This window comes from Malus sylvestris, chromosome 11 (assembly GCF_916048215.2).
Source record: "Malus sylvestris chromosome 11, drMalSylv7.2, whole genome shotgun sequence".
Classification (NCBI taxonomy): domain Eukaryota; kingdom Viridiplantae; phylum Streptophyta; class Magnoliopsida; order Rosales; family Rosaceae; genus Malus; species Malus sylvestris.
In genome coordinates this window covers 33,543,162-34,101,030 of record NC_062270.1, presented here as the reverse complement: position 1 = coordinate 34,101,030, position 557,869 = coordinate 33,543,162, and the positions used below count along the sequence as shown (strand labels likewise).

Genomic DNA, 557,869 nt, shown 5'->3' with positions numbered 1-557,869 from the left:
AAATACTTTAACATATCTATCAAACAAAAAGTTAATAAAGACGTTTTATTAATAATCTTGTCGACTCATTGAGTGAGGTTAATGTTGGGGTGGGTGGCACACGATACAATGGCCCCACTATTAGTGTAAGTGTGTCACACAAGTCTTCGTCTAGAAGGTTAAACAAGTTTGGATGAGCCAGAGCTCATCTCAAACAAATATAAGTATATGTCTAATTTTAATCGTTGGTGTGACAAATTTAAAACCGTTAAAATGTTAACTTCATCTAACATCCGTTTGCATGTTAAACAAAAAAAATCATCAACTTTTGCAAACAAATCAACGCCCATTTCCCCCAATTAAAATTTTAAAAAGTTTGTGGGAGTGAGGTTACATTAATACGTGACTCTTCATCGTTTTATATTTAGTCAAAAAGCAGAAAAAGAAAAAGCAACATAGAAATAAAGGAAAACTAATGAAAAGGGCTTGAAAATTTTGAGTTTTAATGATAAGGACAAAATAAAGGGTAAAGTGAATAGTACCAAGATTGACTTTTTAGTGTAAAAATGTGGTTTTTCGTTAAAGTAAACAGTACCGGGTGCTTTTTGTTAAGGTTCGTAGAAATAAAGAGCCGTTAAAAGTTAAGCAGCTCCTACTACTCCTAGCCGCTGCACAAAACCAAGCCAGCATGGGTAAGTATATTTATATTATTATATTGAAGTTATAATAAATAATCTAATTAGAATTTTGATTATATTTAAATCCAGTAATTCCGCCGCTTAGCGGATAATAATTTGATAAACTATGACAGAGACACGATAAGGAAATATGTGCGCGCCATTGCAGTGCTTTTCGTCTATTTGAAAGTGTTTGGGTTAAAACTTGAACTTTGGGCTCAAGAAGGAGTTGGTCCAAAAGAAAGAGGTCCAAAAGGAGAAAAGCCTAAAGCCCAGCCAAAGCCCAGAAAGCAGGAGAGGCCCTTTTCTAACTAGGTGCAGACCATTTGAACCATTTGCTCACCTACTTAGAGGGTCAAGTGGTGTAGACCAGCCAGCTAATCAGTCCAAAAGCACTTTACAGTGGCAATACAAGTAAAAAGCTGATGAGTCATTGCCCTTTAAGTTGCATTCGGGCAAGATTACTGCTACATGAGGCCAAGCCGAAGTGTCTATAAAAGAAGAAAGAGAAATCAAAGATAAGGACACTCAATCAAACAAACAAATACAAGCACAAACTCTGCTCAAACCAGATTTGCTTTCAACGAAGCTGTAGTCAACCCAAGCTTTCATCCCTTTCGGGATCAACCCTCACCCAAAGCCTTTGTAATAGCTCTGCTACCTTGTCTAAAACTTGCTGTAGTATCGATTTCCTTTTGTAAACTCATCTCCCTACCCCTCTTTCTAAGCTCTCAAACCCCTTGATAAACCACAAAGATAGGAAGTTGCAAGACGATCAGCCTTACCCGACAAGGTGAAACCTTGCCCAACCCTCTTTGTTTTTGTCTTTTCATTCAGTAGTCTAGCAATATGTTGTATACTTCCAGTTGTATCCAAGTTATTTCTGGCAAGTTGATGATTAAAAAGGCTTCTCAATTCTTGAATCCGATTTAAATATGTCTTCACAGATTAAATCATATCTAAGTTATAAGCCCTTGGGCATGTAAGATTGATCATTTAAAAATCCTTGGTCTCAAGGCATAAAAAAGAATCTTAGGTGGACTTAACCCATTCACGACAGTCTTTGATAAACAAGAAGTCCGAAGTTACTTGGAGCACAAGTAATCGACCTATCCCTTAGTGTTATTTCCATTATATTATGATTATCGTAGAACGTTTGAGCATAGAAGGAATTCTAATGGGAAGCCTCAATGCCTACACCTAAGGCCCTACAAAGGCACCTATTTGGATTCTTTCTGCTCTTCAAGCTCGGGTAATCAAAAGTATAATAGTCATAATACTTCTGTAATCAATGAAACAAACATTATATATTCGAGTACTAGGTTAGTTCCTGATTGGAAGCCTCAAGGCCTACACCTAAGGCCCCACAAGGCACCTTTCATAACTAAAACAACCTCTCGGGTATATACAACTAAAACTCAACATCCGTTTTACATCTGCCATGCTGAAGATGGTAGTGGCACGCCTGAGCACTTAAAAGTTAATCTTGATTGTGAGCCTTAAGGCCTATACCTAAGGCCCCACAAAGACACCTTTCAAAGTTAACTATGTCTTTCTCTTTCAGCCTTGCCCGACAAGCTTTGCCCGACAAGCCCGCCAGTGAAGCAGAAGCTCGACAGAAAGCATCGATCGGCGCCAACCTCTCGGGGAGCTATGTGCTCTTCGGCTAGGAAACATCCCCAACGGAAATTCTAGCCACGAACAGAAAGTTCACATCCCAGCAAGAATATTAAAAAAAAAAAAAAATTGGGATCAATACAATTCTAAATAAAAATTCCTCCTACAGATTGCATGAAAACTGCAACAATTCTGTTGATTTCTCGATGACAAAACACAAACTCCACGGATTCCATACCACTTGCAGGGTGCCAAATACCATGCAAAATACCTTCCAGTTGCACTGCATCAGCAGCTTTCTTTGCCTTCCCTCCCACATCTTCTTCCTCTATTTGCATCTCCATTTCACGATATTCACCCAGGCTATGGTTCCAAAGCATGAGAGCATAAGATGGATATGCCAACATACCCCATTTAAAATTCTTTCATTCCTACACTTCCATAACCTCCATATCCAAAAACCACCCCTACAGCAGCTCATCTCCATCCTCCCTCCCCTTGAATTTAGTAATCAAATTCTTCCAACTCTCCAAAAAGTCGAATTAAATTATTATTTTTAAATGAAATTTATATTTGGGTAAATTACACAAAACTACTTCAATTATGGGTCGAATGACACTATCATACCTCATCTTTTAAAAATGACAATGTCATACCTCATCTTACGAATTTGTTCCAATGTTAGACATTTTTCTGTTAATTTCTCTGTTAATTGCTAACGTGGCTAGAGAAGGGACCCATTCATTAATCCAACTAGATTAAAAAATAATAAAATATATTTTTAATAATTAAATATTAAAAAATTAAAAATAAAATTATTTTTTATACAAAATGGTGGGACCCACATCTAGAAATCCTTCCACACCCGTCCCCCTCAACCTACCTCAACCACCCTTTCTCTCTCCTCTCTCTCTCTCTTCTCTCTCTCTCTAGGCAGCCTGCAAACTGCATCCCCAAAATCCCAAAACCCAGAAACCCTTCCCACCCGTCCCCCCCAACCTTCCTTCACCACCACCCACCCTCTCTCTCTCTCTTCTCTCTCTTTCTCCTCTCTCTCTCTCTCTCTAGGCAACCTGCATCCCCAAAATCCCAAAACCTAGAATCCCATTACAAATCTCAAAAACCAAAATCCCATAAAACCTCCCAAAGCTCACAAAGCTCTAATTGGTATCCCTCTCCTCCTCCCTCTTTGCCATCGCCGCCACCTCACTAGCCTTGGCGCCACAGTCCCAGGCATAGGAGTTCGAGAAGGCGGCCCTGTTCGACTTCGACCTCACCATTCCTATCCAGATGGCGCAAGTGATGACAGCGGTAGGGAAGTGGGTTCTGGTTTTGGTGGTGAAAGAAGGTTGGGGAGACTAGTTTTGGTGGTGAAGGAAGGTTGGGGGAGACAAATTGGGGGAGGCGAGTGGAGGTAGGTTGAGGGGGAAGGGTGGGGAAGGATTTGTAGAGGTGGATCCCACCATTTTATATAAAAAAAAAAATTTATTTTTTATTTTTAGGGTAAAAGACCGTTTACTACCCTAATGTTTCGTGGTTTTCAACATTTAGTACATCAAGTTTTTTTCGTCTCAGAGTCATACCTAAAGTGTAAATTTTGGGACAGTCTCATACATCCGTTAGTCAAACTGTTAAGTTTTTCGTTAACTGTGACGTGGCGCACTGAGTGGGCGCCACGTGTCATCCACGTTTTTTTTTTTTTTTTTTTTTCTTTCTTTTCTTCTCTTCTTCTTCTTCCTCCGACTGCAACTTTCTGCTTCTTTTTTTTTTTTTTTTTTTTTTTTTGCTTCTTCCTTCCTTCCTCCTTCCTTTCCCTTTCTTCCCCTTCTTCCTTCTTCTTCCTTCTTCTTCCTCCGAAATTTGGGGAATGTTTTTTTTTTTTTTTCTTTATTCTTCTTCTTCATCTTCTTCCTCAAAAAAAAAAAAAAAAAAAAACACTTTCATCTTCCCCCAAATTCGGAGGAAGAAGAAGAAGAAGGAGGAAGAAAAAAAAAATTGAATCTGGGCAGATTCGGAGGAAGAAGAAGAAGAAGAAGAAGGAAGGAGGAAAGAGAAAGAAGAAGAAGAAGAAGAGGAAGAAAAGATAAAAGTGTTTTTTTTTTTTTTTTTGAGGAAGAAGAAGAAGAAGAAGGAGGAAGAAGAAGAAGGAAAGAAAAAAAAAAAAAAACAAACTTCCCCAGATTTCGGAGGAAGAAGAAGAAGGAAGAAGGGGAAGGAAGAAGGAGGAAGAAGAAGAAAGAAAAAAAAAAAAAAAAAAAAAACATTCCCCAGATTTCGGAGGAAGAAGAAGGAAGAAGGGGAAGAAAGGGAAAAGAAGGAGGAAGGAAGGAAGAAGCAAAAGGAAGAAGCAAAAAAAAAAAAAAAAAAAAAACGTGGATGACACGTGGCGCCCACTCAGTGCGCCACGTCACAGTTAACGAAAAACTTAACAGTTTGACTAACGGATGTATGAGACTGTCCCAAAATTTACACTTTAGGTATGACTCTGAGACGAAAAAAACATGATGTACTAAATATTGAAAACCACGAAACATGAGGGTAGTAAACAGTCTTTTACCCTTATTTTTAATGTTTAATTATTAAAAATATATTTAATTATTTTTCAATCCAGTTGGATTAGTGAGTGGATCCCGTCTTTAGCCACATCATCAATTAATAGAGAAATTAACAGAAAAACTGACGGAGGTCTGACATTAAAACAAATTTGTAAGATGAGGTATGACATTCTCATTTTTAAAAGATGAGGTATGATAGTGTCGTTAAAATAGTTTTGTGTAATTTATCCTTTATATTTTTATATGTTGTGAGTAACTATTTATGAATAAGATAGCAATCATAACTAGCTTAAATACTTAAATGCATTTAATAAAATAATGCAAGGTCGCTAGGTTCGTTTCATCTTTCTCGATATCGTGTATATAAAAAAGCAAATAAAAATACAAGATTTGAAAAGATGCCTTCTTTTTTTCTTGAATAGATGACGTTATGTTTGTCAATCTACAAATAATTCATCCGCACCGTAGCATGTGAATGTTATGTATATTGATAGAGCTTACGCGGGCCTTTGAAAAATTTCAACAAAATTGTGGTTCTCAATTTTGTTTGGCATTTAGTTGAATATCAGAGTACGCAACAAACAAACGAACTAATTGAAAATAAAACTTTATTAAATGGAATTGCCAAGAAGGCTACATGAACCGAAGAGACTACATTTTGACTGACTTATTATCTCTGAATAACAAAATTCTCTATTTATAATAAACTAACCCTAGTCCCTAATAAGCAAGGAAACGAAAACCTAATTCTAATGGGCTAAGCCCAAATCTAAACACTAAATAAATAACTATTTTCCAAAACCCTCCGTCAAACTTATGGCGGTACACGTCATGAGTTTGCCAACAAGCAGATGCGGATGCAAGCTCCGTTAGGCGGACAAGACAAGACAAGCTCCGTTAAGCGAACAAGACAAGGCAAGCTCTGTTAGGCGGACAAGACAAGGCAAGCTCCGTTAAGTGGACACAACAAGGCAAGTTCCGTTAGGCGGACATGACAAGGCAAGCGGGCAATCAAGCGAGCAAACGAACAATCCAAGCGAACAAGCGAGCTAGCAGATTCCGGCAAACGATCCAATTAATAACCAGGTGCACAACGTCACTCGAGTGGTCATCAACCCAAGCACTCGAGCAATCGTCGTGGTGGTGGTTAACAAACTCCATTCTCAAATCACTTATGTGGGTCTTGAACATGTCAATTGCCAGTGTGGGCCTAAAAAAAACGTCTTTCGTTTTTCCCTTCTATTTTCTTTTTTCTTTTTTCGGCTTCTGTTTCCTTATTTCCTTATTCCCTTCTTCTATTCCTTCCCTCAGGACGAACGAGTGCAAAGTGCAGCAGCGGTGGCAAATTATGGTGTGACAAGGATGGTGCAAGTTCAGAAATGCTTTCTTCATTGGTCCAAGCATAGGGGTTTGGTAGGAGTAGTGGCGCAGGCGTGACTAGGTGGCAAGGCGACGATGTAGTGGAGGGTTCAGACAGGCAGCAGGGTGTGGGTACGATGTGAGTCTGGTTCATGGTGCAGCACCGTGCAGGTCAGGAACAGCGGCAGTGGAGGGTGATGGTCGAGCAGCAACGGTGGTGGATGGTTCTATAGATCAGCACGCGTGGATGGTGATGCGAGTTCGTGGCGGTTGTTTTGAGTGTAGAAGAAGACGATGACGTGATGCAACAAACAGATTCAATTTTTTTTTCTCCCTTTTTTTAAGCAACAAAACCCTATCTAGGGCACAACGACAAACCATAATGAAGAAGAGGAACGTGACAAGACAAACAAACTAGCTAATAAGAACAGATTCAACCCTGAAGAATCAAACATGTTGTGATACCAAGTTGAATATCAGAGTACGCAACAAACAAACAAACAAACTGAATATAAAACTTTATTAAATGGAATTTCCAAGAAGGCTACATGAATCGAAGAGACTACATCTTGACTGACTTATTATCTCTAAATAACAAAGTTCTCTTTTATAATAAACAAACCATAGTCCCTAATAAGTAAGGAAACGAAAACCTAATGCTAATGGGCTAAGCCTAAATCTAAACACTAAATAAATAACTATTTTCCAATAGGGATAGCATTGGATAATCCACTAGATTCAATGTATGTTGAAGCAAGAAATTGACGTTACATAGTCCAATTTGTCTAAATTAAAGATAAGAGATAAATGAGACAAGTGTCAATCAACCATGAGCACAATAACGTTGCGTAAATTGTCTTAATGACATAATTCTTAACATTGTTATGAGTGGAAGAAGAAAAAAAGAAAAGAGGAAGAAACTTCATCATTAATATCTAATAGATGATTGAATAAATTAATTTAACGTATAGTTAATCAGTTATGACCACTGGAAAAAAAAATCAGTTATGACCACGAAACTGTTTAACATTTAAAAAATAAAGAAATTAGGTTCAGATCATTCTTTTTGTTACTCCATTGATTAAAATCCTATTCATTTTTAATTTTTTATCAAGGTCCTTGAGTATTAATAACATCATTAATTATAATAAAATATTTTTACTTTTAAATATATTCCTTTAGTGTTAAAAATGTTACAATTAGTATATTTATATTTATGGCTAAATTTTTATCATATATTTTTATTTTTGGTTTGTACCTATTTTTAATTTGCAAATATTTTTTTAATTTGTACCAATTTTCTTTTCATTTTTAATTTGTACCCATATATTAGTTTTTTTTGTACCCATATTTTTTAAAGTTTTATTTGTGTTTGTATCCATGTGTATACCGTCATGTGACATTGTATATTTAATCAATGATAGAAAAATTACATATGGTATATTTATGTTTTATGCCTAAACTTTGTATCATATATTTATATTTTTAGTTTGTACCCACTTTTAATTTGCAACATTTTTTAAAAATTTGTAGTATTTTCTTTTTTAGTTTTATTTTGTACCCATGTATTAATTTCTTTTAGGGCCTATATTTTTTAAAAATTCATTTGTACTCATAATTTTTTAATCTTTTATATGTACCCTAATTTATTTATAATGTACCCATTATTCTTTATTAATGTACATATGTGAAATGTACCAATTTTTTTGTGAAATGTACCAATTTTTTTAACACTATGGATACATTCTTTTGCCATTTATTATTTCTTATTTTTACATAGTTTTTATCCATTTATTCAATCAAAATGTTTGAATTCTTTTATTGTAACTGTAGTATTATAATGAGGGATTTTAAATTTATAAGATTATAAATTTCATAAAATATCAAACAATTAATGTCAAAACTATAAAAATATAAATATTAATAGTAATATAATGAGGTGTACAAAGTCAAGGGACTTTGATCAAACTTTGAATACTATTAAGGTTTTAATCAAAGAATGTTAAGGATTAGGGACCGCATTCAAAATATCACTTTAAAAAACATATGAATTCATCAACCCTAAACGTGTAAATAGACACTTTATCATTGTCAAAAATCGATCCCTCCAACAATTCTTTTTCATAAAAAAAAAATTAATAAGATTTTGAAAAATAATGGCAAGGTCGAACATTTATATTACAATTTTATAGGTTGTGATCGCAACGTCGACGATGATTTTACCAGGACTCGCAACCTTAGCAACTTCGCCGTGGGATGATAAGTTTATATAGACATGCAGAGATTTTATCACAGTTAAGTGTGGAAAAGAAATACATGATGCTATTTTCCAACCCAGAGATGCAGACCAAGTGAGCTTACCTTGTTGCCGTCGTCTTCAAAAAATGGGGCATGACTGCCACAAAGCATTAGTAGATAGATCTCTTCAAGCTCCTCTTTCTAAAGTCGAGAAATTGCAGGCTCAGATCAATAGTTGGAATATTTGGAGAGGTTGTTTTCCAACTTCGAAAAAATAATTTTGGATAATAATTAGTTCCATGGTTGATCACTTGAACAAAGTAAAAAAGGTTTTCACGTGGAGTATAAAAATTGTAGATGTGTGTTAAGCTAGTTTGTTTGGTTAGAAAAGAAAAAATACATGGAGTATTAAAATTTAATCTCTAAACACTTCTATTTTACTATATATACATCTTAGTGATGGATTTTTGTTATGTACGTCGAGTCTCCGGACTCAAGGCTAGTTTTCCTTTAGCCTCCTTTTTTTTTTTTTTAGTAGAGCGATGCTGATGAGCTAAAGGAAGGGAAAAATCAATGAGGATCGTACTTGCACCAGGCATGTAGGCATGATGGCTTTCGGCCTCCCTTAATTATAATTAAAAAAAAATTCAATGGTTACATTAAAATTAAATGACATTAATAATGTAAAACTGGACTTTCATTAGTTAGAGCACTTATTCTGACACACCCTGACCCTAAAATCAGGACGTGCTGGCCATCACGTGGGCGTGACGTAACCAAAAGTGCGACACGGAAGCAAAAAGGTAAAAAAAATACGAAGGAATAAAAATCAACTACTAGCAATAATATCCAACTAACATGCTAGAGTGAGTTTAAGTGTGAAACACACATAATCAGAGCATAAGTACTAGGTGCCGTCAAGTAGGACCATTACTAAATTACAACACCCAAAGGTGAGTCCTACATTTAAGTAGTCTGTCAGAACGCCGTGGAAATCCTCGTGAGCCACCAACACTGCTAACTAGAACCTGAAGGGGCACAAAACAAGATTGAGTGGGTCAGTAAAACAAAGCTTTTCGAAAATATCTCATTTAATAATACTTCTAACCCCTTGCTGTAAAACCTGTATACTTTTCCAGAAAAATAGTATATATATAACCATGTATAACAGCAAATAACTCAAATCACAAGTCTTTAACACTTTTCAGGAAAATATGCCATGCTATGCTTCAAAACATAATAAGGATGCATCAATATAACAAGTGAAATAAGGAATCAACCGGAGACCCTACAGTTTTCCTGTACGGCTAATTCTATAGCTCAATATCCAATCCAACCAGAATCACCAACTGTGACCTGTACGGCACTACTCTACACACAAATCGGAACTACCTGAAGTAGTCTGTACGACAAGAATGGTGTGAGAATACGCTTTAGTGCTTCTCTCATCAACAGTTGTATAATAATCTAAAGTCACCTACAAGTCGGAACCACCTCTAATGGTCTGTACGACATGTCGGAACCACCTCTAGTGATCTGTACGACATACACCTACTTGGATCCAAGGTGAGCGTGTGGTGCGGGGTGAATAATATAAGCACTAACACTGGGGGTGCAGTTTATGAGCTCTCAACATAAATCACATCAAACAATAAATCACATGAACAACATAAAACTCACCTGATACTCACCTGTGCGTCCGCAACACCATTTAACATATATGCATCCAATACTAGTTCATATATTTCATATAATATGTATGCATGGCATTTTAAAACATACTTTCATTTAAATTCAAGTTCTGGGAAAAGTCAGTAGTATATAGGTATATACAGAAAATAACTGCCCACTCACTGGTATGTCGAAGGGTCGTAACCCCCGTGACGCCCTTGAATGCGTTCGTCCTCGGGATAGGTCTCACCTATATGCGAAACAACTATAAAAACGTTATTTTAAAGCACATAACCAACAATACGTAATAACTTTTCATATGATACTCAATTTGGGTATATGAATATACCACAGTGACCTACTCAACGTCACGGACGTCGAGATATTTTTAGAATAATTTTTCAACGCCGCATGCGCCCCCAAGCGCTGGGAAAGGCACGGTGCTACGCACCCCCACGCGCGTCATCCCCTACCTCCAGACGTCGGAAAATCTCGCCGGCGCCGGAAAACTGGGCAGACCTGTAAATGCCCTTTTCTCGTTCGATATTGCACTATTTTCCACGAAATTTTCACCAAAATGTCACAAATCACGAGAGGAAAAAGGCTATACCTCTTTGGAGCCTCAAAACCTTCGAAATCACGTCGGGAAATTTCTATCAAAACCGGCCACCTTCGAATCTTGTGATCCCGATGTCCAAAACCTTCAAACGAACGTCCCCGATCTTTGTGGGAACCTCCTAGAGCTCACTGTGAGCTTGGATTGTCCTAAAAACCAACCATTACAAAGTTCGTGAACAGTGCTCAAATTGGAGCTTGGGTTTTCAACGTGAATTCGAAAGGTTTCTTACCTGAAATGGATACCAGAGAGTTTGTGTGGTCTCCAGGAGCACGATGGTGGTCTCAAACACGACGATCCGTGAAGTTTTGATGGTCTTTGGGTGTGGTCCGTACTAGTTCAAAGGGAGAGAGAGAATGGACTCAGAGAAAGGAGAGAAAGAACGTGCGGAAGAGAGAGAATGAACTGATTGGTGTGTGTGTCCTTCTAAGTCCCTAACCACACAATTGCATACAATTTAATCCAACTTAATTTTTTTTTTCCAAGAATTTAGGAAGGTATGCATTATTCAATTAAACAGGTCACACATACCTTAGCAACCTTTAAGGGCAATTCCGTCAATTCACATCCACGATAAATGAAATTTCGGGACGAGCTGTGACATATTCTCCCTTTATATATACACTCAAGATCGAACATGCTCCTCCTAGCAATTAGATATTCTTTAAAGTTTAGTTTTGAATCCCCTCCCTACATCAACAATTAAAGAGAAGTTGTTAGCTCAAGCAACTCAAAAATCTCAATGAGACCGTACGTCTGCTTCTTTTTCAAGCGTTGTATTTCATTCGTAACCATGATTTCCAGCTTTGAGTGCATTTTTATCACACTAATTAAAGGATAAATTATGTTGTTAATTGTGTCTCCTTTAATTAAAAATTAGATAAATAAAATAAGGTTTATTGTTTTTTTATTTATTATAAAATGATATTACTGCTCTAAGTGCTAGATTAAGAGAAGATTGAGAATTTGAACCTGAAACGTAATGAATTGAAGCTGAAGGTCTCTATCCACCATGACAATCTACCACTTACAAATAAGGTTCATTGTTAAATTAATAAGTTATGGCTCACATGATTTGGATTTTCATTACGTTGGTTTCAGTAAAATTAAGAAAGAAACCCGCATGAGTGAAGAAGCGTCATCATTAATATATAACAGATAGTCAATTAATCAGGTTCGGTCTAGAGATTTTTGAGGCTCAGGATGATGCCAAAAAAAGTGCCCTAACTTCATATAACAAAATTATTTATTTTCACACGTAAGACATATATAAAATTATACTTAAAAAACCACTTCAAACTCAATAATTTAGAAACATAGAAAAACTAATTTATTTTGTATTGAGAGAATGAAACCAAAAAACTCCGGGCTTACAAGTAGATAGATGATGAGTTTTGTTTTCCATCTGAACTTTGAAAATGTTTTTGTATAAATCGTGATGCATTTTTTCTTATTTATTAACTTTGTCAATATGGGACTAAAAAATAATGATGTTTTTGAGTCTTTAATTGATATGTATTAGAAATGAATAGGCACTAAACTAAACCTTTTGATGACACGTCATATAATTTGCAAATTTGCTCTAAAAATTTGGTTTACGTATTACTCATTGTTGAAGATTAGACTTGAATTGAAACGCATATTTAAAAATAACAACCCACTTAGCTACTAGCTAGTTACTAAAAATAAATTAACAACCAAACAAAAATTTTTAGAATTGAAAAGAATATACATGCACGTAGCATTTCGAACTTAGGACCTCCTGTTAATTTTAAACAACAAAAACCATTGCTTCTAATTAAGCTTCTTCATCCTTGAACCAAATTTTGTAAATTTATACTTTTATGAAACGAAATTTGTAAAAATTAGAAAGTAAATAAGCACATGTGGTATTTTGAACCCAAGACCTCATTATTTTCAAATGACAAAACCACCACTTCCAGTTAAATTTATGTTTCATTGAACCAAATTTTATAAATTTGTACTCTTATAAAAAATATATATAAATATACCACCTTAATAAATTTGGTACCCCCAATTTTTTTGGGCCTTGGATGGTCGCCCTGCCCGCATTGAGCTTGGGCCTTGCAATTAATTTCACGTTTAGTTAAGAGTTACGACGGTAAAACTGTTTAATCTTCATCGATCAATACACATAACCTGTATATAGACATTTTCTTGTTATTCTCCGAGTACCCTCAATATTTTATTTTTAGAAAACTTCATTTTAATCCCTAAAAAAGATGAGTTTTAGATTATAACCATATGTAAGATTAAAATCCAATTTTAGTCCCTAGCACATTTAATCATATCATTTATTAGTTGTATTTTGATGTTTTATTTTATCTTTTTATTTTTATTTTAATGTATTAATTACATTTAAATTTAATTTTTATTTCATTCATCATAATATATTTTAATAGAGGTCGCACTTGGTGCGATGGCAAGTGCCTTCGCCCATGAGCGGTAGGTCTCGGGTTCGAGACTTGGGAGCAGCCTCTCCATAAATGGGGGTAAGGCTAGCCGACATTCACCTCTCCCAGACCCTGCGTAAAGCGAGAGCCTTGTGCACTGGGTACGACCATCATAATATATTTTAATGTCTACATTTAGGCAACTATATTTTTTTATAATATATATTCCGATAACAATTTTGTATGTTCTTCATTTAGGTACATTAATACATTTGAATATTTTGGTATATCTATCGGTACAAACATGTAGTTACATTGATTCAATATAATGCATTTCGTTACGTACACTTTGATACACACATTTGAGTATTGACTTTTAGGTACATTAATTCAATTATTATTTCGGTAAATACATTTAGGTACATACATTTTGGTATCGATATTTAGGTACATACATTTTCGGTATTGACATTTAGGTTCGTACATTTTGGTACATACATTTCGATATTGACATTTAGGTACATTAATTTAATATAATACATTTCAGTACATACATTTAGGTTCATTATAATATATTTCGGTACAATCATGTAAGTACAAATATTTTGGTATAAAAAAGTCAATTTTATATATTTTGGCACACTCATTTCTGTACACTTATGTATCTGTATATTTTTGTATCACAAATTTTTTTTAATATTTTCTCATTTACAATCATTTCTAATTAAAAAAAATAAATATGTGCATATTAATAAAATTAAAATTTAATATGGAGAGATTAAATAAAAATACACATTAAATAAGAAAAATTGAATGTAAATTTTGATAAAAGTACACTCAAGGGATTAAATTGAATATTTAATCTAGCATCAGGTTTTTTTTTAAATTTTAATCTTTTACAAGGACTAATGTTCAAAAAACCCTATTATTTTCCATCAAAAGAGAGGTTAAGAAACTCCTCAAAACAATTGCAAGTTTGAATATTTATCAAATTAATATTACAATTTTTTTCTTCGTGACTGTAGCAGTAATCAAACTCCGCCGTGTAAGTTTATCTTACATTGCCGGTCCCAAGCCCGGATAAAGGAGGAGGGGGAGGGCGTCAGGTAGTCGACAGCCGGCACTCCATGATCACGTCGAATCCTTATGAAAATGAATCCAGAACAAAATCGCGCTAAAGCTAGGGCGTCACCCGTAAGTGGCGCGCTGTGTGGCCCGAGCACAGTGATAAGTGAGCAAGGGTCGCTGTATCTCCATCGGCACCCGGATGTAGTGTTAAATGAGCAAGGGGGCCATAGAAACTTCTTTTCGAACGACTCCACTCAAAGTTGTTTGGGAGCATATGCTCCTATCAACTTTACACGGGACACACAAAAGAAGTACTTTGATCCTATTAAATGGGGGAGGGTGAAGAAGCTAGGACAGAAGGGTAGAGCTTAAGAGAGCAAAATGCGTTTAGGAACGTGGAATATAGGAACCTTAACGGGAAAATCTATGGAAGTAGTGGAAGTTATGGTAAGGAGAAGGATAAATATTATGTGCTTACAAGAAACTAAGTGGGTTGGTAGTAAGGCAAAGGATCTAGAAAACTCAGGGTTTAAACTTTGGTATTCGGGCACAAATAGAACGAGAAACGGTGTTGGCATCATCGTGGACAAGACCTTGACACAAGATGTTGTAGATGTCAAGAGGGTAGGAGATAGAATCATGGCAATCAAGATTGTAATAGGACAAGAACTTATCAATGTGATTAGTGCGTACGCACCTCAAGTAGGGTTGGATACGAGTTCGAAGGAGAAATTTTGGGAAGACCTTGGAGACTTGGTGCAAGGAATTGCTCAGACGGAGAAGTTATTTATAGGAGGAGATTTAAATGGACACGTGGGCAGGGAGACAGGCAACTATGGAGGTTTTCATGGTGGCCATGGTTTTGGGGAGAGAAACGAGGATGGGGAAGCTATCTTGGATTTTGCAATGGCATATGATATTTTCTTAGCCAACACCTTCTTTAAGAAGAGAGAAGAACATGTGATCACCTACAAGAGTGGGTCGTCAAAAACACAAATAGATTTTCTTCTAATGAAGAAAGGGGATCGTATAACTTGTAAGGATTGCAAAGTTATACCAGGAGAGAGCGTGGCTAATCAACATCGCTTGTTGGTGATGGATGTACATATCAAAAGAGTGAGACAAAAGAACAAGACTTGGAAGTGCCCAAGGATTAGATGGTGGAATCTAAAAGAAGAAAAACAAGCCATTTTCAAAGAGAAAGTAATCACCCAGTGTGTGTGGGATAGAGAGGGGGAAGCTAGCCAAATGTGGGATTCCATGGCTAGTTGTATTCGAAAAGTAGCAAAAGAGGTATTAGGAGAGTCCAAGGGCTTTGCCCCACACCAAAAGGAATCTTGGTGGTGGAATGAGGAGGTACAAACAAAGGTGAAGGCTAATAAGGAATGTTGTAAAGCCTTATACAAGGATAGGACTGATGAAAATGGTGAAAGGTATAGAAAAGCGAAGCAAGAGGCGAAGAAAGCTGTGAGAGAAGCTAAGTTAGCGGCTTACGACGATATGTATAAACGACTAGATACTAAAGAAGGAGAGTTGGATATCTATAAACTAGCTAGAGCAAGGGAAAAGAAGACAAGGGACCTAAACCTAGTGAGGTGCATCAAGGATGAGGATGGAAAGGTTCTTGCTACAGAGAACGCGGTTAAAGACAGATGGAGAGGTTATTTTCATAATCTTTTCAATGAAGGATATGAAAGGAGTGCTTCTTTAGGGGAGTTGAGTAACTCAGAAGAGTGTAGAAACTACTCTTTTTATCGTCGAATCCGGAAGGAAGAAGTGGTTGTAGCTTTGAAGAAGATGAAGCATAGAAAAGCAATAGGCCCAGACGATATACCAATCGAAGTGTGGAAAGTTTTGGGAGAGACAGGTATAACATGGCTCACTGACCTTTTCAATAGGATTTTGAAAACGAAGAAGATGCCAAATGAGTGGCGAACGAGCACTTTGGTGCCTATCTACAAGAATAAGGGCGACGTACAAAATTGCATGAACTATAGGGGTATTAAGCTAATGAGTCATACAATGAAGCTCTGGGAGAGAGTCGTTGAGCATAGATTGAGGCAAGAGACACGGGTTTCGGACAACCAATTCGGGTTTATGCCAGGGCGCTCAACCATGGAGGCAATCTATCTCTTACGAAGATTGATGGAAAGATATAGAGATGGGAAAAAGGATTTACACATGGTCTTTATAGATTTGGAGAAAGCGTATGATAGGGTCCCAAGAGACATTCTTTGGAGGATTTTAGAGAAGAAAGGAGTACGAGTAGCATATATCCAAGCTATAAAGGATATGTATGAAGGAGCAAAGACTGCCGTAAGAACTCATGAAGGACAAACTGAAAGCTTTCCCATAACTGTAGGATTACATCAAGGCTCATCCTTAAGTCCTTACCTTTTTGCGTTGGTAATGGATGAGTTAACAGGACATATTCAAGATGATATTCCTTGGTGTATGCTTTTCGCAGACGATATAGTGTTGATAGATGAAACTCAGGAAGGGGTAAATGCAAAGCTTAACCTTTGGAGAGAAGTGTTGGAATCTAAAGGTCTTCGCCTAAGCCGATCAAAGACAGAATAAATGGAGTGCAAGTTCAGTGCAAATGGAGGCCAAAACGAGTTAGGGGTGAGGATCGGAGATCAAGAAATACCAAAGAGCGATTGTTTTCGTTACCTAGGATCTATCTTGCAAAAGAACGGAGAATTAGATGGAGATCTCAACCATAGAATACAAGCTGGATGGATGAAGTGGAAGAGTGCATCTGGCGTGTTGTGTGACCGTCGTATGCCACTGAAGCTCAAGGGAAAATTTTATAGGACGGCAATAAGGCCGGCGATGCTGTATGGCACAGAATGTTGGGCGGTGAAGCATCAACACGTACACAAAATGGGTGTAGCGGAGATGAGGATGCTTCGTTGGATGTGTGGGCACACGAGAAAGGATAAGATTAGGAATGAGGATATTCGGGGTAAAGTAGGAGTAGCTGAAATTGAAGGAAAGATGAGAGAAAATCGGTTACGGTGGTTTGGACATGTGCAAAGAAGGCCTACTGACGCTCCGATTAGAAGATGCGACTATGAGACAGAGGTTCAGGGCCGAAGGGGTAGAGGAAGACCTAGGAAAACTTTGGAAGAGACTCTAAGAAAAGACTTAGAGTACTTGGATCTAACGAAGGACATGACACAGGACCGAGCACAATGGCGCTCTAAGATTCATATAGCCGATCCCACTCAGTGACTTGGATTTTCCAAGTCTCAAACCGAGAAGTTTTCCTCACTCAGGAAATTAAGGAAATACTACCTCAACCTACATGCTCCACTCACAAAGCTTCAACAAAAGAAAATTCAAAGAACTTAGCGAAGAAGGCTTTGGTGTAATTAACACAATACGTTGAAATGAAGGAAAACTTATTTATTGATATCCCTGATAAGCTACAAATATGTACATATACATAAGTCAAAATAAACAAACAAGAGGGAGCATTCACAAAGGTTGCTTAGGAGAAGTCTCAGCAGTCGGTAGAGCCCTAGAAAAAGAAGGCATCGGAGGGGGATCATTCGGAGCCTCAGTACTGGACAGAACCCTAGAAGGAGGAGGCATCAGAGGTTGATCATTTGGAGCTTCATTACGAGGTACAGCTCCAGAAGACGAAGGCAATAAATGCCTTTGGAATAAACCCACAAATCTCTGATGATCAAGTAAAACCTGACCATCAGATTCCTTCATCTGGTCAAGCTTCCTCTTCATGTTTGTAGCATAGTCATGTGCGAGCCGGTGCAACTGTTTATTCTCATGCTTGAGCCCTCTAATCTCCTGTTTGAGATTCATCACTTCAGCCGCCAATGATTCAACTTGGCAGGTTCGAGCAAATAGGCGTTGGGCCATATTAGACACAGAACCTGCACACTGAACACTGAGAGCCAGAGAATCCTTAACAACTAACTCATCAGACCGTTTGGAAAGTAGTCTGTTATCTTTGGGAGTGAGAAGGTTCCTGGCCACCACCGCAGCGGTCATATCATTCTTCATCACGGAATCCCCAACGGTAAGAGGACCAGTAGGGGAGACGAAAGATGGGCGCCATATGTTGTCTGGAGAAGGCGGAGCTGCCTCTTCAACAATGTTCAAGTCAAAACGACGGTCGGAGGGGCCAGACATTTTCAAAGGTGTTGAAGAGAGAAGAGGTCGGACAAATCAAGATCTTAGAAGTGCAAGAATGGAGCTTCTACTGGTGGAGATTCAAGTGTGCTTTGGAACTTAATGCCAGCCCCTATAAAAATCTGCACTCGACAGAGCTTCAGAAATCGAAGAGGCGCCTGCTCAAAAATCGAAGAGGCGTTTGCCTTCTCAAAAGTTGGGCTGCTCAAAGACCACGAGGGTCGATCTCAGAAATCGAAGAGGCGTTTGCTTTCTCAAAAGCTGGGTTGCTCAAAGACCACGAAGGCCGATCTCAGAAATCGAAGAGGCGCTTGCTTTCTCAAAAGCTGGGCTGCTCAGAGACCACGAGGGCCGATCTCAGAAATCGAAGTGACACCTACTTTTCCAGCCTTGTCAGCACCTGTCACACACACACTCAGCTTTGCGGAAATTATGGGCATTCTGTCGAAGACTTCTGGTGAAGTAGAAAGCACATGAGTCTTACTGTTCAATCACCCACTTCCCACACGCAACAGTAGCTCATGGGTACCACAGATAACTTTGCCAAAGTTCTCTGCCAAAGTCGAGCACGTGAAGCTTGCAGCTCCCACTACATCGCTCTGACCAAGAAGGGTAAACGAATAGCAAAGAAACAGCACTAACAAAGTTTAGACACATAAATTTGGAAGGTCTAGCTACCATATTATTACCCACAAGGGTAAAGGAACAGTACCACTGCTGGATAATTGGAAAGTCCCTGTGTGTCAACCTTTGTGCTTCGTGGCAAGGTAGACTAGCAAACATACCCAATCTTTACTCACATTCGAGAAAACACTCCCAACAAGATTGCTTGCTCCAAAATCGAAGAGGCACCGTCTTCCGAATCTTGAGAGCCAGACTCCCAACATGACTACTTTCTCAAAAATCGAAGAGAGGGTAAAGGAATAGTACCATTGCTGGATAATTGGAAAATCCCTATGTGTCAACCTCTGTGCTTCGTGGCAAGGTAGACTAGCAAACATGCCCAACCTTTACTCACATTCGAGAAAATACTCCCAACAAGTTTGCTTGCTCCAAAATCGAAGAGGCACCGCCCTCCGAATCTCGAGAGCCAGACTCCCAACATGATTACTTTCTAAAAAATCGAAGAGACACCGCTCTCCGAATCTCGAGAGACGGACCCCCAGCATGATTGCTTTTTCAAAAATCGAAGAGGCATCGTTCTCCGAATCTCGAGAGCCAGATCCCCGATAGGATTGCTTGTTCGAAAACCGAAGAGGCAACACTTTCCCAACTTCAAGAGCCAGATCTCCTTGGATAAAGCTGTCTGTAATCTTCACACGCAACATCACCTTTCCAGATACCACAGACCATTTTTTCAAAGTGCTCTGACAGAGTTAAAACATGTGAAGCTGGCAGCTCCCACTACCGTGCTATGACCAAGTAGGGTAAAGGAATAGCATTACTACTTGTTGTTAAGGAGACGCCTATATATGTCGACCTCCATCCCCAACGGACAGGCAGACCTGCAAAAATGCTCAACCCTTCCTCATATCTGAGAGGGCTCTCCCAACGAAGCCTTTCGAAATATTCAGCTTTCTTTCCCCCCGATAATATCTCTGCAAACAAGCTATACTAGAGCAAGAATATCTCATATCATCAGGGTTAAAAGCAAGAGTATCCCATATCATGCTTTTTCCCTGTCTTTTCCTTTGGCCTTGTTCTTATCTGCAAGACAAGGAGAAAGAGAGCAATCAGTCAGCACTTGGAATCAAGCTTCCAGCCAGGAACTGACTGCCTGGAACCCCTTACCTGATTACTTACCTGCCATTGCTCTCGAGTACTCATCTTCAACATCTTATGCTTCCAGGGAAGATACCGCATCTGCCTGAGGAACAGATAGGGCAAGGGAGAAAGATACAAGGAAGCATGTGGAGACAAGCGAAACAGCACACGTGCCGATACATCCATTACTCTGTCAAAGCAAAAGTATCCCATATCAGCAGGGTCGAACGTACTCTAGATTTGATGGACTTGTTTTGACCCTCAAATTCTTCAGTCGGCCTTATACTCTGGAGGAAACCAGAAAACCCTCCAGCTCAGTTCAAGAATAAGCCTGTGGAAAGTTACTTCTTCAAAAGCAAAAGTATCCCATATCATCTCTTCTCATGTTCTTCTCTTTATCCTTCATGCTGCCTGCAAGATAGGGTGAATGTGAACAATCAGCCGGAGCTCTGATTGCTTACCTTGTCTGCCACCTCTTTCAGTAGATCCTCTAGCTCGGCGACTTGGGGGACTCCTACTACATGGTTTGTATCGCGCTTGACCAAGCCTGAAACTACAAGTAAGCTTCAAGTGAAATTGATACATTACCTTGTGCATCTCCACCAGTTAAAGATACCACCCCTGGATGGAGGAAGAGTACTTCCAAAGAAGATGCCACATCTACCTATGAGACAGATAAAGCAAGTCAAGACGATACCGCACTCCGATACTTAGAAGTTTCGTGATTACGAGATCATTCTCCCACAATATTTCCTAATGTCATTTGTACTAAATCATTCACTTGTACTCACTAAAGGAGAGCTTGAACCTATGTACTTGTGTAAACCCTTCACAATTAATGAGAACTCCTCTATTCCGTGGACGTAGCCAATCTGGGTGAACCACGTACATCTTGTGTTTGCTTTCCTGTCTCTATCCATTTATATACTTATCCACACTAATGACCGGAGCAATCTAGCGAAGATCACAAAAAGCGACCGTTTTCGCTACCTACAATCTATCGTGCAAGCGAACGGAGAATTAGATGGAGATCTCAACCATATAATACAAGCTGGATGGATGAAGTGTAAGAGTGCATCCGGCGTGTTGTGTGACCGTCGTAGGCCACTGAAGCTCAAGGGAAAATTTTATAGGACGGCAATAAGGCCAGCGATGTTGTATGGCACAGAATGTTGGGCGGTGAAGCATCAACACGTACACAAAATGGGTGTGGCGGAGATGAGGATGCTTCGTTGGATGTGTGGGCACACGAGAAGGGATAAGATTGGGAATGAGGATATCCGAGGTAAAGTAGGAGTAGCCAAAATTGAAGGAAAGATGAGAGAAAATCGGTTCCGGTGATTTGGACATGTGCAAAGAAGGCCTACTGACGCTCCGGTTCGAAGATGTGACTACGGGACAGAGGTTCAGGGCCGAAGGGGTAGAGGAAGACCTAGGAAAACTTTGGAAGAGACTCTAAGAAAAGACTTAGAGTACTTGGATCTAACGGAGGACATGACACAAAACCGAGCGCAATGACGTTCTAGGATTCATATAGCCGACCCCACTTAGTGGGAAAAGGCTTTGTTGTTGTTGTTGTTGTTGACTGTAGCAGTAATCATGGTACTACCAGTGCTTGCAACCCTATCACCTTCGCCATCTAACGATAACCAATCAGAGGCATGCAAAATAAATATTACTATTGACTGTAAAAACGAAATATTCAACTCCACAATCCAAGCCGAGGTAAAGAAGTTCTCTGCAGATTGTTGCCATCAACTTTTGACTTCAGGTGAATCTTGCCGCAAAGTACTGGATGAGGATAGAACAATTTGGGATGGTTGTTTCACTTGATTTCCGACTATACATTGATGAATATTGTTTACTTCCAATTCCATAATATTCAAATTCATTTAAAAAAGCCTAGGGTTCGATATGGATCTTGGAATTTGAAGGAATTTTGTTTAATATATCTTTGTGTTTACCTAAATTTGTTGTACATATTTAGCATAATTTGATTCTTGGGTGCACTACGTTTGTTAAAATATAGATTAGGGACTTAAATATGAATTTAGAATTATTTCAATTCATAACTTTTCTGTGTGTTTCCCTAATACATGAAAAATTAGTAATAATTTGGGTTTTCCTATTAAGATTTGTAATCCCGTGAAATTAAAGAAAGATCAACTAAGGAGAGACTAGTTAATCGATTTTTGTTTCCTTATTTCGCGTATTCTTAAGTTCTTTGATTCTTACTTCCCTGTTCCTATTAAGTAACATGCCATAATACTAATTGGGATGGAGGGAAGTAATCTGGGTATTCAGGAATATGAGAGGAAGAATAGGTATGAGATCAACTACCTTCAACTCAATCAAATCTTAATTCCTATTTAACAATGTAATGGGTTACAAATTGTAATGTGAGACTCGTATACTTTGCAATTCCATATGAATTAGTGAACACAAAAACAAGTACTGCTTCTTTTTTCCAGTTTCACACCAACTTGAGCAACATGGGATTCTAACAGAAACCATGGATTTTTTTTAGTTTTCGCCATTGGTTATTTGTCAAACAACTGAAATGAAATGAGATAAGAATCTCTGAAGATCTTTCTTCTCTACTTATAACATGTAGAATTTGGAATAAGGTTTTATCACTAAATGGTCCCTGACGTTTCTAAAGTTCATATTTTCACCCGTAATTGATTAATGTCATCCTCCACGGTTTTCCTCCTCCAGATTAGCCCGACGAAATATATCGGGGTGATTTTGAATATCATATCATGACCACCGCGACACCAAAGAATCATTGAGCAACCGCGGTTATAGGGGCGCGGGTTGTGGTGGACTTTTGACGTCATCGTTACAACCAGGATGTGGCCCTCCTGGTCTTTTGCATGGGTCGAGGACTCTGGGGTGAATGCGCTTCCTTTCGGCTTTGACTTCAGAGTTTAGCACCACCATGCTAACGAGGAGCAAACAGAGGATGAATGACTTCATGTTTGAAATGTCCATGAGTATTGTTCTTAATGTATGTCTAATAGTTTGTATTTGTGTTGGCACAAGACTCTCAATTCTGACTTCTTGTGTTAATGTGCCAAAATATTACAATACATAGGGTTATATTAATCCCTATGTAGATAGGAATCCTCCACTAATTACAACTGGAAATTACATTCCTATAATATTGTACAATCATTGAGAGGATTCTAGATTAACTAGGTAGAATTATGACTCCTAACATGTGGAAAATATTGCAATATATATATATATATAACACACACACATACATACACATACACATATACATACACATATACATATACATATACATAAACCTTACATTAATTCCTATTTAAGTAGGAATCCTACACTAATTACCATTGAAAATACAGGCTACAATCACATAGAGGATTATGAATTAACTAGGAGTAATCTAACAGAAAATCACATAGAGGATTACGAATATAAGGAACATGTAAGCACAGAGCAAATTCTAGCATTATTGAGGCAACAAACGAATTAAACAAAAAGTCCCTTATAAGGTAATTACTTGCTAACCAAGTTTTAACGCCGCAGTTCCTATTGGGGAAGGAACCCTAAAGTATTTCCCATGATTCGTCAGAGAACAACCAAGAACTCAAATTTCTGACCCAGTTAGAAGAAGAAGACGACATGATCGCCAGATTACCGGAGTATATTTGCTGCCATATTCTCAAATTCTTGCCAATTAGACATCCAGTGGTGATAAATTATTCGGAAGATAGCACCTTCTGCTTCCTTCACAAACCTAAAGCTTGATGATCTGTTGCTGCTTCTCCGTGAAAGCTCCAAAACCATGTACAACTTGCGCCGCCTCATCAATTTTCCATGCATACATAAACTCTACATTCTTTTGCTCCAACGCTAACAGTCTGACTTGCATAAATTCTTGGTTGCTTAGCGCATGCACATCGAATACAGTTGCGGTAGAGATCAGGATTTCTTACACAGAAAACCCGATTGAATTTCCTCAAATTTTGTATGTCAGCACTTCCTTTCTCGTACTGAACCTAAATGGGAACTTACGGCTGGATTTTCATCCTGATTAAATGTGTTTGGATAAAGGTTTGTAGAGAAGATGGTATTAGTTTTAAGGAGAAGCTTTTCTACATCTTCCGTGTGCTTGAAGATTTGTTCATAGCGGGTGACATATTGAACAAGAAAAGAGAAGTGGTTTAAAGGTGAAATCGAATCCACTCACGAGTTAAAGTTTGAGTGTTTGGTGCATAATTTTAATGGCGATATCGAGTATAGCTTTGTGGTTGATTGCCCGAACCTTAAAACCTCGAGCCCTGCGATAATTTCTTGGCCAAGTATAAAATCTTTGTGGATTTGAAGGTCCTTGATTATGCAAAGATTTGTATCGGAAACCCTTCAGCATATTAGGGTGAACTTGGGCTTTATTTCGAGGTAAACCACTTAAATCGTGCATTTGAGCTTTACATTAACGGTATATTATTCATATTCATAAGTTAATGGGTTATGAAAAGACTCTCTTGCTAGCTAACTTGTGACTAAACTTTTTAGACCATGAATTTAGACGATTGTGTAGATTCATTCTTGCCTGAATATGAGGTCCAAGTTACCAAAATGTAGTCATAATTACGTTTTGCTTACTATTTATTTAATTACTACATGCATTGTTTCAGGGGCGGAGCCACATGGAGGCCAGGTGAGGTCTAGGCCTATCTTGAAATTTTATTAATATATATTTTTTGTCTGCTAGGTTTGGCAATAAACAACTTTTTATTTTGTTTTTTAAACTAAACCTTACAATTAGCTAATTCCTTTTTTAGTCTCTTCGTATAAGACAAGTTCTATACAAGTTAAAGTAAAATTCAATTAATTATGTTGAAATTAATATCTCAAGGTAATAGTCTTAAAGGCCCCTCCTGAGAAGGGTTAGTGGCTTTGCTATTGCATTGTTTAGTAAGTGGGCGAGTCTTGGAGCGACAGAAAGGTTGCTCCTTTACGTTCCGCTTACTTTTGAATGTTTTGCATGGCTCGCATTGTTTGGATTTTCTTTACGTTGGTGTTAGTAAACTTAAGAAAGCAACCCACATGAATGAAGAAACCTCATCATTAATATATAACAGAAAGTCAATTTTAACATGTATTATGAGTTATGATGGTAAAAATGTTTAATCATCAGTACACATGCCTATACATAAACATTTTCTTGTTAATTATTCTCCGATTCCCCTAAATATTATTTTCCATCAAAAGAAAAATTAAGAAAATCCTAAACACAATGGCAAGTTTGAATATTTATCAAATTATATTACAATTTGGTTCTTCGTGACTGCAGCAGTAATCATGGTGCTGCCAGTACTTGCAATCCTATCACCTTCGCCATCTAACGATAACCAATCAGAGGCATGCAAAAGAAATATTACTGTTGAGTGTAAAAACGAAATCTTTAACCCTACAATTTAACTAGAGGTAAAAAAGTTCTCATCAGAATGTTGCCATCAACTTATAACATCGGGTGAATCTTGACTATACATTGATGAACAGTGGCGAAGCCAGGATTTCTCGGGAGAGGGGCGAACTTAAAAGAATGCAAGGTTAAAGAAAAATGGCAACAACTAAATCTTTTTATATAGTAATGTCTTCCATAATTAATCAATACAAACAAATTACAATTGTTGCCGGCGAGGTTTCATGTCATGAAAACGTCGCATAATAGGCTCATTATCAATAAAAGCAAATACATCTTTCTCAATGTAAACAAGCATGCTATCACTCAACCATTGATCTCCCATTTTGTTATGCAATGGTGTTTTCACAATCTTCATAACACCAAAGCCAATGTAAGAAGTTTATACACTAACATATAGCTTTCACACCTCCCGGTCTTCACTAACTCTTTTGCAAGATCACTAATTCCTCTCAAAGATGAAAATTCACTATGCATCTTCATATCATGAATGTAATTGTCAAGTTGAATTGGAAGATTCATGAGGTCCATACGATCAAAATCTTGAGGATAAAGTTGGGCTAAACGAACAATTTTTGCTTTGTCAAAAGATGCAAAATTATTCACCGGACTCAAACATGTCATACAAAGAAGTAACTCGGTGTTTACCTCATTGAAGCGATCATTCAACTCCTTTAGTTGCATATCAAGGACTTGAAAATAGAGGTCCACACGATAGTAATGGAAGTTTGTGATTTTTGGAGCTTTACGCCTTGATTTTCCAAGTACGAAATGCAAATCCTCCATGTTAGGAACGATAATATCATGCTCCTCACAAAACTTTTCTACATCATGAAGCAAGTCCCCAAAGTCATCATCTCTCAAGGATTGTAGTCTTTGCTTGCATACTTCCACTAACGCCATCGCATTCACAATATCTTGATCTTTCTTTTGCAATGCTTGTGATAACTCATTTGTAATTCCCAATATAAGTGTCATCAAGAAAAGGTGAAATGTAAAATCAAAAGTTTGTATGTCTTTGAATAACCTAGTTGCTTCACCGAGTTATCTTGGTTGCGATCACTTTTAATCCATTCAACCACCTCCACCACGGCTTCAAACATAACAATAATACTAACTATAGTACCATAATGCGAGTTCCACCGTGTATCGCATGGACGCATGAGACTCATTTCTTGATTTAACCCTTTACCCGTTTCAAGATTACCAAGATTAAGAGCTTTATGAATTTGTTCTTGTTGTTTTTCTCTAAATGCATCACGACGCTTACACAATGATCCAATAAGATTCACCAAACTACTAGCATTGATGAAGAAATTGGCAACATCCTTATTTTCCTTTGCCACGAATACAAGAGCTAGTTGGAGTTGGTGTGCAAAACAATGAATATAAAATGCTTGAGGGTATTTGTTCAAAATCTTTGATTTAAGACCATTTAACTCACCTTTCATATTGCTAGCTCCATCATAGCCTTGTCCTCGTAACTTGGACATACTCAAATTTGTTGTAGCAAACAATCTCTCAATGGCCTCTTCAAACGAGTTACTAGTTGTAGAGGAGACATGTTGAACATCCAAAAACTTTTCAATTGCTTCTCCTTTTTTGTTCACATATCGCAATACCACCGCCATTTGCTCTTTAGTTGAAGAATCACGTGCTCCATCAACCAAAAGAGAAAAAAATGCACCTTCCATATCTTTAGTGATTGCATCTACAGTTTCAATGGCACAAGCACGGACAAGATCTTTTTGAATATCGGAAAAAGTATACTTAAGATTCTTGGGAGCATTCTCAAACACAACCTTCCTAACTTGTTCATTATGCTTGGAAAGAAATTGCATAAGCTCCAAATAATTGCCCCTATTGCTTGATTTCAACGATTCATCGTGGCCACGAAAAGGCAAACCTTGTCCCAACAACCATCTTGTGCACTCAAGTGAGGCACTCAATAAAGTACGATAATTAATACGAGTTTCATCGGTTTGCTTAATCACAAATGTTTCAATGTGTTGTTTTTGTGCCATCAATTCTCTAGCTTGTTGTACAGCTTTATTATGAAGACTTCCAACACTTCCTTCATGGACTCGAAGATTTTCGGGTCCTTTCTTCCAATTTGTAAACCCTATCTCAGTGAAGACATCACTTCCAGTGCTACCCATTTGATCAAAATCACATTTGAAAAGATAACAATAACGGTAAAATGCAGCATTTTTGGATATACTATACTCCAACCACTTAAACTTATCAAACCAACGAATGATAAAACATCGATTGTCGCTAACCTTTCTTGGCATGATGTGGTCTCTAGGTTGACAAGGATCAACTTGAAGATAGTGTCTACGAATTGCTTCACGATAATTAGGTGGATAATCAAGTATTTGACGTCTATGTGTAGGGTCTGCAGGAAGATTAGCCAATATTTCATCCAACTCAGTGGCTTCACTTTGTTGTGACCTACTTGGAATATTTGAAGGAGGACTTCTTGGAATATTTGAAGGAGGAGGAGGACTACTCAGAATATTTGAAGGAGAAGGACTACCCAAAATGTTTGAAGGAGGATTTAAGTATTGTTTCTTATAGTATCGTTCCATTACGCAACTGTAAAATGGAGAGAAATAAAAATTCTTAGACTCTTAATCCTAAAATAGACTATACTATTATTATAGTATGCATAATAACTAATCCAACCAACCAACAAGTCAATTAATCAAAAGTACTAATATTAGTTAAAGATGGCTCATTGCGTCCATCCTGGTGGCTTATTACCAATAATTTTAGTTAAAGATGGCTTTTGACATGCCAATTTATCTATATGTACAATTATACATACATATGATAAGAGTAAGAAGCAAATTAAAAGAACGATTCTTCTAATTCCCAATTCGTATCAATAGTTTCACCCTAAAAAATAATTTCATAATTTCATATCAATAATCATAGAAGCATATGATTCACATCAATAATCAATAACCAATAACCATATTAATGCATTACCATATGATTCTATACCAATTAAATGAAATTTGTATTAAATAATTAATTAGGGTTATGGATTATACATTTAAGAATTAAAATTTTTACCTTTAAATGGTGATTGGTGGAAGCCGACGGCTCAAGCTCAAGGTGGAGAGGAGAGGAGAGTGGCTTGTGAACTGTGAAGGCTCAACAGAAATTAAAGGGGACTCACTTGGCTTTGGCTTGGCTGCTGGGATTTTGGGGAGCAGTTTGGCTCTCTTTCTCTGTGTTGATTGGTAAACAAACGGCAGGAATAAGCAGTAAAGGGGAATGGGGTCGGGGGGGGGGGGGGACATATGATATAGGGTTTTGGGGTGACACGCGGAAGGGAGCGGTCCCCCTTCATATATATATATATATTTTTAATTCAAATATACAAAACGGTGCCATTTTGTATAACAATTTTTAAATTTTTTTTACCAGGCCCAAAACGACGTCGTTTTGGCCTGGTTTAAACAAAAAAAAAAAAAAACAGCAATCTATGCAGAACAGATTGTAGATTGCCCAGAAAAAACAGAGGAGATGCACCAGGGTTTTCTGGCGAGGCGCGCGCGAGGGGAGTGGCGAAGAGCTGGGTCCAGTGGAGTTTCCTAGCGAGGGGAGTGGCGGCCGCCACTCCTCACCCTCATGTGGCTTCGCCACTGTTGATGAATATTGTCGATTTCTAATTCAATAATATGCAAATTTTTTTTTTTTTAAAAAGCCTAGGGTTTGACATGGTTCTTGGGATTTGAAGGAATTTATTTCTAATATATCTTAGTGTTTACCTAAATTTGGTGTACAAATTTAGTATAATTTGATTCTTGAGTGCACTGTGTTTACTAAAACATGGATTCAGAACTTAAATATGGATATTAGAATCATTTCAGTTCTTAACTTTACTACGTGTTTACCTAATACATATTAAACTAGAAATAGTGCGAGTTTTCCCTATCAATATTTGTAATCCAATACCTGAAATTAAAGAAAGATCAACTGAGGGACTAGTTCATCGGTTTCCTTTCCTTATTTCTTGTATTTCTTAAGTTCTTTGATTCCTACTTCCCTATTCCTATTAAGTAACATGCCATAAATTAATTTGGATTGAGGAAGTTCTGAATATGAGTATTCAGGAATATGAGAGAGAAAGAATAGGTATGAGATTATACGCTCAACTCAATCGAATCTTAATTCTTATTTTATAATGTAATGGATTGCCAAATGTAATTTGAGACTCATATACTTTTTAATTCCATACGAATTAGTAAACGCATAAAAAGTAGAATTTGGAATAAGATTTTATCACTAAATGGTCCCTTACTTTTCTACTTTCTAGAAGTCCATATTTTCATCTTCATTGATCAATGTCATCCTCCGCTGTTTTCCTCCTCCACCTTAGCCCAACGACATATAGCTTGTGTGCTTAGTGATGCTGCATATAGCTTGTGTGCTTAGTGATGCTATATAACTTGTGTGCTTAGTGATGCTACATATAGCTTGTGTACTGATGTTGCACTTTGTACTGATGCTACACTTTGTAAATTAATTAATTATGGTTCTACTTTCTGTTTGTAAATTGGTTCTTCACATAAATATGTTGTAGAAAAAGAAAAAAGGAATACGCATCAAGCTTGTGTTAAAAAAATTATGCATCTACATTGTGCGTTAACAACCAATTATGCACCTACCTTGTTTCACTAATTGATGCTTCATCTACTTGTGCGCTAAGTGATGCTGTATATAGCTTGCGCACTAAGTAATACTGCATATAGCTTGTGTGCTTAGTGATGCTGTATATAGCTTATGTATTGATGCTGCACTTTGTAAATTAATTCTGGGTAAATTACATAGTAACCCCTCAAGTTTGAGGTTTATTACAATCTTATACAACATCTTTAAAACATTTCACTTTCATACCTCAAGTACTAATTTATTTCAATATAATACATCCGTTAGATTTTCCATCCATTAATCCGTTAAATGTTGACGTGGCTACCACATTTGTGCCACGTGGTTGCCAAGTGTGTGCCACGTGGCCAAAAAAATAATTTTTAATTTTTAAAAAAAAAAAAAAACCTAAATCTTCTAAATAAATTAAAAAAAAAAAAACCAAAAACCAAGCCCCACTTCGTCTTTCCTCCCTCCCCTCCCCCCCCCCCCACCCCAAAAAAACCCAACCTGCAACCCGACAGTACACCTACGCACGCACCCATCTACACACCCACACCACCGACGACACACCACCACAACCTGTATCACTATCGTCCACCAGTCTAATCAACGAGCCGCCACATGTCAAATTTTCCCCAACCTTTACTAACTCCCCCGGTCCTCCAACAATTTCATCGGCTCAGTTTAAGGCGCTGAGAGAAATTGAGAAAAGTCGTTCCTCGCGAAGCAAAGCATATTTCTGAAATTTCCCAAAAAACCAGAACTAGAAAAGCGAGCAGCACAAAGATCCGATGCTTTGGAGTGGGTTGTCCTCGGGTACGCTGGCCGCTGCGGCGTAGGCAATCATGGTGCTCCTCTTCACGATCCCCGGCCTTGACGGCCTCCGCAAGGGCCTCATCACCGTCACACGCAACCTCCTCAAACTGTTTCTCTCGGTGGTGCCGTTCTGCCTCTTTTTGCTCATGGACATCTATTGGAAGCACGAGACTCGCCCGAGCTGCGAAGGCGACTCCTGCACTCCATTGGAGCACCTCCACCATCAGAGCTTGACGAAGATGAAGAAGAAAACGCAGAAGAACTGGATGTTGTCGTACCAGGCCTCGTAGGTATCGGTGCCGTCGTCGAGGGACGACGGAGGAGAGAGAGTGTCGTTCAAGTAGGGTATGGGGGAGAAGGCTAAAGATTGATAAGATGTGGGCAACGGAGGCGTGGGAAATCTAGGGATTGAGGAACCAGAATTTGGGGTTTCTCTGGTGGGATTTGACGTAATTGGGATTGAATTGGATTGGGATTTTCTTCATGTGGGGGAGGAATTATGGTTTGGGTTGAGGGGTTTTGGGGGGAATTTGGGGTTGTGCGGAATAAAAGGAAGATGCTGGGATTTTTGCGGGGTGGAGTGTTTAATTTTGCGTTTTTTAGTTTTTTTTTTATTCAGGTTTTTTTTCTAAAAAAAATTAAATTTTTTTTTGCCACGTGGCACATAGGTGTCAGCCACATCAGCACAAATGTGGCAGCCACGTCAGCATATAACAGACCAATGGATGGAAAATCTAATGGATGTATTATTTTGAAATAAAATAGTACTTGAGGTATGAAAGTGAAATGTTTTAAAGATGTTGTATGGGATTGTAATAGACCTCAAACCTAAGGGGTTACTATGTAATTTACCCATTAATTCTGGTTCTACTTTCTGTTTGTAAATTGATTCTACACATAAATATGTTGTAGAAAAAGAAAAAAGGAATATGCATCAAGCTTGTGTTAAAACAATTATGCATCTACATTGTGCGTTAACAACCAATTCTGCATCTACCTTGTTTTACTAATTGATGCTTCATCTACTTGTTTGCTAAGTGATTCTGCATATAGCTTGCGAGCTAAGTGATGCTGCATATAGCTTGTGTGCTTAGTGATGTTGCATCTAGCTTGTGTGCTAAGGATATGCTGATAGGAGCATATTTATGCGCCTTAGTTAGCTAGTTCTTGTGCATTTACGTTGTTTTTCCTTAGATAAGTTAGTCTTTTAAGCTAGTTTTATGTGTTTTCAGGTTTAAGGGCGAAGTATACAAAAATATGCATTTTGGAGCCTTTTGGAGCAAAATGGAGCTTGGAATGGACGAAATTGAAGACTTGAAGATGAAGATTCCTACTCAAACAAGGTTTCCTACTTTAAAGTAGGAAAGTTAAACCTAATTGGCCTTGAGTTTCAGCAACAAAGAAGTATTCCAAGTCAAAGAAGGAAAAGGAGTCCAAAAAGAAGAAGGATTGATCAAGACAAGCTTTCCTATTCTTAATGTGCAAGGGTTTCAGCTACAAAAAGGAGTCTTAAACACTGTAGGACACCTTAGCCTTATTCTAGAGGAATGCCGCACCTATTTCAGCAAGGGAACCCTTTTCCTTGCATGACAAGACCTTCTAGAAGACCTTATTTCCTGGCTTTTCAAGGCTTTCTAGAAGCCTTATCATCCAGCCCACCTTGTAGGCCTTTTCCCGTTTTAATTCTGATTTCTAAGCCTTTTTCCTGGAGGATTTGGGTTCTAGAAGCCCTAATCTGATTGCCCTAGGGTTTAGGTGCCTATAAATATGTATTTTCAGCATTTGCCGCACGGACCACCTCATATATTCAGCCTTCACGCCAGAAACACTTCTACAACCTTTGCCGCAGCCATCACTCATCATCCACCCTATGTCCTGACCCTAAACACCTTTGTCGCACCCTTTCACCTATTCTAAACACTACCACACCATTCCATATCCATTCCTCCATACAAATACCACCCAAAATCTGTCCCTAAGTCTTGTACCGCAGCAAAGAGGAAGAAGGACAGTCCATAGGCGTGCTTGCTGTTCAATATTGGATCGTTGGAGCGTTTAGGTGTTTTCTTTCTTTTGTTCTCAATGTCTAAATTTGTTTATCTTTGTTTTGTGAGTATGAGAACTTAAACCCCCCTTGGCTAGGGGGGATTCGAAACCATGTTTTATGCTTGCTATATGGTTTGATTACTTTTAATTGTGTTTCATAAATTGTGAATTCAATTTACTTATCGATATGAATTAAACTAATTTGTGTGTGTTGGTTGAGAATGCATGCTTAATTGTCATGCATAAATCTAATGCTAGGATATAAGGGAGTTTCACCTAATCGTTATGAACTTATTCGCAAGTAGTGAAGGTTGTTGATCGCAATCGTGTTAAGTAAATTCTTGGCATAAGTTTCATGCAATTCATAGTAACAAGTGCCTCGTCAATGCTTATGGTTTTCATAGAACTTAATGATTCTTGCTTGTATCTCTATTATGCAATTCATGTAGGGAACTTGTGGGGAATGCTTTGGGTTGTCGTATGCAATCATCCAATTCACTAACTTTAGGAAAATTTGAGGGTTAATTAGTGCAATTCACGGTTAATCTGGGGCGTTGAGAATTCATGGTTCATTGAAACGCAATTGGAAATCGTTTTGTATGCAAGTGTGACATGTGTGGAGAAGAACCCCTTAGCTAGTTTTCCATCCATTCACTTTAATCAAATTCGTTTTAAAATCTGTTTTAGTTTACAAAGTTTTTGTTTTGTTTTCAATTTCGTCAAAATCAAATCCCCATTTATTTTGAAGTGTTAGATTAGTTAGAAATCAATTTAGTTTGTGTTTTTAAGTGTCTTGAGTCAAGTTATAACCTATTTTCGTCCAAATTTGTGTTTGGTGTTCAAAACTGCCCAGATTGTGTTTTTAAGGCAGTTTTGAGTGTTTATGTGCTTGTTTGAGTTTTTTGGTTTGTTTTAGTGTTTTAGAGTTTAGTTTTGCATTCTTTGAGTCTAGTTTAGTGTTTTAAACTTTGTTTTTACGTTTTTGAGTCAATTTTCAAGTGATTTAGCAATCCCTCCTAATCCCCGGCCTAGAACGATCCCTACTTACATTCTTTACTACAATTGATAAAAAGAGGGTTTAATTTGTGTGCTTATATATTTCGCATCATATGCCCTTTGCATCTAGTTTGTCATTTATTTTACTTCTTATTATTTAATAATTTATTATACTCATGATCGTTTCATTTTTTTTATGAAGATGACAACAAAAGTAAAACATTTTGCAATAAAAAAGAAATCACCTCCAAAATCTCTTGCCGTAAAGCATCGGGCAACAGATGAAAATTATGCTCAAATAAGACTCAATCTCTTGGCCCTTGCAGAACTAATACAAGAGCTCAAGCCAAAACTTGAAGAAAAACCAGCACTCTTGGCATTCATATACAAGTCATTTTTTGGCAGAATAGTGAAAGCTTACATAAAAAGTGAATTATAAATGAATAAATCAGACTGGGATGTCATACATATAGTGAACTGGTATGACACTGAAAAATGAATATTCAAATTCAAAAATGGATATTGCAAAGTAAATGTTGATGATGTCCAACGCATATTTGGGATCCTAAACCGAGGCAGAGAAGCCCCTAAGTCAACAAGAGACTCAAGAATCCTAAAGCCGAAAGAAAACGGATTCGTTGATAAATACTTCTCGGAAATGACAAGAATTGGTAGAAGAGAAATTGCACAAGCAATTCAAGTTGCATTTGATGATGGGACAACAGAAGGAGATCAGGATGCAGCATGCCTTATAATTTTGTATTTGCTCAACACAAATCTGCTTGGGAGCTCAACGGGGAAACTTACGTGGAGTTTGGTCAAGAATTGCAACTTCATCGATAACATAAATCAGTACAACTGGGCTAAGAAAACAGCAAGATACTTGATGGAATCAATCAATAAAACACATAAGAGAAAAAGAGGCAAACAACCAATCGTTAGTGGCGATGTTGTAGTTTTACTGGTAAGCAAACAAAAACTAAAAAAAAAAAATCATTTGTTGTCTTATTTTACAAAAATATACAAATCTCTAACTTTTATTTTGTCTACAGCATTGGATTTGTGATCACACCACAATCATCAACCCAATAGAAGGAAAGGAGAAACGCCCACCAACAGCAGTGAATTGGGATTTGGCAAATCTACATGACAAAATCTATAAAGAAGCAAATAAAAATTTGGAGGTAAAACTAATACTGCATATACTTTTATGTAAAACATGATTCTACATGTATTTTGTGTGAAAAGATATTCTGCATGTGCCTATTGTGTGTTGTTTTCAAACAAAATATCAAAAAACAAAACTCTTTAACATTTCACAGATGGACAATGCAAAACAAATTGAGGAGTCAGTTGAACAACGCCCAAAAGATGATGATGACGACTTTGTCGATCCTCCACCTGCATCAAAAAAGAGGAAATTGGAAAAGCAAGTTGCTAAGAAGGGACCAAAAGCCAAAAAAGCTAAAGCGTAAAAAAAATTAATGTTTTAACATGAAGGTCCTGAAGAAGTTGAAACGATAGTGAGACTTGAGCAAATAGTCAATAAGGATGAAACCATAGTGGCACTTAAACTTCTAAAAGGTGATGTTGATGATGAGATGATTGATGTTTAATAGCAAGAAGATGATGATAATGAAAAAACTGTGTCAGATATGCCGGAAAAAGGCAATGATCAAACAGATGATGAAGAATTTCAAATAACATCATCTGTGTGGATGATAAAAATAAAGAGCCAAGACAAGCTAAAAAGTCAAGACGATGACCCAGCAGACAAAATGGTAAATCCAAACAAGCTAATTCTGCTAAAAATTTGTGTTTATATTTTATATAAAATCATGAGTTTATTATAAAAAAAAAATTAAAATGCCATCAACTGAATTATTCTGGTATAACTGATGCTGCATACTAATTCTATTATAACTGATGTTGTATACTAATTCTGGTAACTAATGTTGCATACCAAGTATGGTATAACTGATGTTGCATACTAATTTTTTATCACTGATACTGGATACTAATTATGGTATAAGTAATAATGCATGCTAAAAACTTATACTAAGTTTGGTATAGTTGATGCTACATACTAAGTCGGGCATAACTGATGATGCATACTAAGTCTGGTAAAACTAACGCTGCATACTAATTTTGGTATAACTGATGCTGCATGGTAATTTTGGTATAAGTAATAATACATGCTAAAAACTTATATAAGTCTGGTATAACTAATGCTGCATACTAATTCTGGTATAACTGATGCTGCATATTAATTCTGATATAACCGATACTGCATACTAATTCTTGTATAAGTAATAATGCATACTAAAAATTTATATAAGTCTGGTATAACTGATACTGCATACTAAGTTTTTAACTTTGTGATTATAATCCATAACTGATGCTACATAATTATTTTGCTATAAAACTGAAGCTTTGTCATTGTAATCAATAACTGATGATGCATACTAAATCTTTGTATAAGTAATAATCCATAGTTGAAGCTTTGTCATTATAATCCATAACTGATGCTGCATACTAAACCTTTGTCATTTAATTCTTGATTTTGAATACAATCATGAGGAAAAAGGTGGAGAACAAAATGAAAATAAAGATCACTTTGACACACCAGTTGATAGTTAAAGTATCTTTGGCACCCAAATTCCAAATGAGTAAGTTCAAGATGACCAAAATATTGCACATTGTTGATGCACAAAATCGGAGGTTTTGGAACAATGTAAATCCGACCGTGAATCTGAATGAAAGTAAATAACACAAGATGTATCGTGGTTCACCCCAAGGTTTGGGCTACGTCCACACTGATTATGTATTTATCTGTTTGTGAGGGAGAGAGATGGAAAGAGCTTCTGAGGGTGAGAGAGCTCTTCCATGGCCTAAGAAATTGGTCTCCCCAAATTGTAAGGGTGATGAGTCCTTTTATAGAATAAGGGCTCCTCACTTATTACATATTTGCCTCTTGCTTTATTACATAATTACATTTATGTCCCCCGAGTATTTGTACGAGATCTAAATACAAAGGCCATATGGTATAAACAATAGTCCCCCAAGTCTTCAGTTAAGAGAGTCTTTTGGCTGGAGACTTGAAATTCAATCCATGTGTGGGCCGAAGTAACTAGATGTTGTCTTGAATTGACGCTCGATATGAGGCGGTGCTCAATCTGAAATGATGCTCAACTAGAAGTAGCACATGCTGCGAGGTTGTTCGGCCCGTGGCTTATGTTGCCTTGGTTAGCTCGGCTTGTGGCGTTGAAGGTGAGGGAGTCCCTTTTTATAGAATAAGGGCTTGCTCATCAATACATGAATGATGGGCTAGAGTTGATGCTCTCTAATGATGGTGAGGGAGTCCCTTTTATAGAATAAGGGCTCGCTTCTCAATATATAAGTGATGGGTGCTTTCTAATGAAAAGGAGGGAGTCCCTTTTATAAAATAAGGGCTCGCTCCTTAATACATAAATAATGGGCTAGAGTCCCCCAAGTATTTTTTATGAGGCCCAATTGAGGCCCAATATATGGTGTATAGTGTAGTCCCCCAAGTCTTCGGTCAATAGAGTCTGTTGGCTGGAGACTTCAAATTGAATCCATGTATGGGCCGAAGTGGCGGTTGTTCGGAGACGGTATTTGTATACCCTGCACTGAAGCTTTGTAGGTGAAGCTTTGCAAGTGAAGCTTTTGAAGCTAGAGTTCTGTAAATGAAGCTTTTGAAGCTAGAGCTCTGTAAATGAAGCTTTTGAAGCTAGAGCTTTTGTAAATGAAGTTTTTGAAGCTAGAGCTCTGTAAATGAAGCTTTTAAAGCTAGAGCTCTGTAAATGAAGCTTTTGAAGCTGATTGACATGAATGATGCTCATGAATGTTTATGTTGATTGACATGAGTGATGCTCATGGATGTTGACATGAGTGATGCTCATGAATGTTGACATGAGTGATGCTCATGAATGTTTATGTATGATTGATATGAGTGATGCTCATGTATGTTTATGTATGATTAACATGAGTAATACTCATGTATAATTTGAAGTACTGGGCGTACTTTTGGTCTCCTGGTTGGTGCTATTTTGGGCTTATGGGCCTTCGCCCTCCACATAACATTCCAGCCCATTTATTTTGGGCTTTGTCGTTTTTTTTACTACCTTTTGATGGGGTTTATACAGATGTCTCCGAAAGATAAGAAAAATAAATTACATCATTCAACAACAAGAAAAGTAAATCACATCATTCTGGTGGGGTGTTTATTCCTTGCTTTTGCTTTCTCTTTTGCTTTTGCTTTCTTAGAGGACCGCTCTTTTTAGGAATAATGGTGCTCGGTGTCTTGTCAATCCAACATCCCAAGGCACTAACACAAGGAGATGTTGGGACCTTGTAGTGGGATGGCAATAGCTTAGCATCATTAGATGTCTGAATTCCTTTATCATTGTGGTCGCGGGACCACTTTCCAGCTGTGTGTTTAAAGAAAACATGCTTTACCTTTACTGCTTTTCCACCACACAAACTCCAATCTTTATCTTCTCTCCGATTTCTCTCTCCTGATCCTCCTCAATCTCTCTCTCTCTCTTCAATCTCTCTATATGCCGAGAAAGCCGACAACAGTCTGTCTGAAGAGATATCAAACAGGACGTTCCCCACGTAAATCTTCCTGGCCGAGACGTCAGCAGCGTTGGGGTTGCTGTTGTTTAAACGACGTTGCTAATCTGGCGGAGGCGAACTACGTGACGCTGACTCTGCCGTCGATTTTCTTGCTCGGTTCTTTACGAGACATAGCTCTGACCATCTCCCGTCTCACTGTTCTTCCTTGTACCTTAATTTGTCCTTTCAGAACCTTCTCTGTGTCTACATCCTCCTACGCCTCCATCCATGCAAATGTTGGATATGGTTCAATGGACTCTCCAGAGAAGATGCAATACTTTTTAGGGTAGTTGGGTAGGCTGAAAACTTCACTTTGCTCTACCACAATGTATGATCACCTACAAACTGGGCGAAAAAACACATGATCACCTGCAAATTGGGCGAGTGTGATGATCCAGTCATCCTTGTGAGCACCAATGTAAATGTTAGTACCATCACATGGCGGTGGTGCAGAAAAAGATGGTGATCCCTGAAGGAGCGAGCAAGTGCGGAGTAGAGTATTGTGATCGAATGGTGCCCAGAAGAACTCGTCCTTGCCCTGGTTGTCGAAGTAGTCCAGGCGGTCGCTGATGGGGCCCACGAATGGGAGGCCGAAGTCTCCGGGGATGTTTTTCAAGTGAAGGGGCTTGTTGGCTTTGCTTTTTTCGAGGTAATCATCAATGACACCGGCATTGGCAGCGAAGTTGGATGAAACAGCAGTGAAAGCAACGGCCGCCAGGGAGGGCATTGCAGCCCTTTTTCCAGCAGCTGCTTTGACTATTTTGTGTGCTAGGCAGTTGAGCCCTAATTGCTACTATTTTGGTCTAAGCAATTGATTCAACTAGAGGCATGCAAGTCGTCTTTTCTTTTGCAAGTTTAGATATTCCGGCACCGGAGACTGCATAGTTGTATGCCAACACACTAGAGTTCATCGCTGCCATTTGTTCCTCTCCTAGTTTCCTCTATAGCTTTTGAGGAGAAGAATGTAATCTAGATGTATGATCAGGAGTGATTATGGGGGGATCGTGGCAGATAAGGTGAGTAGAAATACTCAGGAGTTCCCTTCGCTGAAAGAATAGGATGGCTCGCTTGCCCAACAAGACCAAACTTTGATGCCAACTGAACTTGTTTAAATCTGTGTATTTTGTAGAGAGAGAGAAAGGAAAGAGAAAAAATGGGAGTGTTTGAGATTTGGATCTCTTCTGTTTCTGGGTTTTTTGTGATTTTGCCAATTTTGCAGATTCACGGTGGAGGTGAAAAATTGAGAGAGAACCAACATAACTTTTTGTGTTGATTCCCACAGACGGCGCCAAATGTTGATGCACAAAATCAGCAAGGACTTTGGTACAACAGAAAGTGTTAAGTTTGTGACCTTCGCTAGATTGCTCTCGTCACTAGTGTGGATAAGTATGCAAATGGATAGAGACAGGGAAGTAAACACAAGATGTACGTGGTTCACTCAGATTGGCTACGTCCACGGAGTAGAGGAGTTCTTATTAATTGTGAAGGGTTTACATAAGTACATAGGTTCAAGCTTTCATTTAGTGAGTGCTAGTGAATGATTTAGTACAAATGACATTCGGAAATATTGTGAGAGAATGATCTTTATTTATAGAAGAGAGTTTCTAGTTTCATTATGACATTGACACTTGTCGTGTTGTGATTAGCTTCTGATGTTGACACGTGTCATGCTATGATTGGCTTTTGATGTTGACACGTGTCGTGCTGTGATTGGACTCCTGGTTGGAGAGAAACTCTTCTGGGTCCTTGACGGTATAACGCTGACCGGTGCTCAGTAGTTTCGGGATTGGTCAAATATGGTACAAACAGTGCTCCCTTAAGTTCCCGAGTGAAGGAAGCTCCTCGGTTGGGGACTTGCAAGATCCAAGTATCATTTTCACTTGCCTTATCTATCTCATATGTAAATGTGGCATCTTCTCTGGAAGTACTTTTCCTCCATCCAAGGGTGGTATCTTTAACCGAAGAAGATGCACAAGGTAATGTATCAATTTCACTTGAAGCTTACTTGTAGTTTCGGGCTTGATCAAGTGCGATACAAACCCTATAGTAGGAGTCCCCTAAGTCGCTGAGCTAGGTGATTTGCCGAATGAAGTAACATACAAGGTAAGCAATTAGACTTTCAAGCAAGCAACCTGGATCGGAGGTTCGACTTGGGCTTCCAGTTGATTGTTCTCATTCTCCTTGTGTCGTAAACAACAACAAGGATAAGGAGAAGCAAATGGAGAAGAGATGATACAAGATACTTATGCTTGTCTCCACATGCTTCCTTGTATCATTCTCACTTACTCTATCTGTTCCTCAGGCAGATGTGGTATCTTCTCTGAAAGCATAAGATGTTGAAGATGAGTACTCGAGAGTAATGTCAGGTAAGTAATCAGGCAAGGGGTTCCAGGCAGTCAGTTTTTTACTGGAAGCTTGATTCCAAGTGCTGACTGATTGCTCTCTTTCTCTTTGTCTTGTAGGTAAGAACAATGCCAAAGGAAAAGATAGGGAAAAAGCATGATATGGGATACTCTTGCTTTTAACCTTGATGATATGAGATATTTTTGCTCTGGTGTGGCTTGTTTGTAGAGGTATTATCGGGGGGAAAAGAAACTGAGTATTTCGAGAGACTCTACTGAAAGTACCCTCTCGGATGTGAAGAAAAGTTGAGCATTTTTTTATTTGCAGGTCTGACTGGCTGTAGAGGATGAAGGTCGACATATATAGGAATTGTCCCAACAACGAGTGGTAACGCTGTTCCTTTACCCTTATCGATCATAGTAATGTAGTGGGAACTGCAAGATTCACGTGTTTTAACTTTGTCAGAACACTTTGAAAAAGTGGTCTGTGGTATCTGGAAAGCTGATGTTGCGTGTGAAGATTGCAGACAAGCTTTATCCAAGGAAATCTAGCTCTCGAAGTTTGGAGAGCGGTGCCTCTTCGATGTTCGAACAAGCAATCTTGTCGGGGGATCGGGCTCTCGAGATTCAAAGAACGGTGCCTCTTCGATTTTGAGAAAGCAATCTTGTTGGGAGTCTGGCTCTTGAGATTCTGAGAGCGGTGCCTCTTCGATTTTTGAGCAAGTAATCATGTTGGGAGTCTGGCTCTCGAGATTTGGAGAGATGTGCATCTTCAATTTTTTAGCAAGTAATCCTGTTGGCTGGCTTTCGAGATTTGGAGGGCGGTGCCTCTTCGATTTTTGAGCAAGTAATCCTGTTGGGAGTCTGGCTCTCGAGATTTGGAGAGCTGTGCCTCTTCGATTTTTGAGCAAGCAATCTTATTGGGAGTCTGACTCTTGAGATTCAAAGAGCAGCGTCTCTTCGATTTTTGAAAAAGTAATCCTGTTGGGAGTCTGGCTCTCGAGATTCGGAGGGCGGTGCCTCTTCGATTTTTGAGCAAGAAATCTTGTTGGGAGTGTTTTCTCGAATGTGAGTAAAGGTTGGGCATTTTTGCCAGTCTGCCTTGCCACGGAGCACGAAGTTGGCACAAATTGGGACTTTCTAGTTATCAAGCAATGGTGCAGGTTTTGTGTCTAATATGGCCCAACGCCTATTTGCTCGAACCTCCCAAGTTGAATTATTGGCGGCTGAAGTGATAAGTCTCAAACAGGAGATCAGAGGGCTCAAGCACAAGAATAAACAGTTGCACAGGCTCGCACATGACTATGCTACAAACATGAAGAGGAAGCTCGACCAGCTGCAGGAATCTGATGGTCAGATTTTACTTGATCATCAGAGGTTTATGGGTTTGTTCTAAAGGCATTTATTGCAGTCGTCTTCTAGGGTTGTACCGCGTAATGAAGCTCTAAATGATCAACCTTCGGTGCCTCTCCCTTCTAGGGTTCTGCCTAGTACTGAGGTTCCGAATAATCACCCTCTGGTCCCTCATTTTTCTGGGGCTCTGCCGACTGCTGATACTTCTCCTGAGCAACCTTTGTGAAGGCTCCCTCTTGTTTGTTTATTTTGATTCATGTATATGTACATATTTGTAACTTATCGGAGATATCAATAAACAAGCTTTGCTTCATTTCAACGTATTGTGTTAAATACACCAAGACCTTCTTCACTAAGTTCTTTGAATTCTTCCTTTTGTTGAATCTTGTATGTTAAAGCTTTGTGAGTGAAGCATGTAGGTTGAGGTAGTGCTCCCTTAATTTCCCAAGTGAGGAAAACTTCTCGGTTGGAGACTTGAAAAAATCCAAGTCACTGAGTGGTCGTGAGACTTCTGAGTATCAAGGTGCAGTAGCATATGGTAGGAGTCCCTCAAGTCTTCGGTCAAGGGAGTTGACGAATGAGGTGTTTTGCTAGTAGCCAAGTTTCCAAAATAACAAAACTTTACCATTTTCCTTTCTAAGTGGTAGCCCAAAACTCCTCCTGCATATATATTTGTTATGAAAGTTGTTAGGCTCAAAGAAGAGGAGGCCTAGGCCTTTTTTTTTTTTTTTTTGAATTTTCAAATTTTCGAATTTCTGAATTTTTTAATTTCTGAATTTTTGAATTTTCGAATTTCCGAAAATATATATATATATATATTTTAAGCTTTATAGGTGAAGCTTTGTAGATGAAACTTTAAGGTTGAAACTTTGTTGTGTACCATGAATTGATTTTGCTTCACACTATCTTGATCAAGATAGTGTGAAACTGTTGTAGGTGAAGCTTTTGTGTTGAAGCTTTGTAGGTGAAGCTTTTGTGCGTGAAGCTTTTGTGGTGGGGGAAGCTTTTGTGGGTGAAGCTTTTGTTGGTGAAGCTTTTGTGGTGGGTGAAGCTTTTGTGGTGGGTGAAGCTTTTTCTGGTGAAGCTTTTATGGGTGAAGCTTTTGTAGGTGAAGCTTTTGTAGGTGAAGTTATTGTGGGTGAAGCTTTTGTAGGTGAAGCTTTGGAGTTGAAGCTTTGTAGGTGAAGCTTTGGAGTTGAAGTTTTTGTTGGGTACCATGAATTGATTTTGTTTCACACTATCTTGATCAAGATAGTGTGAAGCTTTTGAGAATTTGTAGTTGTCCTCCATGCTTGAGCCCTCTGATCTCCTGTTTGAGACTTATCACTTCAGCCGCCAATGATTCAACTTGGTGGGTTTGAGCAAATAGGTGTTGGGCCATATTAGACACAGAACCTGCACACTGAACACTGAGAGCTAAAGTATCCTTAACAGCCAACTCATCAGATCGTTGGAAAGTAGTCTGTTATCTTTAGGAGTGAGAAGGTTCATGGCTACCACCGCAGCGGTCATATCATTCTTCATCACAGAGTCCCCAACGGCAAGAGGACCAGTAGAAGATAAGAAGGATGAGCGCCATATGTTATCTTGAGAAGGCATGGCTGCCTCTTCACCAAAGTTTAAGTCAAAACGACGGTCGGATGGGCCAGATATGTGTCAACCTCCGTGCTCCGTGGCAAGGCAGACTGGCAAAAATGCCTAACCTTTACTCACATTCGAGAAAAAACTCCCAACAAGATTGCTTTCTAAAAAATCGAAGAGGCACCGCTCTTCGAATCTTGAGAGCCAAACTTCCAATAGGAGTACATGCTAAAAAATCGAAGAGGTACCACCCTCTGAATCTCGAGAGCCAGACTCCCAGCAGGATTACTTTCTCAAAAATCAAAGAGACACTGCTCTTCGAATCTCACGAGTCAGACTCCCAACAGGATTGTTTTCTCAAAAATCAAAGAGGCACCGCTCTTTGAACCATGAAAGCCAGACTCCTAACAGGATTACGTGTTAAAAAATCAAAGAGGCACCGCTCTCCTAATCTCGAGAGCTAGACTCCCAACAGGATTATTTTCTCAAAAATTGAAGAGACACTGCTCTCCGAATCTCAAGAGTCAGACTCCCAAAAGGATTGCTTTCTCAAAAATCGAAGAGGCACCGTTCTCTGAAGCTCAAGAGCCAAATCCCCGACATGATTGCTTGTTCGAAAACCGAAGAGGCACCGCTTTTCGAACTTCGAGAGCCAGATTTCATTGGATAAAGCTTGTCTGCAATCTTCACACGCAACATCAGCTTTCCAGATACCGCAAACCACTTTTTCAAAGTGCTCTGACAAAGTTAAAACACGTGAAGCTTACAGCTCCCACTACATTGCTATGACCAAGAAGGGTAAAGTAATAGCACTACTACTTGTTGTTATGGAGACTTCTATATATGTCGACCTCAATCCTCCACAGCCAGGCAGACTTGTAAATAAAAAAAATGCTCAACTTTTCTTCACATCCAAGAGGGCACTCTCAGCAGAGTCTCTCGAAATACTCAGCTTCTTTTCTTCCCGATAATACCTCTGCAAACAACCCACACCGGAGCAAGAGTATCTCATATCATCAGGGTTAAAAGCAAGAATATCCTATATCATGATTTTCCCCTCTTTTCTTTGGCCTTGTTCTTACCTGCAAGACAAGGATAAAGAGAGCAATCAGTCAGCACTTGGAATCAAGCTTCTAGTCAGGAATTGATTGCCTGGAACCCCTTGCTTGATTACTTACCTGGCATTACTCTCGAGTACTCATCTTCAACATCTTATGCTTCCAAAAAAGATACCACATCTGCCTGAGGAACAGATAGGGCAAGTGAGAATTATACAAGGAAGCATGTGGAAACAAGCGCAACAGAACACGTGCTGATTCATCTATTACTTCGTCAATAACAAAAGTATCCCATATCATCAAAGTCGAACGCACTCTTGATTTGATGGACTTGTTTTGACCCTCAAATTCTTGAGTCGGCCTTATACTCTGGAGGAAACTAGAAAACCCTCCAGCCTAGTTCAAGAATAAGCCTATGGAAAGTTACTTCTTCAAAAGAAAAAGTATCTCATATCATCTCTTCTCCATTTGCTTCTCCTTATCCTTGTTGCTGTTTACGACACAAGGAGAAGGAGAACAATTAACCGGAAGCCAAAGTCGAACCTCTGATCCAGGTTGCTTGCTTGGAAGTCTGATTGCTTATCTTGTCTATTACCTCTTTCGACAAATCTCCTGGCTCGGCGACTTAGGGGACTCCTACTATAGGGTTTTGTATCGCACTTGACCAAGCCCGAAACTACAAGTAAGCTTCAAGTGAAATTGATACATTACCTTGTGCATCTTCATCAGTTAAAGATACCACCCCTGGATGGAGGAAAAGTACTTCCAGAGAAGATGCCACATCTACATATGAGACAGATAAGGCAAGTGAAAATGATACCACACTTTAGTACTTAGAAGTTTCGTGATTACTCAATGGCTTGGATCTTGTAAGTCCCCAACCGAGGAGCTTCCCTCACTCGGGAACTTAGGGGAGCACTATTTGTACCACACTTGACCAATCCCAAAACTACTGAGCACCGGTCAACGTTATACCGTCAAGGACCCAGAAGAATTTCCTTCCAACCAGGAGGCCAATCACAGTGCGACACGTGTCAACATCAGAAGCCAATCACAACACGACACGTGTCAATGTCATAATGAAACTAGAAACTCTCTTATATAAATAGAGATCCTCTCTCACAATATTTCCTAATGTCATTTGTACTAAATCATTCACTAGTACTCATTAAAGGAGAGCTTGAACCTATGTACTTGTGTAAACCCTTCTCAATTAATGAGAACTCCTCTACTCCATGGACGTAGCCAATCTGGGTGAACCACGTACATCTTGTGTTTGCTTCCCTGTCTTTGTCCATTTACATACTTATTCACACTAGTGACCGGAGCAATCTAGCGAAGGTCACAAACTTAACACTTTCTGTTGTACCAAAGTCCCCACTGATTTTGTGCATCAACACACATGATTCTGCATATCAAAGTGTTGAAAATGAATAAAGAAATGCGGACATCACAGACATGGATGCGATTGAAATTGATAAGGTGATCAATAATGTGGTTAATTTCCAAGCAGAAGAGGCAGTACAAAAAGAGGCTCCAGGTACTTCAATTAAAGAATCAATTCCTCAAATGCAAGAAGTGGTAGTGCAAAAAAAGCCTCCAAGTACTTCAATCCAAGAATTAATTCCTTTAGTGTAAGAAGAGGCAGTGAAAATAGTAGGTCCAAGCACTTTAGTCCCTCCACTGCCAGTTCAAGCTAAAGAACAAGAAGGAAATGCAACATTTGCTCCTCAACTGCCAGTTCGACTCGAAGAGTCGACAATCAAGTCAAGGAAGCAACAAATATTCTATGAATGACTTTTTGCTCCAATTACGAGCGAAGAAAAATGGGAATGTAAAAATTCAAAATAGGAGCTAACATAAGAAGAGTTCTCTCAAAGCCAAACAGATGCTGTAGAGTAATGGAAAAGGAGGACAAAACTTCGACTTCAGATGTTGAATAATACTATCAACACATGCTACTTCAAGAATTATATTATTCAGAAAATAGTTAAGGAGAATGACGCTTTGCAAAACGATAATAAGAACTTCCAAAAAGAAAACAAGAAGTTGGAAAAAGAGAAGAAAAAATTGGAAAAACAGAAAACTGAACTCGAGAAGAACACTGCATTGGAGCAACAAAAGAAAAAATGGGAAGAAAAAAATAATAAGTTGCTGGAAAAGAACAATGGACTACTGAAGGAGAAGAATAACCTTGAATGGCAGCAAGAAACATCCTACAAGAAGCAATGTGAGCTAAATGCATTAAACAAGACAAAAATGGAAAAAATAAGAGTGAAATTTCAAATTCTAAAAGCTGAGAAGATTTCTCTTGAAGAGTTGGTGAAAAAGCAACAAGAAGAAATTTCTGAGCTAAACAAGAGCTTGAGTTTCATCAATGAGGTTGAACCAGAAAAAGAAGAGAAAACTGAGAAACCTATTCATTAAGATTCTGCTACTGATTCTGTAACTGAAAGCAAATATGTTAAACCTTGGGACAAAATCGTAATCGCCTCAGATCAAAAGGTAGATATCCAGTCAAAATAGGTTCTGCAAACTCTAGAAGAAGTACCAACAGAATTTCAAACACCTGTTCAACCTCAAACTCAAACAATGATCAGGCGCATCAAGCAAAAACCCAAAAAAAATAGAGAGATATGTAATTCTCTTATATTGCCGTGGAGAAAATAAGAGAATCAAATGAGTGGAAAGGCCATCCAACATACTTTCACCTACCCACAATGGACAAAAAAAACACATTAACTTTTTCTGGGAAAAAACACCAGTGTAAGAAAAATTTACAACTAAATCTATAATTTTTGTTATACTTTAAAATATTGATTATGCATTAACATATTTCTATGTATATTGTATTTCAGGAATATATATTGGTTATCAACTGCAAATGAGTTCAGCTACTATGACAATTTTGTGATGAAAGAAGATATGGATGGATTCTTAGGAGATGAGATAGTTAGAAATACTGTGATTGATGCACATAACTACATTCTCAAGGACCAAGAAATCAATTTAGATCATCAAAACTTCTACTTCTCAGTCAATCTCTTTGTAAGTTATAAATATTGAATTTAGACAAAATCTATTCAATGTCATTGAAACTGCATACTGATGCTGCATATTGATTGTCCATATACTAATTATGTTCTAGATAAACAGTTGAACTTCACCAACTATGAAAATGACGAAGCCAAAATTAAAGAATTAAAGCACAGTTTTGGGGAGCAATTAAACGAACAAATGAAAGTTGTGCGAAAAATCTTTATAGCTCTTATAAATTACGAACACTACACATTGCTTGTGTTCAACACAGAGGAGAGGCATTTCAATTTTTACAAATCTAATAGAAAAACCTCCAAAAAGGTGAAACAAACATCTACAATGACAATGCATATAAAGTGGTAAATCTAAATTCATTATCGCTTATATTTTCAGCGACTTCCTAATACATTTTTCAAACATACGCTTAAGTTGTATACAGGTCAAAATGGTTGAAGAATGGTACAACAACAGAGACAGATTATTCCATTTGCCATTAAATGAAGGGAAAGTTCAACAAATGACTACATCCAAAGGAGCCCTATAAATACAACTTTTGAGATGGACTATTCAGCTTGGATCGTAAGTATAATTGTGTATTTTGATTATTTTAATTGAATTGTTGTTCTTGTTACTTATTTAAAGTTAAACTAATTTTTTCAATGAATAAGATAGTAAAATGATGTTGCATACTAAGTATGGTATAACTAATGCTGCATACTAATTCTGGTATAACTGATGTTGCATACTGAGTTTGGTATAATTGATGCTTAGTGACAAATATTCAGTGATAAAATGATTCTACACCAATCATTAGATTCCATATAAAATAATAATTTTGCATATTGAATGAGTCTACTATAACTCATGCTACATATTGAAGCTATATTCTTCCATAACTCAAGCTGTATACTTAGTCTACGTTAATTGATGCTGCATGCTAATTCTATTCATCCATAACTGATGCTGCATCAGTTTGCTTTAACTGATGCTGCATCAGTCTGCTTTAACTGATGTTGCATGCTAATTATGCAAAATTATTTTACAGAGATGATTGTGGTGTATGTGTGCTGTACTACATTCGAAATATAGCAAAAGGCGGAAAGATCAAAAAGTGCTTAACCAAACGGGAAGTCAACTATGCGCACTGTGATATTGCATTTGGAATAATACATCATAGATTGAGCTGGAGCATGAAGTTTGAGGAGCAAAAACAAGCAACTGAAGTAAAGGACAAACAAAAACCATCTTGAACCAATAAAAAAAAAAGTTGGACTTCTAATATTGCAATTGTTATGAACTTTGATGTTTAAAATTATATTATTATAACTCACTTTTGCAAAAAAAAAAAATATTTACATATGTTTATGTTTTTCGAATGTTACTTTTCTTTTTTAATTTGTCAATTTCAAAAATGTTACATAGCTTTTTCAATCTGTTCATTCGTTTTCTCTATGATATAAAATTTACAAAATTGGGAACATCAAGCTTTTCCCCAATAACTCATTGTTATAAAAACATGTATATAACACAAAATGCCAAAGATATCTGTTTCACAGATGCAACACAAAATGCTAAAAATGATTAAATAATCCATTAACTGGTTTCTAATCCATTGTCTTTTAAATAAATGTTTATATAAAAGTGATGTTGCACAAGTATTATGTTGATTATATAAAACTGATGATGCACAAGTATTACTTTGAAAATTATTAAATGTTTATTTTGGGGGGGGGGGGTTACTGATTTTGCAAGATTCTATGAGCTGATACTGCACAAGTATTACGTTGATTATATAAAACTGATGCTGCACAAGTATTACATTGAAAATTATTATGTTTTTCAAATGTTACATTTCTTTTTGAATCTATTAACTGGTTTCTTATCCATTGTCTTTTAAATAAATGTTTATATAAAACTAATGCTGCACAAATATTACATTTGATTATTTTGAAAATTATTAAATGTTTATTTTGGGGGGGGGGGGTTACTGATTTTGCAAGATTCTATGAGCTGATACTGCACAAGTATTACGTTGATTATATAAAACTGATGCTGCACAAGTATTACATTGAAAATTATTATGTTTTTCAAATGTTACATTTCTTTTTTAATCTATTAACTGGTTTCTTATCCATTATCTTTTAAATAAATGTTTATATAAAACTAATGCTGCACAAATATTACATTTGATTACTTTGAAAATTATTAAATGTTTATTTTGGGGGGGGGGGGGGTTACTGATTTTGCAAGATTCTATGAGCTGATACTGCACAAGTATTACGTTGATTATATAAAACTGATGCTGCACAAGTATTACATTGAAAATTATTATGTTTTTCAAATGTTACATTTCTTTTTTAATCTATTAACTGGTTTCTTATCCATTGTCTTTTAAATAAATGTTTCTATAAAACTAATGCTGCACAAATATTACATTTGATTATATAAAACTGATGTTGCACAAGTATTACGTTTGATTATATAAACTGATGCTGCATAAGTATTATGTTGATTATATAAAATTAAAGTTCTAAAAGATGCTAAGCACTAGTCAGGCAGCTAGGTAGGGTTTAGACGGGCGCCTAGGCGGACTAGGCGAATTTAATTAAATCTATTATATTTCGTGTAAATAAGTGTCTATTTATACTTAATATATATATATATATATATATATATATATATATAATTTCATTATAAACTACAAAATAGAATGTAATATATGTTATGAGCTATTGGAACATAATGAAAAACATAGGAAACAAGCATATAATGTGTGTTCATTTAAGTATTTAACAAGTCTCTTACAATTTATTGAAAAAATAAATAAAATGCAAAATGAAAGTTATCTATTTTCTGCCTAAGTGAGTTGCAACCTAGACGGGTCTTGGCGGTTGCCTAGGCAGGTGCCTCAGTAGGTCTAGGTGTCCTTTCTTAATTTTCAAATGCCTAGACATTAATCGAAGCAGTGACCATCCGCCTAGCGCCTAGGCAGTGCTAGGCGGGGATTTTTAGAACAGTATATAAAACTGCTGCTACACAAGTATTACATTGAAAAATATTATGTCTCCTATTTATAAAAACATGAACTCAATTGCTAAAAATTGATTCTTTATAAATTGGGGGACCAAAATTGCAAAATATAAAAAATTGATGCTGCATACAAAATGTATAACCTGATTATGCATAAAATCAAAAACTTATTCTGAACAAAAAATAACAAAAAACTGATTTGATAATAAACTTCCATAATACAAAAATAATCCAACACTCAAAAATTAAAAATAAAAATAAAAATCAAATTAAAGTCTGACATGTCTACTTGTTATGGTGTGAAATCTGATGACAACGACTACATCTTATACATCTTGTCTCATTTTTAGACTTGTAACGATGAATACATGGTCTACCACCTTGTCTTCTTGTAAGAGTGGGCTTAACATGAGTATTCAGAAATCATTGCGTTAAATGATTTTGCAATTGCATTACTCATTTTACCCCCACCAATTTCCTTAAAAATGTATAATAGAATAATTCTCTTTTGGAAGATCATCTAAAAATGAATCAGAAATATCTCCACCAACACTTCTCATTTTCTCAATATTCCTATCAAAATCTTCAACACTACATGCATATGCACAATTTTTGAAATACTCACACAATTAATCCTTCAAAAACTTATTACCTACACATTGCCTCTCTAAATTTTTCCTCAAATGTATAATGTAGAAACCATGAGAAGCAGTAGAGAAGTACTTTCGAATAGCATTCAAAAGCCCATGATGTTGGTCGGTAATAAATGTGATCTTCCTTCTTTGGTAATTTAGTATCTGAGCCAAATGTTCAACAAACTACGTCCAATTGTCTTCATTTTCTATATCAACAATACCATACCACGCAGGGAAAATTTCTGTATAGAAAAAAAAATTAATGATTATATCAAAAAACTGATGTTGTACATAATATTACTAATGCAGCACATTAATAACTGATGCTGATCAGTTTTGTAAAAACTAATGATGCACAAATGCTAATTAAAACTTCAAATCCTTAGATATATATTGGGGGGGGGGGGGGGGAGGGCAACCACCCCTCCCATAACTTGATTTATAAACCATTTACTACTTCCTAATCCATTCCACATTAATAAACAGATGATGCACACTATTAAACTGATGTTGCACTTTAATACACAAATCTACATAAAAAAAATAACTTGATTCTCCAAAATATATAAATATTGAAATTCAAAACAATTTCACAAATTTGTAATTTATAACAACTAAAAAAACTTACCATTATTTGCATTTTTAGCACAACAACCAAGAAGAGTACCGATATATCTTCCCTTAAAAAGGTACCATCAAGGAACAACATTGGTCTACACCATCAGAATCCTTTAACAAAGCTCCAAAAGATATGAATAACTTTTCAAACTGATTACTATCATTATCAAGTTCTAGTGCACAAAAGGATCCATCATTGGCACACACAAATTCATTAAGGTACCAAGGCAAAAATTCAAAAGAAAGAACCTCATCACCATTAACCTCATTATTTGCAATCTCTTTGCCATGCCAAGCTGCATTGGTATTTAACATCAAGACCATAACTCTCCTTGATTTCTCTCATAACATTTTTTGCCTTAATAGACGGATTCGAACGAATCTTGACAGCCAACAAAGAGGACAAAACAGAAGGGCCAAACCTTTTATTCTCTTTTTGACGAATACGTTCAGTGCAAGTATGAATATTATTTAATTTTTTAATGACAAAACAACCACTAGGCTGTTGCACAATAGCATGAACACGCCATGGACACCCCTCCAACAGTTTATTTGAGCAAACAGTAGTAACACACTTCCAATCATTCCTAATGAACTTGAAAACAAAACCAACCTTAATAGAGTATTATGTAAGTTTTCTACGAAACTCAATTGCACCATCTTCATAACTTTGACCCTCATAAGAAATATAACTCTACCACTCATTTGTTGCATAATGGTGAGGTCCATAAGAGCCATACTTACCCAAATATTGGTTCTCATCTCCAATACTAGTTTCTTCACTTAGGCAAGACAACACACTACTATTAGAAACAATATACATCTCATTCTTAGCATGCACATAAATATCAACAACTGGATTTGAAATCAAATTATTCACCAATAGAAGGGTCTGAATATCTTCATTGCACCATAATAAATAGTTTGGTTCGCCTCCGTATAATGAGTATTTCAACAGAAAGCCTCCTGATGACAAACTTGGAAACCTAAAAGTTAATTGCCCACACAAATCCTCATAACTAGTATGCGGATTAAGCGGCACAACTACTGCACAATTTTCATATACACACTTTAACATTGACATGATGTACACCCAAAAAATATAAAAACATAAAGTTAAATTGATGCTGCACATAAATAATCAGATGCTACCCAAATATGTATAAACACTGATGCTGCACAAATATATGCAACACATATGCTACACAAAATGCCAAAAATGATTAAATAATTTATTAACTGGTTGCTAATCCATTGTCCTTTCAATAAACCAATCCCAAGCGGTTCTTTGTGATTATATAAAACTGATGCTGCACAAGTATTACGTTGAAAGTTATTAAATGTTTAGGGGGTTCTCCCCAACCCCCACACCCCAAAACTTATTCCAACAGATTCTATAAGATTTTATGAGCTGATACTACACAAGTATTATGCTGAAAAATATTAAATGTTTATGGGAGGGACCAACCCCCTCCCCCTAACTTATGACAACTGATTCTGCACGACTCTATGAACTGATGTTGCATAATTATTAATAACCTTCGCCAAATACTAAACTAACTCATAATCTATTCCAATTCTAACAAATATATATGATAAGCCCGCTTGGTGCGACATAAGGCAGGGAGACACCAAAGCCCACTTGGGTTGATGTCATTCGCGAGCCAGGCTTGGGCAATAAGTCTGTGTGCACAAAAGTGGGCAGCAGATGCAGACCCAGATGGCAAAGGCCCAAAAGAGGGGTGCCAATCCTGTGCAATATGGTACAATGATGCTGCATCCATTATAGGGTTGGCATCAGGTGTGGTGGGAACACTGTGGCCAAGGTGTCGGTGCTAGGCCGAGAGGAGCTTCAAAGCCCAAAAGGCTGGTGCTGATTGAGAACAAGCCAAGCCTAAATGGGCTTGGGTTTCGAACCAGACACCCCAACTCAAGCTGGATGAACTCGCTAGAGAAGTAGACTAGCACCACCGTTGTAAGCAGTCGTGTCGTGGCACAAAAAATCACGGCAAAGCCCGTGAGTTCGACAACAACCATAAAATTCAACGGAGAGTGAAAAACTCTCAACGTTCTAGAAACCCTAGAAATATTTGATCGGAATTTCAACGAAAAACCATCAAATTTTAGTGAAGGACTCGTCGATGACGACTGCAGGTCTTCGGGGAGGTAGCCATGGTCGCTGGGCATGGTTGCAGGCCATGCTACACGACGGTTCAATAGATGCGATGTTGTCTAGGCGTCGGGGTTTAGGTTTAGGCTTGGAGCCATGGCTCCATGGTTGGTTTTCTTGGCTCGGGGAAAGGAGCCCGATGACACATAATTTAATGCATATTCAACATATAATTTAATGCATGAGCAGATATTTGATGCAATTCATGGCAATACTGATTCACATAATTCAATAATTAGGGATATAATGCATACACAATTTATGTAGAATCTAAAATTTGAAAAATGTAAAGTTGGATCATGCCTTATGGTGAATGTTCATGCTATCATAGCTGCAAAAATATCGAGATGAAAACCTTTGTTTTGGAAGAACCTGATTGTGTGATGATATTGATGAACTGGTTTGATGCAGAAAACTTCTACGTTTGATTCTTATGTGCATCTGTGGGAGCTTGCTGATAACGTGTTGTGGCTTATTTTAGTTTGACATGGGAGAGATGGGGCACGACAGAGAGAGAGAGAGTAGAGAGAGATGAGTTTGTAGGGTTGTGTAGATGATGTGTTATTCCCCCCAATGCCTTTATTTATAGTAATAAGGGAGGGAATAATCTTTCTCCTCCAAGGAATACAAGTCATAATAGGGAATAATAACTAGTATCAAATCTAATTTAGGATTTACACAATCACACTTAAATAAAAATGTTTGTAACAAGTTTTAGTTTTTAAAATAAAAAAAATTGAAAACAAAATGATTCTCAAACTCTTTTAGTTTTTTTTTTTTTTTTTTTTTTTTTTTTTTGGTACAAGCCACTTGTTCTCTGTATGTACTTGACCCATTTTCAATGATTAAAGCTCTTTACTTTGTAAGGAGCTTTCATTCTAATGGTACATAGGTAGCCTAAGTGATATTACGAATGCCTACCTTGCAATGAGGACCATGTAAGTCAATTACATGTTCTTATCTTGTTGGCTGTATTTATCAATTTCTTGGATATAAAAAAACAGTAGAGACACACCTCATGTAATACGTCCAGAGAGGACTGGGCTGTTGGTTAAGATATTCCTATCGGTACTGGTATAAATACTGATTAGCCGATCGGGATCTTAGCTTCAGCGAAAGGGAATACAAGAAGATAGGACTTTGGAGATGAAAAGATTTCTTAATTTCTATACATTTTTAATTAGTATGTAAGAGTAGAGAGGAGTTTTGACTCTTGATGAGACTGTTTACTGCATGATGCCTTGATGGAGTTTGCTGCAGCCTTTACTTCTCATGTAGCTATCCAACCGTTTGATAAATATATTTTTTTTTCTGTTAGTCATTTTAAGCTTTTTTTTTAATTTTTTTTATTATTTCAAAATCAAGCAAAATTTTGAAATCTCTACGTTCACGCCTTTTTATTTTTTTATACATAAAATACTCCAAAAAATAGGAAGAAAATATATATGAGAAAAAAACCAAGTTAGAACGGTTGCATAAAAGAAAATGTCGTTCTGTCACGCAATCGGATTGCAATGATTCCACTTTCATGCCTTCAACTCAAACTTTCATTTTCCTTCAACACAATAACATAACGTCAAAAATAGATATATATAATAACATAATGCCAAAAATACGTATATAATAACGTAAACTTTAAAATAGTTGTATTGAAATCAAAACTGAACATAGAAATGATTTTTCACTTATGCAGTTGTAGTGCCGTGTACTCCAAAGATATGTGTGTAGTATCTTTGGGTCAAACCCAAACAATAAATGAATAATTAAATAATATATAAAAATACTAACGTGGACAGACCTACTTGCTCACTTGCTTAACGAATCCAGCAAATAAGTTATCAATGAGCACTTGATCTGTTATGTTTGTTTATGCGAAATTATGTGATTATCAAACGTTAGATGTTTAGTTACGAAATGTCATGATATATTGCATTATTGATATATTGCTGGCTACGGTAAGTTATTTTATACTAAACGTAGTATGTAACATGTGGAAACTATACTTGTTTTACGGCGGTTATTATGTTTTTGAAAAGATTTTTACAAAACTTTATTATTAGGCCCATTCACCTTTGCTTTCCGTCCCTCCAGGTTTTAGTAGCAGAGCTTTTGTGTCGATGAGGATTCTTGACAAATCTTGGTATAGGTGATTACCTCTGACGATATAATTCTCATTATACCTTACTGTACTTTACTTATGCTCTGATATCATATGTGAATTGGGTTCAATCTCGCTCACATGCGCACTCTTCCATTTAAACACTTTTAGGTTTAAATTTATTCACATTTTTTACCTCATTACACTTTATGGCTTTGTGATGAGATGCTGAAATAAAATGGGCACAGTGTAAAAATCAAAGAAGTAAAAAAGTAGCCTTTTAACCCTGACTGTTGGATATGGGCATGTGCCCAGAAGTAGATACGGACCTAAGCTGTAAAATGATGTAGGCGCAGAGACCTTGGCGCTGAGAAGAAGCCGCAGGGACAAGAGGTGGGCCAAAACTGGATGGGCCTGTGGCAGAACGTGAAAGGGCAAGGGCGTTTCTAAGGTGCGGACGTTAAAAACGCACCTTGCATGCAGACCGCAATCGGGACGGTGGTGGGAGCTGAGAGATATGTTCGTGCATTGAAGAGGAAAAGAAAGAGAGGCGAAGACGTGGAGCTGGTGTGAGGATCGATTCTAGTTGTGCTAAAGCTGCATAACGTTAATGAGGAACACGTAAGTTTGAATAGAATTTCTAATTGTTTGTATTCAATAATTATCTTGGGTACAAAAATACAAAAGAGAAAAGCGATATGCCAATAAAAGGTATGAATATTGATGAGCTGGTCCCGAACTTGGCTTATGCGAATAGGAGGACAAGAAGACCAGAAGACAAGAAGATGAGATGAATGGAGTTCTTAATTTCTAAGCGTTTTTAATTAGTACGTAAGAGAAAAGTAGAGATGAGTTTTGACCCTTAGGACTGTTAGTTACTCCTGATGTAGCTATCCAAACGTTTAATAATCTTTTTTTTTTTTAATACATCGATATTTTTACACTAAAAGAATAGGGAGTTTAGCTAAGTCACACTATAGGCAACCTAATTTGGTATCGAATTCATCATTCATGAGATTTAAACCTAAGATCTCTCACTTCAAAATGACGAGGAATACCACCAGACCGTAGTACTGAGTGATAACCGTTTAATAATCTTTTTGTTTTGAGTTTTTTATTTTGAATTTCCCTTGTGCTAAAAGGAAACTTGCTTCGTAGCCATTTTAAGTCTTCATTTTTCTAATTTTAAAATCATGTCAAATTTTAAATCTCTACATTCACGTCCTTTAGTTTTATTTTTATTGTTTCTCTCTCTTCTTTCTCATTAATTAATCATACGTAACAAAACATGCACTGCACATCCATATCACAACCTTGTATATGGGGCCTTCCGATATGGACACGGTCGCTCAACTTTTAACAAGTGTGTACAAATTAAGAGGCCAAGGAGGTACAAACAAGGAAGGAACCATATTCCAACCAAAGAGGGATAAAGTCATCCGAGCATGCAAGAACGACCAAGAAATCGATCATGCCAATTCCAAAAAACTATCCCGCAAGCAACATGTCTAACAGACTCTTTTTTGGATAATTAGACTAATAGAAAGGTGTGTGAATAAAATAATTTCCAGCAAAAATTAGACATTTGACAAAAGTTTCTTGTTATGACAATTGAAAAAGGAGCTGACTAGACCCACCCAATGTTTTATCTTTCCACCCACATTATAATCTCACACACCTCAAAAAGGTGAAAAATTAAAATGTTATTTTCCCACCCACTACTATTCCTAAAATAACCTTTAATATATATGTTATAATATATCCCTTCATCCTCCCTTCCTCCTCTGCTTGCACTTGCAAAAATCTAAAATCAAATGATTAGACACCTTCGAAAACGAGTGTGAAATTTGAGAGAGAGAGAGAGAGAGAGAGAGGACATGAACATAAATGAAATGGTGGTGTTATAGATGGAGGAAGAAAGAAGTGACAGAGAGGTAGAGAAAAGTCCAGGGAGAGAATAAAGGGGAGGGAAGTAAGGGACCACTAGTGTGTTTAGAGACGAGCCAAAGCAGATTCTCTCGCTCCTCTTTTCTTTTTGGTTTCATTTTTTTCCCAGTTTGAAAATGGAGTATGAGAACGAAATTTTGAGAATATGCTATGTTGGGTCCTTTCCAATCAAAGTTTGTTCAATTATCAAATTAACATTCTCCACCCGACATCTCTAAAAAATTTATTAAAAAATAGGGTGAATTAATAAGACAGTGAAGTGAGTTTATCATCACTCTTTTTACGCATTTTTCTGTATTTATAACTATCAAATTGAAGGGTGTATAAGAGGGAAAAAAAATGTATGTATTTATCAATTTTTAATTTGAATACTATAAAATGAAAAGAAAAAAAAACACTGAATTGAGTTCTTTCCAAGGAGAAATTTTTAGTTGTGACGGGAATACAAGTGGTACATCATGTAATTTAATAGGAGTGATGGAAAATTTTATTTTTTAAGTTATTAACTTTTTAGCACACATATCCCACCATTTGTACAGTGACACGTGGTGTATCACCCCGTGTACCGGTTACATTGAAAAATCTCTCATTTCCGAGAAGGTTGCCCCGCATTTTCTATAAATAGCACAAGGTCAAGTTAGCTTTCACTACACAAAGACTAAAGACTTCAAAACTGGTGAGCTCTTTCCAAGTTTCTGGCAAATACGAAAGAGAGATGATGAGTTCAGTAGAAAAAGCAACCAAAAAAGGGCATGCAGTTTTTGTCCCATACCCAGCACAAGGCCATGTTAACCCCATGATGCAGTTAGCCAAGTTTCTTCACTCAAGGGGCTTCCACATAACCTTTGTCAACACCGAGTTCAACCACAACCGTTTAATCCGGTCAAAAGGTCTCGACTCCGTTAAGGGTCTGCCGGACTTTGTGTTCGAAACAATACCAGACGGGTTGCCTCCTTCGGATAAGGATGGGACCCAAGATATTCCAGCTTTATGTGACTCCATTAAGAAAACTTGTTTTGGTCCATTTAAAGAGCTGGTGGCTAAGATTAATTCCTCATCTCAAGTGCCACAAGTTACTTGCATTGTTGCAGATGGTGCCATGACCTTTGGGTGCAAAGCTGCTAGAGAATTAGGCATTCCGGAGGTTGTGTTATGGACTGCATCTGCTTGTGGCTTCATGGGGTACTTGCAATACAACGAACTCGTCAAACGTGGCATGATTCCCTTCAAAGGTACTTCTTTAATTTCTGGATGATTTTTTTTTTACGCTTTGGTCGCATATATAATTAATCAGTTTCTTTATTATGTATATGAACATTTTTGTATGCATAAATTATCATGACACACTTGAATTCAATCATGCACATCCCTTCCAATTATAAATTATGATGACATATTTGACCCTTTAGTCTATCCATTGTTCCCCTCTTACCCTCTCAGCACTCCAGCATGTCCAAATGATAAGATAACCCAGTTTTGACTCTTTAGTAGTCTTTCCTGTGTCATTGGATCTAGTCCAACATCACATCAAAGTATATCAATGGGTTTAATTTTGTTCCACTACTAGCGTTTGTAATTAAAGATGTGAAAGAGAAAGAAATTTGCATTTTGATCTTTTGGATGTATTAAATGGAATTAGACTTTTCTATTAAATTTTTTTATTTAGAAAAAATTTCTTAATAAAATCAGTCTCCATTTTGTTATTGGGGAGGATTAATCTATTTGTAGTGATCACTTGGTTTTAATAAAATCAGTCTCCATTTTGTAAGAGTTAGTCTTGACCGAGTTGAAATAAATGTTGAATAAATTATCAAGGGATTTTGCACCATGCACCTGTAAAAATATGGGATCTCATTTTTTTTGTTTTTTTATCAACTGGAAAATAAAGTAGATATTTGAGATCTTGAAATTTACTCTTATAACCATGGACATAATTAAATATCATCACACGTGCTTCACCTTTCATGGATTTCAGATGAGAATTTCATGCATGATGGCACACTCGATACACCAATTGATTGGATCCCAGGCATGAAAAATGTTCGACTCAAGGACATCCCGAGTTTCGTTAGAGTTACTGATCTCAGCGACATAATGTTTAATTACTTGGGATCCGAAGCACGAAGCTGTTTAAACTCTTCTGCAATCCTCTTCAACACATTTGATGAATTTGAACACGAAGTGTTAGAGGCAATATCGATAATGTTTCCCAACATTTACACCATTGGCCCCTTTAATTTGCTGGGCAGGCATTTCCCCGAAAGCAAGTCACTTAACTCAAGCTTATGGAAAGAAGACGCAAAATGTTTGGAATGGCTTGATAAAAAGAAACCCAATTCAGTTGTGTATGTAAATTATGGTAGCATAACGATGATGACAGACCAACATTTGATCGAGTTTGCATGGGGGCTGGCAAATAGCAAGCACCCATTTTTATGGATAGTTAGGGCTGACGTGGTAAAGGGTGACTCACCAATTTTACCTGATGAATTTTTTGAGGAGATTAAGGATAGGGGTTATATTGCAGGTTGGTGTGCACAGGACCAAGTGTTAGCTCATCCATCTGTTGGGGTTTTCCTAACACACAGTGGTTGGAATTCTACAATTGAAAGTATATCTCATGGTGTGGCCGTAATTTGCTGGCCTTTCTTTGCGGAGCAACAAACGAATTGTCGGTACTCATGCACAACATGGGAGATTGGAATGGAGGTGAGCCCCGATGTGAAGCGTGACGAAATAGAAGCACTTGTTAAGGAAATGATGGAAGGTGAAGGAGGGATAAAGATGAGGGAAAAGGCAAGGGAATGGAAGAAAAAAGCTATTGAAGCTACTGATGTTGGAGGATCATCGTACAATAATTTTGAGAGATTGTTTAAGGAGGTACTCCAACTTGGTGAATGAATTGCTACAAATGAGGAACAAGAATTGGTCCCTTTTCATGAACTATCAAATATGCTTTTATTGACCAGAGATTTATCTTATTTTCATATTTAGTGTTGCCTTTTATTGCTTATGTTTGCTTATTGACCACAAAATGACATTCTATGAGCTGATGCTGCATAAGTATTACGTTGAACATTATTGTTTATATAAAACTGATGCTGCACACTAATGATGCACAAGTATTGCGCGGAAAATTATTAAATGTTTATGTGGGGGGTCTCCCCCAATCCCCCAACCTCCCTCACCCCCTTCAAAAACTTATGTCAACTAATTCTACACGATTCTATGAACTGATGCTGCATAAATATTAATAACCTTTGCCAAATACTAAACTCACTCATAATACATTCCAATTCTAACAAATATATATGATAACTATACTACAAAAAACAAAAGGAACTGCAATGAAAAACAAAAGCAGCACAACGAAAAATCACCTTTGCCAAACACTCGATCAAATAAGGTCAAACCAAATCAAAATCTTCAAAACTAAAAAACTAAAAAACTGTGACTGCAAAAAACAAGAACAATCCAAAAAAGAGATAAACTTTAGAGAAACACTTACCTTCGAAGAAAACTTGAATGATTCCAATACAAATTATGGCGAGAGATAATTGAGGGAGATGACAAAATATAAATCAGAATAGATAAACTTCAGAGAGAAAGAAAAACAGCAGAGAAATGAAAATATAATTTGAATGATTCGAATCACCGCCGATCACTATTTAACAAATGTGCTTTCTTAAAATTTTTAAAAACCGGACATGATGTCATCTGACGCGGGTTTAAAAAATGTGCTTTCTTAAAATTTTTAAAAAATGTTGTCTCAATATATAATTAAGTATTGAAAGTATACTCTAAGTGTAATTTTTCCTTAAAAGATAATGCACAATTAGACTAAGTAATTAGATATTAGCCTAATAAATAATTTATAAGTAAAAATATTACTGGCAATGTAAAAATTAAAATACTTTGATCAGTATTTTGTTATACGATACACATAATAGTAATATACCCTAAAAGATTTATCACCCTTATTCTCACTACAGAATAGAAACAAAATAGGTAATAGTTGCAACATAAATATATAAATGTTTTCCCACAATCTTCATCCACCGAACTCAGCTTCTTTATCGTCATTAACCCTTGTGAGTATGAACCTTATCATGACCACCGCGGCACCGATAAATCTTTGAGCAACCGCGGTTATAGGGGTTCGCGGGTTGAGGTGGACTTTTGACGTCACCGTTACAACAGGATGTGGCCCTCCTGGTCTTTTGCATGGGTCGAGGATTCCGGGGTGAATGCGGTTCCTTTCAGCGTTGACTTTGGAGTTTAGCACTACCATGCTAACAAGGAGCAAACATAGGATGAATAACTTCATGTTTAAAATGGCCCATGAGTATCGTTCTTAATGTATGACTAATAGTTTGTACTAGAAATTGAACCCCGCACGATGCTACGGGTTTTAAAACCGTTTAACATGGTATTATTTTATATATAATATGTTTACACATAGAGTATGTTATAAATGTTATAAATGTAAACTACACTGTAAATAGTATTAGCTTTTATAATTAACATTGTAAAGCTAAGACACAGTTTATATGTCATCATGAAGGTACATATAAAATCCTTATTTCTCTATTTTTCATCTGCTCTATCGTATGCAATTTGAGAGTGAATAAATGAATGCATTCGAACACTGGAAACAAATAACTCGCATGGTGCAACATCATCAGTGCTTTTGAAAATAGGCAAAACAGCACACCCAATTTCCTTCCAATAAACCGAGACATGGTCATCCTTTCCTTTCAGTTCGCTAAAATTATTAAGCAAAGCAGTAACAAAGTCGAACAGGCTAATCTCGTCAATGGACTGTGACTTAACAGAAGGTCCACAATTTGTTAGTTTTGCCCAACAGTGCCTCTGCATCTGCTACTTGTTTCCTAGGTTATGAACTGGAAAATCCCCAAATGGGCAAATCCAAATTTTATCATCGAAACCAAAATTATAGTAAAAAAATATATGTATCATTTCTCCTTCACAATATAGTCACTCTTCTCAGTAATCAACAATTCAAAAAAATAGATCCTAGTAAATTATAGCATAATCATGCTAAAATTCAAAATTCTAAACCCACAAACCCAAATTAAATGCAAAATTTAGAATTCATAACACAAACCCAAATTTAGAATCCAAAATTAAGGTGCTTTCAGAGAAATAAGTATAGGAAAGCGAAAAACCAAAACCCTTCTAAAGGGAAGAAAGAGAGAGAAAATACAATTTAAGTTGAGAAACTTACAGACTCTAGGTTAGTCATCCCGGATTCAGTTTGCAATAGAATTGCTGCTTCTTGTGGTGATTCGCCTATTATTGTTTGGCAAATGAAAACTCTGCAAGGACCAAAAATGCCAAAAAATTAGTATATATCAGTCCCTGCAAAACCCCAAAATCAGAAAATTAGAAAATAAAGTTTGATAACATTATACCTGAGAAACCCCAAATTCCTAGTCAAAGGAAAATTAATACAATCTCTACAAAAAATAATCAGGAGATAAAAACTCAAATCCCAAAAAAAGGAATTAGCAAATTAATCATATAAATTGTGATTTGGAAGAAAATTTAGGAGGAGGTAAGATTGGAAATGCACAGAGAGGCAGGCTTTGTATTTCTGCCAATCTGAAATGCCATCCCCTTTTCCCATTGGCCCTTCACAAACTTCTCCGAGTACCACCTACACACAGAAACGATATCTATTAAACCCTTTCATACACATATGAATATCAAAACGAAAACCCCAAATTACCATAGCATTCCTTTCTATCTTAATTTTTGAAAAAGGAAACACAAATGGATGAAACAAAATCAACAATTTTATCTTGTAAATCATTACTTCAAAAAGTCAAAAGCACTTCAATTATGGAAGGAGGGAAAAAGGGGTGCAAATAACTGGTGCTCAATAGAAATCACTACCTAGTCATTAACTCCCTATAAGCAAAGGTTTTTTTTTTTTTGTTCAAACTTTAAGCAAAGATTAGAAACCCCGAATAAGTATACCAACATAGTCTCAGTAGAAGCCAACTGACCAAGAAATTATGGGTTTTGCATCATCCCCTTAAATAAGAATTGGAATCGAGCATGCTACGTAACTGGGCGTTGAGGACTTAGAATCTACAGTAAAAAAATGTTAAGAAAGAATAAATTTCATCCTCAATTAATAGAAAAATAAAAAACAAATTCAAGGGTTCAAAATAAAATAAGAAAAATTTCAAAAGAAACCAAAACAATTAATTATTCTAATATTTCTTAACAACTATCCACAAGAAGCAAACCTATCTACAAGATTCACCTAAGCCTTATGAGCATTATTGCATCCAAGAACATATTCCATTGCTTCATCGGATAAAGTTGCAAGCAAAAAACTTAATAAAGCCACATCAGTTGACTTCCAATCAATATACCCTTCAGTAATTTCCTTAGTAACTCCAAGATTAGTAGTTATAACAAATTTTAGTGGACATACATCAGTGCCATCGAAATGACCAAACAGTTTGTAACCCTTAAACATAGCCTTAAACTGAAATGCCCATTTGGCGAAATTATCATCTTTCAATTTTATAGTAAGCCCACAGAGTTGTTTTACATTCCAGTTTTTCACAGTGCTAAGGGTGTGCAGTCTACAGTTCCTAATACAACAGCTTTACTTGGTCAATTGGTGAAGTTAAATATGTAGCATCAAAGGTTGGGTCACCCTACAAATGAAGTACTTTCTTGTATGCTAAAACAATGTAGTATACCATATAATACAGATGATAAGCATAGTGTTTGTACTTCATGTATTCAAGGCTTTAGATTGCCATTTCCAGAGATAACTAAAAAGTGTTTGTCTCCATTTGATAAAATTCATACTGATGTTTTGGGACCGTCTCCTATAAAGTCTGTAGATGGCTATAGGTATTATGTACTGTTCACTGATGAATATACAAGGTACACTTGGGTATTTCCAAAGTGTAATAAATCTGATGTCTTCTCTATTTTTGTAAAATTTTATCAGTTTGTGTTAAACCGATTTGGAGTATCTGTCAAGTGTTTACAAACTGATGGGGGAGGAGAGTACATTAGTAATGCTTTAACAAAGTTCTTAAATGATAAGGGAATTGCTCAGATGTTGTCATGTCCATATACCCCTCAGCAAAATGGAATTGCTAAGAGGAAACACAGGCATATAATTGAAACTTCAATTACATTACTCACTAATGTTGGTCTACCATTGGAGTTTTGGTATTTTGTTTGTGCACACTCATTATTTCTTATCAATCGAATGCCATGCAAGTCTCAGTCTATGGTATCTCCTTATACTTTTTTATACAAGAAACTCCTAATTTAAAATCCTTGAAGACATTTGGAACTGGTGTGTTTCCCTGGCTTAGGCCTTGCAATTCTAATAAACTTCAAACAAGATTAGTGTTGTGTACTTTTCTTAGATACTCTCCACGCTATAAAGGTGTCATATGTTATGATTTAGTGTCCAAGAATTGCATTATTTCTAGACATGTCATACATGATGAAATGATGTTCCCTGGTAAGCAAAGATCACAGAATCGAGTCAATGAAGTAGATACTAATCAGCATGCTGCACATTCCCCAATTTTGGTTTCTATACCTGTTACTCAGATTCCTAGCACTCATGAAGTTACTCAGATACCCAAAGAGAATGATGAGGTTACATCTTCTTCAGTCGGTCACTCTCAGAGGTTAAGCTCAAGCTCAGGGAATTCTCAAAGTCAAGATAATGTAATACAAAGTACATTAGACCATACTCTTTCCACATAAAGTGATACAACTCATTTGCTTAATGTTTTCAGTCCAAAGCAACTCCATGTGATACTTCCATTCTCTCTAGATTCATCTTCATCAGTTATAGAACATACAAAAAAATCTGGTCCTGTGCATTGTAACCCTGGAATTCAAACAAGGTTACAAATAGGTGCACTTTCAAGAAAAAAGTATGTAGCCTATTCAGCAACTTTTCCTGAGATTACTTCTTTGGATGTTTTGGATGATTTCGTGGGTGGTTTTTCATTCTTAGCTAATGTCACTGATATAGAGGAGCCTAAGACTTTTAAAACTGCTAATGTCAAGACTGAATGGCAAAGAGCCATGCAAGATGAGTTTGATTCCTTAAAGGCACAAGGAACTTGGTGTTTTGTTCCTCCTCCTGTTGACTGAAGTATCATTGGAAGTAAATGGGTATAAAAGATTAAGAAGAACCCTGATGGATCAATTTCCAGGTATAAAGCAAGGCTAATTGCACAAGGGTATAGCCAAGAACAAGGTTTGGACTACTCTGAAACGTTTAGTCCGGTGGTGAGACACACTACTGTGAAAATGATTCTTGCTTTGGCAGTTCAATTTGGTTGAGGTTTGAGACAATTAGACATTAAAAATTCCTTCTTACAAGGAGAATTAGAAGATGAAGTTTATATGAAGCAGCCTCAGGGGTTCGTTGATTCAAAACATCCTATAAAGTCACTTTATGGCCTGAAACAAGCACCACGGGCTTGGAATCTAAAGTTCATGAGCTACCTACCTACCTTAGGATTTGTTAAATCATTATCAGGTACAAGTATGTTTGTGAAGGAAGATCATGGGGATGTTATTCTACTCCTATTATATCTTGATGATATAATTGTGACCGGTTCCAATGCTTCAAAGATTCAATCAGTGATTACAAGCCTTGCTACAGTATTTGATCTTAAAGATACGGGAAAAATTACTTATTTTCTTGGTCTCTATATCTAGTATAATCAGGATGGGTCTATATTCATTAACCAATCTAAGTATGCATGGGATTTGTTGAAAAATGCTGGTATGGAACATTGTAAACCTATATCTAGACCTTCTACACCCCATACTCAGTTGCTTGAGTCTGAAGGCATACCAATGACAGACCCCACTCTCTATCGAAGCTTGGTGGGTGCTTTATAGTACTTAACATTCTCTAGACCTGATATAACATACTCAGTGAATATGGTGTGTCAATTCATGAACAATCCAATAGACTTACACTTTCATTTGGTCAAGAGAATTCTGAGGTATTTACAGGGTACTATCACTTGTGGTTTGAAATATACAAAGGGTGAAGATATATCCATAACAGTCTATTCAAACTAAGACTGGGCAACATACATCAATACTAGGATATCAATAACTGGATATGTGGTGTATTTAGGTTCTAATCCTATCTCGTGGCAGTCTAATAAGCAATCCACTGTCTCTAGAAGCTCGACAAAGGCAGAATATAAGGCAATAGCTCATTGTGCAACTGATATTTTTTGGATTAGATCAGTGCTTAGAGATATGCATCAGTCTCTTCCCTCACCTTCTTATCTTCACTATGACAACTTGTCAACACTTGCTATATGTTCAAACCCTGTTTTTCATTCCAAGATCAAACATCTAGACACTGATTATCACTTTGTGAAGGAGAAAGTACAAAAGGGTAATCTGCATGTTCAATACATTCCCACAAAAGAGCAAGTTGCTGATGTCCTAACTAAAAGACTATATAGTCCTGTTTTTTGTGAAGCATTCTCACAACTTGAGCTTGGGATCACAATCCGCAATCTCTAGTACTGTAATTCAGAGTTAATTCATTTGCAGAATAGCATTGCAGGGTTGTATTTTGTAGTTCCAAACTCTACTAGTAGTATCCTAGCACAATTTGAAGGGGAAGTATTAAACAATTGACTCTTGTCAGTTGTCTATTGGTTATAGCTACCATCACTCAAGTAATTAATATTGTTAGAGAGTTAGTTACAAAGGGTATTATTGTAATAGTCCATGTACATTGGATGTTATATAACACATTGTAAAGGCTTTTAATATTTCAGTGTGTGAAATAAAAAGACTTTTGAAATTCCTTCTTCTCTAAGCTTCTGTTCTTCTCTTTCATTTCTTTGGAGCTAAATTCCCCAGAGTTATCAGAGATCAGTATTTTTTACACAGAAAACCCGATTGAATTTCCTCAAATTTTGTATGTCAACACTTCATTTCTCGTACTAAACCTAAATAGGAACTTACGGCTGGATTTTCCTCTGGGTTAAATGTGGTTTTCGAGCCTCAAGGTTACCTGGATAAAGTTTGTAGAGAATATGGTATTAGTTTTAAGGGGAAGCTTTTTCCACATCTACTGTGTGCTTGAAGATTTTCTTCAATCAATAGATTTTCTTCAATCAAGTCTATTTGATAAGTTCACATCATCAATAAGAATATTTAAAAGAAAATTGGGACCAATACAATTCCAAATAAAAGTTCTTCCTACAAATTGCATGAAAGTTGCAACAGTTCTGTTGGTTTCTCGATGAAAAAACAAAAACTCTATAGATTTCATACCACTTGCAAGGTGCCAAATATCATGCAAAATACCTTCTAGTTGCGCATCCATAACCATTCTTCGATTAATCATATGACCAAGCTTCTAAACATCTTACTGGATAATTACCTTTGTAATGCCCTTTCTCCCGCAGCCCTCTAGCGCATCCCTTACCGCCACCGCCTCAGCCATTTGAGCATTAGATGCTTGAATCAAAGTTGTACCTCCCGCCGCCTTCAGTAATCCCACAAAGTCATGAATCACCTACCCCACAGCACTAGTCCCTCTCTTGGCATTCCATGCCGCCTCACAATTTATCTTCACTATACCGAAATGAGGTTTCTTCCATTTTTTCTGACCACTCGGTTGCATTACATCAACAACTTTCTTCACCTTCCTTCCCACATCTTCTTCCTCTATTTGCATCTCCATTTCACGTTATTCACCTAGGCTACCATTCCAAAGCATGACAGCATCAGATGGATGCCAACATACCTCATTAAAACTTCTATCATTCCTACACTTCCATAACCTCCATCTCCCAAAAACCATCCCCTTCAGCAGCTCATCTCCATCCTCCTTCCCCTTGAATCACCAGTAGGAAAAACCATTTGCGTGATCGAATTTTGTGTGAGAAAGAAAAATTCATCGCGCAAGGGGGTTTTACATAACGACAAGAGAGGTTCTGTCACGCAAGGCTAGTGAACTTTGTGCGATGAAGACCTTTGTCACGTAAGAGCGTTTGCACGACGAAAAAAAGGTGTTCGTCGCGCAAAATTAGTAAGAAGAATTTTTTTTGGAGCTAAATAAATGCGCAACGAAGATTTTCTCGAGAAAACTTTGAGCGACAAAGCCTTCGTCGTGCAAAGATCCTTCAGTTTTTGGGGCAGAGCAATGCATGGGAATCAGAGGAACACTAACTTCATCGTGCAAGTTGTTGTTAGTTTTGAATTAGACAATTCAGTGCGTGTGAATCAGAGGAATCTAGACTGGATTTAGTACGGGTCTTTACGAGTCTATGTTTACGTAAACTTAATAATTACAATGGATTAGTTTTGTCACTACAACGTTTGCACGACAAAAGGCGTCGCTGTAACATCCCACATTGCCCAAGGGAGTGGATCCTGTAAGTCTTATATGTATATTCTCATTTCTACCTAGCACGAGACCTTTTGGGAGCTCACTGGCTTCGGGTTCCATCGGAACTCCGAAGTTAAGCGAGTTTGGGCAAGAGCATTCCCAGGATGGGTGACCCACTGGAAGTTCTCGTATGAGTTCCCAAAAACAAAACCATGAGGGCGTGGTCGGGGCCTAAAGGGAACAATATGGTGCTACGGTGGAGTCGAGCCTGGATGTGGTGGGGGCCCGGGCAGGGATGTGACAGTCGTTGTGCAAAACCTTGCACGACAAACCCTTCGTCGCACAAAAGGCGTTTAGTTTTAGGTCAGCGTATTTGGTGCATCTGAATCAAAGAAATAAATACTGTATTTACTACACATGTTTGCTCTGCAAACTTTTCATCGTGCAAAGTTCCTAACCTTCCTATAAATATGCGCTTATATTCTCCTTATTCTTCATACTTCGTTCGGAAACGCTTTACAATTTTGACGATTATAATCAGTTTGTTCTTTGAGTGTTGGTACGATGGCCGACAATGGTGCATGTTCGTCAAAGACAATGGATGGTGAAGGTTCTGGAAAAATTTTGCGTTGAAAATTTTGCATTTTGTATAAAGTTTTTATTTAGCTTCAGTATTATGAAAATATATTTTGTTGATAGATAAGAAGAAAAAAGATGCGGCACAGGTCTGACACACTAATGGTGGGATCCGTTGTGACATCCCACATCGCCCAGGGGAGTGATCCTTAAATGTATATTCACATCCCTACCTAGCACGAGACCTTTTGGGAGCTCACTGGCTTAGGGTTCCGTAGGAACTCCGAAGTTAAGCGAGAAAGATGCCAGAGCACTCCCAGGATGGGTGACCCACTGGGAAGTTGCTCGTGAGTTCCCAAAAACAAAACCGTGAAGGAATGGTAAGCCCAAAACGGACAATATCGTGCTACGGTGGTGGAACGGGCCAGGAATGTGGTGGACCCGGGTCGGGTTGTGACATATACAGCACTATACTACACACAAGTCGGAACCAATGAAAAGGTCTATACAACAATACTGAGTGTAATATAATTATGCTCTATAATACTCTCTTATAGTAGCTGGGCGATAACTCGCTAGTCACCCACGAGTCGAAACCACCTATAATGGTCTGTACGACAAGATTGTGCACATAAATTGGATCCAATGTGAGCATATGGTTCGGGAGGTGACATTATAGACATGCTTGTATCATATCTCTGGCTAAATCACAATCACCCTAGGTGCAGTTTTATGAGTTCAACGTTATTCAATCACATGTCATTAATCAATAATTCTCATAACCAAACATAACTCACTTGGTACTTTCCTGAGCGTCCACAGCTCCACAAGCATGTATATATGCAACCGATTCAACCCATATACGAAATATAAATTTATATGCATGGCATTCAAGGCATACTTTCATTTAAACGTATATTTCTGGGAAAATATCAAGTATATAAATATATACTGAAAACCAAAAGCCCACTCACTGGTATGTTGAAGGATCGTAGCCCCCGAGTCGCCCTTGATTGCGCTCATCCTCTAGATAAGTCTCACCTATATGCGAATTAACTATAAAAACGTTATTTAAAGCACAAAGACAAAACTAGCTAATAACTTCTCATACAATGCTCAAATGGGGTGTTTGAATATACCAACGTGATCTACACAACTCCACGAATATCCCCATATTTTTAGAAAAAATTTCCGACCACCCACTCACCGTCCACGCGTGGGCACGTGCCTGGCACACCCACGGCAACAGTGACGCCGTTAGGAATATTCCGTCAAATAGTAACGAAAACTGTTAAAGTTAACTAACGCCGTTGGAATATTCCGTCAAAGTTGATGGAATATTCCATCATCCCTAACCTCAGAACTTCGGCGACTTTTGCGGACGCCGGAAATTGGGCAAAACTTAAAACCTTGATATCTCACTCGATATTCAACCAAATTTCACGCATTTTATGTCAAAATGAAGCTTAGAACAAGTAAAACAAACCCATACCAGTTTTAGGACCTAAATCCCACGAGATTCACCGGAAAACTCCTCGATATTCCGGCCAAACCTGCAACTCGCCGTTCTCGCTATTTCGACGTCCAAACTCTTCCAACGAACCACTCATAGCCTTGTGAAGACCTCCTTAAGCTACCTATAAGCTTGAAATCTCTAAAAACATTAGATTTTACGTTTGCATGAATAGTACCATAATTGGAGATCGAGAAAAACTAGGGTTTTCGAAGGAGTTCTTACCTAAAAATGGTACCATTCAACTTGTATGAGTCTTAGGAACACAATGGTGTCCTTTAAACCTTCGATCTACAAGTTTCCTTCTAGATTTGCTGTTGTTCGTACGTGAGGGAAGGAGAAAGAGTGTGTCTGAGGGTGAGAGAGCACGGAAGGGAAGTGAGAAAAAGAGGTTGTGTGTGTGTGAGTGGTCCATGTGGTCACCAACCAAAACCACAAAACCAATTTCCAATTTTGTTCCAAAAGTTAGGGAAATACGAGTTTGGAACAACACTTACATACATAACACACCACAACGCTCATATCCGAGGGTAAAATAGTCAATTCACGTCATTGTTAATTTATTTTGGCACGGGTTGTGACATCGGTTACCTTATTACTGCTGACGAAATAATAGGGGTTGTGAAGTTAGATAAACACGCCAGCTTTTGGTTCGACGTCTGAGCATTGGTGTGTACCAAATGTGCTGCGAATTGGGAGTCTTAAAGAGCCATCCCTGATGAGCTGAAAATGCACATGATTGATGAGTTAGCTGTATGTGTTAATTTCATTAGTTAAATAATAATTATGTTTGTTAAATATAATATAATAGTGAGATTTTAATTTATTAATTTTTGCACGGCAGTCCAATTGGGACATTGACAAAAGTGACCCAAATCTGATGAAGGCTATCGATAACGCTTTCAAGTCGAGATTTCGGGGGTGGAAGTTTGATAATGAATGCGTTGCAGCACTACAGCAAGAACCAAAAATACTGGTGGATGAGTATAATAGGTTTTCTTACTTTAATTTTATTGCTTTTTGAATAATTAGATATGAATTTTAAGTTTTTTTAGTATGAAATTTTTTGATTAAAAATGCACTTAATGTTTATTATGAATAAAATTAATGCATTTTAAAAAATATTTATATTAATTAAATATGAACAAATGGTATAATGAAATAAGTTATTATTTTTGAAATATGTATGTGGTTTGAACAAAATTGAAGATTGAATGGAAATAAAAATGAAAGGCGCCCAAAAAGTTGCTAAAAACGAATTTAAAAAAAAAAAAAGAATGGCACCCAAAAAAAAATGTACATGGTTTCGAAAAAAGAATGTTTAAAAAAAAAATTGCACGACAAACTAGGTTTCGTCGCGCAATGGGTTTAAAAAACGCACGAAAGCGTAGTTGGATGGCACCCAAAAAGTTGAAGCCCAAGGTTTTGAGTGACGATGGTTTCGTCATGCAAAGTTTTCCACTTTTCTAAACTTAACCAGATTGCAAGAAGGTAGAAGTAGCAAAACAATTGCAGCAGCTGTCTTCCCCTGGTGGAATTTCCCACAGTTTAAGGTATAATTTTTCTTAACTACCTTATTTAATTTCAATTCATTTAAATTGTGGTGTATGTAGTTTATAGGTGTCGTGAGTTTATGTATTTGTATGCAATCATTTTTGTATGGATGTACAAAAAATGGTTTGCAATGTTCATATGAGCTTAGTTCCTCGTTTGAGAATTTGTTGGATTTCACGAATGGATGTGAAAGCATGACTGCGGTCCAATTAATTCTTGAATTGTCCTAAAATTTTGGATAGCTTGAGATTGCATATTTACATGTTGTATTTTGTGGTTCATGCATTAGAGTTTGAACGTGGGAAATGTGGTAGCATCTCTTTGCGTTCTTCGGGTGCATCGTAGTTTTTTGTATCTACGTCATGCACTTGAGAACTGCAGGGAGATGTTGTCGAAATTTTTCCACACTCAAACTCTAATGTGTTGGAATCATAAATTATAACACGTAACTGTGCATTCTCGAATGAGATAGGACCCATACCAGACGCATAAGGTGGCATGTCATAATTGAAGTTGTTGTAACCCTTGTAAATTTTTTTTGTTTGCAGGTGAAATGGACAAACAATGGATACATAATCCTAACAGATGTGCTAATGATTATTTGGATGGAATAAATTAGTTCATCGATTTTGCAATTGCAAACAACAACGGTTCAACTCAAATTCGATGTCCTTGTAGAAAGTGTAACAACTTAATGATTGAACATTTTGAAACTGTTCGATACCATTTAGTCAAAAATGGGATGATGAAAACCTATACTACGTGGAATCATCATGGAGAACAAATACAATATGTTTCATCCTCCTATATTACCCGAGCAGTGGATATAGTTTAATTTGTTGTGGAGCCGAGTGACCAAATTATGGACATTACCAATGATGCTTTTCCAACCATTAGTTCGAATACAAATGTGGACGTAGAAGATGATGTCTCTCCCATCATGGATAGTGAAGCCTTCAAAAAATACGAAAAACTATTAAAAAGTGCCAAGCAAGAATTATACCCCGGTTGCGAAGGATTTTCGATACTCACGGCCATTGTTGAGTTGATGCATGGAAAAACAAAATTTTGTATGTTGAACTAGTGTTTTGATTACTTTTTTGGGGTTTTCAAAAGGATGCTTCCAAATGAAAATTGCGTTCCTAAAGATCATAAAAGTGCAAATAAGGTGCTGAGTGGTCTTAGATTGGGATATGAAAAAAATCACATGTGTAAAAATAATTGCATTTTGTTCTAGAAAGAAAATCAAGCGTTGGATAAATGCTCTGTATGTAATGAGTCACAGTTTAAAATGACATCTCAGAATAGAAGAACAAAAAGTCCATAAAAAGTTATGCGTTATCTCCCATTAAAGCCCAGGTTGCAGCGATTGTAAATGTCAACGCACACTACAAGCGACATGAGGTGGCATAAAGATAGACGAGTGGATGACGATGTAATAAGACATCCTACAAATGGAGAGGCCTGGAAAGAGTTTGATCGGTTGTACCCCGAATTTACACGTGATCCCTGAAATGTTAGATTAGGACTTGCGACAGACGGGTTTAATCCGTTCGAGATTCTAAACCAAAACCACAGCACTTGGCCAATCTTCACAATTCTATATAATTTTCCACCTTGGAAGTGCATGAAAAAAGAACATATGAGGATGACGTTGTTGATAACCGAAGATCCGGGCACGTGTATTGATATGTATTTACAACCATTGGTCGATGAACAAAGATAATTATGAGAAAGCAGTGTTCCTACATACGATAAATCTACCGGGAAGATGTTCACTTTGAGAGCAGTCATGATGTGGACTATAAATGATTTTCATGTGTACGTTATGATGTCTGGGTGGAGCACTAAGGGCTATTACGCATGCCCAGTTTGCAAAGAGGACACGACGTCTAGTCAGCACACGGGAAAAGTTTGTTACCTAGGGCATCGTAGATGGTTGTCGTGGGACCACGAGTGGCGTCAGAACGAGACCACCTTCTTCAACGTACAGAGCTTCGACCAAGACCCAGAGAATGGTCCTGCGATGAAATTTTGGCTTAGGTGAATCGGTTGGATTTTGCTCCATTGGGCAAGTTCGTAAATAGGACAAGACCAGACACACATCTGAACTGGACACACAAGACGAGGTTATTCGAGCTCCCATACTGGTCCAAATTAAAGTTGAGAGACAACATCGATGTAATGCATGTTGAGAAAAATGTGTTTGATACACTGATCAGAAATATAGTGGACTTCGATGGAAAAACAAAATACACAATAAAAGCTTGGATCGATTTGGAAAAAATGGGCATTAGGCCAGGTTTATGGATGACAAGGGACGAAGACATAGCCAGAAAGAAGCTCGTATCATTTTCGATGAAACCGGAAAAGAGGAAAGAGTTTTTGCAGTTTCTATCTTCTGTTAAGTTTCCATATGGGTATGCTTCAAACATTGGGCATTGCACAAATGTGGATGGAGGAAAATTTTCCGGTCTCAAGAGTGGGAATTCGACACCTTTTGCCCGAAGACGTGGTGTAGGCGATTATGTTGTTAGCGAGATATCTTTCTCAATTAACTACAAGATCTTTGTGCAAGTCCGATGTGAAACAGTTGTGCGACGATATTATTGAAGTGCTATGCAAGTTTGAACAAATATTTCCTCTAGCTTTCTTCACAAGCATGATCCACGTGATGATTCACTTGCCAGATGAGGCACTTCTAGCCGGACCCGTCAACTATCGATGGATATATCTAATAGAAAGGTATATAATCACCATAAATACTTTAGTTTATGATGTATGTACAATTTGACTAATTTGATACGATAATTTGTCGTGCAAATATATTAAAATTCGTTTCTTTTTTTTAACTGGCGGTGCGACAAAAGTTTATACACCATCGTCACGTAAACATGTAAAAATTTGATTTTTTTGCCAAAATTAGGCGCATTTTTAATTATGCGCCTTAACTCTCTCTCTGTCCCTCTTAAACTCACTCAATCTCTCTCGATTATGTCCGATTTTATCAAGCTCATCTCTCCCTCTCTCGCTCGATTCTCTCAAGCACCTCTTTCCCTCTCTCGCACTCTCTCTATCTCAGACTTTCTACCTCAAGCTCCTCTCTCCCTATCCGCCGCACTTCGACGCCACACCCTTTCCCTGCCGTTGCAACATTACTAGGTAAGCACCCAGTAATTACAACATTTAGGGATTTAAGGTTAAATTTTATGTTGAATTGTTCTAATTACAACATTTAGGGATTTAGGGTTAAAATTGGGTTGGAATTAAGGGACATAGGGATTTAGGGTTAAAATTGGGTTGGAATTAAGGGATTTAGCGATTTAGGGTTAAAATTGGGTTGAGATTTAGGGATTTAGGGAATTGGGAATCTTGGGTTAGGGATTTAGGTTGGAATTGGGTTTGAATTGGGAATCCTGGGTTAAATCTTTGTGCATGTAACTATACATTCATCCCAGGTTGTAAACCAGCCTATAAAATTATAATTCAAGTGTTTATTGAAATGTTTATTTCTTGCAATTACTTTGTCAATTTTATTTAGGGATTCGTAGAGTTTGGATTTGAACCATGATGTTTCGGGTTTATGTGATTGAATTGTATGTTGTGGCTTCTTGTTTGTCAATATCATTGTCAGTTGATAAAATCTTAGCAGATGTTTGTTGTTTGTCAATATCATTATCAGTTACTAGAATCTTTGTTGGTGGGTGTCTTGAATTTTATGTTGTGCTTGTGGTAAAATTAGGTTTCAAGTTAGATAGGACTACCAACTTCAGACTTTATTAAGTAGACATTGTTTTATCATTTCAGCTTGATGTGTTGAATTGAGTCGTCAACTGGTGGCTGGTGGCTGGTGATCCAATTATTTTGGTGTCAAAATACAGACGTGAATGAAGTTGATGTTTGTTTTAGGTTGTAACTTATAGTCATGTGGTTATGCTTGTTTTGTGTTTATCATGAAAGGATTCAATGCTAAACTGATGTAGCATTGTATGGATTGATTTGGTGGTGTCCAATTTTTGTTGCAAACAGTTCCATGCTAACTCTTTCCTAGATGATTTTCAATTTTTCATGTGTTGTATGTTTTGAAATTTTTTTTGACATTTATAGCGCTACCTAGTTTCCTTTGAATTTGGTCAATCTAATACTAGTTGTCAACAGTTTTTGGTTGGATTATGAACATCATCCATTTTAGTTCTTCATTTAGTCTCCTTTCATATATTTGAGTGGTTCTTTCCTAGATTTTATTAACTTTGTAGATCATTGAAGCTAAGAATTCATATCTTCTCTTACCATTATTTACTATTGCATTCTTACGCTCTTTCTGCATTCTAATGCTTCATTCATCATGACAGGCATTGGAGACCACTTCTCACCACTATTACGCTCTCTCCATTAATTTTTATTCAAATTCACACCAAGGTATTGAGTGATATGGATGGTTTTAGATGATGACATGGGTCATTGGTCGATGTATTACATGTGTCATAATCTAGTGAGTTGGGTAGTTACAAGGATTGCTTAGTCATTAAGCTTTGTATCTAGTATAAATAGTGGTGAGAATATTCTTTGTAACCAACTCTGAGATTTTTTTAGAAAGATTGCAATAAGATTCTTCCATTTTCTCTTTCTCTGAGTTCTTCATCGCATCTATACGTGATCTTCTTCAGTGCATTAAAATGTTGTATGCCCAAAAGTGTTTGAAGATTATTGATTTGATACTATGTTGGTTGTAACTTTGTAATGGCATGCATTTCAAGATTATTGTAGATAGGTCAATTTGTTTGTTTGTTTTTATTAAAAAAAATAAAAATAAAAAAACAAGTTCCTTGCAATACTCAATTTTATTCCTATCTCATGTTTTGATTCACCTTATATATGTGAAATGAAATGCATATAATAAGATGATATCTAAACAGATTCATGATTGTTTTTGTAGATGTCAAACTTAGTATCAAGCCGGCAGGCAGCTAGTAAGGCCAGTCAAATACCTTCTCCAGGAGGTAATGCTGATGCCACCTCCACACCTTATATGGGCACGACGGGTGTCCCACTGGTCACGCCTTTAGGGCCAACAGTGTCTACGGCTCCTACATCATCGACTTCTTCGGTGACGCATCTTGTCCTAAGCGCCTGACGGATTGAGGAGGCTCAGCCGTCTGGTGAGGCTTCCTCTGTCCATGGAGATGAGTCTCAAACAGGTAAGCTTGCTCTATCCATTAATAAGCTTGCTTCTGGTTTCATCTGTATTCACAGCCATATTGTTATGTTCCTTACAAATATACGAGTGGCACATGTGGTTTCTAATATTTTCTCAAGGGTTGGTTTGCAAATTGATTGCAAACAATAATTCATAATAGTCTCCATTAATGGATACAAATGTTTTCCAATCTTAAGCTATCTTGCAACTAACGTATTTGTATTATTTTCAACTATTAGTCCCATGCACGCACACACACATATAACCATTTTTCCAACTAATTTTACAAAGCAAAATTGGTGTGGATTTTATTGGTTTGAACAATTTGATATGTAGCTGCAAAAGATTGTTATATTCTTCTGAATATGCTAAGCTAAATAGCAATCAACTTGCTTTACGTCCTTCTTTGTCAACAATGAGGTGATCTTTTTTCTGCAGAGAATAACATGCATGCTAGCTAGTTAATTTGAATTGTGCTTTTGACCTATATTAATTATTGTTAAGTAGCACTGAGTAAATTGAAGTCATATCAACAAGATGTAAATTTTGTTTTAATGTCCCCAAATGGTATAAACTATTTGAATTGTTGAGTGGATGTGTTGTTTTTGTTGTTATATTGTTTGCAGGTTTTAGGAAATGTTATAGTTTTAGGGGAGGTGCCGAATTTTTGATACAAACTAGAATTCGTCTGATGTTTACTTTGTTTATTTGGTAGGTTAAAAAAAAAAACCAGGGACCCTTGCAGACTCCTTAAGACGTCACAGACCACTCGCACCACGACCGAGAAGATCACCATGACGTGGGATCCTCAACATTGTGCGGCTACAACAAAGGAGCAACACAATGCGTTGGCCACCGACGTTGGGTCGGTTATCAAGACCATTGCCCCCTCAGGTGGGAGTCATGGAGAGCTATCCCACAAGAATTCAAGGACATGTTTTTCATGAATTATCGGTAAGTAATTTCAACCTTAAATACTAAATTTTTATTACAATATACAAAGATTATAAATTTTAACTACTATTTATTTGTTGAGTTTTGCAGCATTACTATGAGCTCTCCAACCTCGATGCCAATCAACTGCAATACATCAACGACCTTTGCTCCGATAGGTTCACTCAATGGAAGAGCGACCTCCACAAGCATTATGAGCTATATGACGTTCCGTAGGTCGTTCTAGAAGTTGGGCGCCCTATATAGTTGGTGGACCGTCGGGATGAATAGGAGTGACTCTGCAGCCATTGTCAAGACGAGAAATACCTAGTACGTATATTATATATTTCAATAATATATTAATAAAAAATTTACACTTTTAAATAAAATTTTCATTTTTTCATTCATTTGTTATACATATCTAAACTAATACATTTTTTTAATTCAACAAAAAAAAGTTAAAGCAAACTTGATCAATCGGTCGAAGAAGAAACTTCTTCACCTATCCGGCTAACAACGCTTCTCTTATAGGTTGGAGGAGCAATGTTAAGGTAACCGTATATTTATTTTAAGTTTTCAATCTTTTTACTCTTTATTACAAATTTGGTAATCTATGTTAACACTTTTTAAATTTTTTCAGGGGGGTCAAAGTTTCCTAAAATTGACATGTTCAAGGAGGTGTACGTTTGGTCCGAGGATGAGCTGATGGAGCAGCTTCATGTAAGTTATTTCAAATTTTTAATATTCATTTAGTATTAATATTAATTACATGTATATTCAAATTAATTTGTTTTTTTTTTTCATTTTTCTAGGCCACCAAGGTGGAGAAGGGCCAGACCATTATGAAGGAGGTGGCCTCCCAGCTTCCCCTAGAGACCTCAATCGAGGAGGTGTTTCCCCCTGAGGATGCTGAGTTTCATATCATGATAAACACACTTGATTAGACCCTCGGTTGTCGACATGGGAATGTTCACCGGGGTCTTGGGAAAGCCTGCCTTAGGGACCCGTCTACCTCATCCTCCAGGCAGAGAACTAAAGAGGTCTAAACGCTAACATCTGAAGTAGTGGTCTTGAAGGAGCAGATTGCAGCCCAAAACAATTTGATGATCCCAATACATCGCGCACTTCAAATCTCTAGCATTCACTTCCCCAACATTGAACCACCTCGAGAAATGATCTCTCAGCCCCCTGCTGCAGCAGCTACGACCTCCCAGCCCCCCAACACAGCAAGAACTCCACCAGCTGGCGATTGTAACGTCGAGGACTACTTTTTTAGTTTTGTTTTAAATTGTTTTCAAATTTAAAAATACTTTTTTTCCATTGTAGTACATTTACATTAATTTTTTAATTCAATATTCTTCTTTACAATTTCTATTTTTAATTTCATTAAATTCATTTAAAAAAACTAATTTAAAAATAAACGAAAAAAAGTAAATAATATATTATTTAAAAATAAATAATAAATAATTTGAAAATCTTACTGCGACAGCCTCTATATCCATCGCGCAAGAGTTTGTGGGTCGAATATGATGTCCGTCGCGCAACAGTTTGTGGGACAAACCATGTCCGTTGCGCAACAGTTTAGGGGTCGAACCCTAGTTTCATTGCTTGGTACGTGCAATGATCACCAATTCCGTCAAGCAATCTTCATTTTGTGCGACGAACAATTTCCCTTCTTCGCGCAATGCCTAACGTCATGAGCTTTGCGCAATAGAATTTGCGCGACGCTCTCTTCGCCGCCCAATGTTTCCGACGATGGTTTTTTTCTTTGTGCGATGCTTTCCCTTTCGTCGTCCAAGGAGTTATTCCTAGTAGTAAATTTAGTAATCAAATTCTTCCAACTCTCCAAAATGTCGAATTAAATTTACTTTTAAATGAAATTTATATTTTTATATGTTGTGAGTCACTATTTAGGAATAAGATAGCAATCATATAACTAGCTTAAATACTTAAATGCATTTAATTCTATAATGCAAGGTCAGTAGGTTGGTTTCATCTTTCTCGATATCATGTATATAAAAAAAGCAAATAAAAATACAAGATTTGAAGAGATGCCTTCTTTTTTTCTTGAATAAAAAACGTTATGTCTGTCAATCTATAAATAATTCGTCCGCACCGTAGCATGTGAATGTTATGTGTATTGACAGAGAATACGCGAGTCTTTGAAAAATTCAATCTATTCTAAAACTCAAAAACAACTGTATTACTGTTCATAAGCACAGTGTGCTTCCTATTTTGCCCTCAGTTAGTTTGTATTATTTGAAGTCTGCCACTGACCAAAGCATCTCTCGACAGCTGGAATCGCACTCACCTCTTCTTCCTGCTTTAGGTGGTTCATTCTTTCCATTGGATTATGTTTGGGTGAGTTCTTCGTTCATAGTTGCGCTCCTCCCGACTTCGATTCCCCGTTCGAACACAAACCCAAACCTTTTCATCTCCTTCCCCAAATCAACACGATCATCCATTAATTTTAATTCGCGCCCAAGTCCTTAGAACGCTCGAACCCAATTTGGGTTCGATATTCCCGCAGACTTTCAAAGGTTTTCCGGTGGCGGCTGGCCCTGCAACCAAAACTATTTGACTCAGACAATCCCAACAACAACATGTGAGCTTTGCATGCTCGAACTACCCGTCGATCAAAGATTTCCATAAGTCCACCTTGCGGTGGGTTTTTTCGACGAGGATCGGAATCTTTTTCGGCCAATTTCAGGCCTTTGAGACCTTTTTTGGGTCCAGCCAAGGTAATACTTTTACTCTACACCTTCGAAAGTTACCCCAATTGTATTCTCTCTTTTTCTACACTTTTGCAAGGTAACAATTACTAATTTAGTTTTTCAAGAACAAAAATTGCTGCTTTTATGTTTTTGATTAATTTATTTGCTTTGAAGTTTGAGAATTTGGAACTGGTATGCAGGATGATCATGAATGAATGGTACTCTTCTGCAATGGCGGGATTTGTTATCTGTGGGGCAACTGATTGGTTAAGTTATTTCGAAGCGTTTTTCATAGAAATTGATTTATGCTGGACATAGTTAGGGGTGGATTTTTTTGCCAAATTGCCGTGCCAACCGAATTGCCAACCGTGCCATACCGATTTTGTGCCAAATTTTTTGTACCAATTGGTAATGGTACGGTATTGTACCGTACCGAAATTTCATGGTACGGTATTGGTAATGGATACCATTACCACGGTATTACCGTACCATACCGAAAATATAATATAATATATAATTTATAATTTATATAATACATAATTATATAACACATATTTATAATATTCCAATAATTTGAAAATAAAACCCTACTTATATTAGCATTGTTGTTGGTGATTTTGATCTCTTAAAATTGTGGAAATCAAACACAAAAGAGTTCCTAATTCTTTCACAAATAGCCAAAATATCTTTGTAACCCCCACTTCTACTGTTGCTAGTGAAAATGCATTTAGTCTAGGGAGGAGGGTTGTGAACCCTTTTAGGGTATTCTTGACTCCTAAAATAATTGAGGCACTAGTATGTACTAGTGGTTGGCTTAGGGCAGGTGAAGTAAACTTCTACAAGGACCAACAGAAGATATGCTTCAATTTTACAAGGAAATAGAAGAAGAGAAAACAAGAAAGATATGCTTTAATTTTTTTAGTAAATTTGTTATTAAATGGTTTTCAACTTTAATTCTTCTTGCTACTAATTAATATGTTTTCTTTGTTTGTAATGTAAGCTTGACACAAACTCAATCTTCTACAAGTTCAATGTCTCCTCCAAAAGCTTCGACATCTCAAGCTTGAATAACTGATCAATGAATTCTCTTTTTTGAAGTTTACTTCCAATTTTCAATTGGTTTGAAACTTTAATTTCTATTTGGATTGTTAATTTCTATTTGTTTTGGTTCGTAACTTCTATTTGGATTGTAAGCTTAATTTTCATGATGAATCTTGATGCTTCATTTGAATTATTATGTGTGTGAATTGTGAATGATGAATAATAGATGAATTTAATCTATAATGTATGAGATAAAGGTACAAAAAAAAAAGTTTTGCCCTTGAATTGGGTTAAAAAAACAAAAAAATATTTTGTCCCAAAACAAAATGGCAATTACCATTGCCATACCATGCCAACCAAACTTTTGGCAATACCGAACTTCGGTATACCGAAAGTTTGGTACGGTAATGGTAATAGATTTTACCAAACCGAAAGTTTGGTACGGTAATTGGTACAAGGGTTTTGGTACGGTAACCGTATCGAACCCACCCCTAGACATAGTTGCATGATTCATAATGATTAGGCTTGAAACAGATTCTGTAAATCAATTTTGGTGGAGGAGTTGTTCCGTAGCCTGAGGAAGAACATAGCAATGTTTTTGAAACAAGGTCTGGCCGAAATTTTTCTATAAAATTTCACAATTTTTGAGTTTTAAGCCATTCAAATTGGTTTGTTAAGTAGGAATAAAAATACCAATTAATTAAAGATTAGTAATTTTCTCAAGAACTAATTACTAACCAAATTCACATCTGCCTGTATTAATCTATTAAGTAGGTTATCTATTGATTTTTTTTTTTTTTTTTTTTTTAGTGATTTTGTGTACAACTCCGCCTATGTCTTACATGGCCGGTCCCAAGCCCGGATAAAGGAGGAGGGGGAGGGCGTCAGGTAGTCGACAGCCGGCACTCCATGATCACGTCGAATCCTTATGAAAATGAATCCATAACAAAATCGCGCTAAAGCTAGGGCGTCACCCGTAAGTGGCGCGCTGTGTGGCCTGAGCACAGTGATAAGTGAGCAAGGGTCGCTGTATCTCCATCGGCACCCGGATGCAGTGTTAAATGAGCAAGGGGGTCATAGAAACTTCTTTTCGAACGACTCCACTCAAAGTTGTTTGGGAGCATATGCTCCTATCAACTTTACCCGGGACACACAAAAGAAGTACTTTGATCCTATTAGACGGGGGAGGGTGAAGAAGCTAGGACAGAAGGGTAGAGTTCAAGAGAGCAAAATGCGTTTAGGAACGTGGAATATAGGAACCTTAACGGGAAAATCTATGGAAGTAGTGGAAGTTATGGTGAGGAGAAGGATAAATATTATGTGCCTACAAGAAACTAAGTGGGTCGGTAGTAAGGCAAAGGATCTAGAAAACTCAGGGTTTAAACTTTGGTATTCGGGCACAAATAGAACGAGAAACGGTGTTGGCATCATTGTGGACAAGACCTTGGTACAAGATGTTGTAGATGTCAAGAGGGTAGGAGATAGGATCATGGCAATCAAGATTGTAATAGGACAAGAACTTATCAATGTGATTAGTGCGTACGCACCTCAAGTAGGGTTGGATACGAGTTCGAAGGAGAAATTTTGGGAAGATCTTGGAGACTTGGTGCAAGGAATTGCTCAGACGGAGAAGTTATTTATAGGAGGAGATTTAAATGGACACGTGGGCAGGGAGACAGGCAACTATGGAGGTTTTCATGGTGGCCATGGTTTTGGGGAGAGAAACGAGGATGGGGAAGCTATCTTGGATTTTGCAATGGCATATGATCTCTTCTTAGCCAACACCTTCTTTAAGAAGAGAGAAGAACATGTGATCACCTACAAGAGTGGGTCGTCAAAAACACAAATAGATTTTCTTCTAATGAGGAAAGGGGATCGTATAACTTGTAAGGATTGCAAAGTTATACCAGGAGAGAGCGTGGCTAATCAACATCGCTTGTTGGTGATGGATGTACATATCAAAAGAGTAAGACAAAAGAACAAGACTTGGAAGTGCCCAAGGACTAGATGGTGGAATCTAAAAGAAGAAAAACAAGCAATTTTCAAAGAGAAGGTAATCACCCAATGTGTGTGGGATAGAGAGGGGGAAGCTAGCCAAATGTGGGATTCCATGGCTAGTTGTATCCGAAAAGTAGCAAAAGAGGTATTAGGAGAGTCCAAGGGCTTTGCCCCACACCAAAAGGAATCTTGGTGGTGGAATGAGGAGGTACAAACAAAGGTGAAGGCTAAGAAGGAATGTTGTAAAGCCTTATACAAGGAGAGGATTGATGAAAATGGTGAAATGTATAGAAAAGCGAAGCAAGAGGCGAAGAAAGCTGTCAGAGAAGCTAAGTTAGCGGCTTACGACGATATGTATAAACGACTAGATACCAAAGAAGGAGAGTTGGATATCTATAAACTATCTAGAGCAAGGGAAAAGAAGACAAGGGACCTAAACCAAGTGAGGTGCATCAAGGATGAGGATGGAAAGGTTCTTGCTACAGAGAACGCGGTTAAAGACAGATGGAGAGGTTATTTTCATAATCTTTTCAATGAAGGACATGAAATGAGTGCTTCTTTAGGGGAGTTGAGTAACTCAGAAGAGTGTAGAAACTACTCTTTTTATCGTCGAATCCGGAAGGAAGAAGTGGTTGTAGCTTTGAAGAAGATGAAGCATAAAAAAGCAATAGGCCCAGACGATATACCAATCGAAGTGTGGAAACTTTTGGGAGAGACAGGTATAACATGGCTCACTGACCTTTTCAATAGGATTTTGAAAACGAAGAAGATGCCAAATGAGTGGCGAATGAGCACTTTGGTGCCTATCTACAAGAATAAGGGCGACGTACAAAATTGCATGAACTATAGGGGTATTAAGCTAATGAGTCATACAATGAAGCTCTGGGAGAGAGTCATTGAGCATAGATTGAGGCAAGAGACACGAGTTTCGGACAACCAATTCGGGTTCATGCCAGGGCGCTCAACCATGGAGGCAATCTATCTCTTACGAAGATTGATGGAAAGATATAGAGATGGGAAAAAGGATTTACACATGGTCTTTATAGATTTGGAAAAAGCGTATGATAGGGTCCCAAGAGACATTCTTTGGAGGATTTTAGAGAAGAAAGGAGTACGAGTAGCATATATCCAAGCTATAAAGGATATGTATGAAGGAGCAAAGACTGCCGTAAGAACTCATGAAGGACAAACCGAAAGCTTTCCCATAACTGTAGGATTACATCAAGGCTCATCCTTAAGTCCTTACCTTTTTGCGTTGGTAATGGATGAGTTAACACGACATATTCAAAATGATATTCCTTGGTGTATGCTTTTCGCAGACGATATAGTGTTGATAGATGAAACTCAGGAAGGGGTAAATGCAAAGCTTAACCTTTGGAGAGAAGTGTTGGAATCTAAAGGTCTTCGCCTAAGCCGATCAAAGACAGAATATATGGAGTGCAAGTTCAGTGCAAATGGAGGCCAAAACGAGTTAGGGGTGAGGATCGGAGATCAAGAAATACCAAAGAGCGACCGTTTTCGTTACCTAGGATCTATCTTGCAAAAGAACGGAGAATTAGATGGAGATCTAAACCATAGAATACAAGCTGGATGGATGAAGTGGAAGAGTGCATCCGGCGTGTTGTGTGACCGCCGTATGCCACTGAAGCTCAAGGGAAAATTTTATAGGACGACAATAAGGCCGGCGATGCTGTATGGCACAGAATGTTGGGCGGTGAAACATCAACACGTACACAAAATGGGTGTAGCGGAGATGAGGATGCTTCGTTGGATGTGTGGGCACACGAGAAATGATAAGATTAGGAATGAGGATATCCGGGGTAAAGTAGGAGTAGCCGAAATTGAAGGAAAGATGAGAGAAAATCGGTTACGGTGGTTTGGACATGTGCAAAGAAGGCCTACTGACGTTCCGATTAGAAGATGCGACTATGGGACAGAGGTTCAGGGCCGAAGGGGTAGAGGAAGACCTAGGAAAACTTTGGAAGAGACTTTAAGAAAAGACTTAGAGTACTTGGATCTAACGAAGGACATGACACAGGATCGAGCACAATGGCGTTCTAAGATTCATATAGCCGATCCCACTCAGTGACTTGGATTTTCCAAGTCTCCAACCGAGAAGTTTTCCTCACTCGGGAAATTAAGGGAACACTACCCCAACCTACATGCTCCACTCAGAAAGCTTCAACATACAAGCTTTAACAAAAGAAAATTCAAAGAACTTAGCGAAGAAGGCTTTGGTGTATTTAACACAATACGTTGAAATGAAGGAAAGCTTATTTATTGATATCCCCGATAAGCTACAAATATGAACATATACATGAGTCAAAATAAGCACACAAGAGGGAGCCTTCACAAAGGTTGCTTAGGAGAAGTCTCAGCAGTCGGTAGAGCCCCAGAAAGAGAAGGCACCGGAGGGGGATCATTTGGAGCCTCAGTACTGGACAGAACCCTAGAAGGAGGAGGCATCAGAGGTTGATCATTTGGAGCTTCATTACGCGGTACAGCCCCAGAAGACGAAGGCAATAAATGCCTTTGGAACAAACCCACAAATCTCTGATGATCAAGTAAAACCTGACCATCAGTTTCCTTCATCTGGTCAAGCTTCCTCTTCATGTTTGTAGCATAGTCATGTGCGAGCCGGTGCAACTGTTTATTCTCATGCTTGAGCCCTCTAATCTCCTGTTTGAGACTCATCACTTCAGCCGCCAATGATTCAACTTGGCGGGTTCGAGCAAATAGGCGTTGGGCCATATTAGACACAGAACCTGCACACTGAACACTGAGAGCCAGCGAATCCTTAACAGCTAACTCATCAGACCGTTTGGAAAGTAGTCTGTTATCTTTGGGAGTGAGAAGGTTCCTGGCCACCACCGCAGCGGTCATATCATTCTTCATCACGGAATCCCCAACGGTAAGAGGACCAGTAGTGGAGACGAATGATGGGCGCCATATGTTGTCTGGAGAAGGCGGGGCTGCCTCTTCAACAAGGTTCAAGTCAAAACGACGGTCGGAGGGGCCAGACATTTTCAAAGGTGTTGAAGAGAGAAGAGGTCGGACAAATCAAGATCTTAGAAGTGCAAGAATGAAGCTTCTACTGGTGGAGATTCAAGTGTGCTTTGGAACTTAATGTCAGCCCCTATAAAAATCTGCACTCGACGAAGCTTCAGAAATCGAAGAGGCGCCTGCTCAGAAATCGAAGAGGCGTTTGCTTTCTCAAAAGCTGGGCTGCTTAGAGATCACGAGGGTTGATCTCAGAAATCGAAGAGGCGTTTGCTTTCTCAAAAGTTGGGCTGCTCAAAAACCACGAAGGCCGATCTCAAAAATCGAAGAGGCGCTCGCTTTCTCAAAAGTTGGGCTCCCCAGAGACCACGAGGGCCTATCTCAGAAATCGAAGAGGCACCTACTTTTCCAGCCTTTTCCAGCCTTGTCAGCACCTGTCACACGCACACTCAGTTTTACGGAAATTATGGGCATTCTGTCAAAGACTTCTGGGGAAGTAGAAAACACATGAATCTTACTGTTCAATCACCCACTTCCCACACGCAACAATAGCTCATGGGTACCACAGATAACTTTGCCAAAGTTCTCTGCCAAAGTTGAGCACGTGAAGCTTGCAGCTCCCACTACATCGCTCTGACCAAGAAGGGTAAAAGAATAGCAAAGAAACAGCACTAATAAAGTTTAGACCCATAAATTTTGAAGGTCTAGCTACCATATTATTACCCACAAGGGTAAAGGAACAGTACCACTGCTGGATAATTGGAAAGTCCCTGTGTGTCAACCTCTGTGCTTCGTGGCAAGGTAGACTAGCAAACATGCCCAACCTTTACTCACATTCGAGAAAGCACTCCCAATAAGATTGCTTGCTCCAAAATCGAAGAGGCACCGTCCTCCGAATCTCGAGAGCCAGACTCCCAACATGACTACTTTCTTAAAAATCGAAGAGATGGTAAAGGAACAGTACCATTGCTGGATAATTGGAAAGTCCCTGTGTGTCAACCTCTGGGCTTCGTGGCAAGGTAGACTAGCAAACATGCCCAACCTTTACTCACATTCGAGAAAACACTCCCAACAAGATTGCTTGCTCCAAAATCGAAGAGGCACCGCCCTCCGAATCTCGAGAGCCAGACTTCCAACATGATTACTTTCTCAAAAATCGAAGAGACACTGCTCCCCGAATCTCGAGAGCCAGACCCCCAGCATGATTGCTTTCTCAAAAATCGATGAGGCATCGTTCTCCGAATCAATCGAAGAGGCGCTCGCTTTCTCAAAAGCTGGGCTGCTCAGAGACCACGAGGGCCGATCTCATAAATCGAAGAGGCACCTACTTTTCTAGCCTTGTCAGCACCTGTCACACGCACACTCAGCTTTGCAGAAATTATGGGCATTCTGTCGAAGACTTCTGGTGAAGTAGAAAGCACATGAATCTTACTATTCAATCACCCACTTCCCACACGCAACAATAGCTCATGGGTACCACAAATAACTTTGCCAAAGTTCTCTGCCAAAGTTGAGCACGTGAAGCTTGCAGCTCCCACTACATCGCTCTGACCAAGAAAGGTAAAAGAATAGCAAAGAAACAGCACTAACAAAAGTTTAGACACATAAATTTTGAAGGTCTAGCTACCATATTATTACCCACAACTGTAAAGGAACAGTACCACTGCTGGATAATTGGAAAGTCCCTGTGTGTCAACCTCTGTGCTTCGTGGCAAGGTAGACTAGCAAACATGCCCAACCTTTACTCACATTCGAGAAAACACTCCCAATAAGATTGCTTGCTCCAAAATCGAAGAGGCACCGTCCTCCGAATCTCGAGAGCCAGACTCCCAACATGACTACTTTCTCAAAATCGAAGAGAGGGTAAAGGAACAGTACCATTGCTGGATAATTGGAAAGTCCCTGTGTGTCAAGCTTTGTGCTTCGTGGCAAGGTAGACTAGCAAACATGCCCAACCTTTACTCACATTCGAGACAACACTCCCAACAAGATTGCTTGCTCCAAAATCGAAGAGGCACCGCCCTCCGAATCTCGAGAGCCAGACTCCCAACATGATTACTTCCTTACAAATCGAAGAGACACTGCTCTCCGAATCTCGAGAGTCATACCCCCAGCATGATTGCTTTCTCAAAAATCGAAGAGGCATCGTTCTCCGAATCTCGAGAGCCAGATACCACAGACCACTTTTTCAAAGTGCTCTGACAGAGTTAAAACATGTGAAACTGGCAGCTCCCACTACCGTGCTATGACCAAGCAGGGTAAAGGAATAGCATTACTACTTGTTGTTAGGGAGACTCCTATATATGTCGACCTCCATCCCCAACGGACAGGCAGACCTGCAAAAATGCTCAACCCTTCATCATATCTGAGAGGGCACTCCCAACGAAGCCTTTCAAAATATTCAGCTTTCTTTCCCCCCGATAATACCTCTGCAAACAAGCTATACTAGAGCAAGAATATCTCATATCATCAGGGTTAAAAGCAAGAGTATCCCATATCATGCTTTTTCCCTGTCTTTTCTTTTGACCTTGTTTTAACCTGCAAGACAAGGAGAAAGAGAGCAATCAGTCAGCACTTAGAATCAAGCTTCCAGCCAGGAACTGACTGCCTGGAACCCCTTACCTGATTACTTACCTGGCATTGCTCTCGAGTACTTATCTTCAACATCTTATGTTTCCAGGGAAGATTCCGCATCTGCTTGAGGAACAGATAGGGCAAGTGCGAAGGATACAAAGAAGCATGTGGAGACAAGCGTAACAGCACACGTGCCGATACATTTATTACTCTGTCAAAAGCAAAAGTATCCCATATCAGCAGGGTGGAACGTACTGTAGATTTGATGGACTTGTTTTGACCCTCAAATTCTTCAGTCGGCCTTATACTCTGGAGGAAACCAGAAAACCCTCCAGCTCAGTTCAAGAATAAGCCTGTGGAAAGTTACTTCTTCAAAAGCAAAAGTATCTCATATCATCTCTTCTCATTTTTCTTCTCTTTATCCTTCATACTGCTGCAAGATGGGGAGAAGGTGAACAATCAGTCGGAGCTCTGATTGCTTACCTTGTCTGTCACCTCTTTCAGCAGACCCCCTAGCTCGGCGACTTGGGGGACTCCTATTACATGGTTTGTATCGCGCTTGACCAAGCCTGAAACTACAAGTAAGCTTCAAGTGAAATTGATACATTACCTTGTGCATCTCCACCAGTTAAAGATACCACCCCTGGATGGAGGAAGAGTACTTCCAGAGAAGATGCCACATCTACCTATGAGACAGATAAGGCAAGTCAAGACGACACCACACTCCGATACTTAGAAGTTTCGTGATTACGAGATCATTCTCCCACAATATTTCCTAATGTCATTTGTACTAAATCATTCACTTGTACTCACTAAATGAGAGCTTGAACCTATGTACTTGTGTAAACCCTTCACAATTAATGAGAACTCTTCTATTCCGTGGACGTAGCCAATCTGGGTGAACCACGTACATCTTGTGTTTGCTTTCCTATCTCTATCCAGTTATATACTTATCCACACTAATGACCGGAGCAATCTAGCGAAGATCACAAAAAACGATCGTTTTCGCTACCTAGGATCTATCTTGCAAGAGAACGGAGAATTAGATGGAGATCTCAACCATAGAATACGAGCTGGATGGAAAGAGTGCATCCGGCGTGTTGTGTGACCGTCGTAGGCCACTGAAGCTCAAGGGAAAATTTTATAGGACGGCAATAAGGCTAGTGATGTTGTATGGCACAGAATGTTGGGTGGTGAAGCATCAACACGTACACAAAATGGGTGTAGCGGAGATGAGGATGCTTCGTGGGATGTGTGGGCACACGAGAAAGGATAAGATTGGGAATGAGGATATCCGAGGTAAAGTAGGAGTAGCCGAAATTGTAGGAAAGATGAGAGAAAATCGGCTCCGGTGATTTTGGACATGTGCAAAGAAGGCCGACTGACGCTCCGGTTCGAAGATGTGACTACGGGACAGAGGTTCAGGGCCGAAGGGGTAGAGGAAGACCTAGGACAACTTTGGAAGAGACTCTAAGAAAAGACTTAGAGTACTTGGATCTAACGGAGGACATGACACAAAACCGAGCGCAATGGCGTTCTAGGATTCATATAGCCGACCCCACTTAGTGGGAAAAGGCTTTGTTGTTGTTGTTGTTGTAGTGATTTTGTGTACAGAGTGCTGTGTTGGAACCAACAATGTTGTATAGTCTAATTATTGTCCCTTAATATGATTGAATTTTAATTAGTTGTATGTATATCCAGAACTAATGAAAGTATTCAAAACTCTGAATTTGTAGCTCTCAAAGTCCTCAGACCCAAATTCCTCAACTTTTCCTCAAACCCACAACTTTGGCTTTGACCGTTCTTTCTCCTCCTTGGGTTCTATTTTCGTCTCTGATCCCTCGAGTAAGCAGTCATTGCGGCCAGTTTTCATGGTCGGCTTGGATCTTTTAAGTTTGATTGATAAGTGTGGAGCCAAAAATATTCACAAGGCGACACGTGGGTTTTTTGGACAAAAAGGACAAAAATACCCCCGAGGCATACCGGGTCTCCTACACGCGAGCAGTGGAGAATTATCCATCAACCAAGTCAGAAGTACCCAAAATGGGTAACAATTCAAAACCTATTTCATATATGTTTTTACCTCATTTTTTCCTTATTCAATTAGCCATTTATTTCAAACATTCCATAACCATCAAAACATTCCTTTATGTTTAAATTAGCCAATTAATCATAATAAATTGGCTAATTAAACCTAAATTAAACCTAAAAACCCTAGCCACCTCCTAACTCTATAAATAGGCACCTATTCTCACCAAAAAGCTAATTCCAACACTTTGGCAAAAATCCCAAAATTCTCTAAACACTATCTCTCTAAATTCTAACTTTGGCATCGGAGGTTCTTCGGCCAAAGCCCCCCCCCATTCATCGTGGGCGCGTGAGGCTCTTGGCCTTAACCTAAGGTGTTAATTGTTTTGTAAGTGCAAAATTGTCCAAGATCAAGAAGGAAGAAATTTGCATCCACAAATTGGTGCTTTCATTGAGAGTTGAAATCCATACTCGTAGAAGACTCTCGCACAAAAAGGTTTTTTCTTTATTTTCTAGTCCATTTGAATATTTTTCATACGTTCTTATTATTAGAATTTTTTACTTGCAAAGGTTCTTGGATAAAACGTATAAGCAAAATATAATGGCTAGAAATTTAGAAAATTCCACAAGTGAAAATTCTAATGTTCAAGAAATGGGATTGCGGAGATCCATGAGGCTAAATGCGACAATAAGGGGAGCGGCATCATCATCACGAGCTTCCACCATGGGAACCACCGTGGTGGCTACCTCGGTAGCCACCCGCGGTGAGGTCCATGGTGCCTTCACCACGGCCACCATGGGAACCACCGCGGTGGCTACTTCGGTAGCCACTCGTGGCGAGGTCCATGGAGCATTCACCACTGCCCGGAGATCCGTGAGGCAAAATGCGACAATAAGGGGAGCGGCATCATCACCACAAGCTTCTACCATGGGAACCACCGTGGTGGCTACCTCGGTAGCCACCAGCGGCGAGGTCCATGGTGCCTTCACCACGGCCACCATGGGAACCACCGCGGTGGCTACTTCGGTAGCCACTCGTGGCGAGGTCCATGGAGCCTTCACCACGGCCCGAGCCGTGCCATCCAAGGCTCACGGTACCAAGACCACGATCCAAGCCGTGCCATCCAAGTTTACGTGGACCCAAGCCCAAGCCTCGCATTCACATGCACCGCGCATTGAGCAGCCTGCTCCCGTGATCCAGCCTGCTCTCGTGACCCAGCCTGCTCCCGACGAGCAGCCCACTCCCGTGGCCCAGCCTGCTTTCGTCGAGCAGCCCACTCCGGTGGCCCAACCTGCTCTTGCCAAGCAGCCTACTCCCGTGGCCCAGCCTGCTCCTGCCAAGCAGCCTGCTCTCGTGACCCAGCCTGCTCCCGACGAGCAACCCACTCCCGTGGCCCAGCCTGCTTTCGTCGAGCAGCCCACTCCGGTGGCCCAGCCTGCTCCTGCCAAGCAGCCCACTCCCGTGGCCCAGCCTGCTCCTGCTAAGCAGCCTGCTCTCGTGACCCAGCCTGCTCCCGACGAGCAACCCACTCCCGTGGTCCAGCCTGCTTCTTTCGAGCAGCCCACTCTCACGGCCCAGCCTGTTCCCGTGGCTTTCCAAGCAGCCCAAGTCGGCCCAAGACTATCTCAACCATCCGGACCTACCATCGAGCCGGGGGCATTCTCACCATATTTTTTCGCGGATTTGACATTTCCCAACTCAAATCTCGCGCCCGGAGTCTACCACTTTTCCACTGCCCAAGGAGGCGCATTCCTTCCAAGTTCTTCCAATCCAAATGGCGAACAACACTTGTCTCGATAAGTCATAGAGTTGACGAACGCCCTTGCACAACAGACAACTTTGGTGAATCAACTTTTGCAACGCATCGGGATCCAACGTGCCCCGGACGAGGTATCCCGAAGTAGGACAAGGGCAGACGAACCTTTCCAGCAGCGTCCCGGCAAGCAGCCATTCGACCAGCCACGAGCCGAACGTTCAGGCAGTGTACATTCCCGATTGGGCCCCCGAGATAGCGTATACTCTCGTCTTAGCGCGCGGAGGAGCGTGTACTCTCGACTAGGCCCACGGATGAGCATACATTCACGGTTGGGGTCACACTCCGATAGTCAACATGAGCAACCTTCCAGACAAAGTGTTCATTCGTGGCTAAGCCCACAAGGAGCATCATCCACCTCACATCAGAGTAGGCAGCACGACGGACGGAGAAAAGCAGTCACTCAATCCAGCTCAAGTTCAACCAGCAGCCTGCGAAGAACTCGCTCGCCTACTAGAAACGCACCACATGCACTTCATCTGCGGCGTAGACGAGCCAAACACATGGAAGAGCAGCTTAGACCAGCAAGTCATGGTTGGGGGCAGCCGAAAGCTCCGCTACCCCAACAAAGGCAAATTCAGGAAGAAGTAGAGAGACTCTTGACCAAGCGATTGCATGATTTCCAACGCAACGAGGTCACCGACGAGGCACTACGACGGAACATGACCAACATAAGCAGGTCACCCTTCACGGACGAGATCGAGTAGGCAGAGCCTCCACGAGAGTTCAGCATGCCACATTTCACATCTTTCAAAGGGGATGAAGACCCGGAGAGACACTTAAAGCGCTACCGAAGCGCAATGATCCTTTATCGAAACAACGATGAGCTTATGTGCAAGATATTCACCACCACTCTACAAGGCGAGGCGCAAGATTGGTTCTACACCCTGCCGCCACAATCCATCCGGAATTTCTACGAACTGTCTTTGGTTTTCACCAAAGAATATTCATCCTATCGCTCGATCAAAAAGAAATCTGATCATTTGTTCAACGTCAAGAAGAACCCAAATGAGTCACTTCGCGACTATGTGAGGAGGTTCAAAGTAGAGAAGGCAAAAATAGTCGGATGCAACGACTCGATAGCTAGAGCAGCCTTCCAAAAATGACTTCCAGCAGACCACCCGCTATTCAGAAAATTGATCATGAAAGAAGATCTAACTCTGGCAGACTCTTTTGCTTTGGCAGAGAAGTATGCACTTTGGGATGAGGCTCGCCAATGCACATTCAAGGACTTGAAGAAGTACCCGACATCACCTCCCTAGAAGCAGCGGAGGACTTATTCATATGTTTGACGGTATCTAAAGTAGCAATAAGCTCTACCATCATGCGAGAAGAGATGGGGGCCCGACTACCTGTATTCCACAGTTACCTGTATTTTACAGTTCAAAAGCTCTCCTCGATCTTATTAAAAATTCAAAAGCTAACTTTGGCGATAGTTGTTGCAACCCAGAAGCACAAGTTTTACTTTCAAACGCATGCAATCATCCTAATGATGTACTATTCTGCCCAATCCAGACGCGCGACGATAAAGGCGTAGACCCTGGCGGATGTAAAGTTTTCTGACAAACGCAACACTGGAAGGACACACTCGAAAACAAGTTTTGTCCTCGTCACCCTAAAAGATTTTACATAGGAGCAACATGTACCGGCAGTTGAGTACCATTTCTTGCTGCGCATCACACGACCCTAGCTGACCCTTGCTCAATAATTCAACTCTAGAGTGGCCCAATACCGGCAGTTGAGCATCTCCTGTTGCGTATGACATGGCCCCATCTCCACAGCTCCCTACTGCGTCTTCACGCCGAGCCTAGGTGACGCAACAGAGCGGCCCAACGATGCCTCAGAAGTAGCCGAGCACACTCTAGCTGCGCCTACTCCACCCGATGGAGACTTCTGGCATTTGCATGTCAACGACGCAGAAAAGCCTTCATCATTGTCGGCAGAGAAGGCTCCAAAAAGATGGATCCCATCTGGGAAGGTCTGTACAAGATCAGCAGAGTAGGGGGCAAGAGTAATTACACCCTCACCACCATGAAGCGGCAAAAAGATTGAAAAGAAATGGATGGCCTACAATCTGAAGAAGTACCATGTGTGACCTTCCGCTACATCAAAACCCGAAGACTCAATAAGCTCGACGGGCACCACCTCACAAGCTGAGGACTATCCAGTTGTTATGCAGTTCCAACCTTACAGCTAAAGTTCTCGTTCGTTTCACTCATTTTTCAATGAGGAATTTAGAAGTAATCACAACTTGGCTTGGCTGCATGCTTACAACAACTAATCACTCCTGCACTTCAAAAGAAGACTGCACCCTTTTTAGAGACTCATCGCAGGAATTGCGCCCCCCGAGGGACCAACCATGCTCTCCAGTGCGAGAGGGTAAACCAATTCTCCGACACCCATATGGGTCAGCTCTCCAAGACGGGAGGATAAACTTTACACTTCGAATATCCAGACGTGGATGATCCTGGCTGCCCTAGTATAACTAGATGCACGATGGCTTGCGCCGGGATTCCTAGAAGTAGCCGCAATGGTCTTTTTCGAGGCTTAGCTAACTGAAGGATTTTGGGTCTCTTGGCCTAATCCGTGGGGAACCGGGCCCTAGAGACGGAGAGGGCACATTACGCAGTACATCCGATGGACGGCTGCCCTAGAATCCTAAAGCTGCTACCGAGTGCACTAAGGTAGCCTACGGATTCCGGAAGACTGCCTACGGCTTGCCCTTCGAGCAGTAAAGCCGCGCTAGATTTATACAACCGCACATTCTTGTGAAAGGTTAAACAAGCTAGCGCGCATATACGAAGTTTTATCCACTACCGACATGCTACGTAGTCGATAAGCTTCACCTCTGCCAAGCGCGGAACAACCTACACCAAGTCCTAAAGTGTTGTGATACTTGCTACGCAACCTACGGAATTGAAGAAAGTCAAGGTTAATAGCCTAGTGGTTACGCGGACTTGTCTTCTTCTGTAAGTAAGGCATCCGGCTGCCAACCCTATGGCTAACAACTTTGCAAAATTCTACACCAACACCTACAGTTGCATAGGCTACGCGAGCTTGTCTGCTTATAAAAAAGTAGCATGCCTGCCACTGGTCTATCAAGTCTAAAGGTTAGGGCATGAACAAAAGAAGTGAAGATGAAGAAAAACGAAGGAAAACATGTTTATAAACAACTAGCAAAGGCCGAAGGAGTTCAAGCAAAACAAGAGCTACAAGAAAAAACAAAGAAAATCCTAAAGGCTACCTAAAATACTACACTACAGCAGCTTGGACATCCCACGACTACTTGGTCGCCACACCTTCAACAGCCGTAACACTCTTAGCAACGGCATCATCCGGCGCTTCACCCCCGGCTGCCCCAGTCTGGGCACTAACTTCTCCAACTACTTCACCAATGGAAGCCTTAAAAGTAAAAGCAAGCAAGTCTTTCAGAGAAATAGAAAAGGTCTTAAAACCTCAAGCCCATCATTCTCACCCTCCAGCTGCTCATTCTTCTTAAGCAGACTAACACAGACACGCTGCAGCTCATCCACTCCCTTCTTAGCATAAGCAGCGAAACGAAGCTCAGAAATTGCAAGCTTAAGATCTTGAATCTGAGGCGAATCAATCTCAGCAGCAAAGGAAGCAGGCTTTGGCGCCACTTTAGCAGCAGAGTCCACCTTACCACTCTTCATAATAGCAAGTCTCTACAAAGGTGAACCAGACTTGGCTCCCAAAGAACGTCCTGATACAGACTTCGGCACTGGGGGCATGATAAAACCTTTATGCTGAGCAATCTTATCCACAATTGTACTAGCCATTCTCAACATGGAAGACGCCACATGCTCAGATCTAGCAGCCTTATTTTTCTTCCCATTAGAAGAAGTCATGTCAATCACATACCTCTCGGTAGCAAGCGGACCCTCATGAGCAGCAGAAGAAGTCTTCAGTTTTTTCTTAACTAGGCATCTCATGAGCAGGCGGGGAAGATCTCTTCTTTTCATCTTCATTCATAGTAAGCTCCACGACAGCGATCAGACGAGCCAATGCATCCGCCTTGATCCTCTTTACCTCATCTTTCTGGAGTAGCCCACCTTTCTTTTAGCAAAGAAGACTAAGCAGCCAACGACATTCATGGTACTGAGTAGGGGAGCTCAACCCAGCATTCCAGCAGGCAGAAAGCCTGCATGCCCAACATTCCAGCAGCCCATGAGACCCGCAATCTCCTTATTTCTCTCAATCGCCAACCTGGCCCGAGTCAGGTCCAAGGGCCCAAAGGACATGAGCCATGCGGCTCGCCTAACACTGTGCCCTAGCGCCACAATCATCGACCCCAGCTGCACAAGCTGCCCTTGGCTCAAGCCAAGCCAAGCTGCCCAAGCAGTGGTCCCTGCCACGACATCTCTTCAGCTCATGCCGAGCCAGCTCCTGGCCCCTGCCAGCCGACATGCCGCACCACCCCGACGGCTACCCCGCAATAGCACTATCCAAGAATAAGGCAAGAAAAATTAAATTTTTCTTACATTGGTGCGGCACGAAGAAGACGAAGAAAGCAACGAAATACGGTCTTTTGCACGGGCAAGATGTAGAAGATTGCTAGAGGAGGGGGAACAAATATCCTCTAAGCTATCTCTCTCTTGTAGGGTAGAATAAATCGCTCTCCAAAGTTGATTTAATAACCCACTTAAGGTGGACTTAAATAGGCTTTGAGAGAAATTTATTTCCCTTTCCTAGAAGGATCTAATTTCCTATTAAAGAGAGAATCTACATCAAAATAGGAAGCAGTCCTAAGTTTCCTAAAGCAAGAAAATCTCTACACCTGCCGCCCTTTTCTGCGAGCAGCCCAACAGGTGTGGGGGCATTTGTGGAGCCAAAAATATTCACAAGGCGACACGTGGGTTTTTTGGACAAAAAGGACAAAAATACCCCCGAGGCATACCGGGTCTCCTACACGCGAGCAGTGGAGAATTATCCATCAACCAAGTCAGAAGTACCCAAAATGGGTAACAATTCAAAACCTATTTCATATATGTTTTTACCTCATTTTTTCCTTATTCAATTAGCCATTTATTTCAAACATTCCATAACCATCAAAACATTCCTTTATGTTTAAATTAGCCAATTAATCATAATAAATTGGCTAATTAAACCTAAATTAAACCTAAAAACCCTAGCCACCTCCTAACTCTATAAATAGGCACTTATTCTCACCAAAAAGCTAATTCCAACACTTTGGCAAAAATCCCAAAATTCTCTAAACACTATTTCTCTCTAAATTCTAACTTTGGCATCGGAGGTTCTTCGGCCAAAGCCCCCCCCCATTCATCATGGGCGCGTGAGGCTCTTGGCCTTAACCTAAGGTGTTAATTGTTTTGTAGGTGCAAAATTGTCCAAGATCAAGAAGGAAGAAATTTGCATCCACAATAAGGATTAGTGAAATAGTTTACACTAAACATGATTTGATTATATCTTTCCTCTTAAGTTTATTATGCAGCTCCTTTTATAGGCAATGCTTCCCCTTAGTTCTGTTTATTGGGTTCCTTTTGAATATCTTTTATGATGTCCAGCTTTCTCACTGTACATTTGGTACCTAAGTATTGGATGTTAGCTTAGAGATTTTGAAATACCAATGTTTTTTAGTTATCGTATTATTTTGACCGTATTATTTGCTTTTTATGACCTAAAAAAACAGTAATGAATGATAAGATGGGTTTTGATTTATATATGCAAAGTGTCCGTAACTGCTGCTTATGATAATTTTGTTTGGGATCCTATTACTATGCACTAGCTTGGCGCCAATGAGTTTTTTTATTTGATTTGAGAGAAATTGAGGAATGAGAAATTGTTTTTTGCTTATGCTTTTTTTAGGTGCGTACTAAATTGAATGGCTAATACAAAATGTGAACCAATCTTACTTTTTAATTTTTGTGTGCCTGCAAATCATATGCAATTTAGATTCATTCAATTCTTAAGTGATCGAGTTCTATTTTTAATTTTTTTTGTATTTTTTTTCAATTCATCGTTATCGTACAAGACAAAGGAGACACCATTAACGACGCATATGGGTGTCTTTAGTGGAACAAATCTTACCTTTTGAGCTTTGTACAGTTTTAAACGTTAAAGTCTCCCTGGGAATAGGACCACAGCTTTTGAAGAACAATCCATGAGGATGACATACTAACATCCTCCATTTTTGGCATGTAATATATGATTGTAAATAGTACTCTCTAGCTATGGTGTACTACCATCCCAATTTTTGTCATGTAATATATGAATGTAAATAGTACTTTGGTTATGTTTCTCAATTTTGTTTGGGTCTCATTTTTGTTTGGCGTTTAGGATAGCATTGAATAATCTACTAGATTCAATGCAACGTTACATAGTCAAATTTGTCTAAATTAAAGATAAGAGATAAATGAGACAAGCGTCAATCAACCGTGAGTACAATAGCACAACATAAATTGTCTTAGTGACGTAATTCTTAACGTTGTTGTGGGTGGAAGAAGAAAAAAAAAAGAGGAAGAAACTTCATCATTAATGTCTAACAGATTATTGAATAAATTAATTTAACGTATAGTGAAATAGTTATGACCACGAAACTGTTTAACATTTAAAAAACATATATGAATTCATCAACCCTAAACGTATAAATAGACACTTTATCATTGTCAAATATCGATCCCTCCAACAATTCTTTTTCATAAAAAAAAAAATTATAAGGTTTTGAAAAATAATGGCAAGGTCGAACATTTATATTACAATTTTATTGGTTGTGATTGCAACGTCGACGATGATATTACCAGGACTTGCAACCTTAGCACCTTCGCCGTGGGGATGATAAGTTTATACAGACATGCAGAGATTTTATCACAGTTAAGTGTGGAAAAGAGATACATGATGCTATTTTCCAACCCAGAGATTCAGACCAAGTGAGCTTACCTTGTTGCCGTCGTCTTCAAAAAATGGGGCATGACTACCACAAAGCATTGGTAGATAGAGCTCTTAAGCTCCTCTTTCTAAAGTCGAGAAATTGCAGGCTCAGATCAATAGTTGGAATATTTGGAGAGGTTGTTTTCCAACTGCGAAAAAATAATTGGTTAATTATATACTTAATTCCATGGTTGATCGCTTGAACAAAGTAAAAGGGAGGTTTTGACTTGGAGTATAAAAATTGCAGATGTGTGTTAAGTTAGTTCATTTGGTTAGAAAAGAAAAAATACATGGAGTATAATAATTTAATCTGTAAACACTTTTATTTTACTATAGTCTATATGTACATCTTAGTGATGGATGTTTGTTATGTACGTCAAGTCTCCGGACACAAGGCTAGTTTTCCTTTAGCCTCCCTTTTTCTTTTTAGTAGAGCGATACCGTTAAGTATAAGGGAAGAGAAAAATTAGTGAGGATCGTATTTGCACAAGGCATGTAGGCATGATGACTTTCGGCCTCCCTTAATTATAATATAAAAAAAAAAAAATCAATGGTGACATTTGTAACATCCCACATCGTTCAAGGGGTGTGGATCCTGTAAACCTTATATGTATATTCTCATCTCTACCTAGCACAAGGCCTTTTGGGAGCTCACTGACTTCGGGTTTCGGCGGAACTCCGAAGTTAAGCGAGAAAGGGACCAGAGCATTCCCAGGATAGGTGACCCACTGGGAAGTTCTGCTCGCGTGAGTTCCTAGAAACAAAACCGTGAGGGCGTGGTTGGGACCCAAAGCGGATAATATCGTGCTACGACGGAGTCGAGCCCGAGATGTGGTGGGTGGGCCAGGATGTGGCAATTTGGTATCAGAGTCAATCCCTAGCCAGAAGTGTGCCAACGAGGACGTCGGGCCTCTAAAGAGGATGGATTGTAATATCCCACATCGCCCATGGGTGTGGATCCTGTAAGCCTTATATGTATATTCTCATCTCTACCAAGCATGAGGCCAGCGAGAAAGAGGCCAGAGCATTCCCAGGATGTGTGACCCACTGGGAAGTTCTGCTCGCGTGAGTTACCAGAAACAAAACCGTGAGGGCGTGGTCGGGGCCCAAAGCGGATAATATCGTGCTATGGTGGAGTCGAGCCCGGAATGTGGTGAGAGCCCAAACCGAGATGTGACAACATTAAAATTAAATGACATTAATAATTTAAAAATGAACGTAGCAACATTAGTTAGAGCGCTTATTCTCCCTTTATATATACATTCAAGATCGAACATGCTCCTCCTAGCAATTTAGATATTCTTTAAAGTTTAGTTTTGAATCCTCTCCCTACATCAATTATGAAGGAGAAGTTGTTAGCTCTAGCAACTCAAAAATCTCAATGAGACCGGACGTCGGCTTCTTTTTCAAGCGTTGTATTTTATTCATAATCATGATTTCCAGCTTTGAGTGCATTTTTATCACACTAATTAAAGGATAAATTCTGTTGTTAACTGTGTCTCCTTTAATTAAAAATTAGAGCAAATAAGGTTTATTGTTTTTTATTTATTGTAAAGTGATATTACTGCTCTAAGAGCTAGATTAAGAGAAGATGGAGAATTTGAACCCGAAATGTAGTGAATTGAAGCGGAAGGTCTCTATCCACCATGACAACCTACCACTTACAAATAAGGTTCATTGTTAAATTAATATGTTATGGCTCAGATGATTTGGATTTTCATTACGTTGGTTCCAGTAAATTAAGAAAGAAACCCGCATGAATGAAGAAGCGTCATCATTAATATATAACAGATGGTCAATTAATTTAACGTTTAGTTAAGAGTTACGATGGTAAAACTGTTTAACCTTCATCAATCAATACACATAACCTATATATAGACATTTTCTTGTTAATTATTCTCCGATTACCCTCAATATTATTTTCCATCAAAAGAGAGGTTAAGAAACTCCTCAAAACAATGCAAGTTTGAATATTTATCAAATTAAAATTACAATTTTGTTCTTTGTGACTGTAGCAGTAATCAAGGTACTACCAATGCTTGCAACCCTATCACCTTCGCCATCTAACTATAACCAATCAGAGGCATGAAAAAGAAATATTACTATTGACTGTAAAAACGAAATATTCAACTCCACAATCCAAGCCGAGGTAAAGAAGTTATCTGTAGATTGTTGCCGTGAACTTTTGACATCGGGTGAATCTTGCCGCAAATTACTGGATGAGGATAGAAGAATTTGGGATGGTTGTTTCACTTGGTTTCCGGCTACACATTGATGAATATTGTGTACTTCCAATTCCATAATATTCAAATTCATTTACAAAAAAGCCTAGGGTTCGATATGGATCTTGGAATTTGAAGGAATTTTGTTTAATATATCTTTGTGTTTACCTAAATTTGGAGTACATATTTAAGTATAATTTGATTCTTTAGTGCACTACGTTTGTTAAAATACAGATTCGGAACTTAAATATGAATTTAGAATCATTTCAATTCATAACTTTTCTGTGTGCTTACCTAATACAGGAAAAATTAGTAATAGTTTGGGTTTCCTATTAAGATTTGTAATACCTGAAATTAAAGAAAGATCAACTAAGGAGAGACAAGTTAATCGATTTATCTTTCCTTATTTCGCGTATTCCTAAGTTCGGGTTCTTTAGAGAAAGGTCCTTGAAATTCCTATTTTTCAAACAAAAACCCAATTAATATTAAACATTCAAATAAAACCCAAATTTCAAATAGACTACCATGTAGATAAATATATAACCAATTATTACAACATATTTACAAATTATGCCACAAAACCCTAATTATGTTAATAAATATTATTACTCACCCTAATTATGATTAGCAATTAACCCCATATGAAAATTTTACCTTTTTTGTTTCATAAATATTATTAACATATATATATATATATATATATTAATTTACCCATATTCATAAACAATTATAGGCATATTTTTTGTATAAAAAAAAAGGATCCTTTGTATAATCAGTTATTTTGCATCAAATAATATTGTTTGATAAATAAAAAAAAACAAGAATCAATTAACATTCTTTTATTTTGTAGGTAAATTATTTTACACAGATTATTACATACATTAGCCATTTTGATTTGTTATTATATATGCGTGTCAAAAATATTTTATCTATATTTATATGTAAAGTATAAGTAAATTAATTTTTTATAAGAATTAAATAATAGGTAAATTATATTGTAGGTACAATATGTTTTTTTTTAAAGAAAAATTGAAATTTATAAACAAAAAGTAGTACATATATTATATTTTCAATCAAATTACATTCCTTTATTTTGTAGATAATTTTTTTAAAGCATTGTTACATATACCGGGCACATTTTAGTACTAATATATATATATATATATATATATATATATATATGTGCAAATATATATTAGTTTTAGTAGGAATTAAATATTGTATGTCACATCCCGGCCCGGGGTGGATCACTTCCCGGGCCCGCTCCACCACCGTAGCACGATATTGTCCGCTTTGGGTCCCGACCACGCCCTCACGGTTTTGTTTCTGGGAACTCACGAGCAACTTCCCAGTGGGTCACCCATCATGGTTATGTCACGCCCACGTGACGGCCAGCACACCTGGATCCTCCGGATCAGGGTGTGTCATTGTAGGTACATTACATTTGTACAAAAAAAAAAAGGTAAATTAAAATTCATAAAAAAAAGGTAGTAGATATATATATTTTTTTAATCAACTTACATACCTTTATTTTGTAGGTAAATAATTTTACATGCATTATTACATATATTGGGCACATTTGAGTAATATATATGTGCAATTATACTTTATTATATCAAATGTAGATAAATTAATATTGAATCAAATAACATTTTTTTTATTTTGTAGATAAATTATTTTGCATGTATTATTACATATACTGGGAATATTTTATTACTAACACATATGTCCAAATAATTTACCTATGTTTTTATGTAAATTACTCCATAGTTCTCTTTCAGTTTCCATTTGGTAAGAAAATGACAAGATTAAGTTAAAATTGTTATTTATTTATTTATTTAAAGGAAAGTATAACATTAATGTTTATTTATTTTTTGCCAGAAGCATTAACATACAATTTGTTATGATATATTAATATACAATGAATTTAAACATTAATACATTTTTTTTCATTAATCCCTCCCTTCAAATCTGCATAGAATTAAAATTCTAATTAAGGGTATTTTAGGCATCTGAAAGATGCAAAATGTGTAAAGTCAAACAGAATTAATGAATTTGCTTATGTGGAGCCTAGTCATTGGGTTTTATTCAAGTAAAAAGACTATGTCGGGTTTTATGTAAAGAAACTTGAGTTTCAAGGGCTAAAATCATATTTGCAGAATATTATATGAGTAAAAGTGCTCTTGTTCTATCATTCAAACTGAAAAACCTCACTCTTGCGTAACTATGTGTTAATATTTTTCTTATCACTTTGCCACTTTTCATTACTACACTGAAATTTTTGTAACATTAGAATTATGATACATTATCATTTGAAATCATCCCTATTTTCATATTGGTTATAAGTCATACTATAATAAGGTTTTTTTTAATTGATTTTTTGGTTGCCCCCACTAAAAGAAATTTTTAGCTCCATCCACCTAACTCAGCTTCTTTATCGTCATTGACCCTTGTGATTATGACCCTTATCATGACCACTGCGACACCGAAGAATCATTGAGCAACCGCGGTTATAGGGGTTCGCGGGTTGTGGTGGGATTTTGACGTCACCGTTACAACCAAGATGTGGCCCTCCTGGTCTTTTGCATGGGTCGAGGACTCCGGGGGGAATGTGATTCCTTTCGGCCTTGACTCCAGAGTTTAGCACCACCATGCTAACCAGGAGCAAACAAATGATGAATGACTTCATGTTTGAAATGTCCATGAGTATTTTTCTTAATGCATGTCTAATAGTATGTATTTGTGTTCACCATTGGCACAAGACTGTCAATTTATACGAGTTTTGCCACGGATGAGCTAGAAACTATAGAATTATGACTTCTTGTGTTAATGTGTTAAAATATTACAATTGGAAATTACATTCCTATACTATTGTACAATCACCGAGAGGATTCTAGATTAACTAGGGTAGAATTATGACTCCTAACACGTGGAAAATATTGCAATATATATCTAAACCTTACATTAATTCCTATTTAAGTAGGAATTCTACACTAATTACCATTGAAAATACAGGCTACAATCACATAGAGGATTATGAATTAACTAGGAGTAATCTAACAGACAACTTTACGAATATAAGGAACATGTACGCACAGAGCAAATTCTAGCGTTATTGAGGCAACAAACGAATTAAACTAAAAGTCCTTTAAAAGGTAATTACTTGCTAACCAAGTTTTAATGCCGTAGTTCCTACTGGGGAAAGAACCCTAAAGTATTTCCCATGATTCGTCGGAGAACAACCAAGAACTCAAATTTCTGACCCAGTTAGAAGAAGAAGACAACATGATCGCCAGATTACCGGAGTATATTTGCTGCCATATTCTCACATTCTTGCCAATTACACATCCCATGGGGATAGATTATTCGGAAGATAGCACCTTCTGCTTCCTTCACAAACCTAAAGCTTGATGACCTGTTTCTGCTTCGCCGTGAAAGCTCCAAAACCATGTCCAACTTGCGCCGCCTCATCAATTTTCCATTCATACGAAAACTCTGTATTCTTTTGCTCCAACCCCTAACAGTCTGACTTGCATAAATTCTTGGTTGCGTAGCGCATGCACATCCAATACAGTTGCGGTAGAGATTATGATTTCTTACACAGAAAATGTTAGAGTAAATGTAGAAATATAGAGAATAATTTGAAGGATGATTTTGAGGTACAACTTGAATCGTTTCCTTAAAGTATTATTTGCCCCCACCCAAATGTGTTTGCTAAAGGGTTCTTGGCAAAACACTTCCAAGATACAACAAAGTATAAAATATTCGATTAGCAAAACCAAATTATATTCCCTTAGAAATAACTAGAAAGATATTGTATGAATGTGATGGAGAGAGAAGAGAGAGCAAGGAAATTGTGTAGACAACAAATTTCTGAATGAATTTCTCTTCTGCCAATGTTACTGATATATAAAGAGTATTGCACCCATTAGACACATCATTTGGTTTGAGTATGCCTTTTCACCATGGGATACAACTCATTGCAGCGGTATGTCCAATCGACATATCTGATACAAAACACCAATTACCCAAAGATCATATATGTTGTAAAGCATGCGGTCAGATGCCTAACCAATGGGTATGTCTGTTAGCAACAATGAAAAGTTCCAATGCTTCAAATTGAAGAGATATGATTGTTGGGCAATAACCCAATTCTATTCTCTGCCAATACAAAACACACCCATGTACATAACATATAATATAGATTATATAATATATATATATATATATATATAGGGATAGGATTAAGGGACAAATATTTTTACATTCTTTTTAAGCCTTTAGATCACATGACATCCAAGGGCTCTTATTATTCATTAAATGGCATGGATGCTTATGTGGATTTTAACTAATGTTAAAGAAAAACAAAATGAAAAGCTATAAAATTTGAAAGGAATTAAAAATAAAAATAAATAGGAAGAAAACCTATGAACGTGCAAATAAAATGAAAATCCATAAAATCTGAAAGGAATTAAAAATAAAATTAAATGGGAAGAAACCCTATAAGCGTGCAAACAAGAAAGGAGTAGAACTCCATTGCATCTTCTCTTTGCCGATGGGTCTGCAACCTCTGGCATCTTCCTTTTCAGTCTTGTAACTAGAACAGGCCAAGGTCTTAATACTTAAATAAAAAGGGGAAGGCAATCCTTTACCATCGCAAGAAGCCGCTGAAGAGTCAATCTTTGTTGTTAACCCTCAACAGCAGCCTAGCTGCACCAACTTCCTTTCCCAATATTGCAACGCTAGACTGCAGCTCCTGAAGCTTGGCTTCAGCAGCTTCTAGTTTCATGATAATATCAGCATTACCTGCAGAATCCCGTACTTTGGCCTGGCGTCTGGAAACATCTATAGCCTATCCCGATGCAAGTTAGTATATATATATATAGACAAATCTGGAGGAGTAAAAAAAAACCAAATTACAAATTACGACAAAGCTTCAAGTAATGGAGTTCTACTTCTTTCTTCTTTGCACGCTCATAGGTTTCTTCCCATTTAATTTTATTTTTAATTCTTTTCAGATTTTATGCCTTTTCATTTTATTTTTTCTTTAATGTTAGTTAAAATCCACATAAGCATCCATGTCATTTAATGAATAAATAAGAGCCCTTGGATTTCATGTGATCTAAAGGCTTAAAAAGAAAGTAAAAATATTTGTCAAAATATTTGTCCCTTGATCCTAAATATTTATATATAATATTCAACGGAAAACCCAATTGAATTTCCTCAAATTTTGTATGTCAGCACTTCCTTCCTCGTACTAAACCTAAATGGGAACTTACGGCTGGATTTTCATCCGGATTAAATGTGTTTGAATAAAGGTTTGTAGAGAAGATGGTATTAGTTTTAAGGATAAACTTTTCTACATCTTCCGTGTGCTTGAAGATTTGTTCATAGCGGGTGATTGAACAAGAAAAGGGAAGCGGTTTAAAGGTGAAATCAAATGCACTCAAGAGTTAAAGATTGAATGTTTGGTGCATAATTTTAATGGCGATATCGAGTATAGTTTTGTGGTTGATTGCCCGAACCTTAAGACCTTGAGCTCTGCGATGATTTCTTGGCCAAGTAAAAAAAAGATTGGATTTGAAGGTCCTTGATTATGAAAAGATTTGTATCGGAAACCCTTCAGCATATTAGGGTGAACTTGAGCTTTATTTCGAGGTAAACCACTTAAATCATGCATTTGAGATTTACATTAACGGTATATTATTCATATTCATATGAGTTAATTGGGTTACGAAAAGACTCTCTGGCCAGCTAACTTGGGAATAAACTTTTTAGACCATGAATTTAGACGATTCTGTAGATTCATTATTGCCTGAATAAGAGATCCAAATTAGCAAATTTTAGTCATAATTACGTTATGCTTACTATTTATTTAATTACTACATGCATTGTTTAGTAAGTGGCGAGCCTTGGTGCACTGCGTTTACTAAAATATGGATTCGGAACTTAAATATGGATATTAGAATCACTTCGGTTTTTAACTTTACTGTGTGTGTACCTAATACATATTAAACTAGAAATAGTGTGAGCTTTCCCTATCAAGATTTGAAATCCAATACCTAAAATTAAAGAAAGATCAACTGAGGGACTAGTTCGTCGGTTTCCTTTCCTTATTTCCCGTATTTCTTAAGTCTTTGATTCCTACTTCCCTATTCCTATTAAGTAACATGCCATAATATTAATTTGGATTGAGGAAGTGCTGAATATGAGTATTCAGGAATATGAGAGAGAAAGAATAGGTATGAGCAGTGGCGAAGCCAAGATTTACGGAGGGGAGGGGTGAAATTCCAAAGAGTGCAAGGTTCAATTGAAGTGGTTGCTTTCACATTGGAGAGTGCAAAATTTTGAATCAATATTCATAACAGCAAACCATCTCTTCACCAAAGCGGTTGTAAGCGGTAATATTAAAGCCATGTAAGAAGCTTAAATTAGTTAGGATTAGATTCTAAAAAAACGTTAAGCACTAGTTAGGCAGCGGACTGGAGCCTGCAGCTAGGCGCCTAAGTGAGATTTAGGTAGGAGCCTAGATGGATTTAAATGAATTTCTTTTATTGTAAAATAAGCATTAAACAATATTTACATTAATTTTTAAAAATTAATACAATATTTATAGATAATGTGAGAGTTTAAAATACATATGTTGAGGTATTCAAAAGAGGGAAAATACATACAAGAATGATAATAAAAAATAAAATAAAAAAGAGAAAGAAATTGATTAACAAACCAAAACAAAGGTGCGGTCAGAATAGAAAAAAAGAGGAGGGGGAAATGGGAAAACAAAGTGGGGCAGAAGGGACCGAAGGAGAAGGCTGTGTCAGTACAATTAGTATTAACTTTTAAGAGAGAAAAATGTAAACAAATGTGTCAGTATAATCAGTTTTAACTTTTAAGAGAGAAAAATATAAAAAAAGGGTCAGCATTGCCAAACGACACCGTTTGGTATAGGGAATATCAAACACACCTTCATCTTCTTCGCAAGTTCCGTCGGTCTGCAACTACATTTTTTTTCAGATTTCCTTCTCCAAAATCTAATAAAAAAGAGGAAAAAAACAAATCTATCTTTGCTGCGCAGCAGCAGAAACCAAATCACTGGAGCGGAAATTCTCATTTTCGACTAGAGCAGAGGGGCTGAACTAGCGCTCCTAGACATGTTTTCTGAAGAAGGGAGCGGCGGCCACTACTCCTCGTCCTCACGTAGCTTCGCCACTGGGTATGAGATACGCTCAAATCAATCAAATCTTAATTCTTATTTTATAATGTAATAGATTGTGAATGTAATGTGAAACTCATATACTTTTTAATTCCATATGAATTAATAAACGCATAAAAAGTAGAATTTGGATTAAGGTTTTATCATTAAATGGTCCCTTACGTTTCTACTTTCTAGAAGTCCATATTTTCATCAATGTCATCCTCCACCGTTTTCCTCCTCCACCTTAGCCCAACGACATATATTGGGGTAATTTCGAATATATAATTGCTCAATAAAAAAGATCATGCACAATTGGACTAAGTAATTAGGTTAGCGTAATAAATAATTTATAAAAAAAAATCTAACTGGCAATGTAAAAAATAAAAATACTTTGATCAATATTTTGTTATAGAATACACATAATAGTAATATACCCTAAAAGATTTATCACCCTTACTCTCACTATAGAATAGAAACAAAGTAGGTAATAGTTGCAACATAAATAAATAAATGTTTTCCCACAATCTTCATCCACCCAACTCAGCTTCTTCATCGTCACTAACCCTTGTGATTATGAACCTTATCATGACCACGGCGACACCGAAGAATCATCGAGCAACCGCGGTTATAGGGGTTCGCGGGTTGGGGTGGACTTTTGACGTCACCGTTACAACCAGGATGTGGCCCTCCTGGTCTTTTGCATGGGTTGAGGACTCCGGGGTGGATGCGGTTCCTTTCAGCTTTGACTTCGGAGTTTAGCACCACCATGCTAACGAGGAACAAACAGAGGATGCATGACTTCATGTTTGAAATGCCCATGAGTATTCTTCTTAATGTATCTCTAATAGTTTGTATTTGTGTTCACTATTGGCACAAGACTCTCAATTTATTGGGGTTTTGTCACGGTTGAGCTAGAAACTGTAAATTCTGACTTTTTGTATTAATGTGTGAAAATAACACAATATATATAGTGCTATATTAACTTATTTAGGTAGGAATCCTACACTTAGTAGAATTGAAAACTACATTCATATAATATAGGCTACAATTACAAAGAGGGTTACGGATTATTTAGGAATAATCTAACTGAAACATTGGGCACATATGGCTGGAGTTTCCTAATACAGGCTATATATTGCCTCAAATTTTGTATGTCAGCACTTCGCTTCGCGTATTAAAACTAAATGGGAACATACGGCCGGATTTTTCTACTAGATAAAGGTTTATAGAGAAGATGGTATTAGTTCTGCCGAAAAGCCTTTCCACATCTGCCGTGTGCTTGAAAATTTGTTCATAGATGGTGACTTATTGAACAAGAAAAGGGAAGTGGTTTTAAAGGTGAAATCAAATACACTCAAGAGGTTAAAGATTGAATGTTGATTGCCCGAACCTTGAAAACTTTGAGCTCTGAGATGACTTCCTGGCCAAGTATAAAATCACTTCGGAGTTGGAGGTTCTTGATCACACAAAGATTTGTATCAGAAATACTTCAGCAGATTATGGTGAACTTGAGCTTAATTTCGAGGTAAATCACTCAAATCGTGCATTAGAGCTTCTTCAAGCGCTCTCCAATGTCAAGTCCTTATCATTGTCCGGAGGTACAAAAGGGGTAAGCTTCTATGCTTTTCGTTAACTTTATGTTAATCACATTCATATGAGTTAACTGGGTTACAAAATTACTCACTTAGATAACCCGTGAATAAAAGTGTTTGGCCCATGAATTTAGAAGACCGACTAGATTGATTCTTGTCTGAATATGAGATCCAAGTTATCAAAATGTAGTCATAATTACTGTTCGTCACTATTTGATTTAAATAATACATAGCGTTTAGTCCTAACCATGTTCATTTCTTTTGAATGTTTTACATGTCAAGGCTGTCAGCTATTCCCACGGGACTCTGGACAACGTAGACGAAATTGCACTGCGGATCCGGCCGGTTGAGAAATTTCGGGTTAAAGTCTCCTTTCCTTAAGCATTTGGAGCTCATTTTCTGCACTAATGAGAGCTGGAACATATTGGCGTTACTTCTACATAGCTCTCCTAATCTGCAGTACCTCATCTTAAGAATGACAGGAGATTAGCAAAGATTTCCGTGCCCATAGAGGATTATTGTACACGCCGGAAGGATCGACCCCTAAATGCTTGGTGCTTGGCCTTCAAGAAATCGAGATTTGGGGGTTCGAAGGGTTTAGCCTTGTGATGTTACTTGTTCTGTTTTGCAGGTTTAAACCCTTAAAGTTCGGGTTAGGTTTCATGTTCCCTCCCCCACTTTCCTTGTATCTTTATTGTTTTTGTTTCTAGACGAGATCTTCAAAAGCATGTTTAGTGGAGATCGGGTGTATTTAATTGGGATTTTGAGCCATTTTAATTCTTTTAATGAATCTAAGGGCATTTAATTATGATTTTATGTGATTATCTGAATGTATTCAATCAGGATTTTAGGATAGTTATTAAAATGCTTAAAATCCGGTGAATTAAAGTAGGATTTTAGAGGAGTTTGAGGTTATTTGAGAGATTTTGTAGTGTATTTTAAGCATTCACAAATCTTACCTCTCCCCTGAGATTTCAAGGGAATTGAATCAAAATTTATATAAATCTCTACAAATCAATTAAACTTCATCAAATAGATAAAAATAAATAAATAAACTCCAGCAAAATTCATAGATTTATAAATCCCTTAAAATCTCTTAAGATCCCAATTGAGTGCACCCCAAAGGCGAATTTGAATTATATTATTACTAGTCCATTATAAGGCTTAACCTAATTCTTGTCTTCTTAGTATAGATAATACCCCACTTATTAAAAAAAATGCTCATCTGTCGAGATCGAGAGAGAGAGAGGACATGAATATAAATGAAATGGGGGGGTTATAGATGGAGGAAGAAAGAAGTGACATAGAGGTAGAGAAAAGTCCATAGAGAGGATAAAGGTGGGGGAAGTTCAGAGAGGTAGAGAAAAGTCCAGGGAGAGGATAGGGGGGGGGGGGGAGGGAAGAAAGGGACCACTAGTGTGATTAGTCCAGGGAGAGGATAAGAGGGGGGGCGGAAGAAAGGGACCACTAGTGTGATTAGAGACAAGCCAAAACAGATTCTCTCACTCCTCTTTTCTTTTTGGTTTCATTTGTTTTTCCAAGTTTGAAAATGGAGCATGAGAACGAAATTTTGAGAATATGCTATGTTGGGTCCTTTCCAATCAAAGTTTGTTCAATTATCAAATTAACATTCTCCACCTGGCATCTCTAATTTTTTTTATTAAAAAATAGGGTGAATTAATAAAACAGTGAAGTGGGTTTATTATCACTCTTTTTACGGGCTTTTCTTTATTTATAACTATCAAATTGAAGGGTGTGTAAGACGGAAAAAAATGTACGTATTTATTATTTTTTAATTTGAATACTATAAAATGAAAAAAGAAAAACACTGAATTGAGTTCTTTCCGATGAGAAATTTTTAGTTGTGACGGAAATACAAGTGATACATCACGTATTTTAATAGGAGTGGTGGAAAATTTTATTTTTTTAAGTTATTAACTTTTTAGCACACATATCTCACCATTTGTATAGTGACACATGATGTACACCCTGTGTATGGGTCGCACTGAAAAATCTCTTATTTCCGAGAAGGTTGCCCCGCATTTTCTATAAATGGCACAAGGTCAAGTTAGCTTTCACTACACAAAGACTAAAGACTTCAAAACTGATTAGCTCTTTCCAAGTTTCTGGCAAATACGAAAGAGAGATGATGAGTTCAGTAGAACAAACAACCAAAAAAGGGCATGCAGTTTTTGTCCCATACCCAGCACAAGGCCATGTTAACCCCATGATGCAGTTAGCCAAGTTTCTTCACTCAAGGGGCTTCCACATAACCTTTGTCAACACCGAGTTCAACCACAACCGTTTAATCCGGTCAAAAGGTCCCGACTCCGTTAAGGGTCTACCAGACTTTGTGTTCGAGACCATACCAGACGGGTTGCCTCCTTCGGATAAGGATGGTACCCAAGATATTCCAGCTTTATGTGACTCCATTAAGAAAACTTGTTTTGGTCCATTTAAAGAGCTGGTGGCTAAGATTATATCCTCATCTCAAGTGCCACAAGTTACTTGCATAGTTGCAGATGGTGTCATGACCTTTGGGTGCAAAGCTGCTAGAGAATTAGGCATTCCGGAGGTTGTGTTATGGACTGCATCTGCTTGTGGCTTCATGGGGTACTTGCAATATAACGAACTCGTCAAACGTGGCATGATTCCGTTCAAAGGTACTTCTTTAATTTCTGGATGTTTTTTTTTTTTTTTTTTACGCTTTGGTCACATATATAATTAATCAGTTTCTTTATTATGTATATGAACATTTTTGTATGCATAAATTATCATGACACACATGAATTAAATCATGCACATCCCTTCCAAGTATATATTCCCTCCTTTACATAAATTATCATGACATATTTGACCCTTTAGTCTTTCCATTGTTCCCCTCTTGCCCTCTCACAGCACTCCAGCATGTCCAAATGATAAGATAACCCAGTTTTTACTTTTTAGTCTTTCCTGTGTCATTGGATCTAGTCCAACATCACATCAAAGTATATCAAGGGGTTTAATTTTGTTCCACTACAAGCGTTTGTAATTAAAGATGTGAAAGAGAGAGAAATTTGCATTTTGATCTTTTGGATTTGTTATATGGAATTAGACTTTTCTATTAAATTTTTTTTTTTATCAACTGCAAAATAAAGTAGATATTTGAGATCTTGAAATGTACTCTTATAACCATGGACATAATTAAATATCATCACACATGCTTCACCTTTCATGGATTTCAGATGAGAATTTCATGCATGATGGCACACTCGATACACCAATTGATTGGATCCCAGGCATGAAAAATGTTCGACTCAAGGACATCCCGAGTTTCATTAGAGTTACTGATCTCAGCGACATAATGTTTAATTACTTGGGATCCGAAGCACGAAGTTGTTTGAACTCTTCTGCAATCCTCTTCAACACATTTGATGAATTTGAACATGAAGTGTTAGAGGTAATATCGATAATGTTTCCCAACATTTACACCATTGGCCCCTTTAATTTGCTAGGCAGGCATTTCCCTGAAAGCAAGTCACTTAACTCAAGCTTATGGAAAGAAGACGCAAAATGTTCGGAATGGCTTGATAAAAAGAAACCCAATTCAGTTGTGTACGTAAATTATGGCAGCATAACGATGATGACAGACCAACATTTGATTGAGTTTGCATGGGGGCTGGCAAATAGCAAGCACCCATTTTTATGGATAGTTAGGGCTGACGTGGTAAAGGGTAACTCACCAATTTTACCTGATGAATTTTTTGAGGAGATTAAGGATAGGGGTTATATTGCAGGTTGGTGTGCACAGGACCAAGTGTTAGCTCATCCATCTGTTGGGGTTTTCCTAACACACAGTGGTTGGAATTCTACCATTGAAAGTATATCTCACGGTGTGCCTGTAATTTGCTGGCCTTTCTTCGCGGAGCAACAAACAAATTGTCGGTACTCATGCACAACATGGGAGATTGGAATGGAGGTGAGCCCCGATGTGAAGCGCAATGAAATAGAAGCACTTGTTAAGGAAATGATGGAAGGTGAAGGAGGGATAAAGACGAGGGAAAAGGCAAAGGAATGGAAGAAAAAAGCTGTTGAAGCTACTGATGTTGGAGGATCATCGTACAATAATTTTGAGAGATTGTTTAAGGAGGTACTCCAACTTTGGTGAATGAATTGCTACAGACTGAGGAACACGATTGGTCCCTTTTAATTCCATATGAATTAGTAAACGCATAAAAAGTAGAATTTGTAATAAGGTTTTATCATTAAATGGTCCCTTACGTTTCTACTTTCTAGAAGTCCATATTTTCATCCTTAATTGATCAATGTCATCCTCCACCGTTTTCCTCCTCCACCTTAGCCCAACGACATATATTGGGGTAATTTCGAATATATAATTGCTCAATAAAAAAGATCATGCACAATTGGACTAAGTAATTAGGTTAGCGTAATAAATAATTTATAAAAAAAAAATCTAACTGGCAATGTAAAAAATAAAAATACTTTGATCAATATTTTGTTATAGAATACACATAATAGTAATATACCCTAAAAGATTTATCACCCTTACTCTCACTATAGAATAGAAACAAAGTAGGTAATAGTTGCAACATAAATAATTAAATGTATTCCCACAATCTTCATCCACCCAACTCAGCTTCTTCATCGTCACTAACCCTTGTGATTATGAACCTTATCATGACCACGGCGACACCGAAGAATCATCGAGCAACCGCGGTTATAGGGGTTCGCGGGTTGGGGTGGACTTTTGACGTCACCGTTACAACCAGGATGTGGCCCTCCTGGTCTTTTGCATGGGTTGAGGACTCCGGGGTGGATGCGGTTCCTTTCAGCTTTGACTTGGGAGTTTAGCACCACCATGCTAACGAGGAGCAAACAGAGGATGCATGACTTCATGTTTGAAATGCCCATGAGTATTCTTCTTAATGTATTTCTAATAGTTTGTATTTGTGTTCACTATTGGCACAAGACTGTCAATTTATAGGGGTTTTGTCACGGTTGAGCTAGAAACTGTAAATTCTGACTTTTTGTATTAATGTGTGAAAATAACACAATATATATAGCGCTATATTAATCTTATTTAGATAGGAATCCTACACTTAGTAGAATTGAAAATTACATTCCTATAATATAGGCTACAATCACAAAGAGGGTTACGGATTATTTAGGAATAATCTAACTGAAACATTGGGTACGTACGGCTGGAGTTTCCTAATATACAGGCTATATATTGCCTCAAATTTTGTATGTCAACACTTCGCTTCGCGTATTAACACTAAATGGGAACATACGGCCGGATCTTCCTACTAGATAAAGGTTTATAGAGAAGATGGTATTAGTTCTGCCGAAAAGCCTTTCCACATCTGCCGTGTGCTTGAAATTTTGTTCATAGAGGGTGACTTGTTGAACAAGAAAAGGGAAGTGGTTTTAAAGGTGAAATCAAATACACTCAAGAGGTTAAAGATTGAATGTTGATTGCCCGAACCTTAAAAACTTTGAGCTCTGAGATGACTTCCTGGCCAAGTATAAAATCGCTGCGGAGTTGGAGGTTCTTGATCACGCAAAGATTTGTATCAGAAATACTTCAGCAGATTATGGTGAACTTGAGCTTAATTTCGAGGTAAATCACTCAAATCGTGCATTAGAGCTTCTTCAAGCGCTCTCCAATGTCAAGTCCTTATCATTGTCCGGAGGTACAAAAGGGGTAAGCTTCTATGCTTTTCGTTAACTTTATGTTATTCACATTCATATGAGTTAATTGGGTTACAAAATTACTCACTTAGATAACCCGTGAATAAAAGTGTTTGGACCATGAATTTAGAAGACCGACTAGATTGATTCTTGTCTGAATATGAGATCCAAGTTTTCAAAATGTAGTCATAATTACTGTTCATCACTATTTGATTTAAATAATACATAGCGTTTAGTACTAACCATGTTCATTTCTTTTGAATGTTTTACATGCCAAGGCTGTCAGCTATTCCCACGGGACTCTGGACAACGTAGAAGAAATTGCACTGCGGATCCGGCCGGTTGAGAAATTTCGGGTTAAAGTCTCCTTTCCTTAAGCATTTGGAGCTCATTTTCTGCACTAATGAGAGCTGGAACATATTGGCGTTGCTTCTACATAGCTCTCCTAATCTGCAGTACCTCATCTTAAGAATGACAGGAGATTAGCAAAGATTTCCGTGCCCATAGAGGATTATTGTACAAAACGCCGGAAGGATCGACCCCTAAATGCTTGGTGCTTGGCCTTCAAGAAATCGAGATTTGGGGGTTCGAAGGGGCGTTATATGAGTTGACGGTGGTAGAGTTCCTTTTAGCGCATGCCCAAGTCTTACGAAAAATTACAGTCCATGTCCAATAAGTAACACCAAATGCAGAGATGAGGCTTAGAGAAGTGTTGGAATATCCGGGAGCTTCAGAAGCTTATTTTTTAAAACCTCGACGGGACGAAAGAAATTTTATTGATATTAAAAAAATGGTACACCTAATCAGGAGAGATATAAACCTAACCCCTCATAATACAAGAAAAAAAAAGGATAAAAAATACATTAAAAGAAGGGAAGGACATAAACCTTACCCTTCAATGGCAGTTCGTGCTGCTTTGTTTTCAGGTTATGTTGGATTGCCTGGTTTTCACATCTCAAATTAATGTGCATCTCGTCATACAGGTTTATCTCACTTTTTTTTTTTCTTAACCTTGTGATGTTACTTATTCTGTTTTGCAGTTTTGCAAGTTTAGACCTTTAAGTGCGGGTTAGGTTTCATGTTCCCTCCCCCCCCCCCCCACTTTCCTTGTATCTTTATTGTTTTTTTTTTCTAGACGAGATCTTCAGAAACATGTTTAGGGGAGATCGGGTGTATTTAATTGGGATTTTGAGCCATTTTAATTCTTTTAATGAATCTAAGGGCATTTAATTACGATTTTATATGATTATCTGAATGTATTCAATCAGGATTTTAGGATAGTTATTAAAATACTTAAAATCCGGTGTATTAAAGTAGGATTTTAGAGGAATTTGAGGTTATTTGAGAGATTTTGTAGTGTATTTTAAGCATTCACAAATCTTACATCTCCCCTGAGATTTCGAGGGAATTGAATCAAAATTTATATAAATCTCTACAAATCAATTAAACTCCATCAAATAGATAAAAATAAATAAATAAATTCCAGCAAAATTCATAAATTTATAAATCCCTTAAAATCTCTTAAGATCCCAATTGAGTGCACCCCAAAGGTGAATTTGAATTATATTATTACTAGTTCATTATATGGCTTAACCTAATTCTCGTCTTCTTAGTATAGATAATACCGCTTATTAAAAAAAAAATGCTCATCTGTCGACTCCTCAAATTCTGACTCTGTTTTTCTCATTTTAGTTTTTACATATAGAGCTGTAAATCAACTTGAAACAACTCAAGGTTGTGCCGAGTTTGGGTCGAGTTTGGTTGAGTCTTTTAGGTACCGTTTGGTAGGCAGAGAAGACACGTTGGAATGAAGGTTCCATGTTATCTTTGGTATGCGCAAGACAGAACGGGACTGTTGTTCCGTTCTGCGTTTGGTACGCGCTGGACAGAACGAAACCAAAAAATTAAATGACTAACTTACCCATGCATCATATGCCTTACAATAAGCACTAGAAAACCCCAATTAATTAAAAACCAGAAAACTTTCAACAAGCTATCAATCCCAAATTGTCTTGGATGTAAGCTGCACAGAGGTTAAAGGCAGGACCAATAATTTTGTGGGCAATTTCAGGATTAAACATAATCTGACTTTGATGATCAGTCTGGTCGAAGATAATGAAATTCTTCTGGCAGATGCTAGAGGTTTGAAATTCAACACCATGTAAAGGTTTAAAGTTTACTTCTTCAATTCCAAATCAGTAGTAAATACCCTCACTCTTCCATAGGAAAAACAAAATGGAAACAAAATCCCAGAGTTAATCAAACATTATCCAACACTTCGCACAATAAACACACAAAGAAAACCCAATTAGTCTAACGAATTAAAATTTCAAAAAAAATGAAGACTATTTCATTAGTCTAACAAAGCAAAAGCTCATTAGTCATTACCAAACTGAAACCTAATCAAATCACAACACAAAAATCAAATTAAAATGATTTATTAATTTGAGCAGTTTCGTAGCACCATAAACAGAAGCTAATTACACATAAACACTCAAAAAACAGATAATCGGCAGAATTAAAAATTACTTGAACAATTAATCCCAATTCAAAACCCTAGATTATGAATCGAAACCAAACTAGATCATTCATTATATCATATCATCCAATGAAATCAACAGGAAGTACCTCAAAAGCAAACAAATCAACCTTCAAGCCCCTTAAAAACCAAAACCCAGAAAAAAGTTACAGCAGAAAAATGTAAAGATCAAAACTTTGAGAGCAAAACCTAGGTTTTAAGGAGAAGGTGGCAGATTATAACCAAATTATCGATTGCGTAGGATTAGATAATATTGTGAAAAAAAAATGAGATTGGAATTGAATGCAGAGATCGAACCTGGAGATGCAGAACTTTAAGTTCCACTCCGTGGGGAAGAGAAAAGAAAGGCTACATGAGAGGATGAGGAGGAAGGTTGCGAGATACCTGGGAGATGCAAGCGACAAACAAGAGGGAAAGAAGATGATAGGGTTTTGTTCTATGATTTGGATGGTGTAAATATTGAAAAAGATGAGGGGCTTTTTTGTCTTAAAATTTTAAAATTTTGTGTTCCACGAACGTGGAACGAGTCGTTCAAGAGGCAAGGGGGAGGCGGAACGAAAAATCAGCCAAATTTCGTCCCGTGGGACAACGCATTCCATGGTTTTTTGGCACACTAAACGTGGGACAGAACGCCTCGTCCCACTGCATTTTGTCCCGTCCCACGTACCAAACGGTACCTTAGAACGGGACAGAACAAAGTGGGACGAGACGTTCCGTCCCACATTTGGTGCGCCTAAAACGGGTGGAACGCGCTGTTCCACTGAATGAATTTTGGATGAATTTTCGTTCCGCCTCATCCCTTGGAATGACTCGTTCCGCCTCATCCCTTGGAATGACTCGTTCCACATCCGTGTAACACAAAATTATAACCTCTTCATCTCCTTCTTCCTCCTTGTTTCTATCCAAGGACATCTTTACTCCCTTTCTCTTCCGTCCCGTCCTGTCCCGTCCCGTCTGCATACCAAACGATGCCTTACAGCCCTGGCTACATACCGAGAAGAGATCAAGATTGTAATTTTATTTTTTATTATTCAATAATAATATAATAACAAGTCCATTATGTTGCTGACGCAACTATCTTCCCGACTAAAGTTTTGTGATATTTCACAAGATATTCTACACAGGATAATATTTCTGAAATTTGGATGTGTGGGTACACAAGAAATGATAAGATTATGAATGAGGATATTCAAGGTAAAGTAGAAGTAGTCTAAATTGAAGGAAAGATGTGAGAAAATCGGTTACGGTGATTTGAACATGTGAAACGAAAGTCTACAGATCTCTAGTTAGAAGATGCGATTACGAGACAGACACTCAGGGCCGAAGGGGAGGAAGACCTAGGAAGACTTTGGAAGAGACCCTAAGAAAAGACTTGGAGTTCTTGGATCTAACTGAAAACGTGGCACAGAACTGACCACAATGACATTCTATGATTCATACAGACGACCCCACTTAATGGAAAAGGCTTTGTTGTTGTTGTATCTGAAATTTAACATTTGTTCCTTTCTGAAACAGACATTATGTTGTTATTCATTCACTAACGCTACCTAGACACACAAAACCACCTCTCGAATTCAGATGGATCCCGCATACATGGTCTCTTGATAATATCGGCTTTTCTCAAAAGCATAAAAGAGATGGGTGGCTTTCCTGATCAATCAATTTGCTACGAAATCAGTCATCAAAATACATCCTTTTCTATACATCTGCAAAAATGGCTAAACCGCTCAGGAGAACGAACGACAGGAAATATTACACCTAGAATGTATGACAATTAGGCTACAGTGGACAACAGATACAGAAGGCTACCCTTTGTTGTTCAGTCTAACTATGAATCTGTATGCACTTAAGATTCTTAAACTAGGGGAATAACGAGGGGAATAATGGAATTAAATGTTAGAATTAGACTGAACCTTTTTCACACAGCAGCATCAGGGTCCAACCTTCTCTGAATAGCAGCGGCAGCCTGAAAATAAGAGGGGTAATACCATAAACAAAAATCCAGAAATGACTTTTAAGGATTACACCAAGACAGCTCAGTTACTTATCCTCACCTCCATGTTTCCAATCTTGTACTGGTAAGCCATCTCTTCTCGAAGTTGAGCTTGTTCTTTCATTGCTTGTGCCTGGAAATTTTAATGGAATCGAAGGATGACAAAGTGCAACTTCGACTTGGAACGGAGTTTATGTACAACAGATTGAATGTTTTCATATGAGTAACGAAACAGAAATTTACCAGTCCACTCTGCATAGAGCGCTTCAGAGCCTCTACTTCTTCCTTTTGCTTTTCACACATTCGCATCATTTCTTGTCTGAATACCAATATATAATATAATATTATTAGCCAAACCCAAGAATGTCAACAGATCCAAAATGGTTTTATGTTTCTCCTATCTTGTATATAAAAAGTTGCCCGAACATTATTTCCTTTTGTCTCCAAAATACTATTAAATAAGTACAGCCAGGTGAAATATAAATTTTTGTCATTGTACATAGTACAGTTGTTAGACAAAATGTGGAGTGAATTGTTGACACGTTAGCTATCAATGGAAATCATATGAATGTACTAAAACTGAATATTGCCAAAACTAGGCCATAAATTAAATCAGATAGCAATAAAAACAATACCTTTTCTGTTCCTCATTGTTGAATACAATACATTCTGTTGGCGCAACCTTCTTAAAACCTCTTTTAATTTCCTTTTCCATCTTATTCCTGTAATAATCATCAAGGCTGTAGTACCTGCAACCACAAAGGTTAAAGTAATTAATTGTCATTCTGTGGTATTACTTGAAGATGAATCTAACAAGTAAAAAAAAAAAACAGAAAAAGTGAGAACATACAATCATTCTCACCCTTACGAACCCTTACAACCAACAGAGAAAAGGTTAGGCGTGTAAAATTCAAAGCACACAATTCTTTTTAATTTCAGATAATATCTCCCCATTGTTTCCATCTCTAATTAACACAAAACAGGCATGTTCTGCTGCCAAATTGTGAGCCAAAATCGCACATTCAGACACAAGTAAACCTAATCACAGATATTGATTCAAAATCTGGCACCACAACGGCTGTCTAGTATATTGGTTATACACTATGATCAATCACACAGTTATGATAACAACACTTGAAAGAATCACACAGTATATTGGTTATACACTATGATCAATCACACAGTTATCACACAGTCAAGAAGGATATTTCACTAAAATTAGATCAAACACACATTGCATTCTCCTCTAAATCCTAAGAGAAAGGTGTCTACACCACAACCGCAGGCTCAAAAATATCGAGACAGATCTATATAAAATAGCATATCATTTCATTAGGCCTAGCGTAATTCAGGTGGTTAAGCACATTAAGATAAAATTTCTACCTAAAAGGTGAGTTCCACAACCTCACCACAACAGCAAGAACAAAGCTTTGTAACTTTTTCTTTTCAGACAAATAAATTGAAATGACCCAAGCTAATAGAATAGAAGCTTACTTTTTTGAAGGAAAGGTGGCTGTATTGTGATCTTCCATGAACCTATTAAAATGGAAACAAATTTCTACTCAGATTGTAAGATACAAAAGTTAGAAGGAAAATACCTAGCAAATTCCTGTTAAATTCATTATATAGATGCTTTGGGAGAAAATAAACTAAATGCATCCGCACATCCACACGCACTAACTGTTTGAACATTTGCTTCTCTTCCCAATTTGCAAGATGTTCCAGGTTCACCTAATGAAAGATGACACAATTACCATTAGAACTATCGACGACTGCAATTTGGAAACGGATCAACACACGGCTTCGAAACACATACAAATCAAAAGGTAAACTCTATAATCTTAGAAACTTTACGACTGAAATAAACCACTACGCAAATTAATGGTTTCATGGGGTGGTAAAATAGTTGGAAAAGGAATTACCTGTTTTACTTCCTGTAACCATGCTGTGAACTTTGGTCGTTTGTTCCTATACACAACAGTAATCATCAAATTCAAGTGGGAGAAGTAAACTTCTTTTTCCTACATTTTCTCAGCAGCCAAACAGAAACTTAAAACCCTAAAACAGTATAAAATTCAGCAAACATACCACATGTCAGTTTCTCTGATAATCCCATACTTACCCCACGAATTCGTCACCACTCCTGCCTTTCCTTTCTCCTTCTTCTCCTTCCTCTTCTTCTTTCTCTTCTCCTTCTTCTTCCTCTCTTCCTCTTTCTCTCTCCTCCTCCTTTTCCTCCCCTTCTCCTTCTCTCTCTTCCTCCTCTTCCTTTCTCTATCATCAGCTTTCTCTCTCCTTTTCCTCCTCTTCCGTCTCCTGTCGCCGTCGCTCTCACTACCACTATCACACTCCGACTCCGAATCCGAGCCGCTCTCCTCCGATTCCGACTCGGACTCCGAATCCGTATCCTCCTCGCTACTGTACCGCCTCCGCGGCCTCCTCCTCCTTTTCACGTGCTTTTCATCGCCGGACTCAGAGCTTTCCCGCGCTTTTCTCCTGTATTTACTGCGCTACCTGTCTTCTCCGGACTCGGAATCCGAAATTTCTCGCGCTTTCTCGGATTTTCTTTCGGTTTCTTCCGCTTTCTCGCAGCTTCTGCTTCGTCTCTCCTCTTTCTCCGAGCTCCTACTTCGTCCCTCTGAAACGCTGCCGTTTCGATCTTTACCCATTTTGCTGTTCAGGGAGAGAGAGGGAAAGAAGCGAATTTAGACGATGATGGAGGCGGAGAGCTAATACAGTGGTTACGTTTCTGTATTTTCTTCTGATGAGTGATAAGATTTACATGGGCTTACAGGCCCAATACTACGGATCTGCAGCCCACTCTAAGTTAAATTCCAGTGGGCAAGCTTTGATTAATAAATTTTAAGGAAAACTAATGAAAATGGCTTGAAAACTTTGAGTTTTAATGATAAGGACAAAATAAAGGGTAAAGTGAATAGTAACAGGATTGACTTTTTAGTGTAAAAATGTGGTTTTTCGTTAAAGTGAACAGTACCGGGTGCTTTTCGTTAAAGTTCCCTAAATTTTACTCTTCAAATTATCGTAAACAAATAGAATTTGACTAACAAATCTCTCTAATCCAACACCTAATCTAACAAATCTATCATTTAACAAAAATGAAAAAGAATTTGAAGATTGGATTATTGGGACCACTTCAGCACACTAACAAAAAATATTGAAAATTTTAACGGAATGACTAAATTAACGAAAAAACAATTATCGTACTTTATAAATAAGAGTACAAATAGATGATAAAAATATAATAAATTGATCTTATCTTTTCTTCTAGTCTTCTCCCTCCTAAACTTACCTAAGTTCTATTCACTGAAGGTCACATTATACTTTAGTGTTGATTTTTCCGTACCAATTTAAATAAATATTTAATTTTTACATTAAGTGTCATACACTCGATGGTCATCACTTGTATTCAAAGAGTGTTCCTTAATTAGTTATGTTGCGGTTTTGTGCGTTATCCCTAGGGCTTAGAGCCGGTCTAGAGATTTTTGAGGTCAGGGATGACGTCAAAAATTGTGTCCTCATTTTATATAAGAAAAATATTTGTTTTCACACGTAAAACATCGATAAAATTATATTTAGAAAAACACTTCAAACTTAATAAATTAGAAACACAGAAAAACTAATTTATTTTGTATCGTGAGAAACAAACAAAAAAACTCTGGGTTTACAAGTAGATAGATATGAGTTTTGTTTTCAATCTGAATTTTTAAAGTGTTTTTGTATAAATCGTGAGGTCTTTTTTTCTTATTTACTAACTTTGTCAATATGGGACTAAAAAAATAATTATGTTTTTGAGTGTTTAATTGATATGTATAAGTATTAAATGCGTATTAAATTAAACTTTTTGATGACACGTTATATAATTTGAAAATTTAGTCTAAAAATTTGGTCAACGCATTACTCTTCGTTGAATATTAGACTTGAATTGGAACAAATGTTTAAAAATAACAACCCACATAGCTACTAGCTACTAATTAAAAATAAATTAACAACCAAACAAAAATTCGTAAAAATTGAAAAGAATAAACATGCATTTAGCATTTCGAACTTAGGACTTCTCGTTAATTTTAAACAAAAAAAAAACATTGATTCTAATTAAACATCTTGATCATTTAGCCAAATTTTATATATTTATACCCTTATGAAAAGAAATTTGTAAAAATTGAAAAGTAAATAAGCACACATGGTGTTTTGAACTCAAGACCTCTCATTAAATTCAAACAACAAAACCTCCAATTCTAGTTAAATTTCTTTGTCATTGAACCATAAATTTTAAAAATTTATACTCTAATGAAAACATATATAAATATACTACCCTAATAATTTTGGTGCCCCCAATTACTTTGAGCTCCGGACGGTTGCCCTGCCATCATTGGGCCTGGGCCGGCCCTGGGGCTAGTTCGGTATGGGATACCAAACCAAAAACATTGTGCCGATTCCAAAACCGAAATTTTCGGGATTCCCAATTTCAAGACCAATCCCAAACCAAATTTTCGGGATTCCCAAAATAGTTTCAGGATTTCGGGACAAATCGAGAATCCAGAAATAATTTTGGGCTTTTCAGTTTTTGGGCTATAATAACTTGCTTGTGCTGCTGTGTAGTGTGCTGCCAATCTGCATATCTATAGTTCCCAAGCATGAATGAAGGAAGTGATCAAGTTATTCTATAGAAATAAAATCAAACCAAAATCTTACACATATCCCATACTCACAATATCCAATCTAATCTGCCTATTCTACTACACATGCATGCAACAACAAAAAATTAAGTAAAAAATCCAAAAGCAAAATACTTAATTACAAGCCAAGGTTTCAAAATAAATTAAGTAACAAACCCAAAAGCAAAAAAATTAGTTACAAACCAAAGTTTCAAAATAAATTACGTTACAAACCAAAAGCAAAATGAAAAGCTCAAAGTTTATGAAGATTGTTGGCATCTTCGGCCCCTTCGACCCTTGATCTTGCTGATGGTTGTGGTTGCTCCCTACTTGTTAGTGAAAGACCTCCTAGTGTCAATTTGCAAACGTTATATACACAAGGTAGCCAACAACATCAAAAGAAAAGGGCGTGTATTCCTATTACAAGGATTCCATTAATAAAGTAGGACTAGGACAGTACAAAATGTAATCGAAAATTTTCTTTTCTCCTTAAGTGTAGGACTAGCTTCATATATATAAAGAGGAAACGTAATTAAAGAGCCATCTATTCATAAGGAGAATTCATATTATTCATATCTAACTAATGTTTTTAAGAAAGAAAACTAAGAAATAGTATTATCAAAGCAACTGTTGCAACCGTACTGTTTATATAGGCAGAGACGTTCGATGAGGCACTTAAAAGAAGTGAAGTGTTGAATTCGATGGGGCAGAGACGTTTTCTACCAGACTCCCAATTTTGCCTGGCCAAAAATAACAACAAAACAACTGAGGAAAGATATATGATCTAGCATTGCAATTGAAGATTCCTTAACCTAATGACGTGCAATTATGTGGGTATTTGACAGTTCATCAGTTCAACATCTTCATATATAAAAGAACAACTACATCTTCATATATAAAAGAACAACTACATCTTCATATATAAAAGAACAACTAAACAAACTGTAAATACATTTATGGTGTTGCATTACAAACATCCCAAAATCCCAAGGTTAATTCTGAACTTAATTCATCAATTTACTCCAACTCTCGAAATTCATTTCAGCAGCTGCAATTATTGCTACAACTATGAACTATCAACTATCAACCTGTAACAAATTTATGCTTCAATTGTGAGTATGTGACAAAAGGGAACCCCTAATCTCGACTTTCAATCACCAATTCAACCCCTAAACCCTCAGTATGCAGTCTACTCGATCTTCTAAGTGCTAAATTTCACAAACCCTAATCTCGAATTCCAACCCTAAATTAGCTTGTGAACTTTACCTGAATTGGAGGAGAATTGCACAGTACACTGGATAACTGGAATCGAGAGAGACTGAGAGACTGAGAGATTGAGAAGAAGAACGGGGCCGGTGGCCGTGATTCGTGAAGGAAGGCTTCTCCACTGTGACTCTGTGAGGGATGAGAAGTCGAGAGAGACTGAGAGAGAGATTAGAAAGGTGATAGTTGAGAGAGATGTGACTTAGGTGAGTCACTTGTGTGGCAGGATTCGAAAACGGAAAGACAATTCGGCAACGAGGGTGGTGAGGTGAGGGTTTAAGTTTGAGGCGAGCCGCAAGAGAAAGTGAGTGAGAACTGAGTGTCGAGAGAGACGGGAGAGATAGAGTGTAAGTGTAGGGTTTGATTTCTATTGAACGATTGAGATTAAATCTCAACTGAATCCGATGGCTGTTACAATTTCAAATATATATTTAAAAATTAAATAATATATATATTTTTTATTTCGGTTCGGTTTGGGAATACCGAAAAACCAAAAACTTGAAACCAATTCCCGTACCAAAAATTTCGATTTGGTTTGGTATTGAGTACCGAACGTTTCGGGATTTTCGGTTTGGTTTTGGGAATTTTTCGGTTTGGTTTGGGATATTCGGTATTTTTTTTCCACCCTTAGTTATCCCCATGTATCGAGATGAACCAATTCAATTTCTAGTTGTCATAATTGAAGTTCTTTTGGCTTTGGAATTATATGGTTGGGTTCTTTTGTTTCTTCTCCTACTTGTCACACATATAAATCTGTCAATATGATAGCTATTAGATTAACGAAGTTGGCCTTGATTTTTTTTATTGAGTCTTAATTTTTGGTTTAAGGATTTCTTTAAAGTTTGTACCTTGTCACAAAAACACAAGCAAATTATAAATAAAAAACAATAGGTGTCACTAAACTCAAAAGACTTACCACCAACATGACTAGATGTAACTATTATCAAACAAACTTAATTACATCCGATTCTTATTCCCAAATATTAGACTTAGTATGTTGTTTAGTGCATATCTGCATCCACAAAACTTGAAAATGAAATTTACAAATACAAACTAATTGAGAGGTAGATAATTTTTTTGCGTTTGCCGCTGTAATTAAGACTTTCTCTTTTAAAAGCGGAATATGTATATTTCGCAACAATGTCATACGGCAGATTCCAAACTGAATAGAGCCCAAGTTTTGTTGTATATAATCTTAAAATTTTCTTGTTAAAAACAATGTTTCATTTTTTCGTAAGTCCCTCCACTAATTTTTTCTAGCATTGAACAAACTACCATGAAATTTTTTAGCACTTACTTTGTAGGGGATCAAATAATTGTGGGCAAGGTATGAAAAGTGGAGCCAATTCTCATCTAGCGAGCCTAATGGATCGAAGTAACAACAATACAACAATTTTTAGAATTTTTATTTTTGGCAATACCTCTTATAGAATGTTGTCTTTTTTGAAAAGTAAGAGGTTTGGTGGCCAGTTTTAAGTAGGATCCATACAGTGGCAAAGCCAAAAATTGACGGGAGAAGGGGCAAAGTTAAAAGAGTGCAAGGTTCAAAATAATAGCAACAACCAAATCATTTTATATAGTAATGTCTTCCATAATTTATCAATATAAACAAATTACAATTGTTGCCGACGAGGTTTCATATCATGAAATCGTCGCATAATAGGCTCATTATCAATAAAAGCAAATACATCTCTCTCAATGTAAACAAGCATACTATCACTCAACCATTGATCTCCCATTTTGTTACACAATGGTGTTTTCACAATCTTCATAGCAGAAAAAGCTCTCTCCACTGAAGCGGTTGCAACCGGTAACACCAAAACCAATGTAAGAAGCTTATACACTAATATGTAGTTTGCACACCTCCCGGTCTTCACCAACTCCTTTGCAAGATCACCAATTCCTCTTAATGATGAAAACTCACTATGCATCTTTATATTGTGAATGTAATTGTCAAGTTGAATTGGAAGATTCATGAGGTCTATACGATCAAAATCTTGAGGATAAAGTTGAGCTAGACGAACAATTTTTGCTTTGGCAAAAGATGCAAAATTATTCACGGGACTCAAACATGCCATACAAAGAAGCAACTCGGTGTTTACCTCCTTGAAGCGATCATTCAATTCCTTTAATTGTGTATCAAGGACTTGAACATAGAGGTCCATATGATAGTAATGGAAGTTTGTGAGTCTTGGAGCTTTACACCTTGATTTTCCAGGTACAAAATGCAAATCCTCCATGTGGACGAAGCGATATGCTTCAGATTCATGCATAACAGATAAGTCATGAATGTCGTAATAACTACCATATTTAGGCTAAAATGGAACGTGATAACTCTAAGTATTTATTGTTTATTGTTTTCCATATATAAATTCAACTTATAGGATAAGATTTTATGACATTTGTATAGTAAACCACAACCAGGTGAACATTGATGTTGCAACTTTGTACATAAAAATTCAAAAGAAGAAATGCAGTTGTAATAATATAATTATTAATATCTAAGGTTGAATAAACATACAAATACAATAATGTTTCCCAACTTGTTTTGATGAATTAGTTAATTATTCGTACATAAGATCAAGCCTGGTTGCGGGATGAAAATGTTTGTCCAAATCCCCAAGTGGAAGGAACCACATTAGAAAATACAAGTGCTCTTCCATCAACCAGTGTGAGCTTAAAAGAGAGTCTCTGGCTTCGAAGGTCAACGCTGCTTTGCCAATTTGCACCCCAATTCCTGTGCATCGCCAGCCACGTTCCTCTTCTCATCCTCGACCCCCTAATCCACGCAGCCTTCACGTCCCCGCTTCCGCCGACGTTGGAGATCATCACCATGTTGAAGCTCGACTGTCCCTTCAAGGTGAATCGGACTCCGCCTCTTCTTTTGCAGGACACTCTTTAGTCCATACACACATTAATTGCAAAGAGGATGATCAAGGTTCGTTATAATGTTTCAGACTACCGTCACACCAAAAATTACTTGAAAGTTACAATATCTATAACATAGGGAGCAATTATTAATAGTCTAAAAATGTCATCATGCGTTATTCATGTATATTTTCTCTCTTATGCTTTGATAAAAGAGAAGTGCGGTATAATAATATTTTTGGACTACCAACAGCAGATTTCATAATATATCAATTCAACACATCGATCAATAATGTAAATTAAATTGGATTATAACTCAACAATTAAGATTGCACAAGTTCGAGTCTCCTTTTTCATATATATATATATATATATATATATATATAATTTTCTTTATTAGACCTCAAGCATATGTTCGCCGGAAATAGTGCATGCATGTTGGGATTTATTATATTAGGACTTTTGAATGGGCACTGGCTATAAACTCGTGAATTGTTATGTTGTCTAATAATGTATTTTAGCCATAAAATATTGTTGCTACCTTCTGTAAATGACAGGAACTATGCCTTCATTGCCTTGTCGGGCAATGCGAAGAAAAGCAGGCATGGACATGTCAAAGTGGTTGTGGGGAAAATTGCACCACCCTCCGTTGTTGTTTGGGGGGCAGAAATTGGTGGCGGAAACCATCGCAGAACGACCTCGAAGGCACCACTTTGGATCTGTGTTGTAGTTGCACATTACTTGGTAACAAGCCCCACACGCCTCACCTCCTCTGAAAAGTGTGCTACTCACGGCGGCTGTGTTCACTCCAAACCCCGAATGTATGGTATTATCGTAACCACAAGCACCACCTACGTAGACTTGATGTAAATCAACAATATTGTTCTTAAGATTTCGTTTCTTTAAACTTTGAACTATAGCATATGAGATTTGAATCAAAATCTCTTACAACAAAGTGAAGCAAGACTGCATGTCACTAGACCAGCAATCATTGACAATATTATTAATATTCAATTTTAATTGAAAATTTTAAGTGATGGTCACTGCGTATTGCACAAACAAAAGGAAAATGGTGTGCCCATATCAACCAATTCGAGCATATGTCAAGTACGCAAAAGTTAATAAAAAAATTATAACTCGCGCTAAAATTTGCACCTTTGTTATTAACAGTCCTATAACATATTAGGTATATAAACGGATATAAAAGAAAAGATGTGGGGCAGAATGACATTTTTAGAATACATAATTAGAAATTAATAAGAAAACATATTATTGGCACACTCGAAAAGTTATATTGCACTCCTCATTTGTGAAAGCATGAAAGAGAACATTCATGGAGGAGTGCATTATCACTTTTTTAAAGCGTCGACAAACAACTCTGGCAAAATAATAAAGAAATAAGTAGTAGAGTTACACAAGTTAAAAACATTATTTTCTCATCAAAATAAAAGTGAGTTACCAAGGGTGGCTGGGTCTTGGTTGGTCCCGTAGAAAGTTGCATGACCACTAAGCCATCCATTGGCTTCAACATTGGTGAGGATAATACCCTCCAAAACTATACAAACGAACAAGAAACGATGCCAGAAAAGAGGCACCATTATAATTTCTCTGTAAATTAAACCCCCGGATCGATTTTTCTATACTTGTTACCAGACAAACTCTCAAGTTCTTTCACTTTCTTGAATAAGCAGGCTTCCATTTAGTATTTTATAGACTGATCAAAACAGGATCGTCGGTGACTAAATTAAAATAAAATGAAAATTAGCATTAATGCATGCACGGTATCATATCGTATATATATGTATTTACTTTACAAAATTAGTATTTGCAAAACGCGTTTTCCCACGTCCTATGAAGTACGGAAAGACAGTGTACGGTAAGGGAATGGTGTTTTTTAAGACATGATAGAGCAAATACATGTGATCACAACTAGTTGTGCGATCTTCTGTTTTTTCAGTGTAGCATGTCGGTGATTTTGTCGGTAATCAAATTCAATGATACGAAACATGCATGAAGCTAGCAAATATGAGTTTACCATTATTAATTAATACAAACTCGAATATGGGCACGATCGATCTACTACTAAACCGAACAATATGAACATGTTTTGGTGGTGGCGACTTCAAATGAGTTGGGTTAATTAATATGTGTGTTAAGGCAAAGATTTCTTTGGAGAAGGCTCCTTGGATCTCAGCACAGCTTCCCAAGAGATTGGCACTTTGAATGTGTAGTCGGGCTCTTACTTGTTGAGATGCTACAATAAGAGAACAAAATTAATTCTGAAAGGTGTCTTTGTGGGGCCTTAGGTGTAGGTCTTGAGGCTCACAATCAAAACTAACTAAGTGTAAGGCATGCCACTGCTATCTCAGTATAGTAGATGTAGAACAAGTGTGTTTTAAGTTGATTACTTGCGCCCCAAGTTACTCAAACTTCTTGTTATCAAAGGATTGTCATAGATGAGTTAAGTTTGTATTAAGTTCTTTTTCTTGCCTTGTAAACAAGGACTTTTAGTTCATGATCTTGTATGTTCGAATGGAGGGAGTCCAGAGCCCCTTAAGTAATTTGTTTGGTCCCAGATCACTGTTAATGATGACATATCCTTTAAGCTAACCAGATCCAGATGCAAATAGGACTCTCAAAATAGCAAAACAAGTGGAAATGACTTGAATATATGTTGAAAAGTACATTAAGCACTAGATCTACTAATTTAGAGAACAAACAAAGAGACTCGGGCAAAATTTCACCTTGTCTGGCAAGTTTGAACCTCTTGCAGTTACTTCTCTTTGAATTTACAGGGGTTTATATGCTAAAAAAATGATGGATGGTAAACAAGTTTGCACGAGGGAATCTATACTACACCACTGAGGGGGATAACAGAGCTTTTAAACTAAACAAGAGATAGCTTTTCTAAAGAACTATCGCTAAAATGACTGAATCTGGGTTGATTTCAGCTTTAAATGCATATCTGGCTTAAGAGCAGAGTTTGTATGTTTGATTGGTTGAGTGTCCTTGTCTCTGGGGCCTGTCTTCACTTTTATAGACAATTTGGCCCGACTGCTGTAGCTTTTACTCTTGCCCGAAAGCCCTTGGAGGGTAGTGAGTCATCAACTTTTTACTAGCAATGCCACTGAAAAGTGTTATTTGGCTAATAGTAGGTTAGTCTTCATCACTCGTCACTTCAATTATAGACACACAACTTGTATCCTGGCTGAGAAGGCTTTAATTTATCTCTAGGCTCAATGCTGGGTTTCAGGCAAGTCTCCTTGAATTGGCATCTTTGGGCTTTATTTCTTTCAAGCCCAATATTCAAATATTAACTCAAACAGTGCCCCCTTTAATCATTATTGAGTCTGTAAATCGAGGCGTTAATGATGATTAAACAACCGTCACATACTTTTACTCGGGACTTGCACCATTTTAAAACAATCGTTTGTTAACTAAACCTTTGCACTAACCCACAATTTTAAACGTTAAATAATCGTCTACTATATAATCCTCACTTAAACCCTTCGGCCAAGTACCTTAGAAATCTTAAACCTTCAAATTTCTAGAACTTCCCAGATTTTCCAACTTTCTTAGTACTCTCTTATTCTCTACTCCTTCTTGCTTTATGCCTTCGAATTTCTTCTATCTTTCCTAAAATCATCCAATGGCACCCAAAGTTACTTGAACTCATTCCTGCGAGACTAGTGAGGGGATTGCCACTATGCTTGTTTGCTCAACGGCCTTCATCACCCTCGGGCTGGCCTTCAGACCTCACTTTTCTTTGAAGAGGGAGGAGTGCACTCCTTGGGGCTTGCATGGACCTCCAAGATACCCATTGCCGTGGAAAGCAACATGCCCAAGGCGAATTGGTTCACCCCAAACCCATTTTTTGCCAAGGCTGGCATTTCGACAACCAAGTGGTCGAACCACTGTCGCAGCTTTCCTTCAATGAAGGATGAAGGCTGGACGCAATGGATAAACGAGCTCGAGCCTACCTTCAAGCAGAAGTGGATGAACAACGGCATATACGAGCTAATTATGTTATCCAAGACTACTGTAATTGCCAAGCCTGAACTGCTGACCACAACTCTCATTTTCTAGAATTCGGGCACCAATACCTTCAATTTCAGGATGGGTCCCATGTCCCCGACTATCCTCGACATGGCCCAAGTCTTTGGGCTGAGGCCTTCGAGTAGAGTCATAAATGTCACTCACGACTGGTCTCCTCCTTCCCGTGGATTACAACTTTTATACTTTCAAGAGTTATGGGATTTCCTTCACGAGTTTTATCCCGTTTGTCAAGAAGAATTTTAGCTCTTCCTCTTTCAACGCCAACAACAACCAAGAACATATGTACTTCTTGTTGTACTGGCTCAACAAGCACGTCTTCCCTAATAAGTCCAAGGGAGTAAAAGTTAAATGGATCCCTTTGGTGGAAGCTCTACACAATTCTGATGATGTGGCCACAAGCCCCTTTCTTTATGAGATGACCCGAGGCACTCCTTTCGAAACCAACCTCAACAAGCCAACCTGAATGGTCCAGCTATAGCTGCCATGGTACTTCCCCAAGCTTTGGGCACCCAACCTGGAGTTCTTGGAAGGAGTAGCTTATGCCCGCACTCTAGCCAAAGCCTCTCCCACTAATCATTCTACATTCGCCTGCCTTTACTTTTTTAGAGTCTGCTGGACTCGGGCAGACTTAGAGTGGGTAGTTTCAGTATTAAGAAAGAGAGGCGAATACGTGAAGCTGGGGTGAGGATCGATTCCAGTTGTGCTAAAGCTGCGTAACGTCAATGAGGAACACATAAGTTTGAATAGAATTTCTCATTGTTTGTATTCAATAATTATCTTGGGTACAAAAAAAACAAAAGAGAAAAGCGATATACCAATAATGGTATGAATATTGATGAGATGGTCCGGAAGTTGGCTTATGCGAATAGGAAGACAAGAAGAAGACAAGAGGATGAGATGAATGGAGTTCTTAATTTCTAAACATTTTTAGTTAGTACATAAGAGAAAAGCAGAGATGAGTTTTGACCGTTAGGATTGTTAGTTATTCCTGATATAGCTATCCAAACATTTAATAATCTTTTTTTTTTATTACATCGATATTTTTACACTAAGAGGAGATGAAGTTTAGCTAAGTCACACTATAGGTAGCCTAATTTGGTATCAAATTCGCCATTCACATGATTTGAACCTAAGACCTCTCACTTCAAAATGAAAAAGACTACCACAAGACGGTAGTACTGAGTGACAACCGTTTAAATCTTTTTATTTCGACTTTTTTATTTTGAATTTCCCTTGTGCTAAAAGGAAACTTGTTTTGTAGCCATTTTAAGTCTTCTTTTTTCTAATTTTAAAATCATGTCAAATTTTAAATCTCTACATTCACGTCCTTTAGTTTTTGTTTTTATTGTTTCTCCCTCTTCTTTCTCATTAATCAATCATACGTAACAAAACATGCACTGCACTTCCATATCAAAACCTTGTATATGGGGCATTCCGATATGGACACGGTCACTCGACTCTTGCAATGACAATGGATCCGATCCGAGCCCTCAAACCATGAAACTAGCCTCATGACCTATCATCTCAAAATTCACCAAAGCACATGCCATTTCATTCTATAACCTCAATTTGACAACATCAGCTTTAAAAAAATTTCATTTCAAAGTTTCATATAAAATTAAAACAGAAAATAGTTGCCAAGCAACTTTTAACAAGTGTGTACAAATTAAGAGGCCAAGGGTACAAACAAGGAAAGAACCATATTCCAACCAAAGAGGGACAAAGTCATCCGAGCACGCAACGACCAAGAAATCGACCATGCCAATTCCAAAATACTCTCCCGCAAGCAACATGTTTAACACTCTTTTTTGGATAATTAGACTAATAGAAAGGTGTGTGAATAAAATAATTTCCAGCAAACATTGGACATTTGACAAAAGTTTCTTGTTATGACATTTGAAAAAGGAGTTGACTAAACCCACCTAATGTCTTATCTTTCCATCCACATTATAATCTCACCCGGGAACTTTAACGAAAAGCATTCGGTACTGTTCATTTTAACGAAAAACCACATTTTTACACTAAAAAGTCAATCCTGATACTATTCACTTTACCCTTTATTTTGTCCTTATCATTAAAACTCAAAGTTTTCAAGCCATTTTTATTAGTTTTCCTTAATATATATGCTACAATATATCCCTCCATCCTCCCTTCCTCCTCTGCTTGCACTTGCAAAAATCTAAAATCAAATGATTAGACACCTTCAAAAACGGAGTGTGAAATTTGAGAGAGAGAGAGAGAGAGAGAGAGAGAGAGAGAGGACATGAACATAAATGAAATGGTGGTGTTATAGATGGAGGAAGAAAGAAGTGACACAGAGGTAGAGAAAAGTTCAGGGAGATAAAATAAAGGGGAGGGAAGAAAAGGACAACTAGCGTGATTAGAGACAAGCCAAAGCAGATTCTTTTACACCTCTTGTCTTTTCGGTTTCACTTTTTTTCCAAGTTTGAAAATGGAGCTTCAGAACAAAATTTTGGGAATATGCTCTGTTCGGTTCTTTCCAATCAAAGTTTATTCAATTATCAAATTCACGTGATGTAGAGATAATTTGACCCGACATCTCTAAATTTTTTATTAAAAAATAGGGTGAATTTATCACCACTTTTTTTTACGTGCTTTTCTTTATTTATAACTATCAAATTGAAGAGTGCGGAAAAAAATGAATATATTTATCATTTTTTAATTTGAATACTATAAAGTGAAACGAAAAAGGGTAAATTACATAGTAACTCCTTAGGTTTGATGTCTATTACAACCCCATACAACATCTTTAAAACATTTCACTTTCATACCTCAAGTACTATTTTATTTCAATATAATACATCCGTTAGATTTTCCATCCATTAATCCGTTAAATGCTGACGTGGCTGCCAAATGTGTGCCACGTGGTGGCCAAATGTGTGCCACGTGGCCAACAAAATAATTTTTATTTTTTTTGAAAACCTGAATCTTAAAAAAAATTTGCTGTTTTTTTTTGCCACGTGGCACACATTTGGCAGCCACGTCAGCATTTAACAGATTAATGGATAGAAAATCTAACGGATGTATTATATTGAAATAAAGTAGTACTTGAGGTATGAAAGTGAAATGTTTTAAAGATGTTGTATGGGGTTGTAATAAACATCAAACCTGAGGGGTTACTATGTAATTTACCCAAAGCAAAAAAAACACTGAATTGAGTTCTCTCCGAGAAGGTTGCCCCGCATTTTCTATAAATAGCACAAGGTCAAGTTAGCTTTCACTACACAAAGACTAAAGACTTCAAAACTGATGAGCTCTTTCCAAGTTTTTGGCAAATACGAAAGAGAGATGATGAGTTCAGTAGAACAAGCAACCAAAAAAGGGCATGCAGTTTTTGTCCCATACCCAGCACAAGGCCATGTTAACCCCATGATGCAGCTAGCCAAGCTTCTTCACTCAAGGGGCTTCCACATAACCTTTGTCAACACCGAGTTCAACCACAACCGTTTAATCCGGTCAAACGGTCCCGACTCCGTTAAGGGTCTACCGGACTTTGTGTTCGAGACCATACCGGACGGGTTGCCTCCTTCGGATAAGGATGGGACCCAAGATATTCCAGCTTTATGTGACTCCATTAAGAAGACTTGTTTTGGTCCATTTAAAGAGCTGGTGGCTAAGATCAATTCCTCATCTCAAGTGCCACAAGTTACTTGCATAGTTGCAGATGGTATCATGACCTTTGGGTGCAAAGCTGCTAGAGAATTAGGCATTCCGGAGGTTGTGTTATGGACTGCCTCTGCTTGTGGTTTCATGGGGTACTTGCAATACAACGAACTCGTCAAACGTGGCATCATTCCGTTCAAAGGTACTTCTTTAATTTCTGGATGATTTTGTTTTTTACGCTTTGGTCGCATATATAATTAATCCGTTTCTTTATTATGTATATGAACATTTTTGTATGCATAAATTATCATGACACGCTTGAATTAAATCATGCACTTCCCTTCCAAGTATATATTCCTTTGTTTACATAAATTATCATGACATATTTGACCCTTTAGTCTTTCTATTGTTCCCCTCCTACCCTCTCAGCACTCCAGCACTCCAGCACTCCAGCACTCCAGCATGTTCAAATGATAAGATAACCCAGTTTGGACTCTTTTGTCTTTCCTGTGTCATTGGATCCAGTCCAACATCACATAAAAGTATATTTTGTTCCACTACTAGCGTTTGTAATTAAAGATGTGAAAGAGAAAGAAATTTGCATTTTGATATTTTGGATGTGTTAAATGGAATTAGACTTTTCTATTAATTTTTTTTATTTAGAAAAAATTTCTTCTATGTTATTGGGGAAGATTAATCTATTTGTAGTGATCACTTGGTTTTAATAAAATCAGTCTCCATTTTGTAAGAGTTGGTCTTGACTCTTGACCGAGTTGAAATAAATGTTGAATAAATTATCAAGGGATTTTGCACCATGCACCTGTAAAAATATGAGATCTCATTTTTTTTTTTATCAACTGCAAAATAAAGTAGATATTTGAGACCTTGAAATTTACTCTTATAACCATGAACATGATTAAATATCATCACACGTGCTTCACCTTCTGTGGATTTCAGATGAGAATTTCATGCATGATGGCACACTCGATACACCAATTGATTGGATCCCAGGCATGAAAAATGTTCGACTCAAGGACATCCCAAGTTTCATTAGAGTTACTGATCTCAGAGACATAATGTTTAATTACTTGGGATCCGAAGCACGAAACTGTTTGAACTCTTTTGCAATCCTCTTCAACACATTTGACGAATTTGAACACGAAGTGTTAGAGGTAATATCGATAATGTTTCCCAACATTTACACCATTGGCCCCTTTAATTTGTTGGGCAGACATTTCCCCGAAAGCAAGTCACTTAACTCAAGCTTATGGAAAGAAGACATAAAATGTTCGGAATGGCTTGATAAAAAGAAACCCAATTCAGTTGTGTATGTAAATTATGGCAGCATAACGATGATGACAGACCAACATTTGATCGAGTTTGCATGGGGGCTGGCAAATAGCAAGCAACCATTTTTATGGATAGTTAGGGCTGACGTGGTAAAGGGTGACTCACCAATTTTACCTGATGAATTTTTTGAGGAGATTAAGGATAGGGGTTATATTGCAGGTTGGTGTGCACAGGACCAAGTGTTAGCTCATCCATCTGTTGGGGTTTTCCTTACACACAGTGGTTGGAATTCTACCATTGAAAGTATATCTCACGGTGTGCCTGTAATTTGCTGGCCTTTCTTTGCGGAGCAACAAACGAATTGTCGGTACTCATGCACAACGTGGGAGATTGGAATGGAGGTGAGCCCCGACGTGAAGCGCGACGAAATAGAAGCACTTGTTAAGGAAATGATGGAAGGAAAAGGAGGGATAAAGATGAGGGAAAAGGCAAAGGAATGGAAGAAAAAAGCTGTTGAAGCTACTGATGTTGGAGGATCATCGTACAATAATTTTGAGAGATTGTTTAAGGAGGTACTCCAACTTGGTGAATGAATTGCTACAGAATGAGGAACACGTTTGGTGCCTTTTCATGAACTATCAAATATGCTTTTATTGACCAGGGATTTATCTTATTTTCATATTTAGTGTTGCCTTTTATTGCTTATGTTTGCTTATTGACCACAGAATGACATTCTATGAGCTTATGTTGCACAAGTATTACGTTGAACATTATTATTTATATAAAACTGATGCTGCACACTGATGATACACAAGTAGCACTGAAAATTATTAAATGTTTATGTGGGGGGTCCCCCCAACCTCCCCCACCACCTTCAAAAACTTATGTCAACTGATTCTGCACGATTCTATGAACTGATGCTGCATAAATATTAATAAACTTCACCAAATACTAAACTAACTCATAATACATTCCAATTCTAACAAATATATATGATAACTATATTGCAAAAACACAAAAGGAACTTCAATGAAAAACAAAGTAGCACAACTAAAAATCACCTTTGCCATACACTCTATCAAATATGGTCAAACCGAATCAAAATCTTTAAAACTAAAAAACCGTGACTGCAAAAAACAAGAACAGTCCAAAAAAACTCAATGCGACCAATAAAAAATGAAAAATCAGACACTCTTTCAAAATCTAAACAGAAATAAATTAAAAAACACACAGCACACAACACTTCGAAAATCTAAATCGAAACATATAAAATTCAGAGAGATAAACTTGAGAGAAACATTTACCTTCGAAGAAAACTTGAATGATTCCAATACAAATTATGGCGAGAGATAATTGAGGGACATGACAAAATATAAATCGGAACAGATAAACTTCAGAGAGAAAGAAAAACAGCAGAGAAATGAAAATGTAATTTGAATGATTCGAATCACCGTCAATCGCTATTTAACAAAATATGTAACTCCGTTTCTAACGGAAAAACCTGACATGACGTCATCTTATGCAGGTTTAAAAAATGTCCTTTCTTAAAATGTTTAAAAAGTGTTGTCTCAATATATAATTAAGTATTGAAAGTATACTCTAAGTGTAATTTTTCCTAAAAAGATAATGCATAAATTGGACTAAGTAATTAGATATTAGCCTAATAAATAATTTATAAGTAAAAATATTACTGGCAATGTAAAAATTAAAATACTTTGATCAATATTTTGTTATATGATACACATAATAGTAATATACCCTAAAAGACTTATCACCCTTATTCTCACTACAGAATAGAAACAAAGTAGGTAATAGTTGCAAAATAAATATATAAAGGGTAAATTACACAGTAACCCTGCAGGTTTGAGGTCTTGCACAAACCCATACAACATCTTTAAAACATTTCACTTTCATACCTCACATACCATTTTATTTCAAAATAATACCTCCGTTACGTTTTTCATCCATTAATCCGTTAAGTGCTGACGTGGCTGCCAAATGTGTGCCACATGACAAAAAAAAAAAAATTTAAAAAAACTTAAATCTTCTAAATAAATATTAAAAAAGAAAAACTGAAACCTTCCCTCATCCTCCTTTCTTCTCCCCACAACCCCAAAACCCATATCCCCCCATCTTCATCTTCTTCCCTGCAACCCAGAAAGAAAAAAAAAAAAAAAAAAACCCCTTCAGTTCGTCTTTCCCCCACTCCTCCTCTCTTCTCCCCCATCTTCATCTTCTTCCCCCTGCAACCCAAAAAAGAAAGGGAAGGGAAAAAAAAAACCCATATCACTTCTACACCACCATCACCGAGTTCGTGAGGTGGAATCGGGTGCGAGGGTGGGTGCGGGGGGAAGACGAACTAGGTTGTTTTTTTTTTTTTTTAACGGGTTGCAGGAAGGGGTTTCGGGGGAAGAATATGAACATGGAGGAAGGAGAAGGGGAAGGAGAAGGGGGAGAGAGGGTGAGTGCGGGTGCGGGGAAAAGACGAACTGTTTGCAAGAATGGGGATCTGGGGAGGAAGGGTCGCGAGTTGGGTTGTGTTCTGGATGTCTGGTTTTGGGGTGGGGGGTGTTGGGGGTTATCATTGATAGGCTTCTGGTTTGGGGGGGACGCGGGTGGGGTGGGGGGGGGTACGGGGGTGGTTTATTTCAGTTATATATATTTATTTATTTATAAGATTTAGTTTTTAAAAAAAATTAAATTTTTTTTTTGCCAAGTGGTACCCATTTGGCAGGCATGTCAGCACTTAACAGGTTAATGGATGAAAAATGTAACAGAGATATTATTTTAAAATAAAATGGTATGTGAGGTATGAAAGTAAAATGTTTTAAAGATGTTGTATGAGTTTGTGCAAGACCTCAAACCTGAGATGTTACTGTGTAATTTACCTATATATAAATGTTTTCCCACAATCTTCATCCACCTAACTCAGCTTCTTTATCGTCATTAACCCTTGTGAGTATGAACCTTATCATGACCACCGCGACACCGATAAATCTTTGAGCAACCGCAGTTATAGGGGTTCGCGGGTTGAGTTGGACTTTTGACGTCACCGTTACAACAGGATGTGGCCCTCCTGGTCTTTTGCATGTGTCGAGGATTCCGGGGTGAATGCGGTTCCTTTCAGCGTTGACTTTGGAGTTTAGCACTACCATGCCGACGAGGAGCAAACAGAGGACGAATAACTTCATGTTTAAAATGGCCCATGAGTATTGTTCTTAATGCATGACTAATAGTTTGTACTAGAAACTTCAACCCGGACGCTGCTGGATTGAAAATTGTATGGAAAATTATGTTTGAAAGATATGAAAGATTGTGTCATAAAAAATTAATATATTTATTAAATTGTGAAAAGAAGCTTTCCAACCCATCTGATATTCAAATTGAAAATTTGAGTGATAAGAGAACAATTCATCAGTTGTGCAATGGAAAACATAGCATTGGAACACATCCAACAGAGGAAAAAAAAAATTACAACAAACCTTCATTAACTATGGATGGAATACGAACAACAAAAATATTCTTTGTTTTGAAATCATTGCCAAAGATTTTCAAACTCACGATCATTAAGTAAGGGATCAGCTGGAAGTGAAAGGAGCAGTCATCATTCATTCTTAGTCTCATAAGATGTGCCCAGCTACAGTAGGTGTCCCTGAAGTAGCACATAATTATGTAAGCAAAAAAGAAACAACGACAACAACAACAACAACAAAGCCTTTTCCCACTAAGTGGGGTCGGCTATATGAATCCTAGAACGTCATTGCGCTCGGTTTTGTGTCATGTCCTCCGTTAGATCCAAGTACTCAAGTCTTTTCTTAGGGTCTTTTCCAAAGTTTTCCTAGGTCTTCCTCTACCCCTTCGGCCCTGAACCTCTGTCCCGTAGTCACATTTTCGAACCGGAGCGTCAGTAGGCCTTATTTGCACATGTCCAAACCACCGGAACCGATTGTCTCTCATATTTCCTTCAATTTTGGCTACTCTTACTTTACCTCGGATATCCTCATTCCCAATCTTATCCTTTATCGTGTGCCCATACATCCCACGAAGCATCCTCATCTCCGCTACACCCATTTTGTGTACGTGTTGATGCTTCACCGCCCAACATTCTGTGCCATACAACATCGCTGGCCTCATTGCCGTCCTATAAAATTTTCCCTTGAGCTTCAGTGGCCTACGACGGTCACACAACACGCCGGATGCACTCTTACATTTCATCCATCCAGCTTGTATTCTATGGTTGAGATCTCCATCTAATTCTCCGTTCTCTTGCAAGATAGATCCTAGATAGCGAAAACGGTCACTTTTTGTGATCTTCGCTAGATTGCTCCGGTCATTAGTGTGGATAAGTATATAAATGGATGGAATTAGGAAAGCAAACACAAGATGTACGTGGTTCACCCAGATTGGCTACGTCCACGGAATAGAGGAGTTCTCATTAATTGTGAAGGGTTTACACAAGTACATAGGTTCAAGCTCTCCTTTAGTGAGTACAAGTGAATGATTTAGTACAAATGACATTAGGAAATATTGTGGGAGAATGATCTCGTAACCACGAAACTTCTAAGTACCGGAGTGTGGTATCGTCTTGACTTGCCTTATCTGTCTCATAGGTAGATGTGGCATTTTCTCTGGAAGTACTCTTCCTCCATCCAGGGGTGGTATCTATAACTGGTGGAGATGCACAAGGTAATGTATCAATTTCACTTGAAGCTTACTTGTAGTTTCAGGCTTGGTCAAGCACGATACAAACCATGTAGTAGGAGTCCCCCAAGTCGCCGGGCTAGGGGATCTGCTGAAAGAGGTGACAGACAAGGTAAGCAATCAGAGCTCCAGCTGATTGTTCACATTCTCCCTATCTTGCAAGCAGCATGAAGGATAAAGAGAAGAAAAATGAGAAGAGATGATATGGGATACTTTTGCTTTTGAAGAAGTAACTTTCCACAGGCTTATTCTTGAACCGGGTTGCAGGGTTTTCTGGTTTCCTCCAGAGTATAAGGCCGACTGAAGAATTTGAGGGTCAAAACAAGTCCATCAAATCTAGAGTACGTTCGACCCTGCTGATATGGGATACTTTTGCTTTTGACAGAGTAGTGGATGTATCGGCACGTGTGCTGTTACGCTTGTCTCCACATGCTTCCTTGTATCCTTCTCACTTGCCCTATCTGTTCCTCAGGCAGATGCGGTATCTTCCCTGGAAACATAAGATGTTGAAGATGAGTACTCGAGAGCAATGCCAGGTAAGTAATCAGGTAAGGGGTTCCAGGCAGTCAGTTCCTGGCTGGGAGCTTGATTCCAAGTGCTGACTGATTGCTCTCGTTCTCCTTGTCTTGCAGGTAAGAACAAGGCCAAAGGAAAAGACAGAGAAAAAGCATGATATGGGATACTCTTGCTTTTAACCCTGATGATATGAGATATTCTTGCTCTAGTATAGCTTGTTTACAGAGGTATTATCGGGGGGAAAGAAAGCTGAATATTTCGAAAGTCTTAGTTGGGAGTGCCCTCTCAGATAAGAGAAAGGGTTGAGCATTTTTGCAGGTCTGCCTGTCCGTTAGGGATGGAGGTCGACATATATAGGAGTCTCCCTAACATCAAGTAATAATGCTATTCCTTTACCCTGCTTGGTCATAACACGGTAGTGGGAGCTGCCAGCTTCACATGTTTTAACTCTGTCAGAGCACTTTGAAAAAGTGGTCTGTGGTATCTGGAAAGCTGATGTTGCGTGTGAAGATTACAGACAAGCTTTATCCAAGGAGATCCAGCTCTTGAAGTTGGGAAAGTGGTGCCTCTTCGGTTTTCGAACAAGCAATCCTGTCGGGGATCTGGCTCTCGAGATTCGGAGAACGATGCCTCTTCGATTTTTGAGAAAGCAATCCTGCTGGGGGTCTGGCTCTCGAGATTCGGAGAGCGGTGTCTCTTCGATTTTTGAGAAAGTAATCATGCTGGGAGTCTGGCTCTCGAGATTCGGAGGGCGGTGCCTCTTCGATTTTGGAGCAAGCAATCTTGTTGGGAGTGTTTTCTCGAATGTGAGTAAAGGTTGGGCATATTTGCTAGTCTACCTTGCCACGAAGCACAGAGGTTGACACACAGGGACTTTCCAATTATCCAGCAGTGGTACTGTTCCTTTACCCTCTCTTCGATTTTTGAGAAAGTAATCATGTTGGGAGTCTGGCTCTCGAGATTCGGAGGGCGGTGCCTCTTCGATTTTGGAGCAAGCAATCTTGTTGGGAGTATTTTCTCGAATGTGAGTAAAGGTTGGGCATGTTTGCTAGTCTACCTTGCCACGAAGCACAAAGGTTGACACACAGGGACTTTCCAATTATCCAGCAGTGGTACTGTTCCTTTACCCTCTCTTCGATTTTTGAGAAAGTAATCATGTTGGGAGTCTGGCTCTCGAGATTCGGAGGGCGGTGCCTCTTCGATTTTGGAGCAAGCAATCCTGTTGGGAGTGTTTTCTTGAATGTGAGTAAAGGTTAGCATGTTTGCTAGTCTACCTTGCCACGAAGCACAGAGGTTGACACACCGGGACTTTCCAATTATCTAGCAGTGGTACTGTTCCTTTACCCTTGTGGTTAATAATATGGTAGCTAGACCTTCAAAATTTATGTGTTTAAACTTTGTTAGTGTTGTTTCTTTGCAATTCTTTTACCCTTCTTGGTCAGAGCGATGTAGCGGAAGCTGCAAGCTTCATGTGTCTCAACTTTGTCAGAGAACTTTGGCAAAGTTATCTGTGGTACCCATGAGTTACTGTTGCGTATGGGAAGTGGGTGATTGAACAGTACGATTCATGTGCTTTCTACTTCGCCAGAAATCTTCGACAGAATGCCCATAATTTCCGCAAAGCTGAGTGTGCGTGTGACAGGTGCTGACAAGGCTGGAAAAGTATGTGCCTCTTCGATTTCTGAGATCGGCCTTCGTGGTCTCTTAGCAGCCCAGCTTTTGAGAAAGCAAGCCTCTTCGATTTCTGATATCGGCCTTCGTGGTCTTTGAGCAGCCCAGCTTTTGAGAAAGCAAACGCCTCTTCGATTTCTGAGATCGACCCTCGTGGTCTCTGAGCAGCCCAGCTTTTGAGAAAGCAAACGCCTCTTCGATTTCTGAGCAGGCGCCTCTTCGATTTCTGAAGCTTGGTCGAGTGCAGATTTTTATAAGGGCTGACATTAAGTTCCAAAGCACACTTGAATATCCACCAGTAGAAGCTCCATTCTTGCACTTCTAAGATCTTGATTTGTCCGACCTCTTCTCTCTTCAACACCTTTGAAAATGTCTGGCCCCTCCGACCGTCGTTTTGACTTGAACCTTGTTGAAGAGGCAGCCCCGCCTTCTCCAGACAACATATGGCGCCCATCCTTCGTCTCCCCTACTGGTCCTCTTACCGTTGGGGATTCCGTGATGAAGAATGATATGACCGCTGCGGTAGTGGCCAGGAACCTTCTCACTCCCAAAGATAACAAACTACTTTCCAAACGGTCTGATGAGTTGGCTGTTAAGGATTCTCTGGCTCTCAGTGTTCAGTGTGCAGGTTCTGTGTCTAATATGGCCCAACGCCTATTTGCTCGAACCCGCCAAGTTGAATCATTGGCGGCTGAAGTGATGAGTCTCAAACAGGAGATTAGAGGGCTCAAGCATGAGAATAAACAATTGCACCGGCTCGCACATGACTATGCTACAAACATGAAGAGGAAGCTTGACCAGATGAAGGAATCTGATGGTCAGGTTTTACTTGATCATCAGAGATTTGTGGGTTTGTTCCAAAGGCATTTATTGCCTTCGTCTTCTAGGGCTGTACCGCGTAATGAAGCTCCAAATGATCAACCTCTGATGCCTCCTCCTTCTAGGGTTTTGTCCAGTACTGAGGCTCCGAATAATCCCCCTCCGGTGCCTTCTCTTTCTGGGGCTCTACCGACTGCTGAGACTTCTCCTAAGCAACCTTTGTGAAGGCTCCCTCTTGTTTGTTTATTTTGACTCAAGTATATGTACATATTTGTAACTTATCGGGGATATCAATAAATAAGCTTTCCTTCATTTCAACGTATTGTGTTAAATACACCAAAGCCTTCTTCGCTAAGTTCTTTGAATTTTCTTTTGTTGAAGCTTGTATGTTGAAGCTTTGTGAGTAGAGCATGTAGGTTGAGGTAGTGTTCCCTTAATTTCCCAAGTGAGGAAAACTTCTCGGTTGGAGACTTGGAAAATCCAAGTCACTGAGTGGGATCGGCTATATGAATCTTAGAACGCCATTGTGTTCTGTCCTGTGTCATGTCCTCCGTTAGATCCAAGTACTTTAAGTCTTTTCTTAGGGTCTCTTCCAGTGTTTTCCTAGGTCTTCCTCTACCTCTTCGGCCCTGAACCTCTGTCCTATAGTCGCATCTTCTAATCGGAGCGTCAGTAGGCCTTCTTTGCACATGTCCAAACCACCGTAACCGATTTTCTCTCATCTTTCCTTCAATTTCGGCTACTCCTACTTTACCTCGAATATCCTCATTCCTAATCTTATCCTTTCTCGTGTGCCCACACATCCAACGAAGCATCCTCATCTCCGCTACACCCATTTTGTGTACGTGTTGATGCTTCACCGCCCAACATTCTGTGCCATACAGCATCGCCGGCCTTATTGCCGTCCTATAAAATTTTCCCTTGAGCTTCAGTGGCATACAGCGGTCACACAACACGCCGGATGCACTCTTTCACTTCATCCATCCAGCTTGTATTCTATGGTTGAGATCTCCATCTAATTCTCCGTTATTTTGCAAGATAGATCCTAGGTAACGAAAACGGTCGCTCTTTGGTATTTCTTGATCTCCGATCCTCACCCCTAACTCGTTTTGGCCTCCATTTGCACTGAACTTGCACTCCATATATTCTGTCTTTGATCGGCTTAGGCGAAGACCTTTAGATTCCAACACTTCTCTCCAAAGGTTAAGCTTTGCATTTACCCCTTCCTGAGTTTCATCTATCAACACTATATCGTCTGCGAAAAGCATACACCAAGGAATATCATCTTGAATATGTCCTGTTAACTCATCCATTACCAACGCAAAAAGGTAAGGACTTAAGGATGAGCCTTGATGTAATCCTACAGTTATGGGAAAGCTTTCGGTTTGTCCTTCATGAGTTCTTACGGCAGTCTTTACTCCTTCATACATATCCTGTATAGCTTGGATATATGCTACTCGTACTCCTTTCTTCTCTAAAATCCTCCAAAGAATGTCTCTTGGGACCCTATCATACGCTTTTTCCAAATCTATAAAGACCATGTGTAAATCCTTTTTCCCATCTCTATATCTTTCCATCAATCTTCGTAAGATATAGATTGCCTCCATGGTTGAGCGCCCTGGCATGAACCCGAATTGGTTGTCCGAAACCCGTGTCTCTTGCCTCAATCTATGCTCAATGACTCTCTCCCAAAGCTTCATTGTATGACTCATTAGCTTAATACCCCTATAGTTCATGCAATTTTGTACATCGCCCTTATTCTTGTAGATAGGCACCAAAGTGCTCATTCGCCACTCATTTGGCATCTTCTTCGTTTTCAAAATCCTATTGAAAAGGTCAGTGAGCCATGTTATACCTGTCTCTCCCAAAACTTTCCACACTTCGATTGGTATATCGTCTGGGCCTACTGCTTTTCTATGCTTCATCTTCTTCAAAGCTACAACCACTTCTTCCTTCCGGATTCTACGATAAAAAGAGTAGTTTCTACACTCTTCTGAGTTACTCAACTCCCCTAAAGAAGCACTCCTTTCATGTCTTTCATTGAAAAGATTATGAAAATAACCTTTCCATCTGTCTTTAACCGCGTTCTCTGTAGCAAGAACATTTCCATCCTCATCCTTGATGCACCTCACTTGGTTTAGGTCCCTTGTCTTCTTTTCCCTTGCTCTAGCTAGTTTATAGATATCCAACTCTCCTTCTTTGGTATCTAGTCGCTTATACATATCGTTATAAGCCGCTAACTTAGCTTCTCTCACAGCTTTCTTCGCCTCTTGCTTCGCTTTTCTATACCTTTCACCATTTTCATCGGTCCTATCCTTGTATAAGGCTTTACAACATTCCTTCTTAGCCTTCACCTTTGTTTGTACCTCCTCATTCCACCACCAAGATTCCTTTTGATGTGGGGCAAAGCCCTTGGACTCTCCTAATACCTCTTTTGCTACTTTTCGGATACAACTAGCCATGGAATCCCACATTTGGTTAGCTTCCCCCTCTCTATCCCACACACACTGGGTGATTACTTTCTCTTTGAAAATTGCTTGTTTTTCTTCTTTTAGATTCCACCATCTAGTCCTTGGGCACTTCCAAGTCTTGTTCTTTTTTCTCACTCTTTTGATATGTACATCCATCACCAACAAGCGATGTTGATTAGCCACGCTCTCTCCTGGTATAACTTTGCAATCCTTACAAGTTATACGATCCCCTTTCCTCATTAGAAGAAAATCTATTTGTGTTTTTGACGACCCACTCTTGTAGGTGATCACATGTTCTTCTCTCTTCTTAAAGAAGGTGTTGGCTAAGAAGAGATCATATGCCATTGCAAAATCCAAGATAGCTTCCCCATCCTCGTTTCTCTCCCCAAAACCATGGCCACCATGAAAACCTCCATAGTTGCCTGTCTCCCTGCCCACGTGTCCATTTAAATCTCCTCCTATAAATAACTTCTCCGTCTGAGCAATTCCTTGCACCAAGTCTCCAAGGTCTTCCCAAAATTTCTCCTTCGAACTCGTATCCAACCCTACTTGAGGTGCGTACGCACTAATCACATTGATAAGTTCTTGTCCTATTACAATCTTGATTGCCATGATTCTATCTTCTACCCTCTTGACATCTACAACATCTTGTGTCAAGGTCTTGTCCACGATGATGCCAACACCGTTTCTCGTTTTATTTGTGCCCGAATACCATAGTTTAAACCCTGAGTTTTCTAGATCCTTTGCCTTACGACCAACCCACTTAGTTTCTTGTAGGCACATAATATTTATCCTTCTCCTCACCATAACTTCTACTACTTCCATAGATTTTCCCGTCAAGGTTCCTATATTCCACGTTCCTAAACGCATTTTGCTCTCTTGAACTCTACCCTTCTGTCCTAGCTTCTTCACCCTTCCCCGTCTAATATGATCAAAGTACTTCTTTTGTGTGTCCCGTGTAAAGTTGATAGGAGCATATGCTCCCAAACAACTTTGAGTGGAGTCGTTCGAAAAGAAGTTTCTATAGCCCCCTTGCTCATTTAACACTGCATCCGGGTGCCGATGGAGATACAGCGACCCTTGCTCACTTATCACTGTGCTCAGGCCACACAGCGCGCCACTTACGGGTGACGCCCTAGCTTTAGCGCGATTTCGTTCTGGATTCATTTTCATAAGGATTCGACGTGATCATGGAGTGCCGGCTGTCGACTACCTGACGCCCTTCCCCTCCTCCTTTATCCGGGCTTGGGACCGGCAATGTAAGATAAACTTACACGGCGGAGTTATGTAAGCAAAAAAGAAAAAAGAAAAAAAATCATAAAAGACCATTGAAATCAATTTTCAAAATACAAACATCTAAGATGCTTAAACTTGAATCAAATATCACTATTCGATAAAAATAAACTCAATATTTACTAAATGAATGTAGAACTTGTATTGCATAATATGCCTACTTCATATAATTGCTAATAAACGGAACAATTCCTTATCTATATGGATATTAAAAGGAACATCAATTCAACAATGTGTCCATTGCTTTCATTCTCAAGCACACAGTACAAATAAACCAACAAAGGATTCAACTCTTAAGTGAACTAATCGATGTCATTATATATTTACTAATTGCTCTAACTCAAAAACGCATAATTGTCTTCAACCTTTTTCTCAATTCTCTATACAATCAATCATAACAAAAGAAGGAAGAGGATGATGCTTACCTGCTTCTTGTTGATCACATGTGTGACGCGAATACTACTCACTCCATCCATGACCAAGCATCGAAGTAGTTTCTCCATTCTCATCTGAACTCCCACCAGGCCCAACTGTCCCAATAACATTATATATTATTATTTCTTATAGTAGCTATCAAACCCATCAACATTCCAAGGCACAAAATCACAAAATTAATTACATAATTCAGGAGAAGGTTTTAGCATGCAAAGAAAACAAAACTTACTTTTAGTTATGATTACGTCCCTTAAAAGCTCAATTCATTAGGATCACACAATTTAAAAACTCAATTCATACATACATTCTAATATCATTTGAGATTTCCACTCCCATAAGCAGTGATACTAAAATAAGCTACATACTACGATTGCCATTGGTAAGAAACTATTTGGCCTGGTTTTCCAAGCACACCAAGAACTAAGATCCTAACAATTAGACCATGGTTGGTAATTCATTAATTCGTTTTTATCATAAATTTCGCGGCCAAGCCGAGAAGCAACAATTTTTTTGCCATTTTCATCTTCTATACCATGAACTTTCGACTCAAAAAAATTGACTTTCTCCCTGCCTAATGTGTAATTCCAATGCACACAAACACTGACTAACCAATCAATTCATACAGATAATGCAAATATCAATTTCCTAGTAACATTGTTCTTATATGAAGATAAAATCAACTAAATCCAACAATCCAAGAACTACCTCTACTTTTACCATCACATCTAAGTTCCTCGCAAGTCCAGCAACCCTCAACGACGGAATCCACGATGGAGAATCCATTATCCACAGCCCGCCAGGATGCTCTGACAGCCTTTACGAAGGGCCATGTGCTCACCACCATAGGGTACTGCCCTGAATTCGAAGCTTCGTGGCCAATGACCTGATAACCCATCAATAAAAATACGATCTTTAATAAAATAATACCACCCAATCATGCATGTAACGAAAGAACCAACTTTTTCCTCTTTAAATTTAAAAAAAATTAAAAACAATTATGCTCAGTTTCTAGGTTTCCTTGCTTTTTAATTATTTTTCTGAGGAAACAAACAGAAAGTAGGAAAATGATGAGATGCAGAGAGAGATGGACAGATTGGATTAGAGAGGAGTTGGAAGCGGGATTGCCAGTTCTCTGTAAATTCGCTGGAAACAGAGCAGTTAGGGTTTGAAGCGGAAACTACAAATTCGAAGCATAGCTTGACATGCAATAGGTGTAGAAAGTACCTGAGGTGATGAGGAGCCGTTTCAGAACAATGGAATCGTCGAAATCATCGCTGGGCGCAACTGTGTATCCAGCGAGTCGTGGAGAGAAGAGTGAGGGAGAAGAGATAGAAGGGAGAAGGAAGAATATGAGGAGAACATTTCGTTTTGGTTGGTTTGAGGTTTGAGAGTTTTCAGAAGTCGTAGAGAAGAGCTCAGGTGTGATTCGAGAAGGCTTAGGACTGTCGAACAGAAGCAGCAACCAAGGTATAAAATATGGATGATATCAGAAATATTGGTAGTTCAAAAACACGGAAATTTCGATAGAAATATCGGGATATTATCGATATCGATAAAAATTGAATAAAAACCACGGAAATTGTAAGAAAAACTTGGAAATTTTTATTGAAACTTTGCAGGATATTTATTTAGTCAATTATCTATTTGTTTATCACAAAAAATTGGAAGGAAATGCATTGCATGATAGATATAACTGATTTAAGTTGATTATATAGTGAGCTGGTAAACATTGTGAATGTAGAAAATATGTAATAATTAATGAAAGAAGTTTAAACACACCATAATCATTTATATATAATGAATTAGTACAATATTTTACACTTTATACATTGCATGGTAAGATACATGAGTAACTTAGCAAGGTCTAAAATATCGATGATATCGGAAATATCGGTAGTCCAAAAACACGGAAATTTCGATAGAAATATCGGGATATTATGAATATTTTAGACCATGGCAGCAACTACAGATTTAAGGGTGAAAATAGGAGAAAAAGAAATGGAAAAAAATATAGTCTTTATATATTTTCTCAGACAGTGGCAAACATGCAATAACAACAATTAAACAGGGGCAAAATCGTCATTGCACTATGCTTATGAACAGTGATTCAATGTGTTTTCAGTTTTAGTATAGATTGAATTTGTGTTCATTGTTGGCACAAGACTCAATTTATATGAGTTTTGCAACGGTTGAGCTAGAAACTGTTGAATTATGGCTTCTTGGATTAATGTATTACAATATATATAGGGCTATATTAATCCCTATCTAGATTGGAATGTTGCACTAATTACAATTGGAAATTACATTCCTATAATACGTCTACAATACGGAGAGGATTCTAAATTAACTATGACAGAATTATGACTCCTAACGTGTGGAAAATATTGCAATATTTACATTAATTCCTATACTGATTACAATTGGTAATTACATTCTTATAATACAGGCTACAATCACATAGTGAATTACAAAAAAATTAGGAGTAATCTAACAAACAATCACACATAAGGATTACGAATATATGGAACATGTAAGCAGAGCAAATTCTAGCCTCATTCAGGCAACAAACGAATTAAACTAAAAGTCCCTTAAAAGGTAATTACTTGCTAAACTTTTAACGCCGCAGTTCCTATTGGGGAAGGAACCCTAAAGTATTTTCCATGATTCCTATTGGGTAAGAACTCAAATTTCTCATCAAGTTAGAAGAAGAAGACATGATCACCAGAGATTACCGGAGGATATTTGCTGCCATATTCTCACATTCTTGCCAATCAGTGGTGGAGCCAGGAATCTTACCACAAGGGGTCGTAGTGTAAAAGTCCAAAAAAAAATTTAGGATGGAAATGTTAAAGTTAATGCTTTACTTAAACTGATTTTGTGTAAAAGGGCTGACTGTTGCCTTTATCAGTTGACCCATTTTATTTATCAGTCGACCCAATTACTTCAGTCGGCTTATGTATTGAGCCATATATATCATAAATATCTTAATGAAAAGATAAGATCTATGTTTTAAGAAAAAGCATCAGCCCTCTGTTTTTAAAGCTCTCTGCACTCTGTTTCTTTGATTTTCAATCTTTATCATTTTATTCAAGTTTTATTAATGATGAAAGATTGTCTAAATACCAACAGGAAAAACATGTTGAAAATGAAATCATAGTACTTTCATTCATAATTCATAACGGAAACAATATTACAAGCTATAATTGTCCACGACGAGGTTTCATATTTTGAAAACGAAGCATTATAGCTTCATTTTCAATACAAGCAAAAATATCTCTCTCAATATAAACAAGCAAGCTATCACTCAACCATTGATCTCCCATTTTGTTTCTAAGTGGACCCTTAACAATATTCATGACAAAAAATGCTATTTCCACTGAAGCAATTGCAACTGGTAAAACTAAAGACAATGTAATGAGCAAATATACATAATTGAATACTTGATGCATCCTTGTCTCCACCATTTTTTTTTGCAAGATCACCAATCCCTTCCAATGAGAGAAATCGCTACTGGAACGCACATAATGAATATAAATCTCAAGTTGATCTTCAAGTGCCAAACGATCCTCATCCGAAAAGTCTTGAGGATAAAATTGAGCAAGACGAAGTAACTTTGGTTTATCAAAAACTACAAATGAATCTTTCGGACTCAAACATGCCAAACAAATAAGCAACTCGGTATTTACCTCATTAAAGCGATCCTCTAACTCCGTAATTTGCTCATCAATGACATAAATAAAGAGCTCCACACGATAATGATGACGATTTGTCTTTATTGGAGCATTACGCATTGACCTCCCTGGAAGTATAAATGCCTCTTCCATGTTAGGAACATCAATATAATAGTTTTCACAAAAAGAAGATACTTCATCAACCAATGCATCGAACCCATTATTCCTCATCTAATGTAGCTTTTCCTTGCATGATTTCACTAAAGCCATTGCATTCACAATTTCTTGATCTTTCCTTTGTAATGCTTGTGACAAATCATTTGTGAGTCCCAATATGACTTTCATCAAGAAAAGGTGAAATACAAACTCAAAAGTACGTATTTCTCTCATTAACTTATTTGCTTCACCCGCACTTTCATTGGAATTATCATCAATAACCATTTGAAGCACATGAACCACGGATGAAAACATGGAAATGATGCTAATCAAGGTACCATAGTGTGAGTTCCATCGTGTGTCACCGGCACGTTTGAGACTTGTTTCTTGATTTAAGCCTCGCCCCGTTATAAGACAATCATTTTCAAAAGCTATCACAAGCTATTCTTGAAGTTGCCCTCTAAGTAAATCACGCCGCTTACAAGATGCTCCAACATGATTAACCACACTATTAGCCGTTGCAAAAAAAGAGGCAATGTCTATATTCTTCTTTGCTACGGCAACAAGAGCTAGTTGAAATTGATGAGCAAAACAATGAACATAATATGCACAAGGTTGTTCTCTCAATATCTTTGTTTTAAGGCCATTCAACTCACCTCTCATATTGCTAGCACCATCATAACCTTGTCCTCATAGCTTGTAAATGCTCAAACCGTTGCGAGAAAATAATGTGTCAATAGCATCCTTTAGTGAACTTGAAGTAGTGTTGGTAACATGTTGGATACCCACAAATCTTTCAATTACATGCCCGTTGTCATCCACATAACATAACACCATAGCCATTTGCTCTTTCACCGACACATCACATGCTTCATCCACCAATATTGAAAAGAATCTATCTTTTAGACCATCCATGATAGCATCAAGTGTTTCAAGGGCACATGAATTCACAATTTCTTTTTGAATGCTAAGAGCTAGTAATTTGAGATTCCCCAGAGCATTTTCCATCACAACTTCTCTAACTTTATCGTTATTATCTGCAAGGAATTGCAATAGCTCCAAGTAATTTCCCCTATTGCTTGAAGCGGCACTTTCATCATGGCCACGAAAAGGAAGACCTTGTCGCAATAAAAACTTAGTGCACTTGATTGATGCATTCAAGCATGTGCGATAAGCCTTACGAGTTTGGTCGGAGTGTTTGCTCATTGCCGTTTCAATATGTGTAGCTTGATTCATCAAATTTGTAGCAGCTTCTCTAGCCTTATTATGAACACTCCCAACCGGTCCAACATGCATCTTAAATCTTTCTCTCCCTTTCTTCCAAGTCTTAAATCCATCTCTAGTGAAAGCTTCACTACCCACTTGTGCAAAATTGGTTTTAAAGAGATAGCAATAGAGACAAAATGCCGCATCTTTAGATATACTATACTCCAACCAATCAAACTCATCAAACCATTGGGGAATGAAGCGTCGATTAATTCCCGACATATTAGTTATTGGGAAATTATGACCTCTAGGTTGACAAGGTCATTTTTGTAGATATGATCTTCGGACCTCATCTCTTATATTAGCATCATAATCTATTATTCGAGTTCTCAATTCAGGATCCGCTTCAAGATTACCCAAAACATCATCTAACTGACTTTGTCTTGAACTTGGAGTTCTTGAACTACCAACAGTATTCGAACTATCAACATTATTCGAACTACCCGAACCCGATGATGACTTTCTCTTAAAAAACCGTTCCATAATAATTCTACATATACAAAATATTCAAAATAAACATCTCACAATATAAACAAACCATCAACATAATCAAAATAAATATGAATTGGATTTCAATTAAATTAAATATCTCATCTTGCATTCTACATATACAAAATAATGAAAATAAAAACTCATAATATAAACAAACCATCAATATAATCAAAATAAATATGAATTGAATTTCAATTAAATTAAATATATTCTACATATACAAAATATTCAAAATAAATACTCACAATATAAACAAACCATCAACATAATCAAAATAAGTATGAATTGGATTTCAATTAAATTAAATATCTCATCTTGCATTCTACATATACAAAATAATGAAAATAAAAACTCACAATATAAACAAACCATCAATATAATAAAAATAAATATGAATTGAATTTCAATTAAATTAAATATATTCTACATATACAAAATATTCAAAATAAATACTCACAATATAAACAAACCATCAACATAATCAAAATAAGTATGAATTGGATTTCAATTAAATTAAATATCTCATCTTGCATTCTACATATACAAAATAATGAAAATAAAAAATCACAATATAAACAAACCATCAATATAATAAAAATAAATATGAATTGAATTTCAATTAAATTAAATATATTCTACATATACAAAATATTCAAAATAAATACTCACAATATAAACAAACCACCAATATAATCAAAATAAATATGAATTAGGTTTCAATTAAATTAAATATATCATACATAGGGTTTAGAACTTACTTGAATTGTGAAATTTCACAATAACAATGAGCAAATACAAAGAGCAAAGCTGGTGGCACCACCACCACAGTGACGACGACGGCGGCATAAATGCACCTTAATGGCGGCAGCAAGGGAGGAGATGGAGTTAAGGGTTTTGGGGGGGGATTGAGTTTGGAACTTAGGGTTGGAGGAGGAGAAAACAAAAGAAATTTGGGGGTTTTGGAATGAATGGCTTCGGATCTGTGTGAAATAGGGCTGAAAAGGACACGCTGGGCATTTTTTTTTTGTTCAGACCTGCCTAGGACACGCTGGGCATTTTTTTTTTGTTCAGACCTGGGCCAAAACGACGTCGTTTTGGCCAGGTTGTTTTAAAAAAAAAAGCAGGCGCGCGCGCCTTCGTCTTCAACCAGCCCAGCCGAGTTCTTTCAGACCTTTCGTCGAACACTTGGTGTGCAGCCAAGGGGTCACACCAGAAACTCCAAGGGGTCACACCAGTAGCTCCAAGGGGTCTCTAAGGTTGTTTCCATGGCTTCCAAGAGGTCGTGCGACCCATTGACCCCACTGTGGATCCGCCACTGCTGCCAATTACACATTCCGAGATGATAGAGTATTTGAAAGATAGCACCTTTTGCTTCCTTCACAAACCTAAAGCTTGATGACCGGTTGCTGCTTCGCCACAACAGCTCCAAAACCATTTACAACTAAGCCTCCCTATTTGGCACCTTCGTTATCAACGTGCTCTGCCTCATCAATTTTCCATGCATACGAAAACTCGCATTCGTTTGCTCCAAGTCTCCGACTCCAACAATCTGAATTGCATAAATTCTTGGTTGCTTAGTGCATGCACATCCAATACAGTTGCGCTAGAGATCGGTATTTTTTACACAGAAAACCCGATTGAATTTCCTCAAATTTTGTATGTCAGCACTTCGTTTCTCGTATTAAACCTAAATGGGAACTTACGGCTGGATTTTCCTCCGGATAAAATGTGGTTTCCGAGCCTCAATATTCTCTGGATAAAGGTTTGTAGAGAAGATGGTATTAGTTTTAAGGAGAAGCTTTTTCCACATCTGCCGTGTGCTTGACGATTTGTTCATAGAGGGCGACATATTGAACAAGAAAAGGGAAGTGGTTTAAAGGTGAAATCTAATACACTCAAGAGTTAAAGATTGAATGTCTAGTGCATAATTTTAAGGGAACTTTAATGAAAAGCTTCCAGTACTGTTCACTTTAACGAAAAACCACATTTTTACATTAAAAAGTCAATCATTGTACTATTCACTTTACCTTTTATTTTGTCTTTAATTTTAATGATGATATCGATTATAGCTTTGTGGTTGATTTGCCCCGAACCATAAAAACCTCGAGCTCTGCAATGGTTTCTTGGCCAAGTATAAAATCGCTGCGAATTTGAAGTTCTTGATCATGTGAAGATTCGTATCGGAAAACCTTCAGCAGATTATGGTGAACTTAGAGATTTATTTCGAGGTAAACCGCCCAAGTCGTGCTTTCGAGTTTTTGTTAACTGTATATTATTCATATTTGTATGAGTTAATTGAGTTATGAAAATAGTCTCTTGCCAGCTCCTGTGAATAAAAATTTTAGACCATGAATTTAGACGATTGAGTTGCCTAAATATGAGGTCCAAATTACCAAAACTTAGTCATAATTACGTTCTATTTACCATTTGATTTAATGTAAGAGCCTAAACCTCAAATCAGTGACCTTTCGGCTACTAATGTGCAACCTTTCCGTACTAAACAGCGTGTATGAGCCTAAACCTATTTGATTTAATGTAGGTGTCTACAACTTGAACTCGTGATCTTTCGATCATAAAAGAACAACATTTCCGTTACGCCAATGCTCGCCCTGTGAGGGCGTGAGGCCCCTTTTATGCAGTATTTAGTAACTAAAGATGTTCGTTAGTTTTGAAAGTTTGCTTTCCTTACGCGTTTGGAGCTCATTTTTCTGCACGCATAAAATTACGATTCATGTCCAAGAAGAAGCAACACCAGAGATGAGGCTCAGAGAAGCGTTGGAATATCCAAGAGCTTCAGAAGCATGTTTAGCGGAGATAATTTAAACTTAAAAAAATGAAAATTTGAAGTTAAATTATCTTTCAAATTCATGCTCATCTGTCGACTCCTCAAATTCCAAGTATGTTACATATAAGGCTGTAAATCGGCTTGAAACAGCTCGAACTTGCACCAAGTTTGGATCCGAGTCTTTTACAGCCCTAGCCATATAGGAGATCAAAATTGTAATTTTATTATCTCAGCCACAAAATACAAGCTAGATGAATGAAGTGAAAAAGTGCATCAGGCATGTTATGCGTTCTGCATTCGTTGCATTCCACTAAAACTCAAGGGAAAGTTCTATAGGATGGTTCATCACATTTCACTAAAACTCAAGGGAAAGTTCTATAGGACGGTAATAAAGTCAATAATGTTTTATAGCACGGAATGTTGGACGGTCATAACAACACATGCAAAAAATAAGGGTAGCGGAGATAAGAATGTTCGTTAGATGTGTGGGCACATGAGAAATGATAGGATTAAGAACGAGGGTATGAGTGGCAATTGAAGATAAGATGAGAGATCGGCTAAGATTGTTTGGACACATGAACCAAAGACCTACAAATGATCCGGTTAGAATATGCGACTATGAGACGAAGGCTCAAGACAAAAGGGGTAGAGGAACACCTAGGAAGACTTTGAAAGAGACTAGATATGAAGTAATTGGAGCTAACAGGGAAGACTTAGTGCAAAACCAAGCACAGTAGCGTTCTAGATTCATGATCAATCAATTTGCTACGAAATCAGTCAACAAAATACATCCTTTTCTATGCATCTGCAAAAATGGCTAAACCGCTGAGGAGAACAAACGACAGGAAATATTACAGCCTAGAATGTATGACAATGAGGCTAAAGTGGACAACAGAAACAGAAGGCTACCCTTAGTTGCTCAGTCTAACTATGAATCTGTATGCACTTAAGATTCTTAAACTAGGGGAATAACGGAATTAAATGCCAGAATTACACTGAACCTTTTTCACACAGCAGCATCAGGGTCCAACCTTCTCTGAATAGCAGCGGCAGCCTGAAAATAAGAGGCCGTAAACAAAAATCCAGAAATGACTTTAAGAATTACACCAAGACAGCTCAGTTACTTATCCTCACCTCCATGTTTCCAATCTTGTACTGGTAAGCCATCTCTTCTCGGAGTTGAGCTTGTTCTTTCATTGCTTGTGCCTGGAAATTTTAATGGAATCAAACGATGACAAAGTGCAACTTCGACTTCAGACGGAGTTTATGTACAATAAACAAATTGAACGTTTTCATATGAGTAATGAAACAGAAATGTACCAGTCCACTCTGCATAGAGCGCTTCAGAGCCTCTACTTCTTCTTCCTTTTGCTTTTCACGCACTCGCATCATTTCTTGTCTGAATAGCAATATATAATATAATATTATATTATTAGCCAAACCCAAGAATGTAAATGGTTTAACAGATCCAAAATGGTATTATGTTTCTCCTATCTTCTATATAAAAAGTTGCCTGAACATTATTTCCTTTTGTCTCCAAAATACTATTAAATAAGTACAGCCAGGTGAAATATAATTTTTTCTCATTGTACATAGTATAGTTATTAGACAAAATGAGGAGTGAGTGGTTGACACGTTAGCTATCAATGGAAATCATATGAATGTACTAAAACTGAATGTTGCCAAAACTAGTCCATAAAATGAAATCAGATATAGCAATAAAAACACTACCTTTTCTGTTCCTCATCGTTGAATACAATACGTTCTGTTGGCGCAACCTTCTTAAAACCTCTTTTAATTTCCTTTTCCATCTTATTCCTGTAATAATTATCAAGGCTGTAGTACCTGCAACCACAAAGGTTAAAGTAATTACTTGTCATTCTGTGGTATTACTTGAAGATGAATCTAACAAGTAAAAAAAAAACAGAAAAAGTGAGAACATACAATCATTCTCACCCTTACGAACCCTTACAACCAACAGAGAAAAGGTTACGCATGTAAAATTAAAAGCACACAATTCTTTTTAATTTCAGATAATATCTCCCCATTGTTTCCATCTCTAATTAACAAAAAACTGGCATGTTCTGCTGCCAAATTGTGAGCCAAAATCGCACATTCAGACACAAGTAAAACCAATCACGCATATTGATTCAAAATCTGGGAACACAATGGCTGTCTAGTATATTGGTTATACACTATGATTAATCACACATTTATGATAACAACACTTGAAAGAATCTGGCAAATCAAGAAAGATATTTCAATAAAATTAAATAAAAAACACATTGCATTCTCCTCTAAATCCTAAGAGAAAAGTGTCTACACCACAACCGCAGGTTCAAAAATATCGAGACAGATCTATATAAAATAGCATATCATTTCAATAGGCCTAGCGTAATTCAGGTGCTTAAGCACATTGAGATAAAATTTCTACCTAAAAGGTGAGCACCACAACCTCACCACAACAGCAGGAACAAAGCTTTGTAACTTTTTCTTTTCGGACAAATAAATTGAAATGACCCAAGCTAATAGAATAGAAGCTTACTTTTTCGAAGGGAAGGTAGCTGTATTGTGATCTTCCATGAACCTATTAAAATGGAAACAAATCTCTACTCAGATTGTAAGATACAAAAGTTAGAAGGAAAATACCTACCAAATTCCTGTTATCTTCATTTTATAGATGCTTTCGGAGAAAATAAACTAAATGCATCCACACACCCACTTACTGTTTGAACATTTGCTTCTCTTCCCAATTTGCCAGATGTTCCAGGTTCACCTAATGAAAGATAACCCAATTACCATTAGAACTATCATATCGACGACTGCAATTTGGAAACGGATCAACACACGGCTTCGAAACACATACAAATCTTAGAAACTTTACGACTGAAATAAACCACTCTGCAAATTAATGGTTTCATGGGGTGGTAAAATAGTCGGAAAAGGAATTACCTGTTTTACTTCCTGTAACCATGCTGTAAACTCTGGTCGTTTGTTCCTATACACAACAGTGATCATCAAATTCAAGTGGGAGAAGTAAACTTCTTTTTCCTACATTTTCTCAGCAGCCAAACAGAAACTTAAAACCCTAAAACAGTATAAAATTCAGCAAACATACCACATGTCAGTTTCTCTAATGATCCCATACTTCCCCCACGAATTCGTTACCGCTCCTACCTTTCCTTTCTCCTTCTTTTCCTTCCTCTTCTTCTTTCTCTTCTCCTTCTTCTTCTTCCTCTCTTCCTCTTTCTCTCTCCTCCTCCTCTTCCTCTCCTTCTCCTTCTCCTTCTCTCTCTTCCTCCTCTTCCTTTCTCTATCATCATCTTTCTCTCTCATTTTCCTCCTCTTCCGTCTCCTGTCGCCGTCGCTCTCGCTACCACTATCACTCTCCGACTCCGAATCCGAGCCGCTCTCCTCCGATTCCAACTCGGACTCCGAATCCGTATCCTCCTCGCTACTGTACCGCCTCCGCGAACTCGTCCTCCTTCTTTTCACGTGCTTTTCATCGCTGGACTCCGAGCTTTCCCGCGCTTTTCTCCTGGATTTACTGCGCTTCCTGTCTTCGTCGGTCTCGGAATCCGAAATTTCTCGCGCTTTCTCGGATTTTCTTTCGGTTTCTTCCTCTTTCTCGGGGCTTCTGCTTCGTCTCTCCTCTTTCTCCGAGCTCCTGCTTCGTCTCTCTGAAACGCTGCCGTTTCGATCTTTACCCATTTTGCTGTTCAGGGAGAGAGAGGGAAAGAAGCGAATTTAGACGATGATGGAGGTGGAGAGCTAATACAGTGGTTACGTTTCTGTGTTTTCTTCTGATGTGTGATGAGATTTACATGGGCTTACAGGCCCAATATTACGGATCTGCAGCCCACTCTAAGTTAAAATCCAGTGGGCAAGCTTTGATTAATAAATTTTACACTTCAAATTATCGTAAACAAATAGAATTTGTAGAACAAATATATCGGCTCTCTAATCTAGCATCTAATCTAACAAATCTATCGTTTAATAAAAAAAAATTTGAAAATTGGATTAGTGGGACCACATCAGCACACTAATAAAAATATTGACGATTTTAACGCAATGACTAAATTAATGTTGTGAAAGCAAGAGACCAATTTATCAATTTTTGAAACTCAAAGACCAAAATAAGGAGCTGGGTTAATGTCAAGAATCATTTGTGATAAAAACCCTTATTTTGTGTGTCCCTCATATAAACAAACATAATAGTTGACGGAATCTAAACAAAATGACTAAATTGATATGCGTTAATGAATTCCAAAAACGACATTAAGTAATTTTAAAAGTGAAGAACTAAAATCACTGTTCTAAAAATCCCCGCCTAGCGCCGCCTAGGCCCTGCCTAGGCGCTAGGCCCCAACCCACCGCCTAAACCACCTAGGCACCTGCCTAGACCACCTAGGCACCCATCTAACCCGCTTAGACCTGCCTAGGTTGCAATTCACTTAGACAGAAAATACACAACTTTCATTTTGCATTTTGTTTTTTTTCCAATAGATTGTAAGGAACTTGTTGCATACTTGAATAAACAAACATTATATCCTTATTTCACATGTTTCCATTATGTTCCAATACTTCATGATATATATGCATTCTATTTTGTAGTTTATGATGAAATTATATATATTTCAAGTAGAAGCATACATTTATTTACTTGAAATATGATAGATTTACTTGAATCCGCCTAGTCCGCCTAGGCGCCCGCCTAGCCGCCTAAGCGCTAGGTTCCAGCCCGCCGCCCGACTAGCGCCTAGCAACTTTTAAAACCTTAACTAAAATAATAAGTTTGATCAATCTCATAATCAAAAAGCTCAATATATTTTGTACTTGGAAATTTTGAGAATTGGGTGCGTTGAGAGATAGGATGGGTGTGCCGCACTGACAACTCGACACTTCCACTGCCATCTCCAACCCCCGCTTAAACCCCCCAAATTCCCTTCCATCACTTGACTTGTTCCTCCCATGGCTTCTACAGTCTTCAGACTCCTGAAGAGCCACCAAAGTCTCACTGCAAATTCAACCCCAACAAAATATTTCTCCAGATTAAGGCACACTGCCAGTACAAGAAACCTCTACTCCAGAATCAGTCCTCTGGGTGACCCTTCTCTCAGCGTTGCCCCAGTCCTCGACGAGTGGGTTCAACAGGGCCGGAAAGTCAATTACTTCGAGCTCCACCGCATCGTCCGGGACCTCCGCGCCCGAAAGCGGTTCCGGCACGCCCTTGATGTGAGTCGATTCCAGGAGCAAGGTCCCTGCTCCCCTTTTGGTTGCTCAGAAAATGCATGAAAGTAAACTGTTTTGGGGTTATTTTCCTTGTGTTTTTTTTTTTTGTTGGGTTTCCTATAATTTACTTGAAAGAGCTTATTAATTTCAATTGGGTGATTGTTTTACCTGCAATGCCCTGTTTGGTTGCTGAGAAAGAGACAGATGTGAAAGAAATTTTGAATAATACAGACACAAAACGAGTATTACTTTTGTTTTTTTGGTCTTTGTTGAGACTAATTGACAGAATTCATTGCTCAGGTTTCGATACTCGAAATATGTGTTCTTTTTTCCCTTGAAATTTAGGATCAATAAAGCAGATTTAATATTGTCCACAGTTTTCAGTTGGTTTGTAACTCAAATTTCTGCCTTGCATTGTAGAGCAGGTTTCTGAATGGATGAGTACTAAAGGTTTGTGCCAATTTTTACCCGGGGATTGCGCCGTGCAGCTTGATCTCATTGGTCACGTTCACGGTCTGGATGCTGCAGAGAGCCGCTTTAATAGCTTGAGCGATGAGGAAAAAAGTGACAAAGTTTATGGTGCACTTCTAAATTGTTATGTCAGAGAAGGCCTGGTCGATAAATCTATTTCTCATATGCAGAAGATGGAAGAGTTGGGCTATGTTTCCACTCTCACCTACAATGACATTATGTGTCTTTATATGCATACAGGCCAGCCCGAGAAAATCCCTGATGTAATGTTTGAGATGAAGGAGAAGGGTGTTTCTCCTGACAGTTTTAGCTACAGGATTTGCATGAGCTCTTATGGGGTGAGGTCTGATCTAAGCGGCGTGGAGAAAGTTTTGGAAAAAATGGAGAGCCAACTGCACATCTCTATGGATTGGATTACTTATGCTATGGTAGCCAATTTATACATAAAAGCAGGTCTGCCCGACAAAGCGTTGGTCTACCTGGGAAAGAGTGAAGAGAAGGTGAATAGAGATGCACTTGGATACAACCATCTGATTACTCTTTATGCAAGCCTTGGATATAAAGATGACATGATGAGGTTGTGGAACCTTGAAAAAGCCAAGTGCAAAAAGCAAATCAACCGGGACTATATAACCATGCTTGGTTCTCTTGTGAAGCTTGGTGAGCTTGAAGAAACTAAAAAATTGCTAGAGGAGTGGGAATCATCTTGTCACTGTTATGATTTTCGAGTGCCAAATGTCCTCCTGATCGGATATTGTCAGAAGGGATTGGTTGAACAAGCTGAAGAAACTCTTCGAGACATTGTCAAAAGAGGCAAGACTCCAATCCCAAATAGCTGGTCTATTCTTGCTGCAGGGTATGTGGACAAGCAGAAGATGCAGAAGGCTTTTGAGTGCATGATGGAAGCTGTGCATTTACGGGCAAATAACACAGGATGGAATCCGAAATCTGGTTTGGTTTCGAATGTATTGAATTGGATTGGAGATAACGGAGACATTGAACAAGTAGAAGCTTTTGTGACCTTAATGAAGACTGTGATTCCAGTAAATAGTGAAATGTACCATGCCTTAATGAAGGCATACATCAGAAGCGGGAAAGAAGTAGAAGGGCTATTACAGTGCATGAAAGAAGATCAAATAGAGGCCGATGAGGAAATCGATAGGTTAAGACAGACGCAATGCTGAAACGACATGAGGCTTTTTTTATGGGTACTTTTCAGTTTCCCTCATCTATACTATTTTGTAAAAGTAGAACTTGAATTTGAATGCAACTCTTACATTTAGCATGTTGTTGAGCATGTATCTGAGTAAAATTGATAAAGACTAATAGATAATCTCAGGTAGTCTCTGGAAATATTAGTGATACATAACAGTATCAAAATGCATAATATAGGCTTACGAACAAAGTAAATGCATTGGAAAATAACTTATTCCTTCACCTTTGAAGACACTATCATCAGTATGTATATTGCACACGAAGTGATCATAAATAACTTAGTCCGGTTACCTCTTAATTCATAGGTAAAGAGATACCAAGGCTAGTCGACGGCATAATAATTGTTTAAGCAATGCTATTGATTTGATGGTAACGGAAGAAAAAGTCTTCGAAGTACCCGGTATTCAAGTGGGTACTCCACGTGTCATAAAATAAGTGGAGGGACACGGAAACATGTATCATTTCCTCCATTTGTATTATGACATGTGGAGTATTGCTTGTATACCTGGTCTGGTACTTGGAAAATCTCCCGTTACAGGGAATTATAGAAAAGAAGAGCCAAGACTTAGTATCTTGGTAGTAATTGGTTTTAAGTAATAGTTCTTCTTCCCCAAAGATTTAATTCAATTGTTCTTAATAACAATGCTGCATAAGTAAATATTGTAAAACAGTTGCAGAAACTTCACTGCTCGTGTAAAAAACAAACATTTCATCGCTAAATGATTGTAGATCAAGTTTCCAACGTCCTTCATTTTCCCAAAAAACAGAGGGAAAAGGTGGCGGACTGAGAGTATGGAACTGAACAGCATGCATAGCTAGGTAGAGTATTGGAGACAATAGAAGTTTTCTCCCTGTTTTACGCTTGTCGTATAATGTAAACATCTTGTGTAGTTAATACTTTTCTCAAGTGAATTTGGAAGGGGTTTTCATGCACAACAAATAACCTCAGCCTTCATCGTTGACACATTCGGTCACAACAAAGAGCCAAACATGGTACTGGAGGTGCTCCCGGCTGCAACCAACATTCATCCGAAAGGGTAAGTAATCTTAAATACTGAGTATTTGGTTAGGTGTCAATTGTTGGAGAATTAAAATCAAATTCATGATGAAACTTTTATTGAATTGTCTAACTTAATAGTCCATATGTTCTTTGGTTCAGTTCGGTGTTCCATTGGGAATGTTTCGACATTAAGAACAATGTGTTCATGTAATTCTGTAAGAAACATTGATTGAAGGAGTTATATGCCCACGTAAACGTGCAATTTGAGTCAAAACGTGTGAGTGCTAGTTCTCTTCCTCCGCCAATGTCGGGTTGGTGTCTCTTTGTATTGAGAGTTTGATCTCATGTCGAAGAATATGTCAGAGTTTTGATGTCTAGATATATCATGTTCTTGGTTCAATTTGACGAGCAAGATTAGGCTGTCAAATTGAAACAATGTATTTGGAATGTAATTGAAGTGCATAGGTAGGTTGTATTTTTATGGGAACCGTTATTAGCATTCTAAAAATTTCATTTTGTACTCCTGTATTTTTCTTTCTAATTATGGAAAGTTTGGAATGTAAAATGAGATTTTTAGAGTGTTAATAGCAATTCCCATTTTTATGTGTTTAGAAAAGAGTGGTGATAAACCCATCCATTGTCTTATTTCCCCACCTACCTTTTAATAAAAAAAATTAATACCAAATTTACTCTCTTGTAAAATGACATCTTAGACCAAAGAAAAAAAAAACCCCTGCTCTCTAGGTTGACAGATTTGTTCTTCCCCATCTTCTAGAACAACCCACCTCTCTAAATCTTCAAAAAATCAAGTCCCCAGTACCTTTGGCTATTTTAGTTTGATCTATTTGCTTTTGTTGTCAGTACCAGCAAATAGCCTTGAAAACTAAGATAAAGGCTTGTCTGTCCACGATCCATATACCGATTGTTGTGGCAGGCGCAGATGAAGTGGAACACGGTGTTATCGGGGTGGGTGGTGCGCTGGAGGATAGAGAAGACGCTTGAAATTGTGTAAAATGTATTGTATAGATGCGATCCTCGTTGTGCATCTTGATTAATTGAATCATGTCTTTTTAGATTTTGTTTTACTCAATAAAACTAAAAATAAAAAGAATTTCAATATCAAGGTTATTTTAGGAATAATAGATGGAGTGAAGATAACATTTCAAGTTTTTAATGTGGTGGGTGTGATGGGAAAATAAGACATTGGAATAGATCTGGTAGCACTCTTAGAAAAATGGACAATTTCATGGTTGCCGTAATAATTATCTTATCTAGTCTTGAATGGAATGTAATTGAAATGGTTTCTAAATTAATTGAAATGGTTTTTTGATTAATTGAAATAGCGTCTTGGTACATATGATTGTCGTAATAGTTATCGTATCTAGCCTCAAATGGAATGTAACAAAAAAATGGCGTGGTCCAATATCTTAGTAGACAAAGTATTGAGTTTTTATTTATGCGTTACGAGTTCAAAATCCTTTCTTCCTAAATTATTGTAATAGTTTCGAATTTTCTCTCTCCCTCTCTATGATAGTAAATTTTTTTTTTAAATGAAACTAAAATCGCTTTGTATATATCCATATTATATATCAAGCTACACATTTAGTCATGCAAGGATAATCAAATTATGAATACAAATATCTTGTATAGGTAAAAAATTTCAAAAGAACAACTGAATGGTCATACGGTTTGTGGTGTGACTACTTTTTTTTTTTTTCAAAGGTTATCTTAGAATGATGTTCTAAAAAAAACGCTTTGGATCATAAGACAACTCTGTAAAATGAGTTCCAACAAGTAGTTAGTACCGTTATATATAACTTATTAACCGGTCAGTACTTTACGTAAACTTTAATAATCACGAAAAAGACAATTAAATTTGTGCATAGAAGGTAACATTACCAAGCATGTAAACTGTTTTTGCCAAAACAAGCTCAATGTTGAAATATCTATTATTTGGATATTTATCTGCCAATTACGGTGAAAAATATGGGCATAGATGGTAACATCACAAAGAAAATGAAATTCGCGTACATGCATTTGAGCTGTGCCAAAAGCTATTTCCTCTACAGTAAAAATTACCTTAAGTTATAAAATATAACCAGATTTTTTTCATACATTTGAGCGTTATTTTATGTTCACGTAGCCCGTGAAAAAACTCTACGGGCCCATCACAAGTCTATATAAACCTTCATAGCACAAACCATTAGCCACACAATACCCTCATACTTACATATAGCTAGTAGCTAATGCTTTCATAGTCGCATTCTTTCAAGTCTCTTTCACCCAACTCCTTACCAATCTCCACTTAGCCATTCCCCATTCAGTACTAGTACCATGACAACCCTCTCATCTATGCTCGACGGACTCAATACCAACAACCAGCTGCTAGCCTCGTCAATCAACTTGCAGTGAGATCATGCCAGCAAAAATGTGTCTTTCGGAGATACCATCGATCAATAAAAATGTACGTCGGGGTGTACTGGTCTACCCATATAGACCAGTGCTCCCCACGATGATATTTCAACCACATCTCATTTTCCAGGTTTTGGAATATTCGATGGTCGTGGGCTGCCTCAACACTTGGGAGGGGGAACTCAAAATCCATCGAATCCAATTCAAGTACCATCAACCCGCCCATTATTTCCATACAACACCACTAAATCAGAATCCTTTAACATTTCAATCACCAACCCTAAGCAGACCACAAAGTTCATCGCTAACCAATCATCTTCCAAATACTAGTCCTAATCATGTCGTGTCTAGGACTAGTACTGGATTTAGACTTCCATCATTGATCTCATCCAATATAAATTTTGGAAGAAGGCCAACAATTGCTACCAACCAAGCTGAAGATCATCATCAGCCTCAACCCTCGTACTGCTGCTAAGGAGAGCAACACTACAACGACAATGACGACATCAACAATAACAACAAAAGACAGCAACAACAGCAGAAGACAACAACAGCAAAAGACAGCAACAATAACAAGAAGACAGCAACAACAATAAAAATGGTATCACCACGGGCCCAACTCGAGAGCAAGCGTAAGTGTTTCGGAGTGTGGCAAGACGCTTGCAAGCTGGAGTGCCATGCGGGGCATATGAGGTCCAATACAAGAAAAAGGAAACTGGAAGAAGCAACAAATCTTGAGAAAAGATTCAAGCCTTTAGACTACAGGTCTTGACTTGGTTAATATTCGTACGTTTGAGAGTAACTCGTCTTCTTGGACAGACAATCCCTTTACTGTGAGTGCTAGTTGTCCAAGCCCTACCCCATTCGATTCCCCACTGGGAGCACAAGTGCTTCGAGTGGATCAGTTCAACATGGTGCTCATCCAACTATGGCGTATAAATTTTATGTGAAAGAAGTTCCCAATGAAGAGTCAACGTTTGCGTTTTATTTTCTTATTCTCTAATATCACTTGGAATGAGGATCCCGAGGATCCTCAAATTGTGTCCATTCATCGTATATCGTGCGATCATTTTTTGTCAGATAGTGTTCATGTTTAATTTTAAATAAAAAAATATTTAAATAATTTATAGTTGTATGATGTACGATGAATGGACACGATTTGAGGATTTCTAGGATCCACATTAATATCACTTGTATCCATTAGGAAAAAAAAAATTGTTGTACTTTTAAAAAGATAGTATAAATAATAGTATAAAAATAGAAATTTTCGTCCAAAAATTGATCTTATCTTTTCTTCTAGTCTTCTCTCTCCTAAACTTACCTAAGTTTCTATTCACTAATGAAGGTCATATTATACTTTAGTGTTGATTTTTTCGTATCAATTTAAATAAATATTTAATTTTTACATTGAGTGTCAATAAATTTTCAGCAATTACCACCAACTTAATTATTAGATCCAACTCATATAGTACTCGATGGTCATCACTTGTATTCAAAGAGTTATCCTTAATTAGTTATGTTGCGGTTTTGTGCGTTATCCCCATGTATCGAGTTATGAACCAATTCAATTTCTAGTTGTCATAATTGAAGTTCTTTTGACTTTGGAATTACATGGTTGCGTTCTTTTGTTGCTTCTCCTACTTGTCACACATACAAATCTGTCAATATGATAGCTATTAGAATAGCGAGGTTGGCCTTGATTTTTTCTATTGAGTCTTAATTTTTGGTTTAAGGATTTCTTTAAAGTTTGTACCTTGTCACAAAAACACAAGCAAATTATAAATAAAAAACAATAGGTGTCACTAAACTCAAAAGACTTAGAACCAACATAACTAGATGCAACTATTATCAAACAAACTTAATTACATCCGATCCTTATTCCCAAATCTTAGACTTAGTATGTTGTTTAGCGCATATCTGCATCCACAAAACTTGAAAATGAAATTTGTTTGTACCATACTTGACCAATCCCGAAACTACCGAGCACCGGCCAACGCTATACTGTCAAGGACCCAGAAGAGTTCCCCTCCGACCAGGAGGCCAATCACTACTCGACACGTGTCAAGATTAGAAGCCAATCAGAGCGCAGCACGTGTCGACATCAAGAACCAATCACAACATGACACATGTCAATGTGACAAAGCTACAAGTTTTTCTATAAATAGGGGTCATTCCCCCACAATATTGCCTAATGCCATTTTGTGTTAAATCATTCACAAGAACTCACTAAATTGAGAGCTTGATCCTTTGTACTTGTGTAAGCCCTTCACTACTAATAAGAACTCCTCTACTCCGTGGACGTAGCCAATCTGGGTGAACCACGTACATCCTGTGTTTGCTTCTCTGTCTCTATTCATTCACGTACTTATCCTCACTAGTGACTGAAGCAACCAAGCAACCAAGCGAAGGTCACAAAACCTGACACTTTCTGTTGTTCCAAGACCTCCGGTTTTGTGCATCAACATTTGGCGCCGTCTGTGGGAAACGACACTTATTCCTACTCTCTTCAGCTGTGTCAAGCTGGTTTCTATCATTCGTACACTTTCTTTTGACCAGGCATCCCTCTCCAGCATGGGAAGCGAAGGAAGCCACAGCACACAGAATGACACCCCCCTTGCACATAGTGCGAAACAACGAAAGAAGGAAGGAAAACGAGTTCTTCTTCAAGCTAAAGTCGATGAGTTGGAAGCTCAGAACAACAAGATAGCAATGAAGAATGAGGTCCTCCAGGAGCAATATGAGAAGCTCTTCGAGACACTCCACGAAGCTAGGCAAGCTCAGACACGCGAGCTTGTTGCCCCCGTGGAAGTCAACCATCAACTGGGTGCCCTCCAACATGGAGGGTCACATGCATTCGACATAGATATCCCTGATAGGGAACAGATTACCCCTCGACTTGATAATCAACATGAGGCTTCTCTTAACCCAGTTGCTTCAACCCGAACCATGAGAAGTGGAGGGAGACACCTCTTTACTGAAGGGGCAGAAGGATCAAAAGCCGTCTTTCGCGATTGTCGGGATTTCCTGAAGCAACGTCGAGAGAATTCCATCCATATAAGCTCAAAGATTAATGACCCAAGGATTTCTGAGAGACTCGGTCCCCTGCCACGGCCCAAGCCGGCCACCAATTTGGGGAAGGGGCAACAAGTCCCAGAGAGACATGAGGGTACAGGGGACTCAGAGGTGTTCCGACAGACATACCCTGGAAGCCAGTACAGCGAGTCCAGGGAAAAATCACATGCCCTTGATCAAACCTTCCTAATTCCAAGAGGAGATGGAGATTTACGAAAGAAAGCTCCAGTGACACATAACTCCGCTCAGGACCCCCTTGTCCTACAACTTCTTGAGGAAGTAAACAAGTTGAAGGCTGAACGTCAGGCTGAAATACCTGACTGGAACCAACCCAGGCCTGGCCCTCTTACAAGGAGGATCCTCAACACCCCCCTTCAAGCAAAGACAAAGCAAAAGCTTGGCTTGCAACTTTATACTGGAAAAGAGGACCCGATTGAACACCTTAACCTCTTTGAGTCCACCATGGCATACCGGATGCACACCGACGAAGAGCGATGTCTTCTCTTCCCCTCCACCCTCTCTGGTGGAGCTCTAAATTGGTATTGTCGTCTTACACCTGAGACGGTAGACTCATTTGAGGAATTGAGGAAACTATTTGTTTCCCAACACATTTTCCAAACCGATCGCTTGCACTCTGCAGATGACTTGTACACTATCCGCCAGAAGCCAGACGAGTCATTACGTATGTATGCTGGCCGCTTCAGCCATGAATACTCCCGGTGTGCCGAAGCAGATGACAAGACTGCCCTCAAAGCCTTCACGGCAGGCCTACGTGATTGTTTCTTTAAATACATGATCAATGCCAATACTTGGAAGACTTACTCTGAGGTGATGGCGCAGGCTTATAACCATGCCTCCGCCGAGGCAAAGACATATCAGGAGAAACCCCCTACAACCATCATTTATCAACAAGTGGGAGGTGGAAGCCAGACTCACCTAAATGAGAAGACCTCGACTTCCCAAACAGCAGTGGCACCTCCCCATGCCTTGCATAATGCTTCACCGAATCAACAGACATATCAATTTCAAGGCAAGAGGAAGGATTTCCATCCTCACCACTCTCCTTTCAGTAAAAAGAGTAAGGGACACTATCCCGATAACCAAGGGTATCGCCACAATAACGCTCGCCCCCAGGCAGTCAATGCAGTGGGTCAAACCCGCGTCAAGATACCCCCTACCCCAAGGTATGAGACATACACGCCCTTGAATGCCACATGCGCGGCCATTTACCCCAGCATAGCTCACCTGATACCAAAGCCAAAGCCGAGGCACCCAGATTACACGCCCCCGAATAACGCGGGCACGTTTTGTTGCTACCATGAGCATAACGGCCATGATAGCGAGAAATGTATCATCCTCCGTGATCGTATTGAAGCTTTGGCACGAGAAGGAAAAATTGATCAATTCCTTCTTCACCCTCAAAGGGATAACCGTAACCAACGCCAGGTGAATGTCATATATTCCATAAGCGGCGGCACACCCATATCTGAATCTTCCAATAGGGCCATGAAAAACAGTGAACGAAGTCTGAGGCCTGGTCACCAAGTGTTTCACGTGGAAGACATCAGGGGAGGGAAGTATCAAAAACCTAACTGGGATCCGATATGTTTCTACCCTGAGGAAGAAAGAGGCATCATCTACCCTCATAACGACCCATTGATCGTGGAGGCTCACATAGCCAACTTTGATGTTCGACGAATCCTCGTAGACACAGGGGCTTCGGTCAATATCATGTTTGCCGAAGCTTTCAGGGCACTCAGTGTAGCTGAACACTTGCTCGATCGCTCGATTTCTCCTCTGATAAGCTTCTCCGGTGATATCGTGCAACCCTTAGGGAGCATACATTTACCCTTTACTATTGGTACAGGCCCTTACACGGCTATCATTACCACTAACTTCCTAGTGGTTGACTGCCCAACGGCATACAATGTCATCTTTGGGCGCACAGGCATCAATGATCTCAAGGCTATGGTATCCACGCATATGCTGTTGATGAAATTTCCAACCCCCCATGGCAACGGCTACATCAGAGGAGATCAGCTTAGTGCACGATCATGTTACAACACTTCAGTTAAGCAACAACACTTGCCCGGACCCAAGGAAACCCTGTCTGTACATGACCAAGTCACAAAGACCAGCCTAGATGAAGCGAACTTGGATCTTCCTGATAGCAACAATCAACCCGATGATCCTCGAGATGACTCTTTCACCCAGCAAGCCCAACCTGCTGAAGAGTTGGAGAAGGTACCTATCTCAAGAGATTATCCAGATCGCATGGTGAAGATTGGCACCACATTGTCACCACCCCTTCGGTTAGCATTGATATCTTTTTTGAAAGAGAACACTGAAGTCTTCGCCTGGTCATACGAGGACATGCCAGGCATCTCTCCCGATGTCATCTGTCATCGTTTGAGTATTGACCCCAAGATCAAGCCGGTGAGACAGAAGCGAAGATCTTATGACGCTGAACGATACGAGGCAATGAAAGCAGAAGTTGAAAAACTCAAAGGCATAGGCTTTGTCCGCGAAGTCAATTACCCGACATGGGTAGCAAATGTGGTCCTTGTTAAGAAAAATCCGACCAAAGAAAGTCTTTTGCTTCAAAAGGTCTTGTGGAGAATGTGTGTTGACTACACCGACCTAAACAAAGGGTGTCCGAAAGATAGCTTCCCTCTTCCTCTTATTGACAGACTTATAGACTCTACGGCCGGGTGTGAACTCCTGAGCTTCATGGATGCTTACTCAGGATACAACCAAATCCTCATGAACCCTTCGGATCAAGAACACACAGCCTTCACTACCGACAGAGGACTATACTGCTATAAAGTTATGCCTTTCGGCCTAAAGAATGCAGGAGCGACTTATCAGAGACTAGTCAACTCAATGTTCGCCGAGCAGATTGGGAAGAGCATGGAAGTTTACGTTGATGATATGTTAGTCAAAAGCAAACATGCTGACCAACACATCACCAACCTATCTGAAACTTTCACTATTTTGAAGAGGTATCGAATGAGGTTAAACCCCAACAAATGTGCTTTCGGCGTAGGCTCTGGCAAATTCTTAGGTTTCATGATTAGCCAACGAGGCATTGAAGCTAATCCCGAGAAGATCAAAGCAATCCTCGACATGAAGGAACCGGTAACTTCAAAGGACATCCAGAGCCTTACTGGCAAGGTGGCAGCCTTAACCAGGTTCATTTCTAAGGCCACAGACAAATGTGCTCCCTTTTTTAAAGCACTTAAGGGAAGTAGGAAGTACATTACATGGACTGATGAATGTGCCGAGGCATTCAAAAACCTCAAGGAGTACATGAGTAAAGCCCCTCTACTCTCCAAGCCCGAGGTAGGAGACATTCTCATTATCTACCTATCGGTATCAGCTTCAGCCGTAAGTTCCGTTCTCATTCGAAAGGATGGGAATATTGAGCGACCTGTCTACTACGCTAGCAAAGCCTTACAAGATGCGGAGACACGGTACTCTAACATTGAGAAATTGGCTCTGGCATTGGTCATGTCTGCTCGAAAACTCCGCCCTTACTTCCAAGCGCACTCCATCATCGTGCTTACCAATTATCCTCTTCGACAGATACTCCAAAGTCCTGACACTTCAGGGCGAATGATCAAATGGGCAATAGCGTTGGGTGAGTTTGACATCTCCTACCAACCAAAGCCAGCTGAGAAGGGCCAAGCAGTGGCAGACTTCATTGCCGACTTCACATATCCGGTTGACATTGCTTCTACACCTGAAGCAGTGGCTTCATTACCCTCGGAAGCTCAGAAAGTAGAATCAACGACCTCAGCATGGAGTCTGTATGTTGATGGCTCATCCAACCAACAGGGCTGTGGAGCGGGACTAGTCTTGACTACGCCCGACAAAGTAGCAATGGAGTATGCTCTTCGTTTCAAATTCAAGGCATCAAATAATGAGGCCGAGTATGAAGCCCTTCTAGCAGGATTACGTTTGGCCAAACACCTCGGGGTTAAACAAATTGATATTTTCAGTGACTCCCAATTAGTGGTCAACCAGGTTACCAACAACTTTGATGCTAAGGACAGCTCCATGGCAGCATATCTTGCGCAAACACAACTTTTGCTCAAGCACTTCCACTACCAGATCACCCAAGTTCCTCGAGCGGCAAACAGTCATGCAGACGCCCTGGCTCGCCTCGCCTCAGCTGTGGAAGACAAGATTGGAAGAAAAATTCATGTCGAACTGTTGGCAACACCAAGCACCATGGCCGCAGAAGTATGCAACTTACAACAGGGGGATAGTTGGATCACCCCGATCTATAATTTCCTTGCTCATGGCACCCTCCCAAATGATAAAGTCCAGGCTAAGCAAATTCGATACAAGTCTACCCGCTACCTGATCATCAATGATCAACTCTATAAGCGAGGTTTTAGCCTGCCATACTTAAGGTGTCTTACGCCTGCCGAGGCGGAAATCGTCCTTCGGGAAATACATGAGGGAGTCTGTGGAGATCATGCTGGATCTCGGTCCCTAGCACACAAGACTTTTCGCCAAGGATATTACTGGCCAACACTCCACCAGGATGCCATCAAAGTATCCCGCTCATGTGACAAATGTCAACGATATGCAACTATTCCTCATTCCCCTCCAGAGCCTCTTACTCCTATGATCAGCCCTTGGCCCTTCGCCCAGTGGGGACTTGATTTGATCGGCCCAATGCCGGCAGGGAAGGGCAAAGTCTGTTACGCAGTCGTTGCAGTGGACTACTTCACAAAGTGGGCTGAAGTAGAACCCTTGGCAACCATTACTGAGGCAAAGATAGAAGACTTCGTGTGGAAGAACATCCTTTGTAGATTCGGCATTCCCAATGCGATAGTCACTGACAATGGGCGACAGTTTGACAACAAGAAGTTCAGGTTGTTCTGCTCTAAGTTCAACATCAGCTTATGCTTTGCCTCTCCAGCTCATCCCCAGTCTAATGGACAAGTTGAGGCCATCAACAAAATAATCAAGCGCACTTTGAAAACCAGCTTGGACAAAGCTAAAGGCTGTTGGCCAGAATTTGTACCCCAAGTTCTTTGGTCATATCGCACTTCATATCGGACTTCAACAGGAGAAACTCCATTCTCACTTGCCTTTGGCACAGAGGCGGTTGTCCCTGTTGAGCTCGAGCAAGCAACATTCCGAGTCCAGAACTACATTCAAAGTGAAAATGACAAACAACTCACCCTCAACTTGGATTTAGTCGAGGAACACAGAAACCAAGCTCACTTGAGGAATGTCGCCTACAAGCAGCGCATCTCCAACTATTATGACTCTAGGGTCAAGCTTCGTTCTTTCAAAATAGGAGACTGGGTCTTAAAGAAAAGATTACTCTGCGACAGAGTCCCGAGTGAAGGCACACTTAGTCCAAACTGGGATGGACCGTATGAAGTCATTGGCATCAGTCGCCCTGGCTCTTACACACTTAGAAGCTCCGATGGCAAGACCCTTGGCCATCCATGGAACGCTGATCACTTGAAGTACTACTACAAATAGACTCACGATGTACAAGTGTTGAGCTATAGCCGTTCGGCATCCTATGTAATGAAGGCCATTTGGCAATGAATTCAATAAAGAGGTAATTTAGCCAACTCAGCCCTCACTCTTTTACATTCCTAGCAAGGGAACACTCAAGTGTTGAAACCTCAAAGCAGATATATCCAACACGAAGCAAAATCTAAGTATGTGTCGACAAGACTATACAAAGAAAGGAACAACCAAACAATGGCTTATATCCAAACAATAGATCTATTCATACATAGCCAAACATGCATTAATAATAGTGCAAACACTCATAAACACCTAAAATCCAAAACTCTCAAGCTTATAACATGGGCACATGTTATACACACATCAGACTACTACATCCAGAATACATGCAGATAGTAAAGACACTGCTATTCATTCTCATCTGAAGCCGAGCCCCTGGCAGTACCACTCCGTGTCCTACCATCATCCTCTGCATCCCCAAGATCCTCTTCACCATGCTGAGTCTGTGCATCAGCACTACCTTCATTATCAGACTCATCTTCGCTGCTAGGATCAACAGCAAGGACAAATGTCTCGCCCTTTCGATGATGCTCATCTATATCTTCGTGGTATTTTCGAAGAATGCTCCCATCATCATAACGATCAAGGATGGCCATCCATTTCCTTTTTTCAAAGCGAGCTTCTTGAGCACAGTAGGGTTTAATAGCAAGATGAAAGGTCGAAGAACTTAAGTATTCTTGCACAGCAGCCTCCCTTTCAGTTGGAATGCTCTTCTCCAGTTCAGAAATCTCAACTAAGGCACCATCCAATTCTCCCCTAACCTTGGATACTTCCAAGGTAGCCACCTCCAACTGTTTTTTAGTTGCCTCAAACAATTTCTTAAGCCTTAGGTTCTCACCATTTCGCCTTTTCAAGCTCTCCATGGTTTCGTCCTTCAGTTGGAGGGCCTGAGTCAAAAGTCCCTTATTCCTCCGGGCCTCGTCCACAAGCTGCTTATTCTCCTTCAGTTTTGCCTTGTACCGCTCAACCTCTTGCAGTCTGTCGTGATACTCGGCCATGACCTGCATGGCAAGACGATCATCACTACTTAAATAATGATAATAAAGAGGAAAAAGTAAGGAAATGACAAAGTAACACTCACATATGAAGACAGCTTCAACATCCGGTCGCAATCCGATTCATCCTTAGCTAAGGGCTCTCCGAGCTCATCGAAGGCGAATCGACGCCCTGCCAAGCAATTGTTGATATCCCCAAAATCCTTTGGCCGCGTGGCAACCCTCAAGTCCTTCCACGGGACACTGCCAGCTCTTTCCTTGCCTTTCCCCTCATGGCGGGAACCAGGATCACTTTCCTGGACAGTGTGCTCCATAGTAAGAGGATGAGGCAACAGTCGGCTCCCTTCTCCTGCAACTACGGCAGCAGCATTATCAACGGCCTTGACTCCAGTCTTCCTAAAGGCAGGCCCCTTAAGGACCACATCTTGGGACTTAGGTCTAACGGATGGTTCCCCTCGGAACTTATGAATTTTCTTATGCGGTAGGATGTCTTCCGAAGGAACTAACACTGGTGCTTTCCTTTTATGGGTGCTAGTCCCTGTTTTCTTGCTTACCTTCTCCACTGCATAAGGAAAATCAAAATAAGAAATACAACTTTCCAAATAAAGTAAGGAATTGAGCTAAGTTTACATGAAGGATACAACTTACTCGATCGTCCCTGGCTCTCGGAAACTAAGGGTTGGAAACCGTACCGACGAAATAAGGGTCGTAGCTTGCTTAAGTGTCTATCCTCTTTGGGCACCCTCAACACCTTCTCTATGTCAGATAGCTCCTGCCCAAACAGTTGGATGGTGCCCCGCGTCACTACATGAAGCAAAGTGTTAGAAGCAAGAAAAGACCACAACAAATAGCAAATAGTACGAACGGTGGATACGTTACAACCTACAGTTTGGAAGTGAGTAAGCACACGTCGCTCAGGCGTGACACCCTTATCATACTCCCAATCATTATACAGAAAGCACCAACGGTTTTTCCATGTGTAGTATGCCTTTTTCTTACCATACACAATACGCTCTCTCTCACTCCGACATGCACACTCGGCATAACCAGTGCATGATTTTGCTGGGCGCATCTTGTAACAGTAACGCCACTGATGGAAGGAAGGCTCACACAACCCACACTCCATCCAAATGATATAAAATCCAATCAAAGTATCCCAGAAACCAGGATTGAGTTGCCCAGGTGCATATCCGATCAAAGATAACATCTTTTGCAACCACGGATGTAAAGGTAGTCTCACCCCTAAAGTCAGTAATATCTGGGTGTAGAACATAACATGACCCTGGGGAGGCTCAGAAGGCCATTCTTCATCATGTACCAAACGTATCCCTACACTACGAGGGATATTACATGACTGCCTTAGCGCCTCAACCTGCTTCTCATTATCTAACAAGTTATTCTTTAGATGGTCTGCTGTGAACTCAGAGCGAACTATGGGTATGGCATCAAAAACAACCCCCTCACCCAACGCCATGGAGGAAGAACTAGCAATAGCTAAAGTTTGACGGTTGGGAAGATCATCCAATGTTTCTCTAGTACCGGACTCTAACAAAGACCCTGAAGACTCCGACATTGCAGACTCAGACTTAGAGCTAAAGCTAGAAGAGCCCTCATCACTAGAACTTCCAGGCTCTGACATCTACAATAAGAAGAAACAAATTCTATCACTACATGCATGATCAAAACATAAGGAAGTTCCTATATTACCCACATGAAGATGGTGCAAAGCGATGCCGGAACCCTTCTCAATCAGAAAGCAATCCGTCTTCCACAGTCACTACAAAACAAGCAAATGAAGACCGTGTCAAGCGCCAAAAAAAAAAAAAAAAAAAACAAAAAAAAAAAAAGGCTTCATCCAAAAAGCTTCACCCGAAAAGCTTCACCTCCAAAGCTTCACCCACAAAGCTTCACCCACAAAGCTTCACCCAAAAAAAAGCTTCACCCGAAAAGCTTCACCTCCAAAGCTTCACCCACAAAGCTTCCCCTAAAAAGCTTCACCCACAAAGCTTCACCCAAAAAAAAGCTTCACCCGAAAAGCTTCACCTCCAAAGCTTCACCCACAAAGCTTCCCCTAAAAAGCTTCACCCACAAAGCTTCACCCAAAAAAGCTTCACCCGAAAAGCTTCACCTCCAAAGCTTCACAAGGGCCCAAAGCTTCACTTAAAAAAGCTTCACCTACAAAGCTTCACCTAAAAAAGCTTCACCTAGAAAGCTTCATCTACATACTTTCACCATCAAAGCTTCACCATCAAAGCTTCACCTAGCAAGCTTCATCTACAAAGCTTCATCTACATACTTTCACCATCAAAGCTTCACCATCAAAGCTTCACCTAGCAAGCTTCATCTACAAAGCTTCATCTACAAAGCTTCACCATCAAAGCTTCACCTAGAAAGCTTCAACACCAAAGCTTCACCTACAAAGCTTCAACACAAAACCTTGCTCCAAATAAACAAATTTTGTTCACAAAACCTAAACATTTTTTGTTTTACACCCACAAGGGCCCAAAATCTTCCTTCTTATTTATTCACTTATATATGTTCCCAAACATATTATGATAGATCAAATAATAATTCAAAGTCCAAAATTTAGTTATGGACAAAAATACAAGCAATTCACCAGTACTGAAGTTGCTACAAAAACTGGAATCTTCCCCAGCCTAGAAATCCAACAAAGCTTCGCCTCCTTTTCTCTATCAAATTTTTGCAGCTGCTGCTTCTCTCCAATGGAGCTGAATTTTGGACACCCTCTAGTTCTTGAGCAGATGAACAACTTTCAAGAAGGAACCATTTCTGTTTGAGCCACGGAAATTAAAGTGTTGAAGCTCCAAGCATGACAGTCGGATTCTTGCAGATTTCGAAGCTGCTGTGATGTTTCGAAGATCTGGAAATATTTAACCATTAGTTCATTCTGAATTTTTGATATGTTATGAAAGAGACGATGAGGAACAACTTCAATGAAGAAAGCATGCTGATCTGAACAATAGAAAATGGAGTTTCGAAGCTCACAACAAATCTGACGGGTTGACAGAAAAATAATAACCAGTCATTCATCATACCTGAATTTCTTGAGTTATACAGCTCCGAGGGATCTAAATTTTGGATATGTTGTAGTTCACAAGTTAAGGAACAACTTCGCTGAAGAAAGTTTGTTGATCTAAGCAAGAGAAAATGGAGTTTTTGAAGCTCACAACAGGTCTGACGTGTTGACAGACAAATGATGAACAATCACTCGTCGTACCTGAATTTCTAGAGTTGTACTGATCTGATGGCTCTCAAATTTGGATATGTTGTAGTTAAGGAATTAAAGAACAACTTTCATGAAGCCAACTTTGTGATTCGAGCTACAGATGATGGTCTTATATTGAAAACCAATTCCGGGTGTTAGGGGAAATGAAAAACAATTCCACCAAAGAAACATCATTATGATGTTTCATCATTATGGTGTTTTCATCATTATGATGCTTTCATCATTGTGATGCTTCCATCATTGTGATGCTTCCATTATGATTGTAATGCACCAACGGTTACACCCTCTATCATAGCAGTATGTGTGTGTATCTCCCTATAGTCATCCTGTGCAAGACTATCGTAGTCAGATGGCTTTCCATAAAACAGCTACCAACCGTTACACCTTCTGCAATTCCACTTATTCGGGCCTAGCAACCTTCATAAACAAAATATATGAAGAAAAAGTCCGGGGCTACCACTTAGAAAACAAAAGAATGAAGTTTTGGTACTTACGACATGGACTATTAGCAAGACACCTCATTCGTCAACTCCCTCGACTAGAGACTTGGGGGACTCCCACCATATGCTACTACGCCTTGGTACTCAAAAGTTCGTGACTACTCAGTGACTTGGATTTTTCAAGTCTCCAACCGAGAAGTTTTCCTCACTCGGGAAATTAAGGGAACACTACCTCAAACTACATGCTTCACTCACAAAGCTTCAACAATACAGGTTTCAACAAAAGCAAAAATTCAAAGAACTTTATGAAGAAGGCTTTGGTGTATTTAACACAATATGTTGAAATGAAGCAAAGCTTATTTATTAATATTTTCGATAAGCCACAAATATGTACATATACATGAGTCAAAATAAACAAACAAAAGGGAGCCTTCACAAAGGTTGCTTAGGGGAAGTCTCAGCAGTCGGTAGAGCCCCAGAAAGAGAAAGCACCGGAGGGTGGTTATCCGGAGCCTCAGTACTTGACAAAACCCCAGAAGGAGGAGGCATTGGAGGTTCATCATTTGAAGCTTCATTACCAGGTACAGCCCCAGAGGACGAAGGCAATAAATGCCTTTGGAACAAACCCACAAACCGCTGATGATCAAGTAAAACCTTACCATCAGATTCCTTCATCTGGTCAAGCTTCCTCTTCATGTTTGTAGCATAGTCATGGGCGAGCCGGTGCAACTGCTTATTCTCATGCTTGAGCCCTCTAATCTCCTGTTTGAGACTCATCACTTCAGCAGCCAATGATTCAACTTGGCGGGTTCTAGCAAATAGGCGTTGGGCCATATTAGACACAGAACCTGCACACTGAACACTAAGAGCCAGAGAGTCCTTAACAGCCAACTCATCAGACCGTTTGGAAAGTAGTCTGTTATCTTTGGGAGTGAGAAGGTTCCTGGCCACCACTGCAGCGGTCATATCATTCTTCATCACAGAATCCCCAACGGTAAGAGGACCAGTAGGGGATATGAAGGATGGGCGCCATATGTTGTCTGGAGAAGGCGTGGCTGTCTCTTCTCCAAGGTTCAAGTCAAAACGACGGTCGGAGGGTCCAGACATTTTCAAATGTGTTGAAGAAGGAAGAGGTCAGACAAATCAAGATCTTAGAAGTGCAGGAAATGAGCTTCTACTGGTAGAGATTCAAGTGTGCTGTGGAACTTAATGCCAGCCTCTATAAAAATCTGCACTCGACGGAGCTTCAGAAATCGAAGAGGCGTTTGCTTTCTCAAAAGCTGGGCTGCTCAGAGACCACGAGGGCCGATCTCAGAAATCGAAGAGGCGTTTGCTTTCTCAAAAGCTGGGCTGCTCAGAGACCACGAGGGCCGATCTCAGAAATCGAAGAAGCACATGCTTTTTCAGCCTCGTCAGCACCTGTCACATGCACACTCAGCTTTGCGGAAATTACGGGCAATCTGTCGAAGATTTCTGGTGAAGTAGAAAGCACGTGAATCTTACTGTTCAATCACCGCTCTCCATATGCACCATCAACTCCTCGGGTACCACATATAACTTTGTCAAAGATCTCTGACAAAGTTTAGGCACGAGAATTTCGAAGTTCCAGCTACCCTACTATTACCCATAAGGGTAAAGGAACATCACCACTGCTTGACAACTGGAAAGTCCCTATGTGTGTCGACCTCCGTGTTTTGCGGCAAGACAGGTTGGCAAGAACGTCCAACCTTTACTCACATTCGAGAAAAGACTCCCAACATAATTACTTTCTCAAAAACCGGAGTAGCACCGCTTTCCGAATCTCGAGAGTCAGATCCTCGACGGGATTGCTTGTTCGAAAACCGAAGAGGCACAACTCTCAGAACTTCGAGAGCCAGATTTCCTTAGATAAAGCTTGTCTGTAATCTTCACACGTAATATCAGCTTTCCAGATACCACATACCACTTTTTCAAAGTGCTCTGACAAAATTAAAACACGTGAAGCTGGCAGCTCCCACTACATTGCTGTGACCAAGAAGGGTAAAGGAATAGCATTACTACTTGTTATTGGGAAATCCCTATATACATTGACCTCCCTCCTCAACGGACAGGCAAACCTGCAAAAATGCTCAACCCTTTCTCACATTCGAAAAGGCACCCTCAACATAACCTCTCGAAATACTCAGCTTTATTTCCCCCCGATAATACCTCAGCAAATAAGCCACACCAAGAACAAGAGTATCTCATATCATCAGGGTCGAAAGCAAGAGTATCCCATATCATGCTTTCTCCCTGTCTTTGTCTTTGTCCTTGTCCACACCTGCAGGACAAGGAGAAAGAGAGCAGTCAGTCGGAACCTGAAATCAAACCTCCAATTTGGAACTGACTGCCTGGAGCCTTTGCCTGGTCGCTTACTTAGCATTGCTCTCGAGTACTCATCCTCAACTGCTATCAAGGTCACGAATTCCACCGGCAAATACCTCATGACAGTTGATCAGATATTGGCTCTTTACACTGAAGCTGCCAAGCGTGAATGAGTCACTATGAAGGAATGTTCTGAAGGACCATTTAAATGCAAAGTTTGCACACCACTTCTGCCATGCAAAAGATTGAAGCAGAAGGTTCAACGGTGGGCTGAAACAGATCACTACAGCACGACACCTTTCCATACCACATTCATTATTCCGTCAACAGCAATAGTATCCCATATCATCAAGGTCGAACGTACTCTAGATTTGATGGACTTGTTTTGACCCTCAAATTTTTGAGTCGGCCTTATACTCTGAAGGGCACCAGAAAACCCTCCAGCACAGTTCAAGAATAAGCCTGTGGAAAGTTACTTCTTCAAAAGCAAAAGTATCTCATATCATCTCTTATCCATTTGCTTCTCCTTATCCTGGCAGTTGAATGAGAGACAAGGAGAATGAGAACAATCAACCGGAAGCCGAAGTCAAACCTCTGCTCCTGGTTTGCTTACTTGGAAGTTTGACTGCTTACCTTGTCTGTCACCTCTTTCGGCAGATCTCCTAGCTCGGCGACTTGGGGGACTCCTACTATAGGGTTTGTATCGCACTTGACCAAGCCCGAAACTACAAGTAAGCTTCAAGTGAAATTGATACATTACCTTGTGCGTCAACATCAGCTAAATACACCATTCCCGGATGGAGGAAAGGTACTTCCAGAGAAGGGCAGATGAAGATCAGACCACACTTCGGTACTTAGAAGTTTCGTGATTACTCAAGGGATTGGATCTTGCAAGTCCCCAACCGAGGAGTTTCCCTCACTCGGGAACTTAGGGGAGCACTGTTTGTACCATACTTGACCAATCCCGAAACTACCGAGCACCGGCCAACGCTATACTGTCAAGGACCCAGAAGAGTTCCCCTCCGACCAGGAGGCCAATCACTACTCGACACGTGTCAAGATTAGAAGCCAATCAGAGCGCAGCACGTGTCGACATCAAGAACCAATCACAACATGACACATGTCAATGTGACAAAGCTACAAGTTTTTCTATAAATAGGGGTCATTCCCCCACAATATTGCCTAATGCCATTTTGTGTTAAATCATTCACAAGAACTCACTAAATTGAGAGCTTGATCCTTTGTACTTGTGTAAGCCCTTCACTACTAATAAGAACTCCTCTACTCCGTGGACGTAGCCAATCTGGGTGAACCACGTACATCCTGTGTTTGCTTCTCTGTCTCTATTCATTCACGTACTTATCCTCACTAGTGACTGAAGCAACCAAGCAACCAAGCGAAGGTCACAAAACCTGACACTTTCTGTTGTTCCAAGACCTCCGGTTTTGTGCATCAACAAAATTTACAAATACAAACAAATTGAGAGGTAGATAATTTTTGCGTTTACCGCTGTACTTAATTAAGATTTCTCTTTTAAAAGCAGAATATGTATATTTCGCAACAATTTCATATGCCAGATTCCAAACTGAATAGAGCTCGAGTTTTGTTGTATACAATTTTAATTTTTTCTTGTTAAAAAAATGTTTCATTTTTTCGTAAGTCCCTCCACTAATTTGTTCTAGCATTGAACAAACTACCATGTAAAATTTTAGCACTTCCTTGTAGGGGATCAAATAATTGTGGGCAAGGTATGCCAAGTGGAGCCAATTCCCATCTAGAGAGCCTAATGGATCGAAGTAACAACAATACGACAATTTTTAGAATTTTTATTTTTGGCAATGCCCCTTGTAGAATGTTGTCTTTTTGAAAAGGAAGAGGTTTGGTGGCCAGTTTTAAGTAGGATCCATACACTGTATTCATATTTCAAAGACATTCGACGAAGCGATATGGTTCAGATTCATGCTTAACATATAAGTCATGATTGTTGTAATAACTACCGTATTTAGGCTAAAATGGAATGTGATAACTCTAAATATCTATTGTTTATTGCTTTCCATATATAAATTCAACTTATAGGGTACGATTTTATGACATTTGTATGGAAAAATAGTTAACCACAACCAGGTGAACATTGATGTTGCAACTTTGAACATAAAAATTCAAAAGAAGAAATGTAATTGTAATAATATATTTATTAATATCTATGGTTGAATAAACATACAAATACAACAATGTTTCCCAACTTGTTTTGATGAATTAGTTAATTATTCGTACGTAAGATCAGAACTGGTTGAGGGATGAAAATGTTTGTCCAAATCCCCAAGTGGATGGAACCACATTAGAAAATACAAGTGCTCTTCCATCAACCAGTGTGAGCTTAAAAGAGAGTCTCTGGTTTCGAAGGTCAACGCTGCTTTGCCAATTTGCCCCCCAATTCCTGTGCATGGCCAGCCACGTTCCTCTTCTCATCCTCGACCCCCTAATCCATGCAGCCTTCACGTCCCCGCTTCCGCCGACGTTGGAGATCATCACCATGTTGAAGCTCGACTGTCCCTTCAAGGTAAATCGGACTCCGCCTCTTCTTTTGCAGGACACTCTTTAGTCCATACACACATTAATTGCAAAGAGGATGACCAAGGTTCGTTATAATGTTTCAGACTACCGTCACACCAAAAATTACTTGAAAGTTACAATATGTATAACATAGGGATCAATTATTAATAGTCTAAAAATGTCATCATGCGTGAATTCATGTATATTTTCTCTCTTATGCTTTGATAAAAGAGAAGTGCAACATAATAACATTTTTGGACTACCAATAGCAGATTTCATAATATATCAATTCAACACATCGATCAAATGTAAATTAAATTTGATTATAATTCAACAATTAAGACTGCACAAGTTTGAGTCTCCTTTTCCATAAATATTTAATTTTCTTTATTAGACCTCAAGTAGATGTTCGGGCCGGAAAGATGGTGCATGCATGTTGGGATTTATTATATTAGGACTTTTGAATGGGCACTGGCTATAAACTCGTGAATTGTTATGTTGTGTAATAATCTATTTTAGCCATATAATATTGTTGCTACCTTCTGTAAATGACAGGAACTATGCCTTCATTGCCTTGTCGGGCAATGCGAAGAAAAGCAGGCATGGACATGTCGAAGTGTTGGTGAGGAAAATTGCACCACCCTCCGTTGTTGTTTGGGGGGCAGAAATTGGTGGCGGAAACCGTCACAGAACGACCTCGAAGGCACCACTTTGGATCTGTGTTGTAGTTACACATTACTTGGTAACACGCCCCACAGGCCTCACCTCCTCTGAAAAGTGTGCTACTCACGGCAGCTGTGTTCACTCCAAACCCCGAATGGATGGTACTTTCGTAACCACAAGCACCACCTACGTACACATGATGTAAATCAACAATATTGTTCTTAAGATTTCGTTTCTTTAAAACTTAGAACTATAGTATATGAGATTTGAATCAAAATCTCTTACAACGAAGTGAAGCAAGATTGCATGTCACTAGACCAGCAATCATGGAGAATGTTATTAATGTTCAATTTTATAATTAATTTTTTTTAGTGATGATCACCGCGTATTGCACAAACAAAAGGAAAACGGTGGCGCCCGTATCAACCAATTCGAGCATATGTCAAGTACGCAAAAGTTAATGCGAAAAAGTATAACACACGCTAAAATTTGCGCCTTTGTTATTAACAGTCCTAAAACATATTAGGTATATGAACGGATATAGAAGAAAAGATGTGAGGCAGAATGACATTTTTAGAAAACATAATTAGAAATTAATAAGAAAACATATTATTGGCACACTAGAAAAGTTATCTTGCACTCCTCATTTGTGAAAGCATGAAAGAGAACATTCATGGAGGAGTGCATGATCACTTTTTTAAAAGCGTCAACAAATAACTTTAAAAAAAATATTAAAGAAATAAGTAGTAAAGTTACACAAGTTAAAGAACATTATTTTCTCATCAAAATAGAAGTGAGTTACCAAGGGTGGCTGGGTCTTGGTTGGTCCCGTAGAAAGTTGCATGACCACTAAGCCATCCATTGGCTTCAACATTGGTGAGGATAATGCCCTCCAAAACTATACAAACGAACAAGAAAAGATGCCAGAAAAGAGGCACCATTATAATTTCTCTGTAAATTAAACCGCAGATCAATTTTTCTGTACTTGTTACCGGACAAACTCTCAAGTTCTTTCACTTTCTTGAAGAAGCAGGCTTCCATTTAGTATTTTATAGACTGATCAAAACAGGATCGTCGGTGAATAAATTAAAATAAAATGAAAATTAGCATTAATGCATGCATGGTATCGTGTGTATATGTATTTACTTTATAAAATTAGTATTTGCAAAACGCGTTTTCCCACGTCCTATGATGTACGGAAAGACAGTGTACGGTAAGGGAATGACGTGTTTTGAGACATGATAGAGCAAATACATGTGATCACAACTAGTTGTGCGATCTTCTGTTTTTTCAGAGTAACATGTCGGTGAGTTGGTCGGTGATCAAATTCAGTGATACGAAACATGCATGAAGCTAGCAAATATGAGTTTACCATTATTAATTAATACAAACTCGAATATGGGCACGATCGATCTACTACTAAACCGAACAATATGAACATGTTTTGGTGGTGGCGACTTCAAATGAGTTGGGTTAATTAATATGTGTTAATATTTTGCTCATTGTTTTTCGTATTGATCTTTGTAATTACTGGAACTCTCATTTTAACTATGTGGCGGAGTCATAAATTCTTTCAACGAGGGTCGTGGATTCACTCGAGTGGAGCTGGATAGTACCGGGGACACTATCACCCTATTCCAGGGCCATAGACGGAGTCCAAGTAATTCTGTCTGATAATCATGCTTGTTCCGTAAGACACGTGAGCTGATCTTGATATGGACTAAATCAGATCCAATAAGTCTTGGAGTTCCTGGAATTGGCGTGCGCTGCACGTAATCACAAACTTCTAAGAGAGTGCAATATCTACTTCTAGATATCATCTAAGATTCTCTTAGCTCAGAACAAAGATTCTATCCTAAAAAAGCTCTCTCTCACACAATATAAATACACTCATTTTGGATTCATATCTGGTAACGCAATCTAAACACTTCAATTCTCTTGTCCACTGCTTGAGTCTAAAACTATTCACTAACTTGACCGTCAGAGAGCCTTTAGCTGACACCCCATCCCCCGATCTCAAGCTTGCTCATGGTTGTTTACTATTTTACAGATTGCTCGATGTTTGTGCACTACCACCACTCACGGTGGTGCGAATTTGGTTCCAACATGTGCCAAATTTCATTTAGCCCCAAATGAACCTCAATTTCCTAACCCATACTACAGATCCAACCCTCAAGACTTTCTTTTGCCATCAATTTACCAGTTTTCAATTGAGAAGGCTGACCGAATTCCTGTGCCCATTGCCCACCCTAGAGCGAATCGCTGCTTATTCAGTTGAAGGTGCGCGAAAAGCATTTGAGTTCGGCCCGAAGTTTTGCCCTGCCTCCTTCTATGGTTCTGGATTCATGTCCTACTTTGCCGAAGTTGGAACTATGTTCTTGCTGATTTCTGGGCGGTGGATATAGTGAGGTTTGGTTGCTTCTTTTGGCTTGCAAGTTAGTTGGTGATAATTGTCAGTTTTGCTTTGGGTTTTATGATGCTATTGGTATGTGGTTTGCCATAGTTTTTTTTTTGGGGCAATTGAAGGTTTGTATGTGGTACGATGTATGGATGGATAATTTTATGGTGTGGAATTGACAATGTAGGTTGTCGGCTACTTCTGATTTCGGGTAGCTGGGACAAGTCATCCCTCATCTAGGCTTCTAAATTTCTCTTTATTAGCCACTTTTGGGTCTCTACTGTTTGAGACCTTGTGGATAGTCTTTTTTTCTGGGTAAAACTCTTTTATGTTATTTCTTTTATGTACTCTTTGTAATTGCTGTAGAGAAGAATCATTACTCATGCTTTGTTTGTATAAGTGGCTCTTCTTTTTGTATTCCAACCATTCGAGGACTGCATATGTTGTATTTTGTCCTGTTTGGACTTTCTTTTATAAACGTTCTCTACCACTTGACAAAAAAAAAAAATAATAATAATAGTACCAATACCATCGTTCGAGTCATTTTGAGGGAGGCAGATTCTCTGCCCTTTTACTTTCCGTACCCTCCTGTTTTATATGATCACGATTAAGTAATGTCAACATTTTATATATATATATATATATATATATATATATATATTTATAGAGATAATAAGACAAAAATGAATAGTAATATAAAATGTTGACGTGGCTTAACCATGACCACACAAACAAGAGGGCACGGGAAGTGGGAGGGCAGAGAATCTGCCTCCCATTTTGAGTAGTCTCATGGGTCATTTCGACGGAGATGGATTGTCTGCCCTCCTTTCTCCATACCCTCCTCATACCCTCCTGTTTTGTGCGGTTACGGTTAAGCCACGTCAACATTTGCTTTTTGTCTTATTATTTTTATATAAAAATTAATATAAAATGTTGATGTGGCTTAACCGTGACCGCACAAAACAGGAGGGCATGAGGAGAGTATGGAAAGAGGAGGGCAGACAATCCTTCTCCCATTTCGACCCACTTGTAAGTTGTAACACAACACCAATTTTGAACCTTAACCATACGATCAAGTTGGACAACTACAAAACCAGCCCGCACATAACTCCCTTATTGTCAACCACTTAGTATATAAGCTTAACTGGTTGATTACGCGCTTATTGAAGATATATTTAGTTTCTACGCCCGGTTTGATTTAGCAAGTTTGGTTAAAATTACTTTTTTAAAATGACTAAAAATGATTACAGATCACCAAAAGTGTTTTTAACCATCTTTTAAAGTGATTGCATATTAAAAAAGAGCCACTGTAGTGCCTTATACAAGACACGCTATGTTCTTCTAATGAAACTGTATTTATTGAAAGCGCTTTCTAGCAAAAGTGCTTTTTATTAAAGTACTTCCAAAGAGCTCTTAGATGTTTTGGGCCTGGCCCCCTAGACGCACCCAAAAAACAAAAAGGCTATATCCTGCATAATACTAGCAAAATACAAAATCTCTACCAGCATATGGTGTATATATTCTGTATGATGGTAATTTCTTACAACTGTACAAGAGTGAAGCTATATAAAGAATATGCTCAGAACAAGAGAAGGCACAGCATAAAACAGCAGAAAAGAAAGATGGTTACTCTATTGAGAGATCTGTCCAGCTCTACTTCCTGCCTTCTCATCCTATGACTACTTTGGGTGTACGAATTCGGATACGGGTAAGTAAACAAATTAGTGTTTGAGCTCCCAAACATCCTTTCAAACACAAACTCTCCAACCATTCCAATCGTTGGATTGGATAAATTTGTCAACGCTGTACCCCCGAGATATGCTGGTTCTGAGTTTGTAGCATAACCACCATAAGCGGGGTAGTACTGATCGTGAACAGACTCTGAATGCCTTTGCAAAAAATTTGGATGAAGTTGCTGTCTTGGCACTGATGTGGCAGTTGTAGCAGTAATCGAAGTGTTCAACATCGGTGGGGGTCTATGTGGTACGACCAGATCCAACTGAGGTTTCTTTCCATCAGAATCTGTAGAGGATAAGCCCCGACCATAGAGGGGAACCACTGAAGAAGGGGTGATGTTAGCCTTACAGACAGGACAAGTCTGCTGCGGGTGGGATTGTTCATCAGAGGCGGTTGGGACCTGAAGCCACTTGTAAATGCACGGCCAGCAGTACAGGTGACCGCAGAGAGTCACCACAGGTTCATGTGCTGAATCTAAGCATATGTTGCATTCAAAGCTGCCAGTGTCGTTGTCCGAGACTGTAGTTGGGGATGAGATTGAATTCCACTTCTTGACTGAAACATCTCCAACGGAAACAAAGTGTGTCTCAGGCTCATACAAGTTCTGTTCCATAGCGATATGTTCTGTTACAAAAGGTTTTGTTTATTAGTAAGCATAAACTGCCATTACACACCAGTAAAACAAAACAATTCAAGTGCGTGCGAATGTTTGCGCATTTGACAGAAAGAAGTGAGATTCCGTTAATAAATACTACAAGCAAGGAAATTCGATAGTACAAAAAGAAACTGTCCCTAAATCTTACGACCTCGACTAAAAGCTTTTATAATCAATCTCAACAATGCCACTGACAACTTCCTCAACCCGATTTCTATCTAAATAGACACTAAGCATCTATAAAAACCACAAATGAATCAAACAAAGGAACCAATAGAAAATAGGGTATAGTTAACTTTAAGGTAACAAAGACGAAGATACAGAAATATCAATTAGCACTGGCCCCGTATTTTTTAATTGGAGAACGAAAAGAACAAGGGTTTTAAACCCACTAATCATGTATAAGAAGAATATAAATGGCCTCTACCTATCTTAATCCTAAACAATTGGAAAGATGAGTATGACTAACATGCCAGCATCATGTTTTCCCCTCTTTTTTATCTCTCACCTCCAAAACAACTCTATGTTAAGACAACAATGTTTAATTTCGGTTTCTTGACGATTCAGTAAATAAATAAAATAACTCTCAAGAATAGATCTCAAGAACCCCAGAGGATTACAAGATTAAAGATTTCAGTAATCCAGGTTCCAAAACCTACAGATCTTGATTCTAGACTTCAAATCAAGCCAAAAGTATCCACACAAAAAAAATGTTTTGGAAGAAGAAACAATGTTGCAAGAGTGGACTATGAAATTATGAGGGATTTACGATCACAAAATTAATTAGAAATCGCATATGCCAAATCAAAGCGAAAAGAATAGCAAAAACTTTCTTTTTTCTACAAACGATACCGGGGAGGGGGGAATTGAAGTCGGGACCTTGGGTGCAAGGTGAAGGCTTCTAAGATTGCAAGCATAGCAAAACTCAAAAGCTTAGTCTCCAAAACAGAACAGGTTTATATTTATTCAGAGGGAATTCTAGAGGACAATTTAATTTCAAGAGAACAAATTAGAACCATGAGGATGCCTAATCATTTGTGAAGATGATCAATGGCCTTCATAAGAACTATAGTGTAAGATGCTCAATTTTTCGGATTCTGGGCAGCAAAATTAAGCCTAACAAAAAATTTACATATTCCTTCAAGGAAAATTCCCAGTTCTTTGTAATATTGATCAATCAACCCACTAACAGCTAATGTTTAGCAATTGAAACATGTTTTTATATAGGAAGTAAATCAGTTGAAACCGAAAAATCGCCAGTGGGAGAATTACAAACAAGGTTTTCCCTACATGAACAGAGACAATGGCAGAAATTGCCACCACCAATCACTTCCATTAATAAATTTCCTCTATGGAAAATCACATTCAAAGATATACACTTTAGGTTCCAGAAACAACTTCTCCCAAGCAAACAGAACTCAGAAGATGGGGAAAAAATAAAACAAAAACTCCTAATTATCCAGGACTACATGAAACGGTTATATTTTCAAGGGATTAGAAATCTCAGACATAATAAAATCACATTAAAACATGGCAATTGAAACCCCAACACAGAAAAAAGGAGGCGAAAAGGAACCAACCCATCATTGTTCTAAAAGTGAAAGCAAAATTAAAGAGAAACCCATCAAATAAAACCAACAAATTCAAGAACTTTCACAGACAAAGTCCAGAAACAAATAATATGAAAAAGAAAATTAAGAGAGAGGGAGAGGGAGAGATAATGCATACCGAGGAAGAGAAAAAGCTGGAAGGGATCGAGGTGGCTATCAAAAACAAGCTCCGAATCTTACAGGTTAAGAAAGAGAGAAGAGAAGAGAGAGAGAGAGAGGTGGTGGGTTTGATTGTTGGCGACAGAGAGCAGAGGTGGAATGGTTGAGAGCGAAAGGATGGAGGTGAAGGTTGTATAAATACAAAACAAGAAAGAGATCTTTGAGTATTGTATTTTGGTGTAAAGTTGTTTTGGGTCTCAAGTGTCATGCAAGATGTGAATATATATTTACAACGAGTTCAACCGCGTCGGGTCTTCAATGAATCAACGTATGAATGGAGTTATTATGGTGGTTCAATTCAACGCCATGACCCCATTTTTTACTTTACCCCTCTTTTATTTTCTTTGTTTGCTTGGACGAATTTTTGTATGTATTCGGAGTACAAGATGATATACACTTACGTGACATAAACATATTGTTATGGTAATGTTCTGTAGCGTTGAAATAAGAGAAATGTTAAGAGACTCTAAAAAAAGTGGGTCTCTTCATAAATTCTCTGTCACCTCATATTTTTTGCACAACATTTTATAATGTTGACATGTGAATTAACGTAAACAGTGAGGTCATAGAGAGTCTGTGGAGAGTCTCCTTAGCATTCACATGCCCTTGGTTTGTTGGCAAGGGACGCCATTTGCGATGTACGTGTGTCATATAAGTTGTTCTTTGCTTTCTCATTGTCCTTCCACTTTATTATTACACATGGTGTATCGCTTGTCTTCTAATAGAGGATAAATTTTTCAGTGTGCCATAAACACATTCTGGTACATTGAGTGTAATAATATAATTGGTTGAAACTTTTTTCAATTTTCAATCAACTGTATTATTACACTCGGTATACTGAGCCATATTTATTGCACCATGCAAAATATCTCCTAATACAGTAAAAAACCTGAGTTTGATTGAGGTTAGAGGATTAGGATCCTCTCCTGAGCTAAGGGTGAGGATCCTCATGAGCAAACCTATGGGGCCGTTGAAATTTTATCCAATGGTTACAAACAAGGAGCCCCTCTAAAAGTTATAATAATTGTAACCGTTGTATAAAATTTCAACGGTCTGATGGGCTTGCTCATGAGGATCCTCACCCTTAGCTCAGGAGAGGATCCTGATCCGAGATTAGAAATGAGTTTTCTTGCCACGTGTGAAGTGTGATTGATGCGGCAAGAAGGTAAATTAGAACGAGCTTAAAGTGTTTAAGCTTATAAGATCTAAAATTCTTTGTGTAAAAAGTAAACCACTTATTTTTTGGTAACCTTATAAAATCAGTTTCTTAGCTCTTTTTTTTTTTTTTTTTTTTGTCAATATATTAGCTCAGTTTTAATTGGTCTTGTCACAATCACTTTTTGTGTATTTGATTAAAGATCTTGAATATAGTCTATACAAATCTCTAAATTTATTTTTTAAGGATGAAAAATACTCCATCCACATTAACAAGACAATGTTTTATTTTTAAATTATTGTAATTTACGAGAAAAGAGTTTCACACTCAAATGTTTAGGAGGTCGCTTTTCTTGAACTGAATTATCTGTTATGAACTGGATCATTAAATTGGATTAGAACAAAATATGATCCACGTACCTCCTTACGTTCATAGCTACATCACATGCACCAATAAATTCACATTTAGGTCAAAAATCTGTGCAGCCTTGCTATTGGTGTTTGGCAACGGCCAGCAACAACAAAGGAACCTTCCTGGTTCCTAGCTATGAATTTAGAAGAATCAACTAGAAACTACGACTAAACCAGTGAAAACGAAACCTCATTTTCTTGACCAAAGAAAAATATTTGGCAGGTAAGTAAGCAAAAGCTGATTAGGGTTTTCATTGGTTATAACTAAGCAAGGGAAAAATTGAAGTTGATGAAGATTCAGGGAGTCGATGGAGATTTTACTTTTGGAAATTGACCATCCAGAAGAATGCGACTTGCTAATTAATTATATTTTAATGATAAAAATAGGGTTGGATGTTGGAGGTTATGCTGACTAGACCGTTACCTGCAACCGTCTTTATCTTTAATTAGTCATTTTAACAAATAAATAAATAAATTAACTCTAATTAGTCTTAGGTAGTTTCTATACATGCCAGGTGGAATTAGCTGCTGATTAATTATCAGCGGCCTGATTATTTTGAGACTCAAGAAATGAGTAGTTGCCCTAGCAGTAGCAGACCAGTGTGTTTTGAATTGATAAGTTGACAGCAGGTTGGACTGCGCATCTTAAATAAAAAATAACATGAAATAAGCACGTTAATTAATACTTAAGTAATAATCTAATTATAAAAAACCACGTCATATGGTCTATAAATTTGGTTTAAATAGATAGTCTTCGATAGGCTTTCACATGATTGTCACATGATCGAACTCTAATGTCATTACTATTGATTAGTATGTGGTAGTGCCAAGGGAGAAATAGTACACCAAGGGGAAGAGGAGAGTTTTGTTTCACGTTGAATGATTTGTCTAGAGGAATCCATAGAGTTGTGATACTTCTTTGAATTGTCTTATGATTTTTTTCATAATAAGACCCATTACTTATACACGATAACCCTTATGATAAGTCATACTTCTTATCACATTTTTGGTTAAATGTTATCAGTACACCAATCTTACGGTGCACCTTCATACATCAAATACACACATAGTAATTAAAGCCAACATCATCGTGATCATATTCTAACATCTCTCACTTGATCATGATGATGCAAAATCTTGTTGGCTAAATAGATTGGATATCATTACCGAGTATCCAATCCTATGTACTCTTAACTTTCCAACTGTAGTTTACAAATATTTATAAATTGTCGTCGGTCCATGGTTCGGCTTATAAATGTGCATGCTTTGATCACTATTACTAACCACGCTTGTACTAGCGACTCCATTTTACTAATCTTTCAAGTAAAATGGTACCATTACTCTATTCCAAGAAAATACCATATATATATAGTATTAATGGCGACTTCAGCCAAGTCCAACTTGAAATGCGTTAAAATTTCGATCAAGTACTTCCTCCTAAACCAATCATGAGGCTTTCCTAGATACACTTAATCCACGACTTTACACATTATACGCCAAGATATTATACAAATTCAAACTTAATGTGTTTGACAAATTTACATACAAGAAGATCTGTTATAGCTTTGTTACCTCGCTAGTGCCCCTATATCTTTTATCCAACCAAACAATCAGATAGAGTCTCATCAAATTTTTCATTTCAGGCATCCTCAAAATCTTTCCAATGCCTATACCGCATGCCCCTACTGCAACATCTAGATAATTCCAACTTGTAGTCACATACTCCTCTAAATTTGCTTTTAGAGAAATCCTTTGGTCATACAATTGGTCGTCATCTTACTAAGGTTGTGTGGCCGACTTTCACTTCATCCCTCTCCCTATAATTCCATATAGTGATAGTTTACATTAATGTGTTCTTAAGAACTAACAATTCCTAAAAGATGGCAGACTTATTGTCATATAACACATTGGCATACTTTCTAGGAATACAATATCGATATGCATCAATAAACAACATATACTAAAGAGTACTTACCGGCCATATTATAACACAATTTTGTTTCTTAATTAATCAAAAAAGGACAATTATGTTTTTAATAAAAATTTCATGCAACAATGCACTACAACAATAAAAAAAAAAACACGCATATTATTACTTAATTCAATAAATTTCATATGTTGACTTCTTACTAACTCTCTTAACTTCTTGTCAATTTGCTTGTGATTTATTGGCATAAGGGAGCTGGAGTCCCCCTAGAGGCAAGGGGAAGGGCACATGAGTCACAAAGCCTCTTCTAGAACAAGTCTTGTTTATCAAGTAATCTCATCATTCTTCTTAAGAAGAAAATGGGAGAGTGCCTCTTGGATAACAAAATATGATCCACATACGTCCTTACAAATAAGGTGATGATATTCATACACCCCTTTTTTCCTCTTATACACCTTCTTAATTTCCAGCATTTGGCTCGAATGAATTGAAAAAGATCAAATGACATAAATCAACATAAGATGTGTGAGAGGTAAAATGATATGTATGAATAGAACCACTTTCCATATATATAGCTACATCACATGCACCAAAATTCACATTTGTGTCAAAAATCCGTGCAACTAGAAACTACGATTATATCAGTAAACATGACATCTCATTTTCTTGACCAAAGAAAACTATTTGGCTGGTAAGCAAGCAAAGCTGATTAGGGTTTTCATTTGTTTATAATTTTTGAAATGCGGAAAATTGTAACAAATAAATTAAGCAAGTAAAATTTTGAAGTTAATGAAGATTAAGGGAGTAGATGGAGATTTTACTTTTGCACGTTGACCATCCAGAAGAATGTGACCAGCTAATTAATTATAGTTTAATGAAAAATATAGGGTTGGTGATTATGCTGACTAGACCTGTCTAATATCTACAACTGTCTTTATCTCTAATTAGTCATTTTAGTAAAGTCTTAAATGTTAAAATAGTTCTTGTGCTTTGCCCGTTTGGCCAATTCAGTTTAAGGATTATTAATTTGGCTAATTTCATCTTTGTATTTTATTCTATTAGTTAATATGGTCCATTCGTTTAATTTACTGTTAAAATTTTCATTTTAAATTAATTAAATATAAGATTTAAATAAAATAAAATAAACTAAATTGAAAACACAAGGAACCAAATCGGTTGGAGAGATAAAACATAGGACCCCTTCAACATTTATGCCTTTAATTAATTAAAAGAAACTCTAATTAGTCTTAGTTTCTATACATACCAGGTGGACTTAGCCACTAATTAATTATTTTGAGAAGCAAGAAATGAATAGTTGCCCTAGCAGTAGCAGACCAGAGTGTATTGAATGTTAAATGTTGATATACTATTCCTATGCACGTGGTTTGCTTATCGGACAAGGTTTTGATGCCCTAAACCTTTGGCTGTGTGGGTCGCCGCCATTCTACAAGTTTCTTGTGATTAGAGTTCACAGTTTTTGAGATGCAAAGACTTCTCGAAGTTTCAAACCATTGCTTAAAGAAGCGATTACATTAGGGTTTTTTTTCCTCAACATGTGTTTCAGATTTCATTTTGACAACACATCTTATATGATGACGAACTATTTGATAATACAACATTTTTCAGTATTATTAATTACTTGTTTGTAATTAAGATCGAAGCCGCCTTAGGTCCAGAAGGGTTCAAGAATCATTTTCCCCTCCCAAATCCTCCCTCAATTTCCTCTCCCATTTTCACAACATAAAAAAAATAGTTGGAAAAAAAGGTTGCAACAAACGCCTTAGTAGAGAGTAGGTGAAGCTCCCAACCTCTAAAAGTCTAACTCCGCCGCTTCCCTTCTTGTAATTATACGTTGTGTGTGTTCCACATTATTTGCTAAACAAATTCTATAAAAGACTATCATATGGAACATAAGTCTTCGGATATAATAATACAAATTCTTACAAAATAATTACTTTTTCTATCATGAAAGGATTAATGTGAATTCTAACGTGTGGATGTGAAGAATCAAATTCTTGTAGAATTCTAGCGTGAGTCTCGTCAGTCTTGTCCCCGCAAATCATGTTTCTGTTTGTGCCATTAAGAAATATAAAGGGTTACTGCAGAGTCCAATATTGCCATTCAAAAGGAGTCGATCGTATATAATCCAGGATCCCAGAAATCAGTTTGAGATCAAATAAAGAACCATTTTTGTTCACGTCAAGATCTCAAATCATATCTAACTTATTCCTTTTCTGTCTTTAATATCCACCCTCTGCAATTCCTTGTAATTTTTTATGATCGGGTTGATCAAAGTTTGGTACCCGATTCCCTTCATGAGAGTTGTACTTTAAATTGCAAGTGGTCCTTGTATGGCGGTGTGAGTTCGAACTTCATCAGTGACTAATCTAAATTTAATCTAACAAAATTTATCGTTTTCAAAAGTATATTTTAATGAGAAGGTCTTCAACAAAGCATAAATTATGGAAAATATATCATCTCCGGATCTTTTCCTCCAAAGCTCAAGGATCAAGTGATCCGAGCTCTTGAAATTTGATCAAATGGCAAAAAATTATTATAACTTTTAAAATTTTTTACTAACTTTTCTGTTTTTAGTTGTTTGATCAAATTTCAAGAGTTCAGATCACTTGATCCTTGGACTTTGAACGAAGAGATCCTGTCTAAATTATGGGAGTGAGAAGTCCAGCTTAGGATGACAGAAAAATATCTCGCGACTAAGAAAAATATGATATGCTTACACCTGAATGACAATTCAAAGGGTTCAATCAAAATTTAAAATACATGCTCAACCTGATTTTCTATGTAACCCTTTTTTCTTTTTTTGACAAAATAGTAGTAGATTCTTTAGGGAACTTTTAGTTTAAATATCAAATTCAAAATAACTTTAAGTTAAAATACCATATTTTAAAAGTCAAACTAATTTACTAGTTAAAATGAAAATAATGTCCAACCCTACCATATTTCACTACGTTAATCGTATAGGGTGTAGGGTACAGTTCCAGAATTATGGGCTCCGCCCAAGACACGAGACATACACCCCAAGCCTTAAGCTCCTCCCAAGGACATTCTAAAACCCTAAACCCAAATGATCAACCTCAAACCTTGACAAAACTTCTAAAACGCTAAACAATCATAGTCAACCCCAGGTCCTAAGGGACCTTATAAAATTGGTAAGGACATCTCCAACCGAAGGGTCCAGAGAGCCAAATGGCTGAATATCGTCTCCAACCAAGGGCTAGGCCAGAGGGCTCTGGAATCTGGGAGGGCCCCACGGAATCGGAGAGGGCTAGAGGGCTGGATGTCCGTTTTTTTTTTTAATGTTTTGTTATTTTTGTCGGTTATAGCTGACAGAAATAATATACACTATATTATTAGTGTCGGTTATTATTAGTGTTGGTTATAACCGACACTAATAGCAATGTTAATATAATATCAGTTTGAACAGTGTCTGTTAAAACCGACACTAATTTGAATTTGAATTCCAACAGCTAGCCAGTCACTAGCCGTTGTATTCAAAAATTTTTTTTTGTTTTTATGAATTTAAACCTTTTTTTTTCTATAACTTCCTATAACTTTTTTTTTCTATAACTTATATTTTACAAAATTTGGTTCATATTTTTTTTCGTATAACTTCTATTTTACAAAATTTGTTTCATATTTTTTTTTAAAATTCCATTTTTTTCCTATAACTTATATTTCACAAAATTTGTTTCATATTTTTTTTAAATTTCATTTTTTTCCTATAACTTCTATTTCACAAAATTTGTTTCATATTTTTTTTTAAATTCCATTTTTTTCCTATAACTTCTAGCCGTTGGATTTGAATTTAAGTTGTAGTTTTTAAAAAATAAATTATGTTTGGCCCTATGGCCCTTTGGCCCTCGGTTGGAGACGGTTTTTTGTGACGGGGCTAAAACAAGCCCTCTAGCCCTCTGGCCATCGGTTGGAGATGGAGGCAAATATGGCCATGTACTGTTCATTAAAATATAGTAATATCTTGGATAATCTTGGAGGGCCAGAGGGCTAAAACGAGCCATCTGGTCAGCCATCGGTTGGAAATGGCCTAAAAGAAACAAACTTGAGGACAAGATATTTTATTTAGTCATAGGCTCAATTACAATAAAGTTTGTGGCGTATTCTGAAATACTTTAAAAAAAAAATTCTTACAATATATGCCCAACTTGGTATTTAATATGAACTAACCTTTAACGGTATTTTTGTCTCAAAATTGAAATTTCAAAGTGTAAATCTATACCCATGTTGACAACAACTTTTGAGTTATAAAGAATAACATTCTCTCTTAGCAAATGGAGGTCTCAATCTCAGAAAGATAAGTATCACTTGACTGTGTATATTGTTATTGGCAAGACGTGTGGGATTCAAAAATGCCTTCATTTACTCTATTTTATGGTTTTCGACCCCATGCAGTGCACAATATACCTAAAGGAAAATATTCATTGGCCACTAGGAAAATTCAAGATTGTGAAAATTGATGGCTGTGACAAATCCAGATGGGGATGGCAAATGTTATATGATCCCCACTTTATGCGGCATACAAATATTCAACCTTATCCAAATCAACAAATTAAACTGCCCATATGTCATCAACCGTATACTTTGGAAACCTTAAGTTCATGAATGTTGTATTGTCTAAATCTTAAACTTTGTGTAGGTTTCCCCTAAAAATGATATTTCCATTGTAACTCTTAAAGTATGCAAGTTCAATCGTAAATCATGTGAAGACATTGGATTGGATGACTTGCCTGCAGTTTTGCCAGAAATTTGGAATATTTTGTAAACTGTATGACATGGTTGTTGATGATTGGATTATTACTTAACTGTTGATTAACGAGCTTATTTCCTATTGGTTACACATCACAAGGTTTACAAAATTGGTTAAAAAATTGGTCTACTTAACATTACTCTATTTTGTCAAGTGTAAATCGTATATGCTCAATATATATTAACATACGAGGTCTCTAACCACACATTGATGACAGACTAATCTTACTCCACATCTAGTTTTGATACCACATGTCAGACGACATCCAGGTCAAATAGTACACCAAAACAAAATTGGTGGCCCCAAAAAATACACCATGGAAGTTCAAACTTGGATTAAGAGTTTGAAACCTTACTCATCTTCCACTAAACCAACCCTTAAGGATTAGTTCAAATTTTGATCCAGCATTTCAATTAAAGATGTTGTTTATCCTGTTTGGTCATTTACGAACTCGTGCACATTTAATCTCTTTTATGGCGCTTTCATGCACGTAATCGTGAGCATTCATTTAAATGTAGTTTTTCCTTTAAATTAATGCCGAATAGGAAATAATTAAGGACTTCCCATATATTTTTCTGTACTGAAAGTTAATGTCAACAGGCAATTACATTACATGAACACAAGTACTCGTGTGTATGTGATCACTACTTGTGTTCTTTAATTTCATGTATATTTTGCATACAAGATTTGAGGTTCGATCGCGTTGGGGGTACATGTCAAAGAATTAAAGGTCAAAAACGAAATCATGAAGTTTGATCATCCCGAAGAATATGACATGGAGTTCCTTTTCTTTGCAATCTTCTTGACTTTCTGAGATGGATTTTATCAAAACGGAAATCAATCGAAGTTGGAACTTTCTATCATGCTGACTAGACTCTTATCCGTATGTTGGGGGGACATTATAAAGCAAGCCGGCATTCGGGTCAAGTATCTTATTCGACTATCCAATAAACGGGGCCCGCCTTGAGGGTAGTCGGAGGAGGCGGGTTGCTTGGGGCCTCCATTTTTAGGGGGCCTCCAATTTTTATTTTATTATATTACATATAAATTAATATTACGAATTTTGTGATTGTTCATAAGAAGTTTACAAACTTAAGTCTTTGGGTTTTTTATAATAGAACTTTGTTAGTTATACAAGTTACAGTTGCCTCTGCGGAAAGAAGTTTTTCAAAATTAAAGTTGTTCATATCTTATCTTTGATCAACTATATCACAAGAAAGACTGAATGAGTTAGCTATTTTATCAATTGAAAAAGAATTGGTTGAAAAATTAAATTATGTAAACTTAATTAGTACATTTGCGTCTAAAAATACGAGACGTGTTATTTAGGTAAGGTTTGTACATCTTTCTTATTTTGATATTAATTTTTAATGATATATGATGAAGATATAGAGCTTTTTGTTTTAGAGAATTCTTTTTTATACATATCAATGTACAAAGCGTCGTGGTCAAAGAACTCTAAGACGCCACTTCAAAGACTCGATTAGGGCCTCCAAATTTTCAGCGTTGGCCTTGCCAATGAAATGTTAAATATCGTTAGTTACTTTTCACTAAGAGTTCTGTTTGCAATATATTAATGCTATAATGTTGGCAAAGTAACAGTAATACAGATAATATGAAAAACACGTTTATGAAAAATAAGATTAATCTGCTTATCGATATTAGGTGGTCTGATATTTCACGTGATTTGGTGCCTTGTGGCTCTCACCCATGTATGGATACTGGATAGTCATGTAGCTTCAATGAAATATAATAAGCCACATGAATCTTACACAGAGCCACGTGTTCTTTTCATCAGCAACAGTAATGTGACACTTGGCATACGGTAGAGAATCAAATCTTCAGGATGAAAAATGATGCTTGGCTTCTTATATTAGGAGGCCTATGGTCGGTCGAATTTTCTAAATAATCAGGAGCTAATTCCAATATACAAAGCCTTCACATGGAAGAAATTTCTACTGTTGAATATGAATAGTCTAATAAGACCTCTCTAGCAATGAAAGACTCCTCTCTCATGTATTTTCTTTCAATACGGAAAAGTGCGGAGTGTTAATTATAACTCTCATAATAAAGTGTATCAAGTTGATCCACTCCCATGCGAAAATTCAGCATCTTCCAAACCAACAAATAGTAGAGAATGTCAGTCAAATTTGGAACGTATTACAAATAAGATTCTGATATCGTGTTAGATTACCACTAAGCCTAAAAGCTTAACCTATCAATATACCGACAATGTATGTTAAACTTAAACTCATACATCATCGTAGCATGTCAAGAGATATGCCGTTGGATCAAACTTAAAAACAAAATGCTGATTTATTTGTATACATATTGTGCAGTGAATCTAACAACCCATGTAGAGCATTTGATGGTACTACTTCTTATGCTAGCTATTTTCAAAATCATCACGCTATATCTTTTGAAGTGTATCTGGTCATATTTAGTAATATGAGTCATAACTCTGATGGTGGATAAGGACACTGTTCTATCCTGTGAATTTAGGAGACTAATTGTACATATATTACTAGACACGTATTGTGTGGCATACAAGTTCTCGAGGTTTAGGACAATAATAATAAAGGCCGCAAGTGAAGACAACATTAAAAAGGATAACGTTTGACACGTACGTTTGAGGAACATCTATTTTTATCAAGATTGCCATAATTGGCAATGTCCTGGACCATCCAGATCCGGCCCCATTTGGATTTTTGGGAGATTGTAGTTGAAAGTTGAAACTAAAACATAAATCTCAGCTTCTGTCAGAGCCTCAAAGTTAGCTCTCGGGGCATTATATATGTTCACGTAGAATAGGACTATTTTGATCCGTTTTGTGGGCTAGATGAGATTGATCTTAGACGTATGATTGGATTGGTAGGGATGAGTACATAACTCGTGTGTGGTTGGGTTACATAACCCATCATATTTTCCCTATTTCGGATTTGTAGTCAATCTAGTCTATGTTACAATTTTTCTAACCAAACAGATTAATTAAAAAATAACCCATCTCATCTTGCCCACCAACGGGTTGGTGGTTAATCCGCACCCTCTTGCCTTTAGTAAGAGGAATTGAAGGACCCCAAAGTGTGTATGGCAACATTGCAGACATGATGAATCTCTTGAGCAGCTACTAAAGCGTTTTGAGTTCACATTGAATGTGATAATATTATAAGAGACACGAATCATCCCTCCCAAACTCATAATTTAGGACTCGTAATTTGGAAAACGAACACGATTACTTGACTTGAAGATGACACGAAATAAACGGGTTTGAGTTGGACCATAATCGCATGACAGGGTTAAATAATAACAGTTCATCTCGTCAACCTGTTTAACCCGAAAATAACACACTTGAACACGTTTATATTATTGTGTAGCCTGTTAACCTGTATACGACTCAACAAGAGATAAAAACACATACAGAGATAAAATGTTTATCGAACTAAAGCTGCATAATTTATCTCTACATATAGAGGATCAAAGTCTCCTCTCTAAATTGGTATTCAAACTATTCAAAACCACGAGAATTGTCAACTGATTTAAAAGCATTTTACCTTGCACCCGAGGTTCCGAGTTCAAATCCCCTATTCCCCAATATCAAAAATTAGCTAGGCCTTTCTTTCCAAAGCTATTAGCTACCCAACAGTAGGAGAGTTTATGGTGTAGGGCTTTTCTTTTACGGTTTTGTTGTTGTAGCCGATGTTAGAGAAAACGAACTCGAAATTATAAGTATATGGACAATGAGTCAAACTTCCTACTTAATGCAGCCTCAAATGGCACTCTAGCTATTTAAAAGAAGAATGCACGCATCTAAATAGACCTACAGCTCTGAGCTAGTAACTTCCTCTCACCTTAAACATCCTACGCAGTTACCCCACCAGCACCTCCACCAAGAAGACAACCTTAAGATGGAGTTGTCTTACACTTGACTAGCTAAACCTAAGGACAACCCTCGCACCCCACATAACACCCCCCCTTTGCACGAATAATTAGAAAGAAAATACTCTAAAATGAAAGGTGAACCTGAGGAGTTGACATGAATTTCAATCCGTTGCATCATCCCTTTGAAATGATCTCACAGGAAATCCCACCTAACACTTACAACCTCCTAACATATATTTTCTAGGTTATCCTACATGCATAGGTTCCTGCATCACTGACTACGATCTTCAACCAAAAGATAAAGAAACATAACTGAACTCTGTAACAATGGAAAGTGCGTCTAAGATAACCCACACATACGATTAATAATAATTTACTAAGTCACTAACATTCTCGTAAAGTAAAAAAAATAGTTACAACTTCATCCAGATAACTAACTATACAGGAGCAGACGTGAGTTTATTTTGGGAGAGAAGCCTCCGAAATCTGAGAGATCATAATCTAGAAAGAGAAGAAACAGATACAAGGCACAGCTTAGGTCCAACAAGGTGAATAATACTTACCACACTCTACAAGAACTTCTCTATGCTGGTGGTCAATGTAGATTTTGGAACAGCACCAATAACGGCATCTTTCTTCTCGCCACCTTTGAATATGATGACAGTTGGGATGCTTCGAATCCCATATCGGGTTGCAATTGAAGCACTCTCATCAGTGTTAACTTTGTAGCATTTGAGCTTCCCAGCATATTGCTTTGCCAGTTCATCAATTATGGGGTGGATCATACGGCAAGGCCCACACCACGGAGCCCAGAATTCAACCAAAACAGGGTATTCAGAATCTAGGACAAGTGACTGCCATGTTGCATCACTAACAGCAGGCACTGTAATTTTTAAGAGAACATACTATCAAAAATAAAACTTGTTGAACTACCAAAAGTAATATGTGAACACAGAACTGCAGAACTCTTTCTAATACTTTGGACATTGATTATATAGTAAGCAAGAATCAGTCCAAAAGCACCACCTTTAGATCAAAACTCAATTTTTCTAATAAAAATTTTGATATTTTCAGTCACAAAAATTTCAACCAATTTTATACTTTCGTTGTATACTCTCATAAGTACAATACTTTTGTTCCATATCTATACATAATTTTAATTACATGTCCGAATTACCCAAGATTCATGCACACATCCCCAGGTTTATCATTCGCTTCTGTCTTTAATGACCAGTCACCACACATTCCATCAACATTTCACCTGAAATCGAACATTCATGTTGGAATTTTTAGTCAGTCACTGTGAGTTAAGTACCTTGACAGTCTCAACCGTGGCTTGTCTTTAGCCACCGAGCAGCAGGTCTATTTCAGCCATCAACCGGCATAACCAAACAATTACAAGTAACCACAACTTGAAATCACCAGATAAAGCTTGCCTAAGAATCTAAAGTACATCTTCCGAACCATTTGATTACGCTTCTTAGGTGGCCTCATCCTCGGTTCCTTCTATCTTCCCTTACTAATAATCTAATTTTTACGAGTCAACCCAAGTTTTCAAAAGTTTCAAAAACCAATATTTTTCTTCAACAATTTATTTCCCGATCGATTCCTTTCATTTCCCAACTCTTTACAAACAATGCCACCAATATCATCAACTTATACGACATTCAGAATATGGGTAAAAAGTTTAAAGCCCAATTGATGCAGCTAATAAACAGAGAAAAACAGTTATTTCTTGGATAAAAGTACCACCTTTACTCAATAAACAATCTAAATCTACCATCTTACAACAATCTCTACACAAAAATCAAATCCTCTGTTGATTGCTACGAAACTGAAGGAGAATTAAACAAACAATTTTCCAGACACCCAAACACAAAGTGTGAAACTTGAAAATAAATTAAAAAAAACTTCAAAGCAAATTAAAAAAAAATTGAAATCCTGACTGGAAGGGAGAGATTACGAGACTGACCTTCGACGGCAGTGTCCTGAGCCTCGCAGACGACGAGCCCGCCACGGCGGCTCGCTTGTCCGGAAGCGGGACCGTAACTCAGCGATCCGACGGAGCGAGTTCGGAGAGCTGATCCGACCTTGAGGCCTCTGTAGCGAGGCAACCGAGCGCCGGCGGACAAGGACGAGAGCGACGAGGGAGCCGGGATCCGAGAGAGCGCGGCTGAAGAAGGGAGAGCGGAGGATCGGGGAACGACGACGGAGTCGAGGACTGTAGCCATGGCCGCAGAGGATCGGGCTCTAGAGATAGAAAGTAGAGAGAGAGAGAGAGAGAGATGATGGAGACGGAGTAGTTGATGGGGATGGCGGAAGCAGCAGCTAGTCGATTGGGGAGAGGAGTGTGGATAGCCAAGGCAATGGATGGACGATTAACCGGGGGCGAGGGCAGCGATATTCTGATTAGGTTCTTCCTGCCTTGTGTAAGGGCACCAATCATACTGTGACACCTCAGCACTAATTGTATATTTTTTTTCTTATAAAAATAATACTAGATATACTAATTTTCTAAAATAAAATTGCAAACTTGTGTCACCAATATAAAAAACAAAACTTTAACATTTAAACAATAATCCAATTAGGAACTACGTTATATGGTTTATAAAATATAATTTAAATACATAATCGCTCAATTTATTATTTTACTCCTAATTTGTTATATTTTGGTATTCATAACTAGGGAGGGGTATTTTTTGGAATTTAAAAAATCATTATTTTGTCTTCTCAGTTTATATATATAGATGTTAAGTTTACTTACATGTTGCGTTTTGTACCATATATGTGAAGTTTTGGCATCTATCTTAAAAAATTTGAGAAAACAAATCCTTAATGTGAAGTAAAATTTTACCTTTTGACGTAACACTCATTATCACATAATGCTAAACTAATAATATCTGGATTAGAAAGGTGCGACATGAACAAGAAACACAAATTTTCTTTAAAAAAAAAAATTAGTGACTCACGCAAACAAAAGCACCAACTTAGTTTGATTAAAATAACAATTAATTTAATAATTTGACAAAGAGATGATTAACAATTTATGATTTTACATGTTACTTTTACTAAATCTAAAAAGAAAGAAAAAGAAGAACATGACCCACCCAAAACCTCCAAAAGTGAAAAATGTGATATAAATAAAAATTATAAAATGTAATGGTAGCTATTTCCTTGCGGGTTTGTTGTTCTTGGCATATTTGTGGTAAGCAAAAAGCTAATTTGGCTAAGGACAGTATGGCAGCAATTTAATACTTAAAAGGATGTTGGAAATAGCTCCTTGTCTCCGCTTGATGCCTTCACATCATGCTTATTTCAAAAATGTTTTGGTGTTGTTATCATGTTTACAAAAATTAGAAGACTGAAAAAATGTGTCATTTCCAACGTTTATTGATTTGTTTTGGTGTTCAATCCAACGGCATGTCTTTTTCTTGACCAATTCATATTTAATATACAAGAGGTGTGCATGAAGAGGAGGAGAGCCATGCAACGGGTTCATTGCTAATGTGGTTTTGGATCAATTATGCATTGTTATGTGGAGGATAACTTAAACATAACAATGCATCATTGGATTGGCATGCCACATAATGGTGAACCCGTTCAATGCAAGTTTTCTTAAAAAATGAGAGATATCGTTGTCCTTAACACTAATAGGAGATAGAAAACTATTGAAATGATAAATTTCATAGTAGAAGTGCTCTTTTAGCTCAAGCAATTAAGGTACTGATGTAGGAAAGAAATTAGATTATTTCACATGCAATAAAATTAAAAGAAGCAAGCAGCGAGCAATCAAGAAAAGTGATTGGAGAACTGGTAATTCATGTGCCAATAAGTTAGTTGCTGCTATCATATCCCAAAAGTGGATGTTTTGGATCTTTTGTGTTGCCATATTGACGCAAATTTGGGTTGACATGTTTGTTTTGAGCACATAATATATAGATTGCAAAGAGAGCGACAATATCCACAAGACTTGTTGTCAAACAACAATCTCATACGGAATTTGAGCGAAAATGTTGTTTAATATACTTAACTCGAATTTTAATATTTTAGGATTTTTTTATATTTTGTTATTTGTTATTTCCTTTCCTATTTAGATACATAGGGTTTGTTTTTGTTTGCATATTTCTGGTCAGAAAAAGAAAATTTTGCTAAGGAAAGTAGGGCAGCAATTTAAGGTTGGAAATAGCTCCTTGTCTTTCGCTTGATGCCTTCACATCATTCTTTCATTGTACCTTCAAACATATTTTGTTGTTATTCTCTTATATTTCAATATTTGAAGTCTGAAAAAAAAAAATTGTCATTTCCGTTGTATATTGATTTTTTTTTTTTTTGGTGTGTTAAGTCCAACTGCATGTCTTTTTCTTTACTAATTGTACATTTAAGATATATAGAGAAAAAAATATTAAACATGACAATGCATTATTAGATGTGAATGCCACTTAGCGGTGAACATGTTTCACATAAGTTTTTCTCAAAAATAAGAGTTATCGTATCATTATGTATATCATTGTCCTCATTACTAATGGGAGAGAGAATGACACACCCCGACCTGGAATGTCCACTAGGACTCCGAATTGAGCTGTGCACACCTGAAGGGTGACGAAGCCATAAAGTATGATGATGTGGAAAAAAAATGTGAATAAATTTAAACCTAAGAGTGCCTAAATACAAGAGTGCGCCGTGAGCGGAAATGAACTCATTTCACGCGTGACGTCAGAGCATACGTAAAGTACAGTAGAGTAGATTGAAAATCATACAATCGAAGGTAATCTCCAATACCAAGACTTGCCACGAATCTTTAACGATAAGAAAGTTCAATTAATAAAACCTGGAAGGTGAAAACAAAACAAGGGTGAGTAGCCCTAGAAATGAAATTTTAATAGAAACCATCTAAAGCATTATAACCCATCACTGGAACATCTGTATAGGTTCCAGAAAATCATACCACGTATCAATGTGCAACCAAAAGTATATCGACAGTAAACCATAAATATACCACAACACAGCATCTCATTCACAATATCAATAAACATGTGATTAATAACTCATACTAGCACGCAAGTCGAAGTCACCTTTGGTGACCTGTACGACTGCACCCATATCTCATCAATCAATGCTAACTCATAAGTCGGAGTCACCTATAGTGACATGTACGACTTATAGTGACCTGTACGACTTATATCCATATCTCATCACATATGCTAGCTCATAAGTCGGGAGTCACCTATAGTGACCTGTATGACTTCTCCATATCCCATCACATATGCTAGCTCATAAGTCGGGAGTTACCTCTAGTGACCTGTACGACTTATCCATATCTCAATAAGTATACATGCACATGAGTCGGAACTACCTAAGGTGGTCTGTACGACAGGGCTGGGTGTAAATAAATACGCTCAAGTGCTACGATCATGTGAAGACTGTGCGAATAATCGCGGGTCACCTACGAGTCGGAACCACCTATAGTGGTATGTACGACAGACCTGTGCACCTACCTTGAATCCAAGGTGAGCGTAAGGTGCAGGAGGTGAACATCACGTGAAGGACTGTGCCCTGGCCACAGGAGGGAGCACTAACACCGGGGTGCAGATTTATGAGCTCTACTCACATCCGTTCATCACTAATTATTATTCAATCATACTGACATTATATACTCACCTGAACGTACCGTGACCTCTGTATTGTGTGCAACACTATGCGGATTTGTACCAAATTACATACTAAAATGTAAACTAATTATGACATGGCATTTATAAAACGTAAAGCCACAATTTCTCGTTTCTTCACACATTGATTTATAATCAACATTTAATCATCGAGATGTGAGGTTAAATCTCACATTTTTCACCAGATTCCTTCATATTGCTCAATTTCTCAAACAAGGCTATTGTCTCAATTATTTAGTCTCATTTATGGTATGACTGCATTTAACGTCTCGTTAGACTGCCTACGTACCCTAATCAGGGATCAAACCATTCGTAGTTCGCATTAGCATTTTAAAGCATTAACTGTAATTATATGCAATAATCAATTTCTAACCGTTTACGAAATGTCAATCATATATATATATATATAATATAGAAAGGAAAAGACCCACTCACCTGAGGTCCGTGCCTCGACTCCTTAGCACGCATGTCGAGACATCACGAACCATTGTCGCTTATGACCAATTATCAAATCACATCTCAGAGTTCTGACCGATAAAATACATAATTTACATAAAACGTATCCCTACGTAATTCAATTCAGAAGATCTGCATCACGTATTTCTGATCCGTTGCTTCCAAAGACTCACATTAAACTTCTAGAACAACATCCCAAGGTTTCATTATGATCCAACGGTCGGATTTCCACCAATTGCCCAAAATCAAGTGGCGATCAACATTTATTTTATGAACTTACAAATCCAATTCAGGAAGATCCATACGTCAGATTCCCGATCCGTAAGTTTCTATGGTTGTCAAATATTGTGTACTATTGTTTGGGCCCAAAAATACTATTTTGGGCCGAGTTAGATCTTTTAAATAGGTGTCATTAGAAGATATTCAGCCCATGGGCCGAGCGGTCGAAGTGGGCTATATCCTATCGGAAAGAGGAATGTGGATGAATCCTGTTATGAGATGGAGTCTCGACGGGATTAGGATGCTAAGATTGAACAAGGTTTGATAATGAGTTGTGTTCAAAGTCCTAGTAAGAATAGGATTGGTCGAGATAAAGATGGATTAGGAGAATGAGTTCTAATCCAGGAATGAATGGGATTCAATACAGGTTGGTTGCTATAAATAGGGAGAAAAGGCATCGAAACAACCCCCTCCTAATTCAACACACAACTGCCCTGCATAAATTCGCTTAACAACCTTGAGATTTTTTTTCCTTTTCTTTTTCGCCGACACATCTTCAATTGGCATAAACAGCACTGTGAAGGCAACCAGTGATATCTTCAGTTGGCATAAACAACATTGTTGCCGTAGAACCAGCCGATCTCGCAGCATCTTCAATTAGCATAGACAGCACTGCATCGAGGACGACTGATTATCTATCCAAGTCTCGGTCGAGAAGGATTTCCGAATCCTTATTGGTCGAAGTCATCTCATCAGCCTTCTCGGCGAAGTGAGATGTTACAGTTTATTGGGCTCGGCACATTGCATGCCGAGATATTTTATGATCGGATACTCTCAAGTGGGATTTAAAGTTCGGCATTTCGATGGCCGAACCACGTTTACTATTGAGACTTATATCTGCTTTGAGTATTTGTGCGCTTACACTTTGGTGTCAATTCGGCGTGAGTTTACTCTGACGAATACCATCACAGTGATCGAATCCGACGACGACGATTTGTGAACTTCGTAAGAATAGTAGCCTTGTCTTCAGGTTTGAGAACCTAGGAGGCCGAGACGTGTTCCTTTTTTCGACCGCAATTGCAAGATGCAGAAGTTAGCTACACACCCAACGCAACATCAACATATTTTACTCCTCGACCGAGCTCGGCCGACGAGTTGGCACGCCCCGCATTCAACCAAAGGATGTAGTTAGCTTATAGATTACTCGGCCTGCGAACCACGTATGCTTGGTAGTCTTTAGGGTCAACATTTTGGCACGCTTAATGGGACCCAGTGTTAAAACTACAAAGTTCATGCCAATTGAGACACGATCGGTTAAAAAGAAAAAAACTATGGGAAAATCAATAATCGATTTGCCAATTCAGAACATAGGACAAAGTGTATCACAGGCATAGAATCCCCTTAGTGTCATGATACCTGAGTCCACAAGCGCAACTCACCGAGAAAAGAAAGTTGGTCTCGGCAGTTAGCTTTACAGTCTAGAAATCCCTAACAAAAACACTTGCGTTCTCAATGAAGGGATATTGGATGACTGTGATGATGATGGTGGTGAAGGCTTTGATCCACCAACAAGATCGTTTCTTCGAAGACGACTTGACGAACAATCTCGGATGGTTGAACAGACGTTTAGTCGAGGAATCGATAAACTACACGACGTGATACGCAGTACTAGTGAGATACAAAACAAATTGCTTGAAATACTGGTTAGCAAGGTTTGCGACGACATGTCATTCGATCTTTCCCAGCAATTGCCACCAAGAAATAATCTGTTACCAATAGTATAGGTCGAGCCAATCCCTACTCGGCTCAAGCCAATTGACTTAGAAAAAAAAGGAAGATCGAGTAGCAGGACAGATGGACCCGACCAGAGAGTGGAAACAACATCCGTCGATATGACCGAGGTCCAGCGGACGATTGATTCGACCATGAAAAAGGGGTCGAAGTTCCCTAAATTCATCCATCCATATCCAGCTTACGTGGAACGGTTCGAATACCCTAAATGTTTCAAAATTCCAGATTTTAGCCTTTTCGTTAGAGAATCGTCATTATCCTCGTTAGAACACGTGGCTCGTTTCACCGCGCAATGCGGAGATGTTAACAGTGATTTTCACAAGCTGCGGCTGTTCAACTTTTCATTGACAGGTTCAGCATTTGCCTGGTATATCAGCATTTGGCTGTTCAACTTTTTTTCGGTCGTAATCGTAAGACGTAGAAATCAGCCGCGCACCCAACGCAACATCAACATATTTTACTCCTCGACCGAGCTCGGCCGACAAGTTGGCACACCCTGCATTCAACCAAATGATGTAGTTAGCTTATAGATTACTGGCCTGCGCGCCACGTAGGCTTGGTAGTTTTTAGGTTCAACAACTATAACATATTAAAGTTTGGTGATGATCCAACGGTCGGATCGTCGATTCATATAATGACCTATTAACGTAACGTAGAGAATTTAGATTCTAACAATCAACTTACGTCGTACAATTACCAAAACTGAACTCAAAGCATCTAGTTAGCCTAAGAATAACATCGACAGCCCCCTGGCCATGCACCAACCGCCGCGGGTGGTGGTCGGCTGCCCCGGCTAGCCGGAAAACTCAACTATTTCTAAAAATTACCAAAAATTACAGGAATGAAGATCTCAATGAGTATAGTAACTTTTATACCTGTGACTAAGGCCAATTTGGCCTGGAAAAGGCTCCAATTTGCCTCAAATCCGCTGGGAACCCTAGAAATTGGTGTTCTTGATTCGTGCCCAATTCGACTCTGACGCTCCAACCAATGATTGGGCATTGTTCTAGGCCTCAAGGGAAGTCTAGTGGTGGTGACAATTGGAAGAAATTGCTTCAGAAATGGGAGAATCGACACAAAACCCGTCGGTGTCACCATTGCCAAATGTCACGGATTTGACCCAATTTCCATCGAATCTTGATAGAAGAATGAAGGGGAAGATGTATGATGATGATTGCAGGTGGAAATGGGATGAAATTTTCTTGAAAAATGGCTCGGAACCGCCAGAATTCCACCGGTTTCGAAACCGGGTTGGGTGCGGGTTTAAAGGATCCGGCCGATCCTCTCCCTTTCTCCTATCTCCTTTCCCATCCTTTCCTCTCTTCTCATTAGGCAAAATTTCCTCCCTCCTCTTCCAATTCGTTCCTCATGTCCCTCTCTTTCCGATTGGGCATCCTTGCCCAATCCATTTTTTTTTCCTCTGTTATCCTTCCTCTCCGTTTCCTTCTTCTTCTTTTTTTATTTATTTATTTTTTCCAATTCCTACCAACAAACTATTAAAATAATATAGTGGTATTTATGAGAAATGAATAAAATAATAAATAACGGTCCTTACCACATAATTTCCAAATTTATAGTCCCGTAAACCTCCATCGTAGTTCCGAATTCAATTTTTTCGTGCGTCTACGCGTTCACACTACCAAATACTTTTGGAATACAGTAAGGTAATAGTTTATACGCATTATGAACTAGTGATCAACGAAAATCAATACCTTCGCCTCTAGGGTATTTTCATAAATTCACATTTTAAAACTTATAAACTCGTAAAATTTGGGACGGGTTGTCACAGAGAAAATTGTCGGCATGATAGATTTTCACATAAAAGTGTTTTTAGCTCAAATGATTAAGATACTGATGTAGGACATAGATTAGGTTATTTCACAAGCAATAAATTTAAAAGAAGCAACGAGCAATCAAACAAAGTGAACAGAGAAATGGTAATTCACGTGTTAATAGGTTATTGGCTGCTGCCATATCTCGAAAGTGAATGTTTGGACTTTTTGTGTTATCCGGATTGACGCAACTTTAGTTTGGTATGTCTGTTTTGGGCCCGTAATATATGGATTCGAAGAAAACGATGAGATCTACAAATTTATTGCAAATTCCAATTTGAGAAAATTATGTCGTTAACAATATTTAATTCGGATTTTAATACTCTAAGAATGATTTTATATTTTGTTATTTGTTTATTCCTACCTATTTAGGGTTTGCTAGTTGTTTATAATTGTTTGCTAGAAAACAATTATCGTTCGATTTTCTTTGATAATTGTTTGCTAGAAAACAATTATACTCTAAACGATTATCGTTCGATTTTCCTTGATAATCGTTTGCTAGAAAGCAACTAGCAAAGCCTATTATTCAATAAACATGAGTTTTCTCTCTTTCTTCCTAGTGAATTCTAGGGATTGCTAGTTGTTTTTCTAGCAAACGATTATCATTCGATTTTCCTTGATATATCTCGCTCTCTCTTTCTTAGTAACATGTAAGGCATTTTGAGTTTGAAAAAAAAACGTAACGTTGACCAAAATGGGAAAATGAAAACTCGATGGTACTGTTCGGGCAGGAATTTCCTTGGAGAAGGTAGCTGGCTCGAACACACAGCTCCCTGAGGAGTTGGCTCTTTGGTTGGTTGTTGGGCTCCTGCTTGTTGAGAAGTTGTAAGAGGATGACAGAGTTAGTTCTGAAATGTGCTTTTGTAGGGCCTTAGGTGTAGGCCTCGAGGCTCGCAATCAAAACTAACTAAGTGCCTAGGCATGCCACTGCCATCTCAGTATGGCAGATGTAGAACAAGTGTGTTTAAGTCGATTACTTCCGCCCCAAGTTATTCTAACTTCTTGCTATCAAATGATTGTTGTAGATGGGTTAAGTTTACATTAAGTTCTTTTCTATGCCTTAAGATCAATGACTTTTATTATCTTGTATGCTTTAAAGGTTAGAAGTCCAAATCTGACTAAGTCATCGGTCTAGTTCCTGTTCAATCTTTTATAGCAGTAAAACTACTAAATGAACTAGATCTAAGTGCCAATGGAACCTTTGATCATCAAATGACTGGAAATGACTTGAATATATACTAAAGAGTACATCATAATACCAGATCCATTAATTGAAAGATAAAATAAAGAGAGTAAGGAAAGATTTCACCTTGTTGGGCAAGGGTGAACGTCTTGCAGTTTCTTCTCTTTGTGATTATAGAGATTTGTGTGTTGAAAGGGATAAGTGGTAAACAGGTTTACATGATGGAATCGCTATTACAGCATTTGGAGAAGGTAGTAGAGCTTTTACACTAAACAAAAGATGACTTTCTAAGGGAACTATTGCTAAAAAGGGTTTAGAAGGTACGAACTGGCTTGAGAGAAGTACGAACTTCTCTTTTATATGTATTTTATCTTGGCCGTTTGCAAGTTTTGCCGGAAAGCACTTAGTGAGTCATCATCTTTTTACATGTTCTGTCATTTAGAAAGTGCTTTTGGGCTGAGAGTAGGTTGATTTCCATTGGTTGTCACTTCCCTTGTAAGCGCTTAGCCTTTGCATTAATGAGGAGCAGACATATTGTCCTGAGATGGATGGATAGGTCTGGTGTTAGGCTTCGGGCAAATCTCCTCCCTTTAGTTCTTCTGGCCTTTCTTTCTTTTAGGTCCAAAGTTTAAATATTAACCCAAACAGGTATGTAGGACAAAATGGATATGTACTAAGGATAATCAAAACTTTGTTACTTCAAAACAAGTCAATGGATATAGTAGTAAGGAAATAAGGATTACACACGAGAAAAAGAATTTGTTACTTTGTTAGTATGGCGTAGACAGCAGTTGTTGGGGTGAGCAATGAATGGAACAAATATTTAGTGAAACTTATTGGTAATCTTGGTACTTCGGGGATTTTGGTTAAAGAGTTCGATTGTCGAATTTGTCAAATAAGATGCATTAATTAGTACAAGTGGACCTGCAATGCATGCAGTAGTTGAAGAAGTCCTTGAAACCATTAGCTACTGCTTTCTTAGCTAAAACCTAGCTATTTCTTTCTCATATTTCACATAACTTGTTCAGTTGTTGTTTCTATGTTTAACTAGTTTTTGTATCCCTACGGCGTCTCCAATATGAAAACTTAGTACGGGACGCTAAAACTGGTTTTAGCTACACTTTTGCATTGCGCCTACGTATAAACAAATACTGGTTTTAGCTACACTTCTGCATTGCGCCTACGTATAAACAAAGGAGGATGTAAACCTAACCAATTTGCTCCAATTTGGGCAGCTGAACGGGGTTCCCCACTTCAAGAACATAATTTTACACATTCCTTTTACCAACTCCGCCAAAATATTACGCTATCCTCTCTCTCTCTCTCTCTCTCTCTCTCTCTCTCTCTCATCAGAGCATGCATTTTGAAGTACGACAAAGAGTGTTAAAACTTTTAAAAGTGATGGTAACTGCCTGTTTGAACCCGAGTATAAGGTAGATAATGTTTATAGTTTATGGGGGTTTCCTTAGAACATGATTACACACCAAACATCATTTTCTTCAAGTATAAAACTCAACTAGTTAGCCAACTCATTGAGGTTACAACTCATTCAACCTAGCAGAGATCATCATCGATTTTAGTGGTATTTTCATGGTTTCATGGTCAATATCAATATATTAATTTGTGGGATATAGAAGTGCTGTCCTTCTTGACAAAAAATATAGTAGTGCTGTCCTTTTAATGATGGTTATTCTTTTAACTTATATAATCAAAGGCCTTTTATTGGAAATTCAATAAATATTGAGAAAACTTTTTGATTTTTGAATTTCCATCAAGAAAAATAGATTATATGCAGAATAGGACAATCAGGTCAACAGGAAAACGCAGAACCTTGTAAACTAATTTCTTCCTCTTCTTGTGTCAAAGATTTGTACACAGACTCTCAGATAGCAGATTCAGCAGGACCCTCAGTCCATGACTTGTCAAAGTAACCACAATTAACTTTTACCAAAAACACTAACCACAATTAGTGATTTAATTTATAAAAACAATAGTCCTTTTGACTTGAACATTAGTCTTATATTTGTGCTTGTTGGGTGTTTCACGGGTCTCATAAGCATGGATGATTAAGATAAACACTAAAGTATGAGACTTGTCCTGACATTTTCGAACCAAATAATTTTATTTATTTATTTTGAGTGATTTTCGCACCTAATTTTCACCACTTGCATTCTTTTCTTTTGTTATGTTCTTTGTTTGGAATAAAACAAAGAAAATTAGCGAATAAAAACAACAAAAGAATTGCATAAAGAGGAGTATAAATAATTATTTTTCTCATGCTGAACTACAAATCCTATCGAAGCTTGTGAAAAACAATTTAAAAGGTGTGGAGTTTTGTTTGTTAGTATCAGAAGTGAAACCGCAATGCATGTTAATCAACATTTGTGTAATAATTCAATTATTAACATCTGCATTATTTGATTTAAGAAATTTGATCTTCCTAACATTACCTTTTTTTTAGTTCAAATAAATTAAAATAAATTGAATTAAATGTGTAAGTGAGTAAATAATGTGCGTGATTAATCATTTTCACTCCAAACATTATATAGACTCATTTGGAAGTGCTTTCAAAATGATTAAAAATGTTGTTAGAGAAAATATTTTTTTGTTCCAAAAGCACTTAAAGTGTTTCATGCAAGAAATTTTAATTATGTGCTTTTTATAAGAAGCACTTTAAATACTTTTCCATGGTTCACATGTATTTTTACTAAATATTAGTTTCAAGAATATTTTCACAAATAACACTTTCATTCGTTTTAAAAACACTTCCAAATGAAACCTACCTAATTTCATTTTCATTTATTTCCCTTAGTTTGTACATCATTGTACTTAAATTCTCATATTCGTTCCCAGTTATAAGATTCAGTCAAAATTCAAACCCCCATCAACCCTCTCTCTTTTTCCCCTGCTTTCTCATTTGTCTATTCTTCTCAAACTTCAAAAATTCTCCAATACTTCTTCTTCTTCCGTTTCTTCATTACACGACATGGAAAAAGCTCTGAAACTCAAAGAGAAGCAAAGCCAAGGCCAACGCCAAGCCATGCAAATATTCCAGAAACAACAACAGCGAGAACCACAAGACCAGATCAAGCTAGCTGCCACTGCCATCACCCTCAACGTACGCTTGAGATCATCCGACATGCCAGCCCACATGCAGAACCATGCTCTCCGCTACACCAGATCACTCATCGACTCACCACTACAGCCAACACCAAACCCCAAAACTCGTCCCAACCCAACTCACCTTGCTCGAGCTCTCAAAAAGGTATACCTGCATGATACTTTACTTTCAATCTCTGTTTTTAGAGAACAACTTGCATGTAAACGATTCACCGTCATGTGACATTGTGTTCCAATAATATGAACGGTTCACCGTGACATTGTGTTCCAATAATACAATGTCATGTAGGAGAAATTTACATGTACCATTGTATAAGTCTTCTCTATAATCTAGATTGTTTGTATTTGTTTAATTAATCTGGGTTAATTAATTTAAAGTAAAATTAACTGCAGGAGTTTGACTCGGTGTATGGACCGGCGTGGCACTGCGTGGTGGGGACGAGTTTTGGATCGTTCGTGACTCACTCAGCCGGTGGGTTCGTGTATTTCTCTGTCGACGACTCGCTGTCGGTGCTTCTCTTCAAAACGGAGGTCCAGTTGGTCACGGAACCACAACCACCACAAGAAGCAAAGCCTTCAACTTTGAGTCCTTGTTGAAAATTTTGTGTTGACGCACGATACGTGTTAGTTGTGATTACTCTCCTGCTTTGACTAGCATGTACAATATATTTTCATTTCTTTTATTTTTCTTTAAAAAAACAACATGATGTAGTGATCATCTTTGAGCTTTGCACACAAGAAGAAGGGTGCTTAATTATTGGCTCTCCTTAATTTTTATCAACTTTAATTTGCTCATTTTGGGGTTTTTTTTAAGGATATAAAGTTCTTACTTTTTGGGTAAGACCAACTCCAATGGTGGGCTAAAAGTCAAATTACCTCCCAAAATTTTCCCCCAAATCCAATCCAACCCAAGGGAAAATTTTGGGCTAAATGCTAAATGCTAAATCAATGCCAGATTCTCTCCAAAATTTAGCCCAAAAATCGGAATTTAAATTTTTCAATATTTATCGAAATTTAAATTTTTTTTTAGATTAAAATGTTCATAAAATTAATTTACGATAGTCTACATTTAAAAAAAAAATTAATTTAACAAAAAAAAAAGCCTAAGTTTATTCTTTAATAATCCCGGACTAAAATTTTAGGCAAGAACGGTTGGAGTAGAAAAGCTATTTCTGAACTAAAACCTAAATTTTTTGGACTAAAATATATTTTAGCCCAACCGTTGACGATTGTCTAAAGAGCTTGTCGTCTGTCATCCCCCAATATCACTTGTAAATAATAACAAAAAAATTTCTATTTTCAGTCCATGTAGTTCGGGAGAGACTCATGCAAATATCAATTTCGCAATTTTAAACATGTAGTTTACGCATCCTTTCATTTTAAGCACGATGACTTGGTTTTGTCTATTTTTCGACAGAACTAGCATGTGATGACATGTGTAAAATCATAACATTGGCCACTTTCGTTGGGAAATTTTGACTGCACGGTAAGGCTGGTACACAACGTAAGATTATGAGAGAGAGAGAGAGAGAGAGAGAGAAATTTGGTGTTTGATTGAGAAGCCAAATCAAGGTCTTCTCCATTACATTCTGTAAAGAAAGATTAGAGAGACAATTTCAGTCTGCAAATTCCATATAACTACACGCAAACACGAATTGACAGCTCAGAAATCCGTCTCCACTCCCCAGTAGGGTGTGTGTGTATATATATCTCTCTCTCTCATCTTCCCAAAATTGATCTCTGTTCTGCTGCTTTTGTTTATATATATATATGAAATGAGATCAAGAGACAAATATTTTTACACTCTTTTTAAGCCTTTTCATTACATGACATCCAATTATTCTTATTTATTCACTAAATGACATGAATGCTTATGTGGATTTTAACTAATATTAAAGATAAAATAAAACTCAAAAAAACATAAAATCTTGGAAAATTAAAAATATAATTATAAAAGGAAGGTAATTTAACTAAAATTGGTTGTCCCAATCCCATTTCAATCAAGACTTGGATTCAAACTTTGAATCCTAATAAAAAAAAAAAGGAAAACTAATGAAAATGGTTTGAAAACTTTGAGTTTTAATGATAAGGACAAAATAAAGGGTAAAGTGAATAGTATCATGTTTGACTTTTTAGTGTAAAAATGTGGTTTTTCGTTAAAGTGAACAGTACCGTGGGCTTTTCGTTAAAACTCCCTTAAAAAAAAATCATGAAACTTTACTGAAAACAGATTCGAGGTGTCGCCCCATTTCTTCTTCTATTATGTCAAAGGCAACCTGAAGCAATGCATGCCATATGCTATAATAAGTTAAGCAAACCCCACAAAGTAGAAGTGTCTCATCACAAATGCAAGCAACTGGAACCAATAACTTTTCGGTAAATTGAGATTTTACCTGATTGGGGAAGGGAGGAACGTCATCTTGAAGAATGCACAGTTCGTTCATATAATCTTCTTTGATAATATCATGTTTGTTTGCGAGAACCTTTCAATACATGGGTGAAGTTAGGCATGTGTTTAATTGCACAAGCATATGAATTTAATTAAAGAAGTTTCATGGTATTTTCATTAGGGTTCAAAGTATGAATCCAAGTCTTGATTGAAATGGGAATAGGAGAACCAATTTCAATTAAATTATCTTCCTTTTTTAATTATATTTTTAATTTGCCAGATTTTATGTTTTTTTTTCAGTTTTCTTCTTCTTTAATATTAGTTAAAATCAACATAAGCATCAATGTCATTTAATAAATAAATAATAATCATTAAATGTCATGTAATCAAAAGGCTTAAAAAGAGTGTAAAAGTATTTGTTATTGGGATTCCAAATTTTTCATTCTATACTCCAAACTTTCTATATTTAGAAAGACAAATACACTCGTGAGGAGTGTAGAATAAGATTTTTGAAATGCCAATAACACTTATATATATATATATATATATATATATATATGTTTGTACCATACTTGACCAATCTCGAAACTACTGAGCACCGATGAACGTTATACCGTCAAAGACCCAGAAGAGTTTTCCTCCAACCAGGAGGTCAATCACAGGGCGAAACGTGTCGACATCAGAAACCAATTATAGCGCGACACGTGTCAACATCAGAAGCCAATCACAACACGACACGTGTCAATGTAAGAATGAAACTATAAACTCTTCTATAAATAGAGATCATTATCTCAAAATATTTCTTAATGTCATTTGTACTAAATCATTCACTAGTACTCACTAAATGAGAGCTTGAACCTATGTACTTGTGTAAACCCTTCACAATTAATGAGAACTCCTCTACTCTGTAGACGTAGCCAATCTAGGTGAACCACGTACATATTGTGTTTGCTTCCCTGTCTCTATCCATTTCCACACTATTGACCGGAGCAATCTAGCGAAGGTCACAAACTTAACACTTTCTGTTGTATTGTGCATCAACAATATATATAAATATATATATATATTATATTCGAATTGTTAATTAATCAATATTTTGGTCAATTTCTTCTGTTTGTTTTTTTTTTTTTTTTTGGTAAACATTTCTTCTGTTTGTTTGACTAGTCCTTAACTGTCTCCTACTCTTGTCCATCACACTATCATCTTGAAGTTTGTGTCCCGGTTTCCTCGCTCCCCTTGGATCCATGTTTCCTAATTTTTCTATCTTGTTTTTTTCCAAATGCTATTGCATAGGAGAGTAATTTCTGCATCCTCCCGTTGACACTCAACTCATTTGCCGACTCTTTTGAATTATTCAATCTGATAACTAAAGAAAAAAAAATAGCACAAAAGGTGAAGAGAGAGATATGTGAACAAAATTTAATCCTTCAATTATGTCACATAATAGTAATACACACTAATTCATACGATAAACATCATTAAAATACAAATTATACAATAAAGAATCCTAAACTTTCGGCTATGGATACCAAATTCATCAGTGGAAGAGACAAACAGATCCACAAGGAATGACTGGTAATAATTCACTCTTAATATACAAAAAATTTTGCAAAAACTCGGCAGCATGCCGGAAAACACTTAGAAAACTTAACAGCTACAATCACAATAATTACGAGTCTACGGAAGACATACTCTTTTCCATGGTCTGATTTACTGCTGCAAACTAGGAACTCTTAAGACAAGTTCCTTTCGCGCATTAGAGATTCAATCTTCTCAACATCTTCAGGGGCGTCAACACCGTGAGCCTCATGGTCAACTTTAATCACCTGCAAACGTAGAACCATGTGAACTTTTGGACATCCACATTTAAGCAAAAGAACCCATCCAGGTATTCTACATCTTGGTACGTTTGATTTTTATACCCCGTATTTGAGGAGATCAACTACCTCAGGCAAATATATGAAATTGCAATTCTTTTTCCCATTGGACTGAGGTAGTAGTGTTTGAGAGTTCCATGAAATCAAATTGATAGCATTTTGATGAACTAGCTTACTAAATCATTGCAAGCTACATGTATGATGTTTAATGCTCATGCTGCCAAGATAAAGGACTTCATACCCATGAAATGGCATAGTTAAATTCATTAAATCAATTTTGATGACTGCATCAATGTCAAATATGACTTGAATACAAACAGAATGAACATACCACAAAACAACGAGAAGATAAGACGGGTAAGATCAACAGAATAGAACAAGAAAGCATTGCAATGAGATGCGAGTAGGGAAGAACAACGGATCTTTTTGTACCTTCATCTTATACCCATTTTCAAGGACCTTAAGCTGCTCCAGATCCTCTTCTAGTTGCAAAGGAGTAGGTTGAAGTTCTGGATATATCTTTAGAAACTTTGTATCGTAGCTCTGAAAACACAGGAACAGAGAATAATAAGCTCACAGGTTAAAAGCCAATACAAGTGGTATAAAATAACTTACGACCACAAATAACCATGCACAATTTATCAAAGTACAATGTCAATTTAATACCTGAATTCCTAGATGAAGCAAATAGGGAAACTGTGGATTCGCCTTTCCTGACCTTTATCAGAGGACAATTAGTCAAGTCTTGCTAAGAACCAGAAAACAATTTCTAACTTTTTTTCATTCATCACGATATAAATAGTTTCATGAGAAAAGAAAATCTCGTATGCAAACCGATGAAGCACAAGAAACAAAAACAGATAAGCATAAGCTTACTTGTTAAATGGAATCAGCCCCCTTGAAAAATAGATGGCATAACCACTATTATCCACCACACATTTCACTCGATTTGGATCCAATGCATCTTCAAATTTTAATGACGTGACTGCAGTACTAAACACTGCATCTGGAGCTTCCTGACAAGATTAAAAAAATCCATTAAATACCGAAATACGTCATCACATTAGAAATGAAATTAAACAGCTAAAGGAGAAGAATTGTTGAAAATCAAAAATAGCACAATGCCAACGTCGATTTATTCTTCCTATGGTGGCAGTCACATCTGAAGGGGCAAAATCATGGAAAAAAGGAGAAATTAGTTACCTGCAAAGCTTTAACAATTCCGTCTATTATCTCAGGTTCAATAAGAGGCTCATCCCCTTGAATATTGACAACTATATCATAATTCTTCTCGAGCTTCTCAATTGCTTCAGAGCAACGCTCGGTACCTTTGAGTTCATAAAAATGAATATAAGCTACCGTAAAAAGCAATTATATAATTAATCTGAAAATGGTGTATACCGTTCCGGCAGGATTCTGAGGTCATTACGACATCAGCTCCAAAACTGTGACAACATTCTTGAATCCTCTCGTCATCTGTCGCCACAACTACACAAACGAAGGTAAAATAAGGTTTCGCACATATACATGGACAAAGTTCACGTCACAAAATTTCATGAAGCCTTTTTATCACTCTTGTCGGCATTAAGAAAAACTTAATGACATCAAGAGGATGTAAGCGTCAAGCCTAAAACGAAAGGTCACTTAGGTATTAAAAGTATAGAAGATTGGACCAAATCTTATCACATCTGGTCTATTTAAATCAACCTAAGTCACTTGAGGTTGTTTTGGTTATCGAAGATCTCTGTAAAGGTGATTATTCTTCGGGGAATACAATGTCTTAGCTGGAACAAGCTCTTGAAGCTACGAAAATAGGCCGGACAAGTGGTTTCTGACTCCAGTCTTCCTCTTTCAACCAAAGTCAAGGATGTTACTTGTAGTGGATAGGAAAACTAACGAAAATGGTTTAAAAATTTTGAGTTTTAATCAAAATGACAAAAATGTGTTGTAAGTGAATAGTTTCAGGAGTGATTTTTTAGAGTAAAAATGTTCAACGTGAACAATACCAAGAGTGTTTCGTTTAGACTCCCGTTGGATACGGGAATTTGACAAGTACCATATCAAATCAGCTGGTAGAAGTTGAGATACGCTGCCTAAAATTCAAATGACGGCACGGGGTTTTGGATGCCTCGAAAAACTGCTAGATCTAATGAAATGCCTCAGAAATCTGAGATTTAACACGAAAAACCAAAATCGCATGGAAATGAGTAGACATACCAACACGATCCAGTGTACTTGCAAGTTTTGCTCTTTCCCATGTTCTCTGTAAATACCAAGAAAAAAATTATGTCAAATGTTGCCCAATTACAATTTACCAAAATCCCAATTTTTTCTAATTTTTAACACACCCTGCTGTAGATCCATGCTGCTTAAAACTCCCAAATTTCATTGAAATTGATGTCAAAATTCAAAATTAGACAATACCATTTCACATTAGATATAAAACATTTCTTACAGAACAAAGATTTCAGAAAAAACATCATTAAATTATATGTTTTTAAGGTAAACTGAGGGACCTGGATCATGGGTTTTCCGAGGATCTGAACGAGGGGCTTGCCCTGGAAACGAGAAGAAGCAAAGCGGGCAGGTATGATGCCGACGACCCGGCTCCGGAACTTCTTAGTCGGACCCAAGTAGACCCGGGCCCCAATTGCCACCGCAACCGCAACTCCGGCGACGATTCCGTGGACGATCCATGCCTTGGTGCTGTTCCAAGATCCAGAGGAGGACGACGACGAGCACGTCGACATTGGGTTGATGTTTGATTTCACTGAACAGAGTGAACGCAACAGTCGTTTTCTTTGTCAAGATTTAATGGGTATTTATACTTTTCACCCGTTCGAAACGGGTCGTTTGTGGTAGACGGAAGTTGGGGACCCGGATCCCCTCCGGAGCAATATATGGGAGCCTGCTGAGCAAGATCGTCGGCTGTTAAAATTTGATCTAATAGTTACAAATAGAGAGCCCCTAAAAGTTATAATAATTGTAGTCGTTAAATTAAATTTCAACGACCCGGATGACCTGCTCAGTAGGCTCCCCATATATTCCTCCGGAGGGGATCCGGTTTCGAAAGTTGGAACTCACTTGGGTGGACGGCAATCCCAATGAAATTTGGGAGTTTTAACGAAACTATGTACTGTTCACTTTTAACGAAAAATCATATTTTTATCTTTCCTGGTACTATTTATTATATCTTTATTTGTCATTTTTCATTAAAACTAAAAAAAAATGGATTTTTCGTTAGTTTCCTATGAAAATTTTCACTCATTTCTTACACTATTTTTTTCTTTTTCAAAATGAAACAATTAAGGGTTCAAGAAGATTTTGGTTGAATCTAATTCGGCCCTCACTATGGAGAAAATTTTCATTGTGACCGAAACACATATGGTACACCACGTGTCATCATATAAGTAGAGAAAGTTACTTTTCAAATTGTTATTTTTTTAACTCAAGTATCTCACCACTTATATAATGGCACATAATGTACCACCCTATGTTCCAGGCACACTAAAAAATCTCTCCTCACTGTGCAGTTGATTCTAAATGCTCAAGTTGGTAATCATTCTATATGGAGTTTGATCTTAATTGTAGTGGTTTTATGCACTGAAGTTGGTCTTGTGGCACGTTTGTCGAGAAATGAAGTTTGTTGCTAATAATTTGGCTCGTTAGGTTTATCTTGCAATTTGAGTCTATATTTTTTTAGCAAGCTCCTCCATCGTGTCGCTTGGGCTCCAATTTGGTTCGTTATCGATATAGAAAGAGTCGCTTGGGCTCCAATTTAGGAGCCAAGTCTACGGTCCAAGATTTGGGCTCCAATTTACAAGTAGAAAATTTCACCACACCGGTCGTCACCTAGTCGGATTAGTGCCGAAGATGAGAGCATGTTGGCAAGGAAGTAACGACGTTAAATTTATCTTTCTATCGAGAAAGATGTGACTACATCAATTAACAACATAATGTTAAGTTTCTGTTACATTTCCGAGCCGAACACTCGGATCACTGCACCAAGTCAAAAATGGTTAAATAGTCTCACCTTATAGAACACGTTTTGATGTGCTGCATACAGGCGACGGTAACTCATCGCAAGCTCAACACGCGCCTGTTATGCACGTAAATGCAGTAAACGATCAGTCAATGTCAGCACAGAGGCTCAACTTAGTACTGCATTTCTATTCCGGGTGAACAGCAGCATGTTGTGCAGTATCCTAGGTCCGTGAATGACAATGCTCATCGGACCTCCACTAGCAGTGGAAAAGAAAACCAGACACCTCAAGAACATGGCAACTTACAGGCACGAGAAGGATTCTACCGAGTCCATGCACCACCATAAGGACCAAAACTATTGGCACTATCTTGGGAATGTCTCCGCCTCCTCATCTTCTTTTTCCCCTTGTCTTTCCTTGAGCCATTTTCCTCATGCCCGCTCTTCTCTCGCCTTGAGCCATTTTCTTCATATCTGATCTTCTTCCCCACCTCCCCATTTTCTTTTCCCTTCTTACTTGACTTCTCTTTAAATGAAGCTTTCCTCTTCTTTCCTGATGATTAACCACTGTCACCTGCAGCAGAATCATGTCCCCGCGGCAGGGGATCATCTTCATCATCTAACTGCCAATTGCCTGGTAACTCCTGATCATCATGCTCTAGCTGAACTGGCTCCCCTGCTCCAGGAAGCAAGCTATTAAAAGTTACCATTCCAGGCCCTCCTTTGCGTTCCACCAATGTCGAATCAGGCCTAATTATGGTACCGAGAATGCTCCTGTTTGGCCCTATGCACATGATGACCTTAGGGTTTGTCAATGTAGCGTACGCCATTGAAAAAGCTGATCTAATCTGCAACAAATATAAGAAATGACGTGAGGGACGGAATGATGCGAGGTGGAGTAAGGTAGAAGAGAGATCAGCAAATTATAAGAATTGGATTTGCAAGTGCTGCTAGCCAGTCTAACTGGTTGAAGCTAATGAAAATACTAGCATACGTGTGAGGCCATATGCATATGGCAGTCAGGCATCTCAGACATGTATTGACAGACATGAATGCTAAAGAGCAATGTATACAAACTTTTTACGTGTAACTGCATGCGCACATCATGCACACACAAAGGATCTATTTGACAATTACTACTGAACAACACTACTTCAGCCACCGCCGATCACCAATCATGCCAACCAGCCATTTCGTCCATCAAATCCATACACTTTACATCATTAAACTATATAAAGTGTATATTAAGGTACTAGGCGGATTTGAGGAGGGTGAGAGATCATAAATCATTCAACCAACCTGAAAATAGTTGAAGGAGCTCTTCCCGACGTCATTTTCCGGTGCCTATATAACAAACCATAAAAATTGGTCAATTATATCTGAAAGAAAGAAATTTTGGGAAGCATGGATCATCACCCCTGTTGAATTAAGTTCTTCCTTATCCCCGACACTGTTCTGAAACAGGGCCCAGGGATGTGAAAGACTGTCATTCACTAAAAGAGCATGTCTACTAAAATTTATTATTTTTCGTCATGTCAATCAACTTCCTTGAGAGGGAGCCAAACCAAGCAAATAGTTAAAAGGGATTAAGTCAACTAATTCAGAGGCCTGCTTGGGAATATCAGATTAGCATTACTTAAATGTACACTAACTGGAAACAGAAAATCAAGCAGCATTTCAAAGAACGAAGATAGTATAATTGATTATGTTCTTTGTTTCTTCCAGTCTCCCACAAAATAACCATTCAGAATGAAATCTGCAACAAACCTGGGGGTCCTCGATGGCTAGAAGAAAGGGTCGTCCATTGCTTATGAACCTAAGAGAGGACAAACCAATTCCATAAGTTACATATAACTTTGACCAAAAGTAGAGAATCAAATTGTACATTAAAAATCTGAGAGAATATCATCACTTTCTCAAGAAGGCTATTTATTTTTTACCCTTTAACACTCTTTTTAAAAAAGGTGCCTGCTCCGTTACACGATACACCAACATCTGAAGTGTTCAATTTGCGTCCATAAAAATCAAAGAAGTTTACCTATTTAAAAAACAAAACAGATAAACAAAGACATAAGTCACAACCCACCAACTTTTCTTCATATCCTTTAAACAAATCCTATACTCTGATAATGAAGCTAAGAACTAGAACAATGAGGTGACTTCCATGGTCCACAAAACTCTGTTTACAGTTTACAACAAAATACTGGTTGCCAGGATGAAGTGCAAGTTAATTGACTTGTGAAACAATGAAACTCCAAGCAGTAATTAAGATCCTAAGTTATCTTCTACTCGATCTAGAAAAACTTACCAAAAGAACTCCCAAGTTTTGTTCCAGAGCTCGACATTCCCCGAGGCTCTGTAGCATAAAATCATTATGTAAATCAGGCTAAAGAATTTACTAATGATGAGGAATTTGATCCATTTATCTGAATTTCACAATTACAGAAGTTGTTATTTGCTTATCTATCATCCAAACAACAACAACAACAACAACAACAAAGCCTTTTCCCACTAAGTGGGGTCGGCTATATGAATCCTAGAACGCCATTGCGCTCGGTTTTGTATCATGTCCTCCGTTAGATCCAAGTACTCTAAGTCTTTTCTAAGAGTCTCTTCCAAAGTTTTCCTAGATCTTCCTCTACCCCTTCGGCCCTGAACCTCTGTCCCGTAGTCACATCTTCGAACCGGAGCGTCATTCGGCCTTCTTTGCACATGTCCAAATCACCGGAGCCGATTTTCTCTCATCTTTCCTACAATTTCGGCTACTCCTACTTTACCTCGGATATCCTCATTCCCAATCTTATCCTTTCTCGTGTGCCCACACATCCCACGAAGCATCCTCATCTCCGCTACACCCATTTTGTGTACGTGTTGATGCTTCACCGCCCAACATTCTGTGCCATACAACATCGCTGGCCTTATTGCCGTCCTATAAAATTTTCCCTTGAGCTTCAGTGGCCTACGACGGTCACACAACACGCCGGATGCATTCTTACACTTCATCCATCCAGCTCGTATTCTATGGTTGAGATCTCCATCTAATTCTCCGTTCTCTTGCAAGATAGATCCTAGGTAGCGAAAACGGTCGCTTTTTGTGATCTTCGCTAGATTGCTCCGGTCATTAGTGTGGATAAGTATATAAATGGATAGAGATAGGAAAGCAAACACAAGATGTACGTGGTTCACCCAGATTGGCTACGTCCACGGAATAGAAGAGTTCTCATTAATTGTGAAGGGTTTACACAAGTACATAGGTTCAAGCTCTCCTTTAGTGAGTACAAGTGAATGATTTAGTACAAATGACATTAGGAAATATTGTGGGAGAATGATCTCGTAATCACGAAACTTCTAAGTATCGGAGTGTGGTGTCGTCTTGACTTGCCTTATCTGTCTCATAGGTAGATGTGGCATCTTCTCTGGAAGTACTCTTCCTCCATCCAGGGGTGGTATCTTTAACTGGTGGAGATGCACAAGGTAATGTATCAATTTCACTTGAAGCTTACTTGTAGTTTCAGGCTTGGTCAAGCGCGATACAAACCATGTAGTAGGAGTCCCCCAAGTCGCCGAGCTAGGGGGTCTGCTGAAAGAGGTGACAGACAAGGTAAGCAATCAGAGCTCCGACTGATTGTTCACCTTCTCCCCATCTTGCAGCAGCATGAAGGATAAAGAGAAGAAAAATGAGAAGAGATGATATGAGATACTTTTGCTTTTGAAGAAGTAACTTTCCACAGGCTTATTCTTGAACTGAGCTGGAGGGTTTTCTGGTTTCCTCCAGAGTATAAGGCCGACTGAAGAATTTGAGGGTCAAAACAAGTCCATCAAATCTAGAGTACGTTCCACCCTGCTGATATGGGATACTTTTGCTTTTGACAGAGTAATGGATGTATCGGCACGTGTGCTGTTACGCTTGTCTCCACATGCTTCCTTGTATCCTTCGCACTTGCCCTATCTGTTCCTCAAGCAGATGCGGAATCTTCCCTGGAAACATAAGATGTTGAAGATGAGTACTCGAGAGCAATGCCAGGTAAGTAATCAGGTAAGGGGTTCCAGGCAGTCAGTTCCTGGCTGGAAGCTTGATTCCAAGTGCTGACTGATTGCTCTCTTTCTCCTTGTCTTGCAGGTAAAAACAAGGCCAAAGGAAAAGACAGGGAAAAAGCATGATATGGGATACTCTTGCTTTTAACCCTGATGATATGAGATATTCTTGCTCTAGTATAGCTTGTTTGCAGAGGTATTATCGGGGGGAAAGAAAGCTGAATATTTCGAAAGGCTTCGTTGGGAGTGCCTTCTCAGATATGATGAAGGGTTGAGCATTTTTGCAGGTTTGCCTGTCTGTTGGGGATGGAGGTCAACATATATAGGAGTCTCCCTAACAAGTAGTAATGCTATTCCTTTACCCTGCTTGGTCATAGCACGGTAGTGGGAGCTGCCAGTTTCACATGTTTTAACTCTGTCAGAGCACTTTGAAAAAGTGGTATGTGGTATCTGGCTCTTGAGATTCGGAGAACGATGCCTCTTCGATTTTTGAGAAAGCAATCATGCTGGGGGTCTGGCTCTCGAGATTCGGAGAGCAGTGTCTCTTCGATTTTTGAGAAAGTAATCATGTTGGGAGTCTGGCTCTCGAGATTCGGAGGGCGGTGCCTCTTCGATTTTGGAGCAAGCAATCTTGTTGGGAGTGTTGTCTCGAATGTGAGTAAAGGTTGGGCATGTTTGCTAGTCTACCTTGCCACGAAGCACAAAGGTTGACACACAGGGACTTTCCAATTATCCAACAATGGTACTGTTCCTTTACCCTCTCTTCGATTTTGAGAAAGTAGTCATGTTGGGAGTCTGGCTCTCGAGATTCGGAGGACGGTGTCTCTTCGATTTTGGAGCAAGCAATCTTGTTGGGAGTGTTTTCTCGAATGTGAGTAAAGGTTGGGCATGTTTGCTAGTCTACCTTGCCACGAAGCACAGAGGTTGACAAACAGGGACTTTCCAATTATCCAGCAGTGGTACTGTTCCTTTACCCTTGTGGGTAATAATATGGTAGCTAGACCTTCAAAATTTATGTGTCTAAACTTTGTTAGTGCTGTTTCTTTGCTATTCTTTTACCTTTCTTGGTCAGAGCGATGTAGTGGGAGCTGCAAGCTTCACGTGCTCAACTTTGGCAGAGAACTTTGGCAAAGTTATCTGTGGTACCCATGAGCTATTGTTGCGTGTGGGAAGTGGGTGATTGAACAGTAAGATTCATGTGCTTTCTACTTCACCAGAAGTCTTCGACAGAATGCCCATAATTTCTGCGAAGCTGAGTGTGCGTGTGACAGGTGCTGACAAGGCTAGAAAAGTAGGTGCCTCTTCGATTTCTGAGATCGGCCCTCGTGGTCTCTGAGCAGCCCAGCTTTTGAGAAAGCGAGCGCCTCTTCGATTGATTCGGAGAACGATGCCTCATCGATTTTTGAGAAAGCAATCATGCTGGGGGTCTGGCTCTCGAAGATTCGGGGAGCAGTGTCTCTTCGATTTTTGAGAAAGTAATCATGTTTGGAGTCTGGCTCTCGAGATTCGGAGGGCGGTGCCTCTTCGATTTTGGAGCAAGCAATCTTGTTGGGAGTGTTTTCTCGAATGTGAGTAAAGGTTGGGCATGTTTGCTAGTCTACCTTGCCACGAAGCACAGAGGTTGACACACAGGGACTTTCCAATTATCCAGCAATGGTACTGTTCCTTTACCCTCTCTTCGATTTTTAAGAAAGTAGTCATGTTGGGAGTCTGGCTCTCGAGATTCGGAGGACGGTGCCTCTTCGATTTTGGAGCAAGCAATCTTATTGGGAGTGTTTTCTCGAATGTGAGTAAAGGTTGGGCATGTTTGCTAGTCTACCTTGCCACGAAGCACAGAGGTTGACAAACAGGGACTTTCCAATTATCCAGCAGTGGTACTGTTCCTTTACCCTTGTGGGTAATAATATGGTAGCTAGACCTTCAAAATTTATGGGTCTAAACTTTGTTAGTGCTGTTTCTTTGCTATTCTTTTACCCTTCTTGGTCAAAGCGATGTAGTGGGAGCTGCAAGCTTCACGTGCTCAACTTTGGCAGAGAACTTTGGCAAAGTTATCTGTGGTACCCATGAGCTATTGTTGCGTGTGGGAAGTGGGTGATTGAACAGTAAGATTCATGTGTTTTCTACTTCCCCAGAAGTCTTCGACAGAATGCCCATAATTTCCGCAAAGCTGAGTGTGCGTGTGGCAGGTGCTGACAAGGCTGGAAAAGTAGGTGCCTCTTCGATTTCTGAGATCGGCCCTCGTGGTCTCTGGGGAGCCCAGCTTTTGAGAAAGCAAGCGCCTCTTCGATTTCTGAGATCAGCCTTCGAGGTCTTTGAGCAGCCCAACTTTTGAGAAAGCAAACGCCTCTTCGATTTCTGAGATCAACCCTCGTGATCTCTAAGCAGCCCAGCTTTTGAGAAAGCAAACACCTCTTCGATTTCTGAGCAGGCGCCTCTTCGATTTCTGAAGCTCCGTCGAGTGCAGATTTTTATAGGGGCTGGCATTAAGTTCCAAAGCACACTTGAATCTCCACCAGTAGAAGCTTCATTCTTGCACTTCTAAGATCTTGATTTGTCCGACCTCTTCTCTCTTCAACACCTTTGAAAATGTCTGGCCCCTCCGACCGTCGTTTTGACTTGAACCTTGTTGAAGAGGCAGCCCCGCCTTCTCCAGACAACATATGGCGCCCATCCTTCGTCTCCCCTACTGGTCCTCTTACCGTTGGGGATTCCGTGATGAAGAATGATATGACCGCTGCGGTGGTGGCCAGGAACCTTCTCACTCCCAAAGATAACAGACTACTTTCCAAACGGTCTGATGAGTTAGCTGTTAAGGATTCGCTGGCTCTCAGTGTTCAGTGTGCAGGTTCTGTGTCTAATATGGCCCAACGCCTATTTGCTCGAACCCGCCAAGTTGAATCATTGGCGGCTGAAGTGATGAGTCTCAAACAGGAGATTAGAGGGCTCAAGCATGAGAATAAACAGTTGCACCGGTTCGCACATGACTATGCTACAAACATGAAGAGGAAGCTTGACCAGATGAAGGAAACTGATGGTCAGGTTTTACTTGATCATCAGAGATTTGTGGGTTTGTTCCAAAGGCATTTATTGCCTTCGTCTTCTGGGGCTGTACCGCGTAATGAAGCTCCAAATGATCAACCTCTGATGCCTCCTCCTTCTAGGGTTCTGTCCAGTACTGAGGCTCCAAATGATCCCCCTCCGATGCCTTCTCTTTCTGGGGCTCTACCGACTGCTGAGACTTCTCCTAAGCAACCTTTGTGAAGGCTCCCTCTTGTGTGTTTATTTTGACTCATGTATATGTACATATTTGTAGCTTATCGGGGATATCAATAAATAAGCTTTCCTTCATTTCAACGTATTGTGTTAGATACACCAAAGCCTTCTTCGCTAAGTTCTTTGAATTTTCTTTTGTTGAAGCTTGTATGTTGAAGCTTTCTGAGTGGAGCATGTAAGTTGGGGTAGTGTTCCCTTAATTTTTCGAGTGAGGAAAACTTCTCGGTTGGAGACTTGGAAAATCCAAGTCACTGAGTGGGATCGGCTATATGAATCTTAGAACGCCATTGTGCTCGATCCTGTGTCATGTCCTTCGTTAGATCCAAGTACTCTAAGTCTTTTCTTAGAGTCTCTTTCAAAGTTTTCCTAGGTCTTCCTCTACCCCTTCGGCCCTGAACCTCTGTCCCATAGTCGCATCTTCTAATCGGAGCGTCAGTAGGCCTTCTTTGCACATGTCCAAACCACCGTAACCGATTTTCTCTCATCTTTCCTTCAATTTCGGCTACTCCTACTTTACCCCAGATATCCTCATTCCTAATCTTATCCTTTCTCGTGTGCCCACACATCCAACGAAGCATCCTCATCTCCGCTACACCCATTTTGTGTACGTGTTGATGTTTCACCGCCCAACATTCTGTGCCATACAGCATCGCCGGCCTTATTGCCGTCCTATAAAATTTTCCCTTGAGCTTCAGTGGCATACGGCGGTCACATAACACGCCGGATGCACTCTTCCACTTCATCCATCCAGCTTGTATTCTATGGTTGAGATCTCCATCTAATTCTCCGTTCTTTTGCAAGATAGATCCTAGGTAACGAAAACGGTCGCTCTTTGGTATTTCTTGATCTCCGATCCTCACCCCTAACTCGTTTTGGCCTCCATTTGCACTGAACTTGCACTCCATATATTCTGTCTTTGATCGGCTTAGGCGAAGACCTTTAGATTCCAACACTTCTCTCCAAAGGTTAAGCTTTGCATTTACCCCTTCCTGAGTTTCATCTATCAACACTATATCGTCTGCGAAAAGCATACACCAAGGAATATCATCTTGAATATGTCCTGTTAACTCATCCATTACCAACGCAAAAAGGTAAGGACTTAAGGATGAGCCTTGATGTAATCCTACAGTTATGGGAAAGCTTTCGGTTTGTCCTTCATGAGTTCTTACGGCAGTCTTTGCTCCTTCATACATATCCTTTATAGCTTGGATATATGCTACTCGTACTCCTTTCTTCTCTAAAATCCTCCAAAGAATGTCTCTTGGGACCCTATCATACGCTTTTTCCAAATCTATAAAGACCATGTGTAAATCCTTTTTCCCATCTCTATATCTTTCCATCAATCTTCGTAAGAGATAGATTGCCTCCATGGTTGAGCGCCCTGGCATGAACCCGAATTGGTTGTCCGAAACCCGTGTCTCTTGCCTCAATCTATGCTCAATGACTCTCTCCCAGAGCTTCATTGTATGACTCATTAGCTTAATACCCCTATAGTTCATGCAATTTTGTACGTCGCCCTTATTCTTGTAGATAGGCACCAAAGTGCTCGTTCGCCACTCATTTGGCATCTTTTTCGTTTTCAAAATCCTATTGAAAAGGTCAGTGAGCCATGTTATACCTGTCTCTCCCAAAAGTTTCCACACTTCGATTGGTATATCGTCTGGGCCTATTGCTTTTTTAAGCTTCATCTTCTTCAAAGCTACAACCACTTCTTCCTTCCGGATTCAACGATAAAAAGAGTAGTTTCTACACTCTTCTGAGTTACTCAACTCCCCTAAAGAAGCACTTATTTCATGTCCTTCATTGAAGAGATTATGAAAATAACCTCTCCATCTGTCTTTAACCGCGTTCTCTGTAGCAAGAACCTTTCCATCCTCATCCTTGATGCACCTCACTTGGTTTAGGTCCCTTGTCTTCTTTTCCCTTGCTCTAGATAGTTTATAGATATCCAACTCTCCTTCTTTGGTATCTAGTCGTTTATACATATCGTCGTAAGCCGCTAACTTAGCTTCTCTGACAGCTTTCTTCGCCTCTAGCTTCGCTTTTCTATACCTTTCACCATTTTCATCAGTCCTCTCCTTGTATAAGGCTTTACAACATTCCTTCTTAGCCTTCACCTTTGTTTGTACCTCCTCATTCCACCACCAAGATTCCATTTGGTGTGGGGCAAAGCCCTTGGACTCTCCTAATACCTCTTTTGCTACTTTTCGGATACAACTAGCCATGGAATCCCACATGTGGCTAGCTTCCCCCTCTCTATCCCACACACATTAGGTGATTACCTTCTCTTTGAAAATGACTTGTTTTTCTTCTTTTAGATTCCACCATCTAGTCCTTGGGCACTTCCAAGTCTTGTTCTTTTGTCTTACTCTTTTGATATGTACATCCATCACCAACAAGCGATGTTGATTAGCCACGCTCTCTCCTGGTATAACTTTGCAATCCTTACAAGTTATACGATCCCCTTTCCTCATTAGAAGAAAATCTATTTGTGTTTTTGACGACCCACTCTTGTAGGTGATCACATGTTCTTCTCTCTTCTTAAAGAAGGTGTTGGCTAAGAAGAGATCATATGCCATTGCAAAATCCAAGATAGCTTCCCCATCCTCGTTTCTCTCCCCAAAACCATGGCCACCATGAAAACCTCCATAGTTGCCTGTCTCCCTGCCCACGTGTCCATTTAAATCTCCTCCTATAAATAACTTCTCCGTCTGAGCAATTCCTTGCACCAAGTCTCCAAGATCTTCCCAAAATTTCTCCTTCGAACTCGTATCCAACCCTACTTGAGGTGCGTACGCACTAATCACATTGATAAGTTCTTGTCCTATTACAATCTTGATTGCCATGATTCTATCTCCTACCCTCTTGACATCTACAACATCTTGTACCAAGGTTTTGTCCACGATGATGCCAACACCGTTTCTCGTTCTATTTGTGCCCGAATACCAAAGTTTAAACCCTGAGTTTTCTAGATCCTTTGCCTTACTACCAACCCACTTAGTTTCTTGTAGGCACATAATATTTATCCTTCTCCTCACCATAACTTCCACTACTTCCATAGATTTTCCCGTTAAGGTTCCTATATTCCACGTTCCTAAACGCATTTTGCTCTCTTGAACTCTACCCTTCTGTCCTAGCTTCTTCACCCTCCCCCATCTAATAGGATCAAAGTACTTCTTTTGTGTGTCCCGGGTAAAGTTGATAGGAGCATATGCTCTCAAACAACTTTGAGTGGAGTCGTTCGAAAAGAAGTTTCTATGGCCCCCTTGCTCATTTAACACTGCATCCGGGTGCCGATGGAGATACAGCGACCCTTGCTCACTTATCACTGTGCTCGGGCCACACAGCGCGCCACTTACGGGTGACGCCCTAGCTTTAGCGCGATTTTGTTCTGGATTCATTTTCATAAGGATTCGACGTGATCATGGAGTGCCGGCTGTCGACTACCTGACGCCCTCCCCCTCCTCCTTTATCCGGGCTTGGGACCGGCCATGTAAGACATAGGCGGAGTTTTATCTATCATCCAAACGAAAGATCATATTTGTGTAGCAATATATCTATTTCATTCTAATTGTAGAAACTTGTCCTTGGATCTCATTTGCACTCTTATGTCGATTCACTTTCTTCCACTGTAAGACTCAATGAAGCAGCAAGTTTACAGAACCAAACAAGAGAGATGCATTACAGGTATACAGCATAGACATAGTCAAGAAAGAATGGCATCAAATATTTAAATGTGTATACATAGGCAAGAAGTCATCAAATGTTAAAATGCATATTTAAGAATCACTCACATGCAACATCGCCATGATCATTGTAAGGAGGGCATAGGAACCTAATCCACCAGAGTATACCTGCATATGTTATCAGAATGTTGAATTAGGCTGACTTGAAAGATAATAAAGAAAAAGAAAGACAACTTAATCTGTTAGACTGGAAAGTCATACCTCGTTTAGTTCTCTCTGTTGTAAAAAGACTTTCAAAATCAAACATAAAGGCCGCAAAGGAGGCCACTTAGATACTGCACCCTGAAAAGAGACCACAAGATAGTGTCAAGGGAAACTGAAAATAGTTAAAGTTGTCAAAAGGAAACTGAAAATAGTTAGTCCCTTGCTTTATATGTAATCTATATCATTTCAACTGGCTCCTCACATAGTTTTCTGCTTTTCTTTTAAGTGTCTACAACACTTTACTAGGTGGAAGCTGTTCAAAATTTTCTGACATTGCAACGTTTAACTTAGCAAAATTAATTTTAAATTTCAAATTCACAGTTTACCAAGTTATCATTTATTACTTCTTTTCACCCCTCTGTAATATTCTTTCATTATCAACGTGCTTATATAACTATTGTTCAAAATACTGTAACTACATCTGAAAACATATTAAACCTTGATCAATGCAATGAAGAGCACAAAGTTGCAAACGCCAATGTTAACATTGTTCAGAGGCACATGGCCAGGCTCTGATCTATAGCAATTACAATATTCTTTCAAACACATAGTAGATGTTAGAATATGCAACAAACCTGAATAAAATCAGCAGCTTTTGGTCCACTTTCTATGTCAAAACTGTGAAGGAAGAAATAAAATTATCAATTTACTTAATTGAGCAAAAAATTGAGGATGAACCTATCACAGGCAATGCTCATCAATACATTCTAGTTTTATTAACCCAAACTATATTGCCAAAAACCTTATGTCAAAGGCAACTCCACTTGTTTTCTCTACAAACTTAATAATAGGTATACGTGCTTTTCCAATCACCTGCGAAATCCACAGAGAACAATAAGAAGCTAAAGTTCGTCCGCAACAGTACTTCAAATAAAACATGAGGCACACCTGAATCCTTTTTGCCAGGCCCATCTGTGACAATGCCCTAGAAAGGGCTTTCAATCCTTCCTGTGGTGTTTTGACGCCTGACCCCATAATCACAACCTACAAGCAATATCAATCAACCAAATGCGTTACGTGAATCGATACTTTAGTAAGCATTATAGACCAAAGTAACAAAATTTCAATGCAAATTCAAAGTTAAGTTCCTAACTTTATATTACCATAAAGATCAGCATACTTACATCGATATCACTAGCGGGAAGATATAGCCCCGTCTTGAAGGACCCAAAAACTTCAACCTAGAGAGCGACATTCATTGAACACCATCACGATATCATGAAATTGTTCGTGCATAAAATCACACACCTGCACATTCGCACTCACCCATACGTAGGAAAAAAACAGTACCTTGGATCGAGGAAATATATATTTGATTAGGTCAGAGATACGTTGTACTGCTGCACTGCGTGACTCTTGTTCTTCTGGGGTTGGAGACAGAAAATCACAAAAATCCACAATCTCTGCAATACCCATCACAGATGCACAAATTTGAAGTTGCACATACACACCACATTACAATTACACAATTTTTTTCCCTTGAAAGACATTGAATTCATATACAAGTAAAAGAAATAAGCAAAAAATATGAACTTTCTTCTCCGTGTATAAATATATATATATATATATATATGTGTGTGTGTGTGTGTGTGTGTGTGTGTACGTATCCATGCAGTTAAAAGTGCAGGAAGTACCTTTATGAAGCTGAAGCATAGGGCTCTTGAATTTACAATGGCCACGAAACCACCCGCTCTCTAGCTTCGGCTCGACTTCAAGAGCCGGCGTCGTCGGCTCGGATTGGTAAAGCGGCGTCCATGGCTCCGCTAGGCGGACAGAAGACAAGGAGGAAAGAATTGGGTCAGGTTCATCGGCGGTGACGTCGAGGGAGAAGAAATCGGGGGCGGCGGTGTCGACCGGAGCGCATTGGGGAGTGGAGAGAGTAATTTCGTTGCGGAAAACAGAGTAGGGCTCGAGGTCATCGGGCGGCGGCGGAGATTGGTTGAGGGTGGGAAGAGAGAGGGCGGGTAAGGTTTCGTAGAGAAAGCTTTGTGTCGGTGGCTCCTCCATGTTGCAGAGGCGGATACGGCGGGTACAGGAATTCGGGGTTGTCACTTGTGAGGGTTTATGCCTTTTTTCGGGAAACTTGTGAGGGTTTTGTACTTTTAAACTTGTTTGAATGTTGACCAAACAGTGATTTCTGTTACGGGAAATATGAAAATTTGTAAAGGCGACCAAAGAGTGTTGGTCAACCCTTGATTCCTTTCTGTGGTGAATTATATGTTGGTGATCGTGCTTGGCTGAAATATCTTTGTGAATTTTTTCGGTCTCAAGAATAATAGACAATCGTAGTGAAGAGGAGACATTCTTACGTTCGTTGCCCAGACCACTTCAATCATACGACCCAATGACAAAAATTTACGCCTACTCCACTGCCTCTGATTTTCAAGCTCACCAAACTCCACTCTTTGGTCTCATCCTCCTCTCTCTTTGTAGCCCCGGTTCTAGACATAAAAATCTCTCCTCGAGGAAGCTCAAGTTGTCTAAAGATAGCCTAAATTACTTTTATTTCCAGCCCAAAAAAAGGATTTGTACGTGAAGTTAAATACGAAATTGGATTCTTAATTTATTCGTGATGTTCTTGTTTAATTTTCAAAACGACATCATAATTCAAGACAACTTTTGATTTTGTGATGCAAGGCAAGTAATTACAAATAAGAAATTCTCCTAAAGTCAAATTAAGCACGTCACAAGTTCTTGATCAGTAACGCATTATCTTGACAAACACACACAAAACCATTCTACACATATTATTACCAAAAAAAAAAACAAAATGATCATTAATTAAGCAAATTCTTTTTGCCAGTCAACATGTGTGGAATATCAAACAACATTAATTACCTAATTTAACTACATCCCAAAATTCTTGACCACAACGTCTCAAACTTCTAACCGTACGATTGGTGGTTATTGAAAGAGATGAACATTGTTTGTTGTGTGCAACAATTTTTCATAAAGTGGCTTCCAAGTAGTTGCCTAACTTCAATTCTTCTAAAATTAGAATCCAAAACAAATGCTGGTGCAACTCCTTTTGCTGCATCACATATATATTTTGCTGCTACAAATTTTCCAAAATTGTGTTTAACCACAATATTGATGAACTCGTGAGGCGACGGATGTAGCTTCAGTGACGGAAAGGATCTACCCCTACACACGAAACGTGAGTTCAAACTTTTCCGATGGCTTCCCCACATGACCTCCCAATGGACAATCAAAGTTTGTTCACACAACGAATGGTCCTCGTGTACAACATCTTTTGTGAAGCCTTCGTTTCAGAACCCGATCCTCCAGAGCTTCCAGCTAAGATCATTGCATGCATCTCAATCGTCACCTTCTTGTTCTTGATTTGCAACCACATTCTCAATGTGACCCTTGCCTGGCTCCTAGGAGTCGTCCCAGAACATGATCTTGAGGGGGGAGACATCATTTACGGGCCTCGAATTGACATTCTCCATTCGAGTCCCTTTCGGATAGCTATAATGCAAAATACGCAGAGGCTGGGAGTGATGACGAGAGTCATGCCGGATTTCGATGAAGGAAGAGGGCCGAGGCTTAGGGCTTTGAAGAAACTGCCACCATTACTGAATTATGGAAGCTGTGACATAAGATCAACGAGTTCATCAAGGTGTACTGCATGTGCAATTTGTTTGGAGGATTTTGCAGATGGTGATTCGTGTCAAATTTTTTCACTTTGCAACCACATGTTCCATTCGAATTGCATCGACCATTGGTTGATGAACAAGCCAACTTGCCCAGTTTGTCGAAATTGTATCATGGATGTATGACAAATACTTTTAATTTTTTTAATTTTTTAGTTTTTGAGATTTGTATGTTGTGAATCTGTCAAACACCTGTAATTACCAACATTCTTTGTAAGGCATGTTAATAGTTTGCAACCACTTTAGCAAACACTTTAAGCCAAGCAATTACCCTAATTTTGGGGTTTAAATGGAACTTCGTTCGTACATTCGATTCTTGGTATGCAACCATATAACGAATTTAAATTAATTAGATTCCTAAGGCCTCGACACGAGACAACTCTTTCTTGAACTAAAACTTTCCCAACAAATTATAAACCTTCGATCTCAAGTGGAAACACCTACATGTTATATATCGGATACAAAATATGAGATGTAGAAAATTTAGAGGTAGTGTTGAAGAATAAGAGGAAGAAAAAAGTACATATTATCACTGGTGGAGCTACACCCACGGCTCCAGTGGGTTGTAGCCTAGGGAGGATTTTAACAAATTGCAGCTATAATAGTTTATATATGAGCTTGTTGTTGCTTATTGTAAGTATAATAGCCCACCCAAATCCTGTCAAAACCAATAGTTAATGTGTTTCTTAATTTATAAATAATACTTTTATTACCTTATATATTATTTTAAGGCTAAAAGTAAAAATGGTAAATTAATACATTAGGTTTCTCCTACCCTCCATGCTTTTTACCCTATTCATTCAAAACAAAAAACCCCTCCACCCTATTCCACAAAGCTGCGTTGCTTTCCCAAGAAAAGAAAAATTATGAATCACCATCAAATTATTTTCTAATGAAATTCAACACCAGGTGTGTTCTTCATCTCTTCATTTAACTTATTTCTTGATTCAATTGTTAGGTTAATTTTTTTTTTTAGTCCTTGAATTTGTCTACTAATGTTAAAGATTTTGGGAATAGTCCATGTTTCATGGTTCTTGTAATTGTAACTATTAAAAAGGACTCGATGACAATATCAATTATGATAATAACAAAAATTTCAATTCCATTACAGATATCTACGGCACAACTTGAATTGGTATCCCTTGATCCTTTTTTTCTTTTGGGTACTTGTTATCAACAAAAGTGATAATATTTGTTCTCTTTCTATTGCATTTTTGTATGCATGTTTTATTTGTGTAAAAATTAGTTGGAAGGTAATTAATAATCTCATTTGGATTAGTACTTCATGTTCTTACTTTTATGTAGATTATTAGCTAGCCCATCCAAGAAAAATTTTCTGGCTCCCCTATTGCATATTATGGAAATGGAAAAAATTATAAGGATTATATTTTACTTCCTAAGTTATTATATCCTTTAGGAGGATAACTAGAGGTTGAGGCTCATGGATTAGGGCTCGTTACATGCCAAATCAAACAACCCCCTCTAATATTAGGTCAAGATTTCATAAAGACAGGCAGGCGATTTATTACTAATTATACTTATAATATCGGTCAACTTGCATCTTAAGCCAGTGGCAGAGCTACACTGAGGGGAATGGTGCTCACCACTCCAATAACCCAATGTTCCTCGTAATTTTTGTCTTAACTTTATAATTCGTTCAAAGAAGAATAAATTTGATGGTGTAGTTGGAGCGGTGCTAAATATTTTGCATACCATTCAATTGGAATTTGGCTTTATCATTTAGACTGGAGGTACGATTTTTTTTATATTTTATTTTATGCAACAATGATATTATCTACATTAAGATGTGGGGGAGTGAACTATGCCTCACTATAGGCTAGTAATAATTGTAGAATTATCAGAGAGATAGGCCAAATGCCCACTTCCAACAACACTGATGTTGTCCCCAACTTGTTAATTACCACTTGCACAGTCCCTCTGATGGGGGTTTTATCACAAAATGTCTTGGGGGTTTTATTACAAAATGTCTCGGTATTAGTTAGAGTGGGGTTATGATATTTAAACTCTTATTTTTTTATTTCTCTAGCATATGTGGGATTTCAACACGCCCCCTCACGTGGGATCCAAATAGTGGGTCACATGTGGGAGATCCACACATTGGCAACCACATGGAGCCAAAGGGTCTCACCCTACATTCGGGGCCAAGGGACCCACCATCATCACGCGGGGCCAAGGGGACCACCCATCACGTGACAATACGGGCCCACTCCTTGACTCTGATACCATGTAGAATTATTAGAGAGACGGGTCAAAGACCCACTTCCAACAACACTGATATTGACTCTAACTTGTTAATTACCACCTGCACAGTCCCTCAGGTGTGGGGTTTTATCACAAAATGCCTCGGTATTAGTCGGAGTGGGATTAAGATATTTAAACTCTTCTTTCTTTATTTCTCTAGCCGATGTGGAATTTCAACAATAATATGGTTCAAATTCACCTTTGGCGAGAATCAAACTTAAGACCTCTCACTTACAAGTGAAGAGGAATATCACTAGACCATAGTACTAAGTGGCGATACAAATTTTACTTCCTCATTCATGTGGGCTAGTCTTTGTTTGACCACTTTGTGCACTACATATGTTCATCCTTCACTTGCGAACTAGAATATTACAGAATTCACTTAATTACGCCTCTCATTAAATGTTTCAAACAACTATCTTATTGTTAAATCTTAGATTTCATACAATCATTATTAAACGTAGTATTAATGATGGGGTTCTAGGTTTCTTTTCAATTGATTGAATATAACTAATAATTAAGTAATTGAGTATTGTAAGATATGGGAAAATTTTTATTATGACGGGAACATGGATGATATACCACGTGTTTTTATATAAGTGGTGGGAAATTTTATTTTTTAAGTTATTAACTTTTTAACACATATATCACACCATTTGTATAGTGACACATGATGTACTATCCCGTGTGCCGGTCATCACTAGCAAATTAGGCACACCATTTCCATAATTATACCACCATGCAACTAATGAAAAAAAAAACACACACAATTAGTAATGAAAAATAAGAAGTAAACTCAAATTTAATAAATAAAATATAAGCATATGTGAATAATATTCATACCCGGATTATAGTTTTCATCATTCTCACGCATCCAAGTTCGGCCAAATGTCTTCCAAATCCACCTTCTTTTACTCTATACTTGTGCATCTCAACATTTATCACTTGGTTTTGAACCTCATAGTTATCGGGGAAGAACTTCTCAACACAAGTAAAAATCCCCTCCATGACAATTGGATCATGTTGTATGCTTTGATCCTTGAAGAAATAATAAGGGTTCAAGAGGTAGCCCGCCAAATGCAATGGACTATTAAGCCGCTCACGAGCTTTTTCATCAATAATTTGAAGAATTGGTTGATAGTTGGCCTCATTGTTCTTGAATGTCTCTTTAATCTCCATCCTTGCTTTTTGTAGCTCTCCATACAAAAACCCCATTGATGGCTTCTTATCCCCATCCACAATTCGAAGTAGCTTGAATAAAGGTTCAAACACTTTCCAGCAAAGTGAGACCCCACTCCAAAAATGTATTCACTACGGTAGCATATGCCGTTTTCCCCTTTGTAGTCTTGACATGTTTGCATTGTTCCCATTCATCACTAGCAACCGTAACCTTCAAGTCTTTTTTCTTATCCATCAAGCTTTGCAATGTGAGGAAAGAAGTTGCAAATCTAGTGACTCCAGGCCTTATTATGTCTCTTTTCTTGGTATACTTCCTCATCAATACTAATTTTTATGATGTGCATAAATGAAGATAGTGAAAGCCTTTGCCTTGTCAATAACTCATTTGAACCTAGGGAGATTACCAATCCCTTGAAGTATGAGATTCAAAATATGAGTTTCAAAGTATGAGTGGCACATGATGTCCAAAACATATTCGGCCTCTTTTTTTTCATCATGTTTGCCGCCGCCATATTGTTAGAAGCATTATCGGTTATCACTTGAATCACATTTTAAGGCCCAATTTCTTCAACACACTTGTCAACATATTCAAAGATATATTCCCCGGTGTGTGCTTCACTAGAGCATTCCTTAGAAGAAAGAAATATGGTGTCTTTTTTGCAATTGACACATAAATTCATTATGCTTCTTCTTTTTCGGTCACTCCAAGCATTGATCATGATTGAGCAACGATTCAAAGCCCACTCTTGTTCATGTTTCTTGAGTGACTTTTTTACTCTTTCTACCTCTTCTTTCAATAATGGCTCCCTTAATTCGTATTGGTTTGGAGGTAGGTAACCCGAACCAAATTGACCAACCACTTCCATCACACGCTTGAACCTATCATTATCTATAGCATGGAAAGGAATACCGGCTTCATACACCCATCGAGCCACATATTGATCCACTTGATGTGCTCTTTCCTTCCAAATTGCATCATGGATGTTTTGTTGCCAAGTCTTCTTACTTCCCTCATTTGAAGAATCGGGATTGATGGAGGATGCAAACCTATCCATAGGTCCAAGAGTGCAAGGCCTTTTCCTTGACCCAATCACTTCAATGTCTTCTTCTTCTTCTTCTTGAATTTGTTGAAGTTGCACCCCTTCCCTCACTTCCACAATGTGCTTATCCCTTTGTTTCTTCTTATTTTTTTCTTCTTCTAATGCGGCTCGACATTTGGCTTTATCTTCATCCGAAGACTTTGTGCATGCCGCTACATTTCCTCTTATGTTGGCTACATATTGTTTTAATCTATGTACTCGTCCACTAATAATTTTGTTACACAACTTACATTTCACCTTATCTGAGTTTGTAGGATTTGCCAAGATCCCATATTCCCGTCCCACATCTTCCGAACTACGCTTCAACACATTTTTAGATTGGGAGGAGGACGACATTGCAGTAGATGCTCCAGAAGATGAAGTACCAATCATCACACAAGAGAAGAAACAATCCTAAAATTCATATAAAATAAACATTACAAATTTTTAGGTCTTAATCTCCCACAAAAAACTATCACAGTATTTTAACTTATAAGCCAACTCAGATTGTTTTGTTTTTCTATTTTGGTCAGCTTGTCAAAAGGCAAAATCTATGGCCAAAAAAAAAAAGAAGCAAAAACACACTTTGATAGCATAAATTAAACAAGTGGGACTTAAATTTGCTAACTTGCAAAATACAAAAAGTGGGACTTTAATTAAACAAGTCATATGGAATCCCAGAGTTGCTTCCACAAATGTCTGAGACAAAAACATCGTCCAGACGAGACCTACTATGACATGACATTTTTGACAGAAATATTTACCATTAGCCCAATATTTACTATTTACAATTGATCATGTATGTCATATATTAATGCAAGCAGTAAAGGACAGTTCTCAATCAAGGGGGAAGAAAGAAAGAAGGGTAAGCGAGAAATTTGAACCTCAATTTATACTGGTCAACCAAAACAATGGCAATGTATTTCTTGGACAAAATTGATAAACAAATTTTTATGTGCATCCAGATGTGAAAAGACAAGCTTACAAGTACATGAACTAAGAAAAGTGAAACTCCAATCTTTATATCCAAAACAAGATTTCTTTTCAAAATAAAATAAAATGACCAACTTCATTTTCTTTTACAGATACCAAACACATTAAGTAGCATTCATGATCATGCAGTTTTAGGTGCCACTCATTGCTAAATAATCAAAGTTCGGCTAATGCCAGGAAATTGTGACAGACGATGTTCTTGTTTATATGCAGTTTGGGTCCTCACTGTCATATGAATATGATATATGCATCTATATATAATTGATAGACAATTAGGCTAAGATGTGCATCTGGATCTAGCAAACAACCAATATGGTCTAGTTCATACATACTAACCAGCATGAAAATACTATCAGAATTATCAGTAGACAAATAACAAATTGTCAGATTCCCCTTAATCCAATTGGTTTCAAATCCAAAACTCTGTAATTTTTCCAATACCTTAACAAATTCAACATTGAACATTTACAAATCTGTAGAACAAAAACTCACTTTTTGGGAGCTTCGCAGCCTTCGCTGTTGACTTTAGCTGCAGAGTGCAAACTGCAGAGTCAGGGGGCTTCTCCCACTACTACAATATTAGCTTTAGGTGTTGGAAGATCCTAGCGGTTAATAAGCCATTCTGACGGATAAAAAATATCCGACACATAATTTATTTACTGTCGGATTAAAGTTAATTTCTGTCCGATATATCCGACAGAAATTCCTGGCGAATTTTTACTGGCGGATTTAACCCTCAGTATTTTTGAATTCTTTTTTTTCAATATTTTTAATATATTCTGGCGGTTTTTAAGTTAATGGTGGCGGTTATAACCGACAGAAATTGACTATTTTATTATTTTAGTTTCTGGCGGTTATTATTTTATTATTCTGACGGTTATAACCGACAGAAATTGACTATTATATTATTTAAAATGGTATATTGATTATAAATAAATAAATAAATAAACAAATGGTTTAAATATTTTTTTTTCACTCACGGTCCCGTTACCTAATCTCTGAATGTTTTTTTTTTTAGACTTTTTACACATGCTATCTCTGAGTATATACAAACATATTTGACTGTTGGATCATTGAAACTAGTTTCATAGAATGCATATCCTATCAAATTGATAGATTTAACAAACACTTAAGAGTTAATGTTATACTTCCATTAAGTATAAAAAATTATCCACTAGTGTAAATATTTTAAATTGAAGATCGAATTTGTTCACTACATTCTTATAGGGTCGATGAGTGTAGCTGTAAAAAATCATCAAAATCGGAGCTAAAATAACCGTTAAATTGTGATTTTTCGTTTATAACCGTCGAAAACTTTTGTTCTGTTACCTAATCTCTGAGTGTTTTTTTTTTGTGATTTTTTAGCTATGCGATCTCGGAGTATATACAAACATATTTGACAGTTGGATCGTTGAAACTAGTTTCATAGAATGCATATCCTATCAAATTGATAGATTTAACAAACACTTAAGAGTTAATGTTATACTTCCATTAAGTTTAAAATATGATTTGTCCACTAGTGTAAATATTTTAAATTGAAGATCGAATTCATTCATTGCATTCTTATAGGATCGGGGAGTGTAGCTGCAAAAAAATCATCAAAATCAGAGCTAAAATAACCGTTAAATTGTGATTTTTCGTTTATAACTATCGAAAACTTTTGTTCCGTTACCTAATCTCTGAATGTTTGTTTTTTACGATTTTTTACGTATGTGATCTTGGAGTGTGTACAAACAAATTTGACGGTTGGATTGTTGAAAAACGTTTCATAGAATGCGTATCACATCAAAACGGTAGATTAAACCAACACTTAGAGTTAATATTATACTTCTATTAAGTATAAAATAAGATTTTGTGGTATCAACTAGTGTAAATATTTTAAATTGAAGATCAAATTCGTTCATTGCATTCTTATAGGGTCGAGGAGTGTAGCTGTAAAAAAAATCATCAAAACCGGAGCTAAAAAAACCGTTAAATTGTGATTTTTTTCGTTTATAACCGTCGAAAACTTTTGTTCCGTTACCTAATCTCTGAACGTTTGTTTTTTGTGATTTTTTACGTAAGTGATCTCGGAGTGTGTACAAACAAGTTTGACGGTTAGATCATTGAAAAAAGTTTCGTACAATAGATCATTGAAAAAAGTTTCGTACAATATATATTCCCTCACTCAACTTTGCATTAAAATGTGCATTGAAAAAAGTTTCGTAGAATGTGTATCGCGTCAAAACTGTAGATTAAATAAACACTTAAGAGTTAATGTTATACTTCCATTAAGTATAAAATAAGATATCCACTAGTGTAAATATTTTAAATTGAAGATCAAATTCATTCATTGCATTCTTATAGGGTCGAGGAGTGTAGCTGTAAAAAATCATTAAAATCGGAGCTAAAATAACCGTTAAATTGTGATTTTTCGTTTATAACCGTCGAAAACTTTTGTTCCGTTACGTAATCTGTGAATTTTTGTTTTTTACGATTTTTTACGTATGCAATCTCGGAGTGTGTACAAATAAGTTTGACGGTTCGATCGTTGAAAAAACTTCGTATAATGCGTATCGCATCAAAACGGAAGATTAAACAAACACTTAGAGTTAATGTTATACTTCCATTAAGTATAAAATAAGATTTATCCACTAGTATAAATATTTTAAATTGAAGATCGAATTCGTTCATGCATTCTTATAGGGTCGAGGAGTGTAGCTGTAAAAAATCATCAAAATCGGAGCTAAAGTAACTGTTAAATTGTGATTTTTCGTTTATAACCGTTGAAAACTTTTGTTTTGTTACCTAATCTCTTAATGTTTGTTTTTTGTGATTTTTTACGTATGCGATCTCAGAGTGTGTACAAACAAGTTTGACGGTTGGATCGTTGAAAAACGCTTCGTAGAATGCGTATCGCATCAAAATGGTAAATTAAACAAACATTTAGAGTTAATGTTATACTTCCATTAAGTATAAGTGTAAATATTTTAAATTGAATATCAAATTTATTCATTAGACAATATTTATTTATGTTTTTCAAGTATTAATTAGACAATATTTAGTTTGTGTGATTACATTTTCATTGTACAATTCTTTTTTTGTTTCTTTATCGCATATTTTACATGGATTATTCTCTATTAAACCAAAAGTGTAAAAATTATCTATATAGATAATAATTTAAATAATTAATTAATTTATTAATTATTAAAAACATATTCTAATTAAATACATATTATTTATTTATTTTAAAAAGTATTCTCTATTAATTCTTTTTTTGTTTCTTTATCACATATTTTACATGTAAAAAGATATTATTTAAATACATATTCTATTTAAATACAAATTCTATTTAAATACAAGTTCTATTATTCTCTATTTATTCTCTATTTATTCTCTATTTATTCTCTATTAAATAAAATAAATAATTTAAATAGAATATGTATAAAAAGAATTAATAGAGAATAATCCATGTAATAAAATATGCGATAAAGAAACAAATAAATTATTTATTTAATTTTAAAAACATATTCTATTTAAATACATATTATTTATTTATTTATTAAACCAAATAATTATTATTTTATTTTTTAAAATCGTAACAAAATTTTGGGGGGAATTTAAAATTTTGAGGGAAAATTTAAAATTTTCGGAGGGAATTTTGCCGCCTTTTTTTGTGTGTCGGTTATAACCGACAAAAATGAAATTTTTCTATCGGTTTTTATTTTTTTAAAATATTACTGTCGGTTGTAACTGACAGTAATTAAAATAACCTAAATTTTTAAAACACCTCCATCTTCCTTGCGCCGGTGCTTTTCCCTTTCCTCTATTCTGCTGTCCTCATTTCCTTATCATTCTCCTATCTTCTTTTCTATTCTGTTCGAACACTTGCAACCAATTCCAACCAACAATTCCACACACACTGCAAACAGACTCTCTCTCTCTCTCGTTGGTGTCTGTCTCACACTCACAGCATAGTAGTACTTGATTCTAGCTACCAAGCTTAGCTAGCTAACAGAAAGTTATTAGTCGTCTCGTTAAAGTGAATAAGGATTGTAGGCTCTTGTGCTCATCTTGTTATGGTTAATTCGTCCTGGACTTAGTCCCATATCGAAAAGCTCTGTAACTTTCTCACACGGTCTAAGCGGGTCTACCCTCCTTGTGACACTTATAGACTTCAGGTTTGTTATCAGTAATATCTTAACATATTACTTTGAAACGTGGTTTTCAACGATTTGACTAGTCTTTGTGTGAGATGAGCTGCAAATTTGCAATTGTCTTTCTGTGTGATTGTTAACAAGTTGCTGTTTGTGTAGGCGCTGTTGTTGGAAAGGCCAGCTGAACCGGCAAAATTTATATATGTTGCTCAGTTTCGGCCAAAGAAGGTGGGAATATAAACCTTATGAGCACAAGGTACTAAGATTTTTGCGGCTTGTTTATGGGGCCTTTATTATTTGTGGATATTGCAAGTCCTTTCTAATTTGGTTGTTCCATTCTCAGGCACTTGGTCTCCAACTTGAGGCCTTTGCAGTTGCCATAGGAAAATTAGATGCACACTTGCCCAGACCTAAGCTTCAGTTTGTGGGTAGTTGTCGGAATAAGGCAGATGAGGAAAGCTTGCAACATTTGAAAGATAAAGCAGTTGAACTGAAGGTTGACGGGGACGTAGAATTTCATAAAAATGTATTATACAGGTCTGTGCCAAGGATTTCACGTTCTGCATCCTTTAATGTAAATGTCTAGATAACTTGTTCTTCTTGCTCTTGCTCTCTCTGTTAAACGTAAACCATGCATAATCTGTTCACAAGTTTCTTATCTTTGGTTCGCTTGCATTGTTAATTGCTTCCCGTCTGAGGATTGAATCATACAAGTAGTGATCCTAATATATACAGCATGAATGACTAAGATAATTAGCATTTTTTTTTTGCGTCTGCCTAGGTGAATTCGAATAAGCTACATAGTATGTAGCTGAATTAGACAAATACAAACTGTGTGGTGTGAACATCTTCTCAAAACCATTTTAGCTGTTGTTTTCGTAAACATATTTTTCCTCAATGTCAACGATTATCGGCTCTCTTTTGTTCTTGTAATAATGTACCCGACAAAGAAAGTGATTTATATATATTTTTTCTTTTTAATAGCATTACTGTCGGTTTTATCCGACAGAAAATGTTTTGATTTATTAATTATTAATTTATTCCTGTCGGTTAAAACCGACAGGAAATGGTTTTATTTATTCATTATTAATTCATTTTCTGTCGAATGGTTTAAGCAATTTGTGTCGGTTTCAACAGACAGAATTTCTGTCGGTTATATCCGACACAATTTCTGTCGGTTTTAGAGCATTTTCTGTCGGAAAATTAATTTCCTGACGCAGGCAATTCTGTCGCTTATTATATCCGCCACTGCAGCCATTTTCTGTCGGATTTGGCTTAAAATTCGACAGTAATATATGTTTTTTGTCGGTTTTCAAAACGCCACTAATAACTGGTTTCCTAGTAGTGTCCTCTTCTTCGTAATCGACGAGCTCCTCGAAGTCACAGGCTCGTAGGTCGCAACCAAGCTATGGAGATTGGAGAATTGAGATGCAATGCAAGAGCATGTCGAGAGAATGAAGAGTGTGGACTGGAGTGGAGACTGTAGAAACTGGGAATGGGAGAGACGATCGATGACGATGAGTCAATGACCCAAAAAACCTCTCGAAGTCGCGCGGCGCAGGTGAGTGTAGTGCAGATGAGGAAGAAGAGACGAAGTTTCTAACCTAAAGTTTGCATCGTCCTCCTCATAATTTATTTAGTATTTTAGAATACCACCTTTCAATAAAATAAAATAAGGTCCCAAAACGGCTTTTTTTATGTATCGTAATTAACATAGAAATTAAGGAAAACTAACGAAAAGTTAAAAAAAATTTAGTTTTAATGAAAGATGACAAATAAATGTGTAGTGAATACATAGTACCAAGTAAAGGTAAAAATGTAGTTTTTCGTTAAAAGTGAACAGTACCGAAAGTGTTTTGTTAAAACTCTTCAGAAATTAACTATACCTGAGAACTCAAAAAAAAATTAAAAAAACAAAACAAAAAACAAAAAACTGTACCCGAACAACAAATTTAACGATCTCCAAGACTCCAACGTCTATACATGTAACAAAGATAAAACAATTAAACCACTCCAGAAAAGGGTAGAACCAGATTTTCAAATTTATGTCATCAAGCTCTAGATATGAAAATGTTTGTTAATTTAAACGGCAAAAATCTCGAATATGGGTCTAACAGTTTTTCCGTTCAACAACTTCTTCGTGGACAAATACCAAGCAAAGTATGCGCATCCATGTCGGATTCTCCCAAGCCTTTGTTGATCATAACGTTAGCATTCTCATTCTTCGTCACCATGAACATGTTTGAAGCCCTTAAGCTTGTCATCCCACCTCCTGTTTTTTCTCTTCTTTCTTTCATCAGCACGATAATTTTCGTATACGTCTGCATCATAGCATTCTCCATCATACTTACGTTGATTGTCATCGCCCTCTTTTACGTCATCTGCGAGTTCTTCCGGACGCCCCCTTACGAGAGGAGTAGTAACCCTGATACTGAAGCCGGGGATCAACAACTAGTGTTTCGACCAGACAACGGTTCAGAATGGAAAGACCAAGCTACATTTTATCAAGCAACCCTCCTGCATAATTTCAGGATTTTGGAAATTTTGGACTCGATTGTTGAGGTTTTGGAGGAGAGAAGAGACGAGAGGCAGCAGCGAGAAAGGGAACAAGTTATGGAGAGCAAAATGCCACCAGCTATAGCTTATGGAAGCCAAGAAATTAAAATTAACTGTAAAGATTGTGTTATTTGCATGGAGGATTTTGAGACCGATCAATTGTGTCAAGTTTTTCCCTCATGCAATCATACGTTCCATTCCAACTGCATGAACACTTGGTTGAAGAAGAGCCTAACTTGCCCGATTTGTCGTAATTGTGTGTTGGATTTATGAGGCGTGCATGGGTCTACGCGAAAATATTGTACAAGGCGTTTAATCATTATTTTTGGTTGGACTGTCGTCTTCGGCAAGAGCCTACCATGGTGGAGAGCACCGTTCTCTTTCCAATATTGGCAACGTCATGGCCATATAGATTTGACAAAGTAAATTGCCATGGGGCTTGGTTCTCCGGCGAGGTCAAGTGGACGGACTGGATGGTTGTTAGTAACAAATTTTTGGTGGTTCAACCAAAGTTTCAATGCCACTTAAGTACCACGGTGGAGATCACACATTGTTGAGGAATTGAGGCTTGCTTTCATCCGGGGTGTGATTAGTGCTTCAATCACATGCGAGGCTTTGAATATGAATTTTCAAGGAGTTTTTGTGTCTCAACATTGTGCTAAAATTCCCTGCCTAGCACTGCCTAGGTGCTAGACGGCTAACCATCATCCCGATTAATTTCTAGATGTTTGAAAATTAAGAAATGACACCTACACCTGCTTAGACATCCGCTTAGCCCATATAGACCTGCCTAGGCACTCACCTAGATCGCAACTCTCACTTAGACAGATGATAGATAACTTTCATTTTACATTTTTTTAATAAATTGTATAGCTTGTAGAATACTTTAATGAATCCCTCATGTTTTCAATATGCTATAATACTTTATAATTTATATGTCATTCTATTTTTCAATTTATGTATCCCAATACAATTATGTATTTTTTGAAGTATAAACATGCACTTACTTATACAATAAATAATAAATTAATTTATACCTGTCAAGGCTCGCCTAGGCGCTAGGCCTGAGTCCGCCGCCGAACTAACGTCTAACGTCTTCTAGAACCTTGGTCTCAAACGATGTCCATTTGGTTGCATCTCATGACTTACATGAAATGGAGACATTGGATCTGGGCATCCTAAATCTGTCACGCATTGACAAGCGAAATTTTGTTAATATGTAACAACAAGTGATTATTTAGGACGCCAAATGACCATAGTGTCTGCTTTCGCGTAAGTCTCTCCCCTAGAAGTGATGCGCTAAGTGTGCTTGAGTTTGATTATGCTCGATCCCCACCTCCCCTGATTATGCTTGATTAGTTTCTCAGCTTTGAAAAGGGAGTACATATTTTATCTCATTCCCATATTATTTGTATAAAAAATAAATTGTAAAGGTAACACCTTTTGTTCTTTTACATTTCACTAAAAAAAAACTTTTTTTATCGATGTTTGTGAAAACTCGTCCAACTGACATATACGCTGAGTTAGTTTTTAGTTCACATTAAGCCTGATCTTCTGTCGAATTGGATCAAAAATACATAATTATGGGAGTCGTATAACTTCATCTACATACACTATCCCAAGATCAAAAGTATCTCATCTTCATATATATACATATATATATATATATGTACATTTTTTTTTCTTTTATAGTTTTCATTTTTTGTATATAATATATTTAAGGGAGTTGTAATTGAGAAAATAGAATCTATATTGTATAACAAAAAAAAAATGAACATATAAAAAATTGATGAGTACATAATTAGGTTATATAATAACAGAGTTAGGCAAGTTTAAGAATTTTTAATTAGATTCGAAATATTCAAATACAGTCAAATTCATATATAATATTTTCAAAATTAAAATTTCAGTTTCAAGTTTGAATCGGATGCAATATTTGAAACTTTTCAGCTCAAAATCTATTAGAATCAGATATTTTTATCCGAGTTGCACCCCTAATTCTTACATAAAAGTTAACACAGGGAATAAGTTATAAGGGGTCCTTTTTGGAAATGTGATGGTTGTCTATCAGAATTTAGGGGTCGTGCGAAAATTTTAAATAGTCCCCTCTTTAATATAACCTTTTAAAAAAGTATTAATATTTATTTTAAAAAAAATACTAATTTTTGTTTTAGACATTGTTTTAGAGTAATTAACACAGAAATTAATTGTACCCGAACAACGAATTTAACAATCTCCAACGTCTATACCCGTAGCAAAGAGAAAACTAACAAAGTTATCAATCTATAGATCTTCAAAAAGTTTGTTTAAACCGCAAAATCTCGAATATGGGTCTAACAGTTTTGCCGTTCAACAACTTCATAGACAAATACCAAGCAAAGCAAAGCATCCATGTCGGATTCCCAAGCCATCATTGATCATTGATCGAGCAAACGTTAGCATTCATTCGTCATCACCATGAACACGTTTGAAGCCCTTAAGCTTGTCATCCCACCTCCTGTTTTTTCTCTTCTTTCTTTCATAAGCACTATGATTTTCGTATATTTCTGCATCATAGCATTCTCCATCATACTTACGTTGATTGTCATCGCCCTCTTTTATGACATCTGCGAGTTCGTCAGGACGCCCTATTACGAGAGGAGTAGTAACCCTGATACTGAAGCCGGGGATCAACAACGATTGTTTCGACTAGACAACGGTTCAGAATGGAACGACCAAGCTACATTTTATCAAGCAACCCTCCTTCATAATTTAAGGGTTTTGGAAATTTTGGACTCGATTGTTGAGGCATTGGAGGAAAGAAGAGACGAGAGGCAGCAGCGAGAAAGGGAACAAGTTTTGGAGAGCAAAATGCCACCAGCTATAGCTTATGGAAGCCAAGAAATTAAAATTAACTGTAAAGATTGTGTTATTTGCATGGAGGATTTTGAGACCGATCAATTGTGTCAAGTTTTTCCCTCATGCAATCATACGTTCCATTCCAACTGCATGAACACTTGGTTGAAGAAGAGCCTAACTTGCCCGATTTGTCGTAATTGTGTGTTGGATTTATGAGGCGTTTAATCATTATTTTTGGTTGGACTGTCGTCTTCGGCAAGAGCCTACCATGGTGGAGAGCACCGTTCTCTTTCCAGTATTGGCAACGTCGTGGCCATAGATTTGTCAAAGTAAATTGCGATGAGGTTTGGTTCTCCGGCGAGGTCAGGTGGACGGACTGGATGGTTGTTTGTAACAAATTTTGAGTGGTTCGAGCAAAGTTCCCAAGTTTCAATGCCACTTAAGTACGACGGTGTCGGTCAAACATTGTTGAGGAATTGAGGATTGCTCTCATCCATGGTTGGATAGTGCCTCAATCACATGCGAAGGTTTTGAAAATGAATTTTCTAGGAGTTTTTGTGTCTCAAACGATGTCCATTCGGTTGCATCTCATTGCTTACATGAAATGGGGACAATATATCCGGCATCCTAAATCTATTACTTATTGACAAATGGAAAATTTTCAATACATAACAACACGTGATTGGTTTGGAATGCCAAATAATAGTGTTTCTTTCATGCAAGTCTCTTTCCCAGAAATGACGCACTAAGTGTGTTTGGGTTGATTATGCTCGATTTTCCCCTTGATTATGCTTGATTAGTTTCTCAGCTTTGTAAAAGGATGTACACATTTTATCTTCAATCCCATAGTATTTGTAGAAAAAGTAAATTGAAAAGGATAATACGTACGTACTCACTAGTAAATATTTTATGTACTTACTTTCTGGTTTGGTCTAATAAAAAAATGTCACGTGTTCCTTGTTTTTAATGCCCAAGAAAAATTAAGGGTGCATTTTTGCTCACCACCATAAACTATAGTGTATGCTCACCATACATCTCATCATCTGACATGTAGTCTTTCACTTAATCATAGTTAATTTTTGTTCGAAATTGGAAAAGGAACATTTAATATTAGTTAATTAACCAAAGTTAGTTGAAAAAACACGTGTCAGATGATGAGGTGCATGAGTACCCAATATTATCTAATTGTAAATATAATACCTTTTGTACTTTTACATTTCACTAGAAAAAATGTTTCTTTATATTGATGCTTGTGAGAATTCGTTTAACTGACGTATACGCTGGCTTACTAAGTTTTAGGTTCACACACTAGGCCCAATTTTGTGTCGAATTGGACAAGAAAATACATATTTCGAACTCCAATTCAAAAAGTTTTGAAAAATGGAATTTCATAAATGCATGCCGAAATCAAGATGAACAATACTTGGCTACTCAAAAATAAGTAGGAACTCCTACTCAAAATTCTTAGTATTTTAGTTGCGGAGCTTTGTACTTATGATCAGAACTGTTCATACTATGAATCACATTGTAAAGATAATCTTTGCAAAAAATTAATTAAAATTAAGGTCGTTTAGTTAATTTATTATAGCAAATACATAGACGGTTCATAATGCTTTTACCAATACTGTTCATTTGTTTTTAAATAGTTTGATGACTAAAAGACCTTAGTTTTAATTGATTTTTTGCAAATGCGATCTTTATATGATGATTTATAATATGAACGGTTCTAATTATAAATACAAAATTCTATAAATTGACAACGAACAATTTTGAGAAATTTTAAGTATGAGTTCCTGCTCATCTTTTAGTAGTCAAATATTATTCAATCAAGATTTTAGAATTGGACTAATTTCGAGATTTAAAAAAATAACACTTATTTACACTTCATCTAAAAAGTTGTGAAGTATCAATAAAATAGGACCTGGCTTCTCTGCCCTCCCAGTTCTCATACACTCTCATCTTCTCTTATATTGTGCGGTCATGGTTAAGCCACGTCAACATTTTATATTGATTTTTTTTTATAGAGATAATAAGACAAAAAGCAATAGTGATATAAAATGTTGACGTGGCTTAACCGTGATCGCACAAATAGGAGGGGATGAGAGTGTATGGGAAGTGGGATGGCAGAGAAGCCAGGTCCGATAAAATAACCTTTATTTATACTTCACAAGAAAAACATAGTATGTAGTTGGGTGTTTCCATTTCGTCTAGCGACTGAGTTTGGCTAATGTTTGCAGACCTGGCTTCTCTGCCCTCCCACTTCCCATACACTCCCATCCCCTCCTATTTATGCGGTCACGGTTAAGCCACGTTAACATTTTATATTACTATTATTTTTTGTTTTATTATCTCTATAAAAAAATCAATATAAAATGTTAACGTGACTTAATCTTGATCGCACAAAATAGAAGGGGATGAGAGTGTATGGGAAGTGGGAGGGCAAAGAAGCCGGGTCCAATGTTTGCGCCTCCCGTGATTCCTATTAGTTGAGGTCATAAATTATGTTCTTGCCTAAACTCTCAAGTTTCACTTGTTAATTCTTTGGTTAGTTACGTAATTCTAAGTAACCCGAAGTAACCAATTAGGTTTATGATAAAATTAACAAATTGAGATATCCCTTGGGAAACTAAATAGTAAGGGGGCGTTTGTTTGCCCTCACTAAATGGGACTGGACTGGACTACTTGGGTAGGATTATTATTTTGTGTTTGGTGCAAGCCGGGATTGAGTTTAGTGGGATTAAGTCGAACTCGTGCCGATTAAATCCTTCGTTAACTGGGCTTAGCGAGAGCCCCCGAAAAGGAGGGGATTGCTAGTCCCGTTTCCCTGCTTCCCTCCACTTTGCCTCACACCATGCCTGAGAACTTGCCTTCCCACTGTCTTTCTCCCCACCTCCCTCTCATCTGTCCATAAGATCTCCAAGTCAGAGACCCAGAAAACCCAAAAAAGCCAAAAACCTAGAAAACTCAGAAATCGAAAGCAGATTCAACCCCATCTCCCACCTTCGAGCCACTCATGCATGCATCCCGCCGCCAACTCCTAAATTTTCATTTTCGTTGTTTCTCTTTGGTTTGATTTTAAGATTTGCAAGGGATTTTGTGAGAGGAATAGAAGAGGCAGAGATAGATTTGCAGTGAAGAGGAAGAGAGGAAAAGAGGCAGAGGGAAGAGAGAGAGGGATTTGGACCGAAAAGGGAGAGGGGAGGGATGCAGTGTGCGGATGAAAAAATGAGAGAAGAAGATGATTAAAACTTGACCAAAATAAATGGTTTTAGAAAGGAAAATGATTATTTAATAATAAAATATTGGTATATATAAATTAAATTAATGATAAAATATTGTAAATATAAAATTTAATAATATAATATATGAGTCCCGTTTTTTAATCCGACACAGCACCAAACGCTTCACTAAGTTAGTCCAGCTTAGTCTAGTCTAAGCCAGTCCAGCTTAGTCCCTGCAACTAGTCCAGTCCGAGACAGTCCGGTACAACAAACGCCCCCTAAAAGTGTTGGTTATACCATAACTTCCCCTCACAACATGCAACATACATGCAGATCGACCGCCGTTGCTGCGGCCGGTACCCAACTGCAAAGCCATTACTGGCATGGTAAAATAAATTTCACCTCCGCCGTTACCTTGTTGGTTAAAAAAAAAAAAAGTGCACCTATTTTTGGAATGCATCCAGAACAAAGTAGAGTTGTGGTTCTAGTGTCCTGCTCTACCTTGACGTTAATTAATTAGTTGCATAACAAAAATAATAATTCCCAGAAGGGTTTTGGCAGCTCTGGACAAACAACTTCATCGATGAACAAATACCGAACAAGAAACCAAAAATGCTGCAGGACTACGACCGAGGGTACGTTCTTCATCATGAACACCATGATTTCTAATCCCAGAATTCTTCATCAATATCCTCATAATCCTCTTAGTTTTTTATCGTGCATTTTTGCATTCGGAATTGCAGGTTTCTTGTTTCTTCTAGGCCAAGCAAAATTAACGACACTCAGCCGCCTTGTGGTTTGGATCCGCAACTTAGTGCTCTGCACCGCGGCTTTGTTTCTCATTGCCTTGATGCATCACATTGTTGGAACCATACTTTCTTGGCTTCCAAACAGAAGCCATAGCGATCAGGAATTTGAAGGTGGAGACGACCGGTCTCATCATCACCGTGATCAAGACACATTGCCACAAGCACCTGCACAAGATATCGTAACATTGTTCCACTTGGTTTTAATGGAAGTGCTAGATAGAGTTTGGGAGGACTTGGTGATGGAGGAAGGGCAAGAACAAAGGCCTCAGGCTCTCCAAGTTCAAGCCCTAGAGGCCCTCCCACCACCTTTGACGTACTGCAAAGGTGGCCGGGACATAACATATAGTTGCTGCAGTGACCGGTGTACCATTTGCTTGGAGGATTTCGGGGACGGCGAGTTCTGTCGTGTTTTCGCATGCAAACACATGTTTCATTCCGACTGTATTGATCATTGGTTAAAGAACCATCTAACTTGCCCAATTTGTCGAAATTATGTTGTAGATATCTGACATTGTAATTCACGTTCATCTTGTATAAATCACTCAAAATTTCAAACGTTGCTTTATGAACAAGTTTGCAACTATTTTCCAGAGGAAAACTTCTTTTTTATCCCATCAAATAATAGCACGCCTGCGTTTCGTTTTTAAGATTGGACAACAAATTTTGTCGAGTTGAAGGTAGAAGACGAATTACTCATAAATGAAACTTATCGCTTCCAATTCTGATTACGTAATAGGATTAGAAGAGATAAGTTTCTGACATATATATTTGATCCCTTCTAATATGTTCGGACTGAAAAGACATTTAATATAGCTTTCAATATACCTTGAATTTTATGATTTTTGCAATCCAATCTAATCCTAGACAACAAACGAGCCATCATCCATTTACCGTAACCAAAGACATGATGCACATAATTCTCTTCAATCTCCTCAATGGAGGATTTCTAGGAAAACTTCTCTATTTTTGTTGACAAAGGTTTTGAGCTCAAAATTCATGAACGACAGTTGTTAAGGAGTTTTGTTGGAATTCCAAAATATGCAGAGTAAAACAGAACGGAGGGAGATGGGACAACCCCATCTTACTCCGTAACTCATTGAACCAATCCGAGATCTTTGATCGAAGAACGACCGATGAACACAATGACCAAAACTCGACGAATCGAAGTCCTCTCAAAGATGCATTCTATTGTCATATGAACAGCAGATTGAACTACAAAATCATGCCACCGTTCCCACAAAACAAATGCATTCGCACTCTTGGATGCACTCGAGTTTCTGAGCTCGATTCCCCCTCCCTCAACATCGAAATTTTTTCGCCTAACAAGATGTCATTGAGGACAGAAGCAGAAATCTAACACTACTCTCCTTACCTACATCTGCAACACCACTCTTGTTTACACCAAGATGTCTCCGTAGGATCAATTCTCACTACAATTTCTCAACCAAAACCAAAACCATGGATAACAAACACAAGAATCTACATTCGAATTCCCAACCCGAATCGAGATTTCAGTGACCAACCTCAAATTACATAACACAATACAAATTCTCAGCATTCACAATCCATAACACAAATGTTTCAGTGTCACTCGCAACAAAAATTAAAAATTTAAAAAGAAAAAAAAAAAAACCCAAAACCAAATATTAGTTTAGGGAGAGTCCATAGGATCCTTCCTGGATTTATTTTTCGTTTCGGAATTCTTCATCTTTCTTTTGCTTGGGTCGTCATCCTGTTTATACCTGAAAACAATACGACCTCTAGTGGTGTCGTACCGGCTGACCTCGACCTTAACTCTGTCTCCGATCAAAATTCGAATGAATTTCTTTCGGATTTTCCCAGAAATGTAGCCGATGATAGTGTCGGCGTTGTCTAATCGGATTCGAAACATACCGTTGGGGAGCGACTCCGTGACCAGCCCTTCTTGGCTGAACTTCTGCTCGTCCACTCCCGGGGATTTGCTCGCGGCGACAACGAACGGGAACCGTTTGGGGCTGACGAGGAAGTGGTTTCCGACAAGACAGTGGCTGCTGCTGTTGTTGGTGATGTGGAGATGGGACTGGGGTTTTGGGTTTGGTTGGAATTTGAGAGTTGATGGGGTGAGGGTGAGGGTTAGGGTTAGGGTTTTAGAGTGGAAAGGGGGACAGTGGTGGAGGATTGGGTAGCGGAGGGAGGATGATGGCGAGGTTAACATGGCTTTTGGTGGTGGTGGTGGTGGTATGGGTGTTCGCTTTTGGTGTATGTTTTGTGGGTGGAGACGGCAAAGAGGAGGAGGTAAAGGGATTGGGTTTGGGGATTTTTGAGGTTGTTTTGAGTAAATATTGGATTCTGTCGAGGGTGAATATGTAGTTTCATTAGAATTCTTTTTCTCTTATTTATCTTTTTTTTAGGACATCAATATTTTTACACTAATGGAAATGAAGTTCGACTAAGTCAAACAATGAGCAGTCTAATTCAGTATTGAATTCGCCAACTTATGTTCTTCTAATTTTAAACATTCATTGAAAGAATTAACTTGGCAATATTGAGGTGGAGTTTCTCTTCAATTCACTTCATAATCGATTTATAGAATTTAAAATTTTAAATTTATAATATTAATATAATATATAACTCTATAAAGATTATTTTTGCAAAACATAAGTAATATATTATATCGTTTAGTCATCAAACTACAAAAAAATGGACAAATTTAATAAAAGTATTATGAACCATTTATTTGTTTTCTACTGTTGAAACAAACTTAGTTTTAATTAATTTATTTATAAAAATGATATTTACAAAATAATTTATAATATAAATAATTATTATTATAAACACGCAATTTTATGAATCGAACTCGAAATAAATTGAGGAGGAACAACTCTTAATCTTAAAGAGCCAAGCGCCTTTCTTTCTTATTGGCTAGAAAGCTTGTTAATGGGATGTAAAGTTTAAAAGGACGTCAATCCGAAAAAAAAAAAAAACAACCAAACGGGCCGATCCAAGCGGTAATGGTTAGTTTGATTTGGTTTTGACAAGTGAAAAGTCGGATGATGTTAATTGTATTTAGGATATTTTAAGAATAAAAGTGGGTGGAGAAAGAGTATTAAGTATTTTTAACTTTATATGATGAGTGAAATTATAAGGTAAGTGGAAAAATAGGAAGATGACGTGGGTCTAGTAACACTTAATTATTTTGGTTACAATTTTCAGCCTTATAAACCGCCCTGGACCGACCACTTGCATATTTGTATTCGAATGATTTTTATTAATATACATGTAATCTTTTTATTGGATTATAACTAGGTAAAGATGTTGAATTTGAGAGTTAGATATTTGAGTTGTAACTATAAAAGATTACATGTATATAAAAGATATTTGAGTTGTAACTATAACTACAGTTACAAAACTTTGACGTTTAGAGTATTTTTTTAACAAATAATATTATCTACAATAAAGATGTGGGGGGGGGGGGTGGGCTAAGCTTCAATCAGCTAGTAATAAAGTGATTTAAATTTGTCTTTAACAAGAACTGAACTTAAGATTTCTCATTTACAAATGAAGATGAATACCCAAGACCGTATTACTAAATGACAAAGTATAAAGTGATTTGATATACTAGAAGAAAATAAGGTAGTAATAATCGAGTTTTGTTATTGTAAACTGTAATTTGACCCAAAAAAAAAAGGATTTACACTTGAACTTTTCAAATCAAATCTTTTGACATTTGTTTGATTTTGTTAAGAATTTTTCTTAAGACTAAAATCAAGTCAAACTATTATACTGTAATTAGTGTGATCCTAAATGTTGATTGGGCTTAATAATTTATACAAATTGAATGGGCTGGGCCTTTCTTATTTATTAAGCGAGTCATTGTGAACCAAGAACCAATCACTAGACTTTGAATGAGTTGAATTTTGTTGGGTAGAAGAATTTGAGAGCTCTATGTTAGCATTAAGAGATGAAACATAACAAATCCGTCTAACTTTTAATGTTCGTAACTCCATCATTTTTACTATCTTTTGTCCACGGTTTGTGTCTACACACTTGTGGACTCTACCTCGCTATCCAAGCCAAAATTTGACCCAACAATCAACTAAGTTTTGAAACCACGAGGCTGAATTCAACAACTATAATATGCTTAATTTCTTCCAATATCCCGCGGCTTTCAATAAGAAGAAAAAAAGTGTACGAGTTATACTTTCTAAAATGTGACATAGGTTCGAGACAATAATCTCCTGATATATGTAGATTGTTCTCACAAGTGAATGGATGATTTATATCATGTCAATTGTCTTTTATATTTAAGCCAAAAACAAAATGTTGGTTTCAATTCAGTTATTCTATCACGCTTTTGTCGTTGTTTTTAGAGAGTTCATCTTCACACATAATTTTAACTTTCATACAACTCTATTTTGTCCATTGGATTAAATAAATCAAAAGAAAACAACTGACCTGATTAAATATAACTGTGTTAGAGGCTAAAAAATCGTGTTCATCATTTTATTTATGTATTTTTCATTGGAATGAAATTAACCTAGTAACCAAGTAGCAAACAAACGATAAAAAATTCCCATGTAGGCTCCAAATTCATTTATCAGCAAAACCTAACAATAAAAGATATATGCCACTTATTACTACATGTTAGTTAATATTCCTTTACACTTATGGGTAGAAAGTTTTAGGTTTGAAGTGCGTGGATGACGATTTCAATTACACTTTATCCCCTCACCCCTTACTACAATCTATACTTGTAAGTTAGGTTCAATTCATGTGGATGACGAGTTTGATGCCCAATTATGTGACTTGATACGAATTCCCCCATTCTTAGACTAAGTTCCACAACTAAGCAGGAAAGTAACATGACCAGTTTCGCTAATTTGTAAACTACCCAATTTTGTAGACATGAGGGTGGCCAAATTGGCCAGAATAGTGTGCACCCCTCAACACTCAACTTTGAAATTTTGAATACAGATTAATTAGCTAGATTATCACTCGGATAAAAAAAAAAATCAGCAAATCACAAATAGAAAAAAAAAATACTCCCATCCATCTAATTGATTTTTTCATTGTCACAGTGTACCAGATGATGGAAATATGACCCAAGTCCAAGTGAAACACAAGCCTAAAGAATGACAAGTACTAATAAGAAACTCTTTAAATCAATACTGAATGCAAAGTAAATAGTCTGTTTATGTTTATATACTAACAGAAGCACAAACAACACTGGAACTTACTTTCTCATAACTTTCATGTCCCCTGAATCTACTTCGAAGGATGCAGCGTCCACGGAACTGCTGCTGCAAAGGGCCAAAAAGTACAGTATAAATAGGGGTTACAAATTCTCCATCTCATTAGGGGCGGAAAACGAATAGACATCTCGATGTGATACAGCCTTTTCTAGTTTAGTTGGTAAAGAACGGCGAAGTCCATCCGAACCGTCCAATGAAGAATAAAGAGGAGAGAAAAGCGCCAATGGCACGCGAAGCGAATGCGGAACGGGCACGGAGAAAAATAAGTGTGGAGGAGAAGCAGCCGAGCTCATGCCCTTTGCTTCCTGGGCCCAAAGCAGTGCAGTCTTTCCTGGCCAAATCAAGGATTTGGGGCTTCTTGCTACGCATATGAAAAAAATCATTTTTTAAAGTAATATATATATGAATAGAAAGATAGATCCATCCAGATTTTTATATCTAAAAAAGAATCGATTTCATTCAACGTTTGATTCAAAGAACTGCGCTTAGCCCCCCCGCTCATGAAACGGCTCTGCTGCAATGGATGGCAGAGGGTCCGTAGTGCCAAAAGTGCTGGAGTGATCCAGTAGCCGGGAAGGGGATAAATGACCTGTATGACGATCAATCACAAACTTGGACGATCAATGGAGGATAGGATCAATGGAGGATGGGGAAGTACACCAGAATAGTAATTCCAAGGTAAAATGAACAAGGAGGACTATCCTTTGAGTTCAGCAAAATGTTGAGGATGATTTGCGGGAAAAGAAAGGCATCGAACACTAGACCGGCATAGGAACTTAAATGACCCAAAAGAAAATGACTTACAATGTGCAATTTGTTCTGCTTGAAGTTCACAAACAAATCAATGAAGCCGCCGGTGATGTGTAATGGTACACAAACAAGGAATACCATTTTCTCAGCATCCCATGAACCATTAGTTTGGAATCATGCAGTTGCATGGACCATTTAAGCTGGAGAAGACGTTGAAGGAATATGAAAGCCAACAACGTGACAACACGTACGGTCCTCTCATTCACCTCAAGCCATCCGCCAACTCTTACACGAGACATCTTGGCTTTCTCAGTTTTGCAAGAACAAGGCAAGTTAAGCACAAGTGGGAGCATGTACTTCAAGGTAAGAAATGCAAGCATGAGAACTGAAATAAAAGGGATAAGTTACGGTGTCTTTTCACATAGTAAAACTGGTATCCCACAAACATGCACGCGTGTTTGCTAGAGATCAGAGACATGAGAGCAGAAACAACACACACGAGCATGCAGATTTTCTCATAAGAGCAGAAACAACACACATCTCCGTTCTATTTTTTTTTTATGGAAAATTACAAGTTATTAGACACAGGCACCTTCTCATATTGATCCACTAAATCTACAGGGAAGAAAACAACACCCTCCAAACCGCTGCTGCAGCCTGCAGGTAAACAATTGCAGCAAAAAGCAGGATCCCAAAGACATCCCAAGCCGTTGAGAAGATACAAGCACCAGGAAACACATAAAAATACGACTGATTGTAGCCAATATAAGCATCACTCTGCTCAAGAACATGATTTTGCACGAACAAGGCCTCAAACTTTAGTAACAAAGGGATTAAGTGCCACATAATATGAATGCCAATCATGACAACCGAGATGAAATGGAGCAGATTGCGGTGCTTTTTTACATGGAAGAGTCGAAATCCTGAAAGATGCATGTTTATATGTTAGAGCTAAGATGATCACCTACTCTGTCATCCAGTTTCATTTTTCTGGAAGAAAAAAAGCTTATGACTCTAAGGACAGAGGTCAGAGTTAAAGAGGGTCAGCTTTTTCTCGTCTGCTTTCCATTCTTCCTTTAATTTCATCTCCATTCTTCTTTGAATTAATTGGAGGAAACTGGACATGGATAAAATCTCACAATCCATTTTTTCATTTGACAATGCTTGACAATCTAGATCTCTACAGGCCACCTATTTGATTCTTTCCGCACACAAATCAACCCGAAAGAATAAAAGCTCAGCGACTACAGTCAAAGGTTAACTTAATTAGAATTCATAGAGCATACTCTTCGTTAAGAGTCTAGATGACACACTATATAACAAAACACCATGTAAACAATCACAGTGCACCTTATAAATGCTTTGATGCATCCGTAGTCCAAAAACCGATAGAAAACCATAATCCACAGCGAAGAAAGCAAATAACAATTATTGTACCTATGAACAAAAGCATGCCTGTGTAGATTGCAGCAAAGATTAAAGAGACAAAAGAAGATTCCCCAAAATCATATTCTCATAGCGATTAGGCCTGAAGCATCTGTTGAACACAAGTACCAATTCATCTAATCAAAACAAACATAGCATAATACAAAAGGGGTTTTTCCTAAACCTGGATTAAGAGTCCAAGGGTACCAAAATCAAATCGAAAACTTCACGCCCTCGTCATCTGCGGTAGTCCCCTTAAAAATTGCAAGCTTCCCTTTCTGCTCCAGCATCTTCAAAGCCCTCATCAGAACCGTCCGATCAATCCCATGAAGCTCCGTCCCCCTCGATTCAATCCCAGTTCGGATTTCCTCAACCGTCATCACACTATCCTCCAATCCATTGTCCTTGACGAAGTCCAGGACAATATTAGCCCAGTCCTGAATCCGATGCCATAGCACAAGGCACTTTCGGCGGCTCTTATCCAGCCACTCCGCCCGGCCCTGCGCCACCAACGCCGAGAGGAAGGCTTCCCGGGCTTCGTAGGTGAGAGATCGCTCGATCGCGGGGTTAGAGAAGAGCGGAAATTCTTGGTCTTCCAATCCGATGACGAATATGTGGTGGGTTTTGCAGTAGTCGAGTATGAGGTCTTTCCATAGCTGTATCTGCTTCTCTCGGGTGTCTCTGACGGGTTGCAGTGTGAAGTACGGAGGGTAATTGAAGAACTGGGGAAGCTTGAAATCTCCCAATTTCTGCATCTGATACTCTCTTGGAGGCGATCGGAGGCCGGAAGCTTGACTGTGGCGGAGGACGGTGGGAGTGGGTAGTTTACCGGTAGAGGAGCAGAGAGTTTCTGAGGCCAAAAGGTCGGTCAGACGCCGTTTTGCCGACGATTGACGAAACAAAGGGGCGGTATTGAAAAGATAAGGGAGTCCTCTTTGCAAATGTTTTTTAACCTGCAAATATATACGTAACTTTTAAATCCAAACCGTTCAAAATAATCTAAAGGTTTTGAATATGCCACGTATTCAATGGTCCAGTTTTCTGAGCCTTTTCCCCATGCCCTCTCCCTTCATTTTTCCCTTTGCAATCGACGAGTCATGTATTTCCACATTAATGTTAGGAAACTTAAATTTATATATATATATATATAATTTATAAAATAAATGATGTGTTACAAATAAGAATGAACACATTTATTAACGTCTAAATAATAATCTAATCATTAACTTCTATGTTATTTAGTTTATAAATTTTGTTTACTAATTTAGTCTCCCTAGTATTACCCTTTCACCTCCACATCGTCTCTCTCTCTCTCTCTCTTACCTGCACACCAAAGTGTCAACATTGCTAGAAATGAAGAAATTAAGCTATGGAAATAGAGAGAGAGAGAGAGAGATGTCGAAGAGGTTTACAGAGAAAAAGAGAATCTTGCAACTGAATCTTTCTATTTCTGTTAAGTTAACTATTACAGGCATTCTCACTATTTATACTTATACAACTCATAACAACCTTTGAGACAAACCTCAGCGGCCACTAATAACAATACAAGTGGCATCCTCTACATAACTCAAATGGTTGAAAGAAGGAGAACATAATCCTTTGGTAAGGATATCTGCATACTGATCAATAGAGGATACAAACTGAAGTGAAATAACATCTTGTTGGACACGTTCTCTAACAAAGTGACAATCCACTTCAACATGCTTAGCTTTGGAGTGAAGAACTGGATTAGTTGCCAATGCCATAGCTAAGATATTGTCACAATGTAATAGAGGGGGAACATAACTTGGAATATGCAAGTCTTTAAGTAACTGTTGTATCCAAACAATCTCGCACTAGCAGTGGTCATGGCTCTATATTTTGCTTTAGTTGAAGAACGACTAACTTAATATTGCTTTTTAGAACTTCAAGATATGTGATTGGAACCAAGAAACACCACAAAACTAGTTGTATACCTTCTATCATTGGGATCACCAACCCAATCTGCAATTATGTATGCCTTAAGATCTAACTTCCAGGCCTAAAAAAAAACCCACAATCCATAGTTCCTCTGATATATCTCAAGATCCATTTGATAGCAACAAAATGAGATTCTAATGGAGTGTGCATGAACTGGCAAACCTGATTAACTGAGTATGCAATGTCAGGTCTTGTGAATGTTAAGTATTGCAAAGCTACAACAATACTCCTGTAATTAGTATGATCAGAATATAGAAGGCTGCCATGATTGAGTAGTTTTTTATTAGGATGACATGGAGTAATACAAGGCTTGCACTAAACCATATCTATCTTCTGCAGCAAGTCTTGTACATACTTGGATTGATGAACAAATAAATATTCAATTTGCAAGCCAAGGAAATAATGAAGAAGGCCTAAATCTTTCATATCAAATTCCTCTGTCAATTGTTGGACCACATACTATTCACTAGCATCATGATCTTCAATAAGGATGATATCATCTAAAGGTTCTGAATGTGCCACATATTTAATGGTCCAGTTTTCCTGACCCTTTTCCCCATGCCGTCTCCCTTCATTTTTTCCCTTTGCAATCAACGAGTCATGTATTTCCACAGGTAATGCTAGGAAATTTAAATTTGTAGATAAATTTTTTAAAATAAATGATGTGTTACCAATAAGAATAAGCACATTTATCAATGCTTAAGTAATAATCTAATCATCAACTTCCATGTTATTTAGTTTATAAAATTTTATCAACTAATTTAGTCTCCCTAGTATTACCATGTCACCCCACATTGTCTCTCTCTTTCTCTCTCTTACATGCACACCAGAGTGTCAACATTGCTAGAAATAAAGAAAATAAGCTATGGAAATAGAGAGAGATATATCGAAGAGGTTTAGAGAGAGAAAGAGAATCTTGCAATTGAATCTTTCTATTTCTGTTAAGTTAACTATTACAAAGCATTCTCACTATTTATACTCATACAACTCATAACAACCTTGAGACAAACCTCAACAGCCACTAATAACAATACAAGTGGCATCCTCTACATAACTCAAATGGCTGAAGAATGAGAACATAACCCTTTGGTAAGGATATTTGCATACTGATTAGCAAAGGATACAAACTGAAGTGAAATAACACTTTGTTGGACACGTTCTCTAACAAAGTGACAATCCACTTCAACATGCTTAGCTTTGGAGTGAAGAACTAGATTAGTTGCCAATGCCATAGCTAAGATATTGTCACAATGTAATAGAAGAGGAACATAACTCGGCATATGCAAGTCTTTAAGCAACTGTTGTATCCAAACAATCTCAGCAGTAGTAGTGGTCATGGCTTTATATTTTGCTTCAGTTGAAGAACGACTAACTGTATATTCCTTCTTAGAACTTCAAGACATGTGATTGGAACCAAGAAACACCACAAAACTAGTTGTAGACCTTCTATCATTGGGATCACCAGCCCAATCCGCATTTGTGTATGCCTTAAAATCTAAACTTCCAAGCCTAAAAAAAACCCCACAATCCATAGTTCCTCTGATATATCTCAGGATTCGTTTGGTAGCAACAAAATGAGATACTAATGGAGTGTGCATGAACTAGCAAACCTGATTAACTGAGTATGCAATATCAGATCTTGTGAAGGTTAAGTATTGCAAAGCTCCAACAATACTCATGTAATTAGTAGGATCAGAATATAGAGGACTGCCATGATTGAGTAGTTTTTTATTAGGGTTGTGGATGCAAATTTCTTCCTCCTTGATCTTGGAAAAAATTGCACCTACAAAACAAATAACACCTTAGGTCAAGGCCAAGAGCGTCACGCGCGCACGATGAATGAGGGGGGCTTTGGCAGAAGAACCTTCGATGCCAAAGTTAGAATTTTGAGAGAAAAGTGTTTGAGAGCTTTGGAAAATTTTAGCAAGAGTGGGAACCTAGGTTTTTGGTGAGAATGGGAGCTATTTATAGGGATAGGGTTCTTGATTTAGGTTGAATTTAGGAGTTATGGGAATAATTGACTAATTAATTTAGCAAATAAAATTATTGCTAAATTAACTAGCTAATTAATGTGATAAAATAGGTAAATATGATGAGATCAACAAGGGTGGCCAGCCCTTTGGGATTTTTGGGTATATTTTTTGGGTGATTTAATTGGTGATTAATGGATTAATTAGGAATTAATCCATTAATTAGCCAATTAACCTCCACTTAAATGTAATGTTCTGTAGGTTATAAAATAATTACCTAAGATGAGGATGGATGAGTATATCTTTGAATTGGTTACTTATTTTGGACACTTTTGACTTTATTAAAGGATGATTGTCCGCTGCTCGCATGTAGGAATCCCGGTATGCCTGAAGGGTATTTTTGTCCTCTTTTACCCAAAAATCCACATGTCGCCTTGTGATTATTTTTGGCTCCACAAGTGCTCCCACACCTGTTGGGTTGCTCGTAGGAAAGGGCAGCAGGTGTAGAGATCATCTTGCTTTAGGAAACGTATGACTGCTTCTTATTTTGATGTAGATTCTCTCTTTAATAGGAAATTAGGTTCTTCTAGGAAAGGAAAATAAATTTCTCTCAAAGCTTATTTAAGTCCACCTTAAGTGAGTTATTAAATCAACTTTGGAGAGCGATTTATTCTACCCTACAAGACAGAGAGAGCTTAGACGATATTTGTTCCCCATCCTCTAGCAATCTTCTATATCTTGCCCGTGTAAATGACTGTCTTTCATTGATTTCTTCGTCTTCTCCGTGCCGCACCGATGTAAGAAAAATTTAATTTTTTCTTGTCTTCTTCTTGGATAATGTTATTGCGGGGTAGCCGTCAGGGTGGTGCGGCACGTCGGTTAGCAGTGGCCAGGAGTCGGCTCGGCATAGGCCGAAGAGGCGTTGTGGCAGATGCCACTGCTTGGGCTATTTGGCTTGGCTAAAGCCAAAGGCAACTTGTGCGGTAGGGGCCGCGGATTGTGGCGCTAGGGCGCAATGCTAGGTGAGCCACATGGCTTATGTCCTTTGGGCTTTTGGACCTTACTCGGGTCAGGCTGGCGACTGAAAGAAATGAGGAGGTTGTAGGCCTCATGGGTTGCTGGAATGCTGGGCATGCAGGCCTCCTGCCTGCTAGAATGCTGGGTTGATCTCTTCTGCTGAGTACCGTGAATGACGTTGGCTGCTTAGTTCTCTTCACCGGAAGTAAGGTGGACTGCTTCCAAAGATGAGGTAAAGGTGATCAAGGCGGATGCATTGGCTCATCTGATCGTTGTCGTGGAGCTTACTATGAATAAAGGTGGAAATAAGAGATCTTCCTCGCCTACTTAAGAGATGTCGGTTGAGAAAAAATTGAAGACTTCTTCCGCTGCTCATGATGATCTGTCTGTTGTCGAGAGGCCTGTGATTGGCATGACTTCTTCCAATGGGAAGAAAAATGAGGGTGCTAGATCTGAGCATGTGGCGCCTTCCATGTTGAGAATGGCTAGTACAATTGTTGATAAGATTGCTCAGCGTAAAGGTTTTATCATGCCCTTAGTGCAGAAGTCTGTACTAAGACGTTCGTTGGGAGCCAAGTCTGGTTTACCTTTGGAGAGGTTTGCTATTATGAAGAGTGGTAAGGTGGACTCTGCTGCTAAAGTGGCACCAAGGCTCACTCTCTTTGCTGCTGAGACTGATTTGCCTACTAAGAAGGAAGATACTGCTCGCGTGGGCAGCTATGAGAAATCCACTAAGCCTGCTTCTGGGGAGGCTGCTGAGATCTATGTGCTTTTAAAACTAGATTTGCTTGAAGTCATGGACGCTTGTGCCAAGTTTGTTAATAGCGGTAGAAAGGTTGTTTGCCCAAGTTCCTTTGCGAAGCATACGACCCAATATGGAAGGACTGCTATGCTTGCTATGATGCATATATAGCAAGGCTGTCAAGAAGGTGGCGAAGATTATGGCAACTGAAGCTTATTCCTCAGCCAAGGAGATCAAGAGGTTGGATTCTGAGCTTGTTGCTTTGAAAGGGTCTAATATTTCTACCCCCACTTCTTTGCAGCTTGAGACCGCTCGCCACGAGATCGTTGACTTGAAGACTAGGCTTGACGCGATCCAAGTTAAGTATGAAAATGCAGAGAAAGAGATTGAATGTTACATACCTCAGATTCAAGATCTTGAGTTTGCAGTTTCTGAGCCTCGTTTCGCTGCTTATGCAAAGGATGAAGAGTTGATGAGCTGTAGCACGTCCGTGACAGTCTGCTTGAGAAGAATGAGCAGTTGAAGGGTAAGAATGATGGGCTTGAGGTTTCGAGACCTTCTCTATTTCTCCAGAAGACTTGCTTGCTTTTACTTTTGAGGTTTCCATTGGTGAAGTAGTTGGATAAGTTAGTGCCCAGGCTGGAGTAGCCGGGGGTGAAGCGTCGGATGATGCCGCTGCTAAGAGCGTTATGGCTGCTGAAGGTGTGACGACTGAGTAGTCGTGGGATGTCCAAGTTGCTGTAGTGTAGTATTCTAGGTAGCCTTTAGGATTTTCTTTGTTTTTCCTTGTAGCTATTATTTTGCTTGAACTCCTTTGGCCTTTGCTAGTTGTTTATAAACATGTTTTCCTTCGTTTTTCTTCATTTTCGCTTCTTTTGTTCATGCCCTAACCTTTAGACTTGATAGACCAGTGGCAGACATGCTACTTTTTTATAAGCAGACAAGCTTGCGTAACCTATGCAGCTGTAGGTGTTGGTGTAGAACTTTGCAAAGTTGTTAGCCATAGGGTTGGCAGTCGGATGCCTTGCTTACAGAAGCAGAAAAGTCCGCGTAACCATTAGGTTGTTAACCTTGACTTTCTCCAATTCCGTAGGTTGCGTAGTAAGTTTCACAACACTTTAGGACTTGGTGTAGGTTGTTCCGAGCTTAGCAGAGGTGAAGCTTATCGACTACGTAGCATGTCGGCAGTGGATAAAACTTCGTATATGTCGCTAGCTTATTTAACCTTTCACAAGAATGTGCGGTTGTATAAGTCTAGCGCTGTTTTACTGCTAGAAGGGCAAGCCATAGGCAGTCTTTCGGAATCCGTAGGCTACTTTAGTGCACTCAGTAACAGCTTTAGGGTTCCAGGGTAACCGTTTGTAGGGCATACTGCGTAATGTGCCCCCTTCGTCTCTAGGGCCCGGTTCCCCGCCGATTAGTCCAAGAGACCCAAAATCCTTCAATTAGCCAAGCCTTGAAAAAGACTATTGTGGCTACTTCTAGGAATCCCAGCACAAGCCATCGTGCATCTAGTTATACTAGGGCAGCTAGGCTTATCCATGTCTGGATATTCGGAGTGTAAAGTTTATCATCTCGTCTTGGAGAGTTGACCCATATGGGTGTTGGGGAATTGGTTTACCCTCTCGCACTGGAGAGCAATTAGTTTACCCTCTCGCACTGGAGAACATGATTGGTCCCTCGGGGGTCGCAATTCCTGTGATGACTCCCTAAGAAGGGCACAGTCTTCTTTTGAAGTGCCGGAGTGATCAGTTGTTGTAAGCATGCAGCCGAGCCAAGTTGTGATTACTTCTGAATTCCTCATTGAAAAACAAGTGAAATGAACGAGAACTTAGCTGTAAGATAGGAACTGCATAACAACTGGATAGTCATCGGTTTGTAAGGTGGTGTCCGTCAAGCTTCTTAAGTTTTTGGGTTTTGATGTAGTGGGAGGTCACACATGGTACTTCTTCAGATTGTAGGCGCTCCACTACTTTTTGATCTTTTTATCGTTTCATGGTGGCAAGGGTGTAATTACTCTTGCCGCCTACTCTGCTGATATTGTACGGACCTTCCCAGATGAGATCCATCTTTTTTGAGCCTTCTCTGTGGGCAATGATGAAGGCTTTTCTTAGGACTAGATATCTGGGCTGGAATTGCCGGATCTTGGCCCTTTTGTTGTAGCTGGAAAGGAACTGCTGCTGGTAAGCTGCGATGCAGATGATAGTCTGCTTGCACTTCTCATCTGCCAGATTTAAGCTTGTGGCCATCTTCTTTCGATTGCTCATCTTTTGGTGGTGCGATATGCCCATAGACATCCAGGGAGTTCGTCTGACCATTTTCTTTTCTTACTGGTGCGGGATTTCTTGTGGCAGTTAAAGATCATCTTGGTGGATACTTTGGCCCGCCTATTACCCTGAGAATATCTTGGCGTGAACATGTGTTGCTTGATGCCATATTTTTGGAAAAATTTCACCAAATCTTTGCACATGAATTGCGGGCCGTTGTCGGTGACGATGGATTAAGGGATGCCAAATCAACAAATGATGTTCCTCCATATGAAGCGCTCTGTGTCCGTCTGAATCGCGGTCATCATGGGCTCTGCTTCTACCTATTTGGTAAAGTAGTTGGTTGCCACGATCATCATGCCTTAGCCCCTAGTGGTCTGGCTGATGATTAGCTGGGAATCAGAATAGATTAAAAGCTTTTTCACAGCCAAGTCTTTTGTCATTCGAATGCCTGTTAGTGGGGCTTCGTACTCTACTTTGTTGTTAGATGCTTTGAAACCTAGAATGATTGCCTGCTCGGGCATCGAACCGTCTGGGGTGACAAGGACCACGTCTGCTCCTGAACCTTTGTAGTTGGATGCGTCGTCGACATGCAAATGTCAGAAGTCTCCATCGGGTGGAGCATGAGCGGCTAGAGTGTGCTCGCCTACTTCCAATGCGTTGTTGGGCAGCTCTGTTGCATCATAAATGCGTGGTAGGTAACCGTGAAGCTAGGGCCATGTTACACGCAACAGGAGATGCTCAACTACTGGTATTGGACCACTCTAAAGTTGAATTATGAAGCAAGGGTCGGCTAGGACCGTGTGACACGTAGTAGGAAGTGGTGTTCGACTGCCAGTACATGTTGCTCCTATGTAGAATCTTTTGGGGCGACGAGGATAAAATTTGCTTCCGAGTGTGTTCTTCTAGTGTTATTCTGCCTTTAGCGTGTCTTTTGGGCTGAGCTGTTGTGTTCGTCAGAAAACTTTGCATTCGCCAAGATCTTACGTCTTTATCGTCGCGTGTTTGGATTAGGCAAAATAGTGCGTCATAAGGATAACTGTATGCGTTCGAAGGTAAAACTTGAGCTTCTGGGTTACAACAACTATCGTCAAAGTTAGCTTTTGAATTTTTAATAGCATCGAGGAAAGCTTTTGAACTGTAGAATACAGGTAGTCGGGCCCCCATCTTTTCTCGTAAGATGGTAGAGCTTATTACTGCTTCAAATGCGACTACTCGTCCAGTCAGACTTTGGATCTCCTTCAGAGTAGTAGGGAACTTCATATTCAAGATCGCTCGAATTTACCTTAAATGGGCATCTGCGAACTTCGTCCCAAAGTGCATGTTTTTCTGCCAGAGCGAAAGAGTCTTCTAAAGTTAGATATTCTTTCATTATCAGTTTTTTGAACAGTGGGTGGTCTGCTAAAAGTCATTTTTGGAAGGCTGCTTTAGCTATCGAGTCGTTGCATCCGACTATCCTTGCCTTCTCTGCTTTGAACCTTCTCACATAGTCGCGAAGCGACTCCTTTGGGTTCTTTTTGACGTCGAACAAATGGTCGGAATTCTTTTTGATCGAGCGACATAATGAATATTCTTTGGTGAAAACCAAAGAAAGTTCGTCGAAATTTTGGATGGATTGTGGCGGCAGGGTGTAGAACCAATCTTGCGCCTTGCCTTGTAGAGTGGTGGCGAATATCTTGCACATGAGATCATCATTGTTTCAATAAAGGATCATTGTGCTTCGGTAGTGCTTTAAGTGTCTCTCCGGGTCTTCATCCCCTTTGAAAGATATGAAATGTGGCATGCTGAACTCACGTGGAGGCTTTGCCTGCTTGATCTCGTCCTTGAATGGTGACCTGCTTATGTTGGTTATGTTATGTCGTAGTGCCTCGTCGATGACCTCGTTGCGTTGGAAAGTGCGCAATCGCTTGGTGAAGAGTCTCTCTATTTCTTCCTGAATTTGCCTTTGTTGAGGTAGTGAAGCTCTCGGCTGCCCCCAACCGTGACTTGTTGGTCTAGGCTACTTTTCCATGTGTTTGGCTCATCTATGCCGCGGATGCGGTGCGTGTAGCCCGTTCCTAGCAGGCGAGCGAGTTCTTCGTAGGCTGCCGGTTGAACTTGAGCTGTATTGAGTGACTGCTTCTCTCCGTCCGTCATGCTGCCTACTCCGATGTGAGGTGGATGATGCTTCTTGTGGGCTTAGCCGCGAATGAACACTTCGCCTGGAAGGTTGCTTGTGTTGACTATCGGAGTGTGACCCCAACCATGAATGTATGCTCGTTTGTGGGCTTAGTCGAGAGTGCACGTTCCTCCGTGCTCTAAGATTGGAGTATATGCTATCTCGGGGGCCCAATCGGGAGCGTAAACTGCCAGAACGCTCGGATTGTGGCTGGTGGAGAGGTTCATTTGCCGTTGTCCTACTTCAGGACACCTTGTCCGAGGCACGTTGGATCTCGGTGCATTGCAAGAGTTGATTCACCAAGGTTGTCTGTTGTGCAAGGACGCTCGTCAACTCTATGACTTGTCGAGACAAGTGTTGTTCGCCATTTAGATTGGAAGAGCTTGGAAGGAATGTGCCTCCTTGAGCAGTGGAAGTGTGCCTCCGTTAGGTTTGAGTTGGGAAATATCAAATCCGCGAAGAAATGTGGTGAAAATGCCTCCGGTTTGATGGTAGGTCCGGATAGTTGAGATACTCTTGGGCCGACTTGGCCTACTTGGAAAGCCACGGGAGCAGACTGGGTCGCGAAAGCAGGCTGGGCCATGAGAGCAGGCTGGGCCACAGGAGTGGGCTGCTCGTCGGGAGCAGGCTGGGCCGCGAGAACAGGTTGCTCGGCGGGTTTAGGCTACTCAGTGTGTGATGCATGCGAATGCGAGGCTTGGGCTCGGGCCCGTGCAAGCTTGGATGGCATGGCTTGGGCCATGGTGGAACCTCGTAGTGGTGGTACCACTCCGCCTATGACCACATTTAGCCTCGTGGATCGCCACGGTCCCATTTCTTGAGTATTAGAATTTTCACTTGTGGAATTTTCTAAATTTCTAGCCATTGTATTTTTCTTATACGTTTTATCAAAGAACATTTGCAAATAAAAAATTCTAATAATAAGGACGTATGAAAAATATTCAAATGAACTAGAAAATAGAGAAAAACCTTTTTATGCGAGAGTCTTCTACGAGTATGGATCTCACCTCTCAATGAAAGCACCAATTTGTGGATGCAAATTTCTTCCTCCTTGATCTTAGACAAAATTGCACCTACAAAACAAATAACACCTTAGGTCAAGGCCAAGAGCCTCACGCGCCCACGATGAATGGGGAGGGCTTTGGCCGAAGAACCTCCGATGCCAAAGTTAGAATTTTGAGAGAAAAATGTTTGAGAGCTTTGGAGAATTTTAGCAAGAGTGAGGACCTAGGTTTTTGGTGAGAATGGGAGCCTATTTATAGGGATAGGGTTCTTGATTTAGGTTGAATTTAGGAGTTATGGGAATAATTGACTAATTAATTTAGCAAATAAAATTATTGCCAAATTAACTAGCTAATTAATGTGATAAAATAGGTAAATACGATGAGATCAACAACGGTGATTAATGGATTAATTAGGAATTAATCCATTAATTAGCCAATTAACCTCCACTTAAATGTAATGTTATGTAGGTTATAAAATAATTACCTAAGATGAGGATGGATGAGAATATCTTTGAATTGGTTACCTATGTTAGACACTTTTGACTTTATTAAAGGATGATTGTCCGCTGCTCGCGCGTAGGAATCCCGGTATGCCTCAAGGTTATTTTTGTCCTCTTTTACCCAAAAATCCACGTGTCGCCTTGTGATTATTTTTGGCTCCACAAGGGTGACATGGAGTAATACAAGGCTTGCACCGAACCATATATGTCTTCTACAGCAAGTCTTGTACATACTTGGATTGATGAACAGATAACCCCTGAGAGTGAATATACACTAGCATCATGATCTCCAATAAGGATATCATCTACATACAACAATAACACAACCAGATGAAGACCATCATGCTTGACAAAAAGAGAAGGATCTATATAAGAAGCTGTAAAGCCCAGTGAAAGCAGAAAAGAGGTAAACTTGTCATTCCAAGCTCTTAGAACTTGTTTAAGACCATAAAGACGTCTGTGTAATTTGCAAACATACTAGGGTGATGAACATTAACAAATCCTTGAGGTTGAGACATGTATACTTCCTCCTCAAGAAATCCATGTAAAAAAAGCATTTTTTTACATCTAGTTGCTTCAATTTCCAACCTTTAGTAGTTGCCAAAGATAACATGAGTCTCACTATAGTTGGTTTAACCACATGGCTAAAGGTTTCATAATAGTCTAGCCTCCTAAGAAAATCCCTTGGCCACCAACCTCGCCTTGTGCCTAGCAATGGAACCATCTAGATGCCTCTTGGTCTTATAGATCCATTTGCAACCCACTTAGTTCTTATTTGGAGGTAAATGAACTAGAGACCAAGTCTTTTGTTGAAATAATGCATCCATTTTTTCTTGCATTGCTTGTTTCCACTCAATAGATTTGGAAACTGCAGTAAAGATTTTTGGTTATGTGCCAGTGGTAGACTAAATTGCAGCATTGAAAACTTGTTTCTTCTTAGAAATACCAAACTTGGACCTGGTCTGCATAGGGTGACAATTCTAAGAAGAACTGACCACAAGTTGTAAATCTTGAACCTGAGATGTTATCTGGATTCAACTCTAATATATGAGAAAACTAAGAAGTTCTAATGGCTGATGCAATAGCAGCATAGGAGATAAGATCACCATGTGAGAGAGAACTAGACTGAGTAACTTGGGTGAGGAAGTAGCTGCTTGAAAAACATTTGTAATGGTATAAGGATAATGGGCCACTGATGAAAAATATTAGGATGAACAATGTGTGGTGGTGAGATATAAGTTTGGGAGGAAGAAGACTATTTGCCAGAAGGGTGAGACACTGTTGGATATTGAGTTTCATCTAATAAGACATGTTTGGAAACTATCAATTTGTGTTTTGAAACATCAAAGCAAATGTTCCTTTGTACTGTGCAGCATAACCCAAGAAAATGCATTATGTTGTCTTAAGGTCAAGCTTATTAGTCCTATAAGGTTTGAGAGAAGGATAACAAGCACAACCAAAGACCCTTAAATGATCTAATCTAGGTGGAGAATGAAACAAAACTTCAAATGGTGATTTCATTCTAAGAATAGGTGTAGGCATCCTATTGATTAGGTAAGTTGCAGCAACACATACATGATACCAAAAATGAGCGGATAAAAAAGCTTGCTAAAGAAGAGTAATAGTTGTTTCAACAACATGTATATTTTTTCTTTCAGCCAAACCATTTTGCTTAGGGGTGTATGGGCATGAAATTTGGTGAACAACTATATGTTCAACAATACAGAGAGAACTTCTGACACATAAGTTATCAAAGTTTGTGTAAAATGATATGAGCACCAAACTGTGGCTGAATAATTAGATTTGAAGAAGGAGCATGAGCATAGGATGCAGAAAGCTCAAATGTAAAGTGCTGTAAAATCAACGATAAGGCCAATTTTGCTTCCACCATTGCAAAGTTTTGCCCGATACAATTCCGCGGACCGCCTCCAAAAGGGAAGTACATGAATTTGTTCTTTGTTGCCTTCGAAATGCCTTCCGAAAACCTCTCCGGCTTGAACTCATGTGCATCATCACCCCACAGTTGTTTGTCATGGTGAACTAAGAGGGTGGATAAGGCAACTTCAACTCCAGCTGGTAATGAATATTTTGAAAGTTGTGTTTTCTTGTTTGTGGTTCGAGTCATCACAGTAAGTGCTGGGTATAATCGAAGAACTTCATGCAGAATCATGGTCACCTGGGAAATCATGCATTTGATACACACACACACACACACACACAACCAAGTTAAGTTTTATATTAATAACATAGGGGAAACAATAGAATGCACCAGTGCATGGGATGATCAGTGCATTGGACGATTTAGTTGGATTTGCATAGCTACATTATGAATCCAATTTTTCTCAGTTAAACACAGTGCATTCCAATTCCATACACTGCGTATGCTATAGAAAAACCTAAACATTATAGATTGATATGTACAAACTTGAACTTGTGTGTGACTATTTCCTGTCATATAGCATTTTGAGTGGAAGACAATTCAGCTAAAAGTGGAGTGATCACCCATTTCATTTCTTTTAAAAGCATGTCATCTTTTAACTAAACTGTTCTGCACTCAAAACGAATCACGTAATAGATGCAATCTCTCCAAAGTTTTTCTCGATGGAAAACACTTACAACTTTTAGATGAATTATCCCATCAAATTCTGGCTTGTTGCTTCCAAAGACCTGCAAAACCTCTTCCCTTGCACGGTCTTGCCAGTTCTGATATTGACCTAGCAAAACCATTGTCCAAACTAGCAACACTGAGGTTGTCTCCTGCCCTGCAAAGTAAAACAGCTTGCACTCCTCGATCACATCATGCATACTCATTCCAACTTTTTTGTTGTTGCCATGTTCTTTCATTTCATTCAAGTTGGACTCCATAAGCACACCCAACAAGTCATCTTTTGTGGCTTCGCCAGCCCTAATCGCATCTTCTCTTCTGTTTATAATACCCATGAGTAACGCTCTTATCTCTCTGTCAATTTCTTTCATCTTCATGTTTATCTTAGTCGGTAGGAACCTGCAAAAAAAAAAGTATTATTAATTTCAATGCTGATATGAAGAAAAAACAAAGGGTCCGACTATAATAGTACTACGTCTCGTTTGTATTCATAAGTTTTGAGATTGGGTTGTGTTGGATTGATTATGTAACCTTTGGAGGTTGGAAGATGTGAAAACAGAAAATTTACCTCGCTCCTGGAATGTAAACACTTTGTACAACTTTTATTGCAAGTTTTGCTTGCTCTTTCAAAAGTTGAAATATTTTTCTTCCTTCTTTGTAGCTACTTCCAAATGCGGTTCGGGAAATCACATCGGCTGTCATATTTTCAAAGTAGGGCCAGACATCCAACTCACATGAACCCTCTTTCAACACCAAGCTCTCCCATTCCACAATCATCTCGCTACAACTTTGGTAAAATTCAGGCAACATACGCTATAGAAAACAAGAGGAAAACATAAATGATCAACAATAATTATATATCAAACATAATTAATACACATATAATTTGCTCTATCAATATGTTTTCCATATCTACATACTTAAACATGAATGGATATGGTTATTAACCTACTAAAATTCGTTCCATACGCATTCAAGCATCCAAAAGACAAAAGGTAATAGAAGAATTTCATTCATAAAAAACCAAACAGGTTACACAAACTAGGCATGAAACAAAGGATAACTGGCTCGGAAAAAACCTATCCTCGGGTAAACCACATGAGAAAAACCCTGGAGGAGGAAAATGAATCACCCATGCCAACAAATTACTCACATAGAACATAATCATCGGAAGTATAAGACATAAGCCAAGAAGGACCAACATCCTCCCAAAAAGAAAGACCATGGACTCTAAGGCTGAGTCCATGAACATCCTAAACAAACACAACTAGGTATATGAATGAGTGATGCGATTTATACACATTTACTGACGACAATGTTGACCACTTATACTAGAGAGTTGGGTGGATAAGAGATTCTACGTTCGCCTATATGTAAATACTTATTCTAATTAAATCAATGGAAAAATCTCCAGAAAATTTGAATGACTATTGGCAAGTTTGCATGCATAATACCTTTAGCTTCTCTATATGGAATACTGGGTTGATAATTCTTCGGTGTTTTGCCCATTTCTCACCTTCACATAGTGCAATACCTGTTGCTAGTAACTTGATAAGTGGGTTTGCGTTCGGCTTCGGAAAATCATCCATTTTTGTAAGGATGGTTTTCATATCTTCTGGATCAGTGATATTCACCCTTGGTGTTGGGCCCATCCAAACAAAATAATTCTTACCTGCAGTTTTGTTTTTAAAGAGCATAAAAGTTCAACGTATCGTACTATAACCAGAGTAAAGTTGACACATATGTCCGAAATTTACAAAGATATTAAAGAAAAACAGAAGGAAAAGTCAAGAGCATGAATTGTGGAGATCTATCTAAGATATTTGAGTGAACAGCTAGTTTTAATTAACACCTGAGACTTTTCCCAACGACATCAATAAGTGAAGACTTAAGGCCATCTCCAACCGAAGGTTCCAGAGGGCCAGAGGGCCGAAAATAGCTCTAAAACCGTCTCTAACCGAGGGCTAGGCCAGAGGGCTCTGGAATCTGGGAGGGCCCCACGGGATCGGAGAGGGCTGGAGGGCTGGCTGCTTTCGGCCAACTAGCCAGCCCCGGGTTGGCTTATTTTTTTTTTAATGTTTTCTATTGCTGTCGGTTAAAACCGACAGCATTGAAGAGGTTTTTTTTTTTTTAATAGTTCTACTATTAGTGTTGGTTATAACCGACACTAATAGTTTGAAATGTTTTTTAATATAACGGCTAGTAGCCGTTGGATTATTAGGCCTCTTTTTTTTTTTTTTTTTAATGAATTTAAGCTTCTTTTTTTCCCTTTTTTTTTCCTTTTCATATGAATCAAATTTTGTTTCATATTTTTTTTTCCTATAACTTCTATTTCACAAAATTTGTTTCATATTTTTTTTCAATTCTATTTTTTTCGTATAACTTCCTAGGTCATTTATACAACATTAAATTGTAGTTTTTAAATAATAAATTATGTTTGGCCCTATGGCCCTTTGGCTCTCGGTTGGAGACGGTTTTTTGTGACAGGGCTAAAACGAGCCCTTTGGCCCTCTGGCCCTCGGTTGGAGACGGAGGCAAATATGGCCCTGTACTGTTCATTAAAATATTAATATCTTGGGGAATCTTGGAGGGCCAGAGGGCTCAAACGAGCCCTCTGGCCAGCCTTCGGTTGGAGATGGCCTAAGTGCCACTAAATTTATCGGATCATTGAAAATGTCTTATCACATTTAATTATGTTGTGCATTTGAATCTGAATTGCGAATCTAGATATATATCGTTTATAATTTAGCACTATAGCTAATTATGTTATAGTTTAGTAAGAGAACACAATTATAGAAAGGTACAAATTACTGACATATTTACTTCAAATGAGAAAAATCATAAATTTCAAAAAGAATAAAAGAATAAAATTGAGATCAACTATTATTGGAGTACAGATTTCAAAGTCATCACACTTTTTCGATTCTATGTGTTTTAACAACGCACAAAAGTGAAAAGTCCGAATCTTTTCGATTCTTATTTCTTGTAAGTAAACATTGTATACATGTAGATGTGAAAAGATATATGCTTAACATACCGTAAGTGTTTACTAATTGGTAGTCGAAAGGGATAACTCTTGGGGCTATATCATGGGAGAGGCTCACTGGTTTAGAATATGCTTGTTTTATCATCGTGGAGATTTCTTTCATGTCTCCTGTGTAAAACCTGTACGAGTTTCCGGTAAGGCCTTGCTGCCTCAGATATCTTTCCAGTTTTTTTGGCCTCAGCCACAACCAGTTCAGCAACCTCCATGCCCCTGCAATTATTATTACTGTTATCCCCACCAAAACAGCACCAATAGTAGCCACTGATAATTCCATTGCTTTGTGTGTTTCAGACAGAGAAAGAAGAGAGAGAGAGAGAGAGAGAGAGAAGGAAAATTAATGTATATATATTTCACTTTTGATAATTTTGTTTGGCTTAACCTTTTGACAAATCAAATATGTTTTGTTCCGGATGTTTGCGTTTGTGGTCCAAGTGAGAACTAACACTATTTTGGATAAAGAAATTTAAGATTACTAAAGAATTTTAAAATGATGGTAATTGAAATGATGAGATTTTATTTTCTAGAATTTGTGAATTTTTTAGTTTGGTTAACCTAAAAGAACAATGGAATTGAATACGGAATTTATTATTTTTAAACTCTCAATCATAGAAATTAGGAAATGACACATATTTACATGGAATTTAAACTTGGGAATTGGATGTCCCAATTCCAAGTTTTTTTCCATGCGAAAATTCGAAAATTCTATATTTATGAATCCAAACAAAGGAATTGGTGTCTGTTAATTTATAAATTCCAACTTTTATCAAAATTCCAAGCTTATTTCCCTTATCCAAACATAGTGTAAAAGACATTACTAAAGTCTAAATCAAATGAAACACGGAACTTACTTTGAACCACATATTACGACTATACGAGGCAACGGATGTGGAAAGATTTTTTATTTTTTAATAAACTTCCCTCGCATCTAATGAATAATTAGCACGTTATAAAATAGTGACATGAAATTATGATTCAGCGACTTAGGCTAATAATTAATAATTCTGAAAGAAGAACGTGACATAAAAAGGTAAAGTTCACGTCGTTGAAGCAGTGCAGGTTAGTAGATGCATCAATCAAGGAGGACGGTAAGCAACGCTTGAGCTAGCTGTTGGATGTATTTACATATAAAATATGAGTGATGATTCTTTGGCATCGTTGACAAAAATAAAAACTTCTTTGGCATCGCACATCATATGATGTGTAATCAAATTACTTATGTTATAATACGCACCATAATTATTGCTGTATCATAAGCTTTATATAAGAAAGACTTATTTACAAAGTGCCCTCGAACACTTTTCTCAAGTTGAAGTATCGTTTTACCTCTATTTGCATAACCGCATCACTTTTTTCCTTCGACTTATGTGTCTCACATTCGTCAAGTCCATCCATTGACTTGTAAACTTTTAATCATGCATGGGATACTCGATCTATTTGTTGTCAATATGGCATTTATATTAAGGGTTCAGCATCATTAGTTAAATGATTGTACGAGTCAACAATACAGTTAGCAAGTTTGTTAGTATTTGATTAGAGTTGTTAGGCTTTCTATTATAAAAATAGAGTGTGTAATCATCATTCTTTTAAGTCAATATACAAATCTCATTTCTCTCTGTAAACTCTCTCTCTAATTCTTCTCCCACATCTCTCTTTCTTTCTGTAAAACTTCATCTCCCGGTTTTGTGATTGTTCATCTCTACTACTTCTTCAATGTAGTTAGCAATTTATATTACTGATATCATGTCAATGTCGATGAGTAAAAGTTAACAGTCAATGAATGTAGTTGAGGGACAATCAAAATGTGAGATGCGAAATGGAAGTCAGATCTGACGCGAAATGAAAGTCTGATCAGATGCCAAATGAAAGTGCATTTCAATAATTACGCCTACAAGTTTCCTCTTGGCTCTTGGTAAACGTATGTACAAATATAAAGCCCTGAAAACTTGGCAACAATATAAGAGGAAGAGCTATGAAATATATATAAGAAAAGTTCATCTCAAACCCCAAACGGACAGCATCCCTAACAAAACCAGCATTTGCGACCATGACCTCTTCTCGAATTTTAAGTTCTTCCAGTCTTGATTCTTTCAATCATTTTTTTGGAGAAGCTCAAATTATTCGGGACAATTCCATCCACTCGGATCAATATTGTCCGCCCATCCTCCCCCTCAGTCCATTTGATTGCTTCCTTCTCCCAGTTGCTTCATAATCTGCACAAATTTTTTTTTATAAAAACAGGTATAATTTAAGTTCTCGTAAAGCATATGGTGGAGTCATGTATAATGCTTGAAAAAAAAGAATCAAACATAAGTGTTAAGCAATCTTTTTGTGGGGTGAACATATATATATACTTAAATTGTGCTTAGATTTAACACATTTCAATTAGTTGTATTTGTATGTAAACCTACTTCAAAAATACGATCATGAATAGAAACTTGACTTTTAATATCAATACTACGTATTTTTCTCTGAAAATAACTCATTATTTGTAGCAGGACCAGACTAATTGTGAATGTTAGCGTGAGTCATAAGATAATATAGGAGGTTTCCTTTAGGAATGTAAAGTTTGTTTCCTTATGTAATTAGGACTATGTAATTAGGGTTGTATATATATCCCTTTTTGTTTTGTGAATAATAACAAGAATTATTCCTACCGTATATTTCTACTTGGTATCAAGAGCCTGGTACCGTAACCCTAGAAAGAAAAACTCTCATAGTGCGCTGCTACTGCTGCTGTGTGATTCTGCAAGGGTTGTGCGCTTTCTGCCCTTGTTGTATCGGTACTGCTGTGTGTTGCAGTGAAGAAAGATGGTGAACATAGAAGATGGGGGCTCGGGGCAGAAGCCTGGAGTCGGTGGTGGTCCTGCCAATAATTCTGCGTTGAACTCGGTGATAATCCAGAATGATGCCTCGGCAATGCCGAGTGCAGTAAAACTTAACGGATCGAACTACCCGCTTTGGTCCAAAGTATTGGAGATGCATATTGCAGGACGTGGTAAGAAGGGGTTTGTGTCAGGGAGCATAAAGGAACCAAGTGAAGATAGTATTGGGTTTGAGACATGGGAGACTGGGAACGCTATTGTGAAGGGATGGCTGATTAATTCCATGGAGCCGGCTATCATGAGTTTTTTCATTCACCTTCGTACCGCCAAAGAAGTATGGGAGGAGGTTGCTCGAACATACTATGATGGTTCTGATATCTCTCAAATTTATGAGTTGAAAGTAAAGTCGTTTCGACTTCGTCAGGAAGGACGTCCAGTTGGAATGTATTATGCTGATCTAAAATCTGTGTGGCAGGAGTTAGATCAACGAAGGCCGATTAAGATGGAGTGTGCTCAAGATTTGAAGACGCTGCGAGAGGAGGTCCAATTGGACCGAGTGTATGCCTTCCTGGCAGGCTTGGATGATATTTTTGATAAGGTTCGTAGTGACATCTTACGAACTCAGCCTTTTCCGTCTGTTGAGGAGGTGTTCTCTATGGTTAGGCGTGAAGCTCAAAGTCACGCCACTATGATGGGTGGAAGTAATGTTGGCAGCCTAGGAGGAGGACCTGCAGCTGCTATGGTGTCACGGCCTCCTGCTAGTCTTCCTTCTGGAGGTTTGTCAAATTTATTTTTAAATTCCCGTCCATTCACCCGGGAAAACAAAGATAATTTAAAATGTACTTTCTGCGGTCAAACACGCGATAATGAAGATACATGCTTTGCGAAGCATGGAGTACCCGAGTGGTTTCCGGAGTTGAAGAAACGGTTGCGGGCAAAAGACCGTGGGAATAATAGCTCTAATGGTGGACGGGCAGCCTTTGCTGCTGCCACACCGAGCAATATCACAGGAGTCGAGGTGCAATCTGGTGAGCCAAGTCAGTCGTTGTTGAATCGTACGACTGTTGGTGAACCATCGTCGAATACAGGTACTATAGGCCGTGTTCTCTTAGCCTCCGACACTGCTCATCATACAGGTTGGATTCTAGACTCTGGTGCAACAGATCATATGACCTATGATAAGAATTTGTTTCAATATATGACCAAGCCCCGTCGAACATGTGTGGAGACGGCTAATGGTACTACTGCTTCGGTTAATGGAGCAGGCACCGTGTGTCTCACACCATCTCTCTCTTTGCACCACTGCTTATTTGTTCCGTCTTTATCTCATCACCTACTATCTATACCGTAAGTCACGGAACAGTTGGATTGTGTTGTATTAATATATCCATTTTTTTGTTTGCTTCAGGATATTCAGACCAAGGAGATCATTGGGCGTGGCACTAAGAGAGAGGGGTTGTATTATGTGGATGATGTTGTTCCGGGAAGAGCTGCTGCGGTTCGAACGTCCACTGCTAGTACATTAAAGGACGTATGGATGATGCATCGCCGTTTAGGCCATGCTTCTTTTGGTTATTTACGGCATTTGTTGCCTAGTTTATTTCATGGAATAAATGAATCAGACTTACATTGTGAAGTATGTATTCTTGCTAAAAGCCATCGTGTTTCGTTTCCTTCAAGTATGAATAAAAGTGTGTTTCCGTTTGACCTTGTGCATTCTGATGTTTGGGGTCTCTCCCCTGTTAGTGTGGCTTCTGGAATTAAATGGTTTGTCACCTTTGTGGATGATTGCACCCGTATGACCTGGTTATATGTGATTAAACATAAGAGTGATGTTGCTATGGTGTTTCAGTCTTTCTGTCAGATGATCAAGACACAATATTCCTCTATTATTAAAGTTCTCCGCTCTGATAATGGAGGTGAATATATTAATTCTGAGTTGTCTCAGTTCCTTGGTACTCATGGGATTCTCCACGAAACGACGTGTCCTTACACTCCACAACAAAATGGGGTTGCAGAAAGGAAAAACCGTCATATCTTGGAAACTGCTCGTGCATTGATCCTCGATGCTTCTGTACCTCAGTGTTTTTTGCCTGAAGCGGTCACTTATGCTATCTACCTCATAAACCGTATGCCATCCCGTGTTGTGGCATTTCAAACACCACTTCAAGTGCTCAGTAAACATGTCCCCGTGGTGTCCACCAACACACTCACGCCTCGTGTGTTTGGTTGCGTGGTGTATGTTCATATCCAAAAAATACATCGTAGTAAGCTTGATCCATGTGCTCTTCGGTGTGTCTTTGTGGGTTTTTCCACCCACCAAAAGGGCTATCGATGTTATCATCCTGGAACCCGCCATATGTATGTGACTATGGATGTTACATTTTCGAAATCCGAGTATTTTTATACTTCTTCTCCGTCCACTTCAGATCACCAGGGGGAGAGTGAGATTGTGGGTGATCTGGGTTGGTTGGATTGTGATTTAGGGGGAGATATGAGTGGTCACCCCAAGTCTAATGATGCTGCAGAAAGCGACAGGCCACAATCTGTGATTGCTGAGAGGAATGAAATCAGTGCTGCTGCACTGCAGCAAGTTGTTGCCGAAGGGAACAATCAGGAACGGCCAGATTGTGTTGAGACCAGTATTGAACAAGAACAGCTCAGTGTTACCGATACCAGTGGTGAATTTAGTAGCAGTTTACCCTCTCTCTATAGCTCCACAATGCCGTCCAATGTATCTTCTCTGAATATACCTGAGGTAAGTACAATAGATGATTATACAACTAATTCAAATAATATTGTTAGTACATATAAGTTGCCACCAAGACAAAATCGAGGTGTGCCACCTGACAGGTTTTCTCCGGAAAGGAAGGTGAGGTATCCAATCGCCAACTACGTATCCTGTAAGAACCTTGCACCTGAACGCAAGGCTCTGGTGAATAACATAGAGTCCATTAAAGTTCCAACTCAAGTGGAGGAAGCTCTAAAATATCCAAAGTGGGTGAAAGCAATGGATGAAGAAATGATGGCTCTACAGAAAAATAAAACGTGGGAAGTAGTGGAGCTACCTAACGGGAAGAAGCCGGTTGGATGTCGCTGGGTGTTTACAATCAAATACAGGGCTAACGGGTCCATAGATAGATACAAAGCAAGGTTGGTAGCAAAAGGATATACTCAGACATACGGTGTAGACTATCAGGAGACATTCTCTCCGGTAGCCAAAATGAATATGGTACGTGTACTTATCTCTTTAGCTGCAAACCTGGATTGGCCCCTAAAGCAGTTCGATGTGAAGAATGCTTTCCTTCATGGGAATTTGGAGGAAGAAGTATATATGGTCTTTCCGCCTGGATATGACGCAGGTAGGAATACGGGGGTTTGTCGATTGCGTAGGTCACTTTATGGACTTAAGCAGTCTCCTCGTGCATGGTTTGACAGGTTCACACAAGCCATGAAGAAGAATGGATATTGTCAGTGTCATTTCGATCATACGCTGTTTGTAAAGCGTAGATTGAGTAAAGTAACTGCTTTGATTATCTATGTAGATGACATGATTATTACAGGGGATGACTCTGATGAAATATCAAGGTTACAGATAAACCTTGCGGCAGAATTCGAAATGAAGAACTTGGGAGACTTAAAATATTTTCTGGGAGTTGAAGTTGCCCGTTCATCCAGAGGTATTTTCTTGTCTCAGCGTAAATATGTGTTGGACTTGTTGAAGGAAACTGGTATGCTAGGGTGTAAACCGGTAGATACCCCTATTGTTGAGAAGCATCATTTGGGCATATATCCAGATCAGGTACCGGTTGATAAAGGCAGATATCAGAGACTTGTAGGAAGACTGATTTATTTGGCTCATACTCGTCCAGACATTGCTTATGCCGTAAGTGTTGTGAGTCAGTTCATGCACTCACCGAGTACAGACCATATGGCCGCAGTCATGCATATTTTAGCATATTTGAAGTCTGCACCGGGAAAATGAGTATTATATGGGAGACACGGAAATCTGAGAATTGAAGGTTTTACTGATGCAGATTAGGCTGGTGATGTAACTGATAGGCGATCAACATCTGGATATTTTACTTTTGTTGGAGGGAATTTAGTTACTTGGCGTAGTAAGAAGCAGAAAGTGGTCTCACGATCATCAGCTGAAGCTGAGTACAGAGGTATGGCACACGGGCTGTGTGAGATTCTTTGGTTACGGAAGCTTCTTTGGGAGCTTGGGTTCAAGCCAAAGGATGCTATGAAATTATATTGTGATAACAAGTCTGCAAGAGATATAGCAGACAACCCAGTGCAACATGATAGGACTAAGCACGTGGAGGTTGACAAACATTTTATCAAGGAGAAACTCGAAGGGAAAATTGTCTCTCTCCCATGTGTGACTTCCGAGGAACAACTTGCAGATGTTCTTACTCATGCAGTATGTAGTCGAAAGTTTAATGACTCACTTATCAAGTTGGGCATGTGTGATATCTATGCACCAACTTGAGGGGGAGTGTTAGCGTGAGTCATAAGATAATATAGGAGGTTTCCTTTAGGAATGCAAAGTTTGTTTCCTTATGTAATTAGGACTATGTAATTAGGGTTGTATATATATCCCTTTTTGTTTTGTGAATAATAACAAGAATTATTCCTACCGTATATTTCTACTGTGAATTTGTAATTCACAAGTTGAAGCTCAAAGGAAAATTTGAAGACATGATATAAATCAAATGAAATGCTGAAAATTTTGTAACATAAGCTTGATGATATAGTCATACCAGTCGTCTCTGGGTTTCTCATGTCGTATTTTCATCAATCGTTCCCACTATAACCCGAAGATACTAGAAAGATGAAAAGAAAAATGCCAATCCACGTCTACATCCTTGGTTCTTCTTAATAAATGGGAGATGATCCAAAGTCATTCCACCTTGTTTATTTCATATCAAGAGAAGAATGATGGAGGGACGTTGGGGATGCCAGAGAGGTAGGTTAACTGAGATATTAGAAGATGTATAGCTTGCTTGGGCTCGTGGTTATGCAAGTCAAGAGAAACATCATCTTCTCGATCACAAACAAGGAAGAGCACAGCCTTCATCTGCTAAACCGCATGTGCATCTGAAGATACACAGTTTAATTGTACAAACCCTTGAAGATCCTTGTCAGTCTGTCCAAGTGCTTGATTCAACTTGGGTGGTGCATGGCACTGTTGATAGACATATTATTAATATTAATCATACAAAGTGTGCTTATTATTTAAAGGATGACTTTGAAATCCGATCCTTGGTAAACTGAAACCTTGTTAATTTGAATATTTTGATTGAAGGACAAAATATTAATTTCAGTATTACATTTAATATTGAAATCTGATATATATAGATTTATTTTAGACAGAATGGTTTATTTTTATTTTTAAATATGAGTACATTATAGATAAAAACAGGTGAATAAATTTTACTTTTAAAAAAAGGTACATTTTGTTGTAAACATTCCTAGTTTAAGTATGATTGTGTAAATCCTAGATAAGATTTAATTCTAGTTATCCTTTCCTATTACAACTTGTATTACTTGGAGGAGAAGGAATATCTTCTCTCCCTTTACTACTATAAATAAAGGCACAATGTAGGAGGGATAACAACACACACATTCCCCTACAATTCTACAAACACACATCTCTCTCCTCTCTCCCTCTGCCGCCGGCCCTACTCTCTCTGTCAGATAAAATAGACCAAAACACGTTATCAGCACGCTCCTACCGCTGCGCTTAGGAATCTGACGTTGGAGATTTTTTTTCTGCATCAAACCAGTTCATCCATATCATCACGCAATCAGGTTCTTTCCAAACAACGGTTTTTAACTCGATATTTTGCAAGCCCTGATAGCATGAACATTCACCATGATGCATGACCCAACTTTACGTTTAACGTATTTTAGATTCTACATAAATTGTGTATGCTTCATAATCAAAATTGCTACAATTATGTGAATTTGATATTTGCCATGAATTGAATCTTACATATGTACATGCATTGAAACTATTATTTGCATATGCATCAACGTAAATATGTGATTCATTAAATTATATATGCATCTAATTGAAAAAAAAATTTTGAAAAAAATTGGAATCGAAAAAATTAGGGTTCTTTCGAACCCAGGCCTTTGCCATGCAAGCCGCAAGCCACCAGGCCCGCAGCCTGCGATGGCCCAGCTCGGTTTCCTCACCAGGCCTGCAGCCTGCATCGATCCTCCGAGCCCAAGGTCATGGTCTGAGAGCTTCTGCTCCTCGTCCAAACCACAAACCCGACACCCAGCAGGTGTCGCCACCCATCCATCACCGTGCTGCACGGCCTGTCGCCGTGCCTAGCCTACTCAGACGACCTGCAGATCGTCCACGGTGTCCTATGGTCTGAGATTTGCTGAGATCTCATCGGAATTTTTTTTTTAAAAACCCGATTCGAAATTTCTAGGGTTTGATTGCAACAATTGAGATTTTAATTTCTCCATGTTGTAATCATAGTTGAAAACACCCCAGAAATGTACCCCCGAGTCTTCCCATCCAAGATTTGGCCACCTGCAGTGGCGGCGCCGATCATCTTCTCCGGCGGAATCACCTAGCCTCGCTAGGATTTCTTGGATCCAGCCCGATCCCAAATTTTTTGGGCCTGGCTTAGACTCAGGCTGAAAAATAATAAATTTGTTTTCTTTTGGGCTCGCCACTGCAAGCCCAGTTCGACCCCCTCATTTTTTCAGCCCAGCGTTACATCACACCAGCCCAAATGGGCTCTGGTGTTCTCCCGTGCCCCATACTGCAGCGGAACCCAGCCCGTGTGGCTGCTGTGCTTTCCCTGCATCGTGATACACATGATTGAGGCCTTCTTTGGGCAGCAGCAGCCCAGCCCTCTTCCCGTAGGCCTGCAGCCTACACCCGAGACCCTTCCCAGCCCAATTTTGGGCCTAGGTCTCACGGACCAAATTCTTCAAGCCACCCGTGGCTTCATATTTTCTTTTGGACCGCAAATTTATTCTCGGCCTATATTTTAGGCCCCGAGATTTTATTATTTAATATTTTTTTTAAATAATATGGGTTTTTATATTTTCACCCACATTTTAATTTGGCCCGAAGTCCAAATAAATTAATTCAATTATAATTATACACCTAAAGGTTATATTTTTGCATATACTTGTTGCATATTTGTTTGCATATATATTTGTGTTTGCCTGCAGGAATATATGAACCTGAAGTTCATAATTACTTTGAAACCCGAAGTTTCTTCTAAACATGCCTTGTTTGAAAACCCGAAGTTTTCACTTAAATATATCACCCATGAAAACCCGAAGTTTTTCATGCAAAATTAAACCAATACATGTCTATTAGAACCTGTATGTTCTACTCCTATGTGAATGGATTGATTTTTCTCCATTACACTAACCACATCTTGTTCATCCATTTTGTGATAGGAACATGTCGAATTTGAACAAACTCGACTTCACCGCTTTGGAGGTTTCTGGAAGGAACTACCTCAAGTGGGTTCAAGATGTGAAGCTCCACCTCACTGCAAAGAACTTGCATCCTGCTATTGAAGAAGCAACGGATGCACCTGTTGGCGAAGCTGAAAAAGCCACTGCTATGATCTTCATCCGAAGACATATCCATGACGCTCTGCAAACTGAGTACCTTGCTGAGGAGGATCCACGTGCATTATGGGTCGCTTTGGCTGATCGTTTCGATCACCAAAAGGACATATTCTTGCCTGAAGCAAGACACGACTGGCAGCACTTGCGCTTCCAAGACTTTAAGTCTGTGAATGAATATAATTCTGAAGTTTGTCGAATCCGATCACTTCTCAAGTTTTGCAATGAAACTTTGACTGAAGAGGATCTCCTGGAGAAGACCTACTCGACCTTCTCTGCTTCTAATATTGTCCTGCAGCAACAATATAGAGCTCAGAAGTTCACTAAGTTCTCGGATTTGATCTCTGTTTTACTTCTTGCTGAAAAGCAGAACCAGCTATTGATGAAGAATCATCAAGCTCGACCTACTGGGGCTACTGCTGTGCCTGAAGCACATTATAGCACTAATCAGCACCCAAAACGCCAAAAGAGGCGTGGTAAGGGCAGCCAGAAGCCATCCCACCAAGGTCAACAGAGCCAAGGCCCATCCAAGGGAGGAAACAAAGCCCAGAAGCGCCCAAACCTCGCTCCCAAGGCCCCGAACTTCAAGAATAAGGGCAAAGCACCTGCCACAATGAATGACGATATGTGCTATCGTTGTGGTTCCAAGGACCATTGGTCCCGTATTTGCCGTGCTCCCAAGAAGGTTGTGGATGCATATCATTCTCGTCGTACGAAATTTGAATCAAACTTCCTGCAAGTGGACGAACCGGAGACTACAAAGATGGAGGTTTCTGACTTTCAGGAGGGTACCACTCCTATGGAAGATTAGAATCTTAGACATAGACTTATTTTTCAGTTGAAATAATACAATTGGGGCCGAATTCCACCTAGTGGCCGAACCCCACCTTGTTTTTTGGTTGATTTTGAACAATTTTCCTTTATGTTTTGGATTATTAGTTGACGATTTATTTTGGATATTAAGTTTTTAATCCTTGAATAAATGAAATTATTTTGAATTGATACTTGTTTTTATAAACTTTTATGCATGTGACCGATTCAAATTAATTTTTCATTCTAGGTATGACTATTGGGAAAGTTAGTTGTCTGGCAGATAGTGCAACCACGCATACTGTTTTGCGTGAACGCATCTATTTCACTAACTTCGTACCTAAGAATGCACCTCTGACAACCCTCTCAGGCCATCCAACCTGATCGAAAGATACGGTAAGGCACGTATAATGTTGTCCAATGGTACAATCTTGACCATTGCTGAGGCACTCTATTCTCCACGTTCCGGAAGAACGTTACTAAGTTTCAAGGACATTAGAGATAACAATTACCACGCTGAAACCCACGTAGAAAACGGAGTTGAATTTCTGTGCGTAACTTCCTACGAATATGGCCAGAAGCGTATTCTAGAGAAGATGGAGCGTAACCAGAGTGGTCTGTATACTACGACCATATGCCCCATAGAATGCCACTATGTGGCTGGCCCTACCACAGGGACCGCGCACTAAATTACACTTTGGCATGATCGTTTGGGACATCCTGGACGAATAGCGATGCGCCGTATCCTCAAAACTTCACACGGGCATCCACTAACCCGAAGCTTAGGTTCGATCCATGAAATTGCATGTCAAACATGTTCTATGGGAAATCTTATTACTAAGCCTTCTTATGACAAGATTCGTTCGAATCCTCCCATTTTTCTACAACGGATTCAGGGGGACATTTGTGGACCGATTCAACCTCCCTGCGGACCATTTAGATATTTTATGGTTTTGGTTAACGCTTCTACACGTTGGTCACACGTGTGCTTGTTGTCCACAAGGAACGCTGCATTCTCCAAACTGTTGGCTCATGTTATCAAGCTCAGGGCTCACCACCTTGATTATCCGATCAAATCTATTCAATTGGATAATGCTGGAGAATTCACATCTAAAACTTTTGATGACTATTGCATGTCGGTTGGGGTTGAAATTGAACATCTTGTACCCCATGTTCACACCCAGAACGGCCTGGCAAAGGCTTTCATTAAGCGTTTACAAATGATTGCTCGATCGTTGGTCATACGTACCAAGCTCCCGATCGCTGCTTGGGGCCATGCAATATTGCACGCAGCAAAGTTGGTCCGCCTGAGGCCTGTTGCGACACAACCATTTAGTGCCCTTCAGTTGGTCACCGGATGCGAACCCGACATATCGCATCTGCGCGTTTTTGGTTGTGCGGTCTATGTGCCAATCTCGCCGCCCTTGCGTACAAAAATGGGGCCTCAGCGAAGGATGGGAATCTATGTCGGATATGATTCTCCTTCGATTATTCGTTACTTAGAACCTTTGACAGGCGATCTGTTTACCGCTCGTTTCGCGGATTGTCACTTCTATGAGACAGTCTTCCCGTCGTTAGGGGGAGATAAGAACGTCAACGTTCCTAATGAACGACGCGAATTATCGTGGACGACTCCCACTTTGTCTTATTTAGATCCCCGCACCGCTCAGTCTGAAGCTGAAGTGCAGCGCATATTAGATCTCCAGAGCATAGCTTAGAGCATGCCAGATGCTTTCACCGATCTAGCGCGCGTGACAAGATCACATATTCCAGCTGCGAATACGCCTGCAAAGATGGATGTACCAAATGTACGACGGACTACCCTCCTGGAAGCCCGGGACGCCAATTCTGGTGATCCACGTACATTAGCGGCTAGCCAATCATCTGCCCCTACACAAAAGCGTGGCAGACCCCTTGGTTCAAAGGATTCACACCCCCGGAAGAGGAAAACCACGGCACAAGGTCCTGAAGAGCCTACCGTGAATCCGACTATCGCTTACTCATTTTACCCAACTCATGAGGAAATTCTAGATTATGGAAGCGTCCTTGAAGAGACGAATCCTCCTCTCGAGAATCGTGAGATTTCGGTCTATTATGCTAGCTTAGATGATGTGTGGCGTAGAAATGAGATGATTGTCGACGATGCATTAGCATTTGCAGTAGCTACTGAGATCATGTTGAGCGATGACATTGAACCGCGTTCCGTTGATGAATGTCGACGTAGAGCTGATTGGTCAAACTGGAAACAAGCAATCCAAGTCGAACTTGATTCACTTGCGAAACGTAAGGTGTTTGGACCTGTAGTCCCTACCCCTCCACATGTGAAGCCCGTTGGCTACAAGTGGGTTTTCGTTCGGAAGCGTAATGAGAAGAACAAAATTGTGCGTTACAAAGCTCGTCTTGTAGCACAAGGTTTCTCACAACGCCCCGGGATTGACTATGACGAAACTTACTCACCCGTTATGGATGTGATTACTTTTCGATACCTTATCAGTTTGGTAGTTTCCGAAAAACTGGATATCCAGCTGATAGACGTAGTAACCGCGTATCTCTATGGGGATCTTGATACGGAAATTTATATGAAAGTTCCCGAAGGACTTACATTGACTGGTTCAAATATTTCCAAACCTCGGAACACACTCTCAATTCGGTTGAGGCGTTCACTATACGGTTTGAAACAATCCGGAAGAATGTGGTATAACCGTTTAAGTGAGTATTTGACTAGTCAAGGATATGTGAATAACGAACTATGCCCTTGTGTGTTCATTAAGAAGTCACATTCCGGATTTGCGATTGTTGCAGTATATGTCGATGATATGAATCTCATCGGAACTCCTGAAGAGCTCGCGAGAACTGCTTCGCACCTGAAGTCGGAATTTGAGATGAAAGATCTAGGTAACACTCGATACTGTCTCGGTCTCGAGATAGAGCATTGTTCGGATGGAATCTTAGTACATCAATTGAACTACACCCAGAAGGTGTTGCGCCGTTTTAATGAGGATAAAGCGAAGTCTTCGAGTACTCCTATGGTCGTTCGTACGCTAGATGCAAAGCGAGATCCCTTCCGTCCGAAGGAGGATGATGAAGAGATTTTGGAGCCTGAAGTTCCTTATCTAAGTGCGATAGGCGCTTTATTGTACTTAGCTCAATGCACTAGACCCGACATCTCCTTCGCTGTTAATCTTTTGGCAAGATACAGCAATGCACCAACACGCAGACATTGGACTGGCGTGAAAAACATCTTCCGTTACCTTAAGGGTACTACGGATTTGGGCTTATTCTATCCCTACGAATCCTCAAGTGATGCCGCACCCTATGCTCATCGGGTTGATTCTCGCCTTGTTGGTTATGCCGACGCTGGATACTTATCTGATCCGCACAAGGCGCGTTCTCAAACGGGTTATGTCTTTACCGTTGGAGGCACCGCAATATCTTGGAGGTCAACTAAACAGACCTTAGTTGCCACTTCGTCTAACCATGTTGAAATTCTCGCCTTACATGAAGCAACTCGGGAATGCTTTTGGTTGAGAGCAGTAGTGGGCCATATTCGAAGCTCCTGTGATCTTCATCCCGCCGTTAATGCCCCGACGACGATTTTTGAAGACAACGCAGCTTGCATCGAACAGCTCAAGAAGGGTTACATCAAAGGAGACAACACCAAGCATATTGCGCCGAAGTTCTTCTTTACACATCAACAACAAGAGCATCAGAAGATTGAAGTCACGCAAATCCGATCACAAGACAATCTGGCCGACCTCTTCACCAAATCACTACCGAAGGCGACGTTTCAGAAGCTTGTTCATGGAATTGGTATGCGTAAACTTTCTGAGTTGTAACTTTGCTATTTCTTTTTGGAATTATGTCAAACTCAGGGGGAGTATCTTCTGGATACTTGCTTGATCTTAATGTACTCTTTTTCCCTACGATTAGGAGCATTTTTCCCACTGGGTTTTTGCTACCTAACTAGGTTTTAACGAGGCACCCACCTTGGGCTGGTCATATCCCTGATGACGTCCTGTAGACGTTTCTTTTAACTTTGCATTTCTCACGCATTTTTCCTTAGACTATGGATTTTGTCCCTACTCGGGTTTTTGCCATAGCCTTAGGGTTTTTAGTGAGACTTACTACTTATGTAAGTTCCTACCTTATTGAGAATAAGCGTTGTTCCTTGGAATCAGTGCTGACTAGTCGACTTCCTCAACTTCTGCATGATGCTGAATCTACCTTGAGTATTTACACACTCAAGGGGGAGTGTTGTAAACATTCCTAGTTTAAGTATGATTGTGTAAATCCTAGATAAGATTTAATTCTAGTTATCCTTTCCTATTACAACTTGTATTACTTGGAGGAGAAGGAATATCTTCTCTCCCTTTACTACTATAAATAAAGGCACAATGTAGGAGGGATAACAACACACACATTCCCCTACAATTCTACAAACGCACATCTCTCTCCTCTCTCCCTCTGCCGCCGGCCCTACTCTCTCTGTCAGATAAAATAGACCACAACACATTTTACATAAAAAAAAAAAATTGGGAACATTTTTACATTAAAAATTGGGAAAGACAATTGAACTAGGATAGGACACTTTATGCTTCATATGTTAGTTCGATTGTCTTTCCTTCCTTCCTAGGTTAAAAGAAAAAAAACAATTTATTATACTTGTTTAATTTGAAAATGTAATGTTGTATGTATCACATTTACGGATCACATGATTCACATCTATAGTTCTGTATTTAGGGCTCGTTTACTAATCCGTAATCAGATTGAGGGGAATTGAATTGAAGAGGAATTGGATTGAGGAGGAATCACAATTAGATTCTTATTAAAGTTGTTTACTAAACTATCTGGAATCGGAGTAAGAATGACATTGGTTTCGTATAACTTGTTTACTAATCTACCTGAATCGGAATTAAAATTAGCTTGATTACTAAATTGTCCCCGTTAAAATAAATTATTCTAGTCATCTTCCGCAAGGCTCAACTCTCTCCCTACCTCTTCACCCTCCTCGTCTTCATCCTCTTCATCTGCATCCTCTACGGTGAGGACCTCACCTGCATTTTTGGCCAGCAGCTTCAACTCACCTCTAGCTCCGACCCAATCGTCATCAAAACAGGTGAGTCAACGCACCCCATTCCACCGAATTAACCATTTTTCTGATGCAAAAAATTGAAACTTTGGAATTTAGTAAATTGGGTCTTTTGTTTTGGGCTATGGAAGAAGAGAGAGAAGTTGTCGTTCGCCGTCGACAAGATCGACGAAGGGTGTGACTTGTTCAGCGGGAGGTGGGTCTCCAATTGTTTCTTTCCTTAACCTGCACAACCCTCCCACACCTTCCCCCTTTTCTTTCCCAGCCCTTCCCATCAGCTCCCGTTTTCACAGGTCCTTCACGCCTCCCCCTTTCCTCCATATCATCTTCTTCCCCAGCCCCAACAACTTTCCATATTCACAGATCCCTCCCACCGCCTCCTAAATTGGTGGATTTCTGGAGAATACGGTTTGAGGGCAATTTTGGAACAAAAGTCTGATTGCTGGAGGCCATCAATTCAAGGAATCCAAATACCACCAAATATTAGAGAATCCGATTCCGGGAAATTCTGGAACGTGATTCCCGAATTGAGCTGGGTCGCACCTAGATTTTCATTCCTCTCGCACTAGTAAACAAGGGAATTGCTCGAACTCTGTGCAATTCCGTTTCCGCTCGTTTCTTTACCCCTTAGTAAACACGCCATTAGTACTATCCTTCATTCCATCAGTGTAAAATTAATTCTCAACACACCCTCTCACGGGTGAAGAATTTCAAGTCTACGCATAGGCAGCCCAAATGGGATGACGTGGAGCACATGTGGCTATTAGACTTCACACGTGAGACAACTTGCTTTGATACCATAAAAAAAGTTGGGGTTCCACCATAACCAATGGGCAATACAAAGAGTAATCTAACTTACTTATAAATTCATGTAAGATCCCTCTTCTCATCAATGTGAAATTTATTCCCACATGAATGGTTTTTTATTTATCTAATTTTTTGCAACGATAATCTATGAAAGATGTACTAAATTTTAGATAGTTTAGATAGTTGAAAAAAATTGCTCAAGAATTTTTAGGTTCAAATTAAAAACACCCCTCTTTTTCTATATACGTAAATAGCGGATGTGTTGCTTGAATTTCATCTCTCTAAAATCTTGTAACATAAATTTTCCACAAAAGAAAAGTTCATCTCAAATCCCAAATGGACAGCATCCCTAACAAAACCAGCATTTACCATGGCATGGCCTCTTCTTTAAGTTCCACTTCTGCTCTGCTCAAATTGAGCTCTTGTTTCTTTCACTCATTTTTTTGAGAAGCTCAAGCTTTTCGGGTCAATTTCATCCACTCGGATCGATATTGTCCTCCCGTTCTCCTCCTCGGTCCATTTGATCGATTCCTTCTCCAGTAGCTTCACAATCTGCACAACAAAATTTACAAAAGATATGTGAAATTTAAGTTTTCATAAAGCATATGGAATCATAGTGCATGAAGAAAAAAGAAGCACAAAGTGTTAAGCGATCTGTTTTATGATATATGTGCTATTTTCCATACCAACTAAAGCAAAAACAGTTATATTATTGTGACCAATTTCAATCAATTGTATTTGTGTATGTACAAGGATGACATGGAAAACCTACTTGAAAATTACGATAGCGATTTCACCACATGATAAGATTTTCTGATGGTAACTTTCATTAACAGCAGAACCAGACTAAATTGTGCATATGTAATTTTGAAGTTGAAGCTCAAATGAAAATTTGAAAACACAGTGTATAAATCAAATGAAATGCTGAAAACTTTGCAACATGAGCTTGATGATAAAGTCATACCAGTCTTCTCCGGGCTCCTCCTGTTGTATCTTCATCATTCAATCCCACTATGACCCGAAGATACTTGAAAGCTGAAAAAAAATGCAAATTCATATTGTCCTTGATTCTTCTTAATAAATGGGAGATCCAAAGTCATTCCATCTTGTTAATTTCATTTCAAGAAAAAATGATGGAGGGCCATGATGACCTACCTGGGATGCCAGAGAGATAGGTTAACTGAGATCTTAGAAGACGTGTAGCTTCCTTGGGCTCGTGGTTTTGCAAGTCAAGAGACACATCATCTTCACTGCATTCAAATTATCGCCCGTTAGGCCATCTTATGAGGCGGAACACACATAACTCATGGATCAAGAGTAGTGTACATTTCGCACCTACTCTGAGCTTGAATAAGCATTTGAGCAGATTTTTCGTCTGCTTCCCGTGCCATTTTGTTAAAGTAATGTCCCTAGAAATTCCAAAGAGCATAAAATATATCATTATAGCCTCTAAAATTAAGGGGAGAAGGGAAAAGCAAGTTTAGAAGTAAGGAATTTAATGATAATGTCTATTAGAACGCAAACAAGGAAGTGCACAGCCTCCATCTACTAAACGCATGTGCATCTGAAGATACACAACTGTGCCTAGACTGCCTTGTATTACTGTTACTTGTATTATGCAAGAAGGGCCAAAAGAACAATTTAAAAATCAGATTTCGGTTCACAAATGCTTGACATAAAACTTTATGTGAAGCAAACATATGTATCACCTAAATATTTCCTTGCATTCCCATATTGGAGAGAAGCCTATAGGGCTTAACACTGCAACATCCACTACATTGTTGACCCACAAGTAACAAGAATGCTACGCAAAGGGCCAGACTAAAGTAAAGCCATATAACACGAAAAACTCAATATTTTGATCACTCTATTAAATAAACTGTTACAGTGCTTCTGAAGGAACAACGATCGGAAAACAGAGATTCTAACTCAAATCACTATAAGCTGGAACGTAGATTATAAGAACTTTGTTTATTTAAAGTTTGTGTATTTAAAATTAAAGCTTAATGAGAACAAGTAGCACAGTTAATTCCATCTTTAAGTATTAAATCACCAAATTAAAACAAAAAATCTATACCTTCTCTAGCAGTTTGTCTGAACGTGCACGATCACCCTCACAAAATGCATTAAAAGCCTGCAGAGCAAGTGGGGGGATTAATATTCACCTATGTTAAACGATAATAACAATGATTAATGCATTAGGAGTGTAAACCAACAAAGTTGAAGATGAAAATAAAATGTAGACAAGAAAATGCTCAGACTGATTGGGCAATCATATCTCCCTTTTGTCAAGAGTAACAGACCACCATTGTGGTCTCCTTGAACGTTCAATAAAATAACTTCTGTAAGTAAAGTTCCAGAAAGTTAATAGAATAAGAATCTTACAGCTTTATAGTATAAAATAACTTCTGTAAGTAAAGTTCCAGAAAGTTAATAGAATAAAATAACATTCTTTCACAGATTTACGTAGGACCTCATAGCCATTATCATCATCTCCATCTAGAGAAGGTAAATGCATTACAAAACTTTATACGGAAGAAACATAAAGATAAATAAAATCCTTAGTCAACCACCATGGAAAACTGAAATGAAGCCACAAACAAATCAATGGTTCCTTAAGTACCCCATAGGAAAGAATCAGATACTGGGTTAGAGAATTAAGAAAGAATTTAGAAGAAAGAAAATCTTGGATGAGAAATTATTTGAGTAATGAAAAGAGTAAAGTTCATACCTGGCCCGGAAACTCCTTGTGGTGCTAGTGCTACAGTAGCTTTACATTCTACAACCGTGTCTATAAATGGTTTAACCACGTATCCCTTAAGTCCCTTGTATTTATATCTTTTCACTTCCCTCGATGGGAGACTTCTTTTAGGTGCTTCGTCAGTTCTTTCAGGAACATGAAACAATGCTTGTAAAACCTGTTGGCTAAGAAGCCCATCTCCTTCTCCTACTGGTGATTCAGATAAATCACTGCAAGCGTGGAAACAAAAACAACTTCAAACTTCTAGCTTGTGCAAAGGGAGAGAGATGAAAGAAATAAGTAGTTCATTCTAAGTTAAAGCAAAATGAGGCTCCTCTAAAGTCTAAAGTGAACTGGCAAAACTACCAATAACAACATACCTATGGGCAGAATGTTGATCTGGACGCTTCTCTGCAGACTGTTACAGGAAAGGCTTCAAATGAATAAAAAGAACAAGAAAATGAAAAACTATTGCTGGCTACTTCATGTGTAAATTTGAGCTCTAACATAGTGAAGCGCAGCAGACCGATCAAAAGCTATTCCATTAAGAATGAATTCTTTTCAATCATGGGCCACAGAACTTGTTCCTACTTCTGACAGCCTCAAATCCTACTTTAGTTTGCCCTACCTATCCTACATATCAAGCCTCCTGATTAAAGCAAACATGATGCCACTAAACATGGTGAAACTGTCTCAATTGTATTTCCAACATGCCAAGGGATTTTACCTTCATTTGATCAATTTCTATTCCTTGCTCAATTAACAATTTCTCGACTGCCTGAACCTTTGGTAATCATACTTCCGTGATTGGTTGGAGAATGCAGTAAAACTAAAGCTTACCTTCAAACCAGCTAAGCCGACAACATCATCAGACTTCTCCAATGTTGATGCTGACATGAAAAGAAGATTCTCCATGCTCTGCAGAATTAAAATATCAATTCTTCAAAATTGATGACAAAGATTAAAATTTTGTGTGGTAAAGAGAAGAAAACGATTCTTTCCAATCTTAATTTATACAGCAACAGAAAATATATGCAATTAGAATTGAAACATTCAGTTACAAAGAGAACCAAGTCATCAAGGAAATAATTAATTTTTGGAATAATTGATAGAAAAACTGTGGTACTAATACTTTCTCAGATTTCATGCATAGTTTCATTTATCATATGACTCGGAGCAAAAGATTACTATAGAAGCTGTAATGTAAGAAGCAACATAAGAATATACATTATACCTTCTGCACATCATATCCACAAAGGCCTGCATTCAATAAAATTCTCAATTAAACGTTTTGTCAACCTCAAGAACATCATCAGGAAGGTATTTTTACAATACAAAGGCACAATTGACCTACTGTTTGTATTTAAAATTTAACCCTAATGACATCAAAGCACTAATAACTAAAGAACCTGAAAATGCCATTTTACTCAATGGTAAAGATACATCAGAATACATTCATATTGTTCAATATCACAGATTGAATATTCCAAGATTCATAACACTCCATAACTCTGCCAAATACCCGCAAGTCCGATTAGGCAATCAATTTGTCAGTTGCCTATAACCTAGGCAGGTCTCCACAACTAGCTTGAGAGGTAATGGCTAACCAGAAGAACCAATAAACCTAGAACTGGAAGAGTGAAGAATATCATGAAGATATTTAAATTTTCATCATCTAGAGCAATATTTGAAATTCAATGATATCATGATCATGTATTCATATTTTCAGACCATAGTGATCCAATTGTATTTTTTTATTAGTGTTAAAGGCAACAAGGGGACTCAAGAAACTGTCAAGTTGTATTTCAATTTCAAGAGGTACATGCACTTGACATGTTATCCAAAATGAAAGATTCCAATGTGACATCGACAATTATATTTTTCATTGTCTCCTGTTTAAGTAATATGATGAAAAATACAATGAAAAGTGTGCCATATTCTGGAATAGTATTCCAGAAATACTAAAGAATTCAGATTTCTAAGGGATAAGAAGATTTACCAAGAACTTCTCGGATCACATTCATATCAAGTTTAAAGCCCTCTCCAAGCATTTTACACAGAAATTCTTCAGCATCAGCTTGCAGTTTTCTGTTTGTTGGTGGCGTGGTTGATTGGACTTCTTCACTCCATATCGCAGAGGCAGGCACTTCTTTCCAATCTAGTTTTAATGGTTTCTTCACTTCAGTATATTCAATTGTTGATGCTCTGGGCCTACTGTACTCCTTTCCAATCATCCCTGAAACAGTACCCACTGAAGCAGAAAGTTTTTTTGACTTCAATGCTCTGGTGTTGTCCATTCCGTTGAAGGGATTCTGAATACTTTTGGCGGTTGACACACCTGCATGAACTGCACTTGCAAAGTCCCATCCAGATTCCGGGCCTTCCAAAGAAGTTGCGCTTGCACCCTCAAGCTTAACTTTTGAGGAACTAGCACCGTTTGAGGAAGTTAAATGTGATCTGCAAAGAATTTCACCAGCCATTTCTACATTGCACTTCGCCTGGCAGTATGCAGAGGCTATGTCCTTAAGAGAAACCATTGAGCTAAATGCTTCAAGCAAATACTCCAAGTCCCTTCTCTCGTCATCACAGCTTGCAGCAGGTGTGTTAAGTGCTTGCATTGTAACATATGCTTCACAAAGAAGAACAACAGAATAGCAACGTTAATGCATAAACAGGAACTCAACCATGACACGAGATAAGATTTCCCAAAGTAAGGATTTGTAAATAGAAACCAAATGTGGACATAAAAATGGAAAGCAAGTTCTCAAGCTCTCAATTTTATATTATATACAAGCTGGTATGTTCAAGCAGCAACCCCAGTTTGCATCCACAACTACTAAAAGGACCAATAACCACAATCAGGAACACAACAAAGAAACTTGTAATTTTAATTCCTCTCTTTCCCTTCTCTTATTGTCACAGGATGCAACACTTGCATATAAATTTGGGAGTTTTAACGAAAAGCCTACGGTACTGTTCATTTTAACGAAAAACCACATTTTTACACTAAAAAGTCAATCCTGGTACTATTCACTTTACCCTTTATTTTGTCATTATCTTTAAAACTCAAAGTTTTCAAACCCTTTTCATTAGTTTTCCTTATAAATTTTCGAGCTTTGATTTTCTTGCATTTTACAATTATAGAACATCTCGAATACCCTGTGCTTTCGTTCCCCTTTATACTACTCTTCAAACTTAAAAAATCTTTACTTTCTACTTCCACCACAATTCCTTGACTGAGCTTACCAAACAAATGCATCATGTATGTCAGTATGTGCCGTATCCCATATTCCACACTCATATCATAGGGGATTTGACGTGAAAAAAACAGAGTGCTGGCTGTCGACCATCTAACACATTCCCCTCCTTATCCGGGCTTGGGACCGGCAGCGTGCGATAAATTTACACAGGCAGAATTTGTAAAAAAGCCGCGAATTCGGAATAGCTCTCAAGGGAAAGTAAAATATCAAAACTAGATGTATGTATGTATGTATGTATGTAAACGTATACATACACACACATATATATACACGCAAAAATTATGTCATTAGGTTGTTAAGTAAGAATTATGCTTCGTGATCTGTATGGACACACGCGCTGACATTACGTAGTCATGTAATCATCGGCAAGAAATACATATCATATTAAGAATCACAGAACATAAAAATGTGCATATTTCAAAATATAATCCAACGCAACAGTAACCAAGGTTTTAGGGAACGATTTTGGAAAGAAAAAATTTATAAAAAAAAAAGGGAAAAATAATAATATTTTGATGAATGGCAGTGCGGAGGAAGAAACGAAAGGTCGGTTACCTGGAGAAGATGGAGCGATGAGAATATAGAGAGAGAAAGTGTAGAGAGAGAGAGAGCCCTCTTTCTTTCTCTTTCAAAATTCAGACTTTCTTTCTCTTTGTGGGAAGGCGTTTAGCCCCTCCCATGGAAGAAAAATGGCAATAGCAGAGTGACAGTAGGCAGCTTGACAGTACGAGAGTAACACGCGATTTCAAAATTCTGCGTCCTACGCGCTTCTCTCTTTGGACAAAACGGCATTCTCGTAATTTTCTTCACTTTGCAAATGGACTGAATTTCAAGCAATTTTACTTGTTGATTTGTAGGTTATTTAAGAGAGATCTTAAGTTTGATTCTCGTCAAATACAAATTTGAATCTTATTATTATTAACTTATTGTGAAACTTAACTCACCACATCCTCTTAATGTATATAATATCGTTTGTCAAAAATGTTTACAATCCATTTTTATCAACAACAAAAAAAATGTAGGCGTTTACCAAGTCTTTGTGTGGGCTACGGTTGTAGGTATGTCATGTTTACTGTCTTTGTGGTATATCTGTACCGGCATTTTTTGGTCGTGTTATTAGAATGGTGGGCATATAGGATAATAGGAATTTATCTTTATTGTTGTATGTGCGTAGAGACGGCAAATTAAAATATTGGGTTGTTAATGAGTAACTATTAAGACCTCGTTCATATCAAACTGAAACGAGTCCAATGGTTATCCATTAACAACTCAATGCGTTGATTTGCCACCTTTACATGCATGTAACAAAAAAGGTAAACCCTTACATGGACACTACGCCAATAAAACAAGATGTAACTTAATAGTTACTCATTAATGACCCAATGTGTTAATTTGCTACCTCTACTCTGTGTGCTTCACTCCAAGTAAAAAAATCTAGCTATTTGACACCTTATACCCATTATGTTTCTATTAATGTCTTGTTGAAAAGAAAGCATGCAATCCATTATAATAAATGAGCGATGGAATGTTGTTGAAAATATTTATGGATAACACTTACATCTCTCATTATGAGTGAACATATTCAACTTATTTCGAATAATGTATCTTCATCACGTAAATTTCATATTTGAAACCGTTAATTTTTACTTTTTATTTGAAGATATCCAAATAAATTTATTATAAAAAAAACACACACACACAGGGTTGTAGTAGATTCTTTGTTTTGAAGTAGAATTTTTTTCTCTTCTATTATCATTCCCTTCCATCCCCTCCTCTCACGCTTTTCTATTTATCTTGTTCTCTATATAAAAAAGTTTAAAATATGATGTAGACATGACATAATTACAACCGTTTAAATAGGAAGGAATGAAAGGGGAGAAAGATTAGGATGGAAGAGAATCCTACTCTTTTTGTTTTTGGGCTACAAATTTAGATGGGATTCTTGTAAAAACAAAACTCCAACCTTTGGTTGACAGAAAAAAATTTAGTTAAAATAGTCTTAAAATTTTACATAACTCTTTATTTTGGTTCTTGAGATTTGAAATCAATAAAAGTGGTTCCTGAAATAGTCATTTTGGCCAATTGTTTATTTAAATGAGGGTATTTTTGTCATTGTGATTCTTATTTAACATAATTTTTTACGTAAGGATCAAAATGATTGATGATGAATAATCTCATAAACCACTAGTATTGATTTCAAATGTTATGAATTAAAGTGACTAGTTATGCAAATCTCAACAACTATTTTGGTTAAAAAGCCTAATGAAAATTGGAGAAAGCATAAGAGCATGTGGCATTTGGCTCTTACCGGTTAAAATTCCCCCGTTTCTCTCCTTCCCTCCGCCGCTCTCTCCTCCATCTCCGTCCCCAAACGCTAGGTGTGTCTCCGCCAAACCAGTAAGCTTCCATTTCTATGCTGCTTCTTTTTTTGTCTGCATTTCTATGCTTTAGTGTTAGAAATTTTGATGCCATTTTGGTAATTCTTTACTTGTTTCTGACATGCTATGCCTAATGCCTTTTGGGTTTTCTTTCCAATTGCAAGTTATTGATATCTGCTATGTGTTTGGTGAATTACACATCTCTGCTAGGCATACTTCTGAGATAGATTACATAAACTTTTTGTTTTTGATCTAAATTTGAGCTGAATTATGTGTTTTTACTGATTGGGTTGGGATCAGCTGCTGTCTGGTCCACCATATCCTCGGTAGTCTGTAGCGGTGAGCAAGCATCTGAAATTTTGTGAGAAATAGTTGCTAAGCTTGTTGCCTCTTTAGTTACTGAGCTTCAAATTGTATGACAATGTTGAAACTTTGCATTTCAAATTCTTGTACTAGATTATGCGATAAGCAATGAGGTTTCTCAGTATCCAGTATTTGTTGATGCTAAACCGCAATGAGATTTTTCGGTATCCAATAGTTGTTGATGCTAAACCGCAATGAGATTCGCTGGGCGTGTGCAATTGGAAGTGCTGTCAGTATGAGCTCTTGACCTACTGTTTGTATTTAAAATTTAACCCTAATGACATCAAAGCACTAATAACTAAAGAACCTGAAAATGCCATTTTACTCAATGGTAAAGATAAATCAGAATACATTCATATTGTTCAATATCACAGATTGAATATTCCAATATTCATAACACTCCATAACTCTGCCAAATACCCGCAAGTCCGATTAGGCAATCAATTTGTCAGTTGCCTATAACCTAGGCAGGTCTCCACAACTAGCTTGAGAGGTAATGGATAACCAGAAGAACCAATAAACCTAGAACTGGAAGAGTGAAGAATATCATGAAGATATTTAAATTTTCATCATCTAGAGCAATATTTGAAATTCAATGATATCATGACCATGTATTCATATTTTCAGACCATAGTGATCCAATTGTATTTTTTTATTAGTGTTAAAGGCAACAAGGGGACTCAAGGAACTGTCAAGTTGTATTTCAATTTCAAGAGGTACATGCACTTGACATGTTATCCAAAATGAAAGATTCCATTGTGATATCGACAATTATATTTTTCATTGTCTCCTGTTTAAGTGATATCGACAATTCCAACGTGCCATATTCTGGAATGTTATTCCAGAAATACTAAAGAAATCAGATTTCTAAGGGATAAGAAGATTTACCAAGAACTTCTCGGATCACATTCATATCAAGTTTAAAGCCCTCTCCAAGCATTTTACACAGAAATTCTTCAGCATCAGCTTGCAGTTTGCTGTTTGTTGGTGGCGTGGTTGATTGGACTTCTTCACTCCATATCGCAGAGGCAGGCACTTCTTTCCAATCTAGTTTTAATGGTTTCTTCACTTCAGTATATTCAATTGTTGATGCTCTGGGCCTACTGTACTCCTTTCCAATCATCCCTGAAACAGTACCCACTGAAGCAGAAAGTTTTTTTGACTTCAATGCTCTGGTGTTGTCCATTCCATTGAAGGGATTCTGAATACTTTTGGCGGTTGACACACCTGCATGAACTGCACTTGCAAAGTCCCGTCCAGATTCCGGGCCTTCCAAAGAAGTTGCGCTTGCACCCTCAAGCTTAACTTTTGAGGAACTAGCACCGTTTGAGGAAGTTAAATGTGATCTGCAAAGAATTTCACCAGCCATTTCTACATTGCACTTCGCCTGGCAGTATGCGGAGGCTATGTCCTTAAGAGAAACCATTGAGCTAAATGCTTCAAGCAAATACTCCAAGTCCCTTCTCTCGTCATCACAGCTTGCAGCAGGTGTGTTAAGTGCTTGCATTGTAACATATGCTTCACAAAGAAGAACAACAGAATAGCAACGTTAATGCATAAACAGGAACTCCACCATGACACGAGATAAGATTTCCCAAAGTAAGGATTTGTAAATAGAAACCAAATGTGGACATAAAAATGGAAAGCAAGTTCTCAAGCTCTCAATTTTATATTATATACAAGCTGGTATGTTCAAGCAGCAACCCCAGTTTGCATCCACAACTACTAAAAGGACCAATAACCACAATCAGGAACACAACAAAGAAACTTGTAATTTTAATTCCTCTCTTTCCCTTCTCTTATTGTCACAGGATGCAACACTTGCATATAAATTTGGGAGTTTTAACGAAAAGCCTACGGTACTGTTCATTTTAACGAAAAACCACATTTTTACACTAAAAAGTCAATCCTGGTACTATTCACTTTACCTTTTATTTTGTCATTATCTTTAAAACTCAAAGTTTTCAAGCCTTTTTCATTAGTTTTCCTTATAAATTTTCGAGCTTTGATTTTCTTGCATTTTACAATTATAGAACATCTCGAATACCCTGTGCTTTCGTTCCCTTTTATACTACTCTTCAAACTTAAAAAATCTTTACTTTCTACTTCCACCACAATTCCTTGACTGAGCTTACCAAACAAATGCATCATGTATGTCAGTATGTGCCGTATCCCATATTCCACACTCATATCATAGGGGATTTTACGTCAAAAAACAGAGTGCTGGCTGTCGACCATCTAACACATTCCCCTCCTTCTTATCCGGGCTTGGGACCGGCAGCGTGCGATAAATTTACACAGGCAGAATTTGTAAAAAAGCCGCGAATTCGGAATAGCTCTCAAGGGAAAGTAAAATATCAAAACTAGATGTATGTATGTATGTATGTATGTAAACGTATACATACACACACATATATATACACGCAAAAATTATGTCATTAGGTTGTTAAGTAAGAATTATGCTTCGTGATCTGTATGGACACACGCGCTGACATTACGTAGTCATGTAATCATCGGCAAGAAATACATATCATATTAAGAATCACAGAACATAAAAATGTGCATATTTCAAAATATAATCCAACGCAACAGTAACCAAGGTTTTAGGGAACGATTTTGGAAAGAAAAAATTTATAAAAAAAAAAAGGGAAAAATAATAATATTTTGATGAATGGCAGTGCGGAGGAAGAAACGAAAGGTCGGTTACCTGGAGAAGATGGAGCGATGAGAATATAGAGAGAGAAAGTGTAGAGAGAGAGAGAGCCCTCTTTCTTTCTCTTTCAAAATTCAGACTTTCTTTCTCTTTGTGGGAAGGCGTTTAGCCCCTCCCATGGAAGAAAAATGGCAATAGCAGAGTGACAGTAGGCAGCTTGACAGTACGAGAGTAACACGCGATTTCAAAATTCTGCGTCCTACGCGCTTCTCTCTTTGGACAAAACGGCATTCTCGTAATTTTCTTCACTTTGCAAATGGACTGAATTTCAAGCAATTTTACTTGTTGATTTGTAGGTTATTTAAGAGAGATCTTAAGTTTGATTCTCGTCAAATACAAATTTGAATCTTATTATTATTAACTTATTGTGAAACTTAACTCACCACATCCTCTTAATGTATATAATATCGTTTGTCAAAAATGTTTACAATCCATTTTTATCAACAACAAAAAAAATGTAGGCGTTTACCAAGTCTTTGTGTGGGCTACGGTTGTAGGTATGTCATGTTTACTGTCTTTGTGGTATATCTGTACCGGCATTTTTTGGTCGTGTTATTAGAATGGTGGGCATATAGGATAATAGGAATTTATCTTTATTGTTGTATGTGCGTAGAGACGGCAAATTAAAATATTGGGTTGTTAATGAGTAACTATTAAGACCTCGTTCATATCAAACTGAAACGAGTCCAATGGTTATCCATTAACAACTCAATGTGTTGATTTGCCACATTTACATGCATCTAACAAAAAAGGTAAACCCTTACATGGACACTACGCCAATAAAATAAGATGTAACTTAATAGTTACTCATTAACAACCCAATGTGTTAATTTGCTACCTCTACTCTGTGTGCTTCACTCCAAGAAAAAAAATGTAGCTATTTGACACCTTATGCCCATTATGTTTCTATTAATGTCTTGTTGAAAAGAAAGCATGCAATCCATTATAATAAATGAGCGATGGAATGTTGTTGAAAATATTTATGGATAACACTTACATCTCTCATTATGAGTGAACATATTCAACTTATTTCGAATAATGTATCTTCATCACGTAAATTTCATATTTGAAACCGTTATTTTTTACTTTTTATTTGAAGATATCCAAATAAATTTATTATAAAAAAAAGACACACAAACACACAGGGTTGTTGTAGATTCTTTGTTTTGAAGTAGAATTCTTTTCTCTCCTATTACCATTCCCTTCCATCCCCTCCTCTCACGCTTTTCTTTTTGTCTTGTTCTCTATATAAAAAAATTTAAAATATGATGTAGACATGACATAATCACAACCGTTTAAATAGGAATGAATGAAAGGGGAGAGAGATTAGAAGGGAAGAGAATCCTACTCTTTTTGTTTTTGGGCTACAAATTTAGATGGGATTCTTGTAAAAACAAAACTCCAACCTTTGGTTGATTGAAAAATTTTTAGTTAAAATAGTCTTTAAAATTTACATAACTCTTTATTTTGGTTCTTGAGATTTGAAATCAATAAAAGTGGTTTCTGAAATTGTCATTTTGGCCAATTGTTTATTTAAATGAGGGTATTTTTATCATTGTGATTCTTATTTAACATAATTTTTTACGTAAGGATCAAAATGATTGATGATGAATAATCTCATAAACCACTAGTATTGATTTCAAATGTTATGAATTAAAGTGACTAGTTATGCAAATCTCAACAACTGTTTTGGTGAAAAAGCCTAATGAAAATTGGAGAAAGCAGAAGAGCATGTGGCATTTGGCTCTTACCGGTTAAAATTCCCCCGTTTCTCTCCTTCCCTCCGCCGCTCTCTCCTCCATCTCCGTCCCCAAACGCTAGGTGTGTCTCCGCCAAACCAGTAAGCTTCCATTTCTATGCTGCTTCTTTTTTTGTCTGCATTTCTATGCTTTAGTGTTAGAAATTTTGATGCCATTTTGGTAATTCTTTACTTGTTTCTGACATGCTATGCCTAATGCCTTTTGGGTTTTTTTTCCAATTGCAAGTTATTGATATCTGCTATGTGTTTGGTGAATTACACATCTCTGCTAGGCATACTTCTGAGATAGATTACAGAAACTTTTTGTTTTTGATCTAAATTTGAGCTGAATGATGTGTTTTTACCGATTGGGTTGGGATCAGCTGCTGTCTGGTCCACCATATCCTCAGTAGTCTGTAGTGGTGAGCAAGCGTCTGAAATTTTGTGAGGAATAGTTGCTAAGCTTGTTGCCTCTTTGGTTACCGAGCTTCAAATTGTATGATAATGTTGAAACTTTGCATTTCAAATTCTTGTACTAGATTATGCGATAAGCAATGAGGTTTCTCAGTATCGAGTATTTGTTGATGCTAAACCGCAATGAGGTTTTTCGGTATCCAATATTTGTTGTTGCTAAAGCATTTTATTTGGGTTTGGCAGCTAGATATGGGAGGCAGAGGAGTTATCGGGGATCGATGGTCCATGAGGATTCTCTGGGCGTGTGCAATTGGAAGTGCTGTCAGTAGGAGCTCTTGACCTTTCCATATTTTGATTCTTGATTCAAATAGCATACTGGATTTCCGACTCAAATTTTTGTAAGGAAAATGCTTTGTCTGCTTTTAGTTTTACAGTACTTTTGTTTCACAATCTGTCACGCGAATAATATTCATGCCACGCGTAACACAACTTCTTTACGGTTGTGATTTTAGTGAGCAGGGTGCACTCCTACGTTCATTTGTGAACTAAGATGATTCAAACCAAACTAACTGATTCAATTTAATTGTTTTCTTTCATCAATTGGATTGGATGAGAAATATAAAACCCAATTATATCTACATTAGATAAAGTATCCGCTAAACCGGTCAGGGTTTCAAACTGGTAAAACCCCAACTAGTACTATAGATAACACCACGTTTCGTGTAATTGTTTATTCTGTGAATTTGTCTTTGTTTCAATTTCTTGGCACCTCCTTATTTTTTCTGATGATGATGATTGTCACTTCTTTTTAGGCCTATATATGGTTGCTGTGGACAGACAACTAAAGAACAGGGAACGAGCGCTGGCCGAAGAGTTAAAAGCCATGGAGGCAGAATCAGGCAGCGGTGAGGTTGCTTGACTGTTGATAAATTATAGGCAATAACTAGCTTAGAGTTTTCTAGATTTCCCAAGTTCGCATCTGTCATTTTGGCCATTGTGAGGGTTATGTAAAATGTTGTCTGTTGTTCCCATTCGGAATCAAGTTTTAGGGGGTTTACCCCGCTGACAAGAATATCACGATTCTGGTTTTTGCAGGATATTGATGTAGAAGTCGTTGCAGAGACTGTTCTCTGCACAGGAATATATATTCGAGAATGACATTTCTTTTGCGATGCATTCACACACTAGCAACATTTATATTCGTCCCAATGCTACTTGAATAGTCCTTTACTGGAAGCAATCCACTTTGATGCCAAATTGTCATTGTTATTTTTGCTTTGCATGGTCACTCGTGTATGCGCAGGGCTGATCCTGGCACGCTAGCTCGAAATGCATCAACAGTCAATATCAGCTAACGCCTATGTGGGCAACTGACATAGCATCCTTAAATCCTTATTTGGTAGTGTTCATTTGTAGAGACTATTTATGTTCTTGTAACGCAATGTAGTGATCTAGTTGTGTAACTCGAATCTCTGAACTAATAAATTACCATGGGCTGCAAGTGCAAGAAATGTTCCTCCAATTTCCGCAAGAGCTAGAGTTATAAAACAAGGATTTGGATCCTCTACTGAGCTAATGGAGAGGATCCTCCTGATCAACTATTGTGGGCCGTTGGATGAAAATCCAAAGGCTACAAACAGGGAGTTCCTTTAAAGTTATAATAATTATAGCCATTGGATTTTCATTCAACGACCCACAATTATAGGTCAGGAGGATCCTCTCCATTAGCTCAGGAGAGGATCCAAATCCATAAAACAAGGTATCAGTAGCTAGCGTGGAAACACAATTAGCAAGTTAATATGGAGTTATTAATTTGTTTTGGCCACTCCAAAACCCGTGATCTGAACCGTTCATTGTTTAAATCCTTGTTCAACCATCGCTCGTACAAAAAAATTCACCACTATCGACACACACACACCACACGTGTTTGTCAATTCTAGTTGTATTGTGTGATGTGATCAATGAAATTGCCTACGAAAGAAGAGGTTATCCGGCGGGGAAGCTGAAAACAAGGTCCATTTGTTGTGGCAGTACTCTGTCTGCTCACAAAAGTTTCATGACTCCAAAGAGTTCTAAAACAACTAGCAAACCTCGGAGAAGCGCTTTTGGTGCTTTTCCAGTTTCCATGTTTCGTAAGCACTTTTTCATGCGGAGCACAAGTTCGCTATATATAAATAGTCATATAACCATGCAAAGCAAAGCAAACATACAGAAAAAGATGGCTTCCCGCAGCATTGGGTTGTTGGCACTTGTCTGCTTGCTCAGCTTGAGCAATGCCCATAGGGTCCTCAAAATCAAGGGCCCAAGTGGGCATGAAATGAAAATGAGAATGCAAAAACCCATGGGCCAAGGCGTTGGCATTGGCATTGGGACTGGAAGTGGAACTGGGGAAGGTGTAGGCATTGGGAGGGGTATTGGTGAAGGCGGTGATGGTGAAGGATTTGGAGAGGGCTATGGAAAAGGCATTGGAGAAGGTGGAGATGGGAAAGGATTTGGAGAGGGTTACGGAAAAGGCATTGGTGAAGGCGGTGATAGAGAAGGATTCGGAGAGGGCTATGGCAAAGGCATTGGAGAAGGCGGAGATGGGAAAGGATTTGGAGAGGGCTACGGAAAAGGCATTGGTGAAGGCGGTGATAGAGAAGGATTCGGAGAGGGCTATGGCAAAGGCATTGGTGAAGGTGGAGATGGGAAAGGATTCGGAGAAGGCTCTGGAAAAGGCATTGGTGAAGGTGGAGATGGGAAAGGATTTGGAGAGGGCTACGGAAAAGGCATTGGTGAAGGCGGAGATGGAGGATTCCGAGAGGGCTATGGCAAAGGCATTGGTGAAGGTGGACATGGGAAAGGATTCGGAGAGGGCTATGGAAAAGGTATTGGTGGAAAAGGTATTGGTGAAGGCAGTGATAGAGAAGGATTTAGAGAGGGCTATGGAAAAGGCATTGGTGAAGGTAGTGATGGTGAAGGGATTGGAATGGGCTATGGTGTTGGCAGAGGCTCTGGCAAAGGTGTTGGGCATGGAAAAGGCGCTGGCACTGGTATTGGCATTGGTCGAGGTTCTGGAGACAGTGGATATGGGGAGGGTCGAGGAGTTGGTATTGGGACTGGGCATGGTGATAGCGGGTTTGGTTACGGAAGCAATTGCGGTGGGGGCTTTTACGTTCCTCTCCCAGGCTACGGTTGTAGTTACCCAAGTGAGCCAGACCCAGATCAGTCAATTGATTGGTACCAAGTTTGCAAGGCATGTAGTTACCCGGGTGCGCCGGGCTGTGGCCGCCCTGATAGCTCACTTTATTGGTACCATATCTGCAACAGTTATGGTGTCCTCAACCGAGCAGGCCAGGGTGGACAAGGAGAACGCATGCAACCAGATTCATCTACCAACACACCAAATGCTGCAAAGCTACATAACTAGAGAACTTTATGAAGTCTGTACGTAAAAGTAAAAGCTTAAGAAAATAAAATACTAGTGCAATTCTAATGAAGTCTCTACTCACTCTACCATGTTATGCTTGATTGAATTTACAACTTATAATCACAGAAGATGTGTACAAGAAGAGGATATTTGATCAAACCGGGCAAAAACTTGCCCCGGTGGTACATTCATCACCTTGATAAGTAACACCAGTAAGATGTCTCATTGTCAAGTTACATTCGAACATCACCCCAAGCTCGCATCATTGATCACTAGTCAGTGACACACTAAATTTCATATATATAGCTATTACATCAAATATTTACATTCTAACTACTGCAATATCGTGTCGCATTGTTACATCCCGCGAGTATTCTATTACCTCTACGCCCTTTTTAAGTACTTTTCATAGTACACATGGAGGGAAGCAAAATATACACAATTCCCATTTCTAATACTTTCTTATTCAATTGGATCCCAAATTCTTAGTCATGCGATTTTTCGTTACCATCATTGCTGAGCAATGCTTCACAATGCTTCATTCCCTTCTAGCTGGCATTGATGCGGATCTTTGAATACCTTCTCTTTGAATAGTCAATGTAACAGATGAAGAAGAAATAGAAGCCGATGGTTGAAGAAGGGGTGTAGCTGGCGTACTTGAGGTTTCATTATCAACTGGGCAAGGACTGGCCGGAGAACTAGAAACCGATTGCACTTCAATTCCATCATGCGTATTAGCATCATCTGCAGGGCAATCGAGCGTTTGATGATCATCTTCCTCGAGCAATACTTCTGTGCTTGCTTCTGTGCGAATGGTTGAACCATCGTTGTATATGCCTAGCCTTCTTCTTCTCCTAGCTGACTCTCCCCATCCATGAATTGTTTCTCTTATCCTTTGTGGAATTATTGCCGCCTTATAATTCGTTCCCATCTGAAAATAAACGTGAAATACAAATACATGAGTTGGAGTTTCATCAATGACAAGTACGCATAATATATGTATATCTGGCTGTACCTGAGTAACCAAGGCATACAGTGGCAAGGTGATGTAGCTGCACAAGAACTGCCCGGCGAACCTATAAAATGATTACAGTAATATAAAACCCGTGATTGACAACACACTCGATATGGTAGGTTGACGTAAGTCACGTAACTAGTCAAATTGTTTGCATACCCTAAAATCAGCCTCATATACACGAGCCAATGCTTTCGGATAAAGCAAGAATTATACCCAAACTGCCACTGAAATCAAATAAACATGAAATTTAGTGGCCTTAAACGACTGAAGGTGTTTTCGACTTCCAACACTCCACAGTGAGTACAAATTTAATCATGGAAAAGGAATTACCCAAAACCAAAAGAATGTAGCCAATTCAAATGCATTCTGCAAAATCAAAAAAGATAGAACAAAAAACCACATGTACATTAGTTCTATGATTCTGATCTGTGACTCTGTGAGTGCAGGTTGTAAAAGAACATTATGATACAATAAAAAAAGAAAAGACTGGCATTACGATCACCAGTGCAAACCTGGAATAAACAAAAATGGATCAAGGACAGCAAAAGTTCAGGCTTCTTGAACCAGAAAAGATCATCCCGAGGCCTCAGCTTTCCTTCTCGACGAGATCCAGTTATACCAGCATTCTCCAATGCTAGGGTTGCAATAATATGCTGCAGCTTCATTCCCACAAGAAGAACTAGCTGCATAGGAACATACAATTTAAATTTCATAACACGAGAAGCACAGGACTAACAGATTTGAGAGAGAAGTTTATGGTCGTAAGATTCACTACTAATGCAAACTTCAAAAGTGTCTGTTTGTCAATGCAATTTTTTGTTCCCATCTTAGAGATCATTTTTTTGGTGAATAGGTGTCAAACCAAAACTAAAAAGGATATGAGCAAATCTGCACTTACCGCAATTGGAATGATTGCAATCCAGAAATAAAGATTAGACCCTGTGATAGGTCACAGAAAACAGTCACATTTTAGAGTTTTCAAGACCGATGATAATATTACGAATTTATGATCCTCCAACTGGCAGTTAGAAGAGTATCAGTGTAATGAAACACGCAAGCTACAATTATTACTGAAGGTGACTAACAGTTAAATCCTTTCGAGTTCTATGCATACCTTTTACATTAAGCAGCATGAAAGCAACAACAAATCCCCAGAGTGTGGCACTGCAAGAGATTTAAGAAAATTCATTTAGCTATTCGTTCTCTGTGGAATTCAACTATCCAAACCCATAAGTAGTACTAGTAACAAAATTCAATGACAGAAGTTTGTGACCAGCAGAATTTGAATTAGGTAAAAAAATGGACTTGAACGCTTCTTGTTATTATTCTTGTTATTGTTCTAAATTTCTCTTCTTGTTGCATCTGACCAGACACACTGCTATCCAACTCCAAACCCAATACGATTCCTAAGACATTGCAACTGCACAACGAGAGCTGACGGATAGTTTGGAAGTATCCAATACCTTACATGGACTTTGAAGATTCTTTTCTATTAGTATCGGAAGGATCTCCACTCTATTTCCACGGTTGAATGGTATTTCTTTCTTGATAATACTTCCTTTTTTTCACATTGAGTTCATACACACAACTACAGTCATTGCCATAAAGAAGTAGCAATCATAACAAAGAACATTTGTGCAAATACGCTGTTAATTAACATTAATTCTCACAACCCAAGGTGTAAAGGGTTGTTGTAACTGATATATTCAACACTCAGCGACGAACCTAAAGGCAAGAAACGCCTTGAACTATATTGTTACAACCTTCTGTAGGACATTTGGCTTGTAGAATAAACGGTTGGTATTAATATAATACAGCAACAACCACCATTTGAATTATCACTTTCATCAAAATTGTACTTTTCATTTCTATTCGAAAATTAAGGGATGTGGTCTGGTTCAAACACTAGACCATCCCTTCGAGCATGTGTGGATATACTATTAAGCTATCCCCGCCATGAGGGCTTTCAGCAACTATTTAAACCAACAAAATTGTGTATCCCATTGGAAAAATATAATTTCACAATTTGCATTTTTAACATACGATATTATCTAAACTAAGGGGGTAGGGGATTGGGCTAGGTACAATTACTAACAATAGTAGTTGTCGTCATGCTAACATTCATTCATAACAGAAGAAACTTATAAACTTACCTCACACCAACAATCCTTTGGAATTCCTCTTCCATAGACCGAATCATATAGCTGTGAAAGTCATACTTTGGCGAAAGGTTGTGATTCTGGCATGAGGAAGAGAAGAAAAGAGCAAACATTTATTGAACGGTGGTTAAAAATTGGCATTCCTAGCATATTCGTATGTACCAGCAAAATACTTACAGTGTTAGATTACCTAAACATACTTATAATATGAAAGAACAAAAGCAAACGTAACCAGTTTCTGGGTATTCTACATGCACCATACAAACAAATTCCACCAAAAAATGAAAAATTACCAACATAAAATTCTTTTGGACACCATGGCTCCTGGCACATGCCATGAATTGATACAAAAATAAAAATAAAATCATATTCGCTTGTATCGTATTAACACTCTTAGTTGTTCATTCATTTAACATTATGTGTTTGTCTTATGATTATTGTTAACTGTTATAAAACATGCAATGCAAGTTTTTATCACAGTAAATTTGAAGGCGTACAGTGAAAACCATATCACTAAGGGCCAACAGTGAACATTATACTGGGAAATTTACAACAACAACAACAAAGCCTTTTCCCACTAAGTGGGGTCGGCTACTCTTCAGATGAATGAAAATGCTAGATACCATGATGAAACCCTTGCGGAGTGTTAAATAGTCAGCACGAAACACTGAATGCCCGAATTGCCGGAAGAAACATATCTGTACAACAAAACATATCAACTATAAAAAGACCTTGAATTGAAGCAGCTGCTTCCGGATGCCAAGAAACACAAAGAAACCTAAATTATAATCACATAAAAGGAAGAAAAGCAGCCATCGGTTTTCATTTTTCTTTTCTTGGAAACTCAACGTGGGCGTGTTATGCTTATCAAACATAAAAGGTTTCGTCTGTAAGAAATTAAGAATGTAAAACAACAAAGAATGGAGTTACCAATGTATTTAAGTAAGAAAAGAGAGATGCACCTACCACCCAGATAAAAATGTCGTTCCTGACAACAGGAGTTGACGGATTTACAAAGCTAGACTGCCTTCGCATTGTCAACTGCCGTGTGATCTCTGTTACAGAGTCTATCTACAATCATCTCATAGGTAATTTGAAAATCCAGGCCACATGGATCATAAAAGTTCAAGCACTCAAATATTCTCTCTTTCTTAGCAAGGGGACCAATAAGCTGATCAATAAATAATTCTACCAATGCGAAGTCAGAGCTTACCAGTCAATGAATCATGTCGGTCCTTTCGAGCCTCATCCTCCCACACTCTCCAGCTGTGAATCTGATCACATTATTACAATGTCAAACAGTAATCGAACAAAAATAGTATTTCAATGTTCTACTCTCATCTTGTGTTTCAATAAATACCCAATCATCAATTCAACACATATATAGCATATTATGCACTAGAGAGAAGTAATATTAAAGACCAATGAAATTCCCCTCAACCAGATAGAAGTTTAAGAGAAGTGCAAGTGTGTGCAAAAGGTTGATGTAGATGTGCAAGTGTGTGCATACTTTAGATAAACACAATGCCTGACATACGACACTCTAGATCCACAAGCTTGTGGCGAATGCAAGCCTAAACGAATAGTAGTTATAACACACAAATTCCTGAACGAATAGGTTGACCGTTGATGGCAATTAAAAGAATATAAACCTTGCTTCACTGAACTTCTTGCAAAACTAATAGTTGGCAATTCTTTCTCTGCCTTTAACGTAAAAAAGAAAAGTTTACCCTTTTGTTTTGAGCTCTTTCAATAGAAATCAGTAGACAAGTTCTTACTCAGGGAAAATGGACGCTTTCAACTTCTATGTTTACTTAATTTCACAAATTGGCCACCAAAACATATGCACTCTTCTTTAGACAGTTTATCAGTATTCAGTAGTAACTACACTATCCACTATCCAGAAGAAAAGCAGTTTACCGATACTGGCAGGTTTCATCACTGTACCAAATACGGTCTGGATGGAAAAGATGAAGAATAAGTAGAAAAATGTAAAAAATTCTAACCTTCACTATTGCCAGCAACATCGTTAAGCAGCTGTAGGATATATGTGTTATTGCCATGATAAAGATGAAGCGGTGCAACTGCTCAAGGCCTTCATATGAAACAATTGGTTCATAACCCTGTTCAAACAAACGGTTTTACATTTAACCAAGATTGTCCGATAAGACATAACTTATGGTTCGTGGTAAATAGGAGAGAAAAGACAGGAAGAAGTCCAAAATAATTTCCTTCAGCATTTAACTCATATTCAACAATTTCCAAGAACCAAGTAAATATAGTGCGCCAGAAAAGGGAAAGAAAAAAAAAAAAAACTCATCGTAGAAGTAAAAAAGGTATTAGAAATTTAGAACAGAACTTTAGTTTGATTGCTATACATGGATAAGTTAGGCACCTCTTTGCAGGGAATACGGTTTTCTTGGGACGAATTACTTTCAGTTTCTTCATTAATCTCAGACCTAGAGCATGGTGAAAAATTGCTATCGTAGAACTTTGATGGAATGCAAATACTGGATATCATGCCTGAGGTAGCCGTCAAAAGGAGAGAGATAAACCCAAGTAACATCAACTCTGGAGGCAGCAGGACAAAACGTGAAATTTTACAAGTGAGAAGTGTAATATGAAATTATTTTGTTAAATGCCTTGCCAGAAACACATCAATAAGAATTTCTCAGATCGTGCAGGAGGTTAAAACTGCACTTTAGGTCATATACCTTCCTTCATTTTCTCCACAGCTTCAAGCAAGGGTTTACGATTAGTTTTCCGCAGCCACTGAAACCAACAGAACATACACACACAAAACAATTATATGTATAATCAAAATCTGAATTAACGTTGCATGCGTTCTAAGTTTGATTCATGAATTAAGCCACAATAGAAAATTTTATGTCAACTAATCTTCTTAATTCCACTTAAGTATCCAATAGCTTAAAAAACAAGGAAGAAAAACAAGGTTCATGAAAACTGCTAGAGTATCACTTACATAGCTTAGCCTATGGATTCCGCGCTCCACAAGCAGAGAAGCAGCCAACAAAATTGTCAACACAGTAGCAACAGACCATGTTGGAATCAAGGCCAACGATCTCATTTCTTGTTCATCTTTCGCCATTCTGAATTACTCCCCTACTCAAACACTATGAAAACTATTCCAACAGAACCAAGATTACAATAGCATACCAAAAACTACTCCAACCACATCATCCTACAGACTATGAACAGAAATTCCACATGCTCTCTGATCTCAAACCACACCAACGACATTCACAAGGAAAATACAAAACATGGGTTCTCTGCATTTCTAACATTTAAACTAAAAAAATTCATAAATGTGAACGCAAACTGTAAGAACCACAAAAAGGTCAGTAAAAAACCCCTTCCAAATTTCCAAAAATTGAGAAAATATCAACTTCAATAAGCAATATAAGATGGGCTAATTAAGTAAACCTGAGAATAATTCCAAGTACCTCTGTCGCTATTTTTACGCTTCAACTTGCAATCTCATTTTCCACCCACCAAAAGAGAAAAAGTTCCAAAAAGGAGCAATTTTTCCTTCTTTTTATGCAAATTACTCACTCTCTGCAGACTCTTGTGACCAAAAAGGCACTTTCCTCCAACCCTTTTGGCCTTTATCCTTCCTGGTAAATATTCAGGATCAGAGGCCCCAAAAGAACACAACTTTTTTCTTACCACATTCAGCCTGCATCTCATTCAACACGCAAAACAGGGCAGATTCAAGGGATCATACTAAACCCAAAACTCAGTGCTGACTGAAAGTTGCAAAACCCAGAAACTCTGATCCTTTTTTCTCAGTGGTTTCCTTGTAAAAATATGATTTTTCTTGGGTCTAAAAAAAGATACAAAAATGTGGGACCAAAAATGGCGAAAAGAAAGAAACCTTCTGCTCTTTCTTCTTTGTGGTTTTATATTTTTGTGGCCAACAGCACCTTGTTGTTTGAATCAAAAAATACCTGGGACCTTCACCAGAAGAGATCTCACTCTCCCTCCCTCTTTATTTTTCTTCTTTTGTCCTTTGATGGAGTATAAACATTTAAAGCTAGGAATGGTAATTCTCAATGTGGAGTACTTTTGCCAAAAGCTCGAAATGGTCTGCATTGAGGAGGACTGGAATGACTAATTTTGCTTTTGTTCACATCACTACTAAAAGCTCTTTTGCCGTCATTTCATTCATTATTTTTGTAAAATACATCATTTCACTTACAGTGTTACATTATTTTAGCCTTAACATCGGACTTTCGCAATTTTTTATTTCTTAACATTAGCCATTCAAATATGTTCAAAAAAATTTGATTCTAATTCATTTTTGTTCAATCCGACATCTTCTCTCTCAAAATTAGATTAACTCGTTATCAAAAATCGAATCTTTAATTTTTTATGAGTCCCACATTCGTGTTCGTCTCGCTTTGGTCTGTTCGTTTCGGGAAGTGACTTGCATTCCACTCCACATATGTAAAGAAGCGCTAAATTACATTTCACCATGTCCTCCCTGCATCTTGTAATAACTCAAAATTCAGAAGAAAATAAATTAAATGTTTCCTCTCCTACACTTTAACAGTCTACCATATATTTATATTATAATTATAGGATTTGGATCCTCGCCGTATCCTCTCCCTAGGGATTCTAGAGATCAATGCACATGGATCGTTGATAAAAAATCGTACGGCCACAATTTATTACTTTTTATGTTTTTCACGCAAAACAAAGTTATTTTACTTTTAAAAATATAAAAAGCATTTAATTGTGGCCACTCAATTTTTGATCAACAGTTCATGTGCATTGATCCCTAGGATCCCCAGGGAGGGGATCCAGCGAGGATCCAAATCCATAATTATATGTGTGTGTGTGTGTGTGTGAAATCCTTGCACATCTTTCATGATTCATGACACTCTTTTTGCTAAACTATTTTATTTTAGTTAATCTATTTAATCTCTTAATTATTATTTGAAATCAACCCTACAAAAAAAATTTAAATCGAATATTGTTTGATCATCTAAATGTATCAAGTAGATCAATATTGTAGGTATCAAGTAGCATATTTATGATGAACCATTGATACATTTCATACATTTAGATAACTAAACGATATCCGATATAAATGACTTTTAGTAAGAATGATCTTCAAATGAAGATTATAAGATTGAACTGTCACAATTGTGAAAGTTTTATGGTGAGGATACGTTACAAGTAAGTGGGGGATGACCTCATCCCTTAAAGGGAGGAATGGAAACAGTATTCCTCTTTTTTATTCTCCTACGCTCACTTGTTTATTTACATTAGTTGATTCACCATTAATTTATTCAATCTTGTGGCTATAAATAAGAGATAAAGTGCAAGAAGATAAATATAGCGCATGAAAATCAATAATTGTCTTAGAAAAAAAAGGGTTAAGTCCATATAACCATCCAACCTTTAGAGGTGATTCTAAATTTGGTCCTAACATTTTAAAACATTCCAAATAACAATATGAAGTTTTGAAAAATGAACATCTATTAGGTTCACTAGCATTCAATGATGACATGGACAAATATTAAGTGTGTTTTAACTCTCATATCATCTGGGGGATTAGAACTCTAAAGACATCAATGAGTGAAAACTAACTTTAGTATTTGTGCACTTCATCATGTTAGTAATGTCATTACTTAATATTGATAAAGTCTCGAAGGATCCACCAAATGTCTATTTTTCAAACATTAAGTAGAAAAATTGAAACTAATTTGGAATCACAAAAGAAAAAACACTAATCATACATTTTAACTACAAAATGGACACTTAACGATTGATTGAACCAAGCTCATTATGAAATTTTGGGGCGGGCCCGATTCATGGAAAACAATCTAATTTCTCGCTAAAAAATTTAATCTCAATCAATCAACGATTTAAAGTGATCCGTAACACGTAACAAAGTTGATGCTGAATATTGAGCCACCCTGGTGTATTATTGGACTGCCTCTTATTGACAAAAATCTAGTGAAAAGGAGATGGCGGCAGCCAATTGTCGTATGTATTTGTAATTTTACCCTTTTTGCATATATGCCTGAGAGGATCCTTTTTACGGGATCACGAAAATCATACAATCACATCTGTTTATCGTATATCATACAGTTAATTTTTATTAAGTACTATTTATGTTCAATTTTAAATTAAAAATTTTTTATGATTTTTTACCACACGATATAAGATGAACATATGTGATTTAAGAATCTCAAGATCCTCACAAAAGGATCCAACGAGAATGCTCCCTCTCCTCGTTCACTTTCCCGACCCCTCCATCAGGAAGTGATTGGCGCCAAAAGTCAAACAATCGATCAATGATCTCCCTATGCATGCATGCATGAATCATGATATCACGACACACTTTTTCTTTTGACAGAGAATATGCGTGACACTTTTTAAAGGAACCCACCAGTCTACGACCGTCATGCAGTTGTAGTTCACATATTCTACAGTATAACTAGTACGAATATTGTTTTTCTACGGGAAAATAACTTGGCTGCTGAAAAAATCAACAGCAGTTCTTACTGTTAATAAATTACAAATAAATACGTATTTAATTTGTGATTTAAAAATCAATTACTTGAATATGTGTTCATTTGTGATTGGTCAGCAGCAGGAGTTGCTTGATTTTTCAGCAGCCAAGTTCTATTCTTTTTTATAGCTCTATTTTTTGAAATTCGCTGAATTTGTAACCTCTTGTCAATTTACTCCTGTAAACTTTAATTTGAGCTAATTACTTTTCTAAATTTTTATCTATGGTCAAATTCTAATTTTCCATTAAATCTCACACATTTCATTCATGATTCCATTATTTTGGAGGTTAAAATTATCATTTCGATCCAAACATTTATTTCCCCTTTTGAATTAGCATCTAATGGTAAAACAGAGAAGAGAACGATACGAAAATAGTCAAATGTGGAGAGAGAGAGAGAGAGAGAGAGAGAGAGAGAGAGAGAGAGCAACAAGGAGTTGTTAGGCCATCTCCAACCGAGGCTGGCCAGAGGGCTTGTTTTAGCCCTCTGGCCCTCCAAGATATTAATATTTTAACGACCAGTATAGGGCCATATTTGCCTCCGTTTCCAATCGAGGGGCAAAAGGCCAGAGGGCTCATTTTAGCCCTGTCACAAAAAACCATCTCCAACTGAGGGCAAAAAGGCCAAACATAATTTTTTATTTAAATTTAAAAACTACAACTTATATTTAAAAACTACAACTAAAATTTAAAAACGACAAATTAAATTTAAAAACTACAAATTAAATTTGAAAACAACATTAACTTAAATTTAAAAACTACAACAACTTAAATTTAATATCCATAATCAACATCATCTTCATCATCTGCCATTGTAGGAGTATAGTCAAAGGTAAACAACTGCCGTCGACTCATAATTTCTTTTTTTTTCTATCAAAATAGGTCTTACTCATTGGAGTATAATTCGAAGTGTGCATTTCCATATTCTTATCATCTATCTCTTCTTGTATTTGTTTGGCCCGTTCTTCTTGCCTACACTTCTTTTCTTCTGCCTCAAAGGCATTTTGCTCCACCAATAATCGCAATGAGGCCGCCACTTCATGTTGAGCGGCGTAATCATCATTTGCCTTGCCCTTTTCCTTCAACCTTCGCGCCTTGTTTCGTCTCATAGCCCTAAGTATAGAACCTTCACCCAAAGACAAATTTTCTACCCTGGTTTGTTGAATGGTTAGTGATCCATCTTCATCTATATTTGTAGCTGAGGATGCAGTTCTGAGCACCGGCGTATGAGCTCTCTGTGGTGGATCTTCAAAGAACACCCACCTTTTACAAATTTCCCAACAATTGTGAAACTGAAAGGGTTTCGAGCTGCTCTCTATATACAATTCCTCTGCTTGGCGTACCTGGAAAAAAATAAAAGGAAATTAATTTATGAAATTAAATGTAATATAATTGAATATTTAAAATAAATTTTGAAAACACTTACTTCGTTGTAGTAATTAGCGCTGCTTTCATGTCTACTTGCGGCTGCTAACAATGCTTGATGCCATTTGTTCAAACTTGGCTGAAGATGTTTCTTCCATCTTGAAGAACAACTCTCGTGGTTTCGAATATTCACTGGAGTGGTGCCTTCATAGAACTCTAAGTATTTTTTGGACACACGAGTCCAAACACCGTCATTTGTTTGAAAATTCTCCCTCACACTATCTTTCGACACCCATCTATAAGCCTTGCTAAGAGCTTCATCTTCTTTTCAGGTCCAAGCCCTACCTTTCATTACAGACGAGGCCATTTGAAAATTATTGAAAAAATTGAAGGATAGATTTTTGAAAAATGAAGGAAAATATGAGAATTGGAATGGTGTATGAATGGTGAAAATTTTGTGAGGAATGGTGAATGAATGGTTTAGGTATTTATAGGAAAAAAAAAATAGAATTTTTGAGAATTAAAAAAAAACCTAAAAAAAAAATTGAATTCAACGATAACTGGCGCCAACTAGCCGTTGGATTCAAAATTCTTTTTAAGAATTCCTGTCGGTTAATAATATAAATATATTCATGTCAATTATAACCAACATGATTAATCAGTTTTCTAGCCAGCCCTTCAGCCCTTTCAGATTCCGTGGGGCCCTCTCAAATTCCATGAGCCATCTGGCCTAGCCCTCGGTTGAAGACGGTTTTCGAGCTATTTTCGGCCTTCTAGACCCTTCGGTAGCCATCTCCAACCGAGGGCTGGCCAGAGGGTTCGTTTTAGTCATCTGGCCCTCCAAGATATTAATATTTTAACGAACAGTACAGGGCCATATTTGCCTCCGTCCCCAACCGAGGGCCAAAGGACCATAGGGCCAAACATAACTTATTATGTTGGTAGCTGACATCATGCTGACGTCAGCTAGTCGTTGGATTTGAATTTTTCTTTTGCTATAAATAGGGTGGATATTGGGCTATAATTCATACAACTTTGAATTCAATCTCTTTCAATTCAATCTTTTTCATTTCAAGTTTGCAATGAATTCCAACTTTGGATCCTCTTCAGATTCCAACTGGGGATCTTCATCCAATTCCAAATTGGAAGCAAAATGGGCGCAAATGAGACGAGAAGATGATGAGTCTGATGAAGAAGTTCAAGTAAGGCGCAACAAACAAAACAGAGTAGCAGCCATGGCTACGGCCATGGTGTGTCAACTAACTAAAGAACAACCTTAATGGGGTGGCTCTATTGCTGGTCACTCTTACAAACCACGAAACAGAACGATGTCACATGCCAATCTGATGAACAACTACTTCAACCCTAACTTGGTGTACACAGAAGAGGATTTCAGACGTCGTTTCCGGATGAGGTGTCATGTCTTCGAGCATTTACTTCATGATGTCTAGCAGGTCAATCCATACTTTCGACAAAAGCGGGACAAAGTAGGCCGCCCTAATTTATCACCTCATCAGAAGGTTATTGTTGCACTCCGAATGATGGCCCATGGCTCCCTAACTGATTCAATGGATGAAACCCATGGTATGTCTGAGTCTACATGCCTTGATACTCTTGAACAATTTTGTGACACAATTGTTTAGGTTTACAAAGACGAGTACCTCTGCGAGCCAAATCAAGAAGATTTGAATCGGCTCATTCGCAAAGCTGAAAACCGTGGGTTTCCGGGCATGATAGGGTCATTAGACTGCATGCATTGGGATTGGAAGAACTGTCCCACCGGATGGCAATGAGGCTTTAGCGGAAGGTCGAGAAAGCCAACTGTTGTGTTAGAGGCGGTTGCCTCATATGACACATGGATTTGGCATGTTTTCTTTGGAGTCCCTGGATCCCAAAATGACATTACAGTTCTTAGGCGTTCACCCCTCTTCAATAACTTGATGGGAGGTAAAACACCTCAACTTGACTACTACATCAACAACTGTCAATACAATATAGGGTATTACTTGGCAGATGACATCTACCCAAAGTGGGCGACACTTGTCCAAGCAATTCCAAACCCTAGGAATGATGCAGAAAAGTTGTTTACCTTACACCAAGAGGTATACGGGAAATATGTTAAGAGAGCTTTCGGTATTCTACAAGCACGGTGGAAGATCATTAGCGAACCGACAAAAGGGTGGAGTCGAGAAAATTTGGATTCCATCATGATGTCTTGCATCATATTACACAATATGATAGTGGATGATGAGCGAGATGAATATATTGATGGAGAGTCCGATGACGACCAAGAAGATCCAAATAGGTCAAGAAGGGCTCATGCAAAAATATATGATGGGCCGAATTTGCCTTTCAATCCAAGAACTGGTAGTATCTTTATAAATGAGTACATGAGGTGCTATAGAATGATACATTCTCGTGCCACAAACAATTACCTACAACAGGATCTTGTTGCACATCTTTGGGCCAAAAGAAGCATGGAGCATGCGTTTAAGTTTTATGTTGTTAAATGTTTTTAAAAATATTGTTTAAGTTTCATGTTGTTAAATGTTTTTTTTATGTTGTATAATTTGTATGTTGGTTAATGTTATTTAATGTTGTTTCATGTTACTTAATTTAATTTAATGTTGTATAATGGCTTAGGAAGTTATAGGAAAAAAAATGTAATTTAAAAAAAATATGAAACAAATTTTGTGAAATAGAAGTTATAGGAAAAAATGAAATTTAAAAAAAAATATGAAACAAATTTTGTAAAATAAAAGTTATAGAAAAAAAATATAATTAAAAAAATATATGAAAAATAGAAGTTATAGGAAAAATTTTGTAAAAAAGAAAATTCAAATGCAACTGCTAGCTAATGTCAGCTAGCCGTTGCATTTGAATTTTAGCTAAAGGATAACCGACATGAATACATTTATATTATTTATAATGATTTTTCTACCCAGCCCTCCAACCCTTTTAGATTTCGTGGGGTCCTTTTAGATTCCACAAACCTTCTGGCTTAGCTCTCGATTAGAGACGATTTTCTGATTATTTTCGATTCTCTAACCCACTGGACTCTTCGGTTGGAGATAACCTTAATGTGGTGGAAGGTGGGCTGCAAGAAGGTGGGTTCGCAGGGAGAAGGGAAGGAGAATCGCGACTTGAATCTAGGGTCTAGGACCTGCCATTAATTGGCAGTATGTTACAAGTTTAGGTGGAATTTCGGCGGATACCTCTTTCTTTGACAAAAAAATTCTAGATATTATTGTGTATGGGATAGTACGGTTGTTTTAACCATTAAATATTAATTTTTATAATTTTAAACAAATATTTAAAAGTTAAATGCTCGAAGTACCCTATCCTACGAGGCATCCTAGATACTCCCTTCTTTGACATGTGGAAAGTTCTGGTATGTATATTATAATGTTAACAAATGAAAAGAGGTGAAGAAAAAGCTTAAGTACAAATTCTATATTCTGATTTTATTGACAAAAATTAACGAAGAAGATGGTAAACTGACAAGACGACTAACACGAAAAGGCCGCATCTTGCAAAACCTGTATTTACTAATTAAGTTACAATGAATATTTATAAGGTCCTAATTCAGGATGGGATGCTACTTTGTTAGTATCTCAACTTGTTTTGCTGGTAGACACGCAAGATTTCAAAATCTCTTGCTAAAGAGCGTGGAGGTTCGACTCCTCTTCAAGGTATAATATTGAATGTTGAGAATGTTCATCTATTTGGAATAAGTTTGGCAACGGATCAGAAAATCTTGGTTTAAACCCTTCGCTATGGAGGCAGTCAATTCATATAGATTGACTTGAAATCTGATTCCAATCCAATATAGCACGTATGGGCACGTAAGAAACGTATTGAATCGATTCTTTTTAATGGATAGATCCGATCGCAATTTCGAATTTGGAATTCAAATGAATCAAATAGGAAATGATACTCTGAATCATAAAACTATGATGAAATATACGATCAACCAATATTTATCAAATTTGAAAAAGAGTCAAAAGAAATGGTTCGATCCTCTTATTTTTATTTCTAGAACCCAGAGATCCATGAATCGGGATCCTAATGCGTATGCAATTGCTTTAAGGTATTGTCACATTAGAGTCTTTGGGTCATGTTATATTGATATTTTTTTTATGAACTTGATTTTTTCACAGTTCGAAGTTCCTCCAATGAATTTCAAATTGTCTGCTAAAGACGTGTTTGTTTGTTAGGGTGAGCGGAAACACTAACAAACATGAAAGTGTTGTAGTGAGGTGAATCTTGAGGTGGCTAGCTATGCAAGTATAGGTGGCTTTTCTCCAGGCTTAGGTCCAAACTCAAGGTCAAGAGTGGTTGACTAGAATTGATAAAGAGCTGGCTCTAGCCAAGGATATTCGGTTGGGCTGTCTTATTAAGAAGAGGGAAATTATATTTAGACATCTCAAATTACTTCTTTCATATATTTTTTATTTTTTAATATTTTTCTATGAAGTGTTAGTGATGTGTAAAAAATATTAAAAAATTAAAAGAGTGTGAGAGAAGTAATTTGAGATATATGAATATAATCTCTCTAGAGAACCTCTCCCACTGCATGCTGTTAAATGGAATAGAAGAGTCTAGTGCTTGTGTGAGCAATACTTGACGAATGATGTAATCCGGTGTCCCTGCTCAAGGGTAATACGTAACCGAGACATTGTATTTGTATTATCCCTTTTTTTAAAGGGAACTTTAACGAAATACTTCTGGTATTGTCAATTTTAATGAAAAATCACATTTTTATACTAAAAAGTCAATCATGATACTATTCACTTTACCCTTTATTTTATCCTTATTGTTAAAACTTAAAGTTTTCAAACCTTTTTCATTAGTTTCCTTTCTTTTAAAAGGTTAAAAGCTTAGAAGTCTAAACAACATTAGCCATACACCATTAATCATGTTTGATTCGCCTGCACATTGGCAGGGCTCTCCATGCATTGCATGATAGCTTTGGGAAGAGCTTTATCTATTCCTTAAGATGATCGCCTTCGCCGCCACCAATGGCCGGCATCCTCAATACCAACTGATTAGTCGAGTCGGACTTCTCGTCCTGAAGTTTTAGAATATGTCCTAAATATTGAAAAAAAAAGAAAAGATTGTCCTAATTGCAACCCTAAAGGGAGCCTACCATTACAAGGACAAGTAACTTTTATGGCGGGTTTGGTCGCAACACATCATGTGTTTCAGCACCAGGCCTACGTGGGAGAGCGACCAGTAATAGGTTTGATTGAAAGTTTGAAACTTGCCCTCACTTCCCTGGGTTTGGAATTTAAGATTCGTTTCGTATTTGATTTGGAACCTACTTTATGGTTTTCAATTGGGAAATTTAAGAGTCGTTTCATTTTCAATTTGAAACTTACTTTATGATTTTCAAATGAAATGATGTGTCACCAATAAGAAATAAGTACATTAATCAATATTTAAGTAATAATTCAATCATCAACATCTATATCATTTGAGTTACAAAATTTGATTTACAAATTTGGTATCTCTAACATCATTCTAACTAAATTACTTAATACACGTGGGTTTTAGAAACAAAAAATTGGATTCAATAATGATACCAAACAGGCTCAAGGTTCCAAAGAACATTGTGTCATTTTTAAGGGATCTTTTGATATGGGGTTCAAAGTAACTAAAAATTGGACCTATTTCAAAAGTAAAAAATCACTAAAAATTGGACTTATCTCAAAAGTAGGCCTGTAAAATTAGACCCATTTCAAAATTTCCCTTTTTTTTTTTAAATTGACGGGCCAACAAATGCATAATTGCTATCACGCTGAAAATTATAACAAACAGAATGCTAGGAATGCTAAAGTTTTAAATTAAATTGCAAATCAAATGATGTGTCACCAATAGGAAATACACACGTTAATCAAGGAAATGCTAGGGAGATCAAATTTTTTAAACCGAATTTGCAAACCAAATGATGTGTTTGTAGATGATTGGATTATTAACTAAGTGTTGACTAAACATGCTTTTTTCTTATTGGTCAAACATCATTTGGTTTAAAAAATTTGATCTCCCTAACATTACTCCGTTAATCAACACTTAAGTAATAATCCAATCATCAACATCTACATCATTCGGTTTACAAACTTTGGCCTAGAGATTTGCTCTTTCTAGCACTAATCTTTCTATGGTTTATTGTTTAGGGTGGTGTTATCTTTTTAGCATTAATCTTTCTAGCACTAAACTTTGGTCTAGAGATTTGCTCTTTCTAGAGATTTACTTTTCACTCAAATCTCTTAATTTCCAACCGTTGTATCAAATGAATTGAAGAGAATCAAATAACAAAAATTAACAGGAGTACGTAGAAGGTAAAAACAAGCATGTGGACATCACCACCCTATTGTTTGTATTACTCTTAAACTAGCCGCTTAGTATACACCAAAGAAAAATTACCACAACGAAACACTAACAAGCTTGAAAGTGGTTACAACTAACGAGCATAGGTGCTTTCTGGAGAAGCACTCCCATTCAAGCACTAATCTTAACGTGATTGAGAAACAGAATGGTTCATAGGTGAGCAAACACAACAAACATCAATTTTAATACCACTTCATAAAAGATTTTAAAATTGAAAAAAAAAACCCAAACAAAATAAATTACTCGTACTTGTTTTCGAGATGAGGTTCGTCTGAAAAGAAAACGCTAACATAACATTTATGGACTACAAAAACACCTTCCGTGACACAAATATGTGTTGGAGGCTCAGTTGCCTTCAGAATCCTCAGACTGTTCAGCCGCGTCATCCTCGGAGTCACTGTGCTCAGATACTTCATCGTCCGACTCTGGAGACTTCTCAGATACTTCAGCGGCTGGGAGATGTTCCGGTCCTTCATCGCCCCTTAACTCTTCTTCACTGAAAAGATCCCTTTGCACAGGGATAGTGCTCACCTTCTGAGATGCAATAATATCTCCAATGGCTCGATAAGCTGCAGCCTGATTGTTATCTTCCACAGTGTCTTCTTTATTGTGATTTATATCAGGCTCCCCTGTTGGCGATTCTCTTTTTGGTGGCGGCACAAAAAATGGTATCTTACCCCTCTGCCAGTCATGGAGGACCATCTTTGCTGCAGTCATCAAGTCGGGTTCACCACCCTGGAAGCACACCAGCCAAAAATTTAGTAGACACAGAAACATTGAAAAAGCAAAGAAACGAAGGAACAAGATACAGTTAACATTTGTTGAAGTTGCTGACTATCAGATTGTGGACCAGCATAATTTGTTTTCTAATGATGGTCAACCATCATAAGGTGTAAATGATGTTCAACTAGCATAAGGGAGGAAAGAAAAGATGCATAACAAAACACCAATTATGTCGAAGCAATGCAACTCTTCTGCTCAACTTGTCAAAGACTGCAATTTCCCTGCAGGGTTCGACTCTGTTTCATTGGGGCATTATCTATCACCAACTCACAGTTACACAAAATCCAAGTGACTAACATTGACAGGAAAAATACATCTTTCTAAAGAAAGAGCCACACACTAGGAACTTTCAATATTCATCTATATAGTGTTCTCTTTCAAGATTTGTATTGCAGACTGAATTTGAGCCGCACATTCAGGCAAAGTTAAATAAGGACGAGCCTGATCAATGTTCCAGTCATTAGCAAAAGACATCTTCCTATACATTAAAAGTAACACGCATGTTTGTGTCGTGTGTACATATATGTATGTAGATAATTTGGGAAACACCAATTGACAAGATCTGAGCAAGGAAATTTCCCAAAGAATTGCAGGAACTATGGGTAGAAATGTTATGACTAGTGGGATAATTAGAAAGCATTATTAAGTAGCGAGTTACCTTCAAAAGTTTGCCTGACAATTTGCATAGCTGACACAGGAAGTCATTATCATCCTCCCTGAGAATATAGGACCATTAAAACACAGTTACGTGTCCCTCTCTGAGAATATACGTTCCATTTGCAGGATTTGTGTCAAAAAGAAAATTACAAAGTACAAAGACCATATAAAAAATGATTGCAATCTGAATGAGGTGAGAACGAAAATAACAGCATAAAAGGCCACAAATACACCCTTAGTAACAGGACATAACATCAAAATCCAACACAAAGACAAAGAAGCATACCAGTTCTCTATCTTATATGCTCTTTTCAGGTGGATCTTCTTAACTCGTTTCAGAACTTCTCCTATGTGTTCTGTAGCATCCTGCAAATTTGTGACACGTACCTAGCAAAATAGACCCAAATTATTTACCATCTGATTAGCATAATATTACATTTTTAGGCAAACATTAAGCGCAGGCTCCGAGTCCGCAGAGAACAAGGAAACGGAAATGTTAATGGGGTTAAACTAGTACAGCAGGAAGATTGTACTTTCGAACCAATCTAAAATATAACTTGGACAAAGATAAAGAAAGTACAGCAGGGAGATACACAATACGACATAACGTGCAACAAGTGACATTCTATGTATATGCATACGTGCATGTATAGAGAGGAATTCACTTATGTGGTTGCACAATTACTGCACAAGCATCAGAGACAAATGCTCTATGTAGAGAATAGAGAGGGATATGTTATTAACGCTCCAAAAAAGTCACTCTGCACACTCTAGTCAAAAACAGGTATCAGAGATGTTACGAACAGCGGGAAGTTGGTAAAAGTATAGACACAAATTAATATTACCAGTCGTGATTTCTGGTGTAGCTCACATGACCATTATCGTTTACATGGACTACATCTATCACTGACTAGTCTATAAACCAGAAGCAAGGTTCACAAACGAGCAATTTAAAGACAATATTGGTAGCAAATCAATATTTCCAAAACGATATACCCAAAATATTGTTTACAGTCAATACTTAAAAGATCAATGAGAACAAAAAAGTAGAATTCACTATTAGGAGCTACACAAGGAAAAACAGAAGAAGCATACCACCCCCTTCAGTACAATATCTGTTTCAGAATCACCACTTTGATAGACAACTCCAGGGCAATCAATCAAGAAAATCCTCTTTGTGAGTGTTATATACTGCCACACTTTAGTCTCCCCTGGGATAGGAGCAACTTTGCAAACCTGTTGAGCAATGAAAAAAAAAATGCATCAGCCATCCTGTAATAGAATAGCTAGAAAGACAAACCACAACTAAGAAGCTTGTTATATGATTTACAGCTTTCAGTATCTTCTAAAAGTACATCCTATGGATCGTGTGTGGGCAAGTATATGAATGTGCTCATGCTAGACAGGCACACAGAGGAATTGGTATCGGTATTTGGCATATCGTACCCCACAAGTAAAAAAAAAAAACAACAATTATCCGATGGAAACTTGCCTCCAACAACAGTGGATGGCAACCTCAGAATTCAAACTAAAACCAGAGTGCATCAAACTACAATTATTTTTTATCTATTGAGAAACGTGCATCAGGCTCAAACCCCCAGAATAATGAAATCCTCTAGATCATCGTTGAGGAATATAATTCTATTTGATTTTACGAAACATAGCAGGATTCAATTAAATAAAATGACATTGCAAAATGGTGGTGACACCAAATTTTGTGCCTTAGCAAATGAACACACATGTACAAAATCTATACAAATGGAAATGCAAGCAGAAAACCAGAATCAGCACTGGTGTTGAAGATATTACATTTTTAGTTCGCAATGTGTTGATAACAGATGACTTTCCAACATTGGGATACCCAACAAATCCCACAGAAATGGCCTGCTTGTCACTTTTCAAACGGGCGAATTGTCTCAAAACTGATAGAAGAGTTCCCTAAGTGCAAATAAATTAAACAAAATCAGAAGATTGCACAGAAAGCAAGAAAAATTAGGAATACACACATAGAGAGAGAGAGAGAGAGAGAGAGAGAGAGAGAGAGAGAGAGTTCATAAAACTTGAATTATGGAAGTCCAAAAGGGATCATAAATTCTAAATAAATTATTATTTCACCATATACTTCCATGAAACTCAATACATAAAGGCATAAAGGTTAACAGAAGGTACCTTGCCAAATGATTTATTGACGCTAGCATGAAATGCAATAGTTGGAAATTCAGCCTTTAATACGTTCAACCAACGGCTAAGCACCCATGAAGGAACCAAATCACACTGTAGAATCAAAATAACAATATTGTTAAATAAAATTAAAAGTAAGCACCTTCAATTCAAGAGGACCCCAAAACACAACCAACCTTGTTTAACAAAAGAATTAAGTGTTTATGCGTGCAATGCTCTTTCAAATGCTTCTCTAAGTGGTGGCATCTTGTACCTTGTGGGTCCCTTGCATCCAAAACCTGAAATGAGGAGAAAAAGGCAAGGTTGTGGTGGTCACATTCATATCGGACGACTGTACCATGTTGAAGTGGACAAACATAAGATAATACTAGCAAAAGACCAAAAATAACCTGGTTTTGATAATTAATAATTATCAACTCTACATAAAGAAACACACGGAAAAACAATAGATTTTAAGCCAGGTGACACATTTAATGCAGAATTGCCTTCATGTAAACATTGTCCTAACCTAACAAAAAAAGATAGCACAAAGTAATCCATGTTTACAATGCTACACTGTTCACCATATATGTAATGAATAATATCCAAGAAATAAAATTAACTTTGTCAGCAAAAGTACATGTATGGAATTAGTTTCTTTCCAAATCAATGAAAAAAGAGAAATACCAACCTGGACAACCACATCAGAAGAGTCTATCACTTTGTAGAGCTCACCCCAAATACGTTTACTTTGGCCCTTCTCAAACATTGTATGCCGAACTAGGTCCCTAAATCCATCCGCTTCATTACCTTCTACAACACTGTCATCAGCATGCTTCTCCTGAAACACATCTACAGAGTTGCAAACAAGATTAGATGCAGAACCGTTTGAAAATGGCAATACAAAAATGAAAAAAAAATTTATTCTAACACATACCATACCAGACTAAAAGAAAATGCATAACATTAACTTGTGCTTTTTACTTGCAAATGCTCCAGACTAAAGCATAAACATAAATACTAACCAAATAATCAAGCAATAGAACGAAATGGTTATTACAACTGGGAAGATCAAGAGCATATAAAATTTAAAGAAAGAAAAAATTACCCTGAGAACCATCAGCCTTCTTAGCTAAGGACTCATAATCTGCCGCGAGGAGCTTTGGACGTTTCCTCTTTGTCTTAGGTCCAAATACATCAGAAAATGTCTCTCTCTCTAGAAGATGAACTCTGGTTTGCTTCACAGAGGTTAAATCATGAACATAGCAAGTTAGAATAAAACAACTAACTTTGCCATCAGCCAAAAAAAAAAAAATATGCTATCTTCTTCTTCACATTCTAATGGAGCAAGGCATGTCAATTTAGGAAAACTGCAACCAGAATCCTCCATTGATTGAATCAAAATTGGGCACCATTGCACCCATACAAAGAAACATCTCCAAACTCTATCTTTCTGAATTTTCTTTTCCTTTTTTATGTGAAAACTAAGTCAAGTCAACCATGCTCTGGCCAATTGGCATTGCTGCACCTCACAGCAATATGCACATCGAAGCTTGATATTTTGATATCGCTCCAAAACGAATGTAGCCAAAGGAAATGAAACAGAACTAGTACTTTACCTCCCAATGCTATTTAATAACTGTGATTCTTAGAAAAATAGCATTCCAAAAGCAGCATACCTTCTGATGGTCATTCAAGAGAGACAATGGCAATTCCTTCCCCTTCAAAATAACATTGTAATTACTCGAAACCGTCCTACTGTGCTCCTCGCGGAAGATGTCAAGCTGCTGCTGAGACGCAACCCGAGTATTCCCTAAAAATTCAATAAACAATCACTGCTGTTCATAGACAAATCAAATTCACCAGCTTTTTCGATAATCAATTACAAAGCGAAAAAGGCCAAAATTCAATGATTTGCAGCAAAAGTCTAATCTCTTATACTATGTCCTTATCATATAAGGGGCAATTATACATATACGGTGTATTCAGACATATATCTACTTACCAAACCAGCGGCGATCAGGCTGGATACGAGTGTTAGGCAGCTCCTTGGACTGGAACTCGTTCCTCAGGACCCTTCCCTTTCTGTTACGCTTGGGCCTGGTGTTGTACATCTTAAGGCGGCGGACGGTGGCGCCGGTACGCGCGTCCTTGTTCTTGGCCTTGGCATCGGAACGGTTTGCATCCAGAGAGTGCTTCGGCTTGCCGGAGATGTTGACCTTCCTCTCCGTCTTCTTCACCATCTTTGCGGTGATGCCGAGAAAATGAGGGAAAATGGCTGAGATTTTGTATTGCGCAAAACCCTGCGACTAGGGTTTCGGAAAGGCAGAGTGGAGGTGGAAGACGAGAAATTATAAAGTGACGGTGTGACGGGAGATTGATGGACTGGACCAACAAACTGAAATTAGCCCAAATGTCGGTGGCGCGGTCCAATAAAGTTGGGCTCATATCACACGCAATATTTAAAATATCAGTATCTGTATCGATTTAAAAACTTGTGAAATTATTGACGGAATGAGTATCCATTATCGATATCGGTTCTTTTAAATAAAAATGATAAAATTTAAAAATGAAATTTTAGAGAACGTCAATTATTACTTGGAACAAAATATAAAAGTTTCTTCGATATTTAAATCGATATCGGTTCTTTTAAATGAAAATGATAAAATTTTAAAATGAAACTTTAAAGAATATCAATTATTGCTTGGGACGAAATATAAAAATTCTTTCGATATTTAAATTGATATGTCAGAAATCGACAAAATATGTCGATTTTAGCCCAAATTTAGTTTCTCCGATATAGGGTGAAGCTTGCTTCACCCTCCTTTCCTTATCGCTTCACCCTCCTTTCCTTATCGTTTTCTAATTTTTGGGATATTTTCACGGCAATATCGACAGTATTGAAGAAGTTTCAACCACTGATCGTATAACAAGAAAATGAGAACGAATCGTCATTCTCGTTTCCAAATGTGTTTGCTTTCCACGAAAGTAGTGGATTAGTGGATTGTAACAGTAGTTATAAAGGAACACGTTCCATTTCAATTTGGTTACGCCGTCCGTCACAACAAATTGTTTGTTTGAACTTTTTCTTCGTTGGTCAGTTCCAGGGTATGAGTTGCAGGTGTGGTGGTGAAAGTAGGAAGCCAAGTGTCAAAGTTTAAGGTGAGGGATGAAGCATATTGGCTCGCAAGCCCAAAATCTGAGTTTTGCTGAAGCTGCTAGCCTGCCCCCGGCTATCGAGACAGTACGAAGGTCTCGAAAGAACTGAGTTTTCTGCCGGTAACTCCATCCTTGTTTTGGGAGGCGCCGGTGGAGTCGGAACACATGTTATTCAGGTAGAATGTTGATCTTATTTTTCAATCCAATGTCCTCATACTATATAGCTCAAATTCTATATATATGGAAATTTCTTACTATTCAGGTGGTAATCTAATCTAATAACTACGAATAGAAAATTCAAAGTTGAGTGTAGAATGGAAAGCATGTTGTTCTAATCAACTTGAATAAGCATAGTTTTAAGCTTACTTCAACTGGGGCTATCTTGGAGAAACCGGCGCCTTACTTTGAAGAGTGGGAAGATTAAGCACCATTTTCGAAGATGGTTGAAGCATTTGCCTACCTTGAAACCTCCAGAGCTACCGGATAGGTGGTTGTGTCTCCCATCCCATGAGAGGGAGTGTACAAGCTCAGGCAGGCAATCAGTTTGTGTTTGATGCATATTTGTAATCTGCTGGTTGTTTTAACTAAAATGACTTGTAATAAAGCGGATATGCTTACTTATGCACTCAAGTTTGAATTTTTTCTTCGTGCAATTTAGATTAGCTGTTGGTAGAAGCTTAAAGTTCGATCAAAATTCTGAAAATTATGGGTTGTAAAAGCATCTCCAATGGGTGATGTTGCAAGGGGGAGCATGGAGATTACAGTGTTCATCTTTAATCTATGTGCTACTAAGAATCAAATAGAAGTTTTGAGTATAAAACCCGTAAGAGTTGCTCTAACAAACTAAGCTATTGAGTCCCGAATTCAATTTCTTTATTTTTTTTTCTTTATTATAGAATATCCCTTGTTTTAAAAATAAAAAATCAATCATGTGATAATATTTGTGCATCTTATATATATATATGGTATCAAGCTAGTACAACAATTTGGTTTACATATATTCTTCGATAAAAATTTATCATTATCTCTCCATAAATGGGGGTAAGGCTAGCCGACATTCACCTCTCCCAGACCCTGCGTAAAGCGGGAGCCTTGTGCACTGGGTACGACCTTTTTTTTATTCATAAATGCATGCATACACGATCATGTATTTCCATTACTCTCAAAGTTATTTATGATTAATTATTAAAAATAACTACATAGTATTACTATTGCTCATCTAGTACTAATCTCCTTAATTGTTCTATATGTATAGGTGCCTCCCTTCACTTTCAGCCACTATAAGAGTCCAGGCACCAGCAGTAGTAATCAGACCTTGAGATTTCCATCATTTGATCTGGGCTCATCCTCTCAAGCTCATTTTGGCGCCACGCCGCAAAGTTATTCCGGTTTTGAGTGTCAGAAGCGAGCGGGTATGCCTCTACTTTGTGAACTTGGGATCTCATTCTCTTGTAGATCTTCATTGTTGCAACACAATCCTCATAAGGATCTTGAATGCCTGTTTGAATGTCATACCTAATAAGATTATATGTAAAATTGCATTAGTACTAATATGTAGCTAGAATTTATATTTATATATATAGGGAACTAATAGTAGGGTTGGGTACTTGCCCAAGATATGCTTGTGTGAGATACTTGAGGGAGTTGCTGAGCTTGCTTGATTTCATCAATGGAGGATATTTTGCAGTATCCCTATACACAGTCAGTCACGTTTAGAACTAGAATTACAATTGAAATTCGCAATGGAAAGTTGTATGTGTATATATGTGATCCTATACTTTTATAAATATATATAGATAATTGTTAATTAGTACTTTAAAATAGTCATTGTGCACTTCGTTGTCTTTTATTTTCTTTTCATTGATCGAAGAGAGTCTGATGATTTTATAAAATGGATATTTTTTGTTTGGATGAAAGAAAAATAAGTTGAATTACCTAATCATTACTTGTGGATATTCAACCTGCAGAGAGTCAAGGTCATGATCCAAACCGTGACCCACAAGAATCCTAGCTCTTCCACTTCGGAGTCGAATCTTCCACTTTGGTTCCCCATTGCAGAGGAAGTCTTGGATCTTCTTTTGCACTTGCCTCAAAGGGATTGCATCCCTCAAGTATTCAGGGCGAATACCAGTTGTTTCATATCTGTATATATACAAGTATAAAGCAAAATGATCGGTCATGTATATAAAAAATGAACCCGTTCAATCGCTAAATCACACTCCGAAATGATGACCATATTCTCTTAAAGCAACAACATCTTTATTGTAGGAAGTACAATTTTCACAATATCTTCGTCTTTTGTTTTGTTCCATCCGACAGTTAGAAATAAAGAAGAGACCCTGAAATCATTCCCCTACATATATACGCTACATACGTTACATATTAGTTAGTATAATTCTTCATATAAATGCATATATACCTATAGTTTGTGACTGGAATCAATGGCATGACATAAGACTGAAAGATGATGTTGTCATATTCATCAGTGAGGCAGACCTTTGCGCAGAGATCCAGTGAGCCATCGCTGCCACCACCAACCATTTTGCAAGCAAGTGCAACAACTTGAGTGCCTCCTGTGCTACCACTTTCAGTATTGTCACGAATGCCCAGATTAGCAAAGCGACCAAGTAATCCCTGAAATGCATTATATGGAATCAATTTAAATTTATAGCAAATAGGGTTTGGGCAAAAGGTCATAATTAATAAGGTAGTGTGTGCTGATTAATACAGCATTGCCGCCAGAGAGTTGGCATCTGTCCTGGTGAACCCTAAGAGCATACGGGCTTTCGAGGATGGCTAAGCAGATTTTGCATCCTCTGGTGCTGAATATATTTCTGCATTCTTGTTTTGGCAATGGCCCTGAAAATAGAAATAATAGGATTATTATTTGCAAAAGAAATTTGGGATTATGTAATTAATAACTGTTTTTTTGTATAAGAGATATAGTTGACTCTAAATTAATTTAAGCTATGGAGAGAAGGATTTGAACTTTGATGCAGAAAGAGAAAACACAGTTTATAGTCAACTTGGCTACGCTCAGTTGATCTGCATAATTTGTTTTAGTTACCTATAAGATGTTCCCTGAGAGATTCAAAATATTTGCAATGCTTCTTACAAATTCCACACATGGGTTCATGAGCTGAGTGGTATGAGGTTCTCATGTGCTCCACTAAGTGCTCGATTCTATTGAATTGTCGATAGCATGCTGCACACTTGTTCCTGATTAATCACCGCATATATATAATTCTCATTAGTTTATATACTAATCATCCATGATTAATCAAAAAAATTACTTACAAGTTACAACTTAATTAAGCTGAAAGAAATGTGAATGCAGTGATATTTCTGTATGTGTTGAGAGAGAGAGAGAGAGATAACCTCAGAGTTTCTGTTGATTCAACTTTATACTCCATGGTGGTTGCTGAAGTTGTAATGCTACTCACTAAAGAAGAAGCTAGACTTGAAGAGAAAGATGGAGGGTGTGGAAGGTATTTATAGCAGTACTACTGGTATGTGGTAGTATAGGAGGAAGATATTAGGTTCGGCCGAGTGGAGATTGATATATGATTCCTTGAAGAAATAAAGTAACCAAAAAATTCTAACCTACAAGATCTGCAGTACTATGGTTTTTCTTTTTCATACACTAGGACGTCCCGCTACTAAAAGTTTTTACCATACAATAAATTTTTATGAGAACAGAAAAATAAGACATATGGTTTATTATTACGTGTTATAATAAATAGATGTGAACAACAAGGTGAAATGATACGTGTGATATAATATGAGTGGAGTAATAATATCATGTGATTGTGTTCTAAGCAAATGAAAAAGTTGTTCAAAATTGAGAACATTTGTAGTGACCCAAAAGTTTGATCAGGGGCCCACCATTCAACTCGAATGGTTGAACTATATTTTAGAACTTCATGTCAAGATTTAGAAAGACAGGTTAGATGCCCACTATATTAACTAGTAAGTACACCGATTTGATGTGGAATTATTGAACTCTCAACATGCTCTCTCACGTAGGACCGTCATGTAGTAGGCTACAAGTGGTCATATTTCCGCATTGATCATTCAAGCGCAGAAGCAAGGCAAGTTAGTAAACTCGATAATTCATGCAAGACAAGATCATTATGCAATTTGAGCCTAATCAAATATCTGTTGTGATACTATATTAAGATTTCATAGAGACGGGCCAACCACCTACTAATAAATGTACCAATCTTATCCCCCAACTCACATCATTTCACCTAAACAACATAACATGTATGACGTTTTTATAACAAAAGCTCTCAGTATAAGTAGAAGTGAAACCATTCATAAGTAGAAGTGAAATCATTTCACACCATTTCCGATATGAAATTCTTGTACTCTACGATACTTTTCAGCTCTAGTTCAATCTGCATCAAAAGTGTCTGTGGAGCAATATTACCCATTTGAATCTTCTCTTTCAGTTAAAGAAGGATTTCCTTTTAATTTATTGGATTAGTAATGTGTAAAGTATATGTATAGCTTTGGATTGACGTAGGTTTTAATTTGCATGCTAATGCATGTAATCAGAACACTAATCAAGTCAAGTCCCATGCAGCAGCAGCAATTAGATGAGAAGCATCAGATGAAATCTTTAATCTCTCGTCGACTTCGTCGTTACCTTTTGATATATAATATTCTGGTCAAATTTGTCTTTGCATCTGTGCACCAAGAGATTCAGAGCGAGATGAGAGACCCGCACGAATGGTTTGTTGCTAATTTGGGATGTGACCAAAAAAGGAATGAAACCTTTTATTGTTCTTTGCTTAAATTCTGGGATATAAAGTATGATGGTTGACGGTGACAAAAAGCCCGACACTACAGCTAATGAAACGTGAGGACGCAGTGGGCTGGTAGAAGATAAGGTTTTCAACTAGCTCGTAATGATAACCATGAAAAATTATTTGATTATGTCATAATTCACTACTAAATACATTGATATTGATGGAGAAATCGAACGGTTGTTGATGGAGAACCAGACGGACGATGACATAAAGGAGAAGGTGTAGAGGTTGACACGCGTCGAGGAAGCGAATCTGTGATGGTGATGGTGATGGTGATGGTTGCTCTGCTAATTTTTGTAGTGGTGGTCCTGGTATGAACCCAGAAAAGGGGAAAAAGGAAGGGAAAAATATTGGACTGTAATGAACTTCCGTTCCAGCAAATAAAAGTATGGAGGATTTCAAAAATCCGAAGCTCGGCAAATCTTCAAATGGCCACTTCTTGAATTTCTGAAATTTAATTTTTCTAATTTCTTGAATTTTATGGGTTTATATCTGTGTTTTTCGTTTTGGGATTTGTTTTTGTGGGGTTCTTCATTTTAATTTTTTGGAACTCTCCCCTTGCCATTTTGTTTGGTGGCTTTTCCTAGAAAAATGGTGACTGCCAGGAGATTAAAGAAGTGGCAGTGGGGCGAAAGCCCCGGTGGGTGATGATGGGAATCGAAGCGAGGAAAAATGATAAGAGTGAGAGGCTCGGTTGATCTCCATTCGAAGGGGGACGATCGGCGTTTTGCGATCGGCAGTGTATCAGACGTTGCCGGAGGAGGAGGAAATTTGGCTGTGTTTAGAGGACAAGGAAGAAGGGGGACGGAGAAGAGACAAAGGGGAGGACGAAGGAAGGATTTTTTTTTTTTTTAATTAATTTTAATTGTTAAATAAAAATTAATAATTAATTAATTTTTTTATTTTAGTTGGCCAACTACAAGGTTACCCACGTCATCATTTAACAATCAAATTGACAGAAATTTTAATAGAGATCTAACATTGCCACAAATTCATAAGTTAAGATATAACATTGAAATGTTTAAAATATTATGAGATTATGATTCAATCTATAATTGAAATAGTTTTGTGTAGTTTACCCGTCAAAGTTAGTTTCAAGTCAAAGATTTGTGTTAACATTCTAGACATCCTATTATACTGACAAGGTAAACTATTATGCGTTGATATGATTGCACTATTAAATTATGTTCAAATTAGAGAATACCTATATGTTTTTAATATCGTTAGACTAACTTTATCAGGTGCGGCTTCAATAATACAAGTCTTTTAGTTGTTGGATTTAATTTCATGACTATTTAAAATTTTATTTTCAATCTTTGTCATTTATTTATTTATTTTCATATCATCGAATATTATGAAGAATATCCAACCTCAGACATAATAGAGGATTTTGACTTTAGAAATGCATGGCATTTCATGGGGAAGAAATATCAGCAAGACGGCCTTTTGACCAAGATGGGCCTCACTAGTAGATTCTTCATTCATAAGAGCTTTGGAGATGCCAAGACCAAAAAGAAATCAAAGTTGTACAGCAGTGAAAGCTGAGATCATTCATTCATATTCCGGTGATTCTGTCGATCGATCAACTGGTCCACTTCCATGCAATATGCACCACTGCATGTTTCCTTGACCAATATGTCATCCCACCACTACACATATTTACACCTCTCTCTCTCTTTCTCTCTTTTGTTTCGAATGTCAAACCAAAATCCTAAGCAAAAAGTGGCTTTCACGTCAACTTCAATACTAGAGGTCCAGAAACATGTTTCGATATAAGAAAAACTAATGAAAATGGCTTAAAAACTCTGAGTTTTAACGAAAATGACAAAATAAAGGGTAAAGTGAATGGTATCAGAATTGACTTTTTAGTGTAAAAATGTGGTTTTTCGTTAAAATGAACAGTACCATGATTCGTTAAAGTTCCCTTAAATATATGTTAATAGCAATACAACAACAACAATAATAAAGCCTTTTTCCACTAAGTGGAATCGGCTATATGAATCCTAGAACGTCATTTCGCTCGATTATGTGTCATGTTTTCCGTTAGATCCAAGTACTCTAAGTGTTTTCTTAGAGTCTCTTCCAAAGTTTTCCTAGGTCTTCCTCTATCTCTTCGGCCTTGGACATCTGTCCCGCAGTCGCATCTTCTAACCGGAGCGTCAGTATGCCTTCTTTGCACATGTCCAAACCACCATAATCGATTTTTTCTTATATTTCCTTCAATTTGGGCTACTCCTACTTTACCTCATATATTCTCATTCATAGTCTTATCATTTCTTGTGTGCCCACACATCCAACAAAGCATACTCATCTTTACTACACCCATTTTATGTATGTATTGATGCTTCACCGCCCAACATTTTGTGCTATACAGCATCGCCGGCCTTATTGTCATCCTATAAAATTTTCCCTTGAACTTCAGTGGCATACGACGGTCACACAACACGTCGGATGCATTCTTCCACTTCATCCATCCAACTTGTATGCTATGGTTGAGGTCTCCATCTAATTCTCCGTTCTTTTGCAAGATAGATCCTAGGTAGCGAAAATGGTCGCTCTTTGGTACTTCCTGAGTTTCATCTATCAACACTATATCGTCTGCGAAAAGCATACACTAAGGAATATCACCTTGAATATGTCCCGTTAACTCATCAATTACCAATACAAAAAGGTAAGGACTTAAGGATGAGCCTTGATGTAACCCTATAGTTATGGGGAAGCTTTCGGTTTGTCCTTCATAAGTTCTTATGACAGTCTTTGCTCCATCATACATATCATTTATAGCTTTGATATATGCTACTCGTATTCATTTCTTCTCTAAAATCGTCCAAATAATGTCTCTTGGGACCATATCATACGCTATTTCTAAATCTATAAAGACCATGTGTAAATCTTTTTTCCTATCTCTGTATCTTTTCATCAATATTCGTAAGAGATAGATTGCCTTCATGGTTAAGTACCTTGGCATAAACCCGAATTGGTTGTTCGAAACCCGTGTCTCTTGCCTCAATCTATGCTCAATGATTATCTCCTAGAACTTCATTGTATGACTCATTAGCTTAATACCCCTATAGTTCATATAATTTTGTACGTCGCCCTTATTCTTGTAGATAGGCACCAAAATGCTTTTTCGCCACTCATTTGGCATCTTCTTCGTTTTCAAAATCCTATTGAAAATGTATGTGAGCCATGCTATATTCATCTCTCCCAAGACTTTCCACACTTTGATCGGTATATCATCTGGGCCCACTGATTTTCTATGCTTCATCTTTTTCAAAGCTACAACCACTTCTTCCTTCCTGATTCGGAGGTAAAAGGAATAGTTTCTACACTCTTCTGAGTTACTCAACTCCCCAAAGAAGTATTCCCTTCATATCCTTCATTGAAAAGATTATGAAAATAACCCCTCCATATGTCTTTGACAACATTCTCTGTAGCAAGAAATTTTCCATCCTCATCCTTGATGCACCTCACTTGGTTTAGATCCCTTGTCTTCTTTTCCCTTGCTCTAGCTAGTTTATAAATATCCAACTCTCCTTCTTTAGTATCTAGTTGCTTGTACATATTGTCATATCCTCATCCTTGTACATCTTCTTTTCCCTTGGACTCTCCTAATACCTCTTTTGCTACTTTTCGGTACAACTAGCCATGGAATCTTACCTTTGGCTAGCTTCACCCTCTCTATCCCACACGTATTGGGTGATTACTTTCTTTTTGAAAATGGCTTGTTTTTCTCCTTTAAGATTCCACCATCTAGTCCTTAGGCATTTCCAGGTATTGTTATTTTTTCTCTCTCTTTTGATATGTACATTCATCATCAACAAGCTATGTTGCTTAGCCAAGCTTTCTCCAGTTATAACTTTGCAATCCTTACAAGTTATACGATCATCTTTCCTCATTAGAAGAAAATCTATTTGTGTTTTTGACGACCCACTCTTGTAGGTGATCACATGTTCTTCTCTCTTCTTAAAGAAGGTGTTGGCTAATAAGAGAGCATATGCCATTGCAAAATCCAAGATGACTTCTCCATCCTCGTTTCTCTCCCCAAAATCATGGTTACCATGAAAACCTCCATAGTTGCCTGTCTCCTTGCCCACGTGTCCATTTAAATCTCCTCCTATAAATACTTTCTCCGTCTGATCAATTCCTTACACCAAGTCTCCAAGATCTTCCCAAAATTTCTCATTCAAACTCGTATCCAACCCTACTTGAAGTGCGTACGCACTAATCACATTGATGAGTTCTTGTCCTATTACAATATTGATTACCATAATTCTATCTCCTACCCTCTTGACATCTACAACATCTTGTGTCAAGGTCTTGTCCTAAATATATGTTAATAGCAATGACTATGAAAATTAGCAAACCTGATGTTGATGAATATAAATTAACGAAAGTGAAGAAATAAATCATTTCATGGAGATGCAGTGTGTTCAATCATATCCCGCCTTAGAAGCTCCAAGAAAGTTTTTAAACAAGTGAAATGGAAAAGTTTTTGCGACGAAGTCCCTGAAGAAAGTTGAGGTTCGACCATAAAACCAATTGACAAAATTGGGAGTAGCCCAACCTCTTATAAGCACATGCAAGGTCCTTCTACTCATGAATGTGGAATTCATTCTTAACACTCCTCACCCCCAATTCAACGATTCTTTCCTGCTGCATGCCATCTTCAAGTGGATTGTAATTGGAGTAGTGGAAAGTTCATGTCATGTTTTGAGTGGGCAAGTTGTTTTTTTTTTTCCTTCTTTTAGTGTTTGTTTAGGTAAATGCAATGGCAGGTAGAACAAATGTCAAATTGAAAGGGGCATATTCTACAGTTAAATCTAAGTTTTACATATTTGGACCCATAATCACTTGTCATTTGAAAATAAAGTCGTTACGAGTTCATATATTGCTCACTATAATATATGGGTATTTTAGGCCAATTTCTATGGTTTACTATGTTGGTAAGATTTTAGGATACTTTGTTATTTTAGTATCATGTTATTTTAAAGGTCACTATATAAGCTTTGATATTATTCAATAAATAAGCTTTGAGTTTTTTTCATAATATCAAGGGTTCATGTCAAACTCATATCATATCATAGCTAGGGTTCTTGAAATTAACCAAGACCACTCATCGAGGCTAAATTAACATAGTTTATGCAAGGTCATGCATGGTCGCGATCACTCCTTGTGAGGAAGAATTAATTTAACAATTCGGCCTAGTAACTCGTTATTTTTTTAATAGCAAAAGAAGTTCTAAGCTCGAATCTCGACCTAATTAATCAAAGTGCAGCGAGATGATAGAGTATAACATTCGAGATGGACCAATTTTTGCCCTTTATTTGGCAAGTATGTGATCCATATATGTTTGCATATAATGTGAAGGAACCACTTGATTTTTAGAACAAAGTCAAAACCCTATGCCAAATGGAGATAAACTTTCCTAAAGCTAAGCTAATAAAATGATATCCTTTTCTTAATTCTGAATATCTTGTGTCCAAAGATCGAATTTACTTATGGTGCCTTCTTCTTCTTGTTTGTTTTATTAAGAATATGTCAAATGTGCACCTCAAAAGAAGAATATACAAGTGAAAATACAGCAACTATCATGATAGGAATTCAGTTGCAAACTAGAAATCCAACACTAGAAGTTGCAAATGAAGGGGATATTTTTGTTCACCAGTTTGAGAGTGTGCCCTGTGCGGGTCAGATAAGTAACCAGCATCATCATAACCAACAAGAAGACAAAAGCCTAGGGGGCAGCTGCAGGCTGCAATGATGAAAGTCCAAAGTAATGAGCTTGGGCTCAAAGCACAACAGTAGACGCCAAAACCACGTAGTTTGGGCACTGTTCTAAAAATCCCCTCCTAGCGTCGCCTGGGCCCCATCTAGGCTCTAGGCAGCTGGTCACCGCCCCGATTAATGCTTAGGCGTTTGAAAATTAAGAAATGACGCCTAGACTTGCTGAGGCGCTCGTCTAGACCGTCTAGGCACCTGCCTAGCCCACCCAGACCCACTTAGGTTGCGACTCACTTGGGTAGAAAATAGATAAATTTCAATTTGCTTTTTATTTTTTTTTCAATAAATTGTAAGATACTTATTGAATACTTAAATGAGCACACATTATATGCTTGTTTTCCATGTTTTCATTATGTTCCAATACTTCATAATATATGTGTCATTCTATTTTGTAGTTTTTGATGAAATTATATATATTTTAAGTATAAACATACACTTATTTACATGAAATATAACTGATTTAGTTAAATCCGCCTAATCTGCCTAGGCGTTAGGCCCCAGCTCGCCACTCGACTAGCCTAGCATCTTTTAGAACCTTGAAGTAGGAGTTGCAGGCTCGGCTCTGCTCGATGTTGCGGCTCGACTTGGCTTTAGGCCATACCATGCAAGGTGGCGTGGCTCAGCCATTATTTCTTTTTTTCTTTCTTTTCAGTTTTAGAGTTTTTAAAACCTTAGTTAGTGCTTCTATTTTCTTGTTTTTCTTTAACTCCCATAATTCAACATAGCAATGTAGCATAATATAGCAAATTTGCATAATCAAAATATGAAAATAGTAGTTGCGTGTGCATGAACATGTTTATATATATTGAACCATATAAGCAATATATATAATAATAAGACTGGGAATTCATGCATCTTGATAACATGGGCTTATAAAATATCAATTTTGTGTTTTAGAAGAACCTAATTTTGCTGGAAACGAAATGAAGTCTTTGAATGCTAGTTGTAGAAGAACCTCCTCCACGAACCTTCAGTTTCAGTCTCTAAGTGTCAGCAAAAGCATTCTGATATTTAACTGAAGATTTATAAAGAGATGAAGAGAGGGCGCGACAGCAAATAGAGAGAAGATATAATAGGTGAATTATGAGGTGTGTATTATATCATTCTATTGTGATTTTATTTATAGTAGTAATTAAGGAATAAAGAATTTTTATCTTTCAAGTAATACGTTTTAAATACAACACTAACTAAAAGATATTATAGAATTCCATAAAGATTTATACTAAGACTACACCGATATGTATTATTTATAATAAAATTCTCGGTCCGCGTTGTCATTGTGGTTGGTGTGGAAGATGAGACAGCTCCCCACTAACCAGTTGAAATCCACTTAATTAATTTAATCACCTTCTCTTAGAGTCTTAATACATGTTAAACTTGTTTGTTGCCGCATCCAATTTAGATTTCCTATCACTGAATTGGTGCCTCACCTACTAAATCCTTTTTGAAAAAAACAAATTAAACATCAAATAAAACTTCAAATAATAAAAATTGGCCAAGCAGAATTGTAACGTCGTTGGCAAATATTTCTTTCAAAATCATACTAATCATCATGCTCAGACGGTGATACGGTATCTTAATCACAAGAGATCTTTTATTGTATATGAAACACGGACAAATACGCCATATATCATTATCCAAGTGGAGGGACACTAAAAAAAAAAAATTCCCTCTTCTTATATAACAACATATGTCATATTGCCATGTTTCAAAGAACTCATTACCTCCCAACAACTTTAGCCAGGGTCTGAACATAGCAATCGATCATCTATTGCTTCGTAGCACCCTTGCCACCGGGCTTTTCCATGACAATGAGCCAGTGCTCGTAGTCACAACCAGGAAAAAACAAGGTCATTTTAGTGGACGGACAGTCGCTGAAGTTCGAACAGAGTTGAGGGGCGAGTAAGAATCGTTAGACTGATTGACCCGACAACGGATCTGATTGTAGTTGGTGGAGGGCAAAGTTGGGATGCCGACAGAGTAGACTGAAGGGAAGAGTCGCTGAGTTGTATTGAGACTGGTGCAGCCGAGGGAAACCAACCACATAATATAACCATACGTTCCTCTTCTGTCTAAGCTTAAAGACTGTTCATCTATAGCGTGAAAATTCTTCATCTATTAAAATCCTAGCAAATCTTTGACATTCTCACTAAACATATAGGCTATACATGTATAATTTTAATTTTTTATCCCTGAATTTGGATGTATTAAATCATTTTAAATCTTAACTTGCCTACCCATTCATAATTCTTTTTTAAAACCCAAATTCACTACACTCTGATTTTAAAATCTATTAAAATCCTAGAGCAATTTTTGAAATGTGGGACTGATAAATAATAGAATTTTAACAAAGTCCTAAATGATTTTTTATTCAAAGTAAAATTTTCACAGATGACTAACAAATCATACTTTAAAAAGTGACGGCTCCGAAACAAATTTGAACGATTCGCACCATACTATGGGGTAAGCCCAAATTACTAACTGCAACCTGGTTAGCAGGCTCAGTTCGTCATGGAACAGATTGAAAAGTAGCACCTGAGTCAGTGAGACTGCAGATCCAATAAGCGATCGCATTCCGCCAAGTTCATCGGCCAATGGATCGGGTGATCAAAGCTGCCAGAAGCTCCGGTTCTCTCAACCTCTCAAATCGCTCTCTCAGGTAACATTTCGAACGATCTGCGGTTACAGAAGACACAAAATATCATCCATCTCCACCTCATTATCTTTGCTCCGCTCCCGATTATTATCTTCTGCAATAATTTAAATTTCCATCGCATTAGATTCATTGGATTCATATGGGAACTGGGTTTTTTTTTTGTTGTCAGGGAAGTGCCAGATGAGGTATATAAGAGTACGAGTGCGGTTGGGGACGATGAGAAATGGTGGGAGGTAATTAAATTTGTTTAATTTCTTTCTCTGAATCGTGAAATGGCCATTTCGAATTCGCAAAGTTTGATTCGTTTCGATCGGAATTAGAGTAATGGACCCATTTGCTTGATTTCAGGCTGTGGAGCTACAGAAGCTCATTCTAGCCCATAACAATATTGAATTACTGAAAGATGAGCTCAGAAATTTGCCTCTGCTAACTGTGTTGAATGTCAGCCACAACAAGCTTTCCGAGCTTCCGGCTGCGATTGGAGAGTGAGTTTTGTTTCAGAGTAATTTGTAGTAGTATGTGTTGTTGCTTTTGTGTTTTGTTGAAATCTCTATCCCATTTGGCAGGCTTACCATGCTGAAATCGTTAGACGTATCGTTCAACTCAATTCTGCAACTGCCTGAGGAAATTGGATCAGCAACTTCTCTTGTCAAGTATGGTTTTATTCTTCTCCAATCCCTACATATTTTTTTCAATACATGAAAAAAATACCAATAGGTGTAACTGGTTTAAAACAAATGAGAAAGAAAGAAAGTTTCAAATGGCTTTGTGTGCATGCCTTATGTTAGTTGGTAGTTTCATGGATAGCATCCAACCGATTGAAGCTAGCTCTTCTCTCTCTCTCTCTCTCTCTCTCTATATATATATATATATATATATATATATGTGTGTGTGTGTGTGTGTGCGCGCGCGCGCGCTTATCGTTATTTTTCATAAAATTAGGTTCTGCATTTATCACTATCTACTATGGCCACTTCTGGCCTTCAAGTACCATAAACCCAAAAGAAGCTGCTTTTTATTATAAATGGATTTCTTGGTCCTTGTTTGCCTAGTATTGCCATAAATGCTTATACGCTCTTGGAATTGTTCTTTTTTGAGGTAAAAAATGAATATGAAAGAGCCAATTATTGAAATGGAAGTGAAAGAAAATCCGAAACCATTAACCAAAGGATTTTCACTGTTCTCTAGTAGAGTGTTAAAACTGTTAAGACCTCAATGTCGATCGTAGCATAAGAGGAAAGTACACCGTACACTTTGTTACATGAAGGACATTTTTTAAATAAGTGTCCAACTTTATTTTGAATGATGGATATTTATTGTGCAATTGAAACCTAATATTTTTAAATCCACGATTATTTTTTCTGAACTTGCCTATTTAAGTAATTTCGCATAATAGGAGAATTTTTTTGGCTTATTTTAGGATGAAATGAAACCATAACAAAATTAAGAGTATTCATCTGTTGTAACTAGCTGTCTCATTTTCCAACACAAAACCAATTTTACAAAGTGGTCATATAACGTATTATTTACCTTGCATCCAATCTCCTGATTATGGTATCATTACTCTTATTAGTAACTTCAGAGTGTAGCCTATCAGAAGTTTTAGGTTAATCAAGTTGTTGTGTGATCCTTCCAGATTTGATTGTTCGAACAATCAGCTGAGAGAACTCCCAAGCTCACTTGGAAGATGCTCAGATCTATCAGAATTCAAGGTAATTGCTTGAATTAGGTTGATTATTATGTGGTGGCGTAGCCATGTTGCGGGTAAAATTTGACACAGTATGTCCCACAGCCTTGTGGTATGGTTGTTTAACTTCTTGTCCTTTGCCCGAATCTATATGCATGTGACTGAATTTTATACTTTTTTGTATTTGTTTCATTTTATTATTCTATAAACTAGCTGCCTTCAGTATGGAAGGATAATTTCATTTTTTTTTTCTAACATCATATTCGAATGTGAGATAAACTAAGTTATATGGTAATCTTTTTGCAGGTGTCAAATAATGTTATAATCAGCTTGCCAGAAGATCTGGCGAACTGTTCAAAATTGATGAAATTAGACATGGAGGTATGAGCAAGATTGTAACTTTAGCTCCTGGGGATGATGACTTAATGCCTTTTCCTTATTATTATTATTTTTTTATGTAATCATTAGTAATTTAGTAGTTGATAAACTTTAGGACCTAAAATGCGAAATTGTATCATCTGCCTGTGCCAGGGTAACAAGCTAACAATCTTATCTGAGAAGTTGATTGGATCTTGGACCAAGCTTACAGAACTCAATGCATGTAAATATTTACAGATTTGCTAATTCAGTGCTTATAGCCGACCCCACTTAGTGGGAAAAGGCTTTGTTGTTGTTGTTGTTGTTGTTGTTGTTGCTAATTCAGTGCTTACTTCTTGTTGCACATCTTTGGATATGTTGAAAATTTGTTTGTTATTGGAACCTATGCAGCTAAAAATCTGCTGGGTGGAATACCAGAGAATATTGGAAGTCTTTCTCGTCTCATTCGTCTTGACCTTCATCAGAACAGTGAGTCATTTTTTAATGGACGTACCGTAAAGAATCATTTTTTGGCATGATATGAGCCAATTTGTTCACCTTTTTTTTATAAGTTGTGAACGTTTACGAATTTTGCAGAAATTTCATCAATCCCAGTTTCAATCATGGGCTGCTCTTCTCTTGCGGAGATTTATATGGGGTAGCAGTAACACGATCCTTTTAATTTTTTGAGGATATGGAGTTTATAGATAACTTTTGCAGTAACTTAGTGGGAAAAGGCTTTGTTGTTGTTGTTATAGATAACTTTTGCATCTTTTGAGATTTACTTGCACTTATACATCAAATTTTAGGAACAATGCATTGTCTACCTTACCGGCTGAGATGAGCGCACTTTCTCATCTAGGAACTTTAGATCTTCAATCCAACCAGGTAGGTAGAATTTCATTTTTATCTTTTTTCAGAAATGTGAAGATTGTCTTTCTTAAAACAATTGATGCCCACAAGACATGTTTATAAGTGATTTTCTTGCATCTCACCATAATTAATGTGTTGTTGAGTTATCTGTATGAGTCTATTTGGAAGTGATCATTTAATAGCCATCCTTTCATTTTAGATCACACTAATTTTGCAGAAACTAAGATCTGAATACATTTTTCAGCACATGTACATGGCAATATTTTGGAATGTTTTAATCACCTGTACTACTACTTGATAAGCAGGACTACAACTCCTTAAGATCTCCATGCATTCACGTGTTACCTTGATGTATCGTCTTTGATTTGTCCAATTAGATGTGCACTTAGAGAACATAAACGTTGTAATAATATGGACTATTTAACGCATAAGTCCAGTTTGAAGTTTGAGTGTTTACATTAATTAGCATATTCGGAAATACTGTGAAAACCCCAAAGGTACCAAGGTGAGATGAGACTATTCTAACACCCCCCCTTAGTGCCAGAATTGCAGACTTGACTCTCCCCCTTCACGCTGGATAGGAGATACGAACCCGACCGATCCATGAGGCACACCTTATCTAATACCATGTAAAATTTGCGGGTCAAACTTATCCTTAAAACCGGCATACTAGGAAAGGATGCCCATGGTTTAATATACCGTCCATCTTAGGCAGTGTGGAACAGTGCTACAAAGTACAATCACAGACAATAACAACTTAAATCCACTAGGCATGCTTGCAGATGAGGTAAAAATTCAGTGATTATTGGTTTTGGATGCGAGAGAACTCATCATATCAATTCCCGGGGGGGGGGGGGGGGGCGAGATGATATGGATAACCCTAGCTAAGTTAGTAGAGAGACTAATTAAGATCCTAAGTAGGCTGGAATTGACTGAAGGTGACTTCAGTAATTTCCAAAAGGCAATTCAAATTAATAATGTGATTTCCTTTGGGTACTTGACACTCCAACCACTCCACGATTCTTCTGTTGCATGTTCTGCATCATCTTTGGATAACAAATTTTGAATTCTGTGCTAACTACTTCATGCAGTTAAAGGAGTATCCAGTGGAGGCATGTAAATTGCATCTTTCTTTGTTGAATCTCTCAAACAATTCATTGTCTGGATTGCCCCCTGAATTGGGTAAGGTTAACAATTCATACCATTTAATCCCGTATGACTTGTGATGCTGTAAAAAAAGTCTCATGGTAATTTCACTTTGGAAGTTATGAAGGGATCAGAATTCTACTTTTGTTGACGCAATTTACAGTTGGTTAAAAGAATTGATATTTTTGATAATCATATAAGAAAGAAAGTGGTACTTCTCGTACCTTCGCCAAACATATTAGACTATGCCAAATATTGGGGCTAATTCTTTTTGGTAAAGGAATCTTAGAATAATAAAGTGGCACAAGTTAGTAGTGCACTAGTCTTAACTATATTTGCACGTCTGGCGGAGTGGGGGTGGGCGGATGGGATAATGAAATGATGAAGTTTAGTTACATATAACTCAGGAAAAGCTCTAATGCTAGTGGGATGGCGGAGGGTGGGCAAATAGAATGATGAGTAAACCTTGGATGTTTATGTATATCATACTCAGAAAAGCTCTACTACCTACCTTCTGTTATCTTTAAATCCAATTTTGCAAATTCTTATGGTTAACTGATGAAAATTATTCATTGTTTAGGAAAGATGACTACGCTGCGGAAACTTTTGCTCACCGGAAATCCAATACGAACTCTTCGTAGGTGAGGCATCTTCTTGGCCCCTATTATTTTGTGCTTCTGTTAAGTAAGTGTTATCCAACATATTTTTTCCTCTCCCAGCACATTGGTTTCTGGATCAACTCCTACTCTACTGAAGTATCTTCGAAGTAGACTTTCTGAGAATGAAGGTATGTTCATTTGACAACACATGCATGACCATTTTCTTTTTTTTATAGCCTCTCAAACAGGCTAATTTTACAATTTTTTTTCTTTCTAGAAGGGATTATAGACTAGCTTTACTGGTTGAATGTATGAAACTTGGAAAGAATTAAACATCCTAATTCTAATTTGACAACTAATAATAATCATTCAATTCTGGAAGTATATCACAGAGAAATCTACAACATTGTAAGAGTTCCAAAAATTCGCCACCATGATTTACAGTATTCAACCAACTTTTGTCTTTAAGTAAATTTAATTCAAGATTTGTGATATAGATGCTGAAGGTACAAGTACAAGAAAAGAGGATGTGATTGCCATGGCAGCTCGACTATCTATCGCTTCAAAGGTGCTGTTTTTTATTTTTTCTAAGATAAGCTTTTTTACAAATGGTCATTTTATAGCTTGATTTGCTGTCCATGCCCACCCTTTTTCCTTTCTTTGATATTTGTATTGGTTGTTCTAGATGTCTAGTATAGAGCTCAGATTCACCCTTCTTTGTAATCTTTCTTTCTGATGCTGGACTGTTGCACTTCAAAATGATTCTACTTTCAGGAACTTTCGATGGAAGGGGTGGGTTTGAGTGCTGTCCCATCAGAGGTATGGGAGTCGACTGAGCTCATAAAAGTTGATCTTTCTAGGAATTCCATCCAAGAGCTCCCAGTTGAACTTTCATCATGTATCAACCTTCAGGTAAAGTATCTTTATACTTATTGCTTGCCTGCTTGTGAGGGAATGAATGATGAAGTTCATAAAGTGAAGTGCATGTTTACTGGTAATTTTTTCCCTGATTTAGTGATACTACTAGTTACAATTATTTTGTGGCTTGATTTCCGAAGCTTTATGCATTGTCTAGGTGTAAGGCTAAATGGTGGAAAAGGTTAAGAGATAGTTTAGGAAGATGCAAATGGTTTAAATTGAAATCGTGAAGAAAACTACGCTTTGGGCCGCTGTTCTGGGGATGTAAAAAATATCTTAAGAGTAATAGATAGGCTGTTTAGGGAATTCTAAATTAGGATAAGAGGGATAGGGTTTGGTTGCAAAAGTTTCAGAGTATACAAAAAATTATAGTGAGCAACTGATGTATCTTCGTATTACTTGAACTCCAGTTGCTTGATGTATACAAATTGTGGTTATGCAGGCCTCCATAATTTGATATTTGTTTCTCCTTTCTAAGTACTTTATCTTTGTAATGAATAGTAATTGATCATATGACTTGCTTATTTTTTTTTTAAATCTGCATTTTAAGTCATCCTTATATTTGTCCAAATGTGCAGACATTAATTTTATCCAGGAACAAGATTACAGATTGGCCAGGTGCAATTTTACAGTCGCTTCCTAATCTTTTGTGTTTGAAGCTGGACAATAATCCCCTAAGACAGGTAAATACATGTAGCTGGTCCAATCGTCATTTTCTTGTCTTGTCAATATATTTTCATGAGTTATTAGAGTTTTAGTAAACAAATAAGGGATGTGGTTCATGACAAATACAATTCTCGCAACAAACCTTTTAATACCATGATATATATTATTACCAATGCATTCCAAAATCTTAATCTGTCAAGTAATGGGTCAAACATTGTATATCAAACGAAAAGATGCAAGGACCCTCCTTATTTCTTGACTTGTAGATTCCACCAGGTGGATTTCAAGCAGCCCCTATGCTTCAGATTCTAGATCTAAGTGGTAATGTGGCTTCATTGCCAGAGCATCCCGCATTTTCTAGCTTACCACATTTGCAGGAGCTTTACTTGAGGTTAGTGAACTTATGACACACACACACACACACACACACACACACACTCACACATAGAGATAATATATGAATGCGTTGCGTGCTTGTAGATATTGAAGTTCCTAATAACAACACTGATGTTTGCATACATCTATTTTCGTTGTTTCCGTTTTAGGCTAAGCTACATCTTTTTTCACTTGATAGACGAATGCAGCTAAGAGAAGTTCCATCGGAAGTCTTGAGTTTGCAGCAACTGCGGATCCTTGACTTGAGCCAAAATTCCCTCCAATCGGTTCCAGTGGTAATATATTCCTAGCCTAAGAAACAAATATACAGTAATATCTCTAAATTTAAAAGTGTGCAAGGAGACTGCTGTAGAGGTTTTATGATATTAGTGGTAGATTATGAGTTTAAAGGGGGGTCCTAATTTCATGAGGCGATAGGAGGGAGGGTTGGATTTAGCTCCTTGGATAAAATTTCTTTAAAAGAATTTGAAAGCAAATAAAAGAGAAAAAATGCTAATTGTTGCAACCATGCCTGCCAGTCTTGGAGGCACCTTGTGAGGAATAGCTGTGGCTGTCATTAGGGCATATAGTACAAATTAAGTTTTTATGTAAAAATTATTATTTATAAAATAGGAATAAAAATTTGTTAAACGAGGAAATATTATTTATACAAAATAAAGAACAATCATTCTTTAGAACGTAAATTTTAATAAGCGGAGTATTCTTAAAATGACATCACTAAATTTAGGTCATTTTCTTGTCCCAAGAGCCTTTGTTCATGGGGCACTGTGAGGAGTTGGGTAAAAGTTTAGGTCCTAGGTTCAAGTCTCATGTAATAAAATAAAAAACTGTATTTTTATTCAGCTAAAGTATTTCCATGTTTCACGTCGCATATAGTACATATTAAGTTTTTATGTACTTCAGAAAAAATGGACACCTCAAAATCCTGGGGCTTGCCTTTGGCAGTCCAAGGAAATGCTCTAAATGTCAGATTTTGGTTCTCAGTTCATAAATCATGTCCTCAAAGAATTCCTTCTTGTGGTACGTTAATTGTGATCTGAATTCTTGATTATCCCTGTTAATATTGGCGTGCAGGAGTTCAAAAATCTTGCTTCACTCACTGAGCTGGGCCTATCTGACAATAACATATCGATGCTTCCCCCAGAGTTGGTCAGTACATGAAAAGCTTTCACAAATGTTTTGATTTCTTAGGTTGTGACAACCGACTTCTTGATTATAGAGAACAGAAGATTCTGTAGACTCATATGATTGACTATATAAAAAGATCGGATATATAGAGCTTTACCCAACTTGTAGAGATATTTCTTATTTCGAGCCCTGGTAGCAATGATGTAAACATTGCACCAGAACTTATGTTACTAGAAGTATGGTCCTGCAATGGTTGGGGTCGGTCCTGATGAAAGTAACTAAAAGATAATTGATTGAATTGTTTCTTTTGTAGCTAAGATTTTCTTCATTAATGGATTGCCTTACGTCTTCCCTAAGTTGTCTACTAGCTCACATAACGTATGTGATCTATTCTAATCTAAAGTGTTCCTTTGATCAGGGGTTGCTTGAGCCTAGCTTACAAGCCTTGAGACTTGATGGAAATCCATTAAGAAGGTATGCTACTTTTTCCTCATTTCCTATTAGTTACTGGAAGGTTTGCTGTCATTCCGTATTTTTGTGGTGTTAAACTTAAATAGTACAAAATTTTGCTGCGCATATAAAAGAAAAGGACTCTGAGATAAATTTTAGGTCAGTCAAGTTACTTTAGGATTGTCACTGGCTCAATGCCAAACTCCTTGATTATCTGGGAAATACGGTTAAGGATGTATGGAAATCACCTGTGTGTGGCTGATCGACGGTGGACAAAAATGCAAGGCAACAGTCATCTATTAGCCTAAGACAACTTGAGGCGTGATCCCAAGCTCAAAATATGTCTGCTTGAGTTCTTACAATTATGCACCCCGGATAGTCTCTTGCTATCAATTGCTTTATTTCATTAGGAAGTTGAAAATTCCCTCTAAAAAGCTAAAAGACATTAACGGTAAAAATGTCAGCGAGGCAATACATTCCTTCCAATTGCGTGCTAATCAGTCGGGCTTCCTACTAAAACGTCAATCCATTGATAATAGAATGATACCTATTGAATATACTTCATTGCAATGATTACCGGAGTTCTAAATTCCTTGCTGTTCCTATGCATCATTGACCCTTCTCATGTTATTTTTTATGTACTTGAACAGTATCCGGAGGACGGTTTTAGATAGAGGAACCAAAGCTGTTCTGCAATATCTCAAGGACAAAATTGTTGAAGACTAGCATCTTTGCATTCGCTCCCTAATTGTCCAGATTCGCTCCACTCTTTTCATGTGACCAAGATCTTGATTTGAAGACCGCAACACTTGTTCCGCTCGGTGTATTGCAGCTTTGTATCATTTGAGTGGTATGATTAGTTTCTTCACTTTTGGATCCCCGCCTAATTAAATTCCAGATCAGTTGTATGTTTGTTTGTTTGTTTGTTTTTTGGGTGTTGTCGTTGGAGCTTGACTTGTGGGTGCATGTGAATTTTACCAATACACATTTTAATTTTACAGAAATAATATTATTGACAGCAGAGTATAGATTTTTCCTGTTCTTGTAGCACTGACTTGCACGACAAGTTAACTTGATGTTAAGAGGGGCTATAAAGAAATGGGTACTTTGACATTCTAAGGAATTTTCAATGTGAGGGAATTTAGGTGTTAAGAGAAAGTGATTTTATTTTGAATTTTGGTGATTTTCAAGTTAATGTCATGGAAAAATAGGTGACCATCTTTTATATATTTTGAAGCGTAGTATAACTCACATACCTCTTTTTACCCTTCATTTTTGTTAATTTTTGCCTATTATTTTTTTTCAATTTATTCGATCCAACGATTGTAAATAGAGACGGTTGCGTGAGAGATAAAATAAGTGTGGATAGCACTATCCTCAAAGTTGTTATTCTAGCTTTGACATTTATGAACATCAGCGGAAGCTCAAACTCTTCGGGATGCTTTGCTCTCGGCCAATCAACGTTAAATCAGAAAAATTGTGGTGGAAGACGACTCGAAGATTGTTATTGATGCAGTTTCGGGAAAATATGCGGTACCGTGGATCTGGTGAAATGGAATCAAATCTTTAGAGAAGCAAACTTCATAGCAGATGCTATTACCGTCCTTGAGCATAATTGTACTAATTTATATGTTTGGCTTCCTGCCCAAGCAAAAAACGCTCTTTTGTACGACTCTTGAGACCTCGAGTGTTATTGAGGCTTTTCCTTAAATTAATTTCCTTCTTCCAAAAAAAAAAAAAAAGGAGCAATAACACGGGTAAAAGTAAAAGTTAACACAGTAAAATTATGACTCGCTCTAACCTATGGGCTTTACTATATAAAGCTGCACTGACCACTGCTACCTCATTTTTCTATTTTCTTTGCAACTGAAAACTGAGTAAGAGAACAGAGAGAGAGAGAGGAATATCCGTACCAACTCCTCACCCTCAACATCAGGTCCCACACCCTCATCTACCACCACCATTTCACCTGGAACTACGGCAAGGTCACGCCACGCTCCCTCATCTCCTTCTTCGAAGACCCTAGGGTTTTCGTCGTTGGCCGCAACATTGCCGCCGTCTCGCGGAGACTCAAATCTCACAATCAGATCTTACTCAGACAGAGAGAGAGAGGAATATCCGTACCAACTCCTCACCCTCAACATCAGGTCCCACACCCTCATCTACCACCACCATTTCACCTGGAACTACGGCAAGGTCACGCCACGCTCCCACATCTCCTTCTTCCAAGACCCTAGGGTTTTCGTCGTTGGCCGCGACATGGCTGCTGTCTCGCGGAGGCTCAAATCTCACAATCAGATCGAGATGAGGAACACCGTCGACCTCAACGAGCTAGCGGTCAAGGGGACGACGACGGTGTTCCTAATCTCGATCTGATTGTGAGATTTGAGCCTCTGCGAGACGGCGACGGCGGCCATGTCGCGGCCAACAACGAAAACCCTAGGGTCTTGGAAGAAGGAGATGAGGGAGTATTTGAATTTAGTTCGTGTTGTTTTATGCAGCATTTGAATTTGGTCTTAAGTTATGCCGGTTTTATGTAACATTGTATGTCTTTTGTGGCAATGAAATGTTTTAACTTTGCACTGATATCATGCTTAGGTTTTTATGCTATCCGGGAACTGTTTGTGTGTTTTGTAGAAGAATTTGACAAAATTAATTCCCTGGCAGTGGTTTTAGGCTTTTAGATGACATTTAATTAGCAGAGCCTTTTCTGTAGACATTAATATATGCGTGTAAAAACTACCATGGAGACTCTTGGATTGGATTGTGCTTGCTTTGCACATTTTTTCATATTGTTTTACCTTGGTATTTTTTGGATTTGTTTGGAGCATTGAGCCTATGAAATTAGTTCATGTTGTTTTACGCAGCATATGAAATGCCTTGGCATCGCCCTCGCTCTTTAAAACATTGGCATTGAATGCTTTAGTGGCAATTAAATGTTTTAACTCCGATCTTTCTACTGTTTATCTTGCTAAGTGTTTGGTGCTGTCCTGGCACTTTGTATTGTTTATAACTAGTGATACTGTAATATGGGTGCATTAGTAATGTCTTAAGGTTGAAGATTTTGCACTCTAAGGGTGCGTTTGTTCGTGGCTCGTTCAGCCTGGGTTCGTGTATTTCTCTGTCGACGACTCGCTGTCGGTGCTTCCCTTCATAACGGAGGTCCAGTTGGTCACGGAACCACAACCTCCGCAAGAAGCAAAGCCTTCAACTTTGAGTCTTTGTTGAAAATTTTGGGTTGACGCACGATACGGGTTGGTTGTGATTACTCTCCTACTTTGACTAGCATGTTCGTTTATTTTTCTTCAAAACAAACAACATGAATGTGCTGATGATCTTTGAGCTTTATATAAAAGTACTAAATGGGTGGTTAATTATTGGCTCTCCTTTTTTTTACTTTCAACTTTATAAAGTTATAATTTTTTCGGCTAGAGGCTTGTAACTCAGTTTATTGGGCATTCTTTCTTTGCAACTAGGGTTATGAGTTTGAATCCATCATCCCCCAATATCGTTTCTGTATAATAAAAAAAAATGTTGGCTTTCTCTTATGTAGTTTGGGAGAGAATACACTCGCGTAATTATCAATTTTCGTAATTTTAAACATGTAGCTTATTCATCCTTTCATTTTAAGCACGATTACATGATTTTGTCTATTCTTCGACATAATTAGCATGTGAATGACAAGTGTATAATCATAACATATGCTAGTTTCGTCAGAAAATTTAGTTGAAATTGGGTCGAGGTTGAAACAATGAGTCATCTGTAGGCCAAAAATAGCAAAAATTGAAACCACGGAGACTGAAATGAAATTGCACCTAAACTAAAGGGACCAAAATCATAACTTGGCCGTTCTACTTTTGCATGCTTGGCTGTGAAAAAAGTTATGAAATGATGACTCCCGGCAAGGTAGTTTTTTTATTTTTTATTTTTTTATATTTTTTTATAAATTTTTTATATATTTTTAATTTTTTAACATCCACATGGACCAAGCATGCAAAAGTAGATTTAACAGCATGCCGGCAAACCCCTTAGAAAAACTTTAACAGCTTCAATCGCAATAATTACGAATATACGGAAGACATACTCTTTTTTCCATGGTCTGATATACTGCTGCAAACTAGGAACTCTTAAGACAAGTTCCTTCCACGCATTTGAGATTCAGTCTTCTCAACATCTTCTGGGGCGTCAACACCGTGAGCCTCATGGTCAACCTTAATCACCTGCAAACGTAGAACCATGTGAATCCCAATACGATTTGGAGATCAAATACTTATAAGCTTTATGTTACTTGTAAGACAAGAAAGTCAGCATGATCATTAGTGTAAATAAAAGCACGAGATCAGGAGAGAAAGACAAGAGAATACACCTTAGCTTCTCTCATCTCTCTATCCCTCATGTTTTGCCCAATCTTGTTTGGATCTCTTTGGCTTCAAAAACACAAAATTTTGTTTCGGATTAATTAATATACAAACATGTTATCCTTTGTTCTTCGAACTTGTTAGGAAACATCTTAATACCAATAGCAATTCCCAGCATCTGAAATTTTGAGTGGAAACGACCGATTAATAGCCCGTTTGGTAAGTGCTTTTAAACGACTGAAAGCGCTTTCACATAAAATTGTTTTTGGAATCAAAGCCCTAGTAAAAATGCAAGTTAGTTATAGAAAAGCACTTGAAGTGGCTCAAGTGAGAAGCACATAACAAGTACTTTTAAAACTCAGAAATATTTTCTCCAAAAGCACTTTTAGTCATTTAAAAGCACATGCCAAACGAGCCATAAGCTCGCATAGTGGATGTGTTATGTGTTGTAAAAATATTTTTAAAACTGTCATTATGTTTTGTAAAGAAAACAAAACCCTAGTTGAAAGGAAATGTTTGTAAAGAAAACATATGAATGAGAGTGAAATATCAAATATCCGTCTGTAAACCCGACCCTTTATGGTGTGGCCTAAAACATGCATTAATTTCAAGAATCGATGCCTTCTGTAAAATAAAAAAACTGAGACTAGTTTTGAAGTCGGTGGCAAAATCTCAATCTAACTAAAACAAGTCCCATTTACCAAATTTCACACATATATAATATCCTTTTACACAGAGTGGAAGAACACTTGAGCATAATAGACTAATAGAGAAATATTCTAAGGATGACCATATATACTCTAACACAAAACATTTGGTAACAAAAGTGCGAGCAGCAACCATAAAAGAAAAACAGACTCTTTTTCTTTTGCTTGTCAACCGATCCAACTACAAAATGGCCAGAGCTTGAAATCAATGGAAACGAGTAATGCATCTCCGAGTATCATCACTAGGCGGCCTAAAACAAGTAATCATAAACCTCATCTGGAGACATGTTGACCAACTGTTTTGAGGAGATCTCTCCCAGAAGAACTTGCCTACGGAAGTTTTTGTTCACAGGATTATGGAGGCAACAAAACACAGTTGAATACTTTACAGTCGATTCCTCGACTGTTCATTGAAACCCCAGTTTTCAAACAGCACGGACTCCAGTTGAGCAGCAACTTTAGAAGGGTCACATGCATTGACAGAATCCATATATCGTGCATCAGTTTCCTTAGATACCTTGGACAAAAAGAACGAAATGAAACCCCTTACAAAAGCCCGTTCCTTTTCTTCATCTGTTGTGACAGTATTTCAGAACCAGTGTTAGCTGAAATTCTTCAAATCTTAATTTGATAACATAATGATTTTGTTTTCAGAAGGATTCAAACAACAGAGAAATAAGTTGCACAGCATATTAAACTTTGAGATGGCAACGAAATGAAACTCCTTGATCTTGAAGGATTTGATTCAAGGATGCTGGACACTTGATCTTGAATCGGGCTTGTGATTTCTTCAAGGGCCGTTGGTGGCTTGATCTTGAAGGATTTGATTTAAGGGTGGTGGACACTTGATCTTGAATCAGGCTTGTGATTTCTTCAAGGGCCGTTGGTGGCTTGATCTTGAAGGAAATGGGACCACGAGCGGTTTCACGTGGCAAGTGATCTTCGACTTAGTTGAGGATGAATCAGCACGTGCAGTTGTGATTTATTCAAGGGCCGTTGGTGGCTTGATCTTTATGGATTTGATTCAAGGGTGGTGAATCGACATGTGCAGTTCACAACGCCTTAGCGAGTCAACTCAAGAATTTGAGGGTCAAAACAAGTATGCCAAATCTAGAGTACTTGCAACCCTGATGATATGAGATACTTTTGCTTTTGAAGTAGTAGCAGATGAATCGACAAGTGTTTTGTTGAGCTTGTCTTCACAATGTATCATTTTCACTTGCCTTATCTGTTCTCTAGGCAGATGTGGTATCTTTTGCTGCCTTGTCTATTTCCCCGGCAGAGCGATGCTAGGTAACCAATCAGGGAAGGGTTCGAGGCAGTTGGTTCCTGACTAAGTTTGACTTCAAGTTCCGACTGATTGCTCTCTTTTTCCTTGTCATGCAGGTAAAAACAATGCCAAAGAAAAGAACAGGGGAAAAGCATGATATGAGATACTTTTGCTTTCAACCCTGATGATATGAGGTACTTTTGCTTTGGTGTGACTTGTTTGCAGAGGCATTCTCGGGGAGGAAGAAAACTGAGTATTTCGAGAGGCTTTGTTGGAAGTGCACTCTCGGAGATGAGGAAGAGTTAGGCATTTTTTGTGGGTCTGCCTTGCCATAGACGACGGAGGTCGACCTATATGGGGATTTCCCAATACCGAGTAGTGGTACTATTCCGTTACTCTTGTCAGCAACTGTTGGGTAATTAACACAGTAAGATTCACGCGTTTTCAACTTTGTCAGAAATCTTTGACAAAGTCGTCTGTGATTTCCGCAAAGTTAAGATTACGTGTGAAAGGTGCCGACAAGTTGTAATCTAGAAAATTCGGCTTTTGAAATTTTGAGAACGATGCCTATTTGATCTCTAGACAAGTGGCATTGTTGCCTCTTCGATTTCTGAATGGCCCTGTTGCCTCTTTGATTTTTGAACTTTTTTTTTGTGGTGTGCCGTACGCAGTTTATGCTCTTGTGGGCCAGGAGCATCATGTCGTGTTACAGTTTCAACTCGTGCATGCAATGAGCATTTGGTCCCGTGTGCAGTTTCAGCTCGTGCATGCAATGAGCTTTGGTGCCATTTGCAATTTTAACTCATGTAGGCAATGAGCAGTTGGTTTTGCCTTTTAGGCTCGTGCGAACGAGGAGATTTGGTGTCGCCTTTTAGGCTCGTGCGGACGAGGTACTTTGGTGTCGCCTTTTATGCTCGTGCGAATGAGGAGCTTTGGTGTCGCCTTTTAGGCTTGTGCGAACGAGGAGCTTTGGTGTCGCCTTTTATGCTCATGCGGATCAAGAGCATTTGGTTGTTGCCTTTTATATTCGTGCGAACGAGGAGAATTTGGTGTTGCCTTTTATGCTCGTGAGGACCAGGAGCGTTTGGTTGTCGCATTTTATACTCGTGTGAACAAGGAGCATTTGGTGTCGCCTTTTATGCTCGTGTGGACCAGGAGCTTTGGTGTCGCCTTTTATGCTCGTGCGGACCAGAAGTGTTTGGTGCTGTTTGCAGTTTCAACTCGTTCAGGCATTGAGCAATTGATGTCGCCTTTTTATGCTCGTGCGGACCATGAGCGTTGGTTGTCGCCTATTAGGCTAGTGCGAACGAGGAGCTTTGGTGTCGCCTTTTATACTCGTGCAGACCAGGAGCATTGGTTGTATTTGTTAAGCGATCTTGGAGAAGCGGTCCTCGCCATCTTCATAGCAAGAAGTCTGACCGAGTGATTGAAGAAGTATTCGGGGAAGAAATCGCGCATCATTATGGGGATGGACGATCTTTGTGTTGAAATTTCATCATCCTCAACACTTTTATGTAGCTTTGGAGGTTAATGAGGGCTGTTTTGCCCCATTTCCAATTGGTGCACTTGTGGATAAGACGTATGCTTCTCGTATAGTTTCTTCGGAATGGCATGAGTTCATCCTTCAACTTCACTTGACTTGGAGCATGCCCCAAACAGTCGAGGTGAAGACTTTGAGTCGAAAGAGCTAGAAGTGACGTCTTCCTCAAGGATTTCATCTTTTTGTCTTCTTGGATCGTGATGGGGATGACATCTTGGACCTCATCTTCAGTGCCGTCTTCTTGGGCTTGTTGGCGTGAAGATTGGCCAGTGTGGACGATGGTGCGCCTCCTTACCTTCAGTGGTCCTTTTGTGTCAACCTCTATAGTTGCTTGGCGCTTCATCCTTGAAGGAATCAAGCTTCGAACATCGTCTTTTTCTGCTAGACTGTCGAGTTTTTCTTCCTTTGGTGTTGTCTTCCTCTTTCTAAAAGACTTCTTGGTTTCTTCATGCCTGTCCAAAGCCGACCGTCGTAGAGGAGTGTTAGGCGTGTTGTTTTGTTTCTTAGGTTTTGACAACCTTTCGAAAACATAACTTTGGGGTGTTGGCGTGTTAAGTCTCTTGAATACGGAAGTTCTGTCTCGACCACCGATGCGATCAAGTGCCGAAATTCTAGGTTTTGAATGATTCAGCCTATCAAAGATTGAAGTTTGAGGGGCGGGTTTAGGCTTTTCTTGATCTTGTTCAATGCTCACGCTGATGTGTTGAGAACTCGCATTTTTTGCTTTGCTTGAAATCTTCACGGGTGCATTTGGTGTGAAGCCAATACCAGCTTTTTTGTTGTCAACTCCGTAACCATACTTCTTCAACTTTTTTTGAGTCTCGGTGAGGTCACATTCTTTGTCGTTGACGATGTTAGCAACCTTCTTTCCAAGATTTGAAGAGGAAGCGAAGTCGTACCCAGCCTTTGACATGAGCTTGTAGGTGTTTGGGTCGAAACCTTCTTCGGTCCTCCTGGTTGGAAATGAGCTTGGTTTTGCTTTCACGTCATGCTGCGCCTCTAATTGGTTGATGAGTCTGGCAATTTGCAAGTTTTTCTCCTCCGCGGTCTTTGTGAGCCTTGCAATTGCTTCATTCATTTGAGCCAACTGTTCTTCAATGGAGGTAGAGCAGATGGTTGCGAGAACAGCTTGTCCTTCCTTTGATGCCATTGATTTTAGAGGTGTGCTTTGGATTTCTTGAACAGAGAAAGAGATTAGAGGTAGAGATTGTCCCACTGGGTGTGCCAAATTTGTGAACACGGAAATTCCTGCGATCTCCGTAAGATGTTAGTTTGTTGACGTGTTGTTGATCCAAGGGTTGTCGAGGCTTGATCTTGGATGAACAGTTGGAAGTTTCTTCAAGGGCCTTCGGGGCTCGATCTTGAAGAACAGTTGATGAACGGATCTTCAAAGGCTTTTGGGCTTGATCTTGAAGAACGGATGAACGAGTTTTCAAGGGTTTTTGGGCTTGATCTTGAAGAACGGGGATGAACAGATCTTCAAGGGCTTTTGGGCTTGATCTTGAAGAATAGATGTGTGGATTTGTTGATGTTGTTGATCCAAAGGGCCATTGGGGCTTGATCTTAGGATGAACGGATGAAAGCTTCTTCAAGGGCTGTCGAGGTTTAATCTTGAATGAGCGACTTCAAGGGCCGTTGGGGCTTGATCTTAAATGAGCAGTTGGAGCTTCTTTAAGGGCCATTGGGGCTTGGTCTAGAATGAGCGGTTAGGGGCTTCTTCAAGGGTCGTGGGGGTTGATCTTGAATGAGCGGTTGCCTCAAGGATTTGGAGAAGAACGAAGAGAGCTTTCTTGATCTTTTGGGATTCTTGGGAATTTGGGAGCTTGAGAGCTTTGGAGTTTCAAAGCTTCAAGGAGCAATTCTTTGGTTTTTGTATTTGTGAATTGGTGTTTTGATACCTTGATGGAGAAGCCTATTTATAGGCTTTGAGAATGAATCACCACCACAATTTTTTTTTGAAAAGTAAGTGGATGATGTAGGTGAAATGAGTGGAGGTTGTAGGTGAAGTAAGTGGATGATGTAGGTAAAGTGAGTGGAGGTTGTAGGTGAAGTAAGTGAATGATGTCGGTGAAATGAGTGGATGTTGTAATTTTAATGCATTGGTCAACATTTATTTTACCAAAATTTCAATGTCTACAATGTGTGTCTAGTTATTCATCTCAATCAGCGAGCCATTTTCTTGTTACACAATTTTATTGATCAGTCTTGTTTCTCAAGATTTTGAACTCTTTTTGTGTTTCTGTCTTTTCAAGATGGTGGCTGTCTTTCGACTTTGCAATAGTGGAGGCCATCATACTCGCTTGTTATTCAGTTCCATATTCAATCTATGCGGCAAGCTACATGTAATGCAACATACATGCCTTCGTTTTTTATTCCAAATATATCTATTTGGATTTGAAATCATAAGTTCTTATAGATGTAGCTGCCTAGGTTCTCTTTTCACCATACACTTAGCTGTTAGCATGGTTCTTTTTCACTTTTATAGATCTCTTATTCTTTTTTGGTAGTTGGTAAGCTACAATTGTGAGTTAGAACTTGTCATGATGATATTTATCTATGGGAAGGAGTATGATATGTTATGTTTTCGAATTTTGTAGGGTCAGGCATGTGATGGTGACAAGTTCGTTACTGGTCTGTGGTGTGATGACAATGACGTGGATTTCTGATACCATCTTAGAATCTGGATTTGGTAATATACTTGATATAGTGGTTTCACGTTGGCATATAATATCATCATGCTATTATTCCTCATATTATGTCTGTTGCCATGTTTTAGCCTCAGTTTTTTTCCAAAATAAAGATTCAACTTTTCACAGCCACCCGTCAGTGTGGTTACCATTTGTGCATGCTGGATTTAACAAAGGTTTTACATAGATAATTTAAGAGTACATAATGGTGCTACGTGTATCCCGTGCCTTGTAGCAGACGATATATTCCAAATTTAGGAGCTTGGCGTTTTTCCTGTAGATTAGTACAGAATTACAGATATAGTGTTTTCTGTCGTTATTGTATTTTGTACCTTGTTTTTGTTTTTGTTTTTTGAGGTTTTGACTAGCTTGTGCATCATTCTTTCAGCAAGTATTTTGTGCCTTTTTTATATGAGGTTTTGACGGGCTATTGTTAAGTATCTTGGTGGCAGGCAACAGCAGCATCAAGCATGATCGACCATTATTTAGCAATATCAATGTGGGGTTTGCTATCGGGTTACCAGTCCTAATAATAGTAAGTGCAATACCAACGTTACAATATCTATAGGATTCTTATTTGTTTTACCATACACGTAAAGAATATAGCCTGGCTTTACTTTCCTCAACTTTGGTTCACCCGACGGTGTTTATTTGATTAACAAGTTCTTCTTGCATAAACTTGGTGGTATATGCTTTGGTGCTAGACTCCCACAATTAGTTCTGACTATTGATTGAACTTTGAAAATCATATCAGGCAGTTAATGTAATGCCAAGTTTAAGTAAGGCCTTGAGCCGGTATGGTGTATAACTCCCAAATAGGCTGTGCCTTCTCGTCTCCAGGTGATGGTCCTATATAAGACATTAAAGACAGCGAATCTTTAGATGTTCTTTCTGCGCTCTTTTTCTTTCATTACACACTTGTTTAATTACGTTTCTTCTTTTCGTTTGATTTATTTAATTGATTCATCAGAAATAGGTGTGTATATATGGGTTTCGTAGTCATAAACCACTTGTCTCCCACGTCTCCTCCTCTTGCAGATGAACAATCCAAATCCAACAGGAAGCGTGTTATATGCTAAATCAATGGAAACAGACTCTTTTTCTTTCGCTTGTCAACCGATCCAACTACAAAATGGCCAGAGCTTGAAATCAATGGAAACGAGTAATGCATCTCTGAGTATCATCACCAGGCGGCCTAAAACAAGTAATCATAAACCTCATCTCGAGACATGTTGACCAACTGTTTTGAGGAGATCTCTCCCAGAAGAACTTGCCTACGCAAGTCTTTGTTCGCAGGATTCTGGAGGCAAGAAAACACAGATGAATACTTTTCATTCGATTCCGGCGACTGACCTTTGAAACCCCAGTTTTCAAACAGCACGGACTCCAGTTGAGCAGCAACTTTAGAAGGGTCACATGCATTGACAGAATCCATATATCGTGCATCAGTTTCCTTAGATACCTTGGACAAAAGGAACGAAATGAAATTCCTTTCATAAGCCCGTTCCTTTTCAATATCTGTTGTGACAGTATTTCAGAACCAGTGTTAGCAGAAATTCTTCAAATCTTAATTTGATAACATAATGATTTTGTTTTCAGAAGGATTCAAACAACAGAGAAATAAGTTGCACAGCATATTAAACTTTGACATGGCAAATAAAAAGTATATATTAGCATGTAAATTATGAACAAGCTCGCACGATAAACGAAATTCAAATTTAATTATTAATCACCTTGGGGTAAAACTTGGCGTAAAACTCCCCATACTGCAGTACCAGGAGGGTCCAACCGAGGTGAAGGGTCCAGCTGCTGCCGCTGCTTAGTCCCCAGCGGCTCCACAGTTACACGTTTCATCATACCACACTCAATTAAGCTGTTTCGAAGTTTCTCAAACCAAACTTCATAGCAATTCTCGCAAAGGTCGTCCATATGATTGGGGTACTTCGAATGCGGTTCATCCAAAGACATGTGCACCAACTGTGTTGGGGAGATCTCGCCGAGAAGAACCTGTCTGCGGAAATCTTTTCTCGCAGGAGCATGGAGGAAATAAAATAGAGTAGAATACTTTTCAGTCGATTCCAGCGACTGATCATTGAAACCCCAGTTTTCAAACAGCACGGACTCCAGTTGAGCAGCAACTTTAGAAGGGTCACATGAATTGACAGAATCCATATATTGTGCATCAGTTTCCTTAGATACCTTGGACAAAAGGAACGAAATGAAATTCCTTGTAAAAGCCCGTTCCTTTTCTTCATCTGCTGTGACAGTTTCAGAACCACTGTTAGCTGAAATTCTTCAAATCTTGTAGAATATGGACACAAAGAACAAAAAAAAAAAAATTCCTATAATTTAAAAAAACAAAGTACTACTTTTCATTATTATAGTAATACTAATTAAATTAGTGTTGTTGTTGCTGTGGATGGAGTGGAGGTGTTGTGGTACCAAAAACAGAAAACGTATCTAACATTTAAATAAATAAATAAACTTTGAAATCAGGGTGTAGTCAATTACAGTTTTAAAAAAGGATTTTAAAATATTTAGAAATCATGGTGTAGTCAAAGTAGGATTTAAGAGGATTTTAAAGAATACATCCAAATCCAAGGATAGTCAATTAAGATTTTAAAGAATACATCTAAATCCAGAGTTAGTGAGAATGCAAAAGATTTGGTAGGATTTGAATGGAAGAGGGATTTTGATGGATTTGAAGGTGGATGGTATATATACCAAATGCTATCAAGAATCCTACCACCCCCCATCTGATTTCTTTTCACACCCTCAAACAGAAAAGAACCTCCCAACCCCTTCATCTTCATCTATACCTTCCTCTTCGGAACACATCCCATCGTCCTCTTCGACTTCATCGTCTTCATTCTCATCTATCATGGATTTTTTTTTCAAAATTCTACTCGTAAACAACTATTGGGTTCTGGCAAGTTCTCTCTTTTCTCAGAAGGGGGAACAGTCTTCCTCCATTTTTTGGCCTACCTGAGATCCGATGGTTCAATTATCTTTTTTAACATATAGCTGCAATTAGTTGTTTTCTCCCATGTTCTCCTCGCACGAAACCGATTTTCAATGGAAAATCGCCTCAAATCGCCAAAAATCATCTAATTTCCATTACCCCAAATCCACATACACAAGCTCAGTGAGTTCGGCGCTGGGCCGAGCTTTGTTCCCAATAGCTATACTTTCTGGTTTTGGGGTGAACTCTGTGCCGCATGTGCATAACTTGTTGATTCATATGCATTGTTGTTGTGGGGAAGTTTGAAATGAATGAAATGTGGATTCTAATGTTATGCTTGGTGGGTACCGGAAGGGCAGGAAGCCAGAGTGTGCATTGAAGTGTGCATTGAAGTTTAGGAACATGATGGCATGGGATTGAAAGGGAACGAAACTACGATGGTGAATATGCGTGCGGCTTGTGGTCGGTCTGCTAGACGGAATGAAGGAAGGTTAGACAGAAGAGACCCATAACTGAATACACATTGGAACATTGGAGTTGTTTGAGTCACACCCGCATGATTTCATTAAAAATGATCCAGACGGCACTGCGTGTGATTTTCAATTTTTTAAAAATCCTAAGAAATCTATGGAAGAACTTCCATACAAGTCCACAAAAATCATACTGAAAATCCATATAAATCTTCTAAAATCCATATAAAATTTTAAAGTCTATTAAAATCCTTTGAAATCTATCATTAAGAAGGGTGTATTCAATTGAGAATTTGAGAGATTTTAATGGATAAATCCATGGATTTTTATGGAGTTTAATTGATTTGTAGAGATTCCATGTAAAATTTTGATTCAATTCCTTCGAAATCTCTTGGGAGAAGGTGAGATTTATGGATGCTCAAAATACACTACGAAATCTCTCCAATTCCCTCTAATTCCTCAACTTTCTCAAATTCTTTAAAATCAAATTATAATTGAATACACCTGGAATGTTATAAACTTCTTTAAAATTCTAATTGAATGCATCCGGATTTCTAAGGATTTTCATAAACTATCTTAAAATCTTGATTGAATACACATTGAATTTCAGAGAATCATTTAAATTCCTGATTGAATACCCCTAAATTCATTAAAAGAATTAAAATCCCTCAAAATCTTAATTGAATACACCCCTAAAAAAAATCCATTGAGAGAGAGAGAGAGAGAGAGAGAGAGATTGGGGCCGAATCAATCACCTTGGGGTAAAACTCGCAACGCTCCTGGAGTAACTGACCTAGGTTGACGGTCTTCCTCCTCCAGCGGCTTCTGCTGCCTCTTCCTCTTGCCACAAAGCGAGCTCTGCTTCTCCGCATAACACCCAACGGCGCCGATTCCAGGTACTTCAGCCTCCATGTGCATGGCCATCTCTCTCTGAGATTGAGATTGCAGATTGATAGATCGATTTATCACGCTCGATTTTGGGACTCTTAGGTTTTGGGATTTTAATTGATAATCGATTGATGGAGGAAATACGGGTCTCGGGTTCCCTTCTATTTATAGGTTAGTATTGGTCTTTTTTTTCACCATCCACTTCGGGTCTTTTTTTTTTTTCTTCATTTTTGAGGGACATTTCGGGTCCTTTAATGGTTAATATTGGGCTTTGTTTGATATTTAAGTATTGACGGTAAGTTCATATAACTACCCAACTTTTAGAGGTAGTCCTAAATTTATCTCAATTTTTAAAACGTTCTAAATAACTACCTAATTTTTCAAAAATTGAACTTCCGACATGTCACCAGCGTTAAGTGATAACCTTGACAATTATTGAAGCGAGATTTCACTCTCACGTTATTTATAAAGCTCTAAATCTCCAAACGGATCCCTTCTACATTATAGACATCGTCAATTAAAGGTGGTGACATCATCACCTAATGTCGGTGACCTAGAGAGCGTTTATTTTTCAAAATGTTAGGATGTTCTTTGGAATGTCTTAAAAGGTTGTGACTAATTCGGAATCACCTCTAAAGGTTGGGTAGTTATCCGTACTTAACCCTTAAGTATTTTAAGACATTTATGTTTGCACCCGACTTTTGTCTCTAGACATTCTTCAAGTTTTATTCAAAGTAAAATGATACTTGTACCCATATGTAAAATTATTGTAAAGCGCTAATTAGACTCTTTGATAAAATCTTAATTTCTTATAAACCCAAATTGGACACCCACTAGGGTTTTAATACAAAGAAACGTATTCATCATTCTCACACCTTCACTTTCCCCTTTTTCTATCTCTCCAATGTTGATGAAAAAAACACTGTTGAAGTAGAAACTGACATCAACAATGATTTAAATTGCTTGATAATTCGATAAATTTAGGGTTTAAAGTGATGAAATATTAAAATAAAATGTGGGTGTACAAAGTAAAACAATTTGATTAATTAAAAGGGCAACTTTAGAAAGAGAAATTTTATATAGACCCCTTTATTCTCTTTCTATACCTAACTTATCATTTTTTATCTTAAAATTCCAAATATGCTCCATATTTCTTTTTCTACACCCAACAAGAACAAAAAAATAAAAATAAAACTTCAAGAAATAGGCAACTTCGGCCACCCCATCTCTCAAAACCCAATTTCTGCCCATCCCATACACCCCACCCCGATTTTAAAGGTAGTTTTGGGTTTTTATTTTAAAAATTGTTTTTAGGGCCTTAATAGGTGTGCCTGGGGGGCCCACCTTGTATTTTTGTCCCCCGAGCCTCTCATCTCTCTTCTTTCTCAGTCCTCTCATTCTCTCATCACCTTCTCGTGCTCTCTCTGTGTGTTCACTCTCCCCGAAACTCTCTCGATCTCTATCACTGTCTCTCCCTACATCTATCTGCAAACTCCTTCTCCGAGACCACCAAGCCTCAAGAGGCTAAGAACCTCAAACCTTCACTCCTCTCGTCCCCTGTCAACACTACAACGGTGCGTGCGATGGCGAACTCCGCCGAATTCCACCATTTCCAACTAGGTGAGCCTCGAAATCGTTTTACCCTGTCTTAAATTGGATGTTGGTACAAATTTCTGAGTATGTATACCTGTTTTGGTGAATGTTGGACTTGAAATCAGTTCGGGTGTGTTAAACCCAGATTTCGGCCATCTCCGACCCTCTCAACGGTGAATCGTAGGTATAAACCTCTTCCTCTCGTCTTGTACTTCGTTTTCATACATAGATCGCACCTCTAGATTGTTAGTTGTGATGTCGACCAGAGCTAGGAAGCTCTAGCCTCATTTTTCGGCGAGACCAAGCAATCAAGGCCTTCGGGCCTAAACCTTTCGAACCAGGCCCTTTGGGCCGTGCCAAAATTAGGGCTTTAGGCCCGTTTAGTTAAACCCAAAACCCCTCTATTTGGGCTAGGCATTAAGCCTGGGCCCGTGTGTTTAAAACCCAAGGGTTAAGGCCTTAGGGCCAAATAGAACTTAGGCTTCCAGCCCAACCTTAAGCCTCTTTCCCTAAACCCTTTTCCCTTGGGCGGGGTACCAGCCCACTGACCTAAGCTGAGACCACCTAAAAGTCTAAGCCCAATCCAACTAACCCACTAAGCCCAAACCCTAAGGCCCAAACCGGCCTAACTCAAACCCTAAACCCGGTTATCCCGTTGACCCAAACCACATCCGACCGTTGACTTTTCGTTGACTTTTCGGGTTTTTGTCCGGGATCCCTCCTAGGCTAATTTCGACATCCTGGACCCGTTTTTGAAGTCTGTTTTCCCAAATTCAATCGTTTGAATATAGTTTTATTAATTGGACCATTTATGTGCTCAGGGGCAATTATTATGGCGTTTCCGTCTTTGCTAGTTTGCATGGCTCTTCAGCGGCGAAGGATCCGTGAGTGGATCCCTTCTAACAATGCATGTTTTAACAGTAGAAATGCATACATGAAAAGCATGATTTGATGATTACGTTTTATGAAACGTTTTGTGAGATAACATGCTTACTGAGGCTATTTTGAATTATTACTATTTTTCCTATAACCCGTGTTCTTTATAGAATATCTGATGGATGACAATATAATATTTAGAACATGTTTCGAACACCTTTTTATAGTACAGATGATGGATGACTTTATACTATGAAGTTGCTTTTCAAAATATATGTATGTTCAATGGTTTTATACTTACCTAGTGGTCCCTATTCCGCTGCGGGGCGAGGGATAGATTCCGTCACAAGCGAGGTTATGGTGTTGGCATAGGGCCTGAAGAAATAATATCAAGCTATGGGCTGAGGGACACGGAGTTGGCAGAGGGACTGAAGATGATTTTCTTCTGGTGTCAGCACATGGATGGGGAGCTGGCAGGGGGCCTGGAGTGTGATTGGACATTCACTAGTGATTACGATCTATATGAGTTATGATTTGAGACATTGCACGGCATGCTAGGTTTCAGAAAACCTATTTTATTTATCATGCTATATGAGTTTTCATAAAACTTGGGGATTAGTATGTTGATAATTGTTTTATTATATATATATATATGTATATATATATCAACTTGGTACACTCATGTTTGTTTTGCACCCCCTTCAGGACTTAGAATCGAGGCATACAATCCTGGCGTCAAGGCACTTCCACATCGGCATATTCGAGTCCTTTCGGTGTAGGACCCCATTCCTTTATTCATTCAATTTTGTATTACTCTTTTAGTATTCTATATTAGTTGTATGCTCTAAACATGTTCCTCATTTACATTATTTTTAAATTTATAAGTTTTATTAAATTCTTGTTCTCATGCATTCTAAATGGCTTTCGTCACTTTTAGGTGTCGGCCAGCACGTGCCTATCCTGGTGTTCGAGGAATATCGGGATCGGGGCGTGTCATGCTTCCCCCTTGTTTTGTTGCACAAATTTGAAATTACATATAACATACGTGCATCAAGACTAGTCTAACATACGTGCATCACGATTTTTTTTTTCCAAATTTCTACAATTGGACACTTGAATCACAAATTGGAACATACCCAGTATTCTCGCACGTCAAAAATAAAGTTTTTTTTTTCCCACAACTTATAGCCCTCAACATAAAACACAAACCCTAATTTAACTTCTAGATATCAATTCATGTTGCAAACAACCCATATATTCCATAACTAAATGGGTCATTTCGCTTTTGTGCATGATGTGCATGGAGTGTGTGTGGCCAATTTGTCCTATTTTGATCCCCAAATTAACAAAATGGGTTATTTTTGTCAATTTTCCTTAGATTTATGCTACCATTTCCGAGTAGGTAAGCCTCAGAATCGTTTTACCCTGTCTTAAATTGGATGTTGGTATGAATTTCTGAGTATGTATACCTGTTTTGGTGAAGGTTGGACTTGAAATCAGTTCGGGTGTGTTAAACCCAGATTTCGGCGAGTACCCGTGGCTTCCAGGCCACTTTCCGGCCATCTCCAACCCTCTCCACGGTGAATCGTACGTATAAACTTCTTCCTCTCGTCTTGTACTTCGTTTACATACATAAATCGCACCTATATATTGTTAGTTGTGGCATCGACCAGAGCTAGGAAGCTCCAGCCTCCTTCTCTAGTGAAACCAAGCAATCAAGGCCTTCGGGCCTAAACCTTTCGAACCAGGCCCTTTGGGCCGTGCCAAAATTAGGGCTTTAAGCCCGTTGAGTTAAACCCAAAACCCTTCTATCTGGGCTAGGCATTAAGCCTGGGCCCGTGTCTTTAAAACCCAAGGGTTAAGGCCTTAGGCCCAAATAGAACTTGGGTTTCCAGCCCAACCTTAAGCCTATTTCCCTAAACCCATTAACCCAAAACCTTTTTCCCTTGGGCCGGGTACTAGCCCACTGACCTAAGCTGAGCCCACCTAAAAGTCTAAGCCCAATCCAGATAACCCACTATGCCCAAACTGACCTAACTCAAACCCTAAATCCGGTTGACCCTGTTGAGAAAAAATTGTACACAATATGTAAACAAATAATTCACTCAACACAATTTCACCCTCGTTCAATTTTTTCAAAGAGGGTTTTATTAATTCGAGTTCGACCTATTCTAGGCTACGTGCCTATTAATTACAATCCTTCTTTTGGAAAGGAATACCCTTTTATTCTAATTTGAATAAATCATAACTTGAGGATTTGGGTGTTTGTTTGATTTTGTGACTGCACCTAGGTCGGACCCTAGATTGCCTACGTACCCTCTTGAGGGATCAAGTCACTCGTAGTTCATGTATTTGTTGAGGTTTGATGCCTTGTGCAGTTTTAGCTCGTGCAGGCAAGGAGCAATTGGTGCCTTATGCAGTTTTAGTTTATGCGGGCGAGGAGCATTGATGCCTTGTGCAGTTTTAGCTCATGCGGGCGAAGAGCATAATGTGGCTTCATGTCATTTAAGTCTTGTTATGGCTTCGTGCCATCGAGATTTGTTGCGGCTTCATGCCTTTTGATACTTGATATGGCTTCGTGCCATTGAGATTTGTTATGGCTTCGTGCCCTTTGAAAATTTTTCTTCGGCTTCGTGCCATTTTGGTATTTGATAACATGAGTGAATTTAGTTTATATAAACCAGGGATTCGTTTTAGCTTCACGGTTGCGTCTAAAACTTGATATCAGATTGCCTACGTATCCTTAACGGAATCAAACCAGCGTAGTTCGTAAATTCTTGATTTGGATTTGCATTCTTGTGTTCAGATTTGGCAAAATGAGAAGTCGTTTGTGAAATAGGATGTTGTCTTTTCCTTAAGCAGAATTCCACGTGAGATGCACAATTCAAAGTGAAAATAGTACTTTGTCATAAAGTGGGACTTCCAAGCGTCTTGACAGCAAGATTTACTTGTACTTTTCTTTTCATGTGATTTTAAGGCTTCCAAGTTCAAATAGAACTTGAAAAATCCTATCTTTCCTTTTGTCTTGTAGCACCTATCACTTTGTCTCCATATTAATTGTTTCATGCACCCTATTTAATTAATGGGACCTCTTTTGTTCTCGTGAGTGGTTTTCCACAAGAGGCAAAACTTTGTTTTGTACTCTTGTCATTTTGTCTCCATGCTTTTGATTGAATGCAAAATTTACAAAGACCATAATTAAATGGGAAGTGATGGCCTTCTTTTGTTCTTCACGTGATCCCCTCTTAACTTTAAAACTTGGTGGTCTCCATATCATTGCTTTCATATTGTTTTGACAAACTTCACGACAAACTTGGAGGGATATGTTCTTTGAAAATGTCATGCCAAACTTCACGACAAACTTGGAGGGAAAATGTCATGCTGGAGACCATTTCCTTTACTTCCTAATTTAAACAGATTTTAAAAGAAACTTGGTCAGCAAACCCTCTTCTTTTTAACTCCAAGACGACGACGCGGGTTTGTTGTTGTTTCTTTTTCTCTGCTGGAAGTATAATTCTTTTTTTATACAACTTCCTTCCCTGACTTTTTGCCAAATCCCTTGAGTGCTCCTAAAACGGAGCAGCAACAAAAATGCTAATGTCTTCGAACTGCGCCCCTAAAACGGAACAGCAGCAACCGTCAATGTCTTCAAACTGCGCCCCTAAAACGGAGCAGCAGCAATTTGCTAATGTCTTTGAACTGCGCCCCTAAAACGGAACAGCAGCAACCGTCAATGTCTTCAAACTACGCCCCTAACACGGAGCAACAGCAACACGCCGATTTTTTTTCGAACTGAGCTCTTAAAACAGAGCAGCAGCAGCACGCCGGTTTCTTCGAATTGAGCTCTTAAAACAGAGCAGCAGCAATCATTTTAACTTCGGATTACGCTTCTAAAACGGAGCAGCAGCAGCAATTTCAACTTTGGACTGTGCTCCTAAAACAGAACAGCAGCAATGCTGGGCTTGAGGACGGCGTGATCGCTATGGCCATCGGTGTTGTTGAAGTGGTGGTATCCGGCGGCGTCGCAACGGTAAGTTGAGCAGCGATTCTCGGTGGCACTCTTGTCCATCCACGGCTGTTATTGTCTTTGCGTCGTTGATACATTTCAGAAACATCGTTGGGCACGATGGGTGGGCGCTGTTCCTTCATACCAATCATACCGCAAATTTTCTTTGGGCACCCATGCAAGCAGTGGCGGATCCACAGTGGGGTCATTGGGGTCGCGCGACCCCTTGGAAGCCATGGAAGCCACCTTAGAGACCCCTTGGAGCTGATGAGCGACCTCTGGTGCGACCCCGTTGGCTGCACACCAACTGTTCGACGAAAGGTCGTCGGTTTATGGGCAGGTGATGAAGAAGACGAAGGCACTGGGCCCAAGAGAGACAGCCCAATTGGAGCAATTAAAACTTAAGAGTGGAGAAATGCAACATACCCAGATGGAATTTCGCCTCTTTCGGCAGCTAAGCAAGGATTTGGAGCTGCTTCTGGACACCCCAATTGAGTACAACTTTGTCCTGCAGCTTGAGAGAAAAGCAACCGATTTTGTAGTGGTGGGCCGAACAGAAATTGGAGGCAAAGAGGATGAGGTGCTGCAGTGAGGTGTTATAGCTGGGAACCGCAGAGAAGAAAGCTCCATGTCTGGGGAGAGAGAGAGAGAGAGAAAAGAGAGAGGAGAGAGAGAGCAGGATAGGATCCCCCCAACGTGGCTTTTTGTTTTCAATAATTTTACTTAACTGTTAATTGTGATAAATTCAAAAAAAGAAGAAGTTTTCCGCTGCCGGGGTTCGAACCCGGAATCATAATCTTTGATTTAACCATTGCTACAGCAGATGCTATGTGAAACCTTCAGTACTAAAGGCATATAAATATGTACAAATGCTTAACCTGCAAATCCCCCAAGACCTACACAAAAAAGGACAGACTCCTCATCAATTGCAAGTAACATATAAGGGGCTGATGTATGCTTATTTAACTGAAAAATTATAGAAAAGGTAGAAAAGGTTGGTTGCCTGTTTTGAAGCCTAAATAAAGTTGTTAACTAATTTGAAGTCCAAATAAAGAATTCAAGGCGAATCTGGCTTGTTAGAGCATTTCCAAAGGAGATGTCAAATATAGTATGTCAAAACTTTAGTTCATGACTGATGTGGCAAATTGAATACTAGTGCTAAATTTTTTTTTTTTCCAATGGATGTGTCAAAAATTTATTTTATTATTTTATTGGGCCTAGAGTTACATTAACTATTAAAAAATAATCAAAATTAGAGAATAAAAATAAAAGAAAAAAATGAAAAATGGAGATGAAGGCTATCGAAACCCGACCTCGCGCATGCAAACCGACCCGGAATCATAATCTTTGATTTAACCATTACTACAGTATATGGTTTGTGATAGCTTGAGGATTCAATTGTATAGAAATGTTTACAAATGCTTGACTTGCAAGGGTTGTTGTAGGCCTATTTAACTAAACAATTATAGAGTGAGAGAGATAGGGTAGAAGAGGACTTGGAAACTGAGACACGTGAAACACAACATATGAATGACATATCGTTTAAGAACAAAAATAAATGGGAAAATGAAAAATCGAATGACATATTGTTTAAGAACAAAAATAAAGGAGAAAATGAAAAATGGAGATGTAGCTTTTGATAAACCAAAGTTACTTCGTCTTGCTCAATTTTATCCTCAAGACTTTTCGGATGAAGATCGTTTGGCACTTGAAGATCAACTTGAGATTTATATTCATTATGTGTGTTCCAGTAGTGATTTCTCTCAATTGGAAGGGATTGGTGATCTTGCAAAAAAAATGGTGGAGACAAGGATGCATCAAGTATTCAATTATGTATATTTGCTCATTACATTGTCTTTAGTTTTACCAGTTGCAACTACTTCAGTGGAGATAGCATTTTCTGTCATGAATATTGTTAAGGGTCCACCACTTAGGAACAAAATGGGAGATCAATGGTTGAGTGATAGCTTGCTTGTTTATATTGAGAGATATATTTTTGCTTGTATTGAAAATGAAGCTATAATGCTTCGTTTTCAAAATATGAAATCTCGTCGTGGACAATTATAGTTTGTAATATTGTTTCCGTTATGAATTATGAATGAAAGTACTATGATTTCATTTTCAATATGTTTTTCCATCCTTAATTTTTATTTGAATTTTTACACTGCGACCCCTTGAGGTAAGATTCCTGGATCCGCCACTGCATGCAAGTGTTTCTTCTTTTTGGAACTGGGCTGAATTCAATCAGTATGTTTTGTTGAAATCTGCGACGATGGAGAGAGACACGGTGGTTTTCTTGTGTGTATTGGGCTGTAACTTGAGAACGCTGGGGAATGGGAAAAGTTGAAGAAGCAAAGTGCTTATTTTTCTCCTACAAAGCAGAAGAAAGAACCAACCCAAAAGAGATTAAAAGAATGAAATGGCTATACCTTTGAATGCCTTGTAGCTTTTCCTGCTCCTAGTTCTTCTTTGCTGTCCGTATTTCGCCGTTATCTCTAAATTTCTCTCTTAACTTCAGTAGGGTCTCCTCCTTTGTTCTTTTTTGTCGTCCGTTCTTCACCGTCGTCTCTCAATTTCTGCAGAGTCTCCCCTCTTCCTTTTTTTTTTCTTTTCTCCCCCCTTTCTACTGCGACTGATGCCTATTTATAGGCATAATAGGAAGCCTCGGGAGCTTTTACGTGGGGGAGATAGAGGCGACATATTTCGCTACCCTCTCCCACTAACTGTGTAACCTCCCACGTCTTGCAAGAAACCTTCCACGTTTTGCAGAAGATGGGGAGTTTTGCTCCACGTTTTCTTCTCTTGTTGACTTGGATTTCCAAGTCTAAACAGACTTCACGTGAGCAACATCCTTATTTTCCTTTTAGAAGTTTATTTGCTGCAAACTTCTCTTACTCTATTTTTTATTTTATTTTATTTAGGGGTTTATCTTATGCTAGGTATCCAATAGAGAAGGGATTTTGAATTCCCTGATTTTGGTGGCTTCAGATATCCCCCTTCCAAGCCCTCTTTTTTTTTAATTTCTTTTGATCACTTTGGTTTTGATGTGCAGCTTATTCATCTTGATGTATATTTTTTTGTTTCAACACATACATCCAAATTTATGGAAAAACTAGTGATCAGTCCTTTCCCGAACTGGTATCGTGAATTCTTTTTTTAAACATGACCAATCAAATTTGTCCAAGATGAGAGACGGAGGGTATACTTTTCAGCAGATAGCTGTACCATTATTCAAGCATGGTTGTTGCTTTTAAGTCTTGGTCAAGTACAGCTGCTATGCAGCACTTTTGAGCAAATATAGTTTTTGATGGACTTGGCATCTTCGTAAATCAGTATGCATGACAACATGCATGACAATTATTATTATTATTATTATTTTTTTTCCAATGCATCAGACTCTTTTTTTTTTTTTTGTTCAACAGATTGCACCCTCAAGCCTTATGCGTGAAATTGTTTTGAACGTACAAGGGTTGACATGACCATTTTGTATATTGACCTGCATTTTATATTTCAGGGAATGAATGCAGATGGCCAAATTTGTGTCCAGCGGGCTGTTGACAAGGCCGGGACAAAGTTTGCCAATTCCATTCAGGAATTTAAAAAAATTGAACCTAAACAATTGCCTGTTAAAGAAGCAGAGGAGGTCGCTCGTGTTCTTTGTCAGCAATATGATTCCGGAAGACTTTCTGTCAGGCGTCGAGTGAGTGACCTTAAGCTTCAATTGAGCGGCAAAAGAAAGTGGATGTAGAACTTTGTCTGTCCCGGATTGATGCGAATGAAGGGCTTCTCCCGGACGTTGAGCGTGCTGAAGCATTGAACAAATCTGCAGAAGAAGAAATTTTGAACTCAATTGCTTCCCTGCTCTACTTTTGTAGCAAGCCGAAGTAAGATTCATGTTGTTTTCCTTCTGTTTTGTACTCCTGCTATTTGGGATATTTATGTCAGCTTTTCCCTTTTTTAGCACACTTTTGAGCAAACTTGATTGATAAATAACGGGTTCATTGAACTTAGCATGTTTGAGATTTATTTGAATTTTATTCAAATCACATTTCTTTTAAAAAAAATCTCCCTTTGCCCAGTTTACATTTTGGCTGCCTTTCCTCTGTGTTCCACTTCAGAATGCTTGTCATCACTTCTATATATAGAAGAGGAAAATACTTTTAGCTTTTCATATATTTTTGATATGACGAAAGCCTCTTTTGTATTGCTGGAGCTCTCTCTTCGAGTTTTAGACTCATTTTTCTCCTTTTATTAGCAGAGAAACAATCTTGGAAGTTCGGATCAAAGGATAGTTGATGCTTCTTGCTGGGCTAGAGGTGGTGCTTGGTACTTCCCTTTGTTGACGGCGATGGGGTTGCAACAATGATGATGCTTATTCAGGGATTTTTTTTTTAGTTGTTGGAGTAGCAAAGGATGGGCACCTCTTTATCGCAGCTGCTACCGCCGCACAGGAGGGGCTTGTTTTGCTATCGGAGAACAAATCGTGCTGCTTGGGTTTTTATTTTTATGACTGCACCCATTTTTAATGATAGGCTGCCTACGTACCCTTTTTGAGGGATCAAGTCATACGTAGTTCAGAGAAGAGATTCATCTTGATTTGCTTCCTCTGTACTTGCTTCCCTCTCGGAGTTCGTTGGGCACTGTTTATGCGTAGAACCTCTTTATGAGCTTTCCGCTAACGCATGGGTATATGCATTTCCCATCGGCATTAGAGAGTTCGTAGGCACCTTTTGTGAAGACTTTGGTGACAACATACGGTCCTTCCCATTTGGCTTCAAATTTTCCATGCATCTTTCTAGTGATGACGACGGGTCTTCGGACGGTTAAGGCTAAATCTCCAATAGAGAATGATCTAAACTTAACCTTTTTGTTGAATGCACCTGCCACTTGAGCTTGATAGACTTCAAGTCTTTGTTGCACTGCAAGTCATTTTTTATCAAGTGCTTCAAGTTCCGCTAGCCTGATTTTTACATTTTCTTCAGGATTTGTCAATTGTGTGGCTACTCTTAAGGAAGGTAGTTGAATTTCCAAAGGTAGCACAGCTTCTGATCCATACACCAGACTATATGGAGTACATCGGGTGGATGTACGGACGGTAGTCCTATAGGCCCATAATGTTTCGGGAAGTCGTTCGTGCCAGTCTCTTTTGTTCTTTGCCACCATCTTTTTCAGGATGTTACACAACACCTTGTTGAAAGCCTCTGCTTGACCGTTGGCAGTTGGGTTGTAACTTGCGGAGAAGGCTTGTTGAATGTTGTACTTTTTGCAAAGATTGACCATGGCCCTACACTTGAAGTAGAGAGCGTTGTCTGAAATTATTTTGGACGGGACTCCATAGCGATAGATTATATTTTTCTTTATGAAATTTGCAACATCTTCCGCTTTCACTTCTTTCAACGGTATTGCCTCAGCCCACTTTGAGAAATAGTTCGTGCCTGCTAAGATGTACTGATGCTGGAGGGACGATTTTTGGGCTATCATGCCTATCACATCTAAACCCCATGCATTGAATGGCCAGGACAAGATGGTCGGATGGAGGGGCAATGGATTTTGATGCTTGAAGTCTCCATGTATTTGACATGCCCGACATGATTTCGCGTGTTTCATTGCGTCTTGAACCATTGTAGGCCAGTAATACCCAAGTCTTTTCAATTGAGCTGCAAGCTTAGGTCCAGATTGATGGGCTCCGCAAGTACCGGCATGAGTTTCGGAGAGAGCGTAGGCTGCTTCCTCATTTGATAAACACCTTAGCAATATGCCATCAAAAAACCTTTTGTATAGTGTGTCATTCAAATACACAAATCGGTTGGCCCTTCTTCGTACATCAACTCTTCCTTTGGGACCAGTTGGTAGTTTTTCATATTGAAGATAATCAATCAAAGATTGCCGCCAATCTGAACGTTCATCTACCTCCAGGACTGTAACCGCATTGACTTCAGGGTTTTCTTCAATCCGCTCCAATGTTGAAGGAAGTAAATTTCGTTCTCCAACTGTAATTTTAACTTCTCTTTCTTCAGGGAGAGTTAGAGATGCCGCTAGCTTTGCCAATGCATCGGCTTTGTTATTTTCAGACCTTGGAATGTGAGCAATGTTGATTTCTTGGAATTGTGACGCCAAGTGTTTTGCTCTTTCATGATACAAGGCTAGATTTTCATTTTTCACAGCGTATTGACCATTCATTTGCGTGATGATTAATTGTGAGTCACCATAAGCTTGAAGGCAATCAACATGTAGTTCAAGCGCAATTTGAAGTCCAATGATGAGTGCCTCATATTCTACCGCATTGTTTGAACATAACTCCATGAGCGAAAATGAATACGGGATTAGGCCTCCATATGGTGTGATGAACACAATTCCTGCCCCCGTGCCTTTTTTCCTTGCCGCTCCGTCGAAGTAAAGTTGCCATTGAGAAATGTATGTCAAGAATACTTCTTCATCCGGTAACTCCATGTTGTCGGGAACAGGATGAGCTGCTAAGAAATCAGCTAGTGCTTGTCCCTTTATGGCTTTTTGAGAAACATACTTCATTTCAAAATCCGATAGTAGCGAGGACCATTTTGCAAGACGACCAGATGGTACTAGTTTTGACATCAAGTATCTGAGCGGGTCCGCTTTAGATATCAAAGTAATGTTGTGTGACAGTAAGTAATGTCGTAGCTTTTGCACAGCGAAGACTAAGGCCAAGCAAACCTTCTCGAAAGGAGTGTAATTTTGCTCTGCCCCTACAAGCGTTCGACTTAAATAATAGAGCGCATTTTCTTTTCCTTCTTCACTGTTTTGTGCAAGCATTGTCCCCAGTGAGTGTTCAAGTGCTGCGATATACAAAATTAAAGGTTTCCCTTTAATTGGAGCCATTAACATCGGGGGTTTCAAAAGATACTTTTTAATGCTGCTGAGAGCGTTTTGACATGCATCATCCGATACGAAAGGCACATCCTTTTTCATCAGCCTTGTGAATGGTTGACATCTCCCAGATAAGTTTGAGATGAATCTCCTGATGTATGCTAATCTCCCTTGCAGTCCTCGTAGCTCTCGCAAGTTTCGAGGATGAGGCATTTCCCTGATTGCTTTGATTTTTGAAGGATCAACTTCGATTCCTCGGTACCTTACTACAAAGCTAAGAAATTTTCCAGATGTCACTCCAAATGCACATTTTAAAGGATTCATCTTTAATTGATGCTTTCGGAGTCTATCAAAGACTTTCTTTAAGTCATTCAAATGACGTTCCCTTTTTCTTGTTTTGATGACTAGATCGTCCACATAGCATTCGATGGTGTTATGTAACATATCACTGAAAATGATTGTCATGGCTCTTTAGTATGTGGCTCCTGCATTTTTGAGTCCAAACGGTATTACGGTGTAACAATATACCCATTTCGGAGTGCGGAATGTCGTGAGTTCTTCGTCTTCAGGTGCCATTTTAATTTGATTATACCCTAAGAATCCATCCATGAAAGATAGAGCCTCAAAACCGGTTGTGGCATCTACCAATAATTTAGTAATTGGAAGTGGGAACTCGTCTTTCGGACATGCGTCGTTAAGATCTCTGAAATCTATGCAAACACGAATTTGTCCATTTTTCTTCTTTACCGGTACAATATTGGCGAGCCATGTAGGGTACTGAACTTCTCTGATAAACCCAACGTCTATCAGTTTGTCAATTTCAGCCTTAACTTGTACTTCGAGCTCGGGTCGAAAACGTCGTGGAGCTTGTTTAACATAACATTTTTCTTTTGATATAGTTAATCTATGGACTGCCACTTTAGTGTCTAGACCAGGCATATCTTGATAGCCCCATGCAAACACATCTCGGTAATCTTGGAGAAGACACTTGTAATCTTCTAATTCTTCCGGTGTTAGTAGAGCACTTACAAATATAGGCTTAGGCTCGTTATCTGTTCCAAGATTGATTTCTCGAAGTTCATCCACAGCGGCTTGCCCCCCATCTTCTATTTGAGGTGGTGCCGGTTGAGCATTGTCAATAAACTCGGTTGAGTGATCACCATTCCCCTCTGTTTCATCTTCAATGGTGACACAGTTTACTTGAGCAACATTATGAACCTCTTCTTCTATGCTTGATTCCTCATCCATTCCATAAGCTTCACTTTCTAGAAATGGCGGTGCATTGTTGTGGGTTCTGAAGCTTGCACAAATACGACTTTGCCCATTTTTCTTTTTGACAGGAAAACAAGCGGGAAACTGTCTAACATGCTCAATTGGCTCGTTATCAGATTCTTTGCTTCTTTCTTTGCTACCGACCATGCTGACTTGAACAACATCTTGTTCCTCTTCTTGTGCATCATCATTTTTGTCTCGGTTTATCGTCACCTTTTGGCTTTTGACTCTCCACTTTTTGCCTTCATGACATTTCTTAGGTTGAGAATTGGTGATTTTACCAAGTCGCTGGAAGACATAAACTCGAGGTAGCTTGCTGCTAGATTCTTCTTCAGTCAACATTGCTTTCTCAAGACCAGTAAAGCCTTCAAACTCATGATTCTCAGTATTTGAGACAAATGCTTTAAGCATATCATTTTCTTGGTGCACTGTGACGTTGATGGCACTCCTTTTAGCTTTGCACCTCTTCGCTTTTATCTTTAATGGAACATTTGATGAGGACTCATTTCTTTTGAACGAAACAAAGCGACCATGTCGACCATTATTCCTTTGCAAATTTGTTGAGACTACCAAATTGCCCCCAGGAATCGATTGGTTGAATTTGCGTAGAGGCTTTGTGTAGTTGGTCACGAGCGTTTCAAATGCATTTTGGATTTGTTCCATTGTCTTCTTTTCAGGTTCTCTTCGATCTTTTAATGAACGATTGACAACAACTTTTCGGGATTTTGGAGTTTTAGAACTCGTAATTTTGACTAGCCTTGATGGCTTTACCTTCTCCATAGCTAGTGATCGTGATTCCTTTTGCACCACTTCATTTTTTGTTGGTTGCGAAAAAGTGACTTTTGATTGTTTGTAGAATTTTGCATCCGCGTAATTCACTTCTTCACCCCTAAATGGGTCGGTGTCCGCTAAGACTTTCTTGACTTTGCCATTCACCAAAAACTTGAAGCATTGATGAAGTGTAGAAGGAACGACACCATATGTATGAAGCCACGGACGTCCCAATAAAACATTGTAAGATGTGTCAGCATTAATTACATGGAAAAGGGCGTCGGAGTACAACTCCCTTATCTCTATTTGTAATGTTATCGATCCCATTACTTTTTGTCCGACTTGATTAAAGCCTTGAATAGTTAACATTGATGGTGTCAGTTGGCGAACATTCATCCCTAGAGCTCGAAGTGTTCGTCAAATGTGATACTTGCGAGGTAGCAAGCACAATACTTTGGCGACATTGTATCCACCTCTGCAAATTTCAAGCTTGTTTTAAATACTTCAGGATTTGTTAAAGCCATGATGAGTGCTTCTCTAAGCTCCATCGACATTTTTAGAGCATCGTACACACTAAGGAGAGATGGGATACGCTTAAGATGGTCGACGATGTCGTATTTGCCATTTTGGGACTGTAGTGCATCTTTTGCATGTCTCTTAGAGGTACTTGCTTTTGTGGTTGAGATTGAAATTTCTACCGCAGGCTTTGCAGTGGTAGTGACTGGAACCTCTCTTGCACTTGGTTTGTCGGAATGATTGAATAAATCAATTGTTTCTTTACCTTCTTTCTTGTCTGCAGACGGGATCCTTTGGCCAGAGCGTAGAGTTATTGCATCTACCTCATTATCGTTATGGATTTCACATGAGATCGTGCGACAATTTCCAATTTCTTCCTCACTTCCCTTACTTTTGAAAAGTTTTGGAGGGAGGTAGTCTCCGAGGGTTATTGGTGCTCTGAAATGCTGCTTGTACTCATCATCTTGAAAGACTTCAGGCCTTCTCTGGGTATTTTTCTTCTTTTTCTTTCCATCCTTTGAGGGTGGTCCATTCCATAATTTTCCTTTTGATCGCTTTGTGAAAGAAAGACGTTTAGCAATCTTTTTCACTTTCTTTTCACTGATGGTTTGCCACTCGTCCTCGGATTCAAGTGACGAATCTTCCCAAACATCAAAACTTGGTGCAGTTATGAGCTCGTACAGAGTTGGAATTTTTGGATTTCCGGAACGAGGCATGTCAGGATAAGCATGGACAATTGTGGTTTCATTATCGACACGGAATCCTACAGGGATTGACTCTTTTGGAAATAGAGCGGAGGGTGTTGATTTTCCTTCAATCATATTAGACGTTGTCATCTGATGTTTTGAGGATGAATCCACCTCAATCTCATGCTTGTTGATCTTTTCTTGAATTATATCTTTAAGGATATAACAATCCTCTATCGTATGGCTGATGAGTCGATGATACCAACAATACCTTGGATCATCAGTTTTATTTACTTCAGTAGGACTCTTTGGTTCAGGAAGCGTGATCATCTTTGCTGCAAGGAGTTCATCAAAGATAGTTCCAACATCTTCATCATCGAAACTATATTTAACTTCTTTTCTTTCCTTAAGCGAAAGCCTCATCGTCCCTTTGGTTTCTTCTTTTCTTTTTGTATTGTCATTTTTCTTGTCTACTTTGACAAATGTCGCCATATGATCTCCCTTCTTTGGCATTCTTTTGTTATCTCTTTCTTGGTATCAGACTTCTTTTCTAAGTCTTGGATCATCTTCCCAATCACATTTTTCCAGGACATTTGCTTCTCCACATTACTTGCCTTGGATACCAACTCATCGAAAGTTCGAGGCTCCGCAATTCCTACAAATGTTGCAATCTCGGGGATGAGGTTGTTGTAACATATTTGCACTGCGGAAAATTCAGAAATCTTTTCCATGCATTGTAGGTTAAGACTCTTCTATCTTGTGATGAATTCACTCGCACTTTCTCCGAGCCTTTGTGTGGTTTGAGCCAGATCCATTAATATGACTTTTTTCTTTGAACTGACGAATTGAGCTAGAAAAGCTCTTTGCATATCATCCCACGTTAGAATAGATCCTGGCTCTAACTGAGTGTACCATGTAAAAGCAGACCCTTTGAGTGACTGAACAAACTGCCGAACCAATAAAGGATCCGACTGCGATGTTTCCCCACAAGCTGAGTAAAAATGAGCTAAGTGTTCTTGAGGAGAACCACTTAAACCATCAAATTTATCAAAGCTTGGTTTTTGATACCCTCGAGGAAATGGCACCGTGTCATAGTGAGATGGATAAGGTTTCCGGTATCCGAGACTTTGTGTCGTTAAAGACATTTGAAATTCACGAATCTTTTTAACGAAAATTGCATCGATATCTTGATGCGTGAGCTGGCCACCGGAACTTTCTCCTTCTGTTTCTTTTCTTGCTCTATTTCCAACATTATTTATGCTTGCTTGAGTGGCTAACTGAGCTGCTAAAGTCGCAATTTCGGCTTCCTTATCAGCTACCAAAGATGCCATTTCTGCTTCTCTTTCTACTAGTTTTTGTTGCATTTCTAGCAGTTGTTCTTCTGTATTTGATGCGCCAGTCATCAGAACTTGCATGTTCTCAAATTCGACGTCTTCATTTATCTCCAACCTTTGGAATTGAGTCATTACACTAGGAATCTCTTCTTGGGAAAAAGATTTGCTTCCTCCAGAAGTATCTCCGAGGGAAGATGAACTCTCAGGAGAGTGGATTGCTAATGCTCGGGCCCTTGCACGTGTGATAGGTCCCTCGAATTGAATGTTATCACCTTCCTCAACAAGTTCGTAGGCCTTGGCCTTTTGTTGAACATTTCCAGATACTATGGGTAAGATTTCTTCATTTTCCTCGACGGAAGTCATCATGACCGACTCCGTTGTAAGTAAAGTAACCGGAATTGTTCCGATCATGATTTGAGTGATGATAGGAATCTTGGTAGGTGGTGATGATGTCACTTTGACGATCTTACGTCGAGGTATCTTGGTGTTCTTGGATGAAACATCTCCAAGAAGCACCCTTGAGGCATTTTTGATGTCTTCGAGTAATTGTTCCTTAGTGATCTTCTTCCTAAGAGCTCGAGCCGCTTTCTTCCTTGCATTCCTTAGGGCATTCTTGGATGGGCATTTCTTTGGTCCAACCTTGATTACTTTCACAGCTGCCTTGTTTGTCTTTGTTGCTACTTTAGCCTTCACCATGTTGCAGATAGTTGGTGCTTCATCGATGGTGAAGGAGATTCGGCGACCAACACGCCCTCCATGTCCAAGTTTGGATGCAGCAGCAAAGAGTTCGTGGAAGTAAACAGTGACTCGTGGCACCATGCTTCCTCCTACAAAAGAGAAAACACATAGCACATTAATTATCTTCATCATTAGAGATGAAAGGGAAAATGGGTCCCACCGGGCGTGCCAAAAATCATGTTGAGCAAAAATTGTACACAATATGTAAACAAATAATTCACTCGACACAATTTCACCCTCGTTCAATTTTTTCGAAGAGGGTTTTATTAATTCGAGTTCGACCCATTCTAGGCTACGCGCCTATTAATTACAATCATTCTTTTGGAAAGGAATACCCTTTTATTCTAATTTGAATAAATCATAACTTGAGGATTTTGGTGTTTGTTTGATTTTGTGACTGCACCTTGGTCGGACCCTAGATTGCCTACGTACCCTCTCGAGGGATCAAGTCACTCGTAGTTCATGTATTTGGGTTTGGATGCCTTGTGCAGTTTCAACTCGTGCAGGCAAGGAGCTTTTGATGCCTTGTGCAGTTTTAGCTCATGCGGGCAAGGAGAATTGATGCCTTGTGCAGTTTTAGCTCATGCGGGCGAGGAGCATTGATGTGGCTTCATGTCATTTAAGTCTTGTTATGGCTTCATGCCATCGAGATTTGTTGCAGCTTCGTGCCTTTTGATACTTGATATGGCTTCGTGCCATTGAGATTTGTTGTGGCTTCGTGCCCTTTGAAAATTTTTCTTCGGCTTCGTGCCATTTTGGTATTTGATAGCAGGAGTGAATTTAGTTTATATAAACTAGGGATTCGTTTCAGCTTCACGGTTGCGTCTAAAACTTGATCAGACTGCCTACGTATCCTTAACAGAATCAAACCAGCGTAGTTCGTAAGTAATTGGAATGACTTTGAGCTAATTGAAGCAGCTTTATACCTTTGAGTTTTGACGCAGAATAAGTCCACTAGATGATAAACCCATCTGACGTCGTCCACCAATTTGATGCCGACATTGTCTTCATAATGTTAATATTGTCTTTATGTTTCTTTTCGTCTTGGAATGCACCATCCCCTTTGCCATTTAATACTTGGTCAAAATTCAAACTCATGGGGTTACTCTCTTACAGAGCCCATGTAAATTTAGATGGGGAGCTATGACCTTTTTTTCAGAATGCCACGTGAATGACCTTCCTGCAGATTGCCACGTGAGTGACTTTCCTGCCCATAAGAAAAGAATACCACATCGACATTTTTTAATCGTACTTTTGACTTTTTTGTATTTTTGGCTGGAACTCTTCTTCTTTTCCTTTGCAGCTTCCTTCTCTAATGTGTGTTGTAGGAATCCTTTTTGCAATAGGACTTTTGAAAGCATGAAAGTCGGCCCCTCGTTTTCTCATTGTGAAAAAAGACTTGTTTTTCTTTTGAGTTTAAACTCTTTCCTTTCATTTGCTGTTGGCTTGTAGCTTTTGTCTCCATGCTTTTGATTAAAACTCTAAATTTACAAAGCCCATATGAATTTAGTTGGGAAGCCGTGGCTTTCCTTTGTTCTCTAAGCAAGCAGCATTCCCACGTGAATGGCATTCCAAATTTGGAAGGAACTTTTGTTTCCTACTGTAGCTTTTCCCCTCCATTTCATATATATATTTTTTTGTCTGGCATGAAACATACTTACAAGAAATAAAGGGATCCTTAATATATGGCAGCCCAACAACTTGTTTCTTTTAAAAACTAAGTCTTTGAGATGGCTTTTTCCACCATGTTCGTGCTTGTTGCTGCAGTGTTCGAAATCTTCAACTTCGAGAAGACAGCTTGGCGCTGGGACTCTCACGGAACTTTCAGGTTTGTGGTGGTTGATGGCGGAGTGAGCATGATGCGGGTATAATTGTTTTTGGACTCGGATAGATGACACTGATAATGGCTGTTCTTGTGGCTTTCTTTTGCTCTCCATGATTTTGGTGCTCAGCATAAAGGCTTTGCCTTTTGGCGCATTAAACCAAAAAGGAACGTTTTTTTATTTAAACCCTTTTAATTTCAGTGCCACCTAAGTGGCTTTCCTCCTGGTGATGACGATCATGATTTGCCATTCTTTCACATTTTTCAATAATATTTTGTCATTTTTCTAGGGAATTGCCTGCATGGCATCCCCATTTGTTTGCTCTCTTCATCACGTGTTATTGGCATTTTTCCTTTATTGGACTTATGAAAGTTTCAGAGACTGCAATGAACTTTTTATAAAAACTACAGCAACGTATCTTCAATCTTTGAAGCAGCAACATGTCTTGGTACTTGGAGCAACAACACGTCTTCGATCTTCGAAACAGCAACATGTCTTCGTTCTTTGAAGCAGCGACATGTCTTCGATCTTCGAAGCAGCAACATGTCCTTGGAATGAGCTTAAAAAATAGAGCAGCAGCAACCGTAAAAACTCTTCGAAATGAGCTCCTAAACCGGAGCAGCAACAACCATTTTAACTTCGGACTGCGCTCCTAAAACGGAGCGGCATCAACGATTTCAACTTCTGACTGCGCTCCTAAAACGGAGCAGCAGCAACCATTTTAACTTCGGACTGAGCTCCTAAAACGGAACATCAGCAATCGTTTTAACTTCGGACTGCGCTCCTAAAATGGAGCTGCAGCAATGATTTCAACTTCGGACTGCGCTCCTAAAACGGAGCAGCAGCAACCGTTTCAACTCCACATGTGGCGGCCACTGTGGACTTCTGTCGCATTTGAGCAGCTCAGACATGTTGTAGCGGTTCAGAATAGTTGGTGCAGAACTTCCGTTGGGCAGAGATCTTTAGTTGGGCTCTCGCTGGGTAGAGAGGGAGAGTTACGGTTGTCTGAACCTTTAGGAAGTCGGCGGTGGCTGCGGGTGCGGTTTCGCGGGTCGGAGAACGTTTTCGGGAACGGCGTGACTGCTTGCAGTGTTGATGTCGGTGTTGTTGAAGTGGTAGTGTTTGGCGGTGTCACAGCTGTTGCCTTGTTCGAAACCGTCCTTGCATTATCGACGGGTTTCGGGACCATCGTTGGGCACAATGGGTTCTTCTTCTTCACTTGTTAAAACGTGGAAGATGATGGTTTCTTCTCCGTTGCATTTCTGAAGAGACAAAGAAAGATGTCGAAAGTTCTTTAAACACCCAAGAGGTTGCAAGAGGCTGTGGGAAGCCGATTTGCTGCTGCATTTTGGTGAGATCTCCATTGTTTTTGTTTTTATGGAGCTGCAAATGTCTCCATCGGAGGAGACAAAGAAAGAACACTCCGTGGGTGGATGAATTGACAGCGGCAAGGACGAAGAAGACGACAAACGTCTCCAATGGTGGAGAAGATGAAGGAACAAGCCCAAGGACATGTTTGGGGGGTCGGTGTGAATTGATGGTGCATGTTTCCACCACCATCTTCTTTGCTTCGGTTAAACAAGAAGAAAAGAAAACCCCCCCCCCCCCAATTTTTCTGCAAAAGACGACAAGAACCCCCTAATAAAAATCATGAATCCATTATGAGAACGTAAATACATTTTTAAGCTTTCTCCTATCTTTTGGCTTCTTGTTGCTGTTCCTTTTCGCTTTCTTTTGCTGCTTGTCTTCTTTCTGTTTTTTTCGTCGATTTCCTTCCTCGTGTGCTTCTCAATTTCTGCAGAGTTTTTTTCTTTTTTTTCCTGCTATGATTGATGCCTATTTATAGGCATCATAGGAAGCCTCTGGAGCCTTTACGTGGGGGAGATAGAAGCCACCATTTGCTCTTAACTTCTACCACTATCTGTGCTGTAACCTTCCACAACTGCAACCTTTCCACGTTTTGCAGAAAATGGAAAGTCTTGCTCCACGTTTTTCTCCCCTTTTGTAGACTCAATGAGCGGTTCCATTAACCTCTTCCATTTTCTGTTATGTGTTCTACTTTCCCGAGGTGTGGGGAAGTTAAGGAAGGCCATCACTTTGCTGAGTTGAGAATGTGGGAGTTTAGGAGAGTTCTGGATTGACAAGAACTCTATTTTTTTAGTTTGTGCGCTGAAGAATAATCTAGCAGCAAGCCACCTCGAGTTTCTGTCCTCCAGTGACTTGGTAAAATCACCAATTCTCAACCTAAGAAATGTCATGAAGGCAAAAAGTGGAGAGTCAAAAGCCAAAAGGTGACGATAAACCGAGACAAAAATGATGATGCACAAGAAGAGGAACAAGATGTTGTTCAAGTCAGCATGGTCGGTAACAAAGAAAGAAGCAAGGAATCTGATAACGAGCCAATTGAGCATGTTAGACAGTTTCCCGCTTGTTTTCCTGTCAAAAAGAAAAATGGGCAAAGTTGTATTTGCGCAAGCTTCAGAACCCACAACAATGCACCGCCACTTCTAGAAAGTGAAGCTTATGGAATGGATGAGGAATCAAACACAGAAGAAGAGGTTCATAATGTTGCTCAAGTAAACTGTGTCACCATTGAAGATGAAACAGAGGGGAATGGTGATCACTCAACCGAGTTTATTGACAACGCTCAACCGACACCACCTTAAATAGAAGATGGGGGGCAAGCCACTGTGGATGAACTTCGAGAAATCAATCTTGGAACAGATAACGAGCCTAAGCCTATATTTGTAAGTGCTCTACTAACACTGGAAGAATTAGAAGATTACAAATGTCTTCTCCAAGATTACCGAGATGTGTTTGCATGGGGCTATCAAGATATGCCTGGTCTAGACACTAAAGTGGCAGTCCATAGATTAGCTATATCAAAAGAAAAACGTTATGTTAAACAAGCTCCACGACGTTTTCGACCCGAGCTCGAAGTACAAGCTAAGGCTGAAATTGACAAACTGATAGACGTTGGGTTTATCAGAGAAGTTCAGTACCCTACATGGCTCGCCAGTATTGTACCGGTAAAGAAGAAAAATGGACAAATTCGTGTTTGCATAGATTTCAGAGATCTTAACGACGCATGTCCGAAAGACGAGTTCCCACTTCCAATTACTGAATTATTGGTAGATGCCACAACCGGTTTTGAGGCTCTATCTTTCATGGATGGATTCTCAGGGTATAATCAAATTAAAATGGCACCTGAAGACGAAGAACTCACGGCATTCCGCACTCCAAAAGGGGTATATTGTTACACCGTAATGCCGTTTGGACTCAAAAATGCAGGAGCCACATACCAAAGAGCCATGACAGTCTTTTTCAGCGATATGTTACATAACACCATCAAATGCTATGTGGACGATCTAGTCATCAAAACAAGAAAAAGGGAACGTCATTTGAATGACTTGAAGAAAGTCTTTGATAGACTCCGAAAGCATCAATTAAAGATGAATCCTTTAAAATGTGCATTTGGAGTGACATCTGGAAAATTTCTTAGTTTTGTAGTAAGGTACCAAGGAATCGAAGTTGACCCTTCAAAAATCAAAGCAATCAGGGAAATGCCTCATCCTCGAAACTTGCAAGAGCTACGAGGACTGCAAGGGAGATTAGCATACATCAGGAGATTCATCTCAAACTTATCTGGGAGATGTCAACCATTCACAAGGCTGATGAAAAAGGATGTGCCTTTCGTATCGAATGATGCATGTCAAAACGCTCTCAGCAGCATTAAAGAGTATCTTTTGAAACCCCCGGTGTTAATGGCTCCAATTAAAGGGAAACCTTTAATTTTGTATATCGCAGCACTTGAACGCTCACTGGGGGCAATGCTTGCACAAAACAATGAAGAAGGAAAAGAAAATGCGCTCTATTATTTAAGTCGAACGCTTGTAGGGGCAGAGTAAAATTACACTCCTATCGAGAAGGTTTGCTTGGCCTTAGTCTTTGCTGTGCAAAAGCTACGACATTACTTACTGTCACACAGCATTACTTTGATATCTAAAGCGGACCCGCTCAGATACTTGTTGTCAAAACCAGTACCATCTGGTCGTCTTGCAAAATGGTCATCGCTACTATCGGATTTTGAAATCAAGTATGTTTCTCAAAAAGCCATAAAGGGACAAGCACTAGCTGATTTCTTAGCAGCTCATCCTGTTCCCGACAACATGGAGTTACCGAGCGATTTACCGGATGAAGAAGTATTCTCGACATACATTTCTCAATGGCAACTTTACTTCGATGGAGCGGCAAGGAAAAAAGGCGCGGGGGCAGGAATTGTGTTCATCACACCATATGGAGGCCTAATCCCGTATTCATTTTCGCTCATGGAGTTATGTTCAAACAATGCGGCAGAATATGAGGCACTCATCATTGGACTTCAAATTGCGCTTGAACTACATGTTGATTGCCTTCAAGCTTATGGTGACTCACAATTAATCATCAAGCAAATGAATGGTCAATACGCTGTGAAAAATGAAAATCTAGCCTTGTATCATGAAAGAGCAAAACACTTGGCGTCACAATTCCAAGAAATCAACATTGCTCACATTCCAAGGTCTGAAAATAACAAAGTCGATGCATTGGCAAAGCTAGCGGCATCTCTAACTCTCCCTGAAGAAAGAGAAGTTAAAATTACAGTTGGAGAACGACATTTACTTCCTTCAACATTTGAGCGGATTAAAGAAAACCCTGAAGTCAATGCGGTTACAGTCCTGGAGGTAGATGAACGTTCAGATTGGCGGCAATCTTTGATTGATTATCTTCAATATGAAAAACTACCAACTGATCCCAAAGGAAGAGTTGATGTACGAAGAAGGGCCAACCGATTTGTGTATTTGAATGACACACTATACAAAAGGTCTTTTGATGGAATATTGCTAAGGTGTTTATCAAATGAGGAAGCAGCCTACACTCTCTCCGAAACTCATACCGGTACTTGCGGAGCCCATCAATCTGGACCTAAGCTTGCAGTTCAATTCAAAAGACTTGGGTATTACTGGCCTACAATGGTTCAAGACGCAATGAAACACGCGAAATCATGTCGGGCAGGTCAAATACATGGAGACTTCAAGCATCAAAATCCATTGCCCCTCCATCCGACCATCTTGTCTTGGCCATTCAATGCATGGGGTTTAGATGTGATAGGCATGATAGCCCAAAAATCGTCCCTCCAGCATCAGTACATCTTAGCAGGCACGAACTATTTCTCAAAGTGGGCTGAGGCAATACCGTTGAAAGAAGTGAAAGCGGAAGATGTTGCAAATTTCATAAAGAAAAATATAATCTATCGCTATGGAGTCCCGTCCAAAATAATTTCAGACAACGCTCTCTACTTCAAGTGTAGGGCCATGGTCAATCTTTGCAAAAAGTACAACATTCAACAAGCCTTCTCCGCAAGTTACAACCCAACTGCCAACGGTCAAGCAGAGGCTTTCAACAAGGTGTTGTGTAACATCCTGAAAAAGATGGTGGCAAAGAACAAAAGAGACTGGCACGAACGACTTCCCGAAGCATTATGGGCCTATAGGACTACCGTCCGTACATCCACCCGATGTACTCTATATAGTCTGGTGTATGGATCAGAAGCTGTGCTACCTTTGGAAATTCAACTACCTTCCTTAAGAGTAGCCACACAATTGACAAATCCTGAAGAAAATGTAAAAATCAGGCTAGCGAAACTTGAAGCACTTGATGAAAAACGACTTGCAGTGCAACAAAGACTTGAAGTCTATCAAGCTCAAGTGGCAGGTGCATTCAACAAAAAGGTTAAGTTTAGATCATTCTCTATTGGAGATTTAGTCTTAACCGTCCGAAGACCCGTCGTCATCACTAGAAAGATGCATGGAAAATTTGAAGCCAAATGGGAAGGACCGTATGTTGTCACCAAAGTCTTCACAAAAGGTGCCTACGAACTCTCTAATGCCGATGGGAAATGCATATACCCATGCGTTAACGGAAAGCTCATAAAGAAGTTCTACGCATAAACAGTGCCCAACGAACTCCGAGAGGGAAGCAAGTACAGAGGAAGCAAATCAAGATGAATCTTTCCTCTGAACTACGTATGACTTGATCCCTCAAAAAGGGTACGTAGGCAACCTATCATTAAATATGGGTGCAGTCATAAAAAAATAAAAAATAAAAAATTCTCCCCGAAATCAACGGGTGAACTACGTTCGGCTTGATCCCTTCACAGGGTACGTAGGTAGTCTAGTTTTATTTCTAGATACAACCGTAAAAACATTTTCCCGAAATCAAGGGATGAACTACGTTCGGCTTGATCCTTTCACAAGGTACGTAGGTAGTCTAGTTTTATTACTAGATACAGCCGAAAAAACAATTTTCTCGAAATCAAGGGATGAACTACGTTTGGCTTGATCTCTTCACAGGGTACGTAGGCAATCTGATCCAAAAAAATTAGATGCAGCCATAACTCACCAAAAATCATTCTTTTCCCCCTACAGGATTAGCATTTGTTCGAACTGCCATATGCTAACATCTTCAAAAATTACCAAGGCCAAAGCCACTAGAGGTGACTTTAAATTGAAAGTGGCAAAATCACTTCTTCAAATTGTCATGTGCTAGGCATATGTAATTTTTCACTTGTGTAAAGTGATGAAAAAATTACTAGGGCAGAGCATAAGGATTTTTTTTTTTTTTTTTCACTTGTAAAGTGATATATAAAAAAAAAAAAAAAAAAAAAAAAAGGGAATAGAAGTCTGATCCATGCGTGCTTGACTATAAAGAAGCTAGGACCAAATAATCAAATTTGTTCACGGGAGCTGCGCAGCAGCTATACATAACTAAAAAAGGGTACGCCAATAGTTATGTTGGAATTATGGTGCAGCTGCTTGTAAGGAAGTATGCCATGTAGAGCCTTTCAACATCAACCTGTGTTTACCCACAGGTACTGTCAGCATCTATGTTTAAATAAACGATGCAGTTACCTACAAAGAAACATGCTGTGTGGACTAAAAAGTAGCAGTTATGGTGCAACTATCTACAAGGAGACATGCCGTGTAGACCAAAAATTAAAAGCAACGGCTATGTTTGAATAATGGTGCAGCTGTGTACAAGGAAATATACAGCGTGAAACTCTTTTAAACATCAAACTACACCTGCCCACGACAGGGAAAACGGCAGCAAGAGACAAGACCAAACTCTCTCGTTTCCCCTATATAAAAAAAAAAAAAAAAAAGTGGAATCTCTATATATATCAGAAATGGCTACCAACAAACAGCCCAAGCTGCACGATTTGTTCTCCAATGGCAAAACAAGCACCTCTCATGCGGCGTTAGTGGTTGCGATAAAAGTGTGCCCACCCTTTGTCGCTTCAACAAAAAGAATTCCTGAATAAGCATCATCATCGTTGCGTCACCATCGCCGTCAACAAAAGGAAGTACTGAGCACCACCTCTAGCCCAGCAATACGCAACAATTATCCACTGTTCCACACTTCCAAGATTGTTTCTCTGCTAATAAGAAGAGAAAAAAATGAATCTAAAAAATAAAAGCACGAGCCAAAAGATACAAAAGAGGCTTTCGTCGTATCAAAAATATATGGAAGCAAGCATTCTAATGTTGAACATGGAGGATGACCGGCCAAAGCATAAACTGAGCAAGGGAGATGATTAAAACAGGTGATTAAAATTCAGATGAGTCTCAAACATACTGGGATGTCAAATCACTATCAAATCAAAAAAAGAAATGGAACCAGTGAAGAGAAAATTTCAAACCTCGCACGTGTCAAAGCAATTTCCACGCACGATGCTTGAGGGGGCAACTGTTGAGCCATATATTTTCATAGAGAAAATATATTAGCAAGTAGAATAAAAGATGGGGCCACTTAAAAAAAATAGTAGTCCAAAAACATGGACCGACTAAAAATGAGGTTCAAATTATATATATCTTTTATATATATATATATATATATATATATATATATATATAATTATATATAAGGAAAAAAAAATCTCAACAGCCCACAAACTAAAAAAATAGAGTTCTTGTCTATCCAGAACTCTCCTAAACTCCCACATTCTCAACTCAGCAAAGTGATGGCCTTTCTCAACTTCCCCACACCCCGGGAAAGTAGAACACATAACAGAAAATGGAAGAGGTTAATGGAACTGCTCCTTGCGTCTACAAAAGGGGAGAAAAACGTGGAGCAAGACTCTCCATTTTCTGCAAAACGTGGAAAGGTTGCAGTTGTGGAAGGTTACAGCACAGATAGTGGTAGAAGTTCAGAGAAAATGGTGGCCTCTATCTCCCCCACGTAAAGGCTCCAGAGGCTTCCTATGATGCCTATAAATGGGCATCAGTCGCAGTAGGAAAAAAAAAGAAAAAAACGCTGTAGAAATTGAGAAGCACACGAGGAAGGAAATCGACGAAAAAAACAGAAAGAAGACAAGCAGCAAAAGAAAGCGAAAAGGAACAGCAACAAGAAACCAAAAGAGAGGAGAAAGCTTAAAAAGGTATTTACGTTCTCATAATGGATTCATGATTTTTATTAGGGGGTTCTTGTCGTCTTTTGCAGAAAAATGGGGGGTTTTTCTTTTCTTCTTGTTTAACCGAAGCAAAGAAGATGGTGGTGGAAACATGCACCATCAATTCACACCGACCCCCCAAACATGTCATTGGGCTTGTTCCTTCCACTTCTCCACCATTGGAGACGTTTGTTGTCTTCTTCGTCCTTGCCGCTATCAATTCATCCACCCACGGAGTGTTCTTTCTTTGTCTCCTCCGATGGAGACATTTGCAGCTCCACAAAAACAAAAACAACGGAGATCTCACCAAAATGCAGCAGCAAATCGGCTTCCCACAGCCTCCTGCATCCTCTTGGTTGTCTAAAGAAGTTTCGACATCTTTCTTTGTCTCTTCAGAAATGCAACGGAGAAGAAACCATCATCTTCCACATTTCAACAAGTGAAGAAGAAGAACCCATTGTGCCCAGCGATGGTCCCGAAACCCGTCGATAATGCAAGGACGGTTTCGAACAAGGCAACAGCTGTGACACCGCCAAACACTACCACTTCAACAACACCGCAAGCAGTCACGCCGTTCACAAAAACGTTCTCCGACCCACGAAACCGCACCTGCAGCCACCGCCGACTTCCTAAAGGTTCAGACAACCGTAACTCTCCCTCTCTACCCAGCGAGAGCCCAACCAAAGATCTCTGCCTAACGGAAGTTCTGCACCAACTCCTATGAACTGCTACAACATGTCTGAGCTGCTTAAATGCGATAGAAGTCCGCAGTGGCTGCCACATGTGGAGTTGAAACGGTTGATGCTGCTCCGTTTTAGGAGCGCAGTCCGAAGTTGAAATCGTTGCTGCAGCTCCGTTTTAGGAGCGCAGTCCGAAGTTAAAACGATTGCTGATGTTCCGTTTTAGGAGCTCAGCCCGAAGTTAAAATGGTTGCTGCTACTCCGTTTTAGAAGCGCAATCCGAATTTGAAATCGTTGCTGCCGCTCCGTTTTAGGAGCGCAGTCCGAAGTTAAAATGGTTGCTGCTGCTTTGGTTTAGAAGCTCATTTCGAAGAGTTTTTACGGTTGCTGCTGCTCTATTTTTGGAGCTCATTCCAAGGACATGTTGCTGCTTCAAAGATCGAAGACATGTCGTTGCTTCAAAGAACGAAGACATGTTGCTGTTTCGAAGATCGAAGACGTGTTGTTGCTCCAAGTGCCAAGACATGTTGCTGCTTCAAGTATTGAAGATACGTTGCTGTAGTTCTTATAAAAAGTTCATTGTAGTCTCTGGAACTTTCATAAGTTCCATAAAGGAAAAATGCCAATAGCACGTGATGAAGAGAGCAAACAAATGGGGGATGCCATGCAGGCAATTCCCTAGAAAAGGACAAAATATTATTGAAAAATATGAAAGAAGGGCAAATCATGATCGTCATCACCAAGAGGAAAGCCACTTAGGTGGCACTGAAATTAAAAGGGTTTAAATAAAAAAAATGTTCCTTTTTGGTTTAATGCGCCAAAAGGCAAAGCCTTTATGCTGAGCACCAAAATCATGGAGAGCAAAAGAAAGCCACAAGAACAACCACTATCAGTGTCATCTATCCGAGTCCAAAAACAGTTATACCCGCATCATGCTCACTCCGCCATCAACCACCACGAACCTGAAAGTTCCGTGAGAGTCCCAGCGCCAAGCTGTCTTCTCGAAGTTGAAGATTTCGAACACTGCAGCAACAAGCACGAACATGGTGGAAAAAGCCATCTCAAAGACTTAGTTTTTAAAAGAAACAAGTTGTTGGGCTGCCATATTTTAAGGATCCCTTTATTTCTTGTAAGTATGTTTCATGCCAGACAAACAAATATATATATGAAATAGAGGGGAAAAGCTACAGCATGAAACAAAAGTTCCTTCCAAATTTGGAATGCCATTCACGTGGGAATGCTGCTTGCTTAGAGAACAAAGGAAAGCCACGGCTTCCCAACTAAATTCATATGGGCTTTGTAAATTTAGAGTTTTAATCAAAAGCATGGAGACAAAAGCTACAAGCCAACAACAAATGAAAGGAAAGAGTTTAAACTCAAAAGAAAAACAAGTCTTTTTCACAATGAGAAAACGAGGGGCCTGCTTTCATGCTTTCAAAAGTCCTATTGCAAAAAGGATTCCTACAACACACATTAGAGAATGAAGCTGCGAAGGAAAGAAGAAGAGTTCCAGCCAAAAATACAAAAGAGTCAAAAGTACAATTAAAAATGTCGATGTGGTCTTCTTTTCTTGTGGGCAGGAAAGTCACTCACGTGGCAATCTACAGGAAGGTCATTCACGTGGCATTCTGAAAAAAAAGGTCATAGCTCCCCATCTAAATTTACATGGGCTCTGTAAGAGAGTAACCCCATGAGTTTGAATTTTGACCAAGTATTAAATGGCAAGGGGGATGGTGCATTCCAAGACGAAAAGAAACATAAAGACAATATTAACATTATGAAGACAATGTCGGCATCAAATTGGTGGACGACGTCAGATGGGTTTATCATCTAGTGGACTTATTCTGTGTCAAAACTCGAAGGTACAAAACCGCTTCAATTAGCTCAAAGTCATTCCAATTACTTACGAACTACGCTGTTTTGATTCCGTTAAGGATACGTAGGCAGTCTGATCAAGTTTTAGACGCAACCGTGAAGCTGAAACGAATCCCTGGTTTATATAAACTAAATTCACTCCTGCTATCAAATACCAAAATGGCACGAAGCCGAAGAAAAATTTTCAAAGGGCACGAAGCCACAACAAATCTCAATGGCACGAAGCCATATCAAGTATCAAAAGGCACGAAGCCGCAACAAATCTCGATGGCACGAAGCCATAACAAGACTTAAATGACATGAAGCCACATCAATGCTCCTCGCCCGTATGAGCTAAAACTGCACAAGGCATCAATGCTCCTCGCCCGCATGAGCTAAAACTGCACAAGGCATCAAAAGCTCCTTGCCTGCACAAGTTGAAACTGCACAAGGCATCCAAACCCAAATACATGAACTACGAGTAACTTGATCCCTCGAGAGGGTACGTAGGTAATCTAGGGTCCGACCAAGGTGCAGTCACAAAATCAAACAAACACCCAAATCCTCAAGTTATGATTTATTCAAATTAGAATCAAAGGGTATTCCTTTCCAAAAGAAGGGTATTCCTTAAGTTTTGTGTAAGTTTGAATCGCAGAAAACGAACTTAGATCATAGACCCAAATTACGGTGATAAGCCGTGGTCGTTTGGCCATCTTTCAGGTCATTTTCTGGCCAACTCCAGGCACCACTCGGTCCCTATTTGGTATTAATCTCTTCTCCACATTTCTAAATACATTTTGGCTTTTGAATCACTTAATTTAGTTAAGAAACGAAGAAGTTACGAAGCCTTGAAAATTGTCCAAACATTCAGCCAAAACCCAGATTTTCCGACGATCACCGCCCCCTTTCGAGGCGTTTTCCGGCCGGTTTTCAGGGTATCAATCTCTTCGTCTCGTCGAGTACTACAATTTTCATTTTTGTTTCAGTTGATTTCGTTGAGTAACGACGAAGTTATGGGCGTTCGAAGTGGTGCCCAGAAACCTGCCAAAAGCTTGGCTTGAAAACGGATCAGCCCAACCCGTTTGCCTTGAAACCCAAACCCATTGGGCTGAGACCTAGCCCAATTACCCCACACCCAAATCCTTTTAAGTCTAGGCCTTGGGCCGGATTATCCAAGCCCAACCCAATCATTTCTATTTATTTAGTTTTGTTTTAAAATCCAAAGGCCTTTGGGCTGGGCTTTCAAGCCCAAAACCCTTTAAACCCTTTGATCCAAAACCCCTTTAAACCCTAACCTATCAACCTAACCTTTAACCCTAGCCCAAGTCCTTACTAAACCTTAAACCCTAACCGGCCCAAACCCTTTATGGGGAATATTCCTTTAGGGAACATTCCGTTAAGGAATATTCTAGGAATATTCTATTGACTTTATGAAATTTAACCAGAACCCTTCTTAGGGTAATTCGACGTCCTGAATCCGTTTCCGACGTCCGTTTTCCCAAATTCAATTGTTTTAATAGAGTTTTATTAATTGGACCCTTTATGTGCTTAGGGGCGATTATTTGTGACGATTCCGTGTTCGCTAGTTTGCGTGGCTCTTCGGCGGCTAAGTATTTGTGAGTGGACCCCTTCTAAAAATGCATGTTTTAATAGTAGAAATGCATACATGAAAAGCATGATTTAATGATAACGTTTTACGAAACGTTTTATGAGATAACATGCTTACTGATGCTAGTTTGAATTATTACTATTTTTCCTATAATCCGTGTTCTTATAGAAGATTTGATGGATAACGATATGATATTTAGAACACGTTTAGAACACCTCTTTATGGTATAAATGATGAATGACTTTATACTATGAAGTTGTTTTTCAATATATATATGTTCATTGGTTTTGTACTTACCTAATGGTCCTTATTCCGCTACGGGACGTAAGGATGGATTGCGGTCCGTCCCGGGCGACGGTTTGGTGTTGGCATAGGGCTTGGAGTGTGTTTCCTTTGGCTATTTAGCACAGGGACGGGGAGCCGGCATGGGGCCTGGAAAGTTATATTAGACATTCATTAGTGATTATTAGGGGTGAAATTTTTTCCCGAAAATCCCGAAACGTCCCGAACCCGTCCTAAAATTTGATCGAAAAATTCCCAAACCGAATTTCCCGAAAAATTCGGTACCCGAAACCGAACTCGTCCCGAAAGTTTCGGTTTGGGATTCGGCCACAGCTTTGAAAGTGTTCGGTAATCCTGAACCGAACCGAATATTATATATATATTTATATATTTATTTATTTTTCATTTTTAATTAGAAATTACTTGAACCGTTGAATTTGTTAAGATCTATCTAATCCTACCGTCCATTGAGTTAGGTAATTTGTTAGGTTAGGTCTCTCAGACTCTCTCTCAGTCGCTCTCGGTCACTCTCTCAGTCTGTCTCTCTCTCAGTCTCACCTCACTCACACACATTCTCACTCACTCACAGTCCCGCCGCTCCACTCCTCCGTCGAATCCACGCCGCTCCTCATCCTCCAGTGACTCACGCCGCTCCTCCATCGACTCAGGCAGACGCAGGAAGGAAAACTCGAATCCGACACCAATCAAGTCCCAAAATCCAGGTTAGGGTTTCTGATTTTCACTGGGGTTTTGTTCTTTTGTGTTTAGGGTCAAATTTCATGTTGATTAACTTGATTTCTGAGTGAGTATTTTGTCGAATGTGTGAGGGTTTGAGGACTGTGGGTTTCAAATTAGGGTGGGTAAGTGCAGGACCTGCATGCAGGATAAGGTTCTATGTGTTTCGAATTAGGGTTTGAGGACTGTGGGTTTCGAATTAGGGTGGGTCCAAATGATACGGTATTGAGTGTGTTTATCCCAATTCTATGTTGTTGTTCTGTTTGTGACTCTGTTTAAATATCTACCACTTTTAGAGTATTTGATTTCTTTGATTATGGCAACCCTTTGCTGTTCGCATGTTGAAATATGGCCTCAAATTTTGTGGGTTAGCGAATTTGTGCATTTATTTTTTCGCATTTGAAATGTAGTTTATGCGATTGAAGATTGAAGCATTAGATTGAGATTGAAATGTAGTTTTATTGCAATACAAGTTACTTTGTTCAAAACATGTTTAGAGAAGCCGGGTTTTGTAAGTATGAAACTGTTCAATTTTTGGGTTTTTGTAGAGAAACTGTTGTCATTCTTGAGTAATTTGCAGAGAAACTGTTCTGATTGTTGAGTTTTTGTATTCATTAGTTTCAAACTCGCTTAAAGCATTTGATTGTTTATTACATTTTGCCATGCCAAACAAAATATCTGAGGCGGTGAATAACATTTTAACTTTACTTCTTTTAGTTTTTATTCTCATTTTGAGTTCTAGATGTTAGAAGGTGTGAATGGCTTCCACATAATTGTGCGAATTGTTTGGCTGTCTAAATAATTAAATTGATGATGTTCTCTTACTGATTATGTAGGTATTATTTTCACAACAACGATTACCTTGAGATTTGCCGTTGCTACAAGGCGATATACGATATTCCTTCTGTTAACGAGAATCCAGCTCAGTGGATATCGGTAAAGCTCTCTCACACACACAACACACACATATTTAAGGAATATAATTGAGCTTCTCTGATACTTTTGTTCTATGTCATACAATGGACCACTCTTTGGAATGCATACAAGGATGAGTTTGAGTGTGATACTTAATTTTGGCAATTTGTTTTTGTATTCAGGTCAGATTTTCAAGGATTGTTTACCTCTTCCCAAAGTTTGGTTTGTAACTTAATCTAAATTCATTCGGAAGTTTGGTTTGTAAAACTAACTTATTTCATTTTGGTTGCATGCACTTTTAATTAACTAGTTTGGTATACAATTGTGAACTTAAGCTTAACTTGTTAGTTGTTGCTTCCTTGGTATGAAAATGTGAAATTGAAATTGTGAAACTGAAAAATGTGGGCTGTGCGGGCAGGGCAGTGGGCTGCTAGCCTGCAATTGTTGACCCTTTTTTTTTTTTTTTTTTTTGAAAAATGGGTGGGCTTACTTGTTAAAGAACTTAAAATTGTAAAAAGTTTTAAAAGCCCAACATTTTGGGCTTCAAGGCCCAATCCCGAAGTGTCGAAAATTCAGAAACACTTTCGGGAATCCCGAATTTCGGGAAATGAATAATTTTGGGATATAAAATCCCATCCCGAAATGTTTTGGTTTGGGATTCGGGTTAGGTGTTTCGGTTCAGGATCCCGACCCGAACCAGCCCTAGATGCTGCACCAAACACTTCACTCAATCAGTCCAGCCTAGTATAGAATTAGACTAGACTAGCTTTAGGGATTAAGTTACAAATCTTGCTTTAGGGATTAACTTAATCCCAGAAACTGCAGAAATTCTTATACTTCTGCAAAAATCTTCTATCTTTTTCTGTTCCCACAAAATAGTGCATAAAATGTTCGTTTTTATGTTAAGTTGAATTTGTTTTGGATTTGGAATTGTTGTATGTACTATTTTGCTGAGATAATTTGGAGGAAAAATCAGCAAGATTTGTAAATTGGGTTTCGGATTTCTATTAATTGGGATAACAAAGATACGATTTTTGTGATGAATGATAGTGCTTTACAATGTTGTTTACTTCTCTGATTTGAATGCGAATTTATGTGTGACTTCAGTGCAACGACTTCCTGTAATCTGAGATGTGGACTGACTGTTGCAGGTTTCTACGCTCCGTGCTCGCATGCTTAAGTGTCAAATCATTCAACTCTTTTAGCTGAGTATCTCCATGCACTCATGTTACCTTGATTTATCGTCTTTGATTTGTCCAATTTGATGTGCACTTAGAGAACATAAACGTTGTAAGGAGAAAAGGGTAATAATATGGACTATTTAACTCCTAAGTCCAGTTTGAAGTTTGAGTGTTTACATTAATTAGCATATTCGGAAATACTGTGAAAACCCCAAAGGTACCAAGGCAAGATGAGACTATTCTAACACTCCCCCTTAGTGCCAGAATTGGAGACTTGACTCTCCCCCTTCACGTTGGGTAGGAGTCTAAGAGATACTAACCCCGAGCGATCCATGAGGCACACCTTATCTAATACCATGTAAAATTTGCGGGTCAAACTTATCCTTAAAACCGGCATACTAGGAAAGAATGCCCATGGTTTAATATACCATCCATCTTAGGCAGTGTGGAACCTACAATCACAGACAATAACAACTTAAATCCACTAGGCATGCTTACAGATGAGGTAAAACTCAGTGATTATTGGTTTCTGATGCGAGAGATAATCTCATCATATAAGAAACTACTCAAGAGGAGGGGGGGAAAGATGATATGGATAACCCTAGCTAAGTTAGTAGAGAGACTAATTAAGATCCTAACTCCTAAGTAAGCTGGAATTGACTGAAGGTGACTTCAGTAATTTCCAAAAGGCAATTCGAATTAATAATGGGATTTCCTTTGGGTAACACTCCAACCACTCCACGGTTCTTCTGTTGCATGTTATGCATCATCTTTGGATAACAAATTTTGAATTCTGTGCTAACTACTTCATGCAGTTAAAGGAGTATCCAGTGGAGGCACGTAAATTGCGTCTTTCTTTGTTGAACCTCTCAAACAATTCATTGTCTGGATTGCCCCCTGAATTGGGTAAGGTTAACAATTCATACCATTTAATCCCGTATGACTTGTGATGCTGTAAAAAAAGTCTCTTTGTAATTTCAATTTGGAAGTTATGAAGGGATCAGAATTCTACTTTTGTTGATGCAATTTACAGTTGGTTAAAAGAATTGATATTTTTGATAATCATATAAGAAAGAAAGTGGTACTTCTCATACCTTCGCCAAACATATTAGACTATGCCAAAAATTGGGACCTAATTCTTTTTGGTTTAGAGATCTTAGAATACTAAAGTGGCACAAGTTAGTAGTGCACTAGTCTTAACTATATTTGCACGTCTGGCAGAGTGGGGGTGGGCGGATGGGATAATGAAATGATGAAGTTTAGTTACATATAACTCAGGAAAAGCTCTAATGCTAGTGGGATGGTGGAGGGTGGGCAAATAGAATGATGAGTAAACCTTGGATGTTTATGTATATTATACTCAGAAAAGCTCTACTACCTACCTTCTGTTATCTTTAAATCCAATTTTGCAAATTCTTATGGTTAACTGATGAAAATTATTCATTGTTTAGGACAGATGACTACACTGCGGCAACTTTTGCTTACCGGAAATCCAATACGAACTCTTCGTAGGTGAGGCATCTTCTTGGCCCTTATCATTTTGTGCTTCTTTTAAGTAAGTGTTATCCAACAGATTTTTTCCTCTCCCAGCACATTGGTTTCTGGATCAACTCCTGCTCTGCTGAAGTATCTTCGAAGTAGACTTTCTGAGAATGAAGGTATGTTCATTTGACAACACATGCATGACCATTTTCCTTTTTTTTGCCTCTCAAACCTGCTAATTTTACAAAAAAAATTTCTTTCTAAAAGGGATTATAGACTAGTTTTACTGGTTGAGTGTTTGAAACTTGGAAAGAATTAAACATCCTAATTCTAATTTGACAACTAATAATAAGCATTCAATTCTGGAAGTATATCACAGAGAAATCTACAACATTGTAAGAGTTCCAAAAATTCGCCACCATGATTTACAGTATTCAACCAACTTTTGTCTTCAAGTAAATTTAATTCAAGATTTGTGATATAGATGCTGAAGGTACAAGTACAAGAAAAGAGGACGTGATTGCCATGGCAGCTTGACTATCTATCGCTTCAAAGGTGCTGTTTTTTATTTTTTCTAAGATAACCTATTTTATGAATGATCATTTTATAGCTTGATTTGCTGTCCATGCCCACCCTTTTTCCCTTCTTTTATATTTGTATTGGTTGTTCTAGATGTCTGGTATAGAGCTCAGATTCAGCCTTCTTTGTAATCCTTCTTTCTGATGCTGGACTGTTGCACTTCAAAATGGTTTTACTTTCAGGAACTTTCGATGGAAGGGGTGGGTTTGAGTGCTGTCCCATCAGAGGTATGGGAGTCGACTGAGCTCATAAAGGTTGATCTTTCTAGGAATTCCATCCAAGAGCTCCCAGTTGAACTTTCATCATGTATCAACCTTCAGGTAAAGTATCTTTATACTTATCATGTCTTTATACTTATCGCTTGCCTGCTTGTGAGGGAATGAATGATGAAGTTCATAAAGTTGAGTGCATGTATACTAGTAATTTTTTCCCTGACTTAGTGATACTACTGGTCGTACTCAGTGCACAAGGCTCCCGCTTTACGCAGGGTCTGGAAGAGGTGAATGTCGGCTAGTCTTACCCCATTTATGGAGAGGCTGCTCCCAAGTCTCGAACCCGAGACCTACCGCTCATGGGCGAAGGCACTTGCCATCGCACCAAGTGCGACCTCTGACTTAGTGATACTACTGGTTACAATTATTTTGTGGCTTGACTTCCGAAGCTTTATGCATTGTCTAGGTGTAAGGCTAAATGGTGGAAAAGGTTCAGAGATAGTTTAGGAAGATGCAAATGGTTTAAATTGAAATCGTGAAGAAAACTAGGGTTTGGGCCGCTGTTCCGGGGATGTAAAAAATATCTTGAGAGTAATAGATAGGCTGTTTAGGGAACTCTAAATTAGGATAAGAGGGATAGGGTTTGGTTGCAAAAGTTTTAGAGTATACAAAAAATTATAGTGAGCAACTGATAAATCTTCGTATTAGTTGAACTCCAGTTGCTTGATGTATACAAATGTGGTTATGCAGGCCTCCATAATTTGATATTTGTTTCTCCTTTCCAAGTACTTTATCTTTGTAATGAATAGTAATTGATCATACGACTTGCTTTTTTTTTTTTAAATCTGCATTGTAAGTCATCCTTACATTTGTCCAAATGTGCAGACATTAATTTTATCCAGGAAAAAGATTACAGACTGGCCAGGTGCAATTTTACAGTCGCTTCCTAATCTTTTGTGTTTGAAGTTGGACAATAATCCCCTAAGACAGGTAAATACATGTAGCTGGTCCAATCGTCATTTTCTTGTCTTGTCAATATATTTTCATGAGTTATTAGAGTTTTAGTAAACAAATAAGGGATGTGGTTCATGACAAATACAATTCTCGCAACAAACCTTTTAATACCATGATATATATTATTACCAATGTATTCCAAAAATCTTAATCTGTCAAGTAATGGGTCAAACATTGTATATCAAACGAAAAGATGTGAGGACCCTCCTTATTTCTTGACTTGTAGATTCCACCAGGTGGATTTCAAGCAGCCCCTATGCTTCAGATTCTAGATCTAAGTGGTAACGTGGCTTCATTGCCAGAGCATCCCGCATTTTCTAGCTTACCGCATTTGCAGGAGCTTTACCTGAGGTTAGTGAACTTATGACACACACTCACACACTCACACACTCACACGTAGAGATAATATATGAATGTGTTGCGTGCTTGTAGATATTGAAGTTCCTAATAACAACACTGCTGTTTGCATACATCTATTTTCGTTGTTTCTGTTTTAGGCTAAGCTACATCTTTTTTCACTTGATAGACAAATGCAGCTAAGAGAAGTTCCATCGGAAGTCTTGAGTTTGCAGCAACTGCGGATCCTTGACTTGAGCCAAAATTCCCTCCAATTGGTTCCAGTGGTAATATATTACTTGCCTAAGAAACAAATATACAAGTAATATCTCTAAATTTAAAAGTGTGTAAGCAGACTGCTGTAGAGGTTTTATGATATTAGTGGTAGATACTTTATGAGTTTAAAGGGGGGTCCTAATTTCATGAGGTGATAGGAGGGAGGGTTGGATTTATCCCTTTGCATAAAATTTCTTTAAAAGAATTTGAAAGCAAATAAAAGAGAAAAAAAGCTAATTGTTGCAACCATGCCTGCCAGTCTTGGAGGCACCCCTGAGAGGAATAGCTGTGGCTGTCATTAGGGCATTTAGTACAAATTAAGTTTTTATGCACAAATTAGTATTTATAAAATAGGAATAAAAATTTGTTAACCGAGGAAATATTATTTTATACAAAATAAAGAACAATCACTCTTTACAACGTAAATTTTAATAAGCGGAGTTATTCTTAAAATGACATCACTAAATTTAGGTCATTTTCTTGTCCCAATAGCCTTTGTTCATGTGGCACTGTGAGGAGTTGGGTAAAAGTTTAGGTCCTAGGTTCAAGTCTCACGGAATAAAATAAAAAACTGTATTTTTATTCAGCTAATGTATTTCCATATTTCACGTCGCATATAGTACATATTAAGTACAAACAGAAAAAATGGACGTCTCAAAATCCTGGGGCTTGCCTTTGGCAGTCCAAGGAAATGCTCTAAATGTCAGATTTTGGTTCTCAGTTCATAAATCATGTCCTTCAAAGAAGATTTTGGTTCTCAGTTCATGTCCTTCAAAGAACTTCTTTCCTTCTTGTGGTACGTTAATTGTGATCTGAATTCTTGATTATCCCTGTTAATATTGGCGTGCAGGAGTTCAAAAATCTTGCTTCACTCACTGAGCTGGGCCTATCTGACAATAACATATCGATGCTTTCCCCAGAGTTGGTCAGTACATGAAAAGCTTTCACAGATGTTTTGATTTCTTAGGTTGTGACAACTGACTTCTTGATTATAGAGAACAAAAGATTCCGTAGACTCGTATGATTGACCATATAAAAAGATCGGATATATAGAGCTTTACCCAACTTGCAGAGAGATTTCTCATTTCGAGCCCTGGTCGCAATGATGTAAACATCGCGCCAAAGCTTATGTTACTAGAAGTATGGTCCTGCAATGGTTGGGGTCGGTCATGATGAAAGCAACTAAAAGATAATTGATTGAATTGTTTCTTTTGTAGCTAAGATTATCTTCATTAATGGATTGCCTTACGTCTTCCCTAAGTTGTCTACTAGCTCACATAATTTATTTGATCTATTCTAATCTAAAGCATTCCTTTGATCAGGGGTTGCTTGAGCCTAGCTTACAAGCATTGAGACTTGATGGAAATCCATTAAGAAGGTATGCTACTTTTTCCTCATTTCCTATTAGTCACTGGAAGGTTTGCTGTAATTTCGTATTTTTGTGGTGTTAAACTTAAGTAGTACAAAATTTTGCTGCGCATATAAAAGAAAAGGACTTCGAGATCAATTTTAGGTCAGTAAAGTTACTTCAGGATTGTCACTGGCTCAATGCCGAACTCGATTATCTGGGAAATACGGTTAAGGATGTATGGAAATCACCTGTGTGTCGCTGATCTACGATGGACAAAGATGCAAGGCAACAGTCATCTATTGGCCTACGACAACTTGAGGCGTGATCCCAAACTCAAAGTATGTCTGCTTGAGTTCTTACAATGATGCACCCTGGATAGTCTCTTGCTATCAATTGCTTTATTTCATTAGGAAGTTGAAAATTCCCTCTAAGAAGCTAAAAAGACATTAACAGTAAAAATGTCAACGAGGCAATACATTCCGTCCAATTGCGTGCTAATCAGTCGGGCTTCCTACCAAAACATCAATCCATTGATAATAGAATGATTCCTGTTGAATATACTTCATTTCAATGATTACCGGATTTCTAAATTCCCCGCTGTTCCTATGCATCATTGACCCTTCTCATGTTATTTTTATGTACTTGAACAGTATCCGGAGGACGGTTTTAGATAGAGGAACCAAAGTTGTTCTGCAATATCTCAAGGACAAAATTGTTGAAGACTAGCATCTTTGCATTCGCTCCCTTCTTGTCCAGATTCATTCCACTTTTACATGTGACCAAGATCTTGATCTGAAGACCGCAACACTTGTACCGCTTGGTGTATCGCAGCTTTGTATCATTTGAGTGTATGATTAGTATTCTTCACCTTCGGATCGCCGCCTAATTAAATTCCAGATCAATTGTTTGTTTTTTTGATGTTGTCATTGGAGCTTGACTTGTAGGTGCATGTGAATTTTACCAATACACACATTTTAGTTTTACAGATAAATAATATTATTGACAGCAGAGTATAGATTTTTTCGAATTTTCAATGCGAGGGGATTTAAAGAGGGAATTTACGTGTTAAGAGAAAGTGATTTTACTTTGAACTTTGGTGAATTTCAAGTTAATGTCATGGAAAAATAGGTGACCATCTTTTATATATTTTGAAGCGTGGTATTACTCACATACCTCTTTTTACCTTTCACTCTCTTGTTAATTTTTGTCTATTGATTTTCTTCAATTTATTCGATTTAACGATCGTAAATTGAGACGGGTGCGTGAGAGGTAAAATAAGTGTGGATAGCACCATCCTCAAAGTTGTTATTCCAGCTTTGACATTTATGAACATCGACAGAAGCTCAAGCGCTTCGAGATGCTTTGCTCTTGGCCAATCAACGTTAAATCAAGAAAATTGTGGTGGAAGGCGACTCAAAGATTGTTATTGATGCAGCTTGGGAAAATATGCGGTACCGTGGATTTGGTGAAATGGAATTAAGTCTTTAAAGAAGCAAACTTTATAGCAGATGTTATTACCGTTTTTGAGTATAATTGTACTAATTTATATGTTTGGGATGGGTATGTTCCTGCCCAAGCAAAAAACGCTCTTTTGTATGACTCTCGAGACCTTGAGGCCTCGTTTGGCACACCGTATTAAGCATCGGATAGGGTTAATAATGCGGGAGCGGGTGTTTGGAGACTTACGTACTAAATAGTCGCCGGACTAACAAATCCGGTCCCAATTAATTAGTACGCCTCACACCCGTTAGTTAGTACGCTCAAAAAGCTCGGTATAATTTAGTCGGCCTCAAAACGCCTCGCACCCCTCTCGCATCTGCTCCGTCATCTCGTGTCTGTTGCTCTGGAGATTCAGAGCTAAATCTGCGGAACCACTCCCGCTCACACCTGATTGCATCATCTTCCTCATGGGTGTTTTCTCGTTTCATCTTCATCGTCTTCCTTTTGCTGCAATTTTCCTTTTTTTTCTTCTTTTTTTCTCTGTCTTGTTTCCTTTAGTTTGTGATTTTTTCTATTTGATGGATTTGTGATTCTTGATAATTTGTTATTTTTTTCTGTTTGATGGATTAGTTTGTGATTTTCGTTGTGATATGGGTTTCAAGGGGATCTCGAATCTCTGAGCACTTCTCCCCTGTTCGTCCTTCCCTGGGTTTCTTTTGATTTTTTTTTTTTTTTTGAGATTTTTTTTGTCGAATTTATTTTAATTATCATTCCTAAAATACTATTAACAAGTAATTAAAAAATATAACATAATTGATCCTATTAATACGGTGATTAGTCCAATATTGCACTAAACATCCGACTAATTTATTTAGTACTATCCGACGACTATTTATCCTATCCGACTAAAATAATCAGTACAGTCCGAGCTGCCAAACGAGGCGAGTGTTACTGAGGCTTCTCCTTAAATTAATTTCCTTCTTCCCAAAAAAGAAAAAAAAAAGCTATTTCACAATAATACGGGTGAAAGTAAAAGTTAACACAGTAAAATTGTGACACCCTATGGGCTTTTACTGTATAAAGCCGGACCTCATTTTCTTTTTCTCTGCAACTGAAAACTGTAAGAGAAGAGAGAACCACACTGTAAGAGAACAGAGAGAGAGAGGAGAGAGAACCACACTGTAAGAGTAAGAGAACAGAGAGAGAGGAGAGAGCACCACCACCGCCACAATGGATTTGCAAGTCGAGCGAAAAGACATCGTTGAGCCCGAACGCACCCACGCCTTCAAGATGAAAGGTAAGAAGTTGTTCAGCAAGTTTAATGGTTATTTTACTTACTAAGCGAAGCTAGCAGTAATTTGTTAATTTTATATTTTACTGGTCTAGTGTTGGCATTGTACTCTTTTGTCGGTTGATTAGGATGAGAATTTGAAATACAAACAGTAATCATAATACAAGAAATTAATATTTTAAAAAAAAAATTCAATCTCATATTGTTTCAGCCCCGAAAGATTGTCATGGAACCCTAAATTTTGCGTATTCGTGGGGAAAATACGCATTTGTGGTGGTGGATTCCAGGAAGAGCAATTCATATGGGTATACGATCTCCAATGAGGAGACTAAACTGTTTCAAATTCCTGGAGTTTCAAGTATTCATATGCTCACTTATGGTAACGTGGCCGCTTACACGTTCGTGATGACACAACTGAAAGAATGCCGAGGTTCTCCTGCAGTCTGGGTTTGGCATCAACGTGAACTGGGTGTGCCATGCCATTTATTCGTGTCAAACTACGGAATCCACTCATCGTTGCCTGGGTTCCATCCAACCACTATGAATCCAGCGGATTCCGTAGTTTGACACGAATAAATGGCATGGCACACCCAGTTCACGTTGATGACAAACCCAGACTGCAGGCGAACCTCGGCATTCTCTTTCAGTTGTGTCATCACGAACGTGTAAGCGGCCACGTTACCATAAGTGAGCAGATGAATACTTGAAACTCCAGGAATTTGAAACAGTTTAGTCTCCTAATTGGAGATCGTATACCCATATGAATTGCTCTTCCTGGAATCCACCACCACAAATGCGTATTTTCCCCACGAATACGCAAAATTTAGGGTTCCATGACAATCTTCCGAGGCTGAAACAATGAGATTGAATTTTTTTTTTAAATATTTTAATTTCTTGTATTATGATTACTGTTTGTATTTCAAATTCTCATCCTAATCAACTGACAAAAGAGTACAATGCCAACACTAGACCAGTAAAATATAAAATTAACAAATTACTACTACCTTCGCTTAGTAAGTAAAATAACCATTAAACTTGCTGAACAACTTCTTACCTTTCATCTTGAAGGCGTGGGTGCATTTGGGCTCAACGATGTCTTTTCGCTCGACTTGCAAATCCATTGTGGCGGTGGTGGTGCTCTCTCCTCTCTCTCTCTGTTCTCTTACTCTTACAGTGTGGTTCTCTCTCCTCTCTCTCTCTCTCTCTTCTCTTACAGTCCTCAGTTTTTAGTTGCAGAGAAAAAGAAAATGAGGTCCGACTTTATACAGTAAAAGCCCATAGGGTGTCACAATTTTACTGTGTTAACTTTTACTTTCACCCGTATTATTGTGAAATAGCTTTTTTTTTTCTTTTTTGGGAAGAAGGAAATTAATTTAAGGAGAAGCCTCAGTAACACTCAAGGTCTCGAGTTGACTTGGCATTCGTGTCGTGTTTCCCGTGTTCGTGTCGTTTTCGTATCATACCCGATATCTTAACAGATCGTGTCGTGTAACACCCAGTAAAATAAACGGGTAAAATGATCCGACCCGAAATCAACCCGATAATATTAATGGGTAATATGACCCGACCCGTTACCCGTTAAGGAAAATATATTTTAAACCAATAAATAATTAAATAAAAAACATAACACTTTTTTTGAGTGAAAAAAAGGTTGAACCCACAATTGCTTGATTAGAACCAAAACACAAATCAATCTTCTAACCATGCAAGAATGGTATTGCTTGATTACAATTTGATAGTCAATGGGACTATAAATTTATTTCATGGGACCGACATTCAATTTACGTGAGCACATGGATATGAAACTAGGAACTTGGTAAAGTGCTTAACATACCTGGTAATAAAACCCTGTACCACTACAACATATGCTGATTATCACGCATATCGGGACCAGCATGCTGTGGAAACCCTGCTCCAATAACACAAATCCCATCTTTGATATCACAGATGCCATCCTGCAATAAGATGTGTGATAATTGCATTATAATTTTAAACATGGCTTGACAACAACAGCAGCTTCATGATTTAAATCAACAAGACTTAGGCCCCGTTTGGGATTGAGGTGATTTTAAAAAAAGCCACTGTGATAAAAAGTTGAGGGTCATTTTTGTGTTTGGTAAACTGAAAAAAAAGGGCTTATTTTGGAAGCTGCTGTGAGAATAAGCTGAAAATCAAAGGAAAAGCTGAAGCTGCTATTTGCTGCTTTGAAAAAAAGCCAGTTTTTTCAAAGCACACGGAGCTACAGTGCTCCTTTAATGAAAAGACACACTATCATCCTGATTTTTTTTCCAAAAGCACTTTCACAAAAAAGTTTACCAAACACTCTACTGACTTTATTTCACAGCCGCTTATTCTCACAGCACAGCCGCTTATTCTCACAGCAGCTTTTTTTCAAAGCGCAGCAATACCAAACCAGCCCTTAAAACTTTCTATCGTTTGTAACATAAAGTACACACAACTGACATGCTCAACACATCATTGACATCTACTAGCATGCACACTATAACTCATTATATGCTTTTTAATAATTTCCCTTTTAGAACTGAAAGATGAGAGAGATGAATCTATATGTGAATCGTGATAAGAAACATGCTGGACAGAATCATACCCGAACAAAATGCCAGATTCCAAGCCATATATAATTTCTTCAACAACTTCATATTCCATCTGTACCATGAGCAGGTATCAGTGAACTGGTCGTGGGCACCATACTCAAACACTAAAGATAGATGAAACGAAGTAATCAGCTTACCAACTCCTGTTCTTTGCGTTGACGTCTGTAGATGCGTAGCCACCCATTAAGGAGGACCTATTTAAAGAGGCCTTGCAGGGTTAGAATCATTACACTGCATAAACCCAAGTGTCCAACTATAAACATCAGATGATGCACGGTATAAGGTACCTACAAACAAGAAGGCGACTACAATTGCCAACCATGGTAGATGAAACACCGATATTATGGAAGCCTTTTGCTCCTCACCTCCGGCACCAACCCCTGCAAATACAAAATCTCACACAAATTATTCTTAAAACAAAACACACAATCAAAAGTAATGTAACAGTTCCCAGTGAAGACACTTGAATTTTCAAGCACAGTGAAGAACTTACATTACCTATAGTGCCAATGCCTGCTAATGTAATCCCCATCCAGTCAACATCATTCATCATTTCCTTCAGATAAAAATGGGAAAAGATTGAAAGAATCGCAAGTCCACACCCGGAAACCGGTTGTATGACAGACACCTGAAAAATACATCATCCAACATTCATCAAAATGTAGCACAGCATTAATTCCAATCACCAAATACGTAAACAAATTGCAGAAAGAAAACAAATACCCCAAAAATCGAAACAATAAACAATGAAAAATCCTAGCTTCGGGGTTGAAGCACTTACAGGAGCTAAAGACAATGCTCTCAACATTAACAAAGCTCCGAATATATCCATCAGAAATCCTATCAGCCATGCTTTGAAACATACGCCCTGATCACCTGAAAACATATACAACATTCAAAATTTGAAATTTTGTTGTAAATCCTCAAAATTTGGGAATTTGAAACGAAACCCAATTCCCAGTTGGAACCGGAATCCCGGAATCCAAATCCAAAATTACAAATTGGGATTCGAAACTTGCAGGTCGAGTTAAGGTGATCTGTGAGTCAGTGCATACCAAAATGGAGTAGCAGCTCCTTCTTCTCCTTCTTCCATGGCTTCCATTCCAAGAGAGGAATCCAACGCAAGAAGCTGTGTCAATCGTTCGTGGTCAGAAATGGGAAATATGAGCGTAGAAAGAGTGAAGAGAGAGAAAGGTTGAAGAGGGAGAAATACTTACATAGGAAGATGTCGTACGAATGGAAGACGAGAAGATCGTGGCTGTCGGAATTTTGGAAGAAAGACGGCGGGAGAGAGGGGCTAGGAAGAACAAACGGCGCCGCGGGCGGGTTGGGAGAGGGTTACGGCCGGGAGTGGGGAGACTAGACAGAAAGAATTTAGGGCTAGGCAGTGGGGTTTTTTTGTTTTGATCAAATCAGTCCGGACTCATATGGAAAACAATGGAAAATATGAGGGGTTTTTTGTCCAAAAAAAATTGTAATAATATAATTGAAATAGAATCCAACGGTACAGATTTAATCTCATTGATCTAACGGCTGTTATTTAAGTAAAGTCTTTAATAGTTTTTTAATTAATGTAGAAGTATAAAAAATATAGAAAAAATATATAAACGCTCGTAATAACAAGCTTTACAACTTTTGTGAAGAACTTAACTTCGAAATTCGCCACTATAATCATATAAATCATAGATCAAAATTTAACCGTTGATTATTGTTTACATTTATGCTTTATTTTTCTCATCAAATTTTGTTTTTTCAGATTTTCTTTTTTAAAAACATGATCTATTAGAGGATGCAAGAAGATGAACGGTTTGGATCGTTGATATTATGTTCAAAGTTTTACGATTAGTCAAAATATTGCTTGATGTTTATAAAGTTTATACAAACTATATGACATCAACTCATATTTCAATTAACCATAAATATCGAAACGTGATATCAAAGATATGAACCGTTCATCTTCTTACATCCACCAGATGATCATGTTTTAAAAAAAGAAAATTTAAAAAATGAAATTCAGTAACAAGAATAAAGCGTAAATGATAATCGACGGTTAAATATAAATTGAAGGTTTATGGATTATAGTGTTGGATTTCGAAGCTGACCCCTTCATGAAAGTTGTAAAGCTTGTCATTAAGAGTGATTGGATATTTTTTTTACATTTTTTACACTTCTACAATAATTATTATTAATTTTATTAATTTTGCCTTCAAATAAAAAACATTATTCATGAGGGTTTGGGAGGATTTTAAAAATCTAAACGATAAAGTGTAACCATTATCTACTCGTAGAGGAATAATGATGAATAGCAAGTGTTTATATATTCTTTCACATTTTTCATACTTGTATTGTATGTATGTCTTCTTAGTTCTTGCCTATACAAATATTATACTAGTTTATTTTAATTTTGGACAAGAACATGTTAACTGTTAAGTAAAATTTATTATCCTAGTAAATTAGTAATGATAATAAAGAACTCTCATAATAAAAATAAGGGGAAACTTGATATAAGTCCAATTTTTTTAGCCAATAGTAAGAATAGTCCAATTTATTAAAATAAGTCCAATTCTTTAAATTTAATTATTTAATTATCAATAATTATCTATTCAATAATAAGATTTATTATAAAAATCAAATTTCTTCCTAATTATCTCTTTGATTATTATTATTATTATTATTTTGTTATTTCTTGTTCTTCCTCCCTCTTTAAACCTCGTTTATAGATTTTATTTTTAATTTTTATACTCAACCTATATCACAGGTTAATTATTTTTATGTATCTATATGACAGATTCTTCTTTATAATTAACGTGTTACAGATTAATGTGTCTTGCTTCGCTTGTAGGTATATTATGTTTTTCCTACTTTTTAGTTAGGTTTCATATCTCGTTTATAGTATATTAGTTTTTTCTGTTATAAGATATTAATTAGATTTTTTGGAGTTGAAAAATGCTTCATATTAGAATATTTTAATTGATTTTTAATATTTTAAAGAAATATAAAATGAGTATAAAAGAAATAAAAACATGTAATTATATAACTGGACTCACTCCTAAAAATCATCTATATTTTTGGACCTAGATCTAAAAGCCCCTAAAAATAAATAATGACTAAAACTTTTTTTTTATAACTTATATAGAATAATAATACAAAAAAATATATGTAATATAGAATATATTGTATATATTAATATGGCTATTGTATTTTATAATAAATCTTTTAGTAATTAAACTTTAAAATTATCAAATTAATTTTTTTCTTAACGGGTCGAAACGGGTCACCCACGTGTTACCCACGTGTATACCCGTTAAGAACCCGTTAATAACGGGTTCTTAACGGGTCACCCGATAATGACCCGATAGGTTATCGTGTTGACCCGAAACCCGTTATTTTCGTGTCGTGTCATCGTATCGTGTCAGAAACTGCCAAGTCTAGTCTCAAGAGTCATACAAAAGAGCTTTTTTTGCTTAGGCAGGAACATACCCATCCCAAACATATAAATTAGTACAATTATACTCAAGAACGGTAATAGCATCTGCTATAAAGTTTGCTTCTTTAAAGACTTGATTCCATTTCACCAAATCCACGGTATCGCATATTTTCCCAAGCTGCATCAATAACAATCTTTGAGTCGCCTTCCACCACAATTTTCTTGATTTAACGTTGATTGGCCAAGAGAAAAGCATCCCGAAGTGCTTGAGCTTCCGCCGATGTTCATAAATGTCAAAGCTGGAATAACAACTTTGAGGATAGTGCAATTTCAAAGTTGGAATAACAACTTTGAGGAAGTTGATAACTTATCACCTAAGAAGTGGTAGCCTTGAAGGATATTTCTTTTTTATTAAAAAACTTAGCACCATAAACCCCATCGTATATTTGTTCATGAGAAATGAAAGAAAGGGAAAACGGTAACTAAAGAATACTTTTTTTGGGGCTATTAGGTAAACCATATGGGAGAATGCCTCGTTGTATCAAAGTTTTCGGTTTTCGCTTCGAAGATGATTAGTTGTCGAGAAAGACTCAATTTTCCAATATTTCATCCCTATTCTAGGTCAATACACATTTATGTAGGGGATGTAGAAAGATGATCTAACACTTGTTATATATGTGGCTATGGCCTCTAACTACCATTGCATTTTTTACAATGATAGTTGTTTCTTTTTCTTGTTCTCCTAAACCTAAAAAGATGAATAAAAATGAATGAAAAGTGTGAATATTTAAATGAACTGAACTTTACACCAAAAAAAAATATAAATGGTCTTCACAAATCAAGTCAAGTCTTTATGTAGAAAAAAGAAACTAATTGACAAAAGAAAGCCAAGAGGATTCTCACTGAATCCTTTTGGCAAGGATAATGAGGATTTGTAAATTATGTATGTTTATCATATATCGTACGATTAGTTTTTATCAGGTATTATTTATATTTAAATTTAAATAAAAATATTTAAAATAATTTTTGACCGTACGATATATGATAAACGAATATAATTTATGGATTCCCGATTTCCTCACAAAGAGACTTCGACGAAAATCCAGATTCGAAACCTGCACACTGAACACTGAGAGCCAGCGAATCCTTAACAGCTAACTCATCAGACCGTTTGGAAAGTAGTCTGTTATCTTTGGGAGTGAGAAGGTTCATGGCCACCACCGCAGCGGTCATATCATTCTTCATCACGGAATCCCCAACGGTAAGAGGACCAGTAGGGGAGACGAAGGATGGGCGCCATATGTTGTCTGGAGAAGGCGGGGCTGCCTCTTCAACAAGGTTCAAGTCAAAACGACGGTCGGAGGGGCCAGACATTTTCAAAGGTGTTGAAGAGAGAAGAGGTCGGACAAATCAAGATCTTAGAAGTGCAAGAATGAAGCTTCTACTGGTGGAGAGCTTCAACATACAAGCTTTAACAAAAGAAAATTCAAAGAACTTAGCGAAGAAGGCTTTGGTGTATTTAACACAATACGTTGAAATGAAGGAAAGCTTATTTATTGATATCCCCGATAAGCTACAAATATGTACATATACATGAGTCAAAATAAGCACACAAGAGGGAGCATTCACAAAGGTTGCTTAGGAGAAGTCTCAGCAGTCGGTAGAGCCCCAGAAAGAGAAGGCACCGAAGGGGGATCATTTGGAGCCTCAGTACTGGACAGAACCCTAGAAGGAGGAGGCATCAGAGGTTGATCATTTGGAGCTTCATTACGCGGTACAGCCCCAGAAGACGAAGGCAATAAATGCCTTTGGAACAAACCCACAAATCTCTGATGATCAAGTAAAACCTGACCATCAGTTTCCTTCATCTGGTCAAGCTTCCTCTTCATGTTTGTAGCATAGTCATGTGCGAGCCGGTGCAACTGTTTATTCTCATGCTTGAGCCCTCTAATCTCCTGTTTGAGACTCATCACTTCAGCCGCCAATGATTCAACTTGGCGGGTTCGAGCAAATAGGCGTTGGGCCATATTAGACACAGAACCTGCACACTGAACACTGAGAGCCAGCGAATCCTTAACAGCTAACTCATCAGACCGTTTGGAAAGTAGTCTGTTATCTTTGGGAGTGAGAAGGTTCCTGGCCACCACCGCAGCGGTCATATCATTCTTCATCACGGAATCCCCAACGGTAAGAGGACCAGTAGGGGAGACGAAGGATGGGCGCCATATGTTGTCTGGAGAAGGCGGGGCTGCCTCTTCAACAAGGTTCAAGTCAAAACGACGGTCGGAGGGGCCAGAAATTTTCAAAGGTGTTGAAGAGAGAAGAGGTCGGACAAATCAAGATCTTAGAAGTGCAAGAATGAAGCTTCTACTGGTGGAGATTCAAGTGTGCTTTGGAACTTAATGCCAGCCCCTATAAAAATCTGCACTCGACGAAGCTTCAGAAATTGAAGAGGCGCCTGCTCAGAAATCGAATAGGCGTTTGCTTTCTCAAAAGCTGGGCTGCTTAGAGATCACGAGGGTTGATCTCAGAAATCGAAGAGGCGTTTGCTTTCTCAAAAGTTGGGCTGCTCAAATACCACGAAGGCCGATCTCAAAAATCGAAGAGGCGCTCGCTTTCTCAAAAGCTGGGCTCCCCAGAGACCACGAGGGCCGATCTCAGAAATCGAAGAGGCACCTACTTTTCCAGCCTTTTCCAGCCTTGTCAGCACCTGTCACATGCACACTCAGTTTTGCGGAAATTATGGGCATTCTGTCAAAGACTTCTGGGGAAGTAGAAAACACATGAATCTTACTGTTCAATCACCCACTTCCCACACGCAACAATAGCTCATGGGTACCACAAATAACTTTGCCAAAGTTCTCTGCCAAAGTTGAGCACGTGAAGCTTGCAGCTCCCACTACATCGCTCTGACCAAGAAGGGTAAAAGAATAGCAAAGAAACAGCACTAACAAAGTTTAGACCCATAAATTTTGAAGGTCTAGCTACCATATTATTACCCACAAGGGTAAAGGAACAGTACCACTGCTGGATAATTGGAAAGTCCCTGTGTGTCAACCTCTGTGCTTCGTGGCAAGGTAGACTAGCAAACATGCCCAACCTTTACTCACATTCGAGAAAACACTCCCAATAAGATTGCTTGCTCCAAAATCGAAGAGGCACCGTCCTCCGAATCTCGAGAGCCAGACTCCCAACATGACTACTTTCTTAAAAATCGAAGAGAGGGTAAAGGAACAGTACCATTGCTGGATAATTGGAAAGTCCCTGTGTGTCAACCTCTGTGCTTCGTGGCAAGGTAGACTAGCAAACATGCCCAACCTTTACTCACATTCGAGAAAACACTCCCAACAAGATTGCTTGCTCCAAAATCGAAGAGGCACCGCCCTCCGAATCTCGAGAGCCAGACTCCCAACATGATTACTTTCTCAAAAATCGAAGAGACACTGCTCCCCGAATCTCGAGAGCCAGACCCCCAGCATGATTGTTTTCTCAAAAATCGATGAGGCATCGTTCTCCGAATCAATCGAAGAGGCGCTCGCTTTCTCAAAAGCTGGGCTGCTCAGAGACCACGAGGGCCGATCTCAGAAATCGAAGAGGCACCTACTTTTCTAGCCTTGTCAGCACCTGTCACACGCACACTCAGCTTTGCAGAAATTATGGGCATTCTGTCGAAGACTTCTGGTGAAGTAGAAAGCACATGAATCTTACTGTTCAATCACCCACTTCCCACACGCAACAATAGCTCATGGGTACCACAAATAACTTTGCCAAAGTTCTCTGCCAAAGTTGAGCACGTGAAGCTTGCAGCTCCCACTACATCGCTCTGACCAAGAAAGGTAAAAGAATAGCAAAGAAACAGCACTAACAAAAGTTTAGACACATAAATTTTGAAGGTCTAGCTACCATATTATTACCCACAACTGTAAAGGAACAGTACCACTGCTGGATAATTGGAAAGTCCCTGTGTGTCAACCTCTGTGCTTTGTGGCAAGGTAGACTAGCAAACATGCTCAACCTTTACTCACATTCGAGAAAACACTCCCAATAAGATTGCTTGCTCCAAAATCGAAGAGGCACCGTCCTCCGAATCTCGAGAGCCAGACTCCCAACATGACTACTTTCTCAAAATCGAAGAGAGGGTAAAGGAACAGTACCATTGCTGGATAATTGGAAAGTCCCTGTGTGTCAACCTTTGTGCTTCGTGGCAAGGTAGACTAGCAAACATGCCCAACCTTTACTCACATTCGAGACAACACTCCCAACAAGATTGCTTGCTCCAAAATCGAAGAGGCACCGCCCTCCGAATCTCGAGAGCCAGACTCCCAACATGATTACTTCCTCAAAAATCGAAGAGACACTGCTCTCCGAATCTCGAGAGTCATACCCCCAGCATGATTGCTTTCTCAAAAATCGAAGAGGCATCGTTCTCCGAATCTCGAGAGCCAGATACCACAGACCACTTTTTCAAAGTGCTCTGACAGAGTTAAAACATGTGAAACTGGCAGCTCCCACTACCGTGCTATGACCAAGCAGGGTAAAGGAATAGCATTACTACTTGTTGTTAGGGAGACTCCTATATATGTCGACCTCCATCCCCAACGGACAGGCAGACCTGCAAAAATGCTCAACCCTTCATCATATCTGAGAGGGCACTCCCAACGAAGCCTTTCGAAATATTCAGCTTTCTTTCCCCCCGATAATACCTCTGCAAACAAGCTATACTAGAGCAAGAATATCTCATATCATCAGGGTTAAAAGCAAGAGTATCCCATATCATGCTTTTTCCCTGTCTTTTCTTTTGGCCTTGTTTTTACCTGCAAGACAAGGAGAAAGAGAGCAATCAGTCAGCACTTGGAATCAAGCTTCCAGCCAGGAACTGACTGCCTGGAACCCCTTACCTGATTACTTACCTGGCATTGCTCTCGAGTACTCATCTTCAACATCTTATGTTTCCAGGGAAGATTCCGCATCTGCTTGAGGAACAGATAGGGCAAGTGCGAAGGATACAAGGAAGCATGTGGAGACAAGCGTAACAGCACACGTGCCGATACATTCATTACTCTGTCAAAAGCAAAAGTATCCCATATCAGCAGGGTGGAACGTACTCTAGATTTGATGGACTTGTTTTGACCCTCAAATTCTTCAGTCGGCCTTATACTCTGGAGGAAACCAGAAAACCCTCCAGCTCAGTTCAAGAATAAGCCTGTGGAAAGTTACTTCTTCAAAAGCAAAAGTATCTCATATCATCTCTTCTCATTTTTCTTCTCTTTATCCTTCATGCTGCTGCAAGATGGGGAGAAGGTGAACAATCAGTCGGAGCTCTGATTGCTTACCTTGTCTGTCACCTCTTTCAGCAGACCCCCTAGCTCGGCGACTTGGGGGACTCCTACTACATGGTTTGTATCGCGCTTGACCAAGCCTGAAACTACAAGTAAGCTTCAAGTGAAATTGATACATTACCTTGTGCATCTCCACCAGTTAAAGATACCACCCCTGGATGGAGGAAGAGTACTTCCAGAGAAGATGCCACATCTACCTATGAGACAGATAAGGCAAGTCAAGACGACACCACACTCCGATACTTAGAAGTTTCGTGATTACGAGATCATTTTCCCACAATATTTCCTAATGTCATTTGTAATAAATCATTCACTTGTACTCACTAAATGAGAGCTTGAACCTATGTACTTGTGTAAACCCTTCACAATTAATGAGAACTCTTCTATTCCGTAGACGTAGCCAATCTGGGTGAACCACGTACATCTTGTGTTTGCTTTCCTATCTCTATCCATTTATATACTTATCCATACTAATGACCGGAGCAATCTAGCGAAGATCACAAAAAGCGATCGTTTTCGCTACCTAGGATCTATCTTGCAAGAGAACGGAGAATTAGATGGAGATCTCAACCATAGAATACGAGCTGGATGGAAAGAGTGCATCCGGCGTGTTGTGTGACCGTCGTAGGCCACTGAAGCTCAAGGGAAAATTTTATAGGACGGCAATAAGGCTAGCGATGTTGTATGGCACAGAATGTTGGGTGGTGAAGCATCAACACGTACACAAAATGGGTGTAGCGGAGATGAGGATGCTTCGTGGGATGTGTGGGCACACGAGAAAGGATAAGATTGGGAATGAGGATATCCGAGGTAAAGTAGGAGTAGCCGAAATTGTAGGAAATATGAGAGAAAATCGGCTCCGGTGATTTTGAACATGTGCAAAGAAGGCCGACTGACGCTCCGGTTCGAAGATGTGACTACGGGACAGAGGTTCAGGGCCGAAGGGGTAGAGGAAGACCTAGGACAACTTTGGAAGAGACTCTAAGAAAAGACTTAGAGTACTTGGATCTAACGGAGGACATGACACAAAACCGAGCGCAATGGCGTTCTAGGATTCATATAGCCGACCCCACTTAGTGGGAAAAGGCTTTGTTGTTGTTGTTGTTGTATACATGAACATATACGAAATAACAAGAGCAATTAGAAAATAACAGAGCTAAGTGCACTTCGTTAATTGGAGTCTAGAGGGGAACTTGACTTGACTTAATTTTGGTCGCATTGAACTCAACATGAAGGAATTAAAAATATAATATATAATTAATTAAAGAGAAGAAGGAAAAATTAAGCATTGTCAGGCCCACCCACACACATATATCTTATAATGGAATTTTGTGCTTTCAATTTTATAGCTGACCCAAAAGGTCTTCTTTCCCTTTTAAGGAAACAAAAGTAGGGTTGTTTTGGACCAAGTGTCCAAATTGATGCATGTGCCATGCATAGTGTGTGCATCCCTTTTCCTTTTCTTTTTCAAATCTTTCTGTCCCAGCCACTGCCCGAAACAAAAGTTGGATTGTTTTGAATAAAATAACATTTCTATATGTTGTACGTAAGTTATTAATTTTTTGGGCCACATAGTGTCCATGTGGCAGAGTTAAGCAAAAGTTTGTTAACAGACTTGAATTCGGATCATCTTTGGATTCTTTTTGTGAAGATCCTATAGATTTATAAATGGTGTCCGTTCATCATACATCGTGTGATCAAAAATTATTTTAAATTTTTTTCTTTAAAATTGAACACAAATAGTACCTGACGAAAACTGACTGCACGATGTACGATGAACGGACAAGACTCACGGATCTCTGGGATCCTCACAAAGAGGATCCGGAGAGGATCTTGTTGGAACAGACTTATATGGTGAGGGGTAAAGTGGAACACAAAACAAGTTTTACAGAGTTAGGCCTTCCCAGTGGTTTAAATGAGTTTGGTATCTTGCTACAGCGGTGTGAGTTTGATAGGATGAGTGTTATACAATAAAACCTATGAGTTCAATGTTACTAATTAATTTGAGCAATGATATTATGGAAGGAACTTATTTCATGTCCTTATAAAGGAATCCTTAATGACATGAATTATTTACCCAGTCATAGGCCCTAAACTAATATCAGACTATGATCGTAATTTTTTAGTGCTGGAGTAAGGCGAGTCGGAACTACGAAAACCAAGTATTATATTAATATGCCCTGCAAATCCTTACTTTAAAAAATGGTAGTGTGGTTTTGTAGGTTTGCGAAATTATGTGGTTTTGTAGGTTTTCAATTTTTAGTCGTGTGTCTAATAGCCACCTGAACGCCAATTTGTAAATATTAATTATTTGGTGTATAACTAATTTTTGCGAATCGTGTGTGGTTTTCGTCCTTGACCTTCCATAGTTCCACATATGAAGTATGATGTATCATCACCACACCATTAATAAAGGCATAAGTTGTAAATGTAGATTAACAATTATCACTTAGTATTACGGTCTATTGATATTCCTTTTCACTTGTAAATTAGAGGTCTTAGATTTGTTTCTCGTAAAAAATGAATTTGAACCACATTATTGTAAGTCTATCATGAGGTTAAGCTCACCTCGCTTCTGATTAATATAGATAATATCGTTTGTCTAAAAAAAATATGATTTGAAAAAAAATTATGTTATTAAATGTCGTGGTTTACAATATAAACATATATAAACTCCAATTATTATTTTTGTCATCTTGCAGCAGGGATTGTGTCATCTTGCAGCAGGGATTGCAGCCTTTAAAGATAAGGAACTTTAACGAAAAATACCCATTACTATTCATTTTAACAAAAAATCATATTTTTACACTAAAAAGTCAATCCTGGTACTATTCACTTTACCCTTTATTTTGTCCTTATCATTAAAACTCAAAGTTTTCAAACCATTTTCATTAGTTTTCCTTTAAAGATATTGAAGCTTCTAAATAATATCATTTATCCAAAATAAAAAATGATTTGAAAAAAAAAATTACGTTATTAAATGTCGTGGTTTACAATATAAACATATATAAATTCCAATTATTGTTTTTGTCATCTTCCAGCAGGGATTGCAGCCTTTAAAGATATTGGAGCTTCTAAAATCTTTGAGCAGGCCTTTTGCGTGCTAAAAATAGTAAAAACTGATACTCTTCAAATCCTTCGGCTTATGTTGCATTGATTGTGGACTCAGATGGTAGATAGGGGATTTCGTCAAAACCCATGCATAAAACTCAAAGGCCAGTTTTCACTCTTTTTTATTTTTTGAATTTGGTGTTAATTTAATTGGATATAAAAGCAATTTGTAATTTGTATGTTTTTTTTACGATTGGTCGGCCTTTTTGGGGGTTAATACCGTGGGTTTTTTGGTTTCTTATTGGAATTTGTAAAGGTCTTTTAATATATTTGTACTCAAGCAATTTGCATTGTTACAAAATTAATTTATATTTTTGTATTTTATTCTTTTAAAATTGTAATACAATTATATTTTTTTAGTATAAGTAAATACTTATTCGTATAATATATGATATATTTACTTAAATTCGCTTAGACCCCTAGGCTCTAGGCCACAGCTCGCCGTCCAACTAGCGCCTAGCGTTTTTTAGAACCTTGCTATTGTTATATGGCATAGATGCTTAATGTGTTTTTAAATTTTGGACTTGTTGCAAGTGGCCATTTACCACAGTGGTGGAAATATGTTGTGCCCTTACATGATGGCGTGGGTTCAAACCCCGTCAGTGGCTAATCTAACATTTAACTTACTAATGCTATCGTTTCACTAAAAAAAAAAAAGGACTTATTGGATACTTTTTTTGCTTTTTATCATTCTTTTATTATCTTATCTATGAATTGATACAAGTATAATTTTTTATAAGTGTCAAGTATGCACTTATTTACAAGATATACAAGAAATTTACCTAAATTCGCCTAAACCCCCCCCCCCCCCCCGGCGCCTAGGCAACTAGGCACTAGCCCGTAGGCCTGGCAAACGGGTCGTGTCTGTCGTGTTCATGTCATTTTCGTGTAACACATGTTATCTTAACGAGTCGTGTCGTGGCACACCCGTTATCTTAACGGGTCACTTTACCCAACGGGTAAAGTGACCCGACCCGTTATGACCCATTAAGAAATTATTTTTTTTTTTTTAAATTTGCACATACCACACATTGTCACATAAATATTACTTCAAAACATTAAAACATTTGAACATTTGTCGTTTAGGGGTATAAAATTGTTAAATTAATATATTTAATTATTATAGTTGATTCATACTTTTATTAAGTATATAACATAAGATTTTGTGATATCCACATCCACTAGTGTAAATATTTTAAATTGAAGATCGAATTTATTCTTTGTATTCATATAGGGTCAAGGAGTGTAGTTGTAAAAAATCATCAAAATCGGAGTTAAAATAAACGTTAAATCGTGGTTTTTCGTTTATAACCGTCGAAAAGTTTTGTCCCCTTACTTGATCTATGAATGTTTGTTTTTTGCAATTTTTTGCTAATGTGATCTCGAAGCATATACAAACAAGTTTGACGGTTAGGATCATTGAAATTAGTTTCGGAGAATTCGTATCCCATCAAAACGATAAATTGACTAACACTTAGAGTTTATTTATACTTTCATTAAGTATAACATAAGATTTTGTGGTATCCACTTGTGTAAATATTTTAAATTGAAGATCGAATTCATTCATTGTATTCATATAGGGTCAAGGAGTGTAGCTGTAAAAAATCATCAAAATCGGAGTTAAAATAACCGTTAAATCGTGATTTTTCGTTTATAACCGTTGAAAAGCTTTGTCTCATTACTTGATCTCTGAATGTTTGTTTTTTGGGATTTTTTGCTGATGTGATCTCAAAGCATATACAAACAAGTTTGACAGTTAGGATCATTGAAATTAGTTTCGGAGAATTCGTATCCCATCAAAACGATAGATTGACTAACACTTAAAGTTTATTTATACTTTCATTAAGTATAACATAAGATTTTGCAGTATCCACTTGTGTAAATATTTTAAATTGAAGATCGAATTCATTCATTGTATTCATATAGGGTCAAGGAGTGTAGTTGTAAAAAATCATCAAAATCAGAGTTAAAATAACCGTTAAATCGTGATTTTTAGTTTATATCCGTCGAAAATCTTTGTCCCGTTACTTGATCTCTGAATGTTTGTTTTTTGCGATTTTTTGCTGATGTGATCTCGAAGCATATACAAACAAGTTTGATGGTTGGGATCGTTGAAATTAGTTTCGAAGAATTCGTATCCCATCAAAACAATAGATTGACTTTATTTATACTTTCATGAAGTATAACATAAGATTTTGTGGTATCCACTTGTGTAAATATTTTAAATTGAATATCGAATTCATTCATTGTATTCATATAGGGTCAAGGAGTGTAGCTGTAAAAAATCATCAAAATCGGAGGTAAAATAACCGTTAAATCGTGATTTTTCGTTTATAACCGTCGAAAAGCTTTGTACCGTTACTTGATCTCTGAATGTTTGTTTTTTGTGATCTTTTTGCTGATGTGATCTCGAAGCATATACAAATAAATTTGACGGTTGGGATCGTTGAAATTAGTTTCAGATAATTCGTATCCCATCAAAATGATAGATTGACTAACACTTAGAGTTTATTTATACTTTCATTAAGTATAACATAAGATTTTGTGGTATCCTCTTGTGTAAATATTTTAAATTGAACATCGAATTCATTCATTGTATTCATATAGGGTTAAGGAGTGTAGTTGTAAAAAATCATCAAAATTGAAGTTAAAATAACCGTTAAATCGTGGTTTTTCGTTTATAACCGTTGAAAAGTTTTGTCCCGTTACTTGATCTCTGAATGTTTGTTTTTTGTGATTTTTTGCTGATGTGATCTTGAAGCATATATAAACAAGTTTGACGGTTGGGATTGTTGAAATTAGTTTCGGAGAATTCGTATACCATCAAAACAATAGATTGACTAACACTTAGAGTTTATTTATACTTTCATTAAATATAACATAAGATTTTGTGGTATCTACTTGTGTAAATATTTTAAATTGAAGATCGAATTTATTCATTGTATTCATATAGGGTCAAGGAGTGTAGCTGTAAAAAAATCATCAAAATCGGAGTTAAAATAACCGTTAAATCGTGATTTTTCGTTTATAACCGTCGAAAAGCTTTGTACCGTTACTTGATCTTTGAATGTTTGTTTTTTGCGATTGTTTTGCTAATGTGATCTCAAAGCATATACAAACAAGTTTGACAGTTGTGATCGTTGAAATTAGTTTCGGAGAATTCGTATCCCATCAAGTTCAATGGTGTGTGTATATATATTGTAGACATCGAAATTTCGGTAAATAAATGTTGACCGATAAATCAAAGTGTCAACGCTCATGTATTACATAAATTTTACACGTAGCATGTGACTCAACAAAAATTGAAAATGAGTTGGAAAAGTCATCAAATAGGACACGTGTCAACACCTGGCAGAAACGACTTATTTCATCTGGGATATTATATTCAAAATTAGGCCTTGGAAAATTCTATAAATACAAGCCCATTTCATTCATTTAGGGGACCAATTCATATTACACCTTAAAGCTCTGAAGCTCTGAAACTCTGAAGCTCTCAAGCATCCACGTTCCCGAAGAATCAAGAAAGCCTTCTTCGTTCTTCGTTCATCGTTCTTCCAAGATCAAGCCCCGACGGCCCTTGAAGAAAGTGTTATTCGTTCATCGTTCTTCCAAGATCAAGCCCAACGGCCCTTTGGATCAACAATCATCCACCAATTCAAGATCAAGCCCCGACGGCCCTTGAAGAAAGTGTTCTTCGTTCTTCGTTCATCGTTCTTCCAAGATCAAGCCCTGACGGCCCTTGGATCAACCATCCACCAATTCAAGATCAAGCCCCGACGGCCCTTGAATAAAGCACCATCGTTCATCATCCGTTCATCCAAGATCAAGCCCCAACGGCCCTTTGGATCAACAACGTCGACAAATCCACACATCCAACTGTTCTTCAAGATCAAGCCCAAAAGCCCTTGAAGATCCGTTCATCACTGTTCTTCAAGATCAAGCCCAAACGCCCTTGAAGATCCGCTCATCACCGTTATTCAAGATCAAGCCTCAAACGGCCCTTGAAGAAACATTCATCCTCAAGATCAAGCCCCGACGGCTCCTTGAAGATCCGCTCAAATCCACCTCCAAAGATCAAGCCCACGGCCCTTTGAAGAAACTTCCAACAGTTCATCCAAGATCAAGCCTTGACGGCCCTTGGATCAACGAAATATCCACCAATCAACACCTTACGGAGATCGAATCAGAGGATCAAATTAGAGAGAGATTGTAACCCAAAACCATCAAAAATACAAATATTTGTTTGTGCACGTTGTTCTTGTCTCTTTCGTTTCAGGAATTTTCCGTGTTCACAAATTGGCACGCCCGGTGGGATGTCTCTACCTCTCATCTCTTCCTCCGTTCAAGGAATATAAGCACACTTCCAAAATCAATGACGTCAAGGAAGGCTCAAGCTGTTCCCATAACCGGCGCAAAGAACAAAGGCGCCCTCGTCGCAAGTGGTGTCACGTTGGGTGTCACGACTCGAAGCAAAGCAAAAGCTACTTCTGCCACCTCTTTCACCTCTGCATCAACTCTGCCAGGGGAACGAGAGTACCCTAGGCATGAGCATGTGATCACTTTAGCCTCACTAAGGGCACCAAGGGGGGAAAGACCAAGGGAATACTCCGAATCCATGCTCTCCGATGACGATTCAAGCGGCAGTTCAGCCATGCAAGTCATGACCGCTGGAGCAACTTCAGTCGAGGAACAGCTTGCTCAAATGAATGAAGCAATCGCAAGACTAACTCGAAATGTGGAAGAAAAAGACTTGCAAATCGCGGCATTAGTCAACCGACTGGAGGCGCAGGACAGTGAGAAACCCGACCCAGAGGATGATCCGCTAAAGGGAGGAGCTGGCGGAGACGAAGAACCTCAGGTGGAGAAAAACGATGCGAAGCCGGAGCCAGACCAAGCAGCGGCACTCATGGGATCTCTTTCTATCCAGCAGCTGCAAGAGATGATCACCAACACCATCAAGGCACAGTACGAAGGGAGCTCATATACCTCCGGGTTGTACTCAAAGCCGTATTCAAAGAAGATCGATGCCTTAAGGATGCCGAGGGGTTATCAACCACCAAAGTTCATGCAATTTGATGGAAAGGGAAACCCGAAACAGCACGTTGCCCACTTCGTTGAAACTTGCAACAACGCAGGAACCGAATGGGACTACCTCGCCAAGCAGTTTGTGCGCTCGCTGAAAGGAAACACCTTTGAGTGGTACACGGATCTGGAGCCTGAGTCCATCAACAGTTGGGAGTAATTGGAGCGGGAATTCCTCAATCGCTTCTACAGCATCCGCCGCACTGTGAGCATGCTAGAGCTAACGAGCACAAAGCAGTGGAAGGACGAGCCAGTCATTGACTACATCAACAGATGGCGCACTCTAAGCCTCGATTGTAAAGACAGGCTCTCGGAAACCTCTTCAATCGAGATGTGCATCCAAGGCATGCAATGGGGTTTGCAATACATCCTTCAAGGCATTAAACCGCGGACCTTCGAGGAATTGGCCACTCGCGCCCATGACATGGAGTTGAGCATCGCCCATCATGGGAAGAAAGAACCGATCGCCGACTACAAGAACGACAAAGTTCTTGAAACAAAGGTGGAAAAGGCTGCATGGAAACCCACCAAGGAAGCGATGACGGTCAACACATCTCCCGTCAAAATATCCACACGAGGCAAGGCGATTCAAACCGAAGCTTTTCGTGATCAAGAGATGCGTAGACGCACTTTGAAGGAGCTTGAGGAGAAGACTTATCCATTCCCTGACTCTGATGTGGTTGCCATGTTAGACGACCTGTTGGACAAGAAGGTGATCAGTTTGCCTGAGTGTAGACGGCCGGAAGAGATGAATCGTACCGACAGTCCAAGATACTGTAAATTCCACCGCTTCATCAGTCATCCGACAGAAAAATGTTTCGTGCTGAAAGATCTCATCATGAAGCTGGCTCAGAAAGGAATCATCGAGCTAGATCTTGACGATATGGTGGAGTCAAACTATACCACATCCACTTTTGGCTCTTCCGACTCAAAGTTTTCACCTCAACCGCTGGGGGCATCCTCCAAGACAAGCAAAATTGAAGGATGGACTCAAGTCACTCCTAAGAAATTGCACAAGAAGCATACATCTCCTCCACAAGTCCGCCAATCGGAAAGGGGGCAAAACAGCTCTTGTGAACCTTCAAAGCAACATGAACATGTTGAAGATGATAAAATTGCGACACAAAGATCGTCCGTTGCCATCATGATGCGTGATTTCTTGCCCGAAGACTTCTTCAATCACTCGGTCAAGGCTCCTTGCTATGAAGATTGTGAGGAACGCCTCGCCAAAATTGCTTGACAAATTCACCAATGCTCCTTGTTCGCACGAGCCTAAACTGCACGAACCAAGGCTCCTCGCCTGCACGAGCCTAAACTGCATGGCACAATGCTCCTGGTCTGCACGAGCATAAAAGGCAACACCACAAGGCTCCTCGCCTGCACGAGCCTAAACAGCAATGGCACAACGCTCCTGGTCTGCACGAGCATAAAAGGCAACACCAACGCTCCTTGCCTGCACGAGCTGAAACTGCAACATGGCACCAAATGCTCCTTGCCTGCACGAGCTGAAACTGCAACACGGCACCAAATGCTCATTGTCTGCACGAGTTGAAACTGCAAACGACACCAACACTCCTTGCCTGCATGAGTTAAAACTGCAAAACGGCACAAAAAGAAAATACCAAAAAATATGTATGTATTTGAACTACGTTACGACTTGATCTCTTCTTTGGAGGGGTACGTAGGCAGCTCGAATGTTCAATTTTTTTTCGAGTTCAGTCACATCAAAATCAAAAGAATAAATGTTTATTAAAGAAGGTCGATTTCATTACAAATTTATTTTGTTAAGAAAATTTGCAATTTTCTTTGTACAAAATTAAATTACAATTTCTTCAAAAAAAAAAAAAAAAAAAACAGATTCCTTTTATATACATATACATATATATATGTATATATGACCTCTATCCAGCCAGCCCATCAAAAGAAGGTCATCCAAACCCAAGTGGCAGCGACCAGGCCCAAACCTATGTCCAAATCCAGCTCCAAGAAGAAGACCCAAGTCCACCAGCAACAAATCCAGGCCCGGTCCTCTCTTGATCCATACACCCCTCAAGCTACAGGGCCCTGTCATCCTCTTCAATGCCTCAGAGATCTGAATTTACTTCATTTCCTTCCCCGATAACTTTTCCACTCCCAACATCTCCGCCGCCCAGACCTTCGAAGGCCACTCCCAGGGCGTCTCCGATCTCGCCTTCTCCGCTCGGCTCACCGCCATCAATTCGCTCCACCGCGCCGTCACCAAGCTCGCCCTCAAATGCGACCGCAGATCCGTCAGCGTCGGCGACGAGGCGCTTGTCCTCATTTCTGCGATGCCGTAACCTCACGCGCCTGAAGATCCGCGCATACTGTGAGTTGACCGATGCTGGGATGACGTCGCTCGCCAAAAACTACAAAAAGTTGAAGAAGTCCCAAGACGACGACGAGGGACGTGACAGTGACGTTTACACCCAGCGGTAGAGTATCACGGTGCAACTCGTGCTCTTGGTGAATGTGCAATCTATGTCAATGATAAGCCAGGACATCACAATTTTGACCTTCTGAGGAAGCTGGTTCTCCCTGATGGATCTGTCCTCCGGGCCAAGTTACCTGGCAAGCTTACCCGTGATTGTCTCTTCGCTGATCCAGCAAGGGACAGGACCAGCTGGCTCAAAATATGGAATGTCAACAATCTCTCTGGTGTGGTTGGTGTGTTTAAACTGTCAAGGTGCCGGTTGGTGCAAGATTGAAAAGAAGACGCGCATTCATGATTACTCTCCTGGTACCCTCAGTGGTTCTGTTCGCGCCGCTGATGTTGATGCCATTGCTCAAGTTGCTGGTGCTGATTGGAATGGAGAAACAGTAGTATATGCTCATAAGTCAGGCCTACTTGACATATTCAATTCAAGTGCTGCTGTGGAGGAGGGGAAATTGTCACCCTATTACTACGAAGATGCCTCTCTCACTAGGTGCCCCGATTGCAGGCTCTGCGGTAGATCAGATTGAACAAGTGGTGGGCTATGTTAGTCTAGGCTATCCTTTCGGCATGCTTGCCTCAATCCTTTTCGGGAGACACCACAAAGCCGTACTACAATCCTCAAAACCCAAACTTTTCGTAATGGGGACACAGGACGGGTTCACGAGCGTGAAGCAGTTAAAGAACAAGCTAAAGCTCTGCAGCCGGTCTGTTGAAACGCACCTGATTGATGGAGCAAGCCACTTCCAAATGGAAGGCCCTGCTTATGATGCACAGATGGAGCTTGGTTGGTTTACTATGTGCTTTCGGTGTCAAATTAAGCTGTTGTCTCAACAAATACGAGAGAAAGAGAGTCGTTAGATCAATCTTTACGGTTAAGTGTCATCCGAAGCAGGAATATAACTGGATATTCCAAGTCTCAAGTATCATATGTTCGTCGCTCTCAAAACGTTGATCTTCGGAAGCAAATCAGCCGTCTCTGGTCATTTTGTTGCCATTTGAACCATCAACTGCCCAACCTTCAGCCATTATCGCCATCGCCGTCTTCCTCCTCGAGCAGTACCCAAACCGAGTGGAGATCGTGCAGCTGGACGACTCAAACGGGGAGATCCGGTCGGACCCCAACCTGTCCTTCGAGCACCCGTACCCGCCAACCAAGACCATCTTCATCCCGGACAAGGAGTGCCAGAAGCCAGACCTGCTGGCCACCTCCAGCGATTTCCTCCGGGTGTGACGCATCTCGGGGGATGAGGACGACTCGGACTCCTCGTCGTCTGTGGACTCAAGTCCCTCCTCAACGGCAACAAGAACTCCGAGTTCTGCGGGCCCATCACCTTCTTCGACTGGAACGAGGCGGAACCCAAGCGCATCGGCACCTCCTCCATCGACACCACGTGCATCATCTGGGACATCGAGCGCGAGGCCGTGGACACCCAGCTCATCGCCCACGACAATGAGGTGTACGACATCGCTTGGGGCGGCGTCGGTGTATTCGCCTCCGTCTCAGCGGACGGCTCCGTGAGAGTGTTTGACCTGCGCGACAAGGAGCACTACACGGCTGGGGCTGAAATCGAGCAGCTGCAGTGGTCCTCTTCCCAGCTTGATTGGGTTGCAATTGCCTTCTCTACCAACCTTCAGATACTCAGGGTATGAATAAGTATGGCCACTGACAAGCATTTCACGAACTCCGCCAGACTCCAGTTTGTGGCCAAATGCTCGCCCGACTGCCCTTTGTCCTCCTCTCCAGCTTCAGAGGCCTGGGTTGCGCCACCGCCTTGCAGCAAGTCTCGGTGCCGGAGAAGATCAGAACTCCGCCGATTGGAAGGGAAAGAAAGTGAAGAAGAACAAAGAGGTTGTTGACCACAGCGGCTTTGACTTTTCGCCACCAGAAGTTCAAATCCGTTCTGACGGCGTGCTCCAGCTCCGCTAGGACCTTTTTGTGCTCTCTCCTACATTCGTTTGGCAAAGCCACCCCGAGCCCGTCGCTCGCCGTCAGGGTCCACATCCTGCTCATCCTTCATCTCGGCCATGAAAGCCACCACAACCTCCTCACTTCTTCTCAACTATCAGTTGACCATTGTATGCTCCCCCCAAGTTGGTTCTTCCTCCACGGCTGCAGCAAATCCAAGCTCTTCCATGGATCCAAGCCCTTCCGCGACCGCCTCGTCGTCTTCCTCCCTCCATTGAAGAAGCAGCGGCATCGAGCACCGCCTTAGCCAGCTTCTTGTCCCCCGTCAACGCCTCCCCCGATCGCAGCAGCAACCATCCTTGCCGTCTCTGCCGCAACGGCCTCAGCCTTCGCCTTCCTCCTGCGTGCTCCACGAATCCATGGCCACCCAGTTATCGCCGTCTTCCTCATCGGCTGCGCTGCTGATCCTGGACACCAACCTCTGCGCCAGAACTGTCATCAAGGGCACCGACGACGCCATGGCTACTCCTTCTGCACTCTTGCTCCGCTCTCTGCAAATTCCCCATCCCGTCATCCAAATTTATACAAAAAAATAATAATAAAAAAATATATGATGGAACACTGCACCATGATTAAAGAAAAAAAAATTATTAAAAAAAATAATAATAATAATAATAAAAATGCATGGTGCGTCTGGCACCATATGAAAAAAAGGGAAGGGGTGCATCTGGCACCATAATTAAAGGCAATATATATATATATATATAATAAAAAAAATAAAAAAAAATCTTTGGTGCGTCTGGCACCATGTGACAAAAGAAAAAGAGTAAAAAAAAAAAAAAAAAAAGAGGGGGATGGTTGTACAGCGCCAAAAGAAAAAGAAATAATATATATAGATATATATATATATATATATATATGTGTGTGTACATAATATATATATAGCAAAAAAAAAAAAAAAAAATTTGCATTGAGAGAAATGAAGTCCATTTTATTTATTTTTTCTGAAAATTTTACATAAATTTGCATTATACATACCTTAAAAAAAAAAAAATCAAATCAAATCAAATTTACAAGAGGGGATCTTCAAGGACGATCAGGTGCCGCCTCACCACTCGGTAAAGCTCTAGAAATGAGAGGAGCCGGAGGTTGACTGTTTGAAGCCACACCACTCGGCAGAACCCCAGGAGGAGGAGGCACCGAAGGTTGATCATTGGAGGCTTCATTACGCGGTACAGCCCTAGAAGACGAAGGCAAATGCTGCTGGAACAAACCCACAAACCTCTGATGATCAAGTAAAATCTGACCATCAGATTCCTGCATCTGGTCAATCTTCCTCTTCATGTTTGTCGCATAGCTATGTGCGAGCTTATGCAACTGTTTATTCTCCTGCTTGAGCCCTCTAATCTCCTGTTTGAGACTCATCACTTCAGCCGCCAATGATTCAACTTGACGGGTTCGAGCAAATAGGCGTTGGGCCATATTAGACACAGAACCTGCACACTGCACACTGAGAGCTAGAGAATCCTTAACATCCAACTCATCAGACCGTTTGGAAAGTAGTCTGTTATCTCTGGGAGTGACAAGGTTTCGGGCCACCACCGCAGCAGTCATATCGTTCTTCACCACCGAATCCCCAACGGTAAGAGGACCAGTGGGGGATATGAAGGATGGGCGCCATATGTTGTCTGGAGAAGGTGGGACTGCCTCTTCACCAAGATTCAAGTCAAAACGACGGTCGGAGGGTCCAGACATTTTCAAAGTGTTGAAGGAAGAAGAGATCGGACAAATCAAGATCTTAGAAGTACAAGAAGAGAGTTTTCACAAGTAAAATTCAAGTGTTCTTTGAAACGAACAGCGTGCCTCTATAAAAAATCAGCACTCGACGGGATTTCAGAGACCGAAGAGGCGAGCTCAGAATTCGAAGAGGCCATTCAAAAATCGAAGAGGCAAGCTCAGAAATCGGAGAAGCATCTTGCTTTTCCAGACGCGTCGGCACCCGTCACACGCAAACTCAGCTTTGCGAAAAATCACGGGCAATTTGTCGAAGCACCGATCCCAAATATCGAAGAGGCGCCAGTCTTTTTCAGCCACGTCATCACCCATCACACGCAAACTCAGCTTTGCGGAAATCACGGGTAATTTGTCGAAGCGCCGATCCCAGTTATTGAAGAGGCGCCAGTCTTTTTCAGCCGCGTCAACACCTGTCACATGCACACTCAGCTTGGCGAAAATCACGGGCAATTTGTCGAAGATTTTCGGTGAAGGAGAAAGCACGTGAAGTATACTGTTCAATCATCCAACGGTTGCCGACACGAGTGAAAGAATAGTACATCTACAGGTGTTAAAGAACTTCCTATAACTGTCCATCTTCACCCTCCATAGCAAGGCAGACATACAGAACCTTTCTTCATCTCTGAGAATGCCTTCCCAACGAAGCCTCTCGAGTTACCCAGTGTTCCTTATTCCTTGGGGTACCTCTGCAAGCCAATGACTCCAAAGCAAAAGTATCTCATATCACCAGGGTAGAAAGCAAGAGTATCTCATATCATGCGTTCTCCCTGTCCTTTCCTTTGTCCTTGTTCTTACCTACAAAGACAAGGATAAAGAAAACAATATGCCGGAACTTCCACTCAAACTCGGGTAAGGAACCGACTGCTTGGAACCCTTCCCTGATTGCCTACCTAGCACTGCTCTCGAGTACTCGTCTTCCACTGTTGCTGTACTTTCAAAGAAGCTGCCACATCTGCCTAGAGAACAGATAAGGCAAGTGAAAATGATACCTTGCAGCATGTGGAGACAAGGTGCAGAAGGAACAAGCAGAGAAGAATGCGGTCTGCACGGTCAACTCAGCAGAAGGAGTCCGAACTGAGGAACTCGAGAAACTGCCACATCTGCCTGAAGAAACAAGCAGAGAAGAATGCAGCATGCACAGTCAACTCAGCAGAAAGAGTCTGAGATGAAGAACTCGAGAAGATGTCGCATCTGCCTGAGGACGGTGAACTTGTTTTGACCCTCAAATTCTTGGTCGACTTACTAGGCGTTGTGGGCTGCACGTGCCGATTCACCACCCTTGAATCAAATCCTTAAAGATCAAGTCACCAATTGGAAGAAGAGCCCATCAATCTTGAAGATCATACCGTTGACCAAACTGCTCAGGTGTGAATTAGAAAGATTGAACAAAGCAGCAAGTCATCACCTTCACCTCGTGCCTGCTTGCCACGTGTTCGAGTCAGCCTTCAAGAATCAAGCCTCAACGGCCCTTGAAGAAGCTTCCAGCCAAATTCAAAATAAAGCCTCGACGGCCCTGGAAGAAATCACAAGTCCGATTCAAGATTAAGTGTCTACCACCCTTGAATCAAAACCTAGTTCAAGAATAAGCTGTGGAAAATCAACAATTGGAGGAATCCAGAAAATCCTTCAACCCAGTTCAAAATCAAAGCTGTGGAAAGTCAACAAGCGCAACAAAATATGTGCCGATTCACCCACTACCAAAGCCAAAGATCATCTACCACATGAAGCTCCTTGTGGTCCAATTTCAACCTTCAAGATCAAGCCTCGACGGCCCTTGAAGAATTTCAAACAAAGTTCAAGATCAAGCCTCAACGGCCCTTGAAGAAATCTCAAGCCCAATTCAAGATCAAGCCTCGACGACCCTTGGATCGACATCTACATTAAGGGACTTCAAAACGCATCTCCTACACGCGACAAGCACATGTATACGGCGCGCCTTGAAGTGGGGGCATTTGTAGACATCGAAATTTTGGTAAATAAATGTTGACCGATAAATCAAAGTGTCAACGCTCATGTATTACATAAATTTTACACGTAGCATGTGACTCAACACAAATTGAAAATGCGTTGGAAAAGTCATCAAATAGGACACGTGTCAACACCTGGCAGAAACGACTTATTTCATCTGAGATATTATATTCAAAATTAGGCCTTGGAAAATTCTATAAATACAAGCCCATTTCATTCATTTAGGGGACCAATTCATATTACACCTTGAAGCTCTGAAGCTCTGAAACTCCGAAGCTCTCAAGCATCCACGTTCCCGAAGAATCAAGAAAGCCTTCTTCGTTCTTCGTTCATCGTTCTTCCAAGATCAAGCCCCAACGGCCCTTGAAGAAAGTGTTCTTCGTTCATCGTTCTTCCAAGATCAAGCCCAACGGCCATTTGGATCAACAATCATCCACCAATTCAAGATCAAGCCCCGACGGCCCTTGAAGAAAGTGTTCTTTGTTCTTCGTTCATCGTTCTTCCAAGATCAAGCCCCGACGGCCCTTGGATCAACCATCCACCAATTCAAGATCAAGCCCCGACGACCCTTGAATAAAGCACCATCGTTCATCATCCGTTCATCCAAGATCAAGCCCCAACGGCCCTTTGGATCAACAACGTCGACAAATCCACACATCCAACTGTTCTTCAAGATCAAGCCCAAAAGCCCTTGAAGATCCGTTCATCACTGTTCTTCAAGATAAAGCCCAAACGCCCTTGAAGATCCGCTCATCACCGTTATTCAAGATCAAGCCTCAAACAGCCCTTGAAGAAACATTCATCCTCAAGATCAAGCCCCAACGGCTCCTTGAAGATCCGCTCAAATCCACCTCCAAAGATCAAGCCCACGGCCCTTTGAAGAAACTTCCAACAGTTCATCCAAGATCAAGCCTTGACGGCCCTTGGATCAACGAAATATCCACCAATCAACACCTTACCGAGATCGAATCAGAGGATCAAATTAGAGAGAGATTGTAACCCAAAACCATCAAAAATACAAATATTTGTTTGTGCACGTTGTTCTTGTCTCTTTCGTTTCAGGAATTTTCCGTGTTCACATATATATATATATATATATATTTTTTTTATTAAGTAGATTTAAATCTATTTATTTTGTACGTATAATTGACCGGTACACAGAGTAGTACATCACGTGTCATTATAAAAATAGTGGAATATGTCATATGTGTGATAAAAAGTTAATAACTTAAAAAATAAAAAAATTCTCACCACTTCTATTAATTTTCATTTTCCCTCTCTTTTTTGTTTCCTTTTCAACTTTTTTTATAATTTTCACTTTTCCCTTCGGCAACCTACCCATCTTTCCCTAATTCCCTCTCTTTTTTGTTTCCTTTTCAACTTTTCTTATCATTTTCATTTTCCCTCCCTTTTTAATAATTATTATCATTTCCATAAAATCAATGGATGCATATTAATTAATAATTATTAACTTTTCTTATCATTTCCATTCCATTCCTTTTTTTTAAGTTATTAACTTTTTATCACACATATGACATATTCCACTATTTTATAAAAATTATAATAATTATACCCCCAAAATATTAACTATCTATAATAATCATATGGAATCAAATCAATGGATGCATATTAATTAATAATTATTATAATTTTTACAAAATTTAATTCAAAATTTAATATATATATATATATATATAATTATTATAGATAGTTAATATTTTGGGGGTATAAATATTATAGTTAATATATATATATATATTTATTATAGTTTTTAGGTGACACACCCTGTCCCGAAGGAGGGTATGCTGGCCGTCACGTGAGAGTGACGTAACCATTTACACAGTTCGGAAGCTTTAAAGATACAATTACTAAGATATAACATCCGAGGGTGAATCCTACTTTTGTGAATTCTGTCAGAACACCGTTGGATTCCTCGTGGCCACCAAAGCTCTGCTAACTTGAACCTGGAGGGGCGCAAAACAAAATTGAGTGGGTCAGTAAAACAAAGTTTTTCTAAAACATTTCATTTAAAACATTTCTAACCCCTCGCTGTAAAACCTGTATACTTTCCCAGAAAAGTAGTATATAAACATATATATATATATATATCATCAAAAGCTCAAATCACAATCCTTCAATGCTTTTCAAAAGGAATATGCCATGCCATGTCATATGTCAAAATATAATATGAATGCATCAATATAAATCAGGTGAAATAATAAATCAACCGGAGACCCTAAAATGGCCCTGTACGGCTGATTCTATAGCTCAATATCCCATCCAGCCGGAGTCACCAACTGTGACTTGTATGGCCCTGTCGGAGTCACCAACTGTGACCTGTACGGCACTACACTGCACATAAGTTGGAACTACCTATAGTAGTCTGTACGACTAAGATGGTGAAATAATACGCTCTAATGCTTCTCATCAATCGTCGGCGCGCATATCTAAGGTCACCCACCAGTCGGAACCCCTCTAATGGTCTGTACGACTGGCATGTCGAAACCACCTCTAGTGGTCTGTACGACATCCACCTACTTGGATCCAAGGCGAGCGTGCGGTGTGGTGAATAATATAAGCACTAACACCTAGGGTGCAGGTTATGAGCTTTCGATGCAATTCACATAAATAAATATATGAATAATGTAAAGACTCACCTGTGCGTCCACCGTGTCAATTCACATATATATGCATCAATTATCAAATTCAAATATCTCAACAATTGTATGCATGGCAATTTAAATCATATTTTCATATAAACACATTTTCTGGGAAAAACAGTAGTATATAGGTAATACGAAAACAAAACTGCCCACTCACCTGGAGTTCGCCCAACAACTCCGTAGCACCACACATCAAGGCGTCATAACGATCAGCGCCTAGAACAATAATCAAATCCAATCTCAGAAATCATGCCGATAAAATATATAACTCATATACAATACGTCACTACGCAGTTCGATCCAGATGATCTGCAACTCAGATTTCAAATCCATAACTTCCAGAGGTCCAAAAAATACCTCTAGGAAAACATCCTAAAATTTCATTATCATCCAACGGTCGGATCTCCGTCAATTTCCAAAACTAAGTGACGGTTAACATTCTATTTTATGAACTTACAACTCCAATTCCGGAAGATCCGTAAATCGGATTCCCAATCCGTAAGTTCCTATAATCCTAAAATATTATTTATTATAACGCATCAAAGTTTGGTGACGATCCAACGGTCGGATCGTCAATTCACATTTTCACCTAACTACGAATCGAAACGAACTTAGATTCAATTACTCAATTTACGTCCATCAATTATCAAAACTGAACCTAGAACCTTAAACACATGCTAAGAATGACATTGGCGGGCCATTGGCCACGCGCCGCCGCACGGGCTGCCGCGGGTGGCGGTCGGCCGCCCCGGTTCGCCGGAAAATCCAACTATTTCCAAAAATTCTCAAAAAATACAGAATTGAATATCTCAATGAGTAGAGCAACTTTCATACCTGTGGCCAAGGCCAATTTGGCCTGGAAGAGCTCCAATTTCACCAAATTCCGTGCGGACCCTAGAATTGGGTGAGCTCCAATTCGACCTCCAAACTTGTTCCAACGCCCCTACTACTTATTGGGCTTTGTTCCAGGTGCTAAGAGGATGCTATGGGTGGTGGCAATTGGAAGAAATTGCTTCGGGATTGGGTGATTCGAAGCCAAAGCCGCCGCACCCCTTCTTGCGGTTTTCTCCATTTTCAAAACCAAATCTCTCCAAATTTGAGATGGAATGGATAGAGGAAGGTTCCTAGAGTGTTTCCCATGAATTTTCTTGAAGCAATTTGCCGGAAAAACGGGTGAAAATCACCGAAAATCGGCATGGGTGCCAACCGGGTCAAAAATGGGCCAAGGGGATCCGGCCGATCCCCCGCGTCTCTCTCTCCCTCCTTTCCTCCTTTCCTCCTTCCTGGTTGGCCAGCCCTTCCTCTCTTTTCTCTTGATTCGCTGGACTCCCTCCTTTCTCTCCCGGAGCTCTGGCTCTCTCTTCTTCTGGTTGGGCAGTTTCTGCCCAATCCTTAATCTTCTTCTTCTTCTTCTTCACGTACACACACACAAAAAACCTTCTTTCCTAATTTTATTTTTATTTTCTTTCTCTTACATCTAAGCCATCCATTTCATTCTTCAATAAATTCGGGCCGTTCATTTTCATAAAAGAAATTCTAGATTTTACTAAAATTATAATTCCTTAAAATCTCAAATTTCAAATGTTAATAACTTTTTCGATATAACTCCAAATCACAAACCGTCAGCGCCCACACGTCTGTAGCGACGAGTACTACGAGGATATGTTAAGAAAACAAATCTTAGATGGCACGACACAACGATTAATCTCGAATAATGCGCGTGCCTCAAAGGGCATTTTTGTAAAATCCTTTATTAAAACTTTAAAAATTCTTAAAATTAGGGACGGGCTGTCACATTAGGGGTATAAAATTGTTAAATTAATATATATAATTATTACATTATTTTTTTAGGGTTATAAAATTATAAAATTAATATTCTGCTTATCGTGTATCGTGTTACCCACGTGTATACCCGAATCAACCCGTTATCTTAGCAGGTGCTTATTGGTTACCCGATAACGACCCGATTCGTTATCGTGTCGACCCGAACACCTGTTAATTTCGTGTCGTGTCGTGTCAGATTATCGGATTGTGTCAGGAATTGCCAGGCCTACTAGCCCGCCACTCGACTAACACTTAACGTTTTTAGAACCTTGTTTATTATTACTTCCTATTAATAATATATCTTACTGTTAACACGAAAAATTCCTGAAACGAAAGAGACAAGAACAACATGCACAAAATAATATTTGTATTTGATGATTTTGGGTTACAATCTTTCTCAAATTTGATCATCTGATTCGATCTCCGTAAGGTGTTGATTTGTAGATGTTTCGTTTGATCCAAGGGCCGTCGAGGCTTGATTTTGGATGAACTGTTGGAAGTTTCTTCAAGGGCCGTGGGCTTGATCTTTGAAGGTGGATTTGAGCGAATCTTCAAAGAACCTTTGGGGCTTGATCTTGAGGATGAGTGTTTCTTTAAGGGCCGTTGAGGCTTGATCTTGAATAACGGTGATGAACGGATCTTCAAGGGCTTTTGGGCTTGATCTTGAAGAACAGTGATGAACGGATCTTCAAGGGCTTTTGGGCTTGATCTTGAAGAACGGTTGGATGTGTGGATTTGTCGACGTTGTTGATCCAAAGGGCCGTTGGGCTTGATCTTAAGATGAACGGATGATGAACAATGGTGCTTTCTTCAAGGGCCGTCGGGGCTTGATCTTGGAAGAACGATGAACGAAGAACGAATAACACTTTCTTCAAGGGCTGTCGGGGCTTGATCTTGAATTGGTGGATGATTGTTGATCTAAAGGGTCGTTGGGGCTTGATCTTGGAAGAACGATGAACGAAGAACACTTTCTTCAAGGGCCGTCGGGGCTTGATCTTGAATTGGTGGATGATTGTTGATCTAAAGGGCCGTTTGGGCTTGATCTTAGGATGAACGATGAACGAAGAACGAAGAGAGCTTTCTTGATTTTTCGGGAACCTGAATGCTTGAAAGCTTCGGAGTTTTAGAACTTCAAAGCTTCAAGAATTTTGCCTAATGATTTTGGTTCCTTGAAATGAATGAAATTGGCTTCTATTTATAGAAATTTCCAAGGCCTAATTTTGAATATAATATTCCAGATGAAATAAGTCGTTTCTACCAGGTGTTGACACGTGTCCTATTTGATGACTTTTCCAACTTATTTTGATTTTTTGTTTAGACACACGCTACGTGTAAAATTTATGTAATACATGAGCGTTGAAACTTTGATTTATCGATCAACATTTATTTACCGAAATTTCGATGTCTACAAATGCCCCCACTTCAAGGCGCGTCGTATACATGTGCTTGTCGCGTGTAGGATATGCGTTTTGAAGTCTCTTAATGTAGATGTCGATCCAAGGGCCATCAAGGCTTGATCTTGAATTGGGCTGGAGATTTCTTCAAGGGCCGTCGAGGCTTGATCTTGAATTAGGCTTGAGATTTCTTCAAGGGCCGTTGAGGCTTGTTCTTGAACTTTGTTTGAAATTTCTTCAAGGGCCGTCGAGGCTTGATCTTGAAGGTTGAAATTGGACCACAAGGAGCTTCATGTGGTAGATGATCTTTGGCTTTGGTAGTGGATGAATTGGCACGTATTTGTTTTTGCGCTTGTTGACTTTCCACAACTTCGATCTTGAACTGGGTTGGAAGATTTTCTGGATTCCTCAAATTGTTGACTTTCCTCAGTTTATTCTTGAACTGGATTTGATTCAAGGGTGGTGGATGCTTGATCTTGAATCGGACTTGTGATTTCCTCAAGGGTCGTCGAGGCTTGATCTTGAACTTTGGCTGGAAGCTTCTTCAAGGGCCGTTGAGGCTTGATCTTGAAGGTTGATTCGAACACATGGCAAGTAAGCACGAGGTAAATGTGACGGCCTGTTTCTTTGTTCAATCTTTCTAATTCACACCTGAGCAGTTTGGTCAACGGTATGATATTCAAGATTGATGGGCTCTTCTTCGGGTTGGTGACTTGATCTTTAAGGATTTGATTCAAGGGTGGTGAATCGGTCCGTGCAGCCCACAATGCCTAGCGAGTAGACCCAAGAATTTGAGGGTCAAAATGAGTCCTCCACCCAGAGTGATTGCAACCCTGATGATATGAGATACTTTTGATTTTGAAGAAATAGCGGATGAATCAGCACGTGCTTTATTGTGCTTGTCTCCACATGCTTCAATGTATTATTTTCCCTTGCCTTATCTATTCTTCTGGCAGAATGTGACATCTTCTCGAGTTCCTCAGCTTAGACTCCTTATTCTCTCTAATTCTTCAACTCGGACTCCTTTTAATGAGTTAATTGTGCATGCCGCATTTCCTTATTTGTTCTCCAAGCAGATGCGGCATATTCTCGAGTTCCTCAGCTCAGACTCCTTCTGCTGAGATGACTGTGCATGCCGCATTCTTCTTTGCTTGTTCTTTCTGCACGTTTCCTCCACATGCTGCAAGGTATCATTTTCACTTGCCTTATATGTTCTCCATGTAGATATGGCAGCTTCTTTGGAAGTACAGCAGCAGTGGAAGACGAGTACTCGAGAGCAGTGCTAGGTAGGCAATCAGGGAAGGGTTCCAAGCAGTCGGTTCCTTACCTGAGTTTGAGTGGAGGTTCCGACATATTGCTTTCTTTATCCTTGTCTTTGCAGGTAAGAACAAGGACAAAGGAAAAGACAGGGAGAACGCATGATATGAGATACTCTTGCTTTCTACCCTGGTGATATGAGATACTTTTGCTTTGGTGTCATTTGTTTGCAGAGGTACCCCAAGGAATAAGGAACACTGAGTGACTCGAGAGGCTTAATTGGGAAGGCATTCTTGAAGATGAAGAAAGGTTATGTATATCTATTTTGCTATGGAGGGTGAAGGTGGACAGTTATAGGAAGTTCTTTAATACCTGTAAAGGTACTATTATTTCACTCGTGTCAGCAACCATTGAGTGATTGATCAGTATGGCTTCACATGCTTTCTTCTTTATCAGAAATCTTCGACAAATTGTTCGTAATTTCCGCCAAGCTGAGTGTGCATGTGACAGGTGTTGACGAGGCTGAAAAAGACTAGCGCCTCTTCGATATATGGGATCGGCGCTTCGACAAATTACCCGTGATTTCCGCAAAGCTGAGTTTGTGTGTGACGGGTGCTGACGCGTCTGGAAAAGCAAGATGCCTCTCCGATTTCTGAGCTTGCTTCTTCGATATTTGAATTGGCCTCTTCGAATTCTGAGTTCGCCTATTCGATCTCTGAAATCCCGTCGAGTGCTGATTTTTATATAGGCACGCAGTACGTTCAAAGCATACTTGAATTTCTGCTTGTAGAAACTCCCTTCTTGCATTTCTAAGATCTTGATTTGTCCGACCTCTTCTTTCTTCAACACCTTTGAAAATGTCTGGACCCTCCGACCGTCGTTTTGATTTGAACCTTGGTGAAAAGGTAATCCCGCCTTCTCCAGACAACATATGGCGCCCATCCTTCATATCCCCTACTGGTCATCTTACCGTTGGGGATTCGGTGATGAATAATGATATGATCGCTACGGTGGTGGCCCGGAACCTTGTCACTCCCAAAGATAACAGACTGTTTTCCAAACAGTCTGATGAGTTGGCTATCAAGGATTCTCTGGCTCTCAGTGTGCAGTGTGCAGGTTCTGTGTCTAATATGGCCCAATGTCTATTTGCTCGAACCCGTCAAGTTGAATCATTGGTGGCTGAAGTGATGAGTCTCAAACAGGAGATTAGAGGGCTCAAGCATGAGAATAAACAGTTGCATAGGCTCGCACATAACTATACCTCAAACATGAAGATGAAGATTGACCAGATGCAGGAATCTGATGGTCAGATTTTACTTGATCATCAAAGGTTTGTGGGTTTGTTCCAACAGCATTTGCCTTCGTCTTCTAGGGATGTACCGCGTAATGAAGCTCCACATGATCAACCTCTGGCTCATCTTCTTCTTGGAGTTCCGCCGAGTGGTGAGGCTTCAAACAGTCAACCTCCGGCGCCTCTTCTTCCTGGAGCTCTGCTGAGTGGTGAGGCTTCACACGAGTAACCTTCGTGAAGGCTCCCTCCTGGTTGCTTTTTTTTTTTTTTTTTTTACCGATGTTAAAATGTACATTTCTGTAAATTTTCAAAAAAATCAATAAATGAGGCTTTTTTTTCATTCAATATATATATATATATATATTTTCTTATCTTGCACATGGTGCCAGATGCACCATCATTCTTTTTATTTTATTTTATCTGCTTTCGGTGATGCTCACCCCACCACCACTAACTAGATAATGGCCACCATAATCATACCGCACCATGATCCCTTTTTTTTTTTTTAATAATATCATATCTACTTTTTTTTATATATATACGGTGCTATGAAAGGCTGGATTTGTGGGTGAAAACCCAGGCCGAGTCCGAGAGAAGACGAAGGAGGAGGGGCTGCACTTACTGCTGAAGCTGATGGGCAGAAGGAGAGGGCGTCGAACATCCGTGAAGCTGCTAGTTGCTTGGTGCCATGGTGGAGAAGCTGCTAATTGCTTGGTGCCATGGTGGAGAGTCGGCGACGACGGCGTTACGGAGAGGGCTAAGCACCGGGAAAGATAAAGCTCCCACGAGAGTGCCTCACAGATTTCATAGCTAGAGAGAGGGAGTCAGCCAGCTCCAACCTCCTTGCCAAATTACAGTACTGCCTCTTGACCGTACACTCGTAGTCGGGGATCGAAGGATCCCATGATGGAGGGCAGAAACGGGTGCAGACGGGATGAATGGTGCAGTCTTGGACGGAGGAGTTGTGGCGGAGGTGCGGCGCTGGGTGATGAGCTGTGGTGTTTTGGATGCTGAAGAACCAATTTCTATGTTTTGGCGACCTCGCGTTTAATGGCAGATTCCATTCCATGCCTTAAGTCCCTCAGCTTCACATCTATTCTCTCTAGATCTTTCTCATCAATCGCCGGAGCATCCACCGCACTCCCCGACTCACTCTCAAAAGCACTCACAAAATCTTCCAAGCTCGTCGGCAATGGCGCTGCGCAGGCTCTCAAGCTCTATCAGCAACAAGCTATCATTTCAACCCTTTTTTAATGGCGACTCCGTCGAGAAGTCAGGCGGTGGTGAAGATGAAGCCGAGGGACTCAAGCTTGAAGTGGACAGAGATGTCGTGGGTTGAGCTGGAGCGGAAGCTGCACTTCTCTCGCTTCTTACTGCTTCGTCACTGCATAGAAGCCACTGCACGCTGCTGCATGAGATGAAAGGCGGAGTTCACTTGGGCCGAGTCACGGGGAACTTGAAGTGAGGGTGCGGCTGTGGAGAACAGAGAGGGAATCACAACTATCTTCGGAGGACGAGGGAGCTACAGAAAGAATCTGTCGATTCTTCGAGAAGAGATCCAGGCCACCTTTATCGTAGCCATTTAGCCCTAAGTTCAAACTCTGACCTCGCCAGTGATGCGACCCCATCGGAAAGTTCCTCCCTCTAGACAGTTTCGCGGCAACAATTGCAGTCATCCCATTATCAGTATCGCATTATGGGTTTACAGCAACATCACCTTGTAAGTTATGAAGTATGTTGAATCTGTCGCAGAATGGGAGAAGAAAAAGGGAGACAATTCGAATCTCTGAGGCATTGAAAAGGATGACAGGGCCCTGTAGCTTGAGGGGTGTACGGATCGAGAGAGGACCGGGCCCGGATTTGTAGCTGGTGGACTTGGGTCTTCTTCTTGGAGCTGGATTTGGACATAGGCTTGGGCCTGGTCGCTGCCACTTGGGTTTGGATGACCTCATTTTGATGGGCTGGCTGGATAGAGGTCATATATACATATATATATGTATATGTATATAAAAGGAATCTGTATTTTTTTTTTTAACAAAATGAATTTGTAATAAAATTGACCTTCATCAATGAAACACTTATTTATTATTATTATTATTATTTTTTAAAATACATAGTAATCACATATGTATATATATATATATATATATTTTTTTTGTAATGAAATTGACTTTCATTAATAAAACTCTTTTTTTTTATGTGATGTGACTGAACTCGAAAATTGAATGTTTGAGCTGCCTACGTACCCTTCCAAAGAAGAGATCAAGTCATAACGTAGTTCAAATGAGCGATGAATTTAACAATGATTTTGATGATGATTTTGCCGTACACAGTTTATGCTCTTGCGGGCCAGGAGCATTGATGTTGCCTTTTATGCTCGTGCAGACCAGGAGCGTTGGTGTTGTTTGCAGTTTCAACTCGTGCAGACAAGGAGCATTTGGTGTTGCCTTTTATGCTCGTGCAGACTAGGAGTATTGATGTTGCCTTTTATGCTCGTGCAGACCAGGAGCTTTGTGCCATGCAGTTTAGACTCGTGCGGGCGAGGAGAATTTTTTTTTTTGGTAGATTTGTCAAGCAATTTTGGAGAGGCGTTCCTCACAATCTTCATAGCAAGGAGCTTTGACCGCGTGATTGAAGAAGTCTTCGGGAAAGAAGTCGCGCATCGTGATGGCAACGGACGATCTTTGTGTCGCAATTTCATCATCTTCAACACGTTCATGTGGCTTTGAAGGTTGACAATAGCTGTTTTGCCCCCTTTCCGATTGGCGGACTTGTGGAGGAAACGTGTGCTTCTTGTGCAATTTCTTATGAGTGACTTGAGTCCATCCTTCAACTTTGCTTGTCTTGGAGGATGCCCCTAGTGGTTAAGGTGAAAACTTTGAGTCGGAAGAGCCAAAAGTGATGGTGGTATAGTTTGACTTCACCACATCGTCAAGATCTAGCTCGATGATTCCTTTCTGAGCTAGCTTCATGATGAGATCTTTCAGCACGAAGCATTTTTCTGTCGGATGACTGATGAAGCGGTGGAATTTACAGTATCTTGGACTGTCGGTACGATTCATCTCTTCTGGCCGTCTGCACTAAGGCAAACTAATCACCTTCTTATCCAACAGGTCATCCAGCATGGCAACCATATCAGAGTCGGGGAATGGATAAGTCTTCTCTTCAAGCTCCTTCAAAGTGCGTCTACGCATCTCTTGATCACGAAAAGCTTCGGCTTGAATCGTCTTGCCTCGTGTAGAGATTTTGACGGGAGATGTGTTGACCGTCATCGCTTCCTTGGTGGGTTTCCATGCAGCCTTCTCCACCTTTGTCCCAAGAACTTTGTCATTCTTGTAGTCGGCGATCGGTTCTTTCTTCCCATGATGGGCGATGCTCAACTCCATGTCATGGGCGCGGGTGGCTAACTCTTCGAAGGTCCGTGGTTTGATGCCTTGATTGATGTATTGCAAACCCCATTGCATGCCTTGGATGCACATCTCGATTGAAGAGGTTTCTGAGAGCCTGTCTTTACAGTCAAGGCTTAGAGTGCGCCATTTGTTGATGTAGTCAATGACTGGCTCGTCCTTCCACTGCTTTGTGCTCGTTAGCTCTAGCATGCTCACAGTGCGGCGGATGCTGTAGAAGCGGTTGAGGAATTCCCGCTCCAATTGCTCCCAGCTATTGATGGACTCAGGCTCTAGGTCCGTGTACCACTCAAAGGCGTTTCCTTTCAGCGAGCGCACAAACTGCTTGACGAGGTAGTCCCCTTTCGGTCCCTGCGTTGTTGCAAGTTTCAACAAAGTGGGCAACGTGCTGTTTTGGGTTTCCATTTCCATCAAATTACATGAACTTTGGCGGTTGATAACCCTTCGGCATCCTTAAGGCGTCAATCTTCTTTGAATACGGCTTCGAGTACAACCCGGAGGTATTTGAGCTCCATTCGTACTGTGCCTTGATGGTGTCAGTGATCATCTCCTGCAGCTGCTGGATAGAAAGAGATCCCATGAGTGCCGCTGCTTGGTCTGGCTCCAGCTTCACATCGATTCTCTCCACTGGAGGCTCATCTTCTTCGCCAGCTCCTCTTTTTAGTGGATCATCTTCTGGGTTGGGGTTCTCGCCATCCTGTGGCTCCAGTTGGTCGACGAGTGCAGCGATTTGTAAGTCTTTTTCTTCAACAATCCATGTTAGCCTTGCGATCGCTTCATTCATTTGAGCCAGTTGTTCTTCGATGGAGGTAACGCCGATGGTCATGACTTGTGCAACCAATAGACGTGACTTTCCTTTAGACATCCAGGATGCTGACGAAGAACGTCGTGGGCTGTTTTGGGATGTCATCTTGTGTGCCTCAGCAGCATGCTTCGGTGCCCCCAGCGAGGTCAGGTTAATGACATACTCGCACCTTTGATGCTCCCCTTGCTCCTTTAGTAGCACCAACTTTGAAGTGGCATGTTGAGGAGCGGTTGTGGCGCCAATGGATTGTCCGTTCGTGGCAGAAGTGCTCAGGATCCTTCTCTTGGTGGTTGCGAGAATGGCTTGTCCCTTGCTTGATGCCATTGACTTTGAGGCGTGTTTGGATTCCTTGAACGAAGAAAGAGATGAGAGGTAGAGATTGTCCCACTGGGCGTGCCAATTTGTTAACACGAAAAATTCCTGAAACGAAAGAGACAAGAACAACGTGCATAAAATAATATTTGTATTTGACGATTTTGGGTTACAATCTCTCTCAAACTTGATCCTCTGATCCGATCTCCGTAAGGTGTTGATTTGTGGATGTTTCGTTTGATCCAAGGGCCGTCGAGGCTTAATTTTGGATGAACTGTTGGAAGTTTCTTCAAGGGCCGTGGGCTTGATCTTTGAATGTGGATTTGAGCGAATCTTCAAGGAGCCATTGGGGCTTGATCTTGAGGATGAGTGTTTCTTCAAGGGCCGTTGAGGCTTGATCTTGAATAACGGTGATGAACGGATCTTCGAGGGCTTTTGGGCTTGATCTTGAAGAACAGTGATGAACGAATCTTCAATGGCTTTTGGGCTTGATCTTGAAGAACGGTTGGATGTGTGGATTTGTCGACGTTGTTGATCCAAAGGGCCGTTGGGCTTGATCTTAAGATGAACGGATGATGAACGATGGTGCTTTCTTCAAGGGCCGTCGGTGCTTGATCTTGGAAGAACGATGAATGAAGAACAAAGAACACTTTCTTCAAGGGTCGTCGGGGCTTGATCTTGAATTGGTGGATGATTATTGATCCAAAAGGTCGTTGGGGCTTGATCTTGGAAGAACGATGAACGAAGAACACTTTCTTCAAGGGCCGTCGGGGCTTGATCTTGAATTGGTGGATGATTGTTGATCTAAAGGGCCGTTTGGGCTTGATCTTAGGATGAACGAAGAAAGCTTTCTTGATTCTTCGGGAACCTGAATGCTTGAGAGCTTCGGAGTTTCAGAGCTTCAGAGCTTCAAGAATTTTGCCTAATGATTTTGGTTCCTTGAAATGAATGAAATTGGCTTCTATTTATAGAATTTTCCAAGGCCTAATTTTGAATATAATATTCCAGATGAAATAAGTCGTTTCTGCCAGATGTTGACACGTGTCCTGTTTGATGACTTTTCCAACTTATTTCGATTTTTTGTTTAGACACACGTTACGTGTAAAATTTATGTAATACATGAGCGTTGAAACTTTGATTTATCGATCAACATTTATTTACCGAAATTTCGACGTCTACACTTACATTAGGGTTTTCTTTTTCTCTTTTGATTAGTTGATGTTTTTAATTTGCACCATATGCCACAAGCATTTATCGTTGCAGTATGTGATTAGCTATCCCCACTCCCCATACCAATGTTTTTCGTCAACTTGTGCTCATCCCCGAAATGCACCGTTTTATTCAAGAACGATTGCGGTACCAATAATAATATGGTATCTTTAGCATTTTTTTATAATAATTATATGTTCACCGATCGCCTATATATTCTTTTTAGCTTATGACATACTTTTATTTATTGTTGACCATCTTCGAATAACTCAAACAAAAACAACACTGAAATATTAAATATAAGAGTGCATGAGACTAAAAAAGTTGTGTATTTATCATTTCATTAAGAACAAATTATGATCAAGTCCCTAGTCACCAATGTTCATATAATGAAACCTTATTGATTTTTAGTTTTTTTTATCAAAGTTGTTGATGCACAAAACCGGATGGTCTTGGAACAACGTAAATTCGACCGTGAATCTGCAATGAAATGTAAATAACACAAGATGTATCGTGGTTCACCCCAAGGTTTGGGCTACGTCCACACTGATTATGTATTTATTTGAGGGAATAGAGAGGGAGAGGGTGAAAGCTTCTGAGAGCTTCTGAGGATGAGAGAGGGGATCTCAGGCCTAGGAATTGGCCTCCGAGAGTGAGAGTGAGGCCCTCCTCAATTGTGAGGGTGAGGGGTCATTTTATAGAATAAGGACTCCTCACTTATTACATATCTGCCCCTTCCTTTATCCCATAATTACATTTAAGTCCCCTGAGTATTTGTACGAGATCTAAATACGAGGCCCTAAATATGGTATAAACAGTAGTCCCCCAAGTCTTCAGTCAAGAGAGTCTTTTGGCTGGAGACTTGAAATTCAGTCCATGTGTGGGCCGAAGTAACTAGATGTCGTCTAGAACTAATGCTTGATATGAGGTGGTGCCCAATCTGAAATGATGCTCAACTAGAAGTAGCACATGTTGCGAGGCCGCTCTGCTTGTAGCTTGTGTTGCCTTGGTTGGCTCGGCTTGTGGCGTTTGAAGGTGAGGGAGTCCCTTTTATAGAATAAGGGCTCTCTCCTCAATACATAAGTGATGGGTTAGAGTTGATACTCGCAGTGAGACAGTTGCTCAGTAGGCAGCGATGCTCTCTAATGGTGGTGAGGGAGTCCCTTTTATAGAATAAGGGCTCGCTCCTCAATACATAAATCATAGGTGATCTTTCAATGAAAGTGAGGGAGTCCCTTTTATAGAATAAGGGTTCGCTCCTTAATACATAAATAATGGGCTAGAGTCCCCCAAGTATTTTTCATGAGGCCCAGTTGAGGCCCAATATATGGTACATAATGTAGTCCCCCAAGTCTTCGGTCAATAGAGTCTGTTGGCTGGAGACTTCAAATTGAATCCATGTATGGGCCGAAGTGGCGGTTGTTCGGAGGCGGTATTTGTATACCCTGCACTGAAGCTTTGTAGGTGAAGCTTTGTAGGTGAAGCTTTGCAGGTGAAGCTTTGAAGCTAGAGCTCTGTAAATGAAGCTTTTAAAGCTAGAGCTTTTGTAAATGAAGCTTTTGAAGCTAGAGCTCTGTAAATGAAGTCTTTGAAAGCTAGAGCTTTTGTAAATGAAGCTTTTGAAGCTAGAGCTCTGTAAATGAAGTCTTTGAAGCTAGAGTTCTTGTAAATGAAGCTTTTGAAGCTAGAGCTTTTGTAAATGAAGCTTTTGATGCTAGAGCTCTGTAAATGAAGTCTTTGAAAGCTAGAGCTTTTGTAAATGAAGCTTTTGAAGCTAGAGCTCTGTAAATGAAGTCTTTGAAGCTAGAGCTCTGTAAATGAAGCTTTTAAAGGTAGAGCTTTTGTAAATGAAGCTTTTGAAGCTAGAGCTCTTGTAAATGAAGCTTTTGAAGCTAGAGCTCTGTAAATGAAGTCTTTGAAGCTGATTTGACATGAGTGATGCTCATGCATGTTTATGTTGATTGACATGAGTGATGCTCATGGATGTTGACATGAGTGATGCTTATGGATGTTTATGTTGATTGACATGAGTGATGCTCATGGATGTTGACATGAGTGATGCTCATGAATGTTGACATGAGTGATGCTCATGAATGTTTATGTATGATTGGATGAGTGATGCTCATGAATGTTTATGTATGAATGACATGAGTAGTGTTCATGTATAATTTGGAGTACTAGGCGTACTTTTGATCGCCTGGTTGGAGCTTTTTTGGGCTTATGGGCCTTCGCCCTCCACAACATGCCAGCCCATTTATTTTGGGCTTTGCCTTTTTTTTTTTTTTTTTTATTTATTTTTTTTTATACCATCTGATGGGGTTTATACAGATGTCTCCAACAGATAAGAAAAATAAATTACATCATATAAAAACAAGAGAAGTAAATCACATCATTCTGTTGAGGTGTTTTATTTCTTGCTTTTGCTTTTGCTTTCTTGGAGGACTACTCTTTTTAGGAATAATGGTGCTCGGTGTCTTGTCAATCCAACGTCCCAAGGCACTGACACAATGAGATGCTGGGACCTTGTAGTGGGATGGCAACAGCTTGGCATCATTAGATGTTTGAATTCCTTTATGATTGTGGTTGTGGGACCATTTTCCAGCTTTGTGTTTAAAGAAACCTGCTCTACTTTTACTGCTTTTGTTTCTGTTTCTTTTGACAAGCTGATGGACGAACAGGATGGCATGGGTCAGATTTAGCACATGCAAAAAGTTATTCCCTTTGTCCAAGTGGGTTGTTGAAGATAACCCATTACTGCATTATTCTCAAGGTTATGATGATGATGCAGTTGAAGATTGTGCAGAGATACGGTAGACCAAGAAGAAGACGTGGCTCTTAGCTTTGTACAAAATGGGATTATCATTGCAATAGGCAAGCTTTGCAGTAGAAACATATAAAACTCCCATGACTGGACTGATGTGGACAAGTAACATGCAAATGAATTTGGAAGTTGCTCATCGGGAGTTGCCTCAAAGGTTGATCGAAAAATCTTCTCGTAACCGCCTTCTGCTAGAACCTTTGTTCCTTGTGCAATTTTTTCCATGGCAGCATCAGCAAAACTGGGGCTTGTTTTTAAGTGCTGCCACGTGTTTTCGACGAGATCATCCCCCTTCTTTGTAGGTTCCCTCACTAATTTCCTTCACTTCCCAAACATGTTCCGCACAGTTTCCACCGAATCATTGAATGAGAGAGATTGTGAGAGCGTAGAGGAGGATACAATCTGGGTGGTATATGTGCTTGCACGATATTTCTTTGGCCTCCGACCCGAGTTCGAATGCTTCTCTGCAAACGGCGCAGTGTGAGTCCGACCCGACGTGGGTATCGGTGATTTGAATATCGGGCATAGATTTCACAGCGGATTTAGACGCATATGGGTTTTCAAGTCGGCCCAAACCGTTAATTTCAATCTGGGAGAGCTGTTCAAAAAAGTGGTTGAAGCCCTAACCCATTAAAAGGTCGGACATGGTGGGCGGAAGTGGTCGGAGCCCCCGACCCTGCGGCGTCATTATAGTACAGTTAGGCTGCAGTAGTGGCTGTGGCATCGTCTTGATCTCTTCGAGGAAGCTGGTTTCGCAGTGGGGGCATGAGAGGACGGAGTCCAGAGAAAACACGCCGACGAAGTGAGTGCATCTGTAATACTAATGCGACGTCGTTGGTGGCGATGAAGGCATGGCCATGAGGTTTAGAGATCTGAAGGGGAAGAGAGAGAATTTTCATGAGGCTTTTCTGTTTTCCCTGCTTCAAGTCAATCAAATCAGTCTTCAAAGCAATATGCCACCGCCAAAGCCTTACAGAGAAAAGGCGCGTCGGGAGGGTATCGGGAATCGGCTTCATGCAGCCTTACTGATGTGAATCTCCTTCCCGCGATCGACCTGACTTCGACGGTGGAAGGTGTCGGGAAGTGTAGCAAGCCGGAGGTAGAGGTTGGGGTACAACACGTGACAAATCCCAGATCTCAAAGTGCCTAAATTAAGCTGCTTTTGGTGGCGAAAACGCATGACAGATGACTGAGCCGGCTGAGTCGACGCCGACGACGACGACGTCGTTGTGGAGGCAGAAGCTGATACGGTGGATGGGTCAGCTGTGATCAGATCCATCAACTTCATCCCTCACGAGTCTGCCATAGCTAAAGTTGAGATGGGGTTCTATCCCTGGGCTCACGTATGGGACTCTGAGCACGAAACGCTCTGCAATTGTGACCTCGTGGCTCCGTATCTGCTTGAAGAGGCCGGGTTTGAGGGTTTGGTTTTCTCAGATAGGTCGTAAGCTCGAGCTTCCTTGTCGTGAGCTCGGGCCGTCTCAATCAAATTTTGAAACAGCAGCACTTGGGTTATGAGCTCCAGACTCTGACGTATCCATTGCTTGAGGCAGATCTGAGATGGGATCTTCGATGATGTCCATTGAAGCGGCGCCGGTTCTCTTTCCCACTCGAAATCGCCTTTACTCTGCTGTTCATCTCTTTCCCCCATAGCTTCGGGGTCGGACTGGATGTGAACATCTGCAGGGAATAATTTGCACTCCTCGGAGAATATTTGAGCTTGTTTTTCAGCTATGGAATCAATTGGACTGGGATTCAAAATCGTCGCAAAAACTGAAAAATGTTTTGGTGAATTTTCAGGTTTTAGTTGGGGCGTTTGAATCAATCAACAATTTGAGATGTTGGATTTTGATGGGATGTGATGTGATGGGATGGGATCGAGGAGATGGAGTGTGGGTGGTGGTTCTGTCACTGTTCTCTGAAATGTGCCAAAATTGAGGAGAGAGGAACTGGGTTGTGGAGGAGAGAAGTGGGCATCCAGGAGAGGCGGTGCTGTTTTCTGCAGATTCACGGTGGAGGTTGTGAGGTTTGATGAAAAAAATGAAAGAGAACCGACATAGCTTTTCGTGTCGATTCCCACAGACGGCGCCAAATGTTGATGCACAAAACCGGATGGTCTTGGAACAACGTAAATTCGACCGTGAATCTGCAATGAAATGTAAATAACACAAGATGTATCGTGGTTCACCCCAAGGTTTGGGCTACGTCCACACTGATTATGTATTTATTTGAGGGAATAGAGAGGGAGAGGGTGAAAGCTTCTGAGAGCTTCTGAGGATGAGAGAGGGGATCTCAGGCCTAGGAATTGGCCTCCGAGAGTGAGAGTGAGGCCCTCCTCAATTGTGAGGGTGAGGGGTCCTTTTATAGAATAAGGACTCCTCACTTATTACATATATGCCCCTTCCTTTATCCCATAATTACATTTAAGTCCCCTGAGTATTTGTACGAGATCTAAATACGAGACCCTAAATATGGTATAAACAAAAGTCCTTTGACTTTGTACACCTCAACATTTTACTATTAAAATACTTCCATGTCATCTTTTTAAGTTTTTTACAACAAATTTTAATTTATAATTTCTCCCACAGTACACGTTTGTAACTGAAAATCCCAAAATTCTCTCACTCAAATTTATGTTTATATTAAATTTCAACATTATTATATTGAATATGTATCTTGAAATTTAAATTTCGCCAAAAAAAATTCAAACTTAATTTTTCTCCATGACCATCATATTGCAAAATCGTAAACAAATGACATTATGATATTGATATGAATGCAATTTTAATTTCTTTGGGTACATTCGCTTCTCTTGTTCCTTAATCCATATATGAATAACTTTTTCCTATAAGATTTATATAGGATGTACCCTTAAGTAATTTGGTCTTATGGTTTGCTTTCATTTTCTATCCTTTAATCATTTTTTACATTAAGGATTTATATATCGCTTTTTTTGTTGTTGTTGTCACACATGGGTTTTAATGTTGAAATTGTATATGCGTACATTTTTGTGAATTACTATAATTGTACATGGGTACTTTTTCCTATAAGATTTATATAGTATGTACCCTTAAGTAATTAGGTCTTATGGTTTGCTTCCATTTTTCTATCCTTTAATCATTTTTTACATTAAGAATTTATATGGGTACATAGTTTTGTTGTTGTTGTTGTTGTTGTTGTTGTTGTTGTCACATATGAGTTTTAATGTTGAAATTGTATATGGGTACATTCTTATGATTACTATAATTATACGTGGGTACATTCTTATGGGAACATTTATCTTTTATCATGACATTCAATAAAAAAAAATTCCTTTCATAACTTATTTTCCACATTTTAATCACCAATTTTTAATTGGTTTAAGGTTTTCTAAGGGTGGAGTTTGTTGTTTAATCCCATAAACGTTAAATATAAAATCTTATGGGAGTTTATATTCAATAAATGTGGTAATTTATTTTATTTATTTGCTTTAAATGTTCGGACAAAAAAATTGCTTTAAAAGATGTCCATATTATAATATTTAATATAATGTTTAATTTAAATATAAATAGTTGACATGTAAATTGATTAATGCTAATATGTTGATGTCTACAAAATCAAGGGACTTTGATCTAAATCTAAAAATTAATAGAGATTTTAATCAATGTACACTAGTGATTAAGAACCGTATTCAAAGTATCATTTTCATTAATGTGTATGAAACTAAACCGATTACGGTAAAAAACTAAATTCTTTTATATGTCAATAATAATGTGATCTCTTTGACAGTTTATCACATCACATCACATCAAAAAAGGGGTCAAAAGAAGACAAAAAATGGCATATCCCACAACGCTATTTGGCACGTCAAATTACAAACCACGCGCTCCAAAACGCGCATCCATTGCATATTCACTGAACACAGTTACACAATGTGTCACTTATGCTTTACTTCTGAAACTTAAAATATGGCACTTATGCTTTGTTTGGTATTGCTCTTTTTTTTCGTAAAAAAAAAAAACTACTGCATTTTAAAGTTAAGCAATAGAAAGTATTTTGATAAAACTAAAATATCATTTTTGATCATTTTCATTAAGTAAAGTTGGTAAATGGTTTTTAATTAAAATGCAAAGATTTGAAGTAATTTTCATTATTTTTCAATAAAAATAATGGCCTCGAGTCCATACATCAGTATTTAGGTTGCTTTTAAAAGTTGCTTTTATAAAAAAGCAAAGTTAAACTTTTAGTGAATATTTTCAATTCCTTATATCACCGAGTTGAATCTGATCTTATCATTGTTTCAATATTTCTGTTAGATTGGTGAATGCATTGAGAGATTTTCTTTTCTTTTCTTTGTCAATTTTCTCAGCGTTTTCCCGAGAAACAAACAGGAGCTCATAATTGGCTAGTTGGCTTGTTCAACAAGTTTAATGGTTATTTTAAGGCTGTACTAGTACTGCCTACTGCATAGCTAGCAGTAATTTTCCCTATGCAGTTAATTTTATATTTTAATTTTTGGGGTAAATATTTCATTCGTAGTCGCTGTTGTGATCGTTTGCAGCAAGGAAAGAGTGTTGTGCGCATTGCGCTGTGCATGGAATCCATACGGGGACTGAGGCTATACGCGCCAGAGCGCGTGAAATCAAGTCTCGTTTTTGTATTAATCATCGTGACGAGAGATTTTTCAGTGTGACCGGCACACGAGGTGGTGTAATGTCATTATATAAATGGTAAGATTTATGTGTTAAAAAGTTAATAACTTAAAAAATAAAATTTCCCACCGCTTACATAAAAACATGTGGTGTACCATCTGTGTTCCCGTTGATGAGTCGATATTATACTATATATTATTCCCTATTCTTGGTATATTTTGGTTATTATTTTGATAGAATTTTGATACTTTGTTATATATTCTCAATGTAGGACATTCGACTTCATCTGGAGCAAAAAGTGATCAAACGGATGAATTTTGGAGTGATTCCAATTGGAGGATGTTCGTGAGTCTGTTAACTTGTTTGTGTCAAAGTTTCATAATTTTCTACCCAGCGGTTTATTTATGGTGATGAAATAAAGGAGCAGCGCGGAGTGCTGTCAAACTGACGTTTTGGGCTTATTTGGGTTTTTTGGCATCAAAGATGATGTCTTTTGGGTTTGAGGCCTTCTACAATTATGTTCGGGACATCTCAAGCTTTAATTATAGCTGTTTTTGGGCCTGTTTTGGAGCCCTAAAGATCCAGAAACGTGGCTGTTTTGAGGCTGTGCAGATTTTGGGCGAATTTATCTAGTTAATTTAGGATTATGTTTCCTATTTTATTTCAATTTATTTGGTTTCCTAGTTTTAGTCTAAGACATTTTAGGGTTTTATTTTGTAGTAGTATAAATAAGACTTTTAGCCATAAGGGTTTTTGGGGAGGCAACATAGGAGGAAACGCACGCACTAATTTAGAGAGACTTTGAAGTTTATTTTCAAGGTGTTTTCTATCCTTGTTTTTAATAATATTTTGTTTATGGTTGTTCATAACTAATTTCCATTTGCTAGGGCGAAGCCTTGAGCCTTAGTATGAATATGTAATTTTTATTTAATTGCTTATGATTGAATGCATGCATACTTTGAATTATTTATCACCATGATTAAAACTATCTAAGTGTTTTAATGCTTAGCTACCATTAGGATGTTTAGAAAAATAATTTGATGCAATTTTGGTCGGAAGGTTCCCTGAAATTGACACTGGCTTCTTGTGATTAATAATTGTAATTTCACTTAAGATGAACACCACGTCTTAAGGGTTGCATGATTTTTCAAGGGGTTTTCATAAAGCCTAATGAGTCTCTCATGTTCAGATTTGATCCGAACGTCCGGACGGATTGCATGTTAGATATATGTTTTATGTTGGAGGTTCCAAGTAGAATATAAATTAGGAAAACCTAACCTTCAAAGTGGCATGTGTAGATCATAAGTAATTGGTAAGAATTCATAGGATTGCTTGGTGATGGTGGAACCCTAGGCTTTTAACTTTATTTTTCAAAACTATTTTCTTTGGTTTTTCTTTGTTAACTTCTTTAATTGTTTTATTTTAAAATTCTTTTTTATTATTTTAAATTCCAAAATCAACCTTTTCGAAACTTTGTTCTAAATAATTAGCTAAGGATTAGTTTAAATACAAATTATTCAATCAATCTCTGTCGAAAACGACCTTGCTTAAACTGCTATACTACGACAATCTTGTACTCTTGCAAGTATTTTTAAGTGTTTTTATCCCTACTTTTGTAGATGGTAAAAATCATATCACCCGTCACAATGAAAAATTTCTCCATCGTGACGGCGTCAACCGTCCTCTTTTGTCAGTTAATTAGGATGATAATTTGGAATATAAACAGTATATTAAATGTCATAATACAAGGTATAGAGAGATTAAAAATAAAAGTTAATCTCTTAGATTGTAACATTGAGACACCGAACCGTGTTACCAATGAACTAAATAAATTTCCGATGAGCAAGCGCTGCATGCCTGCTTGCGTTACCGGAATTGGACGCACCAAAGCGCGTGAATAGTTGCAGGACTACGAGTCATGGCGGTTAACAACAAACAAACATGGTGGTGTTTGAAGTTTGTTATTATTGTTCCAATACTGCCCCTATAGAGAGAATGGATTAATATGCCAACGAAATAATTATATGATAGGGTTCCAAATAACACTGCTGGTTTGTACTAATTGCATGCACTTAGCGTTTAGTTATCACCTAAGGAGTCGTAGCCTTGAAAGATATTTCTTTTTTTTTATTAAAAAAATTAGCACCGTGAAATCCATCGTATACTTGATTATGAGAATTGAAATAAAATAGAAAATGGTGACGGATTAGGCGAATGAACTACCAATTGAATTGTATGCTGTTACAACTAAAGAATACTTTTTTTGGGCTATTAGGTAAACCATATGGGGGAATGCATTGTTGTATCAAAGTTTTCGGTTTTCGCTTCGAAGATGATTAGTTGTCGAGAAAGACTCAATTTTCCAATATTTCATCCCTATTCTAGGTCAATACACATTTATGTAGGGGATGTAGATATATGGCTATGGCCTCTAACTACCATTGCATTTTTTACAATGATGGTTGTTTCTTTTTTTGCTCTCCAAAACCTAAAAAGATGAATAAAAATGAATGAAAAGTGTGAATATTTAAATGAACTGAAATTTACACCATGGTCTTCACAAATCAAGTCAAGTCTTTATGTAGAAAAAAGAAACTAACTGACAAAAGAAAGCAAACAGGATTCTCTCCTGATAATTTTGTTGATGATTTGTAAACTCTGTTCGTTTATCGTACATTGTGTAATTAATTTTTATCATGTACTATTTATATCTAGTTTTAAATAAAAATATTTAACATGATTTCTGACCGTATAATTAACGGATATGATTTACGAATCTTCGAAATTCTCACAAAGAGGATCCAGCAAGGTTCGAATTTGAAAGAAAGTAGAGATTACAGTTTATTATTTATTTATTTTTTTTGTTTTTGTAAACACCAGTGACTTGATTTCACCGTGCTCGGCACGTATTTTTGGTCAGCGCCACGGGTGGCACTGAATTTGCAGCCAGACGAGTGTTGTCTGAGCATGGATACGCGCCAAAGGTTTAATTCAATCGGATTTATCTTTGAAAGAGAAAATAATGGGCCTTTATGGGCCGGCCAATCTTTGGACTATGGACGAGCCATGAAGCTTCGAATTCCCGTTTTGGTTTTTATCATTTTTAATTTAGCCATATTTATTAATCTTTACCTCCTAAAATTTTCGTTTAATCACTTGATCTTTGAAACTGAATTTGTCTCATTTTATCTTCTAAAATTTCTAAAATCGAGTCATTTCACCTCATTTACATTCAAGTTGGTAGAGATATAGCTGTTCCAAAATTTTAAGACATCATACTTCGCCAATCACAGTACCTCATTTTTTCCAACATCGATACAAAGAGGATCCTCCTTAGATCCTAGAATCACACACTTCATAATTTACATGATAAGATTCAGCGTACGCCTGCCCTTAAAATTTGATAAGTGCCCCAATAGCCAAAAGAATCAAACTTTCTCTCTTAGTTGCATGCCCTTAAAATTTGGTAAGTTCCCAATAGCCAAAAACATCCATCCATTTGTAACAAGAGGCGAAGCTACATGGGCGCAAGGAGGTGCAGTTGCACCTCCGCTCTCCGAAAATTGAGGAACAGCTCCTCTGTTTCTGGGCTTGATGGAACCGCCCCTCTGTTTCTGGGCTTGATGGAGAAAGTGAAGTTATGCAGCCTACGTGTTGCTGCAGGATTTCTTTTTATCAAAAAATATCCAGGTCAAACCACTTAGTACTACGGTACGGTGTAGTAGTATTCCTCTTCATTTGTAAGTAAGAGATCTTAAGTTCGATTCTCGTCATAGGTGAATTCGAAACACACTATTGATAACCCATTGTGAGGCTAAATCCATTATCTACCGTGTAGATAATATAGTTTTTTCACCTGAAAAAAAAAACGAAAAACAAAGGGGCCAAAACCACGTCGTTTTGGACTTGGGATTTATTTGTCTTTTTCATTTTAAAAATAAAAAAAACTTAACGCCAGGGACGAAAAAGGCAGAACGTTCTCTGCCATTGGAATTGGAAGCAAGTAGCAGTGACCAACGAACGGCTCAGGCTCCCCACTCCCACTCCCAGCACAGCAGGCTACCGCCGTCAGTCACGTTCCGTCGCCCTCCACACTCGACGCCGTCGTCAGCCACCGTCCCATCACCACCGGCAACCGTCAATTTTGAGTTAATCTCTAATTTTTCAAGTTTTAGTTATTTAAATCCCTAATATGTGATTTTGGGAAATGGAGCCCATCTGTCAACAACTTTCGTAGCTCCTTTTTTGTTCTTTGTAATGAAAAACAACTCTCTCAGCTAATCACTTTGGAGTTTCCTGTTTCGATGTTGATATGCAAACGACTGTATAAATTCATGGTTCTGCCCTTAATACGATTGTTTGCCATGAAAAGTAAATTTCTTGCTTTCGATTTGCGTAGTTTTAGCAACGTAAGTAGTTCGATTGCCAGGCACAAAATGCTTTACAGCATCATGAATTGGAGATATAATTGGCTAGGTACTTGATTTGTGTTGTTTAGAGGAATGTGAGTTCTTTGTTAGTTGCAGGATGCTAGCACTTCCTCGTAATGAAACAAGTTGGCGTCTTTATTTGGTTTCTCAAAATTAAGCTGAAGATCTCGTAATGAAACAAATTGGCGCCTTGCAGTTTGAAATTCCACCAAATGCACCGTATTCTTTTTCCGTACGTTTAAACTTTCTGGATTTCTCGTTATTTTTAACATTTCCCCCCGCAATTTTCAGCATTTAAAACTCTTTTTTTGGGTGATGCCATTTTAATGTTGAAAATTGAAATGTATTGATTTGCAGGGTTTGAACACGGAGCATCCAGTATTGAGTATAGGTGACAAGCTCAAGTTGGTGAGTTTTAACGGCCTAAAAAACTGAAATTATGTATGAAAATCAATGGTTTTGTTCTCTAGTCAATGATTCTATGCTGATTCTTAACTTTTAAACTGCTTTGATTCGAATCTGTGTGATTCAATGGTTTTGTTTGTTTGTAAAACTGACATCATGTTTCTATGCAGTCAATGCCACATTTTCCCTTTTTTGTTTTTGTTTTTTACCTTACCCATTCCCATACTTGGTAGGAGTGTTGAGGCTGTGAAATTAGTTCGTGTTGTTTTATGCAGCATTTGAATTTGGTCTTAAGTTATGCTGGTTTTATGTAACATGGTATGTCTTCCGTGGCAATGAAATGTTTTAATCCCAACTTTGCACTGATATCATGCTTAGGGTTTGATGCTATCGGGGAACTGTTTGTGTGTTTGTAGAAGAATTTGACAAAATTAATTCCCTGGCAGTGGTTTTAGGCTTTTAGATGACATTTAGTTAGCAGAGTCTTTTATGTAGACATGTAGACATTAATGTATGCGTGTAAAAACTACCATGGAGACTCTTAGATTGGATTGTGCTTGCTTTGCACATTTTTTCATATTGTTTTACCTTGGTAATTTTTGGATTTGTTTGGAGCATTGAGCCTATGAAATTAGTTTATGTTGTTTTACGCAGCATATGAAATGCCTTGGCATCGCCCTCGCTCTTTAAAACATTGGCAGTGAATGCTTTAGTGGCAATTAAATGTTTTAACTCCGATCTTTCTACTGTTTATCTTGCTGAGTGTTTGGTGCTGTCCTGGCACTTTGTATTGTTTATAACTAGTGATACTGTGCAGATGTTTATGTCGTACTTTGAGTTTAGACATTCATGGCAATTGGATAGTAGTTTTCTTTATTATTCAGTACTTGCTGTAACTCCCACTTTGATTTTCTCTTTTGAGCCTTGTGAGCTGTTTCATTCATTTTTATTAGTAATTGGTATGTTATACTTGAAAGAACTAGTGCAAATTCTGCATCACTGGAAAGGCTTGGAGGTTGAAGTTGTGGGCTGACATGATTTCTTTTCACTAATTCTTGTTTTCCTGCAGATAGGAGAATATCAAGAAACGGTTGGAACATGCCTTCTATTCGAAGAAGAAGGTAAATTACATTTCTATCTCACTCAGAATACACCTGTAAGAAACTATGGAAACTTGTCTTCTATGCATGTACTGGACCATATCTTTTTTGATTAAGATTGTTTTGATCCCTCTAAATTACGGTCCTCTAGTTCTGCAAGTAAATTGAGGGCTTCCCCATCCTTAGTTCATTCTTTACTTTTTTTCGATTCTATCGTTCTCCAACTGAGCTGAGGAGTCCAAAGTTCTATTCCAATACAAGGATCGGCTTTCATTTGAGGGCCAACAAATTTCTAGGCACCAGTTTGTGTGTATTGTGAAAGTACTCGGTAAAGTTCATTGGCATCAAGAGGGACACATCATAGGCAATGAATTTCGTCTTGTGAGTTGTGACTGCTTCCATTGAAGTTTTTTTAGTATTCACTGTTGACTTGCATGGTTCTTAAATCCGTACATACTTTGATAAGAGTGAGGAACTAGAATAGATATTGAAAGGTGATCTTGATTTTTGAATAGATTGTAGAAAACTTAGGTTATACCACTTCCCTTTGCCGATGGAAGGTAGGGCATCAGCGCAGCGCTACCCTAACTTGAAGCGCCTCGTGATCACCTTTAGTCAGGTTGAGTACAAATAGGGGCAAACCCTGACCGAGATGAACCCTCAACAAGACCCATATTTGGTTTAGATATCTATAGACATACCATTGGAAACCTTTGTTAATCCGGAATCTGTTACTGGATACCCCCTCTCCCCGAGACCTCTTGCCTCACTATGTATTTTCATGGAGTCACAGAATTTGCCTTGAAAAGAAAAAATGGTCATATTGTTGCAGAAGGTGGTTATGACAGCCAAAAGTCAGTCATAATCTATTCTTTTAAGTTTCTCATTATGATGTACATAAATTATCAAAGATCGCATTCAATCAATCAATCAGGAAAAAAGAAGCCACCTATCAAGTTGTATTGTTTCTTTTATTTACTTCTTGTATCTGCTTGCACCAGTAGCACCTTATTTTGAACTAAAGCGAGCCCTATTGCAGATGCTAGCGCAGCGGTTCATGAAGAAACGGGGCCATCGGAAGCAAGCAAACCCTTTTGCAGGCAAATGCATAATGGATCCAAATCAATCTCCAAGCAAGCAAGTGAAACCAGTTATGAGCCTTCAACGGATTTTAAAATTTCGATTGGCTCCCAATCTCGACTCTCATGATCCACCTGAACAGTCTCGGTAAGTAAAGTCTCTGAATTATGTATCTTATTTCTGAATTCCTTAGTCGACACAAGCTTATTCCCTGGTTTTGAAAATGCCAGGGATCCGGTGCTACATACAGTGCAATCAGTGGCCGAATGACCAATATTGGAATCCTTATTCGACGCTAGCTTGCTCCCCCGTTAAAGAAGGGTTACTTGCATGCTAAGCTAAAAGCTGAATGATGTTGTACAGCCCTTTTCTGGTTAGATTTTTTCTTTTCCTTTTGACTTGGGTGGCGCCATGAGCTTCAGAGAAAATTAGAAAAGAGAATTATTTATTCGTTAAGACTTCACATTTGCTTGCTTTCAAACATTTTAAATTTATATCTTGCTTTTGTATATTGTTTCCAATGGCTTGTCCACTCCTACCTTGGTGGACCTGGCACAAATGTAATATTGGAATCCTGTTGCCCTTTCCCCTTTTGACCTTCTGCACTTCATTTAATTTTGTTATTCTTTTTTGATTTATTCAATCCGATGAAATGAATCATTGAATTTGTTGGGAGACCGTGTTTTCAGATCAATGTGTATATTTTGAATGATTGGATGCTACAGCCTAGGCTTGTTATTTTAATCAATAAATTATTAGTAAAGTAATGACTAATGAGTATTACAAACTTAAGGCTGATTTCCTCCTTGAACCTTCATAAATAGCCAATTCATGGGCGGTTGGATCAATGCAAGATGAAATACATGTGCTGGCCAATGGAAAAATTGAAGGACGTGACGAAAGACTAAAGTGCAGCACGTGACAAAATAGAGTACCAACATTTAATATTTGAATGGAGGAATCACTAGGAAACTCTGGTATTGGTTTAGAGATCATGACTATAATTAACTCATATTACTTGGCTCTTTTAAAAACAAATAAAACAAGATAATAACATGTTAATTATATTATAATCTAAATTAATAACATTACGTGACAATATAAGGATATTGACTTATGGATTATTTCATAGAGGCAAGTTTAGACAAATGCCATGTGACTCCTAGGACAACTACCCCCAACTTGGTGATTTGGAAGCTTACAAGTAGGAAGCATCTGGCCCTTCCACGTGGAAGCAAATCCACGACATCAGAGTCAGCAGACCCCATCACCGGTCCAATCACAGCCAGCCAGGTGTGCCAGTTTCTCCTTCGTTGCATCATCGCCTACTTTCTCTGCTACTGCTTTTGCTGAAGCTTCCGTTCTTTTATTCTCATTTCAATCCCACCAGACGAAGCCTCGGGACCAATTCTCTGCCCCAAAAAACCCAAATTAAATATTCAAATTAATTTCTTACTTTCCCTTTAAATAATTTGGAAATTAGGGCTTTTATTTTGTGTTTTTTTTTTCTGTTGTTTCTTCCCCAATTGGAAAGTGGAAGCCCCAACTTTTGGCTCAGAGCTTGAATTTCTCAATTATTCGTACGAACAAGTCAGAGATCGCCGCCCAAAAGCCTCCAAATTTCCACTTTCTGTTGTTGGTAAATTTTTACTGCTGCTTTATAGTTAGAATCTTCATTTGATTCAATTGGGTTTTTAATTTCACTTTTTTTGCTGCTGTGAAAGGTTAATTACTGTTCTTTGATCGGTTTTTGCTCGACAATTTTGCAGGTAAGGCCTTATTCGTCGAGTTTTCGATAATTGTAGGAAAAGGGCTGTGATATTTGGTCCGTCTGATGATTTATTTCCAATCACTGTATCAAAAACCTTTGAAATTTTCATCTGATAGTTACCCCTTGTTGTACTCCATTTGCTGCATTTTCCTCCCTTCTGATTTGTTCTTCATCTGTTGCTTTAATTGCCTCCGATTTCGCCTAAAACTTTGACACTCATCAATCATCATAGTGAAGCTCAATTCCTTTTAATTGGATGTATATAAGACTATAGTTATACAATTTTATTTGGTATTTTCTTGGTGCTGGTGGATTTGAAGGATTCATAATGGCGATGGGGTGTAGGCCGGTGTCAATGGAGGACTTGCCGTCACATTTGGTTTTAGAAATCTTGAGCTCGGGAAGGCTTAGCGCCATTGATCTTCTACGTTTAGAGTTAACTTCTAGGACATTTGGAGGGAGTCAGTGCTTATACCCTCACAAGTTTCGGTCATTGGTGGATTTTGCGGCATATCAGCTATGCGTGTCCCATTCTGTATATGCTAAAATGGAAGGGGATGCTCAGAGTGAGCTATTTAATCGGTGTGGTGGGAAATGGAAGCGGGTTTTGAGGTTCTTGCAATCGGTGGAGCAATCATCTGACATGGTTGAGACCTCAGCAGGCAATGTACTATTTCATTATTGTTTGCAGTTTCTTATGATTCATGAATGAACTTTATCAGCAATTTGGAGTACTGGTTGTGGGAAAGAACACCAATGTGCGTGATAATATATTTTGGGAGTTTTCTAATTTAGTCAATCATAAACTACCCATTTTACATGAAATGATTTTGTTGTTGGAAATTTAATCCTTTATTTATTTAGATTCTTGAAATTCTTGCATTGAGATTAGTTGGTATCTATGTTTAAGGTGTAAGTACAAAACCAACCTGAATTGTGTGGTATTAAATTCTTTTGCCTAATAAACTTTTGCCAGTAGTTTTTTACTTCTTTTTTTTTTTTTTTTTTTTTTCAATTTTTACAATCTTATTTGCATAAGCAGTAGAAACTATTTTTAAGTACTTTCTGGTTGAAAGGAAACTGAGAAATGAGATATAGATTTTAAAATAACCTGGTACTGTAATATATAGGATTGCTTTCCATTACCTAACCGTTTGGAAGACTCGCAGAAAATGACATTATTTAGATTATCTGCTAATAGAACAAAGATATTAATATAATGTCTTCTAGAGGTTTGCTAGCTAGATCGACCTATTGGTATATTGATAACTTTTTTTTGTTGTTTTATGCTGTGTTAAGTTTGTTGTACAATTTTCTGGTCCTTGATAGCTGCTGGCCAAAAGTTATGGTTAATTAAGATTTTTTTTTTATCAACAGATGCAAATTACAACTGGACGGTATCACACATTGCTAATCAGCAATTCATCATTGTACTCATGTGGTGCCAGCTTGTGTGGTGTTCTTGGTCATGGCTCTGAGACTAAGCAATGTGTAACATTTACCCGGATTAATTTTCCATCTCCAGTGCACGTGGTCCAAGTCTCAGCCTCCCACAACCATGCTGCTTTTGTTATGCAATCTGGAGAGGTTAGTACCTGCTTATACCTCAACATGGTATACCTTATTCTGAGCTGAACAAATAGTTTTCTTCTGTATCTTAGATTTGAATGCATAAGAAATACTTCTCCATCATTTTGTGCTCAATATTTCCACGCATAATTTAAATTCTTCCACTGACTTTGTCAATGTTCCTTAGATTTTTTTGCAAGTTATGACACCCATGGGTTGTTGATTATTTGGCAGTGATAGGCACTTAAAAGTTATTGTCGAGGTTTAGCAACCCTTTATGATCCCATCATGAAACCTGGTTTAGAATTTGGTCTGATTTCCACCATCGATATATCTGGCTATCTACACACACACAGCTTTCTGCACCTATGTACCATTTATACTTCCCATATCTTGTATACTCAAAACTTAGTAGGTCACTCTCACGTTAGTCTTCTAAGAGTTGCCTTGATGCATTAAATTTGTGCTCGTGTCTTGGCAATTGTTTCTCTTATAGAAGATGAATATGCATTGCAAAGCGTTTTAGATATTATGCATGACCGTCCTTCTAGTCATGTAATGACGCTATGTGGTTACTGATACAGGTTTTCACATGTGGGGATAATTCATCATTTTGTTGTGGGCATAAAGATACAAACCGGCCAATTTTTAGGCCTAGGCTTGTTGAGGCATTGAAAGGACTTCCTTGCAAGCAGGTAAACTTATATCCTCATTGTTGTATTATAAATGACAATTAATTTTGGGAAGTGTTATTGGCACTCCAAAAATCTCATTCTACACTCCTCACAAGTGTATTTTTCTTTCTAAATATAGAAAGTTTGGAGTGTAGAATGAGAATTTTGAAGTGCCAATAACAATTCCCTTAATTTTTTTCAAATAGATAAAAAAGGTGTCAGAATCGGTGGATATTATACGATCTTCTGGGTAAAGCTAATGGAGAATTTTTCCCTTCATTTTATCGTCGAATCCGGAAGGAAGAAGTGGTTGTAGCTTTGAAGAAGATGAAGCATAAAAAAGCAATAGGCCCAGACAATATACCAATCGAAGTGTGGAAACTTTTGGGAGAGACAGGTATAACATGGCTCACTGACCTTTTCAATAGGATTTTGAAAACGAAGAAGATGCCAAATGAGTGGCGAACGAGCACTTTGGTGCCTATCTACAAGAATAAGGGCGACGTACAAAATTGCATGAACTATAGGGGTATTAAGCTAATGAGTCATACAATGAAGCTCTGGGAGAGAGTCATTGAGCATAGATTGAGGCAAGAGACACGGGTTTCGGACAACCAATTCGGGTTCATGCCAGGGCGCTCAACCATGGAGGCAATCTATCTCTTACGAAGATTGATGGAAAGATATAGAGATGGGAAAAAGGATTTACACATGGTCTTTATAGATTTGGAAAAAGCGTATGATAGGGTCCCAAGAGACATTCTTTGGAGGATTTTAGAGAAGAAAGGAGTACGAGTAGCATATATCCAAGCTATAAAGGATATGTATGAAGGAGCAAAGACTGCCGTAAGAACTCATGAAGGACAAACCGAAAGCTTTCCCATAACTGTAGGATTACATCAAGGCTCATCCTTAAGTCCTTACCTTTTTGCGTTGGTAATGGATGAGTTAACAGGACATATTCAAGATGATATTCCTTGGTGTATGCTTTTCGCAGACGATATAGTGTTGATAGATGAAACTCAAGAAGGGGTAAATGCAAAGCTTAACCTTTGGAGAGAAGTGTTGGAATCTAAAGGTCTTCGCCTAAGCCGATCAAAGACAGAATATATGGAGTGCAAGTTCAGTGCAAATGGAGGCCAAAACGAGTTAGGGGTGAGGATCGGAGATCAAGAAATACCAAAGAGCGACCGTTTTCGTTACCTAGGATCTATCTTGCAAAAGAACGGAGAATTAGATGGAGATCTCAACCATAGAATACAAGCTGGATGGATGAAGTGGAAGAGTGCATCCGGCGTGTTGTGTGACCGCCGTATGCCACTGAAGCTCAAGGGAAAATTTTATAGGACGGCAATAAGGCCGGCGATGCTGTATGGCACAGAATGTTGGGCGGTGAAACATCAACACGTACACAAAATGGGTGTAGCAGAGATGAGGATGCTTCGTTGGATGTGTGGGCACACGAGAAAGGATAAGATTAGGAATGAGGATATCCGGGGTAAAGTAGGAGTAGCCGAAATTGAAGGAAAGATGAGAGAAAATCGGTTACGGTGGTTTGGACATGTTCAAAGAAGGCCTACTGACGCTCCGATTAGAAGATGCGACTATGGGACAGAGGTTCAGGGCCGAAGGGGTACAGGAAGACCTAGGAAAACTTTGGAAGAGACTCTAAGAAAAGACTTAGAGTACTTGGATCTAACGAAGGACATGACACAGGATCGAGCACAATGGCGTTCTAAGATTCATATAGCCGATCCCACTCAGTGACTTGGATTTTCCAAGTCTCCAACCGAGAAGTTTTCCTCACTCGGGAAATTAAGGGAACACTACCCCAACCTACATGCTCCACTCAGAAAGCTTCAACATACAAGCTTCAACAAAAGAAAATTCAAAGAACTTAGCGAAGAAGGCTTTGGTGTATTTAACACAATACGTTGAAATGAAGGAAAGCTTATTTATTGATATCCCCGATAAGTTACAAATATGTACATATACATGAGTCAAAATAAACACACAAGAAGGAGCCTTCACAAAGGTTGCTTAGGAGAAGTCTCAGCAGTCGGTAGAGCCCCAGAAAGAGAAGGCACCGGAGGGGGATCATTTGGAGCCTCAGTACTGGACAGAACCCTAGAAGGAGGAGGCATCAGAGGTTGATCATTCGGAGCTTCATTACGCGGTACAGCCCCAGAAGACGAAGGCAATAAATGCCTTTGGAACAAACCCACAAATCTCTGATGATCAAGTAAAACCTGACCATCAGTTTCCTTCATCTGGTCAAGCTTCCTCTTCATGTTTGTAGCATAGTCATGTGCGAGCCGGTGCAACTGTTTATTCTCATGCTTGAGCCCTCTAATCTCCTGTTTGAGACTCATCACTTCAGCCGCCAATGATTCAACTTGGCGGGTTCGAGCAAATAGGCGTTGGGCCATATTAGACACAGAACCTGCACACTGAACACTGAGAGCCAGCGAATCCTTAACAGCTAACTCATCAGACCGTTTGGAAAGTAGTCTGTTATCTTTGGGAGTGAGAATGTTCCTGGCCACCACCGCAGCGGTCATATCATTCTTCATCACGGAATCCCCAACGGTAAGAGGACCAGTAGGGGAGACGAAGGATGGGCGCCATATGTTGTCTGGAGAAGGCGGGGCTGCCTCTTCAACAAGGTTCAAGTCAAAACGACGGTCGGAGGGGCCAGACATTTTCAAAGGTGTTGAAGAGAGAAGAGGTCGGACAAATCAAGATCTTAGAAGTGCAATAATGAAGCTTCTACTGGTGGAGATTCAAGTGTGCTTTGGAACTTAATGCCAGCCCCTATAAAAATCTGCACTCGACAGAGCTTCAGAAATCGAAGAGGCGCCTGCTCAGAAATCGAAGAGGCGTTTGCTTTCTCAAAAGCTGGGCTGCTTAGAGATCACGAGGGTTGATCTCAGAAATCGAAGAGGCGTTTGCTTTCTCAAAAGTTGGGCTGCTCAAAAACCACGAATGCCGATCTCAGAAATCGAAAAGGCGCTCGCTTTCTCAAAAGCTGGGCTCCCCAAAGACCACGAGGGCCGATCTCAGAAATCGAAGAGGCACCTACTTTTCCAGCCTTGTCAGCACCTGTCACACGCACACTCAGCTTTGCGGAAATTATGGGCATTCTGTCGAAGACTTCTGGGGAAGTAGAAAACACATGAATCTTACTGTTCAATCACCCACTTCCCACACGCAACAATAGCTCATGGGTACCACAGATAACTTTGCCAAAGTTCTCTGCCAAAGTTGAGCACGTGAAGCTTGCAGCTCCCACTACATCGCTCTGACTAAGAAGGGTAAAAGAATAGCAAAGAAACAGCACTAACAAAGTTTAGACCCATAAATTTTGAAGGTCTAGCTACCATATTATTACCCACAAGGGTAAAGGAACAGTACCACTGCTGGATAATTGGAAAGTCCCTGTGTGTCAACCTCTGTGCTTCGTGGCAAGGTAGACTAGCAAACATGCCCAATCTTTACTCACATTCGAGAAAACACTCCCAATAAGATTGCTTGCTCCAAAATCGAAGAGGCACCGTCCTCCGAATCTCGAGAGCCAGACTCCCAACATGACTACTTTCTTAAAAATCGAAGAGAGGGTAAAGGAACAGTACCATTGCTGGATAATTGGAAAGTCCCTGTGTGTCAACCTCTGTGCTTCGTGGCAAGGTAAACTAGCAAACATGCCCAACCTTTACTCACATTCGAGAAAACACTCCCAACAAGATTGCTTGCTCCAAAATCGAAGAGGCACCGCCCTCCGAATCTCGAGAGCCAGACTCCCAACATGATTACTTTCTCAAAAATCGAAGAGACTGCTCCCCGAATCTTCGAGAGCCAGACCCCCAACATGATTGCTTTCTCAAAAATCGATGAGGCATCGTTCTCCGAATCAATCGAAGAGGCGCTCGCTTTCTCAAAAGATGGGCTGCTCAGAGACCACGAGGGCCGATCTCAGAAATCGAAGAGGCACCTACTTTTCTAGTCTTGTCAGCACCTGTCACACGCACACTCAGCTTTGCGGAAATTATGGGCATTCTGTCGAAGACTTCTGGTGAAGTAGAAAGCACATGAATCTTACTGTTCAATCACCCACTTCCCACACGCAACAATAGCTCATGGGTATCACAGATAACTTTGCCAAAGTTCTCTGCCAAAGTTGAGCACGTGAAGCTTGCAGCTCCCACTACATCGCTCTGACTAAGAAAGGTAAAAGAATAGCAAAGAAACAGCACTAACAAAGTTTAGACACATAAATTTTGAAGGTCTAGCTACCATATTATTACCCACAAGGGTAAAGGAACAGTACCACTGCTGGATAATTGGAAAGTCCCTGTGTGTCAACCTCTGTGCTTCGTGGCAAGGTAGACTAGCAAACATGCCCAACCTTTACTCACATTCGAGAAAACACTCCCAACAAGATTGCTTGCTCCAAAATCGAAGAGGCACCATCCTCCGAATCTCGAGAGCCAGACTCCCAACATGACTACTTTCTCAAAAGCGAAGAGAGGGTAAAGGAACAGTACCATTGCTGGATAATTGGAAAGTCCCTGTGTGTCAACCTTTGTGCTTCGTGGCAAGGTAGACTAGCAAACATGCCCAACCTTTACTCACATTCGAGACAAAACTCCCAACAAGATTGCTTGCTCCAAAATCGAAGAGGCACCGCCCTCCGAATCTCGAGAGCCAGACTCCCAACATGATTACTTCCTCAAAAATCGAAGAGACACTGCTCTCCGAATCTCGAGAGCCAGACCCCCAGCATGATTGCTTTCTCAAAAATCGAAGAGGCATCGTTCTCCGAATCTCGAGAGCCAGATACCACAGACCACTTTTTCAAAGTGCTCTGACAGAGTTAAAACATGTGAAACTGGCAGCTCCCACTACCGTGCTATGACCAAGTAGGGTAAAGGAATAGCATTACTACTTGTTGTTATGGAGACTCCTATATATGTCGACCTCCATCCCCAACGGACAGGCAGACCTACAAAAATGCTCAACCCTTCATCATATCTGAGAGGGCACTCCCAACGAAGCCTTTCGAAATATTCAGCTTTCTTTCCCCCCGATAATACCTCTGCAAACAAGCTATACTAGAGCAAGAATATCTCATATCATCAGGGTTAAAAGCAAGAGTATCCCATATCATGCTTTTTCCCTGTCTTTTCCTTTGGCCTTGTTTTTACCTGCAAGACAAGGAGAAAGAGAGCAATCAGTCAGCACTTGGAATCAAGCTTCCAGCCAGGAACTGACTGCCTGGAACCCCTTACCTGATTACTTACCTGGCATTGCTCTCGAGTACTCATCTTCAACATCTTATGTTTCCAGGGAAGATTCCGCATCTGCTTGAGGAACAGATAGGGCAAGTGCGAAGGATACAAGGAAGCATGTGGAGACAAGCGTAACAGCACACGTGCCGATACATCCATTACTCTGTCAAAAGCAAAAGTATCCCATATCAGCAGGATGGAACGTACTCTAGATTTGATGGACTTGTTTTGACCCTCAAATTCTTCAGTCGGCCTTATACTCTGGAGGAAACCAGAAAACCCTCCAGCTCAGTTCAAGAATAAGCCTGTGGAAAGTTACTTCTTCAAAAGCAAAAGTATCTCATATCATCTCTTCTCATTTTTCTTCTCTTTATCCTTCATGCTGCTGCAAGATGGGGAGAAGGTGAACAATCAGTCGGAGCTCTGATTGCTTACCTTGTCTGTCACCTCTTTCAGCAGACCCCCTAGCTCGGCGACTTGGGGGACTCCTACTACATGGTTTGTATCGCGCTTGACCAAGCCTGAAACTACAAGTAAGCTTCAAGTGAAATTGATACATTACCTTGTGCATCTCCACCAGTTAAAGATACCACCCCTGGATGGAGGAAGAGTACTTCCAGAGAAGATGCCACATCTACCTATGAGACAGATAAGGCAAGTCAAGACGACACCACACTCCGATACTTAGAAGTTTCGTGATTACGAGATCATTCTCCCACAATATTTCCTAATGTCATTCGTACTAAATCATTCACTTGTACTCACTAAAGGAGAGCTTGAACCTATGTACTTGTGTAAACCCTTCACAATTAATGAGAACTCTTCTATTCCGTGGACGTAGCCAATCTGGGTGAACCACGTACATCTTGTGTTTGCTTTCCTATCTCTATCCATTTATATACTTATCCACACTAATGACCGGAGCAATCTAGCGAAGATCACAAAAAGCGACCGTTTTCGCTACCTAGGATCTATCTTGCAAGAGAACGGAGAATTAGATGGAGATCTCAACCATAGAATACGAGCTGGATGGATGAAGTGTAAGAGTGCATCCGGCGTGTTGTGTGACCGTCGTAGGCCACTGAAGCTCAAGGGAAAATTTTATAGGACGGCAATAAGGCCAGCGATGTTGTATGGCAAAGAATGTTGGGCGGTGAAGCATCAACACGTACACAAAATGGGTGTAGCGGAGATGAGGATGCTTCGTGGGATGTGTGGGCACACGAGAAAGGATAAGATTGGGAATGAGGATATCCGAGGTAAAGTAGGAGTAGCCGAAATTGTAGGAAATATGAGAGAAAATCAGCTCCGGTGATTTGGACATGTGCAAAGAAGGCCGACTGACGCTCCGGTTCGAAGATGTGACTACGGGACAGAGGTTCAGGGCCGAAGGGGTAGAGGAAGACCTAGGAAAACTTTGGAAGAGACTCTAAGAAAAGACTTAGAGTACTTGGATCTAACGGAGGACATGACACAAAACCGAGCGCAATGGCGTTCTAGGATTCATATAGCCGACCCCACTTAGTGGGAAAAGGCTTTGTTGTTGTTGTTGTTGTGAATCATTGTCTAGTATTATGGATGAAAATCCCTGTTCAAAGGCTATATAGTTGTTGCACTACAATTTCTATTCTTCTGTTTTCCTTTAATTTGTAACCCCTGCACTATGATTTCTGGATTATGGAATTACTTTTAAATGATATGTCTAGTTATTGGATTCTTCTGCTTGTATGTAAAATAAACATCACCCTTTTTTACCATAGAAATATCACTCTTTCCTCAAGAAAACAAAAACTAGGAAGCCTTTTGAAGGCTTCTGGAATTTGAAGCTAAATACGTTGATTGATGATGTGCTCAGTCTTAAGAGGTCTGATTCGGACCATTCTTCCAATTATACATTCCTCTTTTTCATCGAGAAAAACCAATAACTATAGATATGAATGGCCCAAGTTCTCGTTCTCCATTCTTGCAAATGGATCTTATGCTTTATTCCATTCTTAGGTGATAATTACTCTACTCTTTATCTTCTCCAATGTCGATGCGTATCACTATATCTTCATGAGTTATCTGTTGGAACTTGTTTCACTCCAATTCCTTTTTCCTTTCCTATTTATACAACTTGTAGTTGGACATTAAATAGCTAGAACTTGTTTCAGGTTGCTACAGGGCTTAATTTTACCGTGTTTCTTACAAGACAAGGTCGTGTTTATACATGTGGGGCCAACACACATGGTCAACTTGGTCATGGAGACACCATAGATAGCCCAACTCCCAAAATGATTGAAATGCCCGAGGGCATTGGTTCCATTGTTCAGATTGCTGCTGGTCCAAATTATGTCTTAGCTGTAACTGACAATGGACTAGTGTACTCTTTTGGGTCAGGTTCTAACTTCTGTCTTGGCCATGGAGAGCAGCATGATGAGTTTCAGCCACGTGCAATTCAAAAATTTAAAAGACAGGGTATTCATGTGGTTCGAGTCTCTGCGGGCGACGAGCATGCCGTGGCACTTGATTCCAATGGATTTGTTAGTCTCCTAACCGGTGATAAAATTTCAATATTTTATTGTTGTGCTTGGCATGTATTTGACTTCTGTCAAAAACCATGGAAATTGCAGGTACATACTTGGGGTAAAGGCTACTGCGGTGCATTAGGCCATGGGGATGAGATTGACAAGACCACCCCAGAACTCTTGACCAAGCTCAAAAGCCACCTCGCTGTGCAGGTTTGGTTTTTTCATTCATCTTATCATTTCTGATAATTATGATTTTTTAAGTCCATTGTTCTATGCTGCCCTCAATTGTTAAGAGTAGATGCAATGCTCCAACACTACAACTTTGGCGTTGTGAAACTCGCATACAAATCTGTGCATCTCTCTCCTGTTTTTTCCCTTTTCATGTGGAACTTCTCGTTTTAATCCATAGGTGTGCTATAACAGTTACTGTACTCTGTAGGTGTGTGCTAGAAAGCGGAAGACCTTTTTCCTCTGTGACAATGGTTCAGTATATGGTTGCGGTTGGATGAGCTTTGGTAGCCTTGGATTTCCCGACAGGGGATTATCTGATAAGATCTTGAGCCCTCGAATCCTCGATAGCTTAAGAGATCATCATGTTTCTCAGATTAGCACTGGGCTGTACCATACTGTTGTTGTCACTAACCGCGGACAACTCTTTGGATTTGGAGATAATGAAAGGGCACAACTCGGGCACGACACATTGCGATGTTGCCTTGAACCAAATGAAATCTTCATACAAGAAACGGCTGATGACATGGATCGCGTTACAGAATGCCTCTGACCTCAGGGAAAAACCATCTGCTTTGTGGAGTTGTATGATTTCGTATGTCCTTAAGGTAAATAGCTTTGTGTATCTGTGAGATCAAAATGTTGAAGGCGTTACATGATAATTTGTGTGTGATATTTGTTGTGGGAAATTAGATTGCGTATAATATAAGAAGTACAGCTACGTTGTGTGTTCATTTTGTTTCAGTTTCCAGGTTGCCTTGTCAATGATGCTTCCTTCAAATTATGCCTACTTCTATGATACCATATTATGCTAGCATCAATCAAGGACTGTGATACCATCCGTGCACGACTGATGCTAACATAATGAGCGTCATTATGCCGTAGAATGCAAGTACCTGCGGCCAGCCGGCCAACCAACATGGGTTTTAAAATAAGGGAACTTTAACGAAAAGCACCCGGTACTGTTCACTTTAACGAAAAACCACATTTTTACACTAAAAAGTCAATCCTGGTATTATTCACTTTATCCTTTATCTTGTCCTTATCATTAAAACTCAAAGTTTTCAAGCTTTTTTCATTAGTTTTCCTTTAAAATAATCATTAGTCCATCGTAACCGTGTCGGTAACATAAAAATCCTACCCACCTATATGGGGGACAATATTTGTTTGAACAGACTTTCACGAAGCACGTCTTTTGGATTCTAGATTTGTATTAGTAAGGGTACAAATTTAGTTGGCAGTCCATGTCAACATTAATATATTTGTAGTACGAGACACTACCTACTTTCAAAGTTTGCCAGATTTCATCAAACTATAAGGAATTGAAATATTTATTATCTTTTCTGACGGCATTCTAATATCAGTTGTCCTCCTCTAAAATGGGACGTTGGAAGCAGAGTGAAATGAGATGACATGATCCATGTGACAAGCGTGCCTCCTTTTGTGTTGTTTGTTAAGTAGTTGGAAGTTTGCAAGAGGAAGAGACAATTGGAGCATTGGTCTTCAATTTTGGCTTAATTGGAGTTTTTAGTCTTTAAACAAAAAATATGTAAGATTTGATCTCTGAATTTGTCAAAACGCGGAGGATTATTCAGTTACAACTTTTATCCATATTTTTCGCTTCAAATATCATAATTTGGACAAAAGTTTTATCGAAGTTACCTAAAAAGAATAGTGCTCCACATTGTGACAAGTTCAAGCACCAGTTTTTATTGACTTTTAGTTTGAGGTGCAAAGATCCAATTTGGCCAAAATTCAGGAACTATGCTTCAATTTTATCAAAAGAGGAGAACAAGCTATGTTTTCCTCCATTTTAAATTCCAACCACAAAAGTGCAACTCATGCTCTGTTTCCACTATATAAGAAGCACTTGCATACAATAAGATCGTCAAAGTGGTCATGTTTTAACTAATTATGTTATGTGAGAAAATTAAAGTTATGTGAGAAAATTAAAGTTATGGCTACACGTGATATGTTTGAAACATGACCAACTTAACGCCCCAACTTTATTTAAGTCTCTCTACTAGTGGACCTGACTTCTCTGCCCTCCCACTTCCCATAAACTTTCATCTCCTCTTATTTGTGCGGTTACGGTTAAGCCGCATCAACATTTTATATTACTATTGTTTTTTGTTTTATTATCTTTATAAAAAAAATTAATATAAAATGTTGACGTGGCTTAACCGTGACCGCACAAAATAAGAGAGGATGAGAGTGTGTAAGAAGTGGAAGGGCAGAGAAGCCGGGTCCCTCTACTAGTACATGTGTCTCTACACTGTCTCCAAGTACAATACTTATGTGTGACTATCACTTATCACGTGACAATTTATTAACACACATTTTTTTCTCCCTTACCGTACCCTGAGCTTGTTAAATATCATAAATAATATTGATCATAGTGGCACATCTCTTCTGCCAACCAATTTTTTTATTTTTTTTTGCTAAAGATTTGTTTTTTCAAGTTTATGGATGAGGAGGATCCCGGAGTTCACTTTATCATGTTCATCGTACATTGTGTGTTCATTTTTTATCAGATACTATTTGTGTTCAATTTTAAATAAAAAAATTCAAAAATAATTTATGACCACAAGATGACAAATGAACGGATACAATTAAGTGATTTTGGAATTCTCACAAAGAGAATCCGGATAAGATCCTATCCACAAGTGTATGTACACTTAACTGAAAGAGGGGCTGTAAAGTAAAAGAACATCTAATGGTCAAAAGTAATTCTCTTCTTGATGAAGACACTTTGTATTATCTAATCACTAATCACCATTTTCCTTCTTTATTTACTATTTTACTTATGGGACTCCAGGTCACTTTATCTTTTTTCAGAAAAAATGCTAAAATAATCATGTTTTTAAATTATATAACATGAAAATAGATGATTAAAATTCATCTATAGTACGTAACTTAATCATAACAAAACCGCGTTTAAAGGACGACTTTTTTCCATGGCCCTTCTTAATTTGTCCTTTGCCTTTTTATTTGTTTAATTTTTAAGCTACTTGCAATGCCTTTTACACTTTACAGTAAAGAATTGCTAATTTCCTATCCATTCATATGCTTTTAACATTTTCTTCAATACTTTAGGAACTAAAAAATCAATCACAACATTATTTATTTTATTTTTTATTTTATTTTTATCGTTAAAATTTAAAAATTTTAAATTATTTTTTATTAATTTTTCTAAAAAAATATATATTAAAAAAAAAAAAAAAACTAAAGTAATCGTCGTCCTCGTCTTCGCACCCAGCTACATTCTTCTAACCAAAAAGCAGTCCTTGTAATTTTGGAAGAATAAACATCAAACCCAGGCGTCCATTTGTGAACTACAAGGTACATAAGCTTGAAAATTGAAATCCGAGGGTGTGGGGTGGGTGCCGACGGTGTCAAACCGAGTTGGAGAGACAAACTTCTGAATGTTCAGAATGGATTACAAGCTCTGGATCTGGAAAATTTCAAACGCGATCTTGATGAGTTGAATTGGAGTCCGATTGTTGGTCTTGAGCTTGTAGATTTGATTAATAGCTATTTTGTTGCAATTTTGAAAAGAAAAGAGGATTTGGAATTTGTTCTTACTGGAGGACCTAGGCTTATTTCGGTTCATTACCTTGTAGTTCACAAATGGAGGCCTGTGTGTGATGTTAATTCTTCCAAATTTGCATGGACTGCTGCTGTTTGGGTTGGAAGTAGATGGCTGGGTGCGAGGAGGAAGAAGACCATTATTTTAGTTTTTTTGTTTTTAATTTTTGAAGTACATTTCTTTTTTTTAATTAAAATAAACTTTCCTTAATCCACCTGACATAAAGTGAGAGGCCTATTCTGTGCCACGTTAACATACTAACAGATCTTTTAACGAAATTATTACGACATTATTGATTTGTATCACCAATTTTTAAGGATTATATTGATTGATTTTCAATTTCAAAAATCATTTGTAATAAAAATCCTTAATTATTTGCTTTCGAAAAAGTTCCCAAATGATCATTTTACCAAAATTGGGTTAATTTGAGCTAGCCTTCAACTGGCTATGGACATAGATGATATTTAAATATGGAATGTGCTATCTATACATTCTTTTTACTTTTCTCATCTTCTTTGTTAATTTCTATCATTTGATATTCTTCAATGCATCATATCCGAAAACCAAAAATTAAAAAAGTTTAAGAGAAGTAAACATGATTATGGATATGACATCGCTTTAAACATATCCAAATTTAAACGGATGTAAATAAATGCTTGAATATTCGACCACGTGGGTGGACAGAGGTGAATTGACTGGCAAGTCCCTGCTGTATTGGGGCAGGGATTAGTGAAAGCCTGCCTACTGTACCTGCTACCAGCCAAAAGCAAAAAGCAAAAGCAGTGGAGAAGCAGAAATGATCAGTAGAACTTTGGATACTCTTGTAATTTGGATCAGGGAATATGCTATGCTCTACATATTATGTGGCAGGGGATAAGCACATGATATTCTGCTGCCAATTTTGGTAACACATAAGTTTGACAGAGATTCATGGATTTACCAAGACTGTAGATAACATGAAAATCATAATCTAATCTGCTTACGTTCTGCAGAGAGAGTCTCTCTTATTATCGAATTGTTTATATGCGAACATTAGTTTCATCAGAAAAATTATAACTATTCTCAATTGCATAACGCATCGTATTTATTAACTTACTAAATTTAAATAATAATATACAATCAGTAATACGACGAATTCTTTTTCCAACTATTCCAAGTTTATAAACCAGTGAAAATTTAATCAACAAAAACAAGTCATGGGTTGATTCAAGAAACAAACCACCTTTGTGGCAAATCGAAATTTTTTTGGTGTTGGTCGATAAATAAATAAAAGAGCATAAAAACTGATAATTTCATGGTTGCTTTTATGTTGCTATGTTGGTATACATGTAAATGCATACACAAATAGTACTTAAAAAGCGACAGTGAGAAATAAATAAATAATATTTCGAATTCGAATCTCTCTCTAACATAAAATATTATTTGTATAAAATGAAAATTGCATAACTCCATGCCAATGCCAAAAGAGGCAATTTCCAAGATCAAATTGTAAAAGAAGAAAAGATCACATTTCAGATATCATACAAACTCCGAGTGCCAAAAACATTACAAAACCAAACTTTGAATTTTAGAGCACAAGATTCCCCCCTCCTATTCACATCACTACCTCATTTTTTTTTTCATATTTTTTTACCCCATGGTTTTATTCATTCCAACCTCATTTGATGATCAAAACCAAAACTTGTACACTTTACAAACTCCTAGAAAACAACCTTTCTAGAAAATACACCCCCTACATTCTTCAGATCTCCAATGATCCGTGACGTCTCGATCCAATAATACAATGTACGAAGCCGGGCGGAGGCAGGCCCTTCCTACTTTCTAACCCATGGTTTCCAAATGTTCCCTGAAAACTTCCAGCATCCCAGAAAAAGTGACAATTCCCACCACGCTACAATCATCCTCAATAACCCACACGTAGTTCACTCTGTGAGCAATTGCCTGAATCATCACAGCAACCAGTGAGCTCTTCGGGTGGCAGACAATGGCCTCCGCCCTCCTCACCATTCTCGCCGAGTAGCTGCTCGACCGGGTGTACCTCCCGGACCTAGTCGGCCGCAGAGTCGTGTTCGAAGACACCGATGACTCCTCGTCGGAGGAAGAAGATGATGTCATCATCAATGCATGTGCATAGCTACTTGATGAGCTCAGAGAGTAATTCTCCAGCACCCCCTGCAGCTTCCTCTCCTTCAACCTCTGCATCACAGTTTTTACCAGGTGCTCGGGGGGCCCACCACAGTCGATGTAGGACATGAGGTCCCCTGCTGAGAGGGTGGTGATGGCGGCAGCCACTGACTCATCACAGCAGGCAAGGGTGAAGGGTGAGATCTCTCCAATAAGGACCCCATCGGTGTCGACAACCGCCACCGAGGTCTGCTGGGAGAGAGAGCGGGATATGAGCTGGAGGGCGGAGCTGGCGGAGGAGTGGTAGTTAATGGCAAGGATGTCGGTGCTGATGATGCCAAGGGAGTCTATGGACATGGCTGGCAGAGGAGAGAAGAGCCCAATTGAGTTGAGGAGGAATCTGATCACATCTTCCTGTGTTAGCCAGCAGAATTCTTGGCCGTTGTGGATAGTGGTGGCGGGGGTGGCGGAGGTGGCGGAGATGGGTTTTGGGTGCTGTTTTCTTCTCGAATTGCTTCTGGTTCTGATTGGGACCACCAAGTTCTGGACTCCCTCGAGGATCAAATCAATGGCTGCTCGCAGGCTGAAAATACAGAGTAAAGTAAAAAGATTAAGCATTTGGGTAAATTGGTTGCTAATTCACAGTAATAAACAAATTTCAGATGAAAAATTAATCTGATTTGGGATTTTTTTTTAATAATTAGAACACTGTGTTGATGGGTTTCTCAAGAAGTGAAATTTAACCAAAATTTGGTTCCAATTTGTCAATTACTCACAAAACTGAAAAATAAAGAAAATCCAACGCCAAGTTCATCACAAAACGCAAATCAAACCCAAAAAAATTGAGAAATTTAAGAAATTTCAAGACATGGGTTTTGGCTTTCAGTACCTGCAGGAAGGTTCCACGTGCATAACATGGCCAGGAGTTTTGGTTAAAATCTCAGAGACAGGTGCCTGGAGAGCGGCGGATGGAGACGTCAAGCTGTCATCTTTGCTGAGATAGCAGATGACATCAACCATGCAGACCTTGCCAACGCAGCGGCAGAGCTGGCCGCCACCACCACCACCAACGCCGTCTAGGGACTTGGGTTTGGGGTGGTTGCAGTCCCAGACGCTGATGAAGTTGTCGTCGGAGGTCTTCAGGGCCTCCAAGGCATCGGCGACGGTGGCGGAGGCAGAGAGGGACCTCAGGGCCGGCTTGGCTAGACAGAGGTCGGATACCTCGTACCTCAAGAAGCTCACTGCCATGCAAGTACAAGTTAAGTGAGAATGGTTGGGAGGCGGAAGAGGCGGAGGAGGGTTGGGCTAAAAGAGGCAGAACCTTTTAGAACTCTTGTGGTGGTGGTGGTGGTGGTGTGAGTAGTGTGAAGTGGGTACAAAATTACAAGAGATGGGTATTTATAAGAGAAGGGCGGGCGGTAGGCGTGTGGAGAAATGTTGGGCTCCTCTTTCTTTTATTTTTTGTGTCGTGACCTTTTTGGCCTTTTTCTTTTATTTTGTTACAACAGAAATAAATTAAAGTAGAGTACACAAAAGTTCAATAAATCAAATCGAAAATCTAGAATACTGTACTCTAAATTAAATGTATAATTTAAATAAATGACATAATTAATATGTCACATGTTTTAACGTATGAATGAAAAACAAATATAGGTAACATAAGTTAAATAAAATCGTAACATTACGTGACATAGTGTTTACAATGTGGTATATTTCTTCACTATTATGACATGGTAGACCACGATATAATTAATGAAAAACTAATGTATATTTATAATTTGAAACCTAATGGATAGAAAGCATGCTAAACTTAAAGCTGATTCTGGGCTTGAAGTGGGGGTAGGAATTGGCTATACGGTTAAATTTGAAGAAGTTGAGGTTTCGCTATAAAATTAATTGGTAATATAAAAAGTAGCTCAATTACTTATAAGTCATTGCATGATTTAGTCACTCTTCAATGTGGGAATTTGTTCTTCTCATATGTCTATTCATGTGTGATGAATTTTCAAGCTTAAGTTGTGAATCACACAAATATAGTGATGTGAGGTACGTGTGGTTGTTGGACTTCATATGTAAGTCAACTAGTTCTGATACCTTGAAAAAATTCAGATTCTATTTCACCATAAAACTAATTAGTAATATAAGAAATAACTCAATTACTTATAATCTGTCACATAGTTTGATTCCTCGGGACTTTGCCCTTACGCTGACAAACCTTATATCTATTACTCCTAAGTGTCATAGTAGCACAATTCTTATGTGCATGACACATGGCCATGGCCCCTGCAAATTTTGGAGGCAAATTGTCTACCCTCCTGTTATAGTGCCCTTCTTATCCCCTTCTATTTGTGCGGTCATGATTAAGTCATGTCAACATTTTATATTCCTATTACTCTTTGTTTTATTATCTTTATAAAAAAATCAATATAAAATGTTGATGTGGCTTAACCGTGACCGCATAAATAGAAGGGGATGGGAATGGCACCATAACAGGAGGGCAGACAATCTGCCTTCTCAAATTTTTTACAGAACACTGAGTCTGTACGGATCTTGACTAGGAAGAAGACGACTTCATTTTAAAAACATTACTTTTAACTTTTCAAGCAAACGATTACTCAGTATTACTGTCTGGTGGTATTCTTCTTCATTTGAAAGTGAGAGGTCTTAGATTCGAATCTCGTGGATGATGAATTCGATACCAAATTAGGTTGTCCATTGTGTGGTTTAGCCAACTTCCCCTCTCTCTAATATAAAAAAATCGATGTACTTAAAAAAATCGATGTACTGAAAAAAAAAATATTTTTCAAGCATACGGCACCGTTTTCCTTCTTGGTTTGAGGGTGGGCTGGATATTGGCTACTAAATGGATATTGAGTCATTGACCAAATGAAAACTCAACTCTAATGGATATTATCTGCAATGAGAGGTGAGAGAATGGCTAAGCCTCATAATAAATTAGTAATAATATGATTTAAATTCATTTTTGACGAAAATCAAATATAAGATCTTTCACTTACAAGTGAAGATGAATACTCCCATATAAATACCATATACATATTTATCCATTACATTTTAAGTTTATTTTTAGTGGATGACGAGTTTAATATTAATTTATAGACAAACATATTGTACACTTGTCAAATTTTCTTATAGTGTAAATAAATATATCATTGTATGAAAGTACATATTATAGTGTTATTAACCATGTTAAATAGTTTCACCCAATCTTTAAGGTTTGGACCATATTTTTGAGAAATTTTTCATGTGATTGGAACACAAGATGGTACACTATGTGTCATTATAAAAATGATGAGATATGTGTGTTAAAAAGTTAATAACTTAGAAAATAGAATTTTACATCACTTATATGAAAACATATAATGTATCACTCGTATTCCGATCACAATTAAAAAAAATTCCACTTTTTCATTGCATATACTGACGGTTGATGATATCGATGTCATCATCAAAATCTCCGTTAGATATCAAAAATTAACTTAAAGATATTGATATACAAAAAGACAATTCATCCTCGGTTAAAGATGGGAACATTAATTGGGGTATTGTGTATCAATTGTATACATATTGTGCGCAAGAAAAATAATTTGTTTTATAAGTTTTGGATGGCCAGTGTTTGGCCCCTTCTACTCCGAAGTTTTTGACTTCGCCACTGCTGAGAGTGAAACCACGTACGGTTGGAGAGCACTCTTGAATCTTGATGGCTTCCGTGAATGGAAGCCCCCACTACCAAGCAGAAAGAAGCGGCTCTTCTCACAGCCGTAAAGTCGACAGCTGAGAGACCACCAAGAGGAAAATAGGATTGGGTTAGAGCAACTCCAGCCCTCTTTAAGAGGTTGGCCCAAAGCCCAAAAAATAGGCTAGCACCCAAAAAATCCATCCACCCCTAAAAAAAGGCCAGCTCAAAGTCCACCCCAATTTGTAGGCCGGCCCGAAATGGACTGAGTGAGGAACCAACATCATGCTGGCGTCAGCGAATGCCTGATTTTTTTTTTTTTTTTGCATCAGGCGTGTGGGAAACACATGCGTTTGGGCACGCGTTCCCAACAACCAACAGACAGCAAGCCCCGCGCTGCAGGTGCACTAAAAGGGTGCAGGTCATGGGCCACGTGGCACGTCTTCAGCCGTTGGATTTTCAACAGCTAGTTTTATGAATCATTGGACTTCCAACAGTAAAAAAATTTTCAATTTCAAACCCAACGGCTAGTGACTTGGCAACATATGGGCCGTCCGATTCTTAGATCAACGGTCTAGGATTTTCGGCCAAAAAACATAAAAAAAAAATGTCAGAATTCTTACTGTTGGCTACGTGTCCAATTTTGGCAGCTGGATTTCAATCTTTTTCAAATCTAACGGTCTAGATTAATTAACTTGATAAAAATTATTGAAAATTTGTTTAAAAATACAAAAAATTATTATTATTTTCTATAAATACTTAACCATCATCTTCCACCTTACACCACATTTCAATATTTTCAACATTTTGAACCAAAGCTTTCATATACTTTTGTGTGCAAAAAATTAATAATATTTTAATATGAATTGACTAGACTTTGAGCCAGCTCATTTTTTAGGGATGGAGATGCATTTGGCCAATTACTGTTCATTGGGGTCAATTACTATTCATTTAGGTGGATTAAATGGACTTTAGACCATCTTATTTTTTTGGGATGGAGTTGCTCTTAATAGGAACCAGACAATAGACGGCCAAGATTATAGATGCTTGGGATATAATTGTATTAAAGCAATAAGTGTGAAGAATGAAGCTTTAGCTCTTCATCAAGAAATTGCCACATATTGACTGGTTTAAATTGAAATGTGTATTTAGCCCACGTTTTTATTTCATATACTCTATCATTTATTGCTCTCACCAACCTACGTCCACTCTTCTTCCTTCATTTTTCCCTCATTACACTTTCTTCCTTCATTATACTTTTTGACACCCACTGATCTGAATAATCTAGGTGGATATCCGAATTGAAGCGTGCTTGTTGACATCCGAAGAAGAACTAAAACATAATTGAAGGTGATGTAGAAAAGTACTAAGCGTGCGGGCCAATCCAGTGAGTGTGATGGACCATAGCATATAATTAAATATAGCTAGTGGAAGTAAACTAATGTAACACACATGAAGATGTGAGTTACAAATTTCTAGGAAGTCCCTACATTGAAGAGAGAAGATTATGCCACGTGTCTCGACGTCTGTTGTGTTCCTTCTGAGTGCAATATATGGTTAGTATAATGGCACAAGTAAGGGTGTCAAATCACAGAGACTGATTAGACCTCTATAAATTACTAGCCTTGAAAGAACCCTAACTAAACAATGAAAACAACAAATTGAATGTAGGTTTTGTGCTGTTAATGAGAATAACTAAAAATGCAAGCAAAATGTAACAACGAATGATATGTTGATTGAGAAACGATGAGGATGGGTCCAAGGATTTCGAGTTCACAATTTCAAAACCAACTCCATGTTTATAAAGTTAAACCGTATTCAATCACCAACCTATTTTCAGTGTTCGTTTTACATATATATGATCAACCATATGATGTGTGGTTTTGATCAAATTATCCTAATCTACAACCTAATTGGGATGTTCAACTTCGGTTCCAAATTAAGAGTCTTTAGCATACAAGAAAACGTTAAAGAACCAAAGAAAATACATGGCAGGATGTTTGCATATCATAATTTAAAGCACTATTGAAAAACATAAGATATAATATAATTTAGAAAGAAAAATTCACTCACAGTCATGTCGTTAAGTTGAAATCGCCTTGCGAGTTTCAGAGGTTCTAGAGATACGTTTCATCTAAATATAAAACCACTATAGTAAATTCTATGGATAAAAGTAAATTCACCTATTTGCAGCAAACACAACTATTGATAGAACTACATTAGAATAGTCGAATTTGAGAAATTGTAGGGCGGATTCGGATTCGGCCCATCGAGAAACCTAAGGAAAGACCTCGAGTTACTCATGATGGCCTTGCAGGTTTCGAAGGTTGCACACGCTGCCACGTGCCGATGAGGGTGATAGTTGCCTGCAATGAAATACCTCGTTACTAGATGAAATATTCTGCCATCTAAAGATAAATAATCCGTTAGAGATTACGAGGAGATTTTGGAATATTTCGACTCAGATTTGAAAATGGATCGAGTCGGACTAGGTTTGAACCTGAGTCGTCGGATCCAAACACCGATATCGACTTGGACCGACCCAATTCGATCGCGGGTCTCACCGCTGCAACTGTAGAAACTAAGAAAGTTGGCCGGGGTACTTCCCAAGCTCGTTCACGCTGTTGGCGCTACTCCAATCTTTGATCCAAGAGCAATTTTAAACTCCAAGAATTGAGATGCACACAAAAGTTGAAATATCGAGGGTTGATTTCAAGCCATATGTCGGAATTAAGGTTTTAAAAGACACCAAATGTTAGTTAGGTGGCGGGCTGTGGCCTAGCGTCTAGGTGGAGCCTAGGCGGATTTAATTAATTTTATTATACAACATATAAATAAAAGCCAATGTACACAACAACAACAACAACAACAAAACCTTTTCCCACTAAGTGGGGTCGGCTATATGAATCCTAGAACGCCATTGCGCTCGGTATTGTGTCATGTCCTCCGTTAGATCCAAGTACTCTAAGTCTTTTCTTAGGGTCTCTTCCAAAGTTTTCCTAGGTCTTCCTCTACCCCTTCGGCCCTGAACCTCTGTCCCGTGGTCACATCTTCGAACCGGAGCGTCAGTAGGCTTTCTTTGCACATGTCCAAACCACCGTAACCGATTTTCTCTCCTCTTTCCTTCAATTTCGGCTACTCCTACTTTACCTCAGATATCCTCATTCCTAATCTTATCCTTTCTCGTGTGCCCACACATCCAACGAAGCATCCTCATCTCCACTACACCTATGTGTTGATGCTTCACCGCCCAACATTCTATGCCATACAGCATTGCCGGCCTTATTGCCGTCCTATAAAATTTTTCCTTGAGCTTCAGTGGCCTACGACGGTCACACAACACGCCGGATGCACTCTTCCACTTCATCCATCCAGCTTGTATTCTATGGGTGAGATCTCCATCAAATTCTCCGTTCTGTTGCAAGATAGATCCTAGGTAGCAAAAACGGTCGCTCTTTTGTATTTCCTGATCTCCGATCCTCACCCCTAACTCATTTTGGCCTCCGTTTGCACTGAACTTGCCCTCCATATATTCTGTCTTTGATCGGCTTAGGCGAAGACCTTTAGATTCCAACATTTCTCTCCAAAGGTTAAGCTTCGCGTTTACCCCTTCCTGCGTTTCATCTATCAACACTATATCGTTTGCGAAAAGCATACACCAAAGAATGTCATCTTAAATATTAAGTTTGTGATCATCGCTAGATTGCTCCGGTCATTAGTGTGGATAAGTATGTAAATGGATAGAGACAGGAAGCAAACACAAGATGTACGTGGTTCACCCAGATTGGCTACGTCCACGGAGTAAAGGAGTTCTCATTAATTGTGAAGGGTTTACACAATATATAGGTTCAAGCTCTCCTTTAGTGAGTACAAGTGAATGATTTAGTACAAATGACATTAGGAAATATTGTGGAAGAATGATCTCGTAATCACGAAACTTTTAAGTACCGAAGTGTGGTATCGTCTTCACTTGCCTTATCTGTCTCATAGGTAGATGTGGCATCTTCTTTGGAAGTACTCTTCCTCCCTCCAGGGGTGGTATCTTTAACTGGTGGAGATGCACAAGGTAATGTATCAATTTCACTTGACGCTTACTTGTAGTTTCAGGCTTGGTCAAGCGCGATACAAACCATGTAGTAGGAGTCCCCCAAGTCGCCGAGCTAGGGGATCTGCTGAAAGAGGTGACAGACAAGGTAAGCAATCAAAGCTCCAAGCAATCAGTCCCATATCAGAAGTGTGATTTCGAGTTCCGGCTGATTGTTATCCTTCTCCTTATCTTGCAGGTAGCATGAAGGATAAAGAGAAGAAAAGGAGAAAAGGTGATATGAGATACTTTTGCTTTTGAAGAAGTAACTTTCCACATGCTTATTCTTGAACTGGGCTGGAGGGTTTTTTTGTTTCCGCCAGAGTATAAGGCCAACTGAAGAATTTGAGGGTCAAAACAAGTCCATCAAATCTAGAGTACGTTCGACCCTGCTGATATGGGATACTTTTGCTGTTGACAAAGTAGTAGATGTATCGGCACGTGTTCTGTTGCGCTTGTCTCCACATGCTTCCTTGTATCCTTCTCACTTGCCCTATTTGTTCCTCAGGCAGATGTGGTATCTTCTCGGGAAGCATAAGATGTTGAAGATGAGTACTCGAGAGCAATGGGGTTCCAGGCAGTCAGTTCCGGACTGGAAGCTTGATTCCAAGTGCTGACTGATTGCTCTCTTTCTCCTTGTCTTGCAGGTAAGAACAAGGCCAAAGGAAAAGATAGGGAAAAAGCATGATATGAGATACTCTTGCTTTTAACCCTGATGATATGAGATATTCTTGCTCTGGTGTAGCTTGTTTGCAGAGGTATTCTCGGGGGGAAAGAAAGCTGAGTATTTCGAGAGGCTTCGTTGGGAGTGCCCTTTCAGATATGAGGAAGGGTTGAGCATTTTTGCAGGTCTGCTTGTCCGTTGAGGATGGAGGTCGACATATATAGGAGTCTCCATAACAAGAAGGAGTAATACTATTCTTTTACCCTGCTTGGTCATAGCATGGTAGTGGGAGCTGCCAGTTTCACGTGTTTTAACTCTGTCAGAGCACTTTGAAAAGTGGTCTGTGGTATCTGGAAAGCTGATGTTACGTGTGAAGATTACAGACATGCTTTATCCAAGGAGATCTGGCTTTCGAAGTTGAGAAAGCGGTGCCTCTTCGATTTTCGAACAAGCAATCCTGTCGGGGATCTGTCTCTCAAGATTCGAAGAACGGTGCCTCTTCGATTTTTGAGAAAGCAATCCTGCTAGGAGTCTGGCTCTCGAGATTCGGAGAGCGGTGTCTCGTCGCTTTTTGAGAAAGTAATCATGTTGGGAGTCTGGCTCTCGAGATTCGGAGGACGATGCCTCTTCGATCTTGAAGCAAGCAATCTTGTTGGGAATGTTTTCTCGAATGTGAGTAAAGGTTAGGCCTGTTTGCTAGTCTACCTTGCCACGGAGCACAAAGGTTGACACACAGGGACTTTCCAATTATCCAGCAGTGGTCCTGTTCCTTTACCCTTGTGGGTAATAATATGGTAGCTAGACCTTCAAAATTTATGTGTCTAAACTTTGTTAGTGCTGTTTCTTTGCTATTCTTTTACCCTTCTTGGTCATAGCGATGTAATGGGAGTTGCAAGCTTCACGTGTCTAAACTTTGTCAGAGATTTTTTGCAAAGTTATCTGTGGTTCCCGTGAGCTGATGTTGCGTGTGGAAAGTGGATGATTGAACAGTAACATTCACGTGCTTTCTACTTCACCAGAAATCTTCGACAGAATGCCCGTAATTTCCGCAAAGTTGAGTGTGCATGTGACAGGTGCTGGCAAGGCTGAAAAAGCAGGTGCCTCTTCGATTTCTGAGATCGGCCCTCGTGGTCTCTGAGCAGCCCATCTTTTGAGAAAGCAAGCGCCTCTTCGATTTCTGCGATCGACTTTCATGGTCTTTGAGCAGCCCAGCTTTTGAGAAAGCAAACGCCTATTCGATTCCTGAGATCGGCCCTCGTGGTCTCTGAGCAGCCCAGCTTTTGAGAAAGCAAACGCCTTTTCGATTTCTGAGCAGGCGCCTCTTCGATTTCTGAAGCTCCATCGAGTGCAGATTTTTATAGAGGCTGGTATTAAGTTCCAAAGCACACTTGAATCTCCACCAGTAGAAGCTCCCTTCTTGCATTTCTAAGATCTTGATTTGTCCGACCTCTTTTCTCTTCAACACCTTTGAAAATGTCTGGCCCCTCCGACCGTCGTTTTGACTTGAACCTTGTTGAAGAGGCAGCCACGCCTTCTCCAGACAACATATGGCGCCCATCCTTCTTATCCCCTACTGGTCCTCTTACCGTTGGGGATTCCGTGATGAAGAATGATCTGACCGCTGCGATGATGGCCAGGAACCTTCTCACTCCCAAAGATAACAGACTACTTTCCAAACGGTCTGATGAGTTGGCTGTTAAGGATTCTCTGGCTCTCAGTGTTCAATGTGTAGGTTCTGTGTCTAATATGGCCCAATGCCTATTTGCTCGAACCCACCAAGTTGAATCATTGGCGGCTGAAGTGATGAGTCTCAAACAGGAGATTAGAGGGCTCAAGCATGAGAATAAACAGTTGCACCGGCTCGCACATGACTATGCTACAAACATGAAGAGGAAGCTTGACTAGATGAAGGAATCTGATGGTCAGATTTTACATGATCATCAGAGGTTTGTGGGTTTGTTCCAAAGGCATTTATTGCCTTCGTCTTCTGGGGCTGTACCGCGTAATGAAGCTCCAAATGATCAACCTCCGATGCCTCCTCCTTCTAGGGTGCTGTCCAGTACTGAGGCTCCGAATGATCCCCCTCATGTGCCTTCTCTTTCTGGGGCTCTGCCGACTGCTGAGACTTCTCCTAAGCAACCTTTGTGAAGGCTCCCTCTTGTTTGTTTATTTTGACTCGTGTATATGTACATATTTGTAACTTCTTAGAGATATCAATAAATAAACTTTGTTTCATTTCAACGTATTGTGTTAAATACACCAAAGCCTTCTTCACTATGTTCTTTGAATTTTTTTTTTGTTGAAGCTTGTATATTGAAGCTTTGTGAGTGGAGCATGTAGGTTGAGGTAGTGTTCCCTTAATTTCCCGAGTGGGGAAAACTTCTCGATTGGAGACTTGAAAAATCCAAGTCACTGAGTCGGGTCGGCTATATGAATCTTAGAACGCCATTGTGCTCGATCCTGTGTCATGTCCTCCGTTAGATCCAAGTACTCTAAGTCTTTTCTTAGAGTCTCTTCCAAAGTTTTCCTAGGTCTTCCTCTACCCCTTCGGCCCTGAACATTTGTCCCGTAGTCGCATCTTCTAACCGGAGCGTCAGTAGGCCTTCTTTGCACATGTCCAAACCACCGTAACCAATTTTTTCTCAGTTTTCCTTCAATTTCGGCTACTCTTACTTTACCTCGGATATCCTCATTCCTAATCTTATCCTTTCTCGTGTGCCCACTCATCCAACGAAGCATCCTCATCTCCGCTACACCCATTTTGTGTACGTGTTGATGCTTCACCGCCCAACATTCTATGCCATACAGCATCGCCGGCCTTATTGCCGTCATATAAAATTTTCCCTCAAGCTTCAGTGGCATACGACGATCATACAACACGCCGGATGCACTCTTCCACTTCATCTATCCAGCTTGTATTCTATGGTTGAGATCTCCATCTAATTTTCCGTTCTTTTGCAAGATAGATGCTAAGTAGCGAAAACGGTGGCTCTTTGGTATTTCCTGATCTCCGATCCTCACCCCTAACTCATTTTGGCCTCCATTTGCACTGAACTTGCACTCCATATATTCTATCTTTGATCGGCTTAGGCGAAGACCTTTAGATTCCAACACTTCTCTCCAAAGGTTAAGCTTCACATTTACCCCTTCCTGAGTTTCATCTATCAACACTATATCGTCTGCGAAAAGCATACACCAAGGAATATCATCTTGAATATGTCCTGTTAACTCATCCATTACCAACGCAAAAAGGTAAGGACTTAAGGATGAGCCTTGATGTAATTCTACAGTTATGGGGAAGCTTTCGGTTTGTCCTTCATGAGTTCTTACGGCAGTCTTTGCTCCTTCATACATATCCTTTATAGCTTGGATATATGCTACTCGTACTCCTTTCTTCTCTAAAATCCTCCAAAGAATGTCTCTTGGGACCCTATCATACGCTGTTTCCAAATCTATAAAGACCATGTGTAAATCCTTTTTCCCATCTCTATATCTTTCCATCAATCTTCGTAAGAGATAGATTGCCTCCATGGTTGAGCGCCCTGGCATGAACACGAATTGGTTGTCCGAAACCCGTGTCTCTTGCCTCAATCTATGCTCAATGACTCTCTCCCAGAGCTTCATTGTATGACTCATTAGCTTAATACCCCTATAGTTCATGCAATTTTGTACGTCGCCCTTATTCTTGTAAATAGGCACCAAGGTGCTCTTTCGCCACTCGTTTGGCATCTTCTTCGTTTTCAAAATCCTATTGAAAAGGTCAGTGAGCCATGCTATACCTGTCTCTCCCAAGGCTTTCCACACTTCAATCGGTATATCGTCTGGGCCCATTGCTTTTCTATGCTTCATCTTCTTCAAAGCTACAACCACTTATTCCTTCCTGATTCGACGATAAAAGGAGTAGTTTCTACACTTTTCTGAGTTACTCAACTCCCCTAAAGGAATACTCCTTTCATGTCCTTCATTGAAAAGATTATGAAAATAACCTCTCCATCTGTCTTTGACCGCGTTCTCTGTAGCAAGAACCTTTCCATCATCATCCTTGATGCACCTCACTTGGTTTATGTCCCTTGTCTTCTTTTCCCTTGCTCTAGCTAGTTTATAGATATCCAACTCTCATTCTTTGGTATCTAGTCGCTTATACATATCGTCATAAGCCGCTAACTTAGCTTCTCTCACAGCTTTCTTCGCCTCTTGCTTCGCTCTTCTATACCTTTCACCATTTTCATCGGTCATATCCTTGTATAGGGCTTCACAACATTCCTTCTTAGCCTTCACATTTGTTTGTACCTCCTCATTCCACCACCAAGATTCCTTTTGGTGTGGAGCAAAGCCCTTGGACTCTCCTAATACCTCTTTTGCTACTTTTCGGATACAGCTAGCCATGGAATCCCACCTTTGGCTAGCTTCCCCCTCTCTATCCCACACACACTGGGTGATTACTTGCTCTTTGAAAATGACTTGTTTTTCTCCTTTTAGATTCCACCATCTAGTCCTTGGGCACTTCCAAGTCTTGTTCTTTTTTCTCACTCTTTTCATATGTACATCCATCACCAACAAGCGATGTTGATTAGCCAAGCTCTTCCCCGGTATAACTTTGCAATCCTTACAAGTTATACGATCCCCTTTCCTCATTAGAAGAAAATCTATTTGTGTTTTTGACGACCCACGCTTGTAGGTGATCACATGTTCTTCTCTCTTCTTAAAGAAGGTGTTGGCTAAGAAGAGATCATATGCCATTGCAAAATCCAAGATAGCTTCCCCATCCTCATTTCTCTCCCCAAAACCATGGCCACCATGAAAACCTCCATAGTTGCCTGTCGCCCTGCCCACGTGTCCATTTAAATCTCCTCTTATAAATAACTTCTCCGTCTGAGCAATTCCTTGCACCAAGTCTCCAAGGTCTTCCCAAAATTTCTCATTCGAACTCGTATCCAACCCTACTTGAGGTGCGTACGCAATAATCACATTGATGAGTTCTTGTCCTATTACAATCTTGATTGCCATGATTCTATCTCCTACCCTCTTGACATCTACAACATCTTGTGTCAAGGTCTTGTCCACAATTATGCCAACACCGTTTCTCGTTCTATTTGTGCCCGAATACCAAAGCTTAAACCCTAAGTTTTCTAGATCCTTTGCCTTAAGACCAACCCACTTAGTTTCTTGTAGGCACATAATATTTATCCTTCTCCTTACCATAACTTCCACTACTTCCATAGATTTTCCCGTTAAGGTTCCTATATTCCACGTTCCTAAACGTATTCTACTCTCTTGAACTCTACCCTTCTGTCCTAGCTTCTTCACCATCCCCCGTCTAATAGGATCAAAGTACTTCTTTTGTGTGTCCTGTGTAAAGTTGATAGGAGCATATGCTCCCAAACAACTTTGAGTGGAGTCGTTCGAAAAGAAGTTTCTATGGCCCCCTTGATCATTTAACACTGCATCCGGGTGCCGATAGAGATACAGCGACCCTTACTCACTTATAACTGTGCTCGGGCCACACAGCGCGCCACTTACGGGTGACGTCCTAGCTTTAGCGCGATTTCGTTATGGATTCATTGTCATAAGGATTCGCCGTAACTGTGGAGTGCCGGCTGTCGACTACCTGACGTCCTCCCCCTCTTCCTTTATCTGGGCTTGGGACCAGCAATGTAAGATAAACTTAAACAGGCGGAGTTCCAATGTACACTCTAAAAAATAAAAAACTTCACTTGTATTAAGAATTTAGGAAAGTTAAAACTTAAAACTTAAGCCATATTGCCATCATTACAAACAAATGTAGCAAAAAATAAGAAAAACCAAATTTGAAAATTCACTAATTGAGTAGGTTATTCAGAAAAACCTTTAACTTACTTTAAAAAAGTTAAAAACAATGGAACTGCCTAGCCGCCTTGCCCGCCTAACTAGCCTAGGCGGCCGTCTAACCCCTACCCGATTTTGTTCTACATTTCGGCCTAAATCGCATCGGTCCTCCACCGCCTAGCCCTTAGGATGATTTTTAGAACACTGGTCGGAATCCCCACAGCGAACTTCGATTTCTCTAGGTAAAAATTGGGTTTGCAACAAATCTTCATCAAATCACACATGCAATATATGGAAACTCATCTACTCGACGAGAGGAAGAGAATGGTGGTGACTCTGAGGCTTATCTTGGCATGAATGGCATAAATCTCACTGGGAAGTTTGCTCTTCGTGGGAGCTCGTCAGTTTGATGGCTCAGGTTCAGTTTTTCAGAAATAGGTAGGGTGAAGAGATGGTCACTGTAGTGATGCTGGTTTTGGGGTTTGTTCACCGAAGAATAGCGGTGGAGCCGCCGTGGTTTTTCTCGGGGGGAAAGAGGAAGGGAAAAGAAAGAGAGAGATGAGGGAGGGAAGAGAAAGAGAGAGAAATGACTTGGGGAGAGGGACAAGAGGAAAAGAGAGTTTAGGGAGAAGACAATGACACGTTTATAATTGTAAATTTGTGAGGTGTATTTTTGGCTCACGTGACCTCTTAGTTACATTGGACATACATATCCTATGTGTGTTCTTGATGGTTTCGTAATAAATTCTTGTTACCTAAAAAAAAAGTTTCAGTTAGATTTTCTCTCTTCGATTTTGAAGTCACATCTGTTTAGATCTTTCTCTTAGTGCGTAGAACCATCTGCTTCAACTGAGGGTATGAGCTAGCTAGGGCAAATAAGGTCATAGATCACCGACTGTGGAGTGATGAGGTGGAGATGGAGAGAGGAAAGGGGACCCCTTTCTCCGACTGCTGCCATCACTATTTTGGTAGTTTCTCTTTGTTGTGAATGGTGATGATACTGGAGACAAACCGCTTGGTTTTTGGTATTTTCTCTATTTTGGTTCTACAGTCTTTTTTTCAGTATCGAATGATGTAACCTTCCTTCAGTTTTAATTCAACTTCATACCCTTTTTGTTTTCCCTTCTGTTTTAATTTGATAATTCCACTGTGTCTATAGTTCCAAATTTATTTATTTTTCATTCCACTCCCATTTCAGTTGAAGATTCTTTCGGAATTTTAATTTTTTTAGGTTCGAATGCTCATAAAATAAAGGTAAGATATCAAAAAGAAAAATTAACTCAAAAAAGTTGAACCGAAAAAAATTCTAAAGTATAAAACAATGCATTCACAATTTGAGTTCTGTTTGAAATTTGAGGTTAGACAGGATGATAATTGCTAAATGAAACTCTAGTTTTACATTTTTTTTTTTATACTACAATATGTTTACATGAAGGGGTGGAGAAGTAAATTGGTTTCAAACTTACCATTTACGAGATTTAAGCTAAGACCTCTTACTTACGAAAGGATTTTCAGTGTGCCTGAAACATTGGACGGTACACCACATGTTATTATGCAGTTGAAGGAAAGTTTTTTTTTTTTTCTTCAAGTGTCTCTCCAATTGTCTAATGTCTTGTGGTATTTCGACTACATTGAAAAATCTCTCATAACTTATAAATGAAAAAAAATTATCATTAGATTGTAATATTAAATGGCATAATCACTAATAAATTTACACAATTTAACTGATTATAAGAATAAATTATCATCGCATATAAAAATTTAATCATGTTCATTCCTCATCCAAGATGTAATTTAATATTATATTTTAAGGCATGCATAGACTTATGTCTCCATAAGTTTAGTTACATCAAATCGCTGCACATATATACTATTTATAGAGTTAGTATACAATTAGTATGAATTAAAGTACATATAAGAATATCAGAGACATAACCCGTGAATACCGTCACAATGCATGAATGTTCAATAAGCTGCGAAGGAGTTTCAAAATTACAACTAGTACTTAATAAACACTCGTGGATTTGGCAGGGTGCCTAGAACTGTTCAACTACTATAAGTCTATATGTATATTATGCATGGATTGACACATGTTTTGCGTTAATCTGATTTTATTTTGACGGTTTTTTAGTTAAAATGTTCTTTGAGATTGTCATAATTCTTCATTTTAGTCTTTGAGATTTAAAATCAATAGAAGTAGTCCTTAAGATTGTCCACCGTCAATCATTTTGGTAATTCTATAAAAATTCTGATTAAATTGAAGAAAACCACTAATTCAAGGGGATGAGTTGATTTGACAAAAGTACCCCCAATTTAACGTACATTCTTAGGGACCACTTCTATCAACTTTAAATTTCAATGATTAAAGTAAGAAATTATGTCAATCTCAAATACCATTTTGGATTAATAAAAAACCCTATTTTGATTAATCATGTTGAGAATGCACATGGCGAAGCAACACAGGGCAAGTTGATAATAAAGCGCTTAGGGTAAATTTAGAATTCTCTACAATCTCATAATTTTCAAATGCTACAATTCTTTATTCTTCTCCATAAGGAGATATTTATAAGATTATATAGGAGCAATACTAGGAAATAAATCAAAACAATCATTTGTTAACAAGACAAGGAAACCTAGACTAAATCAAATCATTTCAAACCTAATTAAATCATATAAAATCACTAATTAAATCATATCCCTAAAATACTTTCCTTTTTATTTTCCAACATCCCCTCCTCAAACTCATGATGTGCCAAGAAGGAAGTCTTCATTGATACACTGAAACTAGAACGCCAATCTTTTCGAAAGCTCAGCAAATCACAATTCGTCCCACGTCTTTTCGAATACCCAGTTCGAACTAGTGCCAATTTTTTCGAAAGCCCAACTAGAACAAACGTCTCTTTTCAAACGGCCGACGAACAAATCATAATTTTTGGAACTAACGCCTTTTTTCGAAAGTCAATTGGAACTTACGCTAATCTTTTTGAAAGCCCAATTAGAACTAACGTCTTTTTTGAAAGTCCGATAAATAAATCTCTTGATATGTTGGAACCAACGCCTCTTTTTGATATGTTGAAACTAACGTCTTTTTCGAAAGTCCGATAAATAGTTCTCTACAATCTCACAATTCTCAAATACTACTTCTGTTTATACCATATTTAGGGCCTCGTATTTAGACCTCGTATAAATACTCGGGGGACTTAAATGTAATTATGTAATAAAGGAAGGGGCAAATATGTAATCAGGGGAGGAGCCCTTATTCTATAAAAGGGCATCCTCACCCTCACAAACCTTAAGCCTCACCTATCTAGAGCAAAGCTCTCACACTCTCTCCCTCACTTCTCAGAGAAATACAATACAATCAGTGTGGATGTAGCCCAAACCTTAGGGTGAGCCACGATACATCTTGTGTTATTTACATTACATGCAGATTCATGGTCGGATTTACGTTGTACCAAGACCTCCGGTTTTGTGCATCAACATTTGGAGCCATTTGTGGGAAACGGTACAAAAAACTATGTCGGTTCTCTTTCATTTTTTCACCTCTACCGTGAATCTGCAAAATCACAAAAACCCAGAAAGAGAAAAGATCCAAATCTCAAACACTCATCACAAGCCCACAGGGAAGATAAAGGTCGTTGCTTTTTTGGGTTTTGGGTTCGTATTCAGGAAACCTAAGGAATCAAACCTCTCTCTCTAGCTTTCCTTTTCCAGTCTCAGTCTCCGTCACCATCGCAGTTTGATCGGCTTCGTGTTCTCCGTTAGTGTTCAGTGTATTTCTACTGCTCCTCTGCTTGCAGCTGCCAACTGATCCGACTCAAGCTTCTCCTCCATTTTCTCCTCTTGTCAAATAAGAAGAAGATTAGGAGATGTCAGACCGTTTAACCCGTATAGCTGTTGTGAGCTCCGATAGATGCAAACCCGAGAAGTGCCGCCAGGAATGCAAGAAGAGCTGTCATGTTGTCATCACTGATTCGCAGGGAACAATGGTACATGGGCGGTGGTGGTATTTCTTCAGATCCAATAGTGATAAATAAGTTTTTTGTGATACATAAGTGAAAAACCCAGCCGCCCTAAGGGACGTATTGTGATATGTGAATCAAACAGAGACATTTGGATTCAGTTAACCATGAAGTTCCGGTACGCCATGGTGTGTTCGTCGAACCAGAACTGGAGCATGGAGGCTCACTTTCTCCACAAGCGGCAGGGCTTCGACATCGCATCGTACGACACTGGAGCCCACGTCAAGCTTCATGTTCCCTCCCTCAGAGAACCCAACGTTTACGACTTTGGCACACCTTACAAGCAGATTTTCGACGACCTCCAGTAGAATCACGTGGCTACCTTTGGGGATGAAGTAATCTTCGATGGTCGTGTCACCTATGGACACGTGGGGACGTTGAATGGTGCCACGGGATGAAGGCGGAAGGCTTATTTGGAATAGGCCTTTGAGCGCTCTGATTTCTAAACCCTTCATATATCCAGTGAGCTGAAAAATTTGATGATTCTGCTGATGCATCAAGTCCCATATGTGATTAAGATGAGTGATGTGGAGCTGGAATTCCTCAGCAGCTATAGTAGCCTTGTCCAATCCTTCAGCAGATGCTGATGGAGATACCAAGAAAAGCAAAAGATTAGATCACCGTCCGCTGCCAATGATGAAAGTAGAGATACAAATAAGTTGTCTTACAACAATACCATTATTATTCCACTTTGGCGTTGTCTGCCATCTGCCAAAAGAGAAAAGAGAAAGAACATGAGTGGGAGAAACAAAAGTAAAAGAGAAAGCAAAAGCAAGGAATAAACACCCTACCAGAATGATGTGTTTTACTTTCCTTGTTTTTGAATGATGTAATTTATTTTTCGTATATTTCAGAGATATTTGTATAAACCCCATCAGAGGGTAATAATAAAAAATAAAAAAAAGGCAAAGCCCAAAATAAATGGGCTGGAATGTTGTGTGAAGAGCGAAAGCCCCTAAGCCCAAAATAGCACCAACCAAGTGATCAAAAGTACGCCCAGCACTACAAAAAATTATTCGGCACCCCGCCGCTATTACCACCAACTAGGTGACCAAAAGTACACCCAGTACTCCAAAATTATTAGGCAACCTGCCACTATTACTACCAACCAGGTGATAAAATGTACAACCCGTACTCCAATATCATTTGGCAACTAACCATTCATGCCACCAACCAGGTGATGAAATGTACAACCTGTACTCCAATATCATTTGGCAACCAGCCATTCATGCCACCAACCAGGTGATGAAATGTACAACCCGTACTCTCCTTTATGCCACCAACCAGGTGATCAAAAGTACGCCCAGTACTCCAAACTATACATGAGCATTACTCATGTCATTCATACATAAACATTCATGAGCATCACTCATGACAATCATACATAAACATTCATGACCATCATTCATGTCAACATTCATGAGCATCACTCATGTTAACATTCATGAGCATCACTCATGATAACATCCATGAGCATCACTCATGTCAATCAACATAAACATTCATGAACATTACTCATGTCAATCAGCTTCAAAAGCTTCATTTACAAAGCTCTAGCTTCAAAAGCTTCATTTACAAAAGCTCCAGCTTCGAAAGCTTCATTTATAGAGCTCTAGCTTCAAAGCTTCACTTACAAAACTTCAGTGCAAGGTATACAAATACCGCCTCCGAACAACCGCCACTTCGGCCCATACATGGATTCAATTTGTAGTCTCTAGCCAACAGACTCCATTGACCGAAGACTTGGGGGACTACATTATGTACCATATATTGAGCCTCAACTAGGCCTTATGAAAATACTTGGGGGACTTAACCCATAATCTATGTACTGATGAGCAAACCCTTATTTTATAAAAGGGACTCCCTCATTTTCATTAGAGAGCACTCATGAAAAATACTTAGGGGACTTAGCTCATCACTTATGTATTAGGGAGCGAGCCCTTATTCTATAAAAGGGACTCCCTCACCACTATTAGAGAGCATCACCGTCTACTGAGCAACCGCCTCGCCGCGAGCATCAACTCTAGCCCATCATTTATGTATTGAGGAATGAGCCCTTATTATATAAAAGGGACTCCCTCACCATCATTAGAGAGCATTAACTCTAACCCATCATTCATGTATTGAGGAGTGAGCCTTTATTCTATAAAAGGGACTCCCTCACCTTCAAACGCCGCAAGCCGAGCCAACCAAGGCAACATAAGCCACGAGCCGAGCAGCCTCGCATCGTGTGCTACATTTAGTTGAGCGTCATTTCAGATTGAGCACTGCCTCATATCGAGCATCCATTCAAGACAACATCTAGTTACTTCTGCCCACACATGAACTGAATTTCAAGTCTCCAGCCAAAAGACTCTCTTGACTGAAGACTTGGGGGACTACTGTTTATACCATATTTAGGGCCTCGTATTTAGACCTCGTATAAATACTCGGGGGACTTAAATGTAATTATGTAATAAAGGAATGGGCAAATATGTAATTAGGGGATGAGCCCTTATTCTATAAAAGGGCCTCCTCACCCTCACAAACCCTAAGCCTCTCCTATCTAGAGCAAAGCTCGCACACTCTCTCCCTCACTTCTCAGAGAAATACAATACAATCAGTGTGGACGTAGCCTAAACCTTGGGGTGAACCACAATATATCTTGTGTTATTTACATTACATGCAGATTCATGGTCGGATTTACGTTGTACCAAGACCTTCGGTTTTGTGCATCAACAACTTCAATTCTTTATTCTTCTCCAAAAGGAGGTATTTATAACATTATATAGGAGTAATACTAGGAAATAAATCAAAACAATCCTTTGTCAACAAGACAAGGAAACCTAGACCAAATCAAATCATATCAAACCTAAATAAATCATATAAAATCACTAATTAAATCATATCCCTAAAATACTTTCCTTTTTATTTTCCAACAAGTCTTAGGCGGGGTTATACGTACTTTATAATAATTAAAATCTTATATCCTCAGGCTGGGTTATAAAGGTCCAAAAGCTAAAAAATAGCATGATTTGCTCAAAAACTCATCTCCCACCAGGCCTTTATTTGGCCAAAGGGGCATTAGGCTGGCCAAATGTAGTCTTCTTCTTAGCCAATTTTTTAGGCCCAACTCCCTAGTTGCAACAATTGATTCAAATTTAACTGCTAGATTTGAAAACATCAATCGGTAGTTTAATTAAATTAACTTATGAATTTAAAGTATAAGCTTAGAACTAATAAATTATTGAGGAGGCTATGTTTAGCCCCTCGGTTGCAGATGATATATCAGTATGGCCTGACACTGTGTATTTAAAAATAATTTTTTGTATGACTATAATTTTGGATGGGTCTATATTTATCCCCTTCGATTAGAGATAACCTCACATTCTCCACAAGCTACACCCTCCCTAATTGGCACCATTGGTTCATGAGCGTTTTTATGGTAGAAGCACTTTATCGAATTGCAAGTGGTTCTTGAAAGATTAACATAGCAGTTGCTTTTTTTTTCTTTTTTTTTTCAGAAACTTCAAGTACTTTTTGTAACCTAAAAACACTTCTAACTTTTTTGCCAAACATTGTCAAAACCCTTTTAATGATTCAAAAATGTTTCGTTCATTATTTTAAAGACACTTAATAGACAATTCGATCACTTATAAGCTAATTGTGAGATCAAAACCATAACTCACTCCCCCTTATTTTGAACCTACGCACTCTCCTAAGACCATCTCCAATGGTGACCTAAAACCTAAAAATATTTAGCCTAGAAAATTTAGGTTTTAGCCCAGAAATAGCTTTTTTGCTCCAACCCTCTGGCCTAAAATTTTAGCCCGAGATTATCAAAGAATGAATTAAGGCTATTTTTTTTAATTAACTTTAAAAAAAATATGTAGACTATCCTAAATTAATTATATGAACATTTTAACCTAAAAATATTTAAATTCCAATAAATTTTGAAAAATCACTAAATCAATACATGAAAATCATGATAAACCACATAAACTTAATACAAACGACATTTAATAAACCACATAAACTTAATACAAATGACAATTAATAAACCACATAAACTTAATACAAACGAAATTTAATAAACCACATAAACTTAATACAAATGACAATTAATAAACCAAATAAACTTAATAAAAATGAAAATTAATAAACCACATAAACTTAAAAAAAAAAGACAATTAATAAACCACATAAACTTAATACAATCGAAAACTCATGAACTTAATAATGATATCCACCATATTGACTTGGTGCTGGACTTGGGTGATAGTTTTGAGATGAATCGTCATCTTGAAATATACTCCTTGTGGCATTCCTTCGTAAAATGTCATTTTGATTTCCATGTAAGTATTTCTTCCTCTCTGGAGTGTATTTGTCGAGGTCCTCCATCATCAAATTAATTTCGAACCTTTCTTGCTCCCTATCCTCTTGTTCCTTCATAGCCAAACGCATTTGGGCCGATTCTTGTCACATCCTGGCCCGGATCCCCACCACATCCCTAGCTCGACTCCGTCGTAGCAATATATTTTCCACTTTGGGCCCCGACCACGCCCTCACGGTTTTGTTTCTAGGAACTCACACGAGAACTTCCCAGTGGGTCACCTATCATGGGATTGCTCTCATGCGAACTCGCTTAACTTCGGATTTCCAACGAAACCCGAAACCAGTGAGCTCCCAAAAAGCCTCGTGCTAGATAGAGATGGGAATATATATATATATATATATATATATATATATATATATATATATATATATATATAAGGCTTATAGGATCCACTCCCTTGGACGATGTGGGATGTTACAATCCACACCCTTAGGGGCCCGAAGTCCTCGTCGGCACACTTCCTGCTAGGGATTGGCTCTGATACCAAATTGTCACATCCTGGCCCGGGCCCCCACCACATCCTGGGCTCGACTCCGTCGTACCACGATATTGTCCACTTTGGGCCCCGACCACGCCCTCACGATTTTATTTCTGGGAACTCACACGAGAACTTCCCAGTGGGTCACCCATCATGGGATTGCTCTCGTGTGAACTCACTTAACTTTGGAGTTCCGACAGAACCCGAAGCCAGTGAGCTCCCAAAAGGCCTCGTGCTAGGTAGAGATGAGAATATACATATAAGGCTTCTAGGATCTACTCCCCTAAACGATGTGGGATGTTACAATTCTTCTTGTTGAGAGATATGGTTTTCATTCATTCTTACCATTTCTCTAGCAAATTGTGCACGTATCGGATCTTGGGACTTCCCTTTTCTCCTTGCTTCATTTTGCTTATCTTTACCCGGGGGCCTTGCAAAAGAAGAAGTTGGGGTCATTTGTTCGACACCTTCATTGTCGGCAAAATTCATACCTTCATTGGCATCATTTGGGGGTGGGACTTCACTATGAAATAATATATCCCATTGTTGGTCCGCATCGGTTCCTCACCTCGGACAATCCTTGAGGATGTTCCAAGCATGATGCAACTTAAAAGCTTGATTTTTTGGCATAGTTCTTATCTTGTAAATTGCCATTGCTTTGTCACCTTATGCAACAGATACATAAAAACAATTAGTTGCAAAATACTATTATGTACATGACAAATAAAATATCAACAAAGAAACTCATAATTTCTGAGGTGCCCCTTCCACTAGGCATGTCAACCATGGCTCTCTCAAAGCTTCATTTCCACAAAGTGCACACTTTGTTGATAATCTTCCACCGATCATAAACACCACCAGCTTCCCTCCGACCGGCATTGGAGTTTTTATGGAACTTATCAACAATTTTACCCCACAAAACCTTTCTATTTTGATTCGTGCTGACGACACCATCTTCGCTAATAGAAATCCATGTCAAACATAAAGCAATATCTTCGTCAAAGGTCCAATTACGACCTCTAACATGCTCTTTTGCCATCTTGAAAAATTTGGAAATGAGAAGAAATGGTAGAAAGAAAAATTGGAAGAATTGTAGGTGAAAAGTGAGTTTTGAGTGGATGTTTGAACAAATACATAGGTATTTATAGAGTTTTTGGTTGAATTTTGAGTTAAATAATTTTTTTTTAAATTATTTTAGCCGTTGGATTTTATTTTGAACCGTTAGATCTTTTTTTTACTGTTAGATTTGATTATATTCGATCTAAGCCGTTGGATTCAATAAATATAAAATGTTCATATAATTTTTTGAACTAAAAAATATTTGAATGTGGACTGTTGGATTAACCAACTGTCCAATTACCACCACCACCTGATGAAGAAAAGTAGCCGTTGGCTACAAACAAAACTTGACAAACCAGGGGACACACCCACGCAAGTGGGGTCCACCTCAGTTGAAGGCCTTGCGTGCTGCGCGTGGAGCAAGTGACAGAGAGCAATTGGGCTTCACAGCCCAGATTCAGTCACAAAAGCTGGGGTCCACTCCAATTTGTGGCCTAAACTTGGGTTGGTATTTGACCTCCATTTGGGTTTTGGGTTTTAGGTTTTAGGTTTTAGGTTAATTTTAGGTCATGGGTTAGAGTGGATATTTTTTTGGGGAGGGGAGGGAGGGGGAGAGTTTATAGGTTTTAACCCATTGTTGGAGTTGGTCTAAAGAGTACGAAATTATGAATCCCACGTAAAAAAATGGACGTTACTGCTTATAACCCACCTCTCATATTGTAAATTAATTTTATATATATTGAAACCCCAACACAAAGACTTTGGGGAAACATGATGGTACGCAGTGGACTATCCATTCTCAATAGATTAGTCAAATTTGGCGACCAACACAGACTTTGAGGAAGCCTACCTCTCACTCATCCTGGTCCTGTTGGATTTATTGCTTGAGCGTGAAGGTAATGATGTGATGTATAATTAACGACCGTACTACTGTATGATTTCAATTAAGAAAGATCATTAGCAGTACGTTGTCAATTAAGTAGCGTTTTAATGAAAAGTTGATCACTTAAGTCCAATTCAATATTGGAAAAAGTAATTGAAAGTGCGCGCATAGATTATCACCGGAGATTAAAGATAGCATATTAATTTATTGTGTTGTTAATGGGTACCCCTTATGATGTTTAATTTAATATCACCGTAACATAGAGGTGAAGTTGACAATAATGATAATGGTGTAAGGTAAAATCAAACTAAATAGGTCTTAATAGATACCCATTAACAACCAAATGAGTTAATTTGCCACCTCTACCGGAGATTATTCTCCATTTGAACTTTTTACCTATATTTCTTATCTGATAGAGATCTTAGTGAAGGCATTCGTAAGGTTAGTTAGGTTCCTATACCAGTCCCCCACTTGGTTGTTGCCAACAACATTTTACTTATATTTGATAGATTACATTTAGATTAGATACTCACTGCTATATACCGAAGTGGGAGTTTTAAATAGCTTCAAGCTCTTCAAAACAACCCTTCAAGATGTGAGACATATATAATTCATATTGGAAAATTGGTTATAGGTGGATAACAATATCAGTACCAGTTTAATATAAAGATCAACCCTCAACCGGACATTGGCGAAATCACATTCCAATATAAGATCAAATGCTCATCACTCGTGAATACAAATATTATTTTGTATATGTGTTCTTATCTTATATATTTATTGTAGAATTTTTCGTTTTTACAACTAGTTTTATAAATAAATTGTCATACTCCGGCTCAAACTTTGTGCCTCCACCCTAAAATTAATAACCAATATGTAATGTACAAATGTGGTTTACTGTTATGATTTGTGGTTGTAAGGATTGGATTAGTTAGAAATTAGTTAAGAGTGTTGGTGTAAGAACTAAGTTTGCGAGAAAGGTATTATAGTAATTGAAGGAGTAAGGAGGTTTCTATAAAGGGAGTTTTAACGAAAAGGGTTTGACATTATTCATTCTTAATCAAAATGACATTTTGTGTATGAAAAGTCTATAATGGGTAAAGCTCTTTTTTTTATTTATTCTTATGCCATTATTACATTATTACAGCAGGGTCCACAATAATGTTGACATTTTTGTCTGGAAATACATTATTTTACATGATGTTATTAAGCTTATGTTAATTTGCTGTAAGCTCTTCATGCTTCCATCATGTTGTCAATGTTATGCAGCTCTTCTTCTGTCAAATTGTTCCAGTACTGTTCATCACTTTCTACTAGCTCTGCATCTCTCTCTCTATCTTCTTTCACCTTGTAGTACATTTTTATTGTTTCTTCTTTGAAATTTTGAGGCTTCTAATAGGGCTGATGACTGATTCTTATCTTGCTGTAAATATACATTTCTTCTTCTTCTACTACTAATACCATATCATACCTAAAATCTTCAAACTCATCTAAGGCAAATATTTGGATCCTTCTAAATTTCAAAATATCTTTGTATGAAGGAGTCCACCTATGTGAGGAGACAGAGGATGGTCTAAAGGATTCTTCATTAATCATGGCTATATGTCTAACTTTTTCCTTATGCATATGTGCATACCAATTTGGAGGACTACTGATAAAATTTGTGCAAATTTCTTTCCATTTTTCTAGATAATCTTCTGCTACTTTTATAAGTTTTTCAGGAAATGATTCTAGCTGGGAAATATGGCTAATGAAAATTTTATCAAGATAACCAAACTCTAATAGTAAGGTAGGGGTAACTTCTACCACATTATGCTTTTTCTGATGCTCATAACTAAAATGTCATGTTCTAAAATCTCTCAAGTTAATCCTAGCCATAACTATATTAACTTCTGGTTTACAAATACAATTCTCTGTACTATCACAAAGACATGGTGGATACATTTTTGTAATAATATTCATCCCTGGTTTTGGATCAAAGATGGATTGATACAAAGCACATTGTAATTGTAATTGTAACTCCTTAATAGACTGTAATGCTCTACTCATGATCTCATTTTGCATATCTGGTGGCATTATTCTTAATTTTGCTTTTGAAATTTCTTCTAACAAAATATCATCTAATATTAAGTCTGAAGATATATTCCTAAGAAAACTTTCATATTTTTCTTGTTTTTCTTTGTCACTCAGAATCTGATGCTGCTCGTTATTTTGATGTTGCTCCATTTCAATGTCTTCTTCTAAGAGCTCAATCTTAATTTCTTCTATGGGCTCATTAGCCTCTTGTTCTATGGGTCCAATAACCTCTTTTCCTTTATTTTTATGCTGATTAATTTCTAAACATATTTTCAATTCTCTTTTCAATGTGTCACTTGCCTTTTGCTACATTCTAAGATATTGGAGTTCTTGGTTCATTTTGGTAAACTTACCAAAGTAATGACTCATGATCCCTAGAGATGACTTGAAGGTTGTGCTCAAGAGAATGAATATGATGCTGGCTTTAGTGGAAATTAAAATTAAAACTATCAAACTCTTGTTCCAATGCTCTAATTAATTTTTCATGACCTAACCTCATGATTGGCTGCTTGATTTGGATATTCTAAAAATTATCTAAAAGAACCTGCTGCCTATCAGAAAGCCCTGGTACCCTTGACCTATATCTCAAAGTTGGATTTCTGATTCCTTTAACAATGTTGCCATTAAAGTCAAAAGTAGGTACTGGTGGTGATGCTGGTCTGCTTATGCTATTTTGAAATCCATTTAATGGTGGAGGTTGGTGGTGCATCATTATGCTATTGAAAGACACTTTTCTGCCTTGTGGTCTTATGCTATTTGAGGATGATGGTCCACGATATTCCATACATGTTCAACAAATTAATCTTGATAAGATATCGGCTAATGTATTGTCATTAACTTTTATATGTTCAAAAATTGGTTTAAAACCATTTCCTGTAATTGAATCAACAAAATTAATGTAACATCCCACATTGTCCAGGGGAGTGGATCCTGTAAGCCTTATATGTGTATTCCCATCTTTACCTAGCATGAGGCATTTTAGGAGCTCACTGGCTTTGGGTTCTATCGGAACTCCTAAGTTAAGCAAGTTCGCGCGAGAGCAATCCCACGATGGGTAACCCACTGGGAAGTTCTCGTGTGAGTTCTCATAAACAAAATTGTGAGAGCATGATCAGGGCCCAAAGCGGACAATATCGTGCTACGGTGGAGTCGAGCCCGGGATGTGGTGGGGGCCCGGGCCGGGATGTGACAATTTGGTATCAGAGCCAATCCCTGGCCGGAAATGTGCCGACTAGGATATCGGTCCCCTAAAGGGGATGGATTGTAACATTCCGCATCGCTCATGGGAGTGAATCATGTAAGCCTTATATATGTATTCTCATCTCTACCTAGTACGAGGCATTTTGGGAGCTCACTGGCTTTGGGTTTCGTCGGAACTCCGAAGTTAAGCGAGTTCGCGCGCGAGAGCAATCCCATTTAGGGTTCATAAATAAAAAACCTTGTAAACTTTTAAAAAAGTTTAAACATAAAATGAATGGATATGATCCTACTGGTGAAACAAATGTTAATGGTAAATTAAATTGTTGTTTTTCTACTTTAATAAACTCATTATTTATACAATGTGTTAAGTAAACTGGTCTCTCATCAAATTGTGTTATTCTCACTGGCTTTGCTAATTTTTGTATATTATTTTTATAGTACTAACTCTTCTCTTATGACACTCTTTGTACTTCCTGTATCTATCGTAGCTGTTATTTGTATCTTATATTCTTTTGCTAATTCTATTTCACAATTTATGGTAATTAAAGAATGTTTTTGGTTTTTTTATACTATGAACAATATTTCCTAATATTTCAGTACTTTCTTGTGATTCTGCTGAATTAACTTCTAATAACCTATTACTATAACATTTTTCACATAATATTGAATATGTATTATAATATTTATTTGAAACTAATTTACTACACCTATGACATTTTTCTGGCCAACCTAAATTAATGTATTTATATTATTTTTCATGTTGTTCTTCTATGAATGCACACATATACTCTTCTATATCACTATTTGTGCTACTTGAATATTTCGAGTCTGAATCTATCATGTTAATACTCTCTATACTATAATTACTCTAAGTATCACTTAAATCATCTCAACTGTATATTGATTGAATATCCTCATCTTCTTCTAACTTAAGCAACTCCATCAAATGTACTTTTTCTTTCGACTGTTTACATAATTTTGGAAATTTAGGTCTAATATGTCCAACTTCTCCACATAAATCACATTTACAACTATTCTTATCTTTTGGCGCTTTATATTTTCTAATCCAAGGTCTGCCACTTCTTTTTCTAAATTGTTTTGGAATATATTTTCTATTCCTATATGTTCTTAAAGATCTTATACTGAAATTCTTATACTATTTGTAGGGTTTATATGACTTATATTTCTTTTTGTATATTTTCTTATGACAACCATACTGTTGTGGTAAATCTATATTTTTACAACTCATGTAAAATTGTTTCCTAATTTGTCTCGTAGCTTTTATTTGACTACATTCTTGTCTAAGTATATCATATACATGTTAAATTCTAGGTCCTATTGCAATATCATTCTTCTGTGGATGCTTTTGCCATTCATTCTAAATCTTTTCACCTATTGGTCCTTTTATTTTTGTCATATAAGCATCTAATAAATTAATATCACTAATTCTACCTGTTCTTCCTAAATATTTAAAGAAATCTGTGGTATACTCAGCTATATACTGTAAATCACAAATTTGTAATTGTTCTAAATTTCTAATTGCTCTTATTTATTCTTGTTCGCTTCTATCATCTAACCTATTATGATCTAAAAACTCTTGTTTAATCAAAGTAACAAAACTATCAATATTAAAATGTGTTTTAGCTGCCTGATGCTGTTCTGGATTTTGGACTTTCCATGATTGGAAATAATCAAAAACTAAATCATCCAAAGTATGCTCAAAGTAATCCAACATATTTTGTGAATTACTAAAATCTAACATTAATGCTGCATATACGCAGCCTTTTTCCCATCTCTCAATCGTTATTTCCCAATCTTATGGATCTATATTATCTAAATTTAATATATTACCAGCTATATTATATGGAATCCTATTTTTTCTAGGTTTTATCATACTTTCTTCTATATAATCTACTTTTGCTTTTTCATTATATTGTTCATTTCTTGGTCTCAAAAATTGTTGATCAGTTCTACTTGCGTGTCCTGTATTTTCTACTCTTGATGTACTACTTTCTTATGCTGGATTACATTCTGCTTTCAATTCTAATAAATTATTATATTCTTTTGATCCTAAAATATGTTCTACTCATATTTCTAAGATTTATTTTTTCATCTCTTTGTCTGAAATTCTATGTAGTTCTAAATCATATGTCATATACTTTTCCAAATATTGTTCTTCATCTAAATAATCAATATCTTCTATAAGCTTATCTATAATATGATCAAAATTTTGCTCAATTAAATTAATATCTAAATTATCAAAAGCTATATGTATACTCTCATTTTCGATCTCACTCTCATCATCTTCTATTTTTTCTAGTTGCTTATAATTACTAAACCTAATTGTTGCTTGACATGTACTAGTTTCATATATTTGTACTTTATCTGGTTCTCTATTTGTTGCTACTTGTAAATTAGGCAATGTCCACTGAGTTCCTTATAAAAAGCTATTATCTACGGGTTTTGCTTCTATCATATTTACATGTTTACTACCAACTGTTTGAACTAAATTTTGACACTCTAAATTAAACTTATGATTATATCTATTAGACACTTTACCTATATACATTAAGCTAATACACAAATTTTTATACTCTCCTTTCATATTATGATTTTTTTGTTCTTATGCTTACTTTAATATATTTACTAAATTCATTAATCGTCATAACATAATTTGGAATACAACCTATGACTGCTAAGTTTGAATTTAAGTCTACTTCAACTGTTGCTATTGTTGCTTGTTGGTGATTATCCCATCTATCATCATATATGTATACTAATGCTTTTGTGCCTACTTGTGCTCTGGTTAATCCTGTTATTCCAATTAATATTGTTCCTATATGAATCTGACTAAAATGTGATTTTCTCAAATGAGTAAATGCTTATTTACTAATTAGTTTAAGTGTAACTTCTTTATCAATACAACTAACTTCATGTTGACTGATGCTACTTACAATTTTACTTCTGTTTTCAAATAAACCAAATTGATACAAGTTATATTTATTTTTCTGTGTTCTCTCAAAACCTCTTCGAATAAATTCTTGTGCTTATTCTTCATTTGGATAAATATCTTCAGCTCTAACTACTTCTTTTCCTTTTTTTCAAAAGAGTTCCATTTTCTATTATCAAAAGGATTTAGCTTGGTCTTCTAATATTATTATTTGCACTTAAAGTTAAATTTTCTAATTTATTTAGCAAAGATGGTGGAAGTGATGAAGATGCGTTATGTAAAACTTGGTTTATTTCTGCTATTTGTTCTTCAACTTGATCTAATTTTTAGCCAAACTTAAAACTAATTGAATAATCAAATTATTTTGCCTAATGGGAATATTACTACTGGATATTTGTGTTGAAAAAATCTATTAAACCTACTGGTTCTTTATCTAACTTACTAATTTCTTTCAAAGCTTGGATATATTTTTTGCTAGTTCTAGAATCAGTCATTAAACTAATATTTATCTATTTTATTATGTAACTTATCTACTTGTTCACTTAACTCTTTTTGTACTAATTGAATGTTTTGAACTTCTAATTTTAGCTGCTCAACTATTTCTAATGATCTAAGTTCTACATGATTCGGCTTACTATCTATGAGATTAATAAGCTCTTTTATCTCTATTTTGCTAGGAAACTTTTGAATATTTTTATTATTATCTTCTAACTAAGATGTAATATAGTCTAAATTTTGTCTAATTGTTTTTATGGAATTTTTCTGAAAATGCTCTAACAATTGTTTAACAAATGATTATGCTTATTATTTTCTAATTTTATATTTTCTGCTTGACTAATAATAAGATCTACAATACTATTGGCTTGTGGATTTTGTTCACTATGCAAAATATGATTATATTTTCTTAATGGAAAATAACAAACTAAACTATTTTGGTCTAAGGTTATTTTTCTTTTTTGTGGTTCACTAATTTCTAAATTAAGATAATCTATCATAAACTACAATCTACCTTTCTCTAAAGTTACAGCTAATTGGTTTCTTAGAAACTCTCTTTCTTCTCTCAGGGTCTCTAAAACTTGATTCGTTGCTCTTTTTGCTTCTAAAACTTTATGCTGAACTTCTGTATTATTATATTTACGAATAAATGAAGGATGTTCAAGATAACCAAGATAAAACTTCTGCTTCTTCAAAGTACTGATAATTCTTTTGGATATATATGCTAATCTTCTCTTTATGCTATTTATAGTTGAATGTCTGAGACAATAAATACCCGGTGGTTATGGCTAACAAGGTCTACAAGGATAATAATATTTTTTGTTCATACACAATAAACAAATATGATATCAGTTGTATCAATGACTTTTGTTATCAATGTACTTTACTATTATAATTATACTATCAAAATGCTAAATTTGGCTCTGATACCAAATTTGCAACGCATGCCCGGTTAGATAGTCAGATGACTATTATAACAACTAGACATAAAACTTTGCACATGGAACTCGACATGTTTAAGCAAGACGACCACTCACAGTACAAGTATAAGGCCTTAAAGGCTGAACTTAGAGGTACCATGATTAATGTCCAGTTATTTGTATGGCAAGCATTCAACTATAGCAGAGTGCTTGAACAAAGTATGATGGTCAATTTAGCAGGTTAATAATATAACTACAATAGTGTTTCCCTGTTTTGGACTAGAAGTCTAATTAAACAAACACACTAAAGAAAGAAAAGAACACTTACTTAAGACTTGGAGATTGCTTGAATATGTACACTTGAACTTTTATTGATATATAGAATGTTTACAAAAAGAAGTTTTTACAAAGAAATGTTTACAAATGATGCTAGGAAGGTTTTGGATGCTTGAGTGTATGAGGATTAAAGGATGGTGTGTGTATGGTGTGTCTCTGCTGTGTTGAGATATTGAGGTGTTGAGAGGTTGTGAGGTGTGTTCTGCATGGGAGGAAAAGCTCCCTTATATACAAAACCTGAGATAGAATTTGTTTTAACTATTTACAATTTTTTGAATAGTGACAACACACTATTTCTAAAAGCTGTCAGCACTGTTTCTGAAAGCTGGTTGTCTGTTGTCGTGGTTGCTGCAATATATGCCACATTTTCTTTTGCATGTGAATCCATATGTTGTCTTGGTTGTTGCAATGTTTGTCACATTTTCTTTTGCATGCCAATGTTTTCTGAAAATCTTCTTTTGGATGTATTCTTTGGTGAAACCATATGAACTTTGCAGAATACTAACCCAATCTTGTAAGGATGTTTGAAAGGCAGGATGGGTATTTTTGTAAAATTTTGTCCTCATGATTAAAAGGAAACCTTTTTGGTCCTTTTGGTTAGTTTTCCATTCTATAAAAGCTAAAGTGTACTTGCCATTTATGGGATATGAAATACAAAGTCATATTTTCAGTTTCATTCTCTTCTCTCTCTCTCTCTCTCTCTCTCTCTCTCTCTCTCTCTCTAAACCTTTCTTTGCTTCCATGTCTCTCTCTCTCTCTCTCTCACTCTCTCTCTCTCTCTCTCTCTCTCTCTCTCTCTCTCTAAACCTTTCTTTGCTTCCATTTACATTGGTTATCATGGTATTGCCACCAAAGAAGGTTCATCACCATTCAAAATGTGTTGCATGTCCCACAAATTACTAGAAGTTTATTATCTGTTAAGCAGTTGTGTGCTAATAACAAAAGTTGGTTTATATGTGATGAATCTCAATTTTTTGTGCAGGACAAGAAGTCAAGGGAGATCTTGTACCAAGGAAAGAGTAGCCCTCATGAACTATTTCACATTCTAGTGGTTACAAAGAATAAAGGAGTGCAACTTATAGTAAAGGATTCTATTGCTTTTTTGGGGAAATTAGTCAAGTCCAATATATGGCAACAAAGGTTGGGTCACCCTTCAAATGAAATAATGGTCAGCATATTGAGAAATTATAATATGTCAGTTGATTTAGATAGTGAAAATAGTGTATGTACTTCATGTATTCAAGGCAAAATGTCTAGAATTCCATTTCCTACTAGGAATGATAGATATTTTTCTCCTTTTGCAAAGTTGCATTCTGATCTTTCACAACAACAAAAGTACCCATTAGTGTCACTTGCAAAAACGACACGAAAAGCCTATTACTGTTGGATATTAGCAAAAATCCGACACAAAATCATGTACTATCGGATAAAAGAACCGACATCATTGCTTGCTTCGCGAAAAGGTTTTTGATGTCAGTAAGTCCCCTTAAACTGTCAAGAAAACGCAAAGCATTTTAAAATATAAAAAAGGACAGTAGTGTTGGTTATAAGTGACATTAAATACTAAAACAGACTGTTAGATAAAGCAGGTTTGTGTCACTCCTAACCGACACCACTAACCATTAATAAATAAAAATAAACAAAGCTAACACTTTCTTCCCGTAGGATAAAGACACATTTTGTCTTTCAAAACTGACAGAAAATATGTTAATAATTAAAAAAGTTATAAAAACGACAATTTTAGTTTTTTAATATATAAAAATAAACAAAACTAATAATTATCTGCCAATATACATTCATAAGAGTTCAAAAGCAAATTTCACCTGTTTATGAGGTCTTCAAATTTTACTCGTTCCCACATGCTAAATTTTGGGTGTCATCTTCCAAATTGTCAAGGCATGATATCTGCTCCATTTCTACAGGTGAATTCATAAAGCTTAGACATGATTGATATATGATGAATTTTTGAGACTCTTCAAAAAGGAATGATTGCTCAAGTAGATATAGTTCTCACATATTATGGTAGTCTCCGTAATCCCCTAGCAAGCAAATCGTTGATGGGTTCCCCTTGAAAGCTTGGTTAGAGAACGCCCTCACCTGCACACGTACTTTAGAACTCAATTCATATATATAGGAAGGAGAGAGAGAGAGAGAGAGAGAGAGAGAGAGAGAGAGAGAGAGAGAGAGAAGAGGGAGAGAGAGTACCACAAAGACCCAAATTTCAATCCCACTGGGAAATCACGAGGACAACAAAGAACTCCCCGAAATCAAATTGAACGGAGAGAAAGAACAACCGAGAGATGAGTAGAATGGCAAGCCAATGAGGGGCAACATATGAGTGAGTTTTGAGTTGTGGGGTTTAAATTTTTTGTTTTAAAGAAAGGGGGAGGAAATTGAATTGCACCCAAGAGGTTTTACGGAAAAAATCTGGAAGAAAAAACCCAAAAATCAACCCCCCTCCCTCCCTCACTCTTTCTCTCTGTAACCATCCCTCAAATCCGCCAATCCCTCCCTTTCTATTTATCTCTCTGTAATTTCCCCTCAAATCCCTCACCGAATCTCTCTGTGTCGGTTTTAATAACACCAGTTCATAATAGTGCGTTTACACCGTCGGATAGAACAAACATTACTATTTTCTGTGCAAAGAATGGCCCACCCAAAATTTAGCACGTGGGAAATTTCTCGCCCATTGCCCTTGGATAAACTGTTAAAAAATCAATTTATTTCGATTAACAAGAAGTTTTAAAATATTTAAAAATAATTATTACTGTCGGGTAGAAGTGACACGATTCTCTTTTTACCCGACATTAACTTTATGTCGGTTGAAGGCGACACGATTCTCTTTTTATACGACACCACCATTTAAAAAGATTAAAAACTATGTCAGTTATAAGCGACATTAACAGTCTTTGTCGGTTATAAGCGACATAGACAACTTATATCGGTTATAACCGACAGTAATTCCAACACTACGTAAAAATGTTGTCGAAAATATCTTATCCGCCAGTATATTATATAAAACCGACACCAACCGCCGACACAATAAGCCACTTTAGTAGTAGTGTTTGCAGTCCTTCTCCAGTCAGATCATTATATGGTTATAGATATTATGAAAATTTTGTGGATGAATATACAAGATACACTTGGATTTTCCCAATGTGCAATAAATATGATGTGTTCTCCATATTTGTGAAATTGTAAAATTTTGTCCTTAATCAGTTTGGTGTCTCTATAAAATGCTTGCAATCAAATGGAGGATGAGAGTACACTATTAACTTGTTTACTAAATTTCTTGCATCAAAAGGAATAATGCAAATGATTTCTTGCCCTTATACCCCTCAGCAGAATGGGATTGCTGAGAGAAAACACATGCACATCATTGAGACTGCCATTACATTGCTGACAAATGTTGCATTACCACTTGAGTTTTGGTACTTTGCTTGTGTTCATTATGTTTATCTCATAAATAGAATGCCTTGCAAGTATCTGTTTATGAATTCACCATACATAATGATTTATAAGAAGTCTCCAGATTTAAGTTTGCTAAGGATATTTGGCACTGCTGATTACCCTTGGTTGAGACCATACAACTCAAATAAGTTACAGGCAAGATTTGTGTTGTGTATATTTTTTGGTTATTCTCAAGGATACAAAGGAGCGATTTGTCATAATTTGGAGAGTAAAAAGTTCTTATTGTCAAGACATGTTATTTTTTTTGTGAAACAGTGTTTCCCAACAAGTCTAAAAGGAATCTGTCTTCTGGTTTAAGTATAGACATTAGTGAGCCAACTCCAAAACATGTTGTTATACCTATTCCAGTTCCATTAATACCTCAACCACAAAGTAGACTTTCTGGGGAATCAGTTTTAGTGTCTGGAACAAATCAACTCATTGATAATATAGCTGGAAATTCATCTCCTTCTCAGAATATTGACAACTATGGATCTATAAAGTATAAACATAATGACAGTTCATCATCAACATGCCATACTCTTTCCACATATCAAGATACTTCTCCTTTGCTTCTTGTCCTTAACCCTGCACAACCACTACTTCAATATTAGCTTTAGGTGGCGGATATTAAAAAATCCTGTCAAATAAATTATATTCGACAAATCATTTAATTACTGGCGGATATTAGAAAAATCATGTCGGTTATATATTTCTGTCAGATATTTACTGGCGGATATCAAAAAAATATTGTCGGTTATAACCGACAGTATTTTTGAAACCTTTTTTTAAATATTTTTGACAGATTCTGGCGGTTTTTAAGTTAATGGTGGCGGTTATAACCGACAAAAATGAAAACTTTATTATTTTAAAATCTCTCCAATGCCATGTCGAATTTCATAAAATCATCCAATCTTTGAATTTAATATTAAAGATTGACATCAAAACATTAAAAGCACATTTATTTATTCACCATTTGTGATGGATTCCTTGATCATCATGTGACCAATACAACATTTCAGTGAACTTCAAATCTCTCCATTTAAACTTTTATTAAAATAATAAATTTTCTTAGGAAACAAATAAAGACCAACGAAAATGATCAGATACTTAAGGAATTGTGATAACCCACATGCATTTGGTTTTGGAGTAAAATCATCAAAATCGAAGCTAAAATAACCGTTAAATTGTTATTTTTCGCTTATAACCATCGAAAACTTTTGTTCTGTTACCTAATTTTTGAATGTTTGTTTTTTGCGATTTTTTACGTATGCGATCTTGGAGTGTGTACCAACAAGTTTGATGGTTAGATTGTTGGAAAAAATTTCGTAGAATGCGTATCGCATCAAAACAATAGATTAAACCAACACTTCGAGTTAATGTTATACTTTCCCATCAAGTATAAAATAAGATTTTGTGGTATCCACTAGTGTAAATATTTTAAATTGAAGATCGAATTCGCTCAATGCATTCTTATAAGGTCGAGGAGTGTAGCTGTAAAAAATCATCAAAATCGGAGCTAAAATAACTGTTAAATTGTGATTTTTCGTTTATAACCGTCGAAAACTTTTGTTTTGTTACCTAATCTCTGAATGTTTGTTTTTTGTGATTTTTTATGTATGTGATCTCGGAGTATGTAAAAACAAGTTTGACGGTTTGATCATTGAAAAAAGTTTCGTAAAATGTGTATCGCGTCAAAACGGTAGATTAAATAAACACTTAAGAGTTAATGTTATACTTCATTTAAGTATAAAATAAGATTTTGTGGTATCCACTTGTGTAAATATTTTAAATTGAAGATCAAATTTATTCATTGCATTCTTATAGGGTTGAGGAGTGTAGTTGTAAAAAATCATTAAAATTGGAGCTAAAATAACAGGTAAATTGTGATTTTTCATTTATAACCGTCGAGAACTTTTATTCTGTTACGTAATATCTGAATATTTATTTTTTTACAATTTTTATGTAAACAATCTTGGAGTGTGTACAAATAAGTTTAACGGTTGGATCGTTGAAAAAAGTTTCGTAGACTGCATATCAAGTCAAAACAGTAGATTAAACAAACATTTAAAGTTAATGTTATACTTCCCCATCAAGTATAAAATAAGATTTTGTGGTATTCACTAGTGTAAATATTTTAAATTGAAGATCGAACTCATTCAATGCATTCTTATAGGGTCAAGGAGTGTAGCTGTAAAAAATCATCAAAATCGGAGCTAAAGTAACCGTTAAATTGTGATTTTTTTGTTTATAACCGTCGAAAACTTTTGTTCTATTAACCTAATCTCTAAATGTTTATTTTTTGTGATTTTTTTTGTATGCGATCTCGGAGTGTGTACAAACAAGTTTGACGGTTGGATCATTGAAAAACACTTCGTAGAATGCGTATTGCATCAAAACGATAGATTAAACAATCACTTAGAGTTAATGTTATACTTCCATTAAGTATAAAATAAGATTTTGTGTTATCCACTAGTGTAAATATTTTAAATTGAAGATCAAATTTATTCATTACATTCGTATAGGGTTGAGGAGTGTAATTGTAAAAAATCATTAAAATCGAAGCTAAAATAACCGTTAAATTGTGAATTTTCGTTTATAACCGTCGAAAACTTTTGTTCCGTTACGTAATCTCTAAATGTTTGTTTTTTACGATTTTTTACATATGCGATCTTGTTGACGGTTAGATCATTGAAACTAATTTAGTAGAATACATATCTCCGTTAAATTTGCCTAAATTTTGAAGTGGGAAAAGTAATTTGTGCTAAATTTTTATTTATGTTTTTCACTTATTGATTAGACAATATTTAGTTTGTGTGATGACATTTTCATTGTACAATTCTCTTTTTATTTATTTATTGCATATTTTACATGGATTATTATCTATTAAACCAAAAATGTAAAAATTATCTATTAAAACAAACAAATTTTCTATTTAATTTTTAAAACATATTCTATTTAAATAAATATTATTTATTTATTTATTAAACCAAACAATTATTATTTTATTTTTAAAAATCGTAACAAAATTTTTGGGGTGAATTTAAAATTTTGGGGGAAAATTTAAAATTTTCAGAGGGAATTTTGGTGACATTTTTGCTGCCATTTTTTTCTGTCGGTTATAACCGACATTAATGAAATGTTTCTGTCGGTTTTTATTTTAAAAAAATGTTTCTCTCGTTTTTAACCGACAGTAATGAAAATTTTCAAAATAAAACCTCTCCATCTCTTCCTTACGCCGGTGCTTCTCCCTTTCTCATTTCCTTCTCCTTCTAGTGAAGCTATCTGTGCATCTTATAATAGTTTTGCCAGGCCTGAGCCGTTTGTTTCTGATGAGCAGAAGGTAGCTGACAAAGATGATGATGTCTACCATTTTATAAGCTACTTGCCTGTCGATGGCGTCCTATATGAGCTTGATGGACTGAAGGAATGACCTATTAGCCTTAGACAATGCCCCAGCGGACAAGGTGACATGGAATGGCTGCAGATGGTGCAACCTGTAATCCAGGAACGCATCGAAAGGTATTCCAAAAGTGAGATAAGGTTCAATCTCTTGGCCATTATCAAGAATATGAAAGAGATGTATACTACTCAGCTCAAGGAACTCCAAAAGAAAAGAGAGCGTATTTTGCAGCAGCTGTCTGCTTTACAGCAAGAGAGAGCGGCTGACGGGGGCAAGTTTGAAGTGCTGAACAAAGCTCTTCGGAAATCAATGCTGGGATCGAGGGTGTCACCGAGAAGATCTTGATGGAAGAAGAGAAATGTAAGAAGTGGAGAACAGAGAACATTCGCAGGAAGCACAACTACATTCCATTTCTGTTTAACTTCCTGAAGATTCTTGCCGAGAAGAAGCAGTTGAAGCCTTTTATCGAGAAGGCGAAGCAGAAGGCAGGCAACACCAGATGAAAGTGGGATTCTGGGGTTATTTTAACATGTTTTCGTGAGGTTACTCGTTTAACTTTGAAGATATTTTGGTGAGACATTCCCCGGAACTAATTTTTTTTTTTTTTTTTGTCTCTCTCTCTGACTTAAAGAATTTTGTGTAGTTTATTTCGGTGGGTTGGAAGCTGTTGGTGGTGGTGCTACGAGCAGATGTCGTCGCTCAGAACGGTTAGCACAGCATTATGGTGCTGATGCTGAAACCCAGATGCGGAGGTGGAGCATAAAAGCAGGAGGAGAAGCAGAGGAGGTACAGATCGAGATAACCCATAAATTTGCTGGGTTTAGAGTTAGATTAGTTATGCAAGCATGGAGTGGTTTGATGGTGAGCTTGCATGTCTGTGTTGTTGTTGTTGTTGGGTTGCTGAAATTAGAGTTGTGAGTGTGAGGATGGTGACGATGAAAGAACGTGGGTGTGGCAGCCATTTTTACAACGTTTTAGAGTTAATGCAGAATTTTTTTTTATTATTAATATATTTGCTGTCGGTTTTAGCCGACAAGAATGTTTTTTATTCTAATTAATAAACTATCTGTCGGTTATAGCCGACAGAATTTCTGACGGTTTTTATACTTTCTGTCGTTTTCATCCGATAGAAATTTCCTTATTTAATTATTATAAATATATATCCTGTCGGTTATAACCGACAAGATTTCTATCGGTTATATAATATTTTCTATCGGAAAATTCATTTCCTGACACTGGCAAATCTGTCGCTTATTATATCCACCACTGCATCCATTTTCTGTCGGATTTTGCTTAAAATCTGACAGTAATTTATGTTTTTTGTCGATTTTTGAACCGCCAGTTATAGATAATTTTGTAGTATTGAACTATAGGCAATTCTCCCTGTGTTTTCTAATTCAAATGAAAGTAGTTCTTCTCATACCTTAGTTGCCAATCCTAGAGAGCACAATATGTAAACAAGGCTGCAAACAAGTGTCATATCTAGAAAAAATATGCAGCATTCTTGGCTTTTTGCCCACAACTAACATCACTGCAACTCTTTGATTCACGTGATGATTCTTCTACTAATGTTGTCTCTAGAGGTTTTTCATTTGTTGCTGATATATATGAGTCTGAGGAACCTAAAACATTCAGAATTGCTTCTTAACAACCACGATGGCAGAAAGCCATGCAGGAAAAATTTGATGCTTTGAAAACACAAGGTACATGGATTTTGGTTCCACCACCAAAGAAAAGGTATATAAGGTTATGAAAAATTCAGATGGTTCCATTTCAAGATTTAAGGCTCGATTGGTAGCTTAGGGATTTAGCTAAGAACAAGGGCTTGACTACTAAGAAACTTTTAGTCTAGTGGTAAGACACACCACAGTTAGACTTATTTTAGCTCTTGTTGCACAACATGGTTGGAATTTGAGACAATTAGACATCAACAAAGCATTTTTGCATGGAGATCTTGAAAATGAAGTATATATAAAGCAACCACAGGGATTTGTAGATTCAAATCATCCAAATCATGTGTGTAGACTTGTTAAATCACTATATGGACTTAAACAAGCTCCCAGAGCTTGGAATGCAAAGTTTACAAGTTATTTGCCAGTTCTAGGTTTTAAAACCTCATTATTTGATACCAGTCTATTTGTCAAAGTGGATGGGGAAGATGTTGCAATCCTTTTACTATATGTTGATGACATAATTCTTACTGGTTCAAATCCATCAAAAATGCAGTTTGTTATTTCAAGTCTTGCAGAGGTGTTTGATCTCAAAGACATGGGTAGGTTAACCTACTTTCTGGGATTACAAGTTACATATTAAAAAATGGTTCCTTGTTTATCAGTGAAGAAAAATATTTCAAGGAATTGCTCAAGAAGGCAGGCATGGAACATTGTAAACCAACTTCAAAGAAGGCAAGAATATGGCAGATCCAAATCAATACAAGAGCATTGTAGGTGCTCTACAATACCTTACCTTCACGAGACCAGACATTGCACACTCTGTGAATATGGTATGCCAATTTATGACAAAGCCCTCTGAGTTACATTTCTTTCTGCTAAAGAGAATCCTGAGATACTTGCAAGGAACATTGCATTGTTGTTTGACATAACAAAGACACCAGATTTTCAACTCAATGCATATTCTGACTCGGATTGGGTTGCTGATATAAACACACGAAGGTCAATCACTAGATATGTGGTATATCTCGGGTGTAATCCAATATCATGGCAGTCTAAGAAACAACCAACTGTATCAAGGAGTTCAACAGAGGCATAATACAAGGCATTGGCACACTATGCTATTGATGTGTATTGGATACTATATGTTCTCAAAGATGTCCATCAGTTTCTATTTTCTCCTCCCTGTCTTCACTATGATAATCTTTCTGCATTGGTACTAAGCTCAAATCTTGTTTTTCATTCACAGATAAAACATTTAGACACGGATTATCACTTTGTTAGAGAAAAAGTGCAGAAATGTGATATGTTGATGCAATACATTCATACTGAAGATCAGGTGGCAGACATACTTACAAAAGGGTTGCATAGCCTAATATTTCTTCGACATTGCAGCAAACTTAGCTAGGTGGCTTAGGGGGTTCCAAGAACACCTAGCTAAGTTTGAGAGGGGGGTAATAATCAATATGTAATGTACTGTTATGATTTGTGGTTATAAGGATTGGATTAGTTTGAAATTAGTTATGAGTGTTGGTGTAAGAAATAAGTTTGTTAGTAGGGTATTATAGTAATTGAAGGAGTAAGGAGGTTTCTATAAAAGCTAAAGTGTACTTGCCATGTATGAGATTATGAAATACAAAGTCATATTTTCAGTTTCATTTTCATCTCTCTCTCTCTCTCTCTCTCTCTCTCTCTCTCTCTCTCTCTCTCTCTCTCTCTCTCTCTCTCTCTCTCTCTCTCTCTCTCTCTCTCTCTCTCTCAACCTTTCTTTGCTTCAATTTACATTGGTTATAAAAAATATCACTAATTGAAGCATAGAATCCTAATTCATATGGTTCAATATTTTAGTTGTTAGGGTATTGGGTTTCAACATAGGCATTTTGGATTCGAAACTCTCCCTACTCTATTTTTTTTTTTTTATGACGAACCCTTCCCTAAATTATTATAATAGCATCGAACTCCCTTCTCTCTTAATAATAAAAAAAATAAAAAAAAGGGATAATCCTAATCCTAAATTATTGACCCTACTTCCATAATCCATAGGTACTGCCTTTTACTTTTCCATATGATGCGCTATGTTAGCTCAATCAGACTTGCCTACTATTTGCTTCTATGTTTCAAAGGATTTAGACTTTCAATTTTCAAAATGAGATTTTTTTAGTGCTAATAACAATTTTCTTCCATAATTAAGATTAACTAAACTTTTCAAAATTTTAACCTGAATGATTTTGGGTGTAACTTATCAACATTCCTCACATGCAGGGGCGGATTTACAGAGGGATCCGGGTGGTCCCGGGACCCTCCAAAGTTCTGGAGAAAGGCTTGAGAGGACCTTCGAGGACCCCCCGAGAATCTGGGCAGTTTGTGCTGGCTGGGTTTATATGCACAATCGACGGTGCAGTGGCTGCAGCTCGCGAAGAAGACGAGTCCTCTTGTTTTCTCTGTTTCTCTTTTAACCTAACACGTTGTCGTTTTTAAAATCTTGACTTTAATAAAACGGTGCGTTGCTGTTTTTTTCTTTTGGGGAAAGATTGCGTAATTGTTTGCTTTCCCTTTTTTTTTTTTTTTTTTTAGATCTGATTTTTTTTCTCCTTTTTTGGGTCAGATTTTTTCTCTTCTAAAACTAAAACCCCACAAACTCCAACATATCTTCACTGTTATATAGAATACCCGTGCCCTGATAATTTTATTTTATCCTAAAACCAAAGCAACTCATCTAAACACTACATTAATGAAATCCTATTTATCGATCAAAAGAGGGTAAAAAGATATGTTCTACCACAAAATAAAATCATGGGTAGTAAATTAAATTCACACAAACTAAATTTTACAGTTTTTTTCAAAGCCTCACCCAAAGATGAACTGCCGTGGGGCATATGCTAGTATTAATTATAAAAACACTTATTAAGGGCAGTTAGATAACCATCTTATTTTTAGTTTTTATTTTTTTTCCACTTTTTTAATTTTGTTTTACGTTTTTTTCTCTACCATAGGATTAAAATTAAACGATGAGTGAACGTGATTTTCTTGAACCCTAGAGTCTAGGAGAACAAGACTTGTGTTGTTTGTACCAACATTTATAAATGAAAGTGATGGTTTAATGTTTCAATGTTGTTTTCATCTAATTTTTTTTTTTTTTTTAAACATTTACTTTAGGACCACCCGAAGTTAATATCCTGGATCCGCCACTGCTCACATGCATGGGTAAAAATTTTAACCTAAATAATTTTGAGTGTAACTTAATCAAGAGTCCTCACATGCATGTACAATCATATCAAAGGCACTCGATCGTTGCCCTAATTTTTTCAGTAATGATTGCCTATCAAAATTCAAAGCTTTCCCTGTACATTGTACAATTTCGACCAACGTTACATTTGAAAGCAGGCTTGACCCCATATCATGATGATGGCCAGTTTTTAGTCCCATTCCCATCTTTGTCCCGTTCCCAACAAATTTGATGAACCTATATAAAGAAATTATGAACTAAGAGCAATTTACTTCAAACATATGTTTGTCTACGTTATCAGATGAGTAAAATTTTGGTAGAGTTGTCTACGCCATATCTCACATTGAGTTTTGGAACGGCATGTGGTTTGACGAAACTAAAATAAGATAAGGGCTTACGCTTTTATAAGAAGTATCATGCTGACCGCTAAACCTTCCGAAGTTTTTGTCCTAACCAAGATTATGGAAGTAAGCGTAATTGCCGGGAAAATTTAAACCAGTGAAATATGAATGTCGAGGAAGCTAATAAAGCTGAAGTCATAAATTCACATGAGCCTATAACTGTAATCAGCAGATACAGCACCATGATAAGCTATAACACCACTTTGATGGGAAAAGCCAAAGCCAATCCAAAGACCACAATGTACACGAACAAAGGAAGCTTTGCCTGCCCATCCCACATCTTGTATTGCCATAATTATTAATAAAAAGGAGCATACTCAAAGAACTTTTAAATATAGAAAAAGATTTTAATGAAAGTGACAATAGACGTGCATAAAATTAACTTTTTTGTCGCTTACATGTAAAGGCTTGATACCTAATAAATATTAAGGGTTCTTAGGAAATAAGCGTAAAAGTGCAAGTTGGATTGTAGTTTATAATTTAGCCCTTAAGATTTTCAGCTCGAAATTTGAAAAGATTGGATGAAAATTGGTATGCATAAATAGATTTCGAAATTTTGAATTTCCGACCTGAAAATTTCTGAAATAGTCCAAACTTTTTAATGAAAAATTATTTTCCATCTTTTTATACTTATTTTTATAAAAGATTATATTAACTAACTCAACTTTTTGTATTTTTATCATGTTCATTGTGAGTTTTAGATACATATTACATTGAAAATGATAAGCCTCATAGTGTACTATAGAATTAATACATTTATACACAAGCATTTATCAAATATTTTGAATATTGGTCTAAAAAGATAAATAAACTTCCCATAAATAACATCTAAAAATTAAAGAAAAGTTAAACCAAGAGCCACCCAAACTCCCCACCAACCTACCAACAGCCATGCACCCGACCCGTCGCAACAACACCATTCAGTCGTCGGCAACGCTCCTCATTGCTAGCGAAACCTCCACTTGTCTAGGTCTTGTATAAACGAAGAGAACAGTGAAAAATGATGATATGGAGGCGTCAATATTTCAACACCAGTGTTCTACTTTTGGTAGTAAATTTTCCATTTTGTATCTTTCGATCTAGCTAGTGCTATAGGTTAGTATAATATTTTCTTTTTCAAAAGGAGAACAGAATGATTTCGCTTCAGACAGTCCATTTTTTCGAAAACCAGAGAATTTATAGTATAATATTAGCGATTGATTATTATGTTGTTTAGTTTCGTGTCAGTTTCAAACGCAAGTGGTAATAGTTTTATGAATAAAATTATTTTGAAACGTACGGAGTTTTCTTTGTCCATAAAACAAAATAATATAAAATTTAGTGAAAGCACACTTACAAGATTTTAGGTGACCTTTCGGGCTGGTTTGGTATTGCTGTGCTTTAAAAAAAAGCTGCTGTGAAAATAAGCGGCTGTGAAATAAATCAGCAGAGTGTTTGGTAAATTTTTTTGTAAAAGTGCTTTTGGAAAAAAAAGTAGTCTGATAGTGGGTCTTTTCATTAAAGGAGCACTGTAACTCCGTGTGCTTTGAAAAAAAGCCAGTTTTCCAAAGCTGCAAATAGCTGCTTCAACTTTTTCTTTGATTTCAGCTTATTCTCACAGCAGCTTCCAAAATAAGCCCTTTTTTTTTTAGTTTACCAAACACCTAAAACCCTCACAGCTTTTTTTCATGGGTGTTTTTTTTTTAAGCACCTCACTCTCAAACCACTCATTCATCTGCCAGAAGAAGAAAACAATTTCGTATAAATGGACTGCAAATAAAACAATTCATTTGAAAAGTAAATTTCCATGTTTTGGACAAAACAAAAATAATTCGACCAAAAGAGGGACATCACAAAAATAATATTTTGTATGTATTAAAGTAAAGAAATTAGTATATATCAGAAACGTAATAAAACCTCCTCAAGCGAACAACTATATATAAATATGGATCTAACCCCTCAACTTAAAAATTATGGAGTCATACATGCAGGTTCATGTGAGCCGTAGATTTAAATCATTGTTCTTATTTACCAAACTAAAACTCATTAGTGATATCATGAAGTTGCGTCTCTGATTTCTATATATCATTTTTTCTGCTTATTTAATTATTTTGTTGCCTTTTCACAATAAAATATGTTCTTTATTATGCTTCACTTTATCTATAGTTAATTGATTACCTATTTAGAACTGTAAACTTTGTTTAGTGATCTTATTGACTACTCTTGGAAGAAAATAAGAACCGAGTGAAAAGTGACGTACGAGGTTCAATCTCGGTGGACATTTTTTTGTCCTTGATGCTATATGGATTACAAAAATAATTAAAAGAATACGTTAACGCTCAATCACTTTTCTAAAAATCTAAGGTTATAAATGATTGGACGCTTAATTTGTTGAGTAATAGTTGGTAATTACTATGGATTGAATCTATTTATAAAAAGGTAGTATATATATCAACATCGCTACGTAATGTTGTTAATCCACATGTAGGCGGATGCGTGTATGGGTCCGGATGGGTCTCAGACCACTCATAAATTCGAAAAAGTGCATATGAGGACCTCTGAGGACCATCCAATGGATTCCCTCTTCCACTACCTACTCAGATCATTGAGTAGTCCTCAGTAATCCTCACAAGCACTTTTTTAGACTTCTAGGTAGTCCCGAAACCATCCGGGTCTATACATGCATCCGCCTCTAGTTGGTATCGGACGAAAATCAAGCCCATGTGTGCGTCATAAATTTCCAAATCCAATTCTCAATTTTCATCGTTTGTGGTAACTAGAAAATGAAATGTTATGGCGATGGAGGTGGAGGGTACTTGAAAGATGCATGTCACTGTTACTAAAGATCAAAATCGATCAGTCGGAATCATGAGCTGGTGGAATATTACACAGTACGTCGGTATAAAACTTGCTGAGTGGTCGGTCCACTAAAAGTGTGTTCACATGCAACTCATGAACTTGGATGTTTTATATGTATCTATCTCTTTGTCCACTTGCAACTAATTAACTTTGGATGTTTCATCAACTTGCACGTGACGACGCGTGATAGATCCGGTACCTTTGATTTGTTTTTTTTTTTATCTGTACCAAGGTAGTGATGTTCACACGCTCCTGTTTATCTTGCACATACCTTTGTTAGTTTTTGTTTATTGATTTTCTTAATTTATTTGAATCGACGGTTGAAAATTAAGAGATATATATGTGAAGTAAAAATGAGTGTATAAATATCACCACCCCATATATATATGCTACCAGGTCCTTTATCCAAATGGATTTTCATTTTTTTGGTAAAAATGAGGACTAGATGTGGTATCCACTCCATCTTGAACTTCAACAATCCAAACCATTTATTTTTCAAATTGCACTTCGTAGATTATCCTTGCCAAATATTGGTCAAATCGTAAAAAATAGTCTCGGATTGAATTGAATTTTTTGTAAGGATGATCCATGAATGATTATTCAAAACATATCCTATTTGAATCATTGAAATTCAATATGGAGTGAGACTCACAACTAGTCCTCATTTTTACAAAAAGATGAAAACCCTTTGGATAAAAGCTCTTGTTAAAAACATGCACATGTAATGAAGATGGTGAATGATGAGGTAAACAATATAATACGCGAGATTAACACTGATGACATTCAGATGTGATATTAGTTGAGATTAAGGTGGTCAATTATAAAAAGAGGATAAAACATATGCTATACTTTATATTAACTCTAAAGAATCAATGAAACCTTGAGTCTGAAGAAATCGAAGAAGAAGTAATAAGGAAAAGAGAGAGAGACGTTTCTGTTTTTCTATGAACAGTGGAAAAATTTATTATTACATGATACTGCTCTAAGTCTCTAAACAAAGCTTATATAGAAACTTATAATGAGCAGATTTACACTTTTACCCTTTCAACAAACTCTAACTGTTTTTCCAACAAACTCAATCTAATCCAAATCCAACAAACTCAATCTAATCCAAATCAATCTAATCCAAATCTATTTGGTTAATACTCCCCCCTTAAACAGAATTGGGATCTCCCGAATTGTGTTTGCAGCACTGAAGAAATAGTTGATCATGACAAGGATGAGGAGTTGACATTGATAGGATCTTGGTCTGCTGCTGTCGGCACTTGCAATGTCGGAGAACATTGTGGATTATCATCAGGCACGCCAACATGAAGATTGGCACAGTGGTGAATGAACACTGGACTATGCAAACCTTTAGTGAACACATCGGCGACCTGCTCATTTGTTGATATGTACTGAACAGCAAGATCTCATTTTTGAACTTTCTCACGGACAAAGTGATAGTCCGTATCAAGATGTTTAATCTTCGAATGGAACACTAGATTAGAACATAAAGCTAGAGCTGAAAGGTTATCACAATGTAAAGTAGGAGGTAGTGTAAGAACTTGATGGACATCCTTAAGAAGAGAACGAATCCAGAATACATCAGCAGCACAATGGGCCAAGGCTTTGTACTCGGCCTCTATGGAACTTCGAGACACCGTTGCCTGTTTCTTTGACTGCCATGAAACCGGATTAGAACCTAAGTAAACCACATAACCTGTAATGGACCGTCTTGTATTAATGTCTGCTGCCCAGTCAGAATCAGAGTAAGCATTTATCTGAAAATCAGAAGAGTGAGTGTATCGGATACCACAGGTTGCTGTATCCTGCAGATACCGTATGATTCGTTTGACCAGATGCATATGTAACTCAGTAGGATTGGTCATATATTGGCACACGACATTGACAGAGTGTGCTATATCAGGCCGAGTAAAAGTAAGATATTGCAGGGCTCCAACCAGTCTTCTATAGTGTGTAGGATCAGACAATGGGGTTCCCTCAGTTGTAAGTAATTGAGAGTGTGGTTTGGAAGGTGTTGAGGTTGGCTTACAATGCTCCATTCCAGCCTTTTTCACTAATTCCTTCGTATACTTTGACTGATTCACAAACAAAGATCCATCTGCATTATATTGAATCTGAAGACCCAAAAAATATGTCAACGTGCCCATATCTTTTAAATCAAACACATCTGCAAGATTGTCAATCACAAATTGAATCTTCACAGTATTGGACCCAGTCAGAATGATGTCATCAACATATAACAGAAGCAAAATAACATCACTCCCATCAGCTTGCACAAACAAACTTGTATCAGACATCGAAGTTTTAAACCCGAGAGCAGGTAAAAAACTAGTAAACTTGGAATTCTAAGCTCTTGGAGCTTGTTTCAAGCCATATAAAGACTTCACCAATCTGCACACATGATTTGGATGGTTTGGATCCACAAACCCTTGGGGTTGTTTCATATACACTTCTTCTTCAAGCTCGCCATGTAAAAAGGCATTTTTAATATCTAACTGTCTTAAACTCCAATGAAATTGTGCTGCCAATGCCAAGATAAGTCGTACAGTTGAATGTCGAACCACAGGGCTAAAGGTTTCTGAATAATCTACCCTGTGCTCTTGACTAAAACCTTGAGCCACCAATCGAGCTTTGCATCTTGACACTGTCCCATCAGGATTCTGTTTTACCTTATAGACCCACTTACAACCTATCACTGTTCTATCACTTGGAGGAAGAACAAGTTTCCATGTACCCTGAGACTTGAGGGCATCATACTCCTCCTGCATAGCATTTTGCCATTGAAAGACTGTAGATGCAGCTTTAAAGGTCCTTGGTTCCTCTACTTCATGTATGTCAGCCAAGAATGAAAAACCACATGATAAAGAACAATTGGAGTCCTCAGTATCACCATCCAGAAACTGAAGAGAGTCTAGTTGAGGTAATGTAGCCAGAAATGATGTGTAATCTCTCCTCATAATAGCACCAGTCTTAAGTCGAGTTTGAATAACATTGGGCTGGGACTGAGATTGAGAGTGTGTATGTGATGAAGGCAAAGAAAGAATTACCTGAAGCTGAGCAGGATCAAGGACAGGAAGCAAGGGACCTGCATGTGGAGATGAGGAAAGAGTTTCTGGAATTGCCTGTGTTTCAAATCCCCGTGTGGCAGAACTGCCTGTGTTCGAAGAAGAAACTGGTGTCTGTATATCATGATGAACTTCAGTAGATGATGAAGAAGATGCTTCCTGACCATGTGGAGAACTTGAATTCCCATGATCTGAAGATCTCTGGACCACTGGAATTGGGACCACTATACTGCTATACCGAGATTGAACTGGAACATCTTCTTGAATTGGGGATTTGAACAATGCATAAGGAAAGACACTTTCATAAAAAATAACATGTCTGAAGATGAAATATTTCTTAGTCTGAACATTGTAACAAATCACACCTTTATAGCCGATAGAATATCCTAAGAACACACATTGGACAGATCGAGGTTGTAACTTGTGAACAGAGTAAGGTCTTAACCATGGGTATACTGCTGAACCAAACACTTTCAAACTTTTTAACTCTGGAATCTTGGCAAACAATTTCTTATAAGGTGACTCCATAGACAACCCTTTACATGGCATTCTATTAATCAAGAATACCGCATGTGCACAAGCATAGTACCAAAACTCAATTGGCAATGCAGCCTGAACAAGAAGAGTTATGGCAGTTTCTACTATATGTCTATGTTTTCTTTCAACTACTCCATTCTGTTGAGGAGTGTATGGGCAGGAAATCAAGTGTTCAACACCTTTTGCAGCAAGAAAGGCTTTAAAAGAAATGAGCAGGACCCCATACATCTGAGTGCACCTTTTCAAATGGTAAACAATACCGATCACTGCTAGGAGAAAAAGGAAGTCTACACATCTTTCCTTGAATACAATGAGTACATATACTATGACTTGCATCTAATTCGAGTGGTATGTTTGACTGCCTTAACATGATAGACATTATTTCATTAGTCGGATGACCAAACCGTTGATGCCACAAGGTGGATTTGACTAATTGCCCAAGAAAAACAGAAGGTTCCTGAACCACAGATTGTGCTCCTCTTGAATGCTTGATAACAGGGATTTGAAACAATTGTCCAGCTCTACTCTTTCCTCTGTACAGGATGGCCCTTGTCTTCTTGTCCTGCACAAAGAATTGATTCTCATCACAGATAAACCAACTATGATTGTCAGCACATAATTGTTGAACAGATAGCAAACTTCGAGCTATTTTTGGCACATGTAAAACATTGTTAAGAACAAGATTATGGGAGTTAGTTTTAATTGTAGTTGCACCAATATTTGCAATAGATAAACATGTCCCATTGCCAATTGTAATTGTATCAGAACCTTGGAATGGTGTGACTTGACTCAGTGTGTTGACATCAGCAGTGATATGGTGAGATGCACCAGTATCAACAATCCAAGCATCCTGAGGAATATGTTGTTCAGTTTGCTGTGCTGCCATTGCTGTTAAAGTGGAAGAGGGTTGTTGACCCTGGAAAACATAGTTCCCCCTGTGATAGCAGTCAAGTGCTGAGTGACCACGTCTCCCACAAATCTGACACTCCATGTGAAACCCAGTACTTGGACCCTGACCATTTCTGTGAAAACAATTAACCGCTGTATGTCCTCGTTTGTTGCAAATCTGACATTCAATTACTGTAGTAGACCTGTTCTCAGTATTCCCATGCCACCCACTCGAGCCATATTGTCTGGAAGTACCAGAAGAATATCCAGAAGAAGAAGTAATAAGGAAAAGAGAGAGAGATGTTTCTGTTTTTCTATGAACAGTGGAAAAATTTATTATTACATGATACTGCTCTAAGTCTCTAAACAAAGCTTATATAGAAACTTATAATGAGCAGATTTACACTTTTACCCTTTCAACAAACTCTAACTGTTTTTCCAACAAACTCAATCTAATCCAAATCCAACAAACTCAATCTAATCCAAATCTATTTGGTTAATACTTTAGAGTTTCTCCCGAGGAAACAATTCATGTTCTCTCTTTTGTGGTAGACAGTACTTTCCGGAATGACTGATATTTCAACGACCAGTTCCTACGATCTTACAACTCCAAATAAACAAATTAATGAACAATTTCAACTGCATACGTTGTACAATTCAGCAGCTCAAATATGTCACTCGTACAAGTCTTTGATTAGGAATATATCACATGTTTTAAATCATACTCTATACCAAATATTCCCACTTCCAATAATAATTAATTGTTATAAAATACTCAAGTATATATGAGTCAAATGTTACATTATTTATACAAATATGAAAGTAGCACCTAATCCCATCAAATATAATTTATATAAATATTAATTAATTGTTATAAACTACTCCGTTTAATATCAAGTGCTGATGAAACATGGTTGTTTTTATACATATACATACATACATATATGTATATATATGCTTAACCTACATAATTATAAAGAAAACCCAAATGAAAAATCCAAACTAGTGGTTTGCCAACCACAAGAAAAAAAAGAAGAAGAAGGTATTTGATCATTGCCTTTTGATGCTTAAAGCCTTAAAATATAGGTTGTAGTTTTCAATGAGAAATTGATTCATGCATCAAAAGGAACAGTTCAGACAGACGGGGAAAAAAACCTCTCTACATTCTTGTATTGAGTGTGAAATCGCTGAGATGCTAATTGCTTGATTGGAGAATGGAATGTTGGATCTTCTCCAAGAGGTTTGTACTTTGTAGGATGTCATGGTTTTGGGATGGAGTAGCCTCTTCTCCCGTTAAACTTTGAGAAATCAAAAAAATGAAATGTTGAATGATAACTTAAAGACATATTATCACTCATCATTTGACGTTCAAATATAATTTATATAAATACATGTTTTGACAATTACAATATGACTGTCGAGATGATGATTGTATTAGATACACATGTAGCATCAAATTTCTATATATTTTAACAAACACCCGGCCGGCTAAACCAAAAAAATCTAGATCTGTGGCAATATGCCGTCAATATTGATCTCCTTGTCCTTTTCAACGGCATATATTTGTCCAATAAGATGAACAGAACATGCATATAGCTTATCACTTCACATTTCACATTAATTTGATTTATTTTCTCATTAGTTGATACGGTCTTTGTATTTATATGGTGTGACAGATCATAACAATATATCCTCTATTAATCAACTGATTAAATAAATATATTCAAGCTTAATTAATTTGGAATTAATGTAATAAATATTCAAATGCTGCATGGATTAGCAGTGTAAGCATATTCAATTATAGGCATGTTAACCAAAATGGTCATTCAAATTTGCCAAATTCCTACTTTGATTCTTAAGATTTAAAATTGATAAAAAAAAGTTCTCTAAGTTTGTCCACTGTCAATCATTTTGGTCTTTCCCGCAAAAAAAGAATTATTAAATAAGGACCAGAATGACAAAAAAAACATAACTTCAATTTAATAAATAATGAGCCAAAATGATTTGACAACAATTAAGGATATTTATCATTTTTTCAAGATTTAACACTTTCTTTTTTTTACAGAAAAGCCAAAATGATTGATGGTGCACAAACT

General features: G+C 38.4%; 34 protein-coding genes, 6 long non-coding RNA genes and 6 pseudogenes across 71 annotated transcripts; 19 read left to right on the top strand and 27 right to left on the bottom strand.

Moving 5' to 3' along the window:
* Window positions 1–26,554: 26,554 nt before the first annotated feature.
* On the bottom strand, window positions 26,555–27,736 carry LOC126590422 (uncharacterized). Its single transcript, XM_050255885.1, has one exon. The coding sequence runs from the start codon at window positions 27,734–27,736 to the stop codon at window positions 26,555–26,557; it is 1,182 nt and encodes a 393-aa protein (XP_050111842.1).
* A 31,521-nt stretch (window positions 27,737–59,257) lies between these two features.
* On the top strand, window positions 59,258–141,562 carry LOC126589464 (linamarin synthase 2-like). Its single transcript, XM_050254757.1, has 3 exons — window positions 59,258–59,841; window positions 60,585–61,489; window positions 141,443–141,562. Exons 1-3 carry the CDS (start codon window positions 59,325–59,327, stop codon window positions 141,461–141,463), a joined length of 1,443 nt encoding a protein of 480 aa, XP_050110714.1. The 5' UTR covers window positions 59,258–59,324; the 3' UTR covers window positions 141,464–141,562.
* Window positions 114,944–117,137, top strand: LOC126589468 (linamarin synthase 2-like). Of its 3 annotated transcripts, XM_050254768.1 has the most exons (3): window positions 114,957–115,533; window positions 116,095–116,309; window positions 116,647–116,825. In XM_050254768.1, exons 1-3 carry the CDS (start codon window positions 115,017–115,019, stop codon window positions 116,671–116,673), a joined length of 759 nt encoding a protein of 252 aa, XP_050110725.1. In that variant the 5' UTR covers window positions 114,957–115,016; the 3' UTR covers window positions 116,674–116,825. The 3 variants fall into 3 exon arrangements, with proteins under 3 accessions (XP_050110722.1, XP_050110725.1, XP_050110723.1); XM_050254765.1 differs by having other exon boundaries at window positions 114,944–115,533; window positions 116,095–117,137; XM_050254766.1 differs by lacking the exon at window positions 116,095–116,309 and having other exon boundaries at window positions 116,647–117,137.
* Window positions 120,984–164,933, bottom strand: LOC126589466 (uncharacterized). Of its 5 annotated transcripts, none has more exons than XM_050254762.1 (9): window positions 164,265–164,933; window positions 164,099–164,144; window positions 163,873–163,922; window positions 163,692–163,733; window positions 162,878–162,991; window positions 162,467–162,545; window positions 162,281–162,352; window positions 162,148–162,200; window positions 120,984–122,085 (listed from the first exon to the last, which is right to left on the bottom strand). In XM_050254762.1, exons 1-8 carry the CDS (start codon window positions 164,855–164,857, stop codon window positions 162,153–162,155), a joined length of 1,044 nt encoding a protein of 347 aa, XP_050110719.1. In that variant the 5' UTR covers window positions 164,858–164,933; the 3' UTR covers window positions 120,984–122,085; window positions 162,148–162,152. The 5 variants fall into 5 exon arrangements, with proteins under 5 accessions (XP_050110719.1, XP_050110720.1, XP_050110721.1 ...); XM_050254763.1 differs by having other exon boundaries at window positions 120,984–122,081; XM_050254764.1 differs by having other exon boundaries at window positions 120,984–122,054.
* Window positions 122,743–125,835, bottom strand: LOC126589467 (uncharacterized; annotated as a pseudogene).
* Window positions 131,505–133,574, bottom strand: LOC126589470 (expansin-A12-like). Of its 2 annotated transcripts, none has more exons than XM_050254770.1 (3): window positions 133,360–133,574; window positions 132,442–132,760; window positions 131,505–131,928 (listed from the first exon to the last, which is right to left on the bottom strand). In XM_050254770.1, exons 1-3 carry the CDS (start codon window positions 133,496–133,498, stop codon window positions 131,613–131,615), a joined length of 774 nt encoding a protein of 257 aa, XP_050110727.1. In that variant the 5' UTR covers window positions 133,499–133,574; the 3' UTR covers window positions 131,505–131,612. The 2 variants fall into 2 exon arrangements, with proteins under 2 accessions (XP_050110727.1, XP_050110728.1); XM_050254771.1 differs by having other exon boundaries at window positions 132,442–132,751.
* Window positions 139,193–141,562, top strand: LOC126589463 (linamarin synthase 2-like). 2 transcript variants are annotated; one of them, XM_050254756.1, is made up of 2 exons: window positions 139,193–139,782; window positions 141,090–141,562. In XM_050254756.1, the coding sequence occupies exons 1-2, from the start codon at window positions 139,227–139,229 to the stop codon at window positions 141,461–141,463; spliced, it is 930 nt and encodes a 309-aa protein (XP_050110713.1). In that variant the 5' UTR covers window positions 139,193–139,226; the 3' UTR covers window positions 141,464–141,562. The 2 variants fall into 2 exon arrangements, with proteins under 2 accessions (XP_050110713.1, XP_050110712.1); XM_050254755.1 differs by having other exon boundaries at window positions 140,538–141,562.
* Window positions 143,776–154,231, bottom strand: LOC126589475 (uncharacterized; annotated as a pseudogene).
* A 1,046-nt stretch (window positions 164,934–165,979) lies between the features above and the next one.
* LOC126589462 (pentatricopeptide repeat-containing protein At4g21705, mitochondrial-like) lies at window positions 165,980–170,183 on the top strand. 5 transcript variants are annotated; one of them, XR_007611837.1, is made up of 4 exons: window positions 165,980–166,381; window positions 166,804–168,057; window positions 168,956–169,101; window positions 169,926–170,183. XR_007611837.1 is itself a non-coding variant. In XM_050254753.1 (3 exons), exons 1-2 carry the CDS (start codon window positions 166,118–166,120, stop codon window positions 168,031–168,033), a joined length of 1,494 nt encoding a protein of 497 aa, XP_050110710.1. In that variant the 5' UTR covers window positions 165,980–166,117; the 3' UTR covers window positions 168,034–168,057; window positions 168,956–169,338. The 5 variants fall into 5 exon arrangements, 2 of the variants coding, with proteins under 2 accessions (XP_050110710.1, XP_050110711.1); XR_007611836.1 differs by lacking the exon at window positions 169,926–170,183 and adding an exon at window positions 169,224–169,338; XR_007611835.1 differs by lacking the exon at window positions 169,926–170,183 and adding an exon at window positions 168,832–168,883 and having other exon boundaries at window positions 168,956–169,338.
* Window positions 170,184–180,457: 10,274 nt separating this feature from the next.
* Window positions 180,458–181,967, bottom strand: LOC126590421 (uncharacterized). Its single transcript, XM_050255884.1, has 3 exons — window positions 181,754–181,967; window positions 181,192–181,667; window positions 180,458–181,111 (listed from the first exon to the last, which is right to left on the bottom strand). Coding segments are annotated over exons 1-3 (1,131 nt in total). The 5' UTR covers window positions 181,755–181,967.
* A 7,342-nt stretch (window positions 181,968–189,309) lies between these two features.
* Window positions 189,310–191,368, bottom strand: LOC126589472 (expansin-A12-like). The gene is made up of 3 exons (XM_050254773.1): window positions 191,154–191,368; window positions 190,228–190,537; window positions 189,310–189,731 (listed from the first exon to the last, which is right to left on the bottom strand). Exons 1-3 carry the CDS (start codon window positions 191,290–191,292, stop codon window positions 189,416–189,418), a joined length of 765 nt encoding a protein of 254 aa, XP_050110730.1. The 5' UTR covers window positions 191,293–191,368; the 3' UTR covers window positions 189,310–189,415.
* A 2,869-nt stretch (window positions 191,369–194,237) lies between these two features.
* Window positions 194,238–197,112, bottom strand: LOC126589471 (E3 ubiquitin-protein ligase RMA1H1-like). The gene is made up of 2 exons (XM_050254772.1): window positions 196,870–197,112; window positions 194,238–195,110 (listed from the first exon to the last, which is right to left on the bottom strand). The coding sequence occupies exon 2, from the start codon at window positions 195,097–195,099 to the stop codon at window positions 194,329–194,331; it is 771 nt and encodes a 256-aa protein (XP_050110729.1). The 5' UTR covers window positions 195,100–195,110; window positions 196,870–197,112; the 3' UTR covers window positions 194,238–194,328.
* Window positions 197,113–209,406: 12,294 nt separating this feature from the next.
* LOC126589473 (uncharacterized) lies at window positions 209,407–211,450 on the bottom strand. The gene is made up of 2 exons (XM_050254774.1): window positions 211,038–211,450; window positions 209,407–209,948 (listed from the first exon to the last, which is right to left on the bottom strand). Exons 1-2 carry the CDS (start codon window positions 211,294–211,296, stop codon window positions 209,635–209,637), a joined length of 573 nt encoding a protein of 190 aa, XP_050110731.1. The 5' UTR covers window positions 211,297–211,450; the 3' UTR covers window positions 209,407–209,634.
* An 11,599-nt stretch (window positions 211,451–223,049) lies between these two features.
* LOC126589474 (uncharacterized) lies at window positions 223,050–224,094 on the top strand. Its single transcript, XM_050254776.1, has 2 exons — window positions 223,050–223,477; window positions 223,726–224,094. Exons 1-2 carry the CDS (start codon window positions 223,199–223,201, stop codon window positions 223,927–223,929), a joined length of 483 nt encoding a protein of 160 aa, XP_050110733.1. The 5' UTR covers window positions 223,050–223,198; the 3' UTR covers window positions 223,930–224,094.
* A 3,036-nt stretch (window positions 224,095–227,130) lies between these two features.
* On the bottom strand, window positions 227,131–230,405 carry LOC126589469 (3-deoxy-manno-octulosonate cytidylyltransferase, mitochondrial). The gene is made up of 8 exons (XM_050254769.1): window positions 230,115–230,405; window positions 229,816–229,861; window positions 229,000–229,086; window positions 228,802–228,926; window positions 228,475–228,614; window positions 228,265–228,316; window positions 228,031–228,141; window positions 227,131–227,547 (listed from the first exon to the last, which is right to left on the bottom strand). Exons 1-8 carry the CDS (start codon window positions 230,346–230,348, stop codon window positions 227,455–227,457), a joined length of 888 nt encoding a protein of 295 aa, XP_050110726.1. The 5' UTR covers window positions 230,349–230,405; the 3' UTR covers window positions 227,131–227,454.
* A 1,089-nt stretch (window positions 230,406–231,494) lies between these two features.
* On the bottom strand, window positions 231,495–245,040 carry LOC126589465 (uncharacterized). The gene is made up of 13 exons (XM_050254758.1): window positions 244,473–245,040; window positions 244,129–244,241; window positions 243,963–244,019; window positions 243,727–243,822; window positions 243,581–243,651; window positions 243,414–243,456; window positions 242,836–242,916; window positions 242,683–242,742; window positions 233,889–233,936; window positions 233,521–233,618; window positions 233,348–233,396; window positions 232,880–232,924; window positions 231,495–232,428 (listed from the first exon to the last, which is right to left on the bottom strand). The coding sequence occupies exons 1-13, from the start codon at window positions 244,843–244,845 to the stop codon at window positions 232,141–232,143; spliced, it is 1,422 nt and encodes a 473-aa protein (XP_050110715.1). The 5' UTR covers window positions 244,846–245,040; the 3' UTR covers window positions 231,495–232,140.
* An 11,262-nt stretch (window positions 245,041–256,302) lies between these two features.
* On the top strand, window positions 256,303–256,803 carry LOC126588165 (uncharacterized). Its single transcript, XR_007611351.1, has 2 exons — window positions 256,303–256,399; window positions 256,487–256,803. It is a non-coding gene; the product is annotated as an uncharacterized LOC126588165 (long non-coding RNA).
* Window positions 256,804–260,916: 4,113 nt separating this feature from the next.
* On the top strand, window positions 260,917–261,753 carry LOC126590420 (putative RING-H2 finger protein ATL19). Its single transcript, XM_050255883.1, has one exon. The coding sequence runs from the start codon at window positions 261,157–261,159 to the stop codon at window positions 261,751–261,753; it is 597 nt and encodes a 198-aa protein (XP_050111840.1). The 5' UTR covers window positions 260,917–261,156.
* Window positions 261,754–265,302: 3,549 nt separating this feature from the next.
* Window positions 265,303–266,186, top strand: LOC126591562 (E3 ubiquitin-protein ligase MPSR1-like). 2 transcript variants are annotated; one of them, XM_050257296.1, is made up of 2 exons: window positions 265,303–265,393; window positions 265,502–266,186. In XM_050257296.1, the coding sequence occupies exons 1-2, from the start codon at window positions 265,342–265,344 to the stop codon at window positions 266,074–266,076; spliced, it is 627 nt and encodes a 208-aa protein (XP_050113253.1). In that variant the 5' UTR covers window positions 265,303–265,341; the 3' UTR covers window positions 266,077–266,186. The 2 variants fall into 2 exon arrangements, with proteins under 2 accessions (XP_050113253.1, XP_050113252.1); XM_050257295.1 differs by having other exon boundaries at window positions 265,350–265,393; window positions 265,467–266,186.
* Window positions 266,187–267,030: 844 nt separating this feature from the next.
* On the bottom strand, window positions 267,031–267,877 carry LOC126591564 (translation initiation factor IF-1, chloroplastic). The gene has a single exon (XM_050257297.1). It carries the CDS (start codon window positions 267,759–267,761, stop codon window positions 267,219–267,221), a length of 543 nt encoding a protein of 180 aa, XP_050113254.1. The 5' UTR covers window positions 267,762–267,877; the 3' UTR covers window positions 267,031–267,218.
* A 2,717-nt stretch (window positions 267,878–270,594) lies between these two features.
* On the bottom strand, window positions 270,595–273,917 carry LOC126590941 (vacuolar protein sorting-associated protein 25-like). 2 transcript variants are annotated; one of them, XM_050256459.1, is made up of 2 exons: window positions 273,158–273,917; window positions 270,595–270,846 (listed from the first exon to the last, which is right to left on the bottom strand). In XM_050256459.1, exon 1 carries the CDS (start codon window positions 273,726–273,728, stop codon window positions 273,186–273,188), a length of 543 nt encoding a protein of 180 aa, XP_050112416.1. In that variant the 5' UTR covers window positions 273,729–273,917; the 3' UTR covers window positions 270,595–270,846; window positions 273,158–273,185. The 2 variants fall into 2 exon arrangements, with proteins under 2 accessions (XP_050112416.1, XP_050112415.1); XM_050256458.1 differs by lacking the exon at window positions 270,595–270,846 and adding an exon at window positions 271,906–272,471.
* A 12,261-nt stretch (window positions 273,918–286,178) lies between these two features.
* LOC126591398 (cytochrome P450 CYP72A219-like) lies at window positions 286,179–290,581 on the bottom strand. Of its 2 annotated transcripts, XM_050257071.1 has the most exons (5): window positions 290,233–290,581; window positions 288,650–288,867; window positions 287,764–288,008; window positions 287,207–287,594; window positions 286,179–286,766 (listed from the first exon to the last, which is right to left on the bottom strand). In XM_050257071.1, exons 1-5 carry the CDS (start codon window positions 290,513–290,515, stop codon window positions 286,341–286,343), a joined length of 1,560 nt encoding a protein of 519 aa, XP_050113028.1. In that variant the 5' UTR covers window positions 290,516–290,581; the 3' UTR covers window positions 286,179–286,340. The 2 variants fall into 2 exon arrangements, with proteins under 2 accessions (XP_050113028.1, XP_050113029.1); XM_050257072.1 differs by lacking the exons at window positions 288,650–288,867; window positions 290,233–290,581 and adding an exon at window positions 288,349–288,582.
* A 17,009-nt stretch (window positions 290,582–307,590) lies between these two features.
* LOC126590419 (putative nuclear RNA export factor SDE5) lies at window positions 307,591–318,970 on the bottom strand. Its single transcript, XM_050255882.1, has 13 exons — window positions 318,835–318,970; window positions 317,016–317,645; window positions 311,361–311,386; window positions 310,967–311,044; window positions 310,507–310,544; window positions 310,118–310,356; window positions 309,835–309,885; window positions 309,772–309,791; window positions 309,464–309,520; window positions 308,722–308,795; window positions 308,542–308,636; window positions 308,351–308,421; window positions 307,591–307,938 (listed from the first exon to the last, which is right to left on the bottom strand). Exons 2-13 carry the CDS (start codon window positions 317,632–317,634, stop codon window positions 307,822–307,824), a joined length of 1,485 nt encoding a protein of 494 aa, XP_050111839.1. The 5' UTR covers window positions 317,635–317,645; window positions 318,835–318,970; the 3' UTR covers window positions 307,591–307,821.
* A 1,563-nt stretch (window positions 318,971–320,533) lies between these two features.
* Window positions 320,534–322,503, top strand: LOC126591620 (uncharacterized). 3 transcript variants are annotated; one of them, XM_050257378.1, is made up of 4 exons: window positions 320,534–320,680; window positions 321,236–321,317; window positions 321,805–321,897; window positions 322,296–322,503. In XM_050257378.1, the coding sequence occupies exons 1-4, from the start codon at window positions 320,546–320,548 to the stop codon at window positions 322,313–322,315; spliced, it is 330 nt and encodes a 109-aa protein (XP_050113335.1). In that variant the 5' UTR covers window positions 320,534–320,545; the 3' UTR covers window positions 322,316–322,503. The 3 variants fall into 3 exon arrangements, 2 of the variants coding, with proteins under 2 accessions (XP_050113335.1, XP_050113336.1); XM_050257379.1 differs by lacking the exon at window positions 322,296–322,503 and adding an exon at window positions 322,088–322,249; XR_007612455.1 differs by lacking the exon at window positions 322,296–322,503 and having other exon boundaries at window positions 320,614–320,680; window positions 321,236–321,390; window positions 321,805–322,249.
* Window positions 322,504–323,165: 662 nt separating this feature from the next.
* On the top strand, window positions 323,166–324,471 carry LOC126591422 (glycine-rich cell wall structural protein 1-like). Its single transcript, XM_050257101.1, has one exon. The coding sequence runs from the start codon at window positions 323,181–323,183 to the stop codon at window positions 324,399–324,401; it is 1,221 nt and encodes a 406-aa protein (XP_050113058.1). The 5' UTR covers window positions 323,166–323,180; the 3' UTR covers window positions 324,402–324,471.
* A 79-nt stretch (window positions 324,472–324,550) lies between these two features.
* Window positions 324,551–331,689, bottom strand: LOC126591421 (MLO-like protein 11). Of its 8 annotated transcripts, none has more exons than XM_050257094.1 (16): window positions 331,043–331,688; window positions 330,562–330,917; window positions 330,293–330,350; window positions 329,974–330,149; window positions 329,585–329,701; window positions 328,792–328,852; window positions 328,545–328,645; window positions 328,202–328,276; window positions 327,573–327,658; window positions 326,534–326,583; window positions 326,318–326,358; window positions 325,932–326,102; window positions 325,750–325,785; window positions 325,576–325,643; window positions 325,417–325,477; window positions 324,551–325,332 (listed from the first exon to the last, which is right to left on the bottom strand). In XM_050257094.1, exons 2-16 carry the CDS (start codon window positions 330,685–330,687, stop codon window positions 324,940–324,942), a joined length of 1,620 nt encoding a protein of 539 aa, XP_050113051.1. In that variant the 5' UTR covers window positions 330,688–330,917; window positions 331,043–331,688; the 3' UTR covers window positions 324,551–324,939. The 8 variants fall into 8 exon arrangements, with proteins under 8 accessions (XP_050113051.1, XP_050113052.1, XP_050113054.1 ...); XM_050257095.1 differs by having other exon boundaries at window positions 330,562–330,876; XM_050257097.1 differs by having other exon boundaries at window positions 330,562–330,712.
* A 10,368-nt stretch (window positions 331,690–342,057) lies between these two features.
* Window positions 342,058–347,821, bottom strand: LOC126589854 (nuclear/nucleolar GTPase 2). Its single transcript, XM_050255290.1, has 11 exons — window positions 347,483–347,821; window positions 347,157–347,290; window positions 346,586–346,715; window positions 346,169–346,329; window positions 345,675–345,776; window positions 345,487–345,591; window positions 345,127–345,255; window positions 344,413–344,553; window positions 343,604–343,704; window positions 343,319–343,376; window positions 342,058–342,612 (listed from the first exon to the last, which is right to left on the bottom strand). Exons 1-11 carry the CDS (start codon window positions 347,718–347,720, stop codon window positions 342,223–342,225), a joined length of 1,689 nt encoding a protein of 562 aa, XP_050111247.1. The 5' UTR covers window positions 347,721–347,821; the 3' UTR covers window positions 342,058–342,222.
* Window positions 347,822–348,314: 493 nt separating this feature from the next.
* On the top strand, window positions 348,315–350,992 carry LOC126588680 (uncharacterized). The gene is made up of 3 exons (XR_007611554.1): window positions 348,315–348,812; window positions 349,892–350,048; window positions 350,604–350,992. It is a non-coding gene; the product is annotated as an uncharacterized LOC126588680 (long non-coding RNA).
* Window positions 349,908–353,390, bottom strand: LOC126588679 (RNA exonuclease 4-like). 2 transcript variants are annotated; one of them, XM_050253789.1, is made up of 8 exons: window positions 353,288–353,390; window positions 352,015–352,139; window positions 351,704–351,855; window positions 351,365–351,495; window positions 351,056–351,270; window positions 350,572–350,778; window positions 350,248–350,328; window positions 349,908–350,151 (listed from the first exon to the last, which is right to left on the bottom strand). In XM_050253789.1, the coding sequence occupies exons 2-8, from the start codon at window positions 352,047–352,049 to the stop codon at window positions 349,908–349,910; spliced, it is 1,065 nt and encodes a 354-aa protein (XP_050109746.1). In that variant the 5' UTR covers window positions 352,050–352,139; window positions 353,288–353,390. The 2 variants fall into 2 exon arrangements, with proteins under 2 accessions (XP_050109746.1, XP_050109745.1); XM_050253788.1 differs by lacking the exon at window positions 353,288–353,390 and having other exon boundaries at window positions 352,015–352,195.
* An 8,256-nt stretch (window positions 353,391–361,646) lies between these two features.
* Window positions 361,647–426,727, top strand: LOC126588753 (plant intracellular Ras-group-related LRR protein 6). 3 transcript variants are annotated; one of them, XM_050253849.1, is made up of 22 exons: window positions 361,649–361,893; window positions 362,060–362,123; window positions 362,239–362,375; window positions 362,457–362,543; window positions 363,527–363,602; window positions 363,884–363,958; window positions 364,109–364,178; window positions 364,346–364,423; window positions 364,532–364,592; window positions 364,744–364,822; window positions 365,899–365,989; window positions 366,534–366,594; window positions 366,673–366,740; window positions 367,050–367,120; window positions 367,327–367,464; window positions 368,049–368,153; window positions 368,403–368,527; window positions 368,711–368,807; window positions 369,607–369,681; window positions 370,079–370,134; window positions 370,245–370,269; window positions 426,604–426,727. In XM_050253849.1, the coding sequence occupies exons 1-21, from the start codon at window positions 361,829–361,831 to the stop codon at window positions 370,255–370,257; spliced, it is 1,692 nt and encodes a 563-aa protein (XP_050109806.1). In that variant the 5' UTR covers window positions 361,649–361,828; the 3' UTR covers window positions 370,258–370,269; window positions 426,604–426,727. The 3 variants fall into 3 exon arrangements, with proteins under 3 accessions (XP_050109807.1, XP_050109806.1, XP_050109805.1); XM_050253848.1 differs by lacking the exons at window positions 370,245–370,269; window positions 426,604–426,727 and adding an exon at window positions 370,761–372,900 and having other exon boundaries at window positions 361,650–361,893; XM_050253850.1 differs by lacking the exons at window positions 369,607–369,681; window positions 370,079–370,134; window positions 370,245–370,269; window positions 426,604–426,727 and having other exon boundaries at window positions 361,647–361,893; window positions 368,682–368,785.
* Window positions 381,712–385,176, bottom strand: LOC126588754 (uncharacterized). Of its 2 annotated transcripts, none has more exons than XM_050253852.1 (3): window positions 384,860–385,176; window positions 382,406–382,930; window positions 381,712–382,190 (listed from the first exon to the last, which is right to left on the bottom strand). In XM_050253852.1, exons 1-3 carry the CDS (start codon window positions 385,026–385,028, stop codon window positions 381,868–381,870), a joined length of 1,017 nt encoding a protein of 338 aa, XP_050109809.1. In that variant the 5' UTR covers window positions 385,029–385,176; the 3' UTR covers window positions 381,712–381,867. The 2 variants fall into 2 exon arrangements, with proteins under 2 accessions (XP_050109809.1, XP_050109810.1); XM_050253853.1 differs by having other exon boundaries at window positions 382,406–382,927; window positions 384,860–385,169.
* LOC126590418 (uncharacterized) lies at window positions 396,394–398,634 on the bottom strand. Its single transcript, XM_050255881.1, has one exon. It carries the CDS (start codon window positions 398,632–398,634, stop codon window positions 396,394–396,396), a length of 2,241 nt encoding a protein of 746 aa, XP_050111838.1.
* Window positions 407,979–411,437, top strand: LOC126590417 (uncharacterized). Its single transcript, XM_050255879.1, has 3 exons — window positions 407,979–408,066; window positions 408,175–409,354; window positions 409,439–411,437. The coding sequence occupies exons 1-3, from the start codon at window positions 407,979–407,981 to the stop codon at window positions 411,435–411,437; spliced, it is 3,267 nt and encodes a 1,088-aa protein (XP_050111836.1).
* Window positions 418,379–435,653, bottom strand: LOC126590416 (probable magnesium transporter NIPA9). The gene is made up of 10 exons (XM_050255878.1): window positions 435,642–435,653; window positions 433,005–433,084; window positions 432,843–432,916; window positions 432,569–432,663; window positions 432,286–432,415; window positions 432,079–432,167; window positions 431,925–431,981; window positions 431,781–431,839; window positions 431,007–431,127; window positions 418,379–418,510 (listed from the first exon to the last, which is right to left on the bottom strand). Exons 1-10 carry the CDS (start codon window positions 435,651–435,653, stop codon window positions 418,394–418,396), a joined length of 834 nt encoding a protein of 277 aa, XP_050111835.1. The 3' UTR covers window positions 418,379–418,393.
* LOC126588755 (plant intracellular Ras-group-related LRR protein 6-like) lies at window positions 422,763–427,468 on the top strand. Of its 2 annotated transcripts, XM_050253854.1 has the most exons (11): window positions 422,763–422,849; window positions 423,158–423,228; window positions 423,435–423,572; window positions 423,715–423,852; window positions 424,350–424,454; window positions 424,705–424,829; window positions 425,005–425,101; window positions 425,941–426,015; window positions 426,413–426,468; window positions 426,623–426,779; window positions 427,092–427,468. In XM_050253854.1, the coding sequence occupies exons 3-11, from the start codon at window positions 423,444–423,446 to the stop codon at window positions 427,113–427,115; spliced, it is 906 nt and encodes a 301-aa protein (XP_050109811.1). In that variant the 5' UTR covers window positions 422,763–422,849; window positions 423,158–423,228; window positions 423,435–423,443; the 3' UTR covers window positions 427,116–427,468. The 2 variants fall into 2 exon arrangements, with proteins under 2 accessions (XP_050109811.1, XP_050109812.1); XM_050253855.1 differs by lacking the exon at window positions 422,763–422,849 and having other exon boundaries at window positions 423,740–423,852.
* On the bottom strand, window positions 426,721–427,092 carry LOC126588756 (uncharacterized). Its single transcript, XR_007611596.1, has 2 exons — window positions 426,887–427,092; window positions 426,721–426,837 (listed from the first exon to the last, which is right to left on the bottom strand). It is a non-coding gene; the product is annotated as an uncharacterized LOC126588756 (long non-coding RNA).
* A 2,042-nt stretch (window positions 435,654–437,695) lies between the features above and the next one.
* On the top strand, window positions 437,696–440,974 carry LOC126588719 (uncharacterized). The gene is made up of 2 exons (XR_007611569.1): window positions 437,696–439,206; window positions 439,424–440,974. It is a non-coding gene; the product is annotated as an uncharacterized LOC126588719 (long non-coding RNA).
* A 10,866-nt stretch (window positions 440,975–451,840) lies between these two features.
* On the top strand, window positions 451,841–452,925 carry LOC126590415 (WD repeat-containing protein LWD1-like; annotated as a pseudogene).
* Window positions 452,926–458,593: 5,668 nt separating this feature from the next.
* Window positions 458,594–460,994, bottom strand: LOC126588721 (uncharacterized). Its single transcript, XR_007611570.1, has 3 exons — window positions 460,367–460,994; window positions 459,690–459,748; window positions 458,594–458,833 (listed from the first exon to the last, which is right to left on the bottom strand). It is a non-coding gene; the product is annotated as an uncharacterized LOC126588721 (long non-coding RNA).
* Window positions 460,995–473,485: 12,491 nt separating this feature from the next.
* LOC126590414 (uncharacterized) lies at window positions 473,486–475,137 on the bottom strand (annotated as a pseudogene).
* Window positions 475,138–482,438: 7,301 nt separating this feature from the next.
* LOC126588718 (uncharacterized) lies at window positions 482,439–486,170 on the top strand (annotated as a pseudogene).
* A 684-nt stretch (window positions 486,171–486,854) lies between these two features.
* Window positions 486,855–498,269, top strand: LOC126588715 (ultraviolet-B receptor UVR8). Of its 3 annotated transcripts, XM_050253821.1 has the most exons (8): window positions 486,855–487,134; window positions 487,220–487,264; window positions 487,587–487,933; window positions 488,644–488,853; window positions 489,420–489,530; window positions 496,951–497,319; window positions 497,410–497,517; window positions 497,747–498,269. In XM_050253821.1, exons 3-8 carry the CDS (start codon window positions 487,595–487,597, stop codon window positions 498,086–498,088), a joined length of 1,479 nt encoding a protein of 492 aa, XP_050109778.1. In that variant the 5' UTR covers window positions 486,855–487,134; window positions 487,220–487,264; window positions 487,587–487,594; the 3' UTR covers window positions 498,089–498,269. The 3 variants fall into 3 exon arrangements, with proteins under 3 accessions (XP_050109778.1, XP_050109777.1, XP_050109776.1); XM_050253820.1 differs by lacking the exon at window positions 487,220–487,264; XM_050253819.1 differs by lacking the exon at window positions 487,220–487,264 and having other exon boundaries at window positions 487,265–487,933.
* Window positions 498,270–502,610: 4,341 nt separating this feature from the next.
* Window positions 502,611–504,629, bottom strand: LOC126588716 (CBS domain-containing protein CBSX5-like). Its single transcript, XM_050253822.1, has 2 exons — window positions 504,138–504,629; window positions 502,611–503,831 (listed from the first exon to the last, which is right to left on the bottom strand). Exons 1-2 carry the CDS (start codon window positions 504,494–504,496, stop codon window positions 502,946–502,948), a joined length of 1,245 nt encoding a protein of 414 aa, XP_050109779.1. The 5' UTR covers window positions 504,497–504,629; the 3' UTR covers window positions 502,611–502,945.
* Window positions 504,630–520,692: 16,063 nt separating this feature from the next.
* LOC126588722 (uncharacterized) lies at window positions 520,693–522,140 on the bottom strand. Its single transcript, XR_007611571.1, has 2 exons — window positions 521,184–522,140; window positions 520,693–521,051 (listed from the first exon to the last, which is right to left on the bottom strand). It is a non-coding gene; the product is annotated as an uncharacterized LOC126588722 (long non-coding RNA).
* Window positions 522,141–542,935: 20,795 nt separating this feature from the next.
* LOC126590413 (ubiquitin carboxyl-terminal hydrolase 2-like) lies at window positions 542,936–543,742 on the top strand (annotated as a pseudogene).
* An 8,947-nt stretch (window positions 543,743–552,689) lies between these two features.
* Window positions 552,690–553,580, bottom strand: LOC126590412 (uncharacterized mitochondrial protein AtMg00810-like). Its single transcript, XM_050255877.1, has one exon. The coding sequence runs from the start codon at window positions 553,578–553,580 to the stop codon at window positions 552,690–552,692; it is 891 nt and encodes a 296-aa protein (XP_050111834.1).
* Between the last annotated feature and the right edge of the window lie 4,289 nt (window positions 553,581–557,869).

Bases quoted from the DNA above. Each gene is read 5' to 3' on its own strand.
- LOC126590422 (XM_050255885.1), bottom strand. From the start codon at position 27,736: ATGGGTAGCACTGGAAGTGATGTCTTCACTGAGATAGGGTTTACAAAT.
- LOC126589464 (XM_050254757.1), top strand. From the start codon at position 59,325: ATGATGAGTTCAGTAGAAAAAGCAACCAAAAAAGGGCATGCAGTTTTT. The intron at 59,842-60,584 runs GTACTTCTTTAA...CATGGATTTCAG, and splicing joins TGGCATGATTCCCTTCAAAG to ATGAGAATTTCATGCATGAT. The intron at 61,490-141,442 runs GTACTCCAACTT...TTGTTTAAGGAG, and splicing joins TTGAGAGATTGTTTAAGGAG to GTACTCCAACTTGGTGAATG.
- LOC126589468 (XM_050254765.1), top strand. From the start codon at position 115,017: ATGATGAGTTCAGTAGAACAAACAACCAAAAAAGGGCATGCAGTTTTT. The intron at 115,534-116,094 runs GTACTTCTTTAA...CATGGATTTCAG, and splicing joins TGGCATGATTCCGTTCAAAG to ATGAGAATTTCATGCATGAT.
- LOC126589470 (XM_050254770.1), bottom strand. From the start codon at position 133,498: ATGGTGCCTCTTTTCTGGCATCGTTTCTTGTTCGTTTGTATAGTTTTG. The intron at 132,761-133,359 runs GTAACTCACTTT...ATTTACATCAAG, and splicing joins CCAAGACCCAGCCACCCTTG to TCTACGTAGGTGGTGCTTGT. The intron at 131,929-132,441 runs GTAGCAACAATA...TATGGACTAAAG, and splicing joins GTTCCTGTCATTTACAGAAG to AGTGTCCTGCAAAAGAAGAG.
- LOC126589463 (XM_050254755.1), top strand. From the start codon at position 139,227: ATGAGCTCTTTCCAAGTTTTTGGCAAATACGAAAGAGAGATGATGAGT. The intron at 139,783-140,537 runs GTACTTCTTTAA...TGTGGATTTCAG, and splicing joins TGGCATCATTCCGTTCAAAG to ATGAGAATTTCATGCATGAT.
- LOC126589466 (XM_050254762.1), bottom strand. From the start codon at position 164,857: ATGGGTAAAGATCGAAACGGCAGCGTTTCAGAGAGACGAAGCAGGAGC. The intron at 162,546-162,877 runs GTAGTGTTTTTA...ATTGCTATTCAG, and splicing joins AACGATGAGGAACAGAAAAG to ACAAGAAATGATGCGAGTGC. The intron at 162,353-162,466 runs GTACATTTCTGT...TAAAATTTCCAG, and splicing joins GCTCTATGCAGAGTGGACTG to GCACAAGCAATGAAAGAACA.
- LOC126589462 (XM_050254753.1), top strand. From the start codon at position 166,118: ATGGCTTCTACAGTCTTCAGACTCCTGAAGAGCCACCAAAGTCTCACT. The intron at 166,382-166,803 runs GTGAGTCGATTC...ATTGTAGAGCAG, and splicing joins GGTTCCGGCACGCCCTTGAT to GTTTCTGAATGGATGAGTAC.
- LOC126590421 (XM_050255884.1), bottom strand. The intron at 181,112-181,191 runs GTGAGTGTTACT...CTTGCCATGCAG, and splicing joins TGTTGAAGCTGTCTTCATAT to GTCATGGCCGAGTATCACGA.
- LOC126589472 (XM_050254773.1), bottom strand. From the start codon at position 191,292: ATGGTGCCTCTTTTCTGGCATCTTTTCTTGTTCGTTTGTATAGTTTTG. The intron at 190,538-191,153 runs GTAACTCACTTC...ATGTGTACGTAG, and splicing joins CCAAGACCCAGCCACCCTTG to GTGGTGCTTGTGGTTACGAA. The intron at 189,732-190,227 runs GTAGCAACAATA...TATGGACTAAAG, and splicing joins GTTCCTGTCATTTACAGAAG to AGTGTCCTGCAAAAGAAGAG.
- LOC126589471 (XM_050254772.1), bottom strand. From the start codon at position 195,099: ATGGAACAGAACTTGTATGAGCCTGAGACACACTTTGTTTCCGTTGGA.
- LOC126589473 (XM_050254774.1), bottom strand. From the start codon at position 211,296: ATGGCTACAGTCCTCGACTCCGTCGTCGTTCCCCGATCCTCCGCTCTC. The intron at 209,949-211,037 runs GTCAGTCTCGTA...TAAAAATTACAG, and splicing joins TCAGGACACTGCCGTCGAAG to TGCCTGCTGTTAGTGATGCA.
- LOC126589474 (XM_050254776.1), top strand. From the start codon at position 223,199: ATGGAAAAAGCTCTGAAACTCAAAGAGAAGCAAAGCCAAGGCCAACGC. The intron at 223,478-223,725 runs GTATACCTGCAT...AATTAACTGCAG, and splicing joins TTGCTCGAGCTCTCAAAAAG to GAGTTTGACTCGGTGTATGG.
- LOC126589469 (XM_050254769.1), bottom strand. From the start codon at position 230,348: ATGTCGACGTGCTCGTCGTCGTCCTCCTCTGGATCTTGGAACAGCACC. The intron at 228,615-228,801 runs GTAACTAATTTC...TAATCTTGTCAG, and splicing joins GAATTGTTAAAGCTTTGCAG to GAAGCTCCAGATGCAGTGTT. The intron at 228,142-228,264 runs GTATTAAATTGA...CTGTGTTTTCAG, and splicing joins TGCTTCATCTAGGAATTCAG to AGCTACGATACAAAGTTTCT.
- LOC126589465 (XM_050254758.1), bottom strand. From the start codon at position 244,845: ATGGAGGAGCCACCGACACAAAGCTTTCTCTACGAAACCTTACCCGCC. The intron at 244,020-244,128 runs GTACTGTTTTTT...GTCGCTCTCTAG, and splicing joins ATATATTTCCTCGATCCAAG to GTTGAAGTTTTTGGGTCCTT. The intron at 243,823-243,962 runs GTAAGTATGCTG...TATTGCTTGTAG, and splicing joins TTCCCGCTAGTGATATCGAT to GTTGTGATTATGGGGTCAGG.
- LOC126590420 (XM_050255883.1), top strand. From the start codon at position 261,157: ATGAACACGTTTGAAGCCCTTAAGCTTGTCATCCCACCTCCTGTTTTT.
- LOC126591562 (XM_050257295.1), top strand. From the start codon at position 265,371: ATGCTGCAGGACTACGACCGAGG. The intron at 265,394-265,466 runs GTACGTTCTTCA...TAATCCTCTTAG, and splicing joins CTGCAGGACTACGACCGAGG to TTTTTTATCGTGCATTTTTG.
- LOC126591564 (XM_050257297.1), bottom strand. From the start codon at position 267,761: ATGTTAACCTCGCCATCATCCTCCCTCCGCTACCCAATCCTCCACCAC.
- LOC126590941 (XM_050256459.1), bottom strand. From the start codon at position 273,728: ATGCAGAAATTGGGAGATTTCAAGCTTCCCCAGTTCTTCAATTACCCT.
- LOC126591398 (XM_050257071.1), bottom strand. From the start codon at position 290,515: ATGGAATTATCAGTGGCTACTATTGGTGCTGTTTTGGTGGGGATAACA. The intron at 287,595-287,763 runs GTAAATTTTCTG...TTTTTTTTGCAG, and splicing joins GTTTACATTCCAGGAGCGAG to GTTCCTACCGACTAAGATAA. The intron at 286,767-287,206 runs GTAAGTGTTTTC...ATGATTTCCCAG, and splicing joins GGATAATTCATCTAAAAGTT to GTGACCATGATTCTGCATGA.
- LOC126590419 (XM_050255882.1), bottom strand. From the start codon at position 317,634: ATGCAAGCACTTAACACACCTGCTGCAAGCTGTGATGACGAGAGAAGG. The intron at 309,886-310,117 runs GTATGAACTTTA...TACCTTCTCTAG, and splicing joins ACAAGGAGTTTCCGGGCCAG to ATGGAGATGATGATAATGGC. The intron at 309,521-309,771 runs GTAAGATTCTTA...CTTGCTCTGCAG, and splicing joins TTATTTTATACTATAAAGCT to GCTTTTAATGCATTTTGTGA.
- LOC126591620 (XM_050257378.1), top strand. From the start codon at position 320,546: ATGAAAATTGGAGAAAGCAGAAGAGCATGTGGCATTTGGCTCTTACCG. The intron at 320,681-321,235 runs GTAAGCTTCCAT...TGGGTTTGGCAG, and splicing joins GGTGTGTCTCCGCCAAACCA to CTAGATATGGGAGGCAGAGG. The intron at 321,898-322,295 runs GTGAGGTTGCTT...GTGTATGCGCAG, and splicing joins GGAGGCAGAATCAGGCAGCG to GGCTGATCCTGGCACGCTAG.
- LOC126591422 (XM_050257101.1), top strand. From the start codon at position 323,181: ATGCAAAGCAAAGCAAACATACAGAAAAAGATGGCTTCCCGCAGCATT.
- LOC126591421 (XM_050257094.1), bottom strand. From the start codon at position 330,687: ATGGCGAAAGATGAACAAGAAATGAGATCGTTGGCCTTGATTCCAACA. The intron at 330,150-330,292 runs GTATATGACCTA...TGCTGCCTCCAG, and splicing joins TGTGGAGAAAATGAAGGAAG to AGTTGATGTTACTTGGGTTT. The intron at 328,277-328,544 runs GTAGGTGCATCT...TTTGTTGTACAG, and splicing joins ACGACATTTTTATCTGGGTG to ATATGTTTCTTCCGGCAATT.
- LOC126589854 (XM_050255290.1), bottom strand. From the start codon at position 347,720: ATGGTGAAGAAGACGGAGAGGAAGGTCAACATCTCCGGCAAGCCGAAG. The intron at 347,291-347,482 runs GTAAGTAGATAT...TTGAATTTTTAG, and splicing joins GCCTGATCGCCGCTGGTTTG to GGAATACTCGGGTTGCGTCT. The intron at 345,592-345,674 runs GTTGGTTGTGTT...TTGATTCTACAG, and splicing joins TAATTCTTTTGTTAAACAAG to TGTGATTTGGTTCCTTCATG.
- LOC126588679 (XM_050253789.1), bottom strand. From the start codon at position 352,049: ATGGAGTATAAAGTTGAATCAACAGAAACTCTGAG. The intron at 351,856-352,014 runs GTTATCTCTCTC...GTGATTAATCAG, and splicing joins GAATCAACAGAAACTCTGAG to GAACAAGTGTGCAGCATGCT. The intron at 351,496-351,703 runs GTAACTAAAACA...TTCTATTTTCAG, and splicing joins TCTCAGGGAACATCTTATAG to GGCCATTGCCAAAACAAGAA.
- LOC126588753 (XM_050253848.1), top strand. From the start codon at position 361,829: ATGGATCGGGTGATCAAAGCTGCCAGAAGCTCCGGTTCTCTCAACCTC. The intron at 368,808-369,606 runs GTAATATATTCC...ATTGGCGTGCAG, and splicing joins CCCTCCAATCGGTTCCAGTG to GAGTTCAAAAATCTTGCTTC. The intron at 370,135-370,760 runs GTATGCTACTTT...GTACTTGAACAG, and splicing joins GATGGAAATCCATTAAGAAG to TATCCGGAGGACGGTTTTAG.
- LOC126588754 (XM_050253852.1), bottom strand. From the start codon at position 385,028: ATGGCCATGCACATGGAGGCTGAAGTACCTGGAATCGGCGCCGTTGGG. The intron at 382,931-384,859 runs GTGATTGATTCG...AAACTGTCACAG, and splicing joins GTTGCGAGTTTTACCCCAAG to CAGATGAAGAAAAGGAACGG. The intron at 382,191-382,405 runs GTGATTAATAAT...CTGTCACAACAG, and splicing joins ACGCCAAGTTTTACCCCAAG to ATATTGAAAAGGAACGGGCT.
- LOC126590418 (XM_050255881.1), bottom strand. From the start codon at position 398,634: ATGAATCCTTTAAAATGTGCATTTGGAGTGACATCTGGAAAATTTCTT.
- LOC126590417 (XM_050255879.1), top strand. From the start codon at position 407,979: ATGGATGAGGAATCAAACACAGAAGAAGAGGTTCATAATGTTGCTCAA. The intron at 408,067-408,174 runs GTGATCACTCAA...ATCTTGGAACAG, and splicing joins AGATGAAACAGAGGGGAATG to ATAACGAGCCTAAGCCTATA. The intron at 409,355-409,438 runs GTAAAATTACAC...ACTGTCACACAG, and splicing joins CGAACGCTTGTAGGGGCAGA to CATTACTTTGATATCTAAAG.
- LOC126588755 (XM_050253854.1), top strand. From the start codon at position 423,444: ATGGAAGGGGTGGGTTTGAGTGCTGTCCCATCAGAGGTATGGGAGTCG. The intron at 423,573-423,714 runs GTAAAGTATCTT...GGTCGTACTCAG, and splicing joins CATCATGTATCAACCTTCAG to TGCACAAGGCTCCCGCTTTA. The intron at 425,102-425,940 runs GTAATATATTAC...ATTGGCGTGCAG, and splicing joins CCCTCCAATTGGTTCCAGTG to GAGTTCAAAAATCTTGCTTC.
- LOC126590416 (XM_050255878.1), bottom strand. The intron at 432,168-432,285 runs GTAATGTAAGTT...TTGTATTTGCAG, and splicing joins AGCAGGCATTGGCACTATAG to GGGTTGGTGCCGGAGGTGAG. The intron at 431,128-431,780 runs GTATGATTCTGT...ATCTTATTGCAG, and splicing joins GAATCTGGCATTTTGTTCGG to GATGGCATCTGTGATATCAA.
- LOC126588715 (XM_050253820.1), top strand. From the start codon at position 487,595: ATGGCGATGGGGTGTAGGCCGGTGTCAATGGAGGACTTGCCGTCACAT. The intron at 489,531-496,950 runs GTAAACTTATAT...AACTTGTTTCAG, and splicing joins AAGGACTTCCTTGCAAGCAG to GTTGCTACAGGGCTTAATTT. The intron at 497,320-497,409 runs GTTAGTCTCCTA...TGGAAATTGCAG, and splicing joins CACTTGATTCCAATGGATTT to GTACATACTTGGGGTAAAGG.
- LOC126588716 (XM_050253822.1), bottom strand. From the start codon at position 504,496: ATGGCAGTGAGCTTCTTGAGGTACGAGGTATCCGACCTCTGTCTAGCC. The intron at 503,832-504,137 runs GTACTGAAAGCC...CTGTATTTTCAG, and splicing joins CACGTGGAACCTTCCTGCAG to CCTGCGAGCAGCCATTGATT.
- LOC126590412 (XM_050255877.1), bottom strand. From the start codon at position 553,580: ATGTCTGATACAAGTTTGTTTGTGCAAGCTGATGGGAGTGATGTTATT.